A 566,771-nucleotide genomic window follows, 5' to 3' on the forward strand; every position below is an offset into this window, starting at 1 on the left:
CACTATAGAATCTGAGAACTCTGTGGCAAATTTGTATATGCGTGAATGTGTGTGTTTGTGTGTGCACATCTTTTTTGTTTTTGTTTTTTTATCTTCACCTGAGGACATTTTTGCATTTATCTTCAGAGAGAGTGAAAGGGAGAGAGGGAGGAAGAGAGAGAGAGAGAGAAACATCAATGTGAGAGAGACACATCGAGTGGTTGCCACCCACACAACCCCAACCGAGGCGGGAACAAACTGCAACTGAGGTACGTGCCCTTAGTGGCAACCAAACCCGGGACTCTCCAATCCGCAGGCCAACGCTCCAACCGCTGAGCCAAACTGGCCAGGGCTTGTGTATGCACATCTTTTGGGGAGAAAGGGTTCAAGCTTTCATCATAAAAGTGTCCGCAACCTGCCCAAAAGGTTAAGAATTACTGTTGTAGCTTAAGGAGTGACTGGCTATGGAAGTGAGAGAAGAATTTACTTCTGTGGGGATTGGAATGGAGATCTATAGTGAATCTATTTTCTGAATTCTGATCACATCACATAGTTGGACAAATTCAAGTCTGACAAGGGCCATTTAAAATTAGGATTGCCCCAGAAGATAGCAAAAGGACACAGGAACTATCTTGAAAGGACTACCGCTGGTCAAACTTGTGACAGTTTGAGATGAAAAAAGAAAGAGAAATGAAAATATACATCTCAAAAACTTGCTATTATGTTCAAAGTAGGTTTCTTCATAATAGCTCCAAACTACAAATAACTCAAATATTGATCAACAGGAGACTGGATAAACAAACTGTGCAAATTCAAACAAAGAAATACTTCCAGGCAGTAAAAACTAGAACTGACACATGGAACAATGTGGGTGAATCTCAGAAATATTATGCTGAGTGAAAGCTAGATACAAAAGACTACATACTACATGTTTCCATTTATATGGAATTCTAGAGCAGTCAAAATTAATCTGTGAAGAACAAAATCAGAACAGTGTTTGCCAGGGGTATCAGAGTTGACTGAGAAGGGGCACAAGGAAACTTTCTCGATGATAGAAATGTTCTGTATCTATTGGAGTGTTGGTTACATAGGTATATACATACGTCAAAACTCATCTAATTAAACATGTAAGATCTGTGCATTTCATTGTAGGTAAATGATAACCTAACAAACAAAAGGAAAATAGATTAACAATGGTAATGGATTATAACACATTAAATTAAAAAAAAGAAAAAAAAAGAATCCATGAGTCCATAGTGATATCCCAGATAAAAAAAGGGCTGAAGGTCCTTTTTATGTATTTATTATTTTTCATTAGTGATTTTAGAGAGAGAGAAAGATAGAGGGAGAGAGAGATAAAAACATGGATTGGCTGCCTCCTGCATGCCCCCCCTACTAGGGATTTGGCCCACAACCTGGGCATGTGCCCTGACCAGGAATCAAACCTGCGACCTCTTGGTGCATGAGTCGACTCTCAACCACTGAGCCACACCGGCCAGGCTGAGCTCCTTTTTAAGAAAAGAATATAATCTAGCCCGGCTGGTGTGGCTCAGTGGATTGATCTCATCCCAGGGACTGACAGGTCCCAGGTCGATTCCCAGTCAGGGCACATACCCAGGTTGTAGGCTCGTTCTCCAGTGGAGGGCATGCAGGAGGCAGCCGATCGATGTTTCTCTCTTATATTGATGTTTCTGTCTCTCTCTCTCCCTTTCCCTCTCTCTAAAGAAATAAATAAAAACATATTTTTTTTTAAAAAAAGAATATAATCTAATAAAAGGGAATGAATGATACAATTAGAAAATCACTGCCCTGGTCGGTTTTGCTCAGCAGTTAAAGCGTCGGCCTGTGGACTAGAGGGTCCTGGGTTCCATTCCCGCTAGGGCATGTACCTCGGTTGCAGTTTGTCCCTGCCCCAGTTGGGGTCATGTGGGTGGCAGCCAGTTGATGTGTCTCTCTCACATCAATGTTTCTCTCTCTCTCTTCAACCCTCTCTCCCTCCCGCTCTATCTGAAGATAAATACAAAAATGTCCTCGGGTGAGTATAAAAAAAAAGAAAAGAAAAGAAAATCACTGTTTTGTAACCACCAGCATTGTAATCCCGTCAGGGATCATTAAAGGATGCTAAAAACTACTGCGTGATTGGTAGTTTGGGAACAAGATAGTCTTAGCCTCAAAGGCCAAAGCTTACTTACTAATTACAAAGGGGAGAATGGACCTTTTATTTATTTATTTTAATCCTCACCCAAAGATATTTTTTCCATTGATTTTCAGATAGAGTGAGAGGGGGGTAGAGAGAGAGAGAGAGAGAGAGAGAGACATCAATGTGACAGAGACACATTGATTGGTTGCTTCCCACATGACCCCAACCAGGGCCGGGGATTGAACCACAACCGAGGTACATGCCCTTGACCAAAATCAAACCTGAGACTCTTTGGTCCAGGAGCCGACGCTCTAACTGCTGAGCCAAACTGGCCAGGGCAAAAATGTCCCTTTTCAATAAAGATATCTGATGGACACCATATTAACCAAGAGATCAAACTTGGTATTATCAGTAATAGGACATATTTACACTATTTCCTCCTGATGAGAAGCAATGGGAAAGACACACTATCACCTTTGTAATATTCTTACTAAAAAAATGTTGAGCTCTAATCTAATCATGAGAAAATAGTTACGCAGATCCAGATGGTAGGGCATTCAGCACAGTGGGCCCAGACTCTTAAGAACTATGAATGTCATGAAAGACAGAAAGGATCAACAGACTTGTTTAGATTAAAAGACACTAAAGAGACATGGCATTAAAAAAACAACGCATAATCTTTCCCTAGCTGGAGTGGCTCGGTTGAGCATCACCCTGTGTGTCAAAATGTTGCCACTTTGATTCCTGGTCAGGGCACATGCCTGAGTTGTGGGTTTGGTCCCCAGTCAGGGTGCATACAAAGGGCAACCAATCAATCCCCCCCCCTTCTCTTTTTCCCTTTGTTTCTAAGCATCTCCTTGGGTGAGGATTAAAAAAAATCCAACAATGCATAATCCTTGATTGAATCCTGGATTGGTGGGTAAATTACAGACATTTGAAGGTAATATTTTATCAGCATTAGATATCTTGGGTGTGATGGTGTCATGGTTACTAGGAGCATATCCTTGTTCTTGGGAGATACATGCTGACATATTGGGGTAAAGTGTCATATCTATAATTTACTTTCAAATGGTTTAGCAAAAAAAAGTGATATATATAGATATATGTGTATATACACAGAGTAGATAAAGATAAAGATAACATTTGGTGAGTCTAAGCTAAGGGTATATATTCATGGTATTATTCTTTCACTTTTTCTGTAGATTTGACAATTTTCCTCATAAAAACTGAGAAAATAAGATAATGCAAATAAAGAGCTTGGCCAATGGTAAGTGCTTAATGAAGGTTGGGTCTTAAACAAGAGTAGAAGCTCCATGAGGGCAGGGACTTTTGTTTCTTTTATTTAGCACTGTATCCCTAATACCTGCAACAGTGCCTGCCACATAAGATGATACTTAACAAACATTTTTTTTTATCCTCACCTGAGGACACCTTCCCATTTTTTGTTCAGATAGCGTGGGAGAGAGAAACATCGACATGAAAGCGACACATCTAGTGGCCGCCTCCTGCACGACCAAACCAGGGCCAGGGACAAACTGCAACCGAGGTACATGCCCCCAGCAGGAACTGAACCCAGGTCTCTCTGGACCATAGGCCGACGCTCCAACCACCAAGCCAAACCAGCCAGGGCTCAACGAACATTTTTGAAACTAATATTGAGAAGTCGTACATTAGAAATGTAATGTGAAAACGTTTAATTGTACAAAGTAACACCACAGAGTGATACATGTTACATGAGACAGATGTTTCTATGGTCTGGATATAACTGGCAGTTGCTTTGATTAAAATGACTTCTTTATGATTTAAAAAAAAATGGTTTAAAAAAATTGCACCAGGTAATCCATCTGCCCAACTGAGATGAATTTAGTAGTTTATTTACAAGAAGTAATATACTCTATTTTTTATTTATTTATTTATTTATTTTTTATTATCTTCACCCGAGGACATTTTTCCATTTTTTGTTCATGTAGAGTGGGAAGGAGAGAGAGGAACAGAGAGAGAGAGAGAAACATTGATGTGAAAGAAACACATCGAGTGGCTGCCACCCGCACAACTGACCAGAGCCAGGGACAAACTGCAACCGAGGTACATGCCCTTAGCGGGAACCGAACCTGGGTCTCTCAGGACCGCAGGCCGACGCTCTAACCGCTGAGCCAAACCGGCCAGGGCAAGAAGTAATATACTCTAATGTCTGCATGTCTGGTTAAGCCGTTTGGGACTCTTGTGGGGGAAAATTAGTTTAGGAGCTTCATTTTTTCTGTTGCTGACTCAAATCCACATCAACTGGCCTCTTATGGGAAGGGTACTATGCCCTCTGGTGGTGAGAGACACTCGTCTGATGTCTTTGGAAAAGGTCAGCAGGACAGAGAAGTGGAAAGAATGTCTTGTACTCAGAGGGTTCTGGATATCTATCTCCTTATTTGCTAGTCATATAGTGACCTTAATGACTGAATTTGACAATAACCATTTTGACTCAGTGAATAGCCAGCTTTGGGGAATGCCTGCGCCAGGCTGGACTGAGTTACAAATTTAGGAACGGAAAGTGATACCTATAGTTGGGTCAAAGCTGAGATGAAAAGACTTTTCTCCAGCATGAGTGCCAAGAGAAATGTGGAGGGCCATATGAACTGTAAATTTGTCAGGATTTTGTCTCCTCGCTGTGACGAAGGTGAGTGTGTACTCCACCATAGGCCTCAGGAGAAGCTCTGCTTGGAAGCCAAGGGCTGTAATTGCCCAGAGAAGGCTGGCTATTGGCCTGACAGCTCACTAATGATCAGCTTTGTATTCCCGGAAAAGTCTTTTCTTTTCCTTTCCTTTTTTCTTAATTTCTAACATTAAAAGACCTTTTTTTCCCCCCGAGTGTAAAAATGTTATGTGGCCTGTGTAAAAAAGTATGAAAAATATTAATGAAGTAAAAATCACCCGAAATTTGTTTACATTGTGATAATCACACTTGCCATTTTTGATGACTTTTCTTTCAGGTAATTCTGGACATATAATCACATACGTTAAGAATATCTAATTATATATTAATGGGATCATAATATACTTATTCCTTTATACCTTGCTTTACTTTTCTTTCAACAATGTGTGGTGAGCATCTTTCTATCCAGGTATAGGTATATAATTTAAATTTTTAAATTTTAAATTATTAAAGTTATATATGCATATAATAAAATACAAATAATAGTGTAAAAGTTAGGAAACAAACATTTCCCCCCATCTTCTAACTCCATTCTTCAGTAGTAATTGCTTTGAATTATTTGGGCAATATCTTCCAGATTTTGTAATGTATATATAGATTTATATAAGTAGGTAATTTTTTTATACAAATTGGATCACATAACACATGTTGGTCTTCCATGAGCTTTTTTCACTTAACTGTGTCACGAATATCTTCCCATATCCCTGTGTGTGTGTGTGTGTGTGTGTGTGTGTGTGTCCCATTCCTTTTAGTGACTGCATAGTATTTTACTGTTTAAACGATCCATGCTTCATTTAACTAGTCACCTATTGATGGATATTTAGATTGTTTTCAGTATTTCGATAAATAAAAAACTTCACTGAATATTCCAGTAATACATCTTGGTATACTTGTTTAGCTATTGCTAAAACATACTAAATTCCTAGAAGCAGATCAAAGGATATGCATATTTAATTTTATTTAAAATCTTATTCTTTTATTTTGTAAATAATGATATATGATGGCTCAAGTATTCTATTATATTAAAATACTAGAGTTTATTTTAAAATGACCCTATTTTAGCCCGGCTGGTGTGGCTCAGTGGTTTAGTGTCAACCCATTCACCGAGAGGTCGCTGGTTTGATTCCAGGTCAGGGCACATGCCCAGTTTGTGGGCCAAAACCCCAGTGGGGGGTATGTAAGAAGTAGCAGATTGATATTCTCTCTCATTGATGTTTCAATCTCTCTCCCCCTCTCCCTTCTTCTGCCTCTAAACTCAATAAAGAAACATTTTTTAAAAATCATCCTATTTTACAGTTACATTGTTTCTGTTTTGCTGTCACAAATAATACAACAATAAGCATTTTTGCATGTAAATCATCATCATATCAAATAGTATCATTGGGATAGATTTCTAAAGGAGTAATAATTGAGTCCAAAATTTTGGATTTCTTTATGACTTAATTCATAATGCTAAAAAAAATTGCTTTCCAGAAAGGTATCTCAATTTATGTTCTCATCATCAATATTCTACTACTAGTAAAATTGAGGATGGGGATCTTTTTACACATTTACTGGCCATTTATTTTTCTTCTGTGAATTGACTGTTCTTTTCTACCTGTTTTTCTGTTGAGTTGTTTGGCTTTTCCTGATATTTTTGTAGGAGTTCGCACATCTGTTTATTAATTTATCAAACCAATAAACAAATATTTTATCACCTACTATGTGCCAAGTACCATCCTAGGTGCTGGAGATGAATGTAGTCATCAACAAAACAAAACAAAATTGTACTATAGTCAGTGCGAGAGGTGCAGAAAGTAAACAACTTTATGTCAGGTGGAGATAGTGCTATAAAAACAAACAAAGCAGGTAATAAGATGAAGAGTGTAAGGGATGCTATTTTATATGGATGGCCAGGAAGGTCTTTCCTTGAACAGAAACTTAGAGTAAATGAGGAAGCAAGCCATTTAGAGAACTTCCTAGGGATAAGAACTTTAAAAATTCTGTGTATTGACACTTTCCCAGAATAGTACTTGTTTTTTTTTACAGTGTCTTATACAAAAGGTTTTGATGTTGTTGAGGTCAAACTTCTCAATCTTTTCCTCTTTATGACTTCTGAGTTTTATGACTGAGAAGTACTTTCTACCCCCAAATCATAAAAGTATTTTCATAGAGCCATTTCTATTTTTATAATTTGATTGTTAACAATTTATTGAGGTATAATTTACATAAAATTCACCCATTTTAAAATTGGACAGCTACATGCAAAAAAAATGAAACTAGACCATCAATTTACACCATACACAAGAACAAACTCAAAATGGATAAAAGACTTAAATGTGACTCATGAATCCATAAAAATCCTAGAAGAAAATGTAGGCAACAAAATTTCAGACATCATATGCAGCAGAATTTTCACTGATATATCACCTAAGGCAACTGAAACAAAGGAGAAAATGAACACATGGGACTACATCAAACTAAAAAGCTTCTGCACAGCAAAAGATACAATCATCAAAATGGAAAGGCAACCCACTGTATGGGAGAGCATAATTGCCAATGATATTATGATAAGGGGTTAATTTCCAATATATATAGAGTGCTCATACAACTCAACAAAAGGAAGACAAAGAACCCTATTAAAAAATGGGCAGAGGAGCTGAATAGACACCTCTCCAAATAGGACATACAAATGGCTAAGAGACATATGAAGAAATGCTCAACACCACAAATCATCAGAGAGATGCGAATTAAAACAACAATGAGGTATCACCTCACACCTGTCAGAATGGCTGCCATCAACACATCAAACAAGTGTTGGCAAGGGTGTGGAGAAAATGGGACTCTAGCCCTGGCCGGTTTGGCTCAGCAGTTAGAGCGTCGGCCTGCGGTCCTGAGAGACCCGGGTTCGGTTCCCGCTAAGGGCATGTACCTCGGTTGCAGTTTGTCCCCGGCCCTGGTCGGTTGTGCGGGTGGCAGCCACTCGATGTGTTCCTTTCACATCGATGTTTCTCTTTCTCTCTGTGTTCCTCTTTCTCCCTCCCACTTTACCTGAACAAAAAATGGAAAAATGTCCTTGGGTGAGGATAAAAAAAAAGAAAAAAAGAAAATGGGACTCTAGTACACTGCTGGTGGGAATGCAGACTGGTGCAGCCACCATGGGAAACAATATGGTGTTACCTCAAAAAATTAAAAATTGAACTTCCATTTGACCCAGTGATCCCGCTTCTAGGAATATACCCTAAGAAGCCTGAAACACCAATCAGAAAGAATATATGTACCCCATGTTCATAGCAGCACTATTTACAATAGCTAAGATCTGGAAACAGCCCAAGTGTCCATCAGTAGAAGAATGGATAAAAAAGCAGTGGTACATATACACAATGGAGTACTATGCAGCTGTAAGAAAGAAAGATCTCTTATCCTTTGAGACGACATGGAGGGACCTGGAAAGTATTATCCTAAGCGAAACAAGCCAAACAGAGAGAGACAAGTATCATATGATCTCACTTATTTATGGAATATAATGAACATAACAGTCTGAGGAATGGGGTAGTCCCAGAGATGTGGAAGTGGGGTACAGACTGACAATCCCCAGAAGAGGGGGTGGGGAGGTGAGATAAACCACAGAACTTATATGCATGTATGCATGAACAATGGACATGGACAACAAAGCTGGGGACGGGACCGGGAGGGGGGAAGAGGGGAATCAGTAGAGGAAAAAGGAGAAACATTTGTAACAAAAATAAATAAATACATTAATAAAATAATTAGATAAGTAAAAATTCACCCATTTTGAATTTACAATCCAATGATTTTTAGAGCTGTATAATGGTACCACAATCCAGTTTTAGAACTATACTTTGATTTTGTTGTATGTAGTTTTTAGTATGTCTGAGATTCATTTTAGCTTTTGGTGTGAGGTTAAAGACCATTCCCCTCCTTTATTTTCTTTCCCTGTTGATTTGAAATAGCTTCCTAACCACATACTAAACTTCCATGTATACCTGGGTTGGTTCTGGTCTCCCTGTTCCAGGGATCACAAACAGACTGGGGTTTTGTTGTTGTTGTTATTGTTGTTTTTTATCCTCACCAGAGGACATTTTCCCATTTTTTGTTCTAATAGAGCGGGAGGGAGAGAGAGGAACAGAGAGAGAGAGAGAAACATCAACCCAAAAAGTACACATTGAGTGGCTGCCACCCGCACGACCCAACGTGTGGGAAGGGGGGGCGCTGGGACTGAGGTATGTGCCCTTAGCAGAACCGAACGGGGGTCTCTCTGGACCGCAGGCTGATGCTCCAACCCCTGAACCAAACCGGCCAGGACCAGACTGGGTTTTATTTGGCCCATGGTGGTTTCAAAATTGGAGAATTTTACATAAAAACCCAGGTTGTTGTTTTTTTTAATCTGGAAAAAAAAAAAACTAGAAGATCCAGCAACAATCCAATGGAGGTAATAGAGAGGAATCATTTTAAATGGGCATGAGGGTGGTGACCATAATTCCAGTTCTCCTGGGACAGTCCCCATTTATGTCTGCTGTCCTGGTGTAAATTAAATTAATGCTGTCCTTTCATTTTTAAAATGTTCTGGTTTGGGTGATAAATTATAAGTCACAGTCTCCATCATTCCTTACTGAATCACATCCAGCATTCTACTTTCATTAATAAGACCCCTCCCAGGAAGTGAAAAGGGGAGGCAGTCCTGCCACATAAGTTTGCCAGAAGAATGATTATGTGGGCTTGGAGTAGCCATAACATACTATCTGGTGGGGATAAATTAGGACAAGTCTCCTCTGACAGAATATGACACCGCATTTTACCAATCCCTTCCCCTTCCATTATTTCATTTAACTTGTCTGCAACCTATCCAGTGTCACAACTTACTCAGTTACTGTGCATTTACTGTATTTGGGTATGGACTTGCTGTCTTCCCGTGTAACCTGCATTCCAAAGCAGGGACCTAGTTAGTCTGCTCTGTATCGCCAGTGACTCGTTCGGTGCCAGGCGCAGAATAGGACCCCAAGAACTATTTATAAGCTTGGAGCCCAGGATCTTTTCCAGGCCAGTTGGCGGTAACTTCCCCAAACAGACAAGAAATGAAAGAGTGCGCGCGTAGGACTTGTTCTAGATCTGCCGGACCTCGCCGAAATGCCAGACCTTGGGGCTCGAAAAACAACCGGCGTCGTAAAGTTCTTCATCGCACCTGCCCCGCCTGAGACCAAGACTACATTTCCCAGCAGTCCCGCGGCGCGCACGGTCCCTGCCACGCGTCTTGTGTCTCCACCGACGGCCCGCTGGGGGCGCTGCGGCGACCCCTCTGCCGCCCCGTAGAAATCACCGCGGCCCTGGGGCCGCTTGCTTCCTGTTTGTCGGACGAGGAGACATGGCGGCGGCGCCGGCGGCTGCTGGGTCTGGGGCCGGCCGAGGGCGACGGGCGGCGTCAACGGTGGCGGCTTGGGGCGGATGGGGCGGCCGGCCGCGACCCGCTAACATTCTGCTGCAGCTGCGGCAGGGCCAGCTGACCGGCCGGGGCCTGGTCCGGGCCGTGCAGGTACGAAGCCAGCCTGGAGGGGCGGGGCGGGGCGGACCAGGCGGGAGCTGGCGGGGGGCCGGGGAAGAGGCCTTTCCGGGCCGCCGCAGTATGGGCCCGACCCCCTTGGCCAGCCGCGGGGCCTCCCCGTGGGCTGCACGGACGCTGTCAGCCGCGGTGGGGTGGTGGGCAGCTGCCGTCTCCGGGTCCCCAGTTGGGAGCCGAGCGAGGCTGGGCTGCATCATGCATTGATGGCGTGTACGAGCCCTGGGCCCAGCTCCTGGATCCTGCTTCTCTGCGCCACGTCCACACTTCTGGGGGACCCTGGGCGAGTTTGCTTTAGTTTCTGTGTGCCTCGAGTTTCTCCCCTGTGAGTTGGGTGGTGGGTCCTCATCGCAGCCCCCCAACGGTTCTTAAGCTTATAAGTCATTCTCTCAGGCCTTTCCTTGAACCCCCCCCCCCCCAAGTAAGTCCCTATTGTTATTCAGTCACAGTCCTGCATTTGTTTTCCTCTACATTACTTTCTTAGTGTGTAATTACACATTTCTTTGTTGTCTACCCCGTTTCTGTCGCCAGTATCTCACATTGAGCTATGCTTCAACCGGTGTAGGGACTGTATCTGTTTTGCCAGTGTAGTGTCATGGTTAAGAGTGGGGATTCTTGAGTCAGGCCTGGATTCAAAGCTCTGCTCTCTCTTACTTGGGCAAGTTACCTTTTGTGCCTCAGTTTCCCCATTTGTAAAATGGAGATAGTAATTAGTAACCTACTTCTTACGGTGTTGTGAGGGTCAAAGGAGACAATTAGCATTAAGTACATTTCTGGTGCATAGTAAGGGCAGAAGGGTAATCAGTTAATAGTTATGCTATATTTGGTATCTGACTTATAATAAGTGCCCAACATATGATTAGATTTTTTTGTTTGTTTTTTAATGGATGAAGGCCATTGCTTCAGTAAAGTAGGATGAATAAGACCTAAGATCCTTGCTCCGTCCCCCTCTCTCTCCATGTTCCCAGAACTTATATTGTAAACACACCTGTAAAACATTATCTTAAATTTAAAGACAGCTTTTGCATAAAGAAGCTTCTGAAGGATACTCAAGAAAATAATAAAGTGGTTGGTGGGACTGCGGTGACAATTATGTAGATGGAGGAGTAATTGGGAGTGAGACTTTTGACAGTGTAACTTTATATATATATGTTAATCTTGAATCATTTTAGTATTCCTTACTCATATGATTAAAAAGACAATAAAATAAAGACCAGGTGGTCTGTTTGTGTGGAGGTTTACAGATGAAGCAGTTGTGGGTGAGCAATATTTTCCTGGACATTCATTGGGGTAAGTATAGATGAGCAACTTTTCCCGATGACATTCTTCTCTATCTGCCTTAGGAATATCCTGGAAATACTTGCTCTCTCCTTCTTTAAGCCAAAATACCTTACTGAATTGGGTATTAGAGACAGGCAGAAAGGGAACTAACTCACCTTCACTGATCAGATACTTTGATTCAAGCATTGTGATAGGTGTACGGTGTCTTTATTTAATCCTCAGTTTTCTGAACTCAGTGTCAGGACTCATCTCTTAACACGAATGAGAAAACAGAAGGCACTGACAGGTTAGATAATTTGCTCCTAAACACCATCTTGATAATCCTTTATGTTCTGAGGGCAGTAGGGAGCCACAGGAGTTTTTTTTAGCATAATGAATGGAGCAATTTAGGACACTTAATTTGTTTTCAGTATTGGATGACTTGGAATGGGAGGACTGGAGGAGCTCACCAGATAGAAGGCTGCTGGAATATTGGTTTAGGCTGATTATTGTATATAGGTGGAGGAACTGTTTCAAAAGTTGAGATGGAGACACCGTCCAAGAACAATAGTGAGGATAAAGTGGAGAACTTCATCTTTCAAATACATCCTTTCTTGGTAACTTTCCTTGATTTCTTCTTCTTTGCCACACCTCTCACTTCCTGTCCCCCACATTGCAGAATAAATTAGTTCTTTTTGTTGTTGTTAATCCTTACCTGAGGATATTTTTTCAGTTGATTTATAAAGAGAGTGGAAGGGAGGGAAGAATGGGGGGGGGATATCGATGTGGAAGAGACACATCAATTGGTTGCCTCCCACATGCACCCTGACTGGGGCCAGAGATCAACCCAGGTACATGCCCTTAACTGGGAATTGAACCTAAGTCCCTTGTGTGCGTGGACTAATGCTCTAAACATTGAGCCATACCCATCAAGGTATATATTAGTTCTTCACAGATATTTTTCTTTCTTTCTTTTAATCCTCCCCCAAGGATATGGTTTTTCATTGGTTCTAGAGAGAGAGGAAGGGAGAGAGAGAAACATCGATGTGAGAGAGAAACATGGATCGCTTGCCTTCCATATGCCTCAACTGGGGATTGCACCTGAAACCTGGGTATGTGCCCTGAACGGGAATCAAACCCGAGACCCTTTGGTGCACGGACGACACTCTAACCAACAGAACCACACCAGCCAGAGCCTCACAGGTATTTCAATAGCACAGTAAGCATATCTATTATGGCATGTGCTATCCTGGGAAAGACCAGATTTTAAAAAAACACAATTTTTTAAAATTGTGGTAAAAATCATAACATACAATTTACCATCTTAACCATTTTTAGGTATACAATTCAGTAGTAAGTACTTTTGCATTGTTGTGAATCAGATCTCCAGAAGTTTTTCATCTTGCAAATCTGAAACTCTATACCCATTAAATAGTCCCTCTCCCAGCCACTGGTAACCGCCATTCGACTTCCTGTTTCTGTGAATTTGATTACTTTAGATACTCATATAAGTGGAATCATTCACGTAGAATAACGTCCTCAAGGTTCATCCATGCTATAGCATGTAACAGGAAATTCTTGGAAAAGACGAGATTTTCAAGAAGGACCTGGATTGAACCCTAGTTCTGTCACTAGCTGAGTGACCTACGTTATGTTATTTAAACTCAGTTTTCTTATTTCTAAAATGTCAATAACATCTAACTCATAGTGTTATTAGGAAGATTAAGTGAGATAATTTATCTAAAATGCTTGGCAAGTGTGTGGCACATCGTAGATATTCATTAAATAGTTGCTATCAGCTTGCCCCTATTATGGGCTTCTTGAGGGACTTATTTTTCTTTGTATCTGCAGAGGCTGAATTGATGCCAGGCACTTGATAGGTAATCAGGTCTCAGTAAATTGTTTGAATTGAAATACTGTATATGAGGGCACAGTCATCTTCCTCCTCAGTCATGTTCTGTCTGTACTCCCAAACAATCCTATGGCTATAAAGAATTCCGGAAACAGATTACCTAGGTTTGAATTCTAGCTCTGGTACATGCTTGCTATGTGTCTCTGGGCAAGTTACTTAATTTCTTTATGTCTCAGTTTGTTCATTTGTAGAATAGGGACGATTGTGGGATTAACCTCCTAAGGTTAGGAAGAAGTGAGTTAATACATATAAAGCACCTAAATACTCTCTGGAACACAATAAGCCGGCTATAAAGGCTAGTGAGTATTGTTTTTTAACAAATAGTTTATATTCTGATGGATACAAAATCCATATTTCCATCCTGATTTCTCTCTTTTACTCCAGATGGGTATATCCAAATACCTTCTCAGCATCTCCAGTTAGATATGTAATGAACATCTCAAGTTTAATGTGTCAAAAATAATATTTCTGTTTCCTCTTCCACCAAACCTGATCTTCTCCAAGTCTTGCCCATTTCCCCAGATGGAACTTAAGAGAATTCTAGGAGAAGACTCCTGGCCACATAGTTTAAAATCATAGTTCTACTTAGATTTTAATGTTCCTTATTTCCGTCTCCCTTTCAATTTGCCCTCTGTCCAGGTGATAGAATATGCTGGTATGATGCTTTAGCATTTACAGAGCCTGTTCACACTTATCAGCACATTTGATCTTTAAAGCAAATCAGATCTTATAAATTCCTTGCTTAAAACCCTCCAATGCCATCCCATTACAGTTAAAATCAAATCCACATTTCTTACTGTGGATGTACAAGACCCTGCATGATCAGTAGAAATTAATGGAAAGGGATAGACGAGGCAAATCCTGGATTCTAGGGCAGAGTAACTAATACAGGTCATGACCTACCACTCCTAGTGATACTCCTTCAGATACTCCTGTATTATGATATCCTTGTTCTGTTTTCCAAATGCCAGTCATTGTTTACCTTAGTGATTGTTGGCATATCGAAATTTCTGTTTTCCTGAGTATTACTTCATATTTTTTCCTTAGATGGACTCCTGCCTTTAAAAAAAATATCAATAGGTACTACTTGTTTTAACTTTATTCTAATAAGCATTAGTATTTGCGAAACCTTAGGGGTTTACGTCAAATATAGTCTTCCCATGCCTGTCAATGTAATTTGATACTGAAAAACCCCTGAGTAGGATACATTCTCATAAATTAAAAATATAAATACCATTAATCTTAACAGGAAATTTTTGTATTCACAGACCATAAAATTCACTCCTTATTATATTGAAATATTAAAGTGGACACAAGTATTCATTCATTCCCATTTGTTATTAGAATAACCTAACAGGGTAATTAATCTTCATTAATTATCCTTTAAGATGGCAGTTTTCTTGCACTTAATGTGATATTTTGAGGTATTAGATATCGTACACTTAGGACTAAACAAACAAGATGTACATTGATGTATATAGAATTCAGCCTTTAATTATTTAAAAAGAAAAGCGCAGTAAAGACACTAAGTCAATGCAAACTGGAAATGTCACATTCACTAAACAGGTTGATAGCCTAGGCAGCATGATGTAAGAGATTATCACTAGTATAAACTGTTAAACCACAAGTACTCCGAGAGAAAATAACCCATACAACGCCTGCCAACAATTCAAACTTTGAATATGACTGGATGGTGGCTCTTTCATCACAGTACTCAGCTGTTCACAAGGAAAATAAAATCCAAATGATTATTTAAAAATGAGAGTAAATGTCTTGTAAGACAATGTAGAGGTAGTAAAAGAAATTCCTTGTAAAGTTTAATATATCTGGATTATAATGGGAGGACCTCTTGGTATCATGAGCCTTGTAACAAAAAATAGCAGTGCCCTGCCCCACTTTTCACCCCCAAGTTCCACCCTCCCGAGGCAGCCACTGTCCACACTGTAGCTGCTTCATTTGCAGGGAAGGGTTCAGGAAACAGGAGAGCCAGTATTTCTTTTTTTTTTTTTTTTTTTTATCCTCACCCGAGGACATCTTTCCATATTTTGTTCAGATAGAGTGGGAGGGAGAGAGAGAGACAGAAACATCGACGTGAAAGGGACACATCGAGTGCTTGCCACCCAAATGACCCGGGGACAAACTGCAATCAAGGTATGTGCCCTTAGTGGGAACCGAACCCAGGTCTCTCTGGACCGCAGGCCGACGCTCTAACCGCTGAGCCAAACCGGCCAGGGCGGAGAGCCAGTATTTCTAAATAACATGCTTATAAGGGTGTTTGCTGACTTTTTAATTTTAGACATTATTTTCTTTCTCTTATAGAAGATTCAAATTTAATTCATAGCCACCTGTGCCACATGTTTTGTGTCCATCATTCTACTGTACTTATATCACAGTTTGGAGTGTTGGTGTTAATTATTTATATTATGATGGTGATGACATTGTTTACGGCAGAGCCATATAGTATTTAACAATTATTTTTGTGTTTTATATATTTTTTGTTTTTCTTACAGTTAAAAGCCACCCTTTTCCCCCCTATTTCTTAACTTGAGATATAAATATAAACAGTACAATTCACCTGTTTTGGTGTATAGTCTTATATATAAGTTTTGATAAATGCATAGTTGTGTGACCACCACAGCAGTTAAAATATAGAAAATTCCCTCATAATAGTCAACCCCTTTCCCATCCCCATACTCTGCTGCTCGTCTGTTTTCTGTCCTATTCTTATGCCCTTTTACAGACTGTCATAGAAATGGAATCATACATATATGTTGCCTTTGAGTCTGGCTTTTTAAAGTAGAATAATCATCTTTTTAAAATTTGCTTTGTTGTCCTGGTCAGTTGCTCAGTGGTTAGAGTGCTGGCCCTAGGAATGAAGGGTCTTGGGTTCTATTCCCAGTCAAGGGCACATACCTGGGTTTTGGGTTCGATACCCAGCACTGGCCGGGGTCGTGTGGGAGGCATACAGTCGATGTTTATTTCTCACATCAATGTCTCTCTCTCCCTCTCTCTCTTTTTCTCCCTCTCTCTATTTCCCTCCCTCTCTCTTTCTCTCCCCCTCTTTCTCTTTCTGCTACAGTTTGGACTAGTTCCTCAAATAAACGGCTGAATTTTGGGATTTCCTGTCACCAAATTCAGAGCATTTTATTTTTCTCATGTTTAGATCCTGTTTCCTGAATCCTGTCTTTTTCTTGGGGAGTGCATTCTCTAGTAGCCTCCTAAGAAAGAGTACGTGGGAGATAACTTTTTTTTGGTAAGCTTGTATGTCTGAAAATGTTTTTTATTCTTATACTCGTATATTTAGTTTAGCTTGGTATAGATTCTATGTTGGAAGTTATTTGTCTTAAAAAATTTGACGGTATTGCCCTGGCTGGTTTGGCTCAGCGGTTAGAGAGTTGCCCCATGGACCAATGAGTCGTGGGTTCAATTTCGAACAAGGGCATGTATCTCAGTTGCTGTTCAATCCCTGGCTGGGTCATGCGGGAGGCAACCAGTGGATATGTCTTTCTTGTATCAATGTTGTTTCTCTCTCTCCATCCCACTCTATCTGATGGTAAATTAAAAAATATCCTTGGGTGAGGATTTAAAAAATTTTATTTTTAAGGTGTTATTCCATTGCATTTAAGCTTTCAGTGTAACTTTGGGAGATTCTGTTCCAGTTCCCAGTCCTTTGTATATGACCTATTTCTCTACCCCTCAGTCCCTGAAAGCTTTTTAGGATTTCTTCTCCCTTTCCCTCGCCCTCCCCCCAACTACCTCCTGTCCCCTCTCCTCTCCCCTCTCTCGGATATTCTGAAATTTAGCTATGATGTGCATTGATGAAAATCTTTTTATTCATTGTGTCTGATGTGCACTGTATAGATACACATTAAAATGTATAACAACTATAAAACGTCATGTCATTAACCTCCTCTCCAGGATGATTGCACTAAATGTACTCTAGGGTCTTCCTATTTTTTTACAGTATGTTTTTATTGATTTTTTATTAAAAATTTTTTTTCTTTATTGATTTCAGACAGAGAGGAAGGGAGAGGGAGAGCGATAGAAACATTGATGAGAGAGAACATCGATTGGCTGCCTCCTACACGCCCCCGATTGGGGATTTGGCCCATAACCTGGGCATGTGCCCTAACTGGGAATCGAACCGGCGACCTCTTGGTGCATGGGATGAAGCTCAGCCCACTGATCCACACTGGACAGGCTAGGGTCTTCCTATTTTTCAAAGACTTTTTCTCTCCTATGAAGTTTTACTGTGATTGCTTTGGAGAGCTTCATAGAATAGGTGAGACTTTGAGTTGGTTCTGAAGAATGAGTAGAATGTGAACAGAGTAGTAGAGAGCTCTGTGGCACTAAGACCACCATTGAGAAAGTCCTCATAATTGGCCATTAGAAGACTGGGGAAAGGGAAATGCTTGTGTGGGAGATAGGTGAGAGATAAGTTTAGATAGATTGGGAATAGAGTGAGGATGGTTATTAACATTTATTGAGCATCCACAGTGTGCCAATGTGCAGAGACTGTTTTTAAGCTTATTGTTAAATTTTTGACCTACAAAAAGCAATAGTAATACCACAGTATTATCACAATAACCACGTACTCACTGCCAAACTTAAGACATTACCAATACAGTTAATGCCTATTTATGTGTTATTCCCTCCCCACCAGAGGTAATAAGTGTTTTGAATAAATTACATATGCACATGTAAAAAAGTGTTACAGAGAAGTAAGTCTTCCTTACCACCTATATTACCACCCTCCAGTTCTACTCCCAGAGGCAACTGTGGTTATTGATTCTTATGTAGTTTCTAGAGACATTCTAAACTTGGAAAAGCAAATGTGTCTATGTATCTTTTTTTCCATTTACATAAGTGTTGTGCTACATACACTATTGTGCATCTAGCTTTTTTAACTTAAAATGTATCTTAGAGACCTTGCATAATCAGCAAATATTCATTATTTTGTTTTGAGCAATTAAACATTTTGTGTTGAAATATAACATACAGGTAAAAATGCACAAAAGTAAATGTTCAACGCATTGAACAACAACAAAAGCATCGACTATGTAGCAACCACCAGATCACCTCTGTACCCCTGCCAACCACTCTACTCTTCCTCCTCTCCGAATGAAATTACTAGCCTGAGTTCTAACAATACATTTAGTTGTGCTAGTTTTTGTGCTTCATATAAATAAAATCAAACAATGTGTATACTGAGTTGACCTTCTTTTAGTCAACATTGTTAGGTGCATCCACGATGATGGTGAAACTGTAGTTCATTTTCTGTGTGGTATTCTATTTTATTAACAAACCACAATTTATTGTACTTTTGATGAGTATTTGGGAGTTTTCCAGTTTGGGGCTATTACAGATGATGCTTTCAAGACCATTCTTGTATATGTCTCTTGATGTTTATATATACAATTTCTGTTGGGTATGTACTTAGAATTCCTGGATTATAGGATATTCATAGGTTCAGCATCAGTAGCCATTACAGAACAGTTTCCCAAGTGGTTGCATTAATTTATATCCACACCAGCAGTGTATAAGTTCCTGTTATTCCATGTACTTGCTAACCTATGGTGTTGCCAGTCTTTTAACTTGAACTGTTCTGTGTGTGCAGTGGTCTCGTGATCTTAATTTGTGTTTCCCTGATGGTTAATGAGGTTAAACACCTTTTCAGACATTTATTGGTTATTTGGACACCCTGTTTGGTGGATTGCCTGTTTAAATGTTTTGCACATTTTTCTGCTGTTGTTTGTATTCACTTGAAATTTTTTTTATTTCCTAATAGTTTGGCAAGTATTTCCTTTCATTTGGTAGCTTGCTCTTTCAGTCTCTAAAAAGATATTTTGATGAACAGAAGTGCTTAATTTTAATACAACTTGCCCTGGCCGGTTTGGCTCAGCAGTAGAGCGTCAGCCTGCAGACCACGGGCCCTGGTCAGGGTTGTGCGGGAGGCAACCAGTTGATGTGTCCCTCTCACATGGATGTTGCTCTCTTTCTCTCCCTTTCTCTTCCTCCCTCCCACTCTCTCTGAAGATAAATAGAAAAAAATATATATCCTCGGGTGAGGATTAAAAGATAAAAAATACAACTCATGATATCACTATTTTCCTTATGTTAGTGCATGTTGTATTGTTTAAGAAATATTGGCCTAGTTTGAGGTTATGAAGATATTGTTTATCTTTTAGAAGCATTGTTGTTTCATCTTTTATATTTAAATATACACTTTTCTTGGAATTGATTTTGGGGTGTGGTGTGAGCTTTTCCATATAATATGCAATTTGACCCAATGTTATTTATTGAAAAGTCTCTTATTCCCCCCTTTTTTGTGCCACCTTTGTCTGTTTCATGTCTACTATGATCCACTGATCTATTTATACTTGTACTGACACTTTGTCTTATTTTCTGTAATTTTATTGGTGTTGATTTTGTCTATACTATATTGAATAGAAGTAGCTTCTCCTACTTAGTTATCTTCAAGATTTCTTGGCTCTTCTTGGCCCTTTGCCATTTCCGTACACATTTTAGCAGGAACCTATACAGTTTTACAATAAAATTTTGATTGAGATTGCGTTCAATCTGTTGAATATACATACTTATTTTCTTTTCCCCTCTCCCCTACTCCCTCCCTTTTCTTCTCTTTTTCTTTGGTTTGGTCTTCCTTAATTTCTTTTGATAATTTTTTATAGTTTTCTGTGAGTTGTCTTTGCTAACTTTTGCTAGATTTAGTCCTTAGCATTTGACATTTTCTGATGGTATTATAGTGTTTTTAAAATTGTACTTTCTAACTGTAGCTGTAATAGAAAAACAAGATGGATTTTTATATTGCTCTTCTACTTATATTGCGCCTTTATTTGAATACATTACCTTTATATTCTTCTGGATTGTGTATGTGTTCAATCGTCTGCAAATATCATATATGCAAGTGAAGCTTTTATTTTATCCTTTCCAGTTTTATATCTTTGATGTCTTTTTCTTGCCTAACTGTGCTGCCTGTGCAGTGAATTGAAATGATATGTTCCTGATCTAAGAGGGAAAGCCTCAAGCATTTCACCATTAAGTATGATGTTTGCTGAAGGTTTTCTGTAGATAATGTTCTGTTATCAGTTCACTTTTCTGAGTGTATGAGTTTATTATGAATGATTGTTGAATTTTATTAAAATGCTTTTCTGCATCGATTGAGATGTCCATATAATTGTTCTCCTTTGTTATTAATGTTATGAATTACATTGAATAAAAGTTTCAAATATTAAATCAAATCTGAATTTCTGATACAAGTTTTCAGCTTTTTTATAGATTGTTAATTGTTTTTTAAGTTTTTTTTTTATTTATTTTTTTACTGATTTCCAGAGAGAAAGAGAGAGAAACCCATCAATGTGAGAGTAAAATATTGATTGGCTGCTTCCTACCAGGGGTCAAGCCTACAAACCAGGCATGTGCCCTGACAGGGAATTGAACTAGCAGCCTTTCAGTGCACAGGACGACGTCCAGCCGAGTCACACTGGCCAGGCTAGAGTGCTAAATTTGATCCACAAGGTTTTTTATGTATTTCTTAATTTCCAAACACTGGGTTTTATAGTTATCTTTCTGTTGCAGATTTTAGGTTAATTACACTACAGTCAGAGAACATAGTCTGTATTTTGAGTCTTTTAAATGTGTTGACATTTGTTCTATGGCTTAGCCAACTGGTCATTTTGTAAATGTTCTCTGTGTGCTTGCAAAGAATGTGTAGAGATCAGTTTCTAGGTGTAGTGCTGTAGATTGTTAAATTTGTTTATCTTTAATATCTTTCCTAATTTAGTATCTGCAATATCAGTTTCTGAGAGAAATGATAAAAATTTCTCACTGTGATTTTGGACTTGCATATTTTTCTTTTTATCCCCTGTCAATTTTTTTTTTTTATAACCCACATCAATTTTAGCTTTACATATGTTGAAGCTATTTGTTAGGTACACTGAAATTTAGAACTGTTACATTGTCCTGGTTGACCTTTTTATTCTTAAAAATATCACTGGCCCTGGCTTGTGTGGTTCAGTTGGTTGAACATCCTGTACACTGAAAGGTCACTGGTTTGATTCCTGGTCAGGGCACATGCTAAGATTTGTGGGTTCAATCCCCGGTCAGTATGGGAGGTGATTGATGTTTCTTTCTCTCTCTCCCTTTCCTTGCCTCTCTCTAAATAAAAATATATTTAAAGTAAAATATAGATTAAAAAAATAAAGTATCTCTAGCTCTGATAAGGCTTTTTGCTTTAAGTCTGTTATACTGATTTTAAAACACTTATACGTATCACCTTTCTTTTGGTGTGTGTTTACATTGTATATGGTTTCCCATTCTTTTTGTTTTAAGGATATTTTTTTGTTTATCCTCAGATAGAATGGGAGAGAGAGAAACATTGACTGGTTGCCTCCCACATGACCCCAGGCCCCAACTGGGGTCAGACGAACTGCAACCAAGGTATGTGCCCTTGACTGGAATCAAACCCGCAACTCGTTGGTCCACGGGCCGAAGCTCTAAACACTGATCAATACTCACCAGGGCTGTTTCCCATTCTTTTTACTTTCAGCCTTTCTAAAAGATACTTCTCTGATAAACAGCATTAATATTGTCTTTTTGTTTTTTGTTTTGTTACTCCTCACCCAAGGATATTCTTCCCTTGATTTTTAGATAGAATGGAAGGCCCTAGGAGGGAGAGAAGGAGGGAGGGAGGGAAGGAGAGAGGGAGGTAGATAGATAATTAGATAGATTAGATAGATAGATAGATAGATAGATAGATAGATAGATAGATAGATAGATAGATAGATGATTAACATTGATGCAAGAGAGACACATCAGTTGGTTGCCTCCCACAGGATCCAGACTAGGGAGGGGATCGATTCTGCACCCAGGTACATGCCCTTGACCGGGAATCAAACCCATGACCCTTTGGTCCAGGAGCCAACGCTCTGACTGCTGAGCCTAACTGGCCAGGGCATAACATTGTCTTTTAATTGGAGGATGTATTACATTTACATTTAATGTAATAACTGGTGTTTTGGGTTTAAGTATACCTACTTAATACAGTATTTGCTTTTTTTTTTTTAAAGGTATAACTTTTATTTTTTTATTTTTATTTTTTATCCTCACCCGAGGACATTTTTTGATATTTTGTTCAGATAGGATGGGAGGGGGAGAGAGAGAGAGAGAGAAACATCGATGTGAAAGGGACACATCGAGTGGCTGCCACCCACACAACCCAACCAGGGCCGGGGACAAACTGCAACCAAGGTATGTGCCCTTAGCGGGAACTGAACCCGGGTCTCTCGGGACCACAGGCTGATGCTCTAACCGCTGAGCCAAACCGGCCAGGGCCAGTATTTGCTTTTAAACATCCCACCTGATATCTGTTTTTTTTTTCCTCTTCTTTCTTTTTTTAAAATGTTGCTTTTTAAAACAACAGCTTTTTGGAGGTAGAATTTTATAACATAAAATACACCCATTGTAAATATACAATTGATACTTTTTAGCAAATTTATAGAGTTAAGCAACCGTCACCACGGTTATTTTAGAACATTTCCATTACTCCAAAAAGTTCCCTTATGCCCATAATTTATTATTATTATTGTTTAAATATTTTTTATTTTTTAATTACAGTTGGACATATATTATTATATTAGTTTCATGTGTACATGCCAGTGATTAAACATTACATAATTCACTAAATGATCATCCTGATAAATCTTGCACCCATCTGAGACCATACATAGTTATTACAGTATTATGGACTCTATTCCCTATGCTGTACTTTACATCCCCAAGAGTATTTTGTAACTGCCAGTTTGTACTTTTTAATTACTTCACCTTTTTCACACATTCCCTGTACCCACTCCCATCTGGCAGCCATAAAAAAATTTTTCTGTATCTGGCGTCTGTTTCGGTTTGTCTGTTTTGTTTTTTAGAATCAATTATTGATAGATAGATATATATATATTTATTGCCATTTAATTCATATTCTTATCTTTTTTTTTTTTTTTTTCCTTTTTAAAGAAGACCATTTACCATTTCAGATAATACTGTGTTGGTAGTGATGACTCCTTTAGCTTTTATTGTATGGGAAGTTCTTTATCTGTCCTTTGATTATAAATGATAGCTTTGCTGTATAGAGTAATCTTGGTTGTAGGTCCTTCATCATTTTGAATGTTTCTTGCCAATCCCTCTGGCCTAAATATCTGTTGAGAAATCAGCTGATAGTCTTATGGGAGCTCCTTTGCAGGTAACTAACTGCTTTTCTCTTGCTACTTTTAAGACTCTGTCTTTGTCCTAAACCTTTTTCATTTTAATTATGATGTGTCTTGGTGTGGGCCTCTTTGAGTTCATCTTGTTTGGGACTCTCTGTACTTCCTGGACTTGTATGTCTGTTTTCTTCCATCAGGTTGGGGAAATTTTCTGTCATTATTTTTTCAAATAGGCTTTTTTTCTTAATCCTCACCCAAGGACATTTTTACATTCATCTTGAGATAGAGTGTGAGGGAGAGAGGAAGGAAGAGAGAGATAGACATCGATGTGAGATAGACACATCGACTGGTTGCCACCCACATGAACCCAACCAGGGCCAGGGACAAACTGCAACTGAGGTACGTGCCCTTAGCGGAAACCGAATCCAGGTCTCTCTGGTCCGCGGGCTGACGCTCTAACTGCTGAGCCAAACTGGCCAGGGCTCAAATAGGCTTTCAGTTTTTTTCTCTCTTTTCCTCCAGCACCCCCATGATGCAAATGTTGGTATGCTTAAAGTTGTCCCAGAAGCTCCTTATACTATCCTCATTTTTTTGGATTCTCTTTTCTTTTTGCTGTTCTGATTAGGTGTTTTCTGTTTCCTTCCAAATCTCTGATTTGATTCTCTGCTTTGTCTATTCCACTGCTTATTCTCTGTAATGTATTCTTCAGTTCAGTTAGTTTATTCTTCATTTCTGACTGGTTCTTTTTTCTGTTTTCTATCTCTGTTTTGTGTTTCCTGTCTCTTTGTTGAAGTTATAATAGCTTTATTGAGATAGAATTCATATGCTCTATAAGTAAGCTATTTAAATAGTACAAGTCACCACAGTCAGTTTTAGAACATTTCATCACCCCTAAAAGAAACACCATATCTGTCCGGCCGATGTGGCTCAGTAGTTGAGCATCGACCTATGTACCAAGAGGTTGCCAGTTCGATTACCAGTCAGGGCACATGCCCAGGTTGTGGACCCAGTCCCCAGTGGGGGGTATGCAGGAGGCAGCCAGTCTATGTTCTCTCTCATCGATGTTTCTATCTCTCCAAAATCAATAAAGAAAAAAAACAAAAAAAAAAACACCATATCCAGTTAGTAATTACTCCCCAATTTCCCCCCCACCATCACCTTCTCTCAGGCCCTAGGCAACTACCAATTTACTTTGTGTCTATATGGATTTGCCTGTTCTGGGCATTTCATGTTGATAGAATAAAGCAATGAAAAACACCATATCCAGTTAGTAATTACTCCCCAATTTCCCCCCCACCATCACCTTCTCTCAGGCCCTAGGCAACTACCAATTTACTTTGTGTCTATATGGATTTGCCTGTTCTGGGCATTTCATGTTGATAGAATAAAGCAATGTGTGGCTCTTTGTGGCTGGCCTCTTTCACTTACCATAATGTTCAAAAGATTAGTCCATATTGTAACAAATATCAGTACTCTATTCCTTTTTATTTCCAAATAATAATTTCATTATATGTGGATATTATATTTTCTTAATCCATTCATCAACTGGTAAACGTATTTTATTTCTACTTTGAGATTATTATGAATAATGGTGCTGTGAATATTTGTGTACAGGTTTTTGCATGGACATCTATTTTCATTCTTTTGGCTCTCTACATAGGAGTGAGATTGCTGTGTCATATGGTATTTCTATATTTAACTCTTTGAGAAAGTGCCAAACTCTTTTTTCAAAGTGGCTGTACCATTTTACATTCCCACCAGTAATTTATGAGGGTTCCAATTTCTCCATACCCTCCTCAACACTTGTTATTATCTGTCTTTTTAATTATAGCTATTCTGGTAGGTATAAAGTGGTATCTTATTTGGGATTTGATTTGCATTTTCCTGATGACTAATGCTATTGATCATCTTTTCTTATGCTTATTGACCATCTGTATATCTATCTACTTTGGAAAAGTATATATTTAGAGACTTTTCTATTCTTTAAATTATTAACCCAATACCTTTGATATAGGTTTATCAGCATAGCTCTTCTTTTTTATGAGTTTTGATAGTTTGTGTTTTAAAGGAATAGTCTATTTAATCTAGGTCAGTGATTTTCAACTAGTGTGCTACAAGAATTTTCAAAACATAACAGTACCTGACTAGTCAGGCACTGACCTCTTTTCCCTTAGATTGTCAAATTTAAAAAATGACAACAGCCAACACAACGGTAGCTGTCTGGTGTGAATTAATCAAAATTATACCTATTTTATTTTGGTCAGATCCACACAAAAATATATTTTTTGGTGTGCCACAGAATTTTAGTAATTAGTTTACGTGTGCCGTGAGATGAAAAAGGTTGAAAATTGCTGATCTAGATAATCAAATTTGTGGGCATAGAGTTACTCATAGTATTCCTTATTATTATTTTAATGTCCAAGGGATCAGTAATGATGACCCCTCTTATATTTACTTTTATTTAAAATTGTGGTAAAATAACAAATTTACCATCTGGCTTCTTTCAAGATTTTTCTGTCTGGTTTTCTGCAGTTTGGATATGATATGTGTAGATATAACTATTTATTCTGCTTGGTATTTCCTGAATTTTCTGGATCTCTGATTTGGTGTCATTAATTTTGGAAAATTCTCAGCTATTTTTTGAAGTGTTTTATGTTTTGTTTTGTTTTCATATATGGTATGAAGAAGGGGCCCATCTTTATTCTTTTACTTAATGGATACCAGTTGTCCCAGTAACATTTGTTTAAAAGACTGTTTTTTTCCTCATTGAGTTGTCTTGACACCATTGTCAAAAATTAGCTGGCCATAGCACTGGCCAGTTTGGCTCAATGGTTAGAGCGTCAGCCTGCGGTCCAGAGAGACCCGGGTTTGATTCCCGCTAAGGGCATGTACCTCGGTTACAGTTTGTCCCCGGCCCTGGTTGGGTCGTGCGGGAGGCAGCCACTTGATGTGTCCTTTTCATGTTGATGTTTCTCTCTTTCTCTACTTCCCACTCTATCCAAACAAAAAATGAAAAAGAAAAAAAATTAGGTGGCCATAAATGTTGAGTGTTTATTTTTGGAGTCTTAGTCCCATTACATTGATCTGAGTGTATACCCTTAGGCCAATCACTGTCTCATTATAGACTTGTAATAAATTTGGAAATTAGGAAGTGTGATTTTTTTCCCCAACTTTATTATTCTTTTTCAAGAATATGTTGGCTCTCCTGAATTCCTTACATTTCCATATGAATCTTAAGGTTAGCTTGTCAGTTTCTATAGTGGAGCCAGCTTGGATTTTGTTAGGAACTACATTGAATCAATATAGAGAGTATTGCCATGTTAGCAATATTAAGTCTTCCAATTCATGAACATTAATGTCTTTCCATTTATTTAGGCCTTCTTTAATTTCTGATGTTTTTGTAGTTTCATTGTACAAGTCTTGTATTCCATTTGTTAAATTTACTCCTAAGTATTTTGTCCTTTTGATGCTATTATAAATGGAATCCTTTTCTTAATTTTGATTTTGAGTTGTTCATTGCAAATGTATAGAAATTCATCTGATTTTTGTTGTTTTTTTTTTTATCCTCACCTGAGGACATTTTCCATTTTTTGTTCAGACATAGCGGGAGGGAGAGAGAGGAAGAGAGAGAGAGAAACATTGATGTGAAAGGGACACATCAAGTGGCTGCCACCTGCACGACCCAACCAGGGCCAGGGACAAACTGCAACCGAGGTACATGCCCTTAGCGTGAACTGAACCTGGGTCTCCCTGGACCGCAGGCCAATGCTCTAACCACTGAGCAAAACCGGCAGGGCTCATCTGATTTTTGTATATTGATTTTTGATCCTGTAACTTTGTTGAACTTATTAACTCTAATAGTTTGGGTGTTCCTTAATATACAGGATGGGACAAAAGTAGGTTTACAGTTGTGAGTACACACACAGAGTTTATTCTTGTATTATTATTTATTAATTATTGTATTATTTTCTTTATGAACTACTGTAAACCCACATTTGCCCCACCCTGTATTATATATATAAGATGTATTCTGAAAATATAGTTTTGCTTTTCCTTTGGATGCTTTTATTTTTTTTTTCTTGCCTGATTGCTTTGGCTAGAATTTCTAGTACAATTTTAAATAGAAGTAGGAAGAATCAACAGCTTTGTGTTTTTCCTGATCTTAGTGGTTTGAAAGCATTCAGGCTTTCATTATTAATTATGATGATAGCTGTGAATTTTTGATAAATATCCTTTATCAGATTTATTACATTAATTAAATGTACATTGAACCATCTTTCCATTCCTGGAATACATCTTGCTTGGTGTTGGTGTGTAATTCTTTTTATATGTTACTGGATTCAGTTTACTAGTGTATTTCTGGGGATTTTTGTATCTTATTCTCAAAAGAGAGATTGGTCTGTAGTTTTATTATGATGTGTCTTTGTCAGGCCTCACAGAATGAATTGGGAACTCTTCCCTTGTATTTAATAGAAGCATTTGAACTTGAGCTTTTCTTTGTGAGTAATTTACTTTCTTTTTTATCAAATCACTAATTTGATCGCTGTCTTTTTTCTTGAATCAGTTTCTTTTGTTTGTATCTTTCTAGGAATTTGTCTATTTCACATAAGTTAATCTAATTTGTTGGCATACAGTTTAGTTGTTTTTAGTACTCACTCATAAACTTCATAACCGTAAGGTTGGTAGTAATGTCCCCTCTTTCATTCCTGAATTTAGTAATTTGAGTCATTGTAAGTTGGTCAGTGTAAGTAGTTTTCACTTCTTTTCAAAGAACCAACTTTTGATTTTGATGACTTTTCTCTATTATTTTTCTCTTTTCTATTATCATTTAATTTTGCAATAACCTTTTTTTTCTTCTTCTTTTTTTTTTTTTCTTTTTTAAAGTTCCTTGTGCTTGCTTTGTGTTTGGTTTACTTCATTTTTTCTAGTTTCCCATGGTGGAAGTTTGAATACGTGATCTAAGATCACCCCTTTTAAAAATATAAATGTTTAGCCCTGGCCAGTTTGGCTCAGCGGTTAGAGCGTCGGCCTGCGGTCCGGAGAGACCCGGGTTCGGTTCCCGCTAAGGGCATGTACTTCGGTTGCAGTTTGTCCCCGGCTCTGGTTGGTCGTGCAGGTGGCAGCCACTCGATGTGTCCCTTCACATCGATGTTTCTCTCTCTCTCCCTTCCTCTCTCTCCCTCCCACTCTATCTGTACAAAAAATGGAAAAAAAAAAATATATATATATAAATGTTTACAGCTATAAATTTGTAAACACTGCTTTTACTAAGTTCCATAAAACCATATGTGTTTCTTTTATTTTCCTTTAAGGAAAGGAAAAATGTTTTTCCATTATTTTTGGACTTGCATTGATTTGAGCTCAAGAATGATATGAAATTGCTAATATTTGATCATTTTTTACCTACAGAATTGGTAATTTCCTATGTTTCATCCTAATGCAGATTACTATATTACAAACATTAGCTCCCATTACCTCAGTATTCTACAATTAAACAAAACATGCTCAGGAAGGATAATGGGACTCTTCTAGATTATTAGGACCAACATGCATCAGGATAGAACAAGACATTGAAGATTTGTATGTCCTATAATAACAGTTACAAGGAGCTTTTAATCTGATTGAGGGACAGGTACACTTGAAAATGATTCACATCCAGCCACTGATAACGGTTTGTGCCACTATTAATTAGTGGAAATTGTGCCATATTTGATTAATGGACCTGTCATTAAACTAGTGCCTGGCATTCTTTGAGAGAGAGGAGGCATGTACGACAGACAACAGCTTGGTACCTACTCTGAAGGAGCTTGAAGTCTACAGGAGGGGATGAACACAGGAACTATTAATTATGATACAGTACCATAAATGTTAGATAAGGGCCCAGTGGAAGGGCACCACCAACTTTTTTAAAAAGGAGAGGTAAAGTCCAGTCAAGGAAAATTTCTGGCTGTTTGGTTTGCATTTTGAAGGCAGAGAAGGAGCTTCTAGGTAAAGATGGGGAGAGGACATTTTAGGGGAAGAATATGTGCAGAGGGGCATAGAAAGAAGGTGTGTATTTGGAGCCTAGAGTGCGCATTGGGAAAGAGATGAGGCTAGAAAGGAAAATAGGTGATAGAATAGGAAGTGTGTTGTATCATGAGGCAAGAAGTTGTCTTTTAGCTTGTAGACTGTTGGGGAGCTTTTGAAGATTTCTAGAGAGATGCCTTTGGATTATTTGTCCTAGGAGGGCTTGGGAGGCAGCTGCTCTCCTTTGCCCTATATGCTAATACAGTTGTCCCTCAATATGCACAGGAGATTGGTTACAGGACCCCTGCGGATAACAGAATCTGCATTGCTCAAGTCCCATATATAAAACATCAGAGAACAGTGTGAACAGGCAGCCTTCTACATCTGTGTATTCCCAGCCACAATTCAAAAATACTGTTTTCAATTTGAGGTTGGTTGAATCTGGGGATACAGAAGGCCAACTGTGTATTTACTGAAAAAATCCAAATATTGGTGAGCCCACACAGTTCAAACCCATGTTGTTCAAGATCAACTATAGTTCTTTCCTCACCAGTAAAATGTTTCTCCTTTTTTTTTTTTTCACAGTTCACTGAGACTTTTTTGACGGAGAGGGACATACAGTCCAAATGGAGTGGAATTCCTCAGCTGCTTCTTAAGCTGTATGCAACCAGCCACCTCCACAGTGACTTCGTTGAGTGTCAAAACATCCTCAAGGTAAATCTTTCGGGCCTTGGAGGGGCTGCATTCAGGGCCTCCAAGTGACACAAGATTATCTGCTTTTTTGTTGTTGTTGTTTTTAAGCTCCCAGTCTACTTTTTAAAATTGCCTGTTTTCATTATAGAAGCTGTAGAAAATTTGGGAAGTTTAGAAAAAGTGTGAAGAAGAAAATAAAACTCCCACCACCCAAAGATAATCACCATTGAGTTCCCTGTGTATTTCCTTCTGGGCTTTGTTTTGTGTCAGTGCTTGCTTAATTTGGAGGGGTCAACACTGTGCCCTGGGATTGAGATGGCTTTCTTTTTGAATAGGGTTTAAAAGATCCCACATTGCTGAAGGTTTATGGAAGTGGCCTTGTGGTTGTTGATAATTAAGATACATAAGGAGACTGAAGGGACTGGGCTTAGTAGTTGGGAGAGAGATGGAAAGAATGTAGATAGATATGGTAAGGTCGTTCTCAAACTTGAGTGAGGGTCAGAATCACCTAAAAGTTTTGTTAAAACAGAGTGCTGGGCCCCACTCTCAGAGTTTCTGATTTAATAGGTCTGGGGTTACTATATGTAAACTTTAGCTTGGGAGGTGAGGGGTGGGCCCAAATTTGAATTTAGAGTACCCAGTTTTAGCTGTAGTTAAAACCCATGCAAATTATATTTGGTCATAATGAAACTAAATGATGCACTGTTCTTCAGAGTGAAGTTTTGATTATTAATTATATCACATAATAAGTCATTCTAAAATATATAGGCTCCAGAATAAGATTAATCTTTACCTTTAAGAAGAGATGTTTTGGTCCATATTTACTGTGAGGATGAAGACCATTCTCAGCAATCAGACTATCGGCAGTCCAGAAAATGTGGGAATCCCTCCGAAGGGATATATAGTTATTGTGAAGGACCCCAGAGGCACCCTGCTAAGGGACTTTAATCACATTAATGTAGAACTTAAGTCTCCTTGGAAAGAAAGAGAAGAGGCTCCAGGTTGTTAGGTGGTGGGGAAATAGAAAGGAACTGGCTACCATTTGCACCATCTGCAGTCATGTACAGAACATGATGAAGGGTGTTACACTGGGCTTCCGTTACAAGATGAGGTCTGTGTACACTCACTTCCCCCTGAATGTTGTTATTCAGGAAAATGATTCTCTTGTTAAAATCAGAAATTTCTCGGGTGAAAAATACATCTGCAGGATTCAGATGAGGTCAGATGTTGCTTGTTCAGTATCTCAAGCCCAAAAAGATGAGTTAATTCTTGAAAGAAACAACCTTGAAGTTGTATCAGATTCAGCTGCTTTGATTCAGCAAGCCACAACGGTTGAAAACAAGAATATCAGAAAACTTTTGGATGGCATCTATGTTTCTGAAAAAGGAACAGTCCAGCAGGCTGATGAATAAGATCTAAGTTGTCCAGCTGCAGAAACAACAAGATGCCAGGTGATTCCTCAGGCTTATTTGTGACATTTTAAAGATGCAGTACAAGTCAAGTAGTGATTTAAGGGGAGGGGGAAAGATGTTTTGTGTTTTTGATCTTATGGTCTGATTAGGATAGAAATAGTCTTTCACGCTTGTTTAAAAACATTTTGCAAAGAGTTATATATTATTTCATTTGATTCCTGAGATAAGAAAAAAGAGGAGAAAGAAGTAGAGAAGGAGGAAATTAGTATTTGTGAGTATTTGCTATGTGATCATCATTTATTTATCCAGCAAGTACTCATTTGAAATTTACTGTGTACCAGATGTATTTAATTCTATGGTAACACTATGAGATGGGTGATATTTTTCTTTGTATTAGTCTAGAATATTTTGATTGTAGGTGACAGTAACTCAGACTAGCAAAAATATAATAATAATAATATCCTTTATAGTCTCACATAATTGGCAAGCACAGGTATGAATTCAGGAGCTGGGCAGAGTTAGGCTGTCTATTATTTCTTGACGTCTTTTTTGTGACCTCAAGCTGCTTCATGAAATCACAGGCCTAGGGTGACTTTTCTATAACATGTAGAAATGAGAGACTATTTCTCTGAGGTGAGGGGAATGGGAGATTATTGGCTAAGCCTAATCACCTGCTCCAGGGGCTGAGACTGAATTGCTCTTTGACAACCCCAGCAGAACCATGTGGAAAGTGGGGAGGGGCATTTTCTCTAAGGAAATAAGACTGTCACCTGAAGAAGAGAGAAAGCTGCAGGGCTGGCAAAATCCAGATTTTTTTATATTCTCTTTTTTAGTTGAAAAAACCAAGACTCGGCAATAACCCACCCAAAACCTTGTGGATACTATATGATGAGCCCAGATTTGTCTTATCCAGAGACCAGCTTCCACTGTACCAGGTTGCTAGTAGGAAGTACTTCCTGGTTTTATAGATGAGAAAAATGAGATCCAGAGAAAGGGGTTTAATTTACTAATTACGTGACCATAGACAATTTTGTGATTTTGTTTTTTGCCTGTAAAATGAGTGAAACTATACGCAGTTCACTGAATTGTTTAAGGATTAAATGAACTAAAGTATAAATACCCAGTGCCTGGCATATAACAGGTGATTTGTAAGAGCAAATTCTGCTTTTTCTACATGTGTGGTACCTGGATCTGCAGCATCAGCATCACTTGGAAACTTGTTATAAATGCACATTCTCAGGCCCCACCCCAGACCTATTGAAACTCTGCAGGTGGGACCCAGTAGTCCGAATTTTAAGAAGCCCTTCAGGTGATTCTGATGCTCACCAGTGTTTGAGCAAACAATGTTTGCTCTAACCCATTTTGTTCCATTTTTCCTCACAGGTTCCTGAGGAGAGAACATAGAGTAGGGTCCTAGATTCTTCCTACTCTCTCCCCTGTTACACCCAAAATAGTTCTGCTTTCTTCTATAAGCATAGACTCTGGAGCCAGACTTCCTGCGTTTAAATCCTAGCTCTACCACTGTGTGACACTGACAACTTCTTTGTGCCTCAGCTCCCTTATCTGTAAAATTGGGATAAGTTACTATTAACTCTCACAGGGTTGTGAGGATTAAAAGAGATAATACATGAAGTGCTTAGAACCAAACATTAAATAAATTAGCTGTTACTACTCTTATTATAACTTTTCTTATGTTAACTTTTTAGCAAGATTATTATTTTTTTCTATTAGCTCTGTTCCATATGAACAAAGGATTCTTTGACCCCTGCAGATTTTTTTGTTGTTGTTAATCTTCACCCGATGATATATTTCCATTAATTTTTTTTTTTTTTGAAGGGAGGGAGGGAGAACTACAGAGGGGGAGAGAGAGAGAAACATTCATGGGAGAGAGACACATTGATTGGTTGCCTCCTGGTGTGACCCTGACCAGAGCCAAGGATTGAACTTGCAACCCAGGTACATGCCCTTGACAGGGAATCGAACGCTCGACACTTTGGTCTGGGGGTTGACGCCCTAACTGCTAAGCCAAACTGGCCAGGGCAGCCCCTCCAAATTTAAGAACCTGTGCATGATATTGACTGTATTAAATACCTGCTATGTCAATGGGACCTAGGGAGACTACAAAGAGGAATCTGTTTCAGTCTTATCTTCAAGGAACATTTTATCTAGGGAAGAAATAATGTATATTTGTAAAGAGATACAAAGTAAAAGTGCTAAATGCCACAGTGAATTACAGATTTCTTTAGGGGTTCAGAGGTGCATCAGAATGCTCTGGCTGAGGGGAACCAGAAACTTCCTGAAAAATGTGACATTTGAGCACTGTTTTAGCTATCTATTGATGCAGAACCAGCCACCCCAAAACTTAGTAGCTTGAAATAATAAGCACTATTTCTCTAACAAATTTTTGGATTGATTGAGTAGTTCTTTTGCTTCATGTGGTGTTGGGTTGGGTATTGAATCATCTGAAAAGTCCAAAATGGCTTCACTCACATGGCTGGTAGGTTGATGCTGACTATCAGCTGGAGATTAGCTGTGGGTATCAGTCCTGACCTCAGTTTTCCCCCTCATGGCCTCTCTAGATGTTTGTTTGTACTTCTCATCTCATGGTATTGGGTTCCCGGATGGCAAAAGCCAACTTTGCTGATCTTTCTTAAGACTTAGACCAGAACTGACATAGTGTCACTTGTGCCACATTTGTTTGTTGAAGTGAGTCACACCAGCCCAGTCATTGTGGGAGAGGATTCTAATAGGGGTCTGAATACCAGGAAGTGTGGGTCATTGAGGGCTATCTTTGCGCTCGTGGGGATTTAAATTGTGACTAAAATGCAAACTGATGCTTTGGTATCTGGTTTGTGTTAGATACGAAAACTGATGATCTCTCTGTATACTTCATTTAAACTAGGAAATTTCTCCTCTTCTCTCCATGGAGGCTATGGCATTTGTTACTGAAGAGAGGAAACTTACCCAAGAAACCACTTATCCAAATACATATATTTTTGACTTGTTTGGAGGTGTTGATGTAAGTAATTGTTTATTATTTCTACTACTATTACTACTGCTTAATGGTTTGAGAAGTTAACTCTTGAAATGGGAGGTAGGAAGCATTTCAGAATATATAGCAAACATTTCTGAATTTTAATCTTTAAAAGCTTGATGGCACTCACCTGTGTTGAAGCAGCATAGCTTTTACTTTAGAAGAATTGATTTATTTGAATTGATAACATAGCTACCTTTTTTTAAAATCCTCAACCAAGGATATTTTTTTGTTGTTTTTGTTTTTTAGATAGAGTGGGAAAGAGGGAGGGAGGGAGGCAGACAGACAAACACATCAAGGTGAGAGAGACACATTGACTGGTTGTCTTCCACACAACCCCAGACGGGGCCGGGGATTGAACCACAACTGAGGTGCATGCCTTTGACCAGGAATCAAACCTGAGACTCTTTGGTCCTCAGGCCAACACTCTAACCACTGAGCAAAACCAGCTGGGGCGCTACCTTTTTTTGTTTTTGTTTTTGTTTAATACACAAAGTTCAAGGTATGTCTCCTACTTTCCCAGTGTCCTCTCTTCAGAGGCAGCTGTGATTACTAGTTTCTTCCAGAGGTGGGTGGGTGTGTGTGTGTGTAAATAACCCAGCTTCCCCCATCTTAGGTTTTTTTCTCCCCAAATAGAAGTGACATATGATATATATAAGTACATTGCTTTGTATCTTGCTTTTCCCAAGTAATTCTCTAGCTAGGGGATAGTTTTATACAAGTACATGTAAATCTGCCTCATTATTATTATTATTTTTATTCTCACCCGAGGACATTTTTCCATTTTTTGTTCAGATAGAGTGGGAGGGAGAGAGAGAGAGAGAAACATCAATGTGAAAGGGACACATCGAGTGGTTGCCACCCGCATGACCCAACCAGGGCCGGGGACAAACTGCAACAGAAGTACGTGCCCTTAGCGGGAACCTAACCCGGGTCTCTCTGGGCCACAGACCGATGCTCTAACCACTGAGCAAACTGGCCAGGGCCTGCCTCATTATTTTAAACAGCTCTGTAGTATCCCCTGGTATAATTTTACCATAACTTATTTACCCAGATCTCAGTTGATGGTCATTTAGAGTTTTCTCACAACTTTCCTATTACAAATAAGATTGCAGTAAAGGTTTTTGTACATACTTTTGTGTACATGTGAATATATACCTTTGGGATCAAAGCATCTGTGGCTTTTATTATTTATAAACTTGTTAGTTTACATACCTAAGAGGTTTTTTTCAACTTATATCCCCAGTAACAAAGTATAAGAGTAGTCTGCTTACAACATCACCAAGACAGTGTATATCTGTGCATTTTTATGGACTTTGCTATTGAAATATACCTTACATACAGAAAAGCATACCAATAATTAACATAAAATACGTTTACCTTTGTCACTACCACCCAAGTCACAAAATAGAACATCACTAGCCTCCTTCACTGAACATAATATTGTAAGTATTTTAAATATTTTCTAAGCAGATATGTGAAAAATGGTATTTCTTCATAGTATTTTTACAGCTTTATTGAGATACAGTTCACATGCCATACAATTCACTCATTTAAAAGTATATGAGTCAGTGGTTTTTACTGTGTTCTTAAATAAATGTAACCATCACCACAGTCAATTTTAGAACATTTTTATCACCCCAAAAAGAAACTCCATGTGTTTTGGCTGTTGCTTCCGTAGTCCTCCAATCCCCACCCCTGTCACAGGCAACTATTGCCCTGTTTACTCTCTTTATAGATATTTCTGGACATTTTATATGAATGGAATCATGTAATGTGATCATTTGTTACAGGCTTTTTTCACTTAACTTAATATTTTCAAAATTTGTCCATGTTGTAGCATGTATCAGCACTTCATTCCTTTTTATGGTTGAGTAGTAGTGTATTGTATAATATAGCGCATTTTGTATATTCATTCTTTAGTGACAGATATTTGGGCTGTTTCTACTTTTCAGCTGTTATGAATAATAGTGCTATTAACACTTGTGTACAAGTTTCTGTGTGAACTTGGATTTTCATTAATTTAGAGAATATCCTAGAAGTGGGATTATTAGGTCCTATGGTAATTCTAATGTTTAATCCTTTGAGAAGCTATCAGATTGTTTTCCAAGCAGCTGTACCATGCCCGCCAGCAGTGTATGAGGGTTCCAGTTTTTCCACATCCTCATGTTGTTGTATGTGTTTTTTAATACGGCCATTCCTAGTTGGTGTGAAGTGGTATCTCCTTGTGGTTTTGATTTGCATTGGCTAACAGTGTTCAACATTTGTTTATGTGCTTATATATCATTTGTATATCTTTTTTGGAGAAATGTCTGTCTCCTTTTCTCATTTTCTAATTGGGTTCTCTTTTTATTGTGAGTTCTAAGAGCTCTATATAGTCTCTTCATAGTTTTTAAAATTTGCATTCTTTTATGGATGACATTGAATATCTTTTCGTGTGTTTGTAAGTTGTTTCTTTTCTGCCAGTTGTCTGTCAGTGGCTTTTGCATCCTTTCTATCTGGTTATTAGGCTTTTCTTTTATTGATTTTCTATCTTAGTTCTTTCAGGTTGCTATAACAAATGTTATAGACGAGGTAGCTTATAAACAACAGAAATTTATTTCTCACACTTCTGGAGGCTGGGCAGTACAAGATCATGGCACTGGCAGATATTGGTGTCTGGTGAAGGCCCTCTTCCAGGTTGCAGACTACCAGATTTTTCCTGTTTCCTCACAAGGGAAGGAACCAGGGATCTCTCTGGAGCCTCTTTTATAAGGGTATAATCCCACTCTTGAGATCTCTGCCCTCATGATCTAATTACCCCTAGAGGCCCTACCTCCTAATGCTATCACATTAGGCATTAGGATTTAACATGAATTTTGGGTGGTCGCACACCTTCAGATCATAGCAATATGTATTTACTCTTAATTTTTTTAAGGTCCTTTGTCTTATATGTTATATATATATATATATTTTTTTTTTTCTTTATCCTCACCCGAGGATATTTTTCCATTTTTTGTACAGATAGAGTGGGAGGCAGAGAGAGGAAGAGAGAGAGAGAGAGAAACATCGACGTGAAGGGACACATCGAGTGGCTGCCACCCGCACGACCAACCAGGGCCGGGGACAAACTGCAACCGAAGTACGTGCCCTTAGCGGGAACCGAACCCGGGTCCCTCCGGACCGCAGGCCGATGCTCTAACCGCTGAGCCAAACTGGCCAGGGCTGTTATATATATTTTTTTAGTTGGAGAATTGAAGTTTGACTTTCTTTAAAAGTGTAAAAAAGTTTGCTTTTTAAGGTGTCAGATTACTCAATCTTTTCCTTTTGTGGCTTCAAAATTTTGTTTCTTGCTTTTCCCACTGTTTATGTTTCTTTCTAATATTTTAAAGATTTTACCGCATATGTTTAAATTTTTATATCATTCCAAATTTGTTTTGCTAGGATGAGGGAAGGGCTGGGATCCTACTTTTCCCCTAGATACCTGTCCTTACACCCATCATTTGGATGGAGCACAAGGAAGGTTTTCAGGATGTTGTGGTTATTCTGTGTCTTGATCTGGATGGTGATTGTACAGGAATGATGTTCACTTTGTAAAAACTGGAGCTGTACGCTTAAGATTTGTACTCTTTCTGCATCATGTTATACTTCAATTTATAAAATGTTTTCTTTCCTTAGAGATGCCATTTTCTACAAAAGTAAAGATTGGATGTTAAACATTTGCATACATATCGTTTACCAGAGACTTTATGCTTTAGTTTCTACTCAGCGTTCACTCTCCTCAGCAGTCCCAATGGCCTGGACTGTTTACTCATTAGTCAGCTCAAGGGAACACCCCTCACTTCGGAATCATTCATCAAGGAATTTGCTTAATAGAAACCAGTGTGTTCATGAGAGGAAAAATAATAGTGGGGGTCTTTAGCCTTATGTCTGTTTTTAGTGAAAATGTGTTTCTATAGCAGGTGCTTATCCTACCTTAGGACATCTTTGGATCAATGGTTCTTGATTTTATGGGTTTTTCTCTCTTTCATTCAGTTAGATTAGCTTCTCCAGGAATCTCAGTCTGTTCACAAATATGGGCTTTTGCTTGGGTCATTTTACCCATCACTGACCTTTAGTTGGGTGCATTTGTGTGTGTGCACACGCGCACACACATCAAATCCCCTAATATTGGTGTACTGTGTTCAGGTCTTCTGTTTCTTTGCTGTTGCCTAGTTGTCTGTTATTGAAAGTGGGGTATTGAAGTGTTCAACTATTACTTTTGAATGGTCAGTTTCTTTAATTCATCAGCTTTTGCTTTATTTATTTTGAGGCTGTGTTATTAAATGCATCTGTTTATAGTTGTTACATCCCCCCTGATGGATTGACCCTTTTATAATTGTAAATTGACCTTCTTTGTCTCAACAGAATGGGTTTTTAAATGCATGCTTGTTGTAAATAGTTTAAGCAAAATTACATGTTGTATTTAAAGTATGTGAAATGAAAAATGATGTATATCACTGCTAGCCCCTGTAGAAATCAGTATTAATAGTTTATGGTACATCTTTTGAGATTGCTTTTATAAACTTATGTTTATAAGAGAAAACAAATGTTCTTTAAGCAAAAAAGAATCATAGTAATATTCTGCAGCTTTTAAAAAATTAAAGCCACATTGGATCCTAAAGTATGCTTATTTTTTTTAATGAGAAAAAGAGGTCATAGAGGGGCATTGACTTGTCCACGTTTACATGGAGAATAGGTGACTAAGATGGGACTAGAACCTAGGTTTTCAGACTCTTGGTATAGAACTCATTTCCCTGAACCTCACTGTCATCTGCCTGTGTTGGGAATAAGAGGCTCTTGTAATACTGTTAGAGATATTTGGGCCATGAGTTAGCATAGGAAAGGTTGTTTTATAAGTTGTGCTTTGAATGAACTTTGATGATTTTATCTAAAAATATTTTTTATAGCTCCTTGTAGAAATTCTTATGAGGCCTACAGTCTCTCTCCGGGGACAGAAACTGAAAAGTAAGTATGCTTGTCAGCCACTTTCTCATTTTCCAATCTGCTGATATGGTGGTGGTTTACAGGAGTTTCTCTTCTTTCCCTTTCTAACTCTTAACTGTGAGGACATGCCTTGCATTCAGATGCAGGATACTCTTGCCAGTCCCAACTAAGCAGCTATATTTATTCATTTTATACTAGGTTGAAATACAGTCTGGTGCTTTAAAAGAAAAAGTGTGAAAACTACTGGGCTAAAAGAATTACATCTTGCCCTAGCCGGTTTGGCTCAGCGGTTAAGCGTCGGCCTGTGGACCAGAGAGTCCCGGGTTCGGTTCCCGCTAGGGGCATGAACCACACAAAAAAAAAAAAAGAATTACATCTCTGTACTTTTCTAATAGTCCTTGGGTCCAGCTTTTATATTTTCTTTGTAAATTCTTATTTCTCATGTATAGTTCATTGAGAGTAAGCAATAACACAAAGATCACTTTGTGTGTGTATGTGTGTTTAAACTGTTTTTCTGTTGTTATAAAGATGAAATACGCTCTTTGGAAAAAAAGTTAAGTCATTACCAGAGTGCATATAGTAAAAAGTAAAAGTGTTTTGGTAGTGCATTATTTCTTAAGGTGGGTAGTATATAGGTCTTCTGTTATTATTCTTTATAATTTATGCATGTTACAGATATTCTTTTTAGGTATTCAATATTTAATTTAAAAATAATAAGTGTAAAAAAAATAATAAGTGTACTTTACTTGGCATTAAAAGCTCGAGATCAGTTAATATTTGATGACTGCTCTTCCACAAACATCACATATACAGTACTTTTTTTATTAAAATATTTTTTCTCCCTAATATCAACATGATATACTATATAAGTAAGACCTCATTTGTAGGTACAGTGATGATTAAGAGGATTCATATTCATTCATCTTTGAATATCCATATTCAGCTTTTCTTTCTATCTAAATTGGTTCTTCTGTTCTCTGTCCACCCACATAATCCTCATATCAAATAGCATCTTGTAATTGCTTGCAATTACTTGTTATTTATTCTCTCTCCCACTAGATTTATAAGTAAATCTGCTCAATGGTTGGTGCTGAATAAATATTTGATGAATGAGCCCTGGCCAGTTTGGCTCAGCAGTTAGAGCGTCGGCCTGCGGTCCGGAGAGACCCGGGTTCGGTTCCCGCTAAGGGCATGTACCTTGGTTGCAGTTTGTCCCCGGCCCTGGTTGGTCGTGCGGTGGCAGCCACTCGATGTGTCCCTTTCACATCGATGTTTCTCTCTCTCTATCTCTTCCTCTCTCTCCCTCCCACTCTATCTGTACAAAAAATGGAAAAATGTCCTCGGGTGAGGATAAAAAAAAAAAAAAAAAAATATTTGATGAATGAGTGAATTCCCTTCAAAAATGAAAGGTCTGGAAATACTGAAATACACTGGTCTGGGTATTCCATCCTTCTTAGAAGTCATAAAATAAAGAAACCAAAAGCCCCAGTAGGTTGAAAGATAGTGATGAGGGATACAGTACACATGCATTATCTCAAGATGTTATCAGATAATCCATCTGGTCAAGCTAGTTTGGCAGGACTGCCCATTGGGATCTCAGAAGGAGACCCAGTGTTTTTAGAGGTTGTAGCAGCATAAGAATAAGTGGAAACAGTTTTTTAAAATAAAACTAATGCCAAACAATGCCTTAGTTTGTACTCAGTTTTATCTATCACCTTCTAGTTTGGGGGTCATGAAAATTTAATTTTCCTTTTTGTGTTACTCTCCTGTTCCTACTCACAGAGAAGTAGCTGGTTCTTTATTAGACCCAATAGGTCAGGCATTCAGAGCCATTTCCATTCCATAGCATTAAAAAAAACACTTGGTGAGTCTACAGTAAAAATGATGTAATCGTTTGCTGCTAGTAGAACTTTTCAGTAGAAATCTATAACAAGAGGCGTCGCTATGCTTATACTTTGGATTCTGGTAGTTCAGCTTTTGGAAACATATCTTGAGGAACCAATTCAACACAAGCATAAAAAAGTTATTCATATATATTAAGTTGTTTATTTTTTGTCTATTTAAATAGCAAAAAAAAAGCTAAAACAAAATCTTGGGTATATTCTAAGCTAGCTACAAAGGGAACATGGCTTATTTTAAATGATGATATCACCACTGATTGAAATTATGATGACTGTGGAACATAATGAAAATGGCGCCCTGGCCGGTTTGGCTTAGCAGTTGGAGCATCGGCCTGTGGACCAGAGAGTCCCAGGTTCGGTTCCCACAAGGGGCACATACCCAAAAGAAAATGCTACTGCATCAAACCAAAAGCAGTCTACAAATTGATTTGTGGGTTCTGATGGGCAACATGGTAAATAAGAACTGGGTGGAGATACGCTTACAGGAAAAGAATCATCTTGGAGGAGGTTATGAGGAATGATTTTTATTTTAAAAAAATTTAACATAGTTATACTGTCTTTTCAATGAGAAAAATAACCAATTACTCCCTTTTGCTTCCAGTAAGTGATGAAATGTCCAAGGACTGTTTGAGCATCCTGTATAATACCTGTGTGTGTGTAAGTACCTCTGCCTTTGGGGCTGCATTTAATTTTGTTGTTGTTTGTTTATTTATTTTAGAGAGAGGAAGGGAGAGGGAGAGAGAGAAACATCGATGAGAGACTACATCGATTGGCTGCCTCCTGCTGAGCCCAACACTGAGGATCGGGCTCACAACCTGGGCATATGCCCTGACCAGGAATCAAAGTGGCGACCTCTTGGTACATGGGTCGACGCTCAACCACTGAGCCACACTGGCCAGGTTGGGCTGCATTTATCTCCTCACCACTTCTGCGGTACTTGAGAAGGGAAGATTCAAGTGAGGGTGATAGACATGAGGGCTATCTTCAGGCATTGGAGGAATTGGGCTTATTTTATGTGTGTCTGAGAACCAATACCAAGAGGTAGAAATTATGAGGAGGCAGAATTTCATAGTACAGTTGACCCTTAAGCAACACAAGTTTGAACTGCATGGGTCCACCTGTATATGACCCAAGCAATTCAAACCCGTGTTATTCAAGAGTCAACTGTTTTTTCAGTCCGAAGTTGGGAATTTGTGGATGTAGAGGGCTGACTAGTTCTATGTAGGTTTTCCACTGCACATAACCTCTACATTGTTTAAGGGTCTACTGTAATTATTAAGAGCCAGGGTTACTTCAGCAGATACTGAACTCTAAGCCTGGAGTTATCCAAGCAGAGGCTGAATAATTATCAAAGGGATACAGGAATTGGAAGAGTGTCTGTGACTTTTAAGATACCTTTTGACCTCATTATGCCTATTCCTTCATTTTCCTTGTTAGAAGACAAAACAACCAGAAGCCCCACCCACATATACCACTACAGGATACTACCGACTGATAAAGAATGGTGAATAAAGGAAGCAATTTCATAGAAAGAAGAGAGCATAGCACTTAGTGCTAGAACTTGATTTTGAGTTCTGGTCTTTGGCTTAGTGCTTATTAGTTCACCTCCTGAACTTGTTTATTATTGGTAGAGTGCAGTTAGTAATCATACTGACATCATAGAGTTGTTGTGAGGACTAAATGAGATGATAGATGTGAAAGTACTTTGTAAAGCAGTATACAGATGTTAGTTTTTGTAAGACACAGTACCTGTCTTTTAGGAACTTGTGTAGTAAACTGTAGATGGTGAATCATAATGCATGGCAGAATGAAACAAGTGTTGTTGGAGAGGTGAAGTCTGTTTGCTATGCAAATGCAAAGGAACATTTAATTTCATTTCTTGCCTCATTCAAAAAAAAGATTTCAGGCATCCTACAGGAGTATGTAAAATCTACCAAAATCATAAATTTAGAAGTAGGTAAGAATGAAAAAGGTAAAATAAGTTAAGGGTATAACATACATCTCAGAATTGGGCTAGTACAAAAATGTAGACCATAAAATCATCTGTATTATGGATGGTGCACAAATTTGCATTTAAGCTTCTTAGCAACCAACACAAATAGGGAGATAGTTTTAACATTTACACAGGTTAGCATCTGTAACAGTGCTGTGCACTAGAAGTACAATGCAAGCCACTTGGGTTACTTTAAATTACCTTGTAGCAACTTTTTCTTAGAAAGTAAAAAAAAGAAGTAGGAATAAGTTACATTAATTTTAATAGTTTAAAATTAAAAATAAATAAAAGATATTTACATTCTTTTTTTATGTACTGTACTTTCAAAATCTAGTGTTTTTACGCTCAGCACATCTCAGTTCAGACTAACCACATTTCAAGTGCTGAATAACCATGTGAAGCTAGTGGCACACATAGGCACAGAGCTGTAAGAGATACTTAAATTAATTGTTCAGAAAGTGCACAGTTATGCAGCTAAAGCCACTAATAAATTGTCCTTATTTTTTTTTAAAAAGACTGTATAATGTTATTGACTCCATCATTGATTTGCCTTTAGAGATGAAAATACCAATACTTCAGGGACTGGGCAAAACAAGAAATGTTTGAAGTTGCCTGTTTTTGAAATGGGGACTTGTGCAAATTGTGACAAACCTGGAGTAAGCATGTCCTGCCTGAAAGACATTTAAATTCTAAAAGTACTGCCGATCAAATAAAACTTGGCCTATTGTATACTAGTTTATAGCTCCTGATTTAGGTACCAAGCAGATACTAGGTCACTGACCTTTAAGGATTATCATGAAGGGAAAAAAAAACCTCCCCAGAAAAATGCATTTGCGCACAGTGTTTTGTATATAGTTTTAAGGATTTAAGACCTAAGTTAAGAATTACAGATGTAATGTGGGATTGTGTTTCCAGTGTCTGGAGGGGCTATCTTGCTCTTTATACAGGTTTCTATATTTATAACTTATTCTGCCTTTTCTCTCCTCCCTTGTGATAGACGGAAGGAGTTACAAAGCGTTTGGCAGAAAAAAATGACTTTGTGATCTTCCTGTTTACACTGATGACGAGTAAGAAGACATTCTTACAAACAGCAACCCTCATTGAAGATATTTTGGGTGTTAAAAAGGTGAGCTATGTCCTCCGGCAGGTGGGTAACCAGGTAGGGGAGGGTGTCTCAGATGATTGGATTCTGAAACCTGAATTAATGTACAGAGCTCTTATTTATTTATTTTAATTTTTCTTTATTGATTTTAGAGTGAGAGGAAGGGAGAGGGAGGGAGAGAGAGAAGCATCGATGAGAGAGAACATTGATTGGCTGCCTCCTGCATGCCTTGGATCGGGCCCACAACCTGGGCATGAGCCCTAACTGGGAATTGATCTGGCGACCTCTTGGTGCATGGGTCGATGCTCAACCTCTGAGCCACACAGGCCAGGTTACTTTTTTTTTAAATCCTCACCCGAGGATATTTTCTGTCTATCTCAGATAGAGTGGGAGTGACACATCAGCTGGTTTCTTCCCATAGGATCCTAACCAGGGCTGGGGACGAACTGCAATCGAGGTTCGGCATCAAGCCTGCAACTCTTTGGTCTGTGGGCTGATGCTCCAACTACTGAGCCAAATTGTCCAGGGCAAAAACTAGGTTATACTTTTTATACTAATGGGTCTTATATGATTATAAAACCTAAACAAATGCAAAAATTGAAATCAAAGTAATTATAAAACTCAAAAGTTTAGATTGACTTCATGAACTTAATGTGATGGGTAAATTGCCCTATACTCACTAATTATTATAATACAAGATCTTTTTAGCATACCTACTGCTATATGCTGTGTGACTTTATTCTCTTACCACTTGTCTATATTTGAACTGCTATGAAACCTTCATTCATTAGGATATGTTTTGCTTGGTGATGTTTTACTTTCACTTACTAAATTTGCCTTTTTTTCTTGTTCGTTGTAAACAGTTAATGTTAATTGACACCAATACGGGAGACACGCATAATGAGCACTGAAGTCTGGCCACTTGGTCAGACTATGCTTTAAAAAAAACCATGATGGAAATGAAAACACAAAATTAAAAATTTATCATTGAGATCTCACAAACCCCCAAAACATACCCACAGACCTCTGTTTAGAATCACTATTAGATTTTCAGTGTTGTGCTTGTTAGGACCGGAAGTTTATTTCCCCAGTCTTTGTCCCATATCTCCATGTTCCTTGCAGGTTGGCAGATTTTTTTCTTTTGCTACTGGGGAGGCAGGAGCAGCCTCTTAGAGTTGGCATTGCTGTAAAAGGGACACCCACGTGCATTGTGTTGTCCCCAGCTTCCATTTCTCTTTCTGCTGCACTTTCCTCAGGTCCTGTTTGTTCTCACAGGCTGAAGATATATAAGTGGCTCATTGTCTGTAGGAACACATTGGAAATGTGTGCAGGTCCCAGACAGACCCTTTGTGCCCTTTGATAAAAAGGCTTTGTTATTTTTCCACTAACTGTGTGCTCCAGCCAGTGTATGAGAAGGGGCTTCCATGGTGGAAACTCCAGTCTTCCTGTCAGTATCAGCACAGGAGTCAGTTTGTGAGGGAGACAAGATACCATAAAGAAGGAACCTAGCCCTGGCCGGTCTGGCTCAGCGATTAGAGCGTCGGCCTGTGGTCCACAGAGAACCGGGTTTGGTTCCCGCTAAGGGCACGTATCTTGGTTGCAGTTTGTCCCTGGCCCTGGTTGGATCGTGCGGGTGGCAGCCATTCGATGGGTACCTTTCACGTCGATGTTTCTCTCTCTCTCTCTTCCTCTCTCTCCCTCCCACTCTATCTGAACAAAAAATGTCCTCGGGTAAGGATAAAAAAAAAAAGAAGGAACCCAAGCCACAAACTGGGAAAAGGTATTTACAACTCACGCAACTGACAAAGAATTGGTAGTCAGAATTTATCAAGAATTCTTACAAATTGGCAAGAAAATGACAAATAGTTTAGTAGAAAAAAGGGCAATGATATGAACAAGCATTTCACAGAAGAGAAACAAATGGTTCATAAATATTAGAGAAAATACTTAACTTCATTGATAATCAGGGAATCAAATCAAGACCATAGTGAGAGAAACAGCAAATTTAGTGAGAATGTATATCATTGGCAAGTATACTAATGGTACTTTTCTTTAAATTTCTTTTTTCTTTATTGATTTTTTTCTTTCAGAGAGAGAGGAAAGGAGAGGGAGAGAGAGATAGAAACATCAATGAGAGAGAACATTGACTGGCCACCTCCTGCATGCCCCCCACCAGGGTTCTGGCCCACAACCTGGGCATGTGCTCCTACTGGGAACCAAACCAGTGACCTCTTGGTGCTTGGGTTGATGCCCAACCACTGAGCCACACCGACCAGGCTGATGATACTTTTTTATATCAGCCAAATACCTTTACCTTACTTCTGTTTTCTACTTGAATAATGTACATATATACCTTGTGACCCAGCACCTACCTAGGTATGCACTGCCCTAAGGGCTATGACATCAACATTGTGGCCTGAGTCACTTGTAACCTATGCCCAGGCATGCTTGAGGGAAAGCTCATTCCCAGAACAGTGATTCTTAGAAATGAAAACACTAAATCAAAGGACTTCCGGTCAAGATGGCGACGTAGGTAAACACGGTATCGCATCCTCCCACAACCATATCAAAGTTACAACTAAACTACAGAACAATGATCATTCAAAACCGCCTGAAATCAAGCTGAATGGAAGTCCTACAACTACGGAATTAAAGAAGCAGCTGCATCGAGACTGGTAAGAGGGGTGGAGGCCCAATGGGCTGGTCCCACACCCACGTGTTGGAGCATCGGCCTGTGGACCACAGAGTCCCAGGTTCAGTTCCCGCTAGGGGCACATACAAAAAGAAAAAAAAAAGAAAAATGTCCTTGGGTGAGGATAAAAAAATGCAAAAGGTTGAAGACAAAGAGAGAATCTTAAAAGCAGCAAGAGAAAAGCAGTTAGTTACCTACAAGGGAGTTCCCATAAGGCTGTCAGCTGATTTCTCAAACTTTGCAGGCCAGAAGGGAGTGGCAAGAAATATTCAGAGTGATGAAAAGCAAGAACCTACAACCAAGATTACTCTATCCTACAAAGCTGTCATTTAGAATCGATGGCCATATAAAGAGTTTCCCAGATAAGAAAAAGTTAAAGGAGTTCATCACCACCAAACCGTTATTATATGAAATGTTGAAGGGTCTTCTTGAAGAAAAAGATAAAAAATATGAACAAACAAAGTGGCAGTGAATACATAGCTATCAACAATTGAATTTAAAAACAAAATGAACAAGCAGAACAGAAACATTCTCATAGATATAGAGAACATTTTGTTGGTTGCTAGATGGGAGGGGAGATGGGGGAATGGGTGAAAAAGGTGAAGGGATTAAGAAGTACAAATTGGTTGCTAGACTGACAATCCTCAAAGGGAAGGGGGGGGGTTAGGGGGGTGGGAAGAAATAAACCAAAGAACTTATATGCATATATGCATAACCAATGGACACAGACAACAGTGTGGGAAAAATGAGGAACATCTGTAATGTATTCAATAAAGACAAAAGAAAAAAAAAAGAAAACTCTAAATTGAAGCCAAGAGGTTGTGAAATCAATTCAGTGGGTCTTCCAGCTATATAGAAAAGATCAAAGGGTATCACGTAAGGGTATTGTTTGAAGACATTGTTTTATATTTACACATGTATCTATACATTCACATATGTATGTTTACTGGATTGTTATGGAAAATTTTTTTTTTTTTTTAGTACCTGCCCCTAGCGGTAACCGAACCCGGGACTCTTTGGTCCGCAGGCCAATGCTCCAACCGCTGAGCCAAACTGGCCAGGGCGGAAAATGTATTTCTTATTCCTGGGCATTGTTAGAATGGTTTGTAAGCCACTGCCCCAGAAAAACTGCACATGTTCATCAAGAACACAGAATAAAAAACTGAAACCAAGTCTATGATCTGTCAACAGGAAAAGGGGTAAATGTACTCTATTCAGTAGAATACAGGCATACCTCCAAGATACTGCGGGTTCAGTTCCAGACCCTTGGAGTAAAGCGAGTATCACAATAAAGTGAGTCGTAACCTTTTTTCTGGTGGAGGTCTTGCCTTCTGTTTGTTAAAAACGCAACATCTGCCCTGGCCGGTTTGGCTCAGCGGTTAGAGCGTCGGCCTGCGGTCTGGAGAGACCCGGGTTCGGTTCCCGCTAAGGGCATGTACTTCGGTTGCAGTTTGTCCCCGGCCCTGGTTGGTCGTGCGGGTGGCAGCCACTCGATGTGTCCCTTTCACATCGATGTTTCCCTCTCTCTCTCTTCCTCTCTCTCCCTCCTACTCTATCTGTACAAAAAATGGAAAAATGTCCTCGGATGAGGATTAAAAAAAAAAAAAAAGAACACATGCCCAGGTTGTAGGCCCGATCCCCAGTGGGGGGCATGCAGAAGGCAGCCAATCGATATTCTATCTCATCAATGTTTCTATCTCTCTCTCTCCTTCTCACTTCCTCTCTCTCTAAAATCAATAAAGAAAAAAAAGTTAAAAAAAAAATAAAAAAAATAAAAAAAATAAAAACGCAACATCTGTGAGGTGCAGTAAAGCAAAGCACAATAAAGAGGTGTTTGTGTTAGAAAGTGGTGGAAATAAATGAACTGTTGCTAAAGGCAACAGCACAGCTGAACCATAGAAATTATTGCTAGAAATCAGTTGCATAAAACTTATATATAATATTTCATTTTTATAGAGCTCAAAAATAAGCAAACTTAAATTATATGATAAAACTTTTTTTAAAAATATTTTTTCTTTACTGATTTTTAGAGAGAGAGGAAAGGAAAGAGAGAGTTAGAAACATGGATGAGAGAGAACATCATTGGCTACCTCCTGCATGCCCCCCACTGGGGATCAGGCCCACAACCTGGGCATGTGCCCTGACCAGGAATCAAACCGGTGACCTCTTGGTGCATGGGTCAACGCTCAACCACTGAGCCACACCAGCCAGGAATGATAAAACTGTTTTTAAAGGCAAAGTAGTAATAAAATTCAGGATAGTGGTGGTCACCCCTGGCAGGCATGGACATGTGATAATGAAGACACATGGAGCTATTCACTTTGTTATGCTTTATACCATATGTTGTATATATCAAACAAATAAAAAAGTACATTTGACCCTTGAATAACATGGATTTGAACTTGTGGGTCCATTTAGACACAGATTTTTAATTTAAAATATTTTTTTCTTAAAATCTGCAAATGTCATGTATTACATGAACTTTTTTCCTTTTGAAACATTCTTAGATTCCTCAGATAATACCTGATACTTTTTCTCCCACTAATTTACTTAACTTCTACTGGATTGGGTATTTCTCTGGCACAGAGAATACTATAACCAGATAACAAAAAGCATTTTATAAAATTCAGTACTCATTCATGATAAAAGCTAGGACTAGAAGGGAAATTCCTTAACTTGATATAGGATGTTTATTAAAACTTACAGCAAACATTAAACTTAGTGTTAAACTTTGGATATATTTCTATTAAACTCAAGAAAAAGGCAAGAATGCCTGTCACTTTTTCTAGATAATTGGTTACCTGTGTATATACAGAAGGAGACACCTATAGGAATGTTCATTACAACATTGTCTAATTGTGAAAAATTATATATATAGAAAGACAATTGTGGAGTAAAACAATTAAAAATGAGTGAACTAGAGCTACTTATATCAGTGTAGTTAAATCTCAATGTTGAATGAAAGTAAGTAAGGTGGTATATGATACCATTCACTCTGCATGCAGAATAATACCATAGGTTTTTGTTTTTCTTTTTAATCTTTATTGTTGAATGTAGAATGTATTACAGATGTTCCTCATTTTCCCCCCATTGACCCCCCCTTCTCCCCACTCCCGCCCCCCTCCTGCCTTTTCCCACACTATTGTCCGTGTCCATTGGTTATGCATATAAGTTCTTTGGTTTATTTCTTCCCACCCCCCAAACCCCTTCCCTTTGAGGTTTGTCAGTCTAGCAACCAATTTGTACTTCTTAATCCCTTCACCTTTTTCACCCATTTCCCCAACACCCCTCCCATCTGGCAACCAACAAAATGTTCTCTGTATATATGAGGATGTTTCTGTTCTACCTGTTCATTTTGTTTGTAGATTCCATTGTTGATAGATATGTATTCATTGCCATTTTGTTTGTTGATATATTTTATCTTTTTCTTCAAAAAGACCCTTCATCATTTCATGTAATAACAGTTTGGTGGTGATGAACTCCTTTAACTTTTTCTTGTCTGGGAAACTCTCTATATGGCCATCGATTCTGAATGACAGCTTTGCAGGATAGAGTAATCTTGGTTGTAGGTTCTTGCTTTTCATCACTCTGAATATTTCTTGCCACTCCCTTCTGGCCTGCAAAGTTTCTTTTGAGAAATCAGCTGACAGCCTTATGGGAACTCCCTTGTAGGTAACTAGCTGCCTTTCTCTTGCTGCTTTTAAGATTCTCTATTTGTCTTGAACCTTTTGCATTTTGATGATGATGTGTCTTGGTGTGGGCCTCTTGGGGTTCATCTTGTTTGGGGCTCTCTGTGCTTCCTGGACTTGTATGTCTGTTTCCTTCACCAAGTTAGGAAAGTTTTCTGCCATTATTGTTTCAAACAGGTTTTCGATTTCTTGTTCTCGCTCTTCTCCTTCTGGCACTCCTAAGATGCGAATGTTGGCACGCTTGAAGTTGTCCCAGAGGCTCCTTACACTATCCTCATTTTTTTTTTATTCTTTTTTCTTTTTGTTGTTCTGATTGGGTGTTTTTTGCTTCCTTATATTCCAAATCAGTGGTTTGCTTCTTGGCTTTACCTACTCTACTATTGAATCTGTGTAAATTATTCTTTATTTCAGTTAATGCCTCCTTCATTTCTGACTGTGCATCCATCATTTCTTATTGGTTCTTTTTTATGCTCTTGAGGCCCTAAGTTCACTGAGGTTCTCACTAAATTCATTGAACATGCTTATAAGCAGTATTTTGAACTCAGCATCTGTTAGGTTGCTTATCTCCATTTCGCTTAGTTCTTTTCTTGGGGTTTTGTTCTGTTGTTTCATTTGGGACCTGCTTCTTTGTTTCCTCATTTTGGCTGCCTTCCTGTGTTTGTGTCTATGTATTACTTAACGAGTGGTATGGGGCTCGCTGAGACCAGATGCTGCTCATTTGAAAGAATTTAGGAAAAACCTGAAGCAGGATACAAGACAGGCCAATCCTACAGTTAAGCAAGTGGCAACAGCTTGGATGGACCTGAAAGTTGGGTGGGGCGGGGCCTCAGGGAATCACCAGGGCGGGGTTACCAGTGTGAGCCAGGTTGCTGGAGTCCCAGATATGGTAGCTGTCTGCCGCCCCAGGGAAGGGGTCACCAAAGGAACAAAGGCCTCTGACAGCACGTTTGTCCCAGAGAAAGCCCCCTCTCCAGCCCTCGCTCCAGTGCCAAACAGCTCAGTTCTTCCCTGTATGTCTCTGGTGCCCCTCGAGCTCCAAGCTTAGAGAAAGAGAGTCCGATAAGTCCGTGCGTGGCCCTTTAAGGAGCTGCCCGGGGCTCCAGCCGCATCAGCTTCCCTGAGCCTCAGTTCCCGCTGCTTTTTCCAGCCAGCAGTTATGGGGACTTCTCTTCCTGGCACTGGAACCCGGAGCGGGGCACCTGGTGTGGGCCGGGGACCCTTCAGTCCTCAGGAAGGACCTTCCCGGCCGAGGTGTCCTCCTGATTTTTATCCACCACACATGGGTGTGGGACCACCCCATCGCGCCTCCGCCCCTCCTACCAGTCTGGATGTGGCTGCTGCTTTAATTCCGTAGTTGTAGGACTTCTATTCAGCTTGATTTCAGGTGGTTTTGAATGATGGTTGTTCTGTAGTTTAGTTGTAACTTTGATGTGGTTGTGGGAAGATGCGATACCGTGTTTACCTACACCGCCATCTTCTACCATAGGTTTTTATGGAAATGTTCCTAAGTGTAAAAAACACAAAGTTCAAAATAATGACTGCCTCTGGAGACAGAGAAGGGAATATAACTGGATGGGGGATAAACAGGGGCCTTCAGCTATATTTTTGAAATAGGTTATTTCTTACGAAGAAAACATCTGTAGCAAGAATGATTGGTAGGTATTTTTTTTTGTTAATCTTCACACAAGGATATTTGTCCATTGATTTTTTTTTTTTTTAAGAGAGTGGAAGGGAGAGGGATAGAGAAAAATTGATTGGTTGCCTCCCACACGTCCCCCTCTGGGTCAGGGATTGAACCTGCAACCCAGATACATGCCCTTGACTAGAATCGAACCCATAACCCTTTGGTCCTTGGGCTGACACTCTAACCGCTGAGCCAATTTGGCCAGGGCTCTTTGTTTTTCTTTTCTTTTTTTAATCCCCACCTGAGGACATTTTTCTATTTTTTGTTTAGATACAGTGGGAGGAAGAGAGAGAGAGAGAGAAACATCAACGTGAAAGGGACACATCGAGTGGTTGCCATCCGCACGACCAACCAGGGTCGGGGACAAACGGCAACCGAGGTACATGCCCTTAGCGGAACTGAACCTGAGTCTCTCTGGACCGCAGGCTGACGCTCTAACTGCTGAGCCAAACCCTCCAGGGCCTCTTTGTTTTTCTTAATAGGCATAACGAGCCACATGAGCAAAGGCAGAGAATGAGAACAGTAGTGCTCAAAGGGTTTGCTCTTCAGACCAGTCCTATGAGGTAGGTTAGTCCCATTTGACAAATGAGCAGAGACTTAGAGAGGTCCCATAACTTACTTTAGGTTGCACAGCTGTAAATCACAGAATTGGGATTTGAACCTAAGTGGCCACATTCTTAGGGGAATGCAAAAGAGGAGCACATCCAATATCGAATGCACTGAGCACAGGGATTGTTTTATTTGTGTCTTCTGTAGGAAATGATCCGACTAGATGAAGTCCCCAATCTGAGCTCCTTAGTATCCAATTTCGATCAGCAGCAGCTTGCTAATTTCTGCCGGATCCTGGCTGTCACCATTTCAGAGATGGATACAGGAAATGATGACAAGCACACACTTCTTGCCAAAAATGCTCAACAGAAGAAGAGCTTGAGCTTGGGGCCTTCTGCAGCTGAAATTAACCAAGGTAAAATCTTCAAACTTCAGAATTTTAAGATTGTAGCTCTAAGATATCTTCCTAAATCATTTAGCTTTTTCATTATCTCTAGAGATTAATCCATTTGAGGGTTCCTGGGGTCCACTTAGAGTATGCAAAATTTTTGTGTATTTGTTCATTATCTTGGGGGCCAAGTCCATAGCCTTCCTTGGTCTGTGTAGGCTTTTCTTTCCCCCTCCTCTTTTGTTGGGACTTTTGAGGAGTACTCAGGTTAGTAAATCATAAAATATACATTCTTAAAGTCATGCAAATTTTATTATAACTAAATTATACCTCAAAGCAGATTTAAACGTACACATACGTATACACTGACAGAAGCTCACATTTTTTAATCTCCTGTTATATGGCAGACATGGAGCCAGAAGAACATTTACCTAGAAGTGATTTTATGTAATCCTACAAGCAGCCCTGTGAAAGAGATTAGTATCTCCATTGCACACCTTAGGAAACTGAGGGTCATAAAGGCTCAGTACTGGGTACCTGTGTGTGCTGAGGCACTAAGGAACTTTCAACTTTTAGTTTCCCATTTAAGAAATCTCTTTTAGCCCAGTCGGTGTGGCTCAGTGGTTGAGCATCAAGCCTTGCACCAAGAGGTTACTGTTTCGATTCCCGGTCAGGGCACTAGCCCAGTTTGTAGGTCCAATCCCCAGGGCGGTCATGCAGGAGGCGGCCAATTGATGTTTCTATCTCTTTCTCCCTCTCCCTTCTCTCTCTAAAATCAATAAAGAAAAAAAAAGAAATTGTTTTTATCCTGTTAGTATTGATTACTTTCATGTACCTGCTTGTAAGCTGACTTAAGTAGAACCAGCATTACCCATCATCCTTGGGGAATGAGGTTTTCTAGTCAGTTGGTTTTTTAATTAACTGAATTTTAACACCAAGCCAGTTTTCTTTGATTTGGGAGATTAAAAAAAGAAAGTCTTTATGAAATGTCTAGGTTCACTTTCATACCTATGTGGCTAACACATGATATAATCTCCATGTGATGTCTGCTTATATCTTTTGGAATAAAAAGCTTTATTAAATGTTGTATTTTAACACATGATGTTTTGTACAGGATCTAGGCCTTCCCAGCTTTCTGACCATAATTCCGTTCCACTCCCCAATTCTGCACATATTTTTCTCCAGTCAAATGCACTGGGAAGGCCAAGGTGAACATAGTTAAATCACAAGTAGCCCAACTGGTGTGGCTCAGTGGATTGAGCATCCTCCCATGCACCAAGAGATCACCAGTTCAATTCCTGGTCAGGGCACATGCCTGAGTTTCGGGCTTAATCCCCAGTAGGAGGGGTTGTGCAGGAGGCAGCCAATAGATGTTTCTCTCTCTTTCTCCCCCTCTCCCTTCCTCTCTCTCTAAAATTCAATAAGAACATTTTTTAAAAATCGTAAGTAGATGAGAAAGGTCTTAGTCCTCATTATTGTCTTTTTTTTTTTTTTTATCCTCACCCGAGGACATTTTTCCATATTTTGTTCAGATAGAGTGGAAGGGAGAGAGAGTGAGAGAGAAACATCGACGTGAAAGGGACACATCAAGTGGTTGCCACCCACACAACCCAACCTGGGCCAGGGACAAACTGCAACCAAGATATATGCCCTTAGTGGGAACTGAGCCCGGGTCTCTCTGGACCACAGGCCAGCGCTCTACAAGCTGCAGCCAAACTGGCCAGGGCTGTTGTCCTTCTTTAATTGAATTCCAATAATGAATACTTTTAAATAGAGGTATGTGTAGTAAATCAGCTCTGACTGCCATAATAAAGTATCATAGACTGGGTCGCTTAAATAACAGAAATTAATTTTCTCACAGTTCTGAAAACTAGAGATCCAAGATCAAGGAGCCATCAGTGTTGGTTTCTGGGGAGACCTCTCTTCCTGGCTTGTAGCCAGCCACTTTCCACTATGTCCTCATGTGGCTTTTCCTCTGTGCATGCAGAAGAAAGAGATTTCTGGTGTCTCTTCTCTCATATAAGGAGGACGCTGGTCCTATTGGATAAGGGCCCTACTATTATGACCCCATCTGATTATCTCCCTAAAGGCCTGTCTCCAAATTAGTCATATTGTAGATCAAGGCTTTCAATGTATGAAATTGGGAAGGAGGCAGGGGGAGACATACAATTTGGTCCATAACAGTTTGGAAAACTGAAGTGTGTTTTGTTTTTCAATATACTGTAACTCTGAGCTAGTTTTCTTGCCCAGCAAAATAATGCTTTATCTTATCTTCCTGGAGCTCAGATAATTAAAATATTAGAGCCCTTTTGGGGATTCTCAGAATTACTAGTTGTTCCTTGTCTCAATTCAGATAGGAAAAAATGGCTGCATCTGGTGGGGGGAAGCATTCAAGATTTTAGAGAGAGAGATGAAGCCACGGTGCAAGATAATTATGTTTATAGGTGACCCTGAGCTGAGAGGGGCTGATTTTTGCAACATGAGCTCCGGTGGAATTTAGAATCATCTCAGAGAGCTGAAAAGCAGGGCCTAACCTGTGAGAGGCAAATTTACAGGAGTATTTGGGAAATACTGATGTTTTAACAAACAAGAAGAGAGAAGTCTGCTTTTGCAGAAGCTCTCGGAAGTAGTGGGTGTTTTAGTTGTCAGCCAGTTTAACGTTAACCAACCGTATGTTGGAGCTACTGGTAAGGCTGTGAGAATTACAAAAACTGTACCGTGCTGGGGTGCTAATCACCTGAGACTGTATAGAAGTTGGTGAGCATAATTGGGCGAGTGTTTGGGGGTGGGGGAGAGTCAGAGTTTCAGAACCCTGAATCCTGGGCAGGTCATATCTGAAGGGCTCTGTTCAGTATGCATGGTGAAAAGATTAGGTCTTAGGAACTGTTTTATGAGGAACAGCTAAGGAAACTGGAGAAAAGAGGCATGAGAGTAAAAGTCCAGCTTTGTGAAGATTTGCATGTAGAATCCAATCTCATTTATTAATAGACATCACTTCTGCCCCTGACTTGTAACTTTATCTTGCAAAAGCATTCCATTCCAGTAAATTTGAATTATCTGATTCCTTTTTACACGTACATAGTATTTTATATGGGCATACCATCATTTATCTAGTCCCCTATTGATGGAAATTTGGTTTGTTTCAAGTCTTTGTTTCTACAAATAACAACCTTTGTATAGATTATGTTGTGCAGGATATTTGCCTTTTAAAATTTGATAGATGTTGACAAATTACACTTCCAAGGAAATTACTGATTCATCTTCCGACTCTGTATACCCTTCCCAGTAGAGAGCCTTTTTAAACTTACTGGTATTTGTCAAACTGGTAAGTAAAAATTGTTATCTCGGAAAAAACAAAAACCAAAAAAGCTATCTCGGTGTATTTTTTTAATTGAGATGAAAGTAACACAATTAACCATTTAAATGAACAATCTAGTATATTTAGTACATTTACAACTTGTATATATAATGTGCATTTACATTTGTTCATCTAGTTCTAAAACAGTTTCATCACTCCAGGAAAAAACCCCATACACATTAAGCAGTTAGTCCCCATTTTCCTCAACTCCTGGCTATCACCTGCTTTCTATCTGTGGATTTACCTAAACTGGATATTTTATACAAATGGAGTCTTACAATGTGTGACCTTTTGTATCATGTATCATGCTTTTTTCACTTAGCATGGTGTCTTTCACTGTAGCATGTCACTGTTTAATTCCTTTTTATAGCTGAATAATATTCATTGTATGTATATAGCACAGTTTGTTTATCCATTCATTGGATACACATTTGAGTTGTTTCTACCTTTTGGCTGTTGTGAATAGTGCTGCTGTGAATATGTGTGTACATATTTGAACACGTTTTTAAATTTCTTTTGGATATATACTTAGTGGAATTGCTGGATCATATGATAATTCTGTGTTTAACTTTTCAAGGGAAAATTAATTTGTAGTTTTAATTCACTTTTTTTAATGAGGTCAAACATCATTTTATAGTCACTCACTAATATATAAAGGATGGAAAGAAAGCTAAGATTATTTGCCTAGCTCTGTGCTGGGACTGAATTTATGTGACTTCATATAATCTTCCTATTACTTTGTCTTAATTTTTCAAAGAATTTTCTTTAATGTAGTATTCTTTTAATTTACTTTAAAATTTTTTATTAATGGGAAACTTTCCACATATGAAAGTAGAAACTCATATATGACAAACATAACAGTATAACGATCCTCACATACCCATTACCTAGCCCCATTCACTCCTCCCTTCCTCACTTTGGATTATTTTGAAGCAAATCCCAAACATCTTAAAATTTCACTTGTATACATTTCAATGTTTCTACAAGATAATGACTCTTTTTAAACATAACTTCAATACCATATTATACTCTCTCAAATTAATAGTAATGTCTTGATTTTTAAAAATAAAAATAGTAATATCTTGATATTATGAAATATCTAGGTATTTATTAATTTTGAATTAGATGACACATTTGCATGGTTCAAAAAAACCTACAGATTCAAAAAGGTGTTCATTGAAAAGTTTCCCTCCCACTCTCTTTCCATTGGCCTAATTCTTTTTGCCTTCAGCAACTGCTTTTTTCTATCCTTCCTGAAAGGTTTAATCCACATACAAACATATGTACAGACATTAGCCTTATTTTAAAGAAGACTAAATGATGTTGCTAAGATTTGAACCCAGATTTCCCTGCTTTCAAAGTTTATTATATTCTCTTGGGCTCATCAGAATTTCCATCTTCCTCATTATTGTGAGTAATATGGGATTGGTGGGAATAGAAATGGGATAATTATTCAGTTATAGGAGTTGGATAATTATTCAGTTTCTAAATTTACCAAAAAAAAAAAGGCTTATCTCTTTTGATTCCTGCCAGTATTTGTTTGTTATAGAAAAATCAAACTTTAGATTAAGTAGTTTTAAAAGAAACATTTATATTCTTTTCTACTCAGAAACAGCCACAGTAAGTACCTTAGTATATATCTTTTTATTCTTTATGTGTATATTATGTACATAATTTAAAGAAGCAAAGTTTTAAATTTTTTTAAGAAAGCAAGCCAATACTGTTTAGGTAATATTTAAGCATCTTTCTGTAAGAAAATGTAAACCTCTTTTGGAGTCACTGTATAGAGAGGTATGTGTCATTGTTCTTAGTGTCTGTTGTATTCCATTGTATGGATATATCATATTTAATCAATATGCTATTAATGAACAAGTAGTTATTTCCACCTTTTTGTTATAGAAACCACACCAGTGCACATCTATATATAGCCATCTTTGCATATATAATTGGTTATTTCCTTATGGTAAATTTCCAGAAATGGACCTTGTGGCTCAAAGACATACAGATTTAAGGCATAAGTTATTCCAGTTTATATTTCCACCAGTAGATATAAATGCACCTGCTAAAATATATGTGTTTCTATAACTTTGTTACTATTTTACCTTTGTTTGGCCTTTCATTATATTTTATTTTTAAATGAATACACTTCTTTTCTTTTCTTTTCTTTTTTCCTTTATTGATTTTAGAGAGAAAGGAAGGGAGAGGGAGAGAGAGAGATAGAAACATTGATGAGAGAGAACATTGATTGGCCGCCTTCTGCAAGCCCCTCACTGAGGATGTGCCCTGACTGGGAATCGAACCAACAACCTCTTGAATGGGTCAGCGCTCAACCACTGAGCCACACTGGCCGGGCTGGCCTTTCATTTTAAAGGGAAGCTGTTGCTGACTAGCTGCTGTCAGGTTAGAAATCATAACTGTCATGCAGGTGAGAGGAAGTTGTTTGTTGAGGACTTTAGAGCTGGTCTCTGATTTGAAAATTACCTCTTTTCTTTCTTTGGCAGCGGCCCTTCTCAGCATCCCTGGCTTTGTTGAGCGGCTCTGCAAGCTGGCAACTCGAAAGGTGTCAGAGTCAACGGGCACAGCCAGCTTCCTTCAGGAGTTGGAGGAGTGGTACACATGGCTCGACAATGCTTTGGTGCTAGATGCCCTGATGCGCGTGGCTAATGAAGAATCAGAGCACAGTCAAGGTACTTGTGATGGGTCTCCTGAGAGGTGGGGTACTTTCCTGTGGATTCCTGGAGCCATTCTTGACCTATTTTCTAAGGAAGATAAATTGAAATTTGTTCAAAGTAGAATTTTTCCTCAGGGAATCCTAGGTCATGATTGGTAAGATTCTTTCGATAGCTAATGATAGAAACCTCTTTGAACTCCCTCTAAGGGGACCAGTCTTATTGGAGAGAGTGCACAATAGGAGAGACTTTCTGGAGCCAATAACCAGAGCATTTTTAGGAACCCAGAGAGTTCTTACTCTGTCTCTCCCTTCCTTAGTCTTCTCTTTTTACTAGGCTGCCCAGTAAATGTGTAGGATCCTAGTCTCAGCTCCAGCTACCTGGTGAAGGAGTCTGGCCATCTTGGGTCAGTTGCCCAACTCTGAAGCATTTGACTCTGGCCAACAGGATGGGGTCAGATGGTACAAACCCAAGAATTCTCACTGAATCATGCAGATAAAATTGAAGGGAGGTAGTTCTGGAACGGCAATGTGCAGAGCTCTGTGGAACTACATGTTTCCCCAGTGAAACTACAAACAAAACATAAAAACAACGGTGACAAAACCATCCACGTAAAGTCTGTAGAAATTGTTCTAAGAGCATACAGCAAATGAAACATTTCTTCAGGAAAATCTATTAAAACTCAGTAAGAACAGTAAGACATTAGAAGTTATGAATCATGGAGTTCCACTCTGGGCAAATGTAGTACAGGGTTTCCTCAGCACAAAAAAGGAATTTGGTATCTAGGAGGGGCAGGCTTCCAGCTTTTTTTTTTGGCACGTGCCCCTAGCAGGAACCAAACCCGGGACTCACTGGTCCGCAGGCTGATGCTCCAACTGCTAAGCCAAACCGGCCAGGGCAGGCTTCCAGCTTTATAACCCCCTCCAACTCCAACTCGAAGAGGCTAAATTCTTGATTGCACGTGGCCAAGTTTTATGAGATTGACATATAACATTTTGTAAGTTTAAAGTGTACAATGTGTTGATTTGATATATTTTTAAATGATTACCACCACAGCCGTAGCTAACAACTCTCTCTCATCACATAATAACCATTTCCTTTTTGTGCTGAGAACATTTAAAATTTATTCTCTTAGCAACATTGACTAAGTATATGGTCCAGTATTATTAGCTATAATCATCATGGATTCCCAGAACTTGTTAATGTTATAACTGGAAGATCATACCCATTAAACAGTGTCTCCCCATTTCTCCAACCCCTGGTAACCACCAGTCTACTCTGTTTCTCTGAGTTTGGGTTTCTTAGATTCTACATATAAGTATTGTACGGTCAGTATATGTCTTTCTCTGACTGACTTATTTCACTTAGCATAATGCCAAGGGCTCCTTTCCTCCGCCCCTCTCCATATTGCACGTAGTACAGAAGCTCTACTCAACTCCAGGCCAAGAATCCTATAGTTCTTACCTCCCTTTACTCAGCTCAGCAGGACAGAGGTTCCACACAGAGAGAGAAGACTAGAAGCTACCACCTCCACTGGCAGTAGTAATAACAAGATTTTGCCAGGAAGGGGGTGGAGGGAGGTAATAGGTTAGAACAGAATGTGAGGAAGTTTGAGTCTAAACACAATGTAGATTTTGGTGTTAAACAAATAAAAGGAGGCTGTAGCCCTTTTTGAGAACAAACAGCCAAACCATATGCCATCTAGTTTACCAGAGAGAAACAGGGAAAGAGGCGGCTAAGAAGAGCTCTTCCGAGGTCAAAACAGACCTCGTTCTCAAAAACTACCCCTACCCCAATTTTTTTTTTAATTACTCACCCGAGGATACTTTTCTTTTTTTTTAATCCTCACCCAAGGACATTTTTCCATTTTTTGTTCAGGTAGAGTGGGAGGGAGAGAGAGGAACAGAGAGAGAGAGAGAAACATCGATGTGAAAGGAACACACCGAATGGCTACCACCCGCACGACCTACCAGGGCCGGGGACAAACTGCAACCGAGGTACGTGCCCTTAGCGGGAACCGAACCCGGGTCTCTCAGGACCGCAGGCTGACGCTCTAACCGCTGAGCCAAACTGGCCAGGGCTCGAGGATACTTTTCTATTTATCATCAGATAGAGTGGGAGGGAGGGAGAGAGAAACATCGATGTGATAGAGCCACATCGACTGGTTGTCTCCCTCATGACCCGACCAGGGCCGGGCATGAACCGCAACCGAGATGCATGCCCTTGATTGGAATTGAACCCGTGACTCATTGGTTCGCGGGCCAAGGCTCTAACTGCTGAGCAAAACCAGCCAGTGCCCACTACCTGAATTTAATTGAATCAAACTTTGGTGTGGTTTATACCTCAAGGCATTATCAAAAACTGTATTTAGCCAGCAATTTAGGAGAGCCTGACAGCTGAGTTGCATACCAGATGAGGCAGAAAGATCAGAAAAAGAGCCAGTTAAAGAGAGTCATGCTAAAATCCTGTCATCCAGGCAGACTGTGCACATGCCCAAGGCTGCGCACTCTCTGTCGTAACACCAAGGCCTTGGAGAAGTGGGTTCGCCAGGTCACTAAACAAACGAGAACATAACAAGCCCTGAAGGGAGGAAGGGGAATCAGTATCCAGAGTTGATACAGTATTTACCTACAATGTCTAGTGCCTAACAAAAATGAAAGGTCATGCAAAGAAACAGGAAAGTATGACCCATACCAGGAGAAAGCAGTTAACAGAAATGGCCTGAGAGAGAGATCAGATAATACCACTTAATGCAAAAGAAAGTGTAAAAGAACAAATAAAGGAATTTTAAAAACACAGATAGGAAATAAAAAGTAAAAATGCAGGAGTAAATTCAACTTTGTCAATAATATTAAATGTGAGTGGATTAAACCACATTCAAAAGACAGATTGTCACTTTGACTTTTTTAAAAAAGATCCAATTAGATATAGCCTACAGGAGACATACTTTCTATTCAAAGATAGAAAGAGGTTGATGCCATGGCCGGTTTGGCTCAGCAGTTAGAGCTTCGGCCTGCGGTCCAGAGAGACCCGGGTTTGGTTCCCACGAAGGGCATGTACCTTGATTGCAGTTTGTCCCCGGCCCTGGTTGGTCGTGCGGATGGCAACCACTCGATGTGTCCTTTTCACGTCGATGTTTCTGTCTCTCTCTCTCCCTCCCACTCTATCTGAACAAAAAAATGAAAAAATGTCCTTGGGTGAGGATAAAAAAGAGGTTGAAAGTAAAGAATAGAAAAAGATGTATCATGCAAAGAGCAACCTTAAGAAAGTTGGGGTGGCTGTCCTAAAAGTGATCTTAAAACAAAAAATGTTATCAGATAAAAGGGGACATTTTAGTAATAAAAAGGTAAATCTACTGAGAAGATATAACAGTTATAAACACATAGGCATCTAACAACAGAGCCACACAAAAAAATAAGTGGAGCAAAAATTAACAGATTTGAAAAGAAATAGAGAGTTCAATAATGATAGTTGGAGACTTTAATGTCCCATTTTCAATAATGGATAGAACAACTATACAGAAGCTCAACAAGCAAATAGCAGACTTGAACAATACTATAACCCAACTAGACTTCACATATATATATATATAGAGAGAGAGAGAGAACTATCTACCCAATAATGTAGAATACACATTCTTCTCAAGTACATACATAACGTTTTCCAAGGTAGACTATATGGTAGGCTATTAAAAAAACCTCAGTAAAGGTAAAAGGATTAAAATTGTATAAAATATGTACTTCAGTCATGTGGAGTGATATTAAAAATTGATGGCAGAAAAATTTTGGGAAATTCACAAATATGTAGAAATTAAGCAATACCTTTTTAAATAACTGATGGTTCTCCCTGGACAGTTTTGCTCAGTGCTTAGAACTTCAGCCTACAGACCCAAGAGTCACGGGTTCAATTCCAGGGCAAGAGCACATACCTGGGTTGCAGGTTTGATCCCCAGCCCCCGTGGTGGTATGTGTGGGAGGCAACCCAAGATATGTGTCTCTCACATTGATGTCTTTTTCTCCCTCTCTCCCCTTCTCCCCCTCTCTTCCTCCTCTCCTCCCTTCCACTCTCTCTAAAAATCAATGGAAAAAATATTCCTTGGTGAGGATTAACAAAAAATAAAAAGAGCATGCTCCAGAGTGCAGTACAGACATAGGGTGGTGGCCACTTTAATCAGTTCAGTGGAGCTGAAAAGGTTTGGAGGGAAGTGCAGGCCTCTTAAAATAGTTTGCCCATCCTCATCCTTGGGACTTACCTTGTTGCTAAGCTCTGGACATTACTTTGGGGACTGTTTCTTAAAAATACCTATCCTAGAGGTTCTTATCAGGCCTGTGCAAACCAGGCACCAAAGGTTGGCAGTGCCTCAGGGAAGAGCCCAAGTTGCCTTTGTCTGTTTCCACAGACATTTATTCTGTGCCATACGCTGCCCCTGCTCCTTCCAGATCCTTCCTCTCCTACAGTCACCCCAGAAACCCCTGAGCTAAATGGTGAGGACACAGAGGCTTTCAAGGCCACACAAGTGTGCAGCCGAGGCAGGGATCTACATGATAACTCTGTAGATTCTTTTCACAGATTTGTTGATTCTTAACTGTTCTGGGAGCTGGGCCAAGGAATCCCAACATAGAAATTCAGTAATTATGGTATTTCTCCCAATCTGCAGGGAAGTATATGGGAATAAAATAGAATTTTCTCAATTAGATTTTCTCCAGTAAATTTTTCTTCTTACGTCTTTGCCCATTGTAACTTTAGTTGTCATTAAGAGCTTGCAGATTAAAAAGAAAAACAAGTAGCAAGCAAGCATCACAGTTAGTTATTTTTATTGCTATTTAGCATATATGTTGCTTACATATGCTGGGCATTGTTTTAAGCACTTCCATTATATTAAATCCTTTAATCTTTGCAACATTGGTTAGAGATAGGTACAATTGCCATTATCCCTATTTTACAGATGAGGATGGATATGGAAGCCTAGCGACATCAGCAACTTTACCCAAGGCCACCCAGCTAGTGAATGGTAGAGCTCAGGTCCAGACTCAGCAGTCTGGCCAGAGTGTGCTCTTAACAATTCTGTCGGTGCCTCAAGTTGTCCTTCATTTGGCAGCTGGTCTTCTTCCATAGTTGTGATTTTATATTAGTGATATTGTATAGCTGGAAAAAAATAGTTCCAGTCTGTAGAGTAGAGTAAGTTAGGTTCTTATGAAATCAACATGCAGAAATCCCCATAACTTCTGCACATACCTAGCCTGGATATATCTGATAACCACTGCTCTGTACCATGAGGGTTTTTTTGGCTTTTGTAAAAGGCCTCTAGGGCAGCAATTCTGATAGGAGCTTGAAAGAACCTTAGTAATGACAATTCACCTGTTCCTCTTTAAAATGTGAGGGAAACGAAGGGAAAGTAACTCCTGACTCTCACCAGTGACCTTTTGTAATAGGGACCTAAGACTAATGCTTCCCAAGAATCAGTTGCTGGGCTTTTCTTGTGTTCTCATTTAGTCCTCACAGTAACCCTGGCTGTCCACTGTGGCACTGCTGTTATTCCCAGCTTACAGCAGTCTCAGGCCTAGTTGAGGAGGTGACTTGCCCAACCAGCAAGTTGTAATTCCAGAGCCCTCAGTCTTTATCACTTTGCTGTACCACCTTCCTTACACCGCACTCCTCTGTGGCCAGCATGGCCCTCAGAGACTTGTTAACTGGGTAATAGAATAACAGGTGTTTACCTAAAGCCCAAAACACAGTGCCTGGCACATTATCAAATGAAAACCTGCTAGTAGATAATATGTTCATCTGTACCAGTAGTATCAGTTGTGATACCCAGTCTGTCTTAGAAAGTTGAACCTTAGAAAAGTTTAGAAGGTTCTTTAAAAAGGGGTGGAAATCTTCAAAAAGAATTTCTCCCTCTCTTTCAGCAGAGCCCCTATAGTTGGTTTCTCTAGGCAGAGAGATCAACTATTCAGAGTCGTTTGTGACCTGAAGAGAGTTTGACACAATTTGCTATTAGACATCTGTCTGGGCTCTTTGGGGGTGGGGGCAGGAGTCTGATGGCGGCAGGAGAAAGGAATATGGAAGTGAGGGCTCGTGTTATTGCATTGGCTGTGCAGAATATTTTTAGTGTAAAAGTTGATGAGCTAGAACTGCAGAGTCCATTTTTCTGAGTTCCTAATCTAATCTGTCCCCTGGGGTCCTGGAGGGAGTTTTGTGGCTTTCAAAGTCTCTGTCAGGGACTCATGGCCCACCCAGTCTAACAGCTTATTTACCTCAAGTCTGTTCAGAGCAGGTTTGAGGGGAAGAAACATGTTTCCTCACAAACAGTGACTCAACCCTCTCTCCTGGTGGCTGTCTCAGCCTCCATTGTGTTCCCTCCTCCAGGGTCTTCTGAGGAGAATGGCCTGCCTCACACTTCAGCTAGGACCCAGCTGCCTCAGTCCATGAAGATTATGCATGAGATCATGTACAAACTTGAAGTGCTCTATGTTCTCTGCGTGCTGCTGATGGGGCGTCAGCGAAACCAGGTGGGCCTCTCCCCCACGTCTCAGAATGGAGTCGGGAACAGATGCATCCCGGGTATCTGGTGTGCTGCGTACTCTGCCTCTCGGCATGGCACTCTAGCCCAGCAAGCACTGGGGCTGTTTCCCTTTTCTCTGTTTTACACTGTTTTACAAACCAGTCTGACTCTAGAGCTCAGTCTTTCCACTGTGCTTTGCTGTGGGCAGCATTTCTAGGCAAAGCATTGGTGCCCAGGGCAGAGTAGGCAGCTTAACTGTGTTACCTGACCTTGTTAATATGAAGAATAAAGGGTCAGTGACTGGCGAAATGACTCTCTATAGATGCACTGGAGGAGTTGCCAGTCTGATGGGGGCAGGGGTTAGTGGGCCAGAGCCTTCAAGTAGTTCCTAGAGTAGGGAGGAGCAAGGGCCCATAACCTACAAAGGGAGGAAGGGCTTTGGAAGTGTGCAGCAGTATCTTTAAGGTAGAGGGGTAGCCCTCTTCTGTTAGCACTCCATCTCCTAGGGATAAATCTAGGCATGGGGGAAGGGATTACAAGGGGAGGGGAGGCTGGGACTTCAATAGTACTTATGCACCTTTTTGATTCAGACACTGGACTATCATAACAGATTTGTGTGAGCTAGGTGCAATCGCCCCACTTTACAAGTGCGGAGCAATTTTAGAAGGGGTAGACAGGAAAAAGGTGACATCTGGTATGGCAGTGTCCTGAAGAGACTGAGGGAGCCAAGCATGCTGACCCCCAAGGCAGCCCACCAGGTAGAAGGAGCAGGCCCCTGAGGTGGGGGCATGCCTGCTGGGTTGGGAGACCAGTCAGGAAGCTGGGGTTTGGGGGCAGGGTAGACTGGAAAAGCAGTGAGGAGAGGAGGGCCGAGGGGTTCCCGGCAGCCAGGTTGCATCAGCCTTTCATGGGCCATGTTAAGGACTTGGGTGGTCACTCTGGGTGAAATGGGAAGTCATCCCTGTGGCTGCTCTGCAAAAGAGATGATAGGAGCTAGGACCTGCATATTGGTGGTGGGCGTGGTGAGAAATGCTTATATTCTGGATCTGTTTTGAAGGTAGAACAGGTAGGATTTGCTGTAGTTTGGATGTAGGCATAAGAGAGAAGTTGAGTGTGACTTCCTTAACTCCTTCCAAGGTTTTTGGCCTAAGCAGGGGGGAGGATGGATTTGCCATTTACTGAGATGGTTAAGGGAAGTAAGGTTAAGGCGGGTAAGAGTGGAGGCACAGGTGAAGGGAGGTGTCTATTAGAATTGACAGACACCTGGAGTTAGGGGTCAGGTCAGGACTGGAGGAGGTCATCAGCATATGGTTGGTATCTTAAAAGCAGGATCTGCTCTGACTCAGCTGTTAGAGCCTCGGCCTGCGGTCCAGAGAGACCCGGGTTCGGTTCCCACTAAGGGCACGCACCTCAGTTGCAGTTTGCCCCCGGCCCTTGTTGGGTCGTGCAGGTGGCAGCCACTCGATGTGTCTCTTTCACGTCGATGTTTCTCTCTCTCTCTCTCTCTCCCTCCCACTCTATCTGAACAAAAAATGGAAAAGTGTCCTCGGGTGAGGAAAAAAGTAAAAAGGAGGGTCTCACTGGGTGAGTCCCACCCTGATGTCCACAGTATTGGGGTTTCTTCCTTCAATGTGGAATGTATTTTTTATTAAAAATAAGTCATAATGTCTTACATATGCTGAGTGCTTTTACTTTTGTGAGGCACTATTAGTTATTCATATTTGAATTTTCAGGTATTTGGTAAGTTATACGACAACAGCTGGTGACCCTTCTGCTCCCCTCACCTGATGCTTGAGGAAACCAAAATGCAAAAAGCACTGTGCTCTCAGTCGCCAAGCATCGGTAGAGGATTTATTCTTCAGATATCTTCAGATAGAGTAGGAGGAGGAGAGAGAGAGCGAGACATTGATGTGAGAGGGACACATCAACTGGCTGCGTCCTGCACGACCCTGACCAGGGCCGGGGACGAACTACAACCAAGGTACATGCCCTTGACCGGAATCGAACCTGAGACTCTTTGGTCCGTGGGCCGACACTCGAACCGCTGAGCCAAACCAGTCAGGGTGCATCGGTAGAGGATTTAAACTCTGCTGCACTGACTCTTCTGTCCCTTCACTATAACAGTTCCCTGCTCTCCGACCCTTCCTGTTACCAAGCTTCTGTGAGTCATTGTGGTCTTTAGTTAAACTGATTACACCACTGCTTCCTGGGTGAGACCGTGGCTGGCCTCGAACTCCTGCCCGACAAAGAACCAGTGCTGTGCTGGCTCATCTTCATTTGCAGTCAGCAGTTACTGAGTTCCTGCTGTGTGCCAGGCACTGTGGGCACGTGGACTCACAGGTAGCAAGGGAAAGAGTTTTCTTGGCCAGGCCTCATGAAGGCTCCTTCAAGAGTGGCCTTACTATTGTGCATTTGGGCCAAGTTCTGTGACTAGTCTTGGCTAAAGTGAAATTACTAGACTAGAGGAAATGCTCACCACATCCATAAATTCCATCCTTCTGATGCTAATGAATATAATCAATATAGCAGTCATTTTTTCTGTTTTTAGCATATCCTATAAGTCAGGCCCTGAACTTCCCCCCACATTACCTCATTGATTTCTTTCAGCAATTCATTTCCCATCAAGGGACTAGGTCTCAAAGAAGAGCATTGCCCAGAGTCACAGAGCTTTCTCAAACTCTGGACGAAAAATGCGTACCTGTGCTAGGCTGGGAAGGGGCAGGCTTTAGGATCAGAATCCCTGAGTTAGGGTGACATTTTCACCACTGCTTTGCCTGAGGCGGTGCTGCTGAACTTCCTGTTCCCCTTGTCAAATGGGGATTCATAAGTACTGCTGCTGTACTTGGGTATTTACATTTTTTTTTTTTTTTTTTTAAATCCTCACCCGGGGACATTTTTCTGTTTTTTTGTTCAGGTAGAGTGGGAGGGAGAGCAGAAGAGAGAGAGAAACATCGACGTGAAAGGGACACATCCAGTGGCTGCCACCCGCACGACCAACCAGGGCCGGGGACAAACTGCAACCGAGGTACATGCCCTTAGCGGGAACCGAACCTGGGTCTCTCTGGACCGCAGGCTGACGCTCTAACTGCTGAGCCAAACCGGCCAGGGCACATAAATTTTTTGACTTTGTTTATACCATGACCCTGAGAAGAGGTTATAGCTTTGTTTTGTGTTGTGTGAAAAATTATTTTTAGTGGGTAAAAAATTCACGTAGTTCTGTGTTAAAGGGTAGTAGTTCGGTATTAAAGGGACAAGGAAGTATCAGTGAAGCCTTTCTCCCCTCTGATCTTGAACATTCTGGTTCTTCCTCAAGCATCTAATTTTACCAGTTATTAATATATCCTTTTAGAATTCTCTGCTTATAAATGCAATATATTCCTCTCATTTTTTAACATAGTAATATAGCACGTACATACTTGCTTTAATATAATGTCTTGGTGAATATTCAATTCACTGCATATAAAAGACCTTGATTCTTTTCTACTGGTGTCATACATCCCATCAAATGGATGCACCATAGTTTATGCAACTGTTCCCCATTGATGGAAGGATAGGCTATGTCTGTTTTTTGATATCACAAATAATACTGCCATGAATAACTTTGTAGAAATGCCATTTAGTATTCATATGGATCTGAGAATAAATTCCTAAGTGTAGAATTGCTGGTCAAAGGGACTATGCTTTTGTGATTTTTAGGGATACTGCACACTGCCCTCCCTCTCCAGGCACCTCCAGTGCCCTCCCACCAGCAGTGTGGGAGTATGCCTGAGGCCCAGCTCACCAACACAGTATTCTAAAACTTTTCTTCTCTTCCCATCTGAAAAAGTACAAAATTAGGTGATTTGAATTTCTCCTAATATTATAAGTAAGGCTGAGCACTTTTCATATATTGAAGAACCTTTTATGTTTCCCTGTATGTATCCTATGTCCATTTTTTCTGTAGGATTGGTCTTTTCGTTTCAGAGATTTGTAGGGTTCCTTATAGAGGAAATTCGCTTTTTGCCTGAATGTGACACAGGATTGTCAGTATGGTCCCATCTGTCGTATTTAACTTGTGGCTTTGCTTATTGTGAGTTGTGCCATGCAGAATTTTTAAAGGTGTATAGGGTTGAATTCAACAATTTTCTGTTGGCTTCTAGATTTGGTATAATACTTTTCAAAGTCTTTTTCAGCCTTTCTCTGTTTTTTCAGTCCTCACCCAAGGATATTTTTCTATTTATCTTCAGATAGAGTGAGGGGGGGGGGGGGGGGGGGGGAGAGAGAGAGAGAGAGAAACATTAACCTGAGAGACACATCAACTGGTTGCCTCCCACACGACCCCAACCAGGGCCGGGAACGAACCACAACCAAAGTACATGCCCTTGACCGGAATTGAACCCGTGACTCTGGTCTGCAGGCTGAAGCTCTAACCACTGAGAAAACCGGCCAGGGCAGTCTCATTTTTTTAAAAAGCCTTTGCATAGATTTTTCTAGGATCCTTAGAGTTTCATTTTATTACATTCTTATCTTGCCTCCAATTGAAATGTATTCTATTGTGAAACATGAGGGGCATTTTTATTTTAATGATATGCAGAGGCAGGGAACAAATCAGAAAGGTTAAGGAACTTGCTTAAGGTTACACAGTTTGTAAGTGGTGGAGTTAAGAGACAAGCCCAGGGGGACCTGGGTGCAGCATCTCCTAGGGTGTTGTGAGGATTAATGAGCAGGGCAGGGAAAGTGGATATTTTCTGTAGGCCTCAACACTTCCTACTAACTGTTGGTTGCTAAGGTTGTTAGTGTACCAGCATGAGGCTTTGCTAGATCTTTTCCTCACATTAGTCTTAAAAATGCTTTTGCCATCCTACCCCTTCTAGGTTCACAGGATGATCGCAGAGTTCAAGCTGATCCCGGGGCTTAATAATTTGTTTGACAAGCTGATTTGGAGGAAACATTCAGCATCTGCCCTTGTCCTCCACGGTCACAACCAGAACTGCGACTGTAGCCCGGTGAGCAAGGGACCCTGGGGACAGATGGGCTTTAGTTGCCAGGAATAGTTGTTTCAAGACCTTCTCTTCACCCTTTGAAATCTGTCTTTTGAGTAGAGCAGAAACTGCCAAGTCTTAACCTATTAATTCCATAACTGGAAACTACCTTAGGGAAGTGTCCAACCCTACTCCTCCACCTATGCGGAAGTCCCTCCAGCTCCCTTTTGTATGCCTCAGAGATGGGGAGCTCACTTCCCTCCAGGCAGGGCTACCCACTCCATTATCTAACAGCAAGGTTTTCCTCATTCTTTGCTCTACTGCGCTGCAATGATATCCACTAGTAGTTCTGCCTTCAAGAAACACACACCACCAATTCTCTGCATCCAAAAAGGGTTTTAGGATGCTTTCCTTAAGGGGTTAACGGTTCTCCTCTATCTTGTCTCTGTCACAGTGCCCTAGAGAGAGCAATGAACTGGGAGTCGGGAGACCTGTTGTGCCACTCAGCCCGTTGGGAGAGCTTGAACGAGTCACTGAATCTCTTGAGACTCTGTTTCTTGCAAAAGGAAGATCACCCTTCCTTGCCTGCTAGCCTCAAAGGCCACATTGAGGCTTGGCCATCAGCATGAGGGGAAAGTGTTCTGGGACCTTAAAGTGCCACATGGCTGTCTTCTGAGGATTTTCCTCTGTGCCTTCTCTTCCGGTTTACCATTTTTCTCTCCGGCCTTATCAGGGTTGCCTTTCAGTCCATCTATTTGAGGTTTTAATTTTAAGTGAATATATTTGGCATTTCTAGACATTCTGTTTGGCTCTTTGTCAAAAACTACTTGGTCCTTATTCAAATTATGTTAATGTTTTGTCCTGTTGCATTTTCTCTTTTTACTTATTTGTCACACACATGTTATGGTCTCTTTTGGAGTGCTCTTGGGGTACTGATTCTTGTGTTTGAGTCTTCAGACTCAACTCAGGGTGGACCCTTTCCTCGTATTCTGCAGTGTTTGTGGAGAGGTCACCTTTAGGGAGCTTGTTTTCCCGGTAAGTGCCTGTGTAGCGTGGGCCCTGGAAGTATTTCTGTAGAGCACTTTGCTCTTATCTGCCAGGTACTGCAGGGCTACCATGTCCCAGGGCAGGTTTTCATGTGGAGTATCTTAGCCCTACTACTCTGGTCTGCGAGCCCGGGGTCCTGCTTCTCCTGGATTCTTCTTCCCCAGCAGCACCTTGACAGAGACAGGCTGCTTTGCCAGCTCCCTACACAGGCATGTGGGGGTTTCTAACCCTTCTTTCACCAAATGTATACACTCCCCAGGCTTTATACAGGCCCACGGTTCTGTCTGGTCCCTGCAGAGCATTAAAACCCAAGCCCTGTCCTGAGTAAGTCTTGTTCTCAGCTCTCCACCATCAGCGCTTGTGCTCAGTGCTCTGAACTCAGTCCTTTCATTTCTGCGTCCTATGGATTTTCCTTCCTTTCTTATGAACTTAGCCTCACATTTAAAAGAATTTCAGTTATATTTTAATCCCTATGTTAGGGTGTTTTTAGCAAGAAGAGTCCACATTAGCTTAATCTGCTGTTGGCCAGATGTGGAAGTCAACAAAGAGTTTTCTGACTAAAGCAAAGTCCTCATTGTGCCTGAGGACAGAGGCTCAGAGAAGCAAAGTGACATGCCCAGGCTCTCACCACAGTGTTTGTTTTCTTTGGAACATTGTGACTATGGTTTTAACTCAAGGGTGCACATGTATTTTAGGACATCACCTTGAAGATACAGTTTTTGAGGCTTCTCCAGAGTTTCAGCGACCACCACGAGTAAGTACGAGCTGTCCCTGGAAGGAGAGTCGTTGCTCTGTCTTCTCTCCTCTTTGTCCCACCGCTGACCTAAGAAGCTCAGGAGGAGGACCTGGGAGCCATGAGAGTCACTGTCGCCACAGATGGCTGCAGTCCATGATACTATATAAGAGCTGCCATTTGCCCGGCCCTTCCTTGTGCCAGACACCACGCTGAGCTTTCCCTGAGCCCTCACAGCCACCCTAGGAGTTCGTACAATCCCTCAAATGTCTGTCCTTCTGAACCAGGAGCAGACAGCTTGGCTATTTATTCTCAGGGGCCACAGGAACCTCAGATGAGCAGAGGGGGCTGAGTATTGGCTTATGGAAGAGATGGGATATTTTTCACGTGAACAAGAAGGTGTACTCTTTCTTTTGAAACGCATTCTGTCCTCTCTCTCTTTTTTTTCTTTCGGTAGAGTGATTGTCTACTATAAGGAAAACAGTGCAGGAGGGGAGGGGTGAATGGCAGCTAACCCATGACCTTGGCAGTAGAGAGACAGTGTAGCAGGGACCTTGGTGAACGGGAATGCACAGGCAGCCACTGCTCAGTACCAGCCAACTGTTGGTGTACAGGAAACGGGGCCCATTGTTGACTAGCCTCTGAGTTCTTATCCCAAGGAAAGACAGAAATTAAGATTAATATGAAAGGTCCAGCTTTTTAAATGTCAGTTTAAATTCTTTTGAAACAATGTACAAACTAACAGAACATGCCTGAGGACAGGTGTGGTCCTAGGGACCGCCACTTTGCAACTTTGTCATGTTGACCATCCTCTGAGAGCTTCTCTGTCTGAAGGCCTAGGGGGGCTCTGGGAAGTGTGCAAACCCTCTGATAAATGACACCAATGTGTTCTGAATATGAACTTTATTCCTGAGGAAGTGGGTCCCTAATTTTGATCAGACTCTTAAATCTGAGCACTTCTGTATACCAGGCATTGCTAGGCTCTGGGGAGACAGAGATGAGTGAAAACAGCCATGGCCCCTGCTCTCATGAAGAGCACAGTCCTCGGAGGGAGAGAGACGTTAATCAGAGAAGGGTACCACTGAATTTGCAGTGACAGTGGAGATGGCACTGAGGAGGAAAGGAGCATGGGTCTATGAGAACCTTTGACAAGGGGTCCTGACCTGGTAGACGGTGGTCAGGAACACTTCCCTGCAGAAGTAATTTGTCAGCTGAGACCTAAAGGGTTGATAAAGGTAAATTGGGTGAAAAGTAAGAGTGAGAAGGTGTGCAGAGGCCCCTGCAGGAGGGAGCACAGTGCTCGGAAGACCAGTGTGGCTGATAATGCAAATTGTGGGGAAGAGGGTCCCAGGTGAGGCTGCAAAGGTTGTTGGTGGCCAGGCCACAGAACCTTATGGGTCACATTCACAGACTTGGATTTTATACATTCCAAAGTAGTGCAAAACTGGGGGAACGTTTTTAACAGGTGATTGACATCACATTCCCACGAATATCGCTGCGTGCTGTGTGTGGAATTGATTTCTGGGGGGAGAGCATTTAGAAAGCTGGCTCTGTCCACACAACTCGGGTGATGACAGGTCTGGATGTAAAGGGTGAAGGAGGGAGTGTCAGGTCTGTTGGTGGGGATGCTGGGATAGGGCCAGGTCTGAGAAGTACAGACATACCTCAGTGTTATTGCAGGTTTTGTTCCAGACCACCTCAACAGAACAAGTAATGCAATAATGCATGTTGTAATCTTTTCGCTGGTAGAGCATCTTGCCTTCAATTTGTTTTAAAAAATGCACCATCTGTGAAATGCAATAAAGTGAGGTATGCCTTTAAAATGATGAGTTTTGTTTGGACCTGTTGGGTGGAAGTGCCTTTGAGAATACACATAAAATGTTCAGTGGCAAAGATAAGGCCTGAGATGCTAAGGGAATGGTCCTTGTTAGTGAATGTGGCGATGGGGTGTGGGAGGTTGGGGCCAGGGAGACTCCATAGCCTGAGAGCCTATTCCCACCCCCCACCCCACCCCACCCCCCCCACCCCCCCCCCCGTGCCAGTTCAGGGGTACAAGATGTCGGGGGAGGGTACGTGGGGATTCTCAGATTCTCCCCTTCCATAAGAAAAGAGCAGGGAACTAGCCTGGTGCTGACCTGGCAGTCCCAGATCCTGTCCTTAACCCCTTGCAACCCGTTTGTTTCAGGAACAAGTACCTGCTGCTCAACAACCAGGAGCTGAATGAACTCAGTGCCATCTCTCTCAAGGCCAACATCCCCGAGGTGGAAGCCGTCCTCAACACTGACAGGTCAGCATGGATGGGGCGCAGCTTTGGCCTACAGTCCACCCTGGCTGCCTGTGGGCCTAGGGGCACACAAACAGGTGCACGCAAGTGGGCATACTTGTCCTATCTCATGCACATGTAACTACAATGTTCTGAGAGCTCTTGTGTTTGAGGGACTCTCCTTACATCACCTGCGTTATGTCATTGAAGCCCGACAGCAGCTATGAGGGAAGTGCTATCATCACCTCTACTTTACAGATGGGGGAGCAGGGTTTTGGAGAGGTCACCTGCCAAAAGTCATAGGTTCTCTGCCCCTCCCCTTGTCTCTCACCTTTGCTGACATCCCCTTGATTTAATGGTGGCAATTGAAGCTAAGCAGGACCAACAGAAACAGCCTCCTCACCCTCAGCAGAGTCCCATTCGCTGGGTTATACTTGCCTCCTCATCTTGAATCAGGCAAGGAGATCACAGGCTCATAGGGTCAGGGCAGGAAGGACTATAGCCAGCAACAAAAGTCATAATTTTCCAGCTTTTTTTTTTTTTGAGGGAGCAGAACTCTGTTCAAATGAACAGTCTCACACTAATGTCTGTAGAGGATAAAGTAGGGCTGCTTTATTAAAAGAGAAAGTTTGAGGGCCCAGAACCCTTGCCTGCTTCCCTTTTCTTCCCCATGACTTGGCCTGAGTCATTTTCTCATCTCCTTCCTTTGCTTCCTAGGTCAGGAAGCTGAGGCCCAGAGGCACGGGTACTTGTCCAAGCCTGGCTGGAGCTGAACCAGGGGCCCAGCATACTCCCTGCCTCACCCTATTGGCACAGACTTTGCCCCATCTGGTAGATTCTGTCATGGCCTGTTCCCAGCCCACTTTTGATGTAAATAGCCCTTCCTCCAGCAGGTCCAAGCCCTGTCTGACTCTGGATGTGTTTCTGGCCTCTGATCACTTGCCAGTGGTCTGGGAATAGAAAGCTGCTGGCCTGAGATGGGGTGTGAATGCACTTGGCGGTTCAGTTCTAAGACTGCAGGGCCCTGAGGTGCTCTGAACACAGGTGGAACAAAAGGGCATCCTGGCAGCCTGGAAATGTCCCCACATTCCTCCCTACCTACGCCAGCGGAGAGACCAGCCCCAGGGCTCCTCTGTCAGCCTCTCAGATCTGCCACCAGTGTTCCTGTCTATCTTATTTTAATTTTTTTCAGTATAAAATGTTTATTTTCAGCATTTAATTTTGCATATAAATGTTTTATTTTATTCTTTTTCAGAGTTCAACATTTTATCCTCATTTTTAACCTACAAAGTATAAAGTGTTCATAAAGGATTTTAATAAATATATAAAGGCTTAGGGTGATCATTGTTCTGCGTGAAGAAGGGGGTTCACTTTCCTTTGTTTTTTTTTAAATTGTTTTTATTAATTTATTTTGTTACAGATGTTTCTCCTTTTCCTCCATTGACACCCTCTTCCTGATCCCTGCCTGCCCCGTCCCCAGCATTGTTGTCTATGTCCATTGGTTACACATACATGCATATAAGTTCTGTGGTTTATCTCTTTCCTTCCCCTTCACCCCCTCTTCTGAGGTTTGTCAGTCTGTACCCTACCTCTATGTCTCTGGGTCTATTTTGTTCATCAGTTTGCTTTGTTTATTCCACAAGTAAGTGAGATCATGTAGTATTTGTCTTTCTCTGATTGATTTGTTTCGCTTAGGATAATACTCTCCAGGTCCCTCCATGTTGTCTAAAGCATAAGAGATCTTTCTTTCTTACAGCTGCATAATATTCCATTGTGTATGTGTACCACAGCTTTTTTATCCACTCATCTATTGATGGACACTTGGGCTCTTTCCAGATCTTAGCTATTGTGGGGGTTCAATTTCTAACATACTAGTTAACATTCAGAATCTTTTAAACACATCTGCTACCTGACAGCGAAGGACATGAGGCAGGACCTTGCCCGGTGTTTTCCCCAATCAGCATATCTTTGTATCCTCTTTCTTCCTCCTGTAGCTGATGGGCGAAGAATGATATAAATTTTGACAAGAGAATGCAGTGATTGGTGTGACCTGAACTGTTTACTTTTTCAGTAAAAATCTTTCACTGAGTCATCCAGACAGTTAGTAATGCAGCTTACAAGTAAATAAAGCTCAACCAAAAGGCTCTAAAAGTTCATGAAACAACAGAAAAGGTTGCCAAAGTTGCTGAGGCAGGGAGCAGGGAAATGCTAGTTCTAATACATCGCAAACCCGAGGCAAGCCCCATCTACCACCTGTCAGGACGTAACAGCTAGAAGTCGTCTTGCAGGAAACACCCATGAGGATCTTCTCTGGGGTCCTCTTGTCATATTCTCATTCTGAGTCCTGGCAAGAGAGCCTGGATACAGGGTGTCAAGGATACTACTGAGCAACTCTATATCTCCAAAGCAGAAACTCGGCCATCGAAACAGACCACCACCAGGTGTCCATGGAGAGCTCCCTGCCTGCAGAACTGACGCACTGGTCCCACAGGCCTAGGAACTGCCCCCAGAGGAGGAACAGAGGCAGCTCTTTGCAGGAGGAGAAGCAAGTGCTGGCTGCATGTGCAGGAGTGAGCGCCTCCCTCTGGAGACCCTCTAGATCAGTGGTTCTCTACCTGTGAGTCACGACTCCTTTAGGGGTCGAATGACCCTTTCACAGGGGTCGCCTAAGACATAACTAGCAAAATTACAGTTATGAAGTAGCAAGAAAAATAATTTTATGGTTGGGGGTCACCACAACATGAGGAACTGTATTAAAGGGTCGCAGCATGAGGAAGGTTGAGAACCACTGCTCTGGATGGAATCCAGAATCCAGTCACTGCTGGGGAGGCGGGAGGCGGGCAATGACAGGCCCCTCAGAAGACCTTGTTCCCTCCTGTCCTGGAGTGAGCTCTGCTCCTGGAAATATTCCTCCTCCTCATTGAAGAAGCCATTCTCCAGGGCATAAGTGCAGTCCGGGCTGGGTGCTGCCTGGCACGCTCCCTTATATTCCTGAATGGGCTCGTAGAGGCTGTACAGCTGGCAGAGGCCGACCATCTCCTTGAGAAGCAGGGCCAGCGTGGTGTTCAAGTTGGGCGGCTTGATGGGCAGCACCGCACTCTGGGCGTACCCTCGTCCTCGCAGCTCAGCTTGTCCTGGATGCGCAACTTCCCATCGCACTGCCGCCCGACACCCAGTGCAGCAGCCCACTCAGGCTCTTGGGCAGCAAGGGCAGCCTGTCCACTCACAGCCCCCGCACTGCGCCCGGCACTGCCCCAGCCCTGCTCATCACTCCGGTTCGGCCGCATTTAAATGTTTTAGCTTTTACATATTGACTGCAGATTATTTTAATTTTTTTATTTTTCAATTAAACTTGACATATACTATATTAGTTTCAAGTATACACCCCAGTGATTAGACATTATATAACTCATTAACGGATCATCCTATCTCATACCCATCTGACACCATACATAGTCATTAGAATATTATTGACTGTATTCCCTGTGCTGTGCTTTACATCCCCACGACTATTCTGTAACTGTGGATTTGTACTCCTTCACCTTTTTCACCCATCTGCCTGACCCCTCCCATCTGGCAGCCATCAAAATGTTCTCTGTATCTATGAGTTTCTGTTGTGCTGCTTTATTTTGGATTTTTTTTAGATTCAGTAGTTAATAGATATTTTTATTGCCCTTTTATTCATATTTTTTATCTTTTTTTTCCCTTCTTCTTAAAGAAGACCCTTTAACATTTTATATAATGCTGGTTTGGTGGTGATGAACTGCTTTAACTTTTTCTTGTTTGGGAAGGTCTTTATCTGTCCTTCAATTCTAAATGATAGCTTTTCTGGGCAGAATAATCTTGGTTGTAGGTCCTTGCTTTTCATCACTTTGACTATTTCTTGCCAGTCCCTTTGACATGCAGATTTTCTGTTGAGAAATCAGCCGACAGTCTCCCTTGTAGGTTACTTACTGATTTTAAGATTCTCTCTTTGTCTTTAACCTTTGTCATTTTAATTATGATGTGTCTTGGTGTGAGCCTCTTTGGGTTCATCTTATTTGGGACCCTGCTTCCTGGACTTGTGTGCCTATTTTTTTTACCAGGTTAGAGAAGTGTTCTGTCATTTTTTCAAATAAATTTCCAATTTCTTTCTTTCTTTTTTTTTTTTTTATGTTTTTTATTGATTTTAGAGCAAGAGGAAGGGAGAGGGATTGAGAGAGAGAAACATCAATGTGAGGGAAAAACATTGATTAGTTGCCTTCTGCATGTACCCCAACTGGAGATCAAACCTGCAACCTGGGCATGTGCCCTAACCAGGAATCAAACCAGTGACCTTTCAGTGCACAGGGCTACACCCAACCAGCTGAGCCACACCAGCCAGGGCTAGGCTTTCAATTTCTTGCTCGCTCTTTCCTCCTTCCGACACCCCCATGATGTGAATGTTGGTACACTTGATATCCCAGAGGCTCCTTATACTATTCTCATTTCATGGGGTTCTTTTTTCTTTTTGCTGTTCTGATTCCAAATTGCAGATTTGATTCTCAGCTTCATCTACTCTATTGTTGATTCCCTGTAAGTTATTCTTCATTTCAGTTCGAGTATCCTTCATTTCTGACTGTTTTTTTATTTTTATTTTTATGCTGCTGGAGTTCTAAGTTTGTCTGCTGTTCCCTTAAGTTCATTGAGCATCCTTATAACCAGTGTTTTGAACTCTGCATCTAGTAAATTGCTTGCCTCCATTTTGTTTAATTCTTTTTTTGGAGTTTTGTTCTTTTCTTTCATGTGGGACATGTTTCTTTGTCTCCTCATTTTGACAGCCTCCCTGAGTATGTTTCCATGTATTGGGTAGAGCTGCTACATCTCCCAGGCTTGCTAGAGGCCTAATGTAGTAGGTGTCCTATAGTGTCCAGTGGCACAGCCTCCCTCTTCACCCGAGCTGGGCACTCCCCCATGTGTGGGCTGTGTACCCCCTCCTGTTGTAGTTTAGCTTTGATTTCTGTTGGCATGTCAATGGGAGGGATTTACCCCCAGGATGATCAGCTGCAAGGAATAGCTGCGACCACCGTGGAGGATCAGCTGTGCAGGGGCCTACCGCACAGAGCAGGACTTAACTTCAGCAGGTCTCTGGTGCCTGCTGAGTCCACCCCTCCAGTGTGTTGCTTGTGGAGGTGGGGTTGGGTAGCGCTTCAACATGGTCTGAAGCTGTGCACTGGGTGCAGTAGCTCTGGGGCCTCCTGGGAGGTGCAGGCCAAGGTCAGCTGCCACCTGTGTTCTCACTAGGGCTTCTGGCATGAGCTACAAAGTGATGTGCAGATGGCTGCTACTTGTGCTGGGTTTGGAGGTGCCCAGGAAAGGCCAAGCTGCAAATCAATGCTGGCTGCTGCTAGTGCTGGGCCTGGGGCCACTTAGCAAGAGGTATGGGACACGCCGAGGCCAGTTGCTGTTTGAGAGATTTTAGGAGATTCTGAGGCATGAGCCAAGACAGGCCATTTGTATGGAAAAGCCACTAGAAAGGCTTGGTGGGCCTGCAAGTTGGGTGGGGCCTCAGGGAATCACCAGGGGCGGGATGAACAGTGTTAGCCAGGTTGATGGAGACCCAGATATGGCACCTGCCCATCAGCTCTGTGGAGAAGGGCTCAGAAAAGGAGCAATGGTTTCTGCCAGCACTTCTGTCTAGAAGAAAGCCACCTTTCCAGCCCTAACCCTGATGCCAGATAATTCATTTCCTCCCTGTATGTTCCTGGTGCCCTTCAAGCTGCTGCTCCAGCACTGGGGCTCAGAGGGAGTGAGTCCAAGTAAGTCTGTGCATGTGCCCTTTAAGAGGAACTGCCTGGTACTGTCGCGGCCCTTTGTCTCACTCAGCCTCGATTCCCACTGGTTTTTACAGCCAGAGTTGTGGGGACTTCTCTTCTGGCACTGGAACCCTGGGTTGAGGGGCCTGGTGTGGGGCTGGGACCCCCTGCTCCTCAGGGGAGACCTCTGCAACTGAGATATCCCTCCCGATTTTTATCTGCCACACGTGGGTGTGGGTGGGACGTGCCTCTGCCGTGGCTCCACCTTTTCTGCCAGTCTCCATGTGGCTTCTCTATATCCTTGGTTGTAGGACTTCTGTTCAGCTAGGTTTCAGGCAGTTCTGAATGGTGGTTCTGTAGTTCTGTTGTGATTTTGATGTGGTTGTGGGAGGATGCAAGTACCATATTTGCCTATGCTGCCATCTTGACCAGAAGCCGGTGTCCTTGTCTGTTTTCTTTCAGGAGTTTGGTATGTGATGGGAAGAGGGGCTTATTAACTCGTCTGCTGCAGGTAATGAAGAAGGAGCCAGCTGAGTCATCTTTCAGGTAGGTCTGGAGACGGGCACCTGCCACTCCTGAGGGGCCCAGGAGCCGAGTGTTTCTCAAGTGATTAGAAATATCTCCTTTAGTCACCAGCTTCCACTCCAACATGGGGTTACTGTGGGGGAGGGTTTGACTGCCGTTTTTCCTGTGTTGACTTAGCAGGTATGTACTAGCTGCTGCTGCTGCCAGCAGTGTGTTTCAGGAATTGACCAGTCATTCCCTAAGTGCTTGTTCTGTGCTGGCTCGGGAACAGTGGAAGAGAAATAGATACAGTCCCTGCCCACATGGAGTTCCCTCCGTTGTGCGAAACAAATGTGAAAAGAATCCTGTTTCAATGTGGTGTGGAAAGGCGTGGAGCCAGGACCTGCCCTGGAAGCTGTGGGAGCAAAGGAAAGCCTTTCCCCACCGGGGCTGTTGGGCTGGGCATGGACAGGGCGGGCTTCCCAGTGTCCTTAGACTCACCTGTGCCTAAAGGCTGCGGACAGGAGGAGTGGGTGAAGGAGGCATTCCATCAGGGCTGGGCGTGTGCTGTCAGTAGGCTCCATGCCCACGTGTGTCCCTGTGTACTCAGCCTGCCTTGTCCAGACTCCCCTCAGAGGTCCCAGCTCTGCCATTGGGGGCCGGCTCAGTCAGCATCAGCCACCTCTTTGCAGAACAGCCTATCAGCTGTAAACCCAGTGGCCCGTCTGCACATGTCCATCAGGTTTCCTCACGCGCTCCTGGCCCTTCTCTTCCATGCCCTCCGGTCCTTCAGAAAGGACAAAGCCTAGAGTGCACTTCCACGTTACTCCCTGGTGCCAGCCCTTCTCCAGGGCACAGACTCCTTCCCGACAGAACCAAACAGAGAACTGTTCCTCACTGCTCTCAGCTCCACGAAGCTGGGGGCGCTTGCTGTGTCCCCAGTGCCTGGTAGATGTTCTGTAAATGTTGAATGAATGAAAAGGCAGCAACCATCCCCAGCCCCTTGGGAAATGGAACCTGGGCCAGAAGAGGGCAGCCTTAGCCACCTGGGCCAGGGGTCAACATTTGGGTCGCAGGTTTTGGCAAGCCCGGGCTGTGGAGAGTTTCCTCCGAGGGACCACCTCCTATGCAGACCAGATGTTCCTGCTGAAGCGAGGCCTTCTGGAGGTAATGGCCTGGAGGAGCCAGGGTGTTGGGTGTCCCATTCTGCAGCCCCGAGCATTGCTTCCCTGTCCTGAGACCTAGACGGTGGGCAGGAGCATCTGGGTCGGTTTTAAAGTGCCAGAGCACATTGCCCTGGTATGTGCCCTGAGTCTCCAACTGTGGATTCCCCGTGGGTGCTTCCCGGGTGACCAAAAGACCTAGGGGTGGCTGTGGAGGAGTGTGTCTGTAGGGTTACCTAGCCAGGCCTTTTGACCCTGAGGATGTCTTTCTGCTGACTAAAAGTTTATTTCTCTTTATTGAAAAATGGCCTTCAGGAAAAGCAAAATTTACAAAAGAAGGGGGGCAAAATGGCCAAGACTATGATTGGTTTAGTGTGTGTGTGTGTGTGTGTGTGCGCGCGCGTGCGCGCGTGTGTGTACAAGAAACTGACCCAGGAACTGTTGTAAAATCCATATGGAAAATAATTGATCCAAATCAATTTAACTTCAGGAAAATGAAAATGAAAAATATAAACAATTTAACTGTCATAGAGAACCTTATCAAGGAGTTAAATTGACTTTTTGTTCTTGATAAATTCATGTATTTTAGTGTTTTTATTCATAAACATGAAGAATAACCATGGGGTCAAAATGTGCCTCATGCCCTTAAACCCTATGCCTCATTTGTTTGAGTTGCCTCAGGTGCTCAGGCGGTGGCCGATGTTAATCTGGAGACGCCGCCCCTTGCCTGTAAGCTGGAGCACCCTAGCCATCTTGGTGCCCACAGGGCAGGTCACGGGCTTTAGCTCTGAGCTTTGGGCAAGCGAGGGAGGTCATGGCTACATACCCCACGTAGCCCCCACTTCCTGTTGGGCCTGGTCCTGCCCTTGGAGCCACCAGCATCCTGAGATGAGAATCTAGACAGGGAAGCAGGATTCATCGACCTGGGTGCTTTCTCAAAGCAAATGTCATGTGGTCTGAGCTACATGCCAGGACCTGGGGGTGGCAGCCACATCTGCCTGTTGGCCCCAGGGCTCACCTGCCTTCCTGCCTTCACCCTGTCACCTCCCACCCCCAGCACATCCTGTACTGCATTGTGGACAGCGAGTGCAAGTCAAGGGATGTGCTGCAGAGTTACTTTGACCTCCTGGGGGAGCTGATGAAGTTCAACGTTGATGCATTCAAGAGATTCAATAAGTACATCAACACTGATGCAAAGGTAAGACTGACCCAGGGCTTCACGGGGTTGGCCACGTTGTCCAGAAGTTATCTTGGAGCCCTTGCCCTCACTGGTCTCCAGTGCTGGTTTTAAGATGGAGAGTACTGAGAGTCAGTGGGCAGTCTTGAGCAGTCATTCATGGGTAACTGTGTGTGCAAGTGTCGGCGCTAGTGAGCAGGTGGGTATGCAAATGGCTCCAATGCAGTGTGGTGGGTGCCATGATGAGCCCCACACAGATGGGCCAGGGCCTGGTGTGTGCGGCTCAGAGAGTGTGTTCGACAGGAACCCAGTTCAGACTAATGGAGTAAAAATTAGGAATTTAGCAGCTTTCCTTCGGTGGAGAAAACACTGGACATGGTGTCAGAAGATCTGGGTTGAGCTCCTGCTGGGGCTGCTTACTAGTGGGCAATGAGGGCAGGTCGTTCCACTTATCTGAACCTCTTTCTGTTGGAGACAGCTGTGCAGGGGCAGGTCAGTGCCCCTTGCAGTGACTCCACCACAGCAGGAGCCTGCCACCTCCCATCTGAACCTGGTTTCCACTCAGTTCCAGGTGTTCCTGAAGCAGATCAACAGCTCGCTGGTGGACTCCAACATGCTGGTGCGCTGCGTCACTCTGTCTCTGGACCGATTTGAAAACCAGGTAGACATGAAAGGTAAGAAAAGGCCAGAAGCCAATGCAGATCCATCCAGTGTGGCCTCGCTGGTGTCAGACACCCAGTTTTCAGCAAGGAGACGAGAGGCTGAAAGAAGCTACACTAAATGCCCATGTGGATGGGGTCAAGGTGGTGGCTCTCTGGGTGATTTTCTTTGCTGCTGTTACTTTTCTCTGTGGTTCATGCTTCCTTTTATGAGCATGTACAAATGTGAATGAAGGTGAAAAACCACTGTTACAAAACACAAACATTCTTTCTCTGCTGGGCTGGGTTTGCCTGTGATGAGAAGGACTCGGATGGTGACACCTGGGGGGGGTGGGGGTTGAGAGCCCATCTGGGGCTCTCGTGAGATCACAGGCTTAGCCTGGTGGCAGAACAGCTAGAGGTTTGTTCCTGCTGCAGTCAGCCTTTCTTCAGTTGTCTTGACAATTGGGGTCCCAGCTTCAGGGTCAGATCCCATAGGAGTTTGACTAGTGGCTTTAGGTGGCAGCCCCAGCCTGAGCCACAGACCAGCTTCCAAGCGGCTGCTCACCTCTGCCTCTGTCCCCAGTTGCCGAGGTCCTGTCCGAGTGCCGCCTGCTTGCCTACATATCCCAGGTCCCCACACAGATGTCTTTCCTCTTCCGCCTCATCAACATCATCCACGTTCAGACGCTGACGCAGGTGAGAGGCCCTGCAGACGTGCGGTGGGGAAAGGGAGATGGTCCCGAAGCCCGGCAGAGCAGCTCTCGCCCATCTTCACCCCAGGACTGCATCTCCGAGACCCATCTCTGGGTCCCTCCCAGTTGTTCTGGGGACTTTTTCAAATAAGGAATCAGTGCCTCGGTTTGTAGTTGGGCCTGAGGAGGAAGCAAAGCTGTCACAGGCTGGGGAGGAGTCAGGGTTGACACTCAGTTCTGACTCCCAGTACAGTGTTTGCCACCCCACCTGCGATGCAGGCTTTGGGCTTGGCCCCGATGCGACGCCCACCTCCCTCACTGTGTGGTCGTCGTGCTCTGAGCCTCATGCCCTCTTCTCTAATGGGTGATATGAGTATCTCGCAGGAGGGGTTCCTTTATTCCTTCATCTGACAAACATTTAGTGAGGTGAGACCTCAGGCTGGGGATGCAAAGTGACCGAAACAGGCCCAGATTCCTTCCTCCTGGTGTTCACAGTCTAGTGCCAGATGAAAGTTAGAAGGAAATGCTGAGTCTAAGGTGTGAGCTCAGCCCTGCCCCAGGGACCGAAGCTTCTGGAAGAAGCAGTAGTGCCTGAGCTGACGAGGGAGACTGGGAGACTAGACAGATGGTGGATGATGTCCCATCAGGGAGTGAGGACCAGGGGGTGCTCAGGGCAGGATGCTGGTGGCACTGGCATCATTCCCTGCCCCAGTCCTCTCGGGTTTATGCAGGGGCAGCTCAGTGTGTGACCTCAGGGCTCTGCAGGGTCTGGGCCTGGCCAGTGGCAACCCAGGTCCCTGAGGGGGCTGTCAGCACACACCTGACCCTGCTGGCCTGGGGCCTTGCAGGAGAACGTCAGCTGCCTCAACACCAGCCTGGTGATCCTGATGCTGGCCCGACGGAAAGAGCGGCTGCCCCTATACCTGCGGCTGCTGCAGCGGATGGAGCACAGCAAGAAGTACCCTGGCTTCCTGCTCAACAACTTCCACAACCTGCTGCGCTTCTGGCAGCAGCATTACCTGCACAAGGACAAGGACAGCACCTGCCTGGAGAACGTGAGTGCCCCATCCAACTGGATGGTGGGTGGGCTGCGGGCACGCAGACCCAGGGCCCCCAAGAGGGGCGTTTGGGGTGCGTGGTCCCTGCCTGGGCCATATGGTGGGCAGCTCTTTGTCCCCTTACCATGGCCCTCCCCGCGGGGTGCCGGGCTCGACCTGGGTCCTCCAGGCGCCCCCCAGCCCCTCTCTCTTTGCCCAGAGCTCCTGCATCAGCTTCTCATACTGGAAAGAGACCGTGTCCATCCTGTTGAACCCAGACCGCCAGTCACCCTCTGCCCTTGTCAGCTACATCGAGGAGCCCTACATGGACATAGACAGGGACTTCACCGAGGAGTGACCTTGGGCCAGGCACTCCTTGGGAGGCTGCTGGGCCAGGGCCAGTGTGGGTGAGCGTGGGTACGAGTGCCACGCGCCCTGCCATGTCTCCACCCCTCCCCTGCCTTCCTGCTGCTCTCCACCTGCCCCAGGTCTTCAGGTACAGGCTTGGTGGGAGGGAGTGTCCAGAAGCCCTTGGCCCCTAGGTCTGAGGGCCCAAGGACATTGGGGAACCTTAGTTCCTTTAAGATCCCCATGATGAGGACAGGGGCACTGTGCCCACCCTTCCTTCAGAAATTTGGGGCCCTGGCCCACCCAGAGGTAAGGGGACTTTTAAAAATAGCTCTGTCTGAGCTCCGGCCCAGTCTCTTGGCTGTCAGTCCTGGGGTGGGGAGGGAGATATAGGCACCCTCCCCCAGTCTGTGAGCCAAGTTTTCCCAGGCCTTTGGACCCAGGCAAAGGCTTCTGAGCCCTGGGCAGGGGTGGGGGATACCAGAGAAGGCTGCCTTCCCCCAAGCCTGCCCACCTGTCCCTCCCTGGTTTTCCTTTAGCTCCTCTGGTTCTGTTTGCTCATTGGCCGCTGTTTTCATCCCAAGGGGTGCCCCCAGAGTGAAGGACCTTTTCCTTCCATCCCTTGGGGCATGGACAGCTGTGCCCTGCCCTAGCCCCAGGCACATCTCCTACCTGAGCCCAGACACACAGGAACCTGCCTGGGAGCGTGCCCTGGGCTCCTCCTTGTGTTGCCAATTTATTAACAACAAATAAACCAATTAAATGGAGACTATTAAAGAACTTTATTTTAAATGACTGATGTGGACCTGGCTTTTGTCTGTGGGACCATGTGCTCCTCTCCTGAGCCCCAAAGAATGAGAAGGAAGCCAGCTGGAGCTGCAAACGTGGTATTTATTCAGGGTTCAACAGAGGAAGACAGCAGGCGTCCCTCTTCAGGGCCCAGAGGCCCAGGCATCACTCCTTGTGCTGAGTGGAGAAGGGTGGCTCAGTGAGCTATGCCCGCCCCCCCCCCCCCCCAATGCAGGGGGCAGGGTGGTGTCCTAGGCTGCCCTTTACCTTGGGGCCCAGGGCATCCCGAGTTCGTGCCCGCAGTTTGTTGGCCTGGGTTTCTGCTATGTCTGCCCGCTCCTCCGCATCATCCAGCTCGTGCTGGGCCTTGCGATACTTGACCAGGTTAGTGTTGGCCTGCTGCTCCTGGGGCACAAGCAGGCTGGGTCACCCTTTGGTAACAGGTGCTCAGTCTGGTCCCCACCCCACTGCAGAAGGGGTCCAGATGGCTTCTCTTGGTTCTCTGCTCCCACAGCCACTGCCCATGGCCCTTCTCCTGCTCCCCAGTACCCACACAGGAAGGAAGGGGTTGAGACATTTCAGAGGCATCGCATGCCAGACCTGGGCCAGAAGGGGAAAGCACACAGGGTCCCTTCAGAGACAGCTGGGTCTCATCTATCAGAGCTGTGGGAATCCGCCCCCCCCTCCCCGGGGACAGAGGGGCAGGAGCTAGGTCACTGCCCGTTAGGGCAGCCTGCCTGTGCACGAAGCCACAGCCCAAAGATGGAGCCAGGCTGATGGCTGCTGGCCTCTTGCCTGGGGCCAGCCTTGAAGTTGGGTTACATTGGTGTCCTGACCCATCAGGACCAGGCCCAGGGCACTCACCGCCTCCTCAAACTGCCGCTTGTAGCTCTTGACCTTGCTCTGCAGCTTGTCCACCAGGTCCTGCATGCGGGCCAGGTTCTTCCTGTCCTCCTCAGCCTGCGCAGGTAGAGGGGACTCAGATCTTGCCTGGACCAGACCAGCTTTTGGGCCGCCCCTTTTGAGGTGCACCTAGTCGCCCACCTGGTATGCAAGCTCCTTGACGCGGCGCTCGTGTTTCCGCACCCCTTTGAGGGCCTCGGCGTGCTTCTTCTGCTCGGCGTCGAGCTCAGCCTCCAGCTCCCGCACCTGTGAGCAGCCAGGAACAGGGCCTGATGCCCTGCGCTGCCCACTGCGCGGGGGAAGGGACAGGGAACGCCTCACGCACCTTGGCTTCCAGCTTCTGCACCTGCTTCTTCCCACCCCGGAGGGCCGCTTGTTCCGCCTCCTCAAGCCGTGCCTGCAGCTCCCGCACCGTCTGCTCCAGTGTCTTCTTCATCCGCTCCAGGTGTGCGCTCGTGTCCTGCTCCTTCTTCAGCTCCTCTGCCATCATGGCTGCCTGTCAGGGAGGAGGTGGGATGGTCAGGAAGTGACTGGCCCCAGTGGAAGTCCCTCTGGGCCCTGTCCCCCACACAGCTCCGGCCCAGCCTCACGTCAGTAATGGCCTTTTTGGCCTTCTCCTCAGCTTCCCGTCTCTCCTGGGCAGCCTCCTCCACCTCACCACTCAGCTGGGCCAGATCCACCTCTAGCTTCTTTTTCTGGTTCAGGAGGCCTGTGTTCTGGGGGGAAGCAGAGCCTCAGAGTCAGCCAGCAGGTGGCCACCCTACACATCCCTGTGGAGTGCTGTCCCACCTGTGAATGCAGAAGGTTGAGGCGCTCTGTGGCCTCCAGCAGCTCCTGTTCTGCCAGCCGCCGGCTGCGCTCACCCTGCTCCAGGGCAGCCCGCAGCTCTTCCAGCTCTGTAGCCAGCAGTGCGCCCCGTCTCTCCAGGGCCTGAGCCTGTTCCCTGAGCTCAGCCGCCAGCCGCTGCTCCTCGTCCCGTCCTGCCTGCTCCTCCTTGAGCTGGGCCTGCAGCAGCCGTGTGGCTGCCTGCGCCTCCATGGCCTGGCGGGAGGCATGGCCCAGCTGCAGCTCCAGGTCGTTGAGGTCACCCTCCATCTTCTTCTTGAGCCGCAGTGCCTCGTTGCGGGCCCGTGTCTCTGCATCCAGGGAGGCCTGCAGGGACTCCACTGCCCGCTGGTGGTTGCGCCTGTGGAGGGAAGTAGAAGGTGGTGGGGGTCTGGGCCATTGAAGAGCAGGTAGGCACAGCACCACACCTGCTCTTACAAATGCCCAAGGAACACTGGCGACAACCCATTTTGGGATTGGTTTGTCCCTCCCTGATATCAAGCCCCTAATGCAGTGGTTCTCAACCTGTGGGTCGCGACCCCTCTAGGGGTCGAACGACCCTTTCACAGGGGTCACCTAAGACCACCGGAAAACACATATTTCCGATGGTCTTAGGAACCGAGACACTGCTCCTCTATCCGTCTCTAGGCGGGTCTGCCCACGTGCAGATAGGCGCACACACAGCATGAGGAACTGTATTAAAGGGTCGTGGCATTAGAAGGTGAGAACCACTGCCCTAGTGACTTTCTAGTCCCCGTCAGAGAAAGTTCATGGAGGAGAGGGAGGCTCTGGAGCAGACAGGTGCTAACTGCTCTGGCTCTACCCTGACTGTTCCCTGGGCAAGTCCTGGGGGCTCTCTGAGGTTCACCTCCGGACTGGACAATAGTCCTGACCTGAGAAAGCTGAGTGGGAGGGGCACATGAGTGTCGCTGCCCATCTGTGCGACACCCTGGCACACAGCAGGGGCTCAGGTGGCTGGGATGGGAGGGGCTACCAGCTATGGGAAGGAGGGATGGCCCCAGACCTCAGGTTAGTGCACTCCTCATCTTTCTCAGCCAGCTTCCGGTCCACTTCCGCCTTGACCTGCGATAGCTCCAGTTGGATCCGCAGGGTCTTGGTCTCCTCCAGCTCCAGGGTCCCCTGGGGTGCAGAGTAGGCAGTGAGGGCCTGGGGCCCTGGGTGTGTCTCAAAGGAGGAGGGAAGCCAGTGAAGCAGTGGGTCAGTAGCTACTACACCCCGTGGCCAGCCCCTGACCTCAGCCTCCTCCAGTGCAGCCTGGAGCTCGCTCTTCTCCCCTTCCAGTGCCTTCTTGGCTTTCTCCAGTTCCTGGATGCTCTTTCCACTAAGGCTGACATGGTCTGTGAGGTCACTGATCTCCTCTGCAAAGGAGACAGGGCACTGAGGGGCCACCTCATAGCTCATGCTCCAACCCAGGTTACGTCATTCACCCCTAATTGCAGGGCACCCTCTGTGACTCCAGGTGCTCCCAATGACCCCAGAGCAGTTCTCTGACCCTAAGCTGGGTCATACCCTGTAGGTTCTTGTTCTCCCGCTTGAGCGTCTCCAGAGCCTCGAGGGCCTCTTCATGGCTGTGCCGCAGCCGGAAGAGCTCAGTGCCCAGGCTGCGGGCCTCCCTCTGGGCCGCCTCCAGCTCCCGCTGTGTCTCCTCCTCCTGCCGCCGCCGCTCCTCCAGTGCACGCTCCAAGTGCCGCTGCTTCTTGTCCAGCGCAGCAGCTGCTGAGGTCGCCCGCTCCAGCTCCAGGGTCACGTCTTCTGACTCTGTCTGCAAGCGCAGCTTGGCCTTCTCCAGCGAAGAGCACTTGGCGTTTGCAGCCTCTACTCCCTCCTCTGCCTCCTGCAGCCGCAGGGCCAGCTTCTTTCTAGGCCACGGGAACAGACAGGGTGTGGACTGTGTAGCAGGGAAAGAATGGCAGAAGCACGGCCCCTGCATCTCCTCGCTCCATCCGGGCTCAAAGGTATAGGTGTCACCTGTGTGGTGATGGCCTGGCCAGCAAGGTACTCACTTGGCCTCCTCCAGCTCCTCGGTCCTCTGGATGGCATCTGCCTCATACTTGCTCCTCCACTGGGCCACCTCGGCGTTGGCCTTGGACAGCAGTCTCTGCAGCTCTGCCTGGGCCTCGGCCTCCTCCTCATGCTGCTCCCGCAGGAGGTCACAGTCATGCCGCAAAGCCTGCACGGCGTGGGCCAGCGCACTCTTGGCCTGCAGGGACCCCAGTGACCTCAGCATCTGGCGGGCCAGTGGCCCTCATGCCCACACTGCCCTCTGGCAGCCAGTGGGAGCCCACCTTGCTCTCCTCCTCCAGCTGCCTCCTAAGTTCCTCTAGGCTCTGGGTGGCCGAGGACTTCCCACGGCTCAGCTGGCTAATCAGAGACTCCTTCTCCTCGAGCAGGCGGCTCAGCTCCCCTGCAGGCCAAGGGGTAGGGCAGCATGTCAGGCGGGCGAGTAGCAGCACTGAGGCCCCAGGTGGCCTAGCTGAGCCCTGTCCTCACCGTTCTCGGTTTGCAGCCGTCCACGCTGGGTGCTCGCATCTGCCAGCTGCCGCTGCAGCTCCTCCACCTTGATCTTGGCCTCACTCAGCTGATCCTCGTAGGTCCGGCACAGCTTCTCTGCACTGGCCTGAGATCCAGGGTCAGAGGTCAGGACAAGTTTGGGAATCAGAGGGCAGGATCTGTGGCTGCCAATCAGACTGAGACCTAGGACGGGGAACTGAAAGGCTGGACATGGGCGCAGTCATCAGAGTGCAGGGCCCAAGCGCAGGGTCAGAGATTCCACTGCTGGGCGATGGCTTAAAAGATGGACGTCAGAAGTTGGCCCTGGCCAGGTAGCTTAGTTGTTTAGAGCATCGTCCGATACGCCAAGGTTGTGGGTTTAAACCCAGCTCAGGGCACATACAAGAATCAACCAATCAATGCATAAGTAAGTAGAACAAATCAATGTTTTTTGTCTTTGTCATTCTCTTTCTCAGCTTCCCCTTTCCTCTCTAAAAATCAATCAATAAAAAAATTTTTAAGTGAGAAGACTAGACTGGTCCCAAGGCCAGTGGGTCGGGATGAAGTTAGGATATTAGAGTATGGAGTCAGTTAAGGACAGTGGTCAGAAGCCAGCTGTCAGGATTAGGTGGTACAAAGGTCAAGGGTCAAGGTTGAGTGCTGGATTCAGGATAGAGATAGAATCAAGACAGTTACTAGGTCAGAGTGCAGATCAGGGCTGAAAAGTTAGAATTGGATGCTGAATCAAAAATGACCTCGAGTCAGGGCATTAAGTTTTGGAGTCAGGGTTTGAGGTCAGGACTGCAGTAGGGTTGGGGCTAGATGCCAGGTGAATGGGTCAGGATTTACCGGGGTCGAGACCAGTGTGGGGTCAGAATTGGCATGGGTGGTCAGGGGTCAGCAGCTGGAGGCAGAATTGGTCTAGAGTCAGGATGTGGGATCAGAGCTCGGGATCAGGGAGGAAGCTGAAAGTGGGTCAGAGGTCAGGATCAGGAAGGAAACAGACACCTTGCCACGGGCCAGAGTCTCCACACTGGCTCCCAGGTCATCCACTTCCATGCGGAGCTCACTCTTCTCTTTTTCCAGCTTCTGCCGCACCCGCTGCAGACTGTCAACCTGCTCGCCCAGCTCAGCCGCGCTGTCTGCCTGCTTGCGCCGCAGGGCAGCCACCGTGGCCTCGTGCCGCAGCGCCGCCTCCTCCAGCTCCCGCCGCAGCCGCCCCAGCTCAGCCTCGCGCTTGCGGGAGCCCTCCCGCTGCCCCGCAGAGGCTCCCCCGGCCTCCTCCAGCCGCTCACTCAGCTCCTCCAGCTCCCGGGCTGCTTCCGCCCGCTGCTTCTCCACCCGGGCCCGGGCTGCCCTCTCTGCCTCCAGCTCCTCTTCCAGCTCCTCTGCCCGAGCCTGGGGACAGGGCGGCAGCTGTCACCTCTGTGGGCCTAGCGCACGGGTCCCCACCCGCCCCATCCCCCACACACCTGCAGCTCCTTGATCTTCTTCTGCAGCTGTGCCCCAAGGAGCTGCTCGTCCTCCACCCGCAGGCTCAGCTGACTCAACTCCGAGTCTTTCCTGGGGACCACAAGGGAGCATGAGCCTGCCCTGGTCCCAATTCCCACCAACCTGCGTGGGCCCCGTCCCCCCAGCACACACCCTGCCTGAGGCACTGCATCCAGAGCAGCCCTAGGCCACCTCACTCCTGCCTTCCCTCTCAAACCCTGGCCTCAGAGCCTAGTCAGAGCCCTTGGTCCAGGGAGGGCAGGACACTGCCCCCGGCACCCAGTGGCCCCCATCTCTCAACTCTCCATGTTCAACCTCTGCGGCCACGTGGAACTGACTGGTCTAGAGGGAATGAGAAGCGGTGAAGCTCAGAAGGCCCCTGCTGGCCACGGGTCAGCCTGCTGCCCGCCCCATGCCTACTTCTTGAGCTTCTCCTCCAGCTGCTGCTTGTCCTGGGCAGCGTCTGTCACAGACTCCTGCGTCAGCTTCAGGTCACCCTCGAGCTTGCGCTTGGCCCGCTCTGTGTCCATGCGCAGCTTCTTCTCCTGCTCCAGGGAGCACTCAAGCTGTGGAGTGGGATGGGGCGGACATGCTCAGCCTCCGAGCCCCCAGCCACCCTCCCAGCTTGGCCAGTACCACCACACAGCCCTCTGCAGTGGCCCCAACTCACATCTTCCACCTGCTGCTCCAGCCGGAGCTTGGCCTTGGCCAGCGCGCTCACACGGTCCTCCTCGGCCTGCAGGTCCCCCAGGACCTGCTGGTGGGCCTCCTGCAATGCCTTCTTCTCCTTGGTCAGCCGAGCCACTGACTCGTCCAGTGCCGCCATCTCCTCCGTCAGGTTCTTCACCTGTGCCAAGGCCAGAGTCACCCTGAGGATGTTCCTCCCACACTCCAGTCCGAGCAGCCACCCCTTCCAGTGAGCAAGCAAGTCACTTCACTCTGAGCCTCGTCTTTTCATCCCTAAGGGATGACAGCACCACCCTCCTGGAGTGAACGGCGTGGGGCTATTGAAAAGGTTCAGTGATGGACGGCACGCGAAAGCAGCTGGGCTGCAGAGCTGGGGAGGTGGGGTTCCTGCCCCCAAGAAGCTTGCAGTCCAGGATGGATGACAATTGCTAGCGTTTGCTGGGCACCTGCTGCGTGCTAGGCCCTGTGGTTACACTGACTCCTCACAACCCTAATGTAAGTGCTGCTGCTAATAGGTAAGTGCTGCTGTTAACCTCATGACAGATGAAGAAATTCAGGCCCACAGAGAAGTGACCTGCCCAAGGCTACATAGCAGGGGCCTGGCAGAGCCAGGGGTGGATCCTGCAGCTGCCTGGCCCACCTTGTTCTCTGTGGCTTGCTTCTCCTTCTCGGCCTTGGCCAGCGTCAGCTCCAGGTCATCGATGTCCTTCTTGAGCTCCGTGCACTCGTCTTCCAGCTTGCGCCGGCGGGCGGCCAGGTCGGCATTCACCTCCTCCTCGTCCTCCAGCCGCTCACTCAGCTCTTTCACCTTCGCCTCAAGCTGCACCTTGGACTTGATTAGCAAGTGGCAGCGCTCCTCAGCATCCGCCAAGTTGTCCTGCTCCTAGAGGGGCACGGGAACGGGCAGAGTCGAGGCAGGGCCAGGTAAACCAGCTGAGGGCACCGGGCTGGGCCCTAGAGGAAAGGTCATCGTCCATGCAGAGGTTTGACTCAGCTGGGCTCGGGGGACCCAGGAAAGCCTGTGACCTGCTCTTTGCCCTGAAGGGGCTCAGGTGAGTTGAGGGTTTGGGTGGAGGGATGGGCAGGGACAGAGTGGCTCCTTCAAAAGGGGAACGTTAGACAGGCTGGGACAACCCAGAGTGAGGCCCAAACAGGGCACTAGGAGAAAAGCCCTGGGCCGAGGCCTTCAGAGGAGGTGATGTGGGGAGCAGCAGGCCTGCCGAGCCCGGCACAGCCATGGAGAGGCTCAGGTATTCTCTCTCTCCTCACTGCACCTGGCTGCCTAATGTTCTCCTGCACCAGCAGGTGAGTTTTGTAACCACAGGCCCATCTCTGCCTTCCCACCCAAGTATCTCCTGAGCTACCCGGGCCTGCAGGTGACATGAAGTATTTGCTGAAGAACAGAAGGGCTCTGTGGGCTAGGGGAGTTTCTGGGCCCTGATCCCTGCCCCCTGGGTTCCCACGGCCCTTAGCCAGAGAAGGGAGCATGGGCCTGTCTGAGAGGCGGCAGGGAGGGAGAGCTGAGGAGACAGGGCTCCACAGCCACTGCAGCAGGAAGCCAAGGTGGCACGGGGGAGAGGGGGAGCACAGAACACGGGGACAGACACCTGTGTCTGGGAAGGCTGAATAATGCAGGAGGCTGAGCATGGGCATGTGCCCACGGCCTCACCTTGTGGCCCCTCTGGAGTAGGAGGATAGATCCAGGTAAGGCCTGGGCACCCAGATCACACCAGGTCTGCCCTGGCTGAGGGTCTGGTTGGGGTATTTCTTTGGAGCAGCCTGGGGTTCACCGGGGGTGCCAGGGGGCACCAGGTCACTGAGGGAAACCCTTCCCCTCCTCCACTCACTGCCTGCAGCTGCAGGGCCAGGTCATTCTTTTCCTGGGTGACGCTGACGTGGGTCTCCTCCAGCTCCTGTCGCTTGGCCTCTGCAGTGGCCAGCGCCCCTCGCAGCCCCCGCAACTCTGCCCGCAGGGCCGCCAGCTCCTCCTCGGCCTGCGCCGAGCGCAGCAGTGGCTTCATCTTGAAAAAGAGCTTCATCCATGACCAGTTCTTGACAGCATTGAAGGCACGAATGTTCCACTGGATGGTGAACAGGGCATCTCTGGGGCGGGGCAGTAAGAGGTGACAGCAGGCTCAGTGCAGTCCCTTCAGAGTAACAGCCCTGCACTCCCTGAGCACCTCCCTGGGGACAGGCTCTTCAGGGTGTGGTCTCATTTGACCTTCCCAGGTAGGTCCTGAGGCCTCTGCTTCATAGGTGAGATTGAGGGAGAGCCCAGGTCACACAGGTATGCCTCTGGGAGGGGGCTCGCAAGCCTTGGATGTCTGGTGGCCCTTGCAAGTGTTATAAAGGTACCGAGGTGGGGGGATAACGTCCCCAGGCTCTGGGGTCAGACTGCCGGGCCCACATCTAGCCTCATCCCTTCCCCACACCGGCCAGCTGTGGCAGCACGGCCCTGACTCAAGCACTGCCTCTGCTGAGGAGATCAACACAACGATGCACAGCAATTCTCTTGGAAAACACTAGATGCCGTTACACTACTCTGGGCCACGCTCTGGGACGGCCCAGAGTGAAGAGACAGGTGCCTTTGCCCCAACTTTTGAGGTGAGGAAATGGAAGCCGGGGGGCTTGAGGGGCACAAAACAGAACCTTGCCCCTTCAGAGACACCCCAACCAGCCACAGGGGTGATCTGACCCCCAGGATATTATAACAAGGCTTGAAGAGCCTGGTGGCTCCGTGAGCCAGGGTCAGTGTCCCACCACAGCCCCTGTCCACCAACCCCGCCCACACCCACCTGCCTCCAAGCAGGCGCTGGTACTCAAGGCGCATGAGGCGGCCCCGGCTCCGGGCCTGTAGCAGCGTCAGGACCTTGGCCAGACGCTGGTCACGATGCTCCTCCAGGATGCCTAGAAGCCCGGCCTTGAAGAACACCTGGGGGTGTGTGGGGGGGCAACAGGTGGAACCTCCAACCACTGTGTCTCCCATCCAGTGTGACCACCCCCACCTGGGGCCAGCCTAACTCCTGTGTGCCCTCACCTTGGTGTGGCCAAACTGGTACTGGGTGTGGTCGATGTCCAGGGAGCCCAGCAGCTTCTCTGTGGCCTTCCTGCTGTCCACGAAGGTGTCATCAGGGATGGCACTGGGGTTCAGGATGCGGTATCTGGGACAGCAGGGAAGTGCTGGTGAGGGGGCTGGGCGGGGAGCCGGGGACTGAGGAGGCTGGTGGGAGCCTGAGGGAAATGTTCCCGGGCCTCCTGAGGCTGCAGCAGAGGCTCCAGGGGAACAGGATGCGGTGTCTGGCACAGCTGGCGGGGGCGCGTGTTCTGCTAAAAACCCAGGTTGTGTTTTAATGCATCCAGTAGCTTGTTCCATAAGGGGCTGCAGTGCTTACAAAAGGCATGCAGCACTTTCATAATTCTTTTTAAGAAGGCAAAAAATATAAAGAAGGCACTATAGTATAGCACATCTTAAACTGAAGGAACACTTGGGAGCGAATTCTAACCAAGTGGACACACCTGCACGTGTGCACAAGGCCATGCAGGTCAGGTTGGCTGGGCCAACTGTGAAGGCAAAACCCCAGCGACACAAAAGGCCCCGCACTAGGGGCTGACAAGGAAAGCAGGGCTTGTTAGACCGTGAGATATTTCACAGCATGATGCTGTTATCGCGACACTTCGCCCAAAGCCACAGAATACATGACACCGAGAGGGAACCTGCGTGTCTGCCGTGGACTTTGGGTGGTAACGATGAGTCGGTGTAGGTTCAGCAGTGGTAACAAAGGCCCTGCCCAGTGTGCACTGTTGATAACGGGGGAGGCTGTGCATGTGAGAGGGTACGGAGAATATGGGAAATTTCTGTACCTTCCTCTCAATCTTGCTGTAAGCCTCAAACTGCTCTAAAAAATAAAGTCTTAATTTTTTAAAAAAGGATGATGATACAGACGTATAAGGAACAATCTCCAAGACATACGTTTACATAAAAAAACAAACTCACAGACACATGTGTATGCACACACGCGTATGCCCGTGTTTACAGTATCTGTATGAACACACGTGTAACGGTCAGCGAGGACGACCAGGTACTTCTGGCAGGGAGGGAGCTTCGGCTGCCAGCAGCCTGACAAAACCGAACTGACATGTGGGGGGGAGCTAACAGGACGGACTGAGTGCTCCCAAGGGCCCGGCCCGATGCAGAGTCTAGTCCACGTGAACCCCCATTCAGTTCCCACATCTACACCCAGCTCTGCCTGCCCCCAAGCTCCAGACTGACAAATCCAGTCTCGCCCGTGACCTCTCCTCTGGGACATGTGCTGGAGACATTTCACAGTTGACATGTTCAAAGTAGAGCTCAACCCACTATCTCCCCAACCCCTCAAAATAAAAAACCCTGTTTTGGTACCTCAGTAAATCTACCACCAACTCCCCAGTTGCTCAGGCCAAACACCTGAGAGTCACCCATGTCTTTTCTCTTTCTTATTCTGCATCTAATTCACCAGCAAGACCTGTTGGCTGCACCTCTAATGTTTACCCCGAGCCTGTTTGTTTCTCCCCCCAGCCAGTCCCCAGGTCTCAGCCACCATCTCCCACTGGGACTCCTGCCAGCCCCTCCCCAGTCCCACTGCATCGTCCTCAGTGAGGTCCTCACTGAGGGGAACTGTTTGGCTCTAAAATGCGTGCCCTTCTCACCCCTCAGTCTGTTGCCTCCTGCAGGATGGAGGGCAAGGGGGAAGGGGGCTGTGTAGGGGGCTAGGGAGGAGCCAGGGCTGGAGCAGGAAGACGCCCACCGCTGCCGGAAGTCAGCGTAGAGCAGCCTGTTAGGGAACCCTTGGCGGCAGATCCGGATCCCCTCCAGGACCCCATTGCAGCGCAGCTGGTGAAGCACCAAGAAGGCATCCATGACCCCTGGGCGGGTGGGAGTTAAAGGGAAAGTTGAGAGGTCAGTGGACACACCTTCGTGCCTCGAATTCAGACCAACAGTTCACACGTGGGGCTCTGCGGAAGGGGAAGATCCAGCTTCTAGCTGGCCTTGGCCCTGCCCTTCGATGTTCCCACCACCACCAAGCCAACCCCGGGGTGACTACCTGGGGTCTTATTCTCATTGGGGACAATGCAACGGACAAAGTGGGGCTGTGTGGCCCGCAGGTTGGTCATCAGCTTGCTGAGGTTCTCCTGCAGGCGGGAGAGGAAAGAAGGCACACAGGACAGAGAAGCAGAATTGGAAACCGCAGTAGATCAGCCCGCTGAGCACTGGGGGCCAGGCGCCTCCACTGCCTCCACACATCTCTCCTCTCACTGTTGCTGTGACCCTCTGCCCTCTTCTGCTTGACTGGGTCCCTGTCATCAAGGTCTTCACTCCCCACCCGACCCCCCACAGGCCCCACCCATCCCCCCAAATCCTGCCCAGGCAGCATGGGGACGGGAAGCAGCACAGACTTGCTGTGATGTTCACGTGGAGAGGAGTTAAACATCACTGCAAGTCTTAACGGCCGCCCGCCCGGGGCGCAGCACGGGAGCGAGAACCACCTAGAGGCTACAGGGTAAGGCTGCGCGGGCGGGCCTCACCTTGTGCAGCTGGGACACTGTCTGGAACGATGCTGCCTTTTTACGCTTCTCTTTCACACCAGACTTCGGGGGCTCAGCTAGGAGAGACACGGGGACCAGTCACTCTAGGGACATCGCTCTGTGAGTGCCCTACAGAATAGCCGTCTAGACCCTGGGTACTCACTGGAGCAGGAGCCTGCATAGTTCTCGTATAGGGTCGCCAAGAGCTTGTTCTGCGACTTTTGGAAGATGGGGACCACTGTCTCATTCAGGGGATCCTTGTTCTTCTCCAGCCAGCCCACGATACTGTAAGGCACCTGGTGAGATCAGGCAGGTGCTGAGCCAGGTGGGAAACCAGGAGGAGGGAGGAGGGTGGTCAAGAGCTGGGGGTTCCAATTGACACCTACCACTCCCGCATAGTGGACCACCTCAAAGTGGGCCTGGTATTTACGCTTCTTGTCAGGCCTTGGCTGCTGGAAATTGGGTGACTTCCCTGCGTGGTTATCATAGAGCTTGGCCCGGAAGCTGGCATCTGAGGCCTTGGGGAACATGCACTCCTCCTCCAGGATGGACAGGATGCCGAGCGGCTGGGGACAGGGACCAAGCTTGAAGGGCTTCCTTGCGCCAGCCCATCCTCCCAGAGCCCCTTCTTCTGGGAGCCTTCCCAGATGCCCCACCTCGACCACCTGCTCAGAGGGACAGACCAGACCTGCACCCAGGAGCCCTGTCTTCTCAGACAGAAAGAAAAATTTGTATCTTGGCCCCCAGCCCTCTTCTGCACAGTTCGCAGCTCTTTGCTTATGAGAACTGTGCAAACTCAAACTGGCATCTTTGTACCCACTTGCACCCCAGCTCCATGATCTCACTCACACAGGTATAGTCAAAAAGAGCAGCTGAGCCCTGGCCAGCTTGGCTCAATGGTTGGAGTGTTGGCCCACGGAGCAAGAAGTTGCGGGTTCCATTCTGGCCAAGGGCACGTACCTAAGTTGCGGTTTGGTCCCTGGCCCTGGTGAGGGTCGTGCGGGAGGCAACCAGTTGGTATGTCTCCTCTCTTTCATTCCCTCCCTCCCTCCTTCCCTCCCTCCCTCTCTATCTGAAGATAAATGGAAAAATATGCTCTGGTGAAGATTAAAAAAAAAACCACCGAGTTCAAACGTTGGCTTCCTCATTGACTAGCTGAGGGGCCCTTAGGCCTCCCTAAGCCTCAGTTTCCTAACCTGCAAATGAGGAAAAAAATACTTTGTGCTGCTCTAACACAAAACAAAACAAAACACCTGTCAACTTCTAAATAAATGTCCAACAGGAGATTGGACATTGGTCTGAAAAGTATCTGCTGCGTGAACTATTGTGCCTTCTTCAACCATGTTCAATGTTCAAAACACATTTTCAGAGGAAAATAGGAGAAATGAGTCTGTGTCTGAGAGAGAAAATAAATGCCTAAGACACAAGACTTGGAGAAAACTAACCAAGTGCCAAGAGTCTGGTTGTGTGAGGACTGGAGGAAACATTTTTTCTCCTTTGCTTCTCACTTTTCTCATTTTCTTTCTCCCATTCTTTGCACAATGGGAAGATATATGTAATGTTTCACAATCAAATGAACAAATAAGTAGGCACACACTATTCCACCCCACGCCCAGGGCAGTTCTGAGGGGTCAGTGAAATTGTGGCTGCAATAGGGTTCTGTGAACTGCAAAACTGCATCCACACACGAGGGGCTGTTGTCAACAGTGCACACACACGCGCACTGCTCACACATACTCACCAACGTGCTTTCACAGGGGCTCCAGCACCCTGTCACACACATGCACGCCTCCCCATTCATGACCTGTGCAGAGACGTGGTCACAGCCATGCAATGCACACATTCGCCGCACCCACACCCTCCCCACGCAGTGAGCCGGCGGCTCCACCTTCTCGATGAGGTCGATGCAGGGCTGCAGGTCCAGGCCGAAGTCGATGAACACCCAGTCGATGCCCTCCCGCTTGTACTCCTCCTGCTCCAGCACGAACATGTGCTGGTTGAAGAACTGCTGCAGCTTCTCATTGGTGAAGTTGATGCACAGCTGCTCAAAGCTGTTAAACTGTAGATGGAAAAAAGAAGGAAATAATTTTTTTAAAAAAACCGCAGTGGTGCCGGGCTCAGGAGGGCTCACTTGCGGATGGGGACAGGGAGACTCAGGGAAGAACCAGGATGTGTATGAGTTCACCTCTGTCCCCAGGCAGAAGCCCAGGGTTCCTGCCCCCACCCACCCACCCATTGTCCTCCACCCTGAAGAAATAGCACCTAGGGTGTGGGCTTGCTCTCACCTCAAAGATCTCAAAACCAGCAATGTCCAGGACCCCGATGAAGAACTGCCGGGGCAGCTTCGTGTCCAGTGTCTGGTTGATCCGAGACACCAGCCACCGGAACAGCCGGTCATAGGTGGCCTTGGCCAGAGCCCCCACAGCAAACACCACCTGGAGGTGTGGGATGCCGGCTGAGACCTGCAAGGACAGGACCCTGCCCCAGCTGTCTCCAGGTGGGCCCTGCCTGTGAGCGGCTCACCTGCTCCACGCTCTGGCCCTTGGTCACGTACTCATTCCCCACACGCACTCGGGGGTGCAGAAGGCCTTTGAGGAGGTCCCCACTGTTGACTCCCATCAAGTAGGCAGCCTTGTCAGCACCTGGCAGGGCACAGGGTGGGATGAGGAAGAGGAAGCCAAGAATTTGAACACCTGGGGGCTCAACTGGCCTCCGCCTAGCATTATCAAAGGTGGGTTCAGAGGGGTCAAGTTCAGGGTCAGCAAGTTGTACAGCTCAGAAAGGTGAGGGTCTGGAGTTGAGAAGTCAGGGCCAGTTAAGACTGAGGTCAGAGACTGTGGACAAGGGTGAGGGTTAATGGTCATGGACAGGACTCGGGGATCAGGGCCTGGGCCCCTCACTCTCGGTGCCGTCGGCCTCAGCCTGCTCCTCCCGCTGCTTCTGCTTGAACTTCATGTTGCCGAAGTGCAGGAGGGCACCAACCACCTTATAGCAGGCGCACTTCTCATCTACACTGAAGCCCAGGATGTCCATGGCGTGCTGCAGAGGGAACGGCGGGATCAGAGAAGGCTGGCTCCTTCAGGGTTCAGCCACGCTAAGGGCGCTGAGCCACCTCCCTGATCTCTACCCAGTCGCACACAGCCCCACACTCAGCGCCCCACTCTGCTCGCCACGTACGTCGGTGGCCATGAGTTCCTCCCCATCATCCATGTTGTCCACGGTGATGACGCCCTGGCTGCAGAAGTGGTAGTCGTAGGGGTTCATCGACAGCAGCAGCATGTCTGGGGAACACAGGCGAGGTGGGTGGGTCCGGCTGTGTTCATCTGGCTCTCCTCCTCCCCGCATCCCAGCGTGGTGGGTCCTGGGGCCTGCCCACAGGAGAGTCTAGGGCCCTCCCAGGCCTTCACGTGGCCTGTTTTCCATCCCCATCCCCATGTCCATGGCTTCTCTTTCTTTATGGTTCTCTGAGGAATGAGCCCCAGTCCTTATGTCTCATTCATCCCTCCACATTGCTCATGGCCACCCCTCTGGCCCAGACCCTGTGCTGAGGCACAGCGAGGACCAGACTCTGCCCTCAAGGGGCTTGCAAGGGAGGGGAGCTGGGCCTAGACAGAGCCACTGGTCCTTTCTTGGTGCTGGGTGAGGTCTCTCTAGTCTCAGGACAGCAGGAGGGACAACTTTGCAAGGGCAGTGGCACTAAGGGGCCAGTTCCCTACACGAGAAAGGGTTCAGCAATGACCAGAAGTCCCAGGAAGGGAGTGGGGAGAACAGAAGGGGCTCAGAGGAAAGACAGGATGTCACAGACCCCAGAAGAGTGAGGGAACAGACATCCAGGGCTTGGTCGGACAGAGGACAGGGAGCCCTCACTCCCACCCAGTCCATAGCTCCCTTCCTGTCCGTCCCTGGCCCTTACCCTGTAGCTCTGGCTTCTTCCCCGAGAGGATCTGGTAGTAGACGTGGTAGCCACGCTCTCCGGGCAGCTGGAAGATCACCCGAGACTTCTCCAGGAGATCTGGGAGAAAGGGAGGCGCTAGCCTACCATCCTCTGCACCTCCCCAAGGCAGGGTGCCCCAACAGGGGTGAAGGGGCAGGGCAGAGGTGTCTGCGAGGGTCAGGGTGTGTGTATAGGCACTGTCTGCACATGTCAACACATACTAAAGGGTGTCTCTCCATCCGTGTATGTCACAATGTGGGAACGTGCATGTGTCCGTCTATACGCCCGTGTGTAACTGGGTGGGTGTGTGAATGTGGGGTCAGTGTTTGAGGGTACTCATTTGTCCAATCTTTCATCTGTGCTTTCATTCCCTCATCCACAAGCACACTCCCTTCCTCCAGAGCAGGGCTGGTGTGTCAGCATGTGTGTGAACAGAGACTCCGTGGGTCTGCACGTGGTTGGGGCATGAATTATGAAGTTCCCTGTCGTCGCCACAGATGTGTGCTTATCCATCAGGATCTGGCCATGGTCAGTGTGGGGGCTCCTCTGTGCATGCGGCCTGGGCACCTGGTGTCTGTGCAGCTGGGCTGGGTGAAGCGGGATGGGCAACAACCCAGACAGACGTTAGGAGGGGCTTCCAGGAAGGATGAGGCTGGGGCACTAGGGCCGGAGCCTCATAAAGAGCCTGACTAGCCAAATGAGGATCTGGATCTCCACCTTAAGGTGACAGGATCTAGAAAAGATTGCTAAGCAGGAAAACAATGTGGTCAGATTAGTATCCATGAAAAGGTCACTCTGGCTGGAAGATCGAGCAAGGGAACGGAGGCTGGGAGACCACACTGAGGCTAGTGGCCAGGGATGGACAGAAATGCCTGAAACAGGCAGGAGCCCCAAGAACTTGATGGGTGCTCAGTCAGAGCAAAAAGGCTCAGGTCTAGGCCTCTGCCCCTGCACCCCCACCCCCAGTCCCCGCCCAGACTCACAACTGTCAATATCCGCAGATGCCAGCTTCCCAGAGGGACCAAAGTGAATGCGGATGAACTTGCCCTGTGGGCAGAGGAGCAGTCTCAGAGGGCCCAGCAAGGGCTGCCCTATCAGCTGAAGGCTTCCACCACCTCGTGTCTCCCTGCTGCTGATCCCGCTCCACCCACCCACCCATCCACCTTTCCCACTGTGGCCACTCACAAAGCGGGACGAATTGTCATTCCGCAGGGTCTTGGCATTGCCGAAAGCCTCCATAGCAGGGTTAGCCTCAATGATTTGATCCTCGAGGGTACCCTGGTGGGGTGAGGGTTGCTCACTGACTGGGACCAGAGCAGCTGCGGTCCCAGGCATCAGCCAATCCCAGACAACCTCTGGTTGGGAAGGAGAAGAACAGGGTTCCCAGGACCTCATAATTGTTGCCTGCCCCACTCACACTGGCCCCATACATACCCCAGTCTTCGTGGCCAGAAATTGCTGGGGGGAGAAGGAAGTCAATGTTAGAAGGTGTGAGGTCTAACCTGGCCAGGGGTGGCTGTGGTTAGCAGGAGAAGTGAATGTTAGCCCCACTCCCACCCCACACCTCATCCTCCCAGGACTGTTAAAGGAGAACTGCTAGAAAGTAGGAGCAAGCGAGGCAAGGGGCCGAGTCTAGGGGAGTCTCTATTTGCAGCCCTTCCCCTCCCCCAGCTGACTCTTACCTCTTCCATATCCCTTCACTTCCCACACTCCAGGAAGTGACCCCTGTCCCAAGCCCTAGGGGTTCCTGACTAAAATCTATTCCCCTTCAGAGCCCAGCTCAAATGCCCCCTCCTCTAAGAAGGCTTCCCTGATGCTCTATGGCTGCAGGAGATCTCTCTTGCCTGAACCTTCTTACCCTCACCTCCCTCTGGGAGCTCTTCTCCACATCCCTCCTTTGTATTGTGATTAAGGACATCTTCATGGCACAATTAATCGTGCACCTATTATTATTCAAAAATGGCCCTGCCAGGTGCCTACTATTACCCTGCTTTGCAAATGAGGAAACTAGGGTTCAGAGCAGGGAAGTGACCTACTCAAAGCCACACAGTAAATTGGGGGCAGAGCAGGCACTGAGCCCAGACATCGGCCTCCCACAACACCCACAGCCACCCATGTCTCACCGAGAGAGACTTGGTGAATTGAGAGGGTTCCCCCGCACTGTCCTCTCCTAGCCTCATCCATCTTCCTTCCGTTTCTCTTCCCTGCCCTTCCCTACCCTGAATCCTAGCAGCCTGAGAGAGCCCTGTTCCAAGGCTTTGGCTGAGATTATGTGGAATGGAGCTCAGGGGACAAGCTCCTGCCATTTCCCTCCTGCCTCTGTCCCCCCAACAATATCTCGGGGGGGACTGAAAGGGAGAAAAAGAATGGACTCTAAAGTGACAGATGCTATGCCACCAGGGATGTTGGTTACTCACTCACTTCCAGGGAGCCCAAGACTTAAACAGTCTCCAGAGCTCTGCTCCACATAATCTCAGCCAAAGCCTTGGAACAAGGCTCTCTGGCAGGTGTGGTCAAATGTGGGACCAAGGGGCAGGGAGGTTGATAAGGTTTTTAAGTTCCAGCACCCACAGCCCTGTGGGCCAGCCCTCCACTCCCCCTGCATGGTGAGGGCTCCTTTCTGACCAGGGGCCTCCCTGCCCCTGCCCTGCTAGCTCTGGCTTCTTCCTACCCACCATTTCTATTATTGGACCAAGCCCCAACTTTCTGCAGCACCCTCACATGGGGTTTGGAAAATGGGGTGGGGAGAGGACGGAGGAAAGAGTACCAAAAACTCAACAGCAAAAACAAAACAAAACAACAAAAGCCACCACCACAACAACAATAAAAAAACAAAACTGAAATGAAAATCAAAAACTAAGAAATTCAAATGGGGAAAAAGAAAAAGGCAAAAAGAAAAAAGAAAAAACTCAAAGTGGAAAAAAGAAAATTAGAAAAGAAAAAAATGCCCCAGAATAAAGCAAGGCTCAACAGGACCAGGAGTGGGGACTGTGTGGGAGGAGGCCTTGGGCTTCTGGAAAGAAAAGGCAGCCCATTTTGGGGGTGGATTGGGGGAGGGGCATATAGAGATCTGAACCATTGGCATGGGGGCTAGGAATGAATGTTATATCTCAAAAACAAAAACAAAAGAAAATATTTATCCCCCATTGTTTCAGAAATTTTCAAAAAGCATACAGAAATCACAGGGTGCAAAATTGCCCCCTATCCTGGCTGTTGAGAATGCCAAGTACCCTTGGCTCTGACTAACCTCAGCATAAGCCTGCCTGTTTGACTGATAGCAGCTAAACTCTTTTTGGTGCAAGAAAACAATCACTTCTTAGCAAAAGTGGCCTATTTGGTAAACTCAAAATATAGTCACAATGTGAGGGGAAAACTACACACAAAGTTTAGGAATAGTGATGTGGCCCCACCCCTCTGTATTACAGATGGGAACACTGACACAGGCCTGGAACTGGGTCACACAGTGTGGCAGAGGTGGCCATAGCTTCTCTGGTCAAGCCTTGCTCAGGCCAGAGTCCCCCACCAAGGTGGAAGGCTCAGGCAGGGCTAGAGGCTCTGGGGAATCAAAAAAAAAAGGGGGGGGGGGGTAAAAAAAAAAAAAAAAGGGAGGAGAAAGAAAAAAAAAAGAAAAACAGTGAGAAGCAGTGGTGAGCAGCGCCCATGTGGGCGAGTCTTACGGCCTTCTTGCCCGGCCCGTCTCCCAGGGCAGCGACGATGGCAAAGTACTGAATGACCCGCTTGGTGTTAACCGTCTTACCGGCCCCCGACTCTCCGCTTGGACAACACAAACATAAGTCACCAATACCGACCTGGCCACTCTAATTTCCCCTCCCTCAGTGCCCCAGCTGGCAAGCAGGGCCCCTCTGCCCTCCCCCAACCCAGCTCCCAAGATAGGACCTCCAACTCAAAATCTCCTGAACAGATCAGAGGGGTTGAGTTATTTACGAACCAAGCCAGTGTTGATCATCCCTGTGAGATGAAAACACACATAATGCCACCATAATGCCACTAAGTGCAAAATTAGTGCCAGGCACTGGGCCAAGTACTTTACCTGTATTGACTCATTTAAGCCTTAGAAACCCTGTAAGGCAGGCACCATTATCACTCCCATCTAATGGATCAGGAAATTTGGGCTCGGAGGAGTTCTGTGGCTATCCCTGCTGTGTGCGAGGCATGTACATTAACTTTCTGCATAGTAGGTGGGTAGGACTGTTCTGTTTTTACTGATGAGACTTGGTGGCCTAAGGGCACTAGCAGGAAGAAGTGAACACAGAACTTGAACCCGAGTCTTTCTGATTTCAAAGGCCTTGTTCTTAACCCTAGGCTGCACTACTCACACACTCATATGTCCACATTGGTTTGGCTGGTCACAAACTTGGCACGTAAGAATTCTATCACTTTCCCATGGAAGCAAACGAAGGATCAGAAAAAGACCCAGAGATAAGGAGATGGTAAGAAGGAAAGGGAAAGGAATCCCTCCTCCCTCCTCAAGCCAGAATCAGAACTCCCAACACATCAAGATGGGAGAAGATTCCAGGCCCTGGGGAGAAGGGGTTATCAGGGCTGGTGGTCACGTTGGTGCTTGGGTATCCCTTCCCTGCTCACTACACATAACATGTCTACCCAGAAGGGGGGCAGAGAACATGATCTAATTTAGCTTCAGGTGGTGAAAGCACTTTAGAATCAACACAGACATGATTTTAGTTCCACTCCCCTCCTGCCAGATGGCCAGCATTTCCCACCCCACCCCCAGAGCCCCACACTTACGTGATCAGCATGGACTGGTTTTCTCGGTCTGGAGGAATGGGAAGGAGATACAGAAGTTAGCCAAGGTGAGGGACCAGCCACAGGTGGAACACATTGGGTGTTCATCAACCAGAGCCAGAAATGGGAAGAACCAGCTAGGACCCTGCGGACTGCAGGTCAGCTCCCACTTGGAGAGACAATGGCTATGCTCGTGTCTGGCAGCATAAAACGGAGGGCAATGCAGTGGAGGGAATGGGGTCCTTTACAAAGCTTCCCTGGAACTGGGGGCGGGGTCTTGGGTGGGGAGAGGAAGAGGAGTCCAAGCAGCCCTTACTTCGAAGCATATCATTGTAGGCATTATCTGCCACTGCATATATGTGCGGTGGGGCCTCCGAGCGGCGCTTTCCCTTGTAAGCGGCCACGACGGAGGGCGTGTAGACCGGGAGCCATTTGTAGGGATTGATGGTGACACAGAAGAGGCCCGAGTAAGTCTGAGGAGAAAGTGGGTAGATGGGCTATTGGAGGCCAAGTTCCCAGGCCCCAGCCCTCACAAAACCGTGACCTTTGCAATACTCCCCAAGAAGCCACTTGACGGTGCCATGAGACACCTCTGGGGCTGCCCAGCCCAGCCCAGCCTTTACTTCTGCCCAGAGCCCACGTCTCCAGCTCCAGGGCCCCTTTGCGGAGCCTCTAACCTCGCCCCCAAGCTGCAGCTCCGCCCCCACACTCCCAGAGCCAGCCCCACCTCTAGCCCTGCCCCACCCCTGGCCCCACCTCCACAGCCCCATGACATCACCCGGCCCCACCCCCGCCCCGCCCCGCCCCCGCCGCACACAGCCCCCGCGCCCCCGCGCCCTGTCCCCAGCCACGCACAGCCCGGCCACGCGAGCCCTCCCAACTCCTGGCTCACGTAGATCATCCAGCGGGCGTAACGCTGGCGCAGGTTGTGCAGCACCGAGGCCTCGTTGAGGTGCGTCATCATGGCCATGTCCTCCAGCAAGTCGAAGCGGGGCGGGTTCATGGGCTGCAGCTCTGCTTCCCGCACCATCAGCATCTGCCAGGGAGGCCGGACAGTGGGGTGGTGGGCCGGCAGGTATCCACCCTGTACCACTCCCAGATCCTTTCAGAGTGCGCTGGCCAGGAGCTGCACCCTAGGACGGGGGAGGGGCGGTAGAGGAACTGACGCCTAGAAAAGGGGCAGCCAAACCTTCTGGTCTTTGGTCTCCACGTTGACTCTGCCCCCAGTAGCCTCCGACTTGACCTCAGCCTCCACGTAGGCATCCTGTTCATCAGGTACCCAGACCCGCTTCTTCCCTGGATTGAGGGCAAAGCACTGGGGCTTTCGGAGCGGCCGAGGCACACCCAGGAGCTGGGGGTCCAGCCTAGGGTTCCCAAGCCATGTCCGCAGAGCTGTGCCCCTCCCAGTATCCCCTCTGTCAGGGCGCAGGAATACCCAAGATAGATCCTTCCAGACTCAGGCTCTTGTCAGGGCAAAGCTGAGAAGATCTCTAAAGATCTCAGGGGATTCCCTGACTTGGGTAACAGCCCTTCACTGCCCTGATTATGCACTTGGGTCCAGATTCCTGCTTCTGCCATATGTGCCCTGTGACCTCAGGAAAATCCCTCATTCTCTCTGGGCCTGTATCCTCAAAGGCAAATTATGGGTATCTCCTGAGGTCTCATATGGAGCAGGCCTCAATGTCAGGCACATAATTCGCAGGGGGATCCAATATCCTCCATTTCACTGAAGACCCAAACCCAGGTCTCCTAACTCTGTGTCTTGGGCACCTTCCTGCCTGGCCAGCTGGCCCCAGAGCTTCAGGGAGTCCATATTTCATGGTGGTTAAAGGCAGGGACTCAGGTTGCAGACCCCTGGGTTCTGTTCCCTGTCCTGCCACTTACTAGTCAAGTGCTTTAATCAGGACCAGCCACATAACTTGCAGGCCCCAGTGTCACAGTGCAGACCCACTTGTGAAAATAAATTATTTAAAATGTCAAGATGGTGATAGAGGTTAAATCAGACATGAGGCCCTTCTGAAGGTAGTGCCTTTTGCAAATGCAGAGATGGCACACCCATGAAGCTGGCCCTGGCCCTGGTCCCCACCTCCCCAGGTGGCTGGGATCATACATGGAAAGTCATCTGTTCTGGGCCTGGCACACAATAAGCACTTGATACACATTGCCTATTGTTATTATTGTCCCATGAACAAATCAGGTCATAAATAGTAGTCTTTATTCCTGTCCCTAGTAAACAGAGGCTTTGGCTCTATGGAAAGCACTAAAAATAACTCCAGCGCAGGTTTTTTGGACATGTGGAAGCAGCTTGCACTCATACCAGTCACTCTCACCTCAGAGGCCTCGGGCTCTAGCCACAGACTGCAGCTCCGGGAGGCAGGTGATATTGTCCCATTTTACAGAGGAGCAAACCAAGGTTTGCTCACAAATGCAGTGATGTACACAGAACTTAGCCTCAGACTCTGAGGGAAAGGTCCAGGGCTGAAGCGTCAGGCCAGGGTGCATGCTCTTTTAGCCTTGAGCTCCGTGTCACCCTCCCCACTCCTGGTCTAAGTCCATAAAGGCTTCTCTGTGGCTGTGCCCCCTCTGCCTTCACTTACCATCCAATGGGACAGTGTGCACCTTCATCATCTCCTGGTAGCCCTGGCGGAGGTAGCGGGCAGACTCCCCAAGTTCACTTACATCCATCATGGTGGTAGCACTGAGAGGTGGAGGATGAGGGACTAACAATCTTGGAGGTTTAAGATGGTCCAAGGCAGCAGGCACTGGAAGATGGCAGTGACAGAGGAACTGAGGGACCAGGGGCCCCAAACTGGGGCATAATCCAACAATCCACAAGACCTAATACTAGATGATTCCCTGAGGCTCCTCACCTCAGCCTCTCTGGTGAGCCCCCAACACATACACGCACACTCTCAAAACGCCAGAGCATCCTCTTCCGCAGATATGGAGAGACTCATACCAACCCATAGGCACCCTCACCCACTGGCCTACCTGTCCCCCCTTCAGCTCCAACCCCAGCCCTGATCACCCACCTCAGTACCACGGTGAGGGCTGGGAGCTGGGCTCCCCCTTTTATTGCTGCCGTCAAGGTCAGTGCGGAGGAGAGCTATGTCAGCAATCTCCACGTGTCACAGCCCCCCCAGCCTGGCCACAGGACACAAAAGTCAAATTCCCTTTTATCTCCACCAGCACAGCCCCTGGGCTATTTTTACCTCCCATTGTCAGGGGAGCACAAAGGCTGAAGAGAGACACTCCACTGAGAGACAGGGAGACTGGGATTCAGAGACTGACATGGGCAGGGACAAAGCAGGGAGAGATTTGGGGAAATTGAGGAGCTTAGGGAGAGAAACTGAGTCACAGGGAGTATGATACACCCAGAAAAAGACCCACAATCCCTGAATGGAGAGCAAGGAGACTCAGAGAGAAGGAACCATAGAATGCCCGCTGGGACTATTTAGTCCAACTTTCTTTATATATCCAGGGAAACTGAAGCCCAGAGAAAGGAAAGCACTGGCCAAATTTAACAGACAAGCAGTATCAGAAAGCAAGTAAAAGAGAAGCAGAGAGAGTGAGACATCCCTCTCCAAGCACCTGGATGCTGTCTCTTTACCAGACCTCTAGCCCCAGCTCTCTGGAGTCCCCTGGGGAAATTACACATAAAGAAAACCAGACCTGGGACCACAGACATAGAGGAAGGCTTTGGCTGAAGAGGAAGGAAATTTAGCCCCTCCATACTCTGACATTCAAGATTCATAGGAAGCCAACTTCCCATTCTTAGCCCCCCCACCACCACTTTCGACACGGGTTGGGGGTGCTGGCACTCAGTCAGCCTGATAAAGGCTGTGGAATGTGTCGGGGCTCTTCCAGGCTCTCCTGTCCATCATCCCATTCAGGCCCTGGTGACACCACAGAATTTTAGAGTCAGAGAATCAAAGGATCCAGGAACCTTAGACATTGGACACCTAGACATTGGACACACATTGGACAGAGGCCCAGAGCCAGGATTACAGGCAGACGTCAGGCTGAGCTCACACAGAGAAATCCTCTAAACCAACGGGCTACCAGTTCCCAATACACAGATGCATCAGTATGTCACAGAATACATAGAAATCATTTCAAAGGTATATTTTGAACCATATATAGTTCAAAACAGGCAAAACTAATGTCTGATGATAAAAATGGAAGAGAGGTCTTTTGAGGGAGGGTAATGACTGCAGGGGGCACAAGAGTAGCCTCTGGAAAGCAGGAAATGCTCTATGTACTGAGCTGAGTTACACAGACGTGTTCATTCCGTAAAACTAATCGAGCTGCATGCTTAAGATGAACTTTACTGTATGTGTGTGACACGGAAACTGTTACAAATACATGCCATATTTGACAATATCTATCAAAATTACAAATGCCCAGACCCTTTTAGGAATTAACCCTACAGATATGTCCCCGTGTTATGAAATGATACAGGTCTCCTTCAGGAGGACATGTAGATTGTTCTCGGCCATTCTGCCATAACAATCAGGGCTGCAGTGAATACTCTGTAGAGTCTGATGAGTTTTCAGAAATAAACACACCCCGTTCAGAAACCAAAATCACCAGCATCCCACTCACCGTCCTGTTCAGTCACTTCTCCCTCATCTACTACCCTGACTTCTAATGTCACAGATCTCATTTGCAGGAATGGGATGAACATTATGTATTCCTGTCCTCTTTCTCTCCATGTTTTATTTGTGAGAACATCATTCTGTTTCAATTCTCGTCATAGAACTTAGGCTGTTTCTTGCCTGCCTCCCCATACTTAAGAGCAAGGGGTAGGTCTAGATACCTAGCATTGTGCCGAGTACCTGTGCACAGCAGGAAGTCAGTAAATATTTGTTGAGTAAGAAAATGAACCAACATTGATAGATCATTTATATTTTAGGGTCTGAATATCCTTATGGGGTCAGAGGCTAAGGACCTGGGCTTGAGCAATTAATTTATAGAAAGCCCGGAGGGTGGGGGAAATGCTGCTTGCTTTCAAACATGCTCCGAAAGCAGGGCTTCTTGCCTTGGGCACAAGCAATACCAGTAGCCTGGAGAATCAGAACTTCTAAGAAGCCTAGCTGATACCAAGACTAATGTTGGTCTGGATTCTAGAATTACCTGCTCAGTGTATAAACCTGAGGCTGAGAACCCAACCAAAAGAAATGGGTCTAGAACTGCCCTGTAAATTCACGTTTACTATCCAGGGTACATCTTCTGCTGAGGTGAGCTCACAGATAAACATGACAAAGCAGTGAGGAAATCTAAGATGTACCTGAGTGATGCAACAAATGCTACAATTGCAAGGACTTAAGGTACCAACTTTAAATAACTAAAGAGCTGTCCTGGAGTAGAAGGAGCCTATGTGACAGGTGTGAACTTGAGCAGATCAATAGGGCCATTGCAAGGAAGCAGTTTGGACATACACACAGAAAAGGACTTTTTCACACTGGGAGCCAGACAGCGATTGAAGAGGCGGCCTTGGAAGAAAGGGAGCCTGCCAACAGCAAGGAATAGTCATGCCTCCTGCATGACCCCAGCCAGGGCTGGGGACAGAACTGCAATCGAGGTATGTGTCCTTGACTGTAATCGAATCTGCGATTCTTTGGTTCTTGGGCCAACACTCTAACCACTGCACCAAACCAGCCAGGGCTGGAAGCTTTGTTTCTTGATAACCACCTTCTCATCCCCATAAACCAATCCACTGAGTAACCACTGTAGAGAGTCCAGTCTTTCTCCCCACCTTCTGTTCGCAACATTATCAGTACAGAGCCAACACTTATGTGCACCTAGGTTTAGAATTCTGGGGTGTTGGAATCTTGGGTCATTAGAATCCCGAGGTGTGGGGGTCTGGGATCATTAGAACTCTGCAGAGCTAGAATCCTGGCCCAAAGATTTGAAGCAAATATGACAATAGGTAGACAGTGGAATGTTAATCATTCTCTGTACTTTCCAGTATTTTTTACATTGCTCCCTCCATTTTTAAAAAAGACTCCCAGAGCATCTGGAATCAGGAGCTTCAGGGCTGGAGGGGAAACTGTCTCAGTCAGCTTAGTGGAGGACACTGAGGCCCTGATGGGGAGAGACCAGACTCCAGGATCCCACTTCCAAGGCGAGCTCTCTATCCAGCACATGAAAACCAGCAAAGGAGAAAGCAACTTCAGTTAGGACCAGCATGAGGGCAGCGGGGTCACCTGTAGCCTGGCCTCTAGTGTGTCCACCCTACTGGGCTGGAAAGATTCTCTCCAGACCACAATCTTTTAGGCACTGAATGTACTGACAGTGCTGGGAAGGGCTATCAGGGAGGGCAGGGCCTCAGGGGCTCTGACAGGCCTATCACTGCCCTCAAAGACTGAAACGTTATGTGCCCACCCTACCTACACCCCATTTCCCAGAGCCAGGGAAACTTGGGCCTAGCTAGGAACAGAATTGTAGGGAAGGGGCAGGATCCAGGATAGAGAGTAAAGTGGCCAAAGACAGAGATTGGAAGTCTTAGGATGAAGGGGGGATGGAGCCAAGCTAGACACCAGGGTCTAGGCATCTCCAACTCCTCTCCACCAAAGGCAACAGCAAGCAGTTGCCAAGAGTCCTGAGCCCACAGCTTAGTACCAGCCAGACATAGAGGCAGCTGCTGAGCCAGGGCTATTTTGGGGGAGATTTCCATGAGCAATGAGCAATGAGGCAAAAACCAAAAGGGGCACAAGCCCCTCTGGCCTCTTCTTGTCTAGCCGGAGATGCCAGGCAGGTAGGCAGAGAAGGTGTGATTTGGGAACTAACTCCAGTCCAAAATATATCTGCCACCAAAGCACCCTGGTGCCCGGAAGTCCATCTTTGAAAAAGGTGCTGGAGGGCTGTTAAAATGTTACTGCAGCTAGGAGGGACACACCAATTCAATTCACTTTGCACCTGACAGCTTCTAATCTGTGTCCAGGATGGGAACAAGGCACTCATGGGCCAGAAAAGGAAACACACTCAAGAAAGATGTTAGAATGGAAGAGTTTAAAGGATAAAAGCAAGTTTGACACCTAGACTGGCGAGGAGAGGGGCATTACAAGGTCCCTTCCCTCACAGAGCAGCAGTAAATAAACAAGCAAGTGTGGTGTTGTTGTTTTTTTATGTGTGTGTGTGTTTTTTAATCCTCACCCCAGGACATTTTATTCCATTTTTTGTTCAGATAGAGTGGGAGGGAGAGAGAGGAAGAGAGAGAGAGAGAGAGAAACATCGACGTGAAAGGGACACCTCAAGTGGTTGCCACCCGCACAACCAACCAGGGCCAGGGACAAACTGCAACCGAGGTACGTGCCCTTAGCAGGAATCGAATCCAGGTCTCTCTGGACCGCAGGCTGATGCTCTAACTGCTGAGCCAAACTGGGCAGGGCACAAGTGTGGTTTTTAAGGTAATGAAAGATTGTGGCACATGCTACGAAAGCACTACATGGAGTAAAGCTGTGGAGGGTAATGTGGGTGAACCCTATGCAAGCTGGTCAGGAAGAGCCTCTTTGAAGAGGTGACTTTCACAATGGGACCTGAAGGATGAGGAGACAGCCACGCTAAGAGCCAAGGGAAGAATACTCCAAGCAGAAGGAACAGTAAATAAAAACACTTGAGACAGAAAATAGCTTGGTGATGTGTTTGAGGCCTGGTCACAATGCTAGTGCTGCTGGCGTGGGAGAAGGCAGAAGGTTTTACAAGGTGAGATGAGACAGGGAGGCACAGGCTGGGTCACTGAGAGCCTTGTGGGACTTCGAAGGGGCTCTGGAACTTACTGCATGTGCGACCCGAAGTTGTTAGGGCAGGAGAGTAAGTGGTTTGCGGTTGAATAATGATCACTCTGGTTGCCATACAGAGAATGGACTGGAAGGGGCAAGAGATAAGGAGGCTGTGGCCATCCAGGTGAGAGAGGAGTCTGGCCAGGGAGAGGCACTGAAGGTAGAAGAGAGGGGACAGAGAGCATGAACCCAAACTCCAAGGCCAGAGCAGCTGCACAGGTTGAGGCTGGGCCCCAGGGAGCAGAAAGGGAGGTGAGGCTGGCCGGAGCAGGTGGGACTGGGCTGTGAAGGGCTTCAAAAGCCAGATTAGGGTTTGGTGCTTTATCCTACAAGAGCTGGGGAGCCATCAAAGGCATTTTTATTTTATTTTTTTTCATCAAAGAGCTCTGAGCGAGGGCATTTGACAGTGTGGTCAGATTTATGTGTTCACAAGATCCCTGAGGCAGCTGGTGTGGAGGATGGACTGAAGGGGCGAGACCGGTGGCAGGAAGACGGACTTAGAAGGCGGCTGCCAGAATGGTCCACCTGCGAGGTGGTGAGGCCCAAAGAGGGGCCCTCTACTCTGGCACCCGGGGGTGGTGGGGCCCCTGCTTGTCCAAGGCTTGTCCCCTCCTGGGGCCCTGGGCAGCTGCAGAGGGCCCAAGTGGGCCCCAGCTCTGATGCCTCAAGCAGAAAATAGGATGAGGGCAGCCAAAAGGCATCAGGACTGTTTATCCGGAGGAGTGACGCCTCAGCATGGATTTATGGCTGAAAGGTTAGTAGGGGGAGGGGGTGGGGGACCAGCTGTCCCCCATCCTCATGAAGGGCAAATAAAGGAGGGGACTGTAGCCTCAGCTGCAGCAAGAGGGAGGGAGGTTAGACATGTGAGGGGAAATGTCCTGGCAAGCATCAGAGGATGAAAGGACCCTTCAGTGATCATGCAAACCAACTTTCTCATTGAACAGTTGGGGAAACCAAGACATAGAAGAGGCAGGTCCTTGCCTAAGGTCACAGTGAACTAAAGTTATGACTAGACCCAGCATTACCACCTCTCCCTTCAAAGACCCCAGGGGCCTCCCAGAGCACTCCCAAGAGTACCTCCTAATACTGCCCAGAAGAATCTGGGATGTGGCTGCCACAGAAACGTGCACATGTAGCTGTCCTAGAGATGGAAGAATTGGACGGAAAGACGTTTGCTGGACTGAACTGGTCTAGGCCCCAGCACACTCTTGTTGGGGTCTCTGATTTGCTACATCCTTGAGTTCAACCTTAGTCTGAGGCCCTTACTGCCTCCATGGCTCTCTGTCTCTGTTCCAACCCCAACCAATCTCAGCATTTTGGGTATTTGGTGGGAGCATCCTTTATTTCTCAAGGGTGTTGGTCTTTCTCTGTTACCCTGTCTCTCTCTGCCTGGGAGACTCTGTATTTCTCTGTCTTGGCCTCTGCCTCAGTCTCTCTAGAGCTGAGCTGGGCCAACCTCCTGGCCCCAGTGGGTCCTCACTGGTCGAGCGCCCCCATGTAGACCATGCTCAGGCCCAGTGCCCAAGCTGGAACAGGTGACAGCAGCTGTGGATCTATCTATAGCTCCCTTGCCCTTCAATTGTCCTAACTTCAAACAATGGTTGGGCCCTGGATTAGAGACACCCCCCACCAGCCCTACTGAAATGGATCCCAGGGGGCAGGGGATGAGGCTCACAAGGGTCACATCGTGATCTCTTGTAAGTGTCTGCCTCTGTTTGGACCTCCATGTTCCCACCTATAGCTCTGGGATCTAAGGCCATCTGGCTCAAAGGCTGTGTGAGTAAAGGACCAGATAACAAAGGAACAGGGTGTGTGCGGACAGACCTGTATATGGGCATGTGAGTACGTGATGCGTGTGTTTCTCTCCTCCTGCCTTGATTGACAGACTCATGGGCACTGGGATGCAAGTTCCATAAGGAAGGAGACCTAGTCTTTCTTATTCTCTCCTGAATCGCAGCCTGAGCCTGGCCATGGCAAGTGTTCAATATACATTACTTATCTTGACCCTTAGAGCAAGGGGGTGCTGTGTAGTAATATGGTTCCTATCTGAGCAGCGGTACAGAGTAATGACAAAAAAGACCCACCTTATCTAAAGTCAGACTGCCTGGGATTGAATCCTGGCTCTGCCAGTTACCAGCTGTGAAACCTTGGGAAATTACTTAACCTCTCAACAATGGAGATTCATAAAAAGCACCTACCACATAGGATTCTGATGACATTATATGAGTTAAAACACCCGCAGTGCTTAGACTAGTGCCGGGCACATAATGGAGACTCACTAAATTACTGCTCTTATTTACAAGATACACCATTAAGTAAAAAAAGTGAGGGGAAGAATGTACAGGATATATATACATGAAGAGAAAAGAGCTGTATGTTTACGTGCTTACCTATGAAGGGGCCATTTTTGGAAGGTAGTAACAAGAAGCTGGTAAGAGTGGTTGCCTCTGCAGAGCGGAAGAGGTGGCTAGGGTTTAGAAAAAGGAGGGAGACTGATTTTCCTTGCATACCTCTTCATACCTTTGAACTTTGAATCACATAAATGTATTACCTATTTCTTTTTTTTAATCCTCACCTGAGGATATTTTTCCATTTATCCTCAGATATAGTGGGAGGGAGGGGGGGGGGGAGAAACATCGAAGTGAAAGAGACACATCGACTGGTTGCCTCCCAGAAACCCCAATCAGGGCCGGGTACTGAACCCCAACCAAAGTACATGCCCTTGATCCGAATCGAACCTGAGACTCATTGGCCCGAGGCCGATGCTCTAACAGCTGAGCCAAACCAGCCAGGGCATATTACCTATTTCTTGTTTGCTAAATGAATAAGGGTCCCTCCAACATGATCCTTGAAAAAGCAAAGCCCTACTCCATGTCAGAAGGGCAAGTCTAGCGAGAGCCAGTCCTCAGGGTGTGGGCTCATTGCCCTCAGTCCTGGTCTGAGTCCCTGAGACACCTTCTTTCTTCCAGCCCAATAGCTGACAAGATCTATCCATAAAAACCATCCCAGGGAAAATGGTAAGCCACAGGGAGGCTTCCTAGTTTCTAGGCCAACCAGCAGGAGTGGAGGGGGTGGTGGAAAGAGGCTCCTGCCCCCTTCCCTGGCCCCAGCCCCCAACTCTTCAGTCCAAGCTATTCTTAGAACCTAGATAATGCCAGCAGTTGCTGCTGCTCATATCAGCTTCCAGAACCACCCAGCCCTGAGAGGCCAGTGCTGCCCCCACTCTCTGGTGTGCTGGACTCCTTGCCAGGTATGGGCATCCTGCTGGTTGGCTCTGTCCTCTGTACTGCATGGGCTACACATATTCTGGTCACAGCAGGTAGGTCAGGGGACTGGGTGGCAAACCCCTCCAAGACTCCCCTTGCCAGGCAGCTGGGTGGAATAGGAAGAGCTGAAGGCCATCCTCGAGTATGAAGTGTCCCCTTAGGGGTCACTATCCAGATAGTCTGGCCCAACCCCAGGCTCCAAACTATGCTCAGAATATGAATGAAAGGGGTAGGGGCCATGGACATGGGCAAGCCAGGGAAGCTGGGGAGGGAGGATAGTAGGGAGGGGCCTGGGAGGGCCAGCATGGAGGAGGAAGGAAGCCAAAAATAGGTCGTCTGGGGAAGAGATGGCAGAAGAGAGTCAGATAGTGCTGGCACCAGAGCCAGACTGTCTAGTTCTGTCCCTTACTTGCTCTGCGACCTTGAACAAGTCTGTATTTCTCCTGAAGCTTCAATTTCCATTAAAAAATGTGCATTACCTTTTTCATTGGGTTGTTATGTAGAATCGATGTATACATATGCTCGTGTGTGTATTTGTGTAAGTTCTACAATTTTATCACCTATGTAGGTTCGTGGATCCACCACCACAGTCAAGAGACTGGACAGTTCCAATAACATCCCATCCTTTCCCCGTGGCAACCTCTAATCTGTCCTCTGTTTCTAAAATTGTCAATCCAAAAATGTTATATAAATGAAATCATACAGTAGGTAATCTTCTGAGATTGGCTTTTTCTACTCAGCATTATTCCCTGGAGATTCATCCAAGTCGTTCCTTCTATCTATAGTTCGTTCCTTTTTGTTGTGACTAGTACTCCAGATTATGGCCATACCACAGTTTAACCCTTTACCTAGTAAAGGATATCTGCACAGTCATCAGTTTGAGGTGTTATCTCATCACTTGTGTCTTGGGTGTGGGTGAGGGGGTGCTCAGGCTGCCCACAGCCTCCAAATTCTTATTCCATCTGTCTAGGGACAAATGCCAAGAACTCTCCACACCCACTCTACCCTCTTTCTCAGACCTGACATTAGCCTTTAGTCACTCCCAAGTATGCCAACTTCCAATCCTTAGAGACAACTAAGAAGAGAGTCTCTCTGGAGTCGCTGGACCTTATTTAAACTTGTAGACTACAGACCCCTCTGCTGACCCTGGCCTAGAGGCCCTGCCAACTCCCAGCCTCTTCTCAGGCAGCTCCACCCTCTCACTCATTCCACTCCAGATGCACCAGACTTCCGAGAGTTTATAAACTTCATCAAACTCCTTCCTGCCTTGGGAACTTTGCCTCTGCTGTCCCCTCAACCTAGAATACTCCTTCCCCAAAGTAGGGATGGCTGCCTCCTTCTTGTCTTTCAAGTCTTGGCTCAAATGTCACCTCCACAAAGAGGCCTCCCTTGATTATACTAGCTAAATTTGGTCACTTCTATAAATGTTATCTCTTCCCCATTTGTATCACATATCCCAATTTTTAAATTATATTTATCAGTAAGTCTGCTTATTTATCATCTGTATCCCCCCCACCCAAGACTAGGTCTTTCTTGACACCCAGGAATAGACAGACCCCACTCTGCACCTCCAGCAGCTAGAGAACTTGGCACAGAAGATACCCATGGGTGCCTGCCGAATGGGCCATGTCCACTGGGGTGGGGGCATCTGCCTCTCAAAAACCATCTTTGCCAGGGGCCTCTCACTCTGCTCCCAGCTGCCCCCTCCATGCCAGGCCTAGTGAGTACAGTAACTCGTGTTTCTCACCCACCCAAGGCTGGGCAAGCCTCTCCTTTCTTTGCCTCCCTGGGTTTAGCTAAGCCAGGCTAACAATACAGTGCTTAAGAGTTCTGGAGTCAGACTGCTCAAGTGCAGTCCTTCAGCTACTCGCTTCCTCGTCTACACCTCCTGCCCAGGGGCTTAAATGAGATAGTATATATAAAAAGAAAAAGCACAAACCTCACATATAAGTGTTCAATACATGATCATTACTGTTATTTTTCTTATTATCCTTATTTTCATCTCCAAACTCAGTAGAATAAAAAAGGGAAATACATACCACCAATACAGATTCCATGACAAGCTCCCTCCAAAAGGGTCATTCCTAAGACTGTGGGACCCTGTTCTCACCCTTACACAATTCTCTCTGGCTTCTCTCTCTCCAGCCTACTCCTCTCTTGGTGAAAGTATGGGGAGATGGTGGGGCAGGAGGACTACCTATAGCCTCTCCCTGGGGAAAGGCTCCCATCACTAGTTGCCAGGTGACAACTGCCTTCTCTCATATATAGAGAGTTCTAAGTCTCACCCAACACTTCCTGGCTCCGGGATCTCCCTACATTCAGCCAGCACAGTGTAAGGCCACAGTCCCACCATCCTCTAGCCACGGGTAGAGTAAAGGGTCATCTCCTCATCAAACAGCTGCGTCCATTCTATTTTCATCCATCCATCCATCCAACCATGCATGTATTTACTGAAAAATAAACTTTGCTATTAATCTGGAAAAGCCCTATGGGATATCATTTCATACTCACTAGACTGGCAAAAACAAAAAAGTCTGACAATATTGAGTCTTGGTAAGGACACAGAACAGGGCAATTCTAACACACTGCTGGCAGGAGTGCAAATTTGCAAAACCACTTAGGAGAGACATTTTGTGTTTTCTAGTTAATCTGAATATGCTCATGACTTTCAACACACTGCATGAGGAGGCACATATTAGACAGTTTACCACAGGCAACAGCAAAGTACTAGAGACAACCCAAAGGACATTCACAGGGGGGAGGGTAAATAAAATGTGGTATTTTTATGCAATGAAACCTACAGCACAATGAAAACAAATGAACTTGTTACTCTTACCAACATGGGTGACTTTCCAACATAAGGTGAATGAGAAAAGCAAGCTGCACAAGAATACATACATTACCATTTAAAGTCCAAAAACCAGGAAAAATAGTATCATATATTGTTTAAAAACACACACCTAGTAAAAGGATTAAAAATGCATAGACTGCCTGGCCAGTTTGGGTCAGCAGTTAGAGTGACAGCCCTCAGAGAGAAGGATCGAGGGTTTGATTCTCAGTAAAGGGCATGTACCTGGGTTGCAGGTTTGATCCCCAGCCCCAGTTGGAGTTGTGTGGGAGGCAACGAATGGATGTGTCTCTCTCCCACCGATGTTTTTCTCTCTCCCTCCTTCCCTTTCACTCTATGTAAAAATCAATGGAAAAATATATTCGAGTGAGGATTAACAACAATAAAAAAATGCACAGGACCTACCTCATACCATTTACAAAAATTAATTAAAAATGAATCAAATCAAAGACTTAAATATAAAAGTGAAAACTATAACTCTTAGAAGAAATACAGGCGTAAATCTCCATGATCTTGAATTTGGCAGTGGTTTCTTAGATATGACACTCAAAGCATAAGTAACCAGCCTGGCCAATGTGGTTCAGTGGATTGAGTATTGACCCCTGTACCAAGAGGTTACCAGTTCTATTCCTGGTTAGGGCACATGCCCAGATTGTGGTCTTGATCCCCAGTAGGGGGAGTGCAAGAGGCAGCTGAAGGATGTTTCTCTTTCTCCCTCTCTAAATATCAATACAAACATATTTTTTTAAAGAGAATAAATCTCATTATAAAAAAAAAAAAAAGCAGAAGCAACCAAAGAAAAAAACAGATCAATTGGATTTTATCAAAACATTTGTGCTTCAAAGGACACTGTCAAAAAACCAGAAAGACAATCCATAGAATGGGAGAAACTATTTGCAAATCATATATCTGATAAGGGTCTGGTATCCATAATTTATAAAAAATTCTTATAACTCAACAATAAAAAGACAAATAGCCAAATTTTAAAAGGGCAAAACACTTGAATAGACATTTCTCCAAAGGAGGTATACAAATGGCCAATAAGCACATGAAAAGATGCTCAAGCCCGGCCGGCGTGACTCACTGGACTGAGTGTCATCCCATGGACTGAGAGGTCCTGGTTCAATTCCTGATCAGGGCACATGCTTGGGTTGTGGGCTCATTCCCCAGTAGGGGGTATGCAGGAGGCAGCTGATCGATGTTTCTCGCATGGATGTTTCTATCTCTCCCTCCCTTCTTCTCTCTCTAAAAAGTCAATAAAAATATATTTTTAAAAAAGATGCTCAACATCACTACTCATTAGGAAAACGCAAATTGATATCACAATGAGATACCACCACTAGGACTATTGTCATAATCAGACAATAACAAGTGTTGGTACGAATGTCAAAATTGGAGGACACTCTCATGAATTGCAGGTGGGAATGGAAAATAATGCTAACACTTTGGAATACAGTCTGGTAATTCTTCAAAAAGTTAAACAGAGTTACCATATGACCCGGCAAGTCCACTGTTAGGTATATACCCCCAAAATGGAAAACATACATCCACACAAAAACTTGTACATGAATGTTCACAGCAGCATTACTTATAATAGCAAAAAGTGGAAACAACCCAATTGTCCATCAACTTATGGATGGATGAATAAAATGTGGTGTATCCACACAATGGAATACTAGTCAGGCATAAAAATGAGTGAAATACTGATACTGTACATGCTTACAAGATGGCTGAACCCTGAAAACACTATGGTAAGTGGCAGGCACCAAACACAAAAGGTGATGTATAGGATTCCGTTTATACTCAATGTCCAGAACAGGCAAATTCATAGAGGCAGAAAGCAGATTAGCAGTGACTGCCAGGGGCTGGAGAGAAGGAGGAATGGGGGCGTGGGGGTAGGAGATGAGTACTAATGAGTACAAGATTTCTTTTGGGGTGATGAAAACGTTCTGGAATTAGAAAGTGGTGATGGTTGCACTATCTTGTGAATATACTAAAAACCACTGAAAGGTATACTTTAAAATGTTGAATTTTGTGGTATATGAATATATCAATAAAAAATTGTACAGGAATAATATACACCAAATTCAGAAGAGTCTTTATATGGGAGAGTACAGTTGTGGAGGACCTTCAGCTTAATTATCAATGATTTATTTCACAAGATGGATGGTGAGTATAAGGGTGTTTGTTATACTAATCTTCATACCTTTCTCAATGTTTTCAAAATAAATAAAATTTAAAAATATTGCCCTGGCCAGGTGGCTCAGTTGGATGGAGTATTGTCCTGTACATCAAAAGGTTGCAGGTTCGATTCCTGATCAAGGCACATACCTGGTTGTGGGTTTGATCCCTGGTTGGGACATGTATGGAAGGCAAACTGATCAATGTTTCTTTCTCTCTCTCCCCGTTCCTCTCTAAAACCAGTAAAACTGCCCAGCCGGTGTGGCTCAGTGGTGAAGTGTCGACCCATGCACCAAGAGGTCGCTGGTTCGATTCCCGGTCAGGACACATGCCCAGGTTGTGGGTCTGATCCCCAGTGGGCAGGCAGGCAGGAGGCAGCCAACTTATGTTCTAATTGATGTTTCTATCTCTCTCTCCCTCATTTCCTCTCTCCATAAAATCAATCAAGGAAAAAGAAAAAAAAAAAAAAAGAGAGATCTTTCTTTTAAATAATAAAATGAAATGAAATAAAATTAATAAAACCATACCCTTAGGTGAGGATTAAAAAAAATTTTTTTTTTAAGTATTTACTGAGTGCTTACCTAGACCAGGCACTGGGCTACCTGGGTGGTATAATGGTGATAAAATCGGATCCCATCCTGCCCCAAAATAAGTGGATAAGTATAAGAGGGACTGTAAGTCAGTCTTCTCTCCTTCCTGGGCTTATTTCCTCATGGATGAAATGAGAGCTGGACTAGAAGCCTGTTAGTAGAAAGTCTCTGAGGATCCTAGGGGCTGAGGACTATGTCTCCCCTTTATCAGCCCACAGCTTTAACAGTTTATGCACGATGAGAACACAGGCCCTGGAATCAGTCCAGGTGCCATCAATCATTGCAAGTGGGCCTAAGGCAAAGCCCAGCTGAGTCTCTGTTTCTTCTCAGTAACACAGGGCCAGTAACTTCTCCCTGCCAGGATTACTGTGGGGGTGTAAATGAGATAACACATATAAAGTGTCTGGGATAGGCCTGGCACACAGCAAATCCTCAACACTTGGGAAAGGCCTCGCTTTGATTCCACAGGCATTTCCGGAGCAGCACTGCTGGCCCAGACATGCACTAGGGGCTGGAAGACAGAGGAATTCCACTCAGAATGGCCTAGCAGTGCCCCCCGCCCCAGCCAAGTGGAGAGACAGCCTTATAAGCAACAATACCAGACAAGGTGACGTCATCGCTAAAAAGAGACAGCAGCCACGTGCACAAGGCAGACCACATGCAATGCAGCTCCTGGGATGGCAGAGATGCCCCATTCAGGAGGTCCAGGCTTTGAAAGCAGCAAAATCTCTAATTCTGGGTTCCTTGACCTAGAATCCCTGAGTGGGCCCTAGGTGGTCTGTGAATACCTCTACATGGTATGCAAAAAGTGTGTGTTTAATGGAGATTCTTAAAGGAGTCTATGGCCACAAAACTAACAAATCACCGACTTGACCTAACTTAGTATATCTTCTCATCTACCCTATGGAGATGCAGTACAATAAGTCCTCAATGTTGTCGACAGGTTGTGTGACTTTAAGCAAAATGACAGAGAGCAAAACCAATTTTATCATAGGCTTATTAAACAGGAGATAAGTTCCTACAATTCTAATGAAACAATGTTGAACAAAGTGAAGTTATTTGAGGACCTTCTGAACCTACCTTGAAATGTAAAGGACAAACACATGCTATGTGAACGTACAGTAAAAATTTTTCCCATTAGGCAGACCTTACCCCCTAGACTTTAAGAGAATAGCAAGAACTAGCAGCCAGAGTTAATAGATAACCATTATATTGTATAGATAACCACTGCATTGTGCAAACCGAAACTGCTTGCTCCCTCAGGCATAACGGCTAACAGCAGATATCTGCTTCTGTACGTGCTTGCTTGCTCACAAACCTTTAGCCCAAATTCCTTAACAGGGGCTAAGACAACTATATAAGCAACCCTCCTCCTGAGCTGGAGGCTGCTCTCTCCTCTGCGTAGGATGTGACAGTCACCGCATGGCTAATAAAGCTCTCTTAATTTGAACCCAGTTTGGAGTCTAAGTCTGGTCTGTCTTGTTGGTCTACAACAAAATGGCTGTGAGATTAAATGAGGGAGTTTAGCCCTGGCTGGTTTGGCTCAGTGGTTAGAGCGTCCGCCTGCGGTCCAGAGAGACCAGGGTTCGGTTCCCACTAAGGGCATGTGCCTCGGTTGCAGTTTGTCCCCGGCCCTTGTTGGTTGTGTGGGTGGCAGCCACTCGATGTGTCCCTTTCACATCGATGTTTCTCTCTCTCTCTTCCTCTCTCTCCCTCCCACTCTATCTGAACAAAAATGGAAAAATGTCATTGATAAAAAAAAAAAAAATGAGGGAGTTTATGAGAAGTACCTGAACCATCCTAAGCTTTCATCTAATGTTGGTTTCCCTCCCTTCCTTCCTCCCCAGCTTATTTCCATCATTCAGAAAATGTTAAGCATCTACTATGAGGCAGGCATCATTCCAGGTGTTGGGTGTAAAGTAGTGAATGAAACAGATATTGTCTATTTTCATGGAGCTCACATTCTAATGCAGGGAAATACCACATATATAAAATTAATAATTTCAGACACTAATAGGTGCTATTAAAAAATACATAGGATAATGTGATGCAGACTGATGGGGTGGGGATGACATCTGAAGAGAAAATATGTGAATAACAAGTAGGAGCCAGTCAGTCATGGCAAGATTTAGAGGCAGAGCATCTAGGCAGAGGGAGCAGGAAGGGCAAAGCCTCGCTGGGAAGACCCTTGGCCAAGAGGCCTGCACTCCCTGTCCCTCCACAAACTGGGTGCCTATGGACAAGTCACATAACTTCTGAGGCTGAGCTGCCACATCTACAAAATGGGGATAAAAACACCTTACCTGCCACAATGTGAGGGGACTCAACCAAAAGGCTGTTAAGGTCTGGAATCCTCCCCACATATCACCAATAAACACCTGATATATCATTTGACACCCATCTTGGAAGGGAACCTGCATAGGAAAGCCTGGGTCATGATTTCTGATTTTTTCATTTCACGCTACACTAGAAATAGCTTTCTTTGTTCCTGGTTAACACAGTAGGCTTTTCCTGTCACCGGGGCCTATTATACTAACTGCTGCTTCATATTCATACTCAGGTATGAAAGGAGATAAAGGAAGGACATCATGGAAACACTGTTGTGGTAATAACCAGACTACAAATCCCTTCCCACCCCACTAACAAGATTGGAGGGATCAGTCTGTCCTGTAGACAGATAATGTAAATGCTTTAAGAAGTTGGAAGCATCCTGGCCCCTGGGTTGGACTACTGATTTATAATCAGTCCCAGTCTCCTAAATATCTCTTTAATCTGTTCCCTTCTCTCCATCTCCTCAGCCACTGCCTCATTATTTTACAACTTCCTGAGAGCTCTCTCTCGGCCTTAAGTCTCCCCACTTCCAAACCATTTGCCACACTGTAACCAGTACCAAACACACAAAACAGACCTCCTCTGCTTAAAATTCTTAAGACAACTGACAATCCCCAGAACAGGGGGTGGTGGGGGAGAGATAAACCACAGAACTTATATGCATGTATGCATGAACAAAGGTCATGGACAACAAAGCTGGGGACAGGGTGGGGAGGGAGGGGGGAAATCAATGAGGGGAAAAGGAGAAACATCTGTAACAAAAATAAACTTAAAAAAAATTTTTTTTTAAAAACAATGAAACCAGGTTATAAATGAACAGCAAATAAAGGAATTTTGCCGGGGGGGGGGGGGGGGGAGCTCTTAAGACAGCTCCCCAGTGCTCACTGGATGCCAAACTCCTTAACCTGGCATCCCAGGCTCCCTCTCCAAGACTGAGTTCCTTCCTAACAGTCTGCTTCAACTCCCAGGCCCCTCTCATTATCCACACCAAACTCCTAATTGTCTCTAAAACAAGTTTAGCCACACGCAGAATTATTTGCCTTTGCTCTTTCTGTTGGTGCTACTTGGAATACTGTCCCTATTCCTGCCTCTCACCTCTGCCAGTACTTCCTTAACTGCCTACACACTTCTACCCATCCAAGACCCCCAAAGCCCTCCCTGATACCCCAGAAAAGCAGTTTACAAGTCTACCTTCTTAATCAGATGTGAAAGCAGGGGCTGTGTCTTATTCATGGTTAATTCTCCAGACCCCAGACTGAAGTTCAGTTTAACTAAAATTCCTATCAGGATTCTTCTCAATCTGAAGCACCTATCACAACCCAGAAAGAAGGAACAGGAGTGAGGAGCAAGGTAGGTATAAAGAATCTGCATTTAAAAAAAAAAAAAAAGAAAAGAAAACCTGCCCTAGATCTTGATGCAAGTGATATTGGACATTTTGAGAAATACTGAATCACCCTCAACTGTTCCTAACTTTAAAATTGCTGGAAAGGTGAAAATGCTTTCCTTTTGCGCTAATGCTTTTCCTGCAGCTGTCCCGGGTTTAGAGATATCAAGTGGGCTTTTCTGGGACCGGCTGGGTGGAAAACAAGCCTGGGTTCCAACACTGGCTCAACCCTAACGTGCCATGGGACCCCGAGCCGGTCTCTGAGCGTCTATTACCACACCTACCCCCGCCAGCTGGGAGTCCCCAAGGTAATGGCTGCCCCATCTGGGCATCAGTTTCCGCATCTTACATTGGACATCACCAGCTGTGACGCCCTACAAGATAGGCAAACCCACAGCGCCCCGCCGACCCAGCCTGACTCCTCCCCTCCTTCCAAAGTCTTGTCCGCCTGGGTCTAGCCGACGCACCCCTAATGCCCAGGCTGCCCTCATACGAACAGCCCCTTCCCGGCCGCCGTTCAGCTCCCCAAGCACCGGTCTCCTCCCCCGCCTTGCTCTTTAGGCCCCGCCGGGGAGGTCCGCGCAAGCGCATTGGGTCTCATGAGACCCCGCCCCCTGAACCTCGGGTAACGGCGCGAGGGGCCTGAGTAGGGTGCGCAGCGGACCGCGAGCAAGTAGGTTGGGGAGCGGCAACGGCGGCCGGCAAGGGTCACGTTTCCTCCGGAGGAAGGATGCGAGGGAGGGCGCTGGCGGGCGATTGGAACCCTGAAGTCCAGAGATCTTGCACATCAGACTCAGTGACAGGAATGGGGAAACTGGTGTCCAGTGAGGGGGTTGGGCTGGTGCGTGTCGATCACAGATTTCCTAGATCTCCTGACTTCAGATGGAGTGGCTGTCGGGAACATGGTGCCTGTGAGACTAGATCGCGAGGTTTTTGTTTTGTTTTGTTTTGTTTTGTTTTAAGTGGGAGCGATTAGGACCAAACTTGACCAGGGTAAGCGCGAACAAGCCCGTGAAATGGGGCATGCCTGGGCAGGAGGCTGTGTTGTTGCTCCGGGCCCCACACAGGCACTGGCCTCGCCTTTGGGACGAAGTCCAACCGGATTTCCATGTGGGCGTTTTAAGGCTTTTGGTACTATGGCCTTTTATTCATCATCCATTCATTTAACATTCACTGAATACAGTGGTAGGTGCCGGAGGTAGAGAAGTGATCAAGACACGCGGTGCAGGGAAATGTGATGAGCTGTAGAAGCCCTGGGTGGAGAAGAACAGGGATGGTTTCTGAAAGGAGGTCATGAACCTGATTAGGAGTGATGAGGAGTGTTCCAAAGAGAGACAACAGCACCTGCCAAGACCTGGAAGTGGGAGAGAGGCTGGTGTGTCCTGGTCACTGCATCCGATTAATGCCCAGGGTTTTCTGTTTAGTATAGGCTCCTAACAATGGAGATGGAGAGAAAGCAAGGAATTCAAAGAACTATATATTTAAATAGACTCCACAGGATTTGGGGAGAATGAGGCATAGGAGAAGTATATACAAGGCTTGGGTGCCTGGGTGAGGTTCATCAGAGGAGTAGCAGCTTTGTGGGGAGACAACAAATTCTACCCTGGTTCTGTGAAGACTCCCAGTAAGCAGTTGGATATTCTAGTTTGAAGGTCAGCAAGGTCCTACTGTAAAGGTATAGATTTGAGTGGCATTGGCAAAACAGAAATAAAGCCGTAAGAAAGGTTGAGACTATAGAGGGAGAACAACAAAGGGCCCAATTAGCACTTTTCATAGTGATTATTTTTGTCTTATCTTGCTCTGTGTCTTCAGTACCTAGTGAAAGGCCTGGCATTAGATGCCAGTCAGTGTTTGCCAACTGAACAAAGGCCCAACAGCAGTCAGAGATCTTGGAATCCCAGTTTTGGAGAGAGAGGGGCTAATGGAGGGTTCCATTGCTCTAATGTCTGAGTCTCTGCCACCAGGCTACTGTGTGACCTCTGACAAGTCTCCCTCTTGTAAAGTGGGTACAACCAAAAAAGAAGCTCCCATGTATAGTGCACCAAATGCTGCTAAGGAACTGCACACAGATTTTTCTCATTTAATCCACACAGCAACCTTATTTATAAAGAAAGTAATATTATTGTGGACTCAAACCCAAGTCTGACTAACTTCAGAGCTTTGTTCTTTACTATGATTGCCCTTGTTTATCTCTCACCCAACAGGGAAATTGTCGGGATCCTCTGAAATCACATGCTCATTCTTTCAAAGCATTGTGCTGAGGCTGGCAAACTTTCATGATTGATCTAGCTATGATGGGGAGAGAGGGATGAAGCAGAATGTGTTAGTTACTTGTCATTCTTTTTTTTTTATCCTCAACCGAGGACACCTTTGCATTTATCTTCAGACAGAGTAGGAGGGAGAGAGGGAGGAAGAGAGAGAGAAACATTGATGTGAGAGAGACACATTGAGTGGTTGCCACCCACATGACCCCAACCTGGGCCAGGAACAAACTGCAACCAAGGCACGTGCCCCTAGTGGGAACCGAACCTTCGACTCGCTGGTCCGCGGGCTGACGCTCTAACTGCTGAGCCAAACCAGCCAGGACACTTGTCATTCTTTAGCTCTCTTCCTGGAGACCACTGAACTGGGCAGCCATGTTCTGTTCTTATTTATTTTTTATTTTTTTATCCTCACCCGAGGACATTTTTGCATTTATCTTCAGATAGAGTGGAAGGGAGAGAGGGAGGAAGAGAGAGAGAAACATCGATGTGAGAGAGACACATCGAGTGGTTGCCACCCACATGACCCCAACCAGGGCCAGGGACAAACTGCAACCAAGGTACATGCCCTTAGCGGGAACCGAATCCAGGACTCTCCCATCCGCAGTGCGACGCTCTAACCGCTGAGCCAAACCGGCCAGGGCCATGTTCTGTTCTTAAAATCAAATGACAGGCCCTGGCCGGTTTGGCTCAGCGGTTAGAGCATCGGCCTGCAGTCCAGAGAGACCCAGGTTCGGTTCCCGCTAAGGGCACATACCTCGGTTGCAGTTTGTCCCCGGCCCTGGTTGGGTCGTGCGGGTGGCGGCCACTTGATGTGTCCCTTTCACATCGATGTTGCTCTCTTTCTCCCCCTCCCACTCTTATCTGAACAAAAAATGGAAAAATGTCCTCGAGTGAGGATTTTTAAAAAAATCAAATGACAGTAGCTCAGCAAGTGTGGTTCAGTAGATTGAGCATCATCCCATGGGATTGAGAGGTCCTGATTTGATTTCCAGTCAGGGCACATGCCTGGGTTACAAGCTCGATCCCCAGTGGGCGGTGTGCAGGAAGGGACATCAATGTTTCTGTCTCACATTGATGTTTCTTTCTCTCCCTTCCCCTCTCTAAAAAAATCAATAAAACATGTTTAAAATATGACAAAATAAAATGACAATAGGATGGAACAAAATTAATGACTGGTATTTCCAGATTTTTATCCAGATCTTAAATACTTAGGGCCTGCTGCAAAATGAATGAATCCACTTTATCTGCATTTCATAGTATTTCACAAAAGGCTCCTTCCCACCTTCCCACCCCCCACATAATTTATTTGATATGTGCTGATATGGGTTGTTGGGGCCATAAGGGAAATTATAATTTATTGCAGTGGTTCCTGTCCAAGGAAAACTTGTTAAAAATATAGTTTCATCCTCTCCCTCCCCTCAGACTTCTTGAATCAGAATCTCTGAGTGGTGCCCAGGAATCTGTATTATCTTCTAATTCCCCACCCCCACTCCCAGAATATTCAGCCAGGATTAGGAACCACTAGTCTACCCCAGCCTCCTTGTTTCACAGGTAGAGAATCTGCAGCTCAGGAGTGGAAGGAACTTGCCATAATCACATATGACATTCGTGCCTCTTTCTCCAATGAAAAGCATTGATCTGGGAGTCCAGAGACCTGGGTTCAAGTCTAGGAACTTGCCCCAATCACATATGACATATGTGTTCAAGTCTAGGTTTTACCGGTCATTACCTTGGGCAAGTCATTTCAGCTTTCTAAATCTCTGCTTTCATACTGTGAGAATAATGCCATCATTCTAGGAATGAAAAGAGAGCATGGCAGTGGAACTGCTTTGTCAAGCTTTCTGTGTTGTGCTCATGGGAGCTGATAAAAGCTTCCAGCCAGCGTTGGCTCCCTTGTACCACACTGCCAGTTTCCGTTGTTGTGGGCCCCTGGCTATCTGTCACCAAGCCCTCCCCTTTCCTTTGGTTGCAGGTTGAAATGGCCAACAGCTGGGGAAGCCTTTTGCAGGATGAGCAGCAGCTGGAGGAGCTGGCACAGCAGGCAGTGGACCGGGCCCTGGCTGAGGGAGTGTTGCTCAGGACCTCACAGGAGCCCTGCTCCTCAGATGTAAGCCCTGGCCCCTCCCCACAACACTGATCACACTGCTCTGGGTCCTTCTGCCCATTATCTGGCCCCTGCCAGGCTGGAGGCATCTCCTTTGGGTCAGCGATCACATTTTTGCTTTCTTTTCTTTCTTTTTTTTTAATGACTAAAATAGATCTCTGGAAGTATGTAACGTAAAAAGCACCATGCTAGAATAATCAAATTTAAGTCTGGGGTTTGACTAAGTGACTTAGGCAAGTTACTTAGTTCTCTCAGCTGCAGTTTCTTCAAATAAAAAAAGGATAATAATGGGACCTACCTCATCAAGTTGGTAAGAGAATTAGAATATAATTCATGTGAAGCACTTGCCCCAGTGAGCTATTATTTTTTAGGAACCCCTAATCGCACTACTTTCTCTGTAATTGGTTTGTGGTACATCCTTTCAGGTCTTTTTATGTGCATCTATATACATATATATGTATTTTAAAAATATATAGTTTTTTAAAAAATATGTTTTTATTGATTTTTTAGAGAGAGAAACACTCATGAGAGAGATGCATTAATTGGCTGCCTCCTGCACGCCCCCTACTGGGGATTGAGCCCGAAACCTGGGACCTCTCTCATGGGATAATGCTCAATCCACAGAGCCACACTGGCTGGGCTATATAGTTTTGTGGGGCTTTATTTTAAATTTAATTTAAAAAAATCCTCACCCAAGGATATTTTTCCATTTATCTTCAGATAGGGTGGGAGGTGGCGGCGAGAAATATTAATGTGAGAGATACATTGATTGGTTGCCAGGGCCAGGGACTGAACCACAACTGAGGTACGTACCCTAGTCTGGAGTCAAACCTGTGACTCTTTGGTCTGTAGGCCAGTGCTCTAACTCCTGGCTAGGGCTTAAGACAGTTTAAAAAAAAATTTTTTTTTTATTGTTGACACTATTGCAGATGTCCCCCGTTCCCCCTCCCTTTGCCCACCTCCACCCAGTCCCCATATATGTATATTGTTGTTGTTGTTGTTAATCCTCACCTGAGGATATTTCTCCATCAATTTTTTTTAGAGTGGAAGGGAAGGAGAGAGAGAGAAGGAGAAACATCAATGTGAGGGAGACACATTGATTGGTTGCCTCCCACACAACCCCGACTGGGGCCGGGGATCAAACCTGCAACCCAGGTATGTGCCCTTGACCAGGAATCAAACCCGAGACACTTTGTTCCTGAGACAGATGTTCTAACTGCTGAGCCAAACTGGCCAGGGTATTTAAAAAATATATATATGTATATACACACACACACTGATTTTTTTATTGATTTTTATAGAGAGAGTAAGGGAGAGGGAGAGAGAGAAACACATCGATTGGCTGCCTCCTGCCACTGAGGATTGGGAGCCCATAACCCGAGTATGTGCCCTGATCAGAAATTGAACCAGCAACTCCTTGACTCACAGGACAACACCAACCAACTGAGCAACACTGGCCAGGACCATATAGTTTTTGTAAGAACACGTTGGATCATACATATTGTTCTGTGACATGGTTTTGTTTGTTTTTCATTTGACAATCTGTCTTAGAACTTTTTCCAACTTCCTCCATTAAGATCGGCTTCATCCAGATGTAGATGAATCACACTTTAACTTTCTTCTACTGATGGGTATTTAGGTGATTTCCAATGTTTTATGACTACAAATAGCACTACAGGGAACATCCCTGTACATGCCTGTTTGGGCACCTATATGAGTGTTTCTCTACAGCTGATAAGTAAAAATAAAACTGCTGACTCCAAACAATATCTTTAAAAAAAAATCTCATTCTTAAAAAAAAAAAACTTTTTCATTTTGTGACTAGGTAAGACATTTTCATGCTTCAAATTTAAAGGGTATAAGAGTTTACAGTTTAACCCTCCCTTCCACATTCCATAGCTACCCATTACTCTTGCCCTGAAGGTAACCTGTGTTTTATAAATAAAACATTTATGCCTTGGCCGGTTTGGTTCAGTGATTAGAGCATCGGCCTGCTGACCAATGAGTCCCGGCTTCGATTCCAGTCAAGGCACATACCTCGGTTGCTGCTCACCGCTGGCCCTGGTTGGGGTCTTGCAGGAGGCAACCAGTCGATGTGTCTCTCTCACATCGATGTTTTTCTCTCCCTATCCCTCTCTCTCCCTCCCTCCCACTGTCTGAAGATAAATGGAAAAATATCCTCGGGCGAGGATTAAAAGTAAATAAATAAAACATTTATTCTAGTTTATTTTTCAGCTTATTCATAAAGTGAAAATATGTATATATTCATTTTCCCCACTTTTTACACAAAGAAGCATGAAGCATACTAGACAAGCTATGCTGTGCTTGACTTTCTTTTAAAAAAAACTTTTTTTTCTCCAACACTGAGCTCTGGAGCATCTGCAGAGAGAGAGGTGGAGAGGTATTTATTTTTCTGCTTATGTTGATCAGTGTTTTGTTCTCTTACCTATTTCTTTTTATTTGTTTATATTAAATTTTTTTTCTTTATTGATTTTAGAGAGGGAGGAAAGGAGAGGGAGAGAGAGAGAGAGAAAAATCAATGAGAGAGAACATCAGTTGGCTGCCTCCTGCATGCCCCCCACCAGGGATTTGGCCCACAACCTGGGCATGTGCCCTGACCAGGAATCAAACTGGCAACCTCTTGGTGCATGGGTCGATGCTCAGCCACTGAGCCACACCGGCTGGGCTGGGCTTTACTTTTTTTTACTTAACATTATACTTATGGCCCTGGCCGGTTTGGCTCAGCGGTTAGAGCGTCGGCCTGCGGTCCAGAGAGACCCGGGTTCGGTTCCCGCTAAGAGCACGTACCTTGGTTGCAGTTTGTCCCCAGCCCTGGTTGGGTCGTGTGGGTGGCAACCACTCGATGTGTCGCTTTCACGTTGATGTTTCTCTCTCTCTCTCTCTCTCCCTCTCACTCTATTTGAACAAAATATCGAAAAATGTCCTCGGGTGAGGATAAAAACAAACAAACCAAAAAAAAAAACATTATACTTATGACTATCCAGATTAGTAATTAAAGAGATGCCACCACCTTTTTTTTTTTTTTTAACCAAGACACTTTTGTCTCTGTGCCCAGAACCTAGTTAGGGGCCTGGTGGAGAGTTCAGACTCAGTAAGTGTTGGCTGAGGCCCAAGTGAATGAGAATGGCTGTCACCAAATGTAGGCTGATACTGTGGAAGGTATACCTCTGGTTTTAGGAATATCATTGCTTGGTTTGTGAACCTGAGGTTCTATGAACCGCTTGTCTGAACCCAGGATGTAGCATTTTCTCTTCCAAGATTTTATTCTGTTAATCAACTGGTATTGTGTGAAAGTTCAACACTTGGTCTTTCTGAAGTTAATGGAACCTAGAAAAGGCATAGTCCTCAATTTCCCAATCCAGAGAAAAAAGACAGGAAGTGTGTCTTTTTCACTTTGGAATCATAAACTCATTTAATCCTCACTGCAACCGAGATGAGGAAACCAAGGCCTGAGAGGTTAAGTAACTTGCTCCAAGTCATTCAAATGGTGGTGTAATTGGCAGAGCCAGAATTCAAACCCAAGGAATTTGCCTCCTGAGTCCGTGCTCTGAACGTCCATGCTTTACTGCCTGTCCCAGGATACTGTAGAGGATGCCTGGAGGAAGGAGCAATTCATTAGTGGTATTTGAACTAGATCTTAAAAACAAATGAAACACTATACTTTCAGGGATCATTTCTATAGTTGTCAAAAGACAAATTAGGGAAAGGAACAACATAACAGAGGCCCCATAACAGAAAAAGGCAAAAAGTATTTAAGAGAATGCAGCTGGATGCAGGCCCTATACGTGGATAGAGGGGGAAAGAAGGCAGGCCAAAGTCAGACAGCCAAGAGGCTTTGGATTCTGGGTAGAAGAGCCTGAACTTTGTAGATCAGGGCCACAGACCAATCATATGCAGACTGAATAGTTGGCTCCTGCAGTGTTTAGGGAGCTAATTTATTTTTAATTTTAATTTTAATTTTTTTCCTTTTATTTTTACAGAGAGGAAATGAGAGGGAGAGAGAGATAGAAACATCGATGAGAGAGAACATCGATTGGCGGCCTCCTGCATGCCCCCTTTGGGGATCAGGCCCACAACGTGGGCATATGTCCTGACTGGGAATTGAACCAGCGACCCCTTGGTGCATGGGTTGATGCTCAACCACTGAGCCACACTGGCCAGACTAATTAATTTTTTTAAAAATACACTTGAATGGGGTACAAAATCCAAAAGGGTATTCAATATAGAATGTCGCCTTCCTCCAGCTACTATTTCCCTCCCCAGAGGCAAAGATTATTTAACCAGTGTTGTTTTTTAACCAGAGTGCCTTTAAAAAGTCAGAGCCAAATTTTTTAAAATCATGGAATTAAAAAAAAATTTTAGATAACCAGCTTGTCTTGAAAAATTAGATCAGCTGTTAAACCTGGCCCACTTTCCTGTGTGTCAACAATTGGCTGGAGCAGAATTCTGACAGCCCCCTTTAGATGGGATGGGACCCACCATTCTCCGTTGTTTTCCTGACTATGAAGCAGAGTGTATACCATCATACATGTGCTACAGTTTTTCTAATAGTAGAGGAATATTACTCTGTGTCTGTGTTTCTATCAAAAGTACAAAGACTGGCCCTGGCTGGTGTGGCTTAGTTAGCAGGGCATCATCCCATGCACCAAAAAGTTGCTGGTTCGATTCCCAGTCAGGGCACATGCCGGGTTGCAGGCTCGATCCCCAGTAAGGGATGTGCAGGAGGCAGCCAATCGATGTTCCATTTTCATATCGATGTTTCTCTTTCTCTTTCCCTCTCCCTTCCTCTATCTCTAAAAAAAATCAATAAAAATATATTTTTTAAAAGTACAAAAACTGTGTTCCAGCCTTTAACCTATGGACAGCAGAGAATAGCTGTGTGCTATTGATCCCAAATTCAAGTGGGCATAATGAGTCCTGAGAACAGAGGCAGAAGAAAGACTTAGCAGAAAAACTTTTTGGGAGTTTTTCAGGCCAAATGGGATTTGTTGGAAGAGGCAGAATTCTGAGTTTTATTTATTTATTTTTTATCCTCACCCGAGGACATTTTTCCATTTTTTGTTCAGATAGAGTGGGAGTGAGAGTGAGAGAAACATCGACGTGAAAGAGACACATCGGGTAGGTGCCACCCCCACGACCCAACCAGGGCCGGGGACAAACTGCAACTGAGGTATGTGCCCCTAGTGGGAACCAAACCGGGTCTGTTTGGGCTGCAGGCTGACGCTCTAACCACTGAGCAAAACCGGCCAAGACAGAATTCTGAGTTTTAAAGCCAAGGAAGCCCTGGCCAGTTTGGCTCAGCAGTTAGAGTGTCAGCCTCGGACTGAAGGGTCGTGGGTTTGATTCCTGATCAAGGGCGTGTATCTGGGTTTCAGGTTCAATCCAGGGTTCCAAGGGTCATGCGAGAGGCAACCAATTGATGTGTCTTTCTCACACTGATATTTCTCTCTCTTTCTCTCTCCCTCCCTCCCTCCTTTCCTTCCACTCTATCGAAAAAAATAAAATAAAGCTAAGGAAATGTCCCTGTAGTCATCACATATGCACTCAGAGAATTAGGTCACCCCTTACATAATCTTCAGTAATTCACACTCATAAAAGCTTCAAGCTGAAAGGACCATACTCTCACAAATATACTTCCTCGGTTTTATCTTAAAATAGATGCTGAGGAGGGCAATTTAGGAATTATCTACCAAAATTTTAAGTGGATTTACCCTAATTACTTGATATTTACACTTTTAGAAACTTCTTTTCTTTTTTTTTTTTTGTGCCCCTAGCAGGAACCGAACCCAGGACTCTCTGGTCCACAGGCCAACGCTCCAACCACTGAGCCAAACTGGCCAGGGCTAGAAACTTATTTTCTCACACACAAAATACCTAGCATGTATATTCTAGGATATTCATCGAAGCATTATTGTAATGGTGGAAAAAAGGAAACCACCTAAATGTTCATAATAGAAAGCTAGATTCAATGAATATTCAAAGAATGGAATACTATACAGTCATTAAAAAGAATGAAAGTGCTCTATTTGCATGTATATGGAAATGTCTCTAAAGTATTTATAAAGCAAAAAACAGAGCAATACGTATCATATGTTTTGGTGTATGTAAAAAAATAAAAAGTGTATCTACACATATACATTAGTCTAAAAGGATATGTGAGACCCCACTGTATCATTTGCCTCTGGGAAGGAGAACTGGAGATCATTGGGGCCAGGATGGTAGTGAAACATACTTTTCACTATGTATCCTTCTGTCTCTTTTGAATTTTGTATCATGTGTTTGTATTATCTACTCAAAATAATATTTTTAAAATAAATATTTAAATACCAAATTCTAACACAGAAACTCATACTACCATAATGGCAAACTGATATTAACTCAGAGGTTAAATTGAAGAACGTTTCATAAATAAGTACCAGGTCATGTTATCATCTCTTACCCAAATTCTAGCTCATTTCTTATTAGGAATCTCAGAATGCATTATCCCCTTCTAGAAACAGTGTTCTAGATGTTTGGGTTTCTCAGCTCTGCCAAAGTTCAAAGAATTGAAAATGCAGCTGAACCCCTAGGCCTGGCAACCTGAGTCATCATCTTTAACAATGAGGGGGAACCACCCTTGGAGCCAGAGTTGTTTCTGCTGCAGCCTTACCAGTAGGACTCTTCCCTCTCCCCTTTCCCCAACCAGAAGACATGGGGACTGGGTTGTGAGCTCCTGGCATGGAGAGGGGCCTGGGCTTTTGGGCTTGGATATCAACTGGCAAGAAGCTCTGTGTGTGTGTGTTTTGTTTTATAACCATCCTGGCTCAAATCCCAGTGCCACTTAACAGTTTTATATAATTTTGGACTCAATACTTGGCCTCCCTGAGATACAGTTCCCTTATCTATTTATTAAGTATGTATAATAATAGTATCTTCCTCATAGGATTAAATGATGAATCCATGTAAAGTATTTAAAATAGTGCCTTGCACACAGTAAATGTACAGTAATTTTTGTTGTTTGTTTTGGGCCATTTTGCTTTTGTTGTTGTTGATCCTTACCCGAGGATATTTTCCCATTGATTTTTAGATAGAGTGGAAGGGAGGGAGGGAGAGAGAGAGAGAGAAACATCAATGTGAGAAGGACACATCAATTGGTTACCTCCTGCACAACCAGGGTTGGGAATTGAACCTACAACCCAAGCACGTGACCTTGACCAGGGATTGAAACCATGATCCTTCTGTTGGTGGGCTGACACTCTACCGCTGAGCCACACTGGCCAGGGCCCATTTTGCTTTTGATATTCTTTTTTTTTTTAATGTAAAGAGATAAGATGTTACAGTCTAGCAGTTCTCTTTGTACCCATTCCTCATCCTGTTCTCTTTCCATTTCCAGTGGTAACCACTATTCTGCAGTGTGTGTGTCCTCAATAAATGTAGGCCACACTTTCCATGGGGTTATGTTTACAGGAAGACAGCCCATTCACAGGTGTTCTACCCCTGCCCACTCTCTCTCCATCAGGTGGTGAGCTATGCCCCATTCACGCTCTTCCCCTCACTGGTCCCCAGTGCCCTGCTGGAGCAGGCCTATGCTGTGCAGATGGACTTCAACCTGCTGGTGGATGCTGTCAGCCAGAATGCTGCCTTTCTGGAGCAAACTCTCTCCAGGTACTGGGTGGTGGGACATTGGGGGGCTGGGAATTGCTAGAACTGAGGGACTGGAAGACTGGGGAGCCATGAGGCGTTGTTCTGGCATCTGACTTGGTGGAATGGGAGACAAGTACCCTTTAGGAGAAACAAAAAGTACAATAGAAGTCAGGAGAGCTGATTTCCAATCCTGGCTGTACCATTTATTTAAAAATATGGCCTCAAGCAAGTCCTTTTCTTTCTCTGGGCCTCAATTTCTTCATCTGTAGAATGGGGAGGTTGGCCTAAATCTAAGGTCCCTTCCAACACTGACATTCTGTGATTCTCTGATCCATGACCCCCTTCTTTAAAGACTGGGATTTCCATTTGGAATTAGAGAAAGCAAGTTTGGTTTTAGAGAAAATAGAAGGCAAGTAAGGTTATTAGGTTTAAAGTCAGATTTCCTACTTCTTCTCCTAAGCAGTGACCTTTCTTGTTGCTTCAAGGCCTCTCATCTTGGGATGAGGCACAGACTGGGCAATGAGGATACAGAATGCCTAAAATACCTTACCCCATCTACCCCTTTCTGTCTCTTTTCTCTTGATCTTTTTTCCCCCTTCAGGCCCTTGGGCAAGAGAAATTACTTTAGAATCACATTCTTTATTTTAGAATTAAATATGTATAAATATAATTTGTGTGTGTATGTATATATAGAGAAAGACTAAACATATGTAATTGCATGTCTGATTAACTTTTCAAAAGACAACAGTTATTTTGTTAGAGATACAACCTTTTAAAAATGTGTACATTGGTGTGAGGGTGAATATGACAAGGGAACATAATGGTAAGAAGTTTGGAAACCATGGACTTGGAGCTAAAAACACAATGAATCATGAATGTATAAACCCTACCACCATTATCTTTCTTGGAATGGATCTGGCTGCACTTCTTATTCCTGATTGTGGGAAATATGAGCAGTCTGATTTATGACCTTTAACCTAAAGATGTAATTATGTGGGAGACCTTCTCTGCAGCCTGTCTCTGCAACCCCTGTTCCCCTCTCCTGTGAAATACACCCAATCCTTAGCTTGTAAGGGAGAAGAGCCCCAGGAGCATGTGTGTAAAACTAGCCACCTAGAGTCTGGGATTGAATGGAAGCACCTCTTTGGAAGAGGAAAAAGTATCTCAACTTTCCTGGAGGCCGAAGCCCAGCTGGGACTCTACTTCTCACCAGGGGCTGGGAGAACCTCTGAGAAAGCTGGCTGGGGAGCAGAGGAACTTCAGGGCAGGCCTAAACTACTAGGGCTCCGTGGGATCCCTGTTACAATGTGAGCCTACCAGTCAGTATTGAGCAGGCATGCAGAGACCGCCCTGAATCCTGAGAGACAAGTGTGGCATTAGTTACCTGAAAAACATACTGGATGGGCTCCTACCTTCCATGTGTCACAGCACTGGGCCATGATGAGCCAGCACAGACATGGTCTCTACTCTTTTGTGGTTTGCAGTCATGTAGGAGAGACAGTGCTAATCATCACACACATAAAATGGAAAATTGCAGCTGCAATCAGTCCATGGTGCTATAAAAGCAGCGGGAGGACCTGACCCACACAGGGAAGACTTTCCTGAGGAAATCACAACACATGAGGACTGGTTGATGGAAAAAATAGAATATTTAGCTTGAGTCAGAAAACTCCTTTTGGGGCACAGGGCATAACTGTTGCTTCTAATCTCGGTGGGTTGCCGTGGAAGAGGAAGAGAAGACTTGTTCTGGGGGTCCCCAGAGTGTAGGGGAAACCATAGAGAGTGAGTGGGAAGTCAATCAGAAAGCTTACAGCCTTCAGAGCTACTTAAGTACAGAATGGTTACATCACATGCTATTTTTGAGTTCTTCTTGGGACCAGACACTGTGTTCAGTTCTGTACATACAATATCTTCTTTACTCTTCACCACAACTCTGTGACATAAATACAGTTGTTTTCCTCTTTTTTTTACTGCTGAGAAAACAAACACAGAGAGGTAAAATCATTCTCTAAGGTTGCCTACTAATAAGTGGTAGAGCTGGGATTTGAACCCAGGTCGTCTGGCTCTAAAGCTGCGTTCTAAACCACTATTCTCTGGTGGGTGTTCAGGTTTGGGCCAATTGAATCCAGAGATAATTCAAGAATCAATGGACAGGGGTAGAACTCCTTGACCTTTAAGGTTCCATGTAACCTAGAAAATGTTCTGTTTCCTTCTCCAGCACCATCAAAAGGGACACCTTTACTGCTCGTCTCTTTGACATCCACAAGAAAGTCCTGAAAGAGGGCATTGCCCAGGTAACCATTCCCTACTCCACTCTGGTCTGGGATGTCACCTTTCCCCCACCACCCCTCCCCCCTTTTATTTTAACCAGAGAATTTGGCCCAGGCCCTAAACTCATGGGAATTTGCCTCTCATTGGTTCCCACTGGATATGTATAATCACTGGCCAGTCCTGGGATGACCAAAATAATGATTCCACTGTGTTTGGGAGTGTTAGCCAGCACCTCTAATTTTTATGTAGTGTTTATGGTACCTGTCTGCTCCGTGGCTAGCCCTCAGAGTCAGCCCCTGGGCAAATGTCGTCAGCCTTCAGTTTTCCCCACAGACTGTGTTCCTGGGCCTGAATCGTTCAGACTACATGTTCCAGCGCAACGCAGATGGCTCCCCAGCCCTGAAACAGATTGAAATCAACACCATCTCTGCCAGTTTTGGGGGCCTGGCCTCCCGGACCCCAGCTGTGCACCGGTGGGTCCCTTGGGCAGCCCTGGGCACACCAGTAGGTGAAAGCCCGATGAGCCTACAGTCACAGGTGGGGACAGGGATCTCCAATTCTCCAACTCTGATTATGCCTTCCTGGGCCCTGGATCATATGTCATCCCCTTCCCCACAAGTAGCACAGTTTACACTTGTAATTAGGTCTTGGTATTTCAGGTAGAGAAGGGACCTCACAGTTCATCTAGTCCTACCCCTTATTATACAAGTTAGTATTCCAGGCAAAGGAAACAGTATCTGCGAGGGTCCTGAGGTGAGAAAGAACTCACATGTTTAAAGGACTGAAAGGAGATCAGAATCTAAGGCAGAGAGGGATGTAGAGGCTTCCTATCTGAGGGCTGGACCCTAATAGTATCTATTTCTAGCCGGCAGTAATGCTCCAGGTTGCTGTAATTCCAGATGGTCTACAGCTGGATGTACTCAAAGTGATGTTACTATAAGTGTCTGTGAGTCACAGACAGAGGAGGCCTTTCAGGTCCATCCAATTACTGAACAGACATCTCTCCTCCAACAGACATGTTCTCAATGTTCTGAGTAAGACCAAAGAAGCTGCCAAGATCCTCTCCAATAATCCCAGCAAGGGACTGGCCATGGGGATCGCCAAAGCCTGGGAGCTCTACGGCTCAGCCAAGTAAGGGGAAGAAAAAGTGGCAGAAGAATCCTGCTTTAGATCCAGCATGGGTGCAGCAACTTCTCCTTTGCCTCACACCATTAGGGACTGAGCAAATTGTTCTAGAACTAGAAAAACTTAACACTGTTAAGGGCCAAAATAATTTCAATGAAGTTTGGGCTTCCTTCTTTTTAAAAAAAAAAATTTTTTTTTCTTTATTGATTTTAGAGAGAGAGGAAGGGAGAGGGAGAGAGAGAAAGAAATATCGATGAGAGAGAACATCGATTGGTTACCTCCTGCATGCTCCCCACTGGGGATCAGGCCCACAACCTGGGCATGTGCCCTGACCGGAATTGAACCAGCAACCTCTTGGTGCATAGGTTGATGCTCAACCACTGAGCCATGCCAGCTGGATGAAAATTATTATTTTAATTTAGACATTTATTCTAACTCTTTCAAAATATAGTATCTTTGATTGGAATGAGTAGAGATAAGAAAGGGGGGGGGGTTCTTGTATAAAAGGTTGGGAACTATGGTCTATTTAACACCTTTATTTTATAGATGGGGAAATCAGGGCTCAAGGAAAGAAATTGACTTGCCCAAGGACAAGTGGTACCACTGTGGGTCCCTGACAGAGCCAGGACTGGGACTCAGGAGTCCTCACTCCCAGCCAGCACGTTATTGCCTCTTCGCTTTCTTTAGCTGACAGCTTTTCTAGTCCTCCTCCTGATGGACAGTTCAGAACTGAAGGCAGGAGGAGGATCATACGTTTTCTGAGTCTGGCTCCAATTATTTAGCAGGGAGCAGGCTGACTTCATTAACCAGGGTACATAGTTCCACTTTAACCTTCAGCCTCCCTCCTCTGCCTCTTCTTAGAGGTGGGCCAGCCTGGGCCAGGTACCACCTTCCCATCCATGAGCAGAGCAGATCAAGCAGCAAAGTGACAAGCAAGGACATTGGCCCTCAGGACTCTCTCAGAGCAAGATGACTTGTGGGGGGAGCACCATTTCTAGCTTGTCTCTCAGATACCCAACTCAAAGCCAAGACTCAGCTTAATGTTACGTTGGACCTCGAGATTTCAGGCAGGCCAGGAGAGGCTGCACACTAGGACCTGTATTTTGGTAAATGGAAAGGAGTCAGGCAGAGTATAGTCCAAGAGGTTATGCTGAGGTAGGGTGAAGCAGAGACAAATAGACAAGAGGCCAAGTATAGGTGATCAGGAATCCACACTTGGGATTCTAAGCCAAAGACTGGCCATCCAAGAGTCTCAGCAAGAAGCCATTGGCCCTGGGGACTCTCTCAGAGCAAAATGGTTTATACGGAGCAGTACAGCTACAGCAAAAACAGAGTTTGATGCTGCTGAGCATTGGTCCTAAGAGAGTCTTGTGTGGGGGGTTGGACCTGCCTTTGACAACTGAAAGCAGCCTGGTTGGTAGCCGAACAGGCAATTTTCTGGCTTTAACTTTTCCCTGAGTCCTTGAGCTCCTGCTTGTGAAGAAACATGTAAATAAGCAGAGAGTAAGGAGCCAGGTGAGCCCCAGTGCTCCCTTTAATACTATGGAATAAAAAGTGGCCCTGTGTAAATCACAGAAATGTTAGGAGGCCCCAGGAGATAACGCCTTCTTTATAGTTGGTGCTATTGGGTTCTATAGGATTCCATTGAGCTATTCATTCTAGTGTTTCATGCAAGAATAACAAACATTTTTATTATATGCTTTACAATCTAGTAATAGGGTCATTAGCCCCAACCCCCAGTATTGTTCTGTGCAAAATATTCTTTAGTACTCTCACCTGTTTGTTTTCCAGAAAGATTTTGGAATCATGTTGAGTTCTAAGAAAAAATCCTCTTGGGTTTTTGAGCTGGTTTTAAATCTGAATTTTAATTTGCATAGAAAGTTGACATCATTGCACTATTTCAGCTGCCTTTGGAGACATCTTTATTTTTTCAAGTTTCCTGTTTTTAGGAAATAATGTGTTGTAGCTTCAGGTGTCTATGCCTGAGGCAGTCCTGAGTTGAGAGAATATCTGGTTCAGGGAAGCTGTGTTCTTATTCTCCTGAAGGGAATGAAGGGAAGATGAGCTTTATAGTCACCGTGGGCCACCTGTGCTCTTTCCCCAGAGCTCTGGTGCTATTGGTTGCTCAGGAGAAGGAAAGGAACATATTTGACCAGCGTGCCATAGAAAATGAGCTACTGGCCAGGTATGTAAAGGAGGGGAGACCTCCAGATGTGGCCCCAGGATTGGGGAGAACCACTCAGAACAGAGCGTACACTCCTATGACTCTTGCCTGTCTTTCCCAGGAACATCCGTGTAATCCGGCGAAGGTTTGAAGATGTCTCTGAAAAGGGATCTTTGGACCAAGACCGAAAGCTGTTTGTGTAAGTGTTCAGGGAGCATTCCCCAAGAATCCCAATAGAGGACTGGTTTTGGAAACTCTTCCTTTCACCCAGTTACCCCAAATTATCCTTTCTTCTGGAAGATGTGATAGCTTGCTTCCTTCTCTCTGAGTTATAGGAGTGAACTCTGAAATATCCCATCACTCAAGAAAATTTTAGAGAAGGCTAGCCAACCAAGTTCTGCTTCTGAAGAGCTGCTGACATTCTAGATAAGGGCCTTCCTAAAATAACCTTGGTTTTCATATGCCCTTTCTTGTTGCTCTTGGTGGCTAGTCAAGTCCGGTCTGAGCAGGAAGAGGAATAGCTGACTTATTCTTTGATTGATCTGGGACCTGCTCTCTGAGCTTAGGCAAGATCTCAAGGGGCCTGGGTTTGTGCTCTAAGCCAAGCCCTGTACTTCCCTCTAGGTGCCACCACCAGATAACTTTAGTACCACATTTTTGTTGTTGTTGTTATACTCACCCAAGGACACTTTTGCATTTATCTTCAGATAGAGCAGGAGGGAGAAAGGGAGGAAGATAGAGAGAGAAACATCAATGTGAGAGAGACACATCGAGTGGCTACCACTCACACGACCCCAGCCTGGCTAGGGACAAACTACAACTGAGGTACCTGCCCTTAGCGGGTACCAAACCCTGGACTCTCTGGTCCATGGGCCGATGCTTTAACCACTGAGTCAAACTGGTCAGGGCTAGTACCACATTTTTGAATAGCATTGCTTGCAGTGTACATATTTAGACCTGGAACTTTGTGATTCTTAAAATTAAGGACTTCCATGGAATTTCACAATACCACTTACTGTTTTCAAAATATACTTTTATCACAACAAAACAAAATCATTAATTTACTTTCAAGATAAATCAGAAAATTTTATTTATTGGTTGATTTTTAGACAGAGATGAAGGGAGAGAGAGAGAGAAAGGGAGAGATTTGTTGTTCCACCTATTTATGCATCATTGATTGACTCTTATATGTGCTCTGACTGGGGATCAAACCAACAACCTTGGTGTATTAGAATGCTGCTCCATCTAACTGAGCTACTCAGCCAGGATGAAACCAGAAAATAGTAAATAAATCAAAGAAAAGAGGGAAAAGCTCAAAAGACAATCGGTGTCTTAACTAGACTCATAATTTTGCATCTCTCTACCATTACTTGCACCATTTAAAAAAATCTCAGCCTGTTTTCAGCTTCTTTAAACAACAAGTGCATTTCTAAGCATGGCAGTATGATTTTGCTGCTCAGTCATTTTGAGCCCAATTTTTAGAAATTTACCTAATTTGATTCTGTTTGCCCTCTTGTTTCTCTCTGGCCTTCCTAGAATATTCAAATCTGGAATATTCTAAAGCATCCTTTACTGGATACCTCTATATTTTTAGTAGAAGCAGTGGTGATATGGGTATCTCCTCACTGTTTCCAGTGAAAGCCTGTCCAGGCTGCCCATGTGGACTTTCAAAGTAGCCAAACTCATTCTGCTGCACCCTGAAATAGATTGAACCACTGAACACATCGGTTATAATTTAACACAACAATTTTCTCCATTCTGTGTTCTAGGGATGGCCAGGAAATTGCTGTGGTTTACTTCCGGGATGGCTACATGCCGAGTCAGTACAATCTACAGGTTGGTGTTTTCTGGTCAGCCATTCTTTGCCTCCTGGGACCTACTATCACTCCTCAGAGACCCAACTCAGGTGTCACAACAACCTAGGTTTTTTCCTGAGCTCTGGATTCAGTACTTCTTCAGGGAACTTGCTGCTAGAACCTCCTATCCTGTAAGTTTTTTGCTACCTCTCACCTTCTACAAATACTGTATTCTAGAATCTGAATCCTTGGGAATCCAGTGCTTTAGCCATTCACATTGTTTCTGGGGATATGCTGGTAATGTTTAACAATCATCTTTCTGGAGGGAAAGTCCCAGTTTGTAGCATTTGCTGATTTCTATGGTGTAAATACTCTCCATCATGGCCAATTTCACGCTTCCCAATTCGACATTTCTAATTACAGAGCTGGGAAGAGGTGGGTATAGTCAGCTCTCACTAAATGATGCGAACCAGTTTCACTGCACCACAGACCATTTCCTTCCTGCCAACTCTTATGACTCTTTTATCTGCATCAGGAAGTTTTTATCACCTGCCCGTTCTTGTTAATGACAGCAATGATATCACCTTATCTTGTTATCCCTACTATGTAGTTTCAAAATTACTTTCTTTTTTTTTGTTCAGGTAGAGTGGGAGGGAGACAGAGGAACAGAGAGAGAGAAACATCATGAAAGGGACACATCGAGTGGCTGCCACCTGCACAACCAACCAGGGCCGGGGACAAACTGCAACCGAGGTACATGCCCTTAGCGGGAACCAAACCTGGGTCTCTCTGGACCGCAGGCCGACGCTCTAACCACTGAGCCAAACCAGCCAGGGCTCAAAATTACTTTCTACATCAATTATTTATCCTTAAAACCACCCTGTGAGGCATGTAATTATTCCCATTATACAAATGGAGAAATGAAGGTTTGGAGAGATGCAAGGGCTTGTCAAAGGTCCCACAGGGAGTTCCCAGGCTTTGTGACTCTCAGTCCAATGGCATTTCCAGTATATCATTCCCCCTGTCCAAATATACAGCATGGAGAGGCTAGAAAGTCTTGCTCTCAGTTGGGTGAAAGTAAAGGAAGAAATACCACTAGGGGTCATGAGCCTTTGGCTCTACCTCTGTGCCCATGGGTAGGTTCCTGATCCTTTTAAAGCTCAGTTTCTGTAAGCTGAGGGAACTACACTAGAAAATTGGGGGAACTCCTTCTAGATCTATTGTTCATTGAATATAGGATTCTCCCTAAGATCCAGCTGTATAGAGAGCTGCTCAACAGAAGATCTTTTTCTCTAAAAAGTGGTTAGCAGTGGTGGGAACTCACTGACTACCGAAGAGAGAAACTATCCATTTGGAAAATGGATCCAGGTTCCAGGACAGGAAGTTTGGGGGAAGGAGCCAAATAAAACTTTAAAAAGAGAGGAGTTGAGCTAATAAGGAATGAAATCAGTGCATAAGGAGGACATTTTTAGGGAACTGAGAAGTTCAGACCAGGTTTAGAACATGGAGATAAATCTGTAAAGCTTAGTGACTTGCTAGTTGACCCTGGGCAAGCCCTTGCTCATCTCTGAGTTTTGCTTTCCCTACTTCTAACATAATGGTACTTATCTGGGTTTATTTCTGATGTTCTAGGCACCTGTAACTCTGCCTGGATCCAGCCTAATAGTTAGGTGCCTGGGGTTATTGGTAAAGACCAGCTAAAGGTAGTACGGGTGGATGACTACATCAAAGGAAGGACAACACAGGCAAGGGTGGGGGTTGGATAGGGAGGCAGGGGCATTGTTCCTCAGACCATAGCCTTGATCCTGCTGTGGGCAGTTTGATGTGGTCTGGAGTCAAGGACAGACTGTCCCCCCAATGCCTGAGAATGGGGACTAGATCGGGGAGGCATGACCTTCTGCTGTTTCCCTGCCTCTCACACCCTAAACTCCTAGCACACTGGACCTTTCATCCTGTGATTACCCACCCTATAGGCTTTTGCTCATATTATTCTCTTAACCTGAGTACAGCAAGTCCTTGAATAATGTCACTTTGTTATGACATTAATGAGGAAAATAGATTTATTGCAGCTGGACAGTCTCTGTGGAGTTTGCACTTTCTCCCCATGTCTGCATGGGTTTTTTGGTACTCCGGTTTCCTCCTACATCCCAAAGATGTGTGCATTAGGTGAACTGGCGTGTCTAAATTGTCCCAGTCTGAGTGTGGAGGTGTGTGTGAGTATACCCTGCAATGGAATGGCGTCCTGTCCAGGCTTGGTTCCTCCCTGGCGCCCTGAGCTGCTGGGATAGGCTCCTCTATCCACAACCCTGGATTGGAAGTGGGTTGGAAGTCGTTATCTTACTTGTTTTTATTCATCTTTCTTTAATGTATGTATAGCTCACATTTATTTCAGTGTTTAATATTAGAAGTGTTTGGGTCTTTATTTAGAAGCTTGGTGATGTTTTTGTGACCAGTTCCTATGCCATAGGAACTTAACTCTTGTTTATATCAACTAGCCTATGGTAAAATTGGTTTCATTGTACATCGTTTTGCTTAGCCATGGTTTCTAAGAATCTATCAACAAAGTTAAGTGAGGACTTACTGTACTTCTTCTCTATTGAGTCTCAACTATCTGACTCTACCTGTCACTCAGAGTTCACCTTATTAAACAACAATAACAAATATTTATTGAGAACGTACAAAATGCCAGGAACTGTGTTAGACACTGGGGATACAACAGAAAACAAAGACAGACAACAAGGGTCAGGTCCTCAAGGAGCTCACAGTCTGGTCAGGCAAATGAACATCAGAAAGTAAATAAAAATAGAAAAAAATTGTTTTTCTAATTGAAGGAAACAACAGGGTGAAAAGATAGAGAATTATGGAGAAACACATTAAATAGGGTGATTTGAGAATATGACTTTAAGGTGAGACTTAAGGATGAGAAGGATCCAACCATCCTTTGAAAAAGAATTCCAGCCAGTGGGAAAAGCAGCAACTACAAAGGCCCTTAGGTGGGAATGATGTGTGTGTGTGTGTTTGAGGACTGGCAGGCCTGTGTGGCTAGAATGTGGGAATGGGATAGAGGGTTGGCACAGAATAAGATTGAGAAGGAAAGTTTGAATTTTATTTGGAGTATAGTGGGAAACAAGTGTCCCATCTCTTTCAGACCTCCTCATCAATTTTTCTGCACCCTTAGACTTTTTGTCATTTTCCCTTGTAATTAGTCATGTATCATTAAGCTAGACTGTGAGCTCCCTGATGGCAAGAATCCTACAGATTGGGAGGAGCCACACCTGCCTCACAAAAATGTTGCAGTGACCCTGGGAGATAATGAATGTGAGGATAGAAAGCACAGTACCTGGAACCCAATGAACAGCTGATGTGAAAAAAAGTAGAATTCCTCGTCTTCTCTTTGCAGAACTGGGAAGCACGCCTTCTGCTGGAGAGGTCATGTGCTGTCAAGTGCCCGGATATTGCCACCCAGCTGGCCGGAACTAAGAAGGTGCAGCAGGAGCTGAGCAGAGTGGGCGTGCTGGAGGTGTTGCTCCCTGGCCAGCCTGAGGCTGTGGCCCGCCTCCGTGCTACCTTTGCTGGTCTTTACTCACTGGATATGGTGTGTGGGCAGCCCGTTTCTCCCAACTCAGGCCTCTTAGGAGGCAGGGACCCAGAGCCCAATGTCTTGGGGAGGCTGGAGCTGGCCCTGGGCTAGACTTGGGTTAGTGATGCTCTGTGAGAACCCCTAGAGTCCTGGGGAGGGGGCCTGGGACCCACTGTAAACTCTTTCAGCAAAGGTGGAGATGGGGATAGTAACCAGAGGAAGAAGCTGAGGCAGACAGCAAGAGTTAAGGAATATCTGTACCTGTTTTCAAGGCCTTTTGCTGTAGACGCCTGAATTGTTGCCAGAGAAAACTTTTCTCTTGTACTTGCTGATGCAGGGGTCCTGTTGGGGTGGTCACATCCAGATAGTAGCATCAAGTCTAAAGGGGCTACAGCTCTCCCCCAGCAGCTCTTCCTCTGATGCTGCTCTGCACAACCAGCAGGAACTCAGCTCCTGCCTCTTTGGCCTAAGACTGCTGGTGACTGCTTCCTTACCTCCTGACAGGGTGAAGAAGGGGACCAGGCCATTGCTGAGGCCCTTGCTGCTCCTAGCCGGTTTGTGTTAAAGCCCCAGAGAGAGGGTGGAGGTAGGTGGATCACCCTTTGCAGGGCTGCTCAGTAAAAGGGATTAGCAGTCTGTCACCAGTGCTGACCAGCACTTGCTATGGACACAGTCCTAGGCTCTGGGAGATAAAAGAGGGACTTACACAGGCCCTTACCTTGGCCAGTGTCTCAGGAGACTCTGTGATCAAGTGCTGTGGAGTACAGGGGAATCTGATTAACCAGCACCTGAGGGTTTGGACAAGTTTAGTCTGAGGTGTCCGTGGGTGGATTGTGGGGAAGTGGGAGGGGGACATATCAGGATTTTGGATGTCTTCCTGCCTAGTTTGAATTTCTTGAAGACAGAGATCATTGGTGCCTTATAGTCAAGAGGAAATGGTTTTTGATCTTGGTCTTAAGGGATAGTAAGAGTTTCCCAGGTAGAAAATGGGGAAAAGCATACCATACAGAAGGAGCAACCTTAAGCAAAAGCACTGGTCCACGAAAGTGTGGTATGTTTGGAGATTAATGAGTTATTGATGAGGCTGGAATACAGTGTGGAAATGGGAGGAGCAAGGGATTTGAGCTGGTAAAGATGGTTTGGGACCTGATAATAAAGGATGTTGAATATATGTAGGAAATTGGATTTTATCCTAAGGATAGTGGGAAGTCATTAGAGTTTTAAGGAGGGAAGGAACACACTATTGATTCAGGGTCTATGTTGCAGCCATGGTAGAGCATGTCTTGGAATGAAGGGAGACATTAGTAGTAGCAAGACCATAAAGGAGGCTGGTATCATTGTCCAGAAGAGCAATGTAGAGGCCTGGGCTAGGGCTGTGACAGTGTGGACTACAGACTGGAGAGACGTGTCTGAGTGGGTGAAGTGATGGAGATAAAGAAGTTAAATGTGTCTCAGGGATGCCTTTTGCCTGATTGGGAGTAGGAAGGTCCAAGATGGGCAGGTTCAGGCAGAAGTGATAAATTCTGTTGGACACGTTTGTTTTGGAGAACCATGAGAGATCCATGTGATGTCTAGAGCAGGGAGCTTGAGTTAAAGATTTGGGAGTTAACAAGTTATAGGTTATTAATGGAGCCTTGCGAGAGATCTTCCTTTGAAAAAGTGTGCACATGGAAGAAAGACCAAGGGTGAAGGACCAATTCCTTGGGACTCCCAACATTTAAGAGGGGCAGGAGCCAGTCAGAGAGGCTGAGAAGTAAAAGCCATAGACAGGCAGGAGGAGAATCAGGGCAGGATGGTGTGGTGGAAGGTATGTTCACGTGCGAGTCAGGGCTCTTCTGTTAAGGTCACCTTCCCTCCTCAGGAGCCAGGCCTGCTCTGGTTTCAGTGAGCTGCTGTCAGGAGCTGAGGCTGCTGACTTGCCTACCTGGCCCCAGAAGTGGGGGCACAGGGTAAAGTAGGGTCCAGGGTAACTGGCCAATGGAATTGCAGGTAACAACCTATACGGGGAGGAGATGGTGCAGGCCTTGGAACGGCTGAAAGACAGCGAGGAGAGAGCCTCCTATATCCTCATGGAGAAGATTGAGCCTGAGCCTTTTGGGAATTGCCTACTACGGCCTGGATGCCCTGCCCGAGTAGTCCAGTGCATCTCAGAGCTGGGCATCTTCGGGGTCTATGTCAGGTGAGCCAATCAGGAAGGGCTCCTTCTTGCCAGAGGGCCAACCAAGAAAACCTGGAGGGAAACACTGGATAGGGAGCAGCTCTGCCCATCCTTAGCCATATTTCCTTATCTAGTAAATGAAACCAAGGACCCAAGACCTGCCCACTTCACAGAGCTATCAGTTGAAGCCCAGATGAGAAGTGATTTTACAACTATAAAGAAAATTTCAAGTAGTATCGAGATGGATGAGAAAATAATCCTAGACTGGAAGGAGACCCCAGGGAAGAAGAAAGTTTAGGTCCAGTTCCCAGACTACTGGGGATTCTGGGGAAAGGTGGGATGGGCCAGCTAGAGGATACTCAGTGGCTTTGAAAATTTGAGTGGCTCTGGATTTGGATTTGAGCACCAAAGAATCAGGAATAGAGGAAAACTTGGGAATTTGTAAGGAATAGTTCCTGGTTCCTCATATCTCTTCCTACAAATGCTCACTCCAAGGTCAGGGCAAAGTAGGAATACCAGATCCTGCCATGTTCCCCACCAGAGCCTGCCCTCTCTAATCATCCCCTCTAACCACTTGCAGCATCTCTGCCTGCCTCTCCCAACCCCTCCCCACCAACACAGCCATCTTGAGAAAGAGGTAGAGAAGGGGATTTACAACTACAGAACATGAAATGTGAGCCTAACATCATGCTAAGTGCTTTTCCTGCTTTATTTAATCCTCATGACCATCTTGCAAAGTGAGAGGTATCATCCCTACTTAAAATGGAAGAAACTGATGTTTAGTAACTTGCTCAAAGACACAGAGATAGTCATATCCAAGCTAGGATGCAAACTCAAATCTGATTAGAAAATCCTACCACTTTCTTGGGTGTAGTCAGTCACCTATGTACTACTCAGCTGGAACCTGGGAAGATCCTGGGTTTAGAGGCTGAGTCTAAGTGACAGAATGTGTGTCTCCTGCTCCCGTTTTTATAGGCAGGGAAAGACATTTGTGATGAACAAGCACGTGGGACATCTGCTTCGAACCAAAGCCATTGAACATGCAGATGGTGGTGTGGCAGCAGGAGTGGCAGTTCTGGACAACCCATACCCTGTTTGAGGGCACAGTCAGGCCTGCTCAGACTTCTCTCAAGAGACCTATCCCTCGTGCCTGTCATTACTCTCCTAGTCCTCCTGAGAGGTGCTTTTCTCCCCCTACCTTTGGAGAAGATTGAGTCTGAGCCTTTTGGGAATTGCCTACTACAGCCTGGATGCCCTGCCCGAGTAGTGTGATCTATTCTAGAGATGGATGAATTCTAGGTACCTCCCATTTGAGGACCAGAAAAGCTGTTTCCCTTAGGTGAGACCTAGAAGTCCCTAAATCCTCGGGGTATGGGTACAACTGAAAGGAAGCTGATCTGGGGTAAGAGTCCATAATCCTGCCACCCTCCTGTCAGCCCCTGAGCCTTTCAGCAAGTCCAAGTGTCTGACTTGGGATAGGACTTAGGGATAGGGGTTGGGGGTGGTAGGGTGGGGTGGATGGGCATAGCTTTTCCCCATCTCTGCCTTAAATAAAACTACATTTCTGATTCTGTGATTCCTTGGTTTGTGCAATTAGGGGAAGGAAGAGCTTTAATCTGGGTCAGCCCACTTAAGGTGGATTGGAGCAGGGGAAGTGACTTAGCTCTAATCAGTCTTCCTAGCTCCAGACACTACGAATAGGACACTGAAGTTCCAATCTTTAGTCACTAATAATGCACCCAAGGGATCATGGAGGAGTGAGGGTTCCTAGCAGGAGCTAGAAGGAGGGCAACTGATGGAACATCACAGTTGTGAACTGGCTTCAGTTGCTTTCCCGCTTAGCTCAGTAGCTTGTCAAAGTGCCTGTGAGTGTAGCCTTGCCTAGTTTGTCCAAATCAAAAGTTTTGGAAGGAGGATACTGGGTATTCCTGGGGAAGCCACTCCCCTTATCCCCATGCAAACCAGAGCAGCTAGCAAGTATACAACCTATAAGATACCTAAGAAAACAAGTCACCACCTTCTTGAGGTCACAGACTTTATTTCAACAACCACGGGGCTTGAGCAGAACCAGGGCAAGAAAAGAGTTTCATCTGAAAGTGTCTGTCATAGGCACAACTGTGTTCAGATGAGGGTGGGAACAGAGGACAAGTTCTTCTGGCCCTAGGATCAAAACACATTTACTCCTGCAAAGAAGCAAATGATCTGAAAACCATCTGGAAACTGAGCCTGCCTGCATAGCCCCAGTAGTAAATGGGCAGGCCACTGCCATCTGGCACAAAAGACCCAGAGCAGAAGAAGTGTTTTAAAAAATAATAACTGTTCCAGGACTCATAAACAGGTGTTTCTGCGGGCAAGTGCATGCCCAAGATTAGTACTGGTGCTTCCTGAGTTGACAGGATTAGAGCTGCCTCCCTGCTTCTTCACTTTAGGCCTTAATGTGCCCTCTGAACACTCAACTTGGGTTGGGGACATGACCTTCAGGTCCCTATCTGGGTTCCAAGGGCTCTTTGCAAGCACTGTAGCCTGAGGCTGACCTGGGTCCTGTCCCATCTGCCTGGCAATCACAGGAAGTTGCCTCCACCCAGGGCTAAAGCTGGTTCTCAGTGTGGGTCAGTGCTAGCCCTCGGTACTCCTGAATGGGGGCAGGGAGGGTAGACAAGACTTTGGAAAGCCAAGCAGGGGGGGGTCCTGGGTAAAAGGCAATCTTGTTCACTGGATGGTCGGGCAGCGGTGGCTGAAAAGCTGGTTGATGACAGATGGGTCAGCCACAGTAGATGTGTCCCCCAGGTCATGGTCATTCTGAGCAATCTTCCGAAGCACCCGTCTCATGATTTTCCCTGGGGAACCACAGGCTTCTGGTTACCTGATGACTGCACTGACCCACTCCAGCCCTGCCAAAGGCTTCCACCCACACACACTCTACCACAACTGGGCCTCAGCCAATCCCTACTCGAGCCTCTGAACATACCTGAGCGGGTTTTAGGCAAGCCAGGTGCATTCTGGATGTAATCCGGTGTGGCAATGGGGCCAATCTTTTCTCTAACTGTAACAAATCATTAAATCAGTACCATTAGCCAGGATCCCCAAAACCACAGTAAAGATGGCTTTGTTCCCCACTTCCTCTTCAAGGCCCTGCCCATAGAATCATTCTCAGGCTCACTGCCTATCTGTCTTTTTAGCACATTGTCTCTTTACTATCTCATTATCTTAATCCACCTTCATGGAACTCAAATTAGAAGCAGCCTGCTAGAGTTGAAATCCCACTTTTCTAGCAGTGTGGTCCTGGGCAAGTGATATAACTTCTCTGAGCCTCAATTTCTTCATATTTATAATGAGGGTAACAATGGGATCTGTTTATGGAGTGACTATATGCATTTAAAGCACTTGGCCCAGTGGTGGCACAGAGAAAGAATTCTATAAATGTCAGCCATTATTATCCTAGTGGAGAGACTAGTGAAGACTGAATGGAAAGAGGGCAATCAGCCCTATGGGATCTGTTTGTGGTTTGGGGAGCAGCTTACTCCAGCCCCTCCTCAACAACCTGTTGTAATAACTGTGCCAGACAAACCCTGCAGTCCCTGCCCAGGGAGGCTCCTCACTCTGCTTCTTGAGCTCCTCCATGAGAGTTGGGCTGAAGGTATAGCCATCGCACAGGGTGACAAAGCAGTAGAGGCATTCGCCCTTCACAGGATGAGGGTGGCTGACCACAGCTGCCTCTGCGATAGCCTGATGTTCCACAAGTGCTGACTCCACCTCTGCCGTGCTCAGCAGGTGTCCTTGTCAAGGGAAAGGAGATGCCATGAGAGAGATCCCAGCCTCTACCTCAGCCCCTGCTCCATCTGTGCCTACAGGGCAGACCTGGTCTGATCAAATGGGAAAGGCCCTTCATTCATTCACACGACATGCCTCAGTTGACCCACCATCCCAGATCCCCTCTTCTAGCATACTGCAGTGTTTATCATTCTTCCCCCAAAACCTGGGCCCAGAACTGAGTGCTTCACTCCAAACATGGTTTGGCCAAAGGACATCCTTGCTCAAAAGGCTTTAGCTGGGAGTTGCTGAGAGAGTAGGGATAATGAGAAATAAAAATGGTCCTTGACCCTTACCAGATACATTCAGCATGTCATCAATCCTGCCAGTGATCCAGTAATAGCCATCCTGGTCCCGTCGGCAACCTGGGAAGAGAAGAAATGCACAACATAATAAATACCCCACAGTAGGATACATGATCCACATTACCAAACCACCACACCCACTGCACTAGCTTCCTAGCAAGTCTTCCTGCTTCTACTCTTCCTGCTTCTACATAGTGATGTGGTGGCCAGGCTCCAAAATGTCCAAACTGATCTCCACCTCCTGATATTCATATCCCTGTGTAGTCCTTTCTCATTGTACTAGGGTTAGTCTGTGTGATCAATATAATTTGGCAGAAGTGATGGGATATCATTTCAGCTTCCATGTCCTGAGCAGCCCTATAGAGAGGCCCAGTGGCAAGGAACTGAGGTTCCTGCCAACAGCCACATGAGTGAGCTTGAAAGTGGATCCTCCAGACTCAGTCAAACCTTCATATGACTGTAGCCCCAAACAACAGCTTGACTGTAACCCATGAGAGACTGAATGAGAATCACCAGCTAAGCTATTCCGTGTTGCTGATCCTCTGAAATTGTATGAGATAATATAATATTTGTTGTTTTAAGCTGCCAAGTTTGGGGTGATTTGTTCCACAACAGATAACTAATACGCCTGCCAAAAGTCTATTCTCTATAAATTAGACAAAGTTATTTTCTAAACAGTAAATCAGTCCTCATCACTTCTCTGCTTAAAACCCCTAAAAGTCTCCTACTGTACATTGGATAAAATCAAACTTCTCACCACGGCCCACAAAGCAAAGCCCTGTATTATCTACCTCTCCAATTTCATACATTTTTCCCTTTGCTCCCTACACTCTAGCCACACAGGCTTTACTGTTCCTCAGATATTTCAAGCATATCTGCACAGAACACGCGTACTTACTCCAGATTTTCCCATGTCTGGCTCCTTCTCACCTTTCAGGTCTGTGGTCATATGTGACTTCAAAGAAGACTTCTCTCACCATCCATGGCTACAGACAATCTTTATTCCAATACTCCGCTTAGAGCACTTTTCCTCATAGCACTTAATCACTAAGATAAGCTTATTTACTTGTTTGCTAGGTTTATTGTCTGTATCCCTTCAATACAAAGTAAGCCCCACAAGAGCAGAGACCTTGCCTACCTTATTCATGGTAATATTCCCTGAGCTTAGATCAGTGCCTAGATGTAGTAGGTGTTCAATAAATATTTGTGGCTGAATAGAATGGTGGATGGACACATGGGCAAACACAGCCTCTAGATATGAGGACACACATGACATTATAATACTGCCATATGCCCCATCTCTTTCAGCATAGGGGCAATGACAACAAGAACTTCTTTCCTCATACATCAAATCTCAGATGGCACCACACTGAGACCCATCCTGCAATACTCATTACTGCTCTTACAGGCTCTGCCTCAATATTAGACACTGACACACAGGACACATTTCTCTCTCTCTCTGTATCTTCACCTTTAGCCAACTCTTCCTGAAAATGGAAGGGGAAGGTACATCTTGATAGGAAGTGTGGGCAGGGAATAGCCAAGGCTCACCATCTCCTGTCACATAGTACCCAGGGAACTTCTTAAAGTAGGTGGTCTCAAAGCGTTCATGATTCCCATAGATTGTGCGCATGATCCCTGGCCAGGGCTGCTTGAACACCTGGGAAATGAGGAAGGCACAGCGGTCATATGTTATGCTGTCTCACTGAAAGACAATCAAAGCTTTGCCAAATCTGAGGAGAAATGGCCTGAATGCCATTCTTGAGGAGTAGGACAAAGTACAGGCTTTGGAAATAGACAATCCAGGCATGGAATCCCAACTATGCCACTTAATAGCTGTGCGATCTGGAGTTAAGTAACTTTACCTATCTGAGTTTCAGGATCCTCATCTATAAATTAGAGAAAATAATCTGAGGATTAAATTGATAGTAGGTAGAAGATTCCTACCTAGCAAAATGTTCCGTTGATGATAAGCATTTAGTAAATTTGAGTCTCCTTTTGGGTAATACCTCAGAAAAGCAGGTCCAGTTTGATGCAAATGAACACAGTCATATAAAAATGTAGGACCCACATATGAGTAAATTATTGCCCTAATCAATAACATCCTGTGGCAGCAGATGGATAAGATGATAGCTAAGAGACAGAAGGCCTGGATTCAAGTGCTGCCCTTGTTACTAACTTGTTTTTAATAAAAGTGAAGTGGGGTGGAGAGTGGGGGCTGATGATATAAGTACTAATACAACAACAACAGCTAACATTTATCAAGCACTGACTGTTAGGTTCTACAATAAACTCTTTACATGGATTATCTAATTTAATCAATCCAGCAACCACAGAAGACAAAGGTACCATTATAACCCTCTTTTACAAATGAGAACATTTAGGTTCAGAGGGGTTAGGTAACTCATCTGAGGTCACATTAGAATGCTTATCAAAGGAAGAGTTGGAACTAAGTCTTCCAGACCCAAAAAGGCACCATCAGGAATCTTTGAGCAGAGCTCTTAAGAGCCTATGGGCCAAAAGGCAGAAAGGCAGGCAAAGTATCCAGAATGATTTCCTTCAGGGTGTCTGCAAAGGATGAACCCTCAAGCATGGAACTTTAGTCATAGCAACTATCAGGAGAGATTAGGTTCTAAACTCTGAAGCAAAGTACAGTACCCCTTGGTGGACCCTTTCCCCACAACCCCTCAAAGACCCCAAGGGCCAGGGCCTCACCAGATAGCCTTCAGCTTCACCTTCCAACTCTTCCCCAGACTCATTCAGGATTGCAGGAGCTACACCAAAGAATGGGAAGGTCTAGAAGCAAACAGGAGACAGGACCCAAGGAGAGAAATGAGGAACTCTGACTCAACTCTACCTCTCCCAAGGAGATGCAGAGCCCTAAATTCATCACACATCTCAGTCCAGTCCCCCACCCTCTACCTAGGCCAAATGCCCCAAGACTCTACCCCTGTCTGGCCCAGTACCAGTCAAAAAAGCCTTACTCACAGCAGAACCAGGCTTCATAGGTGTTGCACCGGGGAGGGGGGTCAACATATGGCCACCCTGTGGAAGTCAGAGATCAGGGATTTGAGTCAGTCTTCCCACATTATCCCTGAGCCCCAACCTTCTGGACCCCTTACTTACCGTCTCTGTCTGCCAGAAGGTGTCCACAATGGGGCAGCGTTGGGCACCTACAACCTGGTAGTACCATAGCCAGGCCTCGGGGTTGATGGGCTCACCTACTGTGCCTAACACCTGTAAGGATGCCCGGCTATGCCTTGGGCAGGAGAGTGGGAAGACAGGAAGGCTCAGAGTACCACTGAGAATCAGGAAGACATTCCCGGCTCCTCTGCCATCCCCCCTCCTCCCATTCCAGGCCATAGAGCTGGAACAGTGGCATGGAAAAGACAGTGCACAAAGGCTAGTACCCAACTCTGAGGGACACCCATGGGGCACCAACTGGGAAGGGGTCTCACTTGGTGACAGGTTTATCTCCAAACTTCATAAGCAGGCGAATAGCTGTAGGTGCTGTGTAGAACTTGGTCACCTTGTACTTGTCCACAATACTCCACATGCGGCTCACATCCGGGTATGTGGGGATCCCCTCAAACTAACCCCAGTGAAGGCTGGTCATTTCTGGTCTTTCCCAATAGTTCCTCCATCCCCTTACCATACCCTCAGACAGTTTGTCAAACCCGTGCTTTCACTCCCTTACCAGACAAGCCAAGAGAACTCCCACTCAGAATTCATAATCCCCTCCGAACTGAGTAAGAACTATGTAAGTCTTACTTCCTCTAGACCAAGTGGCCATGGGAGGCAGTCACCCAGGATCATCTTGTTTATCCCCTAAGTAGGCAAGGTAGCCATGGGTCCCAGTTCCCTTCTCACCAAAACACTGGTGGCACCGTTGGCCATTGGTCCATAGGTGACATAGGAATGGCCAGTGATCCAGCCAATGTCTGCTGTGCACCAGAACACGTCCTCTGCATGGAAGTCAAACACGTACTTGAAGGTTGTGGCCACATAGAGCATGTAGCCTCCAACTGTGTGTACCACACCCTGGGGGGGGGGGAAATAGGGCCTCAGGATGGGGCTTGGGCTCACCCCTACTGACCACCAAATGTAGGCTGGGCAGAGCTAGAGGAAGATCCTCCTCAAGGACTTTGGCCCTGCCAGCACCACTTTCACAGCATCCATCTCTCTTCCATCCCCTTTTCTCCATGTTCCCATATCACACCTTAAGATGATATTTCTGAGCCACCCACATCACTCTCACCATGAGTACATTCACAGCTAATAGTGTCTCTGTTGTGCATTTGTGCACAGTCAACACATTGACAGAGTGAGAGTGCAAAAAGGGACAATCTTCTCTTATGCCACCAATATCCCATTCCTAGGAAAGAGAGCCCAAAATTGTGTTTCTAAAGGCCCATTGAGGGATATTCCAAAGCATGTGGAGAAAAAAATTTAGGGATGAGGTAGGTGGAATGCAGAGTGACATATCTTTCAAGTCAATGGAACATAGTTTTCTTAAGTATTGTTGGCTCCCACTGTGCCCTGGGAGGAACTAAATGTTAAAGTGTGGCATGTTGAAGGAACTGAACTCTAAGAGCTGTAGTCTAGGAGCCCAAGAGGGATGCAAGTCACTTTATCTTGAGTTGACAGGGCAGCTCTCCTTCAACCAAACCATATAGGCATGGGCAAGAAATATCAATATAAGCCTACTGGCGGATCCTTTTCTTTTCTGGGCAATATGAAAGCTCCTACCTGAATTATCTCACCCTGGGCCTCACAATCTAGTGTCTTATTTTGATTTAGAAAAGGTAATGTGACATTTCTGAAACTCAGGATTGTAGAGTAAAATTCATGTCATTACATGCTTCCTCAGAAACTCATTTCTCACTCCTACACAGCGCACACACACACACACACACACACGCACGCACACATCGCTTACCTTAGGTTTGCCCGTGGAGCCACTGGTGTACAGGATGAAGAGCGGGTCCTCAGCATCACACCACTCAGGTTCACACTCATCCCCTGCCTCGTGTATGAGTTCATGCCACCACAAGTCAATCCCCTCATTCCAAGAGATCTGGAGCAGAAGGAAGACAGGAAAGACCTGTGAACAGCCCAAGATGGGGGCAGGAGATACCTGGCACCTGGAGGGGCCAGGGTGGGACTGGCAGGTAAGGGTGCTCTGAGGGAGGAAGGGCTCCTGGAATAGAGCAGGGAACAGAAGCAGAAGAGGAGGCTTCCTGGGTACTCGCAGAACCCTGCTCTAGAGTTCTCCCTCACCTGACCTCATCCTTCAATTCTTAGTTTAAATGTCACCTTGGAAAGGCTTATCCTGAACAGTATCTGGTAGATTCCTACCCCTATCATCACCCCTAATAGTATTCTTGATCACAGCACCATACTTCTTTCCCACACAGCATATATTTCCAGTTATTTTACTTAGTTGTTTCCTTGATTACTGTCTCCCCAACTACATAGTGATCTCTATGAGTGCAGTGACATGTCTGTCTTTCCCCCTATATCCCCAATGCCTATCAAAATGCCTGGCACTCAATAAATTTTTGTTGGATGAATGAATATCACACACAGGCTTACATACACATATGTACTTATGGGACTAGTGGCTCATTGGCAGGGATGCAAACACCATACAATTCAGAAATGCAAAATTAGTCAGAGCCTGCAGGTGGAGGCAGGCATCTGGCCATGTCCGTAGTGAAAGAAGTCAACAGATCTTGGTCCAAGTGCCTTTTCCTGCACGTCTAGACCTCATTCTCCATCTGGAGGTTTCTACCCTTGTTCTGCCCCTGCCTTTCCATCACTGCTACCAATGTTTCCCATAAAGACATTTGTTTGAGGTTCCATTCATCAGGAAGCCTTGCTTTAAGTTGTTGGAGAAGGACCAAGGTAAACTCCCAGTGGAGGGATATCCTTCTATACTGGAGTGCCTTTGATAAATATTTGTGGATCTGTCATCCTTAAATTTTTCTAAACTCTGCTTGAAACTGTTTTACTTCCCTGATTATATCACTTCTTTGAACAACTGTTTTCTGAGTCTGTTCTTTGCTGAGTGAACTTGGATTTCCTGAAATTGTCCAAAAGTTGCATTGGATTTCAATTCCAGTTCCGCTGCCTCCTAGTTATATATGACCTTGGGCAAGTCACTTTATCTTGTCACTCCTTTTTATTTATTTTTACAATTTTTTAAAAATATGTTTTTTATTGATTTTTTAGAGAGAAAGGAAGAGAGAAGAACATTGTTGTGAGAGAGAAACAGCGATTGGCTGCCTCCTGCACATCCCCCACTGGGGATCAAGCCTGAAACTCAGGCATATGCCCTGACTGGGATTTGAACTAGGACCTCTCAGTCTATGGGACCACGCTCAATCCACTGAGCCACAATGGCCGGGCTTGTCACTCCTTTTTAAAATAAGGATAGCTGCCCAATGGATAGTGTGGGTCAGTGGTTAAATGTCAACCCATGCACTAAGAGGTCACTGGTTCGATTCCTGGGCAGGGCACATGCCCAGGTTGTGGGCTCAATCTACAGTAGGGTGCATGCAGGAGGCAGCTGATCATTGTTTCTCTCACATTGATGTTTCTAGCTCTCTCCCCCTTTCCCTTCCTCTCTCTCTAAAAGCAATAAAAGAAAAAATATATATATAAATATATATAAAATAAATTAATTAATTAAATAAAGATAGTAGTCCTAACTGGTTTGGCTCAGTCTTTAGAGTGTTGGCCTGCAGAGCAAATGGTTGCAGGTTTGAATCCCAGTCAAGGGCACATACCTGGGTTGCAGTTTTGATCCCCATCCTGGATCAGGGTCATTTGAGAGGCAACCAGTCGATATATCTCTCTCACATCAATGTTTCTTTCTCTCTCTCTCCCTCCCTCCCTTCCACTCTATCTAAAAAAGTCAATGGAAAAATATCCTCAGGTGAGGATTAACTAAAAAAAAAAAAAATTCTCTCTGTCTTGAACTTTTTGCATTTTGATGATGATGTGTCTTGGTGTGGACCTCTTTGGGTTTATCATGTTTGGGACTCTCTTTGCTTACTGAACTTGTATGTCTGTTTCCTTCACCAAGTTAGGGAAGTTTTCTGTCATTATTTTTCAAATAAGTTTTCAATTTCTTGCTCTCTCTCTTCTCCTTCTGGCACCCCCATGATGCAAATGTTGGTACATTTGAATTTGTCCCAGAAGCTCCTTACACTATCCTTGTTTTGGGGGGGATTCTCTTTCCTTTTTGCTGTTCTGATTGGATGTTTTTTGCTTCCTTATATTCCAAATCGATGGTTTGATTTTCAGCTTCACTTACTCTATTATTGATACCCTGTAAATTATGCATTTAAGTTAGTGCTTCCTTCATTTCTGACTGGTCCTTTATTATGCTCTTGAAGTCCTTACTAAGTTCCTTGATCATCCTTATAACCAGTGTTTTGAACTCTGCATCTGTTAGATTGTTTATCTCCCTTTCATTTAGTTCTTTTCCTGGAGTTCTGTTTTGTTCTTTCATTTGGGACATGTTTCTTTGTCTCCTTGTTTTGGCTTCCTCCCTGTGTTTATTTTTATGTATTAAGTAGAGTTGCTACATCTCCTAGACTTCGTAAAGTGGCCTATTGTAGTGGGTGTCCTGTAGGGTCCAATGGCACAGCCTTCCTGATCACCCCAGCTGGGCACTCAAGGTGCACCCCCCATGTGGACTGTACATCCTTCAGTTGTAATTGAGTCTTGACTGCTGTTGGCACTTCAGTGGGAGGATTTATTCGGGCTGATCAGCTGCAAGGACTGGCTGTGCCCACTTACCACTGACCACCTTGGAAGATCAGCAATGCAGGGGCCTACCACACAGAGCAAGACTTCCTTCAGCAGGGCTCTGGTACCTACTGAGCCCACCTTTAGAGTGTGTTCCTTGTGGAGGTAATTGGGTCATGGTCTGAAGCTGTCCACTGTGTATACTGGCTCTGGGGCCTCCCAGGAGATGCAGGCCAAGGTCAGCCACTGCCTGTGTTCTACCCAGGGCCACCAGGCATAAGCTACAAAGCAATCTGCAGATGGTGCTTCTTGTGTTGGACTTGAAGGTGCCCAGGAAAGGCCAAGCTGTGAACCAAGACCAGCTGCTTCTAGTGCGGGGCCTAGGGCCACTTAGTGAGAGTTATGGGGATCCCTGAGGCCAGATGCTGCTGTTTGAGAGCTTTTAGGAAAATCTGAAGCACGAGCCAAGACAGGCCATTCCTATGGTAAAGCCATTGGAAATAGATTGGGTGGGCCTGGAAAGTTGGGTGGGGCAGGGCCTCAGGGAATCACCAGAGTGGGGCAAACAGTATAAATCAGATTGCTGGAGTACTAGATATGGATCCTGTCTGCAGGCTCTGTGGGGGAAGGGCTCATCAAAGGAACAATTGCCTCCCACAGACTGTCCAAGAGAAAGCTGCCCCTCCAGCTCTCATCCTGCTGGCAAACAACACAGTTCTTCCTCTTTTCTCTGTATATCTCTGGTGCCTTTCAAGCTGCCTCCCCCATGCTGGAGTCTAGAGGGAGCAAATTCCAGTAAGTCTATGTGTGGGCTCTTTAAGAGGAAATGCCTGGGACTCCAGAAGCCTCAGCCTCTATCACTCTCAGCCTCATTTCCTGCTGGTTCTTACAGCCAGAAGTTATGAGGACTTCTCTTCCTGGCACTGAAACTCTGAACTAGGGTATCTGGTGTGAGAGGACTCCTTGCTCCTCAGGGAGGACCTTTACAGCCAAGGTATCTCTCCTGATTTTTATCCATCCCACATGGGTGTGGGACCAGCCCTTCCTCACCTCTGCCCCTCCTACCAGTCTTGATGTGATTTCTTTAATTTCATAGTTGTAAGACTTCCACTAAGCTCGATTTCAGGAGGTTCTGAATGATGGTTGTTGTCTAGTTTAGTTGTAATTTTGATGAGGTTGTTGGGGGAGGCAAGTATCACGTTTACCTATACTGCTATCTTGACCGGAAGTCCCCACACCTTATTTTTTAATGGAATAGCCATATGGATCTACACATACCTTGTCACATGAACACTTTTTTTTCTTGCAAACAGTCTACCTTAGATGAGATCATTATGTATTTAAGCAGAAGTGTGTCAATATTGCTTTGGGAAAATGGTGCTGATCTACAATACTAGTGTGAATTGTCAGATAAAAGGCACTAGGTACATGTTAAGGGCAAGTTACACTGTGGCAATAAAAGGACTCTAATAATCTTATAAAATGATTCCTATTGTGGATATGTAAGAAGATGGAGGAGATATGTTTCAGGTGTGGAGCTGATAACCAGCACAAGGAGGTAGGGTAAGTTCAATTAGTGCTGCAAACATTGGTGTTTTAGGTGTTTGCCTATAAGGGGCCCAGAGCTTTGAACCAGGAAAAGGCTTGAATTTTCTGAAATACAAATTGAAGAGTTAGTTGGCCTTTGTCCTTGGACCAGGATAGCCTCAGGGAGGGAAGCTGCCAGGTGTGAGAGAAACATGAGGAAGCTCAGAGGTGACATAGTTGAGGAGGGCACATACAAATTATACAGGCCCTTCTTTGAAGACTGCTTAAGAATTAAGGGCTTTGGAGCGCTGCCAAGAATTTTGGAGCTCTGCCAAGAATTCTGCAGCTTTGACTGCAATTCTCAGGCCAATAAATCTGGACTATGTAAGCCCATTTTTATGGTCTTTGGTTTTTTGGTGACTGGTTGTTTTCACCTCCAAGAAACAAAAATCCAAGTCTGTAGCCTGAAGGTCTCTGGTATTAAAGAATTATAAGAGTTTATTTCTTTTCTGGTTTCCCTCTTAGAAATGCCAGTCTATCTATGTTAAATGCAATAAAAGCAGACATTTATGGAGTAGTTACTACGTGCTGAATACCTTGCATTTATTGACAAAACTCCATCAGGTAGGTACAACTATTATCCTTATTTTATAGATGGGAAAACTGAGGCAAGAGAGCTTATGTACCTTGCCCAAGCTCCCATAGTAGCAGGTGATAGAGTCAGGATTTGAACCTAAGTAGTCTGGCTCCAGAGCCTATACTCTAATCACCCAGTTTGTTACTTCCTTCAAGAGAAAAAGTCTTAGGTCCCTACCTGAGTTTTAAAAGGAAACAGTGTCCTGAGGAATCAAATGTCTCTACCATGCTAATGAAAATAGAGAAAAGGGGGATTATATTTACCATTAGCCTAAGAGGTTATAATCATAGAAAATTTAGAGTAAGACACCCTATGAGAATGGTAAAATTCAGAGGAATTGTGGGTTTTCAGCTTTGCTTTAGTAAGGAAAATGGTTTCCTTTAAAGCATATACTATCATCTCTCCATTACTGATAAGGGAATTAAAGCCCAGAGAGCAGAGGCAACTTATTCAAAGTCATAAGCTAAAAATTGGTCTCTGGACTCCAAAATCAGTCTCTCCTCTATATTAATCTGCACTGAGTCCCCATTTAGGGATTTCCCTTTTTAGGGAAATTACAATGTAATTTTTATTCAATTTAGTACTTAATTATATCAGAGTGTATGTGCAGTTTGTAAATCCCAAAGTAGTATATAAACATATTTAGGAATTTTCTTCTCTGCTGTCTTATATAAAACTTAGGTTTTCATTTTTAATACATATCTAACTCCCCAACTTGATGGTGAATTCCCAACGTTAAGGTTTTAACCTCCTCAACCTGCTTCTCTCCTGTCTCTCCTGGCTCTGCCCCAGCTAAGTGCACAGCATAAACTTTCTGACACTTTACTTGGTCCTCTCTCCCACAAAGGCCCTGAGCAGCTGAAGAAAAATGAGTTGTCTGTTGTTACTTTCCTGAGATCCATGCTGTATGCCACTTCAGAGAAGTAGCAACAGGCATTTGGTTTTACAACCCTTCAAAGTGACTTAAATGGCAAAGGACCCAAGGGCAGAGAGAAAGGGATTAGGTCTGGCAACCACCTCAAGGGGGCAAGCAGACAAAGAGTAATGGACACACAGATAAGAACGCAGGAAAGCAGTGCCCAAGACAGTGCAGAGGTGGATACCTGGGGCCAGATGCGCTTGGGTTTCTCTTTTGGCTTACCCTGTTAAGAGCCCACGGAAAGGTAGTGAGCAGGGTCCAAGTATAGGGAAGTGGGAGGGAAGGGTAGTATGCTCCAAACCTCTGGCTGCCTCCTTTCTAACAAGGGCCTTATCTTGAGGGCCAGATCTTGGTCCTTCCATGGTGGGACCCTACCGCAAGCCACAGCCCAGTAATCAAGATGACTATTATCTAGTCACCCAGGTTAGCCTATTTCTAACCCAAGTTCAAGCCCTGAGGGTCCCTCATGCCCATCAGGATATTCCAACCAGCATGGGATCTCCCTCATGATATCTCATGCTAAGGTCCCAGGCTGCAAGTTCAAAGTCCCCAGCTCCCAGCCAGCCCTGTCAGAGGAAGCATTCCTAGGATGTCTCCTCAGATCCCAGCATTATAATGAGGAAGCAAAGAAGGACATCAGGAACTTACTGAACAGGAAAGGGGACCCAATTTGAGCCCAGGGAAGGGTACAGAAGTGCCAGACTCACCTGCACATCTGGACATGACCTCTTAACCGGAGGGGACTGGCTGGAAGAGTCACCTGTGCCCAACTCTGACCTCCTCAGGTGCTTGACCACAATGCAGCATCTCACTGGGAAACCCCTGGAGGAAAGAAAAACCTGAAATAGTGGGATGGTAGGCTCAAAAGAGATTTGGTAGGACTCACCCATGTCCACCTAGGGTGGAAGAGACAAAGGGAACATGGCACCGGGAAAAGACCCAGTTGACCCAGAGTAGTAGCCAACTGGCCAAACACACTTACTTCTCCCGACACTTCTCCAGGGCCTCATCAGCCAGTTCCTTCAGGTTCACAAGCTTTTCCCCCCTGTAGAAGGCATCTTTGGGGAGCAATAGACATTCCAGGTCTTAGAAAGGTACCACACTCCTCTCCCCTTATCCCTAGTGAGCACAATGTTCACAGGATTCTTCCTGAGGGGGCCTCTTAACTCGGGCTCTTCCAGCTGATTTGAGCTGACAAAGGATTGGCTGAGGTAGAAACAGGAACTAAACAATTGGCATTCCCTACCCTCTACCCAAACTCCAACTAACTAATTAGAACAAAGACTTGGGGTGTATCGGTTCTGGAGAAGGGGTGAGAGAATTAGTCACCTGCAGTGACGAGAAGGCTGCAACTGGAATCCAGGATCCGTTCACATAGAGACTCTGCAGAGAAGCCTGCAAACTAGGGAAGGGAAGAAAAACAGAGAGAGGGGGACCTAGAGATTAAGAGTCACTCATAAAACCTTTAGGGTCACTGAGTCAGGGTCTTAGATGAAACTGGATAACTTATATGGAACCTATAATAAAAATATTTTAAACTCCTTAGTCTGGTACTTAAGACCCTCCATCATCCAGTCCCAACCAACTTCTCCAGAGCTCCATCCCTCACCTGGCCCCCTTTCCAGCCCAAATTCCTACCACAATGGAGTGCAGAGCCCCAAGACGAGCACATGCCAGCATTGCTACCACAAGCTTCGGTATCATGGGCATGTAGATGGCAACTCGGTCGCCCTTCCGAATGCCTGCAGATAAAGGACACAGACCATGGTCTATGAATCCTTCCTACTGTTACTCACTTACTCTCATCCAGCTACCATTACCACTCTACCCCACCCAGCTGACCTCTCTATTCCCTTTACCAGATTTCTTCTACCCCTTATCTACTTCCCCTACATCCTCAGATAACCGAAGGCCACTCCCTCCAGTCCCTTCCCTCTATCTCCCCACTCACCTTGTTTTCTGAGAACATTGCTGAACTGACACACTTGGACCAGAAGTTCCTGGTATGTGATCTGGGTGGTCTCCTCTGGCTCATTGCCCTCCCTGAGATACATCAGAAAGAACTAGACATTAGGGAGTATAATCTCTTCCCCAAACAAAAAATAGGAAGTTATAAAATCCATTCAGTAACACCAAGAACTGGGAATGTCCTGTGAAGGTGAACCATCTACCACTACACATTGAACTGACTGGTCAGATACTTTGGCCTTTCAAAGAATACTTTACACACAAGCTGTGTCATTAAAAACTGCATTACTAATCTCTGAGCCTCATTTAGGTTTATAAAAAAGGATGATGGTCCTTTATCTTCTATCCTTGGGATGTATTAAGGAGAAATTACATCACAAATATAAAGTGGGATCTCCAGATCACTTGCACTCAAGTCACCTAGGGAAATGTGTTAAAATGTAGATTTCTGAGCCCTTACTCAGACCTTCTGAATCAGAATCACAGGGTCCAAGAATCTACTTCTTTATTATAAACTGGTATAAAAAAATCACTAGGTGATTCTAATATAAATTTAAAGTTTGAAAATCACCAGCCTCTATCAGCTGATTTCTGTCCTCCTCAGTCTTGTTTCCCAGTCCTCCTTAGGCTTCAGTCTGGTTTTCTTTTATCATTCCTTCATTTGTTCATTTGCTTGTTCAACAACTACTATGTACTAATATACATGTATAGAAATAAGGTACTGATGAACAAGATAAGCAAGATCCCTGACAACATGGAGCTTATATTCCAATGAGAGTGTAAGAAATACACAAGTAACAAATACAACCAAGATAATTACAGATTATGGTAAGCATTACTTAAGGAGAAACACTTATTAAAAAGACATCTTAACGCCCTGGCCAGTTTGGCTCAGTGGTTAGAGCGTCGGCCTGCGGTCCGGAGAGACCCGGGTTCGGTTCCCGCTAAGGGCGTGTACTTCGGTTGCAAGTTTGTCCCCGGCCCTAGTTGGTCATGCGGGTGGCAGCCACTCGATGTGTCTCTTCACGTCGCTGTTTCTCTCTCTCTCTCCCTTTCTCTCTCTCCCTCCCACTCTATCTGTACAAAAAATGGAAAAATATCCTCGGGTGAGGATAAAAAAAAAAAAAAAGAAAGACATCTTAAGGAACTTTCATGATTATATGAAGATTTAGCTATAAGAATATTCCCCCTCTGCCCTGGCCAGTTTTGCTCAGCGGTTAGAGCATTGGCCCATGGTCCGGAGAGACCCTGTTTTGGTTCCTGCTAAGGGCACGTACCTCAGTTGCGGTTTGTCCCCAGCCCCGGTTGGAGTCGTGTAGGTGGCAACCACTCGATGTGTCTCTCTCATATCGATGTTTCTCTCTCTCTCTTCCTCCCTTTCTCCCTCCCGCTCTGTCTGAAGATAAATGCAAAAACATCCTCGGATAAGGATTTAAAAAAATAAAAATAAAAAGAATATTCCCCTTCAGTGGTTTTTCTTTTTCAATTTTATTTTTTGAATAAAAAGATATGTGATGAGAAGTACCTCCCCCAATCACCCTGCCTACTAACAACCACTGTTATTCTATATTGTATAACTTTCCAGAAATAGTCAATATGCAGACAAGGCATGTAGAATGGAAAGATGTAGATAGGGAAACTGAATTAATGAGGAGTGACCAAGATAATCACTTTGAAAAAAGGTTATACTTTTAGCATCTTTCATGAGGTCCTTAGGATATCCCTGAAGGTGGAAATTTAAAAACTGAATTTAAAAAATCAAATTTTAATGCTGTTCAAAAGAAAAATAAGCACCTCATAGACCTCAACCAAGCATAGGGTGGGTAAAATTGGAAAGAGCTGCTATAACCACAGGACTGGCCTATCTCACTGTTTTCTATACAATGATGACAGACAGTACACACTATTCTGTATCTTATTTTTTATTGAGTATAATATACATACAATAAACTGCCCAAATCTTAAGTATAGAGCTCAAACATCTTGCTTTTTAAAAAATTAGCAATACGCCTGGCCAGTGTGGTTCAGTGGTTGAGTGTTGACCCATGCACCAAGAGGTTGCTGGTCTGATGCCCAGTCAGGGCACATGTCCAGGTTATGGGCCAAATCCCCAGTGTGGGGCATGCAGGAGGCGGCTAATTGATATTCTCTCTCTCATCGATGTTTCTCTCTCTCTCTCTCTTTCTCTCCCTTCCTTTCTCTAAAATTAATAAAGAAAAACAATTTTTTTAAATTAGCAATATAAATTGATATCATTCTCCATCAAGACTTATTGTGCTGTTCCATTTTCTTTGTCATCTGTATAATGTTCTACTTCAATGAATGTTTTTATTCATATGTCATTTTATTCACTTGCAAATATATCTGTAGGGTGAATTACTAGAAGTAAAATTGTTGGATCAAAGGATATGTGCATTTTAAATATTGATAAGCATTAGAGGACAATACTCTAACTAAGATGGTCAGGGAAGGCCTCTCCCCAGGGAGGTGATATTTGAGCTAAGACCTGAGTAATGAGAAGTAGGCAACTATGTAAATTCTTGGGAAGAGTATCCTGAGCAGAGAGAATATTGAAATTTGGAAAGGAACTAGGGTGGTAAAGAGTTTGGCCTATTCAAAGAACAGAAAGGACACCAGTGTAGCTGAAGCATAGTGAACAAGAAGGAGGGTAAGAATGAGAGGTAGACAGCAGTCAGATCACATAGGGCCTTGTAGGCAACGGTAAGAAGTTTGTTATTCTAAGTGGGTTTCTCCTGGCTTCCCTTACACACAAAGACCCACCTCCACACTTTTGATCATGCCATTGCCCCAGCTCAGAATGCCTTCCCTCCTCCTTCAGGCACCAGCACCACATAGCCCTCCCTAAATACTACACTACCCAGAGTACTTATGAAGAAGGTAACTGAAACCCAGAGAGATGTAATAGCTTGGCCAAGGTCACACAATAATAAGTGGCAGAGCCAAGAATTGACCCTCAGGTCTTCTGATTTCAAGTCCAGACTCTTTCCCTTCACAGTGTGAAGGACAGGGGCTAGCAGAGAAGCCAGGCCTTTGGAGGTTACACAGAAGATTATCAACCTCTTTCCACCTCCTGAATTGATGAGTCAGTTACTATCCTTTCCTTGGCTTAGCCCCCCTAGGGCTGAGAGGAGCCAAGTAGAAAAAGCTTTCTAACATGGGAAGGAATAGGGAGACAGGAAGCTGGCAAATGGCCCTGAATGCCAGAGGCAAAAAAGCCATTTCCTTAACTGGCCCACTGACGAGTGCCATAGGAACTTCAGAACATCTCCATTTACAGCTAAATGCAGACATATACCACATTATCCATGCACATATGTTTCCACATGCATACCACATACCAGCTCACCTGTGTATACTAACATGCATAATATCACATATTATAGGCATAAAAGCTGTCCATTTACATACATAGGAATACACTGGAATATAAACTCAATGACAACAGAGACTTTGTCTACCTTGTTCTTTGCTACACCTTTAGCACCTAAAATAGAGCCTGGTACATAGAAAGTACACAGAAACAGATAAGCACAAATCTATACAAGAACAGCTTATTTGAGCACACTTCTAGTTACACACACACCACACACACACACACATACACACACACTGTACATTCCTCTCCCTGGCTCTGGGCTCAAGTTATACATTATTGATATAGGCACCTTACTCCTTCCAGTGTCTTGTTTCTCTGACATACATACTGGGCTGTGCCCCCTGGCTGTTTGGGAGGGGGAGAGAACAAAGTACTGGCCTACTGCAAGATCCCAAGCCCTCTAAGATGTTAGAATTTTTCAAAGAACATCCAATTTAGTCTCCTAATTCTAAAGAGATCCAAAGAGGCCATTTTTTGTGCTCTAGGTCACATGAAGAATGAGACAGAACAGGCACCAGGACTCAGGGTCTATGCTTCTTTCCTCTAAACTGGGAGTTGCAAACTCAAAATTCAACAGGATTGAGGCAGGTAACATAAATGAGTGAAGTGGACCATATAAAAGAAAAATTTTGATAGCAACAAGAAATAGTTAACTTTCCTTTCTTTTAAAGAATAGTTTATTGATATTTAGAAAGAGAGGAAGAGAGGAGAAAACCGGCTGCCTCCTTCACGCCCTCTACTGGGGATCGAGCCTGTACCCTGGGCATATACCCTGACAGGGAATTGAACCAGAAACCTCTCATTGCACAGTACAACACCCAACTAACTAAGCCACACTGGCCAGAGCTCCTCTTGACTTTTCTATAAGAAAACAGCAGAGCATGTGCAATAACGCTTTGTCTAAAACTTTTTTTGGGGAAAGTAAAGAGCAGAGACTGGAAAACTGGAGAATATGTACATGCTCAGGCAAAAGGAGACATCTAATAATTAAACTTAGCTCCTGTCAACTTTTGCCCTTTGGGGATAAGGACTCAATGTTGCCAATTTTTTCAGTTTTTAAGAGAGGCCTGGAATCTATTTCTGAAATTTTAAGTGTTGACAACTAATTTTTAAAAGTTTAAAACACTGTGATCAAACAAAACTATTAATAAGAGATTTAGCTGGTGGGCTACCAATTGGGAACCATTGCTGTAGACCAAACTAACTTCCCCTTTACCTGGAGGCTATGTGGTATAGGACAACCCAAGGCATATACTCTTCTCATCTTCTTCCTCCAGAGACCATTCTCTAACTGTACACTTTCCAAATTTACTGTAATCCATTATTGATTCAAAATATATTTAGAATTAGGATAGACTACTTCTCTTCTACCATGCTAGACCAAAATCACCATTATGTAAGTCAGATCATGTCATCCTCTACTCAAAATGCTCAAATATCTTCCCACACCATTTTCAGTAAAAGTAAAACTCCTCACAATTGCCTACTAGTTTCTATATGATCTGGACTCTCCTTACTTCTGTCCTCATATATTCCCGTTCTCTCTTCCTTTCCCTGTCAGTCTGCTCCAGTCACATGGCCTCCTGTTTGGCGAAAACACTGAGCACATTTAACCACAGAACTTTTGCCCTCTCCTTGGAGCATTCTTCCCTCAGATAGCCACATGGTTTATTCCCTATATTTGAGTTATTGCTCAAATGTTGGCTTCTCAGTGAGGTCACCCTTGAACACTCCATATAAAAAGCACTCCTTGTCCCCCACTTCCCTCAAGCCCCAGGTGTTCCAAATTAACATGTTTCATGAAGTCTTCCCTACTTTTGCTTTTTTTCCTCAACCACCCTAAAGCTGAAAGTCTTTCTTCCTCCCTTTATCTCACTTTCCTGGTGGTATCTCAGTTCTACCTTGTATTACATTTATTGGGGCTTTATCTTTCCTATTATACCCGGGTTCTTCCAGGGTAGGGATCATCATGTCTTCTTATCCTCTGTCTCCTCCAAGCACAGTTCACACAGTAAGTACTTAAAGTTCATGGTCAAATAATTGAAAAACTGATAATTGATTAATTATAGGGAATACTAGGTCTCCCCCTCTCTATATGAGAGGGATAGCCATTGGATCGGAGATTTTAGTTCCCTAGACTAACAAAAAAGTAAGGCACAGGATAGGAGGACAGAGCCAAGGAAAAAATATGTGGGGGAAACAGGCTTCTTCACAGAAGCTTTGAGGGTAGGATCTAAATAGGCCTTTCAGAGGAGAAACATCCAGATGAGAAGAGGAGTCAAACTTGTTATGAGAGAAACACTGGACTGAGCTGTTTGGCATGAAGAAGAGAGGATATTGAGAGACATAACAAGTCTCAAATATCTGTGTATCTATTTCCTCACCCTAGTTCAAGCCACCTCATCTCTTGCCTGGGTAATCACAGTGGCCCCAAACTGGTCTCCCACTTCATTCTTACCCCCTTCCAATCTATACATTATCCAGAATGATCTATAAAAAACATAAACCATGAGAAACATCTGTAACAAAAATAAATAAATTAAATAAATATAAAACAAAACAAAACAAAAATACAAACTACATCACCTCCTGCTTAAAACCCTTTAGTGGCTTCCAATGGCATGTTGAAAAAAAATATCCAGACTCTTACTATGCTTTGTCTCCTTTCCAACTCACCTTCTGTCATTGTTCCATTCTGCTTAACAGGCTCCAAACACACTAGCCTTAGCCTTCTGACTGATAGAACATGCCATGTTCTTTTACTAGCTTTCCCCAACTCTTTGAGTGGTTTGCTCTATCTCATGTTTCACATCTCAGTTTAAATGTCACCTCCTTAATGAAGTTTTCCCCAACCACCCTAAGTAGCATCAGCCATTCCTGTTATTCTTTTTTTTTTAATCCTCACCTGAGGATATTTTTCTATTTATCTTCAGATAGAGTGGAAGAGAGGAAGGGAGGAAGAGAGAGAGAGAGAAACATCTGATGTGAGAGAGACACATTGATTGGTTGCCAACCAGGGCTGGGGATGAACTGCAACTGAGATACATGCCCTTGGCCAGAATCGAACCCAGGACTCTTTGGTCCAATGTTCTAACCGTTGAGCCAAACCAGTCAAGGCCCTTCCTGTTATTCTTCATCATGACACTCTGTTTTTGTTCTTTTTTCATAGCATTTTTCTCAAGCTATAATTTTTAAATTATTTATGTATGTACTTTGTTTTTTGCTAATTGTCTATCTCCTCTACCAGACAGTAAGCTATCTGAAGGCAGAGACCAAGTTGGTCTTGTTTATTGCTGAATACCCAGTGCCTTGCAAAGAACCTTGAATATAGTAGGAGTTCAATAAATATTTGCTGAATGAATGAATGAACCTAAAGGATTATTATGGAAAAGAAGCAAACTAGTGTTATGTAACTATAAATGGAAGAGCTAGATCAAATAGGAGAGTTCAATATAAGGAAAGCCTTTCTAACTGTCAGAGCCATCCAATGATGGAAGATACTCCTTTGAGAGCTCACTAACACTGGAGATATCATGTAGAATCTGGGATTTGCAGGGATACTAAAGAGCAGACTTCACAACATGGTTGGGACCAAGCAAGACCAGTGTGTATCAAATTGTGGTCAGACAGTGTTAATAATACAAATTTCAAGGCCTAGTCCCACATAGCTGCAGCATAGGATTGTGTAGGTTCAATTTGGGAAACCCTGACACATACTAGAACATTCTCCAGGGAGTGGGGTCCTTGGAATCTCAATTTTATAAGCAACCCATGTGATTCATATTCACTGAAGTTTGAGATGACCTTTAAGGCCCTTCCAAGTTAGATATTCTTTGATTATGTAAAATTAAAAAATAATGTGTTCTATAATCCATAAATCACTATACAAATGTGAGACACTCAGATGTAAGTACACCCCCAAATCACTTTCCCTTTCACCAGGGGAGCAGGCAGTGGGAACAATATAACTTGACCGGTTAGCAGCCTAATGTTCCCTCTGGGTACTCCTGCCCTAGCCAGAAGAGGAGGGAGTACGGCTAGAGGAGGTGGGGGAAGGCATACCCCAAAAGACTGAATCACAGATCACTTAGAATGCCAGAGGAGGATGGCACTTTAGATATCCACCATCCTTATTTACAGATGAGAAACCTAATGCACAGAAGGGAAGTGCTGACCTGAAAGTTACTTAGCACATTAGCAGCAGCATTATTCTACAGCAGTGCTATCCAATACAGTAGCCACAAGCCACATGTAGCTATTGAACACTTGAAATGTAGTAGAGGAACTTCATTTTAATTTTAATTATTTTAATATTAAAAGTAACTTGTGCCCTGGCCGGTTTGGCTCAGCGGTTAGAGAATCAGCTGTGGTCCAGAGAGGCCCGGGTTTGGTTCCTGCTAAGGGCACTTAGTTGCAGTTTGTCCCCAGCCCCAGTTGAGGTTGTGTGGGTGGCAGCCACTCGATGTGTCTCTCTCACATCAATGTTTCTCTCTCTCTCCCTCTCTCTCCCCTCCTCTTTCCCTCCCACTCTATCTGAAAATAAATGCAAAAATGTCCTCGGATGAGGATAAAAAATAAATAAATAACTCGTAGCTAATCCTAGAGTCTAGATGTCTCTAGTTCACCTCATTCTCCTCCTAAATAACATGAACTCTAAAAGTGAGTGTTGTTTCCAAAGCCAGAATTAGCATAAGGAACAAAATAAAAATGTGGGAGTCCTGAGAACTGTGGGGTTGAAGTCCATCAAGGATAGATTTTAGTGTAGCTATAATCACCTAATAAAACTGAAAACATGCATACCTACAAAAACTTGTATACAAGTGTTCATAGCAGCATTATTCTTTCTTTCTTTTTTTTAATCCTCACCCGAGGACATTTTTCCATTTCTTTGTTCAGATAGAGTGGAAGGGAAAGAGAAGAAGAGAGAGAGAAACATCGATATGAAAGGGACACATCAAGTGGCTGCCACCCACACGACCCAACCAGGGCCGGGGACAAACTGCAACTGAGGTACATGCCCTTAGCGGAACCGAACCCGTGTCTCTTGGGACCGCAGGCCAATGCTCTAACTGCTGAGCCAAACCAGCCAGGGCGCATTATTCTTATTCATGACATAAAAAAGTGAAAGCAACCCAAATGTTCATCAATTGAAGAATGGATAAATAAAATGTGGTATATCAATACAACTGGATTATTATTTAGCATAAAAAGGAATGGCCCTGCTGCTATGGCTCTGTGGTTGAGCATCGACTCATGCAACAAGAGGTCACTGATTTGACTCCCAGTCAGGGCACATGACCAGGTTGTGGGCCTGATCCCCAGAGAGGGGCATGCAGGAGGCGGCCAGTCAATGTTCTCTCATTGATGTTTCTATCTTTCTCTCCCTCTCCATTCCTCTCTCTAAAATCAATAAAGAAAAGTTATTTAAAAATTAAAAAATAGCCCTGGCCGGTTTGGCTCAGCGGTTAGAGCATCGGCCTGAGGTCCAGAGAGACACGGGTTCGGTTCCGCTAAGGGCATGTACCTCGATTGCAGTTTGTCCCCGGCCCTGGTTGGTCAAGTTGGTGGCAGCTACTCGATGTGTCCCTTTCACGTCGATGTTTCTCTCTCTCTCTCTCTCTCTCTCTCTCTCTCTCTCTCTCTCTCTCTTCTTCTCTCTCCCTCCCACTCTATCTGAACAAAAAAATGGAAAGGATTAAAAAATAAAAATAAAAAACACACACACACAAATAAATAAATAAATAAATAGGAGTGAAGTACTGGTACATGCTACAACACTGATAAACTTTGAGAAGATTATGCTAAGTGAAAGAAGTTAGACACCAAAGGCCACCTACTGTATGATTCCATTTATATGAAATTTCCAGAATAGTCAAAGCTATATAAAAAGAAAGTAGCTCTGGCCAGCGTGACTTAGTGGTTAGAGCGTTGGCCCACACACCAGAGGGACTTAAGTTTGATTCCTGGTCAAGGGCACATACTTGGGTTGCAGGTTCAATCCCAAGCTTCAATTTAGGGCATGTGCGGGGGTCAACCAAGGGATGTGTCTCTCTTGCACTGATGTCTGTCTGCCTGTCTCTCCCTCCATCCCTCCCTTCCACCCTGTCTAAAAATCAATGGAAAAATATCCTTGGATTAGGATTAACAACAACAAAAAAATAATAAAATAAAAACACTAGTGATTTTTATTGGAATTACAATATACAGTTTGATTTGTAAAAAAAAAAACAGACATCTTTACAAGTCTTCCTTTCCAGAAAGACTGTCCTTTAGCACTGTCCATTCATTCATTTAGTCATACTGTTTGTTCATTAGTTCATTTATTCATTAATTCATTCATACTGTCTCTATTTTCCTAAATACTTGGCACTTATCTATTTTATTTTTAGCATTATAGTCATATGTATACATCTGTTTCCCTCACTAGATCGTGAGTCCCTTAAAGGCATTCAGGATACATTTTTATCTGTTTCCTCTTCAGTACCTAGCACAAAGTTTGACACAAAATTGGGCATTTAATACATAATTATGAAATGAATGGATAAAAAATGAATAAATGAATACACTTCTCTGCTCATATGATCAGCCAGATCCAGGCATATCAGAGTGAGGAAACATAGAGAGAAAGAGGGATTATTGAACATGCAAACAAAGAAGGTAGATGCTAGACCAGCACTGGGGAATCGTAGACACAGCGAGGAAAAGAGTGTAAAACTTGTGGAATGGGATTGGAGATAAATCAAAGACAGTTTCTTGAGCCCTGACAAGGGGCTTAGTTATGGACTCTATGCCACAAGAGAGACTGGAAGAAGCCCCTGGATCTGAGGTTCAGGCTATGGGACTCTTACTTTACAATCTGGACTATTTTTGTACCCTGTCCTCCTGCCAGCTATTTTCAGGCCTTGATCCAGGGACTTTGTGCCTGTTACCCTTGGCCAAGGTGGTTATGGTGCCAGTTGGATTCTGCACCTATTCTCTGTTGAAGAGGCAGACCTAGGCCAGTACAGAAGATAACCCTTTTCCCACTGCATTCATTCCTATTACAGGAGGGAAATTATATACATTTGTTCCTACCATCATGTGCCCCTTGCTAACCTTACCCCAAACAAGTGAATGAAGGCAACCCTGTCTGATCCTTTATTATCACAGCATTTGGAATGATGCCTAAAACAGGCATATACCTGAAGCAGTAAAAGAAAGTGGGAAGAACAGCCAGGGACACCATTTTACATGTACATCAGGTCTCTCAAGTATAACAGACACACTCAAAAATATTCATTACAATGGTTCTTTGTTATTTAGGTAGGTAGCATAGTTTAAATCGTTATGTTTTCAAGTTAGAGTATTCTATTCCTGTGGATACATGAGCAGAAAAAGTTTTAAGAGAATAAGTGTCCAGATTCTCAATTTCCATATGTAATCTTTCCTAACATTGACCTGAGTTGGGTCTCCTTTCCCACTTTCTCTTTCACAAATACCTTTCTCCCACTATAACAACAACAACAAAAAAGTCACCTCTTTCTCTCTCTCATCCCAAACCTTATTATGCCTGTATAAGGCCAAGGTTAAAAAAAAACAAACACAAAACTCCAGCCCTGGCCGGCTTTGCTCAGTGGTTAGAGTGTCAGCCTGAGCACTAAAGAGTTGTGGGTTTGTTTATGGTCAAGGGCATATACCTCGGTTTCGGTTCAGATCCAGCCCTGGTCAGGGTCATGCGGGAGGCAACGAGTCGATGTGTCTCTCACATTGATGTTTCTCTCTCCCCTTCCCTCCCTCCCACTCTATCTGAGGATAAATAGAAAAATATCCTTGGGTGAAGATTAAAAAAAAAAAAAAAACAATTCCAGAGTGCCAAACAAAGAGACAATTTGAGAATGTATAATTTCACAGGGAGAGCCCCAAGAAGGCAAATCATAGAGCTTAGGTAAGAAATCAGTACTAAAAGAAGTAACATTGCCCGGCTGGTGTGGCTCAGTGGTTGAGCATTGACCTATGCACCAAGAGGTCACTGGTTCAATTCTCAGACGCAGCACATGCCTGGGTTGCCAGCTCAGTCCTGGGTAGGGGGCATGCAGGAGGCAACAAATCCATGTTGATGTTTCTCTATCTCATCGATGTTTCTATCTTTCTCTCCCTTCCTCTCTCTCTAAGAAAATCAGTAAGAGCCCTGGCTGGTTTGGCTCAGCGGTTAGAGCATCAGCCCACAAACCAGAGATTCTGGGTTCAGTTCTCGTAAGGGCACGTACCTCCGTTGCAGTTTGTCCCCGGCCCCGGTTGGGGTCGTGTGGGTGGCAACCAGTCGATGTGTCTCTCTCACATCAATGTTTCTCTCTCTCTCTCTTCCCCACCTCGCCCTCCCACTCTATCTGAAGATAAATGCGCAAAAAAAAAAAAAAAAAAAAGTGTCCTCAGGTGAGGATAAAAAAAAATCAATAGGAAAAAAAAAAAAAAGAAGTAACATCTTCATTCAGGTGAGAAACTCATGACAAGACTACTTGCCTCATTAGAATTATAATTCAGAAGTTAAATAGTATTCGCAGGGTCATATATTAACATTATTTATTTTTGTTTTGTTTTGTTTTTTTTGTTAATTCTCACCGAAGGATACTTTTCCATTAATTTTTAGATAGAGTGGAAGAGAGGGAGGGAGAGAGAGAAAGAGAAACATCATGTGAGAGAGACACAGGGACTGATTGTCTCCCACACAACACTGACCAGGCCAGGGACTGAACTTGCAACCCAGGAAATCAAACCCAAGACCCTTTGGTCCAAGGGCCAACGATCTAACCACTGAGCAAAACCAGCTAATGCTAACATATTTATTTTAACTAAAAAATAAGTTAGGCATTTTCTAACAGAAAGTAAATCTGTTTTGGTTGAATATATTGACAGTGAGACCCGGCTGTGCAAATTAGGTTATATGGTGGACATTTTCTATAAATTATGTGAACTAAACTCGCAGTTCCAAGGTTTTGAAAAAGACATATCAAATATATACATGTACACGATATAAAACACATTGTACATTACAATAATTTAATATTATAATAAAATGTTTAAGTATGAACTTTAAAATGTAAAGAGTTAGGTTTAGGGTTAGGGTTAGGTGTACAATTTTAAAAGTTTAAGGCCACTGATCTCTGATCTAAATAATTTTTCAAAGGTACCCTTGTCACCACATCACTGTCTACCATGTGAGAAACATCTGAGGAGGTTATCAAAATACAAGATGGAAGTCTTATCATCCTTTGGAGATTCTGATTCAGTAGGCTGGGTGAGGCCCAGAAATCTGGATTATTAAAATCTTCATGTAATTATTTAGAGTCACCAGACCTAGACTTATTGTTGACCCCTAATTCAATGTGTGAATTTGCATAAATTTTTCCCTCTCTTTGAGCCTCAGTTTCCTTCTCTGTAAAGTATAAGATGAAAAAGAGAGAGTCAGGAGGAGGGGGAAGATTGGCGTTAGACCAGATAATCGCTAATGGATCTTAAACTCCTTGACTCTCATTTCTCCCTTTCAGAGACAGGAGAATGGGCCCCAAAAATCAGTTTCAGAGAAAAGATGGGTTTTTACTTATATGGGTTTTTACTTATATGGGTTTTTAAAAAAGAACAAACTTAGCTGAGGGATAGGCCAAATAAAAGTAATGAAACCCATCCGGTCGGCGTAGCTCGATGGTTGAGTGTTGACCCACGCGCCAAGAGATCACTGGTTCAATTCTCAGTCAGGAAACATGCCCAGGTTGTGGGCCCAATCCCCAGTGGGGGGCGTGCAGGAGGCAGGCAGCTGATGTTCTCTCTCATTGATGTTTCTATCTCTCTCTCCCTCTCACTTCCTCTCTCTGTAAAATCAAAAAAGGACAAAGAAAAAAAAACAAATGAGTAATGAAACCCAACATGCCTGCTTCCCTCTCTTTGAGTTTGTGTAGATCAAATAAAAACCCTGCTAATTCCTTACATGAAACAGTATAAAACTTCTTGAGAGGATATTCCCTCACATGATCTTCACAGTTACTTTAACAACAGCTAGAACAGGTATTATTATCTCCATTTTAAAGATACAAGAAATCTAGAAGGAGTGGTTTGCCAAGGCCACACAGGATGGTTTTAGACAAATCTGTAACTAGATCTGAAGTTTCTGACTTCCAGGCTACTGTTTGCTTCACTATACAAATTTGGAGTGTATTTAAATAAACAGGGAGAAGGCTGTGTCTTAAGATCTCCAGGAGCACTCTGAGAAGCAGAGGAGACTGCCCTCCACTTTGAGCTTTTGCCTATGGTCAAGATCATATCCACCATAATCTCTTCAATATCCTGAGAACTTCCTTGAAAGACCCAAAAATTCAGGCAAGAAAACCCACAAATGTCTACTTTCACAGTCCTTGGCAGTGCTAGAAGCACTTATTCATCCATTTGCTCCTAGAGACGTGACTCCACTCCCCCAGAATAAGGAAAAATACATTATTCTCAACATTTCCTTTCTAAATAAAATTCTAGCTCATAGGCAAAAATCTTGCCCCCACCGACTGTGGGCTCCATTAGAACAAGGACCAGATTTCCTTTGTATATTGCTATATCCTAAGCACCTAGTACAGTGCCTGGCACATACCTATAAAATTAATTTTTTAAAAACCTGCTGCCGGAAGCTTGTAGATTATCCATGGAGCATGGCTATCTATAAATTGGACCCTAACCTAACAGCATATACAAAAGTTAACTCAAAATGGACAAGGACCTAAATGTAAGACCTAAAACAATAAAACTCTTAGAGGGAAACATAGGACAAGAGTTTCACAATATTAGATTTGGCAATGGATGCTTGGATATGACACCAAAGTCACAGAAAATAAAAGAAAAAATAGACAAATTGGACTTCATAAAAACTTTAAAATTTTGTACATCAAAAGACACTATCCACAAAGTAAAAAGGCAACCCACAGAATGGGAGGAGATATTTGAAAAGCCTATATCTCATAGGGATTAATATCCAGAACATATGGAGAATCCTAAAACTCAACATCAAAAAACAACAACCAACCCAATTCAAAATGGACAAAAGACTTGAATAAACACTTCTCCAAAGATAAAGGGATGACCAATAAATAGATGAAAAGATGTGCAACATTACTACTCACTGGGGAATTTCAAATCAAGTGGTATCACCTTACACACACCAGGATTATTACTATAAAAAACAAACAGAAAACAAAAAGTGTTGGTGAAAATGTGAAGAAATTAGAACTTTGTATACTGTTGGTTGGAATATAAAAGTGGCATAGCTAATGTGGAAAACAGTATGGAGGTTCCTCAAAAAAATTAAAAATCGCCCAGCTGGTATGGCTCAGTGGTTGAGCGTCGATCCATGCACCAAGAGGTCACCAGTTTGATTCCCAGTCAGGGCAAAATGAGATGCACTGGCTCATTTTGTCTTAGTTTTCTTTGGAGGAGTTCACGTGCTGCTGTGCTTTATCTGGAATAACCATTTTATGTAAAAGGAACGTAGATGTCAAGTTCTGTTATCCTTCTACCCTCTGAGATACATGAGACCCACAAGCACAGATGGGAAGAAGACCCTTCTCTGGCTCTCTCTCTTTTTACCTGTCACTGTTGGTTTATGCCTGGTTCATGGAGAATTGTGGACTCACTGACCATTTGTCTGCTCAGAGCCACCAGCTGTGATTGCATCATGGTAGAGCCCAAGGTGCATGTAGGGGGCACAGTAGATGGTCTCAGTGCTCCTTGTGAGATAACTTTGAGTATTTCCTTCCATGAGTGGAACTGAACCTCGTCCTCAAACCAGAGGTCACAGAAATGGGTGCTTTCCCCTGGCCCCTCCCTGGGTACCCCTGGTTCTTGGTGCCCATGTCCAGATCCACAGTACCTCATTCTTCTCTGTCTACCTCATATTCCCTCTCCCTCTCTTTAGAAGTAATACAGGTATTAAGAAAGTTTGGTGTTATAAATGATAAGTTCTGTATATGTTTGAGTTCTTTGTGGGCAAAGTGTTATTTTAAAATGAAATAAATATTGTTATTTTATTGAGCATGAAAAAGATTAAAAATTATGAAGATAGTAAATTTTATGTTATTTGTATTTTAACACAATTAAAAAGGAAGAAAAATCTAACAACAACAACAACAACAACAAAAACCTGCTGCTAGAAGCTAGTGGATTGTCTATGGAGCATGATTATCCATACAAATAAAATTAGGTTTCTGTCAGTTTTGGATGTCACATTTGGATTCTCTGACTTAAAATACATAAGACAGTAATCCTCAAGAGAAGCTGAAACTAAAGTTCAACAAGAGGTCTGTGTTACTCCTCATTTGGATAAATTTCCATGTATTAAAACATCATAGTAAAAAAGAAATAAACACTGGTTTCAAAAATGAGCCTCAGTCAAAAATCATACTCAGAAATGCAGGTGTTGATATGCAATAGAAAAGTTTCCTGCAAAAACAACTCTATGTTACGTGTTTCAAGGCAAAGAGCTTCAGGATCTTATTTATTTTATTTAAATAAAGTAATGATTCTCCCAGCTAGTAAAACTATAAGATTTTTTTCTCAATTTGCAATTTAAAGAAAAACTGTATTGAACATCTGAAAAACAATTTCTAAAAGACTGACTTTTCCAGAAAACTGTAGCTACACAATGCATTGTATCTATCATGTTAAAATGTGCATTAGACACAAATACAAAAACCATAAACAAGCCATCACTCTTCAATAGTCTGAGCAATAATAAAATGCCTCAGGAACAATGTGGATGACTTGCCAAGGATAAACTCTTTACTTTAAGCACAAATAAAAATAAATAAGCCCTGCCCAGTTTGGCTCAGCGGTTAGAGCATTGGCCTACAGTCTGGAGAGACCCAGGTTCAGTTCCTGCTAAGGGCATGTACCTCGGTTGCAGTTTGTCCCTGGCCCTGGTTGGGTCGTATGGGTAGCAACCACTCGATGTGTCCCTTCCACGTCGATGTTTCTCTCTCTCTCTCTCTCTCCCTTCCACTCTATCTGAACAAAATATCGAGAGAAAAAAATGTCCTCAGGTGAGGATAAAAAATAAATAAATAAATAAAGCACAAATGGATGAGTGTGATCAGTTACATACACTGAATTGAACCTTTCGCACTAAGAATCAGAGCATTTTGCCATATAGCATTAACACATATTATAAAAGTACATAGTGTCAAAGAAATAGAACCACCAGCATTCAAAAGCAGCTTTATCAACTAGGCCATAGAACACTACTGCCGTGGCCAATTTGGCTCAGTGGTTGGAGCATCGGCCCGTGGACCAGAGAGTCCCAGGTTTCGTTCCCGCTAGGGGCATGTACCAAAAAAAAAAAAAAAGAACACTACAGTATGTCTCTCCATTGTCCATCAATACACTGGCAGCAACTTTGAAATGGAAAAAACAAAAACAAAAAACACAGGAGCTGTAATCCCTTTTGGTTTCTCTGTTTAAAACCAAACAGAAGCCCAGCTGTTGTGGCTCAGTGGTTGAGCATCAACCCATGCACCAAGAGGTCACTGGTTCAATTCCTGGTCAGGGCACATGCCCATGTGTGGGCCCGATCCCCAGTGGGGGGCATGCAGGAGGTGGCCAATCGATGTTCTCTCTCATCAACGTTTCTGTCTCTCTCTCCCTCTCCCTTCCTCTCTCTCAAAAATCAATACATTTTTTAAATGAATAAAAATAAAACCAAACAGAAAACAAACATCAATTTTTTTATACACTAATATTTTCTTTCTTTTTTTTGTTAATCGTCATCAGAGTATATTTTTCCATTGATTTTTAGATAGAATGGAAGGGAGGAAGGAAGAGAGAGAGAAACATCAATGTGAGAGAGACACATTGATTGGTTGCCTTCTGCAAGACCCCAACCGGGGCCAAGGATCAAACCTGCTACCCAGATATGTGCCCTTGACAGGGAATCAAACCCGAGACCCTTCAGTCCAAGGGCCAACACTCTAACTGCTGAGCCAAACCAGCCAGGGCCATTTGTTCTTTTTTGTTATCACTTTAACGTTTTTCTGTTGCAGACCAGATGTCTTCTTTCCTGGGTTAGCCCCTCTCATCTTCCCCTCTACATACTGCTGCTGATTGGCTTTTTTAAGTTCTCCCTGTTTCTGCAGATTGGTATCCACATATTTGAGTACTATGCTTTCTGGAACTCATTCATCCCAATTTTTATTCCAACCACTGTAATGTATAAAGTACTTTACTTGTTTGTCCTTTGTGGCAACCTTTACACACTTTGCTTCATAAAGAAGCAGCCCATGAAAGCACAGAAGTAGCTGACCCTCCTGGAATTTATGTTTCAGAACCTGCTTTAACTCCAATTATAGACATTCACTGTGGCCTCCTTCTCCGACCACCCCAACTACTGCCCTGCCCCCACTTGCCACCCAACCCAGCTCAAACTACAAGACTTTTAATAAATAGAACAAATCTTAGAACCCTAAATGAGGGTTGTTCTCAAAGCCTCGCATGCCCAAAAAGATACTATCTGAGACTTTCCTGGGCTTAAGATTCTGTAATATTCTCTCGTCCTGTCTCAGTTTCAAAATTCCAAGCTCCCTAATGCTTAATGAATCAAGTTCATATTATTTGGCCCTCTGTCCTGGATTCCTCATGGGTCTGGACCTACCTTAACTGATCAACCTCAACTATGCTGTTCTAGGTCTATCTTTAGCTCCAGCTGAAGCACTCTCAGCCTCTGGGCAGGAATGCTGTAATGACAGAGAAATGAATGGACAGGAAAAAAGCTCTAGATTGGAAGTCAGGAAGTCTGGATTTTAGGTCAAGCTTTGCTACTTCTTACAGTGTGAGATTTTTTTTTTTTTTTTTTTTATCCTCACCCGAGGATATTTTTCCATTTTTTGTATGGATAGAGTGGGAGGGAGAGAGAGGAAGAGAGAGAGAGAGAGAAACGTCGACATGAAGGGACACATCGAGTGGCTGCCACCCGCATGACCAACCAGGGCCGGGGACAAACTGCAACCGAAGTACATGCCCTTAGTGGGAACCGAACTCGGGTCTCTCCGGACCGCAGGCCGACGCTTTAACCGCTGAGCCAAACTGGCCAGAGCTGAGATCTTTTAATTACTTCACTTTTCTGAGCCTCTGTTGCCTCAACTGTGATTGAGGAGAATACTTCATTAAATGTTTTTTTCTAGGTCTATATTTTATTATTCATTGTATTAGAAAGCAAGAAAGAGGACTGGAAAGTGAGACTCAGGAAAAACTTCACAAAGAAGATGACATTCCACCCTGACTGGTTTGGCTCAATGGTTAGAATGTCGACCTGTGGCTAGAAGGATCATTGGTTTGATTCCTGGTCAAGGGCACATATCTGGGTTGCAGGTTCTATCCCTAGCCCTGGTCAGGGTCATGCAGGAGGTAAGCAATGTATCTCTCTCACATGATGTTTCTCTCTCTCTCCCTCCTCCCTTCCACTCTATCTAAAAAATCAAGGATTAACCAAAAAAAATTTTTTAATAAAAATAAATTTAAAAGGCCCTGGCCAGTTTGGCTCAGCAGTTAGAGCATTGGCCCGCGGACCAATGAGTTGCGGGTTTGATTCCTGTCAAGGGCATGTACCTTGGTTGTGGTTCTTCCCCAGCCCTGGTTGGGTTCTGTGGGAGGCAACCAGTCAATGTGTCTCTCTCACATTGATGCTTCTCTCCCTCTCTCTCTCTCTGTCTCTCTGTCTCTCTCTCTCTCTCTCTCTCCCTCCCTCCCTCCCATTCTATGTGATGATAAATGAAAAAATATCCTCAGATGAGGATTAAATAAATAAATAAATAAATAAATAAATAAATAAGAAGATGGCATTCCAAATGGTTCTTTAGGAATAAACAGGATTGCCCTGGCCAGTTTGGCTCAGCGGTTAGAGCATCGGACTGCAGTCCAGAGAGACCTGGGTTTGGTTCCCACTAAGGGCGCGTACCTCGGTTGCAGTTTGTCCCCGGCCCTGGTTGGGTTGTGCGTGCGGTTGGCAGCCACTCGATGTGTCCCTTTCACGTCAATGCTTCTCTCTCTCTCTTCCTCTCTCTCCCTCCCACTCTATCTGAACAAAAAATGGAAAAATGTCCTCAAGTGAGGATTAAAAAAGAAAAAAAGAATAAGCAGGATTTAGACTGGCCCAGATAAGGAACAGACCAATTCAGGGAGGACCAATGTTAGCTTCGATTCAGAAGTAGAAAAGCACAAGCCAGTCTACAAGCCAATGCCAATCCTAAATAATATTTTCATCTATCAGTAGTTTTTATTTTGTTTTTTGGTGTTTTCTTTTAATCCTTATCTGAGAATATTTTTTCATTGATTTTTTTTTTTTTTTTAGATAAAGTGGAGGGAGGGAAAGGGAGAGATAGAGAGAAATATACATTCATTTGAGAGAGATATGTTGATTGGTTGCCTCCCATACAATCCTGACTGGGGCTGGGAATCAAACCCACATCTCCCTGGACCGCAGGCTGATGTTCTAATTGCTGAGCCAAACCTGCCAGGGACAGTGGTGTTTTTTTATAAAGCCAAGTTTATTTGATATAAAGGACTATACTTTGCGGTGTTATATCCTGGCTATTCTTATACAGTTAAATTATTTTTATTTTTAATTGAATGGTAGTGCTATAAGTTGATATTTACAATTTCAAAAATACTATTTCTTGCCCTGGCCAGTGTGGCTGAGTTGATTGAGCGTCATCCTGTGCACCAAAAGGCTGCCAATTCAGTTCCCATCAGGGCACATACCCAAGTTTTGTGTTCGTTCCCCGGTTGAGGCTCATATGGGTGGCAACCAATCAATCTCTCTCTCTCTCTCTCTCTCTCTCTCTCTCTCTCTCCCTTCCTCTCTCTCTAAAATCAATAAAAACTATTCTTCATAAAAATTTAAATTGGCAACTCTTTATGAGGTCCCAGATGCAATATTCATTAAATTTTTTAAAATCTCAAACATTAGTATAAAACATAATAGTAATCAATTCAGTTTAGATCTTACACTGTATTTTGTTGGCTGTAAGATTGAAAAGATAGAATGTTAAGGCCATGAAAGTCGAGTAAGGACTAAGGGACTATTCTAGATTGAAGAAGACTAAAAAGATATGACAACTACATGTCATGTGTGATTTGAACTAGATGCTTTTGCTATAGGGGACATTATTGGGACAACTGGCAAAAACTTTAATGGAGTCTGAGGATTAGATGGTAGTGATGTATCAATAGTGATTTCCTGATTTGATGGCTGTATTATGGCCACATAAGAGAAAGTCTTTGTTAAAAATACACACTAAAGTATTCAGGGGTCTACATCTTACTCTCAAATGGTTCAGGAAAATAAGTTATTTGTATTGTACTTGCAACATGTCTTTTCTTCTTCTTTTTTTGATCCTGTTTTATTATATGACTGGAAAATCAGACAATCCACCAGTCCAGGAGGGGATAGGTGGGCTTAATTCTCCTCCTCGTTATTGTCTGTTCCAGCCCTGGCTTGGCCCTTTTAGGCAGTCTTCTTCTTCATGAGGCCTCCCTGTATGGAAAATGGAGGTGGGGGCAGTCATAGACGTGCCTCTGGGAGTCCAGGAGAACAATGAAGGACTGGATATTCACTACCTGTTTGCAGATACTGATATGGAGCTGGCAAATCAGCACTCAGGCATGGTGAATAAACTTGGCCAAGACAAGCTTGAAGACCTCTCCAAAAATAATCCTTGGCCTTTAGGACCAGGATGTAATCTAGTTCATCTTGCCCTCATCCAGCACCTGGATGCAGATGAGTCACTGCAGCAGTGTGTTGCTTTCAAATGGAGGCATACATCAGCAGCTCCTGGGAAGCTTTGTGATCTTGGCCAGAGTAATGTTGATCCTCCAGACCTCATGTTTGTCCCAGAGCCCATATTTGACAATCAGCTTCAGCTCTTGGTCCAGGTGGGATTTGAAAGATCTCTGTAGGGATCACTTAGATTTTGCCACAAACCCAGCTCTGAGTCACTTGTGTGTTGGTTCCACTCTCCTGTCGGCACCTAAGCGAAGGCTTCAGTAACTGAGAAAGAGCTGTACTTGTAACTTTTCTATACATTTAAGAACTATTTCAGACTTCTGGTCAAGATGGCGGTGTAAGTAAACGAGGTATCGCCTCCTCCCACAACCACAGCAAAATTACAACTAAACACTATAGCACAACCATCATTCAGAATCACCTGAAATCAAACTGAATGGAAGTCCTACACCTACAAAATTAAAGAGGCAGCCACATCGAGACTGATAGGAGGGGTGTGTCCGATGGCCTGGGGACTGGCACCAGGCAAAGTGCTCGACCATTGTCTTGCTTGCTCAGCCTCCCACTCTGAACAGCCTACCTCGAGCTTGTAGATTAACTCCCATCTTGCTCTTATCGATTCACATTCCAGAGGCTCCATGCATAGCTCCCACAGGGCCAAACCCTAAGGGACAAATTCCAGCTACAACAGGCAGATATAAAAGACACAAGCCCCTACATTGAGCTCAGCTTCTAGGACTCGACCCCCGGAGTCTGTGAACCCTCCCGGAGTGTACCCAATAAAGCCTGATCCCTGTTTATTCGGCTGATTGGCTCTCCAGTCTCTTCTCTGTTTTATTCGGCGGCACCCCCCGATTCCTTACAGGGTGGAGGTGTGGACAGGCTGGTCCCACACCCACTTGTGGTGGATAAAATCAGGAGGGCTACCTGTGCTGTGAAGGTCCTCCTTGAGGAGTGAGGGGTCTCCATCCCACACGAGGCACCCAGCTTAGGTTTCCAGTGCCAGGAAGAGAAATCCCCATAACTTCTGGTTGTAAAATCCAGCAGGAACTGAGGCTGAGTCTTCTGGCACCCCAAGCAGTTCCTCTTAAAGGGCCCGCGCGTATTCTTACTCAGACTTGCTCCCTCTAAGCTCGGAGGGGAGGCAGCTTGAAAGGTACTAGAGACATACAGGGAAGAACTGAGCTAGGTGTTTGGCGTCATCAGCCTCGGGGTGAGGGTTGGGGCGGCAGCTTTCTCTCAGGGCTCCTTTGGTGAGCCCTTCCCCAGGGCCATATCTGGGACTTCAGCAACGTGACTCACACTGTTTGCCCTGCCCTAGTGATTCCCTGAGGCCCTGCCCCACCCAACTTTCAGGCTCACCCAAGCTGTTTCCAAAGGCTTTATCATAGGATTGACCTGTCTTGGGAATGCTTCAGATTTTTCTAAAATCTCTCAAACAAGTACCATCTCGTCTCAGTGAGCCCCATACCTCTCGTTAAGTGGCCCCAGGCCTGGCATAGAGGCAGCCAGCCTTGGTTCACAGCCTGGCTTTTCCTGGGCATCTCCAAGCCCAGCACAAGAAGCAGCCATCAGCAGATCACTTTGTAGTTTATGCCGGGTGGCCCCAGATAGAACACGGGCAGCGGCTGACCTTGCCCCACAGCCAGCACACCCAGTGGACAGCTTCAGACTACATTGAAACACCACCACCCAACCACCTCCACAAGTGACATACTCAATGAGTGGACTCAGTAGATACCAGAGCCCTGCTGAAGTAAGCCTTGCTCTATGTAGTAGGCCCTTACACAGCTGATCCTCCAAGGTAGTCAGAGGCCAGTGGTCAGTGGGCATAGCCAGTCCTTGCAGCTGATCAGCCTCAGTAAATCCCTCCCATTGACGTGCCAACAGCAATCAAGACTCAATTACAGCAGAAGGGTGTACAGTCCACACTAGGGGTGCACCTCGAGGGCCCAGCTGGGGTGATCAGGTAGGCTGTGCCACTGGACCCTACAGGACATCTACAATAATAGGCTACCCTACGAAGCATAGGAGACATAGTAACTCTACCTAATACATAGAAACAATCATAAGGAAGCAGTCAAAATGATGAGACAAAGAAACATGACCCAAATGAAAGAAAAGAATAAAACTCCAGGAAAAGAACTAAACAAAATGGAAATAAGCAATCAATCAGATGCAGAGTTCAAAACACAGGTTATAAGGATGCTCAAGGAACTTAGTGAGACCTTTAAGGAACTTAAGAACTCCAAGGAACCCAGTGAGAACAACAACATAAAAAAGAACCAGTCAGAAATGAAGGATGCACTAACTGAAAAAAGAATAATTTACAGGGAATCAATAGTAGAATAGGTAAAGCCCAGAAGCAAACGACAGATTTGAAATATAAGGAAGCAAAACATACCCAATCAGAACAGCAAAAAGAAAAAAAGAATAAAAAAAGATGAGGATAGCCCTGGCCGGTTTGGCTCAGCGGTTAGAGCGTTGGCCTGCGGTCCGGAGACACCCGGGTTCGGTTCCCGCTAAGGGCATGTACCTTGGTTGCAGTTTGTCCCCAGCCCTGGTTGGGTCGTGTGGGTTGCAACCACTCGATGTGTCGCTCTCACGTCGATGTTTCTCTCTCTCTCTCCCCCTCTCACTCTATCTGAACAAAATATCGAAAAATGTCCTCGGGTGAGGATAAAAAAAAAATGAGGATAGTGTAAGGAGCCTCTGGGAAAACTTCAAGCATGTCAACATTCACATCATAGGGGTGCCAGAAGAAGAGAGACAGCAAGAAGTTGAAAACCTATTTGAAAAAATGACAGTCAACGTCTCTAACTTGGTGAAGGAAACAGACATACAAGTCCAGGAAGCACAGAGTCCCAAACAAGGTGAACCCAAAGAGGTCCACACCAAGACACATCATCATCAAAATGCAAAAGGGTAAAGCAAAGAGAGAATCTTAAAAGCAGCAAGAGAAAAGCAGTTCATTATCAACAAAGGAGCTCCCATAAGACTCTCAGCTGATTTCTGAAAAGAAACTTTGCAGGCCAGAAAGGAGAGGCAAAAGATATTCAAGGTGATGAAAAGAAACAACCTACAACCAAGATTACTCTGTCCTGCAAAGCTATTATTTAGAACTGATGGACATATCAAGAGTTTCCCAGACAAGAAAAAGCTAAAGGAGTTCATCACCACCAAACCAGTATTATATGAAATGTTGAAGGGTCTTCTTGAAGGAGAAGAAAAACAAAAATATGAACAATAAAATGGCAATAAATACATATTTGTCAACAATTGAAGCTACAAACAAAATGGGCAAGCAGAACAGAAACAGACTCATAGATATAGAGAACTTTTCGTTGCTTACCAGATGGGTGGGGGCTGGGGGACTGGGTGAAAAAGATGAAGGAATTAAGAAGTACAAACTGGTTGTTAGATTGATGAACCTCAAAGGGAAGGAGGGAGGGAGGGCGGGATGAGATAAATCAAAGAACTTCTATGCATATATGTATAACCAATGGACACTGACAATAGTGTGGAGAAGACAGGAGTGGGTAGGACTGGGGAGGAGGGGGTCAATGGAAAATAAAAGGGAGGACATCTGTAATACATTCAACAATAAAGATAAGTTTTAAAAAAAGAACAGTTTTGCCCTGGCCGGTTACTCAGTGGTTAGAGCATTGGCCTGTGGTCCAGAGAGACCCGGGTTTGGTTCCCGCTAAGGGCATGTACCTCAGTTGCAGTTTGTCCCCGGCCCTGGTTGGGTGGTGCGGGTGGCAGCCACTTGATATGTTCCTTTCACATCAATGTTTCTTTCTCTCTCTCTCCTTCCCACTCTACCTGAACAAAAAAATGGAAAAATGTTCTTAGGTGAGGATAAAAAAAAAAAGAACAGTTTCAAAACCTTAAAGATTGATAATATAGACTAGGGAGGGCTCATATAAAGTATTTCAAATATTGCCCTGGCTGGTTTGGCTCAGCGGTTAGAGTCAGCCCACGGACCGGAGAGTCCCGGGTTCGGTTCTCGCTAAGGGCACGCACGTACCTCAGTTGCAGTTTGTCCCCGGCCCGGGTTGGGGTGGTATGGGTGGCAGCCACTCGATGTGTCTCTCTCACGTCGATGTTTCTCTCTCTCTTTTCCTCCCTCTCTCCCTCCCACTCTATATGAAGATAAATGCAAAAATGTCCTCGGGTGAGGATAAAAAAAAAAGTATTCCAAATAGTTTAAATTTTATTCTGTAGGGTTTTTTGTTTGTTTGTTTGTTTTTAATTTTTTATTTATTTTTTTGTTACAGATATTTCACCTTTTTTACCCCATTGGCACCCCCCTCCCCACCCCACCCCTGCCCCGTCCCCAGCTTAGTTGTCCATGTCCATTGGTCATGCATACATACATATAAGTTCTGTGGTTTATCTCTTCCCACCCCCCCCACCCCCTCTTCTGAGGGATGTCAGTCTGTGCCCTACTTCCATGTTTCTGGGTCTACCGTATTCCTCAGACTGTTATGTTCATTATATTCCGTTATAAGTGAGATCATGTGGTATTTGTCTTTTTCTGCTTGGCTTATTTCACTTAGGATAATACTTTCCAGGTCCCTCTATTCTGTAGGTTTAAAAAAGCCAGAGAGGCTTCTTGATTAAAGGCTCCTCCTCAACCTCAAAACTTTTTTTTCACTGAAATTGTGGTTTTTATTCCAAATGACTGTAATGGCTAGAAAGACAACAGCTAAAACTCAAAACAATTTGCATAACTGGAAATTAGAAGTATTTGATCTGCAGGAGAGCAAATGTTGTGCTGACAGCCTTGGCACTCCGGGAACGGTTACAACCAGGAAAGCGGACAACCCATGTCCTTCTGATACACAGTCTGGATGCGCAGTATTTATAGCAAAGAACATAAAAAGAAAGAAAGGAAAGAAAAGAAAAAGACAAGGAAAAAAGCCCCACAAAACCCCAAACCTCAGAAATTAACATTCATATAAGAACATAATGGTGAAGACTTTTGGTAGCAAAATTTTTGCAATTCTTAAAATGGGAATCTTCAAAAGTACTTCTTCAAATTCAAAAGTTAAAAAACAACAAAGAGGGAACAGTTACATTGGCTTGGAAGAGCTGCCACCTGTCATGAAGGTGACAATCAGTACTACTTCCAAACAGTGATAACCGATGAACCTGACAAACTGAACAGAGAGGCTGACTGGCAGGCACTGATGTTGCTGATTGTACAAGAACATGCTGAGTTGCTTGTCATCACCAGCCAAAGCCCCAGGTACTGCTCTTCCTAACTGATGCCAAAGTTGCCTTTCTGCACTTCGGCACTGATCATCAATGGGTTGATGGCCGAGTATTTGGTTCCATGGAATTGCAGCAAATGTATCTGTACATAAAGAGTCACCTCTGTACTTCTGCACAAGTATGGGAAATTGTCTCCTGTTTTAAGTGATACATTAGGATACAGTTTGTACATTTCTTCTTTAGCTTCAGTTGAAAGTGCTCTCTGGTCAAATACATCCATAATGGTTCCAGGAATGTCCCGAATTTTATGAGGTTCCACATAAGAATTTTGACAACTCAGAGTAAGTCTTGAATTTCAGGGCCAGTTCACTCTAACCCAAACTTTCTAGCCTGTCCACCATGAAATCAATGGCACCAGCCATCATCGGGGTCCACTGGGCTAGATGAAAAGTTTCCAAGAACTATTTTTTTTTTTTTAGCATAAATGATGGTATCAGCCAAAAGCTGTTTGCAGTCAAAGTTTGATTAAAAATAGAGGTGTAACTGAAGGAATTGCAGAGGATGAGGGAATGAACTCAGAGATTTGTGAGTATATTCAGTAAATTTCTGGGCCAAAAAGCCTCCCAAAGAAGCCCCCAAAAAGATTAATTTTATCCAATTGTAAATGGTCCAAAAGCTTTCTGAATCCATCACAGAATTTAAGATGGTCCCAATAAACTGGATATTGCAGCCTTTTAGAGAAACTGTACTTCTAAACCAATTATAATCAGGAGAGACTTAAATCTCTCCCATGATTAGCTGAAATAGAGGTTAACCCTGCAGCCCCATTACACATCCCACCTCAAAACTTTTTACCTACTAAAATTCCAAGCTATGGAGGAACAGAAATGGTTTGCCAGAATGGCCACCTGACAATGCCATTGCTTGCTAAATAACAAAAGGAAGGGAAGAAGAGGCTAGTCCTTACTTCCATAAGCTTAAAATCTTTAATTAGAGAGATCTAACCCACCCGCCATCTAAAGCCAATCTTGGGAGACAATGATCAAGAATAAGAAAATGCAGGAGCAGGAAATCACAAAAGGAACGCAGAAGAATAATTTAAGTGTGGTCAATTATGAAATACTTCATAGAAACGATGGATTTTTAACCAAGTTTGAGAAAAGAGGCTAAATGTTCATCAGAGGAAAGAAGGGTACTCTGGAAAGGCTAGAAAAGTCATATGTGGCTGCCAGTCTTGAATCCCTCTGCCTAACAATGCCCTTGAACATATGTGATACGTTTGAGTATTAGCACCACCTCACAGTAGTAACTCCTTTCAGTGTGTTTTCTCATTGTTCACCTCGGCCAATCCTTGTAGCAATCTTTTGGGATTGGCAAGACAAGATTTGTTACCCCCATTTGAAAAGTTGGGAAACTGAGGCTCAGAAGCATATCATCAGATGTTGAAGGTCACAAAGCAATGGTTAGGACCTCTGCCTGAAGATCCTCAGACTATATATATATATATATATATATATAATCAAGAGAGTGAACTTTTCAAAATGTAACTCACAGCCCTGGCCGGTTTGGCTCAGCGGTTAGAGCGTCGGCCTGCGGTCCTGAGAGACCCGGGTTCGGTTCCTGCTAAGGGCATGTACCTCGGTTGCAGTTTGTCCCCAGCCCTGGTTGGTTGTGCGGGTGGCAGCCACTCGATGTGTCCCTTTCACGTCGATGTTTCTCTCTCTCTCTCTCTCTGTTCCTCTCTCTCCCTCCCACTCTACCTGAACAAAAAATGGAAAAAAAAAAATGTCCTCTGGTGAGGATAAAAAAAAAAAAAAAAAATGTAACTCACATGTCATGCCTCTACTTGAAATTCTTCATTGGCTCCCTAGCATTTGTTATAACTGCGATTTTACATCTCTATGTATGAAACACAAATTCCTGATCCTTCCCAAAGTTTCCCCTCCCAGGTTCTTCTCCAACTCAACTAATGGAAATTCCATTTTTCCAGTTGCACACACAAAAAAACCTTTGAGATATTCTTGACTCCATTCTCTTATACCCCATATCAAGTTCACTAGCAAATCCTATTGGCTCTGCTTCAGAATATTCCAAAAGCTGACTACTTTTCATGACCTCTACCATTATCTTCATTATCATATCTTGCCTGAATTATTGTCAGTGCCTCCTTATGGGTTCCCTTGCTATTGCCCTGTGTTCCCACCCACTATTCTTAAGGCAGAATGCAGACTACATATAGTAGATATTCAGTAAAAAAAAAAAAAAGTTTAATGAATACATGAATGTGCACATCTCAACTAAGAAAAGGATGTTATTTGAGGTTTTCTCTTTAATGTTTTTAGCCTTACAAATTATCATTATAGATTATAGTTGACTTTTCTAACGCCACCCCTAAATGCTCTAAGTAAACTACTGGCTAGACAAATAACTACTGGCTAAACAAATGACAATTTGTCAAAGAAGCTAAGGCTGCATATGTAGAAGCATAGTATCTACAACAAAGAAAGTAGGTGTTCTTTTGTTCAGAACCAGTTACATCAGCTCTGTGACTCTAGCCAAGTCACTTCTACTCTTTAAACCTCAAGTTCCTCATCTGTTAAGTGTTGTGAAACATACCCAGGTTCAAAAACAAATATACAAGTTCAACACAGAGAGACATAGTTTATTATTAGAATAAATAGAAAAGTCTTGGGTATTATGTGAGATTGTAAATTGAGTGGTAGAGTGTGACCGTCGAAGGGGCTAATGTAATCTTAGATATGCAAAGTCAGAGCAAAGAATGGTAATAGTTCCCTGTCCAAAGCAGACCACAGCTAAAATACTTAATGAGAGATATTGGCCAACTAGAGTACAGTGATACCTCGGTTCTCGAACGCCTTGACTTTCGACCAAATCGGTATTCGACCAGGAGATTCGAGAAACTTTTGTCTTGGAATCCGAACAAATATTTGGAACTCGAACTTCGAGATGAGCCGAGTTGAGCCGAATGGCGTTCATTCGGCCCAGCGCGCCTTGCTTGCGTCATCAGTGTGAGTGCAGAGAGAGAGTCACGCTTTGTGGAGAGAGTCACGCTTTACACTGAATTTAACCCTTAGACATACTGTACACTTTTATTTCTTGTTGAGACTTATGTTTTTCTACATATTATATACAAATTAGGCCAGTAAATAGGCATTTTCTGGGGCTTGGAACGAATTAATCCAGTTTCCATTATTTCCTATTGGGTTTCATTGCTTCGGTTCTCGAACAATTTGGTTCTCGACCGTCCTCCTGGAACGAATTATGTTTGAGAACCGAGGTATCACTGGTATGTCTAGAGGAGACTGACATGGAGGATGAAGGAACTGTTCAGGAAACCACATCATACAAGGAACCTGGGAATGTTGCCTCAGTATTACTTCATCCATAAAACAAGAACAATGGACTAGATCAGGGGTTTTCAAACTGAGCTTTGCAAATCCCTAGAGCTTCCATACACATACCTCATGGGAACCACAATGACAAGATGAAGAAACCAAAAAAATGTGGCACCGGTCCTCCCATCTATGCTTCAACCAGGATCAGCTCTGCTCTTACTTGTTTTAGGTGTGGGGCTTTGGCATAGTGATAAAAATAGCTAACACACAGTTTGCCAAGCACAGTTTGCCAAGCCCTTTACACAGATTATTCCAATTATTTCTCACAACAATATATGTCTTAAGAACTATTATTATTCTCATTTTACAGATGGGAAAACTGAGGTTAAAAGAGGTAAGGCTACTTGCCCAACTAATAAGTGTAGGGACTGAAACCCAAGCAGAGTCCAAGCCTACTCCAATTAATCACTATACATATAATATTGTATTTTAATGAAAGGATTATAATGCTTTAAAAATGAAGATTACTAAATGATCTTTAAGGCATCTTCTATATTTAAAATGCTATAATTCTATACTGTCAGCCTGGCAAAGGGATATAATAACTAACCTCAAATACCTGAAGGATAGCCTATGGATAAAAAAAATAAAATAAAAAAAATAGGATTACTCTATGTGGCTCCATGACATAGAACTAAGACCAAGGGAAGAGAACAGAGCGGGAAGAAAGTTATGGAGAAGAAATATATCTAAGAACTTTGTATCAGAGCTCCCTAACAATGGGACAGCTGGTAAGCAAATACTATGGTCTTGATAGTGGTCCAGAATCAGAATGATCACTTATGGGGATCACTGGAGGATGGAGATAATTGGGGCTACAATTATACGAAGCAGGCTAATAATTCCTGCTTTGTATAGGAAGTAGACTACATGATCTCAACAGACAGCAACTGACAGTCTCAAATTCTCGTGGTTCAAGGTATCAGACACGGGATCATTACCAGTGCCCAATCTCTCCCATATCAAATCCAGGAAAATGGGGAAGGCCCAACCCCAGCTCCATGCCTTCGGTATTTACTGTTGTAATTGTGAGTCTTCCTAAGGCAAGAACCCATGCTCCCACCTGACTACCTGCTATATTCAAAGGGTAGGAGGCCAATACTGCATTCCTCCCCTTCCTCTAGCATATCCATTGCAGTTCCCCACATTTGTGACAAATCCTAAAAGTCATTGACAGAAATAACTTGAGCAAGTATCCTATTCACTCCCCTCCTCCACACAGTTTACAGGTGGGAAAAAGAAGGCTCAGAAAGAAGGGCATTAACTGAAGCTATTCTCCTCATTAAATATTTACTGAACACACTGATATAAGAAGTCAGCCTAGACACAAACTCAGGTAGCTGACATGGAACTCGGGACACTGAATCAAGTCTCAAGTGAGTCAACATTTAGTATTACAAATATTAGTATATATAATAATATTAATATATAACATATTATTATTACTATACATTTATTATTTATATCCCACCTACTTCCAAAAAAAGTGATAATTATTTGGATAGCACAGCCTACTTATCTCATTTTCACTTTAGGGAGGGGATCTTTAAGGTGTCTAGGGTCATGAAACTCAGGGAGAAGTGAGAGAAGCAGATTAGATATCCATCTTAAACATGAAATCCTCCACAATCTGCCCACCTGATTCAAGTGGAGAAAGTCTTCCCAGCAGCAGTTTTTTTCCCTACATATCTCCCACTCGCTTAAAATGCTTATGCTATCAGCAACAGTATTATCCCAGAAAAGGGTATCAGACTCTCTTCCTCAGCTTGTTTACCCCAAACCTTCTAAAATCCTCCCTTTCTTTCACCATCTCAACAGAAGCCCTGCCTGCCTACTGAATCACCATAGAGTCACTACTGGTTGCAACAGAACTTCTAAAACCACTTCCTCTTCTGAAACAATCGTAGAATCCTGGACTATGAGGGCTGAAAGGGACTTTGCAGAGTATCTATAGTTCATCTCCTACCACTTCCACAAAAGGAAGGTTCAGAGAAGAGAAGAGAATGGTCTGATTAGAGTGTATTTCCTTACCAAGAATATTTTAACCAGTAAAGACACTGGTATGAAACCAGTGAAGATATAGATGGAGGCCAAAAATGTCCCTCCACTCCCATACCATTGAAATGAACTTCAGGATAGACCTAGATAATTAAGAGAATCCTTGTATATGAATGCTAGGACAATATACTCTAGGACTCTGGATTTCTGTGTTACTTTGACAATCTACTCCTTGTCAGAATGTGGGTTTGCCTCACCTTCCCAACCATCCCCACCTTCTCAAATATACACATTCATTTATACCCCACAGGGATATGGAGAGTTCTAAATATCACACTCTGGATTCAAGGTCAGGAGCATATAGAGATCCTTAGAGCAGAGATTCTATCATAAGGTCACTCCTAAAGTCACCTGCTTCACAGAAGCTCCAGTTTGTAAGGAAGGTTTGCATAATATCCAGAGCTATAGAGAGACAGCAGTAATTTCAGCTGAGGATGAGGGGTGAGATGGCACAGAGATAATAATAGCCATAGGAAACTGAAAGCAAACAGTGAAAAGAATGAACTATACTAAATTTCTTGGGCTTTGGAGACTGAGGTCCTCTCCTGGAAAAACATAGATATTGAGCAGCTAGTATAAATAACCAAAACAACAGCTATTAACCACTCTTTTCACCCTCTCCCCATAAACCCTTTAATTAATCCCTCAAACCCTCTACAGTCCCCTGGTGTCCCTTCAACTAGCCAGCCCTCACTTCTTAAGCTACCTCTGATATTCCTCATTGACTATCTCTCCCTGGATGACTATTCCAATAACTTTTTCACTGATCACCTTCTTACACATATACACATAAACCCTCAATAACACCTCTACCTGCCATACTAGGGGAAAGAAAGTGCAAGAGAGGCTAAAACCAAAGTCTTGTTTGGAGGTCAAATTTAGCCCTTGGACCAGATAAATGTGTGCCTTTGAAAGAGGTAAAGTGTTATAATGACTAAAGGGACCCTTCACTCTTCTCTCTCACATGCCCCCTCCCCCCCATCTACACACCTAGTTACTTATATTGGTTTCTTTCCTCTAAATTACTGTAAAATTTCATCTTTCCATTCCATTCCCACTAGCAGCATCCCAGTTCAGGCAAATCTCTTCTAAACAACAAACTCCCCGCTCTCTGACTTCACACTCCCACTTCCATATGTATCCAGATTAATCTTCTTAAGCCCAACTATGACCACATCATTCCCTGCATAAAATTATTACATAGGTCTCCATAAATAGTCAAGATCTCTCATTCCTGAACCTCATCTACTGTTGAAAACAACCTTGATTCCTCTTTCTTTCACTCCCCACATCCAATCCAAGTCAGCAATTTCCATGGGTTCTTCACCCAAAATAGATACAGATTTTTACTAATAACCTTCAAGCTATTACTATGATTACCATCATTGGCCACCTGGATTTCTATAGTAGCCTCCTAATTAGTCTCCCTTCTTTTACTCTTGTCTTTCTAGTCTCAACATAAAAAATCTATTCTTGCCCTTCTAGTCTCAATACAGTCTATTCTCAACATAAAAGACAGATAGATGCTAAATATAAGTCAAATCATTCTCTCGTCTATGCTCAAGATTGTCCAGCAGTCCCCATTCACTGTGAATAAAACATAAAAGTCTATATTGACTTTTAAGATTCTACATGATTTAGTGTCTTGCTGACCTCATCCCCTACTACTCTCTTTTTGTGTAGCTCACACTGCTTCAGCTACACAAACTTCCTAGGTACTCTTCAAACACACCAGGCAGCAGCATACTCCCATCTCCAGGCCTTTACACTCGCTCTTCCTTGTACCTGAAATATTTTCCCTTCCCAACCCAACTATCCACATAGCACACTCCATTTTCCTTCACATCTATACTCAAATATCACCTTTATCAATTCTTCCCTTATCAACCCCCACTCTTCATTGTCATTCTATTATCCCTTATGCTCCTCTGTATTTTTCTATATCACTTATCACTACCTGTCATATATTTATTGGTTTGTTGTTTATTGTCTGACTCCTCAAACTGCAACATAACCTTCATGAGGGCAGGGACTGTCTGTTTGCTCAGAATAGTGCCTGGTACATAATAACTTCTCAATAAGTATTTAGTGAATGAATACATTGTTCCCTGAATAAATCCTTTACTCCAGAGAGACTTGGTCTCCTCACTGTCCCAATATAATAATAATGGTAGCTAATTTTATTGAGTGCTTTCAATGTGTCAGGAGTGAGACACATGGGCTTTTTGTTTTTTAGTAGGAAAAAAATTTATTTACTTAAATTCTCCTAAAATATAAAAAACAGAATGTTTTTCTGAATTACAGTTTTTGGTAGTGAGTAAAGATCACAATAAGCCCCAACTTTCTATGGCAGCTTTAATTTTTCCCTAAAGAGAGTCCATTTTTCCTACAGACTTTCATTTAGATGAGATACATGTCAGTTTCTTTTAAAGTGCCCAAATGCATACAGTTCCCATAACTACAGATAAGAATTATAAAGAACAGAAGAATGCACTAACTTAAATACTCAAGGTCATTGATTTTTTCCCCCTTTTCAATTGATACCTCCATGAGATTAAAAAAAAAACAAAAAAAACTATTTTTGCCCTGGCCAGTTTTGCTCAGTGATTAGAGCATCAGCCTACAGACCAAAGAGTCATGGGTTCAGTTTTGGTCAAGGACATATACTTTGTTGTGGTTTGATCCCCGGTCGGGGTCATATAGGAGGCAACCAATTGATATGTCTCTCCCATGGGTGTTTCTCTCTCTCTCTCTTCCTCACTCCCTCCCATTCTGTCTGAAAATCAATGGAAAAATATCCTCAGGTGAGAATTAAAAAACAAAAACAAAAACCTTTCTATCCACATTTACAGTTGAGAAAACTGAGATTTGAAGAGGTTAAGTAAATCGTACACAATCATACTGTTAGCTGGTAGCAGAAACAGGACTCAAATTAAGTTAGTTTGACACCAAAATCCATCCTCCTAATTTTTGTTATACTGCCTCCCTACATGCTTTCTCCCTTCTGTGAACTATTTATGTAAGTGGCTTTTTGCAGTTTGGCCCATAATTGCGTTCACATTGTTTTATATAGGCCTATTCTTCTCAAATAGAAAGTAAATTCCAGGAGACCAGGGTCTAGACCACTTAAACCTAATAACACATTTTATCTGATATTTGAAAGAAAATTAATTTAAATTAAATTTATGTCTAATATGACTAATTTTTCTTTTCATTATCAAAGCCAAGTACTGGACAACTAGAATAAGGAAGTAGTATCATGTGGTGAAAAGAGTAGTTGACTAGGAGTGAGAATATCAGATTAATCTCAGCTCTGCCTCTAAGCAATATATGACCCTTAAGCAAGTTAGTCTTTGTGGCCTTAATCTACCCATTTATAAGGACAGTTGGCCTAGATGGACTTTAAACTGCTTCAAGTTCTAAAAATATTGTTATTCCATGAACATTTGTAATGTGTCAAGGCAAAAGTAAAAGGCCAAACTTTTCATTAATATGGTTCTATTTTGGCTAATTGGAGTAATTTCTTTTCTTTTTAAAAAAATTTTTCTTTATTGATTTTAAAGAGAGAGGGAGAGAAAGATAGAAACACCGATGAGAGAGAGCATTGATTGGCCACCTCCTGCATGTCCCCCACTGGGGATTGGGCCCACAACCCAGGCATGTGCCCTGACCAGAAATTGAACTGGCGACCTCTTGGTGCATGGGTAAACGCTCAACAACTGAACCACACTGGCTGGGCTGGAGTAGTTTCTTAAGAGTACTATTTCCTTTGTGGATTATTTCAGTATATGTATAAGACATGCCCCAAAACAAGGAATGAACTACAAATGTGGTTTGCTAATGACACTACAGCTATCTAAATGACACAGTTCAGGTTGAAAAGAAAGTTATACTGTGGCTCCATAAGAAGTATATCAACTGGAGCAAATCACTGAAAAGATGTCATTAAAAAAAAATTAATAAAAACTAGAGCAGGGCCCTGGCTGGTTTGACTCAGCATAAACCTGTGCACTGAAGGGTCATGGGTTCAATCCCAGTCATGGGCATGTACCTAGGTTGCAGGTTCAATCCCCTGGGTTTCAGGGTCATGTGGGAGGCAACCAATTGATGTGTCTCTCTCACATCGATGTTTCGCGCACGCTCTCTCTCTCTCTCTCTCTCCCTCCCTCCCTTCCACACTCACTAAAATCAATGAAAAGATATCCTCCAGTGAGGATTGAAAAAAAAAAAACTAGAGCAGGAAGAAGGTGGGCTCTAGGGCAAAGGACTTTGGAGGTAAAAGAAGTCTTCATAGATTATAAAGGATATAATAGAGAATTTGAAAAATATTAAGTATATGATAAAGGTGAATTATACAAGAAAAATGCTAGGCAATTTTTAACTTCAGAGAAAACAAAAAATCTGTACATAAAAGGAAATGCAACCATACATTACTCTTATGTAAACATTAATTTTAAATTAACTTTAAAACAGAGCTATAATTATATTGGGAAGATTAAAGAAGTTAGAATATATAAGAATTAAATTCTCATCTACCATTATAGGAAATCAATACTTTCTAAAAAAAAAAAAGATGACAACATGGCAATATAAACATATTATATAAAAATATTGAGGTAACAAAGAGAAGTAACCACATATCTTACATATTTGTACTTTACTTTCTTTTAACAAATATGATTTGTAGTTTGCTTTTGCTTTACTGTAAACATAAAATAATTGAATAATAATGGCCCATACAGAACTTGTCTCCCACTCTTCTACCCCTATATCCCTAACACCTACAGAGGGCTAAGTACCCAATGACTTCAACAATTCCTGTTGGTTGAATGACCACTGTAAAAATGGAGTGATGATGTCTTGTTATGGAGTTGCAAAATTTTGCACTGAAAGTAAATTTAGAGATTATCTAATCCAGTACTTCCCAAATTGATATTCCATGGACTATTTCTTCTTATGATATTGTTTTTCTTTATTGATTTTAGAGAGAGAGGAAATGAGGAGGAGAGAGAGATAGAAACATCGATGAGAACATCTATTGGCCACCTCCTACATGCTCCCCACTGGAGATTTGGCCCATAACCTGGGCATGTACCCTGACCAGGAATCGAACCGGCAACCTTTTGGTGCATGGGTTGACGCTCAACCACTGAGTCACACCGGCCAAGTTCTTCTTATGATATTAATAGCATACTGCAAAAAAATGTTTGGGGCTCAAATAAATTTGGAAATCTCACGTTAAACAAAATTAATCAGATGTGTTTACTGTAGGAATTCGTGGAGACTTTACTATGTTAATATACATTGGGAATCCCATGAAAGGCAATTATTTATGTAGTGTTTCTCAGACTCATTTGTTTCATAAATTAAGAAGCCCGTGCTAATATCTCTATTAATTAGTGGTTTCTGGAGCATTCTTTGGAAAACACTGATCTAATCTACTCTCCTCATTTTACAACTACGGAAAGAGACCCTGTTCAGGTATGGATGGTAAGAAACTAGAAAGAAAGGCCTCAGGATTCTGGAGCAATCTCCAGTGATTAAACAGCTCTGGTCTGTTTTCTCCGTCTTTCACCATGCACCTGAATTATTTCAAACCAGGGGGTAAAATTCAGATATAAGCATCTCCTGTGCAGATCTTTAAAGGTTTTCTGATCCTTAAAGAACATAAAAGGTGGGCTCAAGTCTCAGCAAGAACTAAAGAAAATCTAAACAGACATAGACCATGAGTTTCAGTGGCCCAGTGACCCCAAATTGAGCAATGGCAATGTGATTATAGTACACCCACTCACATTTATACAGGGTTTTTCAATAAATAAATAAGTGTTTTCACATCATCTTATTTGGTTCTCATAACAATCTAAGCAGAAAGACAGGGGTGGAATTATTTTCCCCATTTTATGGAAGAGGAAACTAACTGACTGTCAGAGAGTTGCCTGTAGTTACACAGCAGGTGAATGGCATAGTTAGAATGAGAATCTAAATTTGCTGTCTCTCAGATTAGGGCTTTTCTCACTGTATCATATAAACTGGGCAAATTTTGACTGAGTACCAATTTAGTTCTTCCATGTAACATCCAATCTGCTTCAACTAGCTCACTTAAAATTAGGATACATTCTCAGAGTGCTCACAAGTAGTAGCAGAAGCAACACCCCAACTACTGGAACTTGAAGGTACTATTTGAGTTCAGTATATTAACACATCTTGTAGAGAGCTATGTTGCCAGGAAGAGGAGCTCTTAGAAAATTCCTGCTGGAGAGGCAGCATGGGCTAATTTTACAAGCAAGGAGTAAGACAGACTTGGTTTTTAATCCTGGCTCTACCACTTACTCTATGACCTTATTCAATGTGTAACTCTTCTATGCTTCAGTTCTTCATCTGTAAAATGGAACTAAGAATACCTATTTTGCAAAGCTGTTGAGAGACTAATATAAGGTATTAGAGGGATAGCATAATGTCATGGTCAAGAGTGTAAGCTCTGGAATTATACTACCTGGGTTTGAATCTCAGCCCCGCTTCTTGCTAGCTGTATGGCTTTGGGTAAGTCACTAATGTCTCAGAATTTCAGTTTTCACATATGTAAAATAAGGAAAATAATAGTGCATCAAATGAAATAATATTTGTTAAGAACTTGAACATAGCCTGGCCAGTGTGGCTCAGTGGATGGAGCGTCATCCCACAGACTGAGAGGTCCCCATTTCATTCCCAGTCAGCGCATATTCCTGGTTTGCCAGCTCGATACCCAGCAGGGGCTTATAGGAGGCAGCCGATTGAAGTATCTCTCTCATAATAATGTTTCTCTCTCTCTCTCCCTTCCTCTCTTTCTAAAAAAAAAAAGAACACAAACATAGCCCTGGCTGGTTTGGCTCAGTGGTTGGAGCACTGACCTGCGGACCAAAGGGTAATGGGTTCAATTCCAGTCAAGGGCACATACCTGGGTTGCAAGTTCGATTCCCAGTCCCAGTTGGGGTCATGTGGGAGGTGACTGATCAATGTGTGTCTCTCTTATTGATATTTCTCTCTCTCTCTCCCTCCCTTCCACTCTATTTAGGGGATCAGTGGGAAAATATCATTGGGTGAGGATTAACAACAACAGAAAGTACTTGAGCATACTGGTGGTGGTAGTGAAAAATCCAATACCAACTCTTCTCCCAAAGCAAGAATGAGAAAGAAAGCTGCTCAGTCCTCTTCTCTTCTATTTACCCTCTCCCCTCTTTCCTCTCCAACTATAAGCCAAGAACACCAGACCAGAAGTCAGAACACTTGGTTTTGAATATATGTTCTGTCACATGCTATTTATACTATTTTAGAGAAGTCGTTTCACTTCCTTGAGGTATTTTTTTCTCACCTGAGACATTAAATTAACTATAGTTTGCTTACTCTACCAGGTTATTATAATGAATTCATGGATTTTAAGATACTTCATGAACTATGAAACACTATATAATGTGAAGGATGACTTTTATCTACCACAGACTATTAGATAGATGTTTTTACCAGTAGAAAGCAATTTTATCGCCAAGTTTTTTCTCATGAACAATTCGATCCAGTACGTTGTAGCAGATGTTGGTAGTTGCTCCTTTCATCCACTCAATGAATATTTTCCCTTTAGTCACATCAAAGTTGTACTTGAGAAATGGGCCAGGACATGGGGTCTTCCAATAAAATTCTTTGGCAATGTCTCCCCAAAACTCTGCAATGAAAAGGGAAGCCCAACATCACTAAGCTTTTCAGACATGTATCCTCAAATATCTTACCAGTCTATGTACAGGACCAAGTCACAACTTCCTTGCCTTATACTCTAGGACCCACCACCTGGGTTCCCTCCTCCACCTGTCTAATCTTATCACCCACCACTCTCCTCACCCATCTTCTATTCCATTAGCTGAATCTTGACTGAAATTTCTTCCTTCTCTCCTCAAAATTCCCACTCCATTTTTTTTTTTTTTCTTTTTTACCATCTATTCAAATTGCAGCCACCCAGGGCCTATCACAACACCTAGCACAGGGTAGGCAATTTTTAAATGAGTTAATTAATGAAAGGAAGAAGTCCTTTATCCACAGAGCCTTCCATGACCATGTCTTTCTCTTAATTTGTTCATTCACTCTCAGCAATTATTTAGTGAGCAACTCTTTATTCTACTACTATATGCCCAAGTGTTACCTGCTCTGTGCCTGATGTTGCTTTAAGCTCCTTATCCGTATTATTTCATTTAGTCCTTACCATAAGGAGCTAGACCCTGTTTTCATTCTCATTTTATTGATTTAAAAATCAAGGCTCAGAAAGGTTAAGTAATTTGCCCAAGGTTATAGTTACTAAGCCACAACTTGAACTTCCCTAAGGAAGATATTCTTCTTAAAATCTGAAAGATGAATAGAAGTTTTTCTTTACTCTCCCACCAGGAAAGAGAGTACTATGGGATGGGAAGGAAAAAGGGCATGTGTTAAAAGAAACTCTTTAAGGCTGAAGCACTGAGAATAAGAGAAAGAATAGCAGGAATTGATGCATAAACTGAGCAGATCATGCAATCTTTCTGGACATGATAAGAAACTTGGTATTCATCCTACCAGCAATGGAAAGTCATTGTAGGATTTTAAGCAGGAGACATGATAAGATTTACAATTTTAAAATATTTGCCTAAACCTCTGGAGAAAATGCAATCAACAGGTAAAATATGCAATTGCAGAGCACTTAGGATATTCTCAGTATGGAATCAGGAGTTAGAGGGGAGAAAGACTTAGAATCACAACAATGGAAGGGATTTTAGAAATTATCACCCCCTCATTTTAGTGATAAGAAACCAAATCCATAGATGTAAAGTGACTTGCTCAAGGTTATATGATTCAGTTTATAAAATGTACATAGTTGGTTTTGAATGTAAAAGACATAATTGAAAGCAAATGGTGTAGCATTTGCAATCAATTAAAGAAATCCAAATTAAATCATTCTAAAGTGCCATTATATACATATAAAAACTAACAAAGATTATAAAAAATAAATTTAATGCCTGAGTGGCCTTAGGAAACAGATAATCTTATATGATAACGGAATTGTAAGAAATGAGCACAATTTTAAGTGGATGGCAGGGCAGTGTCTGACAAAAGCCGTAAAAATTTGTATACCCTTTCATCTGTTAATTCAACTTTGGGGAACACACTCCAAGAAAATAATCCCAAAGGAAAAGAAATTGTTTATTAAAAACATGCTGATAGACCACTATTTATTCTAGTGAAACTGGAAACAACTCAAAAGCCCAACAATGAAAAAAAAAAAAAAAAAAAAAAACTGGTGAAAACCAGAAATACTAGTAGTAATGCAATAGACTACTAAATGGCCATTAAAGAGAAAGTGAATGAGAATTGGTATTTTATTTTATTTTTTTTTAAACTCAAGTCTGGCCTGGCAAGAACTGGCATTTTAGTGAATGCCATTCATGTACCAAGGACTGAGCTAATCTCATTTAATCTTTATATGGCCCTATGAAATAATCATTAATTATCCTAATTTTATAGATAAGGACATTTAAGCTCAGGAAACATAGAACACTCTCCCCAAGGACCACACAGCTAGAAACCAGAATGCAAAATCAGATCGGACTCTAAAGTTCATTTGTTACAACTACATTGAGTAAGTATGTTTGTAGACTCAAAAATATTTTTAAGTGATAATAGTAGACATAGAGTATATAAAACTATTTATGAACCACATTTGTGTTCATCAACAAGGAGTAAATAAAACTGAGTTTTATAATCACTTAGTTTTGTTTTTCAGTCATTTGGAGGCTTTTCTTTGTGGAGGTGGAAATTTGGATGTTTCATTGATAAACATTTTAAGTACTGAAGAAGTTCAGAAGAAGAAAAAATGAGCATAGATTTGGATGATCAGGGAATGTCTTGTGGAATTGGTGGGGTTTGACTAGAGGAGCAGAAGGAAAAGGGCAAAAGCAAGGAGGTAGAAAGGGGACCTTTGTGTATTCAGTATATCAATGAGAACAACCTGTCTAGAATAAGCAGTGTGGTAGGGAGTAGTGGGAGAAAAGGATAGAGAGATAAAGTAGGGTTAGTTATCCAGAGACCTTGAAAGACAGGCAGAATTTTAATTTAAAACTGTAGGAAATAGGAAACTGTTGAAAGTTTTTAAAGTGACATAAGAATGCAGTGTTTCCAGAATATTGATCTAATAGTGTCTAGATAAATATATCAGAGATTGAAGGTGGATGAGACTAGGGAAAAGAGAACGAACTAGGAAGCTGCTTCCTTGAGCTAAAAGGGTCTGTGGGAATAAAAATAAAGGTAATCTGAGAGACATTGTGAAATAGTATTTGATAGACTTTGGTGAATAGGTTTTTCAGTCAAGAGTACCTTGGTTCACAAGGATGTAAAAGACCTGTACTCAGAAAATTATAAGACACTGAATAAAGAAATTGAAGAAGATAGCCCTGGCTGGTTCGACTCAGCGGTTAGAGTGTTGGCCCGCAGACCAATGAGTCATGGGTTCCATTCCAGTCAAAGGCACGTACTTTGGTTGAGGTTCATCCCCATCCCTGATCGAGGTTATGCAGGAGGCAACCAGTCGATGTGTTCCTCTCACATCGATGTTTCTCTCTCTCTCACTCTATCTACAGATAAATAGAAAAGTATCCTCATGTGAGGATTAAAAAAAAAAAAAAAGAGCCCTGGCCAGTTTGGCTCAGCGGTTGGAGCGTTGGCCTGTGGTACAGAGAGACCCGGGTTCGGTTCCCGCTAAGGGCACGTACCTCGGTTGCAGTTTGTCCCCGGCCCTGGTTGGTCGTGAGGGTGGCAGCCACTCGATGTGTCCCTTCACATCGATGTTTCTCTCTCTCTCTCTTCCTCTCTCTCCCTCCCGCTCTATCTGAACAAAAAATGGAAAAATGTCCTTGGGGTGAGGATAAAAAAAAAAAAAAAAAAAAGAAAAGAAATAGAAACCGAAGAAGGTACAAATAAGTGGAACCATATACTGTGAAGAAGTAACATCACAAAATTGTCCACACTACCCAAAGCAAACTATAGAGTCAATGCAACTCCTATCAAGATACCAATGGTGGTGCCCTGGCTGGTTTGGCTCAGCAGTTAGAGCATTGGCCTGCGGTCCAGAGAGACCCAGGTTCGGTTCCTGCTAAGGGCACATACCTCGGTTGCAGTTTGTCCCAGGCCCTGGTCGGGTCATGCGGATGGCAACCACTCAATGTGTCCCTTTCACATCGATGTTTCTCTCTCTCTCTCTCCCCCTCCTACTCTACCTGAACAAAAAATGGAAAAATGTCCTCGGGTGAGGATAAAAAAAAAAAGAGAGAGAGATACCAATGATGTATTTCACAGAATTAGAACAAATATTCCAAAAATTTATATGGAACCACAAAATATCTCCAAATAGCCACAATAATCTTGAGAAAGAAAAACAAAGTTGGAGAAATCATGCTATCTGATATCAAACTTAATTACAAGGCCATAGTAATGAAAACAGCCTGGTACTAGCATAAAAACAGATATATAGAACCCGACCAGTGGGGTTCACTTGCTTGAGCATCTTCCTATGTACCAAAAGGTTGCCAGTTTGATTCCTGGTCAGGGTATATGCCCAGGTTGCAGGCTTGATCCCCAATGCGGGTCATGCAGGAGGCAGCCAATCGATGGTTCTCTCTCATTGATGTTTCTATCTCTTTCTCCCTCTTTCTTCCTCTCTATAAAATCAATAAAACATTTTTTTAAAAACTTAAAAAACAAACAAACAGACATATAGATCAGTAGAACAAAATAGAGAGCCCAGAAATAAACCCACATCTATTAATATTTGACAAAGGAGACAAGAACATATAATGAGGTAAAAATAGTCTATTCAATAAATGGTGTTAGGAAAATTGAACAGATACGTGCATAAAAATGAAACTAGGCCACCATCTCACATCATACACAAGAATAAATTCAAAATGGATTAAAGATTTAAATGTTAGACTCAAAACCATAAAAATTCTAGAAGAAAACATACACAGCCCGGGCAGTGTGGCTCAGTGGTTGAGTATTGACCCATGCACCAAGAGGTCGCCAGTTCAATTCCCGGTCAGGGCACATGCCCAGGTAGTGGGCCAAATCCCCAGTGGGGGACATGCAGGAGGCGACCAATCAATGTTCTCTCTCATTGATGTTCCTATCTCTATCTCCCTTTCCCTTCTTCTCTCTCTAAAAATTAATTTGAAAAAAAGAAAAGAAAACACAGATGGTAAAATCTTGGACATTTCATGTAGCAATTTTTTTCTTTATTGATTTTAGAAAGAGAGAGAGAGAAACATTGATGAGAGAGAACATCGACTGGCTGCCTCCTGCATGCCCCCCACTGGGGATTTGGCCCACTACCTGGACATGTGCCCTGACTGGGAACCAAACCAGCAACCTCTTGGTGCAACCTCTAGGTTGACGCTCAACCACTAAGCCATACCAGCTGGGCACGTAGCAATATATCTCCTCAGGCAAGGAAACAAAAGAAAAATAAGTGGAACTACATCAAACCAAAAAGGTTTTGCACAGCAAAGGGAACAATCAACAAAATGAAGACAACCCATCGCATGGGAGAACATATTCTCCAATGATACATCTAATAAGGATTTAATATAAAAAATTTATAAAGAACTTATACAACTCAACACCAAAAAAACAAACAATCCAATTTGAAAATGGCCAAAGGACTGGAATAGATACTTCTCCAAAGAGGACATACAGATGGCCAATAGATATATGAAAAGATGCTCAATGTCACTAATCATCAGAGAAATGCAAATTAAAACCACAATGAACCCTGGCTGGTGTGGCTCAGTTGGTTGGAACACTGTCACATACACCAGAAGGTGGCAGGTTTGATTCCTAGTCAGGGCACAGACCTGCGTTGCAGGTTTGATCCCTGGTCAGGGTGTGTGAGGGAGGCAACTGATCAATGTTTCTCTCTCATATTGATGTTTATCTCTAAAAAAATTCTATTAAAAAAAATCCACAGTGAGATATCACTTCACACCTGTCAGATGGCTATCATCAATAAGTAAACAAACAACAAATGTTGGTGAGGATATGGAGAAAAGCGAACCGTCATGCACTGTTGGTGGGAATACAGATTGGTGTAGCCACTGTGGAAAGCAGTATGAAGTTACCTCAAAAAATTAAAAATGGAACTGCCTTATAACCCAGCAATTCTACTTCTGGGGATATATCCAAAGAAATCCAAAACGCTAATTCAAAAGAATATATGCATGCCTGTGTTCGCTGTGGCATTGTTTAGTATAGCCAATATTTAGAAACAACAAAAGCACCCATCAGTAGATGAGTGGATAAAAAAGCTGTGGTATATTTACACAATGGAATACTATTCGGCTGTTAAAAAGAAGGGAATATTACCTTTTGCAATAGCATTGGATGAACCTGCAGAGTATTATGCTAAGTGAAATAAGCCAGCCAGAAAAAGACAAATACCATACATTTCACTTACATGGGAATCTAATGAACAAAACAAACAAACAAAATAGTAACACTCATAGATATAGAGAACAGACTGACAGCTGTCAGAGGGTGGGAGGTTGCTGGACTGGGTGAAAAGGTAAAGGGATTAAGCAACAAAAATACAAAACTTATAAACAGACAACAATATGGTGATTACCAGAAGAAAGGGGGGTGGGAGAGGTAGAAAAGGATAAGGGAGGGATAAATAGTGATAGAAGGAGACTTGACTTGGGGTGGTATACACACTCTACAATATACAGATAATGTATTGTAGAATTGTACACCTTAAACCTACATAATTTTATTAACCATGGTCACCCCAATAAATTCAGTAAAAAAAAAAAAACTACCTTGGTTCAAATCCCAGCTCTACCACTAAGTAGCTTCGTTGCCTTGTCCAAGTTAGTTAACCTTTCTAAGCTTCACTTTCCTTCTCTGTAAAACGTGGATGATATCAGTCTCTGCATCAAGTCAAATGGGATTTGTGGTTAGTAAGCAGTAAGAAAGCTGTAAATAAAAAAGATATATAGATATATCTTATTAGAGGAGAGGTTGATGAGGAATTTAGTTTGGAATAGAGACACTGACAGAGATTAGAAAATTAGGTAGGAGAGCGGGTTTGGGAGGGAAAATTGGTCATCTCAGCCAAGTCACGTTAAATATGGTATAACAAAGGTGTACGCATAACATGGTCTACAGATCTATGAAATTGGGAGCCAGAGCATAAGTGAGGTCCTGGGTACAGTGCTAAATGTGTAGAATAAGAGTTATTATTATTGTGGCAGTCACAGCTCACCCCTGGGACACAAACGAATTCACGATGGGAGAAAACAGAGAGAGGAAGAGAAGCGAAAGGGGCACTCAAACCTGGACACTGCCTGCGGCAGTCAATGACTCTACACTTGACTCAGTTCTGTCCTGCGTTAGTCAGAATTGTTCCATCCAGGTTGTTCTGATTGCTCTCAAACCCACCATCATTCACTGAATGTCCCAGACGCGCCAGGGTGCACCCTTTACTTAGCACCTGCTCTGTCATCATGCAAAACCATGAGACAGGTATTAGTACCCCTACCCGACAGATAAAGGAAAGAACTCTCGGGTTTCAACACTGCCAAAGGCCAGCCAGTGAGCGAGGGGTGAACCAGGATCTGAACCTGGATACTCCGGGTGCTTGTGCCATGCCAACAGCCGATTCCTCACCCAGCCGAGGGCCGGGGCAGGGAGCGTCCCTCGCTTTCCCAACGCCGTGGAACTATCACAATTTCCGAGTTATTACCACCCAGCCCACTACACACACACACACACACACACACACACTCTTAATTGAAATGTGACTTTTTCCGTCTTAAATTGGGTACTTTGAATATTTCTGAAATATTAAAAATAGAACGGGGGCTTGCTCACTAATTGTGGGAACCCCAGGAGGGGAACCGGGACCGTTCCTGCCCCTCAACAGGGCAGACTAACTTGTTAACGGTGTCGGGAGGCAAATGGCTGAGCCGGTGTGAGCCGGGCAAGGAACGTTCTCCTCAAGGTGCCTCCTCGCCCGCCCCTGGGAGCCGTGCTGCTCACCCCAGGAGTCCTCTTCTCCTCAGGAAACTTTCACTTTCCTCTCAGAGCCCCCATTCCCTCACGGAAACCGCGTCTCCTCAAGAAACCTCCAAGTCACCAGGGAATTCCCCAACTCCTAGGGAACCCTCATCTCCTCGCAGAACCCTCCTCATGGAACCCCCATCTCCTCCCGAACCCCTTGTCCATCTCCTCCGCAACTCTTCTCTCGCAGAGCCTCCATCTCCTCACCGACCCCTCAACTTCCCAAGGGAGCCTTCACTCCCCCAGGAAATCCTCACGGAACCCCCACTTCCCCTCGGAACGCGCCCTGGGAGCCCCACTCCTCTCCTCACTGACGTCCCCAGGCGCGCCCGGGTCCGGCCTCACCTCGCGGCTCCTCCACCGAGCGTCGGTGCAGCTCGCGGTAGCGCTGCAGTGAGGAAACATGCGCGGAACGGCTGAGTTCGGGCGGCGGCGACCAGCTCCGCGCCCGGCTCCGCGCTCCAGCCTCCTCCCGGCCCCCACACCCATTGCCGCTTCGACCCCGCTCCTCAGGAAGCCCCATCGCCTCAAGTTCCGAGCTCTGAAGACTGGAACAGCCTTCACGATCGCCCGGGGAGCTCCGGGGCGAAAAACAGGCCGCCCAGGGCGGGGCCTAAGAAAAGGGAGGGGCCTGGGCGGTGGGGCGGGGCTTAGGCAGATCCGGCGTGGTCTGTCCGGAGGGGCGGAGTCATGCCAGGGTTAGCAAAGGCACGAATAGGGAAAAAGCGAGCAAGGCTTAAGTACTAGGGGAGGAGGAGCCGATTCGCGGAAGGGGTGGGACCGTGGAATAAAAGCAGAAGGAGCGGGGCCTGGCGTGACAGGAGAGAAGGCGGGCCCATGGGGTGACGAGCGTCGGGTGGGGTTTTGGAATGACAGTAGAGAGGTTGGGTTAAGGCGGGGATGGAGCGGGAAAGAGCGTGGCTAACAAGAGGAGTTGAGTCAAGTCCACGATGGTCTGGTTACACAAGCCTGTCACACCACAGAGTTGAAAGCCAGATGGAGTAGGGTTCTTTCTGGGTGCCTTCTGGGAACACTCCCTCAAAGAACTATCCCTCCATTCAGAGTAAACTCCTCCCCTTTGTTCTCAGGGGAAAATTCCTCGCACGACGTTTAGGGCATGGCCTGGGGGCAGGACCCCTCTCTGTTAACGTTTGTAACCTCAGACTTTCTCCCACCCCGAGGATATATATGTCTTCACTCTTCCTGCCTCCACAGATTTCCATCCAGCTCTAAAGTACAAGATTCATTGAAGAGTAGGAGGTGTGTTCAGGTCTTTGCTAATAAACCCACTTCCTCATTGCACAAACGGTATATTCAGGAAAAGGAGGGAATTTGTGCAAAGTCACAGAGCAAACAACCACCAAGACAGGTCCAAACCTAAGTCTCCTGACTCCAAGTCTTTTTACTCCCTCATCAGGCTGAAGCTACGGCTTGTGAAATACTTGTGAAATACTGTACGGAAGTCTATGCAAATAGGAAGAATCACTCATATCCTTCTTTCCTTCCCAGTCTCTTTACTTTACCAAGAGACCATTCCCACATGCCACACTTGAGCTCAACTACCTCCGGCTTCCCTCTATCAGTTCCACTCCAGCAAGGAGGGGCCAGGCAGGACCCCCCATCTCCCACTTGCACTCACTACCAAGAAAGGCCCACCTCAACCATCAGTTCATAAAATGGCTCTCAAGATAGGAAGGAACCTTAAATATTTAACAAGAGTGATTGTGAGACCCAGAGCAGTCTCCATCTCCTGAAGCCTACACAGGGTTTGTGACCACATCAGGCCCAGCCTCCCTTCCCACCTGTACCTTTGTCCTTTGCCCAGCTAACCACAAGCCCAGTACATCTTATACTGGAGAAAAAAAAAAAAAAATTCCATGTTCAAATCTATGATCCAGAGCCTGGGGGGGGGGGGGGGTCAGATCTCATGGAGTGAACATTAACCTCACAGAGGAGACAGATACTTCATCCTAGAGATATTAACTACACTGAACGGGCACACACTGCACTGAAGGTACATGGACTCCACTAAGGGAGCAGAGATCTTGCTAAAGGGTCTCAGATCTCACTGAAGGCTGTGGACCCTGCTAATAAAACAGGAATAGCATTGAAAGTCACAAACCCTACTGGGGTGGACATGGACTTCCCTCTAGGAGATATAGAAGATACAGAGTTTACTAAATATATATTGACCCCACTGAAAGGACTCAAACCCCACTGAGGGAATGGACATCAATGAGAGGGCACAGACCTCATTTAGTCGGGATAGGTCCTACTGGAGGGATCATATTTCACTGAAGCATAATAAGCCCTATGGACCTCACTGAGAAGATACCAGCTTCTCACCCGGCTGGTGTGGCTCAGTTGAGCATTGACCCATGCATCAAGAGGTTGCTAGTTTGATTCCTGGTCAGGGCACATGTCCAGGTTGTGGTCCAAACACCCAGTAGGGGTCATGCAGGAGACAACCAATCGATGTTCTTCCTCATCGATGTTTCTATCTCTTGCCCTCTCCCTTCCTCTCTCCAAAATCAATAAAGAAAAAAGATACTAGCTTCTCTGTGGAGAGGAAGGCATAAGCAATGGGCACAAAGTCCCATGTACAGACAGTCATCTTCCCACCGTAGACACAGTTCTGGGCAGCCCTCTTCCTTTCCCCTCTCTCCCTCCAAACCTCCCAAATCCCAGAGCTGTCTCCAACACACTGCTGTCCCCTCCTGTCTACAGGTGGCACTGCATGCCCTGGGCCCAGAATAGATTTTTGTTTTTATTTAGATTTTTCAAACTGTCCTGGGGTTGGAAGAGGGGATGTATGCCCAGAGGCTCCACCAACCCCCTCCCTCTGCCTGTGAAGTGTAAGAAGAAAGTTTGGACAGGAGGCCTCCTTGGAAAGGGAAAGTAGTGCAAGCTATAGTGTAGTTGGAATTCTTAAAAGTGGGAAGAGGATGGATAGGGTTGGATGAGATGAGAATCCACAAGATTAAGGACATGAAAATAATGATAATAATTGCATGTATTGAGTAAGACCTATACTAAGAGCTTTCTGTGTGTTATTTAATCCTCACAACAACCACCTGAGATGGATACTATTATTCTCTCAAGTTTTCAGATGAGGAGGAAGCTCATATAAAGAAGATTAGGTGTCTTATCCAAAAGAACACAGTAAGCACAGGAAACAGAACACAGACACCTAAACTACAGAGACCCACTTCCTACTTCCCCCACCCTATCTCACTTCTGCCATACCAAAATGACTATTGTTTCTTTCTTAAATTGTTCTTTCCAGAACACCACATCAAAAACTCTTAAAATGATGGTAAATATTCAGGTTCCAGAGACCCCATCCCAGAGTACTAAATCATGATCTCTAGAGTGAAATCTGGGGATCTGCTCTTAAGGATTCTAACATACATTCAGGTTTAGGTCAGGGGTCCCAGACGGGATTTGGGCTTGAAAGAGGAGTCTGAGAAGCGTCGGGGGTCCAGGGAGGGATCTGACGTCTGAGAAGAGACGTGGAAGGAGGGATCTCCAAGTGAAGAAGCAGCCTGAGGATGAAACAGGTGCTGGGGCAGGGATAGCGGGGAGGGTGAAGACAGAGTGGTGCCGGAAGTGGTGCGCCGGGGGCCGGGAGTGGGTGGCTGCTCGGGGCCTGAGCTCCCCAGCAGCCAGGAGCGGGCGCCTCACCCCCACTCTAGCGTGTGTCTGGGTCTGAGGCGCTCTCGCCTGCTTGGCGCTGTCAGATTCCTCTGACAGCGTGAAAGAGGAATCTGGGGTGAAAGGAGGGGTCTGAGATAGGAGGAAAGGATCTTGGAATCCAAGAAGGAGTCTGGGGACTGAGGATTTGGGGATCAGAGGAAGATCTGTGGTAGAGGAGAGGTTTGTGGTCGGTGGAAGACTCTGAGCCGAGCGGGGAATCTGCGGTCTGAGGAGGATTCTAGCTCAAACTGGAAGAAGGGATTTGGTCCCTGAGCAGCATAAGGTGTCCTGAATCACTAAGGTCGCGCTTGCAGCGTGCTCTTCTCCCGACCCCCACTTCGTGACCCGGGCTTGCCCTCCGGCCTCTGTATGCATTACCCTGTCCCCACCGGCGCGCCCACTGCAGGCTGACAGCGCCAAGCCGGCGAGAGCGCTCAGACCCAGGCACGCGCCAGAGTGGGGGTGAGGCGCCCGCTCCCGGCTGCTGGGGAGCTCAGGCCCCGCCCAGCCACCCACTCCCGGCCCCCGGCGCACCACTTCCGGCAGGCGCTGCGCTGCTGGGGGGGCGCCGGCTAGGATGGCGGCGGAGAACCAGGTCAGTCAGGAGAGCGCCCTGGGCGCCTACTCGCCCGTGGACTACATGAGCATCACCAGCTTCCCGCGGCTGCCGGAGGACGAGCCGGCGCCCGCGGCCCCTCTAAGGGGCCGCAAGGACGAGGATGCCTTCTTGGGAGACCCCGATACAGGTGAGGCCCGCTGGCACCGTCCCTGCCCCCTGGGAAGCCCCTGGTCCTCCATCTGCGGGGAACATCACCTCCAGCCTCCGTCCCCCTAATTCATTCCCTACCCCCTGGACCTTTCTCTTCTCCCTTGTTTCTGTGAATTATGTGATAGTGTTGGAAATGCATTTCTGCCTTGGAGTCCTAGGATGCGACAAGGGAGAATGATGCCAGGGACTGCAGTAGGAGGGATGGGGGTTACCTTTTGGGGAGAAGCAACTAATGAGGAAGGAATGTTGGAGAGGAGATCCCGAGGAACAGCTGTGATCATCCAGAAGAGGCTTTTCTCTAGTCATGGAGAACAGGATAGGAGAAACCATCAGAGATTGCAGTAGGATGGACAGAGGCTAGGTCTTGAGAAGAACTTCCCCACAGTCAGGGATTGTGGGAAGGAGAGATCTTGGGGAGAAGCCGAGAGTCTCTTCGTGTCCTGGGAGGGGTAAAGAGAATATAAATCTGTCTGTCTGTCTGTGCTGGGTATTGGGATACAGGGGGATGGAATGAATGACCTCTCAAAGTCCTTGGGGACCAGAGTGCCTTTGCTGCCCTGTGGATTACCTCACCCCTACCAGAGCCACGGATCAGGCCGGGATGTTAGTATGGTACCCAGGAAGCAGGCTCCAGAATTTTACTGTGTTCTTTTCAGCCCTCTGCAGGGACTGCAGGGTTGGGAGTAGGGAGGGAGGAGACAGGGCTTGCAGGAGACCTGAGAGCCAAAAGCTCTCTGAGCATTTTTTCCCTAGTGCTCTCTCTGCTATCCATGTGGCCCATCTCTATCTTCCCCTCCATTCTTCATCCTCCATCCCCCATCCCTCTTTCCCTCAACGTCACTTCCTGGCATTAGAGCATCCTTTTACTTCACTCTCTCTTCCTCCCAGTGCCTGCACTTGAGTCTTATCCTTTACCAGCCTGGCAGATCCTGCTTCTCCTGCTTCTCTAGCCTGGCCCTTCTGTAGCTACTCCCAGTCTAACAGCCCCAAATTCTTTCCCCCGCCACAACTTTCTGGTTATCTGGCCCTGACCACCAGCCCCTGCCAATCTGACTAGACTGTACCCAACCTAGAGGAGGTGTGAGGTGACAATAGGGAGCCTTATAGTCAAAGGGACAGATCAAAACTTTTTTCCAGAAGGAGTAGCCCTGAAATTAGGAGGTAGCAAGGAAAGGAGTGGGAAAATGTATCCTGGTAAATACCAGCCTGAACCAAGTCCTTTACTCAGGGATCAGGAGTGCCAGTTTTGGTCCCAGCATTGCCCTGACTCACTGTGTGACAATGGGCACGCCTACCCTTAGTTTACTTAGCTTCCTCTTCTAGCTCAACTGGGAATGCCTATCTCCCAACCCAAAGATTGGAACCCCCTGATATGTTTTCTCCTGGCCCTATATAAATACATTTATCAAAACCTGTTATTTATTTGTGCATTTGTATAATTACTAGATGTCTGTAATTAGGTTGGGATCACGACTGTTTTGTTTACCATCCTTTCTCCACCATTCAGCACAGTGCTAAGCACTCAATAAAAATTGTTGAATGAATAAATTAATGAGAAAGAAGATCTCAGGATGAAAGAATGGCAGCAGAGGGAGTTCTTAAAACTCAGGGAGTACCGTGGTGAGTTAATACAGACGCTGCCCTAATTTGTACAAAAATCCAGCTGAGACCCCAGTCACCTGAGTTTCTGGGAATCTGCACCTTATTATGCTAAGGTTGTGTACTGAGTCTCCAAGGACCTTGCCATCATCTTTTCAATACCATGTCTCCCAGCACTGCTTCCAAGCTCCAAGCCTCCTTTGACCCAGCTGGACCAGCCTGCTGGCTAACATGGCTTCCTGTGTTCTCAACCTGGTAGTGCCACCTAGTGGCACTGTCCCATCCTTTTATCCAGAACCATGATTGTGCCCAGCTAGCCTCTAACCTGCCACACTATAGAACCAAGTGCCAGACACCCCACAGCAGACCCTGTGGAAAACAGAGCCAGGTGATGACCACTCCAACTTTAGAGTAACACTGTCTTTCCTCTCTTCTGAACTCCAGGCCCATGTGTTCCTCTCTCTCCCAGGCATTTGCCTCTAGATGTCCTGCAATTACCTCACCTCCAGCATGTTCTATTGCTGAACTCATTATCTCTTCCCCATACACCTGCTCTTCTCCCAATATCATCATCAATTAATGATACTGCCTTTCATCCAGTCCCCACCATAGAAGCCCAGGAGCTACTCATCATCCTTCCCCTTCCTCTCACTTCCAAATGGTGATCAGAGGTCTCTGACCCCCTCCTAAGTATCTTTCAAATTCCACTGCACTATCCCTGTCATCATCACTGTAGACTAAGCTCCCATTGTTTCTTATTTGTATTACCATAGGCTTCTAGCTATTCTTCCTGCCTCCTGCCTCTCCCCCACTCCCACCGAATCCCAATCCATCTACCATCCTGCACTTCTGATCATGTCACTCCCTGGTTTAACAATCTTTAATGATTCTCCCCTTCAGGAAGTATGCAAGCCAGAGAGGACCTCAGTCTCCAGCCAAGATCTCTCTCCTGAGCTCTAGACTTGCCAAGTAGACTCTATTCATGGTTCTTTTTTCATAAATTCAGTAAAAAACGAGCTGTATCTAAAAAGAGAATTTTACTGGGTAGCATAACTGAAAAGTTCAGGGGTATGAGGCTTCAAGCATAGCTGCATCAAGGTGCCTAAAAAGGAATGGGCTTTACCTCATCTTTCACTTTGCTTTCCTTTTTATGGGCTTTATCTTCAGGTAGCCTCCCATCTTGTGGGGGCAAGTTGTCCCCAGCAACAACAGACTTACATCTAATTACTTTAGTAGCCTAGATAGAAAGACAGCTTTTTTCTTTCTCAATAGTTCCAGCAAAAGAACAAAGTTTGAATCTAATTGGCTTGGCACTGGTCATATGCTTGTTCATGAACCAATCACTGTACAGAGGTACCTGTTCAGATTGGCTAGGGCTAGGTCATATACTTAGTCTAGTTAGGAATGAAGGAATGAGGCATGAGAAAATAGTATTTTTTAAAAGAAAATGGAATGCAGAATGGTGTATAAGCAGATAAAAAAATTAGATGCCTACTATGTCAGCTGCCTCCAGACAACTCCTGCTGGAATTTCACAAATTCAGAATAGCTAAAATTAAAGTCATCTTTCTCCCAAAAGGCTTGTTTATTCTGGTCCCAAACTAACCTTTTCTCAGTGTCCTGCTGTTGCTCTTACATACCAGTAAAATTAATGGTATTATTGCCTCAGTACTTACATGGTAGGGTATTTAGTAAATATTTTTGTTGAATAAATGAATAACTTAAGAATTGGTGAAACAAAAAGTCTTGAGTAGATCCATCTCTGATATCACCTTCATCTACTGGCTTTGCATATCTGATTGGAAAAAAAACAGATTTAAGGACAAATACTGGAAATATCAACTAGAACTACTTATAAGGTTGGTTTTCTTGAGGGGGAAATGGCTCCTGATGACATGTAGAACAATGGAGAGGAGGTTTTTGAGTTACACAGACTCTTGGTTCTGTTATTTATTTATTTATAAGCTTAAGCAGGTTGTATCACCTTTCTTAGCCCCAGTTTCTTCATCTTTAAAATGGAGAGAGTGGGCCTATGTTATAAAGTTATGGAAATACTTTAATGAGGAAATATATGTAAAGTGCCTGATAATATAGTCAGTATCAATAAATATAAGTTCCAAACCCTTCCCTGCAGTTCTTTTGAAACCTCTAGGGGCCAAAGACTGTTCTGTGCCCAGAGTAGGTGTTTAACATCTGTTTGTCCAATGAATTCCAGTTTTATTTACAGACTCTGTGGTGCTGGTGCTGAGCATCTGCAAGCATGCTCAGTAGAAAGAGGCTTCCAGAAGACAATGTTCTTTTTTAAATAAAAATTTAAAAACAAATTACATGTTCATGGTAAACATAAATAAACAAATGAATAACACATATTAGTGAGGAAAAGTAAGTTCCCTTCTCCATTGCTCTCTCCCCATAATTTTTCCTTTTTATTTAAAAATACCTGTATTCATTTTTATTTAAAAAGATATATAGCCATGGCCAGTTTGGCTCAGCAGTTAGAGCATCAGCCTGTAGTCCCAAGAGACCCAGGTTCGGTTCCATGTACCTCGGTTGCAGTTCGTCCCCGGCCCTGGTTGGGTGGTGCAGGTGGCAGCCACTCGATGTGTCCCTTTCACATCAATGTTTCTCTCTCTCTCTCTTCCTCTCTCTCCCTCCCACTCTATCTGAACAACAACAACAAAAAGATATATATATATATATATATATATATAAAGTTTCAAACAAAATATTCTCCCACCCCATCTCATTCCCACCTTCAGGATCTTTTCCCAAAAGTAACCACCATAAATAATTTCTAAAAATTACCTATATATGTATGTGGTTTTTTATTTACATAACAGAAGAGAGTGTGGATTACAAAGGGCCTTGACCACCAGGTCAAGGAGCTTAGATTTTTATCATGTTGGCATTGGTGAACCAATTTTAAATAGGAAAATATAACAGTCAATTTTTAATATTATCCCACAGACTTTTAAAGAGGTTATACTCCTAATATACAGTAGCAGGTGCTCAAAAAATATTTATTAAATGGATGAACTTTTAAAAACACATTGTGAGGCCCTGGCCAGTTTGGCTCAGCGGTTGAGTGTTGGCTTGTGGACCAGAGAGTCCTGGGTTCGGTTCCTGCTAGGGGCACGTACCACAAAAGAAAAAAAACAACAAAAAACACATTGTGAGTACAGCAAGATATTAAGGTCAAGGTACCAAGTTATTTCTTTACTGTTCACAAACACCCAGGACATTTAAAAGCCTGAGTTCAAGGTTAATAGCACCCAGAAGAGGGAACTATGGCTGAGAAGATGGTTTCTCTCAGCCTTGCCCAAGATTGAAAAAAAATGGAAATGACTTTGAATGAGCACCTATGTGGTGCCCGGTATACATGGCTTCATGGAATCCTCGTATCTACCCAGCCAGTTAGAAATTTGTTCCATTAATAGAATGAGGAAAGTGAGGTTCATAACTTGAAGTGACTTATCCATAGTCATTCAGCGAGTAAATGGCTTTCAGGTCTCTCTGCCTCCATTCCTTCATCCTTAGATCCATCCTCCAGGTAGCAGCCAGAAGGATCTTTTATTTTTTTTAATGTATTTATATTGATTTGAGAGAGAGAGAGAGAGAGAAACATGGATCAATGGATCAGCTGCCTCCTGCACACCTCCTACTGGGGATCAAGCCTGCAACCTGGGCATGTGCCCTTGATGGACTCAAACTGGCAACCTCTAGGTGTACAGGGTGACACTCAACCAACTAAGCCACACCAGCCAGGGCCAGAGGGATCTTTTTAAAACATAAAACAGATGGCTTCACATTCTCACTTAAAACTCTTCAGTGGCCTCCCATGGCTCTTAGGATAAAATCCAAGCTTCTCACTAGGCCAAGAAGGCCCAGTGATCTGTCCTAGCTTCCACCCCACTGGCTCACTACGCTGGAACCACCCAGGTCTTGGTTATTTTTTTCTAATGTGCCATTTCATTCCTACCTTAGGGCCTTTGCACCTACTATTCTGGAACACTGTTTACTCACCACTTGCTCTACATATGGGTGGCTCTTCATCCCTTAGTTCTCAGCCTAAAAGTCACTTTTGCTGAGAGGCCGTGGCTGATTTCCGCAGCTAAGCAGCCCCCAACACACACCACTATTGTTTTTCATCATTTTTATTTATAGCACCTGCCACAACTTGTAATTGTATACTCCTCTGTTTAGTTGTTTATGGTCTTTTTCCTCCACTGGTCTGTGAACCGCTGAGGGCAGGAATTGTCTGTACCATTCCCCTAGCATCTAGCATAGGATCAAAAACATAGCAAACCGTCCATATTTGTTGAATGAATGAATGAATGAATGAATGAATGAATGAATGAAGCAAGGTTGGAAGACAGGGTCTGTCCACTCAGTTTAGGTAGCTGCCTCCTTGCATAGAAGGCTTGGCCCAGCTCAGGGAGTATCTGGTTTCCAGGGAGGGTCCAACTCACGCCTCTCCAGGAAGTGTTCTCAGCCCTGAGTCCTGGGCCCCAGGAAATTTGGCCCAGGGGCAGTAATACAGCTGCCCAGCTGCCTAGCTGGTGGTCCTTGTCTCTTCCCAGCCCAGACAGCCACTCCCACCGGCCCTAGAATGCACAGGGGAGACAATGAACGGCAGTGCTATCTAGTGGGGAGTGCCAAGAAGGGGGACAGGGCATAGACCCGTCTGGAAGGCGGGCAGGGAGGGTTAAGAAGCCTCCAGACTGACCCCCGACCACCCGCAGACCCGGACTCCTTCCTAAAGTCAGCACGCCTACAGCGGCTGCCATCGTCATCATCAGAGATGGGAAGCCAGGACGGGTCGCCTTTACGGGAGACGCGCAAAGACCCGTTCTCCGCAGCCGCGGCGGAGTGTTCCTGCCGTCAGGACGGGCTCACGGTCATAGTCACAGCCTGCCTCACCTTTGCCACGGGTGTCACTGTGGCGCTCATCATGCAGATCTATTTCGGGGACCCTCAGGTGAGAAATCGCTTGAGGAGACCGTGGGATTTAGGGACTGGGAGAGTGGTGGAAGTGGGCCAGGAATTGGAAAGGGGGGGAGAGTGGTGACATGGGAGAGGAAGCTCCCAAAGGGAGGGGCTGTGGGGCATGAGGGGGACAGAGCAAGGAAGGGACCTGATCATGTAGGAGACACTTGAGGTAATGAGGGCAAAGAAGGTAAATAGGGAAGAATAAAGAGGACAGGGCTCCTGCCAGCACCCCCCTCCCTCGTAGAGGTTCTGGGGTTATTGGAGGTACCCTAGGGAAGTAGGGAGATCCTACTCTCCCCTACTAGTCCCCTTTCGCCTCCTAGATCTTCCACCAGGGTGCCGTGGTGACCGATGCTGCCCGTTGCACATCACTTGGCATTGAGGTGCTCAGTAAACAGGGATCGTCTGTGGATGCAGCTGTGGCAGCAGCCCTGTGTTTGGGAATCGTGGCTCCGCACAGTTCTGGCCTGGGCGGGTAAGGAGCTCCCTGTTGTAGAAGTTGGGGTCCCCCAGGCCTAATTCTATGTCCTGGTCTGTAGACCTCATGTGGGGGTCTCCAAGTTTGAGCAGAGGGACAGGTGGACCCCAACTCTTTGCATTTGCTCTCTCTACACCCAATTTCATCCCTTTTGTCTTACATGGAGTAAGAGGAGGTGTTTTCGGATCTTGTGTGTGTGTTTTTTTAAGGATTTTGTAAATTGTAAAGTGAGATACACAGGTAGGGGTATACTGTTATTAATTAAGGCAGCAATACTTAAGCTTTTAGGTTCACAATTCCCTGTGAGTCTGATGAAAGCTATGGACCATCCATCCTCCAAAAATACACTCAGGCTAAGAATTCTTTGTTTTCTTTTTAAATTCATCCGAGGATATTTTTCCATTTATCATCATATAGAGTGGGAGGGAGAGAGAGAGAGAGAAACATCGATGTGAGAGGGACACATTGACTGGTTGCCTCCCGCAGGACCCCAACCAGGGCTGGGGACCAAACTGCAACTGAGGTCTGTGCCCTTGACCAGAATTGAACCTGGGACTCTTTGGTCCAAGGACCAATGGGCCAGGGCAAGGATAAGACATCTTCTTTTTTCTTTTTAATTTTTTTTTCTTTATTGACTTTTAGAGAGAGAGGAAAGGAAAGGGAGAGGGATAGAAACATCTATGAGAGAGAACATTGATTGTCTGCCTCCTGCATGCCCTCAGGCCCACAACCTGGGCATGAGCCCTGACCGGGAATTGAACCAGCAACCTCTTGGTGCATGGGTCGACGCTCAACCACTGAACTACACCAGCCTGACCAGGATAAGGATTCTTAAAACAGGTGACAAGCTGGTCACCCATGGGCCACACCCAGAACACAGACTGGTTGGTTTGCAGACTTAAATTTTTAAATATGTGGGTCTTGGACGGTTTTGCTCAGTGGTTAGAGTGTCAACCTGTGCAGACCGAAGGATCGCAGGTTCGATTTCCAGTCAAGGGTAGGTCAAGGGCACATATCTGGGTTGCAGGTTTGATCTCCAGCCCTGGTCTGGGTTGTGCAAGAGGCAATCAATCGATGTGTCTCTGTTACATCAATGTTTCTCTCTGTCTCCCTCCCTACCTCCCTTCCACTCTATAAAAGCAAAAGAAAAATATCCTCAGGTGAGGATTTTTTTTTTTTAAATTGTTTCTTATTGTTAAAAAGTTGAAAATTTCCAACATCTGTTGAACCTAGAGAGACCTGGTAACACTCAGCCCATAGTTCCATATCACTGCAATTAAATTATCTGGACCTGAGTAGAAGCTGCTTCCCATTCCATGCTTGTTGACTTTGTCACAGTTCCTACCACTCTATATTCTTTATGTTGGCTGCAGGCCAGCCATCTCAGATGCAGCCACCATCTCAGATGGAAACAAGTCACAGAAAAGGGACAAGCTGACAAAGTCCATGTCTTGGTTCCTGTAAGACCAGTTCTCCAGGCCCTACCAAAGAAATTCCCCTTTTGGTTTTGCACAGTCTGTTCTTACATAATTTAGTCCTGGGAGAGGGAGTGGAGGCATACCAAGGAGGCAGGTGCAGGAAGCTGGCAGGGGTCCAGCTGTGGTCTGAAGTAGGGGGTGAGGCAGAACATCCTGCTCTCTCAGTCTCTCAGTTTTTCCTAATCAGGGATTAAAGTCTCTGGTGACAGGTTGGAAAAGGTCCATCAACTCTGGATCCCTGCCTCGATTTCACTCCCCACCCTTGTAGTGTGGCTGAGTCTCTGAATCCCTGTTGGGGAGGGAGCTCGAACACTTGACTCCTGGTAATAGACCAAACCTACAGCCATCAACATTGGAAGCTGAGGGGTGGCAGGTTAACTGTTCAGAAGGGTGGCATCTTTTCATCATCCTCCCCCTTCTGTTTCTCTTCCAGTGGGGGTGTGATGCTGGTACATGACATCCGACGAAACAAGAGCCACCTAATTGATTTCCGGGAGTCTGCACCAGGGGCTCTCAGGGAAGAGGCCCTGCAGAGATCCTGGGAGACCAAGGTGGGGACCCTGGTGAGAAGAGAGTATCCGAGGGGGAGGGGTCTCCCTTCACTGCCCTTCTGCTAACCCAAGCATTACTTTGCTGAGTATTTGCTATGGAGGTGAGGAAATGAGTTGAGTAGGATGCTATTAGGCTATGAGAGAGACAGGCAACCCTCCAAATAAAATAATGAACAAAAAAATCTGGATGATGGATATCAGGCAATACAGCAACATCTTAACTTCTCTGGTGACCTTACCTATCTGGCACATAGAAGGAAGAATAAAGGCCACAGAGCAGCCTGAGATGTCAAAGTTGCTGAACTATCACTCACACATCCCACTCTGATTCTATTGACTGTAACTTTCCCAGCCCACGGCATATTGGAAGATTAGAGAAGAACTGCTAGAGGAAAACCCACTCTCCACTGAGAGCAAAGGCAGAAATAGAATAACTTAGAAAAATAGACATTTAGTGAGAGGTGAAAGCCAAACACACTCCTGCGTTATCACAGCTCATGGTATTGGTGGTGTAATAATAAAAAGGTAAAATGAAGGTCTCTTATCCACTATTTTAAAAAGCAGAAATAGGTATAATACAATATAGACAGTTTTCCATCTAAATTGGTTATGTTCTGGCTCTTAAAAAAGTTTGCTTAATTTATAAGTCCCTCAACTATGATAGATAAAGGAGGCTTTTCTGCGTTTGCTGATAGGAAGTCAGGGAGATGGGAGGGAGGATGCCTGCTGGGACAGCTTGTCCCTCCTCTGGGATACTTGGCCTGTGTCTCTCCCCTGTGCCAGCCCCCCCATCCCTGGCTTGGGGCTCTGCGGAGTTCAGCCCAGCCCCCCCCCTTCCAGTGACCTGGTCTCCTCTCTCCCTCGCCTGCCCGCCTCGCCCAGCCTGGGCTCTTGGTGGGGGTTCCCGGAATGTTGAAGGGGCTACATGAAGCTCACCAGCTCTATGGCAGGTAAAGACCCTCCCCCTGGGGACCAGGGCCCCTACCTGTACCACTCCTTTGGTGGCCTCCTACTTTCCTGGATTCTTCCCTACCGAACTCCCCCTCTTCATATCCCCTCCCCTTGCCAGGACTCTCCTTCCCAGGAACCTCCCTCCCCCCAAGACCCGTCCTCCTCCCCCAGGACCTCCTCTACCCCCTGCTCTCTGCGTTCCCCCAGGCTGCCATGGTACCAAGTCCTGGCCTTCGCGGCAGCTGTGGCCCAAGATGGCTTCAATGTGACCCATGATCTAGGTCAGTGGGGCCTCGGGGTGGGAGGAAAGGCATGAAGTTGATGGAGAGGGGAGATGGAACCTCTAAGATTTGGGGCCCAAACCAGAAAGCACCTCTCTTTACATTTGCCCCTTACACCCCCCCACCCTCATTAGGAGGCAGACTCAAATGGTATCTGTAGAAGCCCATATACATCCTCACATCCTCAATATCAGGCTTCTGGGGGGCTGGAGCTCTTAGGGCCAGTCACTCAGCCCTCAACCACCCCACCTACTATGCATCTCAGCCATTGGGTCCAGCCCTGGCATTCCCTGCCCAGCCTCCTGTCCCTGCCTATAGCACACGCCCTGGCAGAACAGCTACCACCTGATGCATCTGAGCGCTTTCATGAGATGTTCCTGCCATCGGGCCGCCCACCACTACCTGGCTCGCTAATGCATCGGCCTGACCTGGCCACGGTACTGGATGTGCTCGGCACCTATGGCCCTGCTGCCTTCTATGCTGGTGGTAACCTCACACTGGAGATGGTGGCCGAGGTGAGCATGTGGAGAGCCCCTCTGCCCCAAAGGACACTACTACAGGGACATTTTTCCCCCCTTCCTTTCTTCCCTTTCTCTCTACATATACAGGGTGGGGCAAAAGTAGGCTTACAGTTGTGAGTATGTAAAACACAGAGTTTATTTTTGTATTATTATTTATTAATCATTATATTATTTTCTTTCTTAAAAAAGTTTTTATTAATTTATTTTTGTTACAGATGTTTCTCCTTTTTTTCCCCAGACACCCTCCTCCCCATCCTCCCTACCCCATACCTGGCTTTGTTGTCTGTGCCCATCAGTTATGTATACATGCATATAAGTTCTGTGGTTTATCTCTTCCCTCCCCCTACCACCTCCTCTTCTGAGGGTTGTCAGTCTATACCCTACTTCCATGTCTCTGGATCTACCCAATTCCTCAGACTGTTATGTTCATTATATTCCACAAATAAGTGAGATCATGTGATATTTGTCTTTCTCTGCTTGGCTTGTTTCGCTGAGGATAATACTTTCCAGGTCCCTCCATGTTGTTTCAAAGGTTAAGAGATCTTTCTTTCTTACAGCTGCATAGTACTCCATTGTGTATATGTACCACAACTTTTTTATCCATTCGTCTACTGATGGACATTTGAGCTGTTTCCAGATCTTAGCTATTGTAAATAGTGCTGCTATAAAAATGGGGATACATATATTCTTTCTGATTGGTGTTTCAGGCTTCTTAGGGTATATTCCTCGAAGTGGGATCACTAGATCAAATGGCAATTGAATTTTTAATATTTTGAGTTAACACCATAGTGTTTTCCATAGTGCCTGCACCAGTCTGCATTCCCACCAGCAGTGTACTAGAGTCTCCTTTTCTCCACACCCTCACCAACACTTGTTGTTTGATGATTTATTGATGGCGGCCATTCTGACAGATGTGAGGTGATACTTCATTGTTATTTTCATTATATTATTTTCCATATGAACAACTGTAAACCTGCTTTTGCCCAACCCTGTATTTACTAGGATTCTATTTACTTGAAATTCTAGAATAGGCAGAACTAACCTCTGGTGGTAGGAATCAGATCAGTGGTTGTTGGAATGGGAGAGCTTGATTGGGATGCGGCAGGAAGAACCTGCTGAGGTGATAGAAATGTTCTGTCTGTAATTGAGAGAGGTAACTTTGGGTTCCCCAGGGCTGGTGCCAACCTGTACAGGGGCCTGTCCTGTCCCTCCCAGGTTTGGTGGAGACCCAGGATCAGCCTCAGCTTCCCTGAGCCCACAACCCCACCCTGCCCTTGGGTTTTCTAGGGACTGAGGGAAGTGCCTCCTTCACTGGGACTGGGAGGATTAACATAGGGCTTACCAACCAACACCAAAGAGTCTTAGTCTGAGGCAGTAATGTTTTCTAAAACTGTTGTCAATAGTTGAAAATTCTTGATGGGAAATTATTTTCAAGATAAGGATGTATAGACCACCTCAGTAGTTCTCTCATCTATGCAGTGGAATGATTATATCTATTTCTGCTGTAGAGTTGTGGAATTGAATAGGTTCGTCATTCATTCTACATTTTCAAAGTGTCCATACTATGCCAGGCCCTGTGTTGGGCACTGGAGATATGGATGTGGTGATAGAAGCCCGTGTCAAATGGACTTAACTGGAAAGTCCAGCAGAGTACTGGTTTTAGGTCAGCTGGATCCAGGTGTTCCATCCACGTTGTCAGGACTTGCTCTGTTTCTCTTTCTGTCTCATGAGTCTACTTTCCTCTGTTTGAATTCACTCTCGGTCAGATGCTTTCCACACCTGCTCCCCATCAGCCATCCTTCCAGCAAGCCATCCTAGAAAAAGAGCATGTCTCATTCCAGTAGTTCCAGCAAAAGCTTTAAAGTTATGTCTCACTGGCCTGTCATAGGTCTCATGACTATTCTCAAAGTAACCACCGTGCCATGAAAAGAAATGCTCTGATTAGCCAGACCTGGGTCTTGTATTCTCTCCTGGAGGTAGAGAAGGGAATGAAGGAGACTAACAAAGACAATCAGAGCTTTAAAAGAAAAAAACCCAAAGTTGAGTTTATTTACTTGTCAGACAAAGGAACAAACACCAGCCAAGGAATTCAATGTACTGAATTTCAGTGAGCTGAGTTCACTGAGTGGATTAGAAGTCAGAGGTTTCAAGTACTAAAAAAGATGAGCATTCCTAGTGTTATGCTAAGTGAGGGTTGAAAATTAGCATTCTGGATAGTTTGAAATGAGCTCATTGGTTTGTACAAGATTGGTTGATTGGTTAGTAGAGTGCTCAATTACATCATTCCTACCAGGTCACCCATGGTTTTGAAGTGGCTTTAGTTGGTTGTAGTGAAATGCAGAATTCAGTTTTGATATTTCTTAGGCAAGTGCTGCTGTAAGTGGAAAATATTCCTTTTCCATAGGCAGGTCTATATGTGCAAAGACATAGAACCATGAGTTCAGGAACTGAAAGTCACTGCAGTTGTACAGAGCTCCCTGGGGAATAGCAGGACATAAGGTGGAGATGTAGGCAGGGGCCAGATCACAAAGAGCCTTGAATACTGAACTAAGAAGGTCATTCATAGAATGTACCCAACACAAATTTTGTATGTAGTAGGTCAATGTTGGTAGCTCAATGTTAGTGCTTTTTCCCTTTCCTTTTTTCTGGAGTACCCAGGACTGATGGGGTCCCTAAAGGTCAGGATGGGAATTGCAGAAGGCACAAAATGTATAAACATCTGATCTATCTGTGCTCCAAACATATACCATAGGCCAAATCCACATGCTTACTATGTGGTGTGTGGCTCACAGTGGTGGTGGGACCATTCTCTCCCTTCCAGGCTCAGCACGCAGGGGGTGTTATAACTGAGGAGGACTTCAGCAACTACAGCGCCCTCGTGGAAAAGCCTGTGTGTGGCGTCTACAGAGGTGACCTCTCCCCCAGCTCCCAGGGTTCCCACTCAAGAGAAACCTTCCAGTCCATGGCTATATGTTTTTGGCCTATAGACTCCTCCCCATTTCACAGGAAAGGAACTAAGGCAGTGAGCTGCTTGGACAGCTAACTAATGAAGCAAGCCAGAGCCAGCCTCCTTTCTGAAGTAGTCATGGAGTCAATTACCCCAAGTATTTAGTATATAGGGAGGGCGGTCTAGTCAAAGATTCAGACCTAGAAGTTGAAGTTCTGGCCATAGGTTTTCTTGACTTGGGCTCTGTGTTGCCTTGCCCCATTCCCAGTCCCACTTTCAGTGCCCTATACTTCATAAGAAGAACTCATAAAATTAAAGTCCATCTATGCTTTTGGTTATAACAAACTTTTCAAGATTGTCATAGATCTGCCTTCGAATTGTGTCACAAGGAAACTGAGGGCCCAGGGATTGAATAGAATGTAACCTGTCAAATTCAAAACCAATGATGAATCCAGAAAACCAAGTTTATGACATGGGTGAAGTCCATGTTTGTTGAACCCAAAGTGGTAGGTTCCTAGGTCCCTAAGGAGGTTCACAGGTTCTCTTTCCTCTGAGAGGCCCAAATCACTTCAAGCCCCAGAACAGGCTGCCTCTGAGTTCAGGTTTCCAGGTCTCAAACTCTGGCCTGATTCCTGTACCAGAGGCAGTAGCATATGGAGCAGAGGAAGAGCATAGCTAGGGAGCCAGGAAGACCTGGGTTTGAGTACCAGCAATGCCATTCACTTCTCCCTTTGAGCCTTGGTTCCTTCTTTAAAATGGAGATAATAGTGCTTACCATGAAGATTTGATGAGATGATGCTGGGAGTTGCCCTGATCAGAATGGACACTGAATATGTATTTGATTTCCATTTCCCTTTCCCAGCCTGTATTCTCTTGGCAATGCCAGTACCTTGAGTACTCTGGGTTCCACTTGTATCCTGTAACCTTGGACCAGCTGTCTCTCTGGGCCTCAGTTTTCTCATCTGTAAAATGGGAGTGATAACAGTAACTATTGTGAGGATTAATTGAGTTAGTTATGGTTTATTTTATGTCAGGTATTTTTATTCCTTTGATGTCAAAACATCTAATAATTGGGGCCTTACATAGGAAGAGGAGGTTGCTGCTCCCAAGAAATGTCAGGGGTGGGACCATCAGGGGCCCTGAATAGTATCCTATCTTATGGGAGGAGCTGAAAGGCGATACATGGTGGACCAGGAATCTGAACACCTGGACACCTGTTCCTGCTGTGCCAATGGCCTGTATTGTAACTCTGGGCAAATAACACTCCTCTTCAGCTTTAGTTTCCTCATATGGAAGAGAAAACTGAAAACTAGTGTTGTGGGTTAGAGTCCTGGTCCTATCCTTGACTCACCATGCAAACTTGGGTGCGTCCCTTTGCCTATTACTGCTTTTCCCCTATCTGATGAAGGAGTTTAGTACAGTGGTCTCAGTCTGTGTGATGGTGGGATGTGGAGATGCCTTGACTCCTCCCCTGCCATCTGGTTATTTCCTGTCTTTTCAGGCCACCTGGTTCTCAGTCCCCCACCCCCACACACAGGCCCTGCCCTCATCAGTGCTCTCAATATCCTTGAGGGCTTCAATCTCACCAGCCTGGTATCCCGGGAACAGGCTCTTCACTGGGTAGCAGAGGTAAGGCCAGCCTGTGATGGGGGACACTGAGATTGGGGGCATGGAGTACTGCCATGGGGCAGGACTAAATCCCCTCCAAGTTTTCTTACACATGAGGATTCTGGGTGTGGGTGCTGGGAGGAGCCTGGCAGCCTCTGTCACACCTCTGCTCTGTTTTCAGACCCTGAAGATTGCACTAGCCCTGGCCAGCAGACTGGGAGATCCCCTTTATGATTCTACCATCACTGAGAGCATGGATGACATGCTAAGGTAGGTCCTGTGGCAAAACCCTGGGGACTGGGGAGGTGGTGGCAGGTGTGGGGAAAGGATCAAGTGAAAGAAAAGCAGCCAGTAGTGCAATAGACCTGAAGTCCCAAGTCAATTTCAGCTCAACCCCCACTCACAGTGTGACACTGGTTGCCTCTCCTTGCACCTCAGTGTTCCCATCTGTACAATGAGTTGCTCTACTTCATATGGCTCTCAAATTTTTTCCCTAGCAAGGCACATATATGGACCCATCTGTTCCACCTTTTGAGTGGAAAAAGAGCCTAATAACAATGAAAAGAGTCTCCAAGAAAACATTGGCGATGGTAGGGATTTTGATTAAAATGTGTCTATATTAGGAGCATAACATAGCAATAATACTGTGGGCTCTTGTCAGAGTGACTCGGTTCAAATACCAGATTCTTCATCCACTAGCTGTGCAGCCTTAAACTCTCTAAATCTGTTTCTACAAAAGGGCCTGACAATAATGGCACCAAACTCATGAGGTCGTTGTGAGAACCAAGCAAGGTCATACATGCAAAGCATTTAACATGTTGTCTGACATAATAAATATTTAACAAACATTATCATTTTTATTAATTGGCAATAGGGGTAAGAATGGTTACTATTTAATGGCCATTATAACTGACTTAAAGGCTAGCTAAGGGAAAATCAGAAACAAAAATATAGTTAATGTAAATTTGTATTTTCATAATTTCATAAATTTGTTTTTAAGATCAATACAAATTTAGCTCTAAAACACACACACATGCCTATATTAAATCTATTCACCTAATTCATCCAATAAATAGTAAGCCCCTATGTGCCAAGTCTTTCTGTCTTCAAAAAAGAATTCTAATAGTAAGTAAAGATTCCTGTATGCAAACCTTCCACCACACACGCACGCACACACACACACACACACACACACACACACACACCCCTCTTAATGAAACTTAATTTCTAGACTACAAACATTAGCTTAAGTGAATTCAGTTTGTTCATGTCAAAATAAATATTTTTTGAGCATCTATGCCTCAGGTATTTTCATAGAAAGGATTAAATGAATAAAGTCAAGCAGCTAAAAGACTCTTGATTTAAGCACTGAATAAATTAAACATTGGCTCTAGAAGATAATCTGAATAATACCTAAATAAATTCATTCAGTTCAACAACTATTTCCTGAATATTCCCTATATGCTAGAAATAAGTAACCTGTTCTCATGGACCTAAGAGCCAAATGGGGAAGGCAGATAATAATCAAATTAATTGCACAAACAAACATCACAAAGAGTGGTAGGTGGAATGTAATGACAGTTTGCTGTGTGTTCATCTTCTACCATGTCTTTCCAGCAAGGTAGAGGCTGCCTACCTCCGGGGCCACATCAATGACTCCCAGGCGGCCCCTGCCCCACTCCTGCCTGTTTACGAGCTGGATGGGGCTCCCACGGCAGCCCAGGTGCTGATCATGGGCCCTGATGACTTCATTGTGGCCATGGTCAGGTATGCCAGCTCAGACTCAGAACCTAGCAAAGAGATCATCTAGACCAGGAAGGACACGGTGGCTGGGTGGGAGTGAGAGAGGGCTCAGGGTTCACCTGGCCCCAATCTCGGCCCCCAGCTCCCTGAACCGGCCCTTTGGCAGTGGCCTCATTACCCCCTCGGGGATCCTGCTCAACAGTCAAATGCTGGACTTCTCCTGGCCCAACAGGACTGCTAACCACTCTGCGCCCAGCCTGGTAGGGTCTTGCTTCCCTTCCTACTTTGGGGACCCCAAGGCTAGAGAGGATGTGCTATAGTATAGCTGCCCCTTCCTCCCTACTTCCTTTAGGAACTTCTATGATAAAGAAAAGGAACCCAGACAAGGTGTCCACTTCATCCCCAGCCCAAGTCTGGGGCTTAGAACCTGATGGGTCTGAAGAAACCTTTTCCCATTCTATCACTGTCTCATTATGTGACCTGGGGAAAGTCTTATCCCCACTCTGGGCCTCAGTTTCTTCACCTGTACAATGAGGATATTGGCCCCTGATTCTATGCATTAGGTACTTTTTAGTACTAATAGTCTGTGATTATGTGATGCTGAGCTGATGGGGTTCAGCCCTATTGTTGGGCACCAAAGGAGGAAGGAAATAGGAATTACTGTGTAGTTGGAGGCCAGCACTCTTATACCCTGTAGGCTGGGGCCCTAGCAGAACAAAGACAGAGATGACCAGGGTAAAGATTATCCTGTTCTTCCCCATAGCCATCTTTCTTGGCTTGGCCCCTCCCCTGCCACCTAAGTTTGGTAGCCCCAAAACTTAGTGGGTTCACTCTCTACCTCAGTTATCCAAGGACCCTGCCCATTTCACATGTAGCAAACTGTGGCCTGGGGAGAGACCAGTCTCCAAGGAAAACTAGGCCTGTTGATGATGTAGGAGAGCAAGAGAGGTTGGAAGAGTGGTGAAGTAGTGCTTACCCTATCTCACCCCACCTCTCATCCCCCTTGTGGCCTTGGTCCTCTGACAACAGGAGAATTCGGTACAGCCAGGAAAGCGGCCACTGTCTTTCCTGCTGCCCACTGTGGTCCGGCCAGCGGAGGGGCTCTGTGGAACCTACCTCGCCCTGGGAGCCAACGGAGCTGCCCGGGGCCTCAGCAGCCTGACCCAGGTGAGGCTTCCTCTATGGTAGGCCTTTTGTGGCTAGGAGCCAAGCTGTGGCTTGGGCTGCAGATGCCCTTCATGTCTCTTGCCTGTTCTCATTCTTCACTCACAGCAAACATGGGCTGGGACTGCTTTGTGCCAGGCCCCTCCTAGACACTAGGGACATGGGCTGTACTGAGTTTCTTAGTGGAAATGAAGCCCTGATGCTCCCTGTCTTCCCAGGTTGCAGGAGAAACTGCAGAACCAGTAGAATTGACAAGTGATACAGCATGTGGGCTGCCTGAGTTCTGTCAATCTCAAATTCCATCATGCCCTACTCAGCATCTAAATAGAGAAGCAGCCCTCTTTAGTATCTGGTTTTGAAAGGAGGGGTCTGCTGCTCTCCAAAATGCCTCACAACAATTCCACAAATGTCTTGAGCACCTATGTATGTGCCAGGCACATAATTTGGCAGTTGGTGAGTTCACTAACCTGAGTCTTGGAATCAGATACCCCTGAGTCCTAGCCTAACTGCTGCCAATTTCCAACTGTGTGATGTTGGAGAATTCACTTAACCTCTCTGAACCTGTCACCTCATCTATAAAATGGAGATAACAATAGCTAACATATACAGAGTTCTTACTAAGTGCTGGGCATGGTGTTACGTGTGTTCTCTTTTAACCTTCCCAACTTTGGAAGGAATCCTTATTTCTATGTCATATATCAGGAACCAGCAGCCCAGAGAGGTTAAGAAGTGATGTCCAGTTTAGTAAGAATGGGCAGACCGTTGGTACCAGAGCCTACCCACACTCCAAACCAATAAGCTAAAAGTACCCACACTATAACCTAAACTTTCCCCAACCATTAACCTTGTCCTGGCCAGGGAGAAAGGAGGCCAGCCCTGGGCTGGATTAAAGGAGACGAGGTGCTAGCGATGCCTCTTCCCTGGCTCTCACTAAACTCTGGATGAATCACTCTTCTTCTCCGGCCCTCGCTTTCCCCTCTGTGAAATGGGGAAGTCATCAAAGGCCTGCCTGTCTTCTGGGGCTGTTGAGAAACCCAGATGACACCTCTTGTGCAAGGAATCTAAAGACTAAGGAATCTGGGCCAGAGATAGGGACTGTAGAGACCTGAACCCCCATCTCTGGGAAAGCCCTGACTTCTGCTCTTTGGTTGCCCACAGGTTCTGCTGAATGTCCTGACCTTTAACCAGAACCTGAGTGAAAGCCTGGTCCGTGGCCGCCTGCATCCAGACCTGCAGTCCAACCTCCTGCAGGTGGACAGTGAGTGTCCCCATGGAGTAGGCACAGGTCCTGGTGGAGAAAGAGGCTCCTCCCAAGGGTATCCCTGCCTCAACCAGCATCAACTCTCTGCCACTGAAAGTTTGGTTTCTTCCAACTGACTCCTAACAGTAAAAGATCTGGGGGATTAGAACCATCCTGCCATTTCCTGGCTGTGTGGTCTTGGGAAATGTATGTCTCCACTCTGAGCCTCAGTTTTCTTATTTGTAAAATAAGATTCAGTTGTTCATTCTGCAAACGATTCATTCAGCAGTTTGTATTGAGTACATACTATGTGCCAGGCATTATCCTAGATGCTGGGGACATTGCATTTACAGGCAGGCAGGAAAAAATAATAACAATAATAATAGAAAGCAAAATAAATGCCCTGCAGAGCATTAAATCAGGATAATGTATATATAGGGCTGACTCAATGATTGAGGAAGGCTTCTCTTTGGTAACATTTAAGCTGTGATCTGAAGAGAAAAAGCCCACCATGCAAAGAACTGGGGCTTTGTATGCCAAGGGAATGAGTGCAAATAATTCAGGGCAGGAATGAGCTTGGTGTGTTTTAGGAGTAGAAAGTAAACAAGGGTGAGTGAGGATGAGATGAGATCAGAGAGGCAGGCAGGGGCCAGTTCATGGACCTTATAGGTTATGGTGAGAAGGTAGACTTTCCTCTAAGAAGGTCAAGTGCTTAATTTTGGACACAGCTTAATTTTGTAAATGGGAAAGTATGTGTACCTTCGAGGAGTTTTTATTACAACAGACAATGTATTATACAAGTTCAAAGGGGATATATATTGAATGAGACATGGTCCTTGACTGCTCAGTTCCATTATCCCCATTTTATAGAGAAAGAAATTGATACCCACAGAGGTTATAAACTAGTCAAAGATCAACTAGTAAGTTGACAGAATTGAGAGAGAATACCTGGCTGATACCAAAGACTCGGTTCTTTACTGCATGACTCTAGATATCTCCTAGACTGAAGCATGTTAGAAGCCACACACCTAGATCCTCAGGAGTCACACCCTGTAGTTGGCTGGTGACACTTTGGATCCCAACTGATGGATGATGACACTAAGTACTTGAAAATTAATTCTGCTCAACCAGTATCTTCCAGTCTCTATCAAATATGAGGCTTTATTCTAAGTTACCTGGGGGTAAGGGGACTCATCCTAGCCCTCCCTTGAGGGGCTTGCAGTCTAAGACAGGGGCATGATGAGTGGAGGCTTGGTGAAGGGAAAGTTCATCCACCTGGGGACTCTGGGATGCTTAATGGAAGAGGTGACAGCTGGCTGGGTCTTAAGTATGAGCAGGAATTTGGCATGTGAAGGCAAAGAACATTCTGGACAGGGGAACAGCCTGGGCAAAAGCCAGAAAGATTGGCCAGAGAGCAGCCAAGAGGCCAGCTGGACTAGAGACACTGTTTCCAAATTTCAGAATTTATCCATCATTTTCATGACTTTTGCCACATCTACAAATCATCTAGCCCATTCTTTACACAATGTGTCTATAAATACATTTAACCTGAATGTATTTTTAAAGTAAATCTTATAGCCCTGGTCAGTTTGGCTCAGCGGTCAGAGTGACGGCCTGAGGACCCGAGTCGCAGGTTCGACTCCAGTCAAGGGCACATACCCTGGTTATGGTTCAATCCCTAGCCGTGGTTGGGATTGTGCGAAAGACAACCAGTCAATATGTCTCTCTTACGTAGGTTTCTCTCTCACTCGCTCTCTCCCTCCCTCCCACTCTATCTGAAAATCAATGGGAAAATGTCCTTTTAAAATCCTTGTGAGGATTTTTAAAAAGTAAATCTTATAGCATAATCCTAAATGAAAAATTGGCATTATTTGCCAAAAATAGACAATAAATAACTATAAAAAGTCATATATTTTTAGGTTTTAGTTAGATATTGTTGCCCCAAGAAAGCTCTAAGGGCTACTCTTTCTTTATTATTATTTTTTTTGATCTTCACCCGAGGACATTTTCCCATTTTTTATTCAGATAGAGTGGGAGGGAGAGAGAGGAAGAAAGAGAAAGAGAAACATTGATGTGACAGGGACACATCAAATGGCTGCCACCTGCACTACTCAACCAGGGCCGGGGACAAACTGCAACCAAAGCACATGCCCTTAGCGGGAACCAAACCCGGGTCTCTCTGGACTGCGGGCCGACGCTCTAACCGCTGAGCCAAACTGGCCAGGGCATGCTCTTTCTATTAAGGAAGATTAGAGCCCTGGCCAGTTTGGCTCAGCGGTTAGAGCGTCAGCCTGCAGACCAGAGAGTCTTGGGTTTGGTTCACGATAAGGGCACATACCTCGGTTGCAGTTTGTCCCTGGCCCCCGTAGGGGTCGGGTGGGTGGCAACCAATCGATGTGTCTCTCTCATGTCGATGTTTCTCTCTCTCTCTTCCTTCCTCTCCCTCCCGCTCTTTCTGAAGAAAAAAAAAGAAATGTTTGAGACCAGGCTGAAATATACTCCTTGCTATTATCAAACAGATTGAAAATGAATCACAAGACTCAGTGATTTAATGCTATTTAATATTGTGTCTTTATCTCAAGAACTACCCAAAATAATCCCATTTGGGTAAATAATACTTTATTTTTGTTGAGGAGCAGTGAGGGGTGAAGGCATAGAGCTTAGCATGGAGGTCCATGTTAAAAAGGATGGACTTCATCCAATTGAGTAGAGGAGAGATATGACTTGATTTATTTTGTATAGGGGAGGCCCAGCAAGAGATGAAGACCTGAAATTATGCAAGAGAATGGGGATTTATTCATTTATCCAGTAAATACTTGCATAACATTTACTATGTCCTCACCCTGTTTTAGGCACTGGTACTAGTGAACAAGACAACATCCCTGCCTTTATTTTTTTATGTTTACATTTTTGATTTTTTTATAGAGAGAGGGAGAGAGAGTGAAACATCAATGTGAGAGAGAAACATCGATCAGCTGCCTCCTGCACGTCCCCTACTGGGGATCGAACCCACATCCCAGGCATGTGTCTGACCTGGATCAAACTAGGACCTCTCAGTCCATGGGACTGATGCTCAATAAGCCACACCAGCTGGGCAACATCCCTGCCTTTAAAAAGCTTATAATCTAGTGGAGGGAGACATAGTAAATAAATAATACAAGTAGCATTAAGTATTTTGAAAGAAAACAAAACAAGGTAAGGATAACAAGGGCTGATATTTTAGATAGTGATCCGAGAAGTTCTTAAAAGATTGGAATGAAGTAAGGGAGGCAGTTTTGTGACTCTCTAGGAGGAGAGCATTCCAGATATAGAGAAAACAAGTGCAAAGTCCCTGAGGTAGGAGCATGTTTGACTTCCTTGATGGACAACAAGGAGGCTAAAGCAGAGTTAAGGGAGAGAAAGGAAGGAAGTGAGAGGAGGAGTTTAGAGAGATAGTGAGGTCCCAGATGATGTTGGGCCTTAGAGGCCTTGGTAAGGTCTTTGGATTTTATTCTAAGAGTCATCAAAGTTGAGGGGGGAGTGATATGGTCTAATGGTTTAAAGACCCTTTGACTACTGTGTGAATAGGCTGTAAGGAAGGCAGAACTGAAAACATAAAGGCCAGCCTGGGCCAGTATTCTCAGTGGTTAGAGCATCAGCCCACACACCAGAGGGTTGCAGGTTTGATCCCTGGCTCTGGTTGGGGTCGTGCGGGAGGCAACCAATCAATGTGTCTCTCTCACATCAGTGTCTCCACCCCCTAAAAATTAATGGAAAAAATAACCTTGGGTGAGGATTAACAAAACAAAAAAATTAAAACAGAAAGACAGATAGTGGGCTATGTAGTAATCCTAGCAAGCAATGATGGCAGCTTGACTTAGGCAGGTAGAGCTAAGACCCCAGAACCCCTTTCCCAATTCTTAATGAATGACTGTATATTATTGATCACTACTGTATGCAAGGCTCTGAGCTCAGTGCTTTCTGTGTATTATCTCCTTTAATCCCTGCAACAACTTCATGTAGTAGGTTTTCGCATAATCCTCATTTTATGCTTGGAGAGACTGAGGCTCAGAGAGGTAAAGCAATTTGCCCAAGGTCATACAGTTCCTCAGTAGAGCATCCAGGACCAGGACTCAGGTCTGACTATAGGACTCCTGAGCTAGTGCTCTGAACACTCTGAATGTGTTTATGTTGGGGGATGGTTTTCAGGTGAGTTCACAGAGGAAGAGATTGAGTTCCTGGAAACCAGGGGTCACCACGTGGAGAAGGTAGATGTCTTATCCTGGGTCCATGGCAGTCGGAGAACCAACAACTTCATCATCGGTGTGAAGGATCCTCGGAGCCCAGATGCAGCAGGAGCCACCATCCTGTAGAGCAGCAGGGTGGGGCGGGGGTCTCTGCTCCCCCCCCTTTGCATGTTCCTAGAGTCCCTCCTTTTCCCAGGTCAGGTCTCAGGGGGGCCCCAGATCAGGGTCCAGAGGGGATGTTTAGCAAACCCTTTCCCAGAGTAACTGGAAAATTCTCCATCTGGAGGTCTGTGGTGGTATGTCGGTGTTCATAACCAGGCAAACAGGACCTTGAGGAGTCAGATTATCTGTCTCCTTTCCCTCAGCCATGCTGGCCTTGAGCTTAGGGATGTGCTTGCAAACCCTTCGGAAGGGTCCTCAAAACCCCAACATCTCCAGTCTGGCCTTACCTGGGCCTTGTCTTCCGATTCCCTTCTGTCCTCAGCCTCATTTCTTAAATGACTAGGATTTTTTTAATGGACCATTCTGAGAAGAGGGTATTCCTCTCTTCCTCCCACCAGGTTGAGGCAGGGGCATTGCATCTGGGGCCCAGGGTGTGGAATCCCTAGGGGTGGGGGTGGGGATCAGCTCAGGGGCTTCCATTTGCAAAGGGGAATTAAAGAAATAATATTGCTTAACCATGGCTCTGGCTTGATTTATGTTCGGCTGTGTTGGAAGTGGAGGGAGAGAGGAGACCTCAGCTCATCTTGTCCTACTAGCCCTTACTCCAGGGCAAACTGGAGTCAATTTTGTGAGGGTCATAATAATATCTAAGATTGTATTATACAAATTATAAAGTAATTACTAATAACTATCATTATAGATGGCATCTATTGAACACTTAATGTGTGTCAGGCTCTACACTAATTTTTAGTCTTCACTATGAACCTCATCAGGTAGGTACTAATACTATGCCTATTTTACAGATGGGAAGCTACCATAAAAGGTTAAGGGACTTGTCTAAGGTTCCTCATGTATTAAATGATGAACTGGGATTCAATCTCAGGATGTTCAACTCTTAATTTGTGCTCATAACCATTTGTACATCTACTAGGTGAACTATTTGTTATAAAGTATACTATATACAATATATATCAAACAGTAAGTACCTTTTATACATTATGGCATTCATACATGCATGTATCCATGCATTATATTCCAGGTACTTTGTTAAGTACTAGAGATTCAGCACTGAACAAGAGTATTTCTTATGGGTTTGCAGTTTACAGGGGGAATAAAACATTAAAGAAATAAGGACACAGATAATTAGGGTAATTGCCATCATAATAAGCTCTATGAGAATGGATAACAGAAAAGCTAATCTAATTCAGGGGTGGAGTGGGATCAGCAAACTTCTCCCCAAGGAGGTGATGAGGGTGAATAGGATTGAAAGAAAAGGATTAAATATGAGATGTGAGACTGTCATTTTAGGCAAAGGGATCAGTATGTGCAAAGGTCCCATGGTGAGAAGGAATGTATCATGTTAAAGGAGGTGGAAGAAAGCCAGCATATTCTTCCTAGAGCAGGGGTTGGTCAACAAACTTTTTCTGCAAAGGGCCCGACTAAATATTTAATATTTTGAGGCCATATGGTCTCTGCAATAACTACTCAACCTTGCTGTTATGCAAAAGCAACCACAGACATTATTTAAACAACTGGCTATGTTCCCATAAAGCTTTATTTTACCAATTTGGCCAAAAAGTAGTTTGTTGACTCCTGTGCTAAAACATACTAAGAGAAGATGATGGATGAGATGAAATTAATGAGATAGGTATAACATCCTTATAAGGCAGGTATTAATCTCCCAATTTTATTGATAAGGAAATTGTGGCTCAAAAACATGTGGCCCAAGGTCACTAAGCTGATAGTTGGCAGATCTATGATTCAAAAGCAGTCTTTTTGACTGCAAAAGTCATGTCCCTCTCTTCTCTTAAAAAAAACAAACCCAAAAAACCTTTATTTTATCTGACTACAGATGTAAGAATTATTTGAGAGTCCATTATTAAAGAGTCCAAAATATATAATGTCCTCAAAATCTCAACTTTCCAAAAATCCAGTAATTTAGTATATATACCCCTAATTCCCTTTTTTTTTTTTGTAGATATAACACATATTATTCTATTAAAAAATAAAAATAGGATTACATTATTCATGCTGTCTACAACTTCCTTTTCTACTTACCAATATAACATGGGAATTTTTCCATGTCAATATCAATACATATATATCTACTTAATTATTTATAATAATGCATCATAGTTCATTGTAGGGTTTGACCAGTTTCCTATTGTATATTTGGGTGTTTTCCCATCTAACTTTAAATATCCTTGTCCTAACATTTTTAGGTGCTTGAGCCACACCTATAAGTCATACCTAGGATGTCTTTTAAGTGATGGAGTTATAGGACTTTCCATGTAGCATGTTTTTTGGGGGGCCATGTGGGTCTCTTCGGGTCATTTCTTTCTTTCCTTCTTAAATATACTAATGACAGCCCTGGCCAATATGGCTCAGTTGGTTGGGAATCATCCATGCACCAGAAGGCTACTGGTTCAATTATTCCTGGTCAAAGTATGTGCCAGGTTTTGGGCTAGGTCCCTAGTAGGGAATGTGCAGGAAGCAGCCACATTCACATTGATGTTTCTCTCTCTCTTCCTTCCTCTCTCTTCCTCTCTCTCTAAAAGTAAATAAACCATTCTTTTAAAATATATACATACAAATGACAGCCCTGGCTAGGTAGCTCAGTTGGTTAGAGCGTCATCCCGTTGACCAAGGTTGTGGATTCAATCCCTGCTCAGGGTATATACAGGAATCAACCAATGAATTCATAGATAGGTGGGACAACAAATCGATGTTTCTCTCTAAAATCAATCAGGAAAAAAAAAAAAAGTTAAAAAAATATGTACACACACACACACAAAGGTTTCAATAAAATATTTGTTTAATGAAACAATTCTCTCTCTCTTTTTTTTTTATCCTCACCTGAGGATAGTTTTGCTTTTATCTTCAGACAGAGTGCATGGGAGGGAGAGAGAGAGAGAGAAACATTGACATGAGAGAGACACATCGACTGGTTGCCACCCACACAACCCCAAACAGGGCCGGGGACAAACTGCAACCAAGGTACGTGCCCTTAGCGGGAATCAAACCCAGGACTCTCTGGTCTGCGGGCCAGTGCTCTAACCACTGAGCAACCAGCCAGGGCCTCTTTTTTTTTCTAATCCTCATCTGAGGACATTTTTCCATTTTTTGTTCAGATAGAGTGGGAGGGAGAGAGAGAGAAACATCGACGTGAAAGGGACACATCGAGTGGTTGCCACCCACACTACCCAACCAGAGCTGGGACAAACTGCAACCGAGGTATATGCCCTTAGCGGGAACCGAACTCGGGTCTCTCTGGACCACAGGCCAACGCTCTAACCACTAAGCCAAACCGGCCAGGGCTCTTTTTTTTTTTTTCATCCTCACTCGAGGACAGTTTTGCATTTATCTTCAGATAGAGTGGAAGGGAAAGAGGGAGGAAGAGAGAGAGAGAAACATCAATGTGAGAAAGACACATCAAGTGGCTGCCATCCACACGACCCCAACCAGGGCTGGGGACAAACTGCAACCAAGGTACGTGCCCTTAGTGGAAACCGAACCCAGGACTCACTGGTCCACAGGCTGACGCTCTAACCACTGAGCAAACCGGCCAGGGCACAATTCTCATTTTTTAAAAAAATTATTATTTATTTATTTTTTGTGGTATGGAACTAGCAGGAACTGAACTCGGGACTCTCTGGTCCGTAGGCCGACGCTCAACCGCTGAGCCAAACTGGCCAGGGCACAATTCTCATTTTTATTTTATTTTTTATTTTTTTTTGTTATCCTCACCCGAGGATATATTTTTCCACTTTTTGTACAGATAGAGTGGGAGGGAGAGAGAGGAAGGGAGAGAGAGAGAGAAACATCGACATGAAGGGACACATCGAGTGGCTGCCACCCACACGACCAACCAGGGCCGGGGACAAACTGCAACCGAAGTACGTGCCCTTAGCGGGAACCGAACCCGGGTCTCTCCGGACCGCAAGCCGACGCTCTAACCGCTGAGCCAAACTGGCCAGGGCAGCAATTCTCATTTTTAAAACAAAATTCTGATATCTTGGAAAATCCTTTTTATCACTTTGTATATGAATTATCATATTTTATTCCATGAATATCTTCTTAAGTGTCTACCCTTTGCCATGCTGCCTAAGGCACTTGGGGATACTGATAAACAAGACAGACAAGGTCCTTGCTTTCCTAGACTTTATATTCTTAATTACTTTTATTTTATTTAGAGACTGTACTATCTTGATCTACCACAGAAAACATAAAATTCACCTCATACTGAGAACTGAATTTTTGCTGACTATGAATTGAAGAGATGTTTGGAAATTTAAAGAGCTTTTATGATATTCTCTCAGGCCTCAAATTGCTCTAAAATACAACACCTTGCTTCTTAAAGTGGATAGTTTGGTATTCCTTCATATCTTGGTTAAGAGATGAAGCTTCCTGATTGTAAAACTTACTACAAAGTTACAGTAATCAAAATATTGTGGCCCGGCCAGTGTGGCTCAGTGGTTGAGCGTCAACCCATGCACCAGGAGGTCACCGAGTTGGTTCCCAGTAGGGGCACATGCCCAGGTTGTGGGCCCGATCCCCAGTGGGGGATATGCAGGAGGCGGCCAATTGATGTTCTCTCTCATCAATGTTTCTGTCTCTCTCTCTCCCTATCTCTTCCTCTCTCTCCAGAATCAATAAAGAAAAAAAATATTGTGGTACTGGCATGGGATAACCATACCAACAGAACAGAATTGAGAGTCCAGAAATAAACCCATATATGTATGGTCAATTGATTTCTGACAAGAGTGCCAAGATCATTCAATGGAGAAAGAATAGTCTCTTCAACAAATGGTGCTGCTACAACCCTGACAGATGTGCTCAGTGGTTAGAGTGTGGGTTCGATTCCCACTCAAGGGCACATACCTGGGTTGCAGTTTCTTTTTTTCTTCTTTTTTTTAATCCGAATCGAGGACACTTTTCCATTTTTTGTTCAGATAGAGTGGGAGGGAGAGAGAGGAAGAAAGAGAGAGAAACACCAACGTGAAAGGGACACATCGAGTGGTTGCCACCCACACAACCCAACCAGGGCCGGGGACAAACTGCAACCAAGATATGTGCCCTTAGTGGGAACCAAACCCGGGTCTCTCTGGACCGCAGGCTGATGCTCTAACCGCTGAGCCAAACCGGCCAGGGCTGGGTTGCAGTTTCAATCCCCAGGCCCAGTTGGGGCATGTGTGGGGGGCTACTGATTGATGTGTCTCTCTCACATTGATGTTTCTCTCTTTCTCCCTCCCTTCCACTCTATCTAAAATAACTGGGAAAATATCCTCGGGTAGGATTAACGACAATAACAACAAGATGGTGCTGCTACAACTAGATATCCACATACAAAAGAATGAAGTTTGACCCTCACCTCACATCACAAAAAGTAACTCACAATGGCTCAAAGCCCTGAATATAAGAGCTAAAACTATAAAACTCTTAGAGCCCTGGCCGGTTTGGCTCAGCAGTTAGAGCGTCAGCCTGCCTTCCCGAGAGACCTTGGTTTGGTTACTGCTAAGGGCATATACCTCGGTTGCAGTTTGTCCCTGTCCCTGGTTGGGTCATGTGGATGGCAGCCACTCGATGTGTCCCTTTCACGTCGATGTTTCTCTCTCTCTCTCTCTCTCTCTCTCTTCCTCTCTCTCCCTCCCGCTCTATCTGAACAACAACAACAAAAAAATGGAAAAATGTCCTCGGGTGAGGATAAAAAAAAAAAGAAAGAAATAAGTATTGGCAAGGATATGGAGAAATTGGAACGCTCATACATTGTTAGTGGGAATGTAAACTGGTACAGCCATTGTGGAAAACAGGTTGGCATTTCTCTGATAAGATAAAACATAGAATTACTATTTGACGCAGCAATTCCATTTCCAGATATATACTATGAAGAATTGAAAACAGATGTCCAAACAAGAACTTGTACAAAAATAGCAGCACTATTCACAAAAGCCAAAACATGAAAACAACCCTAATATCCATCAATGGATGAATGGATAAACAAAGTGTGGTATATTCATACAATAGAATATTAGCAATAAAAAGGAATGAAATACCGACACATGTTACAACATGAATGAACACTGAAAACATACTAAGTGAAAGAAGCCACATACAAAAGGTCACATACTGTATTATATAATCTTTATGAAATATCTAGAATAGGCAAATCTGTAGTGACAGAAAGCAAATTAGTGGTTGCATAGGAATTGGGAAATGGGGGGTGGAGTTGGAAAGAGGGCAATATCTAAAGGGCATAGGATTTCTTTTCGAGGTGATGAAAATATTCGAAAAAATTGATTGTGGTGATGCTGCACCTATCTGTGATCATACTAAACAAAATTGAATTGTACTCTTTAAATGAGTGAATTGTGTATGTGAATTATATCTCTATAAAGCTGTTTAAAAAAACAAAAGATAGCATTTGGCAATTTCAACTAGAGCGAAACTCATGCAAACTTTATGACCCAGAAATCCTAGTCATAGGTACATATCCAGCAGAAAACTGTACATATGTTCATCCAAAGACATGTACATATTAGTACCATTAAAAATAAACCTAAGGTGGAAACTGAAATGCTTATCACCAGTAGAATGGATAAATTATGATATATTCAAATAATGAAATGCTATGAAGCAATGAAAACGAACAAACTACTACTATTTGCAACAACTTGAACAAATTACAAAAACATAAAATTGAGCAAAAGAGGCCAGACTCAAGAGAGTATATTTTGTGAGAGTCCATTTATATAAAGTGTAACACTTGGCAAGCTTAATCTATGGAGTTAGAGGTTAGGATACTGTTTTACCCTCAGGGGCATGGGTAATAACTGGCAAGGGGTCATGAAAGGGCTTTTGTGAGCTGGTAATGTTCTGTTTCTTGATTTGAAAGTTGGTTAGAGATGTACTCACTTTGTAAAAATTCATCAAGCTTTACCACTTATAATTAGTGTATCTTTATGTTAATAAACAGTTTCAGCCCAGCCAGTGTGGCTCAGTGGTTGAGTGTTGACCCATGCACCAAGAGGAAGCTGGTTTGATGCCCGGTCTGGGCACGTGCCCAGGTTGTGGGCCTGATCCCCAGTGGGGGATATACAGGAGGCAGCCAATTAATGTTCTCTCTCATCTATGTTTCTATCTCTCTCTCACTCTCCCTTCCTCTCTCTAATATCAATAAAAGAAAATAAATAAATAAATAAAACAGTTTCAAAATTTCAAAATAGTTTTAAAAACAGCCTTTAAATCCTAAGAATATTTCTCCTGTTTTGGGGGGTTTTTGGGTCACTTCTTGATACTCTAATTTTTTTTTCAGTTGTGTAATTATCATTCTATTTCTATTTTTCAATCTTTTTTTTGTAAGAGCAAGCCATTTATTCAAAATAGAATATAGCCTTTATTCAAAATAGAAGTGACCCTTCTTCTATTTTCTATTGCAGCGATTTTCAACCTTTTACATCTCATGGCACACATAAACTAATTACTAAAGTTCTGCAGCACACTCAAAAATATAATTTTTGCTGATCTGACAAAATAATATGCATAATTTTGATTTATTCACACCAGATGGCTATTGTATTGGCTGTTGTCAATTTTTTAATTTGACAATCTAAGGTCAGGTACTGCAAGTTTTATTTATTTATTTGTTGGTTAATCCTCACCCAAGGATATTTTTCCATCGATTTTTTTTTTTTTTTTTTTTTTTTTTTAGAGAGAGTAGAAGGCAGTGAGGGAGAGAGGAGGGAGAAAGAGAAAGAGAAAGATCCATGTGAGAGAGACACATCATTGGTTGCCTCCTGTATGACCCAACCCAGGCAGAGGATGCATTCTTGACTGGAATCGAACCCTTGACCCTTCGATCCTCAGGCTGAGGCTCTAACTGCTGAACCAAACCGGCCAGGGCCAGGTACTGCATGGTTAAAAAATTTTTGTGGTACACTGGCTGAAAATTGCTGTCCTATTGTCTGAAAATTGTTGAGCTGATTTTCTAATAAAAAAACTTTACTGCCATCTACTGGTATATTATCACAATAAATTTATAAATTATAATGTCTATGGCTCCCATTTAGATATGATGTCCTTCTGCAAGACACAACTTGTCCAACTAAATGTGATAACCTTGTCATTTGGCACTGTTGTGATGAACCCTGCAGACAGTAGAATGTTGATGCTCTCTAGGTGGTTTTGTCCTTTTTTTCCCTATTTGATGTTGTTCTTAAAGACATGGTTTAAGTATTCACTATCAATATTATCACTGCAAAGCTTAAGCCCATTTAAACAAACATATGAAAGTAGAAGTTCAATAAATGTCAATCAAATTGTTCACATCAAAGAACAACTGATTTGCTTTTTTTAAACCAAGTCTATATCTAGAACAATCGTAGATATTCTAGACATCTATACTGTCTAGGACTGCTTTTCTTTTTCATAACATCCTGTAAAACAACCTAATAACTTCTTTAAAGGATTCTGTTAATCTGCTGCCTGTTGAGACCTCATAAGTGCTAGGCATTCTTCTAAACATTTTATAAATACTAATTCACTTAATCCTCCACTGATTCATTTAATCCTCTAATCCTCATCTGTAAGGTGCCCTTATTATCTGCACCTTACAGATGAGGCAACTGAAGCACAAAAAAGTTAAGTTACATTATAAGTGATGATATTACAAAAATACTTTCTTTAGAGAATTTACAGTCCAAAACAAAATAAAAACCATGTAAGGATTCAAAAACAAACAAAATAAAGGAGAAAATACTTTTGACTCTGTTGGACAAGCATTAATCTCTGTTTGATTCCAGTTTCCGCATCTGTATAACAAATAAGTTGGACATGCCCAAGGTCACTTAGTTGATAAATAGCAGAACTAGAATCCAAACTTGGGTATTTTGGCTTCAGAGCCCAATCTTGTAATCACTATGCTACACTTAATGCCCATCCATGGCCTGTTTCTTCTGTTCCTTTGCCACCTTCTTGTGGGCAACGAATATTTGTGTTGTCTATGCACCTGCTATTTTTACCTATTGAATGTGTAAGTACTCATGTAGGCCCCTATCTCCTAGGTCCCTGCATGCAGATCTTCCCTAATCCCAGAAAAACCTATTGAGCTTCAGTTTAAGGACATGGAAAACAAGGTAAAAAAAAAAAAATGAGGATAGTGGCTGAGGTTCTGGTACGCATATATTTTAATTATGGTAAAATATATACACATATAACATAAATTTTGCCATTTTAACTATTTTTAAGTGTATAATTTACTGGCATTAAGTACATTCACATTGCTGTACAACCATCACTACCACCCATCTCAGAAATTTTTCATTTTCCCCAACTGCAACTCTGTACCCATTAAACAGTAACTCTCCATTCACTCCTCCCTCCAACACTTGGCAATCACTGTTTTGTCTGTCTCTATGAATTTCATTACTCTAGGAACCTCACATAAGAGGAATCAGAATACGTATCCTTTTGTAGTTGGCTTATTTCACTTAGCATAATGTCTTCAAGGTTGCAGCATGTGCCAAAATTTCCTCCCTTGGTAAGGCTGAGTATATTCTATTGTATGTAAATAATTCATTTTGCTTATCCCTTCATTTGTTGATAGACACTGGGTTGCTTCTACCTTTTGGCTACAGTGAGTAATGCTGCTATGATCATGGGTGTATAAATATCTCTTCAAGTCCCTGCTTCTACTTTTTTGGGGTAAATATCCAGAAGTGGAATTTCTGGATTCTATGTTTAACTTTTTGTGGAACAACAAACTTTTTCTCCACAGCTGCGACACCATTTACATTCCCACCAGCAATATAAAAGGGTTCCAATTTCTCTATATCCTCACCAACACATGTAATTTTTTTTTTAATAACAGCCATCCTAATGAGTGTGAAGTGGTCTCATTGTGGTTTTGATTTGCATTGACCTAATGACTAGTGTTGAACGTCTTTTCATGTGCTTATTAGTCATTTGTATGTCTTCTTTGAAGAAACAGCTATTTAAGACCTTTGCCCATTTTTAGATTATATTTTTTTTGTTTAGAATCTTTCAGGATTTTCTTTCTTTTCTTTTCCTTTCTTTTCTTTTTTTCCTGCGGTACATGCCCCTAGCAGGAACCGAACCCGGGACTCTCTGGTCCACAGGCCGATGCTCAACCACTGAGCCAAACTGGCCAGGGCTTTTTCAGAATTTTCTTACCTCTAAAATTTTTTTGAGACTTGGAGGTCATCTCAGCCTCTAGGCTATCTTCCGGCAGGACCTTTGTCTCTGCAGGATGAAATAACCAGAGTTTCTCATTTAGTCTTTCATATTAATTAATTAATTAATCAATCAATCAAGTAATTTATGAATTGTATCATTATCCAAAAAGTCACTCTCTGAGTATGATCAATTTCTAGGCTAACACAAAAGAATATATGCTTATAGGATTATATAAAGTTCAAGAACTATCAAAGTTGATCTGTGGTACTAGAAGTCAAAATAGTGGTTACTGCCCTGGCTGGGTGGCTCAGTTGGTTAGAGTATCATCCTGTACACCAAAAGGTTGCAGGTCAGATTCCCAGTCAGGACATATACCAAGGTTGTGGGTTCAATCCCCAATCCAGGTGAGTACAGGAGGCAACAGATTGGTATTTCTCACATCAATGTTTCTGTCTCTCTTTTCCCTTCCTCTCTGAAAAATAAAAAATAAAAAATAATCAATAAAAACATACCCTCGGTTGAGGATTAATAAAAAAAAAATAGTGGTTTTTCTCTGGGGGAGCAAGTACTTTTTTTTTTTAATCCTCACCCGAGGATATTTTTCCATTTTTTGTTCAGATAGAGTGGGAGGGAGAGAGAGGAAGAGAGAGAAATATTGACGTGAAAGGGACACATCGAGTGGCTGCCACCCGCACGACCTAACCAGGGCCGGGGACAAAGCAACCGAGGTACACACCCTTAGCGGGAACCGAACCCGGGTCTCTCAGGACCGCAGGCCAATGCTCTAACCACTGCTCAGTGGCCAGGGCATGGGGGAGCAAGTATTAACTGGGAGGGGACAATATGGGAGGGAACAAAGGAAACTTTCTGGGTTGATAGTTTTATAACTTGATTTGGGTGGTGGTAACAGAAATATAGGTAAAAATTTACCAGGCATACACATAAGATGCCTGCATTTTGCTTTATGTAAATTTTATCTTTTTAAAGGTTAAAAGAAAAAGCTTAAAAAAATTTTTTTTCTAGGCTCTTCTTTTTTTAATATGTTTTTATTTATTTTTAGAGAGAGAGGAAGGGAAAGAAAGATAGAAACATCAATGTCCATGGGCCAACGCTCAATCCACTGAGCCACACAGGCCGGGCTCCAGGCTCTTCTTATAAATCCTTTTGGTGTTAGCGTCATAGGCTCAAAGGTCTGAGGTATCCCCTTGTGGACGCCTCTGGTTCTCTTTATTTTTCTCTGTCCTTGGGCCCAGCACCTAGCACAGTGCCCAGAATTCATACACACAACAAATATTTATTGAGCACCTCCTCTATGCCAGGCACTGTGTTATGTGCTGAGGAAACAGTGGTAAACAAAATGGATAGTCTCCCTCCTTATGGAGTCCACAGTGGTAAAGATAGGGAATACATGACCTAGTGAATTCTATTGAGGACAAGAAAGAGAACTTGTCTGGAGAGTGGTCAAAGAAGGTGCCCTTGGGGTAGCAATGTTTAAGCTGGGATTTGAAGGCTTATGAGTTATCTAAGGGGGAGGGGCGCATTTTAAGTGGGAGGGATCAACATGTGTAAGGGTTCTGAGAAGGAGTTAAGTACAATATGTGAAGGAGGTCACTGTAGTTGCAGGCCAGAGGGAAAGAGGGCCCTGAGATATATTTGGAGTTATGGGAAGAGCAACAGTAAGACATCTATTTGGCCTTTATCTTAAGAGCAATGTGGAACCATCAAATAGTTTTAAATAGAGGAGAGACATAATCAGATTTCTGACTTAGAACATTACTAACAGAAGGGTAAAGAATAGATTGGAAGGGTATCAGGGAGGATGTGAAAAAGGCCCTGGATGGCTTGGACACCAGTCCAAGTATACAGTGTGTACTCAATAAATAATTGTGGAATGAAAGAACTTCTAACTCCTTTTTTTAGATGAAACCAGTATGCCTGAGTTTTGCAATCAGTTTACAATCCACCTGCTCATCCTCTATCTTTTGGGATGCTTCTATGGTAGTAGATGATGAGGCTGAGGTTCAGAGGCAAAGAAAATCACACAGCTATCAAGGGTGAGAGCCAGATATGAACCCAGGCATCAAATTTGATGACATTAAATCCAGTGCTTGGGAAACCTCCCTACATTTGAGAGAGAAAGGCACCTACTAAGCTTGTTGGGGGGGGGGGGTGATGGTGATGGGAAAAGGTAAAGAGGGAATTACAGGAAAATAATAATAAAGGTTAAAGGTTATCTTTATCACCATTAATGCTATTAGACATTATGTGTCAGGTGCTGTCCCAACTGCTTTCCATGCCATCTTTCATTTCCTCTTTGCAAGCACTATTATCATCCCCATATTTCATATAGGTAAACCGAGGCTTGAAGAACTGAGCTGCCCAAGAATACTCAGCCAGAAGCCTCCCACAGGGCTGTGCAGTGGCCTCTGAAGTAGGGGTAGGACCACTGTGGATATTACAGCGCCAGGAAACAGATGCATTGGATCCTGGTACCAAGCTCTGCACCCAAGTGAACGGATGCGCGCTCCGCCTCGCGCGCTCGGGGACGTTTGGTCACGTGTCCAGGCCCCACCCACCCCTGGTCCGCCCTGCCCCGCCCCCTCCCGCACTCCCTCCCTCTCTCCCTCCCTCCCCCTCCCTCCCCGGCCCGGTCCGGCCCATCCCCCTCCCCGCCGGCTCCCTGAGGCCCTGCCGGGTCGGGCTGCTGGCAGCCGGGCGCCGACGGCCGGACAGACGGGCGCACGCGAGAACGGACGGACGAACTCACGGAGGGCCGTGGGCACGCACGGCCCGGGCCGGTGCTCCGAGGCCCGCCCGGGAGGGCTGGGGCCGCGCTCAGGTGAGGTGACGGCGACGCGGGCCCGTAATGGGTGGGCCCGTGGGCCGTCCGCGATCCCGGCCCGGCTGGCTCCGATGGAAGGAGGCACCGCCCGGGTCCGGCGCGGGAAAATGGCGCCGGACGACCGTGGAGCACGGCCCCTGTGCGGGCCCTGCTCGGAGCCGCCCCGCCCGCCGTGCTCGTGTCCCCGTCGCCATGTTGGGGAGCGGGCCCCGGGCCTGCGGGCGGGGGCGCTGGAGGGAGCGGGGGCCCGGCCGGGCTCCGAGAGGGTGCCGGACGCGGGGTTGGGGCGCTGAGAGAGTGCAGGGCGGGCTGAGGTCTGCATGGGTTGGCGCTCCAGGCCCGAGGAACTGGCGGGTGCCGGCCGTGAGGTCGTGGCCGGGTCGCGGACAAGGGACACTGGGTCCAAACGGAACCGGGGTCGGGATCCGTGGAGCTTGAGGGGCAAGACCTGGAACTGAGTTAGACTGTGGGCGGTGTTAAGGACCCCAGGGCCGTAGGACCCGGAGGGGCATGGGGTCGGAGCTCAGACTGTCAGGACTGTGGCAGTTCTTTGGGCGCGGAGGAAGGGTTGATTAGGAATGGGGACTCTTTGGGTATTAGATGAGGGCAGTCTCCTCGGCGTCGCGGGGCTGAATTGGAGGCCGTATAATTCCTAAGGGACTGAGGACATTTGTGCCCCCAAGATTCTACACTCCTTTTTGAGGGAGCAACAAAAAAAAGGAAAGGGTTAGATAAGGAAGAGGAAAACGAGGGACTGAGGTTTGGGTGCCGGAGCTGCCCTGAAAAAGGTGCAGAGAGTGAACTAGTTGGCAAGAAGCGAGAGAGCCTCCATCAACTTAGGGAGTTTGCGTGCGTCTTTAAAAGGAGGGACCTGGCTGTTTGTGGGCGGTGACCCAACGTGTCTTCCCAGGAAGGGGACAGCCCACTGTTTTAAGAGCAGGGTCACCTGGGGAGGTCATCAGAAAGGCGTTATTGAAGCCTGTAAGAATAGTGAAGGAGTGAATGTGTAAAAACTACAAAGGTCTTAGAGATCCTGTAACAATTTCAGATGATGAGGTGATTTTAGCTGAAACATGGAAAGGTAAAGTTGACTTCTTAAGATCTGAAAAGTTAGTGTCAAGGGGTACTGACACTCCGATCTGCTGTCTCATTGAACATACTGCTTTAGAGGAATTAACTAGAGGCAGAAAAATGTTAAGTCAAGCGTGGCAGCTTATTTCAAATAACTACTAATTTTGTTTCTGTAATGAGTTTGTCAGGGATACAAAAAAGTATAGATAACCAGCTATTTGATCATTTCTAGTCCACTTCCATTTGTGTAAAGAAGTTATCTTCAGGACCCTTTTGACTTCTTTCTATAGTTTTAAGAAGTGTTTCTTCCCTTCTAGGTGTTTACTATACAGCAAGGGGACAAAAAAAGCCTTAAAAAAAAAAAAGTGAACAATGGTAGAGACCCAGGATCTCTGTCATGAGATCCTTTAATTAAAGAGAAGAGTTGAAAGTTCAAGAGGGCTATGAGAGAGTTCTAAGGGAAACTATGCAAATCATTCATGATATAGTAGTTCTAGGTCTCCCATATAATAAAAAAGGACTTTCAACAAAAATGTTGTGAGGACGTTCATAGCAATAAGATTTTCAGTATAGTCTATATATATATTATACAAATATAAAGTAGCATGATTCATTTGTTCTGGGTCCTTCTAATGCAGGAAGGCCTAACCTTGTCTATACCATGGGCCCCTCTAGCATCTAGTGAAGCTTATGAACCCCTCTCAGAATAGTAATATTTTTAATTACATAAGACAAAATACATTTTATTACCAAAAAACCAATTATATTGAAATATAGTTACCAAAATATGCAAATTATAGCATAGTATTATATACTTTTTTATAAGCACATTATAAAATTTTATAATTATAATTTTTAAAATATGTTTTTATTGATTTTTTTTTTTTTTTTTTTTAAGAGAGAGAGGAAGGGAGAAACAAACATCAATGTGAGAGAAACATCTGTAGGCTGCCTCCTGCACACCCCCTACTGGGGATGGAGCCCATGGCCCGGCATATGCCCTGATGGGAATTGAACTGGGACCTCTCAGTCTAAGAGACTACTCTCAATCCACTAAGCCACATCAGCTGGGCTATAATTATAATTTTAAAGATGTAATGTGCATAAATAATACTTTCTTTAAGATATCTTTAACAACTGTAATATGATATAAAGATAATCTGTGATTACTGTGACAGAGTCACATATCCTGCTAAAACTAGAATGGTTTGTTGCTTACATTCATTTTTGAAGAAAATAACAGAGAGGTTAGTGAAAATAAAGAGTTAATTTATTTTCTTATTCAAGTAATGGACCCCCTCAATTCTGTCTCTGACTCCCGTCTATGAACCCTAGGTTAAGAAACTCTACTCCTACCACAAAGTATGTCTTCCGTTCAACATATTTACTGGTTGCTGGGTATCACCTGCATGTCAAGCATTATGCTAGGCTTTGAGGATTCAAAGGTTTTTAGGGCAGAGTCTTCTCACTTTGGATATTCAGTCCCGTGAGAGAAGTAGACATGTAAACAATGATTGTTCAGGATGGTAAATTCTAAAGGAGAATTATCAAAGGTTATAAGGTCATGTCTCTGCTCTGGGAATCGGGAACGTTTTGTGAAAGGATGACATTTGAGATGTGTCCTGAAAGGTAGAGGAGTTTGCCAGATAGAGAGTTGGAGAGAAGAGTATTCCAGGCAAAGTCATAGCCATACATGTCATGTATTTTTAGGGAATGTAACTGAATGTAGCTGGAGCAGAGTGTTTGTGTGTGTGTGTGTGTGTGTGTGTGTGTGTGTGAGTGAGGGAGAGAGGGAGAGAGGGAGGAGGGATGAGACTGACAAGGTTGATTGGAATCTGGTTGTGAAGGACCTTACTAAGGAGTTTGGACTGAATCCCTAGGTGATAGGGAGGCATTCAAGGTCTTTGAGGAAGTTTAATTTTTAGGAGATGAATGGATGTTCTTTAAAAGGAGGATGAGCCCTGGCTGGTTTGGCTCAGCGGTTAGAGCATCGGCCTGCGGTCCGGAGAGACCCGGGTTCGGTTCCCGCTAAGGGCACGTACTTCGGTTGCAGTTTGTCCCCGGCCCTGGTTGGTCGTGCGGGTGGCAGCCACTCGATGTGTCCCTTCACGTCGATGTTTCTCTCTCTCTCTCTCTCCCTCCCACTCTATCTGTACAAAAAATGGAAAAATATCCTTGGGTGAGGATTAAAAAAAAAAAAAAAAGGAGGATGGACTGAAGAGCAGGGAAGAAGTAATGAGGGTTTGAACTAAGGCAGAGACTTTGAGCGTTGAATAGCATTCGAATTTTCAGGTGTTGATACTTGACATTGTGAATGATGAGAGAAATTTTTAGGTGTCTAGTTTGGGATGGTGGCTGTCAAAGAGGTTAAAAAGATGAAAAGAAAATGAGGTAAAAATTGTCACAGACAGTAAGGGAGAAGATGTTTTTTGATAGGGTAGTAGACTTTTAGAAACCTTCACAAAGCTGATGACTGTGTAGCTTTTGCTTCAGGAAATTAGAGGGGTCAGCAGACATAAAAGTCAGGGAAAGAGAGGGGAAATAGTCCTAGAGTATAGGAAGATTATAATTATCTATGTCAGGAGTCCACAAGCTATGACCCACAGGTCAAATCTGGTCCACCACCTATTTATATAAATAAAGTTTTATTGGAACACTGGCACACCCATTCATTAACATACTGTCTTTGGCTGCTTTCTCACTACCAGTGGCAGAGTTGAGTGGTGTGACAGAGAATATATAGCTCACAAAGCTGGAAATACTTACTATATGGCCATTAACATAGACATTTGCCAATCCCTGATCTATGTGTCTGAATGTTGGTTGTTCAACTTCTGTTTTGCCATCCAGTTCCTATATAGTGGAGATTAGCCATCTTGGCTCTGTCCTGCTGGCTGGGTCCCCCATTTTCTGTGTACCCTGCAGCATGACATAGACCCCTGAATATTTTATATTGATCAGTGATGCCAAGGTCAGTTATGTGTGGCAACTGTGGTAATGTCAGGTTTTTATGGCTCAGACCACACTGGGGCTTGTTTTGCTATTTTTTTACTGGGTTGTCCTTTTCAAAAGATTTCTTTATATTTTCTGATTATTAAACCTTTGTTGATTATATGTACTACAGATACCATTTCCCAGTTAGTTGCTAATCTTTTAAATCTCTTCAAGTTGTCTTTTGTTAAAAAGAAGTTCTGAATTTTAATAAAGTTGAATTTATCAATCTTTTCTTCCCCCAAAATTTGGAAGTTATTTAGATTATCTTTTTGAATCTTTACTGAATTGTCTTTGATGTTTAAATCTCTCATCCCTCTGGAATCTGCTCTTGTATGTGGTGTGAGTAGAGTCTAGTTTCATTTTTCTCCCCTATGTACAATTGATTATCCCAGCACCATTTCTTGAATGGCCTTTGTTTTCAGATTGTGAGTTCTTTTGGTGGACTCTGAGGTCCTAGTTCCAGCTCCACTGCTTGCTAATTGTGTGACCTTGGACAAGTTGCCTCAGTTTTCTCATTGTTAAAATAGGGTGATAGTATTAATCTCAGAAGATTGTTGTGAGGATTAAGTGAGTTACTTCATGTAACATGTAGAACAACGTGGCACCTAGAAAGTGCACAATGTTACCTGTTATTTAGCACTATTTTTCATGTCTAAGTCCTAGCAGTAAGTATAGAGGAAAGGCTCCTTATGCTCAACAGTTGTAGGATTAGTTTGGTTTTCGGGTCAATACAGATTGGTGGAGAGCTAGCCTAAGTGTTGCAGGAGACACTTCCAAGTTGTCTCTTAGTTTTAGCTGCTGTCTTAGACTTGTCAGCTGAAATGGAAGTCCTCCCACCCCAACACTTATTTTATAGAGAACTTACCTAGCGGAGGACGCAAACAGGTAGCCTGTGGTTGGATTTGACCTGCAGACACGTTTTCTTTGTCTCATACAATGTTTTAATGTCTTATAAATTTATACAAATTTCAGAGTTTCTGACTTATCTTGAAAAATTGGAAGATCTGTCAACACCAAGCCCATATTCTCTTATAGCAATACAATAAAAGCTGAAGCTTTTAGGTGAGATGTGTGTTTCCTGGTTTTCTGCACAGTCCTCAGTACTCACTTGCTTCACACATTTACTTTTATCACCCTGTAGGCATTTAATTTTCTGGTTCTTACTGAGGTTTTAAATATTCTTTCTCCTAAATCATTAAATGACATACTGGGATATAAGGTCAGGATGACCAGAAATTGACAGATGAGGTTGTGGGCAGGTAAAAACTAAAATCTGTTTCTAAGGCTGACTCATACATAATCATGATGAATAAAATGATAATCGAAATTAAAAGACGAGATGAAGCCCTGGCCAGTTTGGCTCAATAGTTGGAGCATTGGATTGGAGTCATGGGTTCAGTTCCTGGCCAAGGGCATATACCTTGGTTGCAGGTTCAATCTCTGGCCCCCATCAGGGTCATGCAGGAGGCAACCAATCAATGTGTCTCTTTCACATGGATATTTCTCTCTCTCTCCCCCTCTCTCCCATTCTATCTGAAAAAAATCAGTGGAAAAATATCCTCGGGAGAAGATTAAAAAAATAATAAAAGAAAAAAAATAAATAAATGAAAAAAAAGATGAGATTCAGTTCAATTCAAATCACTGGATATTTAGGCATCTACCGTGTGCTTGGTATTATATTAGAAATTACCACATTGGTGATAGAAAAGAAAATTAGCTGGCCAGCTTTATGAAATAACTACAGAAGAGGTCTTTTTACTTGTGATATAGAGCTGTTTTAAGAGAGTAGTTGGATGACAGAAAGGAAATATAGGAATTCATTCATTTGTCAAAAATTTATTGAGCTCTACTGTGTACATTTGATTAGAACTGTACAGGATGTGAAGATGAATCTAGCCAGGGTTTAAGTGTCATGTGGGTTGTATGTAATGTGTGATGGACCTGGGATATCAGAGAATAGTACCTGAAAGAAGTAGCCTTTACCTGCAGCTGCCAAGGGTAGTTAGGAGTATGTACTTGGAGATGAGGCAGTTTTTTTGCAGGGTGAGTGAAAGCATGGTTGTAGAGATGGATGTTTAGGAGATAGTAAAGTGTCCAGTTTGGCTGGAGAACAAGATAACAGGGTTGCTGTTGGAGTTAAGGCTGGAAATGGAGATGAACAACAATAGCAGTAATAATAGTAGTAGCTCACATTTTTTTGCATGCATACTATTTGCCAGATAGTGTGCCAAGCATTTTATAAGTAGTATAGTAAACCCTTGATTTTGTGGACCTCGATTTGACAAACTTCAGATTTAACAGACAATGTTCTATTCGTATGTCATGTGAAAATAAACATCTTGTTAATTTTTAAATGCTTTTAACCAAGATTTGCTTATAATTAACAGGGTTTTTTTTGTTATTAATTCACTGTTGTTATTTTTTAATCCTCACTTGAGAATATTTTTCCATTTATTTTCAGAAGTGGGAGGAGAAACACCGATGTGAGGGAGACACAGCAATTGGTTGCCTCCTGCTCGACCCCGGCCAGGGCCAGAATGAACCACAACCACAACCGAGGTATGTGCCCTTACCTCGGAATCGAACCCATGACTCTTTGGTCTGAGGGCTGGCGCTCTAACTGCTGAGCCAAACCGGCCAGGGCAATTTACTTTTATTTTTAACAAATTTTAGCAAATAGACCATATGTTGGAAAGAACACTGTATAGTAATTTCGCTGACATAAATAAATATCACTGCCCTGGCTGGTTTGGCTCAGCGGTTAGAGTATTAGCCTGCAGATCAGAGAGGCCCGGGTTGGGTTCCCGCTAAGGGCATGTGCCTCAGTTGCGGTTTGTGCTGGCCCCAGTTAGGTTTGTGTGGGTGGCAACCACTGGATGTGTCTCTCTCACATTGATGGTTCTCTCTTTCATCCTCCCACCCTCCCTCCTGCTCTATCTCAAGATGAATGCTAAAATGCTCTCAGGTGAGGATAAAAAAATAAAATAAAATAAAAATTAAAAAATAAATAAATATTACTTATCTACAACTATAGTCTACATGTTTAAATTCAAGAGTCACCACTCATAAACAATGTTGTACATGATCTCACAGACTTGCACTAAGTAATTGGTTTTGTTGTCCTATGGCGTGACTTTCTATACATTTTTTAAAAATTTCTTCTTTTTTTAATCCTTACCTGAGCATATTTTTCCATTTATTTTCAGACAGAGTGGGAGGGAGCGAGGGGGGGAGAGAGAGAGAGAGAGAGAAACATCTTTGTGAGAGAGACACATCGATTGGTTGCCTCCCACACGACTCCGACCAGGACTGGATACCAACCCGCAACCGAGGTACATGCCCTTGGCCAGAATTGAACCCGCGACTGTTCAGTCCATGGGCCAACACTAACCGCTGAGCCAAACTGGCCAGGACTCCTTTATTGATTTTAGAGAGAGAGGAAGTGAGAGGGAGAAAGAGATAGAGACATCGATGAGAGAGAACATCGTTTGGCCGCCTCCTGCATGCTCCCTACTGGGGATCGGGCCCACTACCTAGGCATGTGTCCTGACCAGGAATTGAACTGGCAACCCATCATGGGTTGATGCTCAACCACTGAGCCACACTGGTTGGACTTCTTTCTTTTTTTCTCTTTTTATCCTCACCCGAGGATATTTTTCTGTTTATCTGCAGATAGAGTGGGAGAGAGGGAGAGTGAAAGAGAGAGAAAGACAGACAGACAGACATCGATATGAGAGTGACACATTGACTGGTTGCCCCTTGCACGACCCCAACCAAGGCCGGGTACAAACCACAACCAAGGTACGTGACCTTGACTGGAATCGAACCTGCAACTCATTGGTCTGCAGGTCGATGCTCTAACCACTGAGCAAAACCAGCCAGGGCCCAGCCGGACTTCTTAAACATGCTGAAGGCAAACTGTGCTATGCCATGCCCCAGCCATGTGCATTTGTTTACTAGCGGTGACTGGTGAATGCATGAATTTACTAGACCTATTCAGTATAAATTTAAAATTACAGTAATACATATAGAAAACTTTAATGTGAAATTAAACTTTTCATACATACTTAATTTTAATTATGCAAATATGTCTATGTAAGTGAAAACCGGCAAACTAATTTGTCAATTTTCTAACTTACGAATTCGAAAAACCTTCTTGATTACATAATGGACTTTCAGCTTTTAGTCTGTATGTCCAGGTTTTACTGTATTTCATTTAAACCTCACAACAACCCTGTGAGATAGGCACTATTTTTAATCCTTTTTTTTACAGATAAAGAGACTGAGGCATAGAGCTAACAATTGATGAAGAAAGAACTTGAGTCCAAGCAGTTCAAAGCTTGTACTCATAGCTTCTGCATACTATACAACTGAATCATGAAAGGCTTTGAATTCTTTTCATTTCCAAGCTGGGAAATTTGAACTTGATTGACTAAGTAATGGGAAGTCAACACAAGTTTTTAGCCATTCGATGACATAATTAAAGCTGTACATTAGCAAAGTAAGCCTGGTCTTGAAGTATATGAACAGCATGGAGAGAAAGGAGAGATACGGAACTAGTTTACTCTCTCCTTCCTCACTAGATTGAGTGCTCTTTGATGGCTAGGTCTGTTCCTTCCACCATGTGGCCCCAGTATCTACCTAGTGTGTTGTCTGGCACATTTATTTATTTTTAAAATTTTAGTCTTTTTGTATCTCACCTTATTCTAAAAAGACCAGGGGCTGCCTAGGAGCTTAATAAACATTTGCTGAGTTAATTAATAAGCAAGTAGAGGTATATAAAAATATGTACATAAAGGGAGTACTATGACTTTGTTGGAGGGAGTAATGCAGCCCTAGAATTTGGTGATAAATGTTATTTTATATATAAACCCTGTAGAGCAAAAAACCAGAACCTCATCTTTAACTTGTGAAGAATTTTATATTCTATGTCGATTAGACTATTAAGATCAGTTAATAGTAACTATTTCAGTTAAAAAGCTGAACTCGTAGAAACAGAGTAGAATAGTGGTTACTAGGGGCTGCGAGGTGGGGGAAATTGGGAGATGTTGGTACAAACTTCCACTTAAAAGGTGAATGATTCTGGGGATTTAATGTTCAGCATGGTGATTAGAACTAACAATACTGTATTATCTACTTGAAAGTTGCTAAGAGAATACATCTTAAATGTACTCAACACACACCAAAAAAAAAAGGTAATTATGTGAGGTGATAGACGTGTTAACTAACCTTATTGTTAAATTTGTTATATATTTTTTAGTATATACATGTATCCATCTCATTGTATACCTTAAACTTACATAACTTATGTTCATTATATCTCAATAAAGCTGGGGGAAAAAACGATGTCAGTTAATAATGTTAATGATCACGAAATTCAGAGGGCATTTATATTTCAGATAGGTATTTAGGTTTGTAGTTAGCATTAAGCAGTTGCAGATCCCCACCACGCACATGTCCCCACCACACACATGTCCCCACCACACACATACATGTGCACACACAAAGAGGCAACAAAAGTTCCCATTAACCAGCTCCTTTACTGTATTGAACCATTGAATATAGAACTGATATTACATAGTACCATATATGTGCATTTTCTAGACATTGGGCAGCAGCTGTCTCTCACAAGAAATTATCGTAAATTTGTGAATCAAATTCCTGTTTTGGATTTTAGTGAGGGAAATTATTCATTAGGTTAAGTCCTTTGCCACAATTTTAATGTTATATGGAAGTAAGATGGTCTTTTCTATAATATAATAGACTTAAAAGATTCAAACACTTGGAGAAATTCAAAGACACTGTTGTTAACTACCAAATACCAGTAAAAGTGGGAAGATAGGTAAACCAGCATCTGACTAGACTTAACAGAGACAGCTTACTATACCCTAAATAATGGATTTGCTGAACATTCTTTCTCACTGTGGATCTTAACGGTTTGTGCATGCACATATCATTTTGAAATCTATTGATATAACTAATATTAGTAAAGTTGAATCTAGGAGTGCTTCCTAAAGAAATTGAGCCTTTAACTGAGTTCTTTTAGGTTGTATTTAACTCTTCAGTGTATGAGGAGATGACTCATTCAGAAGCTTTGAGATTAGAATAAGCATGGAAAAAAATTTGATTAGTATAGTCAGTATATGTCGACTGCCTACCAGCATTGGGAGATGTATACCAAAAAGAAGACACAGATTGTAAATATATAACTGGGCATTTCTTTGACAGGATCTTGTGATGAATCATGTTTGCTTTTTAAAAATAACATTCTAAACAGACAAACATAAAAAACAAAGCTTTTGAATCAAAACCTTCTTCTGCCTTGGCCAGAGGCTCAGCTCAGTTGGTTGGAGTGTCATTCATGCACCAAAATGTTGTGGGTTCGATTCCCAGTCCGGGTGCATACAGGAGGCAACCAATCAGTGTTTCTCTGTCACATTGATGTTTTCCTCTCTCTTTGAGAGAGAGAGAGTGAGAGTGAGAGAGAGAGAGAGAGAGAGGTGTGTTATTCTACTTATTCATGCATTTATTGGTTGAGTCTTGTATGTGCCCTGACCGGGGATCAAACCAGCATCTTTGGCATAGTGGGACGATGCTCCAACCAACTGAGCTACCTGGCCAGGGCCTATACACCAGTTCTTTGTCACTTTTAATTAACTATTTTTCTGTCATTCCTATTATAGATTTTTTTTCTTATTTCATTTCTTTTTTGTTATGTTATACTCAAAAAGAATTTTTCTTTCAAACCACAAAGCATTATAGGCTAATTGAAACAAACAGCATCATTTGAGGTACATGAAGCAAAAGCCAGACATCTCTAGTTCCACTCCAAGCTACACAAGTGGAATAGCCTAGTATTTCTTTCATATTTTTCTCTATGCTCTTAGAAACACATAAACCTACTGATTCATCTTCTCTTATTTCCTAAGATTATCATGATGCCATATACATTTTTTTAATCTTTGTTGTTGAAAGTATTACAGATGTCCCCCTTCCTCTCCAATGCCATACACATTATTCTATAACTTATTTTTTTACTTCCTAAGATATCATATATTTTATATCATTAAGCAGATGTCTAATTTCTTTTTCCAGCTGCATAATATTTCATTTATGTAGGTCCTATCAGTGAACATTCAGTTTGCTTCTGATTTTTTTCCACCCTTATAAACAGTAGACATCCTTGTGCATATATCTATAAAAAATGAAGCTTTTTTGCCCTGGCTGGTTTGGCTCAGCGGTTGGAGCGTTGGCCTGCGGTACAGAGAGACCAGGTTCGGTTCCCGCTAAGGGCACGTGCCTCGGTTGCAGTTTGTTCCCGGCCCTGGTTGGTTGTGCGGGTGGCAGCCACTCGATGTGTCCCTTCACATCAATGTTTCTCTCTTCCTCTCTCTCCCTCCTGCTCTATCTGATCAAAAAATGGAAAAATGTCCTTGGGTGAGGATTAAAAAAAAAGAAAAGAAATGAAGCTTTTACTTCTGTAAGATAAATGTTCAAATACTGGTTAAGAGATAAGCTTATTTCAATATTATGAACTCAGGTTATTTCCCATAAAGGTTGTTGCAGTTCTTATTCCCACTGGCTCTGGATAGCAAGTATCGTTTTAATTTTGCCATAAGCCGGGTGAAAGTATTTTATTTAATTTTTATTTCCCTGATGATTAATAAGTTGTAAACCCTATTCTACAAATTACCTTTTCTAGTCATTTACTTATTTTTCTCTTGGGTAATTAATTTCTTACTTTTTAATAAATTTGCAGGTACTTTTGTGTATTTGGGATAGTAACCCCATTTTGTCATGTGGTACAAATATATTATTCCTGTTTGTCATTTGGCTGTTGACTTTGTGGTTTCTTTTAACATATAGACTATTTTAATATTTACATAATCTTGTCTGTTGATCTTTTTCTTAATGATTTTTGGGTCATCACCACCCCACTGAAGTTAATAATGTTTATAAATTTTATTTCTGTTTTTGTTTTATGTTATTACTTTTTTTAAAAAATGTGTCTTTATTGATTTTTTTAGAGAGGGAAGAGAGAGATAGAAACGCCAATGTGAGAGAGAAACATCAATCAGTTGCCTCCTGCACTCCCCCTACTGGGGATTGAGCCTGCAACCTGGGCATGTGTCCTGACCAGGAATCTAACCAGGATCTCTCAGTCCATAGGCCAACGCTCAATCCACTGAGCAACACTGGCTGGGCAATGTGTTATTTCTTTTTAACCTTAATTTTGTTTTTCTCTTTTTTAGCAATTTGGGCAGAGACTTATTCCTTTGTTTTGTTTTTGTTGTTTTTTTAATCCTTACCTGAGGCTATTTTTCCATTTATCTTCAGATAGAGCATGAGGGAGGGAGGGGGAGAGAGAGAGAGAGAAAAAGAAAGAAACATCGATGTGAGAGACATATTGATTGGTTGCCACCCGCACAACCCCCGCTGGGGACAGGGATGAACCGCAACTAAGGCACATGCCCTTGGCTGGAATTGAACCCAGGACTCTTCAGTGCGTGGGTCAACGCTCTAACCACTGAGCGAAAACGGCCAGGGTTTATTTCTTTGTGTTTTAATATTAATGAACCTGTTCATCCTGCCATTGAATTTCTTCTTCTGATCAGAAAATTATCTCTTCTTTTTTTTTTTTTTTTTATCCTCACCCGAGGACATTTTTCCATTTTTTGTTCAGGTAGAGTGGGAGGGAGAGAGAGGAACAGAGAGAGAGAGAGAAACATCGATGTGAAAGGAACACATCGAGTGGCTGCCACCCGCACAACCGACCAGGGCCGGGGACAAACTGCAACCGAGGTATGCGCCCCCAGCGGGAACCGAACCTGGGTCTCTCAGGACCGTAGGCCAACGCTCTAACTGCTGAACCAAACCGGCCAGGGCTCTTCTTTTTTTTTTTAATCCTCACCCGAGGACATTTTTCCATTTTTTGTTCAGATAGAGTGGGGAGGGAGGGAGAGAGAGAGAGAGAGAGAGAGAAACATCGACATGAAAGGGACACATCAAGTGGTTGCCACCCGCACGACCCAACCAGGGCCAGGGACAAACTGCAACCGAGGTACATGCCCTTAGCGGGAACCGAACTCAGGTCTCTCTGGACTGCAGGCCGACGCTCTACCGCTGAGCCAAACTGGCAGGGCAGAAAATTATGTCTTCTTCACTTATTTGGGGATAAGCATAGTATTAGATTTTCTAATTTTTATTTTTATTTTTTTAATTGATTTTAGAGAGAGAGGAAGGGAGAGGGAGAGATAGAAACATCGATGAGAGAGAACATTGATTGGCTGTCCCCCTGCATGCCCCCACACTGGGCTTCAGGCCCACAACCTGAGCATGTACCCCGACCGGGAATCGAACCAGTGAACTCTTGGTGCATGGGTGCCAGCGCTCAACCACTTAGCCACATTGGCTGGGCACATTTTCTAATTATTAAACATTTGAACTTTGAAGAAAATGCCTTTTAGTTTATTTTGAATATGGTACCTGTATTTGAAAATATTAACATATTCACCTTATACAGTTCTGTCTGCAAGTTTGCTAAGTGTATTCATCTGGATCATCAGTAATGATGAAATGGTATTTACAGGACTTGAAAGCTGATCCATGACTTCAGTGTTTGATTTAAAAAGTGACAGTTATGCCCTGGACAGTTTGGCTCAGCGGTTGAGCAACGGCCTGTGGACCAGAGAGTCCTGGGTTTGGTCCCCACTAGGGGCACGTACAACAAAAATAAATAAATAAATAAATAAATAAATAAATAGTGACAGTTATGCCCTGGCTGGTTTTGCTCAGCAGTTAGTGTCAGCTGTTGGACCAAAGGGGTCTCGGGTTCGATTCCCAGTCAAAGACGCATACCTGGGTTGTAGGTTCAATCCCTGGCCCTGGTCAGGGGTTGTGTGGGAGGTAACTGATTGATGTGTCTCTTTCACATCTATGTTTCTCTCTCTCTTCCTCTCTCTCTCTCTCTCTCTCTCCCCCCCCTCCCTCCCTCTCTCCCTTCCACTCTATCTAAAGAATCAATGGAAAAATAGAAAAATATCCTTGGGTGATGATTAACAACAAAATAAATTGACAGTTATAAGAGCATAAAGCAAAACAAACTAACAACACTGTCAGTATGAATATATTAAGACCTCGTGTGCCCTGGCCGGTTTGGCTCAGCAGGTGGAGCGTTGGCCCTTGGACCAAAGAGTTGAGGGTTCGATTCTAGTCAAGGGCACATACCTCGGTTGTGATTCGATCCCCTTGTTGGGGTAGTGCAGGCGGCAACCAATTGATGTGTCTTTCTCACATCGATGTTTCTCTCTCTCTCTCTCTCCCTCCCTCCCTCCCTCCCTCTCTATCTGAAAATCAATGGAAAAATATCCTTAGGTGAGGATTAAAACAACAACAAAAAAGACTTGGCAGTAGAAGAAATATTGGCAGACTCTTAGAAGGATTGTCTAAGGACTTCCCTAACAGAGCCCAGATCTCATGATTTAACTCTTAGGAACTTTAATAGAGGAAGAAAGCCATTGTTCTTTAAAGTTGTCTTCTATCATTGTCATATGGCAAGACAACATTCATTATCATTATTTACATACCTTTCTAATTCTTTTTTTAAATTGATTTTAGATAGAGAGAAAGGGAGAGGGAGTGGGAAACATCAGTGAAAGGGAAACATTCATCGGCTGGCTCCTGCACACACACACCCCATATGTGTCCTGACCAGGAATCGAACCCTGGACCTCTCAGTACATGGGATGGCACTCAACCAACTGAGCCACACCAGCCAGGGCTACTTTTCTAGTTCTTTTAAAATGAAGTATTTCATTTGTAAAAAAGTATCACATAGGAGGTTTCCCTATTACTAAGAAACTTTGGACAAATTGTTGACTCGAGCCTTAATTTTTCCATCTGTTTCATAAGGGTTATTGGACCAGTTTATTGCCAAGGTCTCTCTAGCTCTTACTCTACTCAGATTCTTGTCAAGTTTTTCTTAGGAAATTTTTATTAGTTCCTAGATTGTAGGATTTGGTCAACTTTTCAATGTCATTAGTATATTTGGAGCATGGATTAAAAGACTGATATTTCAAACATGTTATTTTTCTTAATTGTAGCTTTATGATCGAAAGAACATGGTGGTGTTCATAATTAGAACATGATGTATAAAGTAGACTTTCCCTAAATTTTACTTTATCCACCTACTACAGTATCTAACAAGACAGGAAAAATCTCATTGAGCCTCTGATTTATTCTTTTGGTTTATAATGTTCATGATTAAATTATTAGCTGTATCTGTGTTACAATGAGTACTTGTTTTAGGAATCTAAAATTTCATATTTCACTAATTTATCTTTTATTTCTTTTTTTTTTCTTTTTTTTTATCCTCACCCGAGGACATTTTTCCATTTTTTGTTCAGGTAGAGTGGGAGAGAGAGAGAGGAACAGAGAGAGAGAAACATCGATGAGGAACAGAGAGAGAGAAACATCGATGTGAAGGGACACATCGAGTGGTTGCCACCCGCACAACCGACCAGGGCCAGGGACAAACTGCAACCGAGGTACGTGCCCTTAGCGGGAACTGAACCTGGGTCTCTCAGGACCGCAGGCCGACGCTCTAACCGCTGAGCCAAACCAGCCAGGGCTATCTTTTATTTCTTATACGAAAATGTCAAGATTGAAGTTTAAGCATTAATGTTAATATTCCCCAATCTCTTAAAATGTCTGTTATTCCTACCAAGAGCAAACCAGTGTTATCATAATATTGAAATGCCAATGTCCATGACAGTCATTTTGTTGATCCTTTCAGGGAATTAAATTTTTATGATTTGGCTGAAGGTTTACATAAATTTTCCTTTGCAGCCCTGGATTTGGAAACTGGAAGCATGTACCAGTTTTATATTCATGAGAACCTCACAAGAGAGTGTAGGGAGGATGGGATAGGATCTTACTTTAGGTGTGCCATGGTAGATTGTCTTTTGACAGTTTACAGTTAGCTGTTTATTCAGATACTTTTAAAATGCCTTATAAATTATCCTGAAACATTTAAGGCTATGTGGTTAAAAGGCCAACTTAATTTCTTAAGTACTGTAAGTGTAATACTCAGATTTAGGTTTATAAGGCTAATAATGTAGGAATTCTAGGATTTTTATTTTACAAAGCTACTTAAAATATTTGAATAGAGATATTCATTTGTTAAAGTGAAAGCATATAGAATAATAATTAACATTTTTGATAAATAGTCCTTGAGTTTTCTTAAAACTAGAAGGAACCTGAGATTGTGTTTAGCTTGAGTTTAGTGATTCAAGCTCTTGTTTAATAATTTAGGAATCTTAGGCCCAGAGAGATTGTGTCCTGCCCAATCATACAGCAGCTTTACGGGAAGATCATGACTAGAATTCAAGGCACACCCTGCCAAGCTCAGCCTAGCTCTTTTTCTATTCTGTTACCCTGTGTTTTATTATCATAAATAATGTTAGTTTATTCTCAAAATATACTCAATTGATCTTACTAATAATAATTTGACATTTGCCTGTATGAAAACATTTTTAAAAGTAGATATTGAGGTTAGGAAATCTTTGCATAGGCATTTGGCTTTATTTCATTTTGTTATATGAATGGTGCAGAAGCTGCAATGGTGCACAGTTGTGAACCCAGGACCTCTGTGTTTTCCACTTACTTGTGTGCTTCTTTTTTTTTAAACAGTTGTCATTTGTAATAAATTATTTTCAGAGTATAAGAAAATGTTAAAAAGTATAATCAGCATATTTACAGTTTTACAACAGAAAGAGTAGGAAAGTGACAAGAAATACTAAATCTGTAGCTAACTACATAGGTGCCATAGGGCAAATTATGTAACCTCTGTGGGACTCTGCTTCTGCTCCCTACTTAATTAGACTCCTCAGGGATTCTCTTCAGGATAAATGTATTGGAGATATATATATATATATATATATATATATATATATATATATATATATATAATTTTGGGGGGGGTTCAAATTAAGAGACCTTTATTAGCCGCGTGGCAACTGTCCCATGCTACACAGAGGAGAGAGCAGCCTATATATATATAATTTTTTTAAAAATATGTTTTTATTGATTTTTTTTTTAGAGAAAGAGGAAGGGAGGGAGAGCGAGAAACATCCATGTGAGAGAGAAACATCCATCAGCTGCCTCCTGTACACCCCCCACTGGGGATGGAGCCTGCAACCCAGGCATGTGCCCTGACCAGGAATTGACCCAGGACCTCTCAGTCTTTGGGACGACACTTAGTCCACTGAGGCACATTGTATTGGTTTTTTAATATTTGTCAATTTAAGTGTGACATGCACAATACGAAGTGCACAAATCATAAGGATGTTGAATAATAAAATGTGATTACCCTAGTGTAATCACTACTGATGTATTTTGAAAAGCATCCTTGGTATTATGATAAACTTTCCTTGTTAAACAAACAAAAGCCTGCATTTGGGGCTGTAGATAATCTCATGTCTTTTACAACTCTTTCTAGAGTGAAATTAGCTGAAACAGTGGTGGAACAAATTTGGGCATTCATGAACATTTTACTTTGAAGAGGTTTATTGGGCTTATATAGTCTTTTCTTCTGATGTCTCTCTTCCTCTTTGCCCTTTTTTTCCTTTCTGTCTAGGTCCTGGATAGAATGGAGAGGGGTCCTACTGAACCTCTAACTATCTTTTCTGAGAGTGGTCAGAGTTCTTACACAGGTCTGTTGATTCTATGAATACAAATGCAAGTTTGATTTATAAAAGACTTGATTTCTACTTAAACAAAGGATTAAATTAGAAATAGACTTTACTTTTTTAAATGAAGGCATTTTGATCTTAATGTCTGTAGAATATTTTACTTTGGCAAGCTGCATTTGGCCTGTGGATTGGACCCAAAGTGACTGAGTTAAGATTGCCATAATAGAAAAGCAGTTGAGTCATGTCTTTATCAGTTCTGTTGGAAATACATAATATGGAAGAATTCTTTATTGGTTACATGGAAAGTACCAAGAAAAGATGAAAAGGTGAATATCTTAGTTGTCTATGATTCTGGAGGGGATTGAAGGCATGAATAAATCCAAGAAGGAAAATAATGATTTATTTGGTTCTCTTTCTGATGTTCTCAGAATTCATAACATTGAAAAAAAATCAAAGCTACTTTGCAAATTTCTGATTCAGAGAAGGGACTCATCTACATCTCTCATCACTATGAATGAACTTGATCATTCATCAGATATAAAAACTCTAGCTCAGTGATTTCCCAAACTTGTCTTCAGCTTGGCAAATTACTTATGCCTTTGTCTTCCTCCCTTGCCACACTCATAGGATTTTGTTATTTAATTGGCCGGGGGTATAGCCTGAGCTTTGAAAAAAAATTTTTTAATATTTTTTTATTTTATTATTATTTTTTGCATTTATCTTCAGACAGAGCGGGAGGGAGAGAGAGAGAAACATTGATGTGAGAGAGACACATCAACTGACTGCCACTCACACGACCCCAACCAGGGCCAGGGACAAACTGCAACGGAGATACGTGCCCTTAGCAGGAACCGAACCAGGGACTCTGATCTGCAGACCGATGCTATAACCGCTGAGTCAAACCAGCCAGGGCTGAGCTTTGGAATTTTTAAAAGATGCTTAGGTGATTCTAGAATGCAGTTAAGTTTGGGACTCTTGCTGTAACTGGTTAAAGCAGATCTGGCCACTATTCAACTTGTTAACTGTGTGGTTTTTTTTGCATAAATATTTAGATAAATATATTCATAAGGGGATAAATGTATTGATTTAAGAATCCTATGCTTTAAACCTAAGTTTTTACTAGAATGTAAGCTCCATAAAAGCAAGTTCCGTGTCTGTATTTTCTTCACCCTTGTATCTTTAGCATTTAGAACAATACCTGGAATATATTGCATGCTTAAATAATTTGTTGAATGAATGAATGAACCTATCAGTCTCCAGTGAGCTAAGAGTATGCTTTTACCTAATACTCTAGTGGTCCGAGATATAGAGTGGGGTGATGTTGAAGAGCCCAGCCTCTAGAATCTGACTGCTGGGGCTCAAATCATGGCTCTGTCACTTAGTAGCTGTATGGCCTTAAGCAAGTTTCTTCTCTGTGCCTCAGCTTTCCTCATTTATGAAATGAGGGTTATAGGATCTAGTCCATTGGTTTGTTGAGGGGAATAACTGAGTTAAAAATGCAAAGCACTCAGAACCATACCTGACAAACAGTAATGTTCTGTAAGTTTTAGCTACTATGGAATTCAAGAAGCACTAGTTTTTCTGCAGTTTGGGTAATTTATCTGTAGAACGCTGTTTAAGGGCTAAGGTATGATAATGGGATCAGCTGCATTAAATGTAGTTGAAGAAAGCTTGACAAAGGTGGGTTTTTTTTTTTGGTTTTTTGGTCAACTTAATGAGGTATACTTTACATACAATAAACTGCATGGATTTGAAGTGGAACATGGTGTTTTTTATTTTTATTCAAAAATAGTGCTTTTATTTAAAAATTTAAATGCTACACAAGCAATAGATATTTATGCGTAGGAAAAATTTTAGACAGCTACATTGCTATTGGAGTGACTCTTACAGAGTTAGAATTATGTCTAGTTTGGGTTTCTGTATTTTAACCCTGGAGTTAGATAAATAATTTAATCATATAATCAGATTGTGGGATTTGAAAAACCTAGATCTGCATTTTTCTTTCTTATTGAATTCATTGGGGTAACATTGGTTAGTAAAATTATATAGGTTTAAGGTGTACAATTCTATAATACCTCATCTATATATTATATTGTGTGTTTACCATCCCGTCATGTCTCTTTTCATCATCATTTAACCCCCTTTACCTTTTCCTATGTTTCCCTCCCCCCCATTTCCCTCTGGTAATGATCATACTGTTGTATGTCTGTGTGATTTGGTTCTTTGGGGGGCATTTTTTGCTTAATCCCTTCACCTTTTTCACCCAGCACCCCTACGCCCTCCCCTCTGACAGCTATCTATGATTCTTTCTGTTTTGTTTGTTAGTTTATTTTGTTCATTAGAGTCCATGTGTAAGTGAAATCATATATTATTTGTCTTTCTCTGACTGGTTTATTTCACTTAGTATAATGCTCTTCAAGTTCATTCATGTTGTCGCAAAAAGTAAAATATCCTTCATTTCTTAGCTGAGTAATATTTCATTGTATACATGTGCCACAGGTTTTAAATCCACTCATCTATTGATGTGCACTGGGCTGCTTCCAAATCTTGGCTATTACAAATAAAGCTGCATTGCACATGGGGTGCATATATTCTTTCAAGATGAGTTTCAACAATGTATTTATTATTGTATAGTATTTCTTATGAAACAACCGCCACAGTCAAGTACAGAAAATTTCCATTTCCCTAAAAAGTTTCTTATACTCCTTTTCAGTCTGTCTCAGTGCCCCCGTTTTTTAGAATTTTGTATAAATGCATTCATACATTGTATTCTCTTTTGTGCTAGCTTTCACTCAGTGTAATAATTTTTATATTTATCCATGTTGTTGCATGTATCAGTAATTCATTCCTTTTTAATGCCAAGTATTGCTTTGTTGTGTGGATATAACTTGTTTGTTTATCTATTCACCTGTGATAGACATTTGGGTTGTTTCCAGTTTTGATGGTTGTGAATAAAGCTGCTATAAGCATTTTTATTCAAATATGTATAGACGTGTTTTCATTTATTTTGGGTAAGTCCCTAGCAGTGGGTTTGCTGAGTTGTATGGTATCTAACTTTTTAAGAAACTGCCACGTAGTGTTAAAGGAGATAAATATTAAGCAGGATTTCCAAGAAGGGTGCATTTATTTCTTGTAATTTATTGTTGCACAAAAAATTACCACAAATTTAGCATCTTAATAAAACTCACTTATTATGGCACATTTTCCATGGGTTAGGAATCTGAGCACAGCTTAGGTGGGTCATCTGTTTCAGGGTCTCTTATAGGCAACAACAATCAAACTGTCAGTTAGGGCTGGAATCTCATTTCAGTGCTTGACTAAAGCAGGAACTGCTTGCAGGCTCACTTGGTTGTTGGCAGAATTCACTTCTTCAAGGGAATTTGAATTAAGGGCCTTGATTTTTCACTGACTGTTGACTGCAGGTTGCTCTCCCTTCCTTGCCACGTGGCCTCTCCCACATGGCATGCTGAGACGGCAGTAGACAGAGTCTTTTAGGGAGATAGAAGTCTCAATCTTTTATAACCTAATCATAGAAGTGACATCCCATCACCTTTGCCATATTCTTTAGGTTAGAAGCAAATCACTAGGCCAGCCCACATTCAGAGAGAGGATATTACCAAGGGCATGACTACTAGGAGGCTGGAATAATTGGTGGTCATCTTAGCAGTCCATCTACCACATAAGGCATGGCTTAATGCCAAGCTGGGACTAGATAGGACTTTGGGGAGAGGGTTGGGGAGAGCGGTGGAGAGGAGCGTAGCATGTGAAATTTTCTTTATCTTCTCTCTATCAAACTCTGTCTCTTCCCATTTCTACCTTTCACACTAGCCTCTCTCCCCTTCAAGAACAGAGACATAAAGGTCATTCCCACAATGAGATTTTAATCTTGAGTAGTGTTTTTTAAATCCTCACCTGAGGACATGATTAAAGAGAGGAAGAGAGAGAAGCGGGGGTGGGGGGCACAGACAGACAGACAGACAGACAGAGACATTGATTGGTTGCCTTCTGTATGACTAGGTATCAAACCTGAAACCCAGGTATGTGCCTTTACTGGGAATCGAACCGGCAACCTTTCAGTGCCCAGGATGATGCTCAGCCAACTGAGCTACTCCAGTTGGCCCCAACTTATATTTTGCCTTTTTACTCCTGTGTACTTTGACCTATAAAATTTTAAAAATAATGTGATTATATAATCAAATCTGTATTTTGCTTTAGCTCTTCAGTCCATTAACTGATGACTATATTTGAATATATATTCAGTATAAGACTGTAGTATTGTAATTTTGTTTTTTATATTTAACTCTTTAGCCAGAGTTTTTTTAATGTACATTGTTGTTGTGATCTGAATGTTTGTATCCCCTCAAAATTTATATGTTGAGATCCTAATGCCCAATGTTGATGGTATTAGGAGGTGGACCTTTGGGGAAGTGCCTAAGTTATGAGTTTGGAGCCCTCGTGAATGGGATTAGTGCTCCTATAAAAGAGATCACATAGAGCTCCCTAACCCCTCCCACCATGTGAGGACACAGTGAGAATTTTTTTTTTTTTTTTTTTTTTTTATCCTCACCCGAGGACATTTTTCCATTTTTTGTTCAGATAGAGCGGGAGGGAGAGAGAGGAAGAGAGAGAGAGAGAAACATCGATGTGAAGGGACACATTGAGTGGCTGCCACCCGCACGACCAACCAGGGCCGGGGACAAACTGCAACCGAGGTACGTGCCCTTAGTGGGAACCGAACCTGGGTCTCTCTGTACCGCAGGCCGATGCTCCAACCGCTGAGCCAAACCGGCCAGGGCCACAGTGAGAATTTTGTAGTCTGCATCCTGGAAGAGGGTCTTCACCAGAACCTGACCATACTGGCACAATGATCTTTTACTTCTCAGCCTCAAGAACTGTGAGAAATAAATTTCTGTTGCTTTTAAGCCACCCAATTTGTGGTATTTTGTTATAGGAGCTCGAACAGACTGAGACAATTGTGAAGTGAGAATTTCATAAATATTTTTCTAAATACTCAGCCAGTTTGTCTTAAACTACAGTACAAAATCATCCCCAACCCCAAAGAAACATGACATAACATTCATTAATGACCAATCAAAAGATAACTAAATAAAAAGAAGTCACCCACAGCAATCCACAAAATGGAAGACAATATTTGCAAATCGTTTATCTGATAAGGCATTTGTATCTAAAAATATATCAAAAACTTACACTGTAACAGTAAAGACAAATATCCCAATTAAAAAACTAGTAAAGGGTTTAATAGGTATTTATTTCTTCAAAGAAATTATGCTAGTGGCCAATAAACATATAATAATATACTCAACACTGTTAGCCATCAAGGAAAAAGTAAATCAAAACCACAATGAGATACTACTTCATACCCACTAGGATGGCATAATCAGAAAGATAAGTGTTGTTGAGAATGTGGAGGAATTGTAATCCTTGTACACTGCTAGTGGGGATGCAAAAGGTAACACATAGAGATAACATATGACCCAGCAATTTCACTCCTAGGTGTATATATATATGTATGTATATATATACCCAAGAGAATGTTTGTTTTTTAAAATTTTGTTTCTTTATTGATTTTAGAGAGAGAAGAAAGGAACGAGAGAGTTAGAAACATCGATGAGAGAGAACATCGATTGGCCGCCTCCTACATGCCCCCCACTGGGGATTTGGCCCACAACCTGGGCATGTGCCCAGACCAAGAATCGCACAGGTGACCTCTTGGTGCATTGGTCAGTGCTCAACCACTGAGCCACCCCGGCTGGGCTGTTTTTTTGTTTTGTTTTTGTTTTAAGGGACAGAGAGAGAGAAAAGAGAAGAGAGAGAGAAACATTGATTGGCTGTCTCCTGCATGCCCAAATATTGGAGACCAAGCTTCCAACCCGGGTATGTGCCCTGACTGGGAATTGAACTGGTGACCTCTGGGTGCATGGGACAATGCTGAACCAAGTGAGTCACACCTGCCAGGGATCAAGAGAATGAAAACACACATTTGCATAAACACTTGTGCAGAATAAGTAATAATAGTGAAAAGTGGAAACAACCCAAATGTCTATCAACTGATAAATAAATGGATAAATCAATGTGGTATTTCCATACAAAGGGATATTATTTGGTAATTTTAAAAAATGAAATGCTGTTACTTGCTACAACATCTTGAAAAAAGTATGCTAAGTGAAATAAGCCAGTCATAAAAGACTACTTAATTGTATGGTTCCTATTATATATATAAAATAGACTATAATGTTTCTCGACCTAGACTAAAACTCTTTATCCTTTAATGGGGGAGGGGTAACCCATTAAATTAATGACAGAGTTTATTAGCAAAATTGTTCATAGTACTCAGATGAAGATGATGATTTAATAGCTCACCTTTATTTTGTACCTTAAAGATCTTCCTTTTAATAATTAAAAAAACAAAAACAGCCCTTTCCATTTTGGCTCAGCTGTTAGAGTGTTGGCCCATGGACCAAAGGGTCTCGGTTTCAATTCCCTGGTCAAGGGAATGTACCTGGATTGCAGGTTTGATCCCCGGCCCTGGTTGGGGTCCTGCAGAAGGTAATCGATTGATGTTTCTCTCTATACCTCCCTTCCACTCTATATTTTAAAAAATTTTTTTTTCTTTATTAATTTTAGAGAGAGAAGAAGGGAGAGGGAGATAGAAACATCGATGAGAGAGAACATCGATTAGCTGCCTCCTCCATGCCCCCCTGGGGATCGGGCCCACAACCGGGGCATGCCCCTGATCATCGATTAGCTGCCTCCTGCATGCCCCTCTGGGGATCGGGCCCACAACCGGGGCATGCCCCTGATCGGGTATCGGGAATGGAACCGACGACCTCTTGGTGCATGGGTCGATGCTCAACCACTGAGCCATACCAGCTGGGCCCTTCTACTCTATCTTTAAAAAACAAAATAAGCCCTGGCCGGTTTTGCTCAGCGGTTAGGGTGTCGGCCTGTGGACCGGAGAGTCCCTGGTTTGGTTCCCGATAAACGCATGTACCTTGGTTGCAGTTTGTCCCCGGCCGGGTTGGGGTCGTGTTGGTGGCAACCACTCGATGTGTCTCTCTTACATCAATGTTTCTCTTTCTCTCTCCCTCCTGCTCTATCTGAAGATAAGTGCAAAAATGTCCTTGGGTGAGGATAAAAAAAACAAAAAACAAAATAAAAAAATAAATGGAAAAATATCCTTGGGTAAGGATTAACAACAACAACAAAAAATTATTATTATTTTAAAAATAAGTAAAATAAAATAGCATTTGGTGCTAATCATATTTATAACAGTTATTTAAACTTAGCCCTGTGTTTAACTAATTCTTCTCTTTGTAGTTTCAAGGTCTTTGTTTTTGGTTAATTACTATTCAGATAATATTTTAATAGTCCGGCTGGTATGGCTCAATGGTTGAGCATTGACCCATGAACCAAGAGGTTGCCAGTTCGATTCCTGGTCAAGACACATGCCCAGGTTGTGGGCCCAATCCCCAGGAGGCGGCCAATCGATGTTCTCTCTCATTGATGTTTCTATCTTTCTCTCCCTTTCACTTCCTCGCTCCCTCAAATCAATAAAGAAAAAAAAATTTTTTAATGTACTTGATTGGTGTACTTTTATCTGAAAGTGTCTTTAGGTTGATTTCACACTGAATGGGTGGGGAGGGGGCAGAATTATTTTCATTCATAATTCTTTACTATTTTGCCATTGTCTTTTGATCTTACAAAGCAGAAGTCTCAGGCCAACCTGATTTTTGGTCTTCTGTGTATGACTTAATTTCTTCTTCCTGGGTGATTGTGGGGCATTTTCTTTATCCTTGAAATCTAAAAGTTTCACCAGAGAAAAATCTAGTTGTCACTATCTTTTCAGTGATTTTGTATTTGTGAGTTCTTTTGAGCTAGAGATATAGAACAGTGCTTTGACTTGTGAAAGTTTTTATTTCCCATTTTTTAAAATCTTTGATTATTGCCTGTCCATTTGTTTCAGGGATGACAATTAGTTGAAGTTTATTTCTCTCTTCTTATTAATCCTCAGTTTTCATTACTTTGTCCTTTCCCTCTCCATCTGAATAGTATTTTTATTTTTTGTTGGTCATTCTCATTTCTAATTAAGTATTCTATTTTTTATTCTATTTTAATTTTCCTTTGGTATATTTACTTTTCTTACAGTTTTTCTATTTCCTGTCTCTTATTTGCATCTCAACTAATTCTTTTTATTTTCACTTATAGACTGTGCTGTGTCATTTCAGTGTGTTTTATCAGGTTGAGGGTAATGTAGTTGATTTATTTTCTTAATTACAAATGCAGAACTTCTTTTTTATGTTGCAGAATGTGTTTCAGTCTCTCCCCTCAGTTATTCTTCCTTGAATAAGGAGAGGGGTATACACATATACCATTTGCCAAAAAAACAGGGTAGGTGGATTCCCTCACTGACTACCTGATTATGAATTCTCCTTTCAGATGTTAAGCTAAAGGACTAATTGATGCAAATAGTTTCTTAATATTTTCTAGCATCTAGCAATCATTTATCTCCCTTCTACTGGATTGAGCAGGGAGTGGAAATCTGTTCTTTTGGCCTGATAATTTAACTTTGGAAAAGAGATTTTTTTTATTTTTATTTGAAGACTGGACTACAAATAACTGTTTCCCAGAACTTAATACTCCCAGGGCTTTTCTCTCAGCCCTTCCTGTGTCTGCCTTCAGATCCCTAGATGTATGTTTTAGAATTTGAAGTAGATAGGGAAGGCTGTGGGCATGTAAGAGCACTGACCATTCTATGTGGGCCTCACCACCGCCATTGCCAGCTTGGAGAAAGCTTTTTGGATCATGCAGTTGGAAGAGATAGAGCCACATGTTGGAAGGTTAGTTAAAAATCTGTTACTTTCCTGCCTGGGTCTATTACATCTCAAGTCCCCATCCTGCTCTTGGGCAGAAGAGTCATCTTTGAGTCCAACAGTTCTTTAAGCAGCAGTTCTAGTTTCTAGTGCTGTTAATAACTTTGAGTCTCAGTATTTTCTTAAGTATACCAATAAAAAATTAGGGTGGAGATGATGGTAGAGATGAAGCAGGCATTTTAACTCCTAGCTTGGGGTTAACTTTTTTTTTAAATTTTTATTTAATGATTTGAGAGAGAGAGAGAGAGAGAAACATCAGTTTGTTGTTCCACTTATGCATTCATTGGTTGCTTTAAAAAAAATCTTTATGTTTCTTTATTGGAGCAAGATTCCTGACCAGTATACAGTGATGTAGTTACTAAACAGAGACCTGTGCAGAAATTACATATTATCCATCTGGATAGGTTTATTATACTTTGTCTATTGATGGAATAGTTCCATTTATAAAGTCTTATACATCAAAAAGCTTTGAAGTTGACCAGGCTGTCCATTAATTCATTTCTGAAAAAGTTAAGTGGCATTTAATTTTACTTACTATATTTTACAGCATTAAAATGCTTGGGCAAGCAGGCTGGTGTGGCTCAGTGGTTGAGCATTGACCCATGCACCAGGAGGTCGCCGATTCTTTTCCTGGTCAGGGCACATGCCCAGGTTGTGGGCTCAATCCCCAGTGGGGGGAATGCAGGAGACAGCCAGTAGATGTCCTCATCAATTTTTCTATCTCTTTCTCCTCCCTTCCTCTCTCTCTAAAATCAATAAAGGGGGAAAAAAAAGCTTAGGCATTAGGTAGCTTCTCAAAATGTTCTAAGCATGACCCTGGTGGGCTTTGCTCAGCGGTTAGAGCATTGGCCTGCGGTCTAGAGAGACCCGGGTTTGGTTCCCGCTAAGAACATATATCTCGGTTGCAGTTTGTCCCCAGCCCTGGTTGGTCATGTGGGTGGCAGACACTCGATGTGTCCCTTTCACATCAACTTTTCACTCTCTCTCTCTCTTCCTCTCTCCCCTTCCCACTCTGTCTGAATAAAAAATGGAAAAATGTCCTCGGGTGAGGATAAAAAATGTTCTAAGCATGATGGCATTTAGCAGAGTTCATTATCTCATCCTGATTCACAGATAGGTCTTATTTAAGAACGATTTAGCTAAGTAGCTGGTACTTAGAGACAAAAGTTCTCCTAACCTGAGTTTCTTAACCACCAATACAGACTTCTTACTCTGAGAGCCTGTCTTCCTGACCACATATTATAATGCCAATAAAGACATAATGCCAATAATAACCAGCAATAGCTCTGTGTGTAACTCAGCATTATAGCACCAGATCTGTCTGGTGGTGGTGGCAGGTATTATTATTATGTCCAGGTAAATACAGACCCATTTTAAAAAATGCCAATTTGATATACAAAGCTAAGGGTACAACATACTCAGAACTGAGTTTTGAACCATCTGGTATTGCAGATGATTTGAAAATTTTCATAAACTAATAACAAATTATACTTGTGATGTTTCTCAGCTATGGAGACATTAATACATTGAAGCAAATCCCTTTATTCAGTCCACATAGCCCTGAGGTCATCCTGCAAATTGTGCATCCAACAAATAGGGTTGGGTTGACAAAGTTTGACAATATGTTATACAAGTCAAACTTGAAATCTGTTCTGAGAGAAAGTTTTATTGTAACAAAGCAACTTGTACACTTTAAAAATATATATTTTTTTATTAATTTATTTTTGTTACAGATGTTTCTCCTTTTTCCCCATTGACACCTTCCTCCCAATCCTGCCCTCCGACTTGTACACTTTTTTTTTTATCCTCACCTGAGGACATTTTTGCATTTATCTTCAGATAGAGCAGGAGGAAGAGAAGGAGGAAGAGAGAGAGAAATATCAACATGAGAGAGACACATCGACTGGCTGCCACCCACAAGACCCCAACTGGGGCCGGGGACAAACTGCAACTGAGGTACGTGCCCTTAGCAGGAACCGAACCCAGGACTCTGGTCCACGGGCCGATGCTCTAATCACTGAGCAAAACCAGCCAGGGCTCGACTTGTACACTTTTTTATTATTTTTTTTTTATCCTCACCCGAGGATATTTTTCCATTTTTGTACAGATAGAGTGGGAGGGAGAGAGAGAAAGGGAGAGAGAGAGAGAAACATCGACGTGAAGGGACACATCGAGTGGCTGCCACCCGCACGACCAACCAGGGCCGGGGACAAACTTGCAACCGAAGTACGCGCCCTTAGCGGGAACCGAACCCGGGTCTCTCCGGACCGCAGGCCGATGCTCTAACCGCTGAGCCAAACTGGCCAGGGCTCGACTTGTACACTTTTAATGTTTAAAACTAAGCATCATTGCCCTGGTCGGTTTGGTGTAGCGGTTAGAGTGTGGACCCATAGACCAAAGAGTTACAAGTTTGATTCTGGCCAAGGGCATGTACCTCGGTTACAGTTGGTCCCTGGCCCTGGTGCGGGAGGCAGCCAATCAGTGTGTTTCTCTCACATCAATGTTTCTCTCTCTCTCTCTCAAAAAAAAAAGCTAAGCATCGTCTTTTCTTTCCAGTGAAGCAAAAAGAAAATTTAAAAATAAACAATAGATGTCAATTCCGAATAAGATCCTATAGGTTCTGCTGATTCTCCCATCGAGTGGCAGGGCTCAAGTCATCATTAGGGCTCAAGTGTCATCTTAAACTGCAAGAATGTCCGTTAAACATCACACTTAAACATGCCAAAGGAGAAGCCATGTTGTCAAAATGCCCACTTAACCCATCTAAACATCTCAAACCCACCCTTTCACTATGGTGTTACCTCAAAAAGATTAATAATTGGACTGCCATTTGACCCAGTGATTCCACTTCTAGGAATATACCCTAAGAAACCTGAAACACCAATCAGAAAGAATATATGTACCCCTATGTTCATAGCAGCACTATTTACAATAGCTAAGATTGGGAAACAATCCAAGTGTCCATCAGTAGATGAGTGGATAAAAAGGATGTGGTCTATGTACACAATGGAATACTATGCAGCTGTAAGAAAGAAAGAAAGAAAGATCTCTTATCCTTTGAGATGGCATGGAAGGACCTGGAGAATATTATGCTAAGCGAAACAAGCCAAGCAGAGAAAGACAAATATCACATGATCTCACTTATTTGTGGAATATAATGAACTAAACAAACTGATGAACTAAATTGACCCAGAGACATAGAGGTGGAGTACAGACTAACAAGCCTCAGAGGAGGGGGATTTGTGGGGGAAGAGATAAACCACAGAACTTATATGCATGTATGCATGACCAGTGGACATAGACAACAAAGCTGGGGATGGGGCAGGCGGGGATCAGGAAGAGGGTGTCAATGGGGGAAAAAGGAGAAACATCTGTAACAAAAACAAATTAATAAAAATAAAAAAAGAAAAAAAACACACCCTTTGCTGACCTTCTATAACCCACCCCCCTTTTTAAGTTTCTTTTTTCTTTTTTTAAACAAGAGAAAGTAGACAGATACATGTTGGTAAATGCTAACTGTCCATATTCACATAGAGACACAGTATAATCTCTAAGCCCAATATACAGAGAAAGGAGGAAAAAAAGCTAGAATTCTACGCACTACTATACAGGGGCCTAGCACCCTCCAGCTTCCAGCAGAGCTAGGGGAGCAGAAGGTTTTTTCTTTCCCACAGAGCATGGTGGTGGTGATTTCATAAAGTTTCTTGAGACAGGAAGGGATAAAAATGATTTTGGAACAGAAAGGGGCAGAGATTCTTTTCCCACTATATTCTGCTCAAGGTATATCCCCACCCAAATAAGGTGAGAACCATGATGTAAAGGAGAGAAAAGAGATTTCAAAAACGGCGACTGAGCACAAGAAGGATAAAAAAGAAAGAGAGACTGCAACTTGCTCCCAGAGACTAGAGAACATTTTAAAAGGTTGGAATCCATCAAGTGTTCCATTAGTCATCTTTTCCTTCATCTTCCTCCCCCTCATCATCATCTTCATCACTTTCATCCTTATCCCCTTAATCAGTACCTTCCAACCCTTTCTCCTATTCATCATCATCTTCTTTCCCTTTTTTCATCATCCATATGAGGAACCAAGTAGTACTGTAACGGATTTGACCAAATGTCATCTCTAATGACTTCTAACTCATCTGCACCTGCATCAGAATGGTCAGTAAACCAGGTAAAGAAGCTCTCTGCTTCCTCATGCTCTCTCTTCCTGCTGGCTTTATTCTGTGTTTGACTTGAACGTTTTGTCAAATCCTTTCCAGATTTCCGTCAACTTTGAAGATTGATCACCACTTTCATTTAGATGAAATTATTTGGAGAAAACTTTATTTTCGAAGCAAGGATTTTCATCAAAATAAAAATCTATTCTGTAACCTGATTTACTATCTTCAAAATCTGTCACTTCACCTCTTGTCAAATAATGCAGCAACTCTTCATCTTCTTCCCCAAGCAGTGCAGACACTTGTGGATGGTTGACAACTGTTGTTACCCCAAAATCTGGGATTTTGGTGATCAATTCTGACCTCTTCTGAAAAAATGGTTGGTGGAGTTTGTTATATCTGTTTTCAAAATCTCCTCACTGGTTTGTTCATTAACTCTGTCTATTTTATTTTGTACTTCATCAATGTGTTCAGTTGCTTCTTGCTGTCCTTTTTCTGAGATCTCATCTGCCCAGCCCATCGGGGTTAGAGTTGAGCTCCTTTTTACTTGCTGCTCCCAGGTGGGGAGAGAGCAGGAAAGGCGATGGGCAGCAGCTTCCCTTCATGCCACTTGCAGGCTCTGGTCCTAGAGTCCGCTTGCCCTCCCTTCCTCTGGCTTTTGCGCACTGCCCTCTCAGCCTGATGACCAGGGAGGGGCTGGGCAGCATGCTGGCCCACCTGAGCTCCTGCTTACCCATTGGTTGCTTCTTGTATGTGCCCTAAACAGGGCTGACTTGTAAAAGAAGGAAGATGAGAGAATAGTGTGAAGAACAGCCACTAATAGAAGGAGGAAGCATTAAAGATCTTGCACCAAATGATTTACAGTTTCTCAGGGAAATATCATAACAATGAAGTTACATGGCCCATGTTTTAAAGTCATAGTGTCCCTAGATCTGGAAAGTATGTTAGCCCCTCATTTTCTAAATGACAACTAGGAAGGTATAAGAGATTCCAAGGTCACAGACATAGGAAAAAACAAGATAGAACTCGAGGTAGTATATATAGTTCACTTTTATTTATTTTTTATTTTTTTTATTTTTTTATCCTCACCCGAGGACATTTTTCCATTTTTTGTTCAGATGGTGTGGGAGGGAGAGAGAGAGAGAAACATTGATGTGAAAGGGACACATCGAGTGGTTGCCACCCACACGACCCAACCAGGGCCAGGGACAAACTGCAACTAAGGTACGTGCCCTTAGCAGGAACCAAACCCGGGTCTCTGGACCGCAGGCCGATGCTCCAACCGCTGAGCCAAACTGGCCAGGGCTATAGTTCACTTTTAGATTCTGTATGTTTTATTGGATCTTTTCACAAGCAATATGGCCTTATATTCTTATGTTAGAAAACAAAAAAATTTAATGAAACAACCAAAGTTTATAATGAGCAAAAGAAAAGTCTTTTGTTTCTCCTTCATCACATTGTCAGGCAAATTCTTGTGCCACATTTTCTGCCTGACTCAGATACCTCATCTAAAGACAAATTAAATAATGTATGAAAAGTGTGGTTCTAAACTTGGGCTACAAATTAGAATCACCTGGATAATGTTTAAATATGCAAACCTCCGGCCACAGCGCAGACCTAGCATGACTCAGGCATTATTTTATTTTATATTTTTTCATTCTCACCTGAGGATATTTTTTTCATTTATCTTCAGATAGAGTGGGAGGAGGAAGAGAGAGAGAGAAACATCGATGTGAGAGAGACACATCAATCGATTGCCTCCTGCACGACCTAACCATGGCCTGGGATGAACCGCAACCGAAGTACATGCCCTTGGCCAGAATCAAACCTACTACTCCTTGGTCCATGGGCCGACACTCTAACTGCTAAGTCAAACCGGCCAGGGTGGCATTACTATTTTTAAAAGTTTCCCCAAATAATTATAATGTGTAACTAAGATAGAGAGGTACTGAAGTTATTTTAAAGCATATACTCATTTGATCTCAGGTATTCTGACTTCAGCCATTTTGGAGCAGTTAATGCAGTTCTAATTGGTGAGTATTGGCTTAAAATAGACTGGAATGCTTGGTTCTGATATGTCTGCTAATTATGCATATATGAATTGGGTAGAGTGACTGGTGAGAAAAAAGTTTGGTATAGGGTGGAAGAAGCACTGAACTTGAGGTTTAAAGACCAGGATCTAGCCCTAATGTTGCTATAATCTTACCTGTCTAGGTTTCTTTTTTCTTTCTTTCTTTTTTTTTTTTTTTGAGAGTCGGGGACTTAGACTAATTATTCTATGAATTTCTAACTCTTAAACTTCCAAGTGTGTGAGCCAGTTGGGGTGAGGGAGAGATAGCTGGTGGACTTTGTGTGCCTGAAAAATAGGTGAGCAAGGGAGGCCACGACACATAAGAGCATTGTTGAAGGAACCATCTGTGGGATGGGAGAGGAGTGAGTGGGAAGGAACAGTGTGTGTGAACAACAGAGTCAGGAGGTAAGGGTGGGGGTGGAGTGAAGTAGGGTTGGGGAACAAGTGTGGGTGACTGACCTATGGGAATATTGTTGGAGGTGATGGCAGTGGCTCAGGACCTAGTAATGATGTGGTCCAGACTTACAAGAGAAACTTGGTCAGAGGAGCTCCCCTCAAAACAAGGAGGTAGAAAGCAGAGGATGTTTTTGTTGTATGTCTGAAATGGGGTAAGAATAGAAATATTATAATTGCTGTTAAGGATTTAAGAGAGTGGTAGATAGCTGGGTTTTGTTTTCAATAGATAATTTATTCACATGGTTCAAAAATCAAAATATTGAAAAGATACACAGTGAAGTCTTGATCCCAACCTTAGCTTCCATAAGCCTTATTTACACCTCAACTTTTTTGAAAATTTCAAACATACTGTAATTCAGTGATGATATTTTGCTATATTCACATCATCTATCTGCCTGTCTACCTATCTTTGCTGAATACTTTGAAAATAAGTTGCAGGCATGATACTTTATCCCTAAATGCTTTGTCATGCATCTGCTAAGAGTAAGGGCATCCTCTGTATAACCACAAATAACACACATGCATGCGCGCACACTCACGCACATTTTTTAATGCCCTAATATCTCTGTTACTCATTTCACATTCAGTTTTTCCCCAAAGATCTAAAAATTATTTTATGACTGTTCTCTTCAAAGCAGGTCTAAGCAACGTTTATGTTTTGTTTTGTATTTTTAATCCTCATCTGAGAACATTTTTTGCATTTATCTTGAGGGAGAGAGGGAGGAAGAGAGAGAGAGAGAGAGAGAAACATCGAGGTATGAAAGACACACCGAGTGGTTGCCACCCACACAACCCCAACCAGGGCCGGAGACAAACTGCAACCAAGGTATGTGCCCTTAATGGGAACCAAACCTGGGCCTCTCTGGTCTTCGGGCCAGCGCTTTAACCACTGAGCCAAACTGGCTAGGGCGCAACGTTTGTGTACTGATTGTAGCGTCTCTTCAGCCTCCTTGAAACTAGAACTATATCCTGCCTTTATATTTTCCTGCCAAGATTTTGAGTTTTGAAGAGACCAGATCAGTTTTGTTGTAGCATTTCACATTCTAGGTCTGATTATGTTTTCACGTAATCAGTTACTTCTTCATGTAGTTTTTTTCTTATAAAAATTTGTATATGTAATTTTTGTTACTCTATCTCCTGCATTTTCCTATAAAGGAAAAATTGGGTTTCAAGACATATTTAGCCCTGGCTGATTTGGCTCAGCAGTTAGAGCATTGGCTCACAGACTAAAGAGTCTGAGGTTTGATTCCTGGTCAAGGGCACATACTTCAGTTGCAGGTTCGATCCCTGGCCCTGGTCAGGGTTGTGCGGAAGGCAACCAATCGATATGTCTCTTTCACATTGAAGTTTCTCTCTCTGTCTGTCTCTCTCTCTCTCTCTCTGTCTATCCTTTCCTCCCTCCCACTCTATCTAAAAATCAATGGAAAATATCTGGTGAGGATTAAAAAAAAAAAAAAAAGAGTTATTTAGACCTAGGTTAGGTATTTTTGGTGATAATACATTATAGATGATGCCTTATACTTCAGGCTACATCACATAAGGAGGCATAAATGAAAGGTCTCTCACTAATTGTTGCTGAGTTTGATCATTAGGTTAATCTGGTAACTGTCAGATAACTTCATTTTACCTTGTCAGGTAACTATCAAGGTACTCATTTTCCTTTTGCAATTAGGAAGTAATCTGTGAAATAATTCTTTGATACTGTGGGACTCTTCTGTTCCACAACTGTTTCACCAAATGGTTTTCTCTGTCTTTTGATCATCCTTGTCTGGGTCATTTATTTCACTGGAGGTTGCAGAATGGTGATTTTTAAAATGTTTTCTTTACTTATACATTTATTCATTGGCATTCTTCTGTAAAGGAGAGCTTTCACTCTCTACTGAGGATGAACCGTTCTAAAAAGACCAAGTTAGCCCTGGCCGGTTTGGCTCAGCGGTTAAAGCGTGGGCCTGCAGTCCTCAGAGACCCGGGTTCGGTTCCCGCTAAGGGCACATACCTCGGTTGCAGTTTGTCCCCGGCTCTGGTCAGTCGTGCGGGTGGCAGCCACTCGATGTGTCCCTTTCACATCGATGTTTCTCTCTCTCTCTCTCCCTCCCACTCTACCTGAACAAAAAAAATGGAAAAATGTCCTCGGGTGAGGATAAAAAATAATAATAATGAAAAAAATAATAATAAAAAGACCAAGTTAAATTGCTTAATTATTTATCTTTAATTTTCAATTTTCAGAGTAAGAAGTTGATGTAATAGGCACCCCCAATGGTGGCAGATGCAGATGATGGCTTCCCCCTCCCCATCTTTATTTGAGCTATTACTCTGAATTAATGACCTCTTGTTTATTCATATTATAAGAACTTTTAGTCATTATTATTGTTATTTTTTAACAATATATCCTCACCTGAGGATATATTTTCATTGCTTTTTAGAGAGTGGAAGGGAAGAAAAGGAGGGAGGGAGGAAGGGAGGGAGGGAGGGAGGGAGAGAGAGAGAGAGAGAGAGAGAAACATCGATGTGAGAGGGAGAGACATTGATTGGTTGTCTCACGAACTACCCCAACTGGAGCAGGGATTGAACCTGCAACCCTTGACCAAAATCGAACCTGAGACCCTTCGGTCTGAGGGCCAACACTCTAACTGCTGAGCCAAACCGGCCAGGGCCATTCTCTTTTGTTGTGGTTGTTTAAAAGTATTACGTATGTACTCCCTTTTTTTCCCTCGTTGACCCCCTCCTCTTGGTTTCCCCAAACTATTGTCTGTGTCTATTGGTTGTGCATATATACATATAAGTTCTTTGGTTTATCTTTTCCCAACCCCCACCTCCCTTCCCTCTGAGGTTTGTCAGTCTGTTCCCTACTTCCATGTCTCTGGATCTTTTTTGATCCACACCTTACTTTGTTGATGATATTCCATAAATAAGTGAGATCATATGGTACTTATCTTTCTCTAAATGTCTTATTTCACTGTGCATAATACTCTCCAGGTCCCTCCATGTTGTCTCAAAGGGTAAGAGATCCTTCTTTCTTACAGCTGCATAGTATTCCATTGTATAAATATACCACAGCTTTTCTACCCACTCATCTATTGATGGACACTTAAGGTTGTTTCCAGGTCTTAGCTATTGTAAATTAATGCTGCTATGAACATAGGGGTGCATATATTCTTTCTGATTGGTGTTTCAGGCTTCCTAGAAGTGGAATCACTGGGTCAAATGGAAGTTCCATTTTTAATTTTTTGAGGAAACACCATATTGTTTTCCATAGTGGCTGCACCAGTCTGCATTCCCACCAGCAGTGTACTCTAGAGTACCCTTTCATCACATCCTCACCAGCACCTGTTTGAAGATTTGTTGATGGCAGCCATTCTGGCAGGTGTGAGGTTATGATATCTCATAGTCATTTTAATTTGCATTTCTCTGATGAGTAGTGATGTTGACCATTTTTTCATATGTCTCTTGGCCATTTGTCCTGTTTTGAGAAGTGTCTGTTCAGGTCCTCTGACCATTTTTAATTGGATTGTCTTTCTTTTGTTAATTGTATGAGTACTCTATATATTTTGGATATTATCCAATGTATCATTGGCAAATATGTTCTCCCAGAGAGTGGATTCCCTTTTCATTTTGATGCTGGTTTCTTTTGCTGTGCAGAAGCTTTTTAGTTTCATGTAGTCCAATTTATTAATGTTTTCCCTTGTTTCTCCTGCCCTAGGCAATGTATCAGTGAAAATTCCACTACATGTGATGTCTGAGATTTTTCTGCCTACATTTTTTTGTAGGATTTTTATAGTTTTACGAGTTACATTTAAGTCTTTTATTCATTTTGAGTTTATTCTTGTGCATGGTGTAAGTTGGTGGTTTAGTTTCATATTTTTGAATGTACCTATCTAGTTTCCCAACACCATTTATTGAAAAGACTGTCTTTTCTCCATTATATGCTCTTGCCCTATTTGTCAAATATTAATTGCACATCATGTCTGTTTCTGGGTTTGATTTCTGGGTTCTCTGTTCTGTTCCACTGATCTATATGCCTGTTCTTGTGCCAGTACCAGGTTGTTTTGATTACAGTGGCTTTGTAGTATAATTTGATATCTGGTATTGTGATCCTTCCCACTTTGTTCTTGTTTTTCAAGATTGCTGTAGCTATTTGTGGTCTTTTTTGGTTCTATATAAACTTTGTGAATATTTGTTCTAGATCTGTGAAATATGCCATTGGTACTTTACTGGGGATTGCATTGAATCTGTAGATTGCTTTGGGTAGTATGGCATTTTAATGATGTTGATTCTTTCAATCATGAACATGGTATATGTTTCCACTTTTTTAATTTCTTCCTCTGTTTCTTTTTTCATTGTCCTGTAGTTTTCTGAGAACAGATCTTTTACCTCTTTGGTTAAGTTTATTCCTAGGTATCTTTTTTGTTGTTGTTGCGATGGTAAATGGGATTTTTTTTAGTTTCCCTTTCTGAGTGTTCTTTATTGGTGTATAAGAATGCCATTGGCCCTGGCTGATTTTGCTCAGTGGTTAGAGTGTCGGCCTGCGGTCCAGAGAGACCCGGGTTTGGTTCCCGCTAAGGGCATGTACCTTGGTTGCAATTTGTCCCCAGCCCTGGTTGGGTTGTGTGGGTGGCAACCACTCAATGTGTCCCTTTCACGTCGATGTTTCTCTCTCTCTCTCTCTGTCTCTTCCTCTCTTTCTCTGTCTCTTCCTCTCTCTCCCTCCCACTCTATCTGAAGGAAATATGAAAAAATGTCCTTGGGTGAGGGTAAAAAAAAAAAAGAATGCCATCAAACCCAGCCAGTGTGGCTCAGTGGTTGAGTGTCAACCCATGTATCAAGAGGTTGCCGGTTCGATTCCTGGTCAGGGCACATGTCCGGTGTGGGCCAAACCCCCAGATATGGGGTCCCACCAGTGGAACTATGGCCTCCCACAGCCAGTCTTTCCAGGAGAAAGCTGCCCCTTCAGCTCTCGCCCCAGTACCAAACATCTCAGTTCTTCCCTGTATGTCTCTAGTGCCTTTCAAACTTGCCTGCCCAATACTAGAGCCCAGAAGGAGCAAGTCCGAGTAAGTCCGTGTGTGGGCCCTTTAAGAGGAATTGCCTGGGACTCCAGAAGCCTCAGCCTCCCTCAGCCTCAGTTCCTGCTGGTTTTACAGCCAGAAGTTATGTGGACTTCTCTTCCAGGCACTGGAACCCTGAGCTGGGAGCCTGATGTGGGACAGGGACCCCTTCCTCCTCAGGGAGGACCTTCACAGCCCATGTGTTCCTCCTGATTGTTATCCGCCACATGTGGGTGTAGGACCAGCCTGTCCACGCCTGCGCCCCTCCTACCAGTCTCGATGTTGCTTCTTGAATTTCATAGTTGTAGGGCTTCCATTCAGCTTGATATCAGGTGGCTCTGAATGATGGTTGTTCTGTAGTTTAATTGTAATTTTGATGTGGTTATGGGAGGAGGCAAGTATCATGTTTACCTATGCCACCATATTGACTAGAAGTGATCTAGTTGATTTTTTATGGAGTCTAGGATTTTTACAGTATCACATCTGTGAATAATGATAGTTTCACTTCTTCTTTCCAATTTGGATGCCTTTTATTTTTTCTTCTTGTCTGATCTCTGCGGCTGACTTCCCAGTACTGTGTTGAATAAAAGTGGCAATAGTGGGCATCCCTTTCTTGTTCCTATTCTTTTTTTTTTTTTATCCTCACTCGAGGACACTTTTTTGTTTTTTGTTCAGATAGAGGGGGAGGGAGAGAGAGGGAGAGAGGGAGAGAAACATCGACATGAAAGGGACACATCGAGTGGTTGCCACCCGCACAACCCAACCAGGGCCGGGGACAAACCGCAACCGAGGTACATGCCCTTAGTGGGAACTAAACCCAGGTATCTTTGTACCACAGGCCAGTGCTCCAACAACTGAGCCAAACTGGCCAGGGCTCTTGTTCCTATTCTTTTTTTTTTTTAATTTTTTATTTATTTTTTTGTTACAGATGTTTCTCCTTTTTTACCCCATTGGCACCCCCCTCCCCACCCCACCCCTGCCCTGTCCCTGGCTTTGTTGTCCATGTCCATTGGTCATGCATACATGCATATAAGTTCGGTGGTTTAGCTCCTCCCACCCCCCCACCCCCTCTTCTGAGGGATGTCAGTCTGTGCCCTACTTCCATGTTTCTGGGTCTACCGTATTCCTCAGACCATTATGTTCATTATATTCCGTATATAAGTGAGATCATGTGGTATTTGTCTTTTTCTGCTTGGCTTATTTCACTTAGGATAATACTTTCCAGGTCCCTTCATGTCGTCTCAAAGGATAAGAGATCTTTCTTTCTTACAACTGCATAGTACTCCATTGTGTATATGTACCACTGCTTTTTTATCCATTCGTCTACTGATGGACACTTGGGCTGTTTCCAGATCTTAGCTATTGTAAATAGTGCTGCTATGAACATGGGGGTACATATATTCTTCCTGATTAGTGTTTCAGGCTTTTTAGGGTATATTCCTAGAAGCGGGATCACTGGGTCAAATGGAAGTTCCATTTTTTATTTTTTGAGGTAACACCATAGTGTTTTCCATAGTGGCTGCACCAGTCTGCATTCCCACCAGCAGTGTACTCTAGAGTCCCCTTTCACCACATCCTCACCAACACTTGTTTGATGATTTGTTGATGGCGGCCATTCTGACAGGTGTGAGGTGATACCTCATTGTTGTTTTAATTTGCATCTCTCTGATGATTAGTGATGTTGAGCATTTCTTCATATGTCTCTTGGCCATTTGTATGTCCTGTTTGGAGAGGTGTTTATTCAGCTCCTCTGCCCATTTTTTAATTGGGTTCTTTGTCTTCCTTTTGTTGAGTTGTATGAGCACTCTATATATATTGGAAATTAACCCCTCATCTGATATATCATTGGCAATGATGTTCTCCCATACAGTGGGTTGCCTTTCCATTTTGATGATTGTTTCTTTTGTTGTGCAGAAGCTTTTTATCTTGTTCCTATTCTTAAGGGAAATAAATACTTTTAGTTTTTGCCCATTGAGTATGCTGTTGGATGTATGTTGAGATATGATCTGTCTATTCCTACTTTGCTGAGAGTATTTTTATCAGAAATGGGTGCTGGATTTTTCAAATGTTTTTTCAGCATCTATTGATATGATCATATGATTTTTATCTTTTATTTTGTTTACATGGTATATCACATTTATTGATTTGGAAATATTGTACCAGCTTTGCATCCCTGGGGTAAATCCCACTTGGTCACGGTGAATAATTTTTTTAATATAGTGCTGGATCCGATTTGCTAATATGTTGTTGAGGATTTTGGCATCTATGTTCAGGGATATTGGCCTGTAGTTTTCTTTCTTTGTAGTGCCTTTATCTGGTTTTGAAATTAGGATTATGCTGACATCATTAAAAGAGCTTGGAAGTCTTTCTTCCTCATGAATGTTTTTGAAATAGTTTTGGGAGAACAGGTGTTAGTTCTTCTTTGAATGTTCAGTTAAACTCCCCTGTGAAGCTGTCTGGACCCAGGCTTTTGTTTGCTGGGAGTTTATTAATTACAGCTTCAGTTTTCTTAGTAGTTGTTATTGGTCTGTTCAAGTTTTCTGACTCTTCCCAGTTCAGTTTTGGGAGGCTGTGTGATTCAAGGAATTTGTCCATTTCGCCTACATTGTCCAATTTGTTGGTGTATAATTGTTCATAGTATTTTCTAACAATCCCTTGTATTTCTGTGGTGTCAGTTGTTACTTCTCCTCTTCTGTTTATGATTTTACATGATTTTTTTTTTTTTTTTTTATCCTCACCCGAGGACATTTTTCCATTTTTTGTTCAGATAGAGTGGGAGGGAGAGAGAGGAAGGGAGAGAGAGACAGAAACATCGATGTGAAGGGACACATCGAGTGGCTGCCACCCGCACGACCAACCAGGGCCGGGGACAAACTGCAACCGAGGTACATGCCCTTAGCGGAAACCGAACCCGGGTCTCTCTGTACCGCAGGCCCACGCTCTAACCGCTGAGCCAAACCGGCCAGGGCCATGATTTTTTATATTTACCTTGAAGAGAGCCATTTTTACTGATTTCTTATATTTTCTTGTAGAGTTTTTTGTTGTTGTTGTTGTTTTTATTGATTGGCCACCTCCTGCATGCCCCCCACTGGGGATTTGGCCCACAACCCTGGCATACACCCTGACCAGTAATCGAACCAGTGATCTCTTGGTGCATGGGTCAATGCTCAACCACTGAGCCACACTGGCCGGGCTCCTTCTAGAGTATTTTATTTGTATTGATTGATTGATTGATTGATTTTTATCCTCACCCGAGGACATTTTTCCATTTTTTGTTCAGATAGAGTGGGAGGGAGAGAGAGGAAGAGACAGAGAGAGAAACATCAACATGAAAGGGACACATCAAGTGGCTGCCACCTGCACGACCAACCAGGGCCGGGGACAAACTGCAACCGAGGTATATGCCCTTAGCGGGAACCGAACCCAGGTCTCTCTGGACCGCAGGCCGATGCTCTAACCACTGAGCCAAGCCCACCAGGGCCTTCTAGAGTATTTTAATACTAGCATATTGGATCAGCAGTAGAGCATCGGCCTGTGGACCAATGAGTTAGTTGCGGGTTTGATTCCAGCCAAGGGCATGTACTTTGGTTGTGGTTCATCCCCAGCCCTGGTTGGGATTGTTCAGGAGGCAGCCACTTGATATGTCTCTCTCACGTCAATGTTTCCCTCTTTCTCTCTCTCTCTCCCTCCCACTCTATCTGAAGATAAATAGAAAAATAGCCTCAGATGAGGATTAAAAATAATAATAAAACAAAATAAAATACTTTTTCTCTTTTCCCACAAAAAGAAGCATACTGTAGTCAGTGTTTTACTTTGTGTATTTTTTTCTCTGACTGATATATCTTGTAGATCTTTCCATATCAGTGCATAGAATGCATCCTCATTCTTGCTGCATTTCACTTTTATTGGATGTACTATAATCTCTGTTGATGGACACCTGGGTAATTTTCTATCTTGCTATTACAAACAGGGCTTTAGTAAATAACCTTGTATATATGTCATCTTGTATGGGGACTGGTGTGTCTGTAACGATCACTAAACAAAAGTGAGGTTGCTGTGTTAACGGTGTATATAATTATAATTTTGATAGATATTGCCTAATTGCTGATGTTACACCAATTTGCACTACTACTAGCAGTAGATGAGAGTGCCTGTTTCCTCATAACCTTGCCAAGACAATGCATTATCAAATTTTTGGATTTTTGCTTATCTGATGAGTGAAAAAAATGTATTTTTCTTCTTATGTATGAGGTTGGACATCTTTTCATATGTTTAAAAGACATTTGTATTTCTTTTTCTGTGAATTTTCTGATCATATCTTGTGTTCATTTTTGGACACAATAATTTGTCCAAATTGTTGTCCTTTTTATTTTATATATCTATATATGCACACATATTTATATCATACCTATAAATACAGTATGTTTTTTTCCATGTTTATATATGGGAAACTTGCTCTTTTATCAGTGATATGACTACAAATATTTTTTCTGTGCCTTGAAAAAAATCATATTTTCTCTTGCAGAATTCTTTTGATTTTTATGTATTTGGATTTATTAATATTCTTTTTATGGCTTTAGATTTTGAGTTGTAGTTAGACAATCCTTTCCCAGGTTATAAAAGTTTCTTCTGTACTTCTAATAATTTTAGGATTTCATTGGTTACACTGAAGTTTTGGATCTATTTGGAGTTATCTTAATGTGAAGTATAGCTCTAATTATTTCCTATGAGGCTGGCTACCTAGTCCCATTTAGTGAAAAATCTATTTTTCCCCTTTATGAGATATTAAAATTCCACATGCATTTTGATACATTTTTTTGAATTTCTAGTCTGTTCTATTATTCTCCTGTCTACTTAATATTCTAGTACCACACAGTTTTAATTATTAACACTTTATGTTTTAATATCTGATAGAAGTTGTCTCTTTTACTGCTGTGATTTTTGTCAGAGTTTGTGTGATTCTTGTTTCCGTATTAATGCTGGAGTCAGCTTGTTTATTTTTAAAAAGTTGGCATTTTTATTGGAATTGTTAAATTATAAATTAGGGAGAATTAATATTTATGAATATTTTTGCCCAAGAATTAGGTGTGTCATTCTGTTTGTTCAGGTCTTATTTGTATTTGGAACCTTCATGGGTGTTTTTATTTTATTTTTTGTTAGTCCTCAGCCAAGGATATTTTTTCATTGGTTTTTTAGGGAGAGTGAAAGAGAGGGGGAGAGGGAGGGAGGGAGGGAGAGAGAGAAAGAGAGAGACATGAATGTGAGAGAGACACATTGATTGGTTCCCTCCTGCATGAACGCAACCAGGGTTGGGATCGAACCTGCAATCCAGGTACGTGCCTTTGACCAGAAATCAAACCTGAGACCCTTCAGTTCACGGGCAATGCTATAACCGATAAGCCAGCTAGGGCCCTTAATTAGTTATTTTAAATTTTCTTCTCATAGCTTTACATTTTTTTTTAGTTCATTCCTAAATATTTCATCTTTTTTGTTGCCATTATAAATGAGATTTTTTTTCACCTAGTGGCATTCAATTGTATATGTAATAAAAAATCTGTTATTTTCTACATATTAACTTTATACCATGCTACTTTGGTGAGTTTTTCTTTGTTTTCTTGGTTGATTTTCTAAAATTTTTAAGAAGATAATCATATCATCTGCAAAGAGTGGTAGTTTTAGATCCTTCCTTCCAATTTTTCTACCTTTATTACTCTTATTTAATTTCACTGATTTGACACCTCTACTATAATGTTTAATAAAACATCATAGGTATCTATCTTGTTCTTAACTTTAGATGACAAATACCTCTAGTCTTTCTCCATTAACCAATCTGCAGACTTTGGATTGAAAAGATGTATTTTGTCATGTTAAGGAAGGGTTTGTATATTCCTATTTATTTGAGGGGTGTTTTTGTTGTTGTTAATCCTCACCAGAAGATATATTTCTATTGATTTTTAGATAGAATGGAAGGGAGGGGGAGAGAGAGACTTCAATGTGAGGGAGACACATCAATTGGTTGCCTCCTGCACGACTACAACCAGGGCTGGGGATCAAACCTGCAACCCAGCCCTGGCCGGTTTGGCTCAGCTGTTAGAGCATCGGCCTGTGGGCCAGAGAGACTGGGGTTCATTCTCCACTAAGGGTACATACCTCGGTTGCAGTTTATCCCCAGCCCTGGTTGGGTCATGCAGAAGGCAGCCGCCCAATGTGTCCCTTTAATGTCGATGTTTTTCTCTCTCTTTCTCTCCTTTCTCTCCCTCCCACTCTATCTGAACAAAAAATTGAAAAATGTTTTTGGGTAAGGATAAAAAAAACAAACCCTGCAACCCAGGTATGTGCCCTTGACTAGTAAGTGAACCAGAGACCTTTCCGTCTACAGGCAGATACCTAACGGCTAAGCCAAACTGGCCAGGGTGAGAGACGTTTTTTTAATCAAGAAGGGTTGTTAAATTTTGTCAAATGTCTTTAGTATCTGTGATGATGATCATATGACTTTTTCCCCATAGTTTCTTAATACTACGCCTTCCTTGCATTCCTAGAAAAAACTTCAGTTGATCATTATTCACTGTTATTCTTTTAATGTTTAAATTTTGATTTATAAATGTTACCTCAGTGTAAGAGAGATTGAGCAGTATAGAGATCTATATAGCTTACTGCCTGAATTTTGTATTAGCTTGATATTCATGTTATATTTGCTTCATAGGAAAATTGGGAAGTTTTCTTTCTTTTTGTACACTCTGGAATAGTTTCAGATCATTAGACTTACCTGTTCGCTACAGGGTTAACAGTGTTTCCATTAATTCTGTGCATGGTACTTTTGGGGACATTATCATATTTATATAAACCAGCGATTTTCAACCTTTTTCATCTCATGGCACACAAACTAATTACTAAAATTCTGCAGCACACCAGAACATATATTTCTTGCCAATCTGATAAAAAAAAAAAAATAGGTATAAGCCCTGGCCAGTTTGGCTCGGTGGTTGGAGCGTTGGCCTGCGGTCCAGAGAGACCCGGGTTCGGTTCCCGCTAAGGGCGCATACCTCGGTTGCAGTTTGTCCCCGGCCCTGGTTGGGGTCGTGTGGGTGGCAATCACTCAATGTGTCTCTCTCACATCGATGTTTCTCTTACTTTCTTCCTCCCTCTCTCCCTTCTGCTCTATCTGACAATAAATGCAAGAATGTCCTCAGGTGAGGATTAAAAAAAAAAAAAAAATTCTGCCCTGGCCAGTATGGCTCAGCGGTAATACCTGTGGACCAAAGAGTCCTGGGTTCGATTCCAGCCAAGGGCACATACCTCCATTGCGGTTCAGCCCTGGCCCTGGTTGGGTTGTGTGGGTGGCAACCAATTGATGTGTCTCTCTCACATCCATGTTTCTCTCCCTCCCTCTCTCCCTTCCTCCCTCCCTCCCTCTCTCCCTCTCTCCCTCCAGCTCTATCTGAAGATTAATGTAAAAAAAAATTCTTTCTCTGGCCAGTTTTGCTCAGTGGTTAGTGTCAGCCTGTGGACTAAAGAGTCACAGGTTTGATTCTGGTCAAGGGCATGTATCTCAGTTGCAGTTTGATCCCTGTCCCTGGTTTGGGGTCCTGTGGGAGGCAGCCAATCGATGTCTCTCTCTCTCATCGCTGTTTCTCTTTCTCTCTCTCTCTCCTTCCTTCCCTCCTACTCTGTCTGAAAATCAATGGAAAAATATCCTTGGGTGAAGATTTAAAAAAAAAAAATTCTTACAGCACACTTATAGACAGATGAGAGTAAAAGCTGGAGTCAAATATTCTCTTTGGTCCTTTTAATTTCCTTTGTGTCTGTGGTTTTCTTATTTCTTATATATTTGGACTTCCTCCCCTTTTTACTCACTAGATTAAATAGTGATTTAACTATTTTACTGATTTTTCTCCCAAAGTTCCACTTTTTGGATTAATATATTAGTTCTGCTAATGTTTTTCTACTTACTAATTTCTGCTTCCATATTAATATCTTCAATTTGACTTCTTTTAGTTTACATTATCAGGTTTTTTTGTTGTTTTTTTTTTTAGTCATATGTTTAATTCATTTCTTGTTTTATTTTGATAAGGATATTTATGGCTGTGAATTTTCTTCTTTACTAATTTGGTTGTATTCTTTAGGTACCAGTACATATATTTTTCTTACTATTGTTTTCTAGAATTTTGCAATTTATTTCTTTTTTAACTCAAGTCCAAGGTTTTGTTGTTTTAAGATGGAAAGGCCCTTGGTTTTATTTTTTAATTTGAAATTTATAATTTTGGTGCATAGTTATCAGAGTATTTGACTATCCTTTTGTTATTTTTTGGATTTATTGACATTTTCTTTATGGCCTTTCTTGAAGGTTAATTTTTATTAATATTCCATGGGGACAAAAATGGGTTTTTCTTTAATTAAAAAATAATTCATAGATAGTTTTTTCTCTAGTAATTTTTTACTGAGTACATATATTCATCTAAAATTTTGAGATCATAAAATCAATATTTGGCAATAATGTAAAACCATAACAGCAAAACTAAAGACATTGTATAATAGATACTATCTTATTAAATGGGAAAAGTTTTCTGAAGTGTGCCAGTATTATGCATTTTCTATGCATAATTTATGTGTGTATAATAAAGAATACTTTAGAACATAAACTGAAAATTTAATGAAGAATAAAATGTATAAAGTAGGAAAAAACTTAAATCTATATTTTATGAAGTTTAAAAATGAATTTTGAAAATCTGTTAGAAGAAGTATGTCTTTTTAATGTGTATACAGAATATTTCGGTTTTGGCACCAGGTATCTGCAAACAGTGTGGCATGATGTTAATTTATTTTAATTTGACAGATTTAAAAATGAAGGTATAAGGAGGGCTCTAATGCTTAGGATTCCAGTTTCATGATTCTTAAGTAAAATTGGTATATGTCCCTGAGTTTGCTTCTATACTCAGAATGTTTGTTGATGAGTGGTTGAAGATCTCAGAAAAAAAGATACCTTTGTAGACTTAAACCCCTCTTTTAACATTGTCTGGGGATGTCTAAGTTGACTTGATAACTTGTAAAAGTTACATTAACTTCTGTTGCAAAAATAGGTTACCTGTGTAATTTCTATATAATATTGTAACTATCTCTGTCTTCTCTGTTGTTTTTTTTAGAATTTTTATTTGGCTGCTACCTTCAAATATAGGCCCTAAAAATGCCAACTTGTTTGGATGTAGAAGATGACCTGGATAAATGAGAAAAATTAAGAAAGACATTTTGGTGAGTGAAAACTTATGTGAAAGAGCAGATATAGCTCAGCTTAATTCCAAGTAGTGGAATGACTCTACCAAAGTTACATAGCAAGTAAAAAAACGGTTTCCTTCATCTAGTGTTTTGTCAAAGGAGAAGATAATCCTTCAGCCAGATTTGGGAAACATCAGCATATTTAATGAAATCAAAATTTACTAAATTTGAGTACCTTCTGTTCTTCTAGGGTTAAGACCTTGCTTAATCTCTTTTTTCTTGGGAAGTCCACAGACCTTCCAAGAGGCACATCATAATATTTAAATGGATTTTAAATATCTGGTCTCCTCCAGCAGTACACCAAACCCACATAGTTCACTCAGGCCTAGTGCTCTACTAGTTGATTACGAGTCATACCTGGATTGTCAGATTTAATTAGAAATTGATAACTGATGGCTTGCCTGGCCGGTGTGGCTCACTGGTTGAGTGTCAGCCCATGTGCCAAAAGGTCGCCAGCTCAATTCCCGGTCAGGGCACATGCCCCGGTTGTGGGCTAAACCCCCAGTGGAGGGCATGCAGGAGGTGGCCAGTTGATGTTCTCTCTCATCAATGTTTCTATCTCCCTCTTCTTTCCCTCTCCCTTCTTCGCTCTCTAAAATCAATAAAGAAAAAATATTTTAAAAAAAGAACAACCCTTTTTTAAAAAAAAGAAAACTGATGGCTTGTGGGCAGTATGCAGCTGCACTGTAATTGGCCCATAGAGTATTTTCCAAAAATGTAAATCTCTTTTAAAATCTGGAGATTGCACTAAATATATGGATTTTAGTCTTTTCTTAAAATTCAGACTATCTATTATTTCTGGGCCTTTAAAACTTCTCCCATCCCTCCAAAAGAAAATAATAAGCTGGAGCAAAATTGTGGGTGTTCAGTATAGATGGGTATTCAAGTTTCCCATTACCCAAACCATTCATACAGTATTTGCAAATACATTTAATATCTAGTGTTCTTCTCTTATTTATTTTACCTGCCTGGCTCCAGTAGGTATGTGAGTTTGAAATCTCTGATATAGATAATAGTGTCTTGTCTTTTGCTATTCAAATAGAATAATTTGAATGGCCTGTGACAATACTTTACCAATGATTCAGCTACCTGCAGCAGATAAAAATTCTGAAGAGAAAGGACTGGTTTAGATAGCTGAATATATATAGTATATATGGTATGTATATATTTAAATATATTTATTTTTAATCCTGTGATTTGGAAGATATTCATAAGTAAGCTTCTAAGCCTTCCTGATGTCCAGTGGAGTTTTACCTTGGCGCAATGCTATGTTACTGGTGTGCTTGCTTTTTTTTTTGGTAAACTTTTTATTATGAACAATTTTAACCATGTATAAAATTATAGTACAAATAATACCTATATACCTGTGACCTATAGTTAACCATTATTAACATTTCATTTTGCCATATTTTCTTAATGTATTTTAAAGTAAATTACAGGCATCATGACATTTCACCCCTAAATGTTTCACTATGCATCTCTCTCACAGATGTTGCTCTCTCCCTCCTTCCCTCCCACTTTGCCTTTCTCTCACTGTATCTGAAAGTATCAATGGCAAAAATATCCTCTGGTGAGGGTTAAAAAAAGGAAAGTTTTTTTGGAAGGAAGGCCAGCAATTTTCTTTATAGACTGCCTTTCAATTTCTTAGTTTTTTAAGCAATTGTGTAGTGCCCATAGTACTGTTAAACTGGTAGTTCCTGAATTTAAATGATCTGGCTTATGTGTCTGCCATTAGAGGGTTTTCCAAATCTTGATACATAGCTTTTGTGGCATGACCAATGGCCTTTTCAAAGTCCATATTTTTTTGGTTGGTTTCCTTCTTTGCAATTAAAGATTCTTTTGGAAAATGTTTCTTAAATTTTAAATTCTCTTCTTACGGTTGTTCCAACTTTGGAACAGCTGCTAAATAGCCACAATTTTTAATGCAGTTTAATTTAAGCAACCACTCTTTTTCTGCTGAGCAGCAGCTTTTAAGCCCTAAAAATCTTTTAAACTTTTATTTACCTTTAAAGTTCTTTAAACTCTGTAAAATGCAGATGGCAATTGACTAAAGGCGGTGGTATTTCTAAAGGATTTTGTGAATGCTATTGTTCTTTAACCACTCAAATCATACTATTTCTTAGTAACAGTTACAATACCAGCCTATAAGTTGCTCTGGTCAAATGTTAAAAAATTTTTCTCCATATTTACTTATAAAAATAGGGCTTTTGCCCCCTATGATTGCTTAGATTGGTTTTTGGAAAGCCTTTGCTCTTGAAGTTTAGTGACTACTTCAGAATACAAATTAATACATTCTTCCATTTATTCAAGTAATATAACCATATTATAACATATTTAGTTTGTGTTTCCCTAATGAACTTATAGCATTTTAAAAATAAGAAAATTTACCGGTAAATATACCAAATAATTCAGTTCTGTCCTAGACAGTTCTTTGCCTCTATAAACATGTGTTAACCTTTTATTTTTCTTTCATAAAAATATTTTTAAATGTTTGTTTGTTTTGTTTATGAATCATTATTTTCAGCCATACCACTATTAATAGCCCTTAAAAAGTTGTTTAAAATGGTCCACATAAAAGACTTTAGGATTTTAGATAGTCCTCCAGATTCTTTTAGGTTAGAGAATGAGGAGAACTTTAGAAACCTTAGCTTCTCTGTAGCTTTTGTCAGGACAGGAGTAAGGCAACTCTTGGGGAGCTCCTTGTGCTGTGGGGTCAACCAAAGGCTTATATAAATTAATTCTCAGAAACTACTTGTTTTATTTTCTTGTGATCTCATTTCCTTCTCACCATACTCTAGACTTACAAGAAGGTAGCATATAACATAATAGACAAATATGACATAATAAAAGGAATTTTATTTAAAACTTGTGTATTTTTATTTTTAGTATCTTTAAGAACTAATTATTATAGAACATCTTAATTAAAATATTATCCTCTCTGTAATTAATTTTTATAGTACTTATTATTTGACAATTAAATTACAGTTCTCACAGAACTATGGATTATACATTGTTGATTGTATAATTATGCATTGCAATGCTTTTTCTATCTTCTCTTTTCAAAGGTTTTCTTATTGTCCACTTGGCACATGCTTCTGGAATAATATTCACCATGGTTTTGGATGACCTTCCAAACTTAGAAGACATCTATACTTCCTTGTGTTCATCAACAGTGGAAGACTCAGAGATGGATTTTGACTCTGGACTAGAAGATGATGACACAAAAAGGGAAAGTGTTTTGGAGGATTCTACAATCTTTGTGGCCTTCAAAGGAAATATAGATGATAAAGATTTCAAATGGAAATTGGACACAATATTGGAGAATGTGCCCAATTTGTTACACATGGGTAATTTGCTTTAATTATTTTTTCCTTCCAAGAGTTTGCCCTTCTTTGGTTATTTGAGTTTTACAAAGTAAAATTTTGCTGTACTGGTTTGAAAGACTGATTTTAATTGTAAAGTTGGAATTTTAGGATTTTTTTTTTTTTTTGCTAGAAATACTATTGTGTTCCTTTTTTAAAAAAATGTTTTTATTGATTTTAAAGAGAGAGAAACGTCGATCAGTTGCCTCCTGCACGAACCAGCCAGAGCACTATTATGTTTCTTTTAAGTTCATGGAGGAACTGAACTTAACGTAGCAATACTTAAATAACCCACTTTAGTTAATAGGAGTATTTCTCATGACCCAAATATATTTATTGTTCCTAACTCTCTGATCTTCAGTTTCCTTATGTGTAAAATGAAGAGGTTTGACTATATCCTTAAGGTTCCTTAAAGCTTACAAAAATGTTTATGGTTCTACTTAAAGAATACTTGAAATTTGTTCTCTTGAACTTTAGATCAGAAGTTACTAACCAACAGGCTGCTGGATCTAGCCATCCGCTGCGTGTTATGGCCCACTTTTTTGTTGTTGTTGTTAGAATTTTATTGCCAGTGCTTTAAAATTTTAAATATTTTACATAAAAATCCATTTTGGATTTGTCTTTAAAAATAGAAAGATCTGCCCTGGCCAGTTTTGTTCAGTGGTTAAAGCGTCAGTCTGTGAACCAAAGAATCGTGGGGTCAATTCCAGTCAAGGGCACGTATCTCGGTTGTGGTTCGGTCCCCAGCCCAGGGTCATGTGGAAGGCAGCCTATCAATGTGTCTCTCTCACATCAATGTTTCTCTCCCTCTCTCATTCCCTCCCACTCTATCTGAAGTTAAATGGAAAAATACCCTCCAGTAAGGACTTAAAAACAAAAACAAGCCCTGGCCAGTTTGGCTCAGCGGTTAGAGTGTCGGCCTGCGGTCCGGAGAGACCCGGGTTCGGTTCCCGCTAAGGGCACGTACTTCGGTTGCAGTTTGTCCCCGGCCTTGGTTGGTCGTGCGGGTGGCAGCCACTCGATGTGTCCCTTCACGTCGATGTTTCTCTCTCTCTCTCCCTTCCTCTCTCTCCCTCCCACTCTATCTGTACAAAAAAATGGAAAAAATATCCTCGGGTGAGGATTAAAAAAAAAAAACAAAAACAAAAACAGAAAGATCTGATAACTTTGAGCTCTCCTTCCATCCCAGATGGTGCTGAATAGCAGCAGCCACTGAAGGCAGGTCCTCCGCTCACCACAGTTTCCATCTGGTCTCTTCACACATTTAGATCACCTGTCTTAGTCTTGTGGGCATTTGTGTTTTTGAACCTTGGTTTAGATGTTCTCCATCTTCTCTGGTTAGCACAATTATCTAATCCCTTCAGACATAGTGCAAAGCCTAGGTTTTATCCTTCTTTTGCAAATCTTGATGTGATCAAATGCTCATTAGCTTTTTGAGGCTTGGAGGTTTTTTACTTTGAGATTTAATGTCAGGAGGGAAGCTGCTGTTTTTTTCAATGACTTTTTTAGTGTTATGTAAGACTTCTTTATAGTTATGGATTATTTAGCATAGTATTACAGAATTTTATGTGTTAAAGTTGCAGTTATCACTGTCATTGTAACTGTAATCACAGTCATAATATATTGTATTGTAAGGACCCAGCTGGGCCTGAAATTGTTCATTGCTCATAACTACCCACATTTCCCCCTTGTTTTTAAATTGCTGAATTAATTTATTTATAGATTTAAATAAATCACTAAACCCCGACTTATGCACTTATCAGATTACATTCTTGGTACAAAAAGTATTTGAATAAATGTCCTCTAAAAAAAAAGTAGGTATTTTAAGTAAAATCTCAAATATGATGGAAATTTTTTAAATGTTTGATAAAATATATCTAGGTTATAGACAAGGATTTTCTGTAACCATATCACAAGTTGATAATATTATAAGCATATTTGATGTTTGTCTAGACCATGTACAAGATTCCAGTACTCTTCAGATTGGGAAGAAGCCCTGTTGCATCTGTACTCTGTGGAACCAGGATCCCAAGCTTCCTGCCTTTCGCTGTTCGGAGGCATAAGTGTCATGGAAAGGAATTTGACCTGAGAATCTCAGAGCTGGATTTTAATGCTATCTCTGATGTTGCTAGGTAGCCACAGGATCCTGGGCGAACAATCACTTAGCCTTTCTGGGCTTCAGTTTCCTCGCCTATAAAATAGAGTTGGACTAAATATTGCCTAATCCTTTCTGAATTTATGTGATTGTATTATCTCACTGGTCTTAGCAAGTGGTCTCTTTTTCCCCACATTAGAACAAGTGAATTTCATGTCAGGATAAGTTGAAACTTTCAAAGTATAATGGTTTTGGAGTTGGCAGGAGCATTAGGCAACATGTAGGCACTTTCCCCTATCCGTGGATTTTTTTTTTTTCCTTTATTGATTTTAGAGAGAGAGGAAGGGAGAGGGAGAGATAGAAACATTGATGAGAAAGAACATCAATTGGCCACCTCCTGCATGCCCCCCACTGGGGATTTGGCCCACAACCTGGGCATGTGCCCTGACCGGGAATCGAACTGGCGACCCCCTGATGCATGGGTCAATGCTCAACCACTGAGCCACACCAGCCAGGCTCGTGGATATTTCTTATTTTGAAAACAGTTGCGCCCACAAGACCATTTTCTTAATATTGGAATATATAACTGAATAGAGGATACAAAAGATTTAATTTAGCTGAGTTTTAATAAAAGGGAAAATGATTTTGTCTGGTGGTGTTGAACAAAAGTTTTTTTATCTGCTAACTGGACCTGGGATTTGCTTTCCATCTGTAAAATATAATTACAAACAAACAATATTACCTCCTCAATTAGTTAATTAAATTTTTTTCTTTATTGATTTTAGAGAGAGGGAAAGGGAGAAGGAGAGAGAATTAGAAACATCGATGAGAGAGAACATCCATTGGCCGCCTCCTGCATGCCCCCCTCCACTGGGGATTTGGCCCACAACATGAACTTGTGCCCTGGCTGGGAATCGAACTAGCGACCTCTTGGTGCATGGGTTGATGCTCAACCGCTGAGCCACACCAGCCAGGCTCCCTTAGTTAATTTTTATATCTTCTTTTAAAAGCATGTCCTACCCTGGCCGGTTTGGCTCAGCGGTTGGAGTGTCGGCCTGTGGTACAGAGAGACCCAGGTTCGGTTCCCACTAAGGGCACGTACCTCGGTTGCAGTTTGTCCCCGGCCCTGGTTGGTTGGGTGGCAGCCACTTGATGTGTCCCTTTCACATCAATGTTTCTATCTCTCTTTCTTCCTCTCTCTCCCTCCCGCTCTATCTGAACAAAAAATGGAAAAATGTCCACGGGTGAGGATAAAAATAATAATAATAAATAAATAAATAAATAAATAAAAGCACGTCCTGAGCCCTGGCTGGTTTGGCTCAGTGGTTAGAGTGTTAGCCCGCAGACCAAAGAGTCGTGGGTTTGATTGTGGCCAAGGGTACATACCTCGGTTGTGGTTCGTCCCCGGCCCTGGTTGGAGTTGTGTGGGAAGCAGCCAGTTGATGTGTCCCTCTCACATCAATGTTTCTCTCTCTCTCTCTGCCTCCCCCTTCTTCCCCCCAACTCTATCTAAAGATGAATGGGAAAAAAAATATTCTCAGATGAGGATTAAAAAAATAAAAGCATGTCCTGAAGTTTGTGTTGACTTTTCAGTCTTGCTGAAATGTAATGTTTTCATATCCTAACTGAAGCTTGGTTGACCAATTTATGTTGTTTTTCCCCTAAGTTTGGTGTGCTTCACTTGAAATTCTACTCTTGTTTAAAGTAAGAACAAATTTTAAATCAAAGACATAAAGAATCAAGACGTGAGCCCTCCTTAATTCAAAGCATTTATAGGACATTGGAAGATGTATTTGCTCCCTGTCTCTATAATAATTATCTTCCACAGGGGTTCTCAGTGAATATTTAAATATGAATATCACAATTTCAAATATTGTATTTGAGGAGGTAAAATTGCTTAACCTTTTATAAGTGAATCTATTAGTGACCTTTAAATAAGTGCTGTTTCTTTAAATAAGCTGCAGATTCCCTAGTATTCTACAATTGGCATATCTGCATTGAACTTTTATGAATTCACTTGAAATTTGAGACTTAAATGTTCTCAGCTTCTCAGTTTACATACATTGAACTGAGTCCAGAAGTAGATATTATTTTATTAATTTAAACTTAACATCTCTCTTCTCTCTCATATTTCTTACTCCATTTTACTGCTTTACATTTATTCAGTGTCTGCAGTGTAGCAGGTCCTACACTAGGTTTTTGGCATATATTATCTCATTTAGCACTCATAATCTCATGAAGTAGTGTTTTCATGGTTTTAGAGAAGAGAAGGGTAACTTTCAGAAAGATAAAATAACTTGTTCATGGTCACCCAGATGCTAAGTGGTAAAGCTGGGATTAGATTTGAAGTCTATCTAACACCAAAGCCTAAACTTAGCTACTCTAAGCTGGTGCTCTACCTTGTTATTTTACTTTTTGTTGTTGTTGTTTGTTTCATGTTTTCTGGTGGCTAAAAGATTACTAACATTATTCTCTTTCTTTCACTACCAAGAATCCAGCAAGCTTAAAGTACAGAAGGTGGAGCCCTGGAACAGTGTACGTGTGACATTCAACATCCCCCGGGAAGCAGCAGAGCGACTACGGATCCTGGCTCAGAGCAACAACCAGCAGCTTCGGGATCTGGGGATTCTCTCTGTTCAGATTGAAGGTACCCATCTGGACCCAAATCCTAACAATAGCAGAATGTAGCATGATTTCCTGTGCTGCTTTGTCTGTTCTGCTCCTCTTCAGTTTCAGAATGCCAAGTAGCTTCTGTAATCCGTGCTTCACATTGTAGCCCCTTAGGATAAAAAGTGATTGAGTTTCTGGTTGGGTCCTGAAGCTTCAGCATTTGTAGCCTCAGGCTCCATTTCTGTGGTTGATTTTGGCTGTCAGCCTATCATTTTTCGATTTTACTGGCATTCTGACCAGGAACTGATTTGTGTTTTGAAGAATATCTTATTTTGTATATAGAAGTGAGACATATTTTGTGCAGTAGAATTGTAGGTTGCTGTGCCTCAGAAAGGGCAATAACAACAAACAAAGATTATTTAGAGAGGGTTATAAATACATTGAAAAAATGAGGTTCACCCTGGCTGGTGTGGCTCAGTTAGAGGTTGAGCATTGTCCCATGCATCAAAATCACCAGTTCCATTCCTGGCAGGGCACCTGCCTGGTTTGTGGGCTTCATCCACAGTAGGGGGCATGCAGGAGACAGCCAATTGATGTTTCTCACATCTGTGTTTTTCCCTCTCCCTTCCTCTCTAACGATCAATAAAAATATATTTTTTAAAAATACAAGGGCCACGGTCGGTTTTGCTCAGTGGTTAGAGTGTCAGCCCACGGACCATTGAGTTGCAGGTTTGATTCTGGTCAAGGGCACGTACCTCTGTTGTGATTCGGTCCCCAGCCCTGGTCAGGATCATGCGGGAGGCAACCAATTGATGTGTCCCTCTCACATCAATGTTTCTCTCTCTCTCTCTCTCTCTCTTCCTCCCACTCTCTCTGAAGATAAATGGGGAAAAAAGTATCCTCGGGTGAGGATTAAATAAATAGTTCATTAATAAAGAAAAATGAGGTTCAGAATTATTTGATAAGATAAGGAATAGTGGCTTAAACAATAACCAGTTATTTTGAAATACGTCGAATTGTCTAAAAGGATTCAGAAAAGTAAAATCAATTCACAGCAATCTGTAGGATATAGTATGAACTTTTAGGAAGAGTGGAAGTCAAGCAACTCTAAGATACAATAACACTCTATAGACTGTTAATAAGCATGTAAGTACATGTGCTCTTGATAAGAAACACATTACGTGGTTTCTTGAAAACCCCAAGTGTTTTATGGTCTCTGTTACCTGTTTACCTGAGTTAAAAGGGCTTTTTTATAGTGTTTTCCACGGGAGAAAGGAAACACCAGTTTCTTTTAATTAGATCTACTTCCTACAAGTTATTAAAAGGGTAAGATGATGCTCTCCTTCATTGTTTCTTTTTTTTATCCTCACCCCAGGACATGTTTCCATTTTTTGTTCAGATAGAGTGGGAGGGAGAGAGAGAGAGAAACATTGACGTGAAAGGGACCTATCAAGTGGCTGCATGACCCAACCAGGGCCGGGGACAAACTACAACCAAGGTACATGCCCTTAGCGGGAACCGAAACCGGGTCTCTCTGGACCGCAGGCCAAGGCTCTAACCGCTGGGCCAAACTGGCCAGGGCTCCCTTTTATTGTTAAAGTCATAAATTAAAACCTAAGTACCAGCAAGGAGGCAAAATAGATAGCATATATATCTAGAAATTAGGAAATTCACATATTACAGAAAGGAGTTCTTGAACTTTTAGGTAACGTGTGTCCCAGGTGATCTCCTTTCTCTCTTCACATTCCCTGGGAATTCAGGCAGGAGTGAAAGTGGTGGCAGCAGCTGTTCCGTTTGTGAAACTGGTAATAAGTTGATGCCTTTTAAATTGTAAGGGGAGGTGTTACCACTGCCATGGTGTTTGCTTGCAGGGATGGAGGGCAGATTGTTCCCCAGTCTGTTCTCCAGTGAAGAATACTCCGTGTACCTTCCATTTCTTGAGTTTTGTCCAAGGAGTTGGGGAGACATGATTTTTTGAGGGCATTTTGTAACCCTTCTGTAAATTCATGGTGATTTAAAGTGGGAGTCTACAGACTTTTTCTGTAGGGGGCCAAAGAATAAATTCTTTTAGCTTTGTCCCAACAACTCAACTGTTGTAGCACAAAAACAGCCATTTACAACACTTAGCTTATAAGTAATTGGTAATTAGAGGAATAATAGTAGTATAATGTGGAAATTGTGTTTATTTATATATGATTGTTCCTGGGCAGGGGAGCTAGAATAGTGGGAACAGAAGGATAATTATAAAGGGGGGAAAGCCTTTAGGTAAGCTGTTGCATAGGTGGAAGTCCTTTCGGCTTTATTTTAAGAAAATTAAGAATGAGAATTTACACTCAAGTACCTTCCCCAGAAGTGCACTCCCCAGCATTGCATAGCTCTTAGCTTGTGAAAAATTTCATTTCCTCCTGTGCCTGCCTTAATGGCATCCCCACTGGCTCAGAGCACCACTGCATCTACATTATCTCAGCACCTTTCACCAGGCATTTCCACTCTAGTATTTTGGGATATGTTGTTTCCACCAATTTTTGTTTTTATTACAGCTCTTGTTACAGAGCCACATGAGTTTTGAGATTAATCCAACAGTGTTTTTCTCCTAAAACTTGTTATTTTCAGTGTGAGATTTTATGGAATGTGAGATTTTTCAGGAATGCACCTACCATCTCAAAACACACCTATTATTCTTTGTAAGGTTATGATAAGATGACATCATCATATATTCAGTAAATAGCTAATGAGTGCCTGCCATGTACCAGGCACTGTTCTGTGTATAAAGACTATAACTAGGGTGGACTTATAATTTATCACTCTTTTAAAATTTGGTTTTATTGATTTTTTTAGAGAGAGAGAGATAAAAACATCGATGTGTGAGAGACACATCAATTGGCTGCCTCCTGCATACCCACTACTGGGGATTGAGCCGGCAACCTGGCCATGTTCCCTGATCAGGAATCAAACCAGGACCTCTTAGTCGATGGAAAGATGCTCAATCCACTGAGCCACATCGGCCGGGCTAATTTATCACTTTTGAGAGTAAAATAACTATTCTGAGACAACAGATATAAAGGAACTAGGGCAGACTTATGGTTACCCTTGTATAGTGATGGGGGATGCAGACAAAAAAAGCAAGTAAATAAAAAAGTACATGGAATGGCCCTGGCCAGTTTGGCTCAGCGGTTAGAGTGTCGACCTGCGGTCCGGAGAGACCCGGGTTCGGTTCCCGCTAAGGGCGCGTACTTCGGTTGCAGTTTGTCCCCGGCCCTGGTTGGTCGTGCGGGTGGCAGCCACTCGATGTGACCCTTCACGTCGATGTTTCTCTCTCTCTCTCCCTTCCTCTCTCTCCCTCCCACTCTATCTGTACAAAAAATGGAAAAATATCCTCGGGTGAGGATAAAAAAAAAAAAAAAAAAAAGTACATGGAATGTGCTCTGAAGAAATAACAAGATGTTCTGATAAGGGTAACCTAACCTTGGGTAAGATGGTTAGAGGAGGCCTTTCTGGGCATGTGACACTTAAGATTACATGAAAATTGAGGCATTGACTTATGTGAGAATAGTGCAGGAGGCTGTTCTAGGCAGAGGGAACAACATATTCAAAGACCTTGAGGTGAGAAGCAGGTCTGTGTGCCTAAGAAACAAAAAATGCCATGAAGGCTGAATCCTTTTTATTGAAAGAGAAAATAATGTGAGTTGTTGAGATTAAAGAGGTAGGCAAGGGTCACATCTGTGATGTCCAGTACAGTAACCACAAGTCATATGTGGATTTTGAGCACTGGAAATGTGCTGTAAGTATAAAACACATAATGGATTTTGAAGACTTAGCTTTCGACAAAAAGAATGAAGTATCTCATTAATAATTTTTAAATTAATTATATGTTGAAATAATACATTGGATATATTGGGTAAATAAATAAGTATATTACAATTAACTTCACTTTATCTTTACCTTTTTACTGCAGCGTCTAGAAAATTTTAAATTACATGTGTGGTGTGTATTATATTTCTGTTAAGTAGCACTGGGCTAGATAGATAATTAGAGGCATTGTATACCCTATTAAGAAGTTTGGTTGCCCTGACCGGTTTGGCTCAGTGGTTAGAGCATCGGCCTGCAGTCCTGAGAGACCCGGGTTCGTTCCCGCTAAGGGCGCGTACCTCGGTTGCAGTTTGTCCCCGGCCCTGGTCGGTCGTGCGGGTGGCAGCCACTCAATGTGTCCCTTTCACATCGATGTTTCTCTCTCTCTCTCTGTTCCTCTCTCTCCCTCCCGCTCTACCTGAACAAAAAATGGAAAAATGTCCTCGGGTGAGGATAAAAAAAAAAAAAAAGTTTGGTTTGCATTTCTAAAGCAGTGGGAAGCAGTGGAGTAGTTTTAAGCAGAGAAGTAACATGATCTGATGTCCATTTTAAGAAAGTACTCTTTCTGTTTAGAATGCCCTAGCAAGTTTGGTATATTTTTTTTTTTTTTATCCTCACCCGAGGACATTTTTCCAATTTTTGTACAGATAGAGTGAGAGGGAGAGAGAGAGAGAGAGAAGCATCGACGTGAAGGGACACATCGAGTGGCTGCCACCCGCACGACCAACCAGGGCCGGGGACAAACTGCAACCGAAGTACGTGCCCTTAGCGGGAACCAAACCCGGGTCTCTCCGGACCGCAGGCCGACGCTCTAACCGCTGAGCCAAACCGGCCAGGGCAAGTTTGGTATATTAATAGTTCTTTCCTTTTAGTGGAAACCCTCAACATCTCTTTCTCTCTTTTACTCCTTACTCCCATAGGCAACTTAAAGTATCTTGTAGCCCCTGGTGATTGGTCTTTTATTGGTAGGATGTTTGTTCCCTATGACTAACCTACCTGCCTGGTTAAAACAGAAAGCTGACATATATCAATGACAAGACAGAGGAAAGTGTTGTGCTCTCATTAGCTTTATTCTTTACCATCTGGCTCTGTACGGAAGGACTGGTGAATGCAAACTTGCAACTCCTAGCTACAGGCCAGCTATCCTTTCATTTGTCCACAAGGTAGTGCTGTTCTCCAGAGTAACAATAGTCAAAATTTTGGATTAAAGGCGTGAAGCATCCCAAAACTTATTTCAAAGAACCTTTGCATTTATTTATTTATTTAAAATTTAAAAAAAAATTTTTTTTTTCTTTATTGATTTTTAAAGAGAGAGGAAGGGAGAGGAGGACAGAGATAGAAATATCAATGAGAGAGAACATCCATTGGCTTCCTTCATGTCCCCAACTGGGGATCAGGCCCACAACCTGGGCATGTGTTCTAACCAGGAATTGAACCAGTGACCTTTTGGTGCATGGGATGATGCTCAACCAACTGAGCCACACTGGCCAGGATGTAAAGACCTTTTTATCATTAGACCAAGTAAGATTGAAGTTGCCTCTAAGTTTAGGGTATACTCAATTGGAACACTTCCAGTGCTATTACCTATTGGTGAGGTTCAAATGAGACAAAATTTTGTAAGCATTTACAATCTTATACAAATGTTGGTCTAATCATCAGATGTCTCAGAGGTAGATTAGTAACAACCTATCCTTTTCTTTTCCAATTAAAATTTACATTACAATATTATATTAGTTTCTTGTGTGCAACATAGTGATTAGACATTTATAAAACTTATGAAGTGATCACCCCAATAAGTCTAGTACCCATCTGACACTGTACCTAGTTATTACAATATTACTGACTAAGTTTCTGTGCTGTACTTTACATCCCCATGACCATTTTTTATAACTGGCAATTTGTGCTTCTTTAACCTTACCCTTCACAAACTTTTTCACCCATCCCCCCACCTCCTTCCATCTGGTAATCATCTATTTGTTCTCCATATCAATGAATTTGTTTCTCTTTAGTCTGTTCTTTTATTTTGTTTTTTAGATTCCTCATATAAGTGAAATCATATGGTATTTGTCTTTCTCTCTCTGCCTTATTTTGCTTAGCGTAATACCCTCTAGGTTCATCCATGTTGTCATCACATATGACACAATTTTATTCTTTTTTATGGCTGAGTTATATGCCATTGAATATATGTACCACATCTTTATCCATTCATCTATAGATGGGCACTTAACCTATTTACTCTTTATTGCATCTGTTTCTCTTCTGGATATCTGTTTATATTATTGAAAGGGAAATAGTATTTTGCTCACAAATATTACAGTGTCCCCATACTATCTTTTTCCTTCACACACACACACATACACACACACACACACACACACATTCTCGCTCTCTCTCTCTCTCTCAGCTGGTTGAAAATAAGTATTCAGAGTTCCAAGCTCTTTGCTGATGCTATGCATCTCTAATCATTACCCATCTCTATATCATGATAATTGGTTATGTTCTCCTTGTACTTCATGTAAGTAAACTTGCTTAGATGAGGTTGAAGAAAGACCCATATAGTATTGAACCCACAGAAAACTACAACTCTTGTGTACCTTTCTCTTTTTTTAACAACATTTGTATTTATTCTGATTATTTTCTTTTCATAACCCAACTGTCATTTTCAGGGGAAGGTGCTATCAACCTGGCTTTGTCTCAGAACCGAAGCCAAGATGTGAGAATGAATGGACCCATGGGAGCTGGAAATTCAGTTAGGATGGAGGCAGGATTTCCCATGGCAGGTGGTCCAGGTGAGATCTCCCACTCAATTGTATGACATTTTACTAGTTTCCTTTTTTGGCTTCATTTGCTGATGTATGATCATTTGGGTCCTGCAAGACAGGCAGGGGTTCCTGGCACATCTCTGTTTACTAGTTCAGGAAATCAAGACATGAAATTACTCTAAGAGGCTAGCTAGATTCACAGAGCATGCATCATATAGTTTTTACAATCTTTGGGGCTCATGCTTAAAGGTAGATGAACACTGAGCAATGCAGCGAACATTTAAGTTCTTGTTATATGATAGGACCTATGCTAAGAATTGGAAGTAGAAATGAATAAAATATATCTTACCCTCAGGATGTTTACAGCATAATGGAAAATGTAGCTTTCTAACTCCCACTTTCTCTAAGGCTGAGAATTTGTGAGCTAAGAGTTTTTGCATACTTGTGTGGAATCTGGAAGTATGTGGGAGAATATGTTTTTATATATTTAGAACTTGAGAAAGTTATAAATTATTTGCTACTAGTAATCCCAAAATTTCTTCTTTGGAGACTGAAGTCAGTATTCTGTGAATCGCAGAATATTAGAATTGAGTTCTAATATTGAGTTCTCATTTAAAGCTGAGGAAGATGTGGAGCTCACAGAAAGGAAACGATCTGCCCAGGGTCAAGTAGCAGCAGGCTTAATATCCCAGACCTAACTCCCAGTTTAGTGCTCTTTTCACTACATTAGTGGCTTTCATACTTTTTTCTGCTGCAGGGCCTTTTATTCAAATAAACCAGAAAAGCACAGCTTCTGTGGTTGAAGCAAAGTAAGCACCTGAAACTATAACCAGTTATTTACCTCCCCACCGACCACAGCAGCTCTTGAAGAAACGCAGGAGAGTGGAGAAGCTCAATTTATAAAGCCATTATTCTCAACAGTAGCTGAATACTTGTCCATATAGAACTAGAAGTAGGTTTTTATCCTTACACTGCCATTTAGTGGTTAATTATCTTAGGCTAGTCACTGCATCTCTCCAAGCAACAATTTCTTCACTTATTAAAATGAGATAATAGTACCTGTAATCTATTGAGCTCATGCTTGAAGGTGGATGAGCCATGTAGAAAACATTTGCTGAGTTCCTATTATATGTTTGGACCTGTGCTGTTGGGCTATTGTGGAGTCCCATATAGTAGATGGGAAATACTCATCCTGGTGCCTGTAGTGGGAAGTCAGTAGATGTAGTTCTCCATAGAAGTATGAGCGTTTGATGTTAAGGCAGCTTGATGAGAGATTATAGGTGGCACAAGTGAAGAACCAGGGTCAGAAGAAGAGTGGGAAGAGCCTAGCCAAGTTGCATGTAGTTGGTAAAAGAATGTATAGTCATAAGAGATTCGATGTGGGTTCTAGACTAGATTCCTGGCCAAATGATTTAATATTTACCTGTCTTAGTTTCCTGTAAACATATTTAATTATGTCCTGGAAACAATGTTATATAGATCCTTTCCAGCCTTAAAATGTTAGGACCCTGTTAAACCGATATCAGCACACTAATTGCAAGCACTCCTAGTATCTGGCAAATAGCTCTCTTAATATCTGGCTAGGATCTGGCAAATAGCAGGTATATTTTACTAAGCATCTCTGGGAAGTGAGTCTAAATTATAGTGATATATGTAATTCATTGTCAACATAAGAAACTTAGAAGCTTTAGGTTGAAATTAGGTTAGATTTAGTGAAGGCCACTGATTGTGATCATATATGCAATATGAAGTTTCAGAAATAATGAGTTAGTGATGAACTGCAGGCATAGTAACATTTTAACTCTTAATCTTTCTTTACTGCTAAGCATACTTCAGGAATGTTTTTCTCTACTGTCCATGGGGACAATGGATGCAAACACATTTAATATTAGGTTAAACAAAGCAGAGAAATTTTTCTATGGAAAAGACCTTAGTACCCTGTCAAACAATAATAAATTACTTTAGAATTGTGTATCTAGAATATCTTAAATTGTAAATTTTTCTTAGCACTACTTAGCATTGGCAACAGAAAGTTGACTGATAAGCAAAAATCTTTTGTAATTAAAACCATATCGATAGATTAGTGAGGATACCACAGTAGTCATTTAGTCATGGTTTCTCACCCTTGTCACTACATGCTTTGGACTGATAATTCTTTGCTACGGGGAGCTGTCCTGTGCATTGTGGGATGTTTAGCAGCATCCCTGGCCTCAACCCACCAGGTGCCAGCAGCACTACCACCCCTTCCCAGTAGTGCCAACGAAAACTATCTCCAGACATTGCTAAATGTCCCCCGGGGGACAAAATGTTTTCCCCAAAGTTGTGAGCCATGGATCTAGTCCATATTCCCACCTAGTACTGGAATGTATTTTATAATATCACTACTGAGCATGTAGTCAGCATGTACTTGAACATTTCTAAGTGTAGGAGGCTGATTGTAGACAAAGAAAATCTGCTTCTTATCTCCTAAGAACTTTCTTACTAATTACCATCTTTGAAAAACGGGATGCTGTTCCTAAGAAACAAATTCAGTTTCAACAGATGAACTTTTACCTAACTGCCTTCCTCAACTACAAAACACCTAAAAATCCTAGATAAAATTATAACGTTTAATGCACAGTTTGGTTTATTAAAAAGTAAGAAAAATCTCCAGCATAAGAAAGCAGTCAAAGAAGAAAATTTAGATAACAGTAAACAAAAAGGAAGATTCTGCAAGGGGCCAAGGGATTTGAATTTTAATGGCCAGAAAGGGATAAAACAGGAAGCTTTGCCTTGGGTCTACATAAAGAAGTAAGTTAGAATTCAGAATCCTTCATGAAGTCAGAATTTTCAGTGAAAGATAGATTAGAACATTTTTACCCTCTGGCATAGGAAAACATATGCAAAACCTCTCTTGGCCTGGGCTTCTATTTGGGGGTGGGGAAAGTGGTAGTTGTAGAATTGTTTTCTTTATCCTTGTGCATGTTGGACATTTAATATACAGGGTGGGGCAAAAATAGGTTTACAGTTGTGAGCATGTGAAACAACAGAGTTTATTCTTGTTATTATTTATTAATGTATTATTTTCCATATGAACAACTATAAACCTACTATTTCCCACCCTGTATTGAAATGACCCAGGAACAGCCAAGCTAAGTTACTCTGTAGTTCTAGACTGGTAATAATTGTTGAAGCTCTGGCCCTGGCCGGTTTGGCTCAGCGGTTAGATCAGCCTGTGGTCCGGAGAGACCCGGGTTCGGTTCCCGCTAAGGGCATGTACCTCGGTTGCAGTTTTCCCCGGCCCTGGTTGGGTCGTGTGGGTGGCAGCCACTCGATGTGTCCCTTTCACATCGATTTCTCTCTCTCTCTCTTCCTCCCACTCTATCTCAACAAAGTGTTGAAAAATGTCCTCTGGTGAGGATTAAAAAAATAATAATAATAATAATTGTTGAAGCTCTGGAGAGGCACATTTTCAACCCAAGCCATTGTAGATTCTCATAGTTAAAGCCTACTGTAAGTGAGATTATACTCCAAATTTATAACATTTAGGATTAGATAGACTCCCTCCTTTTGATAATGAGAATTCCAGATAATGGGAATATTAGAGTGTTTAAAATTACAAAAATCCTAAGAGGACAAGACAGTATCAAAACATAAAGAGAATTGGGGCTAGGGGTTGGGGATAGGGGATACCAGAACTTCTAGAAAATTTTAAATTGTTGAAGTAAATAACTTATTCAGAAAATTAGATGCTGCTGAATTGGAAGGTGAATTTGAAGAAATTATCCAGAATGAAGCAGAGAAAAAAATAAAGGAGGTGGAAATATGAAAAAGGTCAAGAAACATGAAGGATAAAAAGAAAAGGTTTAACATAAGTCTGAAACGAGTTCCAGAAGAAGATAAAGAAATTGAGGAAGGACAATAGTCAAATAGAGAATGGCTGAAATTTTTCCAGAATTGGTGAAAGAAATGAGTCCTCAGATTAAGAAGCCCAGTAATTGTGAGCACTACAAATAAAAATAAATCCATATCTGAGACAAAATTATAAAACTACAGAACATGAAAAACAGAATGTTAAAAGCAACTCAAAATAAAAGACCAATTATTTATAAAGGAAAGACTATCAGACTCACAACTAATTTCTCAACAGCAACATTGGAAGCCAGGAAACATTGGAATAATATTTCAAAGTGATGAGAAAATTATTGACAGCCTAGAATTTTAAACCTAGCTACACTATCAACAGTAGTATGAAATAAAAGCCTTTTCAAAGAGACTAAGAGAATTTACCATTAACAGACCCTTGCTAATTGAACTGCTCAAGATGTACTTCAGGAAGAAGAAAATTGAACCTAAGATGGAAGAAATAAGAGCTAAGGAATGGTGAGCTAAATAATTGGTAAACCTGGGGTAAATATTTCTAAGTAAGCATTGACTTATTTATTATAATGACGACCATATATTGTTTTTAGACTTTAAGTCAAATATGTCTGTTGACATTTTAAATATAGTCACTAAAATTAAATAGAGTATATAACTTCTAAACTATTAGTGGAGGAGTAGGAAGGAAGGGCACGATGGAAAGAAAATCAATCCAATAAAATTCAGGAAAACAGCACAGCAAAAGAAGGATAAAAAGCAATGGTATCATAAAATGATAAACTAGAATACACCACTAATTAACAATAAAGGTGAATGGATTATGAACTCTGATAAAAAGTAAGTAATCAGATTCAATAATAAAATCAGACTTATGCCCTGCCAGTATGGTTCAGTGGATTGAGCATTGTCCCATGGACTGAGAGGTCTCTGTTCAATTTGTGGTTGGCACACATGCCCAGGTTGTGGACTCAATCCCCAGTAGGAGGTGTGCAGGAGGCATCGATCAGTGTTTCTCTCTCACATCGATGTTTCTATCTCTCTCTCCCTTCCTTTCTCTAAAAAAAAATAAATAACATATTAAAAAGGAAAAATTGAGATTTAGCTATGTACTTAAAAGAAACATATAAATTACAAGGACTGAATTAGTTTATAACTAAAAGGATAGAAAAAAAGATAATCCAGATGATTATTAACCAAGAAAAGGTGGAAAAACTTTTTATCAGATAAAAGATAATTTAAGATAAAAAGCTTTATGGAAGATAAATATGACCACTGTATGATGTAAAAGGAAAAGTTCACCAGAAAGATAATTACATTTTTATGTTGTTAATAACCTGGCCTCAAAATATGTGAGGCAAAAATGGACAGAATTACATGGAGATAGCAAATATTAGGGGAAATTTTAACACACCTCTGTTAGTAATTGATGTATTGAGCTTATAAAAAAATCAGGATAAAGTTTGAAAAACGTAATTAAAATGGTTTGATATAATGGATATATAGTTGACTTTGAACAACATAGGGCTTAAGAGCCCCAACCACCCATGCAGACAAATTCTGCATATGTACACTTCTGACTCCCCAAAAATTTAACTGCTAATAGTCTACTATTGACTGGAAGCCTTACTGATGACATAAGCAGTAGATTAACACACATTTTGTATGTTGTATGTATTATATGCTGTATTTTTATGATAAGTAAGCTAGAGAAAAAAGTGTTATTAAAATTATAAGGAAGAGAAAATACATTTGAAGTGTTTGCATATTTATTGAAAAATATCCACATGTAAATAAATGTACCTGCACAGTTCAAAATCATGTTGTTCAAGGGTACGCTGTATGTAGAAATCATGCACTAATAATTCAAGAATTCTTATCTTTTCAAGCATAAATAAAACATTTATATAAATTGATCGTGCATTATTCCAAAAGCAGATTTTAGTAAATGCCAAATATTGGTTCCACACAGATCATATTCTCTAACCCATAGTACAACTAAGTCAAGTCAGTGGCCAAAAAGAAAACATAACAAAAATATTCCATAGTTTTAGAAATTAAAATACAGCCATAGCCTGTGTGGCTCAGTGGTTGGAGCATCAACCTGTGCACTAAAGGGTCACGTGTTTGATTTCTGGTTAGGGCACATCCCTGGGTTGTAGGTTTGATCCCTGGCCCTGATCAGGGTCGTGCAGGAGGCAACCAATCTATGTATCTCTCTTACATTGATGTCTCTGTCGCTCTCTCTTGTTTTCTCACTTTCTCGTTTTCTTTATCCCTTCCTCCACCCTTTCCAGTCTCTCTAAAAATCAATGGAAAAATATCCTCTGGTGAGGATTAACAAACACAAACAAACAAAAAATCAGTCATGATGGACATTAGAAAATATTTGGAATAATGAGAATAACATATATCAAAATTTGTAAGATGTAGCTAATACAGCACTGGGAAGAAAAGTAAGCCTTCAGATACTTAGAGCAGAACATCAACTGAACATTAACAAGCTAAGTGTATGACTTAAGAGTTAGAAAAAGAATAGCAGAAGAATAATTTAGGAGGAAGGAAATAATAAAGATAAGAGCAGAAATAAGTAAAGTGTGAATTTTTTTAAAAAGTAGAATAGAGCAGCAAAACCGAAAGATGTTTCTTGGGAAGACAGTTAAAATGATGAACCTGGTAAGACAAGAAAAAAAGAGAGACACAGGCAATGCAAATAATGGGGGGAGAAAAGTGTACAACTTAAAAAGATGTATTTTATAGTATATGAATTATGTCTCAGTTTTTTTAAAGAATGGAAAAATGGTATCCTATGAATAATTTTATGGTAAAACATTTTAAAGCATTGGCAAGTTAACAATTTTCTTGAAACTCTAATTTAAACAAAACTGATTTAATAAGATACAGAAAACTTGAAAAATCTATAACTACTTAAGAAATTGAAATAATTAAAAATCTGTCGCTCTGTGAACCAATTGGTATAATCCAGAGTGCCTGTTGATTTTACAGGTGAGTTTTAATAAACATTTAAAGAACAGATAGACATATTTTTCCAGAGCACAGAAAAAGAAGAAAGATGTTTTCCAATTCATTTCAAAGCTATTTTAATCTTGATGCCAAAATTAATGGAGGACAGGAAGAGGAGATAATTATAGGCTATTATCACTTATGAATATAGATGCTAAATCCTAAAAAGTCTAACTATATCAGAAATTAGAAAAATATGGAGCAAGAGGAGTTCTCAAACATCTACTTGGAGTATAAATTGGTGTAACCGCTTTTGAGAGCAGTTTACTAATATCTGGTAAACTTGAAGATGTTTATACTTTAAAACCTAGCAATTCTAATTATATAATGTAAAGACACTCTCACATGTCCAAAAGTATACATGACATTACAAAATTCTAAGAATGAAAAGTTAGGATGGGGACCTAGTATTTCTCAAGAGGAGAATGGATGTATGGATTCCATAAAATAGAGCATTATTATAGCAGTCAAGATGGATAAAGCTCAAAAAAATAAAAATTAAGTGAAAATGGAAACTGAAGAATATATATATATTGTGGTGCCACTTATATGAAGATTAAAAGCATACAAAAGAAATGCAATGCAATTTACCTATATATGTAGAAAAGAAATACAACATACATGGAACTGTTAACCCCAATTATAAGATAAGAGGGAGGGAATGCAATGAGATTGGAAAGGAGTAGGGGCTTTCTGGTGTTTATATACTATATATGTATCTGAAAGAAGAACATTGTGTGCCAATTCCAATACTCTATTCTAGAGATTTTTTTTTCTCTCTAGGATTAATAAGAATGACCAACCCAGCCACTGTTATGATACCCCAGGGTGGAAACGTGTCATCTTCCATGATGGCACCAGGCTCCAATTCAGAGCTGCAGCCCAGGACTCCTCGCCCTGCTTCTCAGTCAGGTAATGACCTCCAGTCTTTTGGGATCAAAAAGGCTGGAACTTCCTGCACAGATCATTACAAAATTCAGCTGTCTCTGATGCAATTTCTAATTCCCCAATTTAAATGCCACCTTCTTTACAAAATCTGCCCTAATTTCTTCAAGCTGAAATTTATCACTTTGTTGTTGTTAATCCTCACCCAAGGACATTTTTCTTTCTTTTTTTTTTTTTTGTTAATCCTCACCCGGATATTTTTCCATTGCTTTTTAGAGAAAGTGGGAGAGAGGGAGAGAGAAACATCGATGTAAGAGAGACACATTGTTTGGCTTCCTCCTGCAGGGCACTGATCAGGGCTAGGAATTGAACCTGCAACCCTTCAGTCTGCCAGCTGACACTAATCACTGAGCCAAACCGGCCAGGGCCCATTGATTTTTAGAGAGAGTGGAAGGGAGGGAGGTGTGGAGAAGGGAGAGAGAGAGAGAAACATCAATGTGACAGACATCGACTGGTTGCCTCCTGCACGTGCCCTGACATGTCCAGGGATCAAACCTACAAACTAGGTACATGCCCTTGACCAGGAATTGAACCTGCAACCCTTCTGTCCATGGGCCGACGCTCTGACCTCTGAGTCTAGCTTGCGAAGGCTAAAAGTCATCATTTCCTTCTTAGAATTTCTTGTTATTCTTATAAGTTTTACCACAACATTTGTTTTTTGCTTTGTTTTTCTTCAGGTAGAGGGGGAGGGAGAGAGGGAGGATGAGAGAGAGGAACATTGATGTGAGAGAGACACATTGACTGGCTGCCACCCACATGAACCCAACCGGGGCCGGGGACAAACTGTAACTGAGGTACGTGCCCTTAGCAGGAACCGAACCCAGGACTCTGTAGTCCATGGGTCGATGCTCTAACCTCTGAGTCAAACCAGCCAGGGCTCTGTAGTCCATGGGTCGATGCTCTAACCTCTGAGTCAAACCAGCCAGGGCTTACCACAACATTTGTAAAAAATGCATTCCTTGACATACTTAGTCCCGCAAGATACTCCATGACAGAATATTCTAAACAGTGAAGTAAATTTGGTAAATGTATCCTCCTCCTGGAGATCCAAAAATTAACATTTTGGAGGCACTGAAAGTCTTACAGTGAAGTTGTTAGGTCCAGTGTTTCTCAAACCTTATTAACTGTTTTGTTTTGTTTTTTTTATAACACTAATGAATATAGTTCCCGGAATATGCTTTGAAAATACCACTCCACAGTTTATCTTTGGCTCTTATGTCTATTTTTGAATGACAAACTTAAAAATTTTTTTCTTCTTTTATTGATTTAAGAGAGAGAGGAAGGGAGAAGGAGAGAGAGAGAAACATCGATGAGAGAGAACATCAATTGGCCACCTCCTGTGTGCCCCTCACTGTGCATTTTCGGCCCACAACCTGGGCCTGTGCCCTGGCCGGGAATCAAACTGGTGACCTCTTGGTGCATGGGTCAATGCTCAACCACTGAGCCACACCGGCCGGGCTGAATCATAAACTCTTTTAGACAAGATTTATCTTCCTGTTGTCTTGGTACATTGCTTTTCATATAGAAGATGCTCACAAACATTTCATTGAATAGTACCAGCAGATTTTACTCTATACTTGCAGAATTGCCAAGACTACTGCTTTAGGATCTAGGTTGCAGTAAGTTACTTTATGCTTTGTTGACTCTTTAAACAGATGCAATGGATCCACTCCTCTCTGGGCTCCATATACAGCAGCAAAGTCATCCCTCAGGATCTTTAGCGCCTCCGCACCACCCAATGCAGCCTGTCTCTGTGAACAGACAAATGAACCCAGCTAATTTTCCCCAGCTGCAACAGCAGCAGCAGCATCAACAACAGCAGCAGCAGCAACAGTTGCAGGCAAGACCCTCACAGCAACATCAGCAGCAGCAGCCACAGGGAATTCGACCCCAGTTTACTGCCCCAACTCAGGTGCCTGTTCCTCCAGGCTGGAACCAGCTGCCTTCTGGAGCTCTTCAGCCTCCTCCAGCCCAGGGTTCTCTGGGCACAATGACTGCAAACCAAGGGTGGAAGAAGGCTCCTTTGCCTGGACCAATGCAACAGCAACTTCAGGCAAGACCATCCTTAGCCACGGTACAGACACCTTCCCACCCTCCCCCTCCATATCCCTTTGGCAGCCAGCAAGCCTCACAAGCCCATACAAACTTTCCTCAGATGAGCAATCCAGGCCAGTTCACAGCTCCTCAGATGAAGAGCATGCAGGGAGGGCCCTCCAGGGTTCCAACCCCCCTGCAGCAGCCCCACCTCACCAACAAGTCTCCTGCCTCCTCACCCTCCTCCTTCCAGCAGGGATCCCCTGCATCCTCCCCAACGGTTAATCAAACTCAGCAGCAGATGGGACCAAGGCCACCTCAAAATAACCCACTTCCCCAGGGATTTCAGCAGCCTGTCAGCTCTCCGGGTCGGAATCCTATGGTTCAACAGGGAAATGTGCCACCTAACTTCATGGTGATGCAGCAGCAACCATCAAACCAGGGGCCACAAAGTTTACATCAAGGCCTAGCAGGTGAGGAACACTGAAGCTATTTGTGTTGATAAGTTTACTGGAGATAGATCTTAGTAGAACTTCAATTTTGAGATAATGGAGGGAGTGAAATAAGGATATAATTGTTTGGTTTTCTGGATATAGTGATGAAATTTGATATAAATTAGTTAACTTGATACATTATGCAGTATCTTACTTGTTACATTTAAACTAGCCCTCTGGATAAAAAGGCAGGTAAAATTCAATATAGAGATGCTCATTTTGTTTTCAGATTATTTTTGCTTGATCTTGTACTAGTAAATTAAAATGTCCAGAAGAAACATGCATTTTATTAACAACTTATACTGCTCAGTTGTTGAAAAAATTAACATTATGCAATAGAGCAAAAATGAAAAGATAAGTACAGGATTTTATTGGGGAAAGGGCCCTTCTAGTTTTCAATTTTGATAATCCTAAATTAGTCAAATAGCATGGTATTTGTTAAATTTGATTAAAGGGGAGTAAGTTCAGAAATCATTGACTTTTATAGTTTTATAATGTCAATGCCTGCTCCTTAGAGAGGGAATTCCACCAGTTATACCTAAAGGAGATTTATTTATTTATTTTGTAAGGTGCCTCTTGTATGAAGAAAAAGCAATGGAGCTTAATGTGTGAGAGGTAAAACGATTACAGTAAAACTTATCCATCTCCATGTTTATTATTTATTCTTATTAATCATTGATCTAGTGCACATGAATGTGCTTGGAGCTTTTCAGTAAGGTATAGAGAGTGTCAGTAATAATGTCATCTGATAAACATACCCCACACCAAAAGACACCCATTGCCCCTCTCAGAAAAAACTCTTGCATCTTTAGTGCAACATAGTAAAGGCATGTTCCCATGGTTTCTGGTGCAATTAAGTTGATCATCAGTCTTTTCACTCTCTTGTAATTAATTTTATGGACATGCAGGCTCTAATATTTGAATTCTAAGAAGTTTTATAAAATGCAAGAATGTTTCAGCTCCAAACTTCACTGTTCTGGGCATCTAGCCCTTGATCAGTAGAAGCTGGTTAGTCCCTCCTACAAATGTGATTTCTGATTTAATCACAATGGAAGCATGCAAATGGGGACTTGTCACTGCTAAAGAAAGGACAAATACATATTTGTCTACAAAGCGTTTTTCAGGATATTGAAAATTTGGCCCTTAAGAAAAATTAATGGACAAGTACAAAAAATTTTAAGTGAGCTTTAGGTCTTGGTGCTTTCATAGAGCAGATGATGTGCTCACCTAGGTGATCTGACCACATCAAGGCCTAGGTTATAAACAGTGAATGGGTTCTGAGATTCTCCTTTTTACAGATTTTCTGAAATTAAACCTTCCTATAAAAGGAAGTAATATTTTAGTGAGATTCCATTAGAGCATGGTTTTTGGTACCATAGCTGTCAGAATTGCAGCAAACCTTATGAGGGGAAGGCATGATGATAAATTTTATATAGCCTCACTTTGAAGCTCCTATGAATCGTTTCTAATCTTTTGTCTTGTTCAAAGAGACAAGCACAATATTGGGGGGAATTTTTCTACAAAGGAGATTGTCATCTATTTTCCTCAATGGGGAAAAAGACCACCTATCTATGCTTAATATCAGGACCCAACTTTTGTTCTATAGTATTTCTTATCAATTTGTTTGAATATGAGAGAGCTTATTCCATTGGTACCTGTGTTAAAGTATGTAAAATTTTGGGGTCCGCTCTATTACAGAGAAAAGTAAAGAGCTGTAAACTTTGCTGTGACGTGGCCTCAGATCACATTTAGGGAGCAGATTGCCATCTTTTCCTTGGCATGTTCTAAGTGTAAATTTTTTAGTATTTCTTTTTCATTTTGACAATGCTCATGTAAGAGATTGTGTTGATTTTTTTAACCATCTTTCCCAACCTTATTATGAAAGATCTTACCAGTGTGACAGAGAGCTAAGCCAGTGGAGACTTCATGCAGCTCATCCTTCCTTATTCATTCCACATCTAAGAAAGAGTATAAATTTGCTAGGTAACTGCCTTACTCGTTGTTTTCTATTAAGGAATGCCTAAACGCCTCCCACCTGGCTTCTCAGCAGGACAGGCCAATCCGAACTTTATGCAAGGTCAGGTGCCTTCCACCACAACATCCACCCCTGGGAATTCAGGAGCTCCTCAGCTGCAAGCAAATCAAAATGTCCAGCATGCAGGTTGGTTTTCTATGATTTCTTCAGCAAGCATTTAATGTTAAACATATTGTGTGGTAGATATTGTGATAAGCAATAAGAATATACATAAGTCCTGGTCTCTCGCCTTAATTTCAAACCCATAAGTATGAATTATTCTTTAAAGGCAATAACTGATCTATCAAAAGTAGGTAAAATGTCTCAGGAACCTGGAAACACCTAAGGAAAGGAGATGAAACTTGAGTTGCAGCAGGGTTCAGCATTTTTTTTTTTCTGAAAAGAACCAAATAGTAAATATTTTCGGCTTTCTGACTACTTAACTGCTATTGTGGTACAAAAGTAGCCAGAGACAATACGTAAATGAATGAGTTTGGCTGTGTTTCAAACACTTAATTTACAAACTGGCAATGGGCCTGAGACTGGCAATGGGACTATAGTTTGCTGACCCCTGGATTAGTAAAAGGCAAAAAATTGTTTGTGTCAGAAGAAACTATAGCTATAAAGGCATGGAGGCACATGGCATTTTGGACAACTGCCACTTTAAAAATCTCTATATAGTACATGTTAGCAGTGTTTATGCTGAATGTCTGAATTCTGATTTATACTGTGGTGTTTGAAAACCAAACTTTAATTAGTACTGGTTTAATGCCAACAGTGTGTTGTATACAAGAACAAATTTTAGAGGAAAAGTAGAATGGAGCAGAACGGCTAAAAGTAAAACAGTATTGTATAAGCCCAGACTTCATGTTTCTAGTTGCTTAGGTACCACATGACTAATTCTCTTCCCGTTTCTCGTTCCAGCAGTTAGGACTGAGGTAGTGCATATATTTTCTCAACTCCCATTCCCACTTGGAGTTAATTTAGTTATTTGGTTCCAGCTTTAATTGTAAGCCACTAAGGAATGAGAAAAGTCCTAACTTAACAAAAAATAGTTCAAACTACCTCTTGAAGGGTGAGAGTAGGGCAAACTGCTTGACTTTCCCTATCTGCTAGAGTAAAACTGCACTCCTGAGCTATGTGAATTTGTGTTTTCTGTAGAAAGTGTTAAAACAGTGATAAATTCATTCATAATTCCACCTAAGCACAGCTATATTATATTTTTTATATGTTTTTATTGATTTTTTTAAAAAGAGAGATAGAAACATAGATGTGAGACAGAAACATTGATCGGCTACTGCACGCCCCCTACTGGGGATCGAGCTTGAAACCCAGGCATGTGCCCTGACTGGGAATCCAACCAGGACCTCTCAGTCCATGGAATAATGCTCAATCCACTGAGCCACACCAGCTGGGCTATATTGTATTTTTATATGGTGCCTTCCACATGCACATACTGTGCTGATTTCCCCATTTATTCCATCTAAGATGTCTCCACTCTTGCCTGTTATTTTCTGTGCCCTTACCCTACTTTATTTATTTCTACCTTGTTAGCTTATACTTCTTCTTGTAAAAATACTTGTATGTCTGTTATTGTCTTTTGCCAATTAGACTTCAAGGAGTCAGGGTTTTGGTCTATCTTGTTTATTAATATAACCTCAGCTCCAAAAGTGCCTTGTACGTATTAGGTACTAAATAAATAGCTGTTGATTGAATGATAGCTATAGGAAAATCCCAAAGACCCAAAATAAATAAACACTGCTACAAGCTAGGCAGTGTTCTTTGTCTAAATTAGAAATCACTGAGAAGAATAGAACATGTCCCTTGGGGTCCACTAGGAATTGCCAAGAGGAGGGTCACTGAAGTTTTAACATCCCTTGTTAACTATCCTCTATCTACTGCCTCTGGGTCATCTGTCAGTTGACTCCTACCAGAGGCTCAGCTTTCAGATCAGGATTAAATAGTTTTTACCACACTGGGGCAGAGGAGACCTGTCTTTAGGAAGTATTAGGTGTTCTTTTCTTTTCCTTTTTTGTTTATCCTCCTCTGAGGATATTTCTTCCATTGATTTTTGTTTTAGAGAGAGTGGGAGATAAGAAGAGAGGGAGGGAGAGAGAGAGAAAGAAATATCAGTATGAGAGAGACACATCGATTGGTTGCTTCCTGAACATACCCTAACCGGGGCTGAGAATCAAACCTGCAACCCAGGCACGTGCCCTTGAATCGAGACTGCAGCTCTTTGGTGTGTAGGCCAATACTTTAACCACTGAGCAACAGCAACCAGGGTGAGGTGTTCTTTAAAGTGCAGCATCCATATATCATACATAAAGAGTCATTATTAGTTTTTCAAAAAGGACTTTAAAATGTCTTCTCAGCATTGTTGAGGTCTTCCTAAGAGGATGCGTCACATTCTTTGTTTCCTTTACTCATCTAAAGCAGAGCTGATTTCACTAGCCTACAGTGCTTTTCATTATCATCCTGAGATAGCTACAAGTCATTTTTTAAAATTTACTCACTATCAATATTTATTCATGAAAAGCTACAACCAGACTGCAGCCTGTGACAAATTCACACATGTTCTCTTAAGGCCCAATCCCCATCCCAAAATGAGATCTGTTACTAGACCCAGCAAGCAAGGGCAGGCATCACAGAGAGGATGCCATGCTCTACCCACAATCCCAGGAAACAGCAAAAGTTCTCATTGAAGTTGGCTGTTGCTTTAATCAGCCCCACTCCATGATCTCCCTGGCATGCCCTCATCCCAACTTGACATCCACAGCTGGAGGCTGAGACCCAAGCAAGCCTGGAGTGTGGTCCCCAGCCATCACTATAGGAAAATTATGTTTGGCCAGAAACAGATTCAGTGGATTATGAGGGTCCTAGTCATATTTAAATAATGAGATACTGACTTGCTCTTCATTTAATCTGAAAGAAAGTACACTTCATTGATCTTTGAAGTGTTATCTTTAAGTTGCAAATAGGAGTAATGAAATGAATTCTTCTTTATTGTATGGTTATTGAGAATGTAACAGTTATCCCACAGTCAAATCTCCATACTTTAGAAAACCCACAGCCCTGGCCGGTTTGGCTCAGCGGTTAGAGCATCAGCCTGCGGTCCCAAGAGACCTGGGTTTGGTTCCCGCTAAGGGCATATACCTTGGTTGCAGTTTGTCCCCGGCCCTGGTCAGTCGTGCGGGTGGCAGCCACTTGATGTGTCCCTTTCACATCGATGTTTCTCTCTCTCTCTCTCTCTCTCTCTCTCTCTCTCTCTCTCTTCCTCTCTCTTCCTCCCACTGTACCTGAACAAAAAATGTCCTCGGGTGAGGATAAAAAAAAAAGAAAAGAAAACCCACAGAAAGTATGTCAAGTACAGCACACTTATTTATGTTGGTCAGTGGATATATGGGTGATGGGTATTTTCCAATTAAGGTAATTTGAATATCTCAATACCAGTAAGATAATAGTATTCCCTTCTGAAACTGTACTCTTTTTTTTTTGTTTTTTTTAAAGGTGGTCAAGGAGCCGGTCCTCCTCAAAACCAGATGCAGGTGTCCCATGGGCCACCAAATATGATGCAGCCCAGCCTCATGGGAATTCATGGCAACATGAACAACCAGCAGACTGGTAGTTCTGGGGTTCCTCAGGTGAACCTGGGCAACATGCAAGGCCAGCCCCAGCAGGGCCCACCATCTCAGCTGATAAGCATGCACCAGCAGATCGTGCCCTCCCAGGGCCAGATGGTCCAGCAACAAGGAAGCTTGAACCCTCAGAACCCTATGATCCTTTCAAGGACCCCGCTCATGCCGCAGGGCCAGATGATGGTGAACCCTCAGAGCCAAAATCTTGGCCCTTCGCCCCAAAGGATGACCCCACCCAAGCAGATGCTTCCCCAGCAGGGCCCACAAATGATGGCGCCACATAACCAGATGATGGGGCCTCAGGGGCAAGTTTTGCTCCAGCAGAACCCAATGATAGAGCAGATCATGACCAATCAGATGCAGGGGAATAAGCAACAGTTTAACACTCAGAACCAATCCAGTGTCATGCCGGGACCAGCACAGATAATGAGGGGACCAACTCCAAACATGCAAGGAAACATGGTGCAGTTTACGGGACAGATGTCAGGACAGATGCTGCCCCAACAAGGGCCTGTGAACAACAGTCCTTCTCAGGTTATGGGGATTCAGGGGCAGGTCTTACGGCCACCAGGGCCCAGCTCACACATGGCCCAGCAGCATGGTGATCCTGCTACTACAGCAAATAATGACGTCAGCTTGTCTCAAATGATGCCTGATGTTAACATGCAACAAACCAACATGGTCCCCCCGCATGTGCAGGCCATGCAGGGAAACAGTGCCTCGGGAAGCCACTTCTCAGGCCATGGGATGCCTTTCAATGCACCTTTCAGTGGAGCACCCAACGGAAATCAGATGTCCTGTGGTCAGAATCCAGGCTTCCCGGTCAATAAGGATGTCACACTAACAAGCCCATTATTGGTCAACTTATTGCAAAGTGACATCTCTGCAGGCCATTTTGGGGTAAACAATAAACAAAACAATGCCAATGCAAATAAACCGAAGAAGAAGAAACCCCCTCGGAAGAAGAAAAATAGTCAGCAAGATCTAAAGTAGGTTGTGATAAGTTTTGCCTCAAATCTTATTTATTTCTGTGTGGACATTTTTGATGGAAAATTTTAAACATATATAAAATTAGAGTAGTATAATGAAATCCCCACACTTCAACAATTATCAACTCATAGCCTATCTCGCCTTCATCTGTGCTCTCCCCATTACCCTCTTGATTATTTTAAAGGAAATTTTTATTTTTATTTTTATTTATTGTTAGAGAGAGAGGAAGGAAGAAAGAGCAACATCAGTTTGTTGTTCCACTCATTGGTTGATTCTTGGGTGTGCCCTGATCCAGGATCAAACCCACAACCTGGTGTATAGGGATGATGCTCTCACTAGCTGAACGACCCAGCCAGGGCTAAAGCAAATTCATTTAAAATATTTACAGTATGTACTTCTGCAAGATAAGGACAGGTTATTTTTAAGACCACACAGTACCATTAGCACACCTAGAAAAACTAATACTTCTTCATATTCTCAGCTGTCCAGTGTTCAAAGTTTCCCCAATTATCTCAAGTTAATTATTTTTTTACTGTTTGCTCAAATAAGCATCCAAACAAGGTTCATACATTGCAATTGACTGATATATGTCTCTTATGTCCATAGTCTCAGGGGGGTTGTGGCACTCAGAGCCTGAAAAATAGCCAGTACTACCACAGTACAACTGCTGTTGGGGAACCAGAGAAGCCAGATGTGTTCTGGACATGAAAACTACTTACGGAGATTCCCTGCTGTCTCTCAAATAGAAATGGTTTTTTGTACAGGTGCCTTTTCTTTAAAGGCTCTTTATCATTCCTAGAAGCTTAAAACCTCACACTATGATGATTGGACCTTTTAAATCAGTTACCCTTTTGGTAAAGGAGTCTCCAGGTGAGTTCTTTTGCAAGATCACAGCAGGAAGGGCAGTTAATTTATATTTTATTTCCTGAAACTAAGTGTTAATTTAAATCATATTTTTGGTTTCGATGAACTATTTCCAGAAAGAATATTGATTAAATTGCAATTTATCTGCCATTATTTATAAAACTAGAATTCAGAGACATTTATTAATGGAATAGTGACCAATAAATATGAAATGAGCTAATTAAAACAAATAGCTAGAACTATAAAATAGAATAGGGGAGCTTTAAACAAGCATACATGTTCAAAATAAAATCAACTATCTCCTAGCTTCCCCATATTTCTTTGGTTGTCTCTAATATTGTATCATGCTCGTTTGCTGCTTCTTGAATCTTATAAATCAATAATTGTATATTAACAACCTGTATTTTTCTGAATTTAGACTGAGTAAACCTTTTAATTCTATAATTTTTTCAATAGATCTTTCTAAATTAAATTCTTTACTACTACCAACCTGTGGGAATAATATTTTTGTGGTGATATTTATTCCTCCCAGTATTCTAGGAATAAAATTGCAAGGTTGTACAGTTGCAATTGGTATGCATTTTTGCTCTTTTCCAAACCTGAGGGAGATTGCTTACTTATTGGGGCTATAGATTGTGAAAGGGCCTATACAGCATCACTCCTAGGAAGGGAGATAGAAGGTTTAATGGGATGAGCACCTGCTCCCAGCTCTTCCACTAGCTCACTGTGGAACCTTGGGCCTATCTCTTGCACCTCTCTGGGCCTTTGTTTTCTCATCCCTAACATGAGGTGCCTAGACTAGATAACCTGAGATTTTTTTTAGCATTACAGTTCTTTAAAAGTAAAAGATACTATAGAATCCTTGCCTGTAATTTGAAGTGAGAGAAAAGTCATTTAAGGAAGAAATCAATACAGGCATCTGAGTGAACTAAGGACCTGCTTCAGGTTCTAAATTTCTATGTCCTATGGCTTTTTAAATGGATTAAAAGGTAAAGCTTATGAAACTACACAGAATACAATGAGATAAAATACTGTCTAAAAGTAGGTGACCAAGATCAAGGCAGAGGGAATCTAAGGATAGGAAAGAAAGGTGTAGCTAGGAGTAAGATTACAAACAAAATGAGGGATGTGAGCTCTCTGGTTCTTTGGGAATGTGGGTTTAGTAGATGACATTTTCTTCGTTTCTTTCCCACTTAAAGTTTTAAGCTACACCCAGGTAAAAATGAAAGCATCCAACCGAATAGGGATGTCTGCAAATACTCATTCTGCATTCTGCAGCAATATTAATTAGCTTTGTTCTTAATACCATTTTCACCAACAACCTACAACTTCTTGCCAGGTGTTTAAAATGTGGGAGCCACCACTGTAATATCCATGAAAAAGAGACAATCTGGACTCTTTGGCTGAATTTGATACACCAGAGATAGTATGGTTTCGCAGGAACAGTACTTCATTAATGATAGCCCAAACTATGGTCAAGTCTTAAAACATCTAAAAGATGGATGATGACATAAAAATTATTATATCAGACATTTGTAGAAAGCACTTTGAGTAAATAGCTGTGCTAGTAGATTAAGTAGAATTTAAAATTTAATAGAATTGCCATATTTAAAAAAATATCTCTTATTGATTTTTAGAGAGATAGGGAGAGAGAGAGAAAAAAACATTGATGTAACATCAGTCAGCTGCCTCCTGCATGCCCCTCTATCGGGGTTTGAGCCCACAACCCGGGCATGTACCCTGACTGTGAATCGAACCAGTAACTTTTCAGTGCACGGGACAATGCCCAACCAACTGAGCCACACAGGCCGGGCCCAGACTTCTATGCCAAATATTTAATATTTTATCAGACTAGGGAGATGTAAATAATGGTAGGGATGATCATGCAAACTGATTTTAGTTCTTCAGAAAAAGGAGAGGGGTTAAACTAATTTCATGTATGAACTGTACAATTTACTCAAATGTGCAATTTATTTTTAGCACCCCAGATACTCGCCCAGCTGGTCTAGAGGAGGCCGATCAGCAGCCATTGCCTGGAGAACAAGGAATTAACTTGGACAACTCAGGCCCTAAACTGCCAGAATTTTCAAACCGACCACCAGGTGATAAAATATTAGAAATTATATGCTTGTCATCATTTATACAGCATTACAAGACTTCTCTTCAAGGAAACAATAGTGTATTGTTTTATCTCCTAATTTCGCTAGCAGTTTAATGTGTCTAGTATTTGGAAACTTTGCCTTGATAGTAAGTAAAAATTCCAAATATAATTTCTGAAGGCATGTAGATTCTGCTTAAATTAGTCCTTATTTTAAGTCCTCATAAGATCAGACTGAAATGTTAAGTGCCTCTTTATTCTTGTCAATATCAAGATTCTAACTGGCATCAAAAGATTAAATGAAAAGATGTTTTCACTCTGTCCTGCTTGCCTGCGTCTTTCCTGCAGCCTTTCCTACTGGGACTTTCTCAGAGCAGAAAACTACCAGTGTTTAAAATAATTATTTTAAATAGAAATTTTATTATGAATCTTTAAACATAAAAAAAAATATGTAAAGAGTAATAAAAAAGACACTTTGTGTACCTACTACCCTAGCCTAATAATAAATAGACCAATATTGTTGAAACCCCCTGTGTTGTACCCATCTCTGATTATAAAATAATATTACCCTGTAAATGTTGAAAAATTATGTTGAAAAGGAAAAAGTTTCCAAAATTCATTCATTCCATCCTAGGTATTATAGAACCAATGCTTCCTGCCACAGTGTTCCTATACCTGAGCAGTGATTTGTAACGTTACTCCCCTGTGACAGTTGAAAACACACAAGCCTGTCACATTTAGGATACTCTCCTCTATGTGTACAAAGGATTACGTTTTGTTTCTTCCTCACAAATTGTTCCACCTTATTTTTGGCATATAAGTGAGAGTAGTGTCGTTTTAGGGATAAACTTTAATCCACCCTTAATTTATACATTTTAAAAGTGAATCAAAAAATTTTTAAGTTCATCATAGTGTCAATAGTTTGTGTTATTTATTACAAATTGTTTGGGCACACCAAGCTTTCCATCAGTGAGTTGTAGCAGCACAACTGAGGCTGGGGAGTCACCAATCTTTGGCAGTATGTCCAAAAGGCATTAGGAACAGGAAGGTACTTTCTTCCTTCAGACACATCTGAATTCTTGTTATATGAATCCCAGGGGTCTTCACACCTGGGATTATTGTTTCATTTCTACAGTTTGCAAAGGAGCCTACAGACTGAATTTGGCCTATAATGTGTTTGCATTGTCATGCAGTGCCTTAAACCAAACTTCAATTTAAATGCCTTTAGGCAGAACATTTGCTCTGTGGTTTGGCTCTGTCCACAGGACTACTTCTGTCTTATATCAGCCCACCTGTCTTCTTCACAACCAGCCTGACCCCTAAAGGCAAATGAGTTTGCATCCCTTGATTAATAAATTTGGTTCTTGATTATGTTACATGCACTGTATGTGTCCTGGCTTTTCCTTTCCACTATTCTGCTGCAGCAGTCCCAGTCTGTTTTATCATTAGTGTTCTTTGGACTGCTGCCTCCAGCTTCTAGAACTTTATAGCAGCCATGCCCTTAACTGTTACTTTTGAGAGGCTGCTATATTGTCTATGCTATATACTCTTTGGTATTTACTGTACTGTCTGGTGGCCTGATTTTTAAAATATAAGGCATTTATGTCATAGCCCTAACATCGATGGGCTTCTACAGAAATGACAATTTTCTTAACATAGGAACCTGAGTTAAACCTATGGAACTGCCATGCTATTTGTTTTATAAATGTAAAGAAGTTATGTGAGCCTAAAACAAAGAAGGATTTTTTTAAATCTTCAAAACTGGACTGTGCACATTGTACTTATCGGTGCCATGGACATCTTTGGCCAGAAGACATTAATTCACTCTTGAGCACAGGACTGACCCTGTGGATCAGCAGCATTTAGTAGCTGTCTGTGAAAATCTTGAGCCCGCATTTCTTCCAACTCCTAGAGCCAACCATTCTTATTCCTGCGCATTCTTAAAACATTACGAATATATTTTTCACGCAACAATGGAATAAATCTAGTTTGTGAAATTGTATCCCAGTTACATTTTTTCCCACTGAACCACCTTTATTCTTGGTTAATGATTTTTTCATCCTTTCTGTTGATCATGTAAGGTTTTGGTTCTAAATGCCAAGTAAAGTTTTCACAAAAGAAAGAATCATTTGAGATGTTGATTTCTGTAAATCTCTAGGGCATTGTCCTTCAGAGTTCTTTTCTTGAAATTATTTTTTATTCTTTTTTTTTCGTTTTTTGTTCAGAAGAGTTGAAGGGAGAGAAAGGAAGAGAGAGAGAGAGAGAAACATTAATGTGAAAGGGACACATCAAGTGGTTACCACCCGCATGACCCAACCAGGGCCCGGGACAAACTGCAACCGAGGTACATGCTCTTAGCGGGAACCGAACCCAGGTCTCTCTGGACCGCAGGCCGATGCTCTAACCGCTGAGCCAAACCTGCCAGTACTATTTTTTATTCTTGAGGGCTGTGTTTCTGGTTTACTTATTTTTCAATTTTGGATTCATAGAAAATAAATTTTAACATGTAAGAAAGTAAATGAAAATTAATATCTATAAAAAATCTTCAATGCCTTCATTTTCTTTTCAATGTGTGTATCAACTTCTACTAGCTCCAACTATTTATTAAGCTTATTTATGTTGGAAGAGCAGTTTAATTCAGTTGGGATACCCCAAAGGATTGAACCTGAGGGATGCAGCATGGCGTGTGGAGCCAGTGGAGTAATTTTAGATCCCTCTTAAGGAATTGAATCCTAGAATGTTATATTTTACTTCTGTTGAAAGAATTTAAAGGCTATCTTCAATGCTGGTGTTTTCAACAAAACCAAGTCTTAAAAAAATTAATCTGTGCTAACAGAAAAAGTGAATCCTAATTACTTTACTTCATTCACAAATACAGTGAAATATTTATGCCTGCATGAGATCCCCATGCTACTGATGGAGTTTTTCTTGTTTCGTCTAAATGTTTGGCTGGTTTAAACTCAGCCACTTGCAGTACATAGCACAAATTATCTATCAGAGCTTAGTACAGTAATGCCTCATTGAGACCCTAAAGACTAAGGAGCTCAAGTTCTTGATGCTTTGCTTTATGCTTTCTTAAGCAGTATGCCCTTTGCTTATGTCAAATAATGGGAGGCTGCCCCTGCCCGTCCCCCTCCCCCCCCAGGAGTGGGCATGCCTGAGCTGTTTGTGCATGGTCTGTGCTGCCTAAATGAGTATTGCTTGGCTATACTCTAAAGGTAGCAAAGCTTTTCTTGCTAAAAATCTAACTTCCCTGATTTTGGGGGCTTGTTTTAGGTTATCCTTCTCAACCAGTTGAACAGAGGCCACTTCAGCAGATGCCTCCTCAGCTCATGCAGCATGTGGCACCCCCACCACAGCCACCACAGCAGCAGCCACAGCCACAACTGCCACCACCGCAGCAGCAGCCACCACCTCCCAGTCAGCCACAGTCGCAGCAGCAGCAGCAGCAGCAGCAGCAGCAGCAGCAACAAATGATGATGATGCTTATGATGCAGCAGGACCCCAAATCAGTTAGGCTTCCAGTCTCCCAAAATGTCCATCCCCCAAGAGGCCCCCTGAACCCAGATTCCCAGAGAATGCCCATGCAACAGAGTGGCAGTATGCCTGTCATGGTCAGTTTGCAAGTACCACCATCACCTGATAAACAAAGAATGCCAATGCCTGTGAATACTCCGTTGGGAGGCAATTCAAGGAAAATAGTGTATCAGGAAAATCCACAGAATCCTTCCAGCTCACCACTGGGAGAGATGTCCTCACTTCCTGAAGTGAGTAGCAGTGAAGTACCATCTGTCTCAGGAGGCCCAAATAACATGCCTTCACATTTAGTTGTTTCCCAGAATCAGTTAATGATGACAGTGCCCAAACCTGGACCATCACCCCTTCCAGCAACTCAAGGTGCAACTCCCCAGCAACCCCCTATAAATTCTCTGCCTAGCTCTCATGGCCACCACTTTCCAAATGTGGCTGCTCCAACCCAGACATCTAGGCCTAAAACACCAAACAGAGCCAGCCCCAGGCCCTACTATCCTCAGACACCAAACAACCGCCCTCCCAGCACAGAACCTTCAGAGATCAGTCTATCACCAGAAAGACTCAATGCCTCCATAGCAGGACTGTTTCCCCCACAGATTAATATTCCTTTACCTCCTAGGCCAAATTTAAACAGAGGCTTTGATCAACAGGGCCTAAATCCAACAACTTTGAAGGCCATCGGGCAAGCACCTTCAAATCTTACCATAAATAATCCTTCCAATTTTGCTGCCCCACAGACTCACAAATTAGATTCTGTGGTGGTGAATTCTGGAAAGCAGTCTAATTCTGGAGCAACAAAACGGGCAAGCCCAAGCAACAGTCGCAGGTCTAGTCCTGGGTCCAGTAGGAAAACCACTCCAAGTCCTGGAAGACAAAATTCAAAAGCCCCTAAACTTACTTTGGCTTCTCAGACAAATGCAGGCCTGTTGCAAAACGTGGAGTTGCCAAGAAATGTATTGGTCAGTCCCACTCCTTTGACCAATCCCCCAGTACCGGGGAGCTTTCCTAACAACAGCGGGCTGAATTCTCAGAATTCTGCCGTGCCTGTGGCTGCCGTGGGGGGCGCTCTTGAAGATAACAAGGAGGGTTTGAATGTGCCTCAGGACAGCGATTGCCAGAATTCCCAGGGTAGGAAGGAGCAGGTAAACGTTGAGCTAAAAGCACTACCTGCCCAAGAAGTTAAAATGGTTGTCCCTGAAGATCAATCCAAAAAAGATGGGCAACCTTCGGATCCTAACAGACTTTCCAGTGTCGAAGAGAACAAAAATTTGGTGTCTCCTGCTATGAGGGAAGCACCAACATCGTTAAGTCAACTTCTTGACAACTCTGGAGCTCCTAATGTGACCATTAAACCCCCTGGGCTTACAGATGTGGAAGTAACACCTCCAGTAGTTTCTGGGGAGGACCTGAAAAAAGCATCTGTCATTCCCACACTGCAGGATCCGTCTTCTAAAGAACCCTCAAATTCCCTAAACTTACCTCACAGTAATGAGCCGTGTTCAACCATTGTGCATACAGAATTGAATGAAGTCAGTTCTAATGTTGCACCAAGCATCCCTCCAGTAATCTCAAGACCTGTCAGCTCTTCCTCCATCTCTACTCCTTTGCCCCCAAATCAGATAACTGTTTTTGTAACTTCCAATCCCATCACAACTTCAGCTAACACATCAGCAGCTCTGCCAACTCACCTGCAATCTGCACTAATGTCAACAGTTGTCACAATGCCCAATGTGGGTAGCAAGGTTATGGTTTCTGAGGGACAGTCAGCTGCTCAGTCTAATGCCCGGCCTCAGTTCATTACACCTGTCTTTATCAATTCATCCTCAATAATTCAGGTTATGAAAGGATCACAGCCAAGCACAATTCCTGCAGCCCCACTAACAACCAACTCTGGCTTGATGCCTCCCTCTGTTGCAGTCGTTGGCCCTTTACACATACCTCAGAACATAAAATTTTCTTCTGCTCCGGTACCGCCTAATGCTCCCTCCAGTAGTCCTGCTCCAAACATACATACAGGTCGACCCTTGGTTCTTAACTCACGAGCCACCCCTGTTCAGCTTCCTTCCCCCCCTTGTACAACTTCTCCAGTTGTCCCTCCTCATCCCCCTGTCCAGCAAGTGAAAGAATTGAATCCAGATGAGGCTAGTCCTCAGGTGAGCACCTCAGCAGATCAAAGCTCTCTGCCCTCTTCACAGTCAACTGCAATGGTTTCTCCCCTTTTGACCAATAGTCCAGGCTCCTCTGTCAACCGGCGAAGCCCTGTTTCATCTAGTAAGGGCAAAGGAAAAGTGGACAAAATCGGCCAGATTTTGCTAACCAAGGCATGTAAGAAAGTTACAGGTTCTCTTGAGAAAGGGGAAGAGCAATATTGTGCAGATGGAGAGACTGAAGGCCACGGGCTTGAGACCACAGCTCCAGGGCTCATGGGAACAGAGCAATTACCCACAGAGCTGGACAGTAAAACCCCAACACCCCCAGTACCCACTCTGCTAAAAATGACCTCTAGCCCCGTGGGCTCAGGCTCTGCCTCAGCAGGACCCAGCTTACCTAGCAGTACTCTCTCCACCAGTGTGCGCTCGATTGTAACCACTCTGGTACCCTCTGAGCTCATCTCCACGACACCGGCTACAAAAAACAATCATGTTGGCATAGCATCTGAGCCACTTTCAGGTGGCCTAGTGGAGGAGAAGGTGGGATCCCATCCAGAGCTTCTACCCAGCATAGGTATGTACTTGGGCCTGGCATCATCTCCTCCTGTCTATTTTGTTTTGTTTTTTTATTAATTTCTAGAGAGAAAGAAGGGAGAAAGGGAGAGAGACAGAAACATTGATGAGAGAGAACATCGACTGGCCACCTCCTGCATGCCCCATACTGGGGATTGGGCCCACAACCTGGGCATGTGTCCTGACCAGGAATCCAACTGGCAACCTCTTGGTGCATGGGTCGATGCTCAACCACCGAGCCACACCAGCCGGGCTCCTCCTGTTTTCTGATGACCTATCCCACAAGAGAAAGTATGACTCCTTTTCTATTTGGAAGAAGAAGAAGAAGCTAAATGGCAATAGTGGTATTTCATTTATTGGAAGTACATTGGTAAAATATACTTTTAAAACCCCATGTTAAGCTTACGTGGATTAACATGGTCCTGAAATAATGATGTACCTGTCCAAGGAAGCTCTTTTACGTATCTTACATCCTTTTCATACCAAACTATGTTAGGTAGCATTAACCCCATTCTATGGGTGAGTAGATTGAAGCTCAGGGAAGTTTAGTATTTGTTTAAAATGTTTATTGTGAACCTTCAGTTTGACACTGTCCTTGAGATGTGAACAGCAGCTTCTGCAGGTTCTCCGTACCATGGTAAAGATGCTCTCAGCAGTTTCAGAGCAGGGTTCTCATAGCCCCTTCCTTACTGTACTCTATCCCAGATACTATTCCCTCCTCACTGGCTGCTCCAGAGGAGCGCTTTCCGGGATAACATGTTTCATGATAATAGACATGGGAGGAGGAAAGTGTTTGAAAGACAGGCTTGTGTTGGCATCACACCACCAGCATTTACCAGCTGTGTGGGCTTTTAGGTAAATTTCTTGACCACTCCAAACTTCAGTTTCCTCCTTTGTAATATAGGGACAATAATAGTTGTAAGAATTCAATGAGATATTGCATATAATATGCTTAGCACAAGACTAGAATATAGTAATCATTTAGTAAATGGTAAAAAAAAAAAAAATTGCCAGTCTTTTTAATACAATCTCTTTGTAAATTAGTCTATTCCATTTATGTGTATCTAGTTCAGATTATTTCCTGTGTTAAAGTGGCCTGACGATGGAAGCATAGGTGTCCTTACATCTCCTCTCCTTCCCTTCCCACCCTACACACACACACACTCTTAAGTGGTGCAGAAGCTGTTTCTCTAGAGTGGAATCTCACACACTGCCGATGCTAGAAAGGATCTTTGCTATATCCCAGGCCAGCGAACAGTGCCTATCTTGTTTATGCAGCCAAAATGCTTCAAGTGCCTTCCCCCAAGTGGTAAGCACCCAGGAGAAGGGGCAGAAAGAACACAAGCTTCAGGGTAAGATCAGAGTTCAAATTCTAGCTCTACTGGTTATCAGTCACAGTTGGATAAATTCCTTAACTTCTTGTAAGCCTATGTGCTTCACCTGTAAAATAGATATTGTAATTCTTGCCTCCCAGAATTTATACAGAGATTCAGTGAGCCTAGCACAAAGGGGTCAGCACACTGCTTGCCTCATAGAGCTCTGGAAAGGTTAATTCCCTTTCTCTCTGTCTTTGTACTTCAATGCCCAAGATTCAGGGAGGGATAAAGGCCTTTAAGGAGTTCACTGCCTTTGCAGGAGATAGAGACTTCACAGGGCCAGGTGCTGTAGGGTTCTGTTTCTAGTTCTATGGATGTACGTGAGCCCTAAGAATTAAAAAGCAACCTGCTATGACTTAAATATATTCCTGCTATTAAATGTTTCCATTCTACTTCCTTTCAGGGCATGTTTCCCTCTGGTGCCAGGAGAATAAGGATGAAGTGATTAGAAAATATTTTTATTTGGATCATATATAATTCTAGAAAAATGTGTGAGCCTTGGGAAGATGAACCAGCAATTGGAGAAAGTTCTTAATTTTAGTTAAGATTGTTTCCATTCTTCTTCAAGGGGCTACTGTGCTTTTACCTTGGAAATGTGAGAAAGCAATACTGGAGTTAAAAGCAGAAGTTATAGTTTTAAACTTTATCAGATAAGCATACAAAAATTCTTAATACAAATACATTATTGACTTTTTACCAAGTGGGAAGAGAGCTCTACACAATTCATAATTTTCACAGGAGGGTAAAACTTATTGTTGTAGTTTATCTAGGATGTTAGACTGAAGTATCAGGATGAGAGGACATACCCTTGAGTGACTGTGGCATATCTCTGCCCTTAATCTTTCTGTAAGATCCAAGAAGTTTTCATTCTAGAGTATATTGTGTGTGTTATTTCATTCCTTTTCAAGGGTCTAAGTTCTCTCTGTCCTTCAAAGTCTAATTCTTATGTTTCTCCCTTTAATGTGCCTTCAGATTTCTCAGCCTAGAATTGATATCCCATGCTTTTGGCTGCTGTGGCACTTTATATGAACCTTCCTTCATAAAACATCACAGTGTACTGTAGCATACCACATGTGTATATCTTATCTTTAAAACTAGATTGAGTTTCTGATGGGCAGAAAGGATGTAATTTGGTCTCTAAGGGTGCTTGGCACAGTGCCTTGCCCCTAGTAAGTTTGTGGTACCTGTTAGATAAGTAAATGACATAGCAAATTGATTTATTGAGTATGAATTGAATGCCTGCTTTCTGCCCATCACTCTCGCCAGGTGCTAAAAAAAATGTACAAAATAAATTATATGGTTCATTTCAAGTTTCAAGGAGTGTAGTCATTAGAGAGATGACACAGAATTTTTAAATTGTAAGGTGAATGGTGTAATTCATTGTTCCTCTAGAAGTGGTTTGGGTTGCCTACTAAAGTATGCTTTTGGGTTTTTTAGAGACTGGACAGAAGTTGATCCGAAGAAGCAAAAATTATGAGTGCTGTTGTCCTTGTAGCCACCTCTTTCCTTGATCTTTGTACACACAAAAAGGAAAAACAAATATCCCTAGTGTTAGTCTTTATTACTGACTGTTGTGGTAGTTAATTTTTTAAGTAAGTTTTGAAATGTACTTTGAAAGCCATCTTCAAGTACTGCCCTCTAAGAGTATATGTATTTTAGCAGTTCCTTAGCCCTTGATTCAGTCAATGATTTCTGTTTTGTTTAGAAAATTAAAGGCTTGTATTTTTTCTTGCCTTAGCCCCTTCACAGAGTTTAGTCCCAAAGGAAACTCAAGCCACAGCACTGCAGGGGTCTGTTGCCAGACCAGGTAAGGCAAACTTTAGAAAAACTCTCGGAGTGGAATGGGTTATGAGTGAAGGGATTATTAGTGTCCTCAGTGTGTCAGGAAGTGGCTGAAACTATCATAGTTTGCTTCAGAGCAAATTTTGGTTGAGTAGCAGGGCTTGTGCAGTACTATTCGAGGTTATTTTCCCCTGACCAGCTTACTCTCTTACACATTCCTGGTGTCAGGCAGGGAATTCAAGAAGAGCATCTCAGTGCCCATTGTTTGTCTGTCACCCAGCCATGGGTGGTTTCCATTGCAGAGTTCGTTCTGTTCCATAACCCTGACACTCATAGCTGGCAGCTGACTTAGTGGAATATGGTAACTCATTGGGGTAGCAAGCGTTACTGCACTAAGATAGTAATTGGATTGTCATGACAGGAGTGGAGGCTTGTTTTTAGAACCTCTGCTACAGTTAGGTAGCCATTCCTCTAGGGAGACAGAGTCATTTCAGTCATCTCTGGATGGCATTAAGTTTCTTCCCATGACCAAAATACTGTAAATAGCACTAAAGGAAGGTAGAGTTCATGGTAATCTGACAAATAATTGCTGTGGGATGCTGGGTCAGCTCTAAATGCATGAGGACATTGATGGCAATAACAGCACATCTTTCATAGATTAGACTGCCAAACAGATAAATATAGATATATTACAGTTTAGTCTTGCCTGAGTCATTGTCACTATAGGTCATTCTTGGGGTACCAGTAAAAAAGAAGTATGTCTGCTTTCCACAAGGAGGTTAGAATCTCATTTACAGCACAATTCATGCATTTAACAAAATTTGTAAGCAAAAAACACAACCATGTTTGACTGTGAGTCTCAGCCATTATAAGTGAGGTATAACTTGTGATTATGTTTTAAACCTGCTTCATGGTATTCTGTCCTAGGTGATGGACAGGATTTTTTACTGCACATTCTTTGAGCAAAATCAGGCCTCTGAAAAAATGAATGAGCAATTTCAACCACCCAGATTCTTCCTTAGCTACCAACTGGCCACATAATACCTGACATTGGTGGGAAGGGAACAAATTATTCAGAGAAGGGTTACAATGGTGAACCTCATTTTTGGTGGGAAAAGAAACAACTGTAAAAGGGACAGGAATTCCATTTCCTGTCTCAACTTTTTACTTCAGTAAATGGGCTTCACCATGTCATACGTCCTCCTCAGAATAATTGCCCCAAGAATCCTGTTTTTTTTAAGAGTTTGACTTAGATGAATCTCTTTAAAATACCCCAAAAGCCACTAAATTGCCTTCACCAAACCCCTTTGATCCCAACATGTATAAATTAACTGTGATAGTGTTAAAAGTCTCAAAAGCATTGAATTTTGTTCCAAAAGAGAAAGATAATCAAGATTTTTTGTGATCACACTCTTTTGACGAGCCATTTTCATTTTTGAGCACACATTACCTAAGTTTCTTTGCTCCAGCAGAGAGAGCAAGGCAGCAGAAACTCAGTGAGCTGGTGTCTGTTTCTTAGGGAGGGGTTTCCATGTTGTATGGGTCAGATATGGGGAGCTAAGTAACAAATGAGAAGCAAGGATTCTCTTCTGCCAGCATCTTGCATTAACGGCAGAGTAGTCCAGTGTCCTTGCATTAAAGCTGTATCAACATGAGCACCATAGCAACAATAATAATAGCTAATACAGAGTTATTACTAAGTACCAGGTGCTGTAAAAAATTTATTTTTAATTTTTTTTTTCTTTATTGAACTTTAGAGAGAGAGGAAGGGTAAGGAAGAGAGAGTTAGAAACATCAATGAGAGAGAACATTGATTGTCCGCCTCCAGCATTTGGCCCACAACCTGGGCATGTGTCCTGACCAGGAATCGAACCAGCGATTGGTGCATGGGTTGATGCTCAACCACTGAGCCACACCAGCCGGGCCTGTACTAAATTTTTTATATGTGATATTTCATTTAATCTTCTTTGAAGTGGGTTAAGCAGTTATCAGATAAGGCACTGAGCACAGAGAGGTCAAGTAATTTGTTCAAGGTCTCATGGCTACAAGGCAGTGAGGGCAAAATTTTAACCTAGGTTCTCTGGCTTCATTGCCTTCATGGAGGTTACCATGTAATCAATAGGGCATGTTAGACATGTATACTAAGTCTGAGGTGCTGAATTCCCTAAAAGCAGGGACGGACAGGGCTGTGAGAAACCAGAGTCAGGAGAGATCACTGCTATCTGGTACATCCAGGAAGTCTTTTAGAAAAGATAAAACTACCTAAAGGCATGTAATGGAAGATGTTTTTCTGCTGGTGCTGAGAAGTTCCTGGTAAACCCATAGGATGCTTATTTAAGCAAAACCCTCATAGACAAATTACTGAGATTTTTCTTTCTTGGAGGGCATTGCTGGGAGGTTGAGGAACAGGAACATAATGGGGTCTGTAGGCGATATCTCAAAGCAAAGCAATCTGCCCTCTAAAATTCCTTTGAAGGAGAATGCATTTTTAATAGATGTTTAAGACACATTGGAGCCCTGGCCAGTTTGGCTCAGCGGTTAGAGCGTCGGCCTGCGGTCCGGAGAGACCCGGGTTCGGTTCCCACTAAGGGCACGTACCTCGGTTGCAGTTTGTCCCCGGTCCTGGTTGGTCGTGCGGGTGGCAGCCACTCGATGTGTCCCTTTCACATCGATGTTTCCCTCTCTCTCTCTTCCTCTCTCTCCCTCCCACTCTATCTGTACAAAAAAATGGAAAAATGTCCTCGCATGAGAAGAAAAAAAAAAAAGACACATTGGAAGGTTATTGTCTTTTTAAAAAGCGTCAAATGGGTGGAAATATTTTAAGAATAAAAATCTCTTCTACGTGATCAGAAGAGGTTTATTTTACTAACCTAATTTATACCTGGATGAAATATGAATCAGGCAGTGTGAATTTAGTTCTGTTGATCCAAACAGGATTATTTCACAGTGTGGAATAGAAATAAAAATAGACCAAGTAAGCGACTTAGTGCCCCAGACAACCAAGTTGTGTCTGTGCTAGCTCTGTCTCTATACCTTGTAGGGTGAGGATACTTCTGGTCACAGAGACATATTGGCCTAAATAGGGCATTCAGAATCTTATAGACTCCTAGCTTCTCACTGTAGACCTATACCAGATACTTCCACATCTCATTTCTCTCCTTTGTATTTTTTACAGAACTCGAGGCAAATGCTGCCATAGTCTCTGGACAAAGGTAAGATGGTCATTTCTGCAGACTTAACATGAAAATGGCATAAGCCTCTTTGAAGGATATCTGCTTTCTCAGCCTTTAAACGTCTTCTACAGTAGGGAGCTGTCAGGAGTCCAAACCGTTCAGAGGTGACATTTTTAAAAATAAAGTTTGGTAGCTAAATTTCTATCTTTCTTGATTGTTTTGAAACCTAAATAATAGTGAGCATAGTGAGTAAAATGTAAATGTTCAATATACAGGAGCTGTTACTATCATTGTCATTAATAATAGTCCTTGCACCCTGGTTGGTTTTGCTTAGAGGTTAGAACATTGGCCCACAGACTGGAGAGTCCCGGGTTCGGTTCCCATTAAGGGTACGTATCTCGGTTGCAGTTTGTCCTCGGCCTCAGTTGGGGCCGTGTAGGTGGCAACCAGTCGATATGTCTCTCTCACATCAATGTTTCCCTCTCTCTCTTCTCCCCTCTCTCCCTTCCACTCTATCTGAAGATAAATGCAAAAAAGTCCTCGGGTGAGGATAAAAAATAATAATAATAATAGCCCTTGCAGCAACTTCTGAAGTGTAGCTGTTTGATCCTCAAGGTGGAAGAGAAAAAAAAAGCCACGTGGGGTCTCCAAAACCTATTGTTATTATTCTGTGCTGTCCCGCATAACCTAACAAAATGAAATATAACTGTGGCTTCGACCACATTAACCCAATGGAAAGGAGTATTGTTGTTTTCCAAAAGTCATTCCTTTTTAGTGTAGGAATGCACTAGATAACATTTTAAACAATTTCTTATGTTTGTACATCAACTTAGTTTGTAAAACACATTCACAATCATTCTCTCATTTAATCCTCATATCTACTCTGTGAAGTGGTAATAATAATAGCCAGCACTTATTTGAATGCTATTCCATGCTATGCACTAGGCTACAAGTCTCCTAGATGTATTTTCTGATTTAATTTTCACAGTATCTATTAGGAAAAGTAAATTACCTCTTACAGATAAGGAATATACAGATCAGAGAGGTTAGGTAAATTGCCCAAGGTAACAGATTTAGGAAATGGTGAAACTGAGGACTCCAGAGCCCTCACACTTTACTAGCATATTATAGCAGATAAGATGGAGATTTATAGATCTAGAATCTGAAGCTTAGAGGGAATTACATATCATGGTCAATAAATGCATCCTAAGACTTGACTACTGTTACTCTGGCTCCAAATTCATTGATTGCTATTTCTACTAAACTACTTTGCCTATCTAGGTTTTTTTTTTTTTAAACTTATCTTTATTGTTTAATTTACTACAGATACCCCCTCCCTTTTTCCCCCTATTGACTCCCTCATCCCCAATCCCATTCCCCTCCTGCCTTCCCCACCCTATTCTTTGTATCCATTGACTATGCATATATGTATAGAAGTTCTTTGGTTTATCTCTTCCTGCCCTCCCTCCCCTCTTCCCTTTGAGGTTTATCAGTCTACCAACTTGTACTTCTTAATTCCTTCATCTTCTTCACCTATCTCCCCAGCCCCCTTCCATTTGGCAAGCCACAAAAAGTTCTCTGTAACTGTTAGTCTGTTTCTGTTCTGCTTGCTCCTTTTGTTTGTAGATTCAATTGTTGATAGATATGTATGTATTGCCATTTTATTGTTCATATTTTTGTTCTTCCCCTCCTTCAAGAAGACCCTATAACATTCCATATAATACTGGTTTGGTGGTGATGAACTCCTTTAGCTTCTTCTTGTCTGGGAAACTCTTTATATGTCCATCGCTTCTAAATGATAGCTTCGCCAGATAGAGTAATCTTGGTTGTAGATCATTGAATATCTCTTGCTACACCTTTCTGGCCTGCAAAGTTTCTTTTGAAAAATCAGCTGACGCCCTGGCCGGTTTGGCTCAGCAGTTAGAGTGTTGGCCTGCGGTCCAGAGAGACTCGGGTTTGGTTCCCGCTAAGGGCACGTACCTCGGTTACAGTTTGTCCCCGGTCCTGCTTGGGTCGTGAGAGTGGCAACCACTCGATGTGTCCCTTTTACGTCGATGTTTCTCTCTCTTTCTCTCTCTCTCCCTCCCACTCTGTCTGAACAAAAAATGGAAAAATGTCCTCGGGTGAGAATAAAAAAGAAAAATCAGTTGACGGTCTTATAGGAGCTTCTTTGTAGATAACTAACTTCTTTTCTCTTGCTGCTTTTAAGATTCTCTTTTTGTCTTTAACCTTTGGGGTTTTTTTTTTTTTTTTTTTTATCCTCACCCGAGGATATTTTTCCATTTTTTGTACAGATAGAGTGGGAGGGAGAGAGAGGAAGGGAGAGAGAGAGAGAAACATCGACGTGAAGGGACACATCGAGTGGCTGCCACCCGCACAACCAACCAGGGCCGGGGACAAACTGCAACCGAAGTACGTGCCCTTAGCGGGAACCGAACCTGGGTCTCTCCGGACCGCAGGTCGACGCTCTAACCGCTGAGCCAAACTGGCCAGGGCTAACCTTTGGCATTTTGATGATGATGTGTCTTGGTGTGGACCTCTTTGGTTTCATCTTGTTTGGTACTTTCTGTCTTCCTGGACATGTATGTCTATTTCCTTCACCAAGTTAGAGAAGTTTTCTGTCATTATTTTTCCAAATAGGTTTTCAGTTTCTTGCTCTCTCTCTTTTCCTTCTGGCATCCCCATGATGTGAATGTTGGTACGCTTAAAGTTGTCCCAGAGGCTCCTTACACTGTCCTAATTTTTTGGATTTTTTTATCTTTTTGCTGTCGGATTAGGAGTTTTTTTTGCTTCCTTATATTCCAATTCAATGGTATGCTTCTTGGATTCACCTGTTGTACTATTGATTCCTTGTAAATTATTCTTTATTTCGGTTAGTGCATCCTTCATTTCTGACTGGTTCTTTCTTTTTCTTTTTCTTTTTCTTTTTCTTTTTAGATAGAGTGGGAGAGAGAGAGAAAGAAACATCAACGTGAAAGGGACACATCGAGTGGCTGCCTCCCGCATGACCCAACCAGGGCCAGGGACAAACTGCAACCGAAGTACGTGCCCTTAGCGGAAACCAAACCCGGGTCTCTCTGGACCGCAGGCCAACGCTCTAACCGCTGAGCCAAACTGGCCAGGGCTTGACTGGTTCTTTTTTATGTTGTTGATATTCTCACTAAATTCCTTGGCGTTCTCCTTAAGTTCCTTGAAGGTCTCACTAAGTTTCTTGAAGGTCTCACTAAGTTCCTTGAGCATCCTTATAACCAGAGTTTTGAATTCTGCATCTGATTGATTGCTTATCTCCATTTTGTTTAGTTCTTTTCCTGGAGTTTTGTTCTGTTCTTTCACTTGGGACATGTTTCTTTGTCTCCTCATTTTCGTTGCTTCCCTGTGTTTGTTTCTATGTATTAGGTAGAGTTGCTATGTCTCCTACGCTTCATAGGGTGGCCTATTATTGTAGGTTTCATGTAGGGTCCAGTGGCGCAGCCTCCCTGATCACCCTAGCTGGGCTCTCGAGCTTCACCCTTAGTGTGGACAGTACACCCTTCTGTTGTAATTGAGTCTTGATTGCTGTTGGCACGTCAATGGGAGGGATTTACTCAGGCTGATCAGCTGCAAGGACTGGCTGTGCCCACTGACCCCTGGCCTCTGACTCCCTTGGAGGATCAACGGTGTAGGGACCCACCATACAGAGCAAGACTTACTTCAGCAGGGGTCTGGTACCCACTAAGTCCACTCATAGAGTTTCTCACTTGTAGAGGTGGTTGGGTGGTGGTACTTCGATGTGGTCTGAAGCTATCCGCTGGGTGTGTTGGCTGTAGGACAAGGTCAGCCTCTGCCTGTGTTCTACCTGGGGCCACCAGGCATAAACTACAGAGTAATCTGCAGACAGCTGCTTCATGTGCTAGGCTTGGAGGTGCCCAGGAAAAGCCAAGTTGTGAACCAAGGCTGACTGCTTCTAGTGCCAGGCCTGGGGCCACTTAAGGAGAAGTATGGGGCTCGCTGAGACCAGATGCTACTTGTTTGAGAGATTTTAGGAAAATCTGAAGCAGGATCCAAGACAGGCCAATCCTATGGTAAAGCCACTGGAAACAGCTTGGGTGGCCTGAAAGTTGGGTGGGGCAGGGCCTCAGGGAATCACCAGGGTGGGGCAAACAGTGTGAGCCAGGTTGCTAGAGTCCCAGATATGGCTGCCATCTGCTGCACCAGGGAAGGGTTCACCAAAGGAACAAGGGCCTCCCACAGCAAGTCTGTCCTGGAGAAAGCTGCCTCTCCAGCTTTCGCCCCGATGCCAAACAGTTTAGTTCTTCCCCATATGTCTCTGATGCCTTTCAAGCTGCCTCCCCAATGCTGGAGCCCAGAAAGAGTGAGTCCGAGTAAGAGGGGTTCTTTACGAGGAGCTGCCTGGGACTTTAGAAGCCTCAGCCTCTCTCAGCCTCAGTTCCAGCCAGAAGTGATGGGGACTTCTCTTCTTGGCACTGGAACCCTGAGGTGGGAGCCTGGTGTGGAAGGGGGACCCCTCACTCCTCACAGAGGACCTTCACAGCCGAGGTATCCCTTCTGATTTTTATCTACCACATGTGGGTGTGGGATCAGCCCATCTGTGCCTCTGCACCTCCTACCAGTCTCAATGGGGCTTTTCTAATTTCGTAGTTGTAGGACTTCCATTCAGCTCAATGTCAGTCGGTTCTGAATGATGGTTGTTCTGTAGTTTAGTTGTAATTTTGATGTGGCTGTGGGAGGAGGCTAGACCGCATTTACCTATGCTACCATCTTGACCAGAAGTCCTATCTGAGTTTTTTGTTTTTGTTTTTGTATTGGGCTAATAATTTAATTCATTTATATTTCTAAAGCATATACCAACTGTGTGGTTAGAGAAAGACGATAATCAGACCAAAAATACCATGGGTATTTGTTTCTACAGCTACCTCAACATTGACCATATAAAAACCAGGACAGCCCTGGCCAGTTTGGCTCAGCAGTTAGAGCGTCGGCCTGCGGTCCGGAGAGACCCGGGTTCGGTTCTCGCTAAGGGCACGTACTTCGGTTGCAGTTTGTCCCCGGCCCTGGTTGGTCGTGCAGGTGGCAGCCACTCGATGTGTCCCTTCACGTCGATGTTTCTCTCTCTCTCTCCCTTCCTCTCTCTCCCTCCCACTCTATCTGTACAAAAAAAAAAATGGAAAAATGTCCTCGGGTGAGGATAAAAAAAAAAAAAACCCAGGACAATATTGCTGAGGCTTTTGTTTTGCCAGGAGAAAGAGGCACCTGCATTAGGGATCTTTCTTCCTCAGAAGCTTTAACCATTTTCTGGGCTCCCAGCCAGAAAGCCATCCTCACCACTTCTAAAAGGATGTGTAAATCTCTCTGACTTGTAATTCCACCCCAGCTTCAGCTTCACCTCTCTTTGACTTACCTTGGCTTCTGGGGCAGTCATTACATTTAAAAGTAAGGTAGTGAACAGTGTAGCTAAATTCCCAGCTATAGTGACACTAGCAGAGTGTCATCTGGCAGGAGTGAACAGATCAGAGAACTACGAAGAAAAAAATTACTCACCAGTAAACCAGTATTCCTAGAACTCAATATTCATTGTGCATATTTTAGTTCATCTTTTGGTCCTCTTCACAGAGTATATATACAGATATAAATAGAGTGTTTTATATATAAAAATACTCTTTATATACCTAGTGGTTATATACACCTAATATGTTGTATTATATCTAAATATGTAGTGTTTATATATAAATACTATGCATTGTACACACACACATGTATATCTCACACCCATCCATTCATATGTGGTTATGTATATACCCAATATGTATTATAATGAAAATGAGATTGTACTATATGTAATGTTGGTAACTTTTTTTTCCCACAATGCTATCATGAACAGTTTTTTTTTATTTGTGACACTATTACAGATGTCCTCCATTTTCCTTCCCTTTGCCACCCTCCACCCATTCCCCACCACTCCCCCCTGGCCTTCACTACATTGTTGTCTGTGTCCATGGGCTATGCATATATGCATATGTGATTTTTGGCTAATTTCTTCCATACTTTATTTTTTATTTTTTTATTCTCACCCAAGGACTTTGTTACATTTATCTTTAGATAGAGAAGGAGGGAGAGAGGGAGGAAGAGAGAGAAACATTGACATGAGAGAGACACATTGAATGGTTGCCACCCACATGACCCCAACCAGGGCCAAACTGCAACTGAGGTACGTGCCCTTAGCGGGAACCAAACTGGGGACTCTGGTCCATGGACCAAAACTCCAACCACTGAGCCAAACTGGCCAGGGCTCTTCCATACTTTACATTCCCATGACTATTCTGCAACTACCTATTTGTATTATAAATCCCTTTATGCCCTGGCCAGCTTGACTCAGCAGATAGAGCGTCAGCCCACAGACCAGAGAGTCATGGGTTTGATTCTGGTCAAGGTCACATACCTCGGTTTGTCCCTCGCCCTGGTCAGGGTTGTGGAGGAGGCAGCCGGTCGATGTGTCTCTCGCACATCAATGTTTCTCTTTTTCTCTCTCCCTCTTTCCCTCCCATTCTATCTGAAGAAAAATGGAAATATCCTCTGGTGGAGGATTAAAAAAATTTTTTTTTAAAATATAAATCCCTTCACCTTTTTCATCCATCCCTCCCATCCTATTTATTGCCATTTAATTGCTCATATTTTGGTATTTTTTTTCTGCTTCTTAAAGAAGATCCTTTAACATTTTATGTAATACTAGTTTAATGGTGTTGAACTATAGTTTTTTCTTGTCTGGGAAGCTATCTGTCCTTCAATTCTAAATGATAGCTTTGCTGGGTAGAGTAATCTTGGTTGTAGGTCCTTTCTTTTCATCACTTTAAATATTTCATAACAATTTCTTCTGGCATGCAAAGTTCCTGTTGAAAAATCAGCTGCCAGTCTTATGGGAGCTCCCTTGTAGGTAACTACCTGCTTTTCTCTTGCTGCTTTTAAAATTCTCTTTTTGTCTTCAACCTTTTGCATTTTAATTATGATGTGTCTTGGTGTGAGCCTCTTTGGGTTCATCTTATTTGGGACTCTGCTTCCTGGACTTGTATATCTATTTCCTTCATCAGATTAAGGAAGTTTTCTGTCATTATTTCTTCAAACAGATTTTCAATTTCTTGCTTTCTTTCTTCTTCCAGCCACCCCCGTGATGCAAATGTTGGTACACTTGAAGTTTTCCCAGAAGCTCCTTACACTATCATAGTACTATTTTATTCTTTTTTCTTTTTGCTCTTCTTTTAAAAAAAAAAAAAAGTTGTTTTTATTCTTTTTTTTTTTAATCCTCACCTGAGGACATTTTTTCCATTTTTTGTTCAGATAGAGTGGGAGGGAGAGAGAGGAAGAGAGAAAGAGAGAAACATTGACGTGAAAGGGACACATCGAGTGGCTGCCACCCACACGACCAACCAGGGCCAGGGAAAAACTGCAACCAAGGTATGCGCCCTTATCGTGAACTGAACCCGGGTCTCTCTGGACCGCAGGCCGATGCTCTAACCGCTGGGCCAAACTGGCCAGGGCATATTCTTTATTGAATTTTAGAGAGAGAGGAGGAGAGAGGTAGAGAGAGATAGAAACATCCATGAGAAAGGATATTGATTGGCTGCCTCCTGCATGCCCCCAACTAGGGATTGGGCTCACAACCTGGGCATGTGCCCTGGCCAGGAATTGAACCAGCAACCTCTTGGTGCATGGGTCAATGCTCAGCCACTGAGCCACACTGGCTGGGCAACTTTTTGCTGTTCTGATTGGATGTTTTTTACTTCCTTATATTCTAAATCACTGTTTTGATTCTCAGTGTCATCTATTCTACTGTTAATTCCCTGTGAATTGTTCTTCAGTTAGTGTAGCCTTCATTTTTGACTGGTTCATTTTTATGGTTTCTATGTCCTTTTTTCATGCTGTTGAAGTCTTGCTAAGTTCCTTGAAGTTCTTACTAAGTTCCTTGAGCATCCTTTTAACCATCGTTGTAATCTCTGTAGCTGATAGTTTGCTTGCCTCCATTTTGTTTAGTGCTTTTTCTGGAGATTTCTCCTGTTCTTTCGTTTGGGACCTGTTTCTTTGTCTCTGCATTTTGGCTGCTTCCCTGTGTTTGTTTCTATGTATTAGGTAGAGCTGCTATGTCTCCCAGTGGCCTTGTGTAGTAGGTGTCCTGTAGGGCCCAGCAGCACAGCCTCTCCAGTCACCCGAGCTAGGCACTCCAGGTGAGCCTCTGTGTGGGCTGTGTGAACTGTCCTGAGTTGAACCTTTATTGCTATTGATGTCACTGGGAGGGAATGACCCCCAGGCCAATTGGCTGTGAGGACCAGCTGCAACTACAGCAAGGAAGCTGCTGTGCAGGAGTCAACCCTATGGAGCAAGACTTGCTTCAATGAGGCTTTGGGGCTCACCAAGTCCACCCCTTGAGTGTGTTGCTTGTGGATGTGGTAGGGTTGTAATCCAGTGTAGTCGGAAGCTGTCCACTGGGTGCACTGGCCCTGGGGCCTCCTGGGAGGTGTAAAGTCAGCCACCACTTATGCCCTGCTTTGGGCCATGCAGCATAAGCTACAGAGAGGTCTGCAGATTGCTGCTACTTGTGTTGGTTTTGGAAGTGTCCAGGAGAGACCCAGTTGTGAACCAAGGTGGCTGCCACTAGTGCTGGGCCTGTGGCCACTTAGCAAGAGGTATAGGGTATGCCAAGGCCAGATACTGTGGGGTGAGCAGGGCCTCAGGGAATCACCAGCAAGGGGTGAACAGTGTGAGCCAGGTTGATGGAGTCTTAGATAGGGTACCCATCTGTCAGCTCAGTGTCGATGTGGCTTCTTTAAATCCCCAGTTGTAAGACTTCCATTCATCTAGATTTCAGATGGTTCTGAATAATGGTTGTTCTTTAGTTTAGTTGTTTTTGTTTTTATGTGGGAGGATTCAAGTACCACATTTACCTACGCTGCTATCTTAACTAGAAGTCTCATTAACAGTTTTTATCATTAACCTTTACAATATGATTTTTCATGACTGCATATAATGTACCATGATTTAATTAACCAATCTACTGTTAAGCATTTATGTCTTCTGTTTTTATTAATATGAGTAAAATGCTTGACATCCTGGTGTATAATTAGAGCTCTGTAAAAAATATTTGTTTCCTGCCCTGGCCACTTTGGCTCAGCGGTTAGAGCATCAGCCTGCAGTCCAGAGAGACCCAGGTTTGGTTCCCACTGGGAGCGTGTGCCTCGGTTGCAGTTTGTCCCAGCCCTCGTTGGTCGTGCGGTGGCAGCCACTCGATGTGTCCCTTTCATGTTGATGTTTCTCTCTCTCTCTCTCTCTCTTCCTCCCACTCTGTCCGAACAAAAAATGAAGGAATGTCCTTGGGTAAGGATAAAAAAATATATATATTTGTTTCCTTAGGCACCTAGAAATGGAATTGCTGAGCCAGAAGATTACACTAGGGTTTTTCAGCCTCAGCATAATTGACAGTTAAGATAAGATAATTCTCTTGCCTTATGAATGAAACTATCTGAAGAGCCCTTTTTTGTGTGACTTGATTCCCTCACCTCCTCGGAAACTTTGTGCTTCTGTCTGCAGTGATCCCAAAGAGATAATTGAAAAATCCAAAACCCCAAGCCGGAGAAATTCCCGAACTGAAGAACCAACTGTGGCTTCTGAAAGTGTGGAAAACGGACATCGGAAGCGATCCTCTCGGCCCGCTTCAGCCTCTAGCTCTACTAAAGGTTAGCAGTGGGGTGTGGGTGCTATTTGTAGGTCAAATAGAAGAATGAGATCCTTATCACAGCAGCAGAGGATTTTGTCCTTTATATTTGCATCTATTCCTTATATTTGTCAAGTTACATTGACTTCTGTTTGGTCTTTTATTTGTTAGTTCATTTAACTATGTGTTTTGTGTGTGTATGTACACAAGAGCAGCAAGCACTGTTGGATAAAAGAACATATCACAGGCAGATTGATCATTATCACTTTGAATATGCCCTCATTAATATAGCCCAGCCATCTTTCTATGTTCCTGTATTCAATTCTCTACTGTTTTTAAACCTACAATTCCTATCTTCTCTGTCTCTCAGCAGAGACTCTCATTTCTTCAAAGAGACAATAGAACTTCCTCAACTCTCATTACTAAGACATAAATCTACCAATAGCCTCCTTTGCTCCTACTATAATAGAGCAGCTGTCCCTCCTCAAGTCGAAGGCCAGTTCCTCCACTTGTGCCTTTGATCCCATCTTCTATGACCTTCTCAAGACCATTGCACTACCAGTTTTCTCTTCTCTGTTGACTGCTCTCTCCTTCTGAATTAACTATGCCCTTGGCTTCTGTGACCCATAGCTTTCTGACTACTCTGACTGCTCCTTCTCAATCTCTGTACCCATCCTCAAACTTCGATCCTGAGTTGTCTTTTTCCTTCAACTTATATTTTCTCCCCAGTTTATCTCATTCATGCCCCTTTTCTTTAGTTACAACTTTTCACAAACCACTCATGAATTTATTTCTAGTACAGACCTCTAGAGATTTTAGACAACTGTATGTACATCCTTAACAGGACCTCAAATTCAACGTGCCTGAAACCAGATTTGTGATTTTCACCCCCAATGTCATGTACTCTGCCATTATTTCCCATCTTAGTGAATGGTACCACCATCTATTAGGCAAGTCTTCTTGGTGCCTCTCTCCCTCACCCTCACATCACAAAAAGCTGTTGATTTTATCATAGATGGTTTAAATTCATCCATTTTCCCCATCTTTACTGCTATCCTAGCCTAAACCTCTTCATTGATTTACCATTATCATTAGGATTAAAGTCTAAAAGTGTCAACATGGCCTCGGACAGTATGTGGCTCAGTTGGTTGGAGCATCGTCCCATGCACCAAAGGGTCACGGGTTTGATTCCTGGTCAGGGTACATATTCAGATTGCAGGTTCAATCCCCAGTCAGGGCACACACAGGAGGCAACCAATTGATGTTTTTCTCTCTCTCCCTCTCCCTTTCTCTCTCAAATCAATTTTTAAAGAAGATCCTCGGATGAGGATTTAAATAACAAACAAAGTATCAACATGAACCACAAGTTCTAGTGTGTCCTGGCCTGTCAGACTCTCTTGGCCTCATCTGACTTCCCTCAGCAACTCAGACATACCATCTTCATTCCTCTCATCACAAGCCTTTGTAATATGTTACACCTGTGACAAGGAGTGTTCTTCTTTCTTTCTTATTAACTTTCTACTTTTCCTACTTAGCTCAGTTGTCACTGCTATAAGGAATCATAGCACCATGTTCTTCTCCTTTTTAACACCACAGTTGTAACTTTATGTCTATTTATGTGATAGATAATTAATATATATGTATACTTCCTTAGGGCAGAACAGTAGTGGTTTTGCTCACTACTGTATCTGTGGTGTCTAATATGGTACCTCATACAAAGAGGTATACAATCAATAATTATTAATAACCATCTATCAAATATAAATTAAGTACTTACTACATGCCAGGCTCTGAGAATATAATAGTAAAAAGACAGAGTCTCTATCTTTTTTTTTTTATCCTCACCCGAGGACATTTTTCCATTTTTTGTTCAGAAGAGTGGGAGGGAGGGAGAGAGAGAGAGAGAGAGAAACATCGACGTGAAAGGGACACATCGAGTGACCGCCGCCCGCATGACCAGCCAGGGCCGGGGACAAACTGCAACCGAGGTACATGCCGTTAGCGGGAACCGAACCCAGGTCTCTCTGGACCACAGGCCGACACTCTAACCGCTGAGCCAAACTGGCCAGGGCCAGAGTCTCTATCTTCATCATATTAATTACATTTGGCTTCTGAGCAACATTGGTTTGAACTGCATGGGTCCACTGTACACAAATTTTTTTATATGCAGTTGGTCCTCTGTATTCCCTGGGTTTCATGTCTATGGATTCAACCAGCTGCAGATTGAAAACAGTATTATCGATCTACAGTTGGGAATCCGCACATACAGAAGACCAACTTTAGTTATACAATTTTCGACTGCGTGGGTGTTGGTGCTTCTAACTTTAACATCATTTAAGGGTCAACTGTATATGCTAACCAGAAAGACAGACTCTAATACAGTGTGTCAAATGTTAAATGCTGTGATAGCAAAATTATATGGTACTATAGGGATAGTTGGGATGCTTTGCTCCTCTGCCAAATCAGAAAAGGCTTACTGGAGGAAATTATGTTTAAACTAGACCTGAAGAATGAAGAGGCATTATCCAGGCTATGGGTGTTGAATGGAGCATTCTAGGTAAAAAGTATAACATATGCAACGGCCCTGATCTGAAGGAGGGTTTGATACTTCACTCTCCCAAGAAATTCACTGAGCTTGAGTAACTCCAGTTGGGCAAGAGCTGGGATCCTGGCCAAATGCCTGATATCAGCAGGACTGCTGAGAAACAGTCAAGTACCATTGGGACACCAGCCTGAAATCCAGGGCAGGTTGTGGTCCACCAACACCAGATACCAGACACTGACCTGAGAACTCAGCTGTCTTTGGCAGGTTATGTTTCTGGGCAGGAATTTCATGATGCCTTACAAGAGCCCCTGGGAACAGGCTACAGGTCTATGGATCATGTGCAGGTAAAGCAGAGGTGTAGAATTCATCTTACCTCAGCCTGCCACAGGCAGGGTCCTCTTAGGTATCCCCACTTTGGATACAGAACAGATGTGGAACCAACAACTTTCTTCCTCCTTCCTGGGAACCACCTCCTCAGCAGAAACTTGGTTGGAAAGAAGTACCTCTTTCAATATATGATTACTAAACTTAGAGCACTAAAGGGAAGATTCCTGGAGTTCTATGGGAAAATCTTCTTCCCCTCAATTCTGTGTATTCTTTTAGCTCCTCACTTTCCCAAAGGATCAAGGTTTTGCTCACTACTGTATCTGTAGAAAATGGTGTATAATTACCTTTAAAGGAGGAAAGAAGTGTTGGCTTTTAAAGATGTCATGCACCAGATTTTTGGTAATTCGACCTGAGCCCAGAGACTCAAGGTACTAAAGGTGTCATTTACAATGCACCAAAAAGAATTCATTTTAGCTGGGACAGTTAAGAAGAGATGCCCAAATTAGAGCTACTCTGTAGAGAACTGCCAGCCAAGAGAGATGAAACCTGGAACCGGTTTTAGAAAGGGGGTGGGTAATAGGCCTATACACTTAAACTGGATATTATTCCACAGTGGTGGTAATCATGTTGCAATACCTGCCCCATCCATGCTTTGAGGTTTAGAAACTGGCTTAGCAGAGGCCATAATGACTCACAGGCTTTGTGATCTTTGAAAGGGTGCTGAATGTTTCCCTATCGCAGAGCTCTGAGCAGACCCCAGGAATCACAGTTGTGTATAGATCTCCACATCAGCCCTCAGGTTATCAGTCCTTAACTGTCCTAGGTTAAGTTGCCTTTAAGTCAGAAATGAGTGCTGTAGCTCTTTTGGTTTTTAAGTATTAGAGATCTTGGATCCAAATTAAAGAATAAATATATGTATTATTTGGCCTGTTATGTTGTATCCAGATGTGAACTAAACTCATAAAGTAACTTTCCATGATTGTATTTGAAAGCATACCCATGAAGTGATCCTAAAATATCAAGCTGGTTTCTAAAATTTATGGGTCTCAAACTTGGAGACATGTGTAGTACAGGGGACCTAGAACATCTTCCTGAAGCATCACTACTTCTTAAAGTGTTGAGGAGAAAAGGGTTTTGCCTCTTTGTACTCAGTAGATTTTAGTCATATATGCAAAAACAAAATCATAAATAGTGTGTTTTACACAAGCATCTTGAAAGCTAAGAAATATTATGAGCAGTCTATAATGAAAAGTATTGGTACTTTTGAACTATTGGGGAAATGGTGATATTAATCATGTTCCTGCTATAAGAACAGAGTTTGCTTATGTCGTGCTGCCGAGGCCTACGAGACTGCCAGATTGGAGCAGGTGGGATGGGTAATTTCTGGACAAGTCCAGGGAGGCCCACATTGGTTGATAGGTCACACTCTAATCTTTCATTTTGTTTTTGGTTGGCTGGATTCCCCACACACACATACTTTTAATTACAAATACAAACTTTTGCTCCCACAAATTAGTGAACTACTTTTTAAAATTGTACTTGATCAGAAGTGTTGTTTACAAATATGCAAATGAGTAGTTCCACTCCTAGAATGATGAGTTACCCATTAAAAGAGAAATTATTTTTTATTTTCTCTTATTCTTTATTTACTCTTGTGTGTATAATTTTGTGTTGAATTTTCAACCAGGGGAAAGGATCAGTAGTTAAAAATATAAAGTTCAATGCATAAGTTAGAAACCAGGGAAAATAGGCTAATATGAGGGAAGTTCATAGCAACCTATAATCATCAGCAGCTGTGGGTCTCCCTGGAGGACCCTAAGATGCCTCTGACAGCAAAATGGGATGAGAGCCCTACTCTACCCACAGCCAGTGACTTGAGAAGCAACAATCTAAAAATAGGGTGTACAGATATTCTTAGAAGTGTTGTTATTGTGGAAATGCAAATGAACAGACATAATTAGATACATCTTATGGCAGAAAACCCTGAACAATAACTGCCTGAAACTGTACCCTTGTAGCATCATTTAGAAACCAGCCATGCAAATTTTGAAAGGAAATTTTCAGAATTTTTTTACAATTAAATAGAAGTCTTCAGTGGAAGTAGTACAGTAGAAAGCACAATGAAATGAGTAAAGACAAGGTCAATGTCTAAAATTCCTCGAAGGTAAAGCCCACCTACTAGAAGATTTAATAGAGCCTTGTACTGTAGATTTGGTCAAATTTGCTTAATGTCAAAAAGAGGCAACCAGGCTGAAAAAAAAATGCCCTTATCAGATTACAAATTTAAATGGGCAACCACCTGAAAGACTGTCATTGACCCAGGTTTTAACCATATAGCTGATTCTAAAATATGAATATATGAATAAGTCCATTATTAGGTTTTGAACTATTTGTATATCTATCTTTGTATTTGCTTGTAAAATCCTTAATGGTTTAAAAATCAGAATTTTTCAACAATATATGTGATGGGTTTTTTTTGGTTTTTTTGCCAACATGATATTGATTGTGGAAGCTGGAGACTGGAATTATGCACAATCAGATAAGCTAGGCAGCCTTTAGGAACATCCTGAAGGTACCACCAGTTACCTAGAATTCCTTACCTTAAAGAGTTTGCCTCTAGATTCTGTGATTGTGTTCAGTGGAGTAGTAAGAGTGGTAACATTTTGTTGGAAGTAGAAAATTGAATCACAAAACAAAAAACTCATCTTTTTAGACAGATTTATAAAGACATTAAAAGAGAGTTTGTTTTATGACCCAGATTGGCTAGATTTATCCAGGGAACATGATAAGAGTCTTCAGAATCAAGTTGATGTTTTTTTTTTCCTCATGAAAATATAAAAGTACACCCTACATCACCTCTCCCATCCTCCACCCTAGTATCTAAACGATTATATATACACACACATACACACACACATAATTTTGTAGTTTTTAGCACAGATCACTTATTTACTCATGGCCCCACTCATTGATTCATCCTCAGAATGAGAGGCAGCCTGCCAGATCTTTGGGTGCTTTGGAACAGTAACAGATGGAAGGAGTCGGGAGGGAAAGCCAGAAGTTGCTTATCTGCCCCACCCCACACAAACACACACACTCTCTTCACCTCTTTTCCCAGCCACATACGTGTTTTTCAGACATACCACTTTATCCTTCATATCACAACAAAGGAGAAGCTTACAAAGTTGGTCTAATTAATAGATATTTTTCTAAGGATGAACACTTGGTCAAGACAAAATCTGTATATTTTTACTGCAAATGATAAATTTGCTACAGTGAAAATGAAGCTTGAGTGTTGAAAGTAAAGATTATGGGAAATTTTGTTGTGTGAGATTCTTAATTTACATTAACTTAATTAAAATGAACACCATTATTAACATCCTGTCAGATTAACTGTCCTCTGATTAGCAAAAAAACTAATGAGAAATCAGGGAGACTGGTTCTACCCCATGGCACAAGCAACGTGACCTCCCAGCAAGAAAATATTCAATTTCAGTATGTAACGTATTGAAATTTCCAACAACAGAGGCCCTAAAATTACATTGCACAAATCACCTCTTGAAAAGTCTTCAAAGTCTCAGCCCTGGCCGGTTTGGCTCAGCGGTTATAGTGTCGGCCTGCAGTCCAGAGAGACCCGGGTTCGGTTCCCGCTAAGGGCATGTACCTCGGCTGCAGTTTGTCCCCGGCCCTGGTTGGTCGTGCAGGTGGCAGCCACTCAATGTGTCCCTTTCACATCGATGTTCCTCTCTCTCTCTCTCTCTCTCCCTCCCTCCCGCTCTATCTGAACAACAACAACAAAAAGTCTTCAAAGTCTCACTTCTTAGCAATTACTTTAGCTAACAAAACAGTAAAATTTTTGCTTTTTGCACCTACCTTTTGAGTCTGCGTTCTCAAAATATTATGATACAAAAGAGAAGAAAAGTTGCTTAGAACACTGAATCTAACATACAACATCAGAAAATTCAGCCTAGTTTTCAGAGATGGATAAATCTGATTCATTTTATACATTAACATGTTAGAGAAGAATTTTTTTTTTCTTCTTGATAGGAAGTAATTTAAAAATATTGTTTTCATATTACAACCAAAATATCTACTATGGAGCAGCATAAAGAATTAGGGTGAATTTTTAAGATCAATATGAGATTTTAAATGTTTACATTTGGAGAGCTTCAAACTATTTATTGTACTCTCCTGTAAGAAATTTGTGTGGAAAAGTTTTTTAGAAACAGTTTAAATACGAGATAGTGAATTTTAAGACACTATGATAACACAAAAGAAATTAAAACACATGCATTCCTCTTTATGTCACTGTTGCCCTAATTGTAAATCACTCAGTTTGTGCACCTCTTTCTTCCTTGAAGTCCTCAGGCTCACCTAGGCTCACAGAGCAGGTTGTGGCTTGCTCTGAATTGCTTATATGCCTGTATGTATCCACAGGCATGATATACCAGGCTAGGCCACAGTAGACATTTGTCGACCAAGGGTTATGGTCATGTTATTTAGAAACTTTGACTATAGCATGGCAAAAAGAGTTCCTTGCTGCAGAACAATGGCTTGGCTCCAAAAGGGATCGAGAGGCTTGTTTTTGCACTCTGGCACAGTTGACTCATTTGCTTGTAGCATCATTCATTGATTTCTCATCAGAAGCATTGTCAGTCTGTCCATCATTTCTTTGGCTGATAGGAACTGGTGATGGAGATTGTGGGTTTATTGCCTAGCTAAAGAAGCTCTCCCCATCCTGCCCCTTTTTTCAGCCAGGTATGTGTGCTTCATTTCCCACCACCTGTATCACATTTTCCCAATTACCAGCCTCTAGAACACAGGGCCAGTACAGAAGTTTGAGACCCTCTTCACACTGAGTGCTCCTTCTGAGTCCCTTAGACTGATTCAGAGCCAATAGGATTCCACTTATGTCAGCCTGTGTTCTTTGCCTAAAAGGCACTGCTATAAAGAATTGCCTCAGCTGAACATGTCCTTCCTTTCCCTCCACAGACATAACCAGTGTGGTGCAATCCAAGCGAAGAAAATCCAAGTAAACAAGATGGACAGCGACTTGATAGTTGTAAATGTGTGTGAATTTTACAAAAAACAAAAACAAAAAACAATTTTGAGCTGTGACTTTTTAAACCCATATCTGTACAGCTAGTCATTTTAATAATGTGGCCCTTTTCCTAGTCCCTGCAACCTGTTTCATAAAGTGCAATGAGGAAAGCAGAGTTGTTGTACCCTTTTGGTGTTGATGAAGTTCAAGGTTTCTAAAATGTTGCCATGTATTGAGAGGAGCTAATGCGATTATGTTACTAGTTTTCATATTTCCTAAGCAGCCTAGAGTACAGGGTGAACATTTTTAGATCTAATGATGTATTGTGCTGTGGAAGTACTGTGTGAGTAGCAGTAGTGAGGGTAAAGGAATTTTCTCATTTGGAAATGTTGTAAATAATTTTATTATATAGTGTTTTGGATGTATTTGTTGTAGAAATGGACCAGTGAATAAAAAGAATCTAAGGATTTGTACAATGTGAAATACTGAATGTGTTAAATAAATGTCATTGTCCTAGAACATAAACGTATGTTATTGACAGAGGGTTATTGGGTGAGCAAGCTCTTTTCTTTGAATCATAAATGAATAGGAACAGCCTTCTTTGTAATTTAGAATCCCATCTTGTCCTAATCGCACCTGAGATGTACCTGGCAAGTTGAGGAAAATGCATATTCTTGCTCACTCAACTCATTCTTGGCTTTAAAGAAACTAGCCCTTTGCAATACTGTACTGGGCATTTTGTATGTTGGTCAAATTTATTTTGATTGCAACTAACAATCAATTTAGAGAGGATCAAAGGCCATCCAGGATTTTCTTGGGACAGGAAGTCATCAGCAACCCAGATAGCACTTTTTCTCTACCTCATACAACTGCTTCTCCAGGTACATGATAGATTGCTCCAAAACAACTGTGTTTTTACCTCTTCCATTCAAGAGATAAGCCCAGCCTGACCAGCAAGATTCTTTGTAACACCAGCCCAATTTAGGTCAGCTTTCCACCTTCAGTCCAGTTCTGTGGTTAGATGGGGCCATTCCCAAATAAAAACAGTTATGATGTATTAATTACTTCAAAGATGTCCACTACATTCCACTGTTTGGCTGCCCTGAAGCTCATCTGCATCAGGCTTAGGGGGTGACTTTCATCAATATTCCCAGGTTTTTTCCCTTTTCTGGCTCAATTCTTACCTAAAAAGTGTGTAGTCTACAAACCAGCTGCCTCTGCTCCCATCCTACCCCCTACCTACCTTCAGGGGACTCAGGTGCTTGGGGCCCTATCCTTGTCTTGGTCTGGGTCTTGGCCTTCTGCTATGTCTCTTACAGCAAGACATATACTCCATCTTTACCCCTGCAACCGTTCCTTGCCATTGCCATAACTCAATGCCTGAGATGAAAAGGATGAGTTGGGCCCTGGCCAGTTTGGCTCAGCGGTTGGAGTGTCGGCCTGCGGTCCAGAGAGGCCCGGGTTTGGTTCCCACTAAGGGCGTGTTTTGGTTGCGGTTTGTCCCCGGCCCTGGTTGGTCATGTGGGTGGCAGCCACTCGATGTGTCCCTTTCACATCGATGTTTCTCTCTCTCTCTCTCTCTCTCTCTTTCTCTCTCTCTCTCTCTTCCTCTCCCTCCCTCCCACTCTATCTGAACAAAAAATGGGAAAATGTCCTCAGGTGAGGATAAAAAAAAAAGTATGAGTTGGTGATTCTCTGTCATGCTTGTTCTCATCTCTATTTCAACTGTCTTACTATATATGTCTTACATTATAAGAATCCTCTAAAAGTAGTTATTTATGAGTCAGACCCCACACTATCTGACTTTGTTCCAAGCAAGCTTATCTACCTTCTTTCTTCTCTTATAACACACACATTGAGAACCAAAGCCAGCCTAATAATAATACCCTCTGCCAGTACTGTGCTTGAGATTACTAAGTGCTTCTCCTACTTTACCTCTATTCAGGCAGAAAACATAATGTGCTTTAAATAGATTTTTATTTGTTTTTCTTTATATTTTTTTCTCCCACAGAGGAATAACATTACAACCTAACAATCAGAATCCTGTTACACACGTACACAGGCATGCCATGTGACTGTGTTGAGGTGGTTGTGTCCTTGAGTCTGTTGACATGTCACAATGTGGTCAACCAGAGTCTCCTCATTTCAGCCAGTCTCAACACAAAACACCCAAGAGGGATACACTCAACTTGGTTCCATTTGGAACTAGGTGGTAGGATAGGTGGGAAGATACAAAGGAGTATAGTGTATCTGCATTCGGTCCCCTCACATAAAGCCACATGGATCTGAGGAGGCATCCAAGAGCTCTGGTGGGGTCCTTATTGCACCTAAGATATTATGGGTTAAAGCAAATTGACCAGGGTACAGGCAGGAGCTGGGGAGCAGGCATACTTCAAAACAGCAGCAAACTGCATTCATACACATGTGATACCCTGCTGGGGCCAGACTGGCAAAGGCTGGAAAGTGACACCCAGCTTTAAGAGAGCACTCAGACATATCGGGGAATTACTGTAAGTCGCCCTTTGATGTAATTGGGACTCACTCTAGACACAGGTCCCTCTGACAAACTCAGTTTTGGCAAAGTGCTGGTAGTATTGACATTAATTAATACAAACTGGAACAAACTTCTCCAGGTTCTCTGAAAACATCAGTCAAGACAGACTCTCTAACCCCTCCCCCCCCCACCTGTCTAAGGTTGCATAGGACTTTGTGAATTCTGGTTCCCTCATATATTCAAGTTCTGTGGTTTAAAAAAAATCCTGAAGCATGCTCAAGGTGAAAGGCACATACACAGTCAATACAGTATGACGAGGTCTGATGCTTCAGGAGTCAGACTAGCAGGAGACTGAGTAGTGTTGTTTCTTAGAAATCTATACACAATTAAAATATTGCCACACTCAAATGCTACAGAATCTATAGGAAAGTACAAAAACCTATGAGCCTTGCAATCAGCCAGGTGATGAGATTGGAAGGTTCTAGAACTACAGGAGCTCCAGAAATATGGGTGAGGGAGAGGCCTTTTGGAATTTGAACCTAATGCCCTATTACTCACTCTTCCCCCACCAGAAGGATCATGGAAACTGCCCAGGACTGAGTCTAGGCCCTAGCTGGCAGCAAAGGAATAGGCGAGAAGAGTTTCAGCTCTTGAAAGTTCTGAAGACCCTAAGCTGACTGTGAAGTGACCAAGGGGTAGGTGAGGGCAAAAAAGTAACTATGTCATAACTGAAGGAGAACCTTGGGGACAGGAGCAAGGTTGCCAACTACTGGGGCCCTAGTGGACTGGCGTGAAGACTTTGATCTGTTTTTAGTGTAGATTTGGCTGGCTTGCTTGGATAGGAGATCCTAAAAGGGCTTCCTCTGTCCCCATCCCAGCATCCATGGGGCTACCCCCTCCCATATTCACACATCCCACGTGAGGCTTGGAGCTACAGGGTCAGGAAGGGCAGCTGCCTTTGCCTTCATGGGAATGCAGTTATCTCCAATTCTCCACTTGACTGAATCTGGAAACCTAGAAATTGGGGTGGGGGGAAGACCTATGTTAGTTTGTAACAGGGAATCTCAAAAGTTTCAAGGAAGAAAGCACGCATTAGTAAAGGACAGTTAGAAAGAGAAAAAGGGGAGTAACTCAGGGCATCCCAAGGGGCTGTTGCTGGTGTCTGAGCCCAAAATTCAGTACCACCATGAAAAGGGGAAATCTGGCTGCCCCTGTTCTCTCTGTTTCATCCAGGGATTTGGTTCCCTCCTCCAGATATTTAGCAGAGGAGAAGAGGAGGGGAACCATAGGGCACCCATTTCTCCCAGCAGCCTAGAAAGGAAGAGAGTACTCAGGGAGAAAATGGAGAGTGGCCCTGACCGCCCTGAACCTGGAGAGATACTATTTGGGGATTGGGACAGTGAAGCTTCTGGCCTCCTGCCCAGGAGTGTTTATTAGCCATCCTGGGCAGGGTCTGAAATATAAAGTCAGAGGCAAGATGAAAGCTGAGCTGTCAGTCTTGGGATGGCTTCACCCCACAGCTTGTCCTCCCCAGCATCATTCTTCTGCATTCTTACACTGGGGTATGCCGTTTTCCTGCTTAGAAGCCCTCTGGCCTGCATCTCTCCTAAGCTAGTTCTAGCACCTTGGACGTGTGAACAGATGGCCAGGATGGCAGGGATTTACCCAGCCTCTACTCCTGGGGTGACATATTGGGGGTAGGGTGGCAAGGTACTAACTAAGCCTTTCAGACTCAGCGGCCTGCAGAGGGGTAGATTTCAGGAAGAGATTTGGGAGGTGGGACTATAGGAAAAGGAAGTGGGGGCAGACTCCAGGCTCCAACCTAAGAGCAGAGTTTGGCCAATCTCTGAGGAAGCACACAGTACCAGCTCCCATGGTACCCTGCTTCCTACATCTAGCTTCTCAACCTGTCTGTCCTGTCTACACTTCCAAAAGGCTGCATCTTTCCCTCAATTCCCTCCACCTTCCCCCTCTAATCCACATCTCACAGTCCTCTTCCACATACTTTATCTTTCCACGCCTAAGCAACTACAAGGAGCCCAGCCCCCAGAGGAGAGAGAAGGGTGAGACTAAACACAGAAACCTTTAGTCTCAGCGCCCCCTGCCGACCCCATCCATATGGGAGGGAATTACTGGGAATGAATAATAAAGGAGCAGGAGCGAGTGTAGGGCCAAACATGAGATAGGGTGAAGCTTGTAAAAGTGGGAGTTGAAGGTGAGGAAAGAGCTAGATATGGGACTGGAAAAGGAGACACTGAGAAATAGGGGTGGGCCAGAGGTAGAGGAATGGAGAGCAAGGATGAAGGGGAATGGGAATGTCAGGGCAGAGTTGGGGATGGGAACCAGAAATGGAAGGATGGAGTGTTGGTACAGGAGATGAAGGATTAGATGTTGGGCATGGGGACCAGAAGAAAGAGGGTAAAGGGTGGGAGGAGGTCTAGAGGCAGATTAGAGAATCAGATAGGGGAAAATCAAGGGGACTGAAAAGGGGGCTATCACCCCACCTCGCACACTTAAGGAGGGAGGTTGTGGTATCCAGCCCCAGTTGGGCTGCGGACGTCCCTCCAGCAACACACTGGCTGCGGCGGAGGGGCCCCATGGGGTCGAGGGTCGGAAAGGGGTTTGTAGTTCGGCTGGCAGACGCTCAGTAGTTAAACTGGCGCTGGCACGGCTGGTAGATAAAGCTGCCCTGGTGCTTGGGCCGGCGCGGATGGCTCTCGCGGGCGCGGTTCTGCCGTTGCATCACCTTGGCGCTTAGCGCATGGCGCTCCGCCCGCTGCCGGGCCCGCTGCAGCCGCCGCACCTGGCCCGCCTTCTCCAGCAGTGCAGCCCGCGCTGGCAGAGGGGCGGCTGCGTGGTGCAGGGCCCGGGGCTCACGGCGGACTGGCGCCAGCTCCCTGCGGAGACAGAGCAGGGCTCGGTCAGGGCCGGAGCAGTGCGGAGCGAAGAGGAGCACTGACACTTCCCACCATGTTCCCACACCCTCGCCCTGGCGCAGTGCTGTCTCTGTGCAGAGTGGGGCGCCCAACGCTCTTCTTGAGGGTACCAGCCCTTTCTTCAAGCCAACCTGGAGATACTTCCTCGGTTCTATCCCCTATGACAGGTAAAAACCGGACCCCACGGGGGACTCGAGCCCCACCTCTAATTCGGTTCTTGCCTTTCGTACAAGCCTCTAGAAGCCGCACGGCCTGGACGTTCTGGCTTTGCCCCTCCGACCCCTAAACCCATCTCAAGAATCTTAGCCACGCCTCTCCCAAATCAAAACCCCGCCCCTTTACCCTCAGGCAAGCCCCAGCCAGGTCCCTGGCCCATAGGCTCGACCCTATGCCTCAAAGACACTGCTCTAAAGGCCCCGCCCCCTCAGTGCCGGGCGGGCACCTGGTCTCGCTCCCGAGCCTCCAGGCTCGGACCCTGGCCTCGGAAATACGCCTCTACGACTTCACGCTCTGCCCCGGCCCGCTCACCCTTCGCTGAGGTCGCCGTCAGGCAGGTCCGCGTCGGGGTGCGGGGAAGGAGGTCCAGGCTCCAGCACTATGGTGCTGCCGGTGACGTAAACGGACATGCTGGGGTGCTCGATGAGGAGGTCCTCCAGGGGGCTGCTCTGGAGGCGGGCGGGCCCGAGTCCGGGCCCCTCTGCAGTAAAACAGGCGGGAGGGGTAACAAACCAGCTCTCGTCCATCAAGGAGGGCGCGGGCGGAGGGCGGCCGGCAGGGGCAGAGGCGGCCCCGGGACTGGGTGGAGCCGCGTAGCTGTCTACGGGGCGCGGGAGAGGGAGCCATGCGGGGGTGGGGGCGCAGCGGGGAGGGACACACACACACCGGACACAAGGGGGCGGGGAGAGAAAGGGCATCGTTAGTCAGACCCACAGCCCTGCCCGTCGCGCCCGAGGGGCATCCAAGGGCCAGGAGTCTTGCTAGGGTACGTGAGGTGTGGGCCCAACACTCTGCTGCCAGGACACGGCCTGGGCTTGCAAGGAATGGGAGGGACCCTGTTACCCCACCTCCAGTGTCACTGCCTCAGCCCCAGTTTGTCCAGTAGTCCTGAGGGAACTTCCCAATCCTTTAGCAGCTCCTTTCCCCTCTGCTGCTTGGCCACCTGACTTTTACAGGCCCGGGAGTCAGTCAGAGTCCTGGCCCCCAACCTAGGCCTCACCCGGCAGGTCAATGATAAGCCAGCCATCCACTTCATCCTCCTCAGAGACGAAGGCTCGGGGGCAGTCGAGGTCCTCGGGGGGCGAGGGAGTGCTGAAGAAGAGGCTGGTGAGGCGCTGGAACATGGTGGGGAAGTGAAGCGGCCTCAGGGGGGCGCTCTATAGCAGTGCAAAAACCTGGCAGGCGTAGAGAGGAGTCAGAGCCACCACTGACTGAAGTCTACCCCCACTCCAGGCTGGGGATACCCAACCCCCAGTCCCCAGACCAGAGTACAACGGAGGTGTGGAGATTTGCGGTGTGTGTGCTTTGTGGTGGGTCAGCCTGCTTTCAGGTTTTTCTATTTTCTGTGTGACTTTAGGAAGTTAAATTATCTGTGCTTTAGTTTTCTCATCTGTCAAATAGCAATGAAAGCTCTGGACCCTTATAAGAATTAAATGGGCTAATAATAGTATCCTCCTCTAGGCTCCTCTAGGCTCTAATAAGAATTAAATGAGCCAACTACAAAGAGCTTAGAACAGTACCTGGGCAGGGTAAGCATTCAATAAATTAATCAGCTAGTTATTATTAATATTATTGGATACTCTAGGGACATGGAAATAATACTATATATGACCAGACTCTGTCAAGGAAGGTTCTTCAGAGGATTGGACATCCAAGCTGGATCTTGATGGGTAAAATAGAAGTTCTCTAAGCGAGGAAGAAATTGTCCAAAGTTGTGATTATTTATCATCATCACAATATTGCTAACATTCATGTGCCAGATACTATACTAAGTATTTTACCTATATTATCTCATGTAATCCTCACAACTCTAGGAAGTGGGTATAATTATTATCCCTCTTTTAAAAGTGAAGAAACTGAGGCTCAGAGAAATAAAGTAACTTCCCTAAAGTTTCACAGCTCATAAGGACAAAGAGGTAGGATTTGAACCCATGCAGTCAGATACCAGAGGCAGGACACATAATCACTATATTCCATTGCCTTCGTTGGGTATCTTGTCTGAATTATGCATTTTTAACTTAATGGCCAAGGGCCATGGTCCATGTATATTTTTCTGGGAAGTAGGACCTTGGTTTTCATCATGATTTCCCAGACAGCACTACTTGAGCCCAGAGATTAAGAACCACCACTGGAGTCTGGCTGGTGTGGCTCAGTGGTTGAACATCAACCTATGCACCAAGAGGTCGTCAGTTCAATTCCTGGTCAGGACACATGCTCAGGTTGTGGGCCCGATCCCCAGTGGGGGCCTTGCAAGAGGAGGCCAGTTGATGTTCTCTCTCCTCCATGTTTCTATCTCTCTGTCTCCCTTCTTCTCTCTAAAATCAATTAAAAAAAAAAAAAACCACTACTGGAGCCTATGTGGCTTGAAAAGTGCTGGCTAGCAAAATTCCCACAGAACCGCTACTGTGTGATTGCACAGACCTCAGTTCTGTCTGTGAAATGAGCTTAGAAGATCCTATTCCCAGAGGCCCTCCCCCTTTTCACCCCCTATTCCCAAGCCCCTGTTCAAGGGCAGCATCTCTGGCTAGGAAGAAGAAGATCAGGTTGCTTGGCCCCAGGGAGACAACAGGTCAGTGGGAGGTAATGGGGAGGGAGGGAGCTATCACATCCCAGAAGCCCTTAAAGATAAATGCTGAGGGTTAGACCAGGATTCAGGGCCTTAGTCCCTGGATGAAGATAAGGAAGGAGACCCCCTGCTTCAGGAATGCAGACACTAAGGAGGTGGCTATAGATCTGCTCTTCACTCCACCTCAGCCTACCTCAGGACTAGACCTGGGCTCCAGGGGCCCCCTGGATGTCCCTAAAGCTTGACCCTCCACATCTGTCCCCTGAAGAACCACTTGTCACCTTCCTTGAAGGATGATTCCACAATTCCTATAGAACTGTCTAGGAGCATGTCCACACTTCCATTCCCTGAAGGCACTCTACTCTTACTGTTAACCCACCTGGGATATCTATGTGCTTGTGGCTACCTCTCCCATTCCCTGGGAGTGTTTTCACACTTGCCAAAGAATTCCCTAAACTCCATATCCTGAGAGTATTTCCACATTTATAGACCCACAGTGGGCTCCTTCAGGAAATGCTCCCTGGGTGCTGGCTTCCCTGGTGGGAGGTCTGTGGGGATAATGAAAGGTTGGGTCTTCTCAACTAGTACCTGCCCAGCACAAGCCACATATCCCAACCTATCTGTAGCCATAGGAAGAAGTTAGTGACTCAGTTACCAAAAATCCAGAAAGTTTGGCCCTTCCTAAAGGAAGAGAAGATTGAGGCCTTGATGAACCTTCCTTCACCCCCCTTTTCTAAGGACCTATGACTTCATTGAGAAAGTGAAGGAGTTATGAGCTGTTTCAGGGAGTATCATATTCAACCCAGTCCATTTCACAACCTGAGGATCAGAGGACATAAGTCTCAGGGCAGGCCTAGCCCCAGGTCACTGAGCATCCAGTCCAGAGTATACACAGAAAAACCTCAGTGCAAATAGTCCCCCCAGATATTCATTATGAAGGAAAGATAGGGCAGTCAGACATGAGTCAAATCTTGATTCCCTCAGACCCCCTCTGCCCATCTATAAAAAGATCTGGGGTTCCTGACATCAAGATTTATCATGCATTTACCAGAGCACCCACTGTGTACCAGAGCCTCCTCTGAGCCTCCTCAAATAACAGACACATTGAGGTAAGAAGGCTGGGGTTGGGGGAGAGCTGCCTGCCTGAGGTCAAACAGCAAGTCAGTGACAGACAGAGCCAAGAGTAGCAGCCACACCAGCCAGCCAGTGCCCGCCCCTCATGACCACTGGGGAGTCTCCCGGATTTTCTTTCCCAGCCCTGCCAGCTTCCTGGTTCTCACATTCCCAGCCCTGCTCCAGGGAGAATCATTCCCTTTAATAACTGCAGCAGCTGTGCCCAGAATAGCACTTGAGCCCCAAGCCACTTCTACCCCAGCCCATCCTTGAGCAAAGCCCATTCAGCCTCTAGGCTCATCCACTAAGAAAGTCAAAAGCTACCTTCTCCTACCCTTTCTCCTGCCCCTCAGTGAGCAGAGAGGGGCAGCACAAATTTGTCATCACCAGCACTAGGCCAGGTCATGTCCTTCTATCTGACAATGCTGGGTTTTGGGAGGCGATGAAGGGCCAAACTCTCACTCCCCCCCCTCACCCCAACATCAGCCCTTGAGACACCCTGATGCAGCCAATGACTCACTTCTCTGTAGTCAAAACATCTGGGAGACAGCAATTTTATGGGCTCTGGGACTCCAAGGTACAAAGTGAGGGTCAGAGCCACAAAAGGGGACCCAAACTCTAAATAACCCCTGGAGAAAGATCAGGAGTGGGGAGACCTAGGAGCCCTATCAAATTTGGATGGTACTGGGCCCATGGTAGTGTTCTCAGTGATAGAAGGATGTGTAACTTGTTACTTCTATTAGGCATGTGCCTATGGCTAATGCATCTGTCACTCACTCAGTAGGCAGGACTTTAATTGGCTGCATAAGCCACTTCCCCTCTCTGGGCCTCAGTTTCCCCTTCCTAAAATGGGATCTAAAATCCCTAGTTTTGGGGCTGGGAGTGAAGTCAGATAAAGCGCCGCACACTCGTCAGAGATTAGGAAGATGTTTTGTTAGCCCAGGGGTGTAGGGAGGGGATTCCGCCACCATCTGGCGCTGCCCCAACGACCTGGATGGAGTTGGAGCTCCTGGCCTCCCTTCAACTTCTGACGACACCCCCCCCCCCCACCACCACCACCACCAGCAGCAGCTAGACCCAGCAGCACTATCCGAACCCCTCTCAAGTCGCAAGAGGAAAGTAGGGGATCAGAGGCCTGACCCCAGCCCCTGAATTAACCCAGGAAACTGCCAAGGCCCCTCCGTTCCCCACTGCTTTTCAGCGTCCCTCACCCAGGGGCCCAGCCCCAACCGAGCGCCCACCAGGTTACGGGAGGACACGCGACCCGAGCGGGGGTGGGGGGGGCGGTGCCGGCCTTGGTGACGTCTCAATGTCAAATGCAAATAGAGAAACGTCATGGTCTACCGGGCATGCGGCAGCCAATCGGGAGACCGGAATGAGGCCCCGGCGGCTGCCGGCGGAGACAGACAAAGACCCAGAAGCTTTGGGGCGCAGGGAGCCCCCTGGCTAAAGCTGGTCGGAACTCACCTAGGTACCCGAGCGGTGTGCCGGCCGGTGGGGCTGAGGTAGTTGTTCCACCGAACGACCGGGGATCGGCGGCGGATCAGAGGCCGGACGGCATCGCGGGGACTGGTCAGGGAGGCGGTGGGGCTACGCGTGGGACGCTTGTGCCTGCTGAGCTCGCCCGCGGGGCTTTGAGTGTGTGCAGCCGCTGCTGCTGGGCTCGCAGCACAAATTGGAACGTTCAAACAGCTGATTGTGACGTCACAAAGGGTCCCGCCCGCCTCGCGTCACCCGCGGGCGGAGCGGTGACCAATCCCAGACTGCGGATCCCCCCTCCCCGCCTCCTCCACGGTTCGCTGGCTAGTGACTCCTAACTAGGAGCCCAACTCCGAGCTGCGGGACACCGCCCCGAGAGGCGACTGCTGGGAGCTTTGGTCCCCTACCCCAGGGTGACCCACAGATGTCTCAGCGAGAAGGGTCCAACTCCTTACTACGGGATCCCCATATTCCTGCACTACCTCCTTATATCCCAGCGTCCTCACCCCTCCCTCTGCCCCTCAGATCCTTTCACCTGCATCTTATATCCAAGTCCCCCCATCTGTATTCCTCACTCCACATACCACATCCATGCACCTCCATCCTCCCCACCTCTTCACCCCTGCACATTCTCTGCTTTCTCACCCCACTATTCCTCAGCTGGGCTGGTTTGAGAGGTGGGGGACTTCCCCCTTTCCTGGTTCCAGGGCAGCACCTGGGAGTGTAGAGGAGCTGGTTTGTTGACTGGAAATTTTACAGAGTAGGACTTGGAGAGGAATTGTTTGGGGCTGAGTAAACACTGACCTAGAGACCACTCTGTATTGGAAGTTTACACACCTTATTTAATCTGTTGCTAGCAGAACTAGACAGAAAATTGACAAGACAAGGATTAATTATTAGTCTTGATTTACATGCAGGGAAAGTGAGGCTTACAAATCTTACTGTTAGTATGTGGAAGCATATTCAATAATGCATTTAACATTTATTGAGTACCTACTGTTGCCACTGCCAGACCATTAGCTGACATTTATTGAACACTTACCAGGCCAGGTGCTATAGCACGGTATATATGTTTAGATCTTCACAACAACCCCCAAGGGTGAGTATTATACCCATTTACCAGTTGAGAAAACAGACTCAGCCCAAGTGACTTCCCAAGGTCACAAAGCTAATGTAAATAGCAGAGCCAGGATTTGAACCCATAGTTTCTGGCCTTGACCCTTTCCACTCTACATTTGCCAAATTGTCTAACTCCCAGAGTGCTTCAGCCTCCTCCAGGCCACAGGTCCCAGCCCTGACTGCCCCAAACTTGCTGTGTGACCTTAAACAAGTCATGTTACCTCTCTGGGCCTCAGTTTTCTTATCTGTAAGCTTAACATGTTCAAGTTTCCTTCTAGAGAGTCTTTCAAACTTTCCTCCCTCAGGATTCTGCCAATCCCATGCTCTAGGCCCCCAGGTCTCCCAATGGCCTGGGAAATGCCTGGGGAAAGACCACAAATAGGCATCCTCAGAATCTCCAAGGGCAGAGGTTCTGGGCCCTCTCTCAGTAAAGCAGGGCTGGTGGGAGTGGGTCTGAGAGCTGCCCATCTAGCTTCAAATGGGGGCAGGAAGCTGGGAGGAGCTAGGCCAAAGCTTTGGTGAGAAAATTCTGTCCCTGCCTAGTCTGAAACCCCAGAGGGACTCCTCAGCCCTAGCAACTAGGAGATGGAGCCAGGAAATAATACCCAGAGGTTTCCACAGGGAGGAGAGAGCAGTGTTTTGGCCCTTGGAGTGGTGTTCCCAACGTGTCCTCATTCTGTGTAACCCTGAATCTCTGCCCATCACATCTACTTCCTGTTAACCTCATACCCTCTCTTGACCTACTTGCTGACTTAAAGTAAATAATCCCTAACATGCTTTTCCTGTCACACTACTTGCCTCTTCTAAAACCTGTGGCTCTCAAACTACCCCACTCCTTAACACAGCATTCATGACCTTTTATGATCCAGCCCCAGTTCTCTCCAGCTTCATCCCCCAACCCCTTCTCCTACATGCACTTTGTGCTAAGGTCAAACTCCTCATTGTCTGTACAATACTCTCTACAACCACATATTTGCTCAAGCTCTTCCCCCTGTCTGGAATGCCCTCTTCGGGCCTCTCTGAATTCAGATCTTCCCTGTCTTCAAGATTCTTCTCATCCCTTCCCCGTTCCTACCCATGTGTCCAGAGCTATCTTGATTGAATTTATTTGCTCACTAAACAGTAAGTGATGTTGACTAACTGTGTGTGTTTATGTGTATGTGTCTTCCCAAGAGGATGGTTAGCTTCTCAAGGGCAGAATCTCTGTCCATATTCTCCCCTGACCTGGCCTGTGCTGGGCTTGGAAGAGTAGATGCTAATCAAAGGTTCAGTAGTTACAAACTCAAGAAGGTGGCTGGCACAGAAGTCTACACCTGGCCCCTCGACCCTGGTATAGAAAGCATACTACTGGGGACAGGGTTCTGGTACCTCAAACCCAGGGAACGGGGTTCCTGGCATATACTCTGATACCCTAAATGATCTGGAATCTGCTCTCAACCTTAGCTGAATCCCATGTACAAGCTGCTAGGGCAGATTCCAGTCTTCAATGTCTCTGTAGAGTCAGATGTACCCATGGAAGTAGGGGGCTGGGGCCCAGTGGAGTCCCATCCTGAAACTCCTGGGACCCATCTCTCTCCACTGCAGAGATTTATCATCAGGGCTGGAGGAAACCTCAGACCTCAGTTCATCCAAACTCCTTATTTTATAGATGGAGAAACTGAGGCACACTAAAACAGAGAGAGATCAAATTACTTGGTTAGAATTATAAAGCAGCAGAGCAGTCTGCTGACACTGGCCACTGGGAGTGGACTGGAAGCTATAAAAAGAGGCAGTGAGCACTGTCCTGGGGGTGATTCTAGAGTCTCATTTCCGATCAGATGTAAGGTGTCCCTTCTGTGTATATACATGGATAGATATGTGCATCTATGCATACATAAGAAGGCATTCATGTACAAACATACTCACATGTGCACATGAGCTCACACCCACAGGACCTACCACATGCCCATCCAGTCCCTGCCCAGATGTAAGCACTTACCCAATTTTATGGGCCCCAGGATTGGAGGTCAAGAGGCCACCTTTTTATTCCTGTTAGGGCCTTGGACCAAACCCTGGCGGGCTCCCTGATGGCTTGGGACCCCCCATCTTCAAAGTGCAGAATTGTGTCAGCCTGGTGGGTAGCCTGGAATCTGATTTAAAACAAGGCACTATCACTGTAGATGCAGAGCCCTTCCCCTACCCCCGACTAGATTTACAGAGTTAAACAAGTAATATTAATGATGATACTATTGGGATTTCTATGTGGTAGATAGTATTAAAAGCCCTTACCTGTGTTGATAACTCATTTAAACTTCACTATAATCCCCTAATATAGGTAATATTCTTCCCATTTTACTGATGGAGAAACTGAGACAGAGGGGAAGAAATTGAATTGGTAAAGCCACCTAAAGTAGAAATACTCCCCAACTCCCCCAATAGATAAGCTTATATTTTAACAAAGGGCCATATCCTCTGAACTCCTACTCAAAAAGCTTTGTTGTTCAACCCAGAGATGTCTGAATTGAGAGTAAATCTGTATGTGTGTGTGTGTGTGTGTGTGTGTGTGTGTGTACAACATGAAAAAGTATGGTCTGATAATCAGTAAATCCAGATTTCAATCATGGTTCTATCACTGCCTGGCCCTGGATAAGTCACTTTCTTTGTTTGAGGTCTGTTTCCCATCTGCAAAATGGTTGGCTCCAAGCTTTCTAAACTGTACTCCATTCCCAACCTCCAAGCATCTGGGTTTGTTTTTGTGAATTGTGCTTAATGCCCCTGATGATGAGGAGGTGATGGTCAGGACAGGATTTATTTCAAGAAGAGGAGGCAGGTGGCAGGAAGCCAAATGCTGGCTTGCTTTTAGTCCATCTGCTCATGGTGTGAGGGTGGGGTGGTGACTTGTGTTCCATGGGTGTGCTTCTGAGTGTGGACAAGTACCCGAGTGAGCTGAACGAATTCCCACATTTAGAACTTTTGAAGGGAAATGGTTGCATCCCTCCACTTTTGAGGCTGGGGAGGAAAGAGTGGGCACCCAGGGTTCCCAGCTACTCTTCTAGGAGCAAAAGGATTCACTGAAGCTCAGAGTACTATCCTTTTCTGCTCACAGCTTTTCCTTGCCTCCCTACCACCTCCAGATGCAATTTACACTCCTGGCCAGGCATCCTCTCATGGTACCTGGCACACAGTAAGCAGTCACTAAGTACTGACAGAAGGCATGATTGAAGCTGCCCTTACCCACTCTGTTTAGCCTGTTAGTACACACATACATGTACACACTGTGCAAATGATCACATTCTAGCCTGCCCGGAGTAAGGTAGCTGGTTTGATTCCCAGTCAGGGCACATACCTAGGGTGTGGGTTCAATCCCTGGTAGAGGGTATATAGGAGGCAGCCAATCAATGTTTCACTCTCACATTGATGTTTCTCTCTCTCTCTCTCCCTCTCCCTTCTTCTCTCTCTAAAAATCAATTTTAAAATCTTAAGAAAAAGAAGATAACACTCTAAACCACCAACAGCCTTCCTGCTTCTAGGATTTTGTTCTTGTAGTTTCCTCCTCCTTCAGAACCCTGTCCACTTACCTACCTCATCTCCCTGTGTCTAGACTAGTGGTTCTCAACCTTCCTAATGCTGCGACCCTTTAATACAGTTCCTCATGTTGTGGTGACCCCCAACCATAAAATTATTTTTGTTGCTACTTCATAACTGTAATTTTGCTACTTTTATGTCTTAGGTGACCCCTGTAAGAGGGTCATTCGACCCCCAAAGTGGTTGAGAACTGCTGATCTAGACCCTCTCTATTCTTCAGGACTAATCATCAGCTTATATTTATTGAGCATTTACTATGTGCCTGTAACTCTCCAAAGTGGACATTGTTCTAATCTCCATTTTACAGATGAGGAAATTGGAGCTCAGACTGCTAAGGCCCAAGATCACTGAGCTAATAAGAGTCAGTGCATGTTTCTGTATATTCGACTGTTTTGAGAAATATTGTATGTGCATGTGTGTATAATAATAAATACCATAAAAGTTATAAAGCCTATATGTGAAAAATACACAGTATTTTTGCCACCACTCCCATGTTAGCCTTGAATGAGCAAACTGCCATATTGTGGAGGTGACCACATGGCAAGGATCCAGGAGTGGTCTCTAGAAACCAAGAGTGGTTCGCCCTGGCCTGTTTGGCTCAGTGGTTGGAGCGTCGGCCTGCGGTACAGAGAGACCCGGGTTCGGTTCCCGCTAAGGGCATGTACCTCGGTTGCAGTTTGTCCCTGGCCCTGGTTGGTCGTGCAGGTGGCAGCCACTCGATGTGTCCCTTCACATCGATGTTTCTCTCTCTCTCTCTCTCCCTCCCGCTCTATCTGAACAAAAAATGGAAAAGTGTCCTCGGGTGAGGATAAAAAAAAAAAAAGAGTGGTTCCCAGCTAACAGATAGCAAGAAAATGAGAATCTCAGTAACATGTCCACAAGAAAATGAATTCTGCCAACAACCTGAGGGAGCCTGGAAGCCAAACTTTCTCTAGTTGAGTCTCCAGATGAGGACACAGCTGTCCAACACTTGATTTCAATCTTGTGGGTCCTTGAGCAGAGAACCCAGATAAGCTGTGCCTGCAATTCTAACTTATTTAGAACTGTGAACTAATAAATAGGTGTTGTCTTTTTATTTAGTGTGGTACCATCTTATTTATTTAAAAATTTTCACTCTGTCTGGTTTGGCTCAGAGGTTAGAGCATTGGCTCGTGAACCAAAGAGTTGCAGGTTCGATTCCAGTCAAGGGCATGTACCTCAATTGCAGTTTGATCCCTGGCCCTGGTCGGGGTCGTGTAGGAGGCAACCAGTCAATGTGTCTCTCTTGAATCAATGTTTCTCTCTCTCTCTCCTTCTCTTTCTCTCTCACCCCCCACCTCGCTCTGTCTGAAGATAAATGGAAAAATATCCTCAGGTGAGGGTTATAAAAAAATTAAAAATTAAAATTTTTTCAATTACAATTACATGCAATGTTATATTAGTTTTAGGTGTACAACACAGTGATTAGACATAAGACATATCTTATGAAGTGATCACCTCAATTAACTGGGTGTTGTCTTGAGCCCCTAAGTTTGTGGAGGTTTGTTACATAACAATAGAAAACTGCAACACATATGTTGAAAAAGTTTTTTTCATGAAAATTAAGAAGCAGCTTGAGTTACTAATCTTCCTCTAGTATATTTTGTCTTAGTGCAAATATTTTTATGAAGCTCATAAAAATAGTGTTATAATTGGGAAAAATTACTTTTTCTATCTTTTTTTTTTTTTTGCCAAAGTCATAGTTGAAATTGAGTAGTTTTTAAATAATATTTAAGTAACTTTACCTTTTTTTGTTAATTCTCATGGGAGGATTTTTTTCCCATTGACTTTTAGAGAGAGTGGAAAGGAGGGAGGGAGACACATCAATGTGTCTCTCTCATATCGATTGGTTGCCTCCAACACGCACCCCCAACCTACTAGGGCCAGGGATGAAAGCTGCAATTCAGGCATGTGCCCTTGACCAGGAATCAAACCCGCAGCTCTATGGTGCATGGGCTAATGCTCTAACCACTGAACATACCAACGAGGGCTAAATTGAGTAATTTGAATATGTGGATGTAATGCTAGGATATCTATTAGCCAAATGGCACTTCCTCCAGGAAGTTCTCTAAGGTCTCTCTGGAGAAAGTAACTCCTCTCTCCTCAAAACACATTATGTGCCTGTCTCTTCAAGCTCTGCATGCTCTTAGTTCACCACACACTCAGAAATGCCTAATTACTTTCTGAGAGACAGATACTTTTTCTGTACTAGAGAATCTCATTCAGTATAAACAGAAACATAACTAGAGACATTATAATACAGGAAGATAAGGGCTAGGACAGTGAGTAGGCTAAGGTACTAGGGGATCTAAAAAAAAAGAAATGGGATTCAACGAAGGTTTCCTGGAAGAGAGGCTATTTGAGTGAGGCTTGGAAGGATGAGTAGAAGCTTGCCTTGGGGAAATTGATTGGATAACCTGGAATATGATTTCAAATCAGAAACTTTGCATCCTTGTCTTGGCTCTGTTTCTAACTTGCTTTTGACTTTGGGTGACTCTCTGTTCTCTATGGGCCTCTGTTGTTCTGTCTGTGCAATAGGAGCATAGTGAGAAATTCCTTTGCCTGTTCCTTTTTTTCTGCCCATGCTTTCTTCTTTTTTTCCTTTTATTGATTTTAGAGAGAGAGGAAGGGAGGGAGAGAGAGATAGAAACATAGATGAGAAAGAATATTGATTGGCCACCTCCTGCATATACCTCCCACTGGGGATCAGGCCCACAACCTGGGCATGTGTCCTTAGCAGGAATCGAATGGGCAACCACTTGGTGCATGGGTCAATGCCCAGCCACTGAGCCACACCAGCTGGGCTCTGCCCATGCTTTCTAAGGAGAGTTTTGTCTTGTCTTACTGCTTTTCAGGCCTATGAGATATAGAACTTGGGTAACAGAGTTACAGAGACAGGATGGAGAGGCGAGAGAAAAGAGGGAAAGAAAGTAAAAAGCAAGGCTTATGGGAAGGGGCCTAGGGGAACAATTTTTTAAGGAAAGTGACAGGTTTGGTGAGTAAGGGACACTGAGAGGCAGCAGTGGGGAGTGAAAGGATTAGCGAGAACAAAAGAGATTCTGAAGAGTGTTGACATGGAATGGAGACCCTTTCATGTTTTTTGAGAGTTAACAAATAAATATTGGAGACATTTTTTAAAAATATCTTTTTATTGATTTTTTTTTAGAGAGAGGAAAGGAGAGAGAGATAGAAACATCAAAGTGAGAGAAAAACATTGATCAGCTTCCTCCTGCATGCCCCCTACTGAGGATTGAGCCTGCAATCCCGGGCATGTGCCCTGACTGGGAATCAAACTGGGACCTCTCAGTCCATGAGATGACACTCAATCCACTGAGCCACATTGGTCAGGCAACATTAGAATAATTTTTAAATTACTTTTGGGAGTTGGACTACTGTTCTTGGATTTAATACATTTTTATTTATTTTTGAATAGGTTAAAATGCACATGATTCAAAATCCCAGAGAACAAAAGGATAGAAGTTCCCATTCCATTTCAATCTTCAGCACCCTCCAATCAACTTCCATTCCCCAGGGGTGATGCTATTGCCAGCTTCTTGTGTGAATTACCAAAAATATTCTCTACATATATACATATGTATTGGTGTATATGATTTCCTTGTTTTGAACACAAATGATAGTGTTTTATGCACATTGTTCTGAAATTTGCATTTCCCCCTTAACAATACAACTTAAAGAGGAGTCTTTAATGGTATGTACAGAGCTGTCTCATTCTTCACTACAGCCACATAGTATTTCATTGTATCATACTAAGTAAGGATGGATTGAAGTTATCCAATCAGTGTGCTGCAGCTGAACATTTAGTTTTGTTTTCAACAATCTGCAGTTCTTGAACATGACATTGAAGGTTCTAAGCCTGAGCCATGTGGGGCTCTGGGATTTATTTGGCTCATGGAGGTATTTGGGCTCAAGGGTATCTTTCAAAGATTCTGATCCATCTCTGCATCATGCTCTTCCCCCATCTTTTCCCTTGGTTTTACCTACCTACCCTCTGGGCCCGGAATGGCAGCCTCAATCTTCATCATGGCCTGCTCTCTATCCTCAGAACCCCTCCTATTCCATGAAATCCTCCTGGTCGCCTCTCTTTATTCTTGCAAAGAGTCTACCACCAGGAGATTTTGGCAGGAAAGCCAGATATAGAGGTTCTGAATAGAGTATAAATACCTATTTACCTATTCCTGGAGTTGCCTGGAGACTCCCTGCTTATTCTACATTGCTTGTCTGGTTTTCTGTGGATTTGCCCTCCTTTTCTGCCAGAGAAATTCACTATGTCTGCTCTGCTCCTGGGGTCAGGACCTTACCTGTGAGCCTTAAAAAAGTGTGCCTTCTTGTAGGAGAATAAACCCTCCACCTGTAATGGAATTGCATAGAATGGTTATTTGGACATCATTTAGTGTTCTTAATTTACAGATTAGGGAACTGAAGCCTAGGTGAAGGAGAAGGACTTGTGCAGTGTAACAGAAGGAGTAAGTGAAAGAGGGATAGGACAGGAATTTGAGGCTACTACCTCCAGTTCTCACTACTTCACTTTCTCCTCCTAGAGTTCAAACACAGTCAACCTGTATTCTCTCAAAATCTGTATATAAAGTTAACAGAATTGTAGTATATTCATCCAATGAACTACTACTAAGCATTTAAAAAGGAGTAAATTACTGATACCTGCCAAAAAATATGGATGAACCTCAAAACACAAGGCTGAACAGAAGAAACCAGATACAAAAGAGTACATACCATATGATTCCATTCATATGAACTTCTAGAACAGGCAAAAGTAATATGTACTGACAGAAACCAGATCAATAGCTGCCTGGGGGTGAGTGGAAGGACTGACTACAAAGGGGAATGAGAGAATATTCTGCAGTGATAGAAATGCTCGATATTTTGATTGTGGGATTAGTTACTTGGGTGTATATATTTGTCAAAACTTATTACATCTCAACAAAGTTGGTTTAAAATATGTTTTTATTGATTTTAGAGAGGAAGGGAGAGGGAGAGAGAGAGATAGAAACATTGATCAGCTGCCTCTTGCACAACCCCTACTGGGGATTGAGCCCACAACCTGGGTATGTGCCCTTACTGGGAATCAATTCAGTGACCTCTTGGTGCATGGGTAGACACTCAACCACTGAGCCACACTGGTTGGGCAACAAAGTTGGTTTAAAAAGAATAAAAAGGTAACACTGAAACATATTTACTCAATTTAGTTGAGAAAGTACATTACTACTGACCTACATGCACAAAATCAACATTGACCAACTCACTTGAGAAGGGCAAAGTCAGCAGTTTGTAATTCCCAGGTCAGATGTTTTCTGTCTTTGAAATGAAATTGTCACAGATATTGGTCAGAACATCATTTTCCTTAGACTCTTTATTCAAGAACTTCCTCTGTCATAACAACTGTTCCTGACCTGAATCGGATTAGAGAGCTAGTGACTAATGCCTCCTTGCTCTATTTCCAGAGGATTTATTAACATGCCAAATTTAATTTTTCTTCTGTAGGGGCCTTCAAAGCTTTTTGGTTCTGTCCTTTAAAAAAGTATTTGCACAAGTATTAATGATCATGGCTAATATTTATTGATTGCTTTCTATGTTCCAGGAGGTGTTCTAAGGGTTTTTCATGTAATCTCTCATTACAGCTTCACAATGATCCTGTGAGGGAGCTACTCTTATTACCCACATTTTGCAGGTTCCAAAACTGAGGCACAGAGAGTTCAAGTTACCTGCCCAAGGTTTGACAGCTACCAAGTGATAGACTGAGATATGAATCCAGTCAGCCTGGTTCCAGAGCCTGTACACTGAATTCCTACATATCTAGTTGGTTAGGTTCTTCAGATGATCTCTCTCCGCTAAATGGACTGAGAGAGAAACACATTTTTGGAGGTGAGGAAAAGGTGGTGGAGCATTGAAGGGGCTGAACAGAGAGAGGTAAGAGGTCGGAACCAGCTGTCCCAATTTTTCTGGGCCGGCCTTGCTCAACCTTACATCAATGAGGACCTTTGGAAATATGACCCTACAGTCAATTGGCTCTGGTTCTCAGCCCAGAATACTAGGAACAGGGAGCCAAGAAGGTGAGAGGTGACAGATGAGGCTCTTTGGAATGATGTGAGGAGCAGCTCAGGTGCTTCCTTCTGAGCCAGGGTACCCTTGGGGAAAGCAGGTGAGACAAAAGGCAGGATATGAATCCTTCTTTCAGAAGGAGGAGAGTCAGCCTCACTCCCTTGCCTGGGGATGATTGTATTCCATCCACCTGAAGTCTGTTTTTAAATATAAAAAAGGAATTAAAATTAAAATGTATTTTAAATGATGTAACAATTTACATTAATATTATATAAATTCCAAGCAAACTTTTTAAGTTCTAAAAAATTACAAACAAAAAATTCAATCAAGATAAATTCAAGGTCACCCTTGACCACCTCTCATTTAATCCGAGAGCCCTTCCACTACCCCTAATTTGGAATGTATCCTTCTTTCCTTTTTGTACATAACATATGTATGTACATGAAGGAAGTGTTTTATTTCATAGGGCTTGTTTTGCTTCTAGGTTTAGAATTATGCTTTACACATTTTAATTTACTTAGTTACAGGGACATAGTTCAAAATTCCAAAGGTTCAATAGGAAATACAGTGAAAAACAGGTGCCCTTCCCTCTCCAGTTCTCAATCATTCAGTCTCTTCCCTGGAGGCAACTACCAACTCTAGCTTCCTGTGATTCCTTCCAGAAATATTCTATGCATTTGAAACCCAATGCATGCATGTGTGTGTGTGTGTGTGTGTGTGTGTGTGTGTGTATTTGGACATATACAGAGACTTTATTTGGCCCCCTAGGGATTTTCCCCCCTTTTCAGCATATCTTGCAGACCTTCCTTATAAGTATGGAGAAGAGCTCATTCTTTTTCACACCTGCCTTGTATCCCATTGTAGTATACTAGGACCAGTGACTATTCTTGTATGAACAGAATAGATTCAGAGAAATGAACTGTAAGATTATAGGTATACATATTTCAAATTTATATAGATGCTGTTGAATTACTCTCCCAAAGTACTGTATTGGTCAGTTTAAACTTCTATTAACGGGTCCTGGCTGGTTTGGCTCAGCAGTTAGAGCATCAGCCTGTGGACCAGAGAGACCCGGGTTCAGTTCCCACTAAGGGCATGTACCTTTGCAGTTTGTCCCCGGCCCTGGTTGGGGTTGTGTGGATGGCAGGCACTCGATGCGCCTCTCTCACATCGATGTCTCTCTCTCTCTCTTCCTCCTTCTCTCCCTCCCACTCCATCTGAAGATAAATGCAAAAAAAATGTCCTCGGGTGAGGATAAATAAATAAATTTCTATTAATGGTGCATAAGAGCTTTATGTTTACACTTAGAACTGGCCCATGTGCTTTCTCCTGAATCCAAGCTCAAAGTCCCAGTTATCATAGGGATCATTCAACCCTCATACCCACCCTTCTGCAGAATCTGAGTGGACAAGCTGAGTGTTGGAAAGGATGAATACAAATGAGGGCCAGGTTTTCTCCTGTTAGCTGGTTGGTCACTCAGGTAACACAACCTTTCCAAAGGAAAGACTACTTTGGGAGAAAGTGAGCTCCCCATCTTTAGAGGTGTCTGAGTGGAGGTTTGGTATCAACAAATGCACTGAGCATTTACTCTGTGCCAGGTCTGGGGCTGGGTGTCTTGACCCAGAGATGAGTCAGACCCAGACTCTGCCCTTTCAGAGCTGGATGCTCATGAGGAAGATAGATAAGTATACAGACAATAACTTTCTGTCTACTAAGTATTGAGTTGGACTTCCTTTTCTGAAAATATCTGGAACTTCCTGCTTCTTAACACATGGAAATGCTGAAAATAAAAACAATAAACATCCTTTTTAAAAAAATCCTCACTCGAGAATACTTTTCCATTTATCTTCAGATAGAGTGGGAGGGCCCTGGCCAGTTTGGCTCAGCGGTTAGAACATTGGCCTGAAAGTCCAGAGAGTCCTGGGTTTGGTTCCCGCTAAGGGCATGTACCTCGGTTGCAGTTCGTCCCTGGCCCCTGTTGGGGTCGTGTGCGTGGCAACCAGTCCATGTGTGTCTCACACTGATGTTTCTCTCTCTTTCTTCCTCTCTCCCACCCACTCTATCTGAAGATAAATGCAAAAATGTCCTCAGCTGAGGATAAAAAAAAGAGTGGGAGGGATGGCGGGATCAAGAGAGAGAAAGAGAGGGAGAGAGAGAGAGACAAACAGAATCATCGATGCAAGAGAGACACATCGACTGTTTGCCTCATGCACGACCCCATCCAGGGCCAAGACTAAACCACAACCAAGGTACGTGCCCTTGACCAGAATCCAATACACAACTCTTTGGTCCATGGGCTGATGCTCTAACTGCTAGGCAAAATCGGCCAGGGCACAATAAACATCCATCCATCCATCCATCCATCCATCCATCCATCCATCCATCCATTTATTTATTTATTTATTTATTTATTTATTTATTTATTTATTTATTTATTTATTTATCTTATCTTCACCTGAGGACATTTTTTCATTTTTTGTTCAGATAGAGTGGGAGGGAGAGAGAGAGAGAGAGAGAAACGTTGATGTGAAAGGGACACATTGAGTGGCTGCCTCCCGCACGACCCAACCAGAGCTGGGGACAAACTGCAACCGAGGTACATGCCCTTAGCCGGAACCAAACCCCAGGTCTTTCTGGACCGCAGGCCGACGCTCTAACTGCTGAGCCAAACCGGCCAGGACTAAACATCCTTTTAAATGCACAACTGAACCTGCAATAGTTTGAGTTTTGACAGACAATTGAGGAGATGAAGCCTTGGGCTTATGTGAAATTTGAAGTTGGAACTGAGACCCTTGATAAATCTAGGAGCCATGAAGGAGCAGATTAGGGAGGAACAAACAAATATCTGACTACTAGAAAAATCTTTGTGTCCTATGTGTCTGTCTTCACCAAGTCTTTAGGTAGAGGGAAAAACTATTTCCCGAGAATTAGAAAACACATGCCTGCCCTCGGTGTGTCTGAGAATACCTGAGGCTGAGAAATTAACATAAAAGGAGACCTATTCCAAAACAGTCTCTCAGATGCCTAGCAGAAACAAATGCAAATCCTCTCTGGGTCTCTCCCCACCTCTGAACCCCACCCCCCCATTGCAGACTATGAAGAATTCCTATATATAAAGCCCTTTCAAACATTAGCTAATCCATAAGAAAACAACTGATGAGATATACAAGGAAACAATCCACCATGAGTAAGATTCAGTAGACACAACCAACAGTAGAATCAGACTCTCAATAACTTCAAATAACAGAATTATGAGATAGTAATCATTAAGTTCAAGGTACAGGAAGCTGCTAAATGCTTTTGGAGCACAGAGGAGAAACTGACTGCTGATGGAATCAAAGTCTTTATAAAGAAGGAAACTTTAAGAATGGGCCTTGAGCCTGACCAGTGAGGCTTAGTGGACTGTCATCCCACGCATCAAAAGGTCACTGGCTAGATTCCCAGTCAGGGCACATGCCCAGGTTGTGGGCCAATTCACCAGTGGGGGGCATGCAAGAAGCAGCCAATTGATGTTCTCTCTCATTAACGTTTCTCTCTCTTTCCTTCTCCCTTCCTCTCTCTCTAAAAATCAATAAAGAAAAAAGTTAAAAATAATAATAAATAAATAAATAAATGGACCTTGATGGGCTGATGAATGAAATAGACCCAGAGACATAAAAAGGAGTATGGTTCAGACTGACAAACCTCAGAGGAGGGGGGCAAGGGGGTAGATGAGATGAACCAAAGAACTTATATGCATGTATGCATAACCAATGGACATAGACAACAATGCTGTGGGGGTGGGGGGACAGGATGGGGAGGAGGGTGTCTATGGGGGGGAAGGAGAAACATCTGTAACAAAAATAAATTAATAAAAATTGGAAAAAAAGAAGGACCTTGAAGGATATGTAGGACTTTGCTAAGTGAGGACAGATGCTGTTGGGAGTATTTGGTGGGGTGTATAAAGTAGAATGTCCCAAGGGAATGGCTAGTGGTAGTTTATTTTCTCAGGTGCAAAGAGGGCAGAAAAGTGGTGGAAGAGGCAAGGGAGGTAGGTAGGGGATAGATAATGCTGGCCCTTTGTTTGCAAGCCATCTTAAGGACTTGGTTCTTAAATTAATTGCAAAGGAAAGCCAGTGAAGTGTTTTAAGTGAGAGGTTAGTGGTATTTAGTCATGCAGTCACTCATTCATTCAACAATAGGTATCAAGATAGGGAATGGGTTGAGAATAAAGAGCAGCATCAGGACACTAGTCAGGAGAGTATAATAGACATCTAGGTGAGAAATCCTGGTGGCTTAGACCAGGGTGGCAGTAAAAATGGAAAGGAGATGAATTAGATTGATATTTAGGTCAAAGTTTGAAGGTGGATTGTATACAAGAGATGGGAAAGTGGGAGATATCAAGACTGATTTCCAGGTTTTTGGCTGAGCACCTGAAAGACTAGTGGTGCCATGCAAAGAGATAAGGAATTAAGGAGGAAAAGTGAGTTGTTGGAAGAAAGATCATGAACTCAAACCACCTCTTAGACATCACCTGGAGATCCCAAAGCTGCCTTAAATTCCAATTAAAATGGGTGGAGGGTCCGACCGGTGTGGCTCAGTGGTTGAGCATCAACCCATGCACCAAGAGGTTGCCAGTTAGATTCCCGGTCAGGAAACATGCCCAGGTTATGGGCCGGATCCCCGTCAGGGGGCATGCAGGAGGCAGCCAATCGATGTTCTCTCTCATCGATATTTCTATCTCTCCCTCTCCCTTCCTCTCTCTCTCAAATAAATAAAGAAAAAAATTTTTTTTTTAAAATGGGCAGAGGGCTTGGCTGGTGTGGCTCCTTGGTTGACCTCGACCCATGCACCAAAATGTTGCTGGTTCAATTCTTGGTCAGGGCACATACCTAGATTGTGGGCCCAATCCCCAGTGGGGGCCATGCAGAAGGTGGCCAATCGATGTTTTCATTGATGTTTCTATCTCTCTCTCCCTTTCCCTTTCTCTCTCTCTAAAATCAATAAAGAAAAAACATTAAAATTTTTTTTAATCAATAAAAACGTATTTTAAAAAATTAGCAGAGGACCTAAATAGACACCTTTCCAAACAGGATATACAAATGGCCAAGAGACATATGAAAAAATGCTCAATATCACTCACTAATCATCAGAGAGTTGCAAATTAAAGCAACTAGGAGGTATCACCTCACACTTGCCAGAATGGCTGCCATCAACAAATCCTCAAACAAGTGCTGGCAAGGATGTGGAGAAAAGGGGACTCTAGTACACTGCTGGTGGGAATGCAGACTGGTGCAGCCACTATGGAAAACAATATGAATTTTCTCAAAAATTAAAAATTGAACTGCCATTTGACCCAGTGATCTCACTTCTAGGAATAAATCCTAAGACACTTGAAACACCAGAAAGAATATATGCAGCACTATTTACAATAGTTAAGATCTGGAAACAGCCCAAGTGTCCATCAGTAGATGAGTGGATAAAAAAGCTGTGGTACATATACACAAAGGAATACTATACAGCTGTAAGGAAGAAAGATCTCGTACCCTTTGAGACGACATGGAGGGACCTGAAGAGTATTATGCTAAGTGAAATAAGCCAATCAGAGAAAGGCAAATATCCCATGATCTCATTTATTTGTGGAATATAAAGAACAAAATAAGCTGATGAACAAAATAGACCCAGAGGCAAGGAAGTAGGGATCAGACTAGCAATCTTCAGAGGAATAAGATGGGGGGAGGCGGGAAGAGATAAACCAAAGAACTTATTTGCATATATGCATAACCAATGGACATAGACAACAATACTGTGAAGGTGGGGGGTGAATGGGAGCTGGGAGGAGGGTGTCAATTGGGGAAAAAGACAAATCTATAACAAAAATTAATTAATTCAAACAAACAAACAAACAACTAGATGGAGTTCATTCATTTCAGTGGTGGTACATGGTTGACCTGACGGATTCCTACTACCCAGCCCTGTGTTGTTTCCTACCTCATTCCTGACTATTCCAAATCTGGTTCTCAGTCTTCTTTTTGGCACTGTGGGCTCCCTCATAGCCTCCTAGTGAATTTCCTTTATATTAGAAATGGCCATAATAAGTTTGTTATTTGGAATAAAAAAAAATGTACTGGATGGACTGTATGTCCTCAGCCTGGAGCAGAACCTGGCAACTGTAGGTGTTCAATAAACCCTAAAGGAAAAATACCCAGGTGTGTGACTTGAAACCGGTTACTTAATATCTCAGAGCCTCAGTTTTTTCCTCCTAGGTAACCCACATATCATCTGGGATTTCTGGTTTCTCAGGAGAGAAATCACCTTGCTTGTTCCTTTATTTTCCTCCTTTCAGTTCTCTACCCTTCCTTCTCAGCTACAACAACAAAACAACCCAACCTAACTCAACCTAACTCAACCCAACCCAACCCAACCCAACCCAACCCAACCCCAATTCCCCTCATTTTTTCAGGTAGAGCAGCGTAGCCACAATGTCTGGAGCTACCATTCATTTCCTTGCTATGCCATTTACTAGCTGTGTAACCTTAGATAAGTTACTAAATATTTTTGTGCCTCAGTTTCCTCATGTACATGTGAAGATAAGGAAATTATAGTACCCATCATAGTATATATTTTAAGTGAAGTAAAACAGGTAAATTGCTTAAAATAGTACTTAGCACATAGTAAGCACTCAGTACTTGCTAGTTATTATTATTTTCATCTTTTCGTTGCATAAGTTATTGGATAGTTATGCCTTCAGGATGTTTTCCAAAGTATGGTTCCTAAACCACCAGCATCTGAATAAATTGAAGAAATTAAGAATGCAGGTTCCTGGGCTTCGTCCCAGACCTAGTGAATCATAGTTTCTAGGGCAGAAGTAGGGAATTTACATTTAAAAATATATTTCTTTCCCTGGCCAGATTTTTCAGTGGTTAGAGCAGTGGCCCGCAGACCAGAGAGGCCCCGGTTCGGTTCCCGCTAAGGGCACATACCTTGGTTGCAATTTGTCCCCAGCCCCTGTTGGGGTCATGTGGTGGCAACCACTCGATGTGTCTTTCTCACGTTGATATTTTCTCTCTCTCTCTTCCTCCCTCTCTCCCTCCCACTCTAGCTGAAGATAAACGCAAAAATGTCCTTGGGTGAGAATTAAAAAAAAAAAAAATATATATATATATATATATATATATATATATATATATATAGCAATTTACCTGTTTTATCTCACTTAAAATATATACTATTATGGGTACTATAATTTCCTTATCTTCACATGTGCATATATATATATATATATATATATATATATAACTATCTCCTAAGTGATTTTTTTTTTTTATCCTCACCCGAGGACACCTTTCCATTTTTTGTTCAGATAGAGTGGGGAGGGAGAGAGAGAGAAAAACATCGACGTGAAAGGGACACATCGAGTGGCCGTCACCTGCATGACCCAACCAGGGCCAGGGACAAACTGCAACCGAGGTACATGCCCTCAGTAGGAACCGAACCCGGGTCTCTCTGGACCGCAGGCCAACGCTCCACCGCTGAGCCAAACCAGCCAGGGCTCTTCTAAGTGATTTTGATGCTCAGTCATTTTTGTAATATATTGAGACATAATACACATACCATAAAATTCAACTATTTAAAGTGTATAGTTCAGTGGTTTTTGGTATATCCATAGAATTGTAAAACCATTACTACAATATAATTTTAGAATATTTTCATCATCCCCAAAAGAAATCTGGTATGAAAAGAAATCCTGTAGCAGTCATTTCCCATTCCCTTCCCTGCCCCCCTGCCCCAGCCCTAGGTTGCCATTAATCTACTTTTTGTCTTTATAGATTTGCCTATTCTGGATATTTCATATAAATGGAATTATACACTATGTGGTCTTTTGTGAGTGGCTTATTGCACTTAGCATGTTTTCTTATGGAAATTTTTTTTTATTTTTTATCCTCACCTGAGGACATTTTTTCGATATTCTGTTCAGATAGAGTGGAAGGGAGGGAGAGAGAGAGAGAGAGAGAAAGAGAGAGAGAGAGAGAGAGAGAGAGAGAGAGAGAAACATCGACGTGAAAGGGACACATCCAGTGGTCGCCACCCACATGACCCAACCAGGGCCGGGGACAAACTGCAACCGAGGTACGCGCCCTTAGCGGGAACTGAACCCAGGTCTCTCCAGACCACAGGCCGACGCTCTAACCGCTGAGCCAGACCAGCCAGGGCTCTTATGGAGATTTTTTATTGATTGATTAATTGATTTTTAGAGAGAGAGAGAAAGAAACATCAACTTGTTGTTCCTTTTATTGATACATTCATTGATTGATTCTTGTATGTGCCCTGGTCAGGGATCAAACCCTAACCAACTGAGCTACCTGGTCAGGGCTCACTTAGCATGTTTTTAAGGTTCATCCATATTGTAGCATGTATCAATACTTCATTCTTTTTTTTATCCTCACTTGAGGATATTTTTCCATTGATTTTCAGATAGAGTGGGAGGGAGGGATGGAGAGAGAGAAACATCGATGTGAAAGAGACACATTGATTGGTTGCCTCCTGCACAACCCAGACCAGGACCTGGGATCGAACTGCAACCAAGGTATGTGTCCTGGACAGGAAATCAAACCCGTGACTCTCTGGTCCATGGGCCAATGCTCTAACCGCCCCCAAACTGGCCAGGGCAATACTTCACTTTTTTCTATTGCCCAATTATAGTACATTGTATAGATATATCGTATTTTGTTTATCCACCCAAACAAAATAGATATTTGGGTTGTTTCCAGTTTTTGGCTATTATGAATAACTACTAATAAGTTATGAACATTTGTGTACAAGTTTTCTCAATTTTTTATTTTATTTTATTTCTCACCTGAGGATATGTTTATTGATTTTAGAGAAATGCTCTAACCAACTGAGCTACTTGGCCAGAGCACCAGCTCTATGTTTAACATTTTGAGGAACTACCAAATTATTTTCCGAAATGGCTACAGTATTTTACATTCCCACCAGTGATGTTATGGGGGTTTCAGTTTCTTCATATCCTTTTCAATACCCATTATTATTGATCTTTTTTTTTTTTTTTATCCTCACCCGAGGACATTTTTCCTTTTTTTTGTTCAGGTAGAGTGGGAGGGAGAGAGAGGAATAGAGAGACAGAGAAACATCGATGTGAAAGGGACACATCGAGTGGCTGCCACCCACACGACCAACCAGGGCTGGGGACAAACTGCAACCGAGGTACATGCCCTTAGCGGGAACCGAACCCGGGTCTCTCTGGACCGCAGGCCGACGCTCTAACCGCTGAGCCAAACCGGCCAGGGCTATTATTGATCTTTTATTGTAGCTATCCTAGTGGATATGAAGTGATATCTCATTGTGGTTTGATTTATATTTTTCTAATAATTAATTATGTTGAGTATCTTTTTACATGCTTATTGGCTATTTGTGTATCTTCTTTGGAAATATATCTACTTAAATCCTTTGCCCATTTGAAAGAATATGTTTTTATTCATTTTAAAAAAATAATATGTTTTTATTTATTTCAGAGAGAGGAAGAAATAGGGGGAGAGAGATAGAAACATCAATGAGAGAGAAACATCAATTGACTTCCTCCTGCACATCACTTATCAGAGATCAAGCCTGCAACCCAGGCATGGGCCCTGATCAGGAATTGAACCAGTAACCTCCTGGTGTATGGGACAGCGCTCAACCAACTGAGCCATACCAACTGGCATATTGATTTTTTTTAGAGAGAGAAGAAGGGAGAGGGAGAGGGGGAGAGAAACATTAACTGGTTGCTGCATGCACCCCAGCCAGGTATTGAACCCACAACCCACGCATGTGCCCTGAGCAGGAATTGAATTGGTGACCTTTCATTTTATTGATTTAAAAAATCATGCATGGGATAATGCTCAACCAACTGAGCCACACCAGCCAGGGTCTTTGTCTATTTTATTTTTTAATTTTTTGTTTTCTTTATTGATTTTAGAGAGAGAAGAAGGGAGAGGGAGAGAGATAGAAACATCAATGAGAGAGAACATTGATTGGCTACCTCCTGCACATCCCCCACTGGGGACTAGGCCCACAACCTGGGCATGTGCCTTGACCAGGAATCAAACAGGTGACCTCTTGGTGCATGGGTCACACTCAACCACTGAACCACACTGGCCGGGCATCCTTTGTTCATTTTTAATCAAGTCATTTGTTGTTTTCTTTTTGAGTTGTAAGAGTTCTTTATATATTCTGGATAATTGTCCCTAGGCAGATATATGATTTACAGATATTTTTTCTTATTCTGTGATTTATATTTTTGTTACCAGAGAGTTGCCCTAGCCAAAGGGATCTGGCTCTCCTCTCCTCAGCTCTTGTCATGCTTGCAAGAAAGAATTAAGATGAGTGACAAAAAGCAGTATTGAAGCAAAGCAAGCAAATTTATTAAGGAAGAAACCCAAGCAAATTTATTAAGAATAAACTTGGCATAAAGCACATGTGGACAACTCAGCTAGTCTGAGCACCCTGCCTCAGGGGTTCAAGGGTTTTATACTTTATTTCCCCTATAGGTTTCTAGGTTCCCCTTTTACATTGTTGCAGCTTTTCCCAGAATTTATTAGAACATCTGGTGATTTTATCTTGGCAGGTCCTGAGACTGCTGACTTCTTTGTTAGTGGGTGAGATAACCTCCCTGCTTTTTCCCCTTTCCCTCCTCCTGTCCTAGCAGCTATTTCCTGCCTAACATCCACCCTCCTTCAAGTGATACCATCCAAATGCTTTGGGGGTTTTGTTATTTGTCCCCCAGACTTCATCTGTCCTTGGGTTTAGCTGGCACAAATGTCATTACTTGGGTATTTGTTTTTTATTTTCCCAGGCCAGGGTGATTTAAGCTATGTATTCTCTGGTTAGAGAGGAGAGGTATAAACCATTTGCTCTCAAGTGTCCTTGAATGGGGAAGATAAGGTCTTGCGATTCACAAGCTGGCTGCAAGCTGCCCAAACTGGCTTTGTTTAATTTTCTTGTCTCAGTTTCTGCATTCCACTTGGCCAGAAATTTTCCTAGCTTCTTACTATCCTGCCACATTTTCATTTCTTGATGGTGTCCTTTAGAGCACAAAAGTTTTGATTTAGATGAAGTCCAATTTTTTTTTTAAATTTTTTTTTTTTTATCCTCACCCGAGGACATTTTTCCATTTTTTGTTCAGATAGAGTCGGAGGGAGTAGGGGTGGGGGGGGGAGAGAGAGAGAGAGAGAGAAACATCGACGTGAAAGGGACACATTGAGTGGCTGCCATCCGCACAACCCAACCAGGGCCAGGGACAAACTACAACTGAGGTACGGGCCCTTAGCGGGAACCGAACCCGGGTCTCTCTGGACCACAAGCCGACGCTCTAACCGCTGAGCCAAAGTGGCCAGGGCACGGAGATTTATTTCTACGTCTTCTTCTAGAAGGCTTATAGTTTTAGCTCTTATACTTAGGTCTATACTCCATGCACACTCATGTTTAAGACCACTGGTTTGGGTTACATCCTCTACCTATCATGGCTAATCACTGTTCTTCCCAAAGACATTTCATACCCTAAGAAGAATTTTAAGTCATTTGTTAGGATGATGGAAATAATATTAAAACAGCTAACAATGTATATCGAACACTTGCAATGTACTAAGTATTTTACATTACATAATCTTGTTCAATTGTCACTATGTTTGTATTTTAATCTCCTCCACTTTTCATGTTGTCATATACTTTAAGATGATGTAATACCTGTCTCCTCCTTTTATGTAAAAGGAAATACCAGCACTTGTTTGTATCAGTGTAAGCCTATCAATAATCAATGTTGTAGTTGGACAAGCCCTTGTGGTTCTTATTGTGATTTTAAGATGACCTTCAGCAATAACTATCAGGAAACTTTGAAAAGATAAGGTTTATTACTTATAAGACCTGTAAGACCTGAAAATTACATAGCACACCCGGGGCCACTCAACAAGGTTATGAAGAGAGACAGAGAGAAAACACTTACAGGCCTAGGGTGCTGCTTTTATTTGTGGTGGGTGATGGCCTAGGATTTCATGGGCTCACACTTTATTGGTGAATTTAAAATTTTCATGGGCTCACACTTTGGTGAATTTAAAGCCCAGGAAGAGAAAACAAAAAACAAAATCCAAGTAGCCCAAATGTTACTTAAATCAACCAATATCTCTAAAACAAAGGAGCCTCAGTGGGGGGAGTTGGTCTGGCTGTTTATCTAGTTGTATGGCTGGCGATGTGTTTACTTGAGGCAGCCGCCTTTGAAGTGGATGCCCAACAATCAAAACTTAAGACAGGTAATTGCGGTATAAAAAAGAAAAAAAAATCCAAATGTCAGGGCTTACACTACACATATCTTTAGGAAGGAAGGTTGTACAAACTAAATAAGCTAATGTGTGTTAAAAGTATGGCACAATGTGCCCGGCTGGTGTGCCTCAGTGGTTGAGGGTTGATCCATGCACCAAGAGGTTGCTGGTTCGATTCCCAGTCAGGGCACATGCCCAGGTTATGGGCCAAATCCCCAGTGGGGGGCATGCAGGAGGCAGCCAACCAATGTTCTCTCTCATCGATGTTTTTCACCGATGTTTCTCTCCCTCTCTCTTCCTCTCTCTCTAAAATCAATAAAGAAAAAAAAAAGTATGGCACAGTGCTTGGCAGAGGAGGGCTCAAAGGATGAGGGTGCCTCTCTCTATTCCTTTATGATCCCCTCTGTTGTAGACCAACGAGACAGACCAGACTTAGATTCCGAACTGGATTCAAATTAAGAGAGCTTTATTAGCCATGTGGCGACTGGCCCATCCTACACAGAGGAGAGAGCAGCCACGAGCTCAGGGGGCGGGTTGCTTATATAGTTGTCTTAGCCCCTGTTATGGAATTTGGGCTAAAGTTTAGCCGTTACGCCTGAGGGATGAATTAACTATACAATGGGTTAACTCTGGCTGATGTATACCTCTCCTTCCTTGCTTAATGGAACAATTTTTACTGTATGTTCTCCTAGCATGTGTTTGTCCTTCACATCTCTCCCAGTGGAGCCCTGCTCTTCCCACTAGTCAAGAAAGTTATAGGCTCCAGGGCTGATTTTTGCATTCTGCTAGTATCCTACTCCCCTTCTTTCTTCTCTCATCATGATTTGAGATTTTACTTTTATTTGTGTTATTATTTTTTTTAAATATTTTTCTTTTACTGATTTTAGAGAGAAAGGAAGGAAGAGGGAGAAAGAGATAGAAACATTGATGAGAGAGAACATCGATTGGCCGCCTCCTGCACATCCCCCACTGGGGATCGGGACCACAACCTAGGCATGTGTTTTGACCGGGAATCGAACTAGTGACCTCTTGGTGCACAGGTCGATGCTCAACCACTGAGCCACACCAGCTGGGCTATTTGTGCTATTCTTAAGACTATCACATCTCTGCAACTACTCTCCAAGTTCCATAAAAGCAAGGGATACAACTTCGTCATTGCAGTATTTCCCCAGCACCCATTATAGAGCCTGGGGATATAATGATTTTAAAAATATATACACTTTCTGGTTTAAGATTCTCCAATGGCACATGAATTGCACTTTGTTTTTTTTTGTTTGTTTGTTTGTTTTATCCTCACCTGAGGATATTTTTCCATTTTTTGTACAGATAGAGTGGGAGGGAGAAAGAGGAAGGGAGAGAGAGAGAGAGAGAAACATCGACGTGAAGGGACACATCGAGTGGCTGCCACCCGCACGACCAACCAGGGCCAGGGACAAACTGCAACCGAAGTATGTGCCCTTAGCGGGAACCGAACCCGGGTCTCTCCGGACCGCAGGCCGACACTCTAACCGCTGAGCCAAGCCAGGGCTGAATTGCACTTTGAATGAAGCCCAAATTCCCAAACATGGTAAACAGGTCCCTACCTGATTGGCTCCTATCTGCTTCTCCATCCACACCTTCTACTACTCTCTCCTCTTGAACTATACCATACTTGTTTCCTTTCTCAAACACCTCTTGCTGTTTCCTGACTCAGAGTCTATACCCTCCAGTTTGGAAGCTCTGATTAATTTCTCATCTTTTAGGTCTCAGCTTGAATGTCATCTCTTCCCAGAGCCTTCCCTGACCACCCTGTCCAATGTTAATGTTATCATTGTAATTAGCTAGTTAATATTAATAACAGGAGAGCAAAGGGAGGCCAGACATTATAAGCGTGGTCATCTGGGCAGCTTCACCAGGAAGCTACAGCTTCATGCTCCCCAGGGAACCACTAGTCCATTCTCTGCAGGTCACTAGGATTGAACAAAGGGAGAGCTGGATGCAAGCTCAGTGAAGCCTGGGTGACGTAGGGAAAATGCTTGCCTGTCACTCTGGCCCAGGGAATGATGGATTGGCTAGGGAGTGGACTCCTTCAGAAGCATGTGAAATCTTGGAAGCTCCTAGTTTAAATCCCCGGACAAAGAGTTCATTTCTCTCATTCTCTTTTGCTCTTGCTCTTGTTCTCTTTTGCTCATGACCTGCACTTGCCCATGAGCTCACTTGCTCTCTCTTTATAGCTAAGTGGCCTTAAGCAGCTGCATGGCCCATGGCCATGCAGACCCCACATGCAATGGACTGCAGTTGGGAACACAAGCTAAACTAGCCAGATGCTGGACTGGACTGTACTTTAATATGGAACAGAAATTCTGGGCAGTGGCCTTAATTCTGGCCCTGCTGAAGACAAGACTGGACTTTTTCCATGATGGACTGGACAGAGGACCTTGGAAGGGAACCCCCACCTTAATTTTATAAATCAATAAAGCTTTCCATGAAACCCTATCCTCAGGAAATTTTTTTCCTCGTGGCACCCCAAGGACTCCACTTCCACTGATAACATTAACACTACCCTTCCACCAAGTTATTCTTTTTTTTGCTGTTGGTAATCCTCATCCAAGGATATTTCTTCCATTGAATTTTTAGAGAGAGTGGAAGGGAAGGGGAGGGGAATGTGAGAGAGACACATCAATTGGTTGCTTTCCGTACAGGCCCCAACCAGGATCCGAATGAACTTGCAATGTAGGTATGTGCCCTTGACTGGGAATTGAACCCACGACCCTTCAGTGCACCAGCCAACGCTCTAACCAGTAAGCCACACCGGCCAGTGCCCACTAAGTTATTCTTGATCATGCAACCTGTTTCATTTTATTTACAGATCTGAAATTTCTTCATGTTTTTATTTAATACTAATGATCATACTTAACATTTCAGCACACACCATAAGCACTTTTCATATATTAATTAATGAAGTGGTGTGCTTCTGAATTCTTATCAAAGGGCTCTCCAAACTCCAAAAAACTAATTTGGAGTGTGTGCTGACTTCTGAAGTATAAACACCCATCAGGAGGGATTTCAAATTACCAACCTGTTTTCACTGAACACGGATTTGGGAAGGGAAGGGCAGTAAAGTATACCATTTATACATTTGCCATAGTGAAATAGCAGTGGTAAATAACCTCAAGAGTACAGTTAAAACAAAGTGTAGTAAAATAATTAGGAAGTGATGAGTATTTATTACCTTGTTTTTAATATAACTTTAGTTGTAAGTTTGTAGAATTTATTTTTTTAAAATAATGGTTGTGTTTAAAAGCGGCTGGCAAAGTTTCTAAGCATTCCTCAGTTGTTTCTAGCAGGCACTAGGAGTCAACAGCATCCTTTTTCAGATGAGAGATCTGAGGCACAGAAAGGTTAAGCAACTAGTTCAAGGCCTTAGGGCTAACAAATCTGTCTACTACTTCAAAATGTATCCTCAGAATCCAATATAGTGCGTAGCAATAGTTGGCGTTTGATACACAATTGTAAATACATAAATACATATGTAATATTCTTTAAAAACATAAAACGGAAACATTTAAACATTAAAAACATCCACACAAGAGTAAAACTAACATCTCTTTGAAACTCGCTCTCAATCCCAGGAAGATAACTCCCTAAACCGACTGTTTCCAGCAGCACTTCAACATCCCCTGAGCGCTTTTACAATTCACCAGCTATCACAGGGGACGCCACCCAATCCTTCGCTACAAGTTTGGGATGCCCCGCTTTCCGTCGTCTCGCCCTGGGTGACCGCAAGGGTTCCTGGGAATAGTAGTCCCCAGTCCGGCAGCTCTGGCAGCAGCAGCCCCGCGCGCAGGACCGCAGAACTACAGAAGTGGCGCACGGGTTGTGAGGCTCTTCCGTCTTCCCTTTCCCTCCCCGCCGGTGCGCCCGCCCCAGCTGTCATGGCGGCTCCCTTGGCCCTAGTGCTGGTGGTGGCCGTGACCGTGCGGGCGGTCTTGTTTCGCTCCAGTCTGGCCGAGTTCATCTCAGAGCGGGTGGAGGTGGTGTCTCCACTGAGCTCTTGGAAGAGAGGTGAGGCCACCGGCTCGAGTAGGCGGGCAGGTCCCGCTTGTGCTCTCCTGGCCTCTGTGAATGGGAGGCTGGGGCAGTGGCCGCAAGCTCCAGATTCTGACCTGGTCTCCGAGGGCGGGGCCTAACCACGCGGGTGCTTGGGGAGGGGGCGTGGGACTGTTTGGTGTGGGTTGGGCCCTAAGATCCGGATTACCTGAGCGATGGAGATCTGAAGGGGTGTGTCCTACTGGGGTCCTGAGCCGAGGGGTATGGTCTGAGGAAGGGGCGGGATACATAGAAGGCATGCAGGGTGGAATGGGAATTGAGGGAGGTTTGGGATTTAATGCAGGATGTCAAGTGATGCTCCCTGGGGTATGGAATGGTGTATGAGGGGGCCCAGGGTGAGGGGACTAAGCTTGCCTAAGCGAGAAGCGTATATGAGGTGCTTAGATGCCTGTTCTTAGTCAGGGACTTATAATGCAGCTTTTCCTACTGTTTCTTACTTCTTTAAGATCTTCATTAAACATTGCTTTATACCTAGAGCCTACAATGAGACAGAATTTGGGCTGAAGGATCCACAGATCATTCCAGTGGGAGAGACAGTTACAGTCATTTATGAAAAGTGTACTTCCAGTGTATATCCAGTTCCTTCCTTGGAGTTCTGACCTCGAAGAAAGTATCCTCTGCTTTTCCAGTTTCCTAAAGATGAGGGATTTGAGCTAACTCTTGAAGGATGTAGAGTTTGGAAAGGGAGATTAGAGAAAGGGGAGTTCCAGGTAGCAGAAGGTAAACAGGATCAATAAATGTTGAAAGATGTGAAATGTCCGAAGCAGGGGAGAAATGGGGTGGGTACTAGGTTAGGGTCAGAGTTTGAAGATTTTTTTTTTTCTCACTGAAGTACAACATACATACAAGTGCCCATATAATAAGTGTAGAGCTTAATGAATTTTTACAAACTGTGTATACCATGTGGGCAGCACCCAGATCAAGAGACAGAACAGCCCTGGCCGGTTTGGCTCAGCAGTTGAAGCGACGGCCTGCGGTCCAGAGAGTCCCGGGTTCGGTTCCTGCTAAGGGCACGTACCTCGGTTGCAGTTTGTCACCGTGCGGGTGGCAGCCACTCAATGTGTCCCTTTTGCGTCGATGTTTCTCGATCTCTCTCTCTCTCTCTCTGTCTCTCTCTCTTTTCCTCTCTCTCCCTATCTGAACAAAAAGTGGAAAAATGTCCTCAGGTGAGGATAAAAAAGAAAGAAACAGAACATTACCAGCACCTCAGAAATCCCCTTCCTGTGCTTACCTTTAAATTCTAGAGTTTTGATGTTATCTCATAGACATTTTGGAATGGGAAATGGCACAATGAATGTTTGAGAATAATTGAAGATAAGATTAAAAAAAAAAACTATGTATCAGAGACTATGATAAGCCTCATTTTATCCTCCAGTTCTTCTCTGTTAGATGGTGTTACTTTCCCCATTTTGTGGTTGAGGAAACTGAAATTTAGAGAAATTAAGTAATTTGTCCAGGTTTCCCAATTAACAAATAGTAATAAAGGTAGTAGTAATCATATGTATGATGGTAAGAGCTTAGATTTGATATCTGCATATAATATTTGCATATAATTTTTTGTTGAAGCCACTTGATTCCTGCTTTCCCAAGGCAGTATTTGGCCCTCCTTCCTCTGCTCTCTTAGCACTTTATACATACCTCTATTAAGAGCATTTCTCATTTTATATCATAATTATTTATGTTTGCTTTCTCCACTGTATTATGAACTTGAAGGTCAGAACCGTTTTATTCATTCCTGAATTATTTGTGTCTGGCATAGAGTAATTGCATAGTTACTTGCTGAATAAATATTGAAGAAAAGAAACCATAAGATCTGGTTGCTTATAGGATAGACAGGGTGAAGGATCCAAGATGAGGCAATGTAGTATGGTGATTAAGAGCACAGGATCTGGGATCTTAAAAAGGGTTTGAGTCCCTTTCTGCCTCTGCCACTTACTATCTGTGTGACCTCTAACATCAGCTTTCTGATTTATAAAATAGGAAGTTATAATATATACCCGTTAAATAAGAAGCTCTTAGAACAATAATGAAAGTCAAAATGGCTAATTCTAAGATTTTGAGTTTATATAATAAAGAGAACATCCTTTCTGGCTGAAATAAGTGAGTCAGAAAGGATAGCAGTGTTTGATAGTGTATATAAGTTGATAGCATGATATTCAAAGATTTAGGCCTGAATATTGGGGCCAGTGTCAGGGCTAGAGAAAGATTTGGTAGTCACCCATCTGGATCCAATTGTCAGGATAATTGTTTCATTTGGGGTGGGGAGGATACAATATCTGTTAAGTATCACCTGTCTTTATTTATTTATTTATTTTTTATCCTCACCCGAGGACATTTTTCCAATCCTTGTACAGATAGAGTGGGAGGGAGAGAGAGGGAGAGAGAAACATCAATGTGAAAGAGACACATCGAGTGGCTGCCACCCGCACGACCAACCAGGGCCGGGGATAAACTGCAACCGAAGTACGTGCCCTTAGCGGGAACCGAACCCGGGTCTCTCCGGACCGCAGGCCGACGCTCTAACCGCTGAGCCAAACCGGCCAGGGCAAGTATCACCTGTCTTTAGAGTATACTTTAACATGGAATTTTTTTTTTTTTTTGGTGGTACTTGCCCCTAGCGGGAATCGAACCCGGGACTCTCTGTTCCGCAGGCCAACGCTCAACTGCTATGCCAAACAGGCCAGGGCAACATGGAATATTTTTTAAAGCAGGTGATTGTTGTATTAAGCCCTAAAAGGTAGGCATTTAATATATTGAAGTAGGAGCCTTTCTGGTTTCACATGACTTTTAGTTTAGTTTAGTTTTGTTTTGTTACTCCTCACCCATGGATATTTTTCCACTGATTTTTAGATAGAGTGGAAGGGAGAAAGGGAAAGAGAGAAACATCAATGTGAGAGAGACACATTGATTGGTTGCCTCTCACATGACCCCGACAGAGCTGGCGATCGAACCTGCAATCCAGAGTCTGGGAATTGAACCCCAGACCCTTCAGTCTGAGGGTCGGTGCTCTAATTGCTGAGCCAAACTGGCCAGGTGTGATTGATTCTTGCATGTACCCTGATCAAGGAGCAAACTCGAAACCTTGGCATATTGGGACAATGCTCTAACCAACTAAGCTACCCGGCCAGGGTCAAGAAATTACATTTTAGACAACTACCTGAATTGTGTGTAGTCTGATCCTCTAGCTGTATAATCAAGAATCTTCCTCTGGATTAAACCAGTGGAGAGTGCTATTCCTGGACAGCATCTTACTTGTCCTTTGTAGAGTTGCTTTTATTGCTCTGTGGTAGGATTCCATAGACTTAGATTGAGAGTTGCCTTGTGAAATGGCCTGATGAATCATCTCCATGGGTCTCTAGTAAAACTGTTAGTGAAGGGTTTAATAGTTGTGTTACACAGCCTCTTATGTGGCTTCTTGAGGGAAGTTTCTTTTTGGTCCCAGTATAAGGACCGGTTACAATTTGAGCCAGTTGTGTAACTGATTAGGTTTCCTTCTGGGGGTGGGCAGGGTGTCTGTAAAGTTTAAAGCCATATTTATGGCCACTCATTAACAATATATAGTTTTTTTGAACAGGCTGTATAACTTGAATTGTTTAATTAATTAATTAATTAATTAATTTATTTATTTACTTTTTTAGAGAGAGAGAAGAAGGGAGAGAGAGAAACATTTTTTTTTTTTATCCTTACCGGAGGACATTTTTTCATTTTTTATTCAGATAGAGTGGGAGGGAGGGAGGAAGGGAGGGAGGGAGGGAGAAACATCGACATGAAAGGGACACATCGAGTGGCTGCCACCTGCACAACCCAACCAGGGCCAGGGACAAACTGCAACCAAGGAACATGCCCTTAGCGGGAACCGAACCCGGGCCTCTCTGGACCGCAGGCCGACGCTCTAACTGCTGAGCCAAACCAGCCAGGGCTGAATTCATTTTTACTTACTTGTGTTTGAATAGGTAATTCAGTCACATGGTTCAAATTTCAAGGGTACAAAAGGCTATATGATTAAACAGCACCTTTCCACCGCTTTCCTATAGCCACCCAATTCTGTTCCCTGAAGGGAACAGTTTCTCATGTATATCAATTTCTTACGTATATTTGTGAGATATTATATGCATTTATAAGCCTATACATTATATAGGTTTTTATGGCTCTGCTTTGTTTTGTTTTGTTTTTTACTATCTTTTGTTGAATGTATTACAGATGTTCCTCATTTTTCCCCTATTGATCCTCTTCCTCCCCACTCCTGCCCTCCTCCTGCTTTTCCCCACACTGTTGTCTGTGTCCATTGGTTATGCATATATACATATAAGTTCTTCGGTTTATCTCTTCCTACCCCCAACCCCCTTTCCCTTTGAGGTTAGTAAGTCTAACAACCAATTTGTACTTCTTAATCCCTTCACCTTTTTCACCCATTCCCCCAACCCCCCTCCCACCAGGCAACCAACAGAATGTTCTCTGTATCTATGAGATGCTTCTGTTCTGCCTGTTCATTTTGTTTGTAGATTCAATTGTCGATAGATACGTATTCATTGCCATTTTGTTTGTTTATATTTTTTATCTTTTTCTTCAACAAGACCCTTCAACATTTCATATAATAATGGTTTGGTGGTGATGAACTCCTTTAGCTTTTTCTTGTCTGGAAACTATATGGTCATTGGTTGTAAATGACAGCTTTGCAGGATAGAGTAATCTTGGTTGTAGGTTCTTGCTTTTCATCACTTTGAATATTTTTTGCCACTCAAAGTTTCTTTTGAGAAATCAGCTGAGTCTTATGGGAACTCCCTTGTAGGTAACTAACTGCTTTTCTCTTGCTGCTTTTAAGATTCTCTCTTTGTCTTGAACCTCTTGCATTTTGATGATGATGTGTCTTGGTGTGGGCCTCTTGGGGTTCATCTTGTTTGGGACTCTCTGTGCTTCCTGGACTTGTATGTCTGTTTCCTTCACCAAGTTAGGGAAGTTTTCTGCCATTATTGTTTCAAATAGGTTTTCGATTTCTTGTTCTCTCTCTTCTCCTTCTGGCACCCCCAAGATGCGAATTTGGTACGCTTGAAGTTGTCCCAGAGGCTCCTTACACTATCCTAATTTTTTTTGGATTCTTTTTTCTTTTTGCTGTTCTTTTTTTATCTTCACCTGAGGACATTTTTTTTCATTTTTTGTTCAGATAGAGTGGGAGGGAGAGAGAGGAAGAGAGAGAGAGAGAGAAACATCAATGTGAAAGTGACACATCGAGTGGCTGCCTCCCGCACGACCCAACCAAGGCCGGGGACAAACTGCAACCGAGGTACGTGCCCTTAGCAGGAACCGAACCCGGGTCTCTCTGGACCGCAGGCCCACGCTCCAACCGCTGAGCCAAGCTGGCCAGGGCCTTTTTTTAATCCTCACCTGAAGACATTTTTTGCTTTCATCTTCAGATAGAGCGGGAGGGAAAAGGGGGAAGAGAGAGAAACATTGATGAAAGAGAGAGAAACATCGATGTGAGAGAGACACAGCGACTGGTTGCCACCCAAACAACCCCAACTGGGGCCGGGGACAAACTACAACCGAGGTACATGCCCTTAGTGAAAACTGAACCTGGGACTCTCCAGTCTGCGGGCCGAAGCTCTAACCGCTGAGCCAAACCAGCCAGGGCTCTTTTTGCTGTTCTGATTGGGCGTTTTTTGCTTCCTTGTATTCCAAATCGATGGTTTGCTTCTTGGCTTTACCTACTCCACTATTGAATCTGTGTAAATTAGTCTTTATTTCAGTTAGTGCCTTCTTCATTTTTGACTGTGTATCTTTCATTTCTGACTGCTCCTTTTTTTATGCTTTTGAGGACCTCACTACATTTATTGAGCATCCTTATAAGTAGTGTTTTGAACTCTGCATTTGTTAGGTTGCTTATCTTTTTTTCGCTTAGTTCTTTTCCTGGAGTTTTGTTCTGTTCTTTCATTTGGAACCTGTTTCTTTGTCTCCTCATTTTGGCTGCCTCCCTGTGTTTGTTTCTATGTATTACTTAATGAGAGATATGGGGCTAGCTGAGACCAGATGCTGCTTGTTTGAAAGAATTCAGGAAAACCTGAAGCAGGATCCAAGACAGGCCAATCCTATGGTAAAGCAACTGGCAACGGCTTGGGTGGGCCTGAAAGCTGGGTGGGGCGGGGCCTCAGGGAATCATTGGGGGTGGGGGGCAAACAGTGTGAGCCAAGTTGCTGGAGTCCCAGCTATGGCGACTGTCTGCCATCCCAGGGAAGTGCTCACCAAAGGAACAAAGGCCTCTGAGAGCACGTCTGTCCAGGAGAAAGCTGACTCTCCAGCCCTCGCTCCAATGCCAAACAGCTCAGTTCTTCCCTGTATGTCTCTGGCGCCCCTCAAGCTGCTTCCTGTCTGAGCTTAGAGGGAGCAAGTCCGAGTAACTCCATGCGTGGGCCCTTTAAGAGGAGCTGCCTGGGGCTCCAGCTGCCTCAGCCTCCCTGAGCCTCAGTTCCCGCTGGTTTTATAGCCAGAAGTTATGAGGATTCTCTCCTGGTATTGGAACCCTGAGCTGGGTGCCTGGTGTGGGACGGGGACCCCACAGTCCTCAGGGAGGACCTTCCCAGCTGAGGTATACTTCTAAATTTTTTTCCGCCGTGTGTGTGTGTGTGTGTGTGTGTGTGTGTGTGTGTGTGACCGCCCATCAGCCTCCTCTCTTCCTACCTGTCCTGATGTGGCTGCTTCTTTAATTCCGTCTTTGTAGAATTTCCATTCAGCTTGATTTCAGGTGGTTTTGAATGATGGTTGTTCTGTAGTTTAGTTGTAACTTTGATGTGGTTGTGGGAAGACATACTGCATTTACCTACACTGCCATCTTGACCGGAAGTCTGTTTTTTTTTTTTTTAATTCGTTTTTCTTTATTGATTTTAGAGAGAGAGAAAGTGAGAGGGAGAGAGAGAGAGAAACATCGATGAGAGAGAACATCGATTGGTCGCTTCCTGCCTGCCCCCCACTGGGGATCGGGCCCACAACCTGGGCATGTATTTTGACCAGTAATCTAACTGGCAACCTCTTGGTGCATGGGTTGACGCTCAACCAGTGAGCCACACCGGCCGGACCATTTTATGTTTTTTCTTATCCTTCCTAACTCACTTCTTTTAAAATTATTTTTTCTGTTTCCTTTTCTTTTTCATTGAATTTATTGGGGTGATATTGGTTAATAAAATTATATAAGGTTCAGTTGTACAAATCTATAATACATCTTCTATATATTGTATGTTTACCACTCCAAGTCGAGTCTCCTTCCATCACCGTTTATTCCCCTATGCCCTATTCTACTTCCCCTAACCCTTTTTTTCCTCTGGTAATCACCATACTGTTGTCTGTGTCTATGAGGTTTTATTTTATTTTATTTTTCTTATTGGTTTTCGAGAGAGAGGAAACAAGAGGGAGAGAGAGACAGAAGCATCGATGAGAGAGAACATTGACCAGCTGTCTCCTGCATGACCCCCACTGGGGATTTAGCCCATAACCTGGGCATGTGCTCTGACTGAGAATTGAACCGGTGACATCTTGGTGCATAGGTTGATGCTCAACCACTGAGTCACACCAGCTGGGCCTGGTTTCTTTTTAATAATTATAAAATAATACATGCTCATTGTAAAGGTTCAGAAAGTGAAGAAAAAAAAATAAAAGAAACGGAACATCTTCTGTAATCTTATTCAGAGGTCACTGTTAACATTTTTTGTTTATTTTAATTTTATTTAATGTTTATGTTTTATATTTATTTTGAAGCATTTATTATCAAATACATATGTATTCTCAAATAATTAAATGAGTGAATGTTTATAAATATTTAAAATAAAATTATATTTTATATGCTCTATTATAACCTTGATTTTCTTTAAGAGTATTTTATGGATGTCTTTCCTTTAGTAAAAGTATATCTATAGTACACTTTTAAAATATAATATATAGCCCTGGCCGGTTTGGCTCAGCGGTTAGAGCGTCGACCTGCGGTCCTGAGAGACCCGGGTTCGGTTCCCGCTAAGGGCATATACCTCGGTTGCAATTTGTCCCCGGCCCTGGTTGGTCGTGCGGGTGGCAGCCACTCGATGTGTCTCTTTCACATTGATGTTTCTCTCTCTCTTCCTCTCTCCCCCTCCCACTCTACCTGAACAAAAAATAGAAAAATGTCCTCAGGTGAGGATAAAAAAAATAAAATAAAATAAAAAATATATATATATTTTTTTGATTTTAGAAAGAGAGGAAGGAAGAGGGAAAGAAAGATAGAAACATCGATGAGAGAGAACATCAATTGTCTGCCTCCTGCATGTCCCCAACTGGGGATCAGGCCCACAACCTGGGCATGTGCCCTGACTGGGAATTGAACCGACGACTTCTTGGTGCATGGGTCAATGCTCAACCAGTGAACCACACCCTCCAGGCCTGTAGTACACTTTTTTATTTTAACTCTTAACTTTGAAATAACTTTAGATTTTAAAAAAAGTTGTAATACTATGCATCAAGTTTCTGTTTATCCTTCATCCAGCCTCTTCTAGATGTAAGATAACATCCTACATAACATAACCATAGTACAGTAACCTAAACCAGAAAATTAACATTGATGCAATACTATTAACTAATCTGCAGATCTTATTAGGATTTTAACAATTGTTTCACTAATGTCCTTTTTCTCATCTAAGATCCAATCCATGGTCCCATATTGTATTTAGTTGTTATGTATCCTTAGTCTCTTCCAACCTGGGATACTTCTTCAGACTTAACATTTTTAATGAGTACTAGCCAGTTATTTTGTCTCTCAATTTGGGTTTGCCTAATGTTTTCTCATGATTAGATTGAAATTGTGTGTGTTTAGCAAGGATACCACATTTTTGGCCTAAGGACCACAGAAGTGTTTTATGCCCATCTCAGTGAATCACATCAGGAGGTATTTGATGTTGATAATATTAACTGGCAAAAATGCAGGGTGGGCAAAAGTAGGTTTACAGTTGTGAATACATGAAACATGGAGTTTATTCTTATATTATTATTCATTATTTATTGTATTACTTTTTATATGAACAACTGTAAAACTACTTTTGCTCCACCCTGTATTACTAATAATATAAACTTCAGTCACTGGATTAAGATAGTGAATGTCAAAGCAAGCTGATGAACAAAATAGACCCAGAGACATAGAAGTAGGGTACAGACAGACAGACCTCAGAAGATAGGTTATAGTTAGGGGAGGGAATAGATAAACCACAGAATTTATATGCATGTATGCATAACCATGGAAATAGACAACAATACTGGGGGGGATGGGATTGGGAGGAGGGTGTCAGTGGGGGAAAAAGGAGAAACATCTGTAACAAAAATAAATAAAAAAGATAGTGAATGTCAGATTTGTTCTCATAAAATTATTTTTCCTCTTGCAAATATTCTGTTTCTCGTTATATTTTTACTCACTAATTTTATTTTTTAAAATATGTTTTTATTGATTTTTTAATATTTTTTTCTTTATTGATTTTAGAGAGGGAGAGAGAGATAGAGACATTAATGAGAGAGAACATCGATTGGCTGCTTTCTGCATGCCCCCCCACTGGGGATTTTGTCTACAACCTGGGTATGTGCCCTGACTGAGAATCTAACTGGTGACCTCTTGGTGCATCTGTCAATGCTCAACCACTTAGCCACACTGTCTGGGCAATGTTTTTATTGATTTTTTAGAGAGAAACATTGATCGGCTGCCTCCTATATGCCCCTACTGGGGATTGAGCCTGCAACTGGCGAGTGCCCTGACCGGGAATTGAACCAGGACCTTTCAGTCATGGGATGACACTCAATCCACTGAGCCACACCAGCCGGGTTTACCCACTAATTTTAGTATCCATTGGTGATACTTGCCTTTTACAATTATTACTGTGGGGTCTGCCAAATTGTGATTTTCTATCTTTCTATCTTTCCTCCTACATTTATTACTTATAATTATCTGTAAGGAAGAGCTTTCTTTTCTCTTTATTTATTTATTCAATTTATATTGTGTGTGTGTGTTTATATATATATATATATATATATATATATATATATATATTTTTTTTTTTTTTTTTTTATCCTCACCGGAGGACATTTTTCCATTTTTTGTTCAGGTAGAGTGGGAGGGAGAGAGAGGAACAGAGAGAGAGAGAGAGAAACATCGATGTGAAAGGAACACATCGAGTGGCTGCCACCCGCACAACCGACCAGGGCCGGGGACAAACTGCAACCAAGGTACGTGCCCTTAGCGGGAACCGAACCCGGGTCTCTCAGGACCGCAGGCCGACGCTCTAACCGCTGAGCCAAACCGACCAGGGCTATATTGTATAATTTTTAATTGTAAAGTACATATGTATGCGTGCGTGCATGCGCGCGCACACACACACACATCATAATTCATTTAAATAAATCTCCATTAATGGACATTGGGATTATTTTTTATTTTTTCCTACCCTTGAGCATGGTAATGAACATACTTCTTTGGGCATTTGTCCAGTTATTTCCCTAGGATAAATTGTCCTAAGAACAATCCTTTCTGAGTCAAAAAGCATACACTTAAAAAGTACATATTGCCCTGAAGAAAAAGTTAATATAAATGTCACTCTACAAAACACATATGAGAGTGCTTGCTCATTTCCCCACCTATGAACAACATTTCTTACCACCTTTTTTTTTTATCCTTACCCGAGGACATTTTTCCATTTTTTGTTCAGATAGAATGGGAGGGAGAGAGAGGAAGAGAGAGAGAAACATCAACGTGAAAGGGACACATCTAGTGGCTGCCACCCGCATGACTCAACCAGGGCCGGGACAAACTGCAACCGAGGTACATCCCCTTAGTGGGAACTGAACCCGGTCTCTCTGGACTGCAGGCTGACGCTCTACCCGCTGAGCCAAACTGGCTAGGGCCTTACCACCTTTTAATATGTTATCTTACTGTGTTTTAGGAGGGTGTAGGATATACATAAATGAACACTTTAGGTGGAAGTTACAAGGAGATCAAAGGAAACTTATAGTTTAATATAAAACATTCCCATAATGAGTGGTTTGCTGCAAGGGAAAGGGATATTTGATGGATGAAAGCTCTCCATTATCAGAAATGTTCAAGTCTAGATTTAAACCCACTTTCTGGGAATGAGGTAAAGGGAGTTGGATAAACTATAAGGCCCTTCTTTCTCCTGGGAGTATCTAACACTGGTTTATGGCCAGCTGCATATGTCTTTGAAGTAAAAATTAACTTGGATATCTTACTTTTCAGTGGTTGAAGGCCTCTCACTGTTGGACTTGGGAGTGTCTCCATATTCAGGAGCAGTATTTCATGAAGTAAGTGTTCTTGTTTTTTTTTCTGGGCACTAGAGTAATTTATAGTCACAGATACCAAAGCCTAACCTCTAGTAGTACAAACATTTAAAAAGATCTATTTTTGAAAATTATATTTAGAAATAGTCCTTTTTTATATATCCTTCACATAAGAGGGTTTCACGATTGCAGTGAAAATGATCCAGATTAAGATTGTACTTTGGCCCTGACCAGTATGGCTCAGTTGGTTAGGTGACGTCCTGTGCACTAAAAGGTTGCTGGCTTGATTCCCAGTCAGGGCACCTGCCCGGGGTTTGGATTTGATCCCCTGTAGGGAGTGTGCAGGAGGTGGCCTATTGAAGTTTCACTCTCACGTCGATGTTTTTCTCTCTCTCTAAAAATCAATTAAAAAATTGTTAACAAAAAAAGATTATACTTTGGGGAGGCAAATGAAGACTTCTGTAGAACTTACCATTTAAAAAAATAATTTTTTTTCTTTATTGATTTTAGAGAGAGAGGAAGAGAGAGGGAGAGAGAGATAGAAACATCAATGAGAAAGAGTATCGATGGCCGCCTCCTGCATGCCCCGCCACTAGGGATTTGGCCCACAACCTGGGTGTGTGCCCTGACTGGGAATCGAACTGGTGACCTCTTGGTGCATGGGTCAATGCTCAACCACTGAGCCACCCTGGCCAGGCAGAACTTACCATTTTCTTTTTTAATCCTCAACCAAGGACATTTTTCCATTTTTCTGTTTAGAGTGGGAGGGAGAGAGAGGAGAGAGAGAAAAAAAACATCAGTGTGAAAGGGGACATATCGAGTCGCTGCCTCCTGCAGGACTCCAACCAGGGCCGTGGACAAATTGCAACCAAGATACGTGCACTTGACCAGAATCGAACCCATGACAGATTGGTCCATGAGCTGACACTCTAACCGCTGAGCCAAACTGGCCGGGCAAAACTTACCATGTTTTTTTTTTTTAATTTTATTAACAGGCTTTGTTCACTTTATTTTTTTTATATAAAATTATATGGTGGCCACAGCTGGAGCCTGGGGCCTCTACACAGAAACTCTGATGTGGATCTTTACAGGCTGGTCAGTGAATTCCTGATAGGGAGACTTGGTGAAACACAGTCTCTTTCCAGAGATTGGGGGTGAGATAACTGTAGGTCTTAGAGATGGCATCAAAGGTGGCCTTGGCAAAGTTGCCCAGGGTGGCAGTGCAGCCCTGACTGAGGTGTAGCAGTCATCAATACCAGCTATCATCAGCAACTTCTTGGGTATAGGGACTGAGACTATGCCATTGCCCCTGGGGGCGGGGATGAGGCACACCAGTACAGAGCCACAGTGGCTACTCACCTTGCAAGGGACAGTATGGGGCTTGCAAATCTAGTTCCCCCAGTAGCCTTGTCGCACGGGGACAATAGACAGTTTGGCTAGGATGATGACCCCACGGATAGCAGTGGCTACTTCCTTCGCGAACTTAACACCCAGACCAACATGTTCATGTTCATTGTAGTCCCCAGTGGTGACAAATGCCTTGAACTGGGTCCTCTGGCCAGCGCATGTCTGCTTTTGCACAGGCATAATCTTCAAAACATCTTCCTTGAGGGATGCACCCAAGAAAAAGTCAATGATCTCAGATTCCTTGATTGGCAAGGAGAAAAGATAGATCTCTTCCAGGGACTTGATCTTCATGTCCTTGACCAGGTGGCCCAGCTTGGTGATGGGGATCCACTCCTTGTCCTCCACCTTGTCTCCGCAAGCTCTGCGGCCACAGCCCCAGCCCCAACCCTGGTCGAGACCTCGGCCCCAGATGCCCTGCCAAATCCTCCACGGAAGCCTCTGCAACCTCCCATTCCAGGGCACCCGGGGCCTTCAGGCCCTCCCGCAGCACCGGTGTCATCTGCTATTTGGTGTCTCCTCAGGGAAAGAAGAGAATTTACCATTTTTAATGGCAAGAGAATTGTAAACAGTTCCCAGTGTATGAATAGGTTGTATGCTAATTAGCACATAATTAATTGGTTCTTTGGAACATGCTTCCCCATGAAAATTTTGATAGCAATGTTGGTTTCTTCGAAAGCCCACAAAAGCCTATTTAACCCATAAAATTAGTTCTTAAGAATAGTAAAATCACTTTTAGCTTACCATTAATTCTCGCTTGGGTTCCTGCAACAGCTTCCTGACAAGTCTTTGCATCATCTTGCTTTTTTATTCTGCAGTCAGAGCCATCTTTGTGAAATGCGAATTTAATTTTGTCTCTGTCCTGCTTAGTCCTTTTTTTCTTTTTTAATCCTCACCTGAGGACACCTGTTGCATTCAGAGAGAGAGAGAGACACACACACACACACCAACTGGCTGCCACCCACACAACCCCAACTGGGGCCAGGGACAAACTGTAACTGCGGTATGTGCCCCCAGTGGGAACTGAACCGGGTCTCTCTGGACCACGGGCCGACGCTCTAACTGCTGAGCCAAACCGGCCAGGGCCTGCTTAGTACTTTTGAGTGCTTACCACTGAGTTTAGGATGAAACCCAAATACCCTTTGCACATAATGCCCTGTGGGCCCTACTTACCACATCAGTCACATTTCTTTCCACTCTTCCCTTCCTATTCTTGTTGACCATATCATTTTAAAGTAGAAATTTTCTTTCTTTTTTTTTTTTTTTTTTTATCCTCACCCGAGGACATTTTTCCATTTTATGTACAGACAGAGTGGGAGGGAGAGAGGGGAAGAGAGAGAGAGGGAAATATTGATGTGAAAGGGACACATCGAGTGGCTGCCACCCGCACGACCAACCAGGGCCGGGGACAAACTGCAACCGAGGTACGTGCCCTTAGCGGGAACCGAACTCGGGTCTCTCTGGACCGCAGGCGGATGCTCTAACCGCTGAGCCAAACTGGCCAGGGCTAAAGTAGAAATTTTCTAATTTGACCATTTAATTCTCAATTTTGTTGTTGTTGTTAATCCTCACCCAAGGATATTTTTCTATTGATTTTTACATAGAGTAGAAGGGGGGGAGAGAGGGAGAGAGAAAGAGAGAGGAACATTGATGTGAGAGACACATTGTTTTGTTGCCTCCCATACAACCCTGACTGGGGCCAGGGATCGAACCTGCAACCCCGGCATTTGCCCTTGACTGGGAATTGAACCCTGTACCCTTCGGTCCACAGGCTTATGCTGTAACCGCTGAGCCAAACCAGTCAGAGCTAACCCCCAATTTTTAAAAAAATATGTTTTTATTGAATTTTTAGAGAGAGAGGAAGGGTGAGAGAGATAGAAGCATCGATGTGAGAGAGAAATATTGATTGGCTACCTCTTGCATACGTTCTACTGGGGATTGAGCCCACCATCTGGGCATGTGCCCTGACTGGGAATTGAACCAGGACCTCTCAGTTCATGGGAGGATGCTCAATCCACTAAGCCACACTTGCCAGGCTAATCCCCAATTTTTATAGGTGTCACCCTCATGCCTACTTTGAGAATTTTTTTCTTTTATCTAGTGTTTCTAAAGCATTCAACTAGGTTTTCATGGTGATAACTGTCTTTTGCATTCATATTTCATTATCTTTGTATTACTAATCAAACCACAATAACAAGAACTACTAGCAGAAATAGGTTAGGAATAATTTTTTTTTAATATTTTTTTCTTTATGGATTTTAGAGAGAGGACGGGAGAGGGAGAGAGAGATAGAAACATCAATGAGAGAGAACATCGATTGGCCACCCCCTGCATGCCCCCACTGTGGATGTAGTCTACAACCCGGACATGTTCCCTGATCGGAATCGAACCTGCGACTCTTGGTGCATGGGTCGATGCTCAAGCACTGAGCCATACCAGCTGGCCAGTTAGGAATAATTTAAGAGATTCAGTTATTGGGAACAGGTTATATGGGCATACCAAAGGGGAGTCCATTAACCATGAGCATTCAATGTGCTGTAGGCCTTGGGCAGTGTGTTTTTTTTTTTTTTATCCTCACCCGAGGATATTTTTCCATTTTTTTGTACAGATAGAGTGGGAGGGAGAGAGAGGAAGGGAGAGAGAGAGAAACATCGACGTGAAAGGGACACATCGAGTGGCTGCCACCCGCACGACCAACCTGGGCCAGGGACAAACCGCAACCGAAGTACGCGCCCTTAGCGGGAACCGAACCCGGGTCTCTCCGGACCGCAGGCCGACGCTCCAACCGCTGAGCCAAACTGGCCAGGGCAGGGCAGAATAGGACAGAATAGGAATCCCCTGGGAGAGTCTTGACATACTTTAATTATGCTCCAGCAACATATTCTCTATTACCTGTGTCTTTGTTCATGCCGTTGTCTCCTTATGGAGGGCCATTCTTACCTCTTTTTGTGGTTGTTTCTTTGTTCTGATGTTAGCTTAGGTTCTTAGACTAGGTTCAGTGTTCCTCCTGTATTTTGCAAAGTATCTTGTGCTTATCCTTTTCATGGCTCCTATCACACTCTTGAAATTGCCTCTGTACACGTTTTGCCCATTATAATACATGCTCCTCAGAACAAGTACTGGCACCTTTTCTTCACTTATTTTTTAATACTAGTGTGTAGCTCTATATCTGCATGTGTATTCCAATCTCTCCCTCCTTTCTCTCTTCCCTTTAATAAAATTTATTAAGTATGAACCAAATGCCAGCTATGTAGCAAGGTGCTAAGGATACAGAATAAGGTATAGTCCCTAGCCTCATGGTACTTATATTTCTGAGAGAAACAGACAGTGAGTTTGTAAAAAAGAAACATTTCAGAGCAAAGAATATCACCAGGGATAAGGAAGGTCATTTCATCACAATAAAGATGTCAATTCATCAAGACAACATAGCAATTTTAAATGTTTACGTACTCAATGGCAGAGTTTTGAAATACGTGAAGACTGATAGAGCTACAAGGAGAAATAGACAAATTTACAATTACAGTCAGAGATTTCATTATTCCTGTCAGTGATTAATAGGACAAGCAGACCTAAAAATCAACAAAGATATAAAAGACTTGAACAACACTATCAACCACCTTGACTTCACTGACATTTATAGAACATTCTATCCAACAACAGCAAAACACATAATCTTTTTAAGTGTATGTGGAACATTTGCAAGATAGATCATATTCTGAGCCATAAAACAAGACTCAATAAATTTAAAATGATTGAAGTCATGCAAAGTATATTCTCTGGCCACAGTGGAAATAAATAAAAAATTGGTATCAGAAGATATCTGGAAAACCCCCAAATATTTGAAAAAGAAGTAACATCCCTAAATAACCCATGAATTAAAGGAGAAGTCAGAAGGGACATTATTTGAATTGAATGAAAAATTGAAAAGCCCTAGCTTGTGTTGCTCAATGGTTAGAGTATCAACCCGTGCACCCAAAGGTTGTGGGTCCAATTCCTGATCAAGGGCACACACCTGGGTTGTAAGTTTGATCCTTAGCCCCGGTTGGGGCTTGTGCAAGAGGCAACCAATTGATGTGTCTTCTCTCACATTGATGTTTCTTTCAGTGTTTTTCTCTCCCCTTCCCTCCCCCCACCTTCCACTCTTTAAAAGTCAGTGGAAAAAAAATATCCTCGGGTGAGGATTAACAAAAAAAAGAAAGAAAGTGAAAACAATCTATCAAAATATGTGGGGTGTCACTAAAGCAGTACTTAGGGGAAATTTACAGTGCTCAATGCCTATATGAGAAAAGAAAGGTCTCAAATCATTGATCTTAGTTCTACAACAAGACACTACAAAAAGAAGATAAATTCAGAGTAAGCAGAATAAAAGAAATAATAAAAATCTGAGTGGGAAAAAAATGAAACAGAAAAACAGTAGAAAATTACTGAAACAAAGTTGTTTCTTTGGGATGAACATAAAATTGATAAACTTTTGGGAATAGTGGATATATTCACTATCTTGACTGTGGTGATGGTTTCATGTATGTATATACATAGGTCAACATTCATCAAATTGTACACTTTAAATATGTAGTTTATTTTATACTAATTTTTCCCCCATAAAGCTAAAGTTAAAAAAAAAATGAGATTTCAGTAAAGTGGTAAGTACACATAGAAAATTAAAGGTGGGTAAAGTGATAAAGAGTGACAGTCATATATGTGTCAGTGTTTTAAGTAGTGTTTAGGGAAGGCATTCTGAGGAAGTGAAATTTGAATAGATATCTAAATGAAGCTAGCAAACTATATGATGGTCCTGATTTGGGAATGGCTTGGCATTTGTGAATTGCAGAAAGATGGCCAGTGCTGTTAAGGCAGAATGAACAAAGAGGAAAATAATAGAAATTTTGAGAAGTTAGGGGCCAGATTATGTAGGACTTTTTATAGACATGGTTAAGAATTTTGATTTTATATCTATTTATTTTTGATATTTTTAAGTGTTCTTAATAATTTTTTAGAGAGAGAGATAGAAACATTGATGTGAGAGAATAACATCAATTGGCTGCCTCCTGCATGTCCCCTACTGGGAATTGAGCTGCAACCAGGCATTTGACCTGACTGGAAATCGAACTGGGACCTCTCAGTCCAAGCTCAGTCTCCTAAGCCACACAATAATTAATATATAATTATTTTTAATGTCCAGAGTTTGTAATAGGAGGGCCAGAGCCTCCTCCCAGACTCAAGTTTATAAATTCTCAATTGGCTGGGGATACTTCTTATCTAATTTGGTTTCTGGGAAGACTTCATTCACATCCTCAATGGTAATTTGATCAAAAGGAATTATGTTCTTCAGGTTCTCCAGCTCTTTCATATTCTTCAATCGTAGCCTTTGAAAGAAACAAAAACTCAGCACAACTTTTTTTTTTTTTTAAATCCTCACCCGAGGATATTTTTTCCATTGATTTTCAAGTAGAGTGGGAGGGAGGGAGAGAGAAAGAGAGAGGAAGAAACATTGATGCGAGAGAGACACATCAATTGGTTGCCTCTCGCACGACCCCCAACCAGTGCCGGGGATCGAACTGCAACTGAGGTACGAGCCCTTGACCGGAACTGAACCCGGGACTCTTTTGTTCATGGGCCGATGCACTAACCACTGAGCAAAACCAACCAGGGCCTTTTCACATCTTTTTTATCTTTATTATCTACCTGGCCAGTTTATTTATCCTCTGGCACAGGAATCTTCAGGACATTAAGCTTCTCAAGGCCATGTGCCAAGCTGGCTTTCACCACATGGCCTTGTAGTAAACCCAATCGATAACAGGTAGGTGGATTCTCAGGTAGAGTAGTCAATGTGGAGGTGAGGATCTCATTCTAGGATTTCAATGAGTTAGCAGTGGCCTTTTGGTCTTAAGGTATAATCAAAACTACTCAGTGCCTTTTAGAGCAAGTTTTCACCCAGTCATCCTGAGATCCTTCGCCAACCCCAGTGGTCCACAATAGCAAGTAGATTTTATTTTTACTGTGATCGAAAAACACCGAGACTTTTTAAAAATATATGTTTTATTTTTTAGAGAGAGAGGAAGGGAGAGAAAGGTGGAAACATTCATGTGAGAGAGAAACATAGATCGGCTGCCCCTTGCACAACCGCCACTGGGGATCGAGCCTGCAACCCAGGCATGTGCCTTGACCAGGAATCAAACTGGGATCTCTCAGTCCATGGGGCAATGCTCAGTCCGTTGAGCCACATCGGCTGGGCAACACTGAGACTTAAAATAAATTTTTTTTTTCTTTATTGATTTTCAGAGAGTAAGGAAGGGAGAGGGAGAGAGAGAGAAACATTGATGAGATAGAACATGGATTGGCCACCTCTTAGATTAGGTTATAAAAGACACTTCAATTTCCATCTTAGACTTTCACTCTCTTGGATCACTTGCTCTGGGGGAAGCCATGTCATGGCCAACATTATGGAGAGGTCTTTGTGATGAGGAACTGAATCTTCCTGTCAACAGCCAAATGAGTAAGCGTAGAAGCAGATATTCAAAACCCTTTAATGACTGCAGCCTCATGAGGGTCTCTGTGCCAGAACCACCCAATAAAGTCACCCCTGGATTCCTGATTCTTAGACACTGTGTGAGATAATAAATGTGTGTTTTTTTTTATTATTAAATTTTTTCCTTTATTAATTTGAGAGAGAGAGAGAGAGGAAGGGAGAGGGAGAGCGAGATAGAAACATCAATGAGAGAGAACATCGATTGGCCGCCTCCTGCATGCCCCTCATTGGAGATTTGGCCCACAACCTGGGCATGTGCCCTGACTGGGAATTGAACAAGCAACCTCTTGGTGCATGGGTTGATGCTCAACCACTGAGCCACACTGGTGAGCTAAATGTGTGTTATTTTAAGCCAAGTTTTAGGATAATTTGTTACACAGAAATAGATATCTAAGACACATAGGGAGTACATTTACATTAAGTACAATACAGACACCTGGAACACTCCAGTACATCAAGGTTGGGAAGGGGAAGAGAAGCTAGCAAATAAAGCTGAAAAGAAGGAAAATTAAGACAATGTAGTAAATGGAAGCCAGCTGAAGAAAGTGCTTTAAGGAGGGAGTAAAACTATGTCAAATGCTATTGCAAGATGGGGAAAATTTGGACTGAATATTGATGATTAATTTGCCAAAATCGAGACCTTTGAAGACTTTGGCAACAGTATTTCCAGTGGACTATAAGGACAAGAAACTGATTGAAGTACATGGAGGCAGTAACAAACTTTGTGAGGAGTTTTACTCTAAAGGAGGGCAGAGAAATGGTATGGTAGCTAGAAGGAGATGCCTATGAAAACTTTTTTTTTTAATCCTCAGTTAAGGATATTTTTCCATTTATCTTTAGATAGAGTATGGGGGCTGTAGGGAGACAGAGATAGAGATAGAGAGAAAGAGAATCATTGATGTGAGAGAGACACATTGATTGGTTGCCTCCCACATGACCCCAACCAGGGCGGGAGACTGAACTGCAACAGAGGTACGTGCCCTTGACCAGAATCAAACCCACAACTCTTGGGTCCCCAGGCTGACGCTCTACTGCTGAGCCAAACCGGCCAGGGCCTTTTTTTTTTTAATCCTCACCCAAGGACATTTTTCCATTCTTCTTCAGGAGAGTGGGAGGGAGGGAGAGAGAGAGAGAAACATGGATGTGAGAGAGACATATAGACCAGTTGCCTCCGAGGTATGTGCCCTTAACTGGATTGGAACTGGTGACTCACTGGTCTGAGGGCTGACACTCCAACTGCTGAGCCAAACTGGCCAGGGCAATGAGGACTTTTAAAATATGAAGATCTGCATATTAAGTTACTGATGGAAATAATCCTATGGATCAAAAAGTTGATTATGTAAGAATGAGATGATAATTGAATGAACATTGTCTTTGAGGAGGCAAGAAGGAATGGGACCCATCATAGGTGGAGGAACACAGTGGGGACAACTTCAAACTCAGAGTCCTTTGCTTCTCATTCCTGATTATGGGTTAATTTTCTTGTAAGCTGGGTATTCATAAATCTAGAGCCAGCTATATTTTATTATCTTTAAGTAGTAAAATATAAAGAAATAAAATTATGTCAAGCCAAATGAAAAGAACACTTTTGAAAAGAAAGTTCATTGCTTTGCATTGTTTCTTCATCTTCAACAGATTTTAAAATCTAGTTCTTAGGGAAAGGTAAGGATAGGTGAAAAGTGGAGAAGGAAAATCTGTACAGGAGAGAAGAAAGGAATTTAGCAACCACAGGTTAGATTTTTATGACTGCCTTCAACATGTGTGTTTATGTTCTATATTTAGCTAAGTACTGATAGTTAAATTGTGAGTTTATTCATGTATACTTTACCCTGATTGGGAGTGGTCACCCAAATGGAGATGTACCATAAAGACAAATTATACTTAGTGTAGGCTTCTCTACAATAGTATTATATGCAATTAAACTACTGCGTACATGTTAGTTCACTATGGAAACAAGCCCATTTACTGATAGGCTTTTGGAGAACTGTTCTGATATTTCTGAGACTGGTTTAGAGCCATTCTAGACTATCTGAAGCATCAAAACACTTTGAAAGGAGGCTATTGGTAATATAAATATCAAGTTACTACTTTTTACTAACAGATAAATGGGGGGGGGGGGAACAAATCCATTAGTAGATAGTTGTAAAAGCTTAATTCTTTTAGAACTTTTAAAGGCAAAGCTGATGTCCTTGTTTTCAAAAAGAGGTAAAAAATTGATCTCAGATAGCTAATATATTGAGGTTTACTCTATGCTGAGTACTTTGTGCACATTACCACTTCATCCTCCCAAGAACCCTGTGAAATAGGTCATTATTCTTATTTTATAGCTGAGGAAACTAAGGCTCAGAAGGGAAAACAACTTGCCAAAGGTACACTCCAAAGCCTTGCTTTTTTCTACCACACTAGCTTGTTCTCACTAAAAAGCCTGTTGATGACTTTCACAATATTCTAGGACACATTTTTGTGTGTGGTTGGGGTTGGGAAGACTCACCAGCATGGGCTCACTAAAACCAAGTCATGCACTTTCCTATGGTTCTGGTGGATTGGTGAACTGGCTTATAGTAGCAGACCAAGCCTCCTCCCTAGAACAATTAGAAAAGCAGGATGAATACAAAAAAACCATCTGTTTGAAGGTATTGGAAAGTACCAAGATAGCCAGGATTTAAGAGGCTGAGGTCTCAGAGGAGAAAGTACAAAAAGTGAGACTGACATTATGAACTGCTTTTTCCTTGGTGCATTTACCAATTTGTAAAAGGCACAGGCTGAGAGGCAGAAAAACAAAACAGAAATTGGCTAGTAAAAGGTTAAGGAACTATTGACAATCTTACAGTACTTGGGAAATACAAATTTGAGTACGTGGCAAACCGATGTGACAGGGCTCTGGAAGAGGACTTGGCTTTCATTTGGGATCTCTGAAAGACTACATTCGAGGAAGAAGGGTAAACTGTATCATAGACTAGTTTTACAAAGACTAAATCCAGAATTAGATTAATGTGATATAATTCTTTCTAATTGCTTGCCAAAGCTTAAAGAAATCCTCTCTGAAGGAAAATTGTCTCATCTAGAATCTCTGCAATTTTTCATACACAAATGTCTATCATTCAGTCAGAAATTACCAAGCATAATAAGTAACAAGGAAAAAAAAGGCAATAAAAACAGATTCACATGTGGGCTCTCTCTATGGAGCACCCGCACCTTTCCTCACCTCCCCACCCCCTTTCCTAGGCTCGCTCTCTCTGGAGCATTGGGAATCTCTCCTCCCTTCCTCCCTCCCTCCCCCCTTCTCCCTCTCTGTCTCCCTGAGCTCCAGGGGCCCTTCTTTTGCTGCAACTTGTTTCCTTGGCCCTCTTCTGCGGCTCTCTTCTACCTCTGTGACTTTCCAAATAAACCTTTTCTAAGCTGAGTCTTGGCTCTGAATTCTCTTAGCCAGAACTCAGAAACTGCAGTTGTTGAACTGAGGTTAACACCGGGTGCCATTTCTCCACCGCCAACAACACCTTGGTTCCGGCCTCCCAGCCCCAGAATGTGAGATGGCTCACCTTATGCCAAGCCAGCCAGGGTGCAGCTCTTGGGTACAGCAGTGAGGATGCAGAACCACCCTTTTTCCTTCCATCTGTCTTCCTTCCCTTAAAACAACAACAACAACAACAACAAAACACCAGATTCACAGGTGATCTAGGTATTGAGTTATCAACTTTGGATTTTAAAAGATAACTGTGAGCAATGATTAATATGTTCAAACAAGAGATGACAGATAATTTCACCAGGGAACTGTAATATATAAAAATTAATCAAATGGAAATTCTAGAATTGGAAAACAATAACAAATTAAGACTACAATAGGCAAGTTTAATAGCAGATTATGCTATTAAAGAGAGGATGAGTGATCTGGAAGATAGGTCTGTAGAAAATATTTAGATTGAAACTTGGAGAGACGAGGATAGGAAAAAAAAAACAAAAAACAAAACTCTATGAGACAGTAAAAATGGTTTAACACACATACAAATGGAGTTCCAGAATGGGAAAAGAGACAGAAGGAGGCAAAAAACTATTTGAGGAGATTAGCAGCTAAAATGTTTTTCAATCTTTTTTAAAGATTTTCATTCAAAAGCTCTATAAACTAAAGCAGGATAAATTCAAAGGATAACATAAAAAATAAAAAATTGCTCCAAACCAACAAATTAAAAGCAGCCAAAGTAGATATTATCTTTAAAGAACAATAAAATGGCCCTGGCTGGTTTGGCTCAGCGGTTAGAGCATCAGCTTGTGGACCAGAGAGACCCAGGTTCGGTTCCTGCTAAGGGCACATACCTCAGTTGCAGTTTGTCCCTGGCCCCAGTTGGGGTTGTGTGGGTGGCAACCAGTTGATGTGTCTCTCTCACATCGATGTTTCTCTCTCTCCCCCCCCTCCTTCTCTCCCTCCTGCTCTATCTGAATATAAATGCAAAAATGTCCTCATGTAAGGATTAAAAGAAAGAAAAAAGAACAGTAAAATGGAAACTAACTTTTCAACAAAAGTGGTGGAATCCAGAAGACAAAGGAGAGTTATGTTTATATAATGCTGAAAGAAAATATCTGCCAACATAGAACTCTGTACTAAGTGAAAATATCTCTCAGAAATGAAGGCAAAATAAGGTATTTGCAAGCAAATGAAAATTGATAAAGCCCTGGCCAAGTAGCTCCATTGGTTAGAACATCATCCCAGTACACCAAGGTTGTGAGTTCAGTCACATGTCGGGACATATGCAAGAAATAACCAATAAATACATAAACAAGTGGAACAACAAATCGATGTCTCTCTCTCTCTCTTTCTCCCTTCCTCTCTTGCTCTAAAATCAATCAATAAAGAAATTAATGAAATAGAAAACAAAAGTATAGTAATCAGCATACCTGAAGTTGGTTCTTTTTTTTAAATCCTTACCCGAGGATATGTTTTTTATTGACTTTTAGAGGAAGAGAGAGAGAGAAACATTGATCAGTTGCTGCTTGTATGCGCCCCAACCAGGGATTGAACCCAAAACCTGGGTCTGTGCCCTGATGGGGAATTGAACCCACAACCTTTTGGTGTAGGGGTGACACTCCAACTAGCTGAGCCACACCAGCCAGAACCAAAGTTGATTCTTTGAAAGACTAATAAAGTTAAGAAATCTTTGACAAAATATGTTAAGATGAAAAAGAGAAGGTACAAATTACCAATATTGGGAATGAAAAAGGAACATCATTTATAGTTCTTACAGATACTATAAAGTAAAATATTGTGAACAACTTTGTGCCAAAAAATTTGAAAGTTTAGATGAAATGGACAAGTTTCTGTAAAACCACAATTTTCCTAAACTGGCAAAGAAAAAATAACATTTGAATTGTGTTTTATCTTTGAAAGAAATTGAATCTGTGTCAGTCTTGAGTATGTAATTAAAAATCTTCTCTCAAAGAAAACCCAGGTTGTGATGGCTTCACAGTGAATGAATTTTCTCAGTTCTTTAAGAGGAAATAACACAAATCAAAGAACAGAAGAAAGGAAAAACATTTCCCAATTTGTATAATGAGTTCAGCAATTTTGGTCCACTACAGAGTTTCCCTTGGCTATTATTATATGTCTTAGAACTAAAGTTCACCTTATACCTTTAGTGTGTTAACACTTATTTTTTTTTAATCCTCACCTGAGGACACTTTTCTATCTATATTCAGATAGAGTGGGAGGGAAGGAGAGAGAGAGAAACATCGATGCCAGAGGGACACATGGACTGGTTGCCTCCTGCAGGACCTGACCAGGGCTGGGGACGAACTGCAACCGAGGCACATGCTCTTGACCGGAAGTGAACCGGTGACTCATTGGTCCCTGGGCCGATGCTCCAACCCCTGAACCAAACCGGCCAGGGCTAGTGTGTTAACACTTTTTAAACAGATATTTAACATGTTGGATTTTGTTTATTCTTTTTACTCAATTCAGCAAATAATCCCAGTGGCACAAAATGATCCAGTGATACAAAATTATTTTCCCTCATATGTACACTGGCCAGCTGGCGTAGAATAATATTCTAGGAAAGAAAGACATTGTTGCTGACAGGATAGCTTCTAACCCCACTCCTACTATGAAAACTGATAATAGTAACATTTAGATTAATTGCTTGCTTGTTTGTTTTTCTCCTGCAGACTCCTTTAATAATATACCTCTTTCATTTCCTGATTGACTATGCTGAATTGGTATTTATGGTAAGCAACCTTCCACATAAAATCATTATGTATTTATTTTAAATTATATTTTCTTTAATCTTGTTTTTAAGAAAAAAATCTATTTCAGGAGCTCAGGAGTTTCTTAGGATATAAAAGCAAAAACCTTATTTTTAGTTTGAATTGATGAAACTGTAATTATAGTGTGACCCTTGAACAACATGGGGTTAGGGGTGCCAATCCCCGCCCCATGCAGTTGAAAATTCATGCATAACTTTTGACTCCCCCCAAAACTTAAGTTGTCCCTCGGTATCCAGAGGCATTGGTTCCAGGACACTTCCCACCCCACCCTCTGCCATCCCATGGATACCAAAAAACCCTTGGATGCCCAAGTTCCATATATAAAATGGTGTGGATCAACGCATATAGTTGGCCCTCCACATCTGTGGACTCCCAATCCTGGAAGGAAAACAGTACAGATATTTACTGAAAAATATCAGTATATAAGTTGATCTGTGCAGTTCAAACCCAGGTTGTACAAGGTCAATTGTATTATGGAAGTATGAAGAATAGTTTATGACATCTGACCAGTTCCAATTTCTTATACTTTTAAAATTTTGATATGTGAACTATGTAGCCTTATATTTTCTAGCTCCAAGATTCTGTGATTTGCTTTCATTATGGTGCCAGTGTTAAGGGCATCCTCAGTTTCCTAAGCATTCTGCCAAGAGAGTATATCACAGGACATAGGTCTAACAAGACTTTCAGGGCCAAGAAATTGAGACGATAGGGCATAGTAGTTTGAAACACTTGCCTAATCTAAGGTTGAAAATCTGGATAAAGTAGGAGGTCCACTGAAGTCTTCCTTAATAATTATAATGGCTACTCTTTATTGAGGACTTAGTATGTGCTAGGCACTTGACATACATCAGGTCTACAAAGCAGTGGACAGTATTCCCACTTTACAGAAAACTTGGTAACTTGCAATTACAGAGCAGGTTTTCCAGTTGTATCTCTCTGAAAAGGCATTATCTTTAGGTAGTCAAAGTGAAGGCTGAGGTTCTACCTGACTGTAAGAAGTCAGTACTGGATAGTCTACCACCATCCAGAAACTTAAGGGCCTGGCAACATTCCATTACTCCTACGCTAGTTGGGTTCATTTCCTGTTATTTCTCTTTCTCTTGACAGATAACTGATGCACTCACTGCCATTGCCCTGTATTTTGCAGTCCAGGACTTCAATAAAGTTGTGGTGAGTAGTCAGTGGGTTGGACAAAACTAGTGGAATTTGGTAACATACTGGTCTCTGTTATTATAAAGAATCAAAGGTCATGCATGTACTTAAGGATCCAACTATTTTAAAATACTAAGAAGTGGGAGTGAAGCTTCTGGCTTGTTCAGCCAGCCCTGGAAAAACAAACAAGACAGCTTTGCTATTAGATACACTTAATCTATTGTAGCTTAATATCCTCTCACCTGTGCCAGTTCGGACTTTTTGAAGCAATTGGAATTGAACTACAATTATATTAATGAGGACCCTTGAAGATACTCCATTCCTTTCACCAGATTTTTGGCTTTTTTTAACAAAGGAAAATTAATACAGCTTTTAACTAACTGTGTTATGCCTGAGGTAAAATTGAATTCCCAGTGTAGTTTCTATTTCCCTACAGACAGCAATCTTAATTGGGAAACTTGGCATGTAAAACACCTGTTGAAAGTCTTGATGTACAAACTTTAGTTGTAATCCATATGTAATAGCCAAAGAGAATTGTATAGTGGGACCATTTTAATTTTTCTTGGTTCTGAGAGAGTTAGTAGATTAACCATGTGTATTATCTATGTAGTTATTTAAAAAGTTGGCTGTAGTCCTCCTTGATTGGCTGGGAGCCACTGAGAAGATTTAGATGGGGGTGGGGGTGGGAGGAGTGGGGGAGAGAAGGCTGTATCCCATTAGTGTTGTGTGTTTGTGGTTCATTCTCACTTCTGGTACCAAGTAGTAGAACCAGAAATAGCAGTCTGCCTTTCTGTAGCACTGGTCATTAGTAATAAATAAAGCTGGTGAATTCTAGAATTTTAGACCTCAAAGAGACTGTTAAAATATCTAGATTGAGGGTTCTTTACTTGGGGTACATTAGTAGGTCTATAAAACCCTTGAGATGGTATGAAAAATTGTATATGTATGTGCATAATGTTATTTTTTTCATGTAGAGAGTCCATAGTTGTTGTCAGTGCTCAAAGAGTCCTTAATTCCTTCCCTAAATGATTAAGAACTACATTTTACAGACTTAGTACCACTAAGAGCAGGGAGTATATATCTTAAACTAATGGAGCATTTGTGACTACATGGATGCTAAGTGAAATAAGCCAGACGGAGAAAGGCAAATACTGTATGATTTTACTTATATGTGGAATCTAAAAAAGGCCAAACTCATAGAAACAGAAGATTAGATTGGTGGTTGTCAGGGGCTGGTGGTGGGTAAAGGGGCTTGTTGGTCAAAGGGTACAAACTTTTAGTCATAAAATGAGTAACTTCTAGGGAAGCTAATATACCTGTAGCATAGAGACACTAGTTAACAATATTGTATTGTATACTTGAAAGTTGCTAAGAGAGTAGACCTTAAATGCTCTCACTACAAAAAATAAAAGAACATAATTATGTAAGGTGTTAATTAACCTTATTGTGGTAATCATTTTGCAATATACATGAGTGGGCAAAAGTAGGTTTACAGTTGTTCATATAGAAAACAATACAATAATTAATAAATAATAATACAGGAATAAACTCTGGTTTCGTGTACTCAAAACTGTAAACCTACTTTTGCCCACCCTGTGTGTGTGTATATGTATATATATGTGTGTGTGTGTGTGTGTATATATATATATATATATCAAATCATTGTATTGTATACCTTAAACTTACACAATGTTATATGTCAACTCTATTTCAAGAAAGCTGGAAAACAAAATATTTTAGGGGCTAAGATGAAATGCTTTAACAAGATTCCCTGGAAGCCAGAGATAATATAACTGGGCATGAGATTCATAAACATAGGAATTCAAAGACAATTAGCAGTGGTTATTTTCTTCTCCAAAATAAATTGTATATGTAAACCATAATCTTTGTTCTTTGAGGTTATATGCTAAAATATTAGGGGTAAAGGGTGATGATACCCGCAGCTTACTTTCAAATGATTCAGAAAAAAATTGTGCACGTCTGTGTGTTTGTGTGTGTATAGAGAAATAAAAGAAATGTGGCAAAATGTTAACAGTTGCCCAGCTGGAGTGGCTCAGTTGGTTGAGCATTGACCTGTGCACCGAACGGTTGCCAGTTTGATTCCCAGTTAGGGTGCATGCAGAAGGCAACCGGTTGATGTGTTCCTCCCCCCCAAGCATGTTCTTGGATGAGGATTAAAAAAAAAAAGAAAGAGCCCTGGCCAGTTTGGCTCAGCGGTTAGAGCGTCGGCCTGCGGTCCGGAGAGACCCAGGTTCGGTTCCTGCTAAGGGCACGTACCTCGGTTGCAGTTTGTCCCCGGCCCTGGTTGGTCGTGTGGGTGGCAGCCACTCGATGTGTCCCTTCACGTCGATGTTTCTCTCTCTCTCCCCCTTCCTCTCTCTCCCTCCCACTCTATCTGTACAAAAAATGGAAAAATATCCTCTGGTGAGGATAAAAAATAAAAAAATATAAAAAAAAAAAAAAAAAAGAAAGAAAGAAACAAAAAATGTTAACAGTTGGTGGATCTAGGTGTTTCATTGAAATTGTTTTCAACTTTTCTGTAGTTTGAAATGTATCAATGTAACAGACTAGAGGAAAAACATAGGTCCATGCCTGTACCCACCAGTGTGTGTGTGTGTGTGTGTGTGAGAGAGAGAGAGAGAGAGAGAGAGAGAGAGATGAATATCTAAGGGAGGATTGGTAGCTTTCATTTAAGAACACAATCAGCCAGATGTTTTCAACCAAAATGTCAAACTGAGATGGTGTTCATGAAAGTTGACTTTCTCTCCTTCCCTTTCTCCCTCCTCTCTCTTCTCTTTCCTCCATCGTGCCCAATTTTTTTTTAAAAAAAGAAAGTTGATTAGAGATGCTAACATCATATATATTCTTTTTTTTCTGTTTAACTGTCATAAAAACACCACACATATATTCCAGTTAAAACAATTTTTAATGAGGGGAGAAGCTTATGGGGAAGTAATGAAACTAGTTTTCAATTAGTTTTTTAACAAAGTCAGACTAAGTGTCAACAGGAGAGACATCCTTTAATTTAGAGCACCAATAATTCTTAATTCATTTCTTAGTTATTTATGAATTTATGTGGAAACATATAAATTTGTGTGTATTTTTGCTTTACGTGATTTAAAGAGAGAGACAGAAAACCAAATAAGCTGTTGTCAATGCCTTGTTTTTTAGCACACCAAGACATTCTTTTATCAATGACATGGAGTTAAAATTTGGAATACTTTTGTTTCTCTATCCTCAGAATTCAGCCTATTGGAACAATTGGTTTCTTGGTCAGAATGAGAATTTCATTTACACTGTTTCCCAAATTAATTAATTCTAAATGGTAGATTTTGATGATACTAAAAGTGTTGTTGGTTTGGATAGACTATCAGCACATATCTTCCTCCATATCTTCCCCACTTTTTCAGAATGGGCCCATATCATATAGTCGAAGCATTTTAGTCTTGCTGGGATTTGAGACTTTTTTTTTAATCCCTGGTAATGAAGCTGTGTCTATACCCAAAATGCATCCCAGAAAACTGATGCAGAGAGGGGGGACTCCATCCCCACCCCATCTTCAACTGTTAATCTGTAGAATATGAGTGCTGATTGATTGTGACCAGTTGTTTGAAGTAGGGGAAGTACATCCTTGCAAAATCAAATCTTGTGAGGGGCATGAAAGAGCTGCATGGAGGAGTGAACAAGGAAAGAAAGGAAGGAAAACTGCACCCTAGAGATTTTGGGGTTTTTTTTGTTTTTGTTTTTTTTAATTTTTATTTTTTATTCTCACCCGAGGACACTTTTGCATTTATCTTCAGATAGAGTGGGAGAGAGAGAGGGCGAAAGAGAGAGAGAGAAACATCAATGTGAGAGAGACACATCGAGTGGCTGCCACCCACACTACCCCAACTGGGGCTGGGGACAAACTGCAACTGAGGTACGTGCCAAACCCAGGACTATCTGGTCCACGGGCCGATGCTCTAACCGCTGAGCCAAACTGGCCAGGGCTGTTTTTAATTTAAAAATTTTTACTGAAATATAACACACATATGGAAAAGAGTACAAGCATTGGTGTACAAGCTGATTAATGATCACAGAGGTTCCCTGGCCGGTTTTGGACTTGATACCCGGTAGGGGGCATGCAGGAGGTAGTGGACTAGTGTTTCACTCAAACATTGATGTTTCTCTCTTTCTCCCTTCCTCTCTGTCTATAAAAATCAATAAACTATTCTTTAAAAAAAAAGAATGATCACAAAGATAACAGATACAGGTAATTACCCTTTAGGTCACTTTTAATCTCTCCGATGATAGCTTTAAATCTCATCATTGTCAAGGCTACTGAATATATCTAGAAATACTTGCCTTTAGGTTTTTTTAAATTTTTAAAAAATGTGTTTTTATTGATTTTAGAGAGAGAGGAAGGGAGAAGCAGAGAGAGATAGAAACATCGATGAGAAACCGCCATTGGCTGCCTCCTAAACACTCCCTACTGGAGATCAAGCCCATAACCTGGGCATGTGCTCTGACCGGGAATTCAACAGGTGACCTTTTGGTCCATGAGTTGATGCTCAACCACTGAGCCACACCAGCTGGGTTGCCTTTGGGTTTTAAATTGCATTTCTTTTTTTTTTTATCCTCACCCAAGGACATTTTTTTCCATTTTTTTGTTCAGATAGAGAGGGAGGGAGAGAAAGAGAAACATCGATGTGAAAGGGACACATCGAGTGGCTGCCACCTGCACGACCAACCAGGGCAGGGGACAAACTGCAACTGAGGTACACACCCTTAGTGGGAACCGAACCCAGGTCTCTTTGGACCACAGGCCGATGCTCTAACCGCTGAGCCAAACTGGCCAGGGCTAAATTGCATTTCTTAATGTCATTTATTTTATTTATTTATATTAATTAATTAATTTATTTATTTTTGTTATAAATGTTTCTCCTTTTCCCCTAGATACCCTCCTCCCTATCCCCCCCACCCCAGAATTGTTGTCTATGTCCATTGGTTATGCATATAAGTTCTTTGGTTTATCTCATCCCTCCCCACCGCACCCCTCCTCTGAGGTTTGTCAGTCTGAACCATACTCCTTTCTTTTTTTTTTTTATCCTCACTCGAGGACATTTTCCCATCTTTTTGTTCAGGTAGAGTGGGAGGGAGAGAGAGGAACTGAGAGAGAGAGAGAAACATCGACGTGAAAGGAACACATCGAGTGGTTGCCACCCGCACGACCGACCAGGGCCGGGGACAAACTGCAACCGAGGCACGCGCCCTTAGCGGGAACCGAACCCGGGTCTCTCAGGACCGCAGGTCGATGCTCTAACCGTTGAGCCAAACCGGCCAGGGCATGAACCATACTCCTTTCTATTCTAGGTCTATTTTGTTCATCAGCTTATTTTGTTCATTATGTTCCACAAATAAGTGAGATCATGTGGTATTTGTCTTTTTCTGATTGGCTTATTTCGCTTAGCATAATACTCTCCAGGTCCCAGCATGTCATATCTCAATGTCATTTATTTTTATATTTCTAATATTTTCTTGGTTTATGTGTGTGTTTAATTTTCCTTAGATTCTTAACCACTTGCTTGTCTCTAACTGGATGCAGTGAGGATTTTTTTTTTTTTTTTTATCCTCACCCGAGGACATTTTTCCATTTTTTGTACAGATAGAGTGGGAGGGAGAGAGAGGAAGAGAGAGAGAGAAAGAGAGAAACATCGACGTGAAAGGGACACATTGAGTGGCCGCTATCCACACGACCAACCAGGGCCGGGGACAAACTGCAACCGAGGCACCTGCCCTCAGCGGGAACTGAACCTGGGTCTCTCCAGACCACAGGCCGACGCTCCAACCACTGAGCCAAACTGGCCAGGGCCAGTGAAGATTTTTTAAATAAATTTTGTCTATGTTTAGGAGAGCTGAGTCAATATTGGGTCGATAAAGCCAGGCATAATGGCAGCTGTGCTGGTAGTACTGGGGAAGACAGAAAGAGAGGTAGCAAAGAATCTAGGGACTCCTAGCCTGACTGCCATTCTCTCCTTTCATAAAATCTTTCTGTTTTAAAGTGTTTTGGAAGGTTGGGGTACAAGGAAGTACTTTTCTTTCATTGTTGGCACAGTGTCATCTTTGCCCAAGGTCGGCACATCTCTGTTTAGCTGCCTCCATCTCTGACTGTAGTCCTGCTGGCTAGCTTCCGGCCTGGGAAATGGGTCTACATTCCACCCTGTTTCTCTTGCTGCTCCTGCATGAACTCCTTGTGTTTCCTTTTAGCAGCCTTCTTTGTGGATCTCATACCCTTCAGGTGGCCTTTTTTGTGCAGTAGTACTCCAGAATCCTTAGCTAGTGGGGCCTCTGTCCTTCTACCACTGCTATTGCAGCTGTCCTCACTAAGTGCTCTGTTTGCTGAGCCAGCCACCTTTTCTCTGATAAGAGCACTTTAGTTTATATTTTGTCTTTTTATTTATTTATTATTTTATCTTCACCTGAGGATATTTTTCCATTTTTTGTTCAGACAGAGTGGGAGGGAGAGAGAGGAAGAGAGAAACATTGATGTGAAAGGGACACATCGAGTGGCTGCCACCCGCACAACCAACCAGCGCCAGGGACAAACTGCAACCTAGGTACAGTTTGGGAACTGAACTTGGGTCTCTTTGGACAGCAGGCTGATGCTCTAACCACTGAGCAAAACCGGCCAGGGCTATATTTTGTCTTTTTAATTAAACAATCCCACCTGTGAATGGCAGCATAAATGTTATTGATGATAATTCCCACCGCTTAACTTGGACTCTCAGAGATGATCAAAGGGAGGTTTTTGAGGTTTGTTCAGGTTTTCTGATTATGCCTCTGCCTTAAATTATACAATAAATCTAGAGTTACCTGTATTCCTATGATGACCCTTTGGTTTTCTTTTGAACTGAAAGATGGCTTTTTAAACTATTTTTTTAACTTAAGAATTTTTTTTTTTATCCTCACCCGAGGACACTCTTCCATTCTTTGTTCAGATAGAGTGGGAGGGAGAAAGAGGAAGAGAGAAAGAGAGAAACATCAACGCGAAAGGGACACATCGAGTGGTTGCCACCCGCACGACCAACCTGGACCAGGGACACACTGCAACCGAGGTATGCGCCCTTAGCAGGAGCCGACGCTCTAACCGCTGAGCCAAACTGGCCAGGGCTTAACTTAAGAATTTTTCATTATTAAATACCTAAGACATGCAAAAATACATAAAGAATAATACATGCTATGAATCTATTTCAGCTTAAAAAATAAAATATTACACAGAGTTGCCTCTCTATATACTTTTATCTCCTTCCTTGTAAAATTCCTAAATAACATATAATATTATTTTGCATTCTTTTAACTTTATATAAATGGTAAAATACAGTATATATTCTGTTGACATCTGTTTTTTTTCATCATTAAATTTTGACTCACACACAGTTAAATGCTAGCTACTTTGGCTCCTCTGAATTACTCTGTTTTATAATAGGTTTCAGCATTGATTTTATACTATCTAAATAAGATTCTCTGATCATTAAATCAGCAGTGCTACCCCATTTTGATTCAAAGACTTTTTCCATCTATAATCTGACCCATGTTTACTTATAAGGTTGCCTAACTTTTTTTCATTCTGGAACACACCTATGAACTTGTTGGGACACACCAGGGGAAGCCAAGAGCTTTCCACCCCATCTCACTCTTACCTATCCAGCTGCTCAACCACACCCATCCCTCTTCCTCTGTGGAAGTCAGTACTTGAAACAGGAGAGCTCAGAAGAAAACGCAGGATACTGTGACATACAGGGGATCTTTACACTTTGTGTGAAAATATTTCACTGTGCTGATGGGACTCTGGAATCCTTAGGCCAGTGATAATAACTCTTTAAAATGGCTGAGCCCTGGTCATTTTGGCTCAGCGATTAGAGCGTCAGCCTGTGGACCAGAGTCCTGGGTTCGGTTCCCACTAAGGGCATGTACCTTGGTTGCAGTTTGTCCCTGCCCCAGTTGGGGTCATGTGGGTGGCAGCCACTCGGTGTGTCTCTCTCATGTTGATGTTTCTCTCTCTCCTCTTTCTCCCTCCTGCTCTATCTGAAGATAAATGGAGAAATGTCCTCGGGTGAGGATAAAAAAAAAATGGCTGGTAACTTTGCTTTGCCACCTAGTTGTTCATATAGCCATTCAACAGGTATTTATTGTTTGTTCCCTGTGCCAGGTATTGGCAATAAACATGGTCCCTGCCTTTGTGGAACTCATAGTCTGGGGAGGGAAACACATATTAGTCAGTCACATAAATAATATAAAAGTTATAACTGTGAACAGTGCTATGGAAGAACGTGCATAATGGGAAGATTTTACCTAGTAGGGTTAGGGGTTAATGTGCCTTCCTGAGGAAGTGATTATTTTACTGAGATCTGAAAACTGTGTGGGAGTTCACTAGGGAAAGAGAAGACGTTTTTCAAGGTTAAATGTAAAGGTCTGGGAGCAGGAGGGCGTGGCATGTTCATGATGTTTGAACCCAGAAAGTCAGAGGCGGGGGAAGCGAGTGTGAGATGCCCCTAGAGAGGTGGGGCCATGTGGGTCATGGAAGGACTTTTGTTTTCATCCTAAAAGCAACAGGAAGTAATTTGTTTTATGTGTTTCGTTGTTTTTTGTTTGTTTGTTTGTTTTTTGTTTTTTGCAGTTTAAAAAGCAGAAACTCCTCCTCGAATTAGACCAGTATGCCCCAGATGTGGCCGAACTCATCCGGACGCCTATGGAAATGCGCTACATCCCTCTGAAAGTGGCCCTGTTGTAAGTATTCTCTGACAAAGCAGGGCTCGGTGCCAACAAATGCGAGGAAAATCTGATGAGACTTTCTCATGTTGTTTGTTGTATTTTTGGAGATTTGCAGTCTTAGTCATCAAGTATTTGCTGTAGTTCTGTTGCACAACCGGGGTTCTGGCCAGCAAAAGAGACAGAGCCATTCTGTTTCTGTTGGGACAAAGCCTCACACAGGGACATGCACAATCAACCCTTCACAGATGCTTTTTTACTCAATGCTGATCTGGGCTCTAGCCTACTTGTTTCTTAAAAAAAAAAAAAAATCATTCTTCAGTTGTGATATATGGATTGAATAAAATTCTGATCTTTATGTGCTTGTTGTTTTGAGCAGTTTCTATCCATCATGTACAAGTTAGTCCCCCTATTTGTAGTTCAGACAACAGAAATAAAGTCCCAAATGTCAGACCCTCCCAGATGCTCAGATGGATGACCTGTATGAGAGAGTGAAATTTACTGAGGCTCTGCGAAAGAATTCCCTAGGAGTACTCAGTGCTGCCAGGAAGTTTAATTCTTTCAGGTTATTCCCGTTTATATTCCTGAGATAGGCATTGTGAATAATTATTTAGTTGATTAATTGTCGTTGAATATTAATAATATACTAGTTTTGAGGATATACAATAAACAAGATAAACAAGTTTCCTCATGGAAAAACATGACCTTAGAACTTCAGACCTAGAAGGGGCCCTTTGAGGACAGTTTATTCATCCTTCTGCCTTTGTGTGAATCTCCTGTTCAGTAGTCCAGATAGTTGGCTGTGTAGCTGCTTCTTGAACATCACATCTTCTATTTAGAAATGGTTCCCCACCACCAGTTTTGAGGTATCAGTTCACATCTGTATATTTCAAAAATATTGGTGGGAACTACTTAATAGAATCAGGGGTTTAGCAACATTGTGAATCCCTTATGGACTAATATGTCTACTGAGGGTAGTTTTGTAATAGCAGCAGCCATTTCTTTAAAGGTTGTGTAATAAGCCTATCTGTAATAGCTGAAAAAAAAACACGAACAACTTCCAGACCTTTATCTTTAGAACTGCTAGTCTTACAGCCCTGGGAGGTATTGGATTTAAGGTCTTTATTTGTAAATAATAATTATAATCTCCCTGAGACACTGGTATGTTTCTTCCTATCTGATAATCAGAATTATGTAACTGGTTTCCCTTTTCACTCTGTCTGCCAAGAAATGCAGAGCCAGATTTGAAGCTGATTATTACAGTGCTGTAGAAGACCCATTGGGTCTTCTTTCCCTTTCTTTTCCTTTCTCCTTTTATTTATGTTTACCCTAGTCTTGATTCTTTATTTCTATTTTTATGTTACTGGTATTTTTTATTATCTGTTCTTATTTGAGCCACCTTTAATCTTTTGTGGAAGCAAGAGAGAAATAAATAAAAGTAATAATCCATTATGACTATGTAAGATTTCCCTACTCACCACATTTCAGATTCATTTTCTCAGTCCAATCCTTTCCATCTCAGGAAAAGACTAGATGTTTCAGCTTAATTCCTTCCCAGTGGAAATTCAAGTGTCCTGTGAAGTTCTATAGAAACTAGCTTATCGAAGTCAACAGATAACTTATTCTGTTCTTGGAGTCTGGATGGATAGATACTATTTGACTACATAGAGGGCTACATCTAAGCTGTTCTGACCTCTTGAATGGGGGTAGCCTGTGTCACAACTTAGGAACCTGACTGAGGAAAAAGTTCTTTTTCTGGTTTTCAGAGAAGTGTAGCCATTCCTAAGATACATGGTTGTGGGAAAACTGGAATAATTTTATCATTTTTAAGTCTGAAATTAGAGCGGGAAAGACCTAATTTTGAGTGTATTCACTAGCTTGTGAAACCTTGGGCAAGTTAGTTAATCACTGGGTCAGCTTCCTCATCTGAACAATGGGAATAATGTTATTGCTGGTTTATAGGGTCTCTGTAATGATTAAATAAGATGGTTTTCTATAGACCACATAGAATAGGGAGTGAGTGTTCTGTGCCTTTTACTCATTGGCCTCAATCCCACTCCATTCTCTTTTACTTCAGAGAACTCATTTCAAAGAATCTACCTTCCTTTGTATGCTTTTAGTAAATCTCTTTCTGGCTCTAGTGGCCAAGACACCCTTGGTCCTTTGACCAGGATTACTAATACCAAATTTGTGTGTTTTTCCCCAGCTATCTCTTAAATCCCTACACGGTCTTATCTTGTGTTGCCAAGTCTACCTGTGCCATCAACAACACCCTCATTGCTTTCTTCATTTTGACCACAATAAAAGGTAAGACCCCAAAAAACTACAAAGCCCTGATTTGTGTAGGGTTTTGTAACATTTGTGTTATGGATTTAAAAAAAAATACAATGCAACACTTAAAAGCATTTAAAAATATTTACACAAGTATGAGTGAATAAAAAAGTTGTGGTACATTTACACAATGAAATATTTCTTGGCTGTCATAAAGAAGGAAGGAACTCTTACCTTTTGCTACATCATGGATGGACCTGGAGAGTATTATGCTAATTGAAAGGAGTCAGTCAGAGAAAGACAAGTACCACACGATTTCACTTATATGTGGAATCTAATGAACAAAATAAACTAACAAACAAAATTAAAAGACTCACAGATGATACATAAAACAAACTGACAGCTGTCAGAAGGAAGGGTAATTGGGCACTGGGTGAAAAGGTGAAGGAATTAAGCAAAAAAAACAACAACTAAAAACAAAACAGATAACAGTAGGGTGATTGCCAGAGGAGAAGGGGGGTGGAGGAGGTGGAAGAGGGCAGAAGGGGTATAAATGGTAGTGGAAAGAGACTTGTCTTTGGGTGATGAGCACACAATGCAGTATGCAGATGATGTTTTATAGAGTTGTACACTTGAAACCTTATGGTTTTATTAAGCAGTGTCACCCCAAGAAATTCAATTAAAAAAAACTACCAAAAAAATTACACAAGTAATACAAGATTATTACAGAAAATTTAGATAAGTCAAGAGAAAAAATTTAATTAAAACATTTTGAGCCCTGGGTGGTATGGCTTAGTTGGTTGGGTGTTGTCCCATGCACCAAAAGGTTGCCAGTTGGATTCCTGGTCAGGGCACATGCCTGGGTTGTGGGCTTCATCCCTGGTAGGAGGTGTACAGGAGGCAGCTGATCAATGTTACACTCTCACATCGATGTTTCTCTTTCTCCCTCTCCCTCTCTCTCTAAAAATGAATAAATTGTTCTTTTATTTATTTATTTATTTTTTATCCTCACCCGAGGACATTTTTCCATGTTTTGTACAGATAGAGTGGGAGGGAGAGAGAGGAAGGGAGAGAGAGAGAGAAACATCGATGTGAAGGGACACATCGAGTGGCTGCCACCCGCACGACCAACCAGGGCCGGGGACAAACTGCAACCGAAGTACGTGCCCTTAGCGGGAACCGAACCCGGGTCTCTGCGGACCGCAGGCCGACGCTCTAACCGCTGAGCCAAACTGGCCAGGGCAATAAACTGTTCTTTTAAAAAAAAAAAAAAATCTTGAAATTCTGTCGTTCAGAGAGTTACTGTTAAAATTAACGTCATTAAAAAAATTGTTTTTCTAGGCTTATAATGAGATAACAGCCCTCTGCCTCTCTTCTCAGCATCTTCAAAGCATCTGCTTTTGGCTTTTGCTAGTATTTACTTCCATATTTCTAAATAAGACTTCATATTGCTATTTAATGAATTATAAATTTTAGACATTATCTATTTCATTCTCATGGAAGATAAAGATTGAGCTTTTTTGTACCAATATCTCTGCTTTCTCTTTACCTCATTTTCTTCAAGGAGTTATGTCTCAGTTTTGATTAAATCAGTAGTTGGTACCTGTATTTTATGACACTGTATGTATATTTACTGCTGGGCAAAAAAGTAACTAAGGTTACTTTTTCTTTCTTGTACAACCTTTTATTTTTCATAGGGTCAATAATTCTCTCTCTCTCTCTTTTTTTGCTTGCTTCTTATTTTTGCTTAGTCTAGATCTGTCAAGTGCCTGGCAATATTTTTTTTTTAAATGCTTAGAGACATCAAATCGTCTATCAGTTCTATTATTTTTCTGGATACCACCCTCATGCATTCTCCATTCTTACCCAGTCTGTCCTGGTTGTTGTCTGGGCCTGGTGCAAAGCGGTCATAATGGGACTTCCGTTTATAATTCTCATGATTCTCCTGCATTGTATTCCTTATTTTCTGGATTCCTTCTCTCATTTACTGATTTTTTTTTCTCTTTGTTTTGCTTAAGTAGCTCCTCTAATAGTTTCTAAGAAAGGGTGTATTAAATACATATCTTGAGCCATGGTTGGTATGTCTTAGTGGTTAGAGTGTTGGCCCATGTTCAATTCCTGGACAAGGGCACGTACCTGAGTTGCAGGCTGTGTGCAGGAAGCAATCAATTGATGTGTCTCTCTCCCGCTGATGTTTCTCTCTCTTCCCCACCTCCCTCTCTTACACTCTCTCTAAAAATCAATGGAAAAATATCCTTGGGTGAGGATTAATAGCAACAGCAAAAAATACATATCTTGAGTCATTTTATATCTGAAAAATATATTTGTTCTAGCTTAGTTCCAAATTAATGGTTGGGGCAGAGTATAGAGTTCTAGTTTGAAAAAACTTTTCCTTCAGAATTTTGAAGGCTTTGCTTTACTGTCCTCCAACATCCTGGTTGTTATTGAGCAGTTTGATATCATTATATGTAACTCAATTTTTTTCAGAAAGATTTAGGAACTTCTTTTTATGCTTAGTGTTTTGAAATTTCATGATGCTGTGTCTTTTTTTTTTTTTTTTCTTTGTTGATTTGAGAGAGAGGAATGGAGAGGGAGAGAGAGATAGAAACATCTATAAGAGAGAACATCGATTGGCTGCCTCCTGCATGCCCCCCACTGGAGATTGGGCCCACAGCCTGGGCATTTGCCCTGACCAGGAATCGAACCGGCAACCTCTTCGTGCATGGGTCAGGACTCAACCAGTGAGCCACACCAGCTGGGCTATGATGCTATATCTTGACATGAGTCTTCATTCATTGATTATACTGGGCACTTGGTAGGTCTTTTTCAATGTAGAGACTAGTGTCCTTTAGTTCTAGAAGGTGTTTCTGTACTATTTTTCAAATTCTCTTTGTTCCCTTATTTTGAACATCCATTAGATACTGGACTTCCTTTTTTTTTTTTTAATCCTCACCCGAGGATTTTTTTTTTTTTTTTGTACAGATAGAGTGGGAGGGAGAGAGAGGAAGGGAGAGAGAGAGAGAGAAACATCGACGTGAAGGGACACATCGAGTGGCTGCCACCCGCATGACTAACCAGGGCCGGGGACAAACTGCAACCGAAGTACGTGCCCTTAGCGGGAACCGAACCCGGGTCTCTCCGGACCGCAGGCCGACGCTCCAACCGCTGAGCCAAACTGGCCAGGGCTGGACTTCCTTTTTTAAAAAATTCTTTAAATTTATTATTTCAGTAAATCTTACGATAACTGTTTACATAATTGGGAATTTCCAGGGCTTGGAATCACTTCTCTGGAATGTAGATTTATTTTATACTTGATGGATTTGAATTACTTTTTTTTTTTTTTTTTTTGGTATGTGCCCCTAGCGGGAACCAAACCCAGGACTCCCTGGTCTGTAGGCCGATGCTCCAACTGCTGAGGCAGACTGGCCAGGGCTGGGCTTTCTTGATTTATTTAATTTGTATATTTTATTTCCTATTGATCATTCCATCGTTTTTACTTCCTCTTTTTCTGGGATATTTCTTTATTTTTATCTTCCAACTCTTCTATTGAATTTTTAATTTTTCTTTTTTTTTTTTAAATCCTCACCCAAGAATACTTTTGCATTTATCTTCAGATAGAGCAGGAAGGAGAGAGGGAGGGAGAGAGGGAGGAAGAGAGAGAGAGAGAGAGAGAGAGAGAGAGAAAGAGAAACATCGATGCAAGAGAGACACATCAACTGGCTGCCACCTGAGTAACCCCAATGGGGGCTGGGGACAAACTGAAATCGAGGCACATGCCTTTGGCCAGAATCAAACCTAGTACTCTTTGCTTCATGGGCCAATGCTCTACCATTGAGCCATAACGGCCAGGGTGAATTTTTCTTTTTTTTGTTAATCCTTACCAGAGGATATTTTTTTCCATTGATTTTTTTAGATAGAGTGGAAGGAAGGGAGGGAGAGAGAGAGACAGAGAGAGAAATATCCATGTGAGAGAGACACATCAATTGGTTGCCTCCCACACAACTCCGATGAGGGCTGGGGATCAAACCTACAACCCAGGTACCTGCCCTTGACTGGTAATCAGACCTATGACCTTTTAATCCATAGGCCGACGCTCTAACTGCTGAGCCAAACCAGCCAGGGCTTTTCTATTATATTTTTAAGTTCTTTCTTGGTCTCCAATTTTAGTTTTTTGAAGCAGCCTATTATTATTTTTATCACCACAATATTCTTTCTTATTTCTCTGAGTTTGTTTGTTTCCATTTCTCATCTGTTCCAGGCATAGTCTTTCTGTCTTCCTGGTCATCACCACTTTGTTTTCCTGTTTTTTTTGGACTCTATCTTTCATATGGGAGGATTTTCTCTTATTTTTGGTGATTCTTGGCTGTCTGTTTATGTTTAAGAATGAGGCACTAACATGTTGATTTGAGACTGCTTGGGCAGGACTTGTTAATGGATCATTCTCACTGTAGGTGAGATTGGGCATTGGGCTGACCTTTCTTGTTGGAGGTATCCCTAAATGTCATCATTTATAGGTTTTCTTTTTCTCTGAAACTATTTAGTGTTTCCAGAGAGGAATTCTTCAATTTCCTGCCTAAGGGTAACAGAGTTGGAGTTGCAGTGGGATGGGGGTGGGGGTTCATGTGACCAACTGCTGAAATTGTGAGAGTAGAAACAGAGGAGATGGCGATTGTAATGTATAGACTTCATGTAATCTCATTACTCTCAGCCCACGCTTCTCCTCAGCCCATTACTATGATTAGTATGCCCTAGACCTGTGCCTCTTCAGCTAATATTCTCCAGAACTGTAGTGTCTGGGAATGGAACAGAAAGTTAGAAGGATGGAATATGTAGGGATAGTTACCTGGCTGCACATACTGAGATCAGACCTGGGATTCTGCCTGGTCTGTATACAAACTTTAAGCTTGATTTTCATCTCTGTACCTTACCTCACTTTTCATAGTATCTGATGCCTTCAAGGTACTGACTTTCTCAGAAGTCCTGTAGGGTGACTTGGCCTAATTTGTATTGGTATTCCTCTCTGAGGTTCCTGTGCTGTAATTTCTTCCACATTTATCCCTCTTCTTCTTGCTTTATGTTTCTACTATTGTATTAAATTTTATTTTGCTATAATCACCTCTCCTGTTCTTTGTGGTTTAAGACTAGTTTTATTCCTTTATTGTCATTTTAGTGAGGTTTCTGGAGAGAGAGATGATATACACATGAATAATCTATCATTTTTAACTGGAAGTAAAAGCTTTGGAGATACACATTTCAAGATTTTCCTCCCATTTTTCTTTTAGACTTTTGAATATTGTATCTACTATCACCACAAAAATGTTATTTAACAAACCACTTCAAATCTCAGTGGCTCAAAACAACAATAAACATTAGCTTATGCATCTGTAAGTCAGCATGGGTCACCTAATCTAGGTTGGACTTGGCTAGGCAGTTTGTTGGTTTCACCAGGGCTCATTCATGCATCAGTGGCTAGCAGTTGGCTAAACTAAACTGAACTCTTCTTCACTTGTCTGTCATCCTCCTGGACCAGGGGACTAATTTAGGTATGTTCTTGTCATAGTGACGGCAGAGGCACAACTGTGAGCAAGCCCAGTCAGGCACGCGCTTTTTAAGTTTCTGGTTGCATCACATGCTAGTATCCCATCAATCAAAACATAAACACATGGCTGAGCCCAGGGGTGGAGACTTTCATTCTGCCCACAATGGAAGGGCACTGCAAAGTTACATGGCAAATGACCTGGACATAGGGAGGGATGTGGAATAGGGGCCAAAAATACAATCTACCACATATGTCAATAAACACTTAGTCTCTCAATTTACTTAAAACATTATATTTTTCTTCATTGCTTTTTAAAGAGAGGAAGGGAGAGGGAGAGAGAGATAGAAACATCGATTGGCCACCTCCTGCATGCCCACTGGGGATTGAGCCCACAACCTGGGCATATGCCCTGACCTGGAATCCAAGTGGCAACCTCTTGGTGCATGTGTTGATGCTCAACCACTGAGCCACACTGGCCGGGCTATAGTCTGTCAATTAAATAGCTACATATTATTCATTATATGGATGAATATATAGAAATTCCTTTTTTTTTTAATCCTCACTCAAGGATATTTTTCTATTTATCTTCAGATAGAGTAGGAGGGAGGATGGGAGAGAGAGGGAGAGAGAAACATTGACATGAGAGGGACACATCGACAGGTTGCCTCCCAAATGACGCTGACCAGGGCCAGGGCCAGGGACAAACCGCACCCGAGGTAGGTGCCCTGGACTGGATTGGAACCCGTGACTCATTGGTCTGTGGGCCAACACTCTAACCGCTAAGCCAAACTGGCCAAAGCTGTATAGAAATTCTTTAACCAACTTCTACTAATTAACTATTTAGCTCATTTTCCAGTTTTCAGCTATTTAATACCACAAATTAATTTCTAATGTACAGTAATTTTTGCATTCATGTTCAGTTATTTTCTTACAATAAAGCCCTAGAAATAAAACTATTGTATCACGGGGTATGTACCTTCTTTAGGATTTCTAAAATTTATTGCTAAATTGCCTTCCAAGAGAGTCCTTATTTTCATACATTGTTGCTAAATAGTTTACACACTTAAGAAATAAAGAATCAAAAGTTTCACATAGAACCTTTTACTTACAGTTTGCTTACCTTTTCTAGGGTGGCATGTGGGAATGACAGGTCTTTCTGTAGGCCACTTAGTTTTAACTTATTATCAGGTTACTTAAAATGATTGCACATTGCATAACCTGAATTGTGTTGTTCTGAAGATTGTGCTCTGAAATAAGAAGACTCTTTACTGTTTGAATACTCAGTGCCTCAGTCCCTGTTTCCAGAGCACCAGGCTCAGGTAGACTCATTAATCAAGGTTTCTTGTGTCCATTGAAATAAAGATTATATACTGCAGCCTGGCAGAAGGGACTGAGCTCTAGCCTTTAGAAATGTCACCTTTAAAATAGCCTGGCCAGGCCCTGGCCAGTTTGGCTAAGCGGTTAGAGCATCACCTGCGGTCTGGAGAGACCCGGGTTCAGTTCCCACTAAGGGTACGTATCTCAGTTGCAGTTTGTCCCCGGCCCTGGTTGGATCGTGAGGGAGACAGCCACTCGATGTTTCTCTCTCTCTCTCTCTCTCTCTCTCTCTCTCTCTCTCCCTCCCTCCCTCTCTATCTGAACAAAAAATGGAAAAATGTCTTCAGGTGAGGATAAAATAAAACAAAAATAGCCTGGCCGGTATGGCTCAGTGAATTGAGCATCATCCCATGGACTGAAAGTTCCCGGTTTGATTCCCTGTCAGGGCACGTGCCCGGGTTTCGGACTTGATCCCCAGTAGGAGGCATGCAGGAGGCAGCCAATTGATATTTCTCACATCGATGTTTCCATCTCTTTCTCCCTAAAAAAAAAAAAATCAATAAAAATATGTTTTAAAAAATAATAATTAATAAAATAAAATAGCCCAGCACAAAACTAGAAAGACTGAAGACATGTCCACTGAAGGTGTATTTAATAGGAGTCTCACATAAAAATGTAAATAATGCCATTAAAAAATATCTTTTAGCCCTGGCCGGTTTGGCTCCGCGGTTAGAGCGTTGGCCTGCGGTCCTGAGAGACCCGGGTTCGGTTTCTGCTAAGGGCGCATACCTCGGTTGCAGTTTGTCTCCGGCCCTGGTCAGTCGTGCGGGTGGCAGCCACTCGATGTGTTCCTTTCACGTCGATGTTTCTCTCTCTCTCTGTTCCTCTCTCTCCCTCCCACTCTATCTGAACAAAAAATGGAAAAATGTCCTCAGGTGAGGATAAAAAAAATAAAAATAAAAAATATCTTTTATATGATCTTTTAAGTCAATGGAAAGGTTTTGTTTTTTGGGGGGGTTGGGGGGACATGTAAGAATGTTATATGTTATCTTTTTTGCAGTCACATTGTTTTTGGTCCCATGGAACAAAAAAATTTTTTTTATTGTATCACTCCAGATTTCTGTCAAATGAACTTACATTTTTGTAATGTTATACACACAATTTTATTTTACTTTTGTCACTTATTTCATAGAAATTGTGTGACATTGGTCACATATTTGTCAGTTACTTTCAATCTAAATTTAATTTTTAAAAAGTTTAGAGGTAGTTCAAGTACTTGGTAAGAATAAAAGATATTCAAACATACAAAATGAGAAGTAAAAGTCTTTTATTACCCCTCCTTATCTCCACTCTGTTCCTCAAGTATATTTGTTATGGGGTTTAAGGCCGTCCCTTTTTCTGGACATTTATTTTTTATTTTATTTTATTTATTTATTTATTTTTATTATTATTATTTTTTTAATCCTCACCCAAGGACATTTTTGCATTTATCTTCAGATAGAGCAAGAGGAAGAGAGGGAGGAAGAGAGAGAAACTTTTTTTTTTTTTTTAATCCTCACCCGAGGATATTTTTACATTTATTTTCAGATAGAGTGGAAGGAAGAGAGAGAGAGAGAAACATTGATGTGAGAGAGATACATTGAGTGGTTGACACCCGCATGACCCCAACCGGGGCCGGGGACAAACTGCAACCAAGGCACATACCCTTAGCAGGAACTAAACCCGGGAGACTCTGGTCTACCGGCTAACGCTCTAACTGCTGAACCAAACTGGCCAGGGCTATTTTTTATTTTTTAAAATTTATTTTAGAGAGAGAGGAAGGGAGAGGGAGAGAGAGATAGAAACATCAATGAGAAAGAACATCGATTGGCCGCCTCCTGCATCCCACTAGAGATTTGGCCCACAACCTGGGCATGTGCCCTGACTTGGAATTGAACTAATAACCTCTTGATGCATGGGTTGGCACTCAACCACTGAGCCATACCAGCCAGGCTTGCTAGATATTTATTATTTTCCATTGTTGGCAGCTGTAGAGACCACAAATAACACTTCTAATCTGTTAAAATATTTGGAGAATTTTATTTTAGTTTGAATTACTCTAACTCTTTGAGTATATTAGTAGTTCCTACAGAAGTACATACAGAAGGTTAGTTCACTTATAAAATCTGTAAATCATGTTATTACATTTTATATTGTACCATATACTTAGATATTTAATAAAATTAATAAAGGAAAAAACAGTTGGGAGAGTTCACAAAAGAAGGAATATAAATGATTAAAAAATATGAAAAACTAATTCCATAGATAATTAATAAAGAGAAGCAAATTAAAATGACAAAGAAGTGGATTTTTTTCTCTTTCAAGTTGACAAAGATTTTAGAAAATAATTTTCAGTGCTGGCAAAGGAGCTATACAAGTAGGCATTCTCCTACAGTGCAAGCTGACTTATAAAATAGTATAGCCCTCTTGGAAAGCAGTTAGGCAGTAGTCTTAAAATGTTTGTGCTTTTGATTTATTAATTCTACTTTTGAGAATCTATTCTAAAGGAATGCAAACATACAAACTAAGCTTTAAGATGTGAAGTCACTAAATGCAGGATTACTTATAATGACGAAAATACTTCAAAATAGTGAAAGGAATGGCTAAATAAAACATGGTTTTATTGTGGGAGGGAGAGAGAGAGGGAAACATCGATGTGAAAGGGACACATCAAGTGGCTGCCACCCGCACGACCCCAACCGGGGCCAGGGACAAACTGCAACCGAGGTACATGCCCTTAGCGGGAACCGAACCCAGGCCTCTCCGGACCGCAGGTGGACGCTCTAACCGCTGAGCCAAACCGGCCAGGGCTCCCTTGGCTTTCTTTGTGGCAGCCCAAGGTTGCCTGAGACACAGTGAGAGACAGGCCAGGGACAAGGTCCAGGCCATTATATTGTGATGTTCTTGTTGGGATGTTGGCTGGGAAACACAGGTCTGTGGGCAGGGTTGATGTTAGTAGAGCAGCTTGGGTTTCACTTCAAAGGTGGGGGCTTCGGTCTAGGATACTGTCTCTCAGTGAACTAATGAAAATACTCCCTCCCTATGAAGTAGTCTTCATAGGCTTTAAAAAGGAAAATGACAGATGTTGTTAGGTACTCTTTTTGTTCAGTGTTGGTATTTGTCAACAATGAAATGTTCCAGACTACAAATTCTAAAGGTTTGCCACCTAAGGACCCTTCCAGCTCTCTTTTTGCACTAAAAGAGGCCTAGGTTACAGGACTTGCTTCTTAAGGAATAAGAAGGATCAGTACTGTCAGAGGCAGTCTCCAGCATGATTAAGAGCTCAGGCTGCTCTGATGTCAGACAGATCAGGTAGCCAGTCCCAGCTCCACAAGGAGGCTGTATCACCTTGAGCCAATCAATTAACTCTTTTGGTCCCCATTTCCTTATCTATAACATGGGGGTTGGGACAGCCCCTAGCTGCATAGAGTGATGTAAAGAAAGAATGAGAATGTAAATGCATAGAAATTCATTTAATGTAAGTGCATGTAAAACACCTAGCATGGTGCCTGGCTGGAGTGGCTCAGTTGATTGAGCATCGTACTGTATACTGAAAGATTGGTTTAATTTCTGATCAGGGCACAAACCTGGGTTTTGGGTTCGATCCCAGGTTGAGGCACAGAAGGCAATGATTGATGTTTCTCACATCAGTGTTCCTTTCTCTCTCTCTCTCTCTCTCTCTCTCTCTCTCAGCGTGTCCTCAGATGAGGTTTAAAAAAAGAAAAAGCAAACACAGCATGGTGTTGGGGCATGTGCTCAGTGTCCAGCAAATGGTAGTGCCGTTTGTTACTTTTAATAATAGCTTCCCTTTTATTTATTTTTTATCCTCTCCCAGGGACATTTTTTGCATTTATCTTTAGATAGAGCGGGAGGGGAGAAGGGGGAAGAGACAGAAAAATATCGAGGTGAGAGAGACACATCGACTGGTTGCCACCCACACAACCCCAACTGGGGCCGGGGACAAACTGCATCTGAGGTACATGCCCTAAGCGGAAACCAAACCCAAGACTCTCCGGTCCGCGGGCCGACGCTCTAACCGCTGAGCCAAACCGGCCAGGGCTAACCTCCCTTTTAAAAGATCCTTCAGGACTGTTAGTTTTCCTGAGCCTTCTGGGGAGCACTGGGAGGAGGTTAAAATCAGAGGTTTTCTTCTTGGAACCCAGCCCTGGAAGAACAGTGGCAGAGAGGATACTGAGACCTGATGATTCCATCATTTCCATCTTCAGTGCCTCTAGGGCAGCCTTTTTCATCTCGTGGCACATATAAACTAATTAATAAAATTATGTGGCATACCAAAAACATATTTTTTGTAGATCTGACAAAAAAAATAGCTATATATTTGATTTACAAATAATAACAATAATACTAATTACCTACCCTTTTTGCTCTAAAGTGACTTTTTAAAAAACCAGTTGCCTATACTTGTGTATAAGGATTTCTGATACTAAGAAGTAACCAATCAGACACAACCTTATTATGCAACGTGTCTAATATGATGCAACTCTTTATGTGACCTATATATTTATGATTCAAGAAAAGGCATTCACACTGGACGGCTACTGTTGTGTTGGTTGTTGTCTTTTTTTTTTTTTTTTTTATCTTTATTGTTGAATTTATTACAGATGTTCCTCATTTTTCCCCCATTGACACCCTCCTCACCACTCCCGCCCCCTCCTGCCTTTTCCGACACTGTTGTCTCTGTCCATTGGTTATGCATATAAGTTCTTTGGTTTATTTCTTCCCACGCCCAAACCCCCTTCTCTTTGAGGTTTGTCAGCCTAGCAACCAATTTGTTCTTCTTAATCCCTTTACCTTTTTCACCTATTCCCCCAACCTCCCTCCCATCTGCCAACCAACAAAATGTTCTCTGAATCTATGAGAATGTTTCCGTTCTGCCTGTTCATTTTGTTTGTAGATTCCATTGTCGATAGATATGTATTCATTGCCATTTTGTTTGTTCATATATTTTATCTTTTTCTTCAACAAGACCCTTCAACATTTCATATAATAACGGTTTGGTGGTGATGGACTCCTTTACTTTTTCTTGTTTGGGAAAATCTTTATATGGCCATTGATTCTAAATGACAGCTTTGCAGGATAGAGTAATCTTGGTTGTAGGTTCTTGCTTTTCATCACTCTGAATATTTCTTGCCACTCCCCTCTGGCCTGCAAAGTTTCTTTTGAGAAATCAGCTGACAGTCTTATGGGAACTCCCTTTAGGTATCTAGCTGCGTTTCTCTTGCTGCTTTTAAGATTCTCTCTTTGTCTTGAACCTTTTGCATTTTGATGATGATGTGTCTTGGTGTGGACCTCTTGGGGTTCATCTTGTTTGGGACTCTCTGTGCTTCCTGGACTTGTATGTCTGTTTCCTTCACCAAGTTAGGGACGTTTTCTGCCATTATTATTTCCAATAGGTTTTCTATTTCTTGTTCTCTCTCTTCTCCTTCTGGCACCCCCAAGATGGAATGTTAACATGCTTGAAGTTTTCCCAGAGGCTCCTTACACTATCCTCATTGTTTTGGATTCTTTTTTCTTTTTGCTGTTCTGATTGGGTGTTTTTGCTTCCTTAGATTCCAAATAGATGGTTTGCTTCTTGGCTTTACCTACTCTACTATTGAATCTGTGTAAATTATTCTTTATTTCAGTTAATGCCTCCTTCATTTTTGACTGGTCCTTTTTTATGCACTTGAGGCCCTCACTAAGTTCGCTGAGGTTCTCACTAAGTTCATTGAGCGTCCTTATAAGCAGTATTTTGAACTCAGCATCTGTTAGGTTGCTTATCTCCATTTCGCTTAGTTCTTTTCCTGGGGTTTTGTTCTCTTCTTTCATTTGGGACCTGTTTCTTTGTCTCCTCATTTTGGCAAGAACTGTAGTGATGGATGTTCCAGAGGTGGATCCATAGGGCATGGTGGCTGGTGGAAGCAGGGGTGGAGAATAACTGGGGTGTCTGGGGGGATGTTGATGCCACTTACTGGCCAAGAGACTAGCAGAAAGAACAGATTTTTTCTTCGTATGATTTCATCCAAGGAAGGAAGGCTGCTTCTTCCTGATCTTGGGAGCAAGTATTCTAAAACTCACCATCTATTCTGTTTTATTATGAGCCCTTTCTTTTCTCTTGGGCCTTATAAATAATCAGATGCTCCAGACTAGTAATTACTGATCGCAGGACAGGAGGTGCCTATGTTGATTTCATTCTCTGGGTCTTGGGGTGGAGGTCAAAGTCATGTATTTGTTTTTACCACATTTATAAGAATGGATACAGTTGGAACATTAGCCTCCCTCCTGTGGTAACAGGCACATGGGCCTCTTCTCTCCCAATTTCTGTAGCAAACCTGTTTAATTTAAAAGTTTTTTTCCAGTTTCTCCCTGTTCTTAGCCGGTTTCCTACAAAAAGTCATTGACCGCCCTGGACGGTTTGGCTCAGCGGTTAGAGTGTCGGCCTGTGGTCCAGAGAGACTCGGGTTCGGTTTCCGCTAAGGGCACGTACCTCGGTTGCAGTTTGTCCCCGGCCCTGGTTGGTCGTGCGGGTGGCAGCCATTCGATGTGTCCCTTTCACATCGATGTTTCTCTCTCTCTCCCTCCCACTCTATCTGAACAAAAAATGGAAAAATGTGCTTGGGTGAGGATTAAAAAAAATAAAAATAACAAAAAGTCATTGACCAAGATAAGGAATCCTGAACCCATCCTAGTTGGACTCCAGAGCCCTACCATTGCCATCGTTCTATATCAGAGTTGACCTGGATCTAGTTCTATAGGTCTGTGGCTGAACAGGTGTCTGGGGGCCTCTGCTGGTGGCACAGCTTTGCTGGGCATGAGTATGTCCTTGCTCATATAAGTACCCTGGTGATAGGATATCATGCCTGGCACTAATTAACATGAGCCCACCCCATAGAATTCTGTCCTTTGTCTTTTACTTTCAGCTTCCTCCTTTCTCTGCCTTCCTTCTACTTTCTTTCAACCAGAAATTTTTTCTAGCTGGTGAGTTTCTTAGTTTAAGGGATGCAGTTCTCAAAGTTCTTTTCTCTCCACCCCTTTTCCCATGAAGTAGTCACATTCATAACCCTCACTCTTCCAAGATGGCTCTTAGATGTTTCAAGTACACAGACCACTTTGGTGGGCAGAAAATCCTTCTGTTTGTCTCTGGAACTGGGTTGGGAGAGGGTGAAACTACTCAGACTGAGTGGGATGACTAGTTCCTCCTTTTAGGAAGCAACATTGAGAAGATATCTGTTATTTTCAGTGAACAGTTTACCCCACACTAATAAGAGTGACCATGGATACTGTCAGTTTATGAAATATTGTCATTATAGGACACTACCTTTGGACCATCGATTACATTGTACTGATTTCTAGGCTACTTTGAACCTTCTCTTGTAAACTAGGCTTCTCTAGCCTTGGCTTGAAGGTACTTTGTTGTCTTAAACCATCTAAAAGGTAATAGCTGTTTGTTTTTTGAAAAAAAGAAATCAGTATTTTTTTTAGTGACAAAACAAGGCATGTTCATTATAGAAAGTTTAGAAAATACAGAGAAACAAAAGTATGAAAAATCATCCATAATCCCACAATACAGAGAGAAGTACTGTGAACTTTGTAGCCTCGCCTTTTAGCCTTTCAAGAGAAAAATGTGTTTATGCATATATTTCTTAATTTTTATGGAATTTATTGAGGTGACATTGGTTAATAAAATTGTTTATGCATATTTTTAAAGAAATAATATACATGTCTTTTATAACCTTCACCTAATAGGATTATAAGCATCTTTCCATGTCATTGCAAGTTTTTTATAACATTATGTTTAGTGATTTCATAGTGGCCTAACTTATGTAGGGAATGAGAACATTATTAATAAAGTTAATATAATTTAATTTGAAAAAAATAATAAACACATCTTGAAGAGAGTACTAAGACGTTATAAAAAAAGTGAAGGGGGCATTCTGTCTTTCTCCTAAACTCTAAGGGCCCCCATAAGACTTGCAACTAGGGGAGCAGTGGGCAGCAGCAGCTTATCCCAGGCTAACCCTCTGAACCTGTCTTCAAGGCCTCCTTTTCTCTGACTTCTCTGTGAACCAATGCAGCCTCACCTTGGCCCACTTCTGTTACTGTGACTTTTACTTCTTAATGAGCCCTTGCAGCCCCACCTTGGCTCACTTCTTTCCTATAACGTTTCTAGAGAGGCAAACCAGCAAGTTGCTTCTTCTATCCTAAGCTTTTATCTTAAGCTCTTCTGTTGTTTCACTGTCCCCAGCTTTAATAAATGTACTCTCAAAATAAAATAAAAATAGCAATGGGGTGTTCAACATCCAAAGGGATAGGTTTCACAGCTCTGAGTAGCTTAAGCAATAATTATAGGCTTAATCAATTGGTAACTTAAATGGAACATGAATATTAATAGACTTGATCCCTTTATTCATCTTTGAGCTGAAGTTTTGTAAAATCTTTCTGGGTCTGAAAATGTTACAAGAAATATTCCTGTGGTATGTCAGTTTGCAAAAGGTAAATGATTTTGAATTCCTTGTTTTGCATTCAATGGAATTCAAGCCAAGAGGCTATCTGTGTGAGTTTCAATAGCACTTTGTATATCAGCAGATATTTGACAGGTGGTTATTTGAAAAGTTATTGAAAATTTCTTGTTTGGAGGCCCCTCTGAGTCTAATCCTGATTGATGTAGCTGGATTATTCCATACATTTATTTCTTTTTACAGGTAGTGCCTTCCTCAGTGCTATTTTTCTTGCCTTAGCAACATACCAGTCTCTGTACCCACTCACCTTGTTTGTCCCAGGACTCCTTTATCTCCTCCAGGTAAGTACTTGTTGGTCAGAAGCCAGCACTTACATGACATTTAATACATGACCTGGTCCCTGCTTGGGGGAAAGAAGGGCATGGCTCAACCAAGGCAATGGGACTGGGTCCCCAGTTCACACTTGCTTCTACTTACAAAGAAACTTGACTAACTTTAAAGTGGGCCTAATGATTATTATGCTCTAATTATGCATATCATTATAAATGTATAAGTGCATTTCATTTTATATACTGTAGTTGGGATCTACAAACCATTTTGCATTATCCTTTTCTCACTTACTATACTTAGACCCCTCTCTGAACTCATTTCTTTAACTTTTCTGTATAGCAACATTCAACCTGTAAGGTTCTTGTAGGGATTAAATGTAGTATGTACATGTGATGCAATGCTTGGACCATAGTGGGTGATCAATACATATTAATTAAAGGATACAAATTGCTAACATTTACTGAGAACTTACTACATGCTGGGCACTATGCTCATTTCAAACTCATAAGAACTTTATGGGGTAGGTCAAAATATTAGCTATGTATTAGTCTGATATTAGCCACGGTAGGCACAGGAATTGAAACTGGAATGTTGAGTGGTGCAGTCACTTGCCTAAGGTCACATTGCCAGCAAGTGACAGTGCTGAGATGTGAACTCAGGGAGTCTGACACAAGAGACTGCTCTCTAATCACATCTCTCTTTTCTATTCAAGTAAGAATACACACATCTCAAGGGATTAAACAAAGAAAAAAAAGAAAGGCTCATGGACACAGACAATAGTATGCTGATTGCCAGAGGGAAGGGGAGGTGGGGGAAGGTAGAAGAGGGCAAAGGGGAGCATAAATGGTGATGGAAGGAGACTTGGAGTGGTAAACACACAGTACAATATGCAGATGATATACGGTAGAATTGTATACCTGAAACCTACATATAATTTAATTAACCAATATCACCCCAATAAATTCAATTTAAAAAAATACACACATCTTCTCAAGAGCAAGGAAATGTTGATGTACATGACGATACATGGTTAGCTGGTTCAAATCTATTCTTAGAAGAGAAACATTTATTGAAAGCATAGAGAGGGTAGTGTCGGGATTCAAACCAAGAAATGTTTAATTTCAAAGCCATTGTTTTCATAACCAGTGGACACAGACAATAGTTGGGGGAAAGCAGGAGGGGGGTGGGAGTGGGGAGGAGGAAGTGGGGGAGAAAGGGGGGACATCTATAATATTTTCAACAATAAACATTTAAAAAACAGCCCTGGCTGGTTTGGCTCAGCGGTTAGAGCGTCGGCCTGTGGTCCAGAGAGACCTGAGTTCGGTTCCCACTAAGGGCATGTATCTCGGTTGTAGTTTGTCCCCAGCTCTGGTTGGTTCGTGTGGGTGGCGACCACTCGATGTGTCCCTTTCATCAATGTTTCTCTCTCTCTCTCTTCCTCTCTCTCCCTCTCACTCTATCTGAACAAGAAATGGAAAAAAAAAATGTCCTCAGGTGAGGATAAAAAAAAAAAAAAGATTTAAAAAACAAAAAAACACACAAAGCCATCGTTTTTTGATTGTTTGGTTTTTAATCCTTACCCGAGAGTATTTTTCCATTGATTTTTAGATGGTGTGGAAAGGAGGGAGAGTGAGAGAGAGAAACATTGATGTGGGAGAGAAACATTGATTAGTTGCCTCCCACAAGTGCAGTCTGCAACCCAGGTACATGCCCTTGACTGGGACTCAAACCTAAGACCCTTTGGTCTGCCATATGCTTGTCATTTTAATTGACTTCATAATATATCTTCGTATTGATGTACATGATACATGGTTAGCTTGGTCTTTCTCATTTGGGGATTTTGAGATGTGCTCTAGTTGTCACTAATATAAATAGTATAGAAACGAGTTTTCTTTAAGTTATTTCCTTAAGGTATGTTTTTTCAGCTGAATCACTGGACCCAAAAGTGTGAGAAGTTTAATAGTTCTTTTTCTTTTCCTGGGGCCGGGGACAAACCGCAATCAAGGTACATGCCCTTAGCAGGAATGGAACATGGGATTCTCTGGTCCCCAGGCCAATGCTCTAACCACTGAGCAAACTGGCCAGGGCTAATAGTCCTTATTAAGACTAGATTGTTCACCAGAAAGCCTGAGCCAGTTTGCAGGGCCATCATCAGTGTCTAAAGTTTAAGTGGACCACTTCCTCCCAGGATGCCAGTGGCTTTTTAAAAAATATATTTTTATTGATTTTCTTAGAGAGAGGGAGAGAGAGAGAGAAACATCAATCAGCTGCCTCAGACACGACCCCCCCCCCCCACACACACACACACACTGGGTATCAAGCCTGCAACTGGGGCATGTGCCCTGACAAGGAATCCAACTGTGACCTCCTGGTGTATGTGATGACACTCAATCCACTGAGCCACACCAGGCGCCATTGGCTTTTTATTTTTCGTAAAAATTTTTTCATTATTGATTTTAGAGAGAGAGGGAGAGGGAGAGAGAGTTAGAAATGTCAATGAGAGAGAACATCGATTGGCCACCTCCTGCATGCCCCCCATTAGGGATTTGGCTCACAACCTGGGGTGTGCCCTGACTAGGAATCAAACCCATGACCTCTGGGTGCATCATGGGTTGTTGCTCAACCACTGAGCCATACCAACTGGGCCACCATTGGCCTTTTAAATTTGACTTACAATTGCTAGTTTAACAGATGTGGCACCATACTGTGAAGTTATTTGCTTTGATTTTCTTTCTAGATTCTTTTTTAATGCAAGCATATTTCCACATAACAATGACTGTTTCTATTTTCTTTCTTACTTCATATTTACAGTTAATTCTCTTTTTTTTTTTTTAACTTATCTTGATTGTTGAAAGTATTACAGATGCCCCTTCGTTTTTCCCTCATTGACCTCCTGCCTTCCCCACACTATTGTCTGTGTTCATTAGTTATGCATATAAGTTCTTTGGTTTATCTCTTCCCAACTCCCCGCTCCCCCTTCCCTCTGAGGTTTGTCAGTATAACAAGCAATTTGTACTTCTTCTTTTTTTTCTTTTTTAAAAATCTTTATTGTTGAATGTATTACAGATATTCCTCATTTTTCCCCCATTGACCCCCTTCTCCCCCCTCCCGCATCCCTCCCGCCATTTCCCACACTGTTGTCTGTATCCATTGGTTATGCATATAAGTTCTTTGGTTTATTTCTTCCCACCCCCAAACCCTCTTACCATTGAGGTTTATAAGTCTAGCAACCGATTTGTACTTCTTAATCCCTTACCTTATTCACCCATTCCCCCAACCCCCCTCCCATCTGGCAACCAACAAAATGTTCTCTATATCTATGAGAATGTTTCTGTTCTGCCTGTTCATTTTGTTTGTAGATTCCATTGTTGATAGATATGTATAGATATGTATTCATTGCCATTTTGTTTGTTCATATATTTTATCTTTTTCTTCATCATTTCATATAATAACAATTTGGTGGTGATGAACTCCTTTAACTTTTTTTTGTCTGGGAAAGTCTTTATATGGCCATCGATTCTAAATGACAGCTTTGCAGGATAGAGTAATCTTGGTTGTAGGTTCTTGCTTTTCATCACTCTGAATATTTCTTGCCACTCCCTTCTGGTCTGCAAAGTTTCTTTTGAGAAATCAGCTGACAGCCTTATGGGAACTCCCTTGTAGGTAACTAGCTGCCTTTCTCTTGCCGCTTTTAAGATTCTCTCTTTATCTTGAACCTTTTGCATTTTGATGATGATGTGTTTTGGTGAGGGCCTCTTGGGGTTCATCTTGTTTGGGACTCTCTGTGCTTCCTGGACTTATATGTCTGTTTCCTTCACCAAGTTAGCAAAGTTTTCTGCCATGATTGTTTCAAACAGGTTTTCTATTTCTTGTTCTCTCTCTTCTCCTTCTGGCACCCCCAAGATGGGAATGTTGACATGCTTGAAGTTTTCCCAGAGGCTCCTTACACTATCCTCATTGTTTTGGATTCTTTTTTCTTTTTGCTGTTCTGATTGGCCTTTTTTTGCTTCCTTATATTCCATATCGATGGTTTGCTTCTTGGATTTACGTACCCTACTATTGAATCTGTATAAATTATTCTTTATTTCAGTTAATGCCTCCTTCAATTCTGACTGTGCATCCATAATTTCTGACTGGTCCTTTTTCATGCTCTTGAGGCCCTCCCTAAGTTCACTGAGGTTCTCACTAAGTTCATTGAGCATCCTTATAAGCAGTAGTTTGAACTCAGCATCTGTTAGGTTGCTTATCTCCATTTCGCTTAGTTCTTTTCTTGGGGTTTTGTTCTGTTTTTTCATTTGGGACCTGTTTCTTTGTCTCCTAATTTTGGCTGCCTCCCTGTGTTTGTTTCTGTGTATTACTTAATGAGAGGTATGGGGCTAGCTGAGACTAGATGCTGCTCGTTTGAAAGAATTTAGGAAAAACCTGAAGCAGGATCCAAGACAGGCCAATCCTATGGTTAAGCAAGTGGCAACAGCTTGGGTGGGCCTGAACGTTGGGTGGGGTGAGGTGGGGCCTCAGGGAGTCAGCAGGGCAGGACTACCAGTGTGAGCCAGGTTTCTGGAGTCCCAGATATGGCGGCTGTCTGCCGCCCCAGGGAAGGGCTCACCAAAAGAACAAAGGCCTCTGACAGCATGTTTGTCCCAGAGAAAGCCCCCTCTCCAGCCCTTGCTCCAATGCCAAACAGCTCAGTTCTTCCCTGTATCTCTCTGGTGCCCTTGAGCTGCCTCCCCTCCAAGCTTAGAGGGAGAGAGTCCGATAAGTTTGTGCGCGGGCCCTTTAAGGAGCTGCCTGGGGCTCCAGCCGCTTCAGCTTCCCTGAGCCTTAGTTCCCGCTGGTTTTTCCAGCCAGAAGTTATGGGGATTCTCTTCCTGGCACTAGAACCCTGAGCGGGGCACCTGGTGTGGGACAGGGATCCCTCAGTCCTCAGGAAGGACATTCCCAGCCGAGGTATCCTTCTGATTTTTATCCGCCACACGTGGGTGTGGGACCAGCCCGCCCCTCCGCCCCTCCTACCAATCTGGATGTGGCTGCTGCTTTAATTCCGTAGTTGTAGGACTTCCATTCAGCTTGATTTCAGGTGGTTTTGAATGATGGTTGTTCTGTAATTTAGTTGTAACTTTGATGTCGTTGTGGGAGGATGCGATACCGCATTTACCTATGCCACCATCTTGACCGCAAGTTGTACTTCTTAATCCCTCATCTTTTTCACCCTTCTCCCCAACACTCCTCCCATCTGGAAACCAACAAATAATTATTTGTATCTGTGAGTCTGTTTCTGTTCTTGTACATTTTATTTGTAGAGTCAATTATTGATAGATATGTATTTATTGCCATTTTAGTTCATATTTTTGTTCTTCAAGAAGACCTTTCAACATTTCATATACTGGTTTGGTGGTGATGAACTTCTTTAGCTTTTTCTTGTCTGGGAAACTCTTTATAAGTCCCATCAATTTTATTTTATTTTTTTTTGTTTGTTTTTTTATCCTCACCCGAGGATATTTTTCCATTTTTTGTACAGATAGAATGGGGGGGAGAGAAAGGAAGGGAGAAAGAGAGAGAAACATCAACGTGAAGGGACACATCAAGTGGCTGCCACCCGCACGACCAACCAGGGCCGGGGACAAACTGCAACCGAAGTACGTGCCCTTAGCGGGAACCGAACCCGGGTCTCTCCAGACCGCAGGCCAACGCTCTAACCGCTGAGCCAAACTGGCCAGGGCTCCCATCAATTTTAAATGATAGCTTTGCAGAATAGAGTAATTTTAGTTGTAGGTCCTTGTTCTTTATCACTTTGAATATTTCTTGCCACTCCTCCTGGCCTGCAAAATTTCTTTTGAGAAATCTTCTGACAGTCTTATCGGAGCTTCCTTATAAGTAACTACTGTAACTGCTTTTCTCTTGCTGCTTTTAAGATTCTCTCTTTGGCCTGGCCAGTGTGGCTTAGTGGTTGAGCGTTGACCCATGCACCAAGAGGTCTCCAGTTTGATTTCTGATCAGGGCACATGCCCAGGTTGTGGGCCAAATCCTCAGTGGGGGACATGCAGGAGGCAACCAATCAATGTTCTCTCTCATGGATGTTTCTCTCTCTCTCTCCGTCTCCCTTCTTCTCTTTCTAAAATCAATAAAGAAAAAAAATTTTTTTTAAAGATTATCTTTGTCTTTAACCTTCTGCCTTTTGATTATGATGTGTCTTGGTGTGGGCCTCTTGGGATTCATCTTGTGTGGGACACTCTGTGCTTCCTGGACTTGTATGTCTGCTCCTTCACCAAATTAGAGAAGTTTTCTGTCATTATTTTTTCAAATAGGTTTTCGATTTCTTGGTCTCTCTTCTCCTTCTGGCACCCCCATGATACAAATGTTGGTGTGCTTGAAATTATCCCAGAGGTTCCTTACACTATCCTCATTTTTTTTTTCTTTTTTTTTTCTTTTTGCTGTTCGGATTGGGTATTTTTTGCTTCCTTATATTCCAAGTCAAGGGTTTGCTTCTTGGCTTCACCTACTCTACTGTTGATTTCCTATAAATTATTCTTTATTTCAGTTAGTGCATTCTTTATTTTTGACTGGTCCTTTTTTATGTTGTTGATATTTTCATTAAGTTCCTTGAAGTTCTCATTAAGTTTCTTGAAGTTCTCACTCAGTTCGTTGAGCATCCTTATAACCAGTGTTTTGAATTCTGCATCTAGTAGATTGCTTTTCTCCATTTCTTTTCCTGGAGTTTTGTTCTGTTCTTTCATTTGGGGCATGTTTCTTTGTCTCATTTTGGCTAATTCCCTGTGTTTGTTTCTATGTATTAGGTAGAGTTTCTGTGTCTCCTAGGCTTCATAGGGTGGCCTACTGTAGTAGGTATCCTGTAGGGTCCAGTGGCACAGCCTCCCTAACCCCAGCTAGGCCCTCAAGGTGCACCCCTCATGTGGGCTGTACACCCTTCTGTTGTAATTGAGTCTTGATTGCTGTTGGCATATCAGTGGGAGGGATTTACTCAGGCTGATCAGCTGCAAGGACTGGCTGTGCCCACTGACCACTGACCTCTGACTACCTTGGATGGTCAGCTGTGCAGGGGCCCACCACACAGAGCAAGACTTACTTCAGCAGGGCTCTGGCACTCACTGAGTCCACTCCTTGAGTGTGTTACTTATTGAGGTGGTTGGGTGGTAGTGCTTCAGCATGGTCTGAAGCTGTCCACTGTGTGTCTGGGACAAGGTCAGCCACTGCCCGTGTTCTGTTCAGGGCCACCAGGCATAAGCTACAAAGCAATCTGCAGATGGCTGCTTCTTTTTTTTTTTTTTTTTTTATCCTCACCTGAGGACATTTTTTTTAGTTTTTTTTTTGTTCAGATAGAGTGGGAGGGAGAGAGAGAGAGAGAGAGAGAGAGAGAGAGAGAGAGAGAAACATCGACGTGAAAGGAACACATCGATCGAGTGGTTCCCACCCACACGACCCAACCAGGCCCGTGGACAAACTGCAACTGAGGTACATGCCCTTAGCAGGAACCGAACCCGGGTCTCTCTGGACCACAGGCTGATGTTCTAACCGCTGAGCCAAACCAGCCAGGACCAGATGGCTGCTTCTTGTGCTGGGCTTGGAGGTTCCCAGATAAAGCCAAGCTGTGAACCAACACTGGCTGCTTCTAGTGCTAGGCCTGCGGCCACTTAGGGAGAGGCATAGGGCTCACAGCGGCCAGATGCTGCTTATTTGAGAGAATTTAGGAAAATCTGAAGCAGAAGCCAAGAGAGGCAAATCCTATGGTAAAGCCACTGGAATTAGCTTGGGTGTGCCCGAAGGTTGGGTGGGGCAGGGCCTCAGGGAATCACCGGGGTGGGGCAAACAGTGAAAGCCAGGTTTGTGGAGTACCAGATATGGTGGCCCTCTGCCTGCCCCATGGAGGATGCTCACCAAAGGAACAACAGCCTCCACCAGCACATCTGTCAGGGAGAAAGCTGTCTCTCCAGCTCTCACCTCGATGCCAAATAACTCTTCTCTGTATGTCTGTGGTGCCTTTCAAGCTGCGTCCCCCACTCTGGGAGCACCCCTCCCCTTTTCAGGGAGCAAGTTCCAGTAAGTCAGTCCATGCTCAGGCCCTTTAAGAGGAACCACCTGGGACTCTAGCAGCCTCACTGGTTTTTAGAGGCAGGAGTTATAGGCACTTCTCTTCCTGGCATTAGAACCCTGGACTGGGTGGGGGGGGGCTGATGTGGGACGTGGCCCCCTTACTTCTCAGAGAGGACCTTCAAAGCCAAGGTATCCCTCCTGATTTTTGTCTGCCACATGTGGGTGTGGGATCAGCCTGTCTGCGCCTCTGCCCCTCCTATCAGTCTGGAGGTGGCTTCTTTATTTTGGAGTGGTTTTTTTTTGTTATTGTTGTCCTCACCCAAGGATTTTCATTTATCTTCAGAGAGAGCAGGCGGGAGAGAGGAAGAGAGAGAGAGAGAAACATCAATATGAGAGAGAGACATCGACTGGTTGCCACCTATACAACCCCAACCGGAACCAGGGACAAACTGAAACTGAGGTACGTGCCCTTAGCGGGAACTGAACCTGGGTCTGTCTGGTCCGCAGGCCGCCTCTTTAACCGCTGAGCCAAACTGCAGGCCTGAATGTGGCTTCTTTAAGTTCATAGTTGTAGGACTTCCATTTAGCTTGATTTCAGGTGGTTCTGAATGGTGATTGTTCTGTAGTTTAGTTGTAATTTTGATGTGGTTGTGGAAGGAGGCAAGTATCATGTTTACCTGTGGTGCTGTCTTCTATAGTTTATTCTTTTTTGGGGGGGTGGTATCAAATTACTTTATTTGAAGGAATGGTACAAATGAAAAGATGTAAGTGGATGATTTGGTCCAAGTTATAGAAAAGGTAAAGGTAACTCCAACATGCACGTACTGCTTTGGTGACCAGGGAAGTCACACTCATGGCTATGGGAAGCCAGCCTAAGGCTTAGCTTTCGTCACTGTCTTTCAGGGTGTGCTTGTCAAAGAAATACTCTGCCATGCCAGTTTCAGGGGCCCCCAATCTGTGCAAGTTGGTTACATGGTCACGCAGTTCTTTGATGGATTTCACCTGCTCCTTCAAGTAGTGCGTTTCAAGGAAGTCACACAAGTGAGGGTCATTTTTGTCAGTGGCCAGTTTGTGCAAATCCAGTAGTGACTGATTCACACTTTTTTCCAAGTGTAATGCACACTTCATCGCATTCAGCTCATTCTCCCTGTTGTCACGGTCTGGTTTCTTGATATCCTGGAGGAAGATTTGGCCACCTAGTTGGTTCTGCAGCTTCATCAGTTTCTCAGCATGTTCCCTCTCTTAATAAGATTGGTGAAGAAAATATTTGGCAAAGTTCTTCCAAGCCACATCATCGCAGTCAAAGTAATAAGATATGGACAGGTAGATGTAGGAAGCATAGAGCTCCAGGTTGATCTGGTGGTTGATGGTGGCCTCTGAGTCCTGATGGTAGTTTTGGCGCACCTGCAAGGTGGACACGGTGGACGTCATGGTGGGCAGCTAAGGAGAGGTGGCTGCGTGGTGCTGGAGCAGGGACCTTGGGGATGTCCGAGGTGCTGTGAGGAGGTGGCCGAAGGCTGGATCAGGTGGCTGGGGGTGATGGGTTGAGTTCTGGGTTCTGTCCAAGCACTGTTGAAGCAGGAAACCACGACGACTCTCCACGAAGACTGTGTCTATAGTTTATTCTTTAGAAAGTTTGAGCACCAGGGGCAATGCATGTAGCCAGAATCTTTGTGCAACTATTTATCAAATAAACACTGTTTAAAAAAAATATGTGTGTGTGTGTGTGTGTGTGTGTGTGTGTGTAAAAATCAATGGGTATTTTTCCATTGATTTCTAGAGAGAGTAGAAGAGTGGAAGGGAGGGAGGGAGGGAAAGAGAGAGAGAAACATCAATGTAAGAGAGGCCCATCAATTGGTTGCCTACTGCATGCACCCTGACTGGGGCTGGGGATCGAATTTGCAACTCAGATACATGCTCTTGACTAGGAATTGAACCTGTCACCCTTCAGTGAGTGGGTCAATACTCTAACCACTGAGAAACACCAGCCAGGGTTGTTAAAAATATATTTATTGCTCTGGCTGGGTAGCTTAGTTTGTTAGAGCATCATCCCGATAAGCCAAGGTTGCAGGTTTGATCCCTGGTTAGGGCACATACAAGAAGCAACCAATGAATGCATAAATAAGTGGAACAAATCGATGTCTCTCTCTCTCTCAAAATCAATCAGTAAATAAAATGGTATCACAATTTAAATAAATAAAGATAAATATATTTATTTCTACACATGAACTAAATTTTTTTAAATGGTTTGTTAAGCCAATTTTTACATATTTTTATAAATATGTAGAAATTGGCTTTTCCAAAGCTTTATGTAAAATAGCTTTTGTTTAAACTCAAGGAAATTTCCTCCTGACAGCAGTGAACACTATGATTGATCATGAAATCAAGCATGTCAGCCAGTCACTTTCTTCAGTCCCTCCCCCTGAGCACCTTCAGTACGCAAGCCGCTGTGCTGCCCCTGCAGCTGTAAAGCGGGTGAAGGTTGTGGAGCAGGGAATGAGTGCTGCAGGAAGACTGCTCTGGCAGCAGCTGAGTGGTGGGAGCAGCTTGAGGAGGAGCTGAGGTTGGGAAAGGCTAGGTCATCTTTCTTTTTTATTAGTGGTACTTGCCCCTAGCGGGAACCGAACCAGGAACTCTCTGGTCCGCAGGCCGATGCTCAACCGCTGAGCCAAACTGGCCAGGGCTAGGTCATCTTTTTTTTTTTTTTTTTTTATCCTGACCGAGGATATTTTATCATTTTTTGTTCAGATAGAGTGGGAGGGAGAGAGAGAAACATTGACGTGAAAGGGACACATCAAGTGGCTGCCACCTGCACAACCCAACCAGGGGGGACAAACTGCAAACGAGGTATGTGCCCTTAGCGGGAACTGAACCCTGGTCTCTCTGGACCACAGGCTGACGCTCTAACTGCTGAGCCAAATCAGCCAGCGCAAGGCTAGGTCATCTTATTAGATGGAGTCAGAGGGGTTGGTTGGGGCCCCAAACCAGGAAATGGAGAGATGAGGGACTGGATGCAAAATTCCAGAAGGTGGGATTAGCTGTGTTTGGCAGTCATCTATTGGTAAGGAACAGGACTGGGAAGAGTTTGGGATGAACTTAAGGACCCCATTTTTCTAGAAATGAAAATCTCAGCCATGATATATTTACATATTTTTATGTAAGTATATAAAGCGACCTAAAAGGCAGTAGGGCCTCGTGAGTCATAGCATGGCATTTGGAAACTCAGTCCTGTCACAGAGGTAATAAACCCACCTGTTTAAATACGAGGGTGGGAACAGAAGAGGAAATTACCCTTTAGGGCTGAGTTCCTTGGAGACCATTAAGTGGATCCTTTAGGCTTGAGTTTCACAGAGATCCACAGGCTCCAGAGAGAGAAGCTGGAAGTAATAGATGGGAGCTACAAGCAGCTCACTATAAAGCAGCAGCTCTATGACAGCATGGGATATCTCAAGGGAGGGGAGTTCCCTGTGAATCACAGTGTTTAGGCCACAGGCTGAATGGCCACCTGTTGGGGATTCTTAGCTAAGTATGGGTATCTGAACCTGGTAATTTTTTTTTAAAGCCTCACCCAAGGATATTTTTTTCCATTGATTTTTAGAGAATGTAAGGGGCTGGTGGAGAGAGAGACATTGATGTGAAAGAAAGATATCGATTGGTTGCCTCCTGCATGCACCCCAACCAGGGTCAGGGATTAAACCTGCAACCCAGGTACAAGCCCTTGACCAGGAATCCATCCTGAGATTCTTTGGTCTGTGGGCCAACACTAACCACGGAGCACACTGGCCAGGGCTGGACCTGATCATCTTAATAATATCCTTTTAAGCCCCAAATCAAAATGGATTTGATAACCACAAAGACATGGCACATCTGCTCCTGACATTATATTTTTCTCACAGTTTTTTCAAGCCCTCCATAGACGCATACTTCCCTCTAGGAAAGGTTGTGTAATGCAGTACATAGAGCACAGGCTTGACTGGACCATATTGTTAAAATGAAAGCAAAATAGTCCTCAAAGACTAATGGTATTATGTCAGAAGAACAATGGAACCAGCCCAAGGGGCTCCTACTAACTATATTCAGGATATTTTGGGCATAGAGTAATTATAAAACACTGAATAAATAAAAGTTCGTGTGTCCATATTTATGCTCAGAAAAGGGATGAAGACAGAAAAAAATGTACACATGTCATCATTAGATTTGACTCTTTTACCCATTTCTTACTCTGAAAATTAATAATTAAAAGAAAAGAACTAAGCAATTTCCTGCCTTTGAAAAGGAACTATAGTTATTTCCCAATTGATAAAGGAAGACTACAGAAGAAGGTCAGCTTATAAATGTAGAAGAAATGACAGAATAGCATTCGCCAGTGAAATGATTGTATCTAGCAAAGATCATCAGTGGACACCAAAATAATCAGGTGAAAGATTTTTTGAGAAACAGGATATTTGCATTTGCATGGTGACAAAATATTACACCCCACTCCCACCTCTAAATTGTCTGCTAATAGCAGAGGGAAAAATAAATCTCTACAAAGGAATGCTCTGGCTGTCACCAATTTACCCAAGTAATCCAACTCTGCATCACTGATCATAAAACAGCCTGACATGATGTGCTTCTCGATGTCATGCAGCGCACAGTGTACAGCATCAACTCCCAAGTATTCTGACCTAAGCAGTTAACCTTAATTTAGCCTTTAGATCTGACTTCTGGTTTTTAGGAAATACAAGAACAGAGGAACAACTTAAATGATACCATGTGGAAACAGTAAAATAATCAGGATATAGGATGGTCTATAAGACAGCTGTTCTAGTTCTCTTCAAAATGTCATTGTCATAAAGAAGACAAAGTGAAAGGATTGTTCTAGACTGAGGAGATATAATAACCAAGTGGAATGGGTGAGTCTTGATTGGATTCTGGTTTGGAAAAACAGCTATAAAGGATGTTTGGGGGACATTTAGAGTATTTTGAAGACAGATTAGATATTAGATGATGATAGGGAATTGTTTATTTCTTGATGTGAGAGCAGTATTGTGGTATATAAGAGAATGTCCTTATTTTTGGGAGCTACATGCAGAAGTGTTTTGGGGAGAAGTGTCATGATGTGTAGAAAATTTACACAGAAAAATTTATACACCCAGATAAGAAATATGGCAAAGTGTTAATATTTAATCTAGGTGGCCCTGGCCAGTTTGGCTCAGCGGTTGGAGCAACGGCCTGCAGACTAGAGAGTCCCGGGTTTGGTTCCCCCTAGGGGCACATACCAAAAAAAAAAAAATTTTAATCTAGGTGATAGATATATGGTTGATTAGTGTATTCTTTCAGCTTTTCTGCATGTTTGAAAATTTTATAGTAAAAAGGAAGGAACTAGAGTACAGGCTCTGAAGTTGTCTTGGCTTGGATACTTACTGGCTCTGTGATCCCGGGCAAGTGAATACTTCTCCATGCCTCGGTTTCCTCATCTGTAAAATGGGGATAATATAAGAGTAGCTATTGCAAAGGGTTAATACATGTCAAATATGTAGAACAGAGTATTATAAGAGTTTAGTAGATGCTAGATATGGTTACTAGTTTTCAAATGTTCACAGAAAGTATAGGCTCACCAGTTTGAAGGTTCATGGAGTGATGAGGGAAAAAGAAAATATTTCATTTTCTGTAGTCAAAGGAACTGTGAAAGTTAGTTTGTCACTAACTTTCATTGACACTACAAACCTGCTTCCATTCTTCTGGTGGACTATTTGGAGGGTAGGTGGTGGACCAACTAGTGTCTACCCAGTGCCAGAGGCAAAGCTGTTTTTCTCTTCCCCTCGTGAGACACAGGAAGGCTTCAACATCAAAGGCAGGGTATGCTGCATCTGGCTCAACAGTGAGTCACCTAAGAGAATGCTAGTTTGAGCCCACTGGTCTCCCCAGCTTTACTCTTCCTCTGACCTTGGCTTAGGGCCTAGTTTCCAAATGAGAGACAAGCTTAAAATGTTATAATCTGATAGCATTCAGAATAAAAGAGAGAGCCCTAAAGTTCACAGGACCTTGAGGCCGAGCTGTGAGGCTGGCAGAGGGAGGCCCACGACGAAGTCAAGGAAGTTCCTAGTTTCCTCCTTCCTTTTGCTTGGGATTCCTAAAGCCTTGGACCCCATTAGATGGCTTTAGGTTTTTTTGTTTATTTGTTTGTTTGTTTGTTTGTTTTTAAAGGAAGTAACAGAAACCAGGGGAAAATATGTTGTGAGTGCTGTTGTGGTTTTTGCTTTGATCTAATCTGACCTTCTCTTGTCTTTGAACTGGAAAAGTTAATCCTATGATTTCTATACTTTCCAGAGTTTAGGGTAGATTACATGATACTACCTTGCACCAAAGGATCCAAACCCAATCAGGTCTTTCTTGATAATGGGGCCCTTCCCTAGGAATTCTTTGGAGCTATTTAGGACTTTCACGTCTTATTTTCTCTTTCCCCATCAGCTTTCTGTTGTCTCTGCTGCTCCCAGGAGGGGGCCCAGGCAGAAGTGACAATGCTGTTAGTTTCCTTTCCTTTTAGAGCAGATAAAAATGAGGGTAAGGGCATGATCATGCATTTGCAGTGGGTCTTATCCTGGGTCTCATCCTTAGACTCTAAGAACTTAGGTATAAAAATTTTTGTTAAGAGTTTCTTTTTTTTTCTTTTTTTAAATTTTATTTTTCAATTATAGTTAACATTCAGTGTTATTTTATATTAGTTTTAGGTGTGTAGCATAGTGGTTAGACAATCATATAATTTACAAAGTGTTCCCTCCAATATTTCAAGTATCCACCTGGCACCATACATCGTTATTACAATATTATTAACTGTATTCCCTATGCTATACTATGTATCCCTGTGACTGTTTTGTAACTGCCAATCTGTACTTCTCAATTTCTTCACCTTTTTCACCCAGCCCTCCAACCTCCCTCTTATCTGGCTCCCTTTCAGTCTGTTCTCTGTATCTATGAGTCTTTCTGTTTTGTTTGTTTGTTTTGTTCTTTAGGTTCCATATGTAAGTAAAATCATATGGTATTTGTCTTTCTTTGTCTGACTTATTTTACTTAGCATAATACCCCCTAGATCCATCCATGCTGTCACAAATGATAAGATTTCATTCTTTTTATGGCCAAGTAATATTCCACTGTATATATGTACCACAACTTTTTTTTTATTCCTCATCTGAGGATATTTTTCCATTTATCAGATAGAGTGGGAGGAAGGGAGAGAGAGAGAAACATCGATGTAATAGAGCCGCATCGACTGGTTGCATTCCACATGACCCGACCAGGGCCGGGGACGAACCACAATTGAGGTACTTTCCCTTGACTGGAATCGAACCTGTGACTCATTGGTCTACGGGTTGATGCTCTAACCACTGAGAAAAACTGGCCAGGGCTGTACTACAACTTTGTAATCTGCTTGTGTATGATGGGCACTAAATTGCTTCCATCTTGGAATAATGCTGCAGTAAACATAGGGGTGCATATATCTTTTTTTTTTTTCATTTATTTTTGTTACAGATGTTTCTCCTTTCCCCCCCCCCCCAATTTCCCCCTCCCCCCCTGCCCTGTCCCCAGCTTTGTTGTCCATGTCCATTGTTCATACATACATGCACATAAGTTCTGTGGTTTATCTCTCTCCCACCACCCCCTCTTCTGGGGATTGTCAGTCTGTACCCTACTTCCACATCTCTGGGACTATCCCATTCCTCAGACTGTTATGTTCATTATATTCCACAAATAAGTGTGATCATGTGATACTTGTCTTTCTCTGTTTGGCTTGTTTCGCTTAGGATAATACTTTCCAGGTCCCTCCATGTAGTCTCAAAGGATAAGAGATCTTTCTTTCTTACAGCTGTGTAGTACTCCATTGTGTATATGTACCACTGCTTTTTTATCCATTCGTCTACTGATGGACACTTGGGCTGTTTCCAGATCTTAGCTATTGTAAATAGTGCTGCTACAAACATGGGGGTACATATATTCTTTCTGATTGGTGTTTCAGGCTTCTTAGGGTATATTCCTAGAAGTGGGATCACTGGGTCAAATGGAAGTTCAATTTTTAATTTTTTGAGGTAACACCATAGTGTTTTCCATAGTGGCTGCACCAGTCTGCATTCCCACCAGCAGTGTACTAGAGTCCTCTTTTCTCCACACCCTCGCCAACACTTGTTGTTTGATATACCTTTTTGAATTAGTGCTTGGGAAGAGTCTCTTTTGATAAGACCTTATTTAAGGCGTTTCTTTGCGTTTATACTGATAACTGACTTTTTTTCTTTTCATAACATTGTCCTAGAAAGAAAATGATTTCTGTTTAGAAAAAGCTTTTCTCCCTAGAGATTTAGAGAGTTGGGGAAAGGGAGATAATCATACATTTCTCCTCTTCCTTATTATAGTTTGATTTTTCCTGAAGCAGTCTGAGAATCCACTTCCTCCCTGAAATATTTTTATATTTTTATATTAGCAACATTGGGTATATAACTACAGGTTAAATTTTCAGGTCGAGAGTGCACATAGCCCCTGGCCCACAGATATGTTTTATTTGACCCTCATGTGTAATATTTTAAAATTAGTTGTCATTGTTTTAAATATTCATGGTAAAACTTTATAATTCCACTTCTTTTGAAAATTTTTGAAAATCTGTCTTCTTTAGTAAAAGCATACTCTCTCATTCATCACCTGCCTGGTTCCTATAGGTATTTGAATATGTGTGTGTGTCTATGTTTATGTCTACTAAAAGGTCTAGAAACAATGACCAACCCAGTATCAATGAGCATCCTTGGGGCCCAGATTGTGATCTTAAAATACCATTTACCCATTAAAAGAAACGAAGGCTTCTGAGAAAAATGGCTGATTATAGGGCAGGTAACATAAGGATGATCCTGGAACATTGTGATACCAGATAACAAGGAAGTTATCAAAAGCTGGCTACTGGGGTCATCTCAAAAGGACTCAGGATCCAACTTGGAGAGACTCCCACTGATCAAAGGTGGGCAGTTTGAGTTATTAGGAAAAGAATTGCAATGGATTCGAACCTATAAATATTTTTATTTTTATTTATTTATTTTTCTACTTATTATCAGATAGAGTGGGAGGGAGGGAGAGAGACAGAGAGAAACATAGATGTGATAGAGCCACATTGACTGGTTGCTTCCCGCACTACCTGACCAGGGTTGGGGACAAACCCCAATGGAGGCACATGGCCCTTGACGAAATCGAACGTGCGACTCATTGGTCTGCAGGCCGATGCTCTAACCACTGAGCAACCTGCCAGGACTATTTATTTATTTTTAAACAGTAACATTTTTTTAAAATATGTTTTTATTGATTTCAGAGAGAGAGAGAGGGAAAAGGAGATAGAAAGAAACACCAGTGACAGAAAAACATTGATTGGCTACCTCCTGCATGAGCCTGCAACCCAGGCATGTTCCCTGGCTAGGAATTGACCCAGCAACCTCCTGGTGCATGGGACAATGCTCAACCAACTGAGTCACACTGGCCGGGCTATAAATGTATGTATGTATGTATGTATTTATTTATTTATTTATCCTCACCCGAGGACATTTTTTGTTCAGGTAGAGTGAGAGGGAGAGAGAGGAAGAGAGAGAGAGAGAGAAACATCGATGTGAAAGGGACACATCGAATGGCTGCCCCCTGCACGACCGACCAGGGCCGGGGACAAACTGCAACCGAGGTACGTGCCCTTAGCGGGAACCGAACCCGGGTCTCTCAGGACCGCAGGCTGATGCTCTAACCGCTGAGCCAAACCGGCCAGGGCTATAAATGTATTTAAATCCAGGCATTCATAATGATATTTAAAATAAAACCTAATTAGTCAAATTAAGACAATTGTCAGGGAACCAATTCATTATCTTGAAAACTGGATAAATAAAAGGAAAAAATTAAGCATTTATCTTACCTTTTCTATATCACTAGGTAACCATATAGTAGGTGAGAGGAAGCATCTCTTCATGAATTATTCCAGCTTAAAAACTGAAACAGCCCTGGCCGGTTTGGCTCAACGGTTAGAGAGTCGGCCTGCGGTCCAGAGAGACCCGGGTTCGGTTCCCACTAAGGGCACGTACCTTGGTTGTGATTTGTCCCCGGCCCTGGTTGGGTCGTGCGGGTGGCAGCCACTCGATGTGTCCCTTTCACGTCGATGTTTCTCTCTGTCTTCCTCTCTCTCCCTCCCACTCTATCTGAACAAAAAAATGGAAAAATGTCCTCGGGTGAGGATAAAAACAAAAACAAAAACTGAAACAGTCCGGCTGGTGTGGCTCAGAGGTTGAGCATCGACCCATGCACCAAGAGGTCGCTGGTTTGATTCCTGGTCAGGACACATGCCCAGGTTGTGGGCTCGATCCCTGGTGGGAGGCATGCAGGAGGTGGCCAGTCAATGTTCTCTCTCATTGATGTTTCTATCTCTCTCTCCTTCTCACTTCCTCTCTCTCTAAAAATTAATAAAGGAAAAAAAAAATTTTTAATTGAAACAAAATGATAGGATAGTATAATTCTGCAACCCCAGTTGATCTAACCATTGAACATTAGTAGTTAACATCAAGAAACAAAAATTATGCCTCCTATTGAAAGAACACTCCGCCACCAAAGTTTTGCCAAAGAGATCAAATCCCAAATTGATCAAGCCTCTTGATCCAGCTGCCAATTTGTAAGAAATACTGAAGGTAAAGTATGTAATTAGCAAAAAAAAACAAAAAACAGATAGATTGTAGGACATTCAATAGGTTAAATGCCCCAGGTTCTTCAACAGATGAGTTATTGAAAGGAAGGGGGGAAAGCCATGAATGGGAATGGAGTGGGGTTTGAGGACCTGTAAATTAAAAGAGACTTAAAGTCAAATTGTTAAAAAATGACTAAGACTGAAGTATAGTGTAAAGGGATGCACATTTAGTTGGAAACTGTAAGGAAGTGACGTTTTTTTACTATAAAAGCCAGGATAAATGTGGTTACTTTGGAGGGAAGAGGGGATTGTGGTAGGGACAGAGCACAGAAAGAGACTTGGGGAGTCACTGGAAATGTCTCTCTCTCTCTTTTTAAATCCTCACCAGAGTATATTTTTCCATTGATTTTTAGATAGAGTAGAAGGGAGGGAGGAAGGGAGAGAGGGAGGGAGGGAGAGAGAGAAACATCAGTGTGAAAAAGACACATCGATTGGTTGACTCCTGCAGGAACCCAATTGGAACCAGGGGTATGTGCCCTTGACTGGGAATTTCGGTCCCCGGTGGCCATTCTAACCACTGAGTCAAACGGCCAGGGCCTTGGCTTTTTCACTTCCCACCCTATTTCTTTCTTTGTTTTTTTTTTTTATCCTCACCTGAGGACATTTTTCCATTTTTTGTTCAGATGAGTGGGAAGGAGGGAAGGAGGGAGGGAGGGAGAGAGAGAGAGAGAAAGAGAGAAAAACATCGACGCAAAAGATACACATTGAATGGCTGCCACCCGCATGACCAACCAGGGCTGGGGACAAACTGCAACCAAGGTATGCGCCCTTAGCGGGAACCGAACCTGGGTCTCTCTGGACCGCAGGCCAACGCTCTAACCACTGAGCCAAACCGGCCAGGGCATCTTTTTAAATATCATTAGTAGGGAAGGACAAAACAAAACAAAATTTTGCTTTCAAGGTTTATTTTTTTCCCCCTGGGCTGTGGTTTCCTATCTTCCTCCCTTTCTCCCTTCCTTCCTTCCTTCTATGCTAGATGGCAGTATTTTCAGGTAGAAAGAAGGATCAAGATAGATGACCAAAGGCAGGTAGAGCTCGAGAAGAGAACTCAGAACCTTAAGTGCCTTGCTCTTTGAATTTATCTATGGATGCCTCTTCTTTGTTGAGTTATTTTTTATCCCCAGAAATGTACCATTCTTTTGAAACTTTATTTTAGAACAGTGTTATCAATGGAACTTTTTGTGATGATAGAAATGTTCTATATCTGTAAATTATTAATATAGTAGTTATGAGCCACATGTGGCTATTGAGCAATGAAATGTGCTAGTGAGACTGAGGAACTGAATTTTTCATTTTAATTGATTCCCATTAACTTAAACTTAAATAGCCACATGTGACTAGGGGACTGCACAGTTTTATTTATTTATTGTTTTTAATTCTCACTTGAGGATATGTTTTTTACTGGTTTTAGAGAGAGGAGGGAAGGGCGAGAGAGAGAGACAGAGAAACATTGATGTATGAGAGAAACATCCATTGTTGTCTCCCATTAGCGCTCCCGCAACCTAGGTATGTGCCCTAACCCCAAATCAAACCATCAACTGCACCTGACAGTGCTCCAACCAACTGAACCATAATGACTAAGGGTGGGACCGCACAGTTTTAAAGAGGGTTGAGAGTAGAGCTGTTTTGGAGTATGCAATTTTAGAGAGGGTTGATCAGATTCCCCTCCCCTCATATCTCTTAACAGTAATGTTATCTCTAGCATAAATCTCTTGACTGGCTTCCCATTCTCCTTAAAAAGTCTTTACTGTGGAGTTAGGATGTCTATAATTTATTTTACATACTTCTGCATAGACCATTTGGTATTATATATGTGCAATTATCTGCCTCAACTTAAATGGCAGTGAGTTACTTTAATGAAGTATCTCACTCCATTGTGGTCATCTCACTTGCATCGGAAAGGCCACAATCCACCGGTGGCTATTCTCAGTGCTTTGCTTTCTATAGCTTGAGCTGCACCTTTAAGATTAGTGTTTTATTAATTAGCAGAATGAGTTTTAGAAGTAGGCTCTCATTTGGTAAAATTAAAGTATTCAAAAGAAGTGGAATTGAATGCCCTGACCGGTTTGGCTCAGCAGTTAGAGCATCGGCCCACAGACCAGAGAGTCCCAGGCTCAGTTCCGGGCACGTACCTCGGTTGCAGTTTGTCTCCGGCCCTGGTTGGGGTCGTGTGGGTGGCGACCACTTGATGTGTCTCTCTCACCTTGATGTTTCTCTCTTTCTCTCCCTCCCGCTCTGTCTGAAGATAAATGCAAAAAAAAAAAAGTGGAATTGACTAAAATATATATATTTTTTTATCCTCACCTGAGGACATTTTTAGTTTTTTGTTCAGATAGAGTGGGAGGGAGAGAGAAACATCGATGTGAAGGGGACACATCGAGTGGCTGCCACCCACACGACCTAACCAGGGCCAGGGACAGACTGAAGGAGGTACGTACCCTTAGCGGGAACCGAACCCGGGTCTCTCCAGACCGCAGGTCAGTGCTCTAACTGCTGAACCAAACCGGCCAGGGTGGAATTGACTAAAATATTTTAGAGACACTTTCTATACTTGCATGAAAATGGACTAAGAATCTGGAAGGCCTTTAACGGCTTCCCTGGAGATGGTGCCTGAGGCTTAATTCCTAACCTGTCCTTTGTCTAGCCTTCAGTTAGGAGGATTTCTGTTTGCCTGATGTGACTCCAAGGGCAACAAAACTCCTGCCTCTGGGATATTGTCACTTCTGCTCTGAGTGAACCTTTCTTACAAGTGGCAATTTAAACAACTAAAAGGGGAGAGAGCTGCCCTGGCCAGTGTGGCTCAGTTGATTCAAGCGTCATCCCATACACCAAAAGGCTTCAGGTTTGATTCCCGGTCAGGGCATGTACCTGGGTTGCAGGTTCAATTCCTGGGGGGGGGGGGGGGGGGGGGGCACTGGAGACAACCAATCGATGTTTCTCTCCCCCTTCCCCTCTCTCTCAAGTGAGAACATATACTTGGGTGAAGATAAATAAAGGGAAGAGAGCTGGGACTTACTCAACCTTCTAGGTCCTAGAATCTAGGATAGTTTGTGTGAACTGTGTTGTGCCTGCTTGCTAATGAATTTTTGTTTAATGTTGCAAAGTATGCCAGAATCTTCTCTGGAGCTTGCTTTCTTTGTGGTGAGATTGTAGAGGAGGAGCTAACTCTCCCCCACCTCAGTCTTTTTTTCAAGGCTATTGTTAAAGCACCTATGAATTATACATGACCAAAATGGTCACCGAATCACACAGTTTAAAATGCTTAAATGTAGCCCTGGCCGGTTTGGCTCAGCGGTTAGAGCGTCGGACTGCGGTCCGGAGAGACCCGGGTTCGGTTCCCGCTAAGGGCATGTACCTTGGTTGCAGTTTGTCCCCAGCCCTGGTTGGGTCGTGTGGGTGGCAACCACTCGATGTGTCACTTTCACGTCGATGTTTCTCTCTCTCTCTCTCCCTCTCACTCTATCTGAACAAAATATCGAAAAATGTCCTCGGATGAGGATAAAAAAAAAATAAAATAAAATAAAATAAAATAAAATGCTTAAATGTATCTTATATGAATCTCACCTCAAAAAATAATTTGATACTATCAATAGCTTATTGTTCATATTTTTCTAGTTTGACCATAAATCCTTCAGATTCCCTCCTGTGTTCTTTTGACAAGCCCCAACTATTTTTGAGCCTTTCCTTCCCTTTTTTCTGGTACCACGTGATGTTCCAGGTTCATCTTGTATTTTCCTTGCCCAGCCCTGAAACTTACTTCTTCAAGTACTCTTGGTTCCTTTTATTGGAGAATGTTAGTTAGACACCAAGGGTTTTAGGTTTGCTTATTGTTATTAGGAAATCATTGCTTCTAGAAGACAGAGCTATAAAATAATGTATGTAGCCCTGGCCAGTTTGGCTCAGCGGTTGGAGTGTCAGCCCGTGGTTCAGAGAGACCCGGGTTCAGTTCCCGCTAAGGACATGTAACTTGGTTGCTGTTTGTCCCTAGCCCTGGTTGGGATCGTGTGGGAGGCAGCCACTCGATGTGTCCCTATCACTTCAATGTTTCTCTCTCTCTCTCTCTCTCTCTCTCTCTCTCTCTTCCTCTCACTCTAACTGAACAAAAATGGAAAAAAGTTGTCGGGTGAGGATAAAATAAAATAATGTATGTATACTAACCAACACATACACACATCTATAATTCTTTTTTTTTTAATCCTCACCCGAGGACATTATTTCATATTTTGTTCAGATAGAGTGGGAGGGAGAGAGAGAGAGAAACATTGACGTGAAAGGGACACATCGAGTGGTTGCCACCCGCACGACCCAACCAGGGCCGGGGACAAATCACAACCAAGGTACGTGCCCTTAGTGGGAACCGAACCCGGGTCTCTCTGGACCGCAGGCTGACGCTCTAACCGCAGAGCCAAACCGGCCAGGGCATTCTTTACCTTTTTATCTGTTTATACTGTTTAAAACTATGATTCTAGCTCAACACCACAGGGTTCACTTTAGTCTCTCCCCTTTCCTTATATCTTCATTCTCTTTTTTTAAAAAAATATGTTTTTATTGATTTTTTTTTAGGGAAAGATAGAAACATCGATTAGCTGCCTCTTGCACGCCCCCTACTGGGGACTGAGCCCACAACCCAGGCATGTACTCTGGGAATCCAACCGGGACTTCTCAGGCCACGGGGCAACGCTCAACCACTGAGCCACACCAGCCAGGCATAACTTCTTTCTCTTTAACAGTGAGAAACCTAGCTTTCATGGTCTGCAATGTATTTTCTTGTTTTGTCAATTCTAGTATGGGCATGAAATAGTTCTAGAATTGCTATGAGAAATACCCATGTAGGAAGTACACTTACTGACTTGATTATAGTACTTCTATATAGTTCATTTTTATTAGCCTTACAGTATTCTGTCAAGTTACTGTTCCTCCTAGTCATTTAGTTTAGTTCTTTTCTACCCCCATGTGGGACTTCAGTGTGGTTATGTTATTAAGTTGTGATATAGTTAGGTTCATTTATTACTATTTATGTTCATTTTAGATTTCCCCTATATCCTGGTTGATTTTTTTTTCTTTATTGATTTTAGAGAGAGAGGAAGGGAGAGTTAGAAAGAGAAACATCGATTGGCCGCCTCCTGCATGCCCCCCACTGGGGATCGGGCCCACAACCTGGGCATGTGTCTTGACCAGGAATGGAACCGGTGACCTCTTGGTGCAGGGGTCGATGCTCAACCACCGAGCCACACCGGCCGGGCCCCTCTGACTACTTTGACCATTTGTGACTGGCGGCTCCCTCGGTCTGGATTGCAGGGGTCTGGGAAGGACTGCAGAGAGCCTGGTGTCTAGGCTGGAGTTTGAAGGAGGTTCCAGTTTTGCAAGAGCGAGGGGAGGTGCGATGTTCCAAGGCGAACAGCACGAGCAGAAAGCCCTTTGCCGCTGCGCCCCCAAAGCAGGCATAGATGTATAGACAAGTGTGCTCCAATAAACCTTCCCTTATGAAATGGGTGCGTCTGCAGACCCTCGCTCGAGAGGGTTTCCACCTGTGCCTCCTTGGCTGGCCCTGTCGTGCCTGAGGCCCCAAGGCTCCTGACATCACCGCTCTCCCTGCTTATCCTGGTTGATTTTAATTGTTTGTTTATTTGGGGGGTATGTGAAGGGACTGAAATATTACTGTGATTCTAAGAGTCAGCTATACAAAAAGATGTATTCAGAGAATTATTCTGTCCTCATCCCTGCTATCTTGTTTTTTGCTTTCTACTTTCCCTGTCACCCCAAGTAATTATTCTCTTGTTTCCTGTTTATCTTTCCTGTATTACTTTTGTAAAAATGAACAGATATATGTATATTTTACTTTTTATTTATTTGTTTATTTATATTTTTTAGAGAGGGAGGAAGGGGGAGAGAGAGAGACAGAAATAAACACCAATGTGAGAGAGAAATATCAATCAGTTGCCACCTGTACATGCCCTGACATGGGATTGAACATGCAACCCAAGTATGTGCCCTGTACCCTGGCTGGGAATCAAACCCTCGACCTTCTGGTCCATGGGATGATGCTCCAGCCAACTGAGCCACACTGGCCAAGGCACATGTATGTTTTCTTATATTCTCCCTTTCTTTCTTTCTTTCTTTCTTTCTTTCTTTCTTTCTTTCTTTCTTTCTTTCTTTCTTCCTTCCTTCCTTCCTTCCTTCCTTCCTTCCTTCCTTCCTTCCTTCCTTCCTTCCTTCCTTCCTTCCCTTTCTTCCCTTTCTTTCCTTTCTTTCCTTTCTTTCTTTCTTCAGAGACTGTAAGGGAGGAATGAGCGGGAGGGGGAGAGAAACATTGATGTGAGAGAGACATATCAATTGGTTGCCTCCCGCATGACCTGGACCAGGGCCGGGGATTGAACCTGCAACCCAGGTACATGCCCTTGACCGGGAATCGAACCTGAGACCCTTTGGTCCGTGGGCCGATGCTCTAACCACTAAGCAAAACTGGCCAGGCTACTCCCCTTCTTTCTTATATGAAGGATAGCATACTCTAGATACTCTTTTGTGCTTTGCTTTTTCACTTAACTTTATTTCCTGGAACTTTATTACTGAAACAGAGAGATAATCCTCATTGTTTGTTTTTTTTTACAGCTGCATAGTACTTCATTGTGTCTTAACTCTTCTCCAGTGTATGGGAATTTAGATTGTTTCCAGTATTTTGCAATTATAGTTAATGCTTCAATGAATAATCTTATGAATGTATACCTTTTTGTATTGTTGAAGATATATATTCAAGGTAGATTTCTAGAAGTAGCATTACTTTGCTACTATCTAGTAGCAAAGATAAGTATATATGTAGTTTTGTTAGGTCTTTTCATGTTTCCCTCCAGAAGGAATGTACACATTTTTTATTCCCACCAGTAAAGTAGGAGAGTGCCTGTTTTCCCACAGACTCACTAACAGACAGTGTTGTCTTAATTTGCATTTCTCTAAATATAAGTGAGTTTGAACATTTTTTTCATATTTGTGGATTGTCTATTCATTCCCCCCCCCCCTCGTTTTTTGTTTTTTTATTGGATTTAGGTCCTTTTTCTCTCAATTTTTAAGAATTTTTAATACCTTAAGAGTATTAACCCTTTGCAAATATTTTCTTCTAGTTTTTCAGTTTTTTTTTTACTTTGTTCATAGATTTTTTCTTTTAACAACTTTTATTTTTATCAAGATATAATTTATATATCATTCAATTTACCTGTTTAAAGTGTACAGTTTAGTTATTTTTAGTGTATTCACAAAGTTGTGCAGCCACCACCACAATCAATTCTACAACATTTTTATCTCCCAAAAAGAAACTTCATACCCATTCACAGTCACTCTCTGCTTTCCCCAGTGCCCCTCTCACCTCCAGCCCTATTCTGCTTTCTGTTTTTATAGATGTTCATTTCATATAAATGGAATCATACAATATGTGGTCTTTTCTTTCACTTAGCATAAGGTTTTCAAGGTTCTTCTCTGTTGTACCATGTAATATTAGTACTTCATTCCTTTTTATTGCCAAACACTATTCCCTTGTATGGTATGCTGTGTTTTATTTATTCATTTACCAGTTGATAGACATTTGGTTTGTTTCTACTTTTAGTTATTATGAAAAATGCTGCTATGAACATTCGTGTATAAGTTTTTGTGTGGACATATATTCTCATTTTGTTATGCAGAACTTTTCATTTTAGTATCAATTTTAATCAGTCTTTTATTACCTGTGGATTTTGAGCTTTCTCCTACATCGTGGTTAAAGACAAATTTACCATGCTTTTTCTAGCATTTCATGGTTTCATTTTTTTAAAAAATTACATTCCTAATTCATTTGGAGTCTAATTTTATCTTTCTTCAAATGGTTACTTAAGTTGTCCTGGCACCACTTCTTAAAAAGTCCATCTCTAGCCTGGCCAGTGTAGCCCAAGGGTTGAGAATGGACCTATGCACCAGAAGGTCCCTGGTTCAATTCCTGGTCAGGGCATATGCCTAGGTTGCAGGCTCCATCCCTGGTGGGGGGCATGCAGGAGGCAGCCAATCGATGTTTCTATCACTCTCTCCCTCTCCCTTCCTCTCTGTGAAATCAATAAAAACATATTTAAAAAAAAAATTCATCATTACCCGAGTGATATGTCCCCTTTGTCATATACTAAATTTCTATAAATATTTTGGTCTAATGCTGGACTTTCTATTTTATTCCATTAGTCTGTTTGTCTATTTATGTGCCAGTATTGTACTTTTTTAAATATAGAAATTTTATGGTGTATTTTAGTGTCTGATAGGGCTAGTCAACACTTCATAATTTTTCCTTATCATTGTTTTCCTGGCTATTCTTGCATATTTGTTTTTCCATATGAACTTTAACATCGTCTTGTATAATTCCATAAAATAGTTAGTTGCTTTTTTATTGGGATTGCATTATTGTATTGAATTTATAAATTAATTTAAGGAGAACTGTGACATATTTATAATGTTGAATCATCCTAAATTAGAACGGGAGATAAATATCTGTCCATTGGTTCAAGTTGACTCTAGTGACTTTCAGGATTGCTTTAAAATTTTCCTTGAATAGGTTTTGCACATTTCCTGTTGAATTTAAGTTTTCTTTTCCTTGGTGTTATTATAAATGTGGTTTTCTCTACCATTGTGTCCTCTAATTGTTGATTATTTGTGCATTTGAAGGCTATTTGTGTTAATTTTTAACTGAAGTTTTAAAATTTTTATTGTAAGTAGTTGTTGCATATATCTAGATACTAATATGATTTCTTCAAGCTTAATAGATTTTCTTATGTTGAAATAACCTTGAATTTTTGGAATAAACTCAACCTAGGTATAACACAACTTTATCATGATCTTTTTCATGTGTTGCTGAATTATATTAGATAATATATTTCATTTAGCATTTTTGCTTTTGTGTTGGGTAAGTGATTTTAGTATCAAGCTTATATTATTTGCTGTGAATGAGTTAATTTAAGATTACAATCAGCTGTATCTTATATGTTGGTGGAACTTTCCTGTAAAACCGGCTGGGCCTGCTTTTTTCTTTATGGGAAAGTTTTTTATTACTAATTCTATTTCTTAAATGGACCATTCCAAATTTTGTTTCTTCTTGAATTACTTTTTCTCCCTAATTTTTTATTTGATGCTTTCAGAAAAGTTGCAAGACTAGAATAATAAATATTTTTAATATAAACTCCCCAGTTATCATTTTGCCACATTTTCTGTATCTTAATGTAGATAGCCCAGTTTCTTTCTTTTTCCTACTATTCCTGAGTCATTATCAGGGAAGACAATAAGGCATATTGACCCTACCCAGCAGGTAACTCTTAAGAACTGGAGCATTCTGTGATCCCGCTCCTAGGAATATACCCTAAGAAGCCTGAAACACCAATCAGAAAGAATATATGTACCCCCATGTTCATAGCAGCACTGTTTACAATAGCTAAGATCTGGAAACAGCCCAAGTGTCCATCAGTAGACGAATGGATAAAAAAGCAGTGATACATATATACAATGAAGTACTATGCAGTGGTAAGAAAGATCTCTTATCTTTTGAGATGACATGGAGGGACCTGGAAAGTATTATCCTAAGTGAAATAAGCAAAGCAGAAAAAGACAAATACCACATGATCTCACTTATATATGGAATATAATGAACATAACAGTCTGAGGAATACGGTAGACCCAGAAACATGGAAGTAGGGCACAGACTGACATCCCTCAGAAGAGGGGGTGAGGGGGTGGGAGGAGCTAAACCACAGAACTTATATGCATGTATGCATGACCAATGGACATGGACAACAAAGCCGGGGACGGGGCGGGGGTGGGGTGGGGAGGGGGGTGCCAATGGGGTAAAAAAGGAGAAACATCTGTAACAAAAAAATAAATAAAAAATTTAAAAAAACGAACTGGAGCATTCTTCCACATAACCACAATACTCTTAGCACACCCAAAGAAGCTGAACTTTCATAGATTCACATTATGTAATATATACACTCCAAATTCAAATCCTCAAATATGTACATGGCCTTTAGAGCACTTTTGGGAAGAGCTGGGTTCAGGATCCAATCAAGAATCATTTATTACATTTCATTGTCATCTTCTTTGATCTCTACCTTTTATTTACTTATTTTGTATGACACTGGCATTTTAATTGAAACATTTAAATTATGTTTTTCATAGAATGTATCCATTTTGTCTCAGTTTTTAAACACATTGCATAACTTTTAAGTTTTTATTTCTTAACACTTGTATCTTTTATGTCCCTAATATTGTTTACTAGATCTCTTTTTTCTTAATCAATCTTATCAGAGTTTCATCAGTGTTATTAGTCATTTCTAAGAGCTGACTTTAGACTTTGTTACTTTTTTTTTTTACTCCTCACCGGAAGATAGTTTTTCCATTTATCTTCAGATAGAGTGGGAGGGAGGGAGGGATAGAGAGAGAAACATCGACAGGAGAGAGACACATCAACTGGTTGCCTCCCGCATGACTCCAACCAGTACCAGGGACAAACCACAACCCAAGTACATGCTCTTCGCCAGAATTGAACCCACGACTCTGGTCCATGAGCCAAACCAGCCTGGGCTTTTGTTACTTTCTTATATTGTAACTCTGTTTTCTATTTTATCAAATTCTACTTTTACCTTTATTATTTACTTTTTTGTTGTTGTTGTTATTCTGTTTCTAATGTCTTAAAATAGATGTTTAGCTTATTTTCAGCCTTCTATTCAAGTATAGGTTTATAAGTTTGTATTTTTCCCTCAGAATACTCTTTTATCTACATTACACAAATAGCGATATGAGGTATTTTCATAATTTCTCACATCAAATTTTTCTATTATCATTTACTTGACCACTGAGTTATTTGGAAAGGGTTTAAAATTTTTCTAAGGTATTTTTAGGTTATCTTTTTATTAATGATTTTGATTAATTGCATTATGGTCACAGAATTGTGTCTATATGATACAGACTTCTTAAAATTTTTTGATATTGCTTTATGGCCTGACTTAGGTATATGGTAAATTTGTATAAATGCCCCCAAATGCTTAAAATATATGTGAATCTTCTAATTATTAGGTATACTATTCTATGTAAGTATTGTTTTATAAGAGCTCATGGGATCAAATTTATTATATATGCTATTCATTGTACTACTTGGTTACTGATTTTTGTCTGTCTGATCTATTCAGTTATCCACTGATGATCGATTTATCTCTTTTTCCTTTGTAGCTTTGTCCATGTCTGTTTTATATATTTTGAGACTGTGTTATTAGCTGCATACACAAAACTGTTATATCTTTCTGAAAACTTGAACCATCATCATTATGGAACATCTTTATCTCTGTAATACTTTTTACATTAAAGTTTATTTCATCTGGTAACACTATAACAAACTAGTTTTTTTGTTTTTTAGTTAGTGTTTACCTAGCTTATCTTTTCAATCCTTTGATTTTCAACTTAAAAAAATTTATTTTTTCGTTATTGATTTTTTTTTTTTTTTTTTTTTGAGAGAGAGAGGAAGGGAGAGGGAGAAAGAGAGAAACATAAATGAAAGAAAACATCAGTCAGCCACCTCCTGCATGCTCCCCCACTGGGGATTTGGCCCACAACCTGAACATGTTCCCTGACCAAGAATCAAATCAGTGACCTCTTGGTGCATGGGTTGACATTCAACTACTGAGCCACACCAGCTGGGCTGATTTTCAGCTTTTTAATTTCCTGTGTTTTATAGGACAGATCTTGAAGTTTAAGCTGATAACTGCTTTCTATTCTTGACCTCCCTAAATGTACCATTTTGCCTTCTCTCCTAGCGGCAGTACATACCTGTGAAAGTGAAGAGCAAAGCCTTCTGGATCTTCTCTTGGGAGTATGCCATGATGTACATGGGAAGCCTAGTGGTAATCATTTGCCTCTCCTTCTTCCTTCTCAGCTCCTGGGATTTCATCCCTGCAGTCTACGGCTTCATGTAAGTAATTATCTCATTAGAAAATTCTGGAAGCTAATTTGGTTTTCACAGCTGCAGCTGGAATCAGAGTGCAAGTGACCACAGGGAGCATGTAGACAGCTTGGCTTTCTTTTTTCTTTTTCTTTTTTTAATGTTTTTATTGATTTTTTAGAGGGAGAGGAAAGGAGAGAGAGAGATAGAAACATTGATGAGCTGCCTCCTACATGCCCCTTACTGGGAATCGAGCCTGCAGCCCTGACCAGGAATCAAACAGGGGACCTCTCAGTGCATGGGATGAGGCTCAGTACACTGAGCCACACCTGCCAGGCCAGAGTGGGTTTTAAACTTCAGTGTGCATCAGAATTACCTTCAGGACTTGTTAACACCCACATTGCTGGGCCCCACCTCTAGATGTTTAAGTAAGTCTAAGGTAGGGACCAAGAATTTGCATTTCTAACAAGTTTTCAAGTGATGCTGATCTGCTGATCCAGAGAACATACTTTGAGAACCACCAGTCTACAGCATATTATTTGATGTTGTGAGATTAAAGAGCACTCTTTAGGAACATCCAAAGTGACTTCCAGCCTCTGCCTGGAAGGTTTTGATTCAATCCCAAAGAGGAATGGATGTATTCCTCTACTGCAAGAGGATCTCTTTAAAATAAAGCCACCTCCCATGTGTCAGACTTTTTAGATACAATCAAAATGGGTTTGCAGTAAGAATTCTACAGACATTTCTAAACATTCTCTGTATGATATTCTGAAGCACCACCCAAACTTCGAAGAGCTCACAGCCCAGTGGAGTGATAGCCACTTAAACCAGCATGGGTAAGGGATTTGGAGTGGCAGGCTCCCCTATGGGATTCTGAACTGCTAATTTGTGTTAAATCCTGGCTGAGTATAACAATGATTTAGTAATTTTTCAGTTCCTCATGCTCTGCCTTGAATAGGAATTTGTAACACCTTGGATCGGAGTGAAAAGCTTTTCCTGGTTTCCTGCTGGACCACAGATTGTGTTCTTTTCCTCATTTCACAGACAAGAAAGTGTAGTTATAGCAGAAGGCAAAGACTTGTCCTGGGTGGAAGCCTGTGTTAGTGAAATCTGACCATGAGCCATTGCCTATTTGTCTCTCTCCATGCTCCATTTGTTCCCCTTTTGAAATTACGAATTGACATCAGTTTCAACTCTATTTCTTGTTTTTTTTTATCCTCACCCGAGGACATTTTTCCATTTTTTGTTCAGGTAGAGTGGGAAGGAGAGAGAGGAACAGAGAGAGAGAGAGAAACATCGATGTGAAAGGGACACATCAAGTGGCTGCCACCCGCACAACTGACCAGGGCCGGGGACAAACTGCAACCGAGGTACGCGCCCTTAGCGGGAACCAAACCCGGGTCTCTCAGGACTGCAGGCCGACGCTCTAAACGCTGAGCTAAACCGGCCAGGGCTATTTTTTTTTCTTTATTGACTTTAGAGAGAAAGGGAGGGAGAGGGAGAGAGAGATAGAAACATCAATGAGAGAGAACATTGGTCGGCAGCCTCCTGCATGCCCCCCACTGGGAATCGGGCCCACAACCTGGGCATGTATCCTGACTGAGAATTGAACTGGCAACCTCTTGGAGCATGGGTCAATGCTCAACCACTGAGCACTGAGCCATACCAGCCAGGGTCGGACTCTATTTTTTTTTTTTCTTCTTTTTTTTGGCTCAGATGGAGTAGGAGGGACAGAGAGAGGGGAAGAGAGAGAGAGAAACATCAATGTGAAAGGGACACATCAAGTGGCTGCCACCCACACAACCCAACCAGGGCCAGGGACAAACTGCAACCTGGTACATGCCCTTAGCGGGAACCAAACCCAGGTCTCTCTGAACTGCAGGCCCACGCTCTAACCACTGAGCAAAACCAGCCAGGGTCGGACTCTATTTTTTAATTTATTTTTTTCAAATAAAAAATAGAATGTAAATTTTTTTGTATATTTTGTAATGTTTTAGTACTTCTTGTTGTTTTTGTTAATCCTACTGGATAATATTTTTTCATTGATATTTTTAGAGAGAGTGGAAAGGAGGAAGAGAGGAAGGAAGAGAAAAAGAGAGAAACATCAATGTGAGGGAGACACATCAAATGGTTGCTTCCCGCATGACCCCAACTGGGGCCGGGGATCCAACTTGCAATCCGGGTACATGCCCTTGACAGAATCAAACCTGTGACCCTTCAGTCCGAAGGCCAGTGTTCTTACCCCTGAGCCAGACCAGCCAGGGCTATAATGTAAATTTTTAGAAGAGTCAGAATTACAGCCAAGTTTTATCTAATATAACTCGACAAAAGGTTTTCCAGTTAAACTCTTACTTCTTTTTTTTTTTTTTTTAATGTTTTTATTGATTTTTTAGAGAGGAAGGTAGAGAGAGATAGAAACATAGATGTGAGAAATACTGATCGGCTGCCTCCTGCACGCTTCTTACTGGGGATCTAGCCCGTAACCTGGGCATTGCCCTGACCGGGAATCGAACCAGCACCTCTCAGTTCATGGGATGATGCTCAGTCCACTGAGCCACGCTGCTGTGGCAGGTACTCATTCCATGGCTTCTGGTGTGGGGATGGTGAGCAAGAATGGGAAGAAGCAGAATCTTTGAGCTTGTTTCTCTAGGCAAGTCTTTGGAATGCCCCAAATAGATATTGTTTTTGTAAAATCCATTCCTCTTTTGTTACATTACTGAATATCTCCTAAGTTTATTTATTTATTTTTGTAAAAATTTTTATTATTATTGATATTAGAGAGAGAGGAAGGGAGGAGAGAGAGTTAGAAACATCGATGAGATCAACAAATCATCAAACAACAAGTGTTAGCGAGGGTGTGGAGAAAAGAGGACTCTAGTACACAGCTGGTGGGAATGCAGACTGGTACAGCCTCTATGGAAAACAATATGGTGTTACCTCAAAAAATTAAAAATTGAATTGCCATTTGACCCAGTGATCCCACTTCTAGGAATATACCCTAAGAAGCCTGAAACACCAATCATAAAGAATAAATGTACTCCCGTGTTCATAGCTGCACTATTTACAATAGCTAAGATCTGGAAACAGCCCAAATGTCCATAAGTAGACAAATGGATAAAAAAGCAGTGGTACATATACACAGTGGAGTACTATGCAGCTGTAAGAAAGAAAGATCTCTTATCCTTTGAGACTACGTGGAGGGACCTGGAAAGTATTATCCTAAGCGAAACAAGCCAAACAAAGACAAATATCATATGATCTCACTTATTTGTGGAATATAATGAACATAACAGTCTGAAGAACAGGGTAGTCCCAGAGACGTGGAAGTAGGGCACAGACTGACAATCCCCAGTAGAGGGGGTGGGGGGATGAGATAAACCACAGAACTTATATGCATGTATGCATGACCAATGGACATAGACAACAAAGCTGGGGACAGGGCAAGGAGGGAAGGGGAGGAGGGTGTCAATGGGAGGAAAAGGAAAAACATCTGTAACAAAAATTAATTAACTAATTTTAAAAAAAGAAACATCGATGAGAGAGAACATCAACTGGCCTCCTCCTACATGCCCCCACTGGGGATCAAGCCCATAACCTGGGCATGTGCCCTGACGGGGAATTGAACCAGCAACGTCTTGGTGCATGGGTCGTAGCTCAACCACTGAGCCACGCCGGCCAGATGGTATCTTCTGAGTTTAAACCTATATGTCTTGGAAGTAAAATAGGGGCTGGTCTTTTGATTTCTAGCATGAACCCCTGCCTCATTTCAGATCTTTGATGTATGCCAGAATTTGGCTCAGCTAATATTTATTATAGGTTGTCATTTTCTGCCCCTTGTTTTTGTTTAATTACCTATATCCAGGGTGCCTAGGGAGTCCCCCACATCCTGACTCTGTGGAGACAGAGTCATCCTTGGCAGCCCAGTAATGATCAAAGTCTTCAGGAGAAAACCAGGTTAAAGCATACCATTTATAACTTTGCTCTCTTTATTCTCTCCCTTTGCTTTCTTCACTCCAGACTTTCTGTTCCAGATCTCACTCCAAACATTGGTCTTTTTTGGTACTTCTTTGCGGAGATGTTTGAACACTTCAGCCTCTTCTTTGTATGTGTGTTTCAGATCAACGTCTTCTTCTACACCATCCCCTTAGCCATAAAGCTGAAGTAAGTAGTTGGACCTGCTGCTTCTGTGCTCACAGAACATTTGTAGCCTTGCAGATGCCCTTCAGACTGGGAGTATCTCTGTTAGGTTTATGCCATCTTTGCCCAGGGAACTCTGCCCTTAATCATCCTGGGTTGCCAGTGGCCATAGCCAGCAATAGTCATACATGAGTGCAGGCTTCAGGGAGCACCCTGATATTTTTCCTGGCCTCACTACTCAGGGGTACTCAAGCCCATACTGCTGCTGAGCCCACTCACTGTTTTAGATAAGAGCAGAGGTTGGAGTTGGGGGTTGTCTTTGGAAAAAATGAATCTTGAGTGTCCTGTATCAGCAACCCAGTGACAGTTTGCCCTAGGGGACTCAGGGTGTGTTCGTTAGTTGGTAGGCTGGCCTCCTGAAGCTCTGTTTAATCTTCTGATCAATTTCCCTCTAAAGGTTTATCTGTGGAGCTCTCTTCTGCAGTATGAGAGAGCTAACATATGCTGAGCCCTGCTCCATCCAGGCACCTATTTTAGACTTTCTGAAATGTATCCATAAGCTAACCCTTCCAGTAGCTTTTGGACATAGGAAGTATTATCATCATTCCCATGTTATAGTTGAGGAAACTGACATTCAGAGAAATGGAATGATTTTCTCAGAGTCACACAGCTAGCAAGCAGTGGAGCTGGGATTCATACTCAGGTTGTCTGGCTCTAGAATCTATGCTCAGCCCACTGATCTGAGAGAGATCACTTGTAGTAGCCCCTGAAAATGGTTCTGTTATCCTAGCTTCAAAGAAGGGAAAACAAGAACAGATGTGCCTGGATGGTCCAGGGAAGCTAGGAGGCAGTTTGATTTAGATTTCAAGAGCTTGAGGTCTCTGCTCTAATCTTTCTGCCATTCTTCATGGCCAGTGAACCAATGCACATGGTTCCCATTCTGTAAAAGCTCAGAGCTGATGCTTCCTTCTCATGACAGCCTTGGCCTGCCATCTGACAGGAAACCATCCTTCCTTAGCCTGGCAGGCCCCAGAACTCTGGCAGCCCTGCCCAGGCAAGCTCTCCAGCTGTCTGTGGTCCACATTCCCTGCCCTTGTTCTTGTCAGGCCGGCCTCTGGGCTGAGACAAGCAGTGAGCCCGAAGCACGTGTCCTCACTCTGTACAGCTAGCTCTCCAGGAGCTTTCACTGTCTGCTTACTAATTTACCTCTCTGAGCCCGCTTTCCCCATCTGCAGTGTGGGTGATAGCATTGCCTACCTCGAGGGGCAGTTGAGGTGCAGTGGGGATCATATGCAGTGTTGCAAGAGAAGGGCCTAGCATGGAACATAGTAGAGCGAGGGTTCAGGGAATGGTGACCATTGTGTTATTAGTTTAAGGTAACAAGAGCTCCAATTCCAGCCAGCCCTCAGGAGCTGAAAAGCTGCACAGTTCTCAGTTCTCTTTTTGGAAGAGCTCATCATAGCTAAGAGTCTGAGACCCCACTGACCCGATTGTCAGAGAAAAAAACATCAGCACGAAAGCGCTTCTGTCCTGGGTCCAGTTGTCAGAGGGGCCTCTGGCAAGGGAGGCTGCCTAATTACATTCTGACAAGCAGTCTTTTAAGCCCAGTAATAATGAACCGCTGACTTCATTTGTTTTTTTCCCTTGATGGCTCCTGCGGGAAGGCCCGGAGCTGGTTGTGGGGAGGTTGATGGGAAATGTCTCTGTGGGCTGTTTTTCTAGTATTTGCTGGGCGCTCCTCACCACCCCTGGGCATCTCTGGGCCCCCACAGTTTTCAGCTCTGCTACTTGGCCTGGCCCCTGTGTCTTGTGGGTAGCAGAGCCAGCCCTTGCCTAAAGTTCCCTGGAGAGTATTTTTGGGTATGAGGGATAGAGTCAGGAGTCTCAGGGGTGGGCCTGATTCCTGACTGATCTCTGTCTGTCTGTCTGTCCTGCCCTGCCCCAGGGAGCACCCTATCTTCTTCATGTTCATCCAGATTGCCATCATCTCCATCTTCAAGTCCTACCCAACAGTGGGGGATGTGGCCCTCTACATGGCCTTCTTCCCCGTGTGGAACCATCTCTACAGATGTGAGTATATTCCCTCTAATCCCCTGGTGGCAGATATGTGTCAGCCTGGCCCCTGGATGAAACAGCCAGGGAAAAAGGAATTGATAGCAGCACCAGGAGAGAGGCAGTGACATGAGGCACAGTAACTGCCTCCTAGGTGCTATGTACTGGTGATGAAAATAAAATAACTACCATTTATTGAATACTTACTATGTACCTGGCCACTGTGGTTCTAAGGGTATTACATGCATGAGCCCATTTTATTTTCACACCAGCCTTTGAGGAAAGTATCCCCATTTTGCAGACAAAAAAACTGAGTTACAGAAAAATAGAGCCACTTGTTCAAGGTCACATATCTGGTTAGTGGAAGGGCTGGCATTGGAATCCAGACCTGTGAGCCTCTAGCCATTGCTGTCAGTAGGACGTTCTGTGATGATGAAGATGTCCTATATCTGCACAGTCCAGTAGAATAACCACAGGTGTGACTAAGAAGCTGAATTTTAAAATTCAGATTAATTTAAATTTAAAAAGCCACACATAGCGAAGTCTAGCATATTGGCTAGACCTAGGGCTTTGAACCGTTTCTCAGAGCTTCACCCAAAGTTCCCTAGAAGACAGATGAGCAATATGAGATTTCCTGCCTCCGTGAGGGTTCTTTGTGTTTTTTTTTTAATCCTCACCTGAGGACATTTTTCTATTTTTTGTTCAGATAGAGTAGGGGGGAGAAAGAGAGAAACATCGACGTGAAAGGGACACATCAAGTGGCACCCACCCACACAACCCAACCAGGGCCGGGGACAAACTGCAACCAAGGTATGTGCCCTTAGCAGGAACCGAACCCGGGTCTCTCTGGACCACAGGTCGATGCTCTAACCGCTGAGCCAAACCAGCCAGGGCTTGTGTGGGTTCTTTTCAGTGTTTGTGGTCTCCACAGGCTCATGACTCATTCCCCTCTGTGTCCCCAGCACCCAGGATCAAACCTGGCACACAGAACAACTCAGCAGATGCTTGTGGATGGGTTTTTAAACCTCTCTCATAAAGAGGCCATGTCAATGGCCCAACACCACTTGGTTCTCTAAACCAGAATGGAAAGGGAGCTGTTGAACTTCCTTGCCTGCAGTAGGTGTATAACAGGGTGTCAAGAATGAATTCAGGAGGGCAGTCTTCAGAGGAAGTGAGTCTTTGTTTTTGTTTTGGGGCTGTCTGGGTGTCAACCAGGAAGTGAAACTGACCAGCTACTAGAAAGAAACTTACCTGTAAGAGTGGACCCTGAGCAAGGTAAACAGCTGAGTGGGTAGGCCAGGCAGACCTGCTCTTGCAGGTGATAGCCTGGTGGGGCAATGACCAGCCCTGCCTGACTGGGAGCAGGGAGTGGCATCTTCTGCCTGTAACATCCTCATTGCACTGATGAGAATCACCCAGTCCGGCGGGCTCAGGCTCAGCTTGGGGCCCCTTGGCAGAGAAAAACTAATGACAAATCACGAGGCCACTCAACAAGTGAACATACCCCAGTTTGTGACAGGGTGGGTCTCTTGGGGAAGTCAGTACTCTTTCCCTGAAAGTAGAGTAGTTTTTTTCTTAGCTAGCTATCCCACACAGAGTATCTCTCTCCCTCAGGTAATATCTTTCATCCCATATAGCAATAAACACAGTCTGGAGGCAGACTGACTTAAGTCTGAATCCTGGCTTTCTCATTACTAGCTACGTGTTTTTAGGCAAATCATTTAACCCTTCTGAGCCTCCCACTTTTTCATCTGTCAATTGGGGAGAGTATCTTTCATGTGTGTTTTAAGTTTGAGAAAGTATAAATAGCACTGTAGCTATTATCAGAAGTAACAAATATGTGGGGTGTGGGGTCTCTTGTATAATTCCATGATCAGAGCTTCAAGCTTCGTGGCCAGAGTCATTCAGAGTCATTGGGATAAACATATTTTCAAAACTTGAAATAAGCTATTTTATGCCCTCTGGGGTAATGAGGCACAAAAAATAAGGATGGAGTGTTTCCGGAAACCTGGATGATCTAATAGATGCTGTTGCTGGCTGGCTGGGTAATTTCAGCTTGTCTGAAGGCCCTGCAGGAGCATTGGCTGCCAGCCCCAGTGCCAAGCACCTGCAGCAGAGAGGACTCATACGCTTGGAGTATCTCTTTGGGGCATGACAACTGTGAGTAATGACATCCATCGAGGAGTGTCTTCAGCCTGGTCCTGCGAACCCATGAGCAGAGGCTTTGAGAAGTCTTTAAGCCTATGTTGAATATAGTCAGACTTTTAATGTGGTCAAGAATTCAGTTTAAATATTAGTTACCAGTGCTAACATGCCTGCTCATACATTCACCTTTTTGTTTTTGTGTCCTGCTCAGTGGGGAGAAGAGGTACATGGGCCCTTCCCTGAGTGTAGGCTCCAGACCTCAGGACTCTGTGGTGCCTGGCGCCAGGATGAGTCATCCAGACACACACTTGTGGTATTAGGGAACAGCCTCCTGGCAGAGCCAGTGCCTGCCTGCAGTGGTCCAGCCGAAAGAGCCAGTTACCAAAGGGCTGGATTGTGTGTGTTTTATTTTGTTTTTATTAACTATTACATAAAGATAAAAGAATATTGATAAAATATATATAAATTATAAAGAATAATATAATAGGTTTCCATATATCTAGCACCTAGTTTAAGAAAGAGAATGACACCATGACCTTTTTCATCCCTAAATTCACTCTGTGCCCCTCCTAGTGGGACTGGATTCTTCAAGTGGAATTTGATTCCTGAATGCCTGAGGCTTAGAGAGAGAAAGTGACTTGCCTAAAGTTTTAGTTTGTCAATAATGGAGCCAGAGATTGGATAAGCCACCCAGTGAATGTAGTGGGGAATCTGATTCCATCTGGCCTAGCAAGTCTGATGAAGGGTGAACCCTTTCATCTCATTAGGCCCTGGTCATCTCTGACATCTCTGACACCTCCTGGTGCCTGGAACAAGCTGTCCTGTGCCCCGGGTCCCTAGCTCCATCTGCTCTGGCATATAGCTTTAATCTTCTGGCCTGTCAGCCAGCAGGAGTGAGGAGCAGCTCCCCAGTATTGCAAAGGTCACCACAGGCCAGAAGCCAGCTGGATGCTTGTGACATTTCCTCCAGGCACATGGGAATGTATCCTTGCAGCTCTTCGTGATTACACCCAGGAGCTGCATGTGAGCCTCTCTCAGTCTCTGTGCATTTGGTCACCTTCTTGTCACCTGACCCAGAGTGGCTAGAGGCATGGACTAAAGACCTGCCCTGGGCTGCCAGGCCACAGGAGTTTTCTTTTAGGAATAGTGTACATTCTTCTCAGCAAAATAATTTTCAGAGGATCAGAAAAAACACTGAGAATGTAAATAGTGATATCAAAGTGGAGGAATGGTAAATAGAAATCTTATTTCTGGAGATTGTAACATTGCTTAATAATAACAAAAATAATAATTCTCAGTGCACACGTCTCTTTTCCCAGACTTCCTGTTTCTGGGAGAAAGGATGAGAGGTCTCGGGAAGGCTCGAGTCAAGACTTGAACCTCTCAGCTTTGAAAGCCCAGAACTGTGGAAATTTCAGATCAGAAAAGAGGACCTTGGAAGCCCTCCAGGCCATTGTTTCTGAATTATGGGATTTCACAGACCACTAAAATTTTGGAAAACGCTGATGACAGAGTTGCCAATTTTTTATTTTGCTGAAGACATTAAAACAACCAACTACCAGCCATTCATCTCCATTTCATAAAAGAGAGGACTTATTAGCAAAAGCAACAACCAACAACAAAAAACACTTGTCATTTCTTTTTTTTTGTATCCTCACCTGAGGACATTTTTTGATATTTTGTTCAGATAGAGTGGGAGGGAGAGAGAGAGAGAGAAACATCGATATGAAAGGGACATATCGAGTGGTTGCCACCCGCACAACCTAACCAGGGTCGGGGACAAACTGCAACCAAGGTACGTGCCCTTAGCAGGAACCGAACCCGGTCTCTCCAGACCGCAGGCCAATGCTCTAACTGCTGAGCCAAACCGGCCAGGGCCACCTGTCATTTCTTAATAAGAATGAACCTTAAGCCCTGGCCGGTTTGGCTCAGCGGTTAGAGCGTCCGCCTGCGGTCCGGAGAGACCCGGGTTCGGTTCCCGCTAAGGGCACGTACCTCGGTTGCAGTTTGTCCCCGGCCCTGGTTGGTCGTGCGGGTGGCAGCCACTCGATGTGTCCCTTTCACATCGATGTTTCCCTCTCTCTCTCTTCCTCTCTCTCCCTCCTACTCTATCTGTACAAAAAATGGAAAAATGTCCTAGGATGAGGATTAAAAAAAAAAAAAAAAAAGAATGAACCTTAAATTGAAAGCATTTGGCTTTCACAAGAACTCTGAACTACCCATCCTGATCATTCTCCCTGTGACACAGTGGAATCTCTGTTGCAAACAACTGTGGGCCTCCTCCTTAGTAAGGTCTGCGGCTGTAACGCAGTGGTTCACAGCCTTGGCTGCATACTGGAAACACTGGAGAAGCTTTTAGAAACTAGCATGGATTCCTGGGCCCTACCACTAGAGACTCTAATTTACATAGTCTGGGTGGACTTCCCCAGATGATTTTACTTTGCAACCAAAATTGAGAACCATGTGTATAATCCAGTCTCATTTCAACCAAGTCTTTGTACAGCTCATATCAGCAGCCTTAAGGTTAGAGTTTCCCTATCTCTTTAGTCTTCCAAAAATCTGATTTAGGAGAAGGGATTTCTTGAAGGTCAAGATCAGATTGGGGAAGGGAACCTCTCTATTCATTAAATGCCCACTGTTACTCAGACCCAGTGCTGAGTTTTTTTGTTTGTTTGTTTGTTTGTTTTAAGGTATTCTTTTAATTAATTTATTTTAAATAATATTTATTAGTTTAGCCCTAGCTGGTTTGCTCAGTGGTTAGAGCATCAGCCTGCAGAGCAAAGAGTCCGGGTTCGATTCCGGTCAAGGACATGTACCTCGATTGTGGTTTGGTCCCCAGCCCTGGTCGGGGTCATGTGGGAGGCAACCAGTTGATGTGTCTCTCTCATCCATGTCTCTCTCTCCCTCTCTTCCCCTCTCTCTCTGCCTCTCCCTCTCTCCCTCCCTCCTACTCTGTCTGAAAATAAATGGAAAAGTAATATTATTAGTTTGCTTAAAAATACAATGAAGTATAAAGAAATAAAAATAGCATATAATCCTATTGTCAGATATCTCATGTTGAATTAAAAGGAAAAAAGCACAGTGTAGTAGGCAGAATAATGCTCCCTTGTCACCTCCCACAATGATATTCATGTCCTAATCCCCCAAACCTGTGATTATATCACCTTCCATGGCAAGAGGACCTTCAGATGGGAGAGTAGCCTGGAACGTCCAGGTGGACCCAATGTAATCACAAGGGCCCTTAAAAGAGGTGGGAGCAGGAGTTTGTGGGAAATCTCTGAACCTTTCTCTCGGTTTTGCTGCGAACCTATAGCTTCTTTAAAAACTAAAGTCCGTTGTTTAAAGAAGTGACAAAGGAGGCAGAAGAGGAATTCAGAGTGATGCAGTATGAGAAGGGCTTAATCTGACATTGCTAGTTGAAGATGGAAGAAGATCATGAACCAAGATCGCAGGCGGCTCTACCCCTGCACAGACAGGCGAACAGATTTCCCCTTAGGGTCTCCGGAGGGAATGTATCCCTGAAGGTACCTTGGTTTTTAGCCTGTGAGACCCATTTTAGACTTCTGACCTCCAGAACTGTTAGATAATATATTATACTGTTTAAGTCACTGAGTTTGTGGTAATTTGTTATAGCAGAAGTAGAAAACACAGTCATCTGTCTGTGCCAAGTTTTCCTGTTTAATCCATGTAACACTCCTGTGAAATTGGCATTTTAGTCCTGTTTTAGAGTTGGGAAGCTGAGACTCAGAGACTCTTGCAGGCAGAGCAGGAATTTTAACCAAAGTCCCTCGAAGTCCGAGTCTGTGCCCCACCATCTGGCTCAAGGACCACCCACTGGCTTTGGGCACAGGGAGCCATTGACTCAAGGGTATAGGTTGGCACCCCATTGGCACCCCAATGCCTCTGAGTAGGGGGGGGGGTTGTTCTGCTTTTGAGCTATACTAGGCTCTCCCTGGGCCTCTCTCTGTCCTGTGGGGGGCCATCACAGAGAATCAGCATTGGGCTAATTGTGACCATCTGTCTTTGCAGTCCTGCGGAACATCTTTGTCCTTGGCTGTATCATTATCGTCTGCTCCCTGCTTTTCCCTGTCCTGTGGCACCTCTGGATTTATGCAGGAAGTGCCAACTCCAATTTCTTCTATGCCATCACACTGACCTTCAACGTTGGGCAGGTAAGGGTTAAGGGCAGCCTGGGGACAGGGTTTCATTTTTGTATTCTCAGACATTTGACCTAGGCCCTGGGTTCTGCAAACTGGGGGTTTGGATATGAATGAGGGGACAGTTCCTCCCATCAAGTAGCTCATGTTCTGATAGAGAAGATAAGGACATAAAAGCAGCAGGGAAACCTGCATCTGTCTAACATTTATCGGGTTCCCTGCTGAGCTATTGTCTCAGTGAATTCTCACAGCAAGCCTGTGAGATAGTGTTACCCCTATTTTACAAGTGGGAACTGAGCCTCACAGAGGTTGCTTCTTGCCCAAGATCACTTGAGGAGCCAAGAGAAAATCCAGGGAAGGCTCTGTTTCTGAGGCCACCCTCTTTCTGTGGCAGTGCCTGGGCTGCGTGGCACCCAGAAGGAGTGCACCATTGAGGGTGGGCAGGGCAGGGCAGAGGAAGGAGAGGCTCTGGGGCAGCAGGAGCAAAGACAGGGAGATGAAAAATGTTTGGGTCTAGCTACTGGGTGAGTCTGGAGTGAGTAGTGGGAGAAAAGGCCACGGGGGTCACTAAGTGAGAAGCGCCAGCAAGGAGCCCCGGTGCTCCCCAATCCAGGGAAAGCCTCCCCCTTGGTGCTGCAGAGCAGTGGTATTCAGAATTAGAATCCCAGGGGAGCTTGTTCCCAATGCAGATTCCTTGTTAATACGTTTTAAATTGTGTAGTTATGTTACAACTGTTACCATTACATGGCTTTGATTGTAAAAAAATAAAATAAAATAAAAATGCAGATTTTCTAACCCCGCTTCCACAGATGTTGACTTAGTAGATGTGGAAAACAGGGTCAGAAAACAGGGTCAGACTTTTTACCAGCTCTCCCAGGGATTGTGTTGCAGGTGGGCTAACAAACTCCTCCAGAGGTCCCTGTCCACGTGCCCCGCTCTCTCAGGTCAGCTCTGCCCTCACGGTGGAGGTCCTGTGGGAGTTGGCTGCACCGTTTACCATTTCATTTGCCACTGGCACAGGCAGGCATTTCCTGTGCACAGTGGGCTAGAAGGAAGCAGGACCAGCTGGAGAGACTAGTGATGGCACTGAATAATCCCCAGGGAGAGTCTTGCTTCCAAGGTCAGCTTCTGGGAGAGAAGAAGAGAGCTAGGGCTTTTGCTGTGAGTGATGGGTCTGGTATTTCCTGCATGGACACTTCTGGACAATCAATGTCCAGCGCAGCTATTTATCTTGATTTGTGAATAGCAGGAAGAGTGATGGAGGGCCCTGTGGCCTGGGTGGGACCAGGCCTGTCACACAGCGGTTATTGATGGTGGATGCTCAGCACGTCCTACCTATGTCCTGCAAGATTCAACTTAGTACCTTGAAGGAATCCAGAAGGCTATCCTGGCTCTCTGCCTGGCTGAAGTCTCCTTACTTTTTCTTTGAAAGGGATGACTGGCATGTGTAGGCATGGCCTGCCCTGGGATGCAGGGCACTTGATGAGTGCCACTGAAATAGCCCCCAGCCTGTTGTCAGGCCATGAGTGTCATGTGGGTCAGGAGTGCAGCTGCGGTGATTATGAAGCAGCGATGGCACTTGCAGCTAACAGCTTTTCTGTGTAGCTGCCTTTGGCCCCTTTATGAAACAAGGGTCTCTGTAAATGGCATGGGACATCATGGCAAGTGGTCACATACCATTGAAGGCAAAAAACAACCCTGGCTGGTTTGGCTAAGCGGTTAGAGCGTCAGCCTGCAGTCCAGAGAGACCTGGGTTTGGTTCCCACTAAGGGCATGTACCTCAGTTGCAGTTTGTCCCTGGCCCTGGTTGAGTCGTGCGGGTGGCAGCCACTCGATGTGTCCCTTTCACGTCGATGTTTCTTTCTCTCTCTCTCTCTCTCTCTTTCTCTCTCTTTCTCTCTCTTTCTCTCTCTCTCTCTCTCTCTCTCTCTCTCTCTCTCTCTCTCTCTCCCCCTCTCTCCCTCCCTCCCTCCCTCTGAACAAAAAATAGAAAAATGTCCTCGGGTGAGGATAAAAAAAAAAAAAAAAACTGAGTGGATGCCTGGCTGGTGTGGCTCAGTGGTTGAGCGTCGACCCATACACCAAGAGGTCACTAGTTCGATTCCCGGTCAGGGCACATGCCCAGGTTGTGGGCCAAATCCCTAGTGGGGGGCATGCAGGAGGCAGCCAGTTGATGTTCTCTCTCATCGATGTTTCTATCTCTCTTTCCTTCTCTCTTCTTCTCTGTAAAAAAAAGTCAATAAAGAAAAACAAAACAAAACTGAATTGTTGGAAAAGGAGGAAAAGAGGATGGGGTTGGGTGGGAACCAAAGGTCAATGGAGTGTGTTAATGACTGAGCTATAGAGAAAAACCAGGCTGAACTTTTGGCATTGCCTTTTACCTTTTTAAAAAATTTTGTTTTTAAAATGTATTTTTAATCATACAAATAATATATTAATTTATTATTGCTGGGAAAAAGAAGTCAAAATAGAAGCATATGGAATGAAAAGTTAAGATCTGCCTGGGCCCCATCCCTTCCCAGCCAGTGCAGCTGTGATCACTGGGGTCAGTCTGTGAGTGTCTGCAGACCTCCTCTGTTCATTTATGACTAGACAGCTCTATGTACATATGTACACACATGAGCTTTTTTATTTCTATAAAGAAATGACATCCTACGCTGCTGCTTTTCACTTAATGATCTCATCTCACAATCATTTTTATTTTTATTTTTTTAGTATGTGTTTATTGATTTTTTTAGAGAAAGAGGAAGAGAGAGAGAGAGATAGAAACATTGATGTGAGAGCAAAACATTGATCGGCTGCCTCCTGCAGGCCCCCCACTGGGAATCTAACCTACAACCCAGGCACGTGCCCTGACCGGGAGTCTAACTGCGACCTCTCAGTCCATGGGACGATGCCCAATCCACTGAGCCACACTGGCCAGGCATGAAATCTTTTTTTTTTTTTTTTTATCCTCACCCAAGGACATTTTTCAATATTTTGTTTAGATAGAGTGGGAGGGAGAGAGAGGAAGAGAGAGAGAGAAACATCAATGTGAAAGGGACACATCAAGTGGACGCCACCCGCACGACCTGACCAGGGCCGGGGACAAACTGCAGCCGAAGTACATGCCCTTAGCGGGAACCAAACCCGGGTCTCTGTGGACCGCAGGCCAACGCTCTAACCACTGAGCAAAACCGGCCAGGGCGGCATGATCTTTTTTTTATCCTCACCCGAGGATATTTTTCCATTTTTTGTACAGATAGAGTGGGAGGGAGAGAGAGGAAGGGAGAGAGAGAGAGAAACATCGACGTGAAGAGACACAGTGAGTGGCTGCCACCCGCACGACCAACCAGGGCCGGGGACAAACTGCAACCGAAGTACGTGCCCTTAGCGGGAACCGAACCCGGGTCTCTCCGGACCGCAGGCCGACGCTCTAACCGCTGAGCCAAACTGGCCAGGGCAGCATGATCATTTTTTAATGGCTCTACTACCCCATGGTTAGGACGTACCATGATGTATTGGACTGTAGGACCCTTACTCATGGACACTGAGGTTGCTTCTGGTTGTTTTGCTATAAACGGAAGAGCCTTGCATATACCTCCACATACTATTGTGTACGCATGCCATTATTTTCTTAGGATAGATTCCAGGTGGTGGAATTTGCTGGGGCAGAGGGCATATGCATTGTACATTTGGGCAGATATTGCCAATTTGCCCTTCGGACAGGTCAAACTAACCTCCAGGCTTCCCAGCAGCAGTCCAAGTGCCCGTAAGCTGTGGTTCAGACATATCCAACCCAACTGTGTCATTGACTTCCTAGGATCCGAGCTCTGTGGCTCTGAGCCAGAGACAATTCTGCGGGGTCAGATGCTTTCTGGGACTGCTGGTTTTGGGCTTGGTGGCTGACACTGCCAGATCACTAAAGGGGCATGAGGGTTATACTTAGCCCTGCCCTGGAGCCTGTTGAGAGCCACAGGGTGCAAATAGGAGACACTGAGAATTTTAGTATGGGTTAAATGTCACCTCCTCAAAGAGGCTTTTCATGAGGTTCCCCTGCCCCACTGTCTCTTTCTTAGCCCCCTGTTTGTTTTCTTCATTGAACTTACCCAATCTATAACTTTGTATTAATTATTCTGCTCTCTCTGCCTCTCCCACTGGCCTCTGAGCTTCATAAAGGCAGAGATCTGCCTGTCTTACCCACTGCTGGGTCCCCAGCTACCAGTGCTTTGGCACAGAGCATTGTTTAGCAAATATTTGTTGAATGAATGAATGAACCAAAGATAGCCAGGGGGAACATCATGTGCTTAATGGCCAAATGTGCAGAGAGGAAGCACTGGAAGAATCTGGAGGGAACAGATACCTTTCTTGTTGTGAGTGGTCAAAGGAAGCCACAGGGAATAAGGAGTAGAAACTGGAACTTTCAGACTCGGAGAATGAGAGGGGAAGGAGAGATGGTCTAGGTCTGGGCAGGAGGGGAGCCAAGTCTGCCACTGGCTAAGGTCAGTGGCTGGCTGCTCGGTTCACAGCCCTTTTCCAGCTTTTGCCAGAACCTGGTGTCTGGCCAGAGAAACCCCCGCATGTCCTCCATAGCCCAAGCCAGCCTCTGCTTCAATCTGACCTATAGTCAGTGCTTCCATTGAAATGTATGGCATTCAGGCCCTGGCCGGTTTGGCTCAGCGGTTGGAGCGTCGACCCATGGATCAGAGAGACCGATGTTCAGTTCCCCTTAAGGGCACGTGCCTCGGTTGCAGTTTGTCCCCGGCCCCAGGTTGGGTCATTTGGGTGGCAACCACTTGATGCGTCTCTCTCACATCAATGTTTCTCTCTCTCTCTCCCTCCCACTTTATCTGAAGATAAATGCAAAAATGTCCTTGGGTGAGGATAAAAAAAAAGAGAGAAATGTATGGCATTTGGGGATGTGTCCTCAGTCCTACAACAAGCTCTTCTAGCTGAGACCGTGCCTTAGTCACCTGGTCCTCATTCTCCTCTCCCTGGACAGACAGATCAGAGCTATCCTGGGAACCAGATGAGTATGGATTTTCAGCAGGTGACCAGAGCCAGACCCATCACTGCTGAATCATGAGCTGCATGTAGAAAACATCTTGGCCTGTAGAGTTTAGGTCCTGCTCCATTTGAGTTGGTCAGTGCCGTATCCTATAATAGAACAAATTATTGGTAGATTATTAGTTACACCAGCAGGTAAACCACTAGTGAGTAAGTCCCCATCCTTTCCCCTGGGGCCATTAAGTATTTTTCAGCATGTGGCACAAATCATTTGCTAATTATAATTGTGCCTCGGAGTCAGTAACCAGGAAATGACAACAGCAAGACATCCATAGAGTGTGTTTGTGTGTGTGTGTGTGAGTGTGTGTACTGAGACAGATTGGTTGATTGATGTTGACCTTCAGTAAGTGATAGAATTTCTCTGAGTGGCAGTTTTTCCCCACCTCTCATGGCGTTGAAAGGATTGGACATGTGCCCTGGCCAGTTTGGCTCAGCGGTTAGAGCGTCGGCCTGCAGTCCGGAGAGACCCGGGTTCGGTTCCCGCTAAGGGCACGTACTTCGGTTGCAGTTTGTCCCCGGCCCTGGTTGGTCGTGCGGGTGGCAGCCACTCGATGTGTCCCTTCACGTCGATGTTTCTCTCTCTCCCCCTCCCACTCTATCTGTACAAAAAATGGAAAAATATCCTCGGGTGAGGATAAAAAAAAAAAAAAAGAAAGGATTGGACACGTAATGTGTGGGTCCTGTTGCCATTATTCATATGTTGACATGGTAAGTGGCCCAGAGCAGATGCCTGGAAACCATTCAGACCCAGGAACCAAGGGAAGGAGAACAGTTCCCCCACCTCTTTGTTTTGACCCTGTTCTGCAGTTTAGTGACCCGCAAAAGAAGAATGGGCATCAAGGATGACACATAAACACAAGGGGATGCATTTACGTTTAGCTTTCTTTTCTTTTTAAGGTGATTTTGAGGATACATTTATTAAAGCTGGGGACAGTGAAACAAGGAAGGGCTTAGCATAGAAGCGTCAGCAGAAGCGCCTGGGCTGGTCTGCCTTAACTCGCTGGGAAGTCAGAGAAAGGGGGCCTTGGGGACAGGCTCAGGGCCCCGGGACGAGTCGCTGCTGCCACTGCTCCCCTGGTTGCAAGTCTCATAGGGACCCCCAGAGTTTAGGAGATGCATGCCTGAGAGGGAAGAGGGGAAGGGAATGGGATGGGATGCTCCCCAGAGGGAGAGTACACCCCATTCAGCTTTTTAGGAAGAGTAAGATGAGATGTCCCACTCACCTACTTCAACTTAAAACCAGGGAGCATAGGAACCTCTCCCCCAAATTATAACAGGGCTTGTGTTTAAAGAACTTGCTAGGGGCCAGGCTCATATGATCTTGTTAATCTTCTGGATAATGTGCTCGTGTGGTCTTCTAGGCCTTTCCCCGTGCTTTACGTCAACTGGTATGCTCGTGGAGAATGTTGTACGTGTGTGTGTGTGTGTGGTGTGGTGTGTTGGCATCACAATGGAAGCATGCCTTTTTTCCTTTTAATAAATCACCTTGCTGATCTTCCACTTTGGTACATGAGAGAAGAAGCTCCTATTTAAGTCCCGCATATGTGGACTCACCACACTTGACGTGATTGCTCCCTTACTGATAGCCCTTTACATTGTTGTTGTTGTTTTTTAATCCTCACCTGAGGACATTTTTCTATTTTTTGTTCAGATAGAGTAGGAGGGAGGGAGGGAGGGAGGGGGAGAGAGAGAGAGAGAGAGAGAGAGAGAGAGAGAGAGAAACATCGACGTGAAAGGGACACATCAAGTGGCTGCCACCCGCACAACCCAACCAGGGCCGGGGACAAACTGCAACCGAGGTACATGCCCTTAGCAGGAAGCGAACCCGGGTCTCTCCGGACCACAGGCCTACGCTGTAACTGCTGAGCCAAACCAGCCAGGGCTTATTTGATTTTATTATGATAAGGAATTCATTTAATTTACCTTTGAGGGGGGCACTGTGATTATCCCCTCACGAGGGAGCTGTGGCTTTGAGGTCATAAGACTCCAAAGAGGTGCACTTGCTCATGCTCTCGTTCATCGCGTCCTTTTGGTAGACTGGTTCCAACGGGTGGCCCCTGGTCTCTCTCTATCACCACCGCCCATATCCCCAGTGACTCTTTGTTGATGAATAATTGGAGTGAGCGGGGATGAGAAACCACATTTTATAACCAGTAATTTCACACGACCCTGTACACCCTAACCTTCCAATTCCCATCTCTGACTTGGTCCAAGCTGGGCCTGTGGCAGGTTCCGCTGGGTACCTAGGGAGTCAGAGCCAGAGTCCCTTTCCCCTCGTCCCTCTGTGGCTGGCCCACTCCTGCTCTGTCACACCCTGCCCAGGGTCTGGAACACGCCCTGAGCTGCTGCCTCCTAGCCATGGGATGTCGCCTGACCCTGCTCTGTGCTGCAGACCCTCTGGCCATTCCTGCTCTGGCCATTCCGCTTTCTGTCTGCAGGGAGGCCTGGAGCCCTGGGGTCTGGGCACCATCTCTTTGGCACGTTGGACCCTGCTCAGGACTCGCTTACTCACTTCAAGACAATGAAACTGTAGTCCTGTCTCCTGAATCTGCCTCTCCGTCGCCTGGTTTCATTCTGGGGAGTGGGTCCGGTGAGGCAGTGAGAGGGGACACGTGGGGCAGATCAGTGTTGGGTGGTGTGTAGCCCCACTTGTGGACAGCTGGGGGCCCACTCCAGTCTTATTCCTGTGGGTTGTGTGTGGCCCTTGTCCAGCTGGGTGTGCATGTTTACTTTGATTTCTTCATCCGGTGGCATTTGTCAAGGTCTTAGTTCATTCCTTTGTCCCTCTCGTTGTCAGACCTTTAGCTCAGTGCACAGCATCCCAGGCTTGTCTCTCACAGGCTTTCCTGTCCTACCCCCACAGCCAGAGTGACAGGAAAAGCCCGGGTTAAGTGCAGGGGGCATGGCCAGGCAGAAGACCTGGGCTTAGGAGGCCCCAACTCCACAGTGACTCCCAACCCCTACCCTCCTGGCTCCCTGGCCTTAGACAAGTCACAGAACTCCTTGGGCCCGATTTACTTATTTCCAAGTATGAATTAGGTGCCTGCTATGTGCCAGACACTTTACTAGGGATGAATGAGACAGCCCTGCTTCTAAGGAGCCCACGGTCTATGGGAGAGAAAGAGAAGGAAATAGGCAGGGCTAGGGCCGCCTGTAGTCTATGAACAGGACAGACACAGCCAGGGATCTCCGAGCTGGGCGATTAAGGAAGCGTCTGCAGGGAGGCCACTTCTAAGTGGAGTCCTGAGACTCTAGGGCTGTGGGGGGAGGGAGCTCTGTAGGACTGGCAAGTGCCACCTGATAGGAGCAAGGCCATTTCAGGACAGCAGTGATCAGAGCTAGGCCCGTTATGCTGAGGACCAGGCTAGGCTTTTGGTTTTAAGCTGACAACTGTGATAAGATTCATGCTCTGAAAACCTCACTCTGCCAGGAAGGGAAGAGAGGTGAGAGTGTGAGCTGCAATCTGAGCACAGGGAGGAGACTGTTGAAACCTGGCGAGATGGGATGGTAGCCTCAGTCTAGAAGGGTAGTTGTGAAGAGTCAGGTGGGGAAAGCTTTTGTCCATTGAAAAGTGCCACTTAGCCTGACTGGTGTGGCTCAGTGGTTGAGCGTCGACTTGTGCACCAAGAGGTTGCTGGTTCGATTCCTGGTCAGGGCACATGCCCAGGTTGTGGGCCCAATCTCTAGTGGAGGGCATGCAGGAGGTGGCCAATCAATGTTTCTATCTCTCTCTCCTTTACTCTCTCTCTGAAAATCAATAAAGAAAAAAATTAAAATTTAAAAAAAAGTGCCACTTAGAAAATGATTGTCATAGGAAGTAGTTTTCTTGGTCTGTTGAGATCTTGCTTCCAGGAGTATCTTCTGTCTGGCTCAAATAACTTTTTATTTAAAAAAGAAAAGAAAATGGTTGCCTTCACAGCCAGCTGTAATCTTATTTTGTGACCTTCCAAACCCCAGGAGTGGGGTCCCGTGATTTCCCTATTATTTTGCATCGTTAGAGCTAGAGGGTGGAGCTCAGTTTCTCTGTTATGTCTATTCAGGCCTGTGAATTGTCGATCACACCCCAGCCCTGTTCACCCACAAGTTGGATCAGCCCCTCTTGCTCCCAGTTTCCTAGATGCTCAGGCAGAGAGAAGAGGGTGCTGCCCTTTGATCGTCGGCCACATAAGTCCCCCCAAGTGCAGGATGTCTGTCGAGGGTCAGCATCTCCAACAGGAGCAAGAGACCTGGGGAACTGGGACATGCCTGGGTCACAGCACCTGCTTCTCCAGGAAGCTGCCTCTCAGGGGCCAGTGTTGGCTGAGGCTGCTCTCCTGAGCCCTGCAGCTTCTATTAAAGGCCTCTGCTGGCTTGGATGTCTCAGACACTTGTGCCTTTTTCAAAAAAACTCTATTTTCTTGGCTAAGTGACAGCTGTGAATGGGAGCACAGCCTCCACAGGGGTGTCAGTGTATATGAAGCGTCAGCATAGATCCATAGCAGGACTCAGCCCCTCCCAGCACCCCGAGTTGATGGGGTTGCGGTGTGATGGGAGGAACCAGGGTTTGGGTCTCAGATGAGCAGGATGGGCACTGCAGCCTAAATGCTTCCCTTATTCCCATGTGACCCTAGTAAGACCTTTAACCTCTAAGTGGGGCTCATAAGCCCTACCCCAGAATGTTGTGAGAATTCAGTGTGCTTCTTCATAAAGGGCCTGACCTGTGGCAGATGCTCAGAATGGTGTCTTTCTTCCCTCCCACCCTGTAACGGAGCATGTTCTGACCATTTCATTCCACTTCTGATCTATCCCTCTCTGTCCCTGACCACCCGTTTATTAGCTGCCCCATTAAATCTTCACTGTGGCCTAAAGGGGAGTCCTGTAGCCCTCATGGCTGCCAGTGAGAGGACTGGGGTCTGACTGCACCCTCGCTGGGGCCGTGTCGAGGGGATGGGGACCAGTGCCAGCCCTGTACTGGATCTGGGCCCACAGAGCTGGAGCAGACGCCATCCCATTTAGTGGGGAGGCCAACAGGAAATGACTTCAGTTCAGGGGTCACATTACTGAGTGTGGGTTAGCGAAGACTCTGAGGGCAGGAGATGGAGATGATGCCTCTGGAGGGATAAGTAGGAGCTTTTGGCTTCTGAGCAGGCAAATGAAGGGTATGCGTGTGTGTGTGTTAGTGTTAAAGATCCCCGGGGGCCAGAGGATGAGGAAGGCATTGGGAAGGAGAAAGGGGGGCTGAGTCGGAAGTCAGAGGAAGGGAATTGGCAGGACTTGGTGGTTGATGGTAGAAGAGGGGCTCAGCCACATCAGTGAGGGCAGCTTTAAAGAAGGACTGCTTGCCCTGGCTGGTTTGGCTCAGAGGTTAGAGCATTGGCCTGTGGACCGAAGGGTTGAGGGTTTGATTCTGGTCAAGGTCACGCACCCGGGTTGCATATTAGATCCCCAGCCCCAGTCGGGGTTGTGTGGGAGGCAACCAATTGATGTGTCTCTCTCACATCAATGTTTTTTTCTTTCTCTTTCTCTCCCTCCCAATCTATCTGAGAATCAACAGACAAATATTCTCAGGTGAGGATTAACAACAAATAAAAAGAATGGCTGCTCTTTAGGTCTCTGAAAGCAAGGACCAGGGGAGCCACTGTTGTGGGTAATAAACCAGAGTTTGTCACTTATTTTACAGATGAGGGAAAGGCAGCTTAGGGAAGGGGGAGTGACTTGCACAGGGTCACACAGCCACTAACTCACCATGGTATATCCACTGCCCCTTGCCCAATTTCCCCTGCCCAGACTGGGCAAAGGGGTTCTGGGTCTGCAGCTGCTGTGTTGGCTGAATCGCAGGGCCTCTGGGAAATCCCTTCTCCTCAGCCCAAATGGAAAGCTTCAAGGTCAGGAGAGGTTGTCTCAGCCAGCCTCGACCAGCCAGGGGCTTCCCTCTGAAAGAGCCAAGCCTCCGCCAGTCCGTGTCCACAGGATGCTTTCTCCCTGGGGCAGGAGCAGGGCACCACTCAGGACTAGTGACCTTCTGTCCAGACTACGCCAGCACACACGGCTCTTCCCTCCACGCCACCCTCCTCTGACACTTCATTGTGCAGATGTTCACACACAGCAAAGTTGAAAGATTGAATATTGAACACCCATATAACCAACCTCTAGACTCTGTCATTAACATTTTACTTGTGCAATTGCTAATTATCCATCCCTCAACCTTTCTTTTCTTTAATGTATTTCAAAATGAAATGCGGGCCTCGGTACATTTTCTGCTAAATATTTCAGCATGTATATTATTAGCCAGAGCTCAGTACCAATTACATTTTTCTCTGGTCCACAGGCCGACGCTCCAGCCGCTGAGCCAAACCGGCCAGGGCCCAATTACATTTTTCTTATGTGAAATCTACATACAGTGAAAAATACTATATGATTTTACATACATTTTCGAAGCCTCTTTTACTCAGCAAAATGTTTTTGTGGCTTATCTATCTTGTTTAACATAACAACAGTGCATTGTTGTTTTTTAATAAACTTTGAATTTTGGAATACATTTAGATTTTACAGGGTTCTCATATGCCCACAACCACTTTCCTGAGTTAACATCTTACGTTGTTACCATGACGCATTTGTCAAACCAAGAAATTGACCCTGGTCTGTTATTATTAACCCCAGACCTGATGAAATCCACTTCACCAGTTTTCCCTGTCATGTCCTTTCAGGATCCAGTCAGAGACACATTTACATTTAGTTGTCATGTCTCCCTGTTGTCCTCTGCTCGCTTTCCTCATTTCTCATGACCTGGATAGTGTTGACAAGCACTGGCCAGGTAGCCTGTCGAGTGTCCCCACTTTGGGTTTGTCTGATGCTTTTCTCATCATGAGACCAGGTTTGGGGTTTCTGGAACACTCGGGCAGCAAGTACATGCTAGCCACATAGTTTCATGCTGTTATCCTTCATCATCTGGTTATGACTGTTTCTAGGCTCCTCCAGGGGAAAGTTGCCCTTTTCCCTTTCCCTGCTCTGTGGGTGTTAGTCACCAAGCCTAGCCCACCTCTCAGGGGCAAGGGGTGGGGAATGGGCAAGAATTAAGCTCCACTTCCTGAAGAGGGGAATAGCTACATATATTGTTCAGAATTCTTCTGCAAGGATACCAAAAGGAATTTCCCTTCATTTATGTATTCAATCATATATTGGCTGATTGTTATTAATTGGATTTTTATTCTTATCAACATAATGCATATAATTTACAAAGTTCAGGCTTATAAGGAAAAAGAATAACAACTTATTTGTTCTTATTTGTTCTGGAACTTCTGAATAACATGATTACTCTATTTGTATTTCTTGGTTCTTTTCACTTTTATATTTTATTGAACTATAAAATTGACAATATTCAACTGTTTCTGATCTACAAGAACTGGCAAATTCATATGGCTCAACCTAATACCTAATACTTTGACTTCCTACTATTGTGCAGCTGATTGTGTATGACACTGGCATTGGTAATTTTCTTTTGTGAGTTATGACTTTGCACTTGCCCATCCTCTGACTTGGCTTGGGGATCAGACCCCACCAGCTCAACCACAGCTACAGGCTTCCCCAACTCCCAGACCGGGAACCTTGGGCCTGGGTGAGAAAGAGGCTACTGGGTATGAGGTCAGCATTTGCCGTGATACCTGCCCCCATAGGGCACCTGTGGCACAAGGATTTGAGGGCTCCCTTGGCTCTGTCTGCTCTGCCTATAACCCACAGGGGCTGAGTTTTGTGCCCTCTCGCAGACTGGGCCCCTGGTGCATGGCCCTGCAGAGTATTGGCCACAAGTCCAGCTCTCCCTGTATAGTTTTAGACCCAACTATTTAACCCTTTGTGCCTTAATTTACATCATCCTTCTAGACAGGCTCCAGTGGTGTCCTTGTTCTGAAGCCATCACAGGTGTTGGTCCTGAGCCCCTCCTCGAGGCCACTCTGTGTCCTCCATGTGAGAAGAGGGCACACAGTGGCCTAGAGGAGCGGCTCAGGAGCCCACAGTGTGGAGAGGCTGCCCAGGACTGGGGTCTCAGGGTCAGAGGCTATTCTAGGTGCCTGAGAGTTGGTGGTGTCTGTACTGGTGAGCCTTTCTCCTCATACTTTCGTAGGGCTGGGTCCTGCCCCTTCCCACTCCAGGCATTGGAGGTCTTGGGACAAATGGATTGTGAGATTGTAGGTCCAGCATGTGGGGGAACTTGGCAAGTCCATTCTGCTCTGGGCCACTGAGGGTAGTGGTGGGCTATGCTTCTAGGGCTCTTTTTTTTTTTTTTTATCCTCACCCAAGGATATTTTTCCATTTTTTGTACAGATAGAGTGGGAGGGAGAGAGAGGAAGGGAGAGAGAGAGAGAAACATCGACGTGAAGGGACACATCGAGTGGCTGCCACCCGCACAACCAACCAGGGCCGGGGACAAACTGCAACCGAAGTACGTGCCCTTAGCAGGAACTGAACCCGGGTCTCTCCGGACCGCAGGCCGACGCTCTAACCGCTGAGCCAAACTGGCCAGGGCAGGGCTCTTTTGATGCTGTGGTCCATATGGGAAAGACAGATTGAGCTAGGCACACATACCATGGTGGCAGAACCACTCAGGGACCCTGCCCAGTGCAGGGGAGGAAGGATCACAGTCATCAGGCAGGCAGAGACTAATGTAAAACTGCAATTTGGATGAGTTTGTGTTACCAAATAGAGGTTAATGAGGCCAAGACCCAATCTGTGGGATTTGGGTGGGCTTCTCTGAGGAAGATCCTTCCTGAGATCTGAAGAGCAAGCAGATTTTGACCAGATGAAAGGGGAGACTGCATTCCAGGCAGAGGAAACAGCAACACTCCCGCATGAGGAGGGAAGAGGCCACTGTGGCTGGAGCAGAGTGAGGTGGAACAGGGGAGAAGGTAACACATGTACACGGGCAGGAACCAGGTGAAAGGCCTTGGAGCCCCAGTGAGCTTGATCTTTACCCTTCTAACCATAGGAAACCTTTAGAGAAGGACCAGGTTTGTTTCGAAAAGCAACCTCTGGCTGCTAGGGAAAAATGGACCGGAAAGGGGGGTGAGTTTTGAGATCAGGGAGCCCAGAGAGGGGACTGCTGTTGAGATGACAGTGGCTTTGTCCAGGATGGTAGCTGTTGAGATGGGTAGAAATGGGTAGACTTGAGAGTTTAGGGCTGACAGTACTTAGCGGCTGTGTATAGGGGAGAAGTATCAGGTGATTCTGGCCTGAGCAGCTGGCTAGAAGATGTGGGGCCTGAGTTCCCTGCGGGAGAGGCTGGTTTGACAGCCAGGCTGGGGTACACCCAAGAGGTGAGGTGGAGGGTCCTCTGGTTGCAGAAGTACCAGTCTGGAGTTCAGAGGCCAGGGCTTGAGAAGGAGGTGTAGGCAATGGTAGAGGGAGGGAGGGTCATACGAGCACTTCTGAGATGCCAGTGAGACCTTGCAGGGTCAAGCGTCGGTCCTGAGGGCAGGGTCCCTGGGTAGGGTCTCCCCAACACCTGCCTAGCTCCTCAGGGACCCGAGGTTTGGGGGTGTACCTCAAAGCTGCTCACTGTCTCTCTCCTCTCCCCCCAACCCCCACAGATCCTGCTGATCTCCGATTACTTCTATGCCTTCCTGCGGCGGGAGTACTACCTCACTCATGGTCTCTACTTGACTGCCAAGGACGGCACGGAGGCCATGCTTGTGCTCAAGTAGGCCTGGCTGGGCACAGGGTTGCACAGACTTCAGGGGGTGGACAGGCCAGGAGCTGGGCCAAATCCTCTAGCCAGAATTGCCAGCAGGCAAGTCCTCAGGCAGATGAGGTTCAAGTCCAGGGTCATGATCTTGGCACCAGAGAAGAGCCATGGCTGGCAGCAAGGCCTGTGGGGCATTGCCAGGAGCACCTCTACTTGGACTAACAGTTTTTGGCTCTACACACAAAGGAGCCCCCTCCCAGGCAGAAAAGGGGAAGAAGCAGGTGAGCAGGGTTTGTTAGGATGTTGACTCAATAAATTTTTTTTGGTATTAAGTCTACCCTGGGCCCCTAATACTGCCATGGCATATACTACACAGGGGTGTGGGTTTCCAGAATGAACCCTAAGTCCACAAGTCTTCCCCCACACCCCAAGTAGCTGGAGGCAAAGGGCCAGGCAGGCCTGAGCAATCTTTATTCTGCAGAGGGACAATGACCACAGATCCATACACCAATGTCAAGACCAGGTGAGCCAGGAGCCAGTCCTTCAGGGGTGGGCAGTTCCAGGCAGGAAGCAGAGCCTCGGGTGGGGGAGGGGCAGAGACAGGCGGGGGCCTAAAATAAAAAAGACAAACCAGACAGAGCCAGGGGTGCTGCTCCCCACCATCCCCCAGCCCGCACCCAGAGGGGCAACCCTAACATGACAGGCCCAGGCTCCCCACAGGGCAGAGTCAGAGTGGTTGGTTTCCCCTTAGGGACTAAGGGGTAGCATCCCTGCCCAGCCCCCCAGGGGTAGAGGTAGCTCAGTTCAGGAGCCAAGAGCTCCCTGAGCAGAGCCTGACAGGGCCCCCCTCTCCCCCCTACTGCTGGCTCAGAATCCGAAGGTTTCCTGGGAGGCGTAGACCATGTAGAGGAAGCCATCGTCATCTTTCTCCTGCTCATAGATGTCCGCGATGGGCGTGGACACGCTCACCATGCTGTGCTGGTTCACCAGCAGGAAGAAAGCCTGCGTGGGGTTCAGCTGCAGGCGGCGCCTGAGGTGGACAGGAGTGCATGCCGACAGTGAGGGGCCGGCTACTGGGCGGCTGTAGCCCCGACTCCCTCCCCAAAATGATACCCTGTCTCCGCTTCACACCCATCCCAGCCTTCTAGAGTCTCACCTCTGACCTGACTACAGCTCTGACCTTGAACTTTCCCAACCTCGCCAGTGTAGGGACCCAAAGCCTCATCCTATGCCCCGCCCCCTTCTTTGAAGCACCTGGCCCTCTGCCCAACTCCAACAGGACCCGAAGTCCCCCTCTGAAGGCTGCTGCCCACACACCGGATTATCTTGACCAACTCGCTCATGTTGACATGGTCCGGGACCAGGAATTTGGTCTTGTCCAGGACTGGCAGCTGCTTCTCACCCTTGTAGCGCTCGATGATCACCTGGGAACAGGGTAGGGTGGGGCGGGGACATGAGAGCCTGGGGCGGGGCCTGGGGCCGGGTGCGGATGGCAGGGAGCCGGGGAGACTCAGGCGAGACTCACCGGGATCTTGCTAGGGTGCTGGTCGCGGATTTGCTGCACCTCCTTACAGCGGTCGGCTGCCGAAGGTCAGGCGGTGAGGTTGGCCCTAGGTCCTTCCCGCGGTTTGCCCCGCCTGTCCCGAGGGGCGGCCCGGCCCCACCTCCCCAAAGCCCCCGCCCCCGGGAGCCGGCTGACAGGCCTGGCCACAGGACAGGGTTGGGAGGTCCCGGCCCAGGCCTGAACCTGCCTCCCAGCCCGGGGTCGGCTAGAACCTGACGTCACAGGGCTGACGTCACCCGCGGCGGTAGGTCGGTCGCGCCCCCACCCCCAAACCCTACACTGGCAGATCGCTCACCAAAGCTCCGCCGCTGCTTGAAAGGCCGGTCGGAGGGCATCTCGCGGGCCCGGCGGGGCGCGCAGGCCGGGGCTTCGGGGCGGGGATGTGGCTGCGGTACAGGGACTCCGGGGGCGCCGCACCTCACGCTCAAGGGCTCTGGGGCTCACGCTGAGCCCAGCAGCAGAGGCTCAGGGAGGTAACTCGCTCCGGTGACGTCAGGTCACAACATTCCTTAAAGGGGAGGCCGGCGCTCTGCTCCCATTGGGCCGACGCAAAATCCGCCCGCCCGGACCCTGACGTCAGGGCGCAGAGAACCTGGATTCCCGTCCCGCACCAGGAAGGGGGGTGGCTCCCAGGACGCGTCACAGTCCCGTGACGTCATGGTCTGCGCAGACCCTGTGCCCCAGGCCCTGGCTGAGCAGAGACTGGAAAGCCAAGAGGCCCTCCAGGGAGCAGACTCAGCTTGCAGGTTTGGCGGCAGGGAAATCGCGGGCCAGGCTGCTGCTCAGCATCCTCTCCTCCTGTCACTGCCGTCTGACAGCGCACTCTCAGTGTGTTAGTTCCAGGGACTTTATGAGGTGCTGAGGATGACAGGGAGCCAAAAAGTCCTCCTCACGGCTTAGGGTTAGAAAAGGCAAAAGAGGTGGGCGAGATTAAAACATGACAGAGCAAGTCACCAAAAAGGAACATAGTGTTAAAAGAAATTCCTAGAATTGAAAATAGAGCTTTGATATTCAAGTCTCAAAGGATGAGGCAAAAAAGCAGAGTGGACACACCAGAAGAGAATCTCTGAACTGGAGAATAATCAGAAACAATTAAGTAGAGAAACAAAGCAATGAAATATATAAAAGGAAGTGGCTGGAAAGGTAAAGTGAGAATTCACAAGTCTAATTAGAACTCCAGAAGGAGAGAAAAGAAAATATGGTAGGGGCAGTTCCTTAAGAAGAGTATCCAAAATTAAAGACCAGTATCCTCACATAAAATCCATAGCAGGATAAAGGAAAATAACATCTAGGCACGTTGTAGTGAATTTGAAAAACTCTAAAGATAAGAAATTAGATGGGAAAATGGTGAGCAACTAAACTAGTAAACATGTACGTCATCCAAATAAGCACTTAATTGGGACATGAATAGTGGTGATTAATTTGTGGAGTGCAAAACAAGAAGCATGGAACACAGGTAAGACTGGGGAGGGTGATCAGAAGTCAGGTGTTCTAAGAAGCTTGATTTATTTGAGAGGAGGAAGAGGATAAAGATAATTGTCCAGCTTTGTACAGTCAAGCATGTATTTCAGATACTTAAGAGGAATCACTAAAAGACTAGAAATATAAACTGACTTCTAATACAGAAAAGAGAAAAAGTAAAGGGCATTAAAATATAATAGAGGGCAGAAAAGAAGAAAAAGGAAGCAAAGTAAAAAGAATGGTAGGAAATGTTTTACATTCATCTATTAAAACATAATCAGATTGGCCAAGAAAAACTAAAATGCAGCTCTGTGCTATTTATCAGGACATTTAAGACCTTAAGGCACCAAAAGTAAAAATAGGGAAAAAAGGTATGTTTGAGAAAAACTAACCAAAAATACTATCTATAGGAAAAAGAGAGAAAATAGGCTTTACGGCAAAAGTTATTATTAGGGATAAAGAGGGTCACATAGCCCTGGCCGGTTTGGCTCAGCAGTTAAAGCATCGGCCTGCAGTCCAGAGAGACCCGGGTTTGGTTCCCGCTAAGGGCACATACTTTGGTTGTAGTTTGTCCCGGGCCCTGGTTGGTCGTGCGGGTGGCAGCCACTCGATGTGTCCCTTTCACATGGATGTTTCTCTTTCTCTTCCTCTCTCTCCCTCCCACTCTACCTAAACAAAAAATGGAAAAATGTCCTCGGGTGAGGATTAAAAAAAAAAGAGGGTCACACAAATGATGAAAAGAGCAATTATCAAGAAATATGTAACAATTTTGAACTTGTATGTTAGAGGTTTAAAAGGGATTGAAAAACGTATAAAGCAAAGTGACCGGGTACAAGGAAAATTTGCCAAATCCTCCAGCATGGTAGGAGATTTAAGACTTCTTTCTGTAACTGATAAACCAAATAGCCAAAAATATATAGAGAAGATTTTAATACTATTTTTCTTTTATCCCCACTCGAGGACATTTTTTTCTTAATCTTTATTGTTGAATGTAGTACAGATGTTCCTCATTTTTACCCCATTGACCCCCTCCTTCCCACTCCCGCCCCCCTCACACCTTTTCCCACACTATTGTCTATGTCCATTGGTTATGCATATAAGTTCTTTGGTTTATTTCTTCCTACCCCCCAACCCCTTTCCCTTTGAGGTTTGTCAGTCTAGCAATGAATTTGTAGTTCTTAATCCCCTCACCTTTTTCACCCATTCCCCCAACCCGCCTCTCATCTGGCAACCAACAAAATGTTCTCTGTATCTATGAGAATGTTTCTGTTCTGCCTGTTCATTTTGTTTGTAGATTCCATTCTCAATAGATATGTATTCATTGCCATTTTGTTTGTTCATATATTTTATCTTTTTCTTCAAAAAGACTCTTCATCATTTCATATAATAATGGTTTGATGGTGATGAACTCCTTTATCTTTTTCTTGTCTGGGAAAGTCTTTATATGGCCATCGATTCTAAATGATAGCTTTGCAGGACAGAGTAATCTTGGTTGTAGGTTCTTGCTTTTCATCACTCTGAATATTTCTTGGCACTCCCTTCTGGCCTACAAAGTTTCTTTTAAGAAATCAGCGGACAGCCTTATGGGAACTCCCTTGTAGATAAATAACTGCTTTTCTCTTGCTGCTTTTAAGATTCTCTCTTTGGCCCTGGCTGGTTTGGCTCAGCGGTTAGAGCATCGGCCTGCGGTACAGAGAGACCCGGGTTCGGTTCCCGCTGAGGGCGCGTACTTCGGTTGCAGTTTGTCCCCGGCCCTGGTTGGTCGTGCGGGTGGCAGCCACTCGATGTGTCCCTTCATGTCGATGTTTCTCTCTCTCCCTTCCTCTCTCTCCCTCCCACTCTATCTGTACAAAAAATGGAAAAATGTCCTCGGGTGAGGATAAAAAAAAATAAAAATAAATAAAAATAAATAAAAAAAAGAAATCAGCGGACAGCCTTATGGGAACTCCCTTGTAGGTAACTAACTGCTTTTCTCTTGCTGCTTTTAAGATTCTCTCTTTGGGCCCTGGCCGGTTTGGCTCAGCAGTTAGAGCGTCCGCCTGCGGTCCAGAGAGACCCGGGTTCGGTTCCCGCTAAGGGCATGTACCTCGGTTGCAGTTTGTCCCTAGCCCTGGTTGGTTGTGCGGGTGGCAGCCACTCGATGTGTCCCTTTCGCATCGATGTTTCTCTCTCTCTCTCTTCCTCTCTCTCCCTCCCACTCTATCTGTACAAAAAATGGAAAAATGTCCTCAGGTGAGGATAAAAAAAAAAAAAAAAAAAAAAAGATTCTCTCTTTGGCCCTGGCCGGTTTGGCTCAGCGGTTAGAGCGTCGGCCTGCAGTACAGAGAGACCCGGGTTCGGTTCCCGCTAAGGGCACGTACCTCGGTTGCAGTTTGTCCCCGGCCCTGGTTGGTCGTGCGGGTGACAACCACTCGATGTGTCCCTTCACATCGATGTTTCTCTCTCTCTCTCTTCCTCTCTCTCCCTCCCGCTCTGTCTGAACAAAAAATGCAAAAATGTCCTCGGGTGAGGATTAAAAAAAAAAGATTCTCTCTTTGTCTTGAACCTTTTGCATTTTGATGATGATGTGTCTTGGTGTGGGCCTCTTGGGGTTCATCTTGTTTGGGACTCTCTGTTCTTCCTGGACTTGTATGTCTGTTTCCTTCACTAAGTTAGGGAAGTTTTCTGCCATTATTGTTTCAAACAGGTTTTCAATTTCTTGTTCTCTCTCTTCTCCTTCAAGATGCGAATGTTGGCACGCTTGAAGTTGTCCCAGAAGCTCCTTACATTATCCTCATTGTTTTGGATTCTTTTTTCTTTTTGCTGTTCTGATTGTGTGTTTTTTGCTTTCTTATATTCCATATCGATGGTTTGCTTCTTGGCTTTACTTACTCTACTATTGAATCTGTGTAAATTATTCTTTATTTCAGTTAGTGCCTCCTTCATTTCTGACTGGTCCTTTTTTTTTTTTCCCCAAAGTTTGTAACATTTTAGAAGCAAACAGAATAGCCCGGCCAGTGTGGCTCAGTGGTTGAGCATCGACCCATGCACCAAGAGGTCACCAGTTCGATTCCCAGTCAGGGCACATGCCCAGGTTGTGGGTCCAATCCCCAATGAGGGCATGCAGGCGGCTGCCAATCAATGTTGTCTCTCATTGATGTTTCTATCTCTCTCTCCTCCTTTCCTCTGTCTCAGTCTCGATGCAGCTGCTTCTTTAATTTTGTAGTTGTAGAATTTCCATTCAGCTTGATTTCAGGCGGTTTTGAATGATGGTGGTTCTGTAGTTTAGTTGTAATTTTGATGTGGTTGTGGGAGGACACGATACCGCGTTTACCTATGCCGCCATCTTGACCGGAAGTCCAATTTGCTGTCTGACTGGTCCTTTTTTATGCTCTTGAGGCCCTCACTAAGTTTGCTGAGGTGCTCACTAAGTTCACTGAGCATCCTTATAAGCAGTATTTTGAACTCAGCATCTGTTAGGTTGCTTATCTCCATTTCACTTCTTTTCCTGGAGATTTTTTATGTTCTTTCATTTGGGACTGTTTCTTTGTCTCCTCATTTTGGCTGCCTCCCTGTGTTTGTTTCTGTGTATTACTTAACGAGAGGTATGGGGCTATTTGAGACCAGATGCTGCTTGTTTGAAAGAATTTAGGAAAACCTGAAGCAGGATCCAAGACAGGCCAATCCTATGGTTAAGCAACTGGCAACAGTTTAGGTGGGCCTGAAAGCTGGATGGGGCAGGGCCTCAGGGAATCACCAGGGAAGGGCAACCAGTGTGAGCCAGGTTGCTCATCCAGTCTTCTAGACTCTCCTCCCTGCTTCTTCCTCTTCGCCACCTCCTCTGACTGCAAAGGTCTGGGCTACTCCTTGTCTCTACTTGAAAATCTAGCAAACATCACAAACATGACCTCCCTCAAATGAACCCATGATCTTCCCCTAACATGTGCTCCAGTTGTAATCTTCCCTGTCCCCATCTGTCATCTTTGACTCCTTTTCTTTCCCTCACGCCCGACCCCTACCATCCAATCCATGACCAAATCCTATCGGTTCTACATTGAAAATATCTTTGCCCGGCTGGTGTGGCTCAGTGATTGAGTGTCTACCCATGCACCAAGAGGTTGCTGGTTTGATTCTTGGTCAGGGCACATGCTCTGGTTGTGGACCTGATCCCCAGTGGGGGTCATGCAGGAGGCAACCAATCAATGTTCTCTCTCATCGATGTTTGTCTCTCTCTCCCTCTCCCTTCCTCTCTCTCTAAAATCAATAAAATCAGCTGTATTGGCCTCTTCATTATTTCAGGAACCTGCTTGTGCCCCAGGATCTTCCTGTAAATTATTCCCTGTGCCTGGAACATTCTCCCCCAAGATCTCTGGTGGCTCACACTCTCATTCTCAAGGTCTCCTCGCAGAGGCCTTCCTAATGATCTTAATATTTCAGCCCCCTCCCAGTTACTCCCTAGTCCTCTCCAGTACCTTGCTTTACTTTTTGCGAGAGCAGTTATCATCTTCTAATAGGCTAAATAATTTGTTTAGGCGTTTTATTATGAACATGTTCAAGCATACAGAACAATTGAAATTGTTGTTCAATAACTACCCATATACCCACTAGTTACATTCTATACTTAATACTTGCTCCATTTGCTCTAACCGCTGAGCCAAATTGGCCAGGGATATTGCGATATTTCCTCTCTTTCTCTCTCTCTCTCTCTCTCTCTCTCTCTCTCTCTCCCTCCCCCTCCCCTTTTCCCTGTCCCTCTCCCCCTCTCCTTTCCTTCCTTTCTTTCAATACATTTTTACTGATTTCAGAGAGAGAGAGATAGAAACATTGATTGGCTGCCTCCTGCACAAGTCCACAGGAGCAGATTTGGAAGCAGATTTGGCCCACAACCTGGGTATGTGCCCTGACTGGAATCAAACCAGTGACCTCCTGGTGCATGGGCCAACGCTCAACCAACAGCCACACTGGCTGGCTGTTGCATTTCTATACACTAATAACAAATTATCAGAAAAGTTAAGAAAACAATTCCATTTAAAATTGCATTGAAAAGATAAAGTACCTAGGAATAAATTTAACAAAGTAGGTGAAAGATCTGTACACTAAAAACTATAAGATGTTAATGAAAGAAACTAAAGAAGATAAAAACAAACAGATATTCTGTGCTCATGGAATGGAAGAATATTGTTAAAATGTCCATACTATCCAAAGCAAGCTGCAGATTCAATGCAACCCCTATTAAAATTCCAATGACGTTTTTCACATAAACAGAACAAACACATCGACATTTTGTGTAGAACCACAAAAGATCCCAAATATCCAGAGCAGTCTTGAGAAAGAAGAACAAAGCTAGAGGCATCATGCTTCCTGATGTCAAACTATATTACAAAACTAGTGATCAAAACATGATACTGGCATAAAAACAAACATATAGATCAGTGTAACAGAATAGAGCCCAAAAACAAACCCATACCTATATAGTCAATTAATTTATGACGAAGGAGCCAAGAATACACAATGGATTAAGGACAATTTCTTCAGTAAATGGTGATAGGAAAACTGGACAGCCACATGTAAAAGAATGAAATTGGATCACTACCTTACACCATACACAAAAAATCAACTCAAAATAGATTCAAGACTTGACTGTAAAACCTGAAACCATGAAACTCCCAGAAGAAAACATAGAGGGTGGTAAGCTCCTTGACATCAGTCTTACTATGTTGTTGTTGTTTTTATTTGACACCAAAAGCAAAGTCAACAAAAGAAAAACTAAACAAGTGGGACTACATCAAACTAAGAAGCTTCTGCATAGCAAAGGAAACAAATGAAATGAAAAGACAACATACTGAATAGGAGAAAATATTAGCAAATCATATATACCATAAAGGGTTAATATCCAAACTACATAAAGAACTCATACAACTCGCCCTGGCTGGTTTGGCTCAGCGGTTAGAACGTCGGCCTGCGGTACGGAGAGACCCGGGTTCGGTTCCCGCTAAGGGCACGTACTTCGGTTGCAGTTTGTCCCCGGCCCTGGTTGGTCGTGCGGGTGGCAGCCACTCGATGTGTCCCTTTCACGTCGATGTTTCTCTCTCTCTCTCTCTCTCCCTCCCACTCTATCTGTACAAAAGGTGGAAAAATGTCCTCAGGTGAGGATAAAAAAAAAAAAAAAAAGAACTCATACAACTCAATAGCAAAAACCCAAAAATCCAATTTTTTTTTTTCTTAATCCTCACTCGAGGACACATTTCCATTTTTTGCTCAGATAGAGTGGGAGGGAGAGAGAGGGAGGAAGGAAGGGAGGGAGGGAGAGAGAGAAAAACATCCACGTGAAAGAGACACATTGAGTGGCCGCCACCCACAGGACCAACCAAGGCCGGGGACAAACTGCAACCGAGGCACATGCCCTTAGTGGGAACCGAACCTGGGTCTCTCTGGACCGCAGGCCGACACTCCAACCGCTGAGCCAAACCGGCCAGGGCTAATTTTTTAAATGGGCAAAGGATCTGAACGTTTTCCCAAAGATATACGGATGGCCAGCAGGGACATGAAAAGGTGTTCAACGTCACTAATCAGCAGGGAAATGCAAATCAAAACCATGAGATGTCACCTCATACCAGTTAGAATGGCTATTATCAACCAGATGAAAAATAACTGGTGTAGTTGAGTATATAGAGAAAAGGGAACCCTTGTGCACTATTGTTGGGAATATAAATTTTCACTATGGAAAACAGTATGAAGGTTCCTCAAAAAATTAAAAATAGAACTACCATATGATCCAGTAATTCTACTTCTGGGTATTTATCCAGAGGAAATTAAATCACTATCTCAAAACAATCTATGCACCCCCACCACGTTCATTGCAGCATTATTCACATTAGCCAAGACTTGGAAGCAACCTAAGTGTTCATCAATAGATGAATGGATAAAGAAATGTGAGATAGCCCTGGCCGGTTTGGCTCAGCGGTTAGAGTGTCGGCCTGCGGTCCTGAGAGACCCGGGTTCGGTTCCCGCTAAGGGCGCGTACCTCGGTTGCAGTTTGTCCCCGGCCCTGGTTGGTCGTGCGGGTGGCAGCCACTCGATGTGTCCCTTTCACATCGATGTTTCTCTCTCTCTCGCTGTTCCTCTCTCTCCCTCCCACTCTACCTGAACAAAAAATGGAAAAATGTCCTCGGGTGAGGATAAAAAAAAAAAAAAAGAAATATGAGATAGCTCACCCAGTGTGGCTCAGTGGTTGAATGTCAACCCTGTACCAAGAGGTCACCAGTTAGATTCCCAGTCAGGGCACATGCCCAGGTTGTGGGCCTGATCCCCAGTTGGGGGCATGCAGGAGGGGGCCAATCGATGTTCTCTATCGTCAATGTTTCTATCTATCTCTCTCCCTCTCTCTCTGAAGTCAATAAAGAAAAAAAAAGTTATATATATATATAATATGGAATATTATCAAGCTATAAAAGTGAAAGAAATCTTGGCATTGCAACATGAATAGACCATGATCTCACTTATATGTGGAGTCTAAAACAAATAAATCCAACCTCATAGATACAGAGAACAGATTGGTGGTCACCAAAGGCAGGGGGAGGAGATGGGAGAGGGAATGGGTGAAGGGGATCAAAAGGTACAGACTTTCTGTTATCAAATAACTAAGTCATGGGATATAATGCACAGGCAACAACACAAACAGCATGGTGATTATGGTTAGAAATATTGTAGGAATAAAAAATTTAAAAAGTACTGTAGTGTAGCCTGGCGGGTGTGGCTCAGTGGATTGAGCATGGTCCCATGGACAGAGAGGTCTTGGTTTGATTCCTGGTCAGGGCACATGCCCGGGTTGCAGTCTCTCTCATATCAATGTTTCTATCTCTCCCTCCCTGTCTCTCTGAAAAATAAAATAAATAAATAAAATAGTGTATATTTGAAAGTTACCAAAAGAATAGATGTTCAAGTTCTCATCACAAGAATAAAAATTTTTGTGACTATAAATGGTGATGGATGTCAACTAGACTTATTGTGAGAATCATTTTGCAATATATACAAATATTGAATTATTTTATGTTGTATACCTAAACCAATACAACGTTATGTCAATTTCTTTCAATTTTTTAAAAAGGGAAAATACAGTAAGTTGCAGTTATCAGTTCACTTAATTTTAAATCCTTCACATTCATATCAATATTTGTTTTTTTATTTTTTCCCCCCTTTGGGAGGATAAAATTTACATAGAATTAAACACACAGATTCTAAGTGTGTATTTGATTGAACTTTGACCTGTGTAATCCAAATCCCTATGAAATACAGAACATGATCATCACCTCTTTAGAAAGTTCCCTCTTGCTCCAGCCCATCTCCACCCCCACTTTCAGAGGCAACCACCGTCCTCAGTTTTTCACTATAGATTAGTCTGATCTGGCCCAGAATTTTATAAAAATGGAATTGTACAGTATGTATTCTTTTGTGTCTGGCTTCTTCACCTCAACATGAAGTTTTTGAGGTCCATGTTGTTGCAGACATCAGTAGGCCACTTCTTTTTTTTTTTATCCTGACCTGAGGACATTTTTCCATTTTTTGTTCAGATAGAGTAGGGGAGAGAGAGGAAGAGAAAAAGAGAGAAGCATCGACATGGAAGGGACACATCGAGTGGCACAACCCAACCAGGGCCGGGGACAAACTGCAACCGAGGTACGTGCCCCTAGTGGGAACCCAACCCAGGTCTCTCTGGACCGCAGGCCGACGCTCTAACCGCTGAACCAAACCAGCCAGGGAAAACCAGCCAGGGCAACTTTTAACAAATTCTTTCCCCCCAGAGCCTTACTGGTTTCATCTGTAAAATGGAGACAGAAACAGAACCTACCTTCGAAGTCAAGGATTAGTGAGTGACCAGGAGGGCACAGAGTCCTGGGGAAACATGGCCTGGAATCAGATGGACCAACTTTAGCACCACAGTGCTGGGGTATCTTATTTAATGAAATGGACTCACTCGTAAAATGGGCCTGGAATTGGGAGGGCCCAGGAGGAATGAGGTCTGAGTCAGGGTCATGAGCTCAGATTTAAGGATTGATTGTTCCTATTGATAGACTAAGAGAAATTTTCCAAAGACTGGAGGGATTGAAACCCACCCAGGGGTCCCAAGCCACTCACTAGTGTGGGGTGTCCCACCTCACTCCTGAAGCTCTCTGACTTCATTGGGAAATGGAGGCCATGACCACCAACCCCACTTCCCACTGGGGTCTTGGACCAGGCCTTTCTTCCCTTTGGATCTCAGGCCCTCTGTCCCCTCCTCTCTCTAGCCAGGGGAGTGCTCAGTTCTCAACCCACCTCCTTGAATGATGGGCAGGGTTACCACCCTCTTCCCCTTCTCCTCTGTCCTCAGCCTCTGCCCTCCCCAGATACTGACCCTCAGAGCTGGCCAGTCACCTGGAGAGGTCACCTCCCCTTGGCCTTTCCAGCCGATGGCTGCACCTCAGCATTCTCCTCCTATCATGGCCCTCAGCTCAGCTCTCCTCACCCCGCTCATGTCGTCCTGGGTCAAGCCCACGTTCACGCCCATCAGTGACTCCATGACAGTGATTCCCAAATCCCCATCTCCAGCCCCTGACTGTCCCTCTGGATCTCAGGTTTGGGTCCAGCTCCTGAACAAAAGTTGACTCAGAGGCGTAGGTATCTCAAACACAACACATCCAAACAGAGCCACCATCTTCCCTAATATCTGCACCTCCAGCTAATTCCCACCTGCACTCACATCCCATCGCTCCAGCCTGACCCAGGCCTCAGCTGGACTTAACCCCTGCCCGTCAGGCTTCTGACATTTACCCCAAGTCACTCTCAATTTATCTGTCCCCTGCCCTCTCTGCTGTCACTCCCCTGTGTCAGCTGTCCCCCAAACCTGCTTCACTTGACCTTGGCCTCACACTTTCCTAGTCTCAGCCTAGACCACACCTTACCAATGCACCTCTCCACGGGTCCCCTGACCACCAGCCTTCAAGACAATATTTCTGCTTCCACCCTCTCACTATCAACTGCTTCTTTACCTGTCCCTACTTCCTTCTTGCCCAGCACAGATTCCACAGCCCATCACCATAAATCCCAAAGTGCTTAACTCCCTCATTCTTTTGCTGAATTAACCTGGCAAAATCCCAGTCCTGGTTAAAGCCAGCTGTGTGCTTGGGACACGGCTGCACCTGTGGCTGCAAATGATGCAAACATGTTGACTGCAACGACACTCACCTGCCCAGCCATCCTGACCTTTCCCAGGAAGTCTGAATCCTCCCCTTACAGCCCCAGCACCTCAGACCTTGCCGGTCCTGTGCCCTGGTCCTGCATTCCCTCAGGCTGCAGTACAATAGCCAGCTCTGTTCTAGCCGCAGGCCAACCCTTACCCTGCGCCTGGTGCCCTCCTTTCTCCTTTCCTCACTGGCTTTGCTCCTCCAAGAGGCCCCACAGCATCTCCCAGCAGCAAACAAACATGTTCTGGTAACTCACACCCTCTCCACCTGCCCCCTTCCTGGCCTACTCCTATGATTGCTTTCTCCTTGAAATTCTTTTTTCTCACACTGGCCGTTTTGGCTCAGCAGTTAGAGCATTGGCCTGCGGTCCAGAGAGACTGGGGTTCGGTTCCCCCTAAGGGCACGTACTTTGGTTGCAGTTTGTCTCCGGCCCTGGTTGGTCGTTCAGGTGGCGGCCACTCGATATGTCCTTTTCACGTCGATGTTTCTCTCTCTCTTCCTCTCTCTCCCTCCCACTTTATCTGAACAAAAAATGGAAAAATGTCCTTGGGTGAGGGTAAAAAAAAAAAAGAAATTCTTCTCTTGGTTTCTATGGTGGAGACTAACTGGTACCCCAGCAACTACTGTCCCATTTCCCTTTCAAAGAGAACCCTGAATATCTCTTTAGGCAGCCATGCACCCAGCATGATCTTCCAGTTTCCACTGCAGTTAAGAGGGGCACGATGATGAAACTTTCAATAAAACAAGTGTTGTGGGGCAAGTTGGGTGTCTATAATAGCAATATCTTCAACCAGGTGTAAATTAAGCCCAAGATGAATGGTCACTACCTGGGCTAGTTCTCTATCACCAACAAGCCTGCGAACACTCTGGCCTGGCTTCTGGGCCACCGGTCCTCCTGCTGCACCCCCTCAAGTAGCCTGCTCGGCCAAGAGAGACACTGAAGTGTCCAGTGCTGGGTGGGACTTCTGGGAAATCTCCTTAAAGGGAAAGGGTACATCCTCCATTAGCTGCCTGGAACTTTTAAATTTTTATTGATTGGAGAAAGAGAGATCATCAATTTGTTGTTCCACTTATTCATGCATTCATTGGTTGACTCTGACTCTTGTATGCACCCTGACGGGATCAAATTTGCAGTCTTGGCCTATTGAGTCAATGTTCTAACTAACCGTACTACCTGGGTAGTGCTGCCTGGACCTTGAATATGATGGCTGGGGCTCCAGCAGCTATTTTGACTCACAGGGACAAGGGCTATACCCTAGGGCTGGTGGAACCAAAGATGATAGGAGCCTGGGCCTGTGATGACTTTGTAGGTCACCATTCCAACCGTAGACTGCTGACTAAATACTTTTATCTTGTTTAAGCCACAGTTGTTTTGATTTTGTGCAACTGAATTGAATCCTAATTAAAATAGTTTTTGTTTCAATGGACTCTCTTGGCCTCCCTCCTGGTTCTCTGCTGGCTCTTGCTCCTTGAGCAGACGTCCAGAGGTGAGTGTCCCAAGTGACGCCTTCACACTTCCTCTCCTCATTCCCTTTCATTCTGGTAAATCCATTTAAGCCCCCTTGGCTTTAATCATAGGCTTATGGCTCCAAATCTCTATGCACAGACTTGCAGAAATGGGTGTACAACAGTCTTTCACATATCTTCTAATTAGACACATTGATGTCTAATAGGCTCAAATTAGGCAGGTCATTAAAATTGTTGATCCCCTCGAAACTTGGTCCCCCATCATCCTCATCTCAGTAAGTGGCAGCACCTGGTTGCTGAAGCAAGCACCTAGGAGCATCTTGAGGTTTCATTTCATCACTCTCATATTCAAAACCCATCAGCAAGTCTTGATGCTGTCTCCTTGAGAACTCCCTCCCCACCCCACCCCCCTGCCGCCAATTTCCCTAAGTTACCCCTGTGGTCCAAGCCACCATCAGGGCTCACCTAACTGGGCTCCTACATTCTCCACAGAGCCACCAGAATTCAAAATATGTGTACAGTTTTAAAGACAGATTTCAAAGATAGTTCATGCCTACAATGGGTTCCCTCAGTTCTACCCCTCCAGATTCCCCATGGAGTTCTAGAAAATTCTCATTTTTTCCGTTATTTCATTGGAACAGTGCTGGAAGCACCTAGATTATAAGCATAGCTTGAAATTATTGCAAACTTTGGCCCTGACCAATTAGCTCAGTTGGTTGGAGCATCGTCCTGATACATCAAGGTTTCGGGTTCAATCCCTGGTCAGGGCACATACAAGAATCAACCAATGAATGCATAATTAAATGGAACAACAAATCGATGCTTCTCTCTCTCCCTACCCCTTCTTCTCTCTCTCTCCAAAAATCAGTAATTAAAAAAAAGTAAATTATCGCAAACTTTTAAAATTTAATTTGTATCCAAATAATACTTATAGTACAAAAAAAGTCAAGTAGCAATTTAAATACCTATAGCTGTGCCTTCTGATATTTATGTTCATGTTTCTAAGCATCATGGTTTTCCACCTTTTTCTTTAGCTTTTACCATGGAAGGGGATTTGACCTGTGGCCTCTCCTCACCCTTTCCTTCCCCCAGAAGTTATGGCACCACTCAGGGTTTGTAGTGTTTTGCCTACACAGCTATTATTCACAGCTGAGCCACATGATATGCCCTGGATTTTTTTTATTGTACAATTTTTTTGTCTTGTTTTCTGGAGTTTTGGCTTAAGTTTTCATTTGTTTTTTCTTTTAAATATGTTCCTATTGATTTTTGTTTAGAGAGAGAGGAAGGGAGAATTACAAACGTCGATGTGAAAGAGAAACATCGATCGGCTGCCTCCTGCACACACCCCATTGGGGACTGAGCCCGCAACCCAGGCATGTGCACTGACTGGGAATCCAACTGGGACTTCCCAGTCCATGGGTCCCGATGCTCATTCCACTAAGCCACACCAGTCAGGCAATTTTCCATTTCTTATTTTCTTTCCATGTCCCAATACTAAATTATCCCTAAATTCCTTGCAGAGCTAAAAAAAATCCCCTCTAAATACATTCAAATACATCGAGCAATCTGTTGGTTTTGTTTTCATCTTAGAATCACCCTCCTACTTTATTCATGACTCTCTAGGTTTAGTGCCCAGTGCCTTCACCACCATCCTGAGTTATCCCTTTTGTCTCTTTGTTTTGTTGGATTCTCAAACTGCCTGGATCCCATGTCTTACTTTAATTGTTTTACGCCCTCACTTTGACATATAGTCTTCAGCTTTCTGAAAAATGGTGCATGGCAGATAAATACAAATGACTTCATATGTCAGAAAATATTTATCCTATTCTTACACTTGAGTAATAGTTTAGCTGGGTATAAAATACTAGGTTGTAAATACATTTTTAAAATCAGGCTTTGGAGGGCATTGATCCACTCTCTTCATTTCTAGTGATGCTGTTTGGGATGCCGAACACTTTTGTAATGTCTATTCCTTTGTACTGTTTTTCTCCTCTCTGGATTGTGTCTGTCCACAGTGTTCTGAGGTTTCATGATGATGGGGCCTGGCGTGGGTTAAAATGCATTGCTTTGGACACTCAGATCTTTTAATCTGGAAAGTTATGTCCTTAGTTCTGGAAATTTTTCTTATAGTGTGTTGCTGAAAATTTCTACCCTCTGTTTTCCCTTTCTGGGACTCCTGTTAATCAGATGTTGAATATACTAGACTGATCCTTTAAATTTTCTTACACTTTCTCTTCCACATTTTTGATATTTTCTCAATTTCATCTAGCAACTCTTCTGTTGAATCCCTTCATATTTTTTATCTTTCAAGAGTTCTTCCTTATCTCTGAATATTTTTGTTATAGCCTCTTCTACTCTTAACCATGGCATAGAAGGTGCTATGCCAGTTCTCAACCTGAGTTGCATGTCATCATAAAAACCTGGGTAGCTCTTTTAAACTAATACTGCCCAAGGATTACTCTCAGGGAATATAATTTAATTGGGCTAGGATGGGTCCCAAGCATAGTTTTTTTTAATTGGCTGTCTCATCTCCACTAGGAATAAGCACTTGTCATCATCTCCTTCATGTTTAGACTAAGGCCTGGTGCATTCACTAAATAACTGCTGAATGAATAAATGAATAAAGCACTATTTTGTAACAGAAAGTTGTAAAATAAGAACAACTTACCAGCAATCTACTTTTGTTCATGTTTTCCCTAAATATATCTGAAAACCTAATACCTGGAAGTCAAACAATAGTCTTGCATGTTAAAATGTATTTAAAACTCAGAAAGTTAAAATTATGAAATTCCCTATTTCATCTCACCTTTTAGGCAGCCTTTAACATATTTCTTGTGTACTAGGATGTTTAATTATTTTCATCTCAGTTTCTGCTGTAACCCCAAGGCCATAGTTGCTGTGTATCAAGGAAAGGAGCAGGACCAACGCAGGACTAAGAAGGTGGCCCAAAGTGAGTTCAGATTTCTGCCTGATCGTTAGCCTAAGAAACAGCTGGAAGTTAGACAACAATTTTCAGAAGCTGGTGATGTGTTATGACTCCCACCACCCATGGAAAGAGGTGGTGGGTGGGTGATTCTGCTTCACTGTGAGTCCACAGAGGGAGACTCTGAACCAAGGGACAAAAGAAAAGTTATACGGAGCCAGCCAAAGAGACTACATCATCCAAAGTAAGGGAATGGAAGGTAGTAAGACAAGAGAAGTGGATGGAGTTGGGGGACAAAGGGCAGGCCTTTGAAAGCTCATGAAAGATATACCAGAAGCACAGGTTTCAGCTTTAAACACACACCAGGCTCAGAGAACCAGAAGCCAGGTCACAACAGCACTGGTAAAGTATGAACTTTCCTCTCCCCATCTCCCTCCTCTCTTAGCAATAGGGGATGAGGTGACAGTACAAGGTGGGGAAACAAAGCCAAGGCCAAGCACTTGCTGCTTCCTCCCTCTACCCACACTGGGAGGGGCAAGGATGACAGCAGGCCCAAGCTGGGGAAGGGGTGGGCTTTATCTCCAAATGCAGTTCAAAGGCTTTGTTGTTACATTGGACTGGACACATCATCTACTGATGGGAGGGCCTTTGGTATCCAAAAGAGATGGGTGAAGCCTGGGACTTTCCTACATTCCATCCAGGGACAGAAGAACGAGCCCCACTGAAGTTTATACAGTGGGAGACCAAGATAAAGTTGGTCTTTGATCCAATTGAGCTTGTTTAACATAACAGGACTAGTACTTTGAATATATTATTTTCCTTCTTAATTGAATGAGTGATCAGCTAAAGTTCATTGACATTGAAATGCGTTCACCAATTTGATGTGTTTGGCAACTTAATTTATACCTGCTGCAAATGATCGAATTTATGAGATCTCCATGTTTTTTCCCTCTGGTACTTCACTAGAGCCTGAATTTGGTATGGAAAGATGGTTTAGGATTCTCAATGAAAAAGTGCACAAAAGTACAGCTGATCTGAAGGTCAAACATATGAAAGGGGAGAAAGCCTACAATTCCTAGTGTTCTAAAAACACACTTTTTGGAGAAAAGGTGATACCAGCTCACAGAAGAACATCCGAATTCCAAGGAACAGCCCTGGCCAGTGTGGCTCAGGTAGTTGAGTGTCGTCACCGACAAGTTGCTGGTTCGATTCCCAGTTAGGGCACATGCTCAGTTTGCAGGCTCACTCCCTAGTAGGGAGCGTGCAGGAGGCAGCTGACCTCTTATGGATGTTTCTCTCTTCCTCTCTCTCTAAAATCAACAATAACATTAAAAAAAAAATTTTTCCAAGAAACAGTGGCAAGTGCTGAGGTGGTGGTGGTGGGAAGTGAATGGTGAATGGAGGTGGGAGCAACTGCTGCATTTTCCGAGACAACCCCTTCCCTCAACTGCAGGCCTCTACCTGGACCCTAGCCAAGAGCTGTACCTTGGAGGGTGAAATTCATGCCTGATGGGAATCAGAACAGGGCTCATTTGGGGAGGTGTGGATATGGGCTGAGAAGCAGCAGAACTTTCTGGGGTGATGTGATCTTGAAAGGGGGGATTGGGTTGACAGGTGTCCACAGTCACTTAAGTGGTACATTTAGGATTTGTGTATTTCATTATATGTAAATCTTTATTTACCCACCTTCCAAAAATGAGGTAAACTAGTTCAAGATATGGACATTGATGTGTTTAGGAATGTATACTGTCTGCAACTGTCCTTTGAAATGCACCAAAAAACAGTGGGGGGGATGGACAGAAGAATGAAGAGGTATGTGCCCTGGCCAGTTTGGCTCAGCGGTTAGAGTGTCGGCCTGCAGTCCGGAGAGACCCGGGTTCGGTTCCCGCTAAGGGCATGTACTTCAGTTGCAGTTTGTCCCCGGCCCTGGTTGGTCGTGCAGGTGGCAGCCACTTGATGTGTCCCTTCACATCGATGTTTCTCTCTCTCTCTCCCTTCCTCTCTCTCCCTCCCATTCTATCTGTACAAAAAATGGAAAAATACCCTCAGGTGAGGATTAAAAAAAAAAAAAAAAGAATGAAGAGGTATGTGATAGATATGACAGAATGTTAATTATAGAATAAAATTAAGAATATATAATTGTTTCAACTCTGTGTTAAATTTTTCATAACACTGGGAGCAGGAACACCCTTGTTATAGGCATATATATTTCTGAAATTCAGAAGCCATGCCTATCCCTCCATACCCAGGACAGCAGTCAGTTTATGGTAGATGTTGTATTCTTGCACACAAACTCCTCTTAATTATGGAAATGCTATAGAATGTTTGCATGTGTTATACCATTATTTAGGCTTTTAAAAACATGCGTTTTTATGTCTTAAGATGAGTCCACCTCTACATGCAGCATGAGAAACTGGAATGCATCCATGGCGGCTTCCCATGTGCGAAATCCTATTCCTGAGGGGCTAGGAGACAGAGCATCGTTATGGTCACGAGCCACCTGTTTTCCCCCAAAGCCAGACTAAGCCAAAACTTTTCTTGAGGGAGTTTTAGGATGGGGAACTTTAAGGCAAACAAGAGGGAGAGAGACTAAGGGAAGAGAGGAAGGCCAGGTCCCCAAATCCTTGCTCAGGAACCACACTACCTCCTCCCCAAGGGACAGAGGCCTTTCTCTCCTCTAGAAACCTGACCTCCCTACCCACCATCAGACCTTCTTCCCCCATTATTCTAGGAGAAACTCAAGCCAGAAGGACACAGGAACCTCAGACTTGGATCCCAACCACCCACAGCCTCTGAGAACAAAGAGAAGATACTGGTCACCACACCTTTTTAAAAACTGAATCGCGGATGCCTGGCTGGTGTGGCTCAGTGGCTGAGCGTGGATCCATGTACCAAGAGGTCGCCAGTTCAATTCCCGGTCAGGGAACATGCCAGGGTTGTGGGCCTGATCCTCAGTGGGGGGCATGCAGGAGGCGGCCAATTGATGTTCTCTCTCATCAATGTTTTTCTCTCTCTCTCCCTAAAATCAATAAAGAAAAATTATTAATAAGTAAATAAAACTGAATCGCGGATAATTGCGGATCCAGGGTCACTTTGCTCCAGTCCTGCGACCCCCCTCTTCAGGGTGTATTCCTGAGTATACAGGGACAGAGCACATATACAGGGAATGTTCTACTTGAAAATTTGGGAAAAATTATCTGTAAGGCTTATTTCTAAATTAAGACAAACACAGATAAATTATAGAATGGAAAATTCCTATGCTTTCACTAAAATAGGAGATTTTGAAGAAATTTTTCGAGCCCTTATAAACGACACCCCTAGAGCCCCAAGGGTACACGTTTTACTTCCCTGGTATTGTTTCAGGAAACGTCACGGGGAAATTAGGAAAGTATTTTGCTAGATGGAAGAACTCACACTGTAGATGAGGTTACTTATGGGGAAAGGAGGACAATGAAGGGGAATTTCAAGGTTTGTACCAAACAGTTTTAAATATTTTCCCTCTTTAACAAGAAACAAAAGACAAAAAGAAAAACCTAATAAAAATGAAATACATGTAGTTTCTGGAGGAAAAATCCCAGAGTGCTGCTGAATGAAGGGTGGCCTAGGGTCACAGAGGAGCAGGCACTTTCTGGGACCTCTATGCACAAGTCTAAGGGAAGGTGGATGTTTACCCAGGATTTCTTGGGAAGGCAGTGAAGAAAGAGCAGAACTTCTGGAATCAAAGACCTATGCTCCCAGCTGTAAGACCTTGGGCAAATCATTCTCTAGACTCCAACTTCCTTTTTTTTTTTTTTATCCTTACCCGAGGACCTTTTCCCATTTCTTGTTCAGATAGAGTGGGAGGGAGGGAGGGAGGGAGGGGGGGAGAGAGAGAGAGAGAGAGAGAGAGAGAGTGAGTGACATCGACGTGAAAGGGACACATCGAGTGGCTGCCACCCGCACGACCCATCCAGGGCCGGGGACAAACTGCAACCAAGGTACGTGCCCTTAGCGGGAACCGAACCCGGGTCTCTCTGGACCACAGGCTGATGCTCTAACCGCTGAGCCAAACTGCCTAGGCAAAAAAAATCTTTTATTTATTTATTCATTTTTATTAATTAATTTTTGTTACAGATGTTTCTCCGAAAAAAATCTCTTAAAACATTGGTGGTAGACTGGCCAGAGTGGCTCATTTGGTTGAGTACTGTCCCGAGCATCCACGAAGTTGCTGGTTTGATCCCCAGTTGGGGAGCATACAGAAGGCAATTCCCTCACTCTCTCTCCCCTTCCTCTCCTCTCTCTGAGCATGTCCTTGCATGAGAATTAAAACAAACAAAAAACAAACATTGGCGGGAGTGGTAACTGATAAAAGGGATGGCTAAGGACAAGAGACCCGGAAACCAGGGAACTGATTATAAACCAGGCTCAGCAAGCATGGCCACAAGTGCAATCAAGTAGCAGGCCTCTCAAGCTATGGACACAGCCTGCTGTGGAGGCTGAGGTGGCACTGGGGCTCAGCCTTCAGACCACGTGATGACGCAGAAAGAGAGAGGCCTTTTCCACCTAGTGTTTAAAGACACACAACAGGGCATGTTTCAATTATTTTTAGTTCAAGAAAAACAGCCTTCTCCAAGGGCAACAAAGTGAACTGAAGGTCAGAAGGAAGCAGGGTGTGGAACTCTCACAAGCTCTTGCTCCAAAACCTGGACTTGAAAAAAGAGGGTCCTCCTGGGAACTCAGGGGCAACTGGCCAGCAGAGGGATGACTTTGGTGAGATGAGGTGGAGCTGCAGCCCACCTTGGTCACTGGATTGGTCTACATGAGCTCTAAGGTGATTTCTACCTGCCAATTGGTTGACATGATTAACACTATTATTCTTGGGGACACTGAATTAAGGAATGACGTGGGGAGCCAAGAGAGTGGCTCATTCAGTTGGATTCTGAACCACAATCAGGAAGTAGTCTTTATCTGCAAAAGAGAAAGATGAAAAAATAAATCACTAAATGTAAAATTCTAGAAAAACACACTAGAAAGGAAATAAATCATTAAATCACCAATCATAAAACGGGGCAGGGTGAATACAAAGCATCAGTGCTCAGGTTACTTCCAGTTGCTGGGAAATAGAGGTAAGCTGGCAAGTCTCTGTGGGGCTCCTGTAAATGTGATCTGGCACCTCTGCTGTGCGTTCTGGCTTCTGATCGTCCCAGTACCAATAGGGAGGTAGGATGTCATCTCTGTTTTCTGGGTAGGGCAACTCAGGTTCTGAGAGTTCATTTTTTTATTTTTATTTTTATTTTTATTTTTTTTTATCCTCACCCGAGGACATTTTTTCCATTTTTTGTTCAGGTAGAGTGGGAGGGAGAGAGGAAGAGAGAGAAAGAGAGAAACATCAACGTGAAAGGGACACATCGAGTGGCTGCCACCCGCACGACCAACCAGGGCCAGGGACAAACTGCAACCGAGGTACATGCCCCTAACGGGAACCGAACCCAGGTCTCTCTGGACCGCAGGCCGACACTCTAATCGCTGAGCCAAACCGGCAGGGCCATTTTTTTATTTTTTATCACCGGAAGACATTTTTTCATTTTTTGTTAGGATAGAGTGGGAGGGAGAGAGAGGAAGAGAGAGAGAGAAACATCGATGTGAAAGGTTCTGAGAGTTTAAATAATCTGCCTGTGGCAGTGGCTCTCAAAACGGAGGGCATCCTACTTACCTGAGGGCTGTGCTTAGAACACACTCTGCTGGGCCCCACCCCCAGCTCTTTGGATTCAGTAGGTCTAGGGTAGAGCCAGAGAATCTGTATTTAACAAGTACCCAGGTGATACTGAAGTTGCAAGCTCTGGCGAAACCTCTAGTTTAACGTCACTCATTAAATTAGTGTCAAAGATGGAAGGTCGCCCTGGCTTGTTTGGCTCAGTGGTTAGAGCGTCGACCCCGCAGACCGGAGAGTCCCGGGTTTGGTTCTGGCTAAAGGCATGTACCTTTTTTTTTTAATCCTCACCCGAGGACATTTTTTTCATTTTTTGTTCAGATAGAGTGGGAGGGAGGGAGAGAGAGAATCATCGACATGAAAGGGACACATCTAGTGGTTGCCACCCACAAGACCCAACCAGGGCCAGAGACAAACTGCCACCGAGGTACGTGTCCTTGGCGGAAACCGAAACCGGGTCTCTCAGGACTGCAGGCCAACACTCTAACCGCTGAGCCAAACCGGCCAGGGCAAGGGCAACCTCAACTCCACTGCTCTTGACTTAATGTCAGTTCTGTCACAGGCTGGATGAAAAAAGTTCAAAGGCACAGATCAAAAGGGGCCAAAGCTACCTGGATTCCAGCTCTGGGGATCCTATCTAGTAAGGAGGAATGTCCATCATGAAATCACTGCAAGTCCAAGACCTCAAGGCTGAGCCTGACTACCCCTCATTTTATGGAAGAGGAAACTAGAGAAGCAGTATTTCAACTCTGCCCACTTAATGATCAAATCACAAACATTACCAGGGCTTCCATGTGGCTGGCCCTGGGCCAAAACACTTCTCATATGGCACCTCAATGAATCCTCAAATCACTCTATGAGGCAGGTACTAGTGTCTTCTCCTTTTATAAGTGAGGACACTGAGGCTCAGAGAGTTAAATGTCTTGCTCAAGCCAAGGCCAAAATGCAGGGTGGGGTAGCTGGGTCTGACCGTTTTGCTGAGCAGAAGAGAAATGGCAGGAGGCCTGGCCAGTTTGGCTCAGCGGTTAGAGCATTGGCCTGTGGTCCAGAGAGACCTGGGTTCGGTTCCTGCTAAGGGCGCGTACCTCGGTTGCAGTTTGTCCCCGGCCCTGGCTGGGTCGTGTGGGTGGCAATCACTCAATGTGTCCCTTTCACGTCGATGTTTCTCTCTTTCTCTCTCTTCCTCTCTCTCCCTCCCACTCTATCTGAACAAAAAAATAGAAAAATGTCCTTGGGTGAGGATAAAAAAAAAAACAAAAACGAGAAATGGCAGGACCTCAGCCACATCAGCTTTGTGTCTGCTGATTTAAGCCTAAAGCTTGCTTATTCCCATGACAGCTGGCTGATGGGACTGGGAAGAAGCAGATCTAATATTTTCATGGCTAAACAATCTGTGTAAATAAATAATCACTTACTAATAAAAATAAAAATAATTAAAGCCACCAATAAAAGCATACATAACTAGCAATACTAGTCTTTTCTTCCAAATAATAAAGCTCTATATTCAGTAGTATCACTCCAAGTGCTTTGTGGAAAGCAGAATTTAAAGCTTGATTACACTGTCAACTCACCTTTACATCAGTGAGGTTAATAAGTGAAAACCCAAATCTTTTTCTTTGTTTTGTTTTTTAATCCTCACCTGAGGGCATTTTTTGCACTTATCTTCAGATAGAGCAGGAGAAAGAGGAGGAGGAAGAAAGAAAGAGAAACATCGATGTGAAAGAGACACATTGAGTAGTCGCCACCCACACGACCCCAACTGAGGCTGGGGACAAACTGAAACCAAGGTACGTGCCCTCAGCAAGAACCGAACCCGGGATTCTCTGGTCCACGGCCAACGCTCTAACCGCTGAGCCAAACTGGCCAGGGCCCAAGTCTTTTTTTTAAAGAGAAAGATCGATGTGTGAGAGATACATCAATCAGCTGCCTCCTGCATGTTCCCTACTGGGGATCGAGCCCACAACCTGGGCATGTGCCCTGACAGGGAATCAAACCAGGACCTCATACTCCATGGGACGATACTCAATCAATCCACTGAGCCACACCGGCCAGGCTCAAAGTCTGTCTAAAATCTCTTCATATGGCCCAGCTGGTGTGGCTCAGTGGTTGAGCATTGACCCATGCACCAAGAAGGTCACCAGTTTGATTCCCGGTCAGGGTACATGCCCAAGTTGTGGGCCCAATCCTATGGGAGGCAAACAATCGTTCTCTCTCATCGATGTTTCTCTCTCTCCCTCTTCTTTCCTCTCTCTCTAAAATCAATAAAGAAAAAATATTTTTTAAAAAAAATCTCTTCATATGGGCTATTCTGGGTCAGGATGGAGTGAAATTTGGTACCGATGTGGAGAACAACACTGTCTGAAACCATCTGCTGTTATTTTTGTTCTTCTCAGTTTGATCAATGAGGAAACTCAGATAGGAAGAAAGGAAAGTAGACCTCCTTCCTGGGCACGGATGCTCCAGGTTGCTTCCACAATGTGGGGTGCTAATATAGTCCCAGAAGGGCTCACCCCAAATACGCACAGCAGCCAGGCCTGTGCTCTATGGAAATCCTACAGCAATCCAGCCCTAATGCTCAGAGACTCTGTTCAGTGGCTTCTGACAAAGTATTATATTTTTCTTGCCATATCAAAGTGGGTGTACCGACTTTGTATCACTGGTTTTCTTTTCTTTTTTTTTATTAATTAATTTTTGTTACAGATGTTTCTCCTTTTCCCCCACTGATTCCCCCCTCCCCCTGTATCACTGGTTTTCATCCTTAAAAACATATCCCAAGAATGTCCCTGATCCCCATCTCCACTGCAGACCCCACCTCTAACCCCCACAGTAGGGTGGCAGCAATGGAGGGAGGTTTAGGAAGTCTTTCATTTATTTATTCAACAAATACCTGTCAAATGCTTACTATGTGTTTATGAGTCTCTGTCCTCTGTCTAGTGGGGGAGACAGACTTAAAGAAGGCAAATGGAAGTGTTGCCAACAGCAGGAGGGCCCAGGGAGAGGCTCTGAAAGGCAGCAAGGTGGTGAAGTGATGAGGGTGTTCAGAAGGAACACTCACGGTATTTAAGGCAACTTGGAAAAGTCACACACTCCTCCAGCAGAACAAGATGTGTGTGTGGGGGGCCCATGAGGATGTGAGTGCGAGACAGTGAGCGAGCAAGCAACCGAGAGAGCATGCATACCCTCCCTGCAGGCCTCTGTGTCACCAGGGCAAGGGTCAACTGACCCTTGCCTCCACTGACAAGGCTGAGGGGTCTCTGGGCCCCTACATCCATGAACTTTGAAAGCCTGTGGGTCCCTCAAGGGCAAGGTGGAGATGCCTTTGCTGCTGAGCTGGGGCAAAATGGCCAGGAGCTCTCAGATAACTACTATTCCAGAGGAGGCTGTTCTTGGACGCTTTAGGTCTAGAGACACTGTTGGTCAGATATGGAGACTGCAGTTTGTCCTTGCCTCACACTGAGAGCTCCCTGTGGACTGCTCTGACGTGCATGGTCAGCACAGGGACCATTCCTAGCCTAACTTTTAGGGAAATGGAGGTTTCTGTAGTCACATAGCATGAAGTCTTGGGAGGGACTTGAGTTTAATTCTGCTTCTGAGCCCTCTCCACCCTCTGCCAACACATCAACCAGATGGGGTCTCTCAGAGGACCAGAGCAGTACAGCCCCCTGTGCAACACTTTACAGATGTGAAAACAGAGGTTCAGAGGTATTCTATGACTTGCTTAAGGTCACATTCATTAAAAGCTAAAGCTGGGAAAATGAACTCTGCCTGCTACAACCTGTATTCCCTATAGAATCAGAGACACCATCAGTGATTAAACTGATAACAGTGTACAGCATGTTTTTGGAATAAATGACTCTGAAGTTACCCTATGTACATTCTTTTCTGAGACTGGCCTACTCTGTCCCCACACCTCCAGAGAGTGTCTCAGTCAGGAAGACTGTGGAGTCCTGTGACTGGCTCTATAGGCCCCTCCTTCACATCCTTCCAAGCTGCCAGACTGGGCTGGAACAAGCCTGGGAACAGAACCAATCTCCACTGCTGGGAGTGTGTGACCCCCCTCTCCATCAAATTACCCCCAAATTCTGTAGCCAGTCTCTTTGCTATCTGTGCTGCCAAGACCAGGGGCATTCAGTGTCCCCAGCCACCCCCACCCTCCCATTGCCTTCTTTGTCTAGGCCTCAATCACAATCATATTACTTCCATTCACAGGGTCAGGCCACAACCGACTTTGGTGTTTGAGGCCTTTTCTAAATTGGACCGTCTCACCTCCCACTCCTTCCAAAACATACTCTGGTGCCCTGGACAAACTGCACAGCCTACCTGCATCATCACGTGTACACTTCACTCACGCACACAACCACGTGGCTCAGCCAAAAAGAGAGGGAGAGAAACAAGTAGCAATGCAAAACCAGTCCTGCTGCTCCCTCCTGTGGTCCCAGTCCTTGCGGGCTCCTCCCAGGGTAAGCATCTCATTACCCTGAGAATAATCTTAAGACCTAGAGACAGGTGTTTATACCACACAGATCCCAAGTATAAGCCAAGCACTTCATGTGGAACCAAAGCAGCAACTGGTTCCAATGCTGGAGGAAAAGCTGGCTCTATGAGGCCTGAGACAGGACTGTACATTAGAAGCAGGCAACTGAACATTTTGCACGACCAACCAGGGCCGGGGACAAACTGCAACCGAAGTATGTGCCCTTAGCGGGAACCGAACCCGGGTCTCTCCGGACCGCAGGCTGACGCTCTAACTGCTGAGCCAAACTGGCCAGGGCTGAACATTTTTTCAAAGATAAAATGACGAGCCTTGGCCAGTTTGGCTCAGTAGTTAGAGCGTTGGCTTGCAGACCAAAGGGTCACGAGTCTGATTCCTGGTCAAGGGCATGTATTTGGGTTGCAGGTTTGATCCCTGGCCTGTTGGGGCATGTGCAGGAGCCAACCACTCTATGTGTACCTCTCACATCGATGCTTCTCTCTTTTTCCCCTTCCCTTCTTCCCTCCCACCCACTCTCTAAACAGCAATGGAAAAAATATCCTCAGGTGAGGATTAATAAAAAAAGATAAAAGGACTTCACAGTATTTTTACCTTCTGCTTTGGTTTAGAATCACTGAATCTTTTCCCTTCAAACCTAGCTTTCTTGCCCCTCCACCCTGCTTACACTCTTTCCTGTGCCCTCAACATGCAGCTAAAATGTCCCCTTTCTAGCAAGTCTCTGTTGACGGCCCCAAGCAGGCCTAATCACACCCTCCTCTACATTTCCAAGCGCTCATTGAATGTCTCCACATCAAGGCAAGGGTTACACTGTGTCATGTTTCCATGTCTATCTCTCTCATGAGACCAGGATTCCCCTCTAAGGCCTAGAACCCTGGACAGGGTCTGACCCAGTTACTGTAAATGAGTATTTCTTGGAGATGCCAGGCAGAGACTGGACAGGCAGTGAGGCAACCAACTCTGTATCTTCAACTCTTTAGGCCTTTCTGTGGAACTTGAGGAGACGCCAATATGCTAAGCCTTCCTGATCAGCTATGAAGCATGTGCTGTGACAGTTGGATCCTAAGAGGGGATGTGAAAGTCCTCTTACCTGGTGCAACCATAATTTCATTTTTCTTGGAGCGAATTCGAAGGAAAGTGAGGTCATTCTGGGGGTCAATTTCACGAACAGTGCTCCGGGCCTTCAAGATGAAGTTGTGCATGAGGTTGGCGTACTGGGTGGTGGTAGGATTGTCCATGGTGCTCTTAATGGGAATGCCTGAGTAGAGAGCAGACAGAGACTGAGCAGGATGTTGAGGCCTTTCTACCTGGCTCCCAACCCCATACCCCTAATTCTAGAGCACTGGACTGGCACTTAATCAATGCCACCATTTACTGGAGGCTTGGCAGGCACAGTGCTGAGTGCTGCAAGTATGTTACAGCCAGTCCCCAGAACTACTCTGAGGGTGGTGTCACCATTTCATTTGCCAATGAGGCAACAGAAACTCTGAACAGTACGTGACCTGCTAACAGTCACATAGCACATGGGCAGTGGGGCCAGGATTCGATGTGGGCCTGCTGGCTCCACTGCTGGGCTCCTTTCTCAGGGTAACACTGTCCTGACTAGTTTCTGGCATTAAAGGAGACTATCAGTCAGAACACTTAGAATCTGAACAAGGAACACAGCTCTTATAAATCTGTAAACACTGAAGAGTAGGAAGGAGAAAAATGATCATCTTGTGCCAAGACATAACCATCACTAGTGCGTTGTTCCTGTTCCCACTAAGGGAGGCTTAGGGCCCATCTGCAAACACACTGTCTGTACACATGAAAATTAAGCCCATTTCTCGGTCTGCATACACCCTCGTAAACAGCACTGCTACTGCTTTCAAAGAGCCCACAGTGGCCATTCCACTGAGTTCATCATGCCTCCACTGGTGGATACTAAGGCTTCATTTTTTACTTAATTACTGTGCAGTGAACACCAGTGTGCATCAAGTCTTGTCTGTTTTGAAGACTGTTTCCTTGCGATGAACCATTATGTGGATCTCTCTCACAGGACAGTGCCTATTGTCATGGAGGTGTGGAATGGGGCTCAGCTTGAGTGACCTCAGGCCACAAATGGATCATCAGGTGCCAATGAATCACTGTGACATGTCAATAGAAGGCTCCATCAGTGAGACCTCAGGTACCCACAGCTGACAGGCACTTGTGATGAATGTGGCACAAACAGCTCCTCACACAGAAGGGGCTAGATTTGGGATGAGGCCCTGCTAATCTGGTCTGTAACTGACCAGCCTAAGGATTAGCCAAAGGCAGTCATGAGTTGGCCTACCCATGAGTTGCAAGAAACTGGCCCAACCTTGTCTTCTTAGGGCACAGCAACAAGAGAGTGGGCAGAAGAAGACATAGTGGCAAGAGGAGCAGCTGAATCAGTGAGGCTGTTGTAAGCCAACTGAAGTAATGAGAACAGGTTGAAGAGATCACTTGCTTTTAAGAGACAAGACAACTAGGTCATCAGGGGTGCTATTGAGTACTAGCTGGCAATAATGTACCCACCAGAACCTCCCTCAATACTGGAAACTTTCTAAGGATGGGAGTATGAGCAACAGGGTTGATGACTGAGTAGGAACTCTGAAATCTGATGACCTCAACTTATACTCCTGCTCTGCCCATTGATGGCTATATGGCCTTAGACAAGTGATTTAAACTCTCTATTCCTCCATTTTCTTATCTGTAAAATGCCTGTGCTTCAAAGTGCTGCTGTGAGGATTAAATATGGTTTAAGAATGTTTAGCAAGAGTATGCATGCAATAAATGTTGGTGGTTTGTTATAAACATCATCCACACAATAAATCCCATCCCCTAGGTAACTTGAGGGGCCAGTCTCAAGGCCTGGCAAAGTTTAGGTGATCAAACCTCTTGACCCTCTCTTTTATATACAAGGACACCTTCTCTCAGGTTCCCCTGCCTGGAACCCTCCTCTCACAACTCCCACTGGTCCCTCAGCTCTCAATCTTCTGGTGGCTCCACCCACCCCAGATGTGGTCAATGCCACAAAATTTTTTTTGGAACAGTTACTTGAGTTTGACATCCCTTTATAAAAGTGATCGTTATGTTTGTCCCCAGCCAGGACCAGATCTGATTTGTTCACCAGTGTCCTTAGAGAGACTGCATTAAGCATATATTGCTACTAATAAATGAGAAGTCACAAGGGCTACTTTCAGTAGTTTAGACATGAGTTTGATTACATTCCTACCAAGTGAGAAGGTGTGTAAAGGAGACAAGACTCTAACCACTTGTTGGGACATTTTAAAAACATGAAGGTGGCAGTGGGGCAGGGAACAAAGCAAGAGAAAATTTCAAATAAAGGTAGGAGATCACAGAATGCCAGATTCACAGGATGCCAGAGCTGGGGACACTTCAAAGATATCCCAATGATTAGGTCACCTTCACAGACGGGGACTGTGCAGCCTGCAGAGTTGGCTGGTACTGGGGAGCCACAATCTCTAACCTGAGGCTCAGACCTGTCAGGTTGTATAGCCAGGTCCTTCCACCAAACCCAGCTTCATCCATCAACAATGACAACAACAGAATTAACTAATTTAACAGATGGTTATTAAGCACAAACTCTGTATCAGCACTGTTCCAGCTGCTGGGGATACAGTAGTGAACACAAGCGACACATCTCTGTCCTTGTGGAGCTTACACATTTAGTCTTTTATTTTGCTCTGTGTAGGTAGCAGCAGAGGACAATAGCAGGGGTTTTGGAGAGATATAAATGGAACAGAATGTTCCTTAAGTTCTTGCTAAGTTGGCTAAAACTCACACTTTTATAATGAAACATCATTTGCATTTGACCAAGACAGAGATGACAAAATGCAGTGGCAGGTGGTTGGTAAGTGATTGGAACAAGGGTGTGTCATGAGTTCAAGGGCAAGAACAATCACTCTGGGCTGGGGTGGTCACAGAAGGCATCCTGCAGGAAAAGGCAAGCTGAGCTGAATCATCCTTAATTGGAAGTTTCCAGAGGGCTTCAAGGCCCCATGAGCAGTGAGTTCTGGCCACCCCCATCCACAGCTGGGTGATCTTGGGCAGGTCACCTCACATCTCTCAGCTTCAGGTTTCTCATCTGAAAAATGGTCAAACACCCCTGCCTTGCAGGGGTCACTGTGTGAAATGTAAACGAGAGATTGAAGAGTGAGCTCTATGAATGGGACATAAAAATAAACACACACGATAATGTTAACATTTATATGGCATTTACTATATATCAGACACTATTCTAAAAGATTCCCTTAGAGGAAGGTAGTATGACTATGTTTCACTGATGAAAAACTACAAGAGAGAGGTTAAGTAACTTGTCCAAGATTTCACAGCTGATAAGTAAAGTAAGTAGAGACAGGATTCAAATCCAAATAGTCTGGTTCCACATTCATATTCTAAGCCACTGCGCAATACTGCCACATTAGTATACAAAAAAGTGTTCACTGGTATCAAAGGATAAGCAGTTGGGGCTATACTTTCCCAATGAAAAAGCTCAACTTTTGGGCAGTTTTAAGGCAGGAATGAAGGCTCATGGTTTGCAAATACTAGTGAAAGCCTAGGGGTCCCAGCTGGGAGTCATCTCCTGAGGCTGTTTCCTCCCATTCTGGGTCAAAAATGTCCAGTCCCAGCCCTGGCCAGTGTGGCTCTCAGTTGGAGCATTATCCCATACACCGAAAGGTCATGGGTTCAATTCCCAATCAGGGCACATACCCGGGTTGCAAGTTTGATCCCTGGTCAGGCACGTGCAGGAGGCAATCGATTGATGTTTCACTCACACGTCAACATTTCTCGTTCTCTCCCTCCCTCTCTCTCTATAATCAATTAAAACGTGTCCTCGGGTGAGGATTAAAAAAAAAAAAAAAAAAGTCCAGTCCGAGAAGACAGTCTCTCTCTGAATGATATACAAACAGTCTTTCCGGTGTTGGACCAACCACTCCACTTGGGGCAGCTGAGGTCTGAAGAGGAGAAGGGGAAGCCCCGGGCCCACCAGCTGATCATAGCAGACCTAAGCTGGGACTTGCTATGGCCACCCACAGAGTCCTGAGTGCTCCCAACCTGTGCCTCGTTTGAATGCAATGACCACATGGTCTAATTAGAGATTGACAAAGCTGGGGAGCATCCTCTGCCTAACTCTGGGCTGGCCAGGGTCTAATGACTGGGAAAACAACATTCTAATTGAGGACATGCCACCTCCACTCTGTCACCTCTGGTGACCTTCATTCTGCTCTACTGAAGTAGGCACTATTGAGAATTCTGCCTTTCCAAAACAAGGCCCAGAATGACAACGCATACATGCAGGGGCTGTCAAGGAACCTTGAATAAGTCAGAGATGAATAAATGCACTGCACTAGAGAACTGGGGGAGTCAGCTGGGTGACCCTTGGCCACAGACCTGTGGCCACTCTCTGGTCCTTCACAGCAGTGGGGGAGAAAGAACACAGTGCATTCAGACAGACCTGGAATGAAATCTTGACTCTGTAAGGGCAGGCAAATCAACAACATTTCTAGACTCAGTTTTCTCCACCACAAAATGGAGACAACAGGGTTGCTTTAAGGAATAAATGAAACAGAATGTTTGTAAAGCGCCAGTTCATAGCCTGGCACAGAATAGGTAGGTATGTGAGAAATGTTATTCTCACTCTTTGCCAGGTGTATAGCAGTTTGGGAAAAGTAGTATCTGTACTTTTCTAGTTGTTGAAATAACATTACAGAAGAGAAGGAAAAAGCTATAGTCAAAAAGAAGTTAACCAAAGTATTATCTAGCAAAAAAGTAAAAACAGCATAAATGAGGATGATTCATAAATATTATATGACAGTTAAAAATTTTTGCTTATGTAAACCATGAAGCAAACAAACAAACCTCATGAGTAAACACATGCAAAAGAGTAAGAACTATCATTATGACCAACAGAAAACGCACCTGAACAAGGGCTGAAAAGTACGATTTGTCAGGGCAGTGGGATTAAGTGAATTTTTCCTTTCTTAAAATTTAGAATTTCAATAATAGGGCTAGGACACTGAAGGTGTTAGAAAAAAAAGGGGGGGGGATGAGCCCAGCTGGTGTGGCTCAGTGGTTGAGTGCCAGCCAATGCACCAAGAGGTCGTTGGTTCGATTCCCAGTGAGGGCACATGCATGGGTTGTGGGCACAATCCCCTGCGGGGGGGCATGCAGGAGGCAGCCAACCGATGTTCTCTCTCATCGATGTTTCTATTTCTCTCTCCCTCCCCCTTCCTCTCCCTAAAAAATAAAAAAAAATTGTCCTGGCCGGTTTGGCTCAGCGGTTAGAGTGTCGGCCTGCGGACCAGAGAGTCCCGGGTTCGGTTCCCGCTAAGGGCACGTACCTCGGTTGCAGTTTGTCCCCGGCTCAGGTTGGGGTTGTGTGGGTGGCAGCCAGTCGATGTGTCTCTCTCACATCAATGTCTCTCTCTCTCTCTCTCTCTCTCTCTCTCTCTCTTAGCCCCTCTCTCCTTCCTGCTCTATCTGAAGATAAATGCAAAAAAATGTCCTCGAGTGAGGATAAAAAAAAAAATTTAAAAATTTTTAAAAAAGGGCCGGGGATGAAAATTCATGCACATAAAGGGGCTTAGTAAACAGCAAGTGTTATGTTGTGTTTGGGCTGTTTTCTGGGGCCCGCTTGCATGCAGGTCATGGCCGGAGGGAGGGCATACCTTCTGTGTTCACCACGATGATTCCCTGCACTCCCTTCTGGCTCTGAAGTCGCTTCAGTGTCTCCTCCACCTCTGCCTGCCAGAGAGAACAAGACCAGGGTTAGGAGGGGCCAGGAAGTCTAAATTAACTCCCTCATACACTTGGCAGATGAATCACACATTTGTCTTCCAACAACAAACAAGTAACACCTGGGCACGTGGCACTTCCTCAAAGCTCCCCAGGCCTGTTTAGAGTGGTCTCCAAGCCTCCACCAGCACCTAAACCATCTACTCACACCCTCAGCAAGTGGCGGGGCTCCTCTTGGCCCTTTGCCTACCAGGCACTATTATTCCTCTTGCCTCAGCTATGTGGGAGCAGAATATAAATACCATTCCTGGGAGTATAGACACATCAATGACTCATGTATCTGGTATACCCAGGAGATAGGACGCTGATGATCTAAAAAACAAACAAACAGTAATGTCTAACAGGAAGGAGACACAGTCATTTGTGGCCCAAACAGCACAACTGAAAACATTCCAAAGGAAGCAAAATGACCCCACGAAGACACACTCAATGACTTAATAAGTTAGCATCTGTGATAGTGTGACACATGGCTCATAGCCACAGGAAATGTGCCTGGGGTAGGGGCTCATTAATCCTAATTCTCCAGAAACTAGTCAGGGTGGGATATTCTGGCACATGGAATTTGTAAACAGAGAGGACAATCAGACATTTTGTTCCTCACCCTGTTTACAAGGCATTCTATATTATCACTCACATCTTTAATCTTTTCCTTCACTCTCCATGCCATACCTCCCTGTCTCCATGTTTTTTTTACCCTAGCAAGGCCTCTTCTTTGCTGAAATCCAACAAATTCTTCCAGACCATCTAAGATATCACCTCCTTCAAAAAGCCTCTACTGATCCCCAACTTAGTGGAGTCTGCCACTTCTGACTCTGCAAACTCTTGATTGTACCTCTCTGGGATGCATCAGGTAAGTGTATTACGTAAGAGTTCCTAGAATGGTCTGCAGAATAGGGACTCAATACACAACTGCTTAACTGAAGCAGGCCTAACTCTTCCTGTGGATGGGAAAACTGGCCTTGAAGTGAGCTTGTTGTCTGGAGGCCCCTTCCAGAAGGGTCCAGAAACCAGCCAGAAGCTCCCCAAAGGCTGAGAGTTGGACTATGTTGGAAATAGAGGCTCCATTCTCCAAAAGAGAATGGTTCCCCACTCCCAGAAGCTAATGAGTTGGCCTGGGAGGAGGAGCTTCTAAACAGTGGATGGAGATAGAACAATGAATTATTGTTTTTCTAGTAGGCACAAGGCTAACAATCCAGTCACTGCCATCCACTCCCCTGTGATGTAAGAATACTCTCAAATGCTGGAGAGAAGGGCAAACAAATTCCTCTTACAAAATGGCAAATAGCCTGTCACCTCTAAAATCTGGAGCCTGTGTAAAAGGACAGGCTACATGAGAATACAATACAGTGGATCATGCATGTATGAAATCACTGTTCATTCAACAGACTGTCACTGAGCTCCTACTATGTGTTATTCTGGAGAGGCAGGGTAAAGTACGATAGCAGTCAATACCACACAGTACTCAGAAATAATCCAGAAGAACTAGACGAACACAGCAAGATGATTGCTGTAGTGACATCAGCATTAGCAATAAGTAGAAAGAGCCCAAAATGCCCAATAATTAGGGAAAAGGCCAAGTAAATTATAGAATGTCCATTCATAGAAATATAATATACACATTAACAATTATCAGAATAAACCACAGAAAGTTTATGATATAACCTTAAGTAAAAATAACTAAATGCAAAAATAAAATGCTTGGTGACTGCAACCACATGAAAACAAGAAGGAGTATGAAAAAAATAAAAAGCCACAATGAGAGCAGGGAATTATAGATAAGGTTTTCTTTTTCTCTCTCTCCAAAACAGCCTCTTTTTGTTCTAGTATATTGTTTCTATTTAAAAACATTTTTTTTAACACCTCTCTCAGTGTATCTACCCAAGATCTCTAACATATTCAACATTTTAAGAAGAAGAATACATAATAAGCTGGATGACAATTTAGGACAGCTCAATCAATCTGCAATCAACCCGGGGAAGGGGAAAGACAGCCCAAACTAAACATGTCAGAATCGAGGTCCAAAATATCCCCTGGAGGATGGAAAGTAGGGCTGAAACGAAAAAGGATAAAATTTCATAAAACTGCTCTTTATTTAGTAACTTATGGGTGCCTTCTATGTGCCAGACATTGTTTTAGGCCTGGGGATGCTGTAGTGAATGAAACTTAACAAACATTCCTGCCGTCATAAAGTTGACATTGGGAATGGGGTGTCCTTACAAGAGCCCTGAGGTGGGAAGGTGGCACACTGCAGGAAAGGCAAAGGAGCCAGTGTGGCTGAAGTGCATAGTGGCAGGTGGCCAAATGAGAGGTAACCAAGATCAGATTAGATTTCAGAGGGCCTAGTGGGTCACAGTAATGACTTTGGCTTTTAATGGGGATGATCTGGGGAACCACTAGCAGGTTTTGGGGTGATGAGTGATGAGACCTGATGTTTCAAAAGGACAGCTCTGGCTGCTCTACAGAGAATAGGCTGCAGGGGGCAAGCACAGCCTGCTTGAGCCAGGAGCCCTAGGCATGAGCTGCTCCTTCTGAAGAAAGCAATCTTTTCTCCCTCACTCACTACTTGATATAACTAACTACAAACTTTTTGGACTCACTTCATGGGCCTCCTATGGGAGATCTCTGACACCTACCCCTCTTCTGGGTATCCATTACACTCTCCCTTCACAGCACTTATCATAATGGAGTGTAACTGTTTCATATCTGTCTCCTCCTTCAGACCCAAAGCACCCTGGGAGCAGGGACCTAGACTCTATAGCCCTAGTAACTGGCACAGTATAGGCTCAATACTTAAGGAACAAATAAAAAGCATTTCTGCAACTATGTTTTACAAAAACCTTTTAAAGTACAGGACAGGGGACACAGCCTTACAGTATACCCAGTATGAAAAAGAGATAGAGTTCTGCATGCTCCTAAGTTTAGTGAGAAAGAGCCACTGAGATCTGGTTGCTTAAAGGAAAAACACACAAACCAAGACAGGACATACAAGTGTATGATAACCTATTCAGTACCTGCTACAGGTCAGATATTGGGATGAATGTTTTCAGACATGTGTCCTCTGACCTTTCATGATTAGTATGATCTGTATTTTACAATGAAGAAAAAGTTCAGAAAAGAGAGTTCTGCCCAAGGACACAAAGGTCAAGAAAAGGGCTAAATATACCTTTGACCACAACTGATGAAGTCCCTGCAGTCAGGGGAACTCATATTCTGGTAGAAGAGAACTTTAACTTTAAACAAAGATTCTAGTAGGGAACAGAGCAGGGGAGCAGGAGTTGCTACTCTGGCTAGTGTGGTCAGGAACACTTGAGGATGTAATCATTAAGCCAAGAACTAAATGATGAGAAAGAAAAGCACACCAGGCAATGAGATGAAAGCAAAGTGGGAACAAATCTAGCATGTTCAAGGAATAGCGATGATCAGTATTGCCAAGTTTCTTGATTCTTTGCTAATCTGATAGGCAAAAACAAAATAATAGAATGCCAACCTTTAATTTTTAAGAGTTATCATTGAAGTTAAAATGGAATTTACTGCCTGCATCTCTCTTCTTTGGAGTCTTTTGATTTTTCGGCAAATCTACTGATTTTCAAAACTCATATGTTAGAAATAATAGACTTTTGTCCATCATATAAATTATACTTCTCCCATTTTTTTCATTTAATCTTATGATTTTTTTTTCCTTTTTTTTGGTAATCAGAAGCTAAAAATTGTTATGCAGTCAATTTTTTTTCCCTGTAAGACTAGAGAATACCTTCTCCAACCTGACCCCAAGCAGTAGAGTGGAGCTAGGCCTGGGTGAGTGGGGATTATGAAGGCTAGAGAGGTCTCCATGAGGCACGGGGCACCAGCTACCTGTCTGGGTTCAGGAGAAACTGCTTAAAACAAACTTCAAGTACAGCTCTACAGGAGCCAAGAAAGAAAACAAATGTTACCAAAAAGCTACATGCCTCAGCAGGGGCATTTACAGATGGAAAAGGACAGTTCTAGTCAAGCATCCAAGTCATGCCAAAGTCTGTTATCCCTGCAGTGCTAGCCAAGTGGTACCAGAAATATCGGAGTAGATACGTATCTCCCAGGGTCAACTCATAGAAAGCCCCCTTGGTATCCTCAGCATAGTCTGCAGGACTATCAGAATGAATGTCTGCATCAAGGAAAGGACAAAGCTCCAGGGTTCTCAGTTTCCAGGTGCACATTGCTGACAGATGGAAAAATAAGTAGCAGTAAAACTCCAGGATTATTTATTAGTTCAGCAGAGGAGAAATAACCATCTGAAGAAAATTATTCACAAGGGAACTGTGACCAATTTGACTACTGACCATAAAAATTTGAAAAAAAATTTTAATCCTCACCTGAGGCATGCTTAGAGTGAGAGGGAGAGAGGAAAGTGGGGAGAGGGGAGACGAACATTGATCAGTTACCTTCAATATACTTCCCAGCTGTGGATCAAACCCGAAACCCAGACATATGCCCTGACTGGGAATTGAACCCAACACCTTGTGGTGCATGGGCCAATGCTCAACCAACTGCATCATTCTGGCTGAGCAAAAATCTAAATTTTTATGAAACCAAAATGAATCAACAGGATAGGAACACATGTGCATCAAATATAACGAACAGGAGTGATTCCAAAATATCACACAAAATGATTTAAAAAAATAGCAAGTCTCTAAAAGTTAAGTGGGCAAAAAGGATACCAGTAGAAAATACACCTTCAAGAAATTGCAGCCCTGGCCAGTGTGGCTTAGTTGGTTGGAGTGTTGTACTGTACACCAAAAGGTGACAGGTTCGATTCCAGGTCAGGGCACATTCCCAGGTTGCAGGTTAAATCTGTGGTCCGGGTATGTGTGGGAGGCAACCCATCGATGTTTCTCTCTCCCTCTCCCGTCCTCTAAAATAAATAAATAAATAAGAGAAATTACAAACACAGAAAAATGTTCATTGTTCCCTGTAAATAAAGAAATGAAAAAGTATAGCAATGCTGAGTTAACTTTTTTCAGTGTTGGCAATGTTATGGCAAAATTCATACAAAGGCAATATGCCTTTTGGGAGCACTGCAAGACAACACTATTACAAGAACCATAAAGCGTTGGTCCTTTTGCCTCAGAATTTCTTTTCCTGAGTCTTTTGCCTAAGGAAATAGTCTAATAAAATTAAACAAACAAACAAACAACAACAACAACAAAACGGAAAAATACAACAAACTCTACACATTCAGAGGCATTCATCACAGCATTATCTCTACTAATGAAGAACTAGAAGCAACACAAATGTACACCAGGGGAATAGTTTGGCAAATTATGGTCTAGCTATTTTCACTGACTATTACACAGCACAAAATAATTCATCACAAAGATGACGCAACAGCAAGATTAAAACAAACAAAAAAGAAAAACTAGCATATACATCTTGAAAAATATGTATATGTGAACAAAGAAGAGGGAGAACATAGAGATGAAAATAGCTGTGTGGAAGAGTAAAACTGGATGAGAATTATAGATGATTATTGTTCTAAAGGGCAATTTAGCAGTTTCTACCAAAATATAAAATATGTATGCCAGAAGTACCACTTCTAGGAATCTATGCTACATAAACACTACATAATCATTAGCATACATGTTAAGAAAAACAAAGGGCAATAACAGTTACTGCAGCAGTGTCTGAAGAGAAAAACTGTAAAACACCTAAATGTATATACTACAATAAAATACTCTATAGTCCTTAATAAGAATGAAGTAGATTTATATATACTGACATGGAAAAATATTTGATTTTTAAAAAAATGTTTTGTTATTGATTTTAAAGAAGGGTGAGGAAGAGAGAAACATTCATGAGAAATATCAGGAGGCTGCCTCCTGCGTGCCCCCTACTGCAGATGGAGCCTGCAACCCTGGCATGTGCCCTGACTAGGAATCGAACTGGCAACCTATGGGTACATGGGAGGACACCCAACCAACTGAGCCACACCAGCCAGGGCTAATATATGTATATATTTTTTTCCTTTATTGATTTTTAGAGAGAGAGAAAGGGAAGAAGAAACATCGATGAGAGAGAACACTGATTGGCCGCCTCCTGCATGCCCCCCACTGGGGATTTGGCCCACAACTTGGGCATGTGCCCTGGCTGGGAATCGAACCAGCATTCTTTTGGTGCACAGGATGACACTCAACCAACTGAGCCACATTGGCCAGGGCTGGGCTGATATATGTATTTTTTTTTATCCTCACGCAAGGGCACTTTTTTTGCATTTATCTTCAGACAGAGCAGGAGGGAGCAAGGGAGGAAGAGAGAGAAAGAAACATCAATGTGAGAGAGATACATGGAGTGGTTGCTACCCACACGACCCCAACTGGGGCCGGGAACAAACTGCAACCCAGGTACATGCTCTTAGCGGGAACCGAACCTGGAACCCTCCGGTCCGCAGGCCGATGATCTAACCGCTGAGCCAAATCGGCCAGGGCATGGACTGATATTTTTAAGAGAACAGAGTAAGTTGCAAAATGAGATGTCTATACATAGTCTAAAGTAAGCTTAATAAGTATAAACAAAGATGTTTCAGTTACATGTAATAAACAGCTTATATGTATGTACCTGCGCTTATGCACTAAACCAATCTTGGAAGGAAACATGCACAAATGCCAACAGTTGTTACCATAAGGGAGTGAAGTGGGACTTCATGCACTTTCTACATGATATACTTTATTACCGCTTAAATTTTCTGTTTTGCTTTATGAGTATAAATACACAACAGCATGGTACAGGTTGCAGTAAGCTACAATTTGTGTAAGAAAAAGAGGGGATATATATATAATATAGAAGATATACAAGAAACTAAATGTTTCAGAAGAGACTGAGGCTGGGTTCAGGGTTGGGTGGAAGATTTATTTTTCACTTAGATCCTTTCAGGGTTTTTCTTTTTACTGTATGTAAGTACTATCTGTTAAAAAATTACTTTTTGTTTAAAGTTTAAAAAGTGATGTGAAAGACAAAGTTACATATGTTTGAAGCATTAGCACATATTTCTTAGTGATTCGAAAACATTCTTTGTGGTGTAATAACAAATTTAAAAAGCGGAGTCCACAGCCTGGCTGGTTTGGCTCGGAGTTAGAGCTTTGGCCTGTGGACCAGAGAGACCCAGGTTCGGGTTCCTTTCCTGCTAAGGGCATGTACCTCGGTTGCAGTTTGTCCCCAACAGGCTGGGGTTGTGTGTGAGTGGCAGCCAGTCCATGTGTCTCTCTCACATAGATGTTTCTCTCTCTCCTCCTCCTCCCTCCCGCTCTATTTGAAATGCAAAAATGTCCTCGAATGAGGATTAAAAAAAAAGGCGGAGTCCACAAGTGTACATTCAGCACGAGTTAACGATATACAGTCAGAATTGATTAAAAAAATAAAAAGAAGAACTGAAGAGAAAAACACTGTAAGTTATATACCTAAATTATATCAGTGGTTGCCTCTAGATCATGGCACTGTTTCTTTTTCCTCTTCAATTTTTCTTACTGACTTTGCATTTTTAAATGAGATTTTTGAAAAGTAATACAGGCACATGGCTTAACATTTAAAAGATATTTTCAAAAAAATTTCCCACTAGTTGGGAGGATTAAAAACATGAAAAAACAAGCCTGTAAAGGCGTAACGCCGCCAGCAACGCAGGAACCCCCAAGAGTGGTCCCGCCCATTTCTGATTCATGCACCAAGTCCCACCGACACGGAAGAACCGCACGGACAGAAAAGCAGGAGTCAAGTTTCAAGGGTTCAAATCCACCTCCGCCATTTCCTAGGAGAAGGCTCTAGGCTTCAGCAGGTTTTAGTTTTCGTGTATATAAAATAGGGATAATGGTCGTATCTTTCTCAGATGTGGTGAGGAGGAAAGCCAAACTACGTATAGCACTCATTAGTGCGTGACACAAATTAAGCTTCCAGGAAATGTTGTCATTGTAATCACGCAACAAGGCCCAGAGTGCTAGGATGCACTGGCCTGTGGGCCGGCCTCCCCATCTCCGTCAGGGCCTGGCCAAGGCCCGAGCTCCGGCTTCCGGTCAAGGGGCCCGAGATCCCCTGGCCCCGCCTGAGTCCCCTCGGTCCGGGTCTGGAGGCCCACATCGCTCGCGTTCCACCCTCTACTCAGCTCGGGCCCAAACCAGCGGACTCCCAGTTCAGCCCTCAGAGACGCCCCCGGAGGATGGAAGGCCAGGCGCAAGGAGTGGGGCGGCCTTCCGGCCACCAGCCAGAAGCTCAAGGCAGACACTCACCATCTCGGACCTGTCAGGTAGCTCTGCGTCGCCAGCACAATCCAGTCCCGGTGCGTTTCCGCGCCTGCGCAGAGCACTATGTCAAAACAGACAGCGTCAGTAGCCAATCAGGAGCCAATGTGAGGGGCCAGGCAGATTTTCTATATCCCCCAAGGGCTCGAGGGGAATTTGTCCTGCGCCGTCCGGAAGTGAAAAGCAAAGGAGCATTTCAGCTATGGAAAATTCCCGACCCCCGCTGTGCCGAAAAGATGCTGGTTTGCAGTGTCAGAAGAGGCTTTCTCAACTGTCAACCGAGGTCTGAGCTGGCTCTGAAAAGCCCTGAGTGGAGGGTGGTGGGCGAGTATGAAAGCAAGGAGGGGAGTTGCTTAGACACTTCCCACCTTCTCTGCGACCAGACTGAGGCAGTGTGAGGCGCGGAGCCAAAATGCGCCGAAGATGCGGACTAGTCCAGCGTTGGGGCTATAGTTAAGCGTCTCTGGGGTCTCCAGAGCGACCCCCTTGGTAATATTAAATGCAGCCTCTGAGATGAAGTGGTTAGGGCTGGCCTGGGAGTCTGCAGTCAGGACTGCGAGCTCAACCCTCACCACTCCTGTGTTAATTAGAATCCAGTTCACATCTCTAGCTCCGTCCTTTTCTCGCCTTTAAAAGGGGGAACACTTCGCCCTGGCCGGTTTGGCTCAGCGGTTAGAGCGTTGGCTGCGGTCTGGAGAGACCCGGGTTCGGCCCCTGCTAGGGGCATGTACCTCGGTTGCAGTTTGTCCCCGGCCCTGGTTGGGTTGTGCGGGTGGCAACCACTCGATGTGTCCCTTTCATATAGATGTTTCTCTCTCTCTCTCTCCCTCCCACTCTGTCTGAACAAAATATCGAAGGGTGTCCTCGGGTGAGGTTAAAAAAATAAAAATTAAAAAAATTAAAAAAAGGGGGGGGGGCACTTCTTTCCAAAGCCCTATGGTGTCACTTTTCCCGCTCTTTAGCCGTCTAGTCTAAAAGACCACAAAAATTTGTTTGTTTTTTTTATCAGGAAATAGTGATACCTCGGTTCTCGAACGCCTCGGTTTTCGACCAAATGGAGATTCGAGAAACTTTTGTCTCGGAATCCGAACAAATATTTGGAACTCGAACTTCCGAGATGAGCCGAATGGCGTTCATTCGGCCCAGCGCGCCTTGCTTGCGTCATCAGTGTGAGTGCAGAGAGTCACGCTTTGTGGAGTCACGCTTTCCTATTGGTTTCATTGCTTCGGTTCTCGAACAATTCGGTTCTCGACCGTCCTCCTGGAACGAATTATGTTCGAGAACCGAGGTATCACTGTAACCTGTTAAACTCCGATTTAGTGGACCTTGTGCCTCGTGAACACTTACACGTGCTATCTCCGGTAGCCTCAGCATCCCTTTCCGAATGATTTTTCTTGAGGCACTGGAGTTTGCTGAATTCAGTGGAATTTTTCATTCCACTTTAGCCTATCTTAATTGGGGAAGGATTTGGTACTCCTTCCATCTTAACCACAGGATCCAGGTTAACATTACTGGTAATGGAATATATTGATGCGTCCCCGCTATATCATGAACTAAGGGCACATCACCTCTGTAGTATTTTTCACAAAAATCGCAGGGCCTTAACCATGAGAAAACATTAAACCACATTGAGGCACACTCTACAAAGTATCTGACAGTACTCTTCAAAAAATGTCAAGGTCATGAAAGACCTTGGACGCCTCCTGCGTGCCCCCCACTGGGACTGGACCCACAATCTGGGCATGTGCCCTGAGTGGGAATCGAACCAGCGACCTCCTGGTACATGGGTCAATGCTCAACCAGTGAGCCACACTAGCTAGGCTCTCCTTTTTTTTTTTCTCTACCCACTCCAGGCTGTAACCTGGCCCCTTACAAAAGCAGTCAGAAATCTATTAAGATCTGGTCTTTTCTGCGGGTAGTAAAAACCTTCTTGCTCAAGATTAATAGGAAAATGCAAATGAATGACCAAAAAACTTTAATTATAAACAGTCTTACATCTTTTAAGGAAATGCAAGTGAGGCATCCCCCTGAAGGGCCTTTATAAGAGCACTTGACTCCTTGTGATAGTTGTGGAGTTACCTGAGTATATGAAATTAGAGTTCAAGAAAAAAAGGAATGCCAATACAGTAATATATAATCTAGTGCTGCTATTCCCTTTTTACTTAATGAAAGCATAGCATACATATAAAAATAGTTTTGTAAATAACTCTAAAAAAATCCCTAGACAAAAAATGAGGGGGCTGGAGATACCAATAATATTAAATAGAAGTATTAACCTTAAGAAGTTTGAGGATGGAGTTACATCCAAACCAAGGAGGGATATAAATATAGAGAAGTCTAATTCCATGAGTGATTCCTGATAATATTTCAGAGTATTAACCAGATTAATAAAAAGTGACTGAGTGGGCTTGACAGAAATAGCTCATTGAGAACTTTGTGGGCAGGTGAGTTATATTTCACTTAAATTTCTGATGAATTGACATTAGTATGTCAATCTCTTGGTAAAAAATTAGTACCTCAATCATAAATAGAATTATTGTAAGTCTTATAAAATTAGATTCTTCTGCACAATATAAGATCATAAAAGACAGAGTAGGAATTCATTATCATGAGTGGCTGCATCAGTTTTAAAGCACTCTTATTTGATGAAACAAGTGAGGTCCTTCCCTGCAGACCCAGGCTGTTTTCCCCAACCTCCCAAAAGAGCAGAAGAATAAGGCAATTGCTCATTTTACTTTGTTTTTATTTCAACATAACATGCAGTAAAAAAAAAAAAAAAATTTAACAGAATTTATTAGCATTTACAATGCTTACAAAGAAAAAGAACTCTAAAAGCAATTTAGTTCAGATTTAAGAAATTGCTCTAATTAAACACTTACAATAAATCTATTTCCAAATGTTCAGTTTGGACCAAAATTTAAGATAGCATTTGGTAGATATTTATGTCTGCTATCTACTTGCAGTATTTTTTTTTTTTTTATAAAACCTCTGATTCTTGGGATATCCAGCCCCCATTTTCCTAACACAGCAGGGAAGACATATACATGTGGCCATTTAAATTAAAGGAAGAAATGGAGTAAGGGAGGTCCCAGGCTGCAAAAATATATACAAGCATTTACCTTTTCCAGAACTAAATGTTTTTTCCATAAAAATATTAAATAGCCAGGCCCTATAGAACTAGGGCCAGGACTACTTAAAATATAACTATTC

General features: G+C 43.2%; 10 protein-coding genes, 1 long non-coding RNA gene and 7 pseudogenes across 27 annotated transcripts; 6 read left to right on the top strand and 12 right to left on the bottom strand.

Moving 5' to 3' along the window:
- The first annotated feature begins 3,321 nt into the window (after positions 1–3,321).
- Positions 3,322–87,532, top strand: LOC118619300 (transient receptor potential cation channel subfamily C member 4 associated protein). Of its 4 annotated transcripts, none has more exons than XM_036245983.1 (19): positions 3,322–3,386; positions 30,355–30,483; positions 34,777–34,893; positions 39,837–39,894; positions 42,376–42,431; positions 44,765–44,893; positions 53,691–53,898; positions 59,731–59,916; positions 66,241–66,407; positions 71,254–71,385; positions 73,104–73,162; positions 75,327–75,428; positions 81,641–81,724; positions 82,759–82,849; positions 83,903–84,043; positions 84,588–84,696; positions 85,247–85,359; positions 86,204–86,410; positions 86,613–87,532. In XM_036245983.1, exons 1-19 carry the CDS (start codon positions 3,384–3,386, stop codon positions 86,748–86,750), a joined length of 2,229 nt encoding a protein of 742 aa, XP_036101876.1. In that variant the 5' UTR covers positions 3,322–3,383; the 3' UTR covers positions 86,751–87,532. The 4 variants fall into 4 exon arrangements, with proteins under 4 accessions (XP_036101876.1, XP_036101874.1, XP_036101875.1 ...); XM_036245981.1 differs by lacking the exon at positions 3,322–3,386 and adding an exon at positions 10,165–10,353; XM_036245982.1 differs by lacking the exon at positions 3,322–3,386 and adding an exon at positions 10,165–10,353 and having other exon boundaries at positions 66,265–66,407.
- Positions 31,292–32,344, top strand: LOC118619302 (annotated as a pseudogene).
- LOC118618345 lies at positions 77,536–78,672 on the bottom strand (annotated as a pseudogene).
- A 109-nt stretch (positions 87,533–87,641) lies between the features above and the next one.
- Positions 87,642–111,284, bottom strand: MYH7B (myosin heavy chain 7B). The gene is made up of 42 exons (XM_036244342.1): positions 111,239–111,284; positions 110,804–110,968; positions 109,396–109,502; positions 109,099–109,242; positions 108,523–108,679; positions 108,210–108,237; positions 107,120–107,216; positions 104,877–104,900; positions 104,628–104,720; positions 104,426–104,489; positions 103,422–103,520; positions 102,686–102,789; positions 102,409–102,547; positions 102,032–102,150; positions 101,794–101,943; positions 101,397–101,567; positions 99,895–100,074; positions 99,672–99,804; positions 99,509–99,585; positions 99,028–99,115; positions 98,731–98,848; positions 96,984–97,107; positions 96,742–96,878; positions 95,794–96,049; positions 94,587–94,829; positions 93,930–94,106; positions 93,680–93,825; positions 93,241–93,331; positions 92,777–93,166; positions 91,769–91,895; positions 91,564–91,682; positions 91,282–91,478; positions 90,788–91,137; positions 90,512–90,636; positions 90,282–90,397; positions 89,222–89,618; positions 89,023–89,148; positions 88,758–88,928; positions 88,574–88,678; positions 88,394–88,489; positions 87,797–87,934; positions 87,642–87,706 (listed from the first exon to the last, which is right to left on the bottom strand). Exons 2-42 carry the CDS (start codon positions 110,892–110,894, stop codon positions 87,695–87,697), a joined length of 5,826 nt encoding a protein of 1,941 aa, XP_036100235.1. The 5' UTR covers positions 110,895–110,968; positions 111,239–111,284; the 3' UTR covers positions 87,642–87,694.
- Positions 111,285–129,203: 17,919 nt separating this feature from the next.
- On the top strand, positions 129,204–155,153 carry GSS (glutathione synthetase). 2 transcript variants are annotated; one of them, XM_036245854.1, is made up of 13 exons: positions 129,204–129,263; positions 132,827–132,961; positions 140,478–140,623; positions 142,821–142,896; positions 143,207–143,346; positions 143,888–144,004; positions 146,103–146,183; positions 146,284–146,361; positions 147,932–147,998; positions 151,359–151,553; positions 152,043–152,124; positions 153,528–153,717; positions 154,672–155,153. In XM_036245854.1, exons 2-13 carry the CDS (start codon positions 132,833–132,835, stop codon positions 154,793–154,795), a joined length of 1,425 nt encoding a protein of 474 aa, XP_036101747.1. In that variant the 5' UTR covers positions 129,204–129,263; positions 132,827–132,832; the 3' UTR covers positions 154,796–155,153. The 2 variants fall into 2 exon arrangements, with proteins under 2 accessions (XP_036101747.1, XP_036101748.1); XM_036245855.1 differs by lacking the exon at positions 129,204–129,263 and adding an exon at positions 129,564–129,583.
- A 541-nt stretch (positions 155,154–155,694) lies between these two features.
- Positions 155,695–218,194, bottom strand: ACSS2 (acyl-CoA synthetase short chain family member 2). Its single transcript, XM_036244122.1, has 18 exons — positions 217,938–218,194; positions 209,994–210,189; positions 170,604–170,695; positions 170,291–170,394; positions 169,982–170,054; positions 169,635–169,710; positions 169,360–169,474; positions 162,751–162,888; positions 161,682–161,852; positions 161,270–161,403; positions 160,938–161,070; positions 160,800–160,856; positions 160,527–160,607; positions 159,363–159,471; positions 157,803–157,871; positions 157,296–157,472; positions 156,665–156,739; positions 155,695–156,533 (listed from the first exon to the last, which is right to left on the bottom strand). Exons 1-18 carry the CDS (start codon positions 218,113–218,115, stop codon positions 156,406–156,408), a joined length of 2,106 nt encoding a protein of 701 aa, XP_036100015.1. The 5' UTR covers positions 218,116–218,194; the 3' UTR covers positions 155,695–156,405.
- LOC118618346 lies at positions 191,204–193,251 on the bottom strand (annotated as a pseudogene).
- Positions 196,931–197,814, bottom strand: LOC118618347 (annotated as a pseudogene).
- A 3,637-nt stretch (positions 218,195–221,831) lies between the features above and the next one.
- GGT7 (gamma-glutamyltransferase 7) lies at positions 221,832–246,412 on the top strand. Of its 3 annotated transcripts, none has more exons than XM_036245831.1 (15): positions 221,832–222,034; positions 228,398–228,633; positions 228,968–229,119; positions 231,034–231,151; positions 232,034–232,101; positions 232,310–232,383; positions 232,702–232,898; positions 235,726–235,813; positions 237,353–237,480; positions 237,641–237,729; positions 239,077–239,226; positions 239,345–239,462; positions 240,232–240,369; positions 241,525–241,624; positions 245,795–246,412. In XM_036245831.1, the coding sequence occupies exons 1-15, from the start codon at positions 221,866–221,868 to the stop codon at positions 245,956–245,958; spliced, it is 1,989 nt and encodes a 662-aa protein (XP_036101724.1). In that variant the 5' UTR covers positions 221,832–221,865; the 3' UTR covers positions 245,959–246,412. The 3 variants fall into 3 exon arrangements, with proteins under 3 accessions (XP_036101724.1, XP_036101723.1, XP_036101725.1); XM_036245830.1 differs by having other exon boundaries at positions 221,861–222,034; positions 231,034–231,163; XM_036245832.1 differs by having other exon boundaries at positions 221,861–222,034; positions 241,525–241,617; positions 245,795–245,960.
- LOC118619129 lies at positions 225,362–256,253 on the bottom strand. Of its 3 annotated transcripts, XR_004957141.1 has the most exons (4): positions 256,183–256,253; positions 236,627–236,813; positions 233,947–234,718; positions 225,362–225,450 (listed from the first exon to the last, which is right to left on the bottom strand). It is a non-coding gene; the product is annotated as an uncharacterized LOC118619129 (long non-coding RNA). The 3 variants fall into 3 exon arrangements; XR_004957142.1 differs by lacking the exon at positions 225,362–225,450 and having other exon boundaries at positions 233,862–234,718; positions 236,741–236,813; XR_004957140.1 differs by lacking the exon at positions 225,362–225,450 and having other exon boundaries at positions 233,862–234,718.
- A 2,723-nt stretch (positions 256,254–258,976) lies between these two features.
- NCOA6 (nuclear receptor coactivator 6) lies at positions 258,977–371,978 on the top strand. 5 transcript variants are annotated; one of them, XM_036245829.1, is made up of 19 exons: positions 264,059–264,154; positions 276,729–276,804; positions 290,128–290,213; positions 291,821–291,867; positions 306,547–306,652; positions 309,742–310,023; positions 314,625–314,780; positions 321,259–321,381; positions 329,020–329,148; positions 330,837–331,255; positions 331,556–331,688; positions 333,724–333,870; positions 337,234–338,350; positions 341,196–341,317; positions 344,590–347,571; positions 350,685–350,753; positions 353,904–353,940; positions 363,475–363,620; positions 371,463–371,978. In XM_036245829.1, exons 6-19 carry the CDS (start codon positions 309,789–309,791, stop codon positions 371,504–371,506), a joined length of 5,859 nt encoding a protein of 1,952 aa, XP_036101722.1. In that variant the 5' UTR covers positions 264,059–264,154; positions 276,729–276,804; positions 290,128–290,213; positions 291,821–291,867; positions 306,547–306,652; positions 309,742–309,788; the 3' UTR covers positions 371,507–371,978. The 5 variants fall into 5 exon arrangements, with proteins under 5 accessions (XP_036101721.1, XP_036101722.1, XP_036101719.1 ...); XM_036245824.1 differs by lacking the exons at positions 264,059–264,154; positions 276,729–276,804 and adding an exon at positions 285,109–285,192 and having other exon boundaries at positions 330,837–331,688; XM_036245825.1 differs by lacking the exons at positions 264,059–264,154; positions 276,729–276,804; positions 290,128–290,213 and adding an exon at positions 285,157–285,192 and having other exon boundaries at positions 330,837–331,688.
- Positions 289,619–290,541, bottom strand: LOC118618452 (annotated as a pseudogene).
- A 2,820-nt stretch (positions 371,979–374,798) lies between the features above and the next one.
- Positions 374,799–382,496, bottom strand: TP53INP2 (tumor protein p53 inducible nuclear protein 2). 2 transcript variants are annotated; one of them, XM_036245836.1, is made up of 4 exons: positions 382,304–382,496; positions 378,158–378,332; positions 377,470–377,638; positions 374,799–376,902 (listed from the first exon to the last, which is right to left on the bottom strand). In XM_036245836.1, the coding sequence occupies exons 2-4, from the start codon at positions 378,279–378,281 to the stop codon at positions 376,650–376,652; spliced, it is 546 nt and encodes a 181-aa protein (XP_036101729.1). In that variant the 5' UTR covers positions 378,282–378,332; positions 382,304–382,496; the 3' UTR covers positions 374,799–376,649. The 2 variants fall into 2 exon arrangements, with proteins under 2 accessions (XP_036101729.1, XP_036101728.1); XM_036245835.1 differs by having other exon boundaries at positions 377,470–377,758.
- Positions 382,497–409,117: 26,621 nt separating this feature from the next.
- On the top strand, positions 409,118–521,026 carry PIGU (phosphatidylinositol glycan anchor biosynthesis class U). Of its 2 annotated transcripts, none has more exons than XM_036245231.1 (12): positions 409,118–409,425; positions 420,716–420,780; positions 434,840–434,899; positions 436,046–436,108; positions 444,747–444,856; positions 447,045–447,145; positions 462,707–462,804; positions 493,373–493,527; positions 497,515–497,658; positions 499,580–499,704; positions 505,861–506,003; positions 520,595–521,026. In XM_036245231.1, exons 1-12 carry the CDS (start codon positions 409,296–409,298, stop codon positions 520,706–520,708), a joined length of 1,308 nt encoding a protein of 435 aa, XP_036101124.1. In that variant the 5' UTR covers positions 409,118–409,295; the 3' UTR covers positions 520,709–521,026. The 2 variants fall into 2 exon arrangements, with proteins under 2 accessions (XP_036101124.1, XP_036101125.1); XM_036245232.1 differs by having other exon boundaries at positions 409,287–409,425; positions 493,373–493,459; positions 497,615–497,658; positions 520,595–520,995.
- LOC118618348 lies at positions 421,783–422,705 on the bottom strand (annotated as a pseudogene).
- Positions 471,722–472,273, bottom strand: LOC118618770 (annotated as a pseudogene).
- A 111-nt stretch (positions 521,027–521,137) lies between the features above and the next one.
- On the bottom strand, positions 521,138–522,735 carry MAP1LC3A (microtubule associated protein 1 light chain 3 alpha). Of its 2 annotated transcripts, XM_036245197.1 has the most exons (5): positions 522,549–522,729; positions 522,215–522,270; positions 522,007–522,113; positions 521,550–521,719; positions 521,140–521,300 (listed from the first exon to the last, which is right to left on the bottom strand). In XM_036245197.1, the coding sequence occupies exons 1-4, from the start codon at positions 522,586–522,588 to the stop codon at positions 521,557–521,559; spliced, it is 366 nt and encodes a 121-aa protein (XP_036101090.1). In that variant the 5' UTR covers positions 522,589–522,729; the 3' UTR covers positions 521,140–521,300; positions 521,550–521,556. The 2 variants fall into 2 exon arrangements, with proteins under 2 accessions (XP_036101088.1, XP_036101090.1); XM_036245195.1 differs by having other exon boundaries at positions 521,138–521,719; positions 522,549–522,735.
- Positions 522,736–542,547: 19,812 nt separating this feature from the next.
- On the bottom strand, positions 542,548–563,625 carry DYNLRB1 (dynein light chain roadblock-type 1). 2 transcript variants are annotated; one of them, XM_036245849.1, is made up of 4 exons: positions 559,722–559,823; positions 555,177–555,252; positions 549,572–549,739; positions 542,548–543,250 (listed from the first exon to the last, which is right to left on the bottom strand). In XM_036245849.1, the coding sequence occupies exons 1-4, from the start codon at positions 559,806–559,808 to the stop codon at positions 543,207–543,209; spliced, it is 375 nt and encodes a 124-aa protein (XP_036101742.1). In that variant the 5' UTR covers positions 559,809–559,823; the 3' UTR covers positions 542,548–543,206. The 2 variants fall into 2 exon arrangements, with proteins under 2 accessions (XP_036101742.1, XP_036101743.1); XM_036245850.1 differs by lacking the exon at positions 559,722–559,823 and adding an exon at positions 563,550–563,625 and having other exon boundaries at positions 542,551–543,250.
- Positions 563,626–566,771: the final 3,146 nt, after the last annotated feature.

This window comes from Molossus molossus, unplaced genomic scaffold (assembly GCF_014108415.1).
Source record: "Molossus molossus isolate mMolMol1 unplaced genomic scaffold, mMolMol1.p scaffold_m16_p_6, whole genome shotgun sequence".
In the NCBI taxonomy this organism is placed as follows: domain Eukaryota; kingdom Metazoa; phylum Chordata; class Mammalia; order Chiroptera; family Molossidae; genus Molossus; species Molossus molossus.

What these genes read in the sequence shown, in the direction of transcription:
- LOC118619300 (XM_036245981.1), top strand. Translation starts at nt 10,186, where the DNA reads ATGGCGGCGGCGCCGGCGGCTGCTGGGTCTGGGGCCGGCCGAGGGCGA. An exon ending in CCGGGGACAGAAACTGAAAA is followed by an intron (nt 39,895 to 42,375) that starts GTAAGTATGCTT and finishes TTTTGCTTCCAG; the next exon opens with TAAGTGATGAAATGTCCAAG. An exon ending in CCAGCTGAGTCATCTTTCAG is followed by an intron (nt 81,725 to 82,758) that starts GTAGGTCTGGAG and finishes TTTGGGTCGCAG; the next exon opens with GTTTTGGCAAGCCCGGGCTG.
- MYH7B (XM_036244342.1), bottom strand. Translation starts at nt 110,894, where the DNA reads ATGATGGATGTAAGTGAACTTGGGGAGTCTGCCCGCTACCTCCGCCAG. An exon ending in TGGCCCTGCAGCTGCAGGCA is followed by an intron (nt 94,830 to 95,793) that starts GTGAGTGGAGGA and finishes GTGCCCCTCTAG; the next exon opens with GAGCAGGACAACTTGGCGGA. An exon ending in GAGGAGCTGGAGGAGGCCAA is followed by an intron (nt 91,138 to 91,281) that starts GTGAGTACCTTG and finishes CCCGTGGCCTAG; the next exon opens with AAAGAAGCTGGCCCTGCGGC.
- GSS (XM_036245854.1), top strand. Translation starts at nt 132,833, where the DNA reads ATGGCCAACAGCTGGGGAAGCCTTTTGCAGGATGAGCAGCAGCTGGAG. An exon ending in TGAAAGAGGGCATTGCCCAG is followed by an intron (nt 142,897 to 143,206) that starts GTAACCATTCCC and finishes TTTTCCCCACAG; the next exon opens with ACTGTGTTCCTGGGCCTGAA. An exon ending in GAAAATGAGCTACTGGCCAG is followed by an intron (nt 146,184 to 146,283) that starts GTATGTAAAGGA and finishes TGTCTTTCCCAG; the next exon opens with GAACATCCGTGTAATCCGGC.
- ACSS2 (XM_036244122.1), bottom strand. Translation starts at nt 218,115, where the DNA reads ATGGGGCTTCCTGAGGAGCGGGGTCGAAGCGGCAATGGGTGTGGGGGC. An exon ending in CTCGGTGGAGGAGCCGCGAG is followed by an intron (nt 210,190 to 217,937) that starts GTGAGGCCGGAC and finishes TTTTCATTGCAG; the next exon opens with AGTTTTGGGGAGACATTGCC. An exon ending in TGACATGCTGAATGTATCTG is followed by an intron (nt 157,473 to 157,802) that starts GTAAGGGTCAAG and finishes TCCCTTGACAAG; the next exon opens with GACACCTGCTGAGCACGGCA.
- GGT7 (XM_036245830.1), top strand. Translation starts at nt 221,866, where the DNA reads ATGGCGGCGGAGAACCAGGTCAGTCAGGAGAGCGCCCTGGGCGCCTAC. An exon ending in CTTGGGAGACCCCGATACAG is followed by an intron (nt 222,035 to 228,397) that starts GTGAGGCCCGCT and finishes GACCACCCGCAG; the next exon opens with ACCCGGACTCCTTCCTAAAG. An exon ending in CACTGGAGATGGTGGCCGAG is followed by an intron (nt 232,899 to 235,725) that starts GTGAGCATGTGG and finishes TCTCCCTTCCAG; the next exon opens with GCTCAGCACGCAGGGGGTGT.
- NCOA6 (XM_036245828.1), top strand. Translation starts at nt 309,789, where the DNA reads ATGGTTTTGGATGACCTTCCAAACTTAGAAGACATCTATACTTCCTTG. An exon ending in TCTCTCTGTTCAGATTGAAG is followed by an intron (nt 314,781 to 321,258) that starts GTACCCATCTGG and finishes TGTCATTTTCAG; the next exon opens with GGGAAGGTGCTATCAACCTG. An exon ending in GGGGTCTGTTGCCAGACCAG is followed by an intron (nt 350,754 to 353,903) that starts GTAAGGCAAACT and finishes TATTTTTTACAG; the next exon opens with AACTCGAGGCAAATGCTGCC.
- TP53INP2 (XM_036245835.1), bottom strand. Translation starts at nt 378,281, where the DNA reads ATGTTCCAGCGCCTCACCAGCCTCTTCTTCAGCACTCCCTCGCCCCCC. An exon ending in GCTTATCATTGACCTGCCGG is followed by an intron (nt 377,759 to 378,157) that starts GTGAGGCCTAGG and finishes CGCGCCCCGTAG; the next exon opens with ACAGCTACGCGGCTCCACCC. An exon ending in GACGGCGACCTCAGCGAAGG is followed by an intron (nt 376,903 to 377,469) that starts GTGAGCGGGCCG and finishes CTGTCTCCGCAG; the next exon opens with GGAGCTGGCGCCAGTCCGCC.
- PIGU (XM_036245231.1), top strand. Translation starts at nt 409,296, where the DNA reads ATGGCGGCTCCCTTGGCCCTAGTGCTGGTGGTGGCCGTGACCGTGCGG. An exon ending in ACTGAGCTCTTGGAAGAGAG is followed by an intron (nt 409,426 to 420,715) that starts GTGAGGCCACCG and finishes CTTACTTTTCAG; the next exon opens with TGGTTGAAGGCCTCTCACTG. An exon ending in GTGGAACCATCTCTACAGAT is followed by an intron (nt 499,705 to 505,860) that starts GTGAGTATATTC and finishes CTGTCTTTGCAG; the next exon opens with TCCTGCGGAACATCTTTGTC.
- MAP1LC3A (XM_036245195.1), bottom strand. Translation starts at nt 522,588, where the DNA reads ATGCCCTCCGACCGGCCTTTCAAGCAGCGGCGGAGCTTTG. An exon ending in CAAGCAGCGGCGGAGCTTTG is followed by an intron (nt 522,271 to 522,548) that starts GTGAGCGATCTG and finishes GACCTTCGGCAG; the next exon opens with CCGACCGCTGTAAGGAGGTG. An exon ending in GAGTTGGTCAAGATAATCCG is followed by an intron (nt 521,720 to 522,006) that starts GTGTGTGGGCAG and finishes TGTCCACCTCAG; the next exon opens with GCGCCGCCTGCAGCTGAACC.
- DYNLRB1 (XM_036245849.1), bottom strand. Translation starts at nt 559,808, where the DNA reads ATGCACCACAAGGTGTTGGGTTCAATTCCCAGTCAGGGCATATGTCTG. An exon ending in CATCGTGGTGAACACAGAAG is followed by an intron (nt 549,740 to 555,176) that starts GTATGCCCTCCC and finishes CTCTCTACTCAG; the next exon opens with GCATTCCCATTAAGAGCACC. An exon ending in TGAAATTATGGTTGCACCAG is followed by an intron (nt 543,251 to 549,571) that starts GTAAGAGGACTT and finishes TCTCTTTTGCAG; the next exon opens with ATAAAGACTACTTCCTGATT.